The sequence below is a fragment of the Sturnus vulgaris genome, chromosome 11 (assembly GCF_052056855.1).
Source record: "Sturnus vulgaris isolate bStuVul1 chromosome 11, bStuVul1.hap1, whole genome shotgun sequence".
Classification (NCBI taxonomy): domain Eukaryota; kingdom Metazoa; phylum Chordata; class Aves; order Passeriformes; family Sturnidae; genus Sturnus; species Sturnus vulgaris.
The window spans coordinates 13,118,921-13,629,435 of NC_142253.1; the positions used below are offsets into that span (position 1 = coordinate 13,118,921).

General features: G+C 37.6%; 4 protein-coding genes across 8 annotated transcripts; 3 read left to right on the forward strand and 1 right to left on the reverse strand.

Annotated features, from left to right (window-relative positions):
- Positions 1-31,086: 31,086 nt before the first annotated feature.
- Positions 31,087-417,367, reverse strand: CACNA2D3 (calcium voltage-gated channel auxiliary subunit alpha2delta 3). 4 transcript variants are annotated; one of them, XM_088171532.1, is made up of 38 exons: positions 416,532-417,359; positions 415,854-415,935; positions 335,181-335,297; positions 297,798-297,857; positions 262,715-262,877; positions 246,136-246,267; positions 244,707-244,767; positions 244,470-244,620; positions 236,396-236,470; positions 225,646-225,735; positions 221,813-221,926; positions 172,172-172,250; positions 167,344-167,477; positions 145,004-145,021; positions 138,164-138,235; positions 137,311-137,391; positions 133,225-133,299; positions 122,732-122,815; positions 117,606-117,677; positions 117,312-117,373; positions 115,414-115,481; positions 113,712-113,757; positions 113,462-113,559; positions 112,507-112,600; positions 111,294-111,389; positions 110,044-110,165; positions 109,403-109,483; positions 72,625-72,686; positions 71,679-71,723; positions 68,333-68,395; positions 65,735-65,805; positions 57,281-57,356; positions 53,817-53,869; positions 52,213-52,268; positions 48,750-48,861; positions 33,136-33,251; positions 32,389-32,468; positions 31,087-31,581 (listed from the first exon to the last, which is right to left on the reverse strand). In XM_088171532.1, exons 1-38 carry the CDS (start codon positions 416,648-416,650, stop codon positions 31,489-31,491), a joined length of 3,273 nt encoding a protein of 1,090 aa, XP_088027658.1. In that variant the 5' UTR covers positions 416,651-417,359; the 3' UTR covers positions 31,087-31,488. The 4 variants fall into 4 exon arrangements, 2 of the variants coding, with proteins under 2 accessions (XP_088027658.1, XP_088027659.1); XM_088171533.1 differs by lacking the exon at positions 145,004-145,021 and having other exon boundaries at positions 416,532-417,367; XR_015806075.1 differs by lacking the exons at positions 31,087-31,581; positions 32,389-32,468 and adding an exon at positions 58,835-58,880 and having other exon boundaries at positions 33,139-33,251.
- LRTM1 (leucine rich repeat transmembrane protein 1) lies at positions 94,192-98,915 on the forward strand. The gene is made up of 3 exons (XM_088171201.1): positions 94,192-94,312; positions 95,735-96,331; positions 98,458-98,915. The coding sequence occupies exons 1-3, from the start codon at positions 94,306-94,308 to the stop codon at positions 98,913-98,915; spliced, it is 1,062 nt and encodes a 353-aa protein (XP_088027327.1). The 5' UTR covers positions 94,192-94,305.
- Positions 417,368-494,480: 77,113 nt separating the features above from the next.
- SELENOK (selenoprotein K) lies at positions 494,481-498,180 on the forward strand. 2 transcript variants are annotated; one of them, XM_014869593.2, is made up of 5 exons: positions 494,485-494,630; positions 495,190-495,280; positions 496,006-496,086; positions 496,688-496,780; positions 497,901-498,180. In XM_014869593.2, exons 1-5 carry the CDS (start codon positions 494,558-494,560, stop codon positions 497,902-497,904), a joined length of 342 nt encoding a protein of 113 aa, XP_014725079.2. In that variant the 5' UTR covers positions 494,485-494,557; the 3' UTR covers positions 497,905-498,180. The 2 variants fall into 2 exon arrangements, with proteins under 2 accessions (XP_014725080.2, XP_014725079.2); XM_014869594.2 differs by lacking the exon at positions 497,901-498,180 and having other exon boundaries at positions 494,481-494,630; positions 496,688-496,784.
- A 1,478-nt stretch (positions 498,181-499,658) lies between these two features.
- Positions 499,659-508,248, forward strand: ACTR8 (actin related protein 8). The gene is made up of 13 exons (XM_014869591.2): positions 499,659-499,970; positions 500,144-500,314; positions 501,124-501,234; positions 501,483-501,587; positions 502,238-502,411; positions 502,939-503,032; positions 503,835-503,967; positions 504,249-504,402; positions 504,940-505,035; positions 505,618-505,758; positions 506,180-506,444; positions 506,721-506,884; positions 507,547-508,248. The coding sequence occupies exons 1-13, from the start codon at positions 499,848-499,850 to the stop codon at positions 507,688-507,690; spliced, it is 1,875 nt and encodes a 624-aa protein (XP_014725077.1). The 5' UTR covers positions 499,659-499,847; the 3' UTR covers positions 507,691-508,248.
- Positions 508,249-510,515: the final 2,267 nt, after the last annotated feature.

The following is a 510,515-nucleotide window of genomic DNA, read 5'->3' on the forward strand; positions in this document are numbered from 1 at the left end:
CCTTCCAGATACTCATTCCAGAGCACCTGGGCAATGCCCTTGCCAGTCTCCCCTCCCCAGTGTGCCCACTGGGACATCCCAGCTCCCAGCCACTGCTGGGAGAAGAGGGGGCACTCTGAAATTAATGGATTTGACTTGCAATACTTTTCCTTTCTGTGATGGGTGGTCCCTTAGGGGCATATTTTGATCACACTTGCATTAGGGGGACATGAGAATGTAGTGCAGAAAAAGAAGAAAAGTACAGAGGATGGGACGTTGTTGGCTCTTTCTGGCTCCATTCCCTCAACAAGGTCCCTGCAGAAGAGCCTTGGTACTGACTGTGCTCTCTGGGGGTAGAGCTTTTTAAAGCAAGATTCGGGTATTTACCATGTCCCAATATTGAGGTCATTGCACAAATCCATGTGTCAGAAATAAAAAGAAGAAAATAAGAAAAAAGACCAAACCTTTTGTTTCAGAGCTTCACAGGCTCCCCAAGGCTCCATGTTTAACTTGCAGGATTCTAAATGTTCACTTTTTAATAGATCTTTAATAAAAGTGCAAACTACCCCTGGAAGTGGCAGATACTTCAGTGCTCAGAATGGTATCTCCAGCCAGGGCCATTCTGCCTGGGAGGAGGGAGGAACCTGGACAAACATTGCAGTGGCACAAAATGAGGAAGAAGGACAAGGAAAGAGAGTGCATAAATATATCAATTTTAATATTCTGGGGTTGCTATAAGAAATCTCATATAAAAAATATAGAAAACATTATGCTGTTATTCAATTGTTTTTTTTATATATAGATATACACACACAATATTACTAAATTTTTACATTAAATTATTCTGGATTAGGTATTTATGTACTTCACTTGTTACTGTCCAGTTGAAATGAGATGAAAATGAATCCTGCAGAATTACCATGGAAAATAAAATGTTATGGCTTCACTTGTATTAATGTTACTCCAGAAACTAACCAAAGCCAAAAGCTCCTGACACAACACTCATGTAACTGCTACAAGAGTGGAAAAGAAATGTCATCCTAGAATGCTGTTATTTGCCTTGCCAGCTTTAAGCCTTGAATTTTGTGGGCTGGTAATATTCAAATGTGTTATTTCTCTTTAATTATCATGCCAAGAATAATGTTTTTTCCCTGATAGAACATACTCCTGCCCAGGGAAGGAAGAACTCTTTGTTACATGTATATTTACTTTCTCACACACAGTGAAGACATTTAAACTCAGCAAAATTCCTAGGAAAGTGCTTCAGAGGACATGCATTTAGAAATCCAGTTTGCTTTGTGGTTTTTACTGTGGAGGGACACACATCAGTGCAAGAATAAAGCATATTATAAAGGTACTACCTGAAAAATACAAATAGATGGTTCAAAACACAGCTCCATCCCAGAGTATTCATAAAAATAAGCAGGAACTAGGTTTTGAAATTCTTTAAAGATTTAAATTCTTTAAAATTCTTTTCATAAACTTATACATTTCAGCAGTGATCCAAAGAACTAGAAAATACAAGTGGCAATATAATACTACAATGTAATATGAAAACATAGATTAATAGGAGGAAACAATGGGCTGTTCCATCTGAGATTGCATGGGGAAGTCTTTGGAACTATTTTAAGTGACTCCAGCTTTTTTATTTATGGGAAGTACTTGAATGTTGACATTGAAAGCAAGTTTTGCAAATTCTCAAATACAGAATCTACAAGAACTGTAAATAAAGAATAATGTTGTGAGATTAGAATCAACAACAAATCCCCCAAACTTTTGATCTTCAACATAAAATGACTAATGGATGAGAAAGTGAATTTCAGTTTAGATAACAAGAGCCAGCTCTTTGGATCAAATAAATGCACCAAAGAAAAACCAGAGCTCTGTTTCTAGCCTGTGAGAAACAACAGTAAAACTCTACTGACTGCAAAGGGGAAGAAATGAACCCCTTGAAGTAGATAGCTGCAGAAAAGCAAAAACCCTTCCAACAATGAAAAAAAAAATCCATAATTTGACTCATTGCTGTCAAAATGCAGAGAATTGAGAGAAATGGGAACTGACAATATTGCCTGCAGAAAAATCCCAAGTGTTCTAATGGGGCTTAAGTAGCAAGAGCAGAGTCACTTCCTAAACTGCCAAAAAGATATTCAATATAAATAGTTCAATCACTCACTCAAAAATTCAGTCAATCCATGCTGCAATTTAAACACTTAACAGTGAATTAAAAGGCTGGAGCACTGTTTATGTTAATCACATGGGTAGTTATTTGCACCTTCCTTAGGTCTGCTTTATTCAAAGCAATATTTTTTTCCCAATAAGATAATCTTTAATTACATTCTGCCTTTGTTCGTGGTATCTCTGTAACCAAAACCAGCTCAGACTTATGGATTTTTAAAGCCAGAAAGAGCCATTACAACACCGTATTTTTCCTACAGTGGTTCAGTCCTCTGGAGCCACATTTTGCAGGTTCAACCTAAACTTGTCTTTTAGAAAGTTATCCAGATTTGAACTCACAGTGGTAGAAAACTTACCACATCCTTTGGCAGTCTGTTTCAAATGCCAATTGCTACAATTCCATGCTCGCAATACCCATATTTGAGAAAAATATTTCTAAATAATAAAAAAACCCCCTGGTTTTATACTCTTGGATCTAAGACAGAGTTTATTGGCAGCAAGAGCACCTCTTCCTATTAGCGTGCTAAACATGAGGTTACAGGTCTGAGAAACTTCTTCACAGAGATAAATGAACACCTGAGAAAACACAGGCTTGTTAAAAAATGAAGGTGCATGGCTCTACTATGTGGCCCTGTGCCAACAGTATGGAAAAGCAATTCCCAGCACCTGCACGTGCATGTACAGGTTTTGATTTGAGCAGATAAGTGAGGGTGCATGCCACCTATTAAAGTGCTGGAGAAAAGCTTTGATCCCATTGACGTCTTCTAGATGTGTGTGCTTGTGTGTATAGCTGTACCTATTATATATATTGAAAGGTATTTTAATTATTCATGCAGGAGCCTTTTTTTAGATGCCATTTTGTTTCCTCCAGGTTTTTGTGTTTATCACTCAGTGATACCTGGGATGACTGAGAAGTTGAGCAAGAGGGAAGGCCCATGTTTTGTAATTTTATATGCTTTATTGAGCAAAGCACCTGGAATGAAATACTGCCTCTGTCAAAACCAGTGCCAAAATTTCCACCCATTTCAGCGAGGCCAGAATTTCAGGCCCAAGTCAAAAGGTCGTCTCAGGTGCTGAAAGGTAAACATCTGCTTAAGCAGGAAAGAAAGTTCCCTCATTGTTGGCTCTGATGCACAGACAAGACAAGGCAAGACACAGCAGAGGAGGCTAAAAGCAGGGTGAAGGTTTACTTGTCACTCCTCAAAATATGACTGTCATCAGCAATGTCCAGGGCCTGAATATGTGGTTATATCAGAATCCCTGGAAATCTGTTTTTGAAATATGGAGATTTATGTTAATGGACCTGGAGCTCCCCACTGCCTCCAGCAGACCTTTGACCTGCCCAGGTCCTGACCAGCTGCAGCCTGGCCCTTGGCTGTCACAGCCCTGTGCTGGACCTGTCCAGAGGCTCTCAGGGACTGATTCCTCTTGCACTGTGCTGTATTCTGCAGACACTTTTCCTATTTTACCTTCCCTTCTATGCTGAGAAGATTGAGGGCAGGGAGAAGGTTCAATTTCTGCCAGCCTTTTCTGGCTCAAAGCTTGGTTGCACCATTTGGTGGTAGGAATGCTGGTAGCCCAGGGACCAGCTGAGCTCGTTCCTTCCACTTGTGCCCTCTAAGACCTTTCCTTGCCTCCTCTTCCTGCCAGTTCCTGCCTGCCTGGAGCCTGCTTAGAATCAGGAACAGAGTCACTTACCTGGGAAGAGCTCAGCCAAACACCCAAGCCAGCAGCAAGGCATGGCAAAACTGAAACTTAAAGATTCTCTTAGACAATCTGCTGTATTTCTCTGTTAATTAGACATCAGTCTACTACACTAAATTTCTAAAAGCTTCAGTCATTTAATTTTTAAATGTCTCAAGCAGGAAGCATTCCACAATTCTTTTTCACACTCTCAGCTCTTACTCCTTGTTCCAGAAGTGCTAATGCAGTTGCTCAGTGTCAAACACTCTGTCAGAAAAGCAGAAAAAACAGAATCCCTTGCCAGGGAAGCCTTAACACAGAGTAAGAAGGAGAAATATTTTCTTCTTAGGGGTGTGATCTTTTTTTAATTTCCTGTAGTTAATTGCAAGTGTTAACACACTGTACCCACAAGAAGATACAGAGAAGGCAAGAAATAGTCAGCTTTTACTGCATACCCTACTGCTTCAGGTACCGAGGCTCTGATTCAGTCAGTGAACAAGGATGCATCTCTTTGTAAATTTTCTCCTCCGTGTCTGATAAACTCCCAACTGTTAGAGTGGAAAGAGCCCTGGTGAGGAAACCCCTTTGGCTGGTCTCTAATGTACTCCCTTTGATGTGAGCAGGCAGCAGGGATGCTCTCTCACCTCATTGTCACCCTCTGAGACCTGTTTTGCACACAGGTACTTCGGGAGAGGGGACACGGCAATTTTGCTGTCTGGGTTTCCCCATCCTGGGCTTTCCCTGCCCAATGGGTGCCTGGTGATGCTGCTCCTAAAGAAAAACTCTCCAGTTCTCCTTTCCAGGGACATGGGGCACTGGAGAGAAGTCAGGATAACCAACTTCAAATAGCAGTACAAGGGCTCAACTCAGCAACAGAAAACAGATACACATTTTATCCTTAAAGATTCTTGACTCTTTTCAAAAAAGTTCTTCTTTAAGTTAGAATTTTCCTCCCTTTCCCTTGCTGCACAGTGCTCTCTCACCAGGCAACTCCAGCAAAATTTCATTTCTAAGCAGAGTATAATTTCATGGATGCATATAAATTCCTTGTGATACTGAAGCAATGCTGCTAAGGAGAAGGACACAATTAAAGCACACTTATCAGCCTTTATTTCAGAAAGACTTGGTGCAATATTTTGTCAGGGAATAGAAGACAAACTGCTAAATTATGCTATTCACTCTGCACAATTCTCCTAATTTAATTTACATGTTAGCAGTGGTTATAATATGTATCTTTAAAGCTGGAAGAAAGATTCATGGCCATAAAAAACCATTTAAATAAAATGAAGTTCATTTTGACCTAATTAAAATTCAGTCAAGATATCCAGATTACATTCAATAGATTCCAACCTGATTAAAAAGTGGAATTGAGGAACTAGGAACTAGTAGGAATTTAATTTCTAGGGTCACACTTTCACCACCTTTAAATAGTCTCTGTACCTCTGTAGTTCTGAGTTTCAAGAAAGACTCTTATCTGAAATTGGTTAGAGCTCCTGTCCTGTTCCAGTCGAAGGCTGACTTTCCCTACACACAGGGACCACATAGGTCCCATTCAAGACCTATTGAATGTATTTTTGTATAATTGGAGCAAAATGGTGCATTTCAGAGTTGGGATGTTAGACTTGAAATATCTCAGTGCATAATTTCCTGCTTTTGTTGTTCTGAACCAGTATCTTTTTTAAAACTAGAAATCCAGGGTATGTGGAAACCAAAGGAACAAACTCTTTTGCCTCTTTCTCCATTTAAAGATTCTCCAATGTTCTTCAATAATTTCTTTCAACAATTTATTTAATTATCACTTAAAATAATTGTTTTTGCCACTCTTAAAGGATATTTCTTATAATCCATTCAGTATGTTTATTTCCCTTTGGATGAAATACAGTAGTTTCCTGCTAGGTTTCCTCTCCTTATTTCCTAGGATGTGCATTATGTCATCTTGGTTTTGTGATTTTGACAGTGGGAAAATTGTGTCTAGGTCAATTTTATCAGCCCTCTGCATGAGGAAAAGCATTAATTAGATAACCAAAATGTCTCCTTCCCCTAGTGAGAACAACCTTATTTTCCTCAGCCACTGCTAATTACATAAATCTTTCTGTTTTGCAAGTGCCAAGGGTTTTAACATTTGATACAGAGATTTAGATCTCACAAAGCCATGTGGAAAAACTGAGTTTGTAGATAGCAGCAAGAACATCAAAACTCAATTAAGCAGCACACAATTCTTTGGCAACAACCAATAACTTGTGCTCCTAAACCAGAATTATTAACTTTCACTGTCTTGAATTTCACAGAAATATCACAAAGAGATTCTTGAGGTAAACCAAATTAAGCTATGACTGTATTGTAGTTTGAAAAGTAACTAATTAATTGGCAACAGGGGTTACCATGTTTATTGCCTCTCTGTAGCTTCCAGATTAAATTCATGCAGTCAATGAGATTTACAGCAAGCTTCTGAAGTTTGCTGAAGTTTTTCTCTGTGAATTTAAGGCTCTAGGTTTAATACAGTTCTTGTCATTACCAATAGATATAAATAAATCTAAGAAAAATTAACAAATGTGCCAAAGGAAAAAGGACAGTTCCATGATCCATATTTGCAGGAAGCAAAGCACAATTCAGCATCACTTTGAGAAAGACAAATCTGGAATCTGGAGAAAGAGAGCTTGAAGAATTGAAAAGAGAAATGCAGGATGAATTTTTTTACTCTGAAAATATTTTTTCTCTTTCCCTGGCCAACTGAAAAGAGAATCTAGATGATATGTTTGGCAACTTGTATCACCAGCAATTATGATGTTTGTCCCAATGTCCTGGCAATGTTTAAGTACATCTTGCATGGAGGGATGCATTCTCCTCCACTCCTTTCAAAGCTCATAGGATATGAGCTGGTACAAAGGCTGTGTAGCTGCATTAACCTGGCACTGATCCCAGGCTCATCAACCCTGCTGTTTGCACTTCCCAAGTGGGTTGAATTTATACTAATATGCTGCAGAAAGACACTGCTAGCAGAAGTATTTGCTGAGGCAGCTCCAGAAATGACCACTGGCCATTGAAGATTAACGATGTACTCACAACTATTTCCAACAGCACTTGCAGAGGAAATACCACGCTCATGCACCCCTCCAAAAAGGATGGACTGTGTAACCTCTATGTCATGGATTGTGCAATTTTAACTATGACCAAACTGAGAATTTATGTGCATATTTATTCTAAATATATTTTATCAAATCAGCTGTCCAGGAAGTTAATGACACAGCATTGTTTCTGATGTAACTTCATCCACTCTGTCTGGGACAATGGCAACACCAAGAGTTAGGAGACAGGAGGATGTCAGAACCATGAACATGTCCTTGTTCACTGACTCTCCAAAACTGTTCTGTTCCTGGATTCATTCTGTGTCTAGCCTGGAGCTGAATTCTTTCTGGAGATCACTAGTATGCAATCATCACTTTCTGATGTGGGATTCACTCACTATTCACATATTCCTTTGTCTTTGAGAGGTGCACATGTATTACCATGTATATTTTAGCTACCATGGGTATTGGTTTCATCTACCAAGGTACCACCCACAGGCTAAAGTCAGCTGATTTATTGTCTCTGTTCTAACTTGCTTTTAATATGGTTAAAGGATTTTCACTTGTCCGAATATTTCCTTGCTTTTCCAAGGCTCCCCATTATATTTGTGAAATATTTGCAATGTCCACGTGCTCTCAGATGGGCTTTAAAGCAGAATAGACACAACCCCGTTGCAGGCTGCATGTATTTTCCCCAGATTAAGCAACAGTGAGTGTAGAATTACAATTCTTTTAAAGCTTTTGTAGTGTACAAATAGTGCACTGGGGGAACACAAAGCTCCCCATTCACATTTATTACTGTCTCTGTGTCATTTCTCGCTTACCAGGGCACTTATTGGTACATTTTGACAAGTTCTGTGGATTTAAGCATTCTTAAAAATTCATTCATCTGCAAAGCAGCAGTTTATCTCTTATTTTCATTCTCTCAATTTGAATTTTCATTAATCTCTCTCATTTTTCTAGGTTAATGCTTATATTCAGAGGCACAAATACCAGGGTTTGTTTGATGAGTTAAATAGTCTCACTGCATGACAGATTTGTTTGATGAAAGTCACCTTCCTTCCTGTCCATGCAATGCTCTTCCATATTCAGGAAGCATTTTTAAGAGGAGACAGCATTGAGGTAATTCTGCCCCTGCTTAAATCCCGTGACACCCATATCCGAAACTTAATACATGTAGGGCTGAAAATAAGAGCTCTTTAAAAGCCTTGGAGTTAGGAATTACACACAGGCAGCATTTAGCTTTTTTCTTGACATTTTGTCTTCCTAGCAGATGCAGCAAACAATTCTCTTTAAGCAATGAAGTGAATGATACAGCACAGGAAGTATGTCACACTTTTTCATCCTTTTTTTAAAATTTGGTGAGAAAAGAGACACTAACTCTGACATATATGAATAGAAAGCTTTAATTTTGACCTGTACAGACAATAGTCTGCCAAATAGTTGGGATACAAATATCAAGGAAGGATGAAAAAAGACAGATACACACGAAATCCTGGCTCCTTCAATTCCCATTGAAGCCAATGGGAATTTTGCCATTGATTTGAATGGAGCCAGGATTTCATTGCAAAAGCATTGTTCAGCTGTAAAAGTTGTCACTGTTAGGTCTGTACACCCTCATGCATTCAGTCCCAAATTCCTGATGAAAAGATTTGTAATTTTTCATATTGCCCAAATATTTTTTTTAACAGCTGACCCTTTCTCTAAAACACAACCTTTTCCTCCAAGACAAGTATTGAATGCTTTGGTTGATTTTAATATGACTTTTAGCAACTTTCCCACATTCCACAAAAACCTACTTGAGCTATTTGCTTCCACTAAATTCCTCTCCTTGCTCTTCACATTTTTTGTTAAAAATTGCTGTGAACATAGCTGAGGCCGACTCAAAGTAATACAGAACCTTGCTGAACTGTGGCACTTTCTGGATTCTTGATAGCAGCCATATTTTATCATCCTCTTTTGTTCTTGGCAATATATGTAGATAAACTACTTATCTACTACTGTTATCTTTATTATGCCAAACACTCTAGTTACAAACATGAAGGTAGATGCTAGGGGAACTTTTATGTGGCTGTTTCATTGAGGAATCTTCTTGCTTACTATCTATATGGTCAGTGCATCTGCCTGCCCTCATGCCTGATTTTTGGAGAGGTAACGATGTGATTCAAAGAGGAAAAAGAAAAGAAAGTAGAGGGCAAATTATGCTTATTATTAAATATTCAATGATGAAACTAATAATGTAGCATCATGTGACTGACACAAACCATTATAAGAGTTCACAGAAGAAAATGCTGTTATGTTGTTTAGGACTGTTTAGGACTGATAGAAAATAAATATATCACCCAAACCAAGCAAAAATAACTTTATACAAAATAGTAGACATACATTCAGAATATTGACAGAGTGGCAGTGAAGAGAGCTTGGTAGAAGTTGCAGGTGAGAGTGCCCTCACCTTGGACAGCCACTGCTCTCCCTGCAGGATGGGGGACTTTGGAAGGCTTCCCTTTAGAGGAAAATTCTCCTTCACAACAAGATTTATACAAGAATGCTACTGATTTGGCCCGCTCTGTACTGAGCCAGACATAGCAGCAAAGTGGCAAGGTGAAATGAGCAAGAAAAGAAATGTCTTTGGTACCTGTTCCCTGAAGGCAGGATGGCCATGGTGGCTTTTATAGCTGCAGCAACCAGCACTGAGGCAACAGCCAGGCTCTGTCTGATGCACCAAAGGGAGATTTGTGGGTGCTCCACCCCAGCACCTTCAACCAAACCCAACAGCAGCACTCAGCCTTTGGCCCCAGCTGCATTTCCAGGATCTGTGCTGTGCTTTGCTGTACCCTGATGCCAGGGCAGTGGTTCAGCCATGCAGAGACCTGCAGGGCCCCAGCTCCTGCAGAAGATGAGGAGCAGCTCTTTACAGAGGTCAGACAGCTGCAGGTCCCATTTACTGCAGTGGGTGAGGAGGAAGAATCAGGGGCTCCTCCTCCCACTGCTCTGGCACCTGCAGGGATGCAGAGACTGCTCAGCCTGATGCTCTGGTTGGAAATTGACGGTGGTTTTGCCAGTGAGACAACCAAAGGGAAACCTTTGGCAATATGCCTCTGAGCTATTTCTAAGGGAAACCTATCCTGAGAACAAGTCACATGAGTTTAATAAACACATCTTTAAATATAGTTAACAATTTCACTGAAAATCTTCCAGTGACCCTGTCCCTGATGGGAGTCGCATTGCAGGCACACCTACAGCTGTCAGATTTGACACATGAAATCAAATTAACTTGCTTCAAATTTAATTTGAGGAGGAAGAGCATAAAAATTAAACACAATTGGTTTAGAATAAAATGGCTACTTTGTAGTTCTTGACCCTTTTATTTATAGTAAATATTTGTCTTGCCTTGGAGTAATTTCTATTTGGAATGTCTGTAATTAATGACATGGTTCATTAGTTGCAGGGAAGCTAATTCAGCTCTGCTATACAGTAGTTCACATAATTGTGGGAGGTAACCCATTCCACATGCTTTCAAACTGTAATTTCAAAATATTTTCCTAATAGTTCTCAAATAGAAATATTACTAAGTGTAAATTGAAATTTGCCTATATCCAAGGAACATTAACAGAACACAGTTTAAGCATAACATGCCAAAAAGTATTATTTTTGGCTGTAGCACAATTGGTATCACATGCTGTTGCTGTTTTTCGTATTTTATTCCTTTTTGCCTTAACTTCTATTATTTTATATGTGCACAGGTATTACCTGAAGATGACTTTGCATAACAAGACATAGGTGCATACTAGGTATTGGAGCTTTAGTTTTCTTATTTCAAGCTGAAACAAATAAACGAAGCAGTTAAATAAACTAATTTAATCCCCTTACACTTAGCAGAAATATTTTAACATGGCATTTAAAAAATCAATTTACATAGGAAAATAAAGCACAAGATCTAGAATAAGGCTGAATCTGGAAAAAATTACCACAGCAAATACTCATATAAACTTCACTTTTATGTAAAGATTTGACCTTATTTCAGCACTTTTGCCCCCTTACCTCTAAGATCTTCAGAAGGTTGTTAACTTGGGATTTGTATTCCCATGGCTCTATGGGTCTTTACACAGTTTTTGGATAAATAAGTTAAGCATTTTTCACCATATAAAACTCTTTGTAGGTATGCCCACTTAAGAGTTATTCTTCCCAGCCAATGGAAGATCAGAAGATTATTCCTGTTCTGTCCTGCAGCTATTTAATGGGGTACCTGAGGGAGAGTAGAGATGTCAAAGTTTAGAATGTGTATTATTTACATATATTTAGTCTCAATAACATTATATTTAATGACATTGATATGCTGATAGTGGTTACCACTGGGTTCACAAGTACAAGAGGGACTTGATTTGTCTTTAAAGAAAGGACTTTAACAGGCTTTCAGAATATACTTCTAAGTACTAAAAGTATTTTTAGCAACTGAGTCTCCTCTCCAAAAGGTCTTTTATCAATATTAGAGGTGTGATAAGAGTTACTGCTATTATAATTTCTTTAATCATGCATTTCTGTTAAACAAAGAAATCAAAAGGCAGTCCTGAGATTAAAGATTGCCTGGTACTGTGATGAACCAGAGAAGTTTTTTAAGGGAATGAATACTCTGAATACTCAAAGCTGTACTGGGATTTGCCATTGCCATTTGTGCCAAAAAGGAGGGTGTTAATTGCATTTACTGGGTAACACTCTCACATGTTACCCCTGCATTAGCCAAGCCACGAAAAGATAATTCACATGACATATTCAGGTGGATCTAAAAAGTCACTTTGGCCACTTGTAAAATTTCAAAATTCCCAGAATAACATCCAAAATCAATATCATCTGAAAAATCCAGCTTGAAGTGCAGTTATGTCGTAGTTCTTGTCAGTATAAGTAAATCAGGTGGGTTTGAAGCAAAACAATTCTGATTGCATCATTTGAAACAATCCTATATATTGGTTATGAAATTCTGTGTATAAAATTTAAGGGCTTCCACGTTGACTTAGTATGGACCTCCTACAGAGCTTGTAAACCACAGCCTTTTCTCCTTTTCCACATAGTTTCAGTGCAATCCATCAATCTCCTCTATTATGTTATAGCAATTTGTAATTCAAACAGAGGAAGTGCAGTTTATTCATGAGGAACTCTGGCAAGTAACACCCACAGATATATTTTACACTAGAGTTTTTTCTTCAGAAACTATTTTAGTGCAACAGCAGCACTGACAGCAGAGAGAGCAGTTTTGTGTGCCCTCACCCTGGCACTTGCTGAGGATCAAATCTGCATCTGTAGATGTGACCCCCAATTGCTTGGCCAGGCTCCACCTGAGGCTGTGGAGCCCCTGCTCTGTGTGATCCTCTAAGGGATCAGGGGATTGGGGAGCCCAGCAAAGCCCTGGAGCTGCTGGTGGGTCACCTTTGGGCTGTGAGGAGCTCTGCAGGCACAGACTTTGTCCTGCTGAGCAAGTGGCTCCCTAATGTAGATGCAGTGTATGCTTTCCAAGCATAAATGATGAAGTTTTACTAATTACCAGTGGTCTGTTTCCAGAAAATTACACATTTTGTCTTCTACGATGTTTGGTAGATGGAGTGCTGGGTTCAGTAGGAGACTCCTTTTATTGCCATTACAATGGAATTTATTTACCAGGAAACACTTCTAGAAATTCTAAACACCACTATTTATCAAAAATAATACTACTAATAAAAGATATTCCACCCTCCAGTGGAGATGGAAAGACAAGATCTACAATGAAAGACAGAGAAGCACAGCTGGATTATACCTAATTCACCATGATTTGCAGTTGCAACAAAACCACTTTTGATATCAGAAATACAAGTTGTTCTACTTATGTCAGTTTTGTTTAGACTGAGACTTTTATTCCTTAGAAGAGGAGTGCTAAATTAAGGTGTTTCCTAACTTGTTTGTATCAAAGGGTTTCCACTACTTCTCAAGTTTGATTCGGCAGTGCTCAAGTTAATGAAATTTTGTCATTGGCTGCCATATAAGCAGATTCAATGGTTACCACTAAAACTATCACTATAAATCCACAGATACTTCATTAGTAGTGACAGGGAGTTCTAGCTTAAAGTCATGTATAAAATAATAGCTGAAGTTCAGTGAGAGCATTGGTAAACTGGTGGGAAAAGAGAGAGGTATTTTTATTTTTCTAATGGAAGTCACTCTGCAGAACATCCAAAAAGTTGTCTTCTTCTTATCCATATTTATGAAGGAAATTCTGTATTTTAAACTTCCTGGTAGAATCCAACCATTTGAGTTAATTTCAATTTCAAAATGGATTAGGCCTGAAAACTCAGCTGGCTACACCAAGAGAAGAGACTTCCTTGTATTTCCTCCACGCCCCCACAGTTTTGGACATATTGAACATAAAGCAAGGCAGGCAGACAGTCATATTTACTTCTAGCAGAGACATTGCCAAGTTTGTAGAACAACCTTTATCAAAAGTTTTTTTGTCCGTTATATTTCTCTTCCAGATATATTTTGAATTTTCATTTCTTTTCATATTCCCTTAGATACTCTGTTGATTTTTCTGTTTTGGCAACATAGTCTATCATTATATCTTGCTTTAAAATGTGTTGAGTGATTAGAGAGGAGTCAGGGCAAAAATAGCAACAGCTGTGACTGCCTGTGCCTGACTGAAAATACCCAACCATGCACGTCTCCAGGCACATCCAGCCTGTGTTCCTCTGGACTTAGACTCACCAAAATGCTGTACAACAATGAAAATGGAGCATTAGAAAATTAGGTCTTCCATCTCTCCTTATTAATTTCTCTTGGGACAAAAAAACCCGTTTGTTTGCTTACCCTGGGTAAAATGCAGGTTGTAAGTTCAGGTCTTTCTCCTCTCTCTTCCTCTAAGCCTCTACGGTCAATTAAAAAATACAATAAAATTAAATGCTCTTTTAACTAACTTTGTCTGTATCTTATGTACTTCCTTGTAGCTTATGTATCTGCCACCCTTCTTCTGGTCTTGTTTTTCTCTTTAAGAGCAGAAAGGAGTCATTTTAGATTTTTGGCATAATGACCCATCATCTAGAGACTTCCTCTCACTCTTACACCCTCATCACAATAGTTAATAAATTAATAAACAGCAACAGTCTGCACTCCAGTGATTGGTTGAAGGTCTAGTCACTAAATAAAAACAACAAAAAAACAAAAATAAAGCCAAAAAAATAATTTAAAACCCCAAAATTAATAGAGCTTTACTATGAGGTATAGGGGACATTTACTTCACACGTGCCTTACTTATCAGTCATAACTTCATTCCCACCCTCACACTCCAAATCTATTAGCTGTTCTCTTTTTAAACACATTTTTTGATTAAGTTTGTTTTATTCATCATTTGTGTCCCTTTCTCATAATGGAATTCCTGTCATGGTCTGTCTACAGATTTTCAGGATAAAAGCAAACCAACTACCATATTTTCTTGTGGACGGAGCTTTGTGTCTTGGCCAAAAGCCTTTATAGAAGGAATACATCAGTTGGAGGCCTTCCTCTCCAGTCTAAATGAGAAATTGCTCCTCATGTTGTCTTTCATCTTTTAAATATGTTCTGATCTGATCTGAGCAGCTGTCTATGTGAGATTTATTCCTCTGCTTGTTCACTGACGTTCTTGTCTATGCTAATCAGTCTTCCTTTGTATGTCTTGAGCATTATATTCTTAATCAAGTTTATTTTCAGGTCCCATTTCTTGGCTTTCATGGTCCAGTTCCTCAATTAATTCTTGTGATGAAGCTTTTAGACCAGAATGGTATCTGAAAATTTGATTGACCTAATTTTTTTACCTTTGGGTGTTCTTTTCTTTCATTCTAGACATTAGTTTGACAAAAATGCTATAGAATATCTGCAAACAGTTTTAAAACAGTAGAATCACATAGTTCTACTTCTCTCTCCCTGTAAATACACACACATGCACATGCATAAATAAGCCTACACACTTTAAACATGTGATGGATGTTTCACTTTACTGTGCTTCCTGGGGACACCAAAGAGTGTAACATTTTTATGTGCTGTAGCTTTCCAAAGCTCTGACTTTTGAGTTTTTCTCCAGCCAAAGAGCCATGTTCATGCAGTTCATGAATGCCATGCAGAATAATAGTTAAGTCTTTACTGGTGCTCCAGTAACTCATTAATCATTTGTGTATTATCTGTTACAAAGCACCCACAACAAAAGCCCGTCTGTTTTCATTGTTTAACCAAGTCACCACAGTGTGGCAATTCCTGCAGGAACTATCTTTTCACATTTCATTTCTGAAAGGACCCAACCCTACCAAGATTAACAGTTTCTTGTCCAAGGCACCACTGAAACCATTTGGAGTTCACCACAACTTCCAGCATTAGGGTTCCTTCCTGCCTGACTGATGGTCCTGCTACATCTTTGGAATTACAGAAAATGTCTATGATCACACAGGGAAAGTCACCAAGGGACTCCCCAGAGCAAAAGGCAATGACTTCACTCAGCTGCAGGGCTCAGGGTGGCTAAAGAACCATTCCTCCCTGTGGCCAATGCAAAGCTGAAAGGACTTCAAAGAATCAAGACATTGCCTTGTTTCAGTACACTTCCAGTGCAATTTTTCCCAGTAAAAACACTTCTTGTCTTCTTCTTGTCTACCTCCTCTCACCCAGGCAAAACTCATGTGGGATTTTAGGCAGGGGAGAGGATGGGGAAAGTTGCAGAGCAGCTAAGCCAGCCCACCCTGTGCCTCAGCTCCACACAGAGGAGATCTCTTGCAATGTGATCAAGGATTTTCCTACCAAAGGGATGCAGGCTGCAGCATGGTAAGCTTACACCTTCTACCTACAGTGCTGAACCCTTGTTGCCAAAATTTCCAATTTCAGAGAACAGGTATTCCCTGCTGAGCACGTCTCTCTGACATACAGGCTCACTGAGCAGCTTCCCTCAGGCCAGCATTTACTGCTTTTTCCATAATTCTGTCTTCATTCAGGCACTCGGCCTCTTTTCACAGATGCTTTCATTCAATGGAAATTGGGAGGGAAATTTGTCTCCACACCCAGGATCCACCAATATCCCTCAAACCATTGCAATTTTATTACCTAATCCTGATTATTGAGTGTTTTGACACTTACCAATGGTAAGTGGTTTGGCAGGATTTGGTCCAACCACAAGGCCCAAATAATGCACCTTGGAATGGAAATGAGCTTCTCCCTTTCTTGACTGAAAGTCCTGGCTACTGCCACAAATGCTTGTCACTGCCCTGACATAAATGTGCACGTCACCAAAAATTCTCAGCTTCCAGCAAAACGCATGCAAGTTGCTGTTTTATAAGAGTTCAGAACTACATGTTGCTATAACAGAGACCTCCTAAGTATCTTTAAAAAAAAGTGAACAGGCTCTTTAAAAGTCAAGTGGCAGCTACAAGCCAAACACAGTGGGTGGCTTTCACCTATCCTGCTCTAATACCACAGCAGGATTTATGGCAGATTCCCTTTACAGCTGCAGCTCAAGGTGCTGTTCTTCACTTCCACAGTCTGGGAGCTGTGTGCTTTGACATTACCAGCCTGCCTTTCCCTTTGATCTGCGATTCTGCATCAGGCAGGGCACACAAATCACAGGGGTGTCTGTCTGAGCAGATTAGCTGAAAGCACACCCTGCACCAGGACTCTGTACCTCACTTGAACCAAGAGCTCGATGGCCAAAGCCTGGCCCACACCCTTCCCTTAGGAGGAAAGCAGAGTGTAAGAGACAGTGGTGGAAAAGGGGATTTTGTTTGCCTCCACTGAACAGCACAGGGCAGACAGATGTTAATGCTGACATCCCACTGTATTTTATTGTGGGCTTGCTTTGATAGTGTTCAATTACACATATGTGAAAAATAAATAAAACCACATAAGCACATGACTTTTACAGCTCCAGTCACTGTGTGTCAGCTCCCTTGTTTATTTTTTTTTAGTGGAAGATGCTTAGGCATTTAATAGTTTGAAACAGAAAGAGGTTCCTCTGTTGGCTTGTGTTCAGGCTCATTTGTATTCAAATCCACATTTTGGAACAAAGAACCCAAAACGAGCCCATATTGAAGTCAAAGGATACTTGAGTGGCTGAGTGTGGCTCTGGAACACATTGTGCAAAGAGCCTCAGAGCTGGGCTTGTGCAGCTCTGCCCTGCCAGGGGGTAAAGCCCCTTGCTAAGCTCGGCTCTGCTCCAGGAGACATTCATGCATGTGCTTAATTTTTAGCAAAAAAGCTCCTCTACCAAAGCTGATGGAGCTGTGTAAGAATCTGGGCAAACCTAGTTTAGTGCCTGTTGGATCAGGGCCACTGACTGCTGCACTGCAATATGAAGGGGAAAGCTTATTGAACAGAGACAGCTTTTTCTCTCAGGAAAATGCCTCATTCCTCATCTGCTTTTCTCAATGTTAACAATCAGGCAGATCTGAATTATATTTCCCTATTGAAACATGATGCTATTTATATACATTTGAAACTTTATGTAGCTTTGCAGTTCTCAAGTAAGAAAAAATAAAAGAACAGGTAGTCAACAAAAATATAACATTTTCCATTCTAATATAAATTTTTTTCATTAAATTCAGAACTACGCATTTTAAGTGGAACAGAAACTGCTTGTTTCTTTCTTAATGTTAGTTCAAAGCAAACATGTTTGGATTTTAATTTTTTTTTTAGAAAAAGATGTTGGTTTAGTCCCCTGAAGGAAAAAAATATTTTCCATGGAAGGCAAAAGGTTACAATAAAACCATACTAAAATTTTTGTCCAAAAATGTTAACCACATCTTAATACAATTTAACAGCTACCCATATTGTTGCACAACTGCCATCACATCTTTCTATGGCATGAAGTCTTTCCTCAAAATCTATTGTGTCTTTCATCTGTAATGTGCATAAATTATTTTTTAAGCAGTAATGCATTGTGGCAATTGCTAAAACACAAGCATGTTTAATATGCCATGACATTTCAAAAGACTACAATTGCTTCTTAGAGAGGTACTGTAATTGTTTTTTTCAGAACTAAACAGGAAATAAAAAGCCAAAGTGTACAGTGTATTATACATAATTGGCCAATCATCAAAATGACCAAGTAAGTTCAGGACTCAGCCCATGTTTTACACTCAGCAAAGGAAGTGGCATACATTAACTGAGCTTCTGTATTTTATTTTCATTTCAAACCATATTACCAGAGCTGTAAGGGCTTGGGGAAAAAAACAGCCTGGCAGTGCACACTTCTCTAAGAAGCTCTTCAAGCTGTTGAGCCTCGGGAGAACTTCATTAAAGCCCCTTGCTTTTGCTTTTACACAGGTCTTCAACTCGGGTTCAACAAGTCCTGCCTCCCTGTGCCAAACACTTAAACAGGCATTTTTAAATTAACAGTTTAAAACATAATAATTGAAAGTTATATAGCACATCTCATCCCAAGGGATCCTGAAGCACTTTAAAAAGCCATCAGACTAACTCTATACCATCTCACAGCAGCCAAATTCCTCCTGCTTTCAGCTTTCCTTCCCTTTGCAGAGGCAGTGGGATGGGCCCTGTTTAATGGGGGAAGATGAGAAGGGAGCAGAGCTGGTGGCAGGAGAATGAACCAGAGCATCCCTGCAGAGCTCACAGGGTGTGCACAGCACCCCAGATCCTCCCTGCAGGAATGCCCAGGGCAGGCACTGCTCCCTGCAGGGCTGAGGCTGCAAGGGACGGCTCAGACAAAGCTTCTGCATCAATCCCAGGGCTCATCAAGGGCACACTTCTCCCTGCATCAGCACAACGTGTGCCTGGGTCTGTCCCCAGCTCCAGATTTATCTACCAGCATTGCTACAGTTTCTATCTGATTTCCTCAACCCAGTACTCGCTGTCTGCAGCCCTAGCTGAAATGTGACTCAAAGTCCTTCTCTTCTGAATATGTTCAGTAATTTAGAAGATTTATTCACTTTTTTTGGTCTCTCTATAGAGAGAAAAGCTCTATGCATATTTTACACTACTTTCAGTGGCCAAAATCTAGTGTTAGAAAATCAGGATTAGTTCCAAAAATATCCAAGCCCTCTAGCAATTTTTCCTTGCTTAGTACAATGTTTGTTCCTGAATAGAGATTGATTTGTTACTATGAAAAAAATCAAAGTGTGTTTCCCATAACAGCTAGCTCTCTAAGTGTATATAATTTATATATACAGTTTATTAAACTATTCTATGTACAATTAAAATATAAACAATTCTGAGGGCAAAGGTTATCAGTGTATCTGACAGTATGTGTTTAAATATTTATAGAAATTGTCACAAAGAATGAGAACTTACCCAGAATCTTTCTGTACCTTCTAAACTACCCAGACAAGATTTAAATATTCACATCCTTCCTTAACAACCAGGGATTAGGCCTGTGGTAAACTCCCCCACCTTCCAACCATCACAGAGCTCCAATTACCATCATAACACATAACCTTTAAAATTAATAGAAAAGGATGTATTTTGCAAAATGCCCTGAAGATCAGTCAGCACCCCGAGGCTTTCCTAGGAAGGGATGACACTACGAAAGGGTTTGTAGACACCTGTCTCCTCTCTTTAGACTGAAAGGGGATGCTTTTGCTCATTTTACTGCAAAAATATGACCCTGGAAAGTCATTCTAGCATACAGGATAGTCCAAAGCTGTTTGGATCTTTCTAAATCAAACCTAGAGCCCTTTTAAATTCACTCTGGAGTTAACAGCTGTAGATTACAAAGCAGAAGGGCCCTGTGCTATTGCACCAGCATCTATTAACCAGGAGACATCCTTCTTTATCAGTCTGTTCTGCTGGAGCTCTGGCCTAATCAAAGCTGCACTGCAGCCACCTTATCTGGAAGAGGCAAAGGCTCCTGGTCCACATCAGAAACAATCAAACTCTTTGCTGGGCACAAATCTGACAAAAAAAAAAATAAAAATGACTGAGCCTTTTTTAAAAAGGTGGAGAAACACCAGGTTGGCAATATCATCTCTTTCCCCTCCAAACCTCCACTTCCCCCCCCTTCAATCCACAGCAATATTTTAATTTAGATTAGGAAAACACCACAGCCTGTAAAGGTCCCCCTCTGACCCCAGATTTACCCCACACTGAACCAGGCACAGCCTGCTGCTGGCTGAGCTGGACTTGGTGTTTCAGGGCTGGATGGCACCAGCCAGCTGCAAACCTTTCAGGCTCTACTTCCTAATTCAGGGCTTCACCACACTGGGAAATCTACCAGCATAGCTATAGTGGCTTAATTGTAACTGTTATAATTGGGATATAAATACAACTCTATTTCTACATTCATATAAGGACTATGAGTGCTTATCTCTGGTTTAGTTTATGTCACTATGAAAGTTGTGTGAGGAGAAAAAGGTATCTTTACCTTATACTAAATATATCTAAAAGGGGAGTTATGCTGGCCAGGCTGGTGTAATCACAACTGAAATAATTATTCCAGTACAGCCAAGGCAAGGAGTGTTCTAGCCCTTCCCAGCAGGCCCAGGTACAGGTGAACAGGGTAAGAAAACAGAAGGAAGCTCCTGGAGTCCCACCTGGCTGTCAGCTTGGTGAGGAAATGCCCTTCAGACTTACTGAGATGATGACTGAGAATGGAGATGACGTTTAAAATTACAATGGGTGATACAGCTAGCACCAGCTACAAATATTTTGACCTGCCAAAATGATACTTGTGCAAAGTGCCAGCTTGCAATCAGAATTGCCCAAGGGCTCTGCTCAGTCCTCAGTGGAACAGCAGCACTTGTAAGAGCTGCCCAGCACAGGCTCAGGGCAGGGAAACGTGCCAGCTGCCCAGTGCTCCTTGGGGACACTCATGTAAAAATAGGAGCTTATAGGGCTTACTTAGGAAGCAGCTCTAATATTTGACTTCCTCAAATTAGGAAGCATCTGCAGTGTGAACCTGGCCTCTCTAATATTTGTTTCTTTCACTAATAATTTCCTGATGTTTCAGATCTTTATGTCCTGACAGGACCCTGCAGGTGCAATTAGTGTCGCTTTCATTTCAGCAGAGGTGAACAGAAACTGGAGTATTTTTGAATTCATTGAATACTGAAAAACTTATGAGACTACTCATTATATTTTTTAAAGAAACATATGTAAGCTAGCCTTTCACTGGGTAGTATCTATTATTTTTCTCAACAGAAAAATAATGAGAAATAATTGCTATATTTTAAAGAGAATTTTGAAGAATGTACATTTCTCTTTATAACAAAATGATAAAACAAGCAAAATGCAATACCTTAGAAGCCTTTCACAATAAAGGAAAAAAAAAATATGATTTGCTGTCCAATAATTAGCCTAAAGTCTGGAGATTTCACTGTATTCCACTGGATCAAATAGATCTCACCTGATAGAGAACTGCTTTCTACAGACAGAAAATTAGCCAGACTATGTTTTCTCAGCAGTGAATTTTCTGAATCACTTTAAAAGTTGTGTTCAAAAGCCACTTTTTTATATTTGCATGATCTCAGGTCCTCTTGATTGCTAAAATTTAAGAACTCCAACTTAAAGCAAATTAATTTCAACCAGACAGAAACCAATTCCACCTGGAACAGGGATACAGGGCCCATGGCATGGGTGAAGATAGAATGACATACTGTTAACTTTGGAAATCCAGGAAATAATCTCCTGAAAACTCAGGAAGATTTACGCCTTTCTAATCCAATCATAATTCACTTCTACAAAACATGGAATGAAATCCACAGAGAATCATCCAAGGAAATTCTTTGAGCAGACATATGGGGAAATTCCTCAGTAAAGGTAAAAGGTCATTTATTAACCTGAGACAACTGAATAAAAAAAAAAAAAAAAAAAAAGAATAATGATGTTCTCCAATCCTTTTAAGAACTGTCAGTTTCTGAGAGCAGTATGGGTGAAAGAGGGTGAAACCACGGCAGCAGCCCAGATACACACAGCATTTCTTCTTGCCATTGTGTGAACCAAGAGGTTAAATTCACTGCAGATGAAGAAGCTAGCACAGGCCTGCAGATCTTAAGAACAGCCAAGAGGGTAACACATGATTTAAAGCCCTGCTAAAAACCCCCAAACTCTAAGTTGCAGAAGCCCAGAAACGATGAGATTCCAGTCACCAGTGGCCACTTCACACACACAATGCTTGCAGTGGATCACAGAATCAGACCCATATGTACTTTTATTTCCTGCTCAGATTGCTCTAAGTAGGTGTCATTGGTCCTTTCCAATCCAGTTTCCAGCAAACTCCAGAGAAACAGAAGGAAAAATAGCATTTTGTTAAAGTCAAGCCTCAAGATAAAACCTATGTTTTTTCACTCCCTGAAACTAAAGGAAAGATGACTTGACAGATAAAGTACCATACTCTATATTGTATTCAAGAAGACAAATTAAAAGTGCACCATGGAACTCAATTACTTTTAATTAGTCCTGCCAAGACACTTCAAGTAGGGCACAAGTGCTAAACAACACATTACGTAATGCATAAACAGGAACTGAAGATAATTCTCCCCAACAAATCCTTGAAAAACACCAAGTAAAAGCAAAAAGAACTGAAAACAAATGCTGTCATTTGAGGCTTCTCAATAGATTTCCTTTTCTAATTCCACCCCCCAGCCCATACATGAGACACTTTGGAGGCAGTAGGGAGCATCGATGGAAGGAAGAGCAGGGAGCAAAGCATGGACAGAAGGAATGCTGTCACACTCTTCAAATTCATCAGGAGACAGGATTTACATTCTCTGTTGAAGACTGAACCAGGAGATTCAAAAGAGTTATGCTGTCACTTGAGAAGCCAGCTTGAAATATACGTGGCCCATAATATTCCATGAATTATGGCACTCCAGTGCATAGATACAGGCTGGGTTAAGAGGGTGTAATCAGAACCAGAAAGTAAGGATGTGCTTGGATGACATGTTGCTTATCAATACCTGCATGAGGAAAATAATACTCTTTACAGCATAACTATTTCCCAGAACTATAACATCTACAAACACATATATACACACACCCCTAGTGCAGTGCTAAACTGATCTTTCTGCTTCTAATGGCAGCAGACTATATGAAAACTCCAAAAAGATTCCTTGAGCACTCTTTCTTCTTCTGTATGATAGTAGGGTTTGGTGGTTTGTTGGGTGTTTTAGGACTGTTTTTTACAAAACTCATGGAAAAAAGTGAGTAGGAATAGAAACACAAAATTGAAGGATTTAAAAGGACCTAGAGCCCTATAAGCAGAAAAGATCCATCATGATAAAACTATGGAGAAGAAACAGATGTGGAGTCCAGTAGTCTCTAAAGACTGAAACAAAGAATGATAGATCAATTTTATATCCATTTGCTTTCTCTTTCTTTCTTCATGAATACTGTGATTGTGCTTCTTCAGTGATTACTCAGCCATTAAAAAAATCCAAAACCTGATCTACTGATATGTTAAAACATTGTCTGTTTGATAAGCGTCTGTTTTTTCACTTATATGAGTTGCAAATGTCTTCCAGAAGACAGTGCTGGTAATAGAAATTTATGTTTCTAGAAGTTCAGTAACAAATGGGCCAAGAGGCTTTTTGGGAGTATTTTGCAATGTTTCACAGTTACTTACTTATGTTAAGGCTTTAAGATTAGTTTAATACTCTCTTCTTCCAGAAAGTAGACTTTTTAAGATATTACACTTTGGGCTTACAGGCACCATTCAAGAATTCTCTGTTTGAGGGAAAATGTGACTTCTGATAAGATGATAAATGTACATACTTTAAGAGCTATTTTTCAAATCAGCTTCTTTACTTATAGCACTGACTTTAAAACAACAGATGAAGGACTTTGTATAGTCCAGCTAAAATTTGCCAAAGATATGGAAAAGATACCTGCACTTATTATGCTGTTATTCCATCAAAAAATGGATAAGACTCTACCAGCAATTGTGAGATAAGGTGATTTTACACTTGATTTCTTATTCTGTATTGATTTAGATGATCTCTCAGGACACTGCTGTTAAATAGGCTGAACGTGCAGCTGATAGGTGAAATTCTTTGGAGCCATATCTTCACATTGTTTGCACACAGCTGACTGAAACCTGAGCTCCTCAGTTTTATTTCCTGATTTGATCAATGTAGCAGTTCTGGGGCAAAGTATTTACAGCCCAGTCAGGTCAAGCACCAGACTACTCTTGCTTCCTGATTGAAACACAAATGCAGAATCTCAAAGGATTCACCTCTTGAGCTCTCTGCGTTTTCATCTCCCAAATTAAAAAGAGGACAATGCAGTAGAAGAATTCCAGAGGAAAACTCTGTTGAATCAAGACCAAACCAAGCTCCGTGGGTAGCTTGTCTTTTTGTTTTCCCATTTTGCAGAATGTATTTAGAATCAACTTCCTTCCCTGTTCCCTTGTCTTCAGGTGCTTCAGCTTTCAGTCTGTGCTGCCCTTGCTTGTGCTCACTCTCCAGCAGCAAACGTGGCTTCTGGTCAGCTGCCTTGTCACAAACACAAGTATGCACCAAGCTGCCTTCTCTGCAAGTCAGTTCTAAGGCACTGCCTGCAATAATACATGTTGTATCTTTTTTTTTTTTTTTTTCATAAAAACTGCTGTATGCTGAAGCCACAAAAATGTCCAAAAAAAATCCATTTCACTCTCTAAAACATAAAAAAGCTGAATCTTGTATGCCCTCCCTGCTCATAGCCAGCTTTACCAGTAGGACTACATGAAAGGAAGAATATTTCCAAGAATGTGGCATGAATATTTCTATTGATAGCTACAACAGAATGGAGGGAAAAATGTGTCAGTCTTCCCTTTCAAGAGACCATAATCTTTCCTCTATGCCAGCCACTCTACAAGGAATTTTTCTTCTTGTGTAAGACTGAGGCAAAAGCTCAGGGAAAGGCAGGGAAAGCAGTACAAAACATAGAGGGGGGCGGTTCCTGTTTATTTTACTCAGAGTATTTCATTTTTTTGAATTAGGGTATCCTCTTCTAATCTTAGATCTGTCAGATGCTAATGAAGATAGGGTTGCTGTATTTGGAAAGGAATGGGCAGGACAAATTTCCAGGTTTTCTGCCATGAATATCAGAACGATAAAGCCTTCTTCTCTCAAGTGAAACAGTTAAGAAATTCATGGCTTATCCTAATCTGAAACAGCATTGCCTAGAGGTCCCAAATGCAGGCCTGAAAATATGCAACAATCTTGGTGTATTAGAAGTTGTAGATCATTTACATGCTTGGCAAGGCAGTTTAAGATCATTGTTTACTGTTAAGAAGTTCTCAAGTGTTTATTGAAAAATTTGTTAAATGTGAAACTTTTAAGTATCTCCTATTAGAAAAAATCCTCCAAGATAGACAGATGCAAATACATAACGACTGCCATATGTCAAAAGGATTTCATGGTTAAAAACCGGACTTAAACAATGCCCCTCTGAGTTCTCATAAACCCAAGTTTTTAAAGCTATTTTCTTTTAAATAAAATCTGGAGGTTTTCTGCCAAGAAAACTTTTATCAGTGGAAAATAAAAATTCTCGACCTTTCTGTATCTTGCAAAATATTTATCTTCCTACAGAGATCTCTGTTTATATCATTACTAGTGGACCTAAAGGATATTAACTAGATATCCCTTATTGAGCCCATACTTGTATGAATTCAAGTCTATCACATTAACTCCAGGTTTTAAGCGGAATTCAAAATACTCTTTGTTTACTGTTTCTCCAGAGGACAGATTTCCTGGGAGTTCTTAAAATTCTCTGGGTTTAGACTTTGAAACACTGAAGAAGAAAGAGCAGTCTCCATTAGAATCTTTATGACCAGGTTTAATGTCCTGCTTTTTAAAGTCTGTTAGAGATAATGGAATTACAAATTAATTGTTGCTCTGGTTTGTTTTTGATGCTTAGAAACTAGCAATGTAATAGATTACTTTTTTCCCTAATTATTTCACTCACATCTGTCGACATTAAACAGATGTACCTAAACAGCTTCATTAACTATTAACAGATAAAAAAATATTGTCAGAAACTTGGGATACTCTCTTAGCTATTGCACATATTACAGTAATGTCTCAGAGGAAGCATTAGAAGATCCAGGAATGTAGCTGATTGCTTCTAAATTAATTCTCCCCCTACATACACCCCCCCCAAACAACATGGGCAAATGAAAAATAATACTTCATTTTTCCAGTTAAATCCAACTGACCAATGCCAAACGAATAACAAAGAAAAAAATTCAAAACGATTCTGTGTCTCCTCTTTCAGGATTCATCTGCACATTTGCATGTGTGCCCCGAGCATTCTCAGTTAGTTCAGCTATCCCAGCTCGTCCCGACTAGCTTCCTCTATTAAACATTTAGCACTCTGCCTAAGACATTTAAATAGCTGATTCAAAACACTTCTCACCATGAACTGAAATCCGATCTTCCCTTTCTCCTGGAAGTGAAATACCCAGCATGTTAAAGCTGCAAACTAAATCCTAACATAGTCAAACAAACCCAGCATTAACCACTTGAACTTCTGGTGTTAAGGTTCAAATCTGACTCAGAATTGTCAAGTGTAACCTTTTCTTACCAGGCTGCTTTAAACACATGTAAGTGCAGTTCAAGACCACATCTGGAATGAAAAAAACAGCTTTCCAGCTTGATCCTACAGAGGCCCTACTAGCTGTCAACTCCTTATAATCTCTTGATAAAAGAATTCAAGTAGAAGATAACCAAATTCTGCATTACTTGAATGAACTGGAGCTCAACTCTTCAAAAGCATCTTGGATTTCACAGCACTGTGACATGACAGACTGGAAATTTAGCCTTAATTCCATTTAATCAAAACAAAAGACTTGCAATTAATGAGGAAAATATCACAGGGAACACAGTTGCTTTCATGCCACTTTCGTGATATTGCATTGATTTTTTTTCCCCATACTATTCCACAATATTTTGTCAATTTTACCTGAAAATTTCTACGTCGTCAACACAACCCATTTGCTGCCAGAAAGTGTTAGCAGCAGAGCAGAGAACAAATGTGAGCTTTTGACACCTGGTGAGGTGTCAGAGGGTAATGTGACACAAACACAATTACCTGGTTATTCCTAACACAGTGATGAGCAATCAAATCTGCTAAAACTGTTGAAAAGGAAATTGTCTTAAGGTTTTAGCCTCTCATCACTTGGATGGCTGGATCAATCCACAAGCCAGTTTGACTGGCTACTCTTAATTAAGACACCATGATACTTAGGAGAAAATAATCAAGAATGTCTAATGCCAGAACAATCAATGAGTCCTTCCGAGAATAACACTGTGCTTTGAAATTCTTCAAAGCATCTGCTAGGCAGAACTGTGGACTTCAAAAATAATTTGTACTGAAGTACAAACAATAATGCAACATTTGCTGAGCTACCCACGGTTACCTTGGGAAGAAGGGAAAGAAGTCTGGAAGAGTTGGAGACACATCCTTCCACTCAGAGCATCACAGGAATAGACTCTGAGTTGGTACATCCAAGTTATAACATCCAGTTCCAAAAACTGTTCTTGGGAAGAAACACAGGACTGAATCTTGAAGAGGACATAAATCCTCCCAGGAACTACAGCAAGAATATTATTATATTGGAAGAAATATGATCTGAGCTTAAGGGTTAGAGGCTAAAGACAAGAGAGAAGAAAATTGTCCTGTGATTGGATCGTGATAAACTCCAGTGAGACCTTCTGGACTCTGTACATGGGAACTATTTCTCTCAGGAGATACATGGGAGCTGGGCCTGTCACAGGGAATATGTGGTTATACACCAGATAAATAACAAGGCAGCTAAATACATGGGGAAGGATTTGAACAAGCAGAAAAAAAAAGCTGCATATTATTGGGAGTATCTGGGGCAGTTCAGGGAAAAAGAATAATCAAATAGGAAAATCAAATATAAATATTTTCCACGGGTGAAAGGTTTTGATGCACTCTTCTGCAGAAAACTTTCCAATTGTGAGTGCCTATTTACATTAAATCTGTATGAGCTGGAATTTCTGAGGCCCTGAAAGTCCCAAGATATAAAAGTCCTCGGAGGCTATAAAGGGCTCAGGAAACACATGGAAATAACTGGAGGCTTCCAGCCACAAACCTTCCGAGCCAAACTTCTATTTTGCCTCGTGAACTCCAAGGGCTAAACAGGCCAGTGCCTTGTTCTGGGGCTGCTGCTATCAGAAGAAAACTGAAACACTCTCTTGAAGCCATTTAGGCAATGAAACAATTACTGCTGCTTTTAATATCTTCTTGCCCTGGGCAACCACCTGTGTCACCGAACACACATATTGCAGAGTTGGCCCTGGCAGCAAAACACAGTGGGTCAGGCAGTCTCAGTGTCACAAAAACAATGAGAGGAGATAGCACAGCTGTGGAAACCTGCCTGAGGCTCTCTGGCTTGCATGATTTTAAAGGCGTGTTTGCAGCACTGACAGTTATGGACAGTTTTCCCACACAAAACCATTAGAAAATGGTGTGTCCATGGCCAGCCCCGAGCCCCCAGACAGCTTTTACTTTATCAAGATTAAAGGAAGAGGAGGCAGCTGGGGCTAATAAGTTGCAAATCAATGCCATTAGCAAAGAGAGTAAAGAAGAAAATAGATCCAAGCCCTGCAAAAGCTAAAGCTTTTAGCTCTGCCTCTTGCTGTGCAGAAAATGACTGTACAGTTGTCCCAGTTCTCCTTGGATTTGTCTCCAGATTCAGGGAGATAAAAGATACAGAAAATGTCTGACTTTCCCGTGTATTAAAAATATATTTAGCACACACATATGCAGCTGTATGTGCACACATGCACACGTATTTGTTTTGCTATTTAGTGCAATGGACTTTGCATCAGACCTTGCATAATAATTTTAGTATTTAAGAGGAATAGCATCTCAGATTAGTGAGGTAATGAAATCAAATTCCATGACCTTCTATGACCAATTCCATAACCTTCTATGCCACAGGCTACTGAATGGCAGCATGGACCCACTTCATGGCATGGTATCTTCACACCTTCAGAGCTAATGACACAGAGACCAGCAAATGCTAAGGCATTAGCACAAGATCAGCTTTTCTGGAAATCTGTTTCAACCAGCCTCTGTCAGAGAACTCTGTCCCATGGAACTCAAAACCACCATTTCTGTGTTCAGCCCAGGCTGTTCCTGCTGCAGCCATTCCCTGTGGAGAAGGGACTGGCTGGAGCACACACACCCCCCCGGAGTCCCTTGGGCTTGTGTCCCTCTTTCCTGACTGGGCTTTTACCAACCTGGATTCACACTGCAGCTGAAACTTCCAAGGAACAGATACAAAATAAAAAAGTTAGCTTCAATAAGAGAAACGGCAACTTATAAAAATGTTCTTATACTTACCAATTGAGTTAGATTACTCTGTTTCACACAGTGACTTGTTTGGGTACATCCGTGCATTCTGCCTTCATAACTTTGCCTTACTGTGTGAAAATGAACTGCCACATTTCTGTGAACAATATTCATTTACATACTCATATTTTAATCTCTTTCTCTATATTAATTTAGACTGTCATACATTAATCTCTCTTGTCACTCCCTGCTCCTTTGCAATTAAAAAACCACCCACCTCTTTCCAAAATGAATGATGAATTACTATTATGGATTTTCACCTAGCTGCTGTAGAAATAAACTTTCTCCATTAATTTATTTCCTTTCTTTGTAAGCAATGATGATTAACACATCAGACAGTTGTATGCAGAGATTTTCAATAGCTCTAATGAGAAAGATGCTTTTCCCCACTTTCTACTAACAAGGAAAATCACCTGTATTGTATTGGCTATAGCTATTAAGTATCATTAAAGAAGAATGTAATCAGATACAAGAAAGTGTTATGAGGCTGCAGTGTTGTGAATTCTGGAAGCCTAGAAGGAGAATCAGAAACTAAAATACTTTGTAAATAAAGTACTGACATTAATTTTTTGTGACAATGATGGACGGTAAGGGGGAATGGGGCTCAGAGAAAAAGCAAGCAAAGAACAGCAGGATATCCATGTCAGCCCAAGTGGAGAAAATGCCTTGAGTTCCCAATTTGCTTAGCAAGCAGAGCATGTCACTAGGACAACAGTTTGACTGAACATCAGCTGGAAAATTATTCCATAGTGAGAGATTTTGAGACCAATAAGCAAGGACAGAGAAGTCTTTAGGAAAACACTCCAAAAAAATAGAAGACATGAGGAAAAGAGATTTATGAGTATAAAGACCTGTATGGTTTCAGAACCAGAGGGAGTACCAGTGCATTTGAACCCATTAAAGCATTGGAGTGGAAATTTTGTTTTACTAGTTCTTCCCCTTACAAGCTGGGTAGTATCCTTTAAAACAAAGCCCCTCTCAGTGGCCCAGCTCCCTGCTCCCAACCAAGATACACAGCAAATCTGCTTAGCATTTATCCAAGGCTGAAAGCAAACTTACACCTAGCCAGGAAACTGCAGTCTCCAAGCACCAGATTTAGAACAGTGGCATTTTATTTTGCATTTAATGTATTATATTGTTAGGAGGGCAGGTTATCCTTTGATAGCATTCTGCTAGGAGTAGCATTATATTTGGAGTTTGGAATTTGATAGCATTATACTTGGAGTATAAAAAACTCCAAAGACAAACTGAGACTACTGATACCTTGATAAAGTTAGTTCAAAGATCAAAATCTTCAGCAAATATATCCACAGCAGGGACTTTGCTGCCAATTGCAAAAGGAATATGCTTACCTTCATTACCTCATTTCCCTTACAAAGAATGGAAGGCCTGGAATAAAAACAAACTGGTCTAGATCTCTGCCTACCAACAGGGACACTCCATGAAAAGCAATAATGGGTTCTGCTGACACAGATGTGTTGCAAGTGAGACTTTCTCTGCTTATCACTTTCCTTATCACGAGCTTCTCCTGCCTGAGATCTAGCGGGCAGGACAGCAGCAGAACAGTGTCACCCTTTGATGTGGGCTACTCTACACATCTTCCTACTCCTTCAGATAAAAAGTATTTGATTTTTGCCATCTGCAGCCAAATCAACCAATTGGATCCAAAGCTTGCCTAAGTTAGAACCAAGGCTTTAATAAGGCTTTGATTCACTTTCTAATGCAGATATTTTATAGCTATTTCCAGAAACTTTCTTTATAATTCAGCACCATGTATTACCTGCTCAGCTTCATACACACATAGGTGTTTCTTTAACTTGTTAATAAAAACTATTCTGCATTATTGTAAAGCCAAGACCCCATTTCTTCTCTGAATTTTTTCAGAAAGAGGCTAAAAACATAATAAAATATCATCCATTTATTTTATTTTCTTCCCATCATTCATTATTTGAACAAATATATTAGCATACTTAAAATACACTCTGAAACTGTGATTTTAATATACTTTATTGAAAAAAGTACACAGTTTAAGTTGTTTTCAATGGGACAAAGCAATGGTCACCTCTATCTACCAAGTCCTTTTTTGATGAATCATGACTGCCATATGCCAAATTCACATCTGCATGACTTGCAAAGTAAAAAGATAAATCTTTTTTCAACATATCTTTAAGAATTTATATCACCAACAGTTTAAAATCATGAAATGCTGATGCTCTGACTATATTTCATGTCCTCTATGTTGCATCATTTCCCAGTTCACAGTTTATCCATGATTTAGCATGCCAGTTGAACACATCAGTCAATGTCACCTGGAGAAAATCGTCAATAGCAGAAGAAGAAGAACAAGAGAAGGTTTAGCACTAAGGCCTGAGACACCACCACATTCTCTTGCATTTTCCTAAAGAAAATAAAACAACAAAGGAAAATAAATACAAGCCTCTACAGTCAATTATGAGACATGATTTTTTAGCAAACACAGGCATAAGAGCAGTGGTGCAAACAACAAAGCCCATAAATTAAATATAAGTACATGTTTTGAGTTGAACAAGTTTAGGTTGTAGACTGAAACAAGCACTACACCATCCCCTCCACTTTATACTTCAGGTCTTGTTCTACACTGCATTACACCATCAGAAGCAGAAATTAAAGTAACTCCACAGTGAAAAAGATGTCTATGAACCTATGCTGGACAAGCCACTGTAATCACATCCTGCTCCCTATCAGCTCTCCTTGGCACTGTGTGAGTATTCTGCAGAACACAGAGCAGTAAATGTATGTACTAGAGGGGTCACTGTCCTTCCCGAGCAACATTATGTGTGAGCATAATGACTATAGCATGACACGTGTGACACTGAAGCTAATTACTGAAGCGAACATTAACAGCACAAAGTTCCCAGCCATCTCTAACAAGGAATCCTGTGCTCACTGCTTGAGCCAGAGTAAGTTCTCAGATATGCCTGGCTGCCAGGGCTCACATCCTACCACGTTCTCTGACATTATACAAACCAGTCTGAAAAAGCAGACACTCAAGACATTGTCTACACGAGTACAAAAAGACTTGTAACACTTAAAATATCCCTCACTTCCCATCTTCCGAATATTTCCCAACATTTCATTTTGGAAGATAGTTTTCCTATTAATTATTTTTAAACAACTAAAAAATTTACCAGGGTCCAAAAGAAAGGAAAAGTAGACAGAAACTTACTTCAGGGTGAAATCCATGACAAGACTCTGGACGTCTTCTTATCTTCTGAGATTTTAACCGTTCACATTTGAGGGATTCATTATGTACAAGGCAGTTAAGGAGAGATGCTCTGAGCACTGAATTCTCATGGGAGTGTTTTGAAATGAATACACTGAAAATCTTTCAGCTCCTTTTTTCCTCTCCATTAAAACCCCACGGTGATATGTGTGGTCCCCACAAGAAAAATAAAATTATTCTAGTGCTTTCCTCTCTGTGATCTGTGTTTTCAACAGCACCTGTGCACTTACATTGCTGACCTGTCTTCCCATAAGTCTGCAATAAAAACACACTGCAGGCTGCTTTTGACAAATTCCAACTTAGGGGAAAAAACTAATCCTGAACTACCTGAACTACAGAACAGCAAAAATAAGAAGTGGGGCAACCAAAAAATAAAGTGATATATTTACTTTGCTAAATTTTTGTAGTTTTGGAAAGCAGGATTCTGAAACATTTTCAATGCTCCATTCAAACCTTAAATAGATATCTATATTAGAAGGATTATATAAGTTCCAATATAATGAGGTCCATTCTTATAATAAAATTACTTGCTTAGTGCCTAATTTGAAGATGTTCAGCTGTCTGAAGATAACCATGACCTTATGCTACATAGGATCCAAGTGATGTCATGCAATGCAAGTTTTACATGATAAGAATTTTTTCAATATTTGCATCTTGAATCTCTTTCTGACCAGTTTGTAAGTAAAAGGATATATCTTATTTCTATAGGTGCCATGGTGATTGGTGGGATAGAATCACAGAAGCATTCATTATCTACCACCACCATGAAGAGGTTGCTACTTGGGATCTGCTGGATAACAAAAGACCTGAAAATTAAAAACAAAACAAATAATAAACAAATAATGGTGACATTATCAGCATTTCTGAGCCACTGGTTCTTGTTAGGAGTTTATCAGACCTTTATGTATTTACAGTCTGCAATGGGACAGATCCACAACACTAATGAAGGTTCCTTCCTCTGCAGCCACACACTGATAGCTCACAGTCCCAAACTCGAGTCTCTACAGTTGTATTTAGGGCATTGTGCACTCTGGGTCTTGCTTGAAGCAACTCCTGATCTCAGCTTTCATCTGTCCTCTTGAGAGGCATTTTATTACTGAGCCAACAAAACAGAGATTAAGCCTCCAAATCTTCCAAAGCTATTTATTTTAGAATAATGAATATCTGGTACAAATATAATGATAATTCAGCACCACATTCAAATGAAGACAAAGTAGGCAACTCCTAGGGAGAGCAAAAATATAAAGACTTTTTTGTAAGAAGGAAAGCACCCAGGGCAGATCTGAGAAGGATCCTGTGGGCGCCAGTCAATGATGCTCAGAGTTTCAGTGAGCTGAACCCCTAAGCACACACCAAAGAGAAAAGGAGCAAAAGGCAGAGTCAAACGGACACTATTTAGCCTTTCCTTTGAAACTCAGGACACAATACAAAGAATGTCTTTAAGGCTCAGACCCAATTCTTCATGAAATTTTAAAAGAATCTGTTAGAATTTATACGTCCTATCAGCAGCATATTGGCCATATTGAGTATCACTGAAATCTGGAAATTCCAAGAATTAGGTGTTTTGCAGCGTGGTTTGCTGGTAAATGTACAGAATGCTAAGTGAGGGTTTGAGTACCAAGAAGATGTGGAGAGAAACATATTTTTCCTCAGACATCTTTCTTTAAAATACATATTGTCTTACTATAATAACTCCCTGCTTTTTCCAAAGATCACAGAAGATGAAATAGCAGAGAGGGCAGGGAATATTTAAACCTAGCCTAAGAAAAAAGATTTGGAAAACTTACTATAAAAATGTTGCCAACGGAAAGATTAAATGCTTTTCAGTATTTTTTAAACTTACTGAACCTCCATTAAAATTACACTTAGAGTGATCTGCAATATGTTAACTTTATGTTTATACATGAAATATACATTTATGGCATAATGTAAAAGGCTGAACTTTATAAATGTACCTACCAAACAGCTGGAGCATGTAGCAAGACTGACATCATTGTAATGGAGCATCTGTGGCTTTGTGGATTTGTGTGTGGGAGAAATGGGGCCAATAAAAGGAAAGGAGGGAAAATCTTTAGCAGGCAATAGCACCAAAATTGTACTGCATGAATTTCTCAAAACAGCTAGAAATAAATCAAACAGTAAAGGATAGAAAAACATTACTTTTATTGCCAGAAACTGGCACAATTTGCATTTTGTGCAGTCTGAAACATATTCATTGTATCTTTAAAACTAGCTCAGAAAAGAACCTAATGGACATAAAGTACTTTAACAATTAATTTGATGCTAAATGATTAATTTCTTTTCGCTGAGAAGGGAGTAATTACTCTTTTGTTTTACCTGTGGTGTGCCCAAATTCAAGCCCTTTTGTGATACTCCTTTTTGTAACCCCAGGTGAACACTGAAGCTGTGGAAAGCTTGTACCCCACAGCCAGCTTTAAAGGTGCCAGTTCAGGAAAACTGGGCAATTTCCCACTCCATTTCTTCTCTCACCCACTTTGAGGTACCATAAGGGCTATGCAGTATAAGGCTATTCCTTCCTCAAACTAGAGAGGGGAAGAAAAATTCTTGTCACTTCACCTAGATGGGATGAAAGCACTTAATCCAGAACAATGTTTCAACTACAGAACTGTGATGCTGAATAAATTACTACACAGCTAAACTACAAAGCCTAGCAACATTTCCTGTATTGCTTTATTACTGCAAGCCTTCATAATTTTTGACTTCATCAGTTTGAGGGATGCAGTACCTGCATTGATGGATGGAAATTATGAATTAAAGGCAGTTCAAAAAGCAATATATTAGTTAAGTAAAAAACTTTCTTTGCTACCTTAGGAATTATATTGTGGGTATAAACTAATGACACTGACTCTGTTTAGTGAGTATTCTTACAGACCTACAGTCTGTTTAACTAGTACAGAGGTTTGTGATGCATCTAAGCTTATGGTGGCTGCCACAAAGCATGGGACTACTATAAAGAACCATAAAACAGTGAAACTTTTGGCTCAGTGCAGCATTTTTTTCCTTAGTACACAATAACAACTTAACTAATATCTTGAAAAGTGAAACAACTGGCTTCTCATCCTACAACCAAAAGTAATTTTAAAAGGAAATGTTTTCTTCCATCAAGCAGTATATAGATGTTTCCCCTTACACAATTCTCAAACATAATGTAGAAATGAAGTTGTAAAGCCAACATGCCAACAAGTGAAAACAGAGGATTCAAGACCGAGATTGAGCCGAGCAAATAAATAAGGGCAAAAAATATTCATTTTAGCTTTCTATTCTATTAATAGTTTGCACAAACAAAATACACTTCTTTCAGCCACTGTAATTTAAGATCATTTCACAGTCATGAGATATTCTTACCCTCACCAGATCAGTGGCAAAGGAATTTGTGCCAGTTGTAACCACCACAGTTGCTGTGTGGCTATTCAGATAATTCACATGGCACTGCTTCCATGCCCAAAGTGGATAAAGCACACAATCCTCCCAGCAGCAGCTCTGCTGCTTGAGATCAGCCTTCAGTTCCCATGGTGACATGCATATGCATCTTTGAAATTCATTTTGAACATTCATGCTGGTAAGTCTGGGGAACCAAATATTCAGAGAAAACAAAAGGTGCATGAACACAGTCAGACCAAAGCCTTTCAGAGACTCAGACATTCCACCAAAATACTCCAGTGTGTACGCCAAGGTTCTGTTGCAAGGGAGAAAAACCTCCAGCAAACAGCTTCCATGGCTGCAGTGGGAAATAAAGTTGCTGACAAAGTAGGGAGAATGGTATTATCTTTTTGTGAGATCCACTGTGAGTCTCTAAAGTTCCTCTTACAATAACCAGTCCTGAACACCTGCTGGCTTAAGCTGGCATTTGTGTCCTGGTAATATGGAAACCAACTCTCCAGGACCGAGTAAGGGATTTGGCTGAACTCATTGCTGCTTTAACAATCAAAAGAAAGCCTACATTTAAGTGCCTTATTATTATGGAGAATGTTTCATATTTAAAGGATAAAGCTCTTTTTGTTTTAAGCAGTGTAAAACTTTTGATTTGAATCCTTTTACTTTACTGCAGTATCATCACCATCATTGGATAGGGGCAGCACAGGAATAGGCTTGCATGTATCTCCAAATATAAAACAGAATAAACTGTTGGGGTTCCTGTTGAAGCTACACTGAGTCAATAAGAAGCTTATTAATAATTTCTCCTCCATCTTTCATCCACTGAGGAACTAGCTTGGTTTATTTGATGTGCAGGTTCAGAGGCTTGAAACAGACCTGAAAACAAACTGTTTCTTGACTTTGTGGGGAAGGTGAGGAAGGAAGAAATCTAATACTTGAAAGGGGTAGACAGAGAAGGAGGAAGAAAATCTAGTTATGCCAAACTGAAGAAAAAATAACAACAGAGAGTAAGTCTGCAAGGAACTCTCTATTTTGAGTCAGTGTTATATCACAATTTTGTCATGTTGCACACACAGTATTGATTTCTTTTTAACCTCTTTTGGGTTTGGTCCATATAAAAACGTGTGCAAATAAAATGCAAATTGATTTGGAAAAAAAAAGTTTCATGTTTTAATTGGAAGTGAAAATTATTTGCTAAAAAAGCAATACTTATTAATCTGCTCCTTGAAAATGAATTTTTCATTGTGCAATTAAAAAGAGACTTGGACTTCAAGTACTGCTGTGTTCATAATTATATTTGGTAGTCATGCTTCTGAAGGCATGATAAAAAAGCACACTTTTAATGTGTGTCTGGTGGCTAAATGACTCTTCCTAAAAAAAAAATCAGTTCTTTCTAATTCCTTTAGACAGCCTCTAACTTGGAAAGCATCACACCAGCACTGTAATGCAATCACACCTGCTGCCTTTAAGCACAATAACTCAGGGTCCTGCATCAGAAGGAACCTCCAACTCTGGACATGCAGAGACACAGACTGCAGGGATAATCTGGGGCAGGAGCTTGGCTTTGGGGTCTCAGTCATCATCTGCAGGAGGGTCCTTCTCTCTAAGGGATGGAGAGTGATCCTGCAGAGAAATGCAACAGGGTGAAACATGATACCCAAAGCTAAGTGTGGGCTACAACACCTATCCTTAGAGAGCCACTGCATTCAAAACTGTTTTGCTGGTGTTTTTTTGGTTTAAAGTTAAATTGGAATCTCTCTCTTTTATTTGCATATGTAAAAGTCTTTAAAGAGATACAATATATATTCTATTCTTATAAAATTTCTTCCCCAGACTACGTTTAAGAAAAACCTCAAATAAATCAAAGCCCCCAACCTAACTCCCAAAATGTCACTTCTTTTTCATATTATAAGGACCGCTTTCTTCTGTAAGGAGAAATAATTAGAATTAAGCAGTACAGAAGCAGGGACTGAACTGACACTACCCTTGCAGCACTGCCTTCTCTCCACATTGTCCTTCTTTCTGTTCCTTCCATCTTTCTGTCTCTGAACCTCTGGGGTGGTAAAGTGTTAGTGAGGGAACTGAGAGCAGGACAAACCTCTCTGGAAGAGGAGGATGTTCCAAGATGGAGCAAAGGACAGGGATGACAGGACAAGCAGTGCCCTGGGGGAAAGGATATAGGGAAGCAGGTTGTCCTCTGCTGCAGGAGGTGGCTTTGCCATGAGGCCTCTGCAGTCTGTCTCCTTTGAGATTTTGGAGCATTTCCCAAGTCGCTGGAAACAGGCATAGCAGGACCAAGGCAGAGCTGTGCCCTTTTTTCTTCCTAGCTGCTCTGTTTCCTGACAGACTAAGTCCAGCTCATGGCCAGCTTGAAGATCACACATTTCTGTAAGTCACTGATTTCCCTTCTTAATGCAGGTCATTGCTTCACTACAAATACCTCAATCACATGGTGCAAAATCTGTATGTGGTAGGCTTAACATCTTGTCTCTGAAATACTTTTGGCTTCACCTTTCCTTTCCTAGCATAGCTGGATCAATAACAGGCAAAGCTAAGGTAATTCTATTTCAGACATGCCAGAAATGTGTCTCATCCAGCTAAGCAAACCTAACCTTTAAGTTGTTTACTCTCCACTATTTGACTACAGCATCTGCTGTTAATGGAAATCAATACTACAGCTGAGCAGTTTATTTCTGTATTTCCATGCAGGAGAGGTCATCAATTTCCTTGTCCATTGGTGTTAAATTTTGGACAGGATATAAACTGAACACAGATGTGAGGCTTCCCTACTAATAAGCAGCCACTTCCACAGCCCCAGTGAATCTGGTTCAACACAGAATATTTTGTCTGGGCCTGAGGGTGGGCCAGGCTGCTCTAAGAGAGGGCACAGTGATAATGGGTAGTTCAGACTCACGATTCCCAAACACCACCAGTGCTTGGTTGTTCACACTGAACTATTTTCCTTTTCCTAGCCCACAGCCCTGCTGCCATTAGCTGGTGGCTACTGACACTGCTACAAGACTTGTTTCAGCAACAAAGAATGGCAGGAAAACCTCCTGAGAGCATTCAGAAATCTCTGATTTTCAGATCCAGGGCTCCCTATTTTCTTCAAACAGCTGCAAAAGCTGTAAAGTGTTAGAGAGAACAGAATTAATGTCAAGCAGCATGGAACTCAGAAGACAGGATAAAACTATGCTCGTAGGACCAGAACATTTAGAGAGAATATCTTCCCATTATACTGAAGAGTGGAAGATATTTCCTTGTAATTTGGAGAGGATTTGAACAAAGCAACAACACTAAAAGCAATTATACTTGTTCAACAACAATGCTGTGTGTTTCCTGTTAAAAATGAATTCATTTTTTCTCACAGAAATACTTCATTATTGCACTTTGCTTTAAAAAACTTCGTTCATAAGTAATAATTGCAGATCTATATGCAGAATTTTATAATCAGTATTGTCTCTTAATTTTACAAAAATACCCTGCTGTTATATCTGTGCTTATAACAAGAGACACTCTACAGTAGAATATGTGGTCACGACAAACACATGGCTCAGGCAGGATTTTAGTCATAAAAATACTTAATTCACTGTTCAGATTCACTTTTAATTCCATGCTCAGGAGGTTTAGCAGCCTGATTTAAGGGCAAAAAAAATCCGTGTATGTATTTTCCATTTGTTTCCTTAATGACCATTGGAGCACTATTACTATCTTTTAATGTCACAGTGATGACTGCGGGACTTAAAATCAAATTATGAATAGGATGTCAGAGTATTGTGTTGGCAAATGTCACTCCTGCACATACATAATCATATCAATCATTTTTATGTGACAATAGAAAAGATCCTTTAAATACCACTTGTTTTGCTCAGGCAGACAAATCCCACAAAGCATGGAAGAATTTCACTGTGAGTGGTTTGAACTGAAATAAGCATAGGGCAATATTTTCAAATTGGCAACCTAAAAAACGCACAAATGTGAGGAAGTGTCTAAATTTCCATGGACCTCAGCTTAGATAGCCCTCAGTGGCCACTCTGGCTATGGAGCATCACTGTAAATTCAGCCTTTTCCCTCTGGGCATTTCAGTGTATTTTTTGCCTACAAACCTCCATTAATGAACTTGGAGTATTTTGGATTAAGATGAGTTGTAACTTTGGGATTACATTTCACATCTGTCAAATGTGATCTTTCCCCTTTTTTAGAGAAAGAAAAAAAACCAGTATGAGGGCAGAGTAAATGGAAAATATTGTGCACACTGCACTCAAATATGTGTTACTCACGTAACTGTTGGTTGCAAACCTTCAACCCTAATGGTCTGGAACAAACTTTAAGCATTCAACTGAAGTGCAGATAGCCACTTTGCTGTTTCCCAACTCCTATCATGTGTTTTCCAGGCTGCTAGCCACATTTCCAACTCACCTCTCTCTTGCTTATCACATTTTTGCAATGAATGAATGAAATGTTTATATCACAATCAAGTTGAGCTACTTGTTTTTTGGGGGTTTTTTGTGGTTTTTTTTTCCAAATAAATGATGATAGAGAATGAAATATCTAATGCAATTTGTAAAAATAACATATATGCCAATAACAACATTTCTGAGAGTTGGAGCAGTATATAAATGGCTGTCTCACAGCTAATGGTTCTCTCACATGAAAAGAGGCAGATAAACTCCCAGCCTCGGGCTTGTAATTGGATCCTGACCTCATGCCAGCAGAATATTGACACCACATACAGCCTGACTGACTGCAGCACAGTTTGGGATCAGTGCAAGCACAGAGCAAAGTCCAGCACTGAGGACTGAGGGGAGCAGTGCCATCCTCACCGTTCTGTGCCTGTTGAATGCTCAGAGCCCCACAGAGCTGTGCCATGGCTGGAAACCCCTCTGCTTCAGACAGGATCCCCCCCGAAATGCCCATCCTCACTCACTCCCCACCAGGAGGGGATTCTTTCTCAAACAACTGATGCTCAGACAAGAGTGCTTGACCAGCTGCATGCCAGGAATTCTGCAAACATCCAAAAACTTAGTGTAGAGCCATTAGGATGACAGAAGATCCTTAGTACAATTGCACTGTTTGTAACCTTTCTAGTGCAGCCACCCTTCCATATGAGGTGTAGGACAATGGAGAGTCTCCGACCTCCAGGTTTAAAATGGACTGGATTTTTTTTTTTTTTTCAAAGAAATCAAGACCGGAAATCCCACAAACTTTAAATATTTGCCAGCATTCATACCCCTGAACAAACCCAAGCTGAGTGTGACATACGTGGGTCTCCACGAGCAGGGTGGGTACCTGGTTCTGTGCTCACAGTGACCAGCAGAGGAGACACAGCAACCAGCATGAAGCCAATCATATCCGAGATCTCCTAAAGACTTTTCCTTTGACACCAGGTTGACAAGACCACAACACAGAGGTCAGAAAAGATATCCAGGCTGAAAAATGCAGTTCCACTACAGCATGTTAGCAAGTATGTGTTTATAGCAGAGTTCTTTAGCTCTACACAAGTAGTTGTGGTTTGTATTGAGAGACATCTCAGATTGTGTTTTTTAAAATGCTATATGATTTCTAAGCTAGGTTCTAAATATAACTTTAAGATTAAAAAGCAAGTTGATAAATTCTGGTTTAGGAAGGCTCACAGATATCATATGACATTGTAAAAGTAACTTTTGAACTGCAAGAATTGGTAAGTACTCTTTTCCACAACTTTAGGTCAAATCTCATCTACAATATAACTCTAGCAAGGAGCTGCACAACAGAAACTGAAGTATGAAAAGCAGAAAGGATCAGGAGATTCACATTAAAAGACTAATAAATCCTGGAGCTAAACTGCTCAGTGGATGTGTCCACAGTGTGTTTAGCAAGGATGTTAATTTATTTCTGTTAACATAAACTTTAGCAATGATTGAGAAGGCCACATCTGAAAGACTTTAGCACACTATGGGCCATCCTTTCCATAGCCAGCTAAACCTCTATTTTCCACAATAAACAAATGTTCTTGGCATGGCCCTCAAATCTTAAGATTCACGTTGTTTCTCTATGTTAAAGACTTTAAAATTTAAAATCCATTCAGTTATCCCAAAGCCTTTAGAAAGGAAAGTGTTCCATGTCTGAGCCACGTGTGCATTGGTTTTCATCTACCTATAATATTACAAAATAAAATAAATGCTCTAGTATTAGCAATTCTTCACAAGTGTGCTCAGCTTTAAAAATTCATTGCAACGTTTCTCAATTTCAATCATTTTTTCCTAACCCAAGCCATTGTTAATAAAATAATATATATTACTAGTCAGCTCTATATATTATGGCATACATACAACTTTTTAAATCCCTTGTCATCACAAAGAATCCTTTCATTGCATCAGCTACTATCTATCATTTCATTAACATTTATTAATGCTTGTTCAAAATGTAAAATTAAGCTAACTTTTAAGTGGATTGTGATTTATATTTTAATGGAATACTGATTTTAACTATGAAAAGTGAATGGGTGCAGATCATCACTTTCTCCTGCAGAGGCTTTATTGGAAGTGGGGAGTCAAGAGAAAGTGCACATCTCGTCCTGTTGGTGAGAAAAAAACTATGGCTAAACTTCATTTTTGCTAAAATTCCAAGATTTTATGGTGCTTACAGAGGGTACTTACAACTAAAATGCTCCAGAATTCAACAAGCATACTAAAAAAAGGTCTGAAACAAAAAAAGAAAAAACCCAAAATCCCCAAGCAAACAGAAATTCTCCAGCCTTGAACACTGCCCAAGGGATTGTTAAACTGATGAGTGGCAGGCACAGACCTGCCTGGTAACTTAGATATGTCTTGCCCTATTATTTTATATACCTTTTTTCTTAAATGAAAATAGTAATTTACAGTGTTTCCTGAACTGGACATTCAAAATATACATTATCAAAGGGTAGAGTTAAATTGCCCATACAGTGACTTTAAATTACACCTGCATGTCAAACATTATAATCACTGGTGCCTTTGAAGTGAAGAGAAAGTTACTCAGCCTGCAAGTGGAGAAGTGTGGGTAACACACAATATAACATTTTAAGCTAAGTATAAAGACCTTTAATAAACAATTCTAGCAGTTTAAATTGCATAATTTGATACTTTTTACTAGGAAAGAACAAGGAAAAAATATTTTTGGATCTTCTAGTTTTGGGGTTTTGGCTAAAATAAGTTTCTAGAAATGCTGTTGTTGCCTCAAATTCAAAGACTTTTTAACAGCCATGAGTATTCTGCAGGTCTGGAAGATCTGCTTTTCAAAAGAGAGGCACAAGATAATTCCATGCTTAGATTGTGATCCTTGAGACTTCAACAATGAACCACGAGCCATGCAAAATAAAGTTTCCCATGAAGATATTCCTTTAGCTCCATGCACACCTAAGCAAGCTCTCAGAAACCAAGGTCTGTTCAGCATTGTAAAACCAGTCCTTTGCAGCCTGCAGCACACCTGTGACCCAACAAGGGCACAAAACCCACGGTTTTGTCAAACCCATTCACGTGCACATCATCCTGTGGGTACCGGGCACGGCTGCTGGAAAAGCAACAGAGCAAACACAAACAGGCTGAGCAAAGGGTGGGAAATAGAGACAGCGTTTCCCTCAGGATCATAGGAGGTCGATACAGTAAAAAAGAGTGCAATCCAAAATGTCTTTTAGAAGACTTATTATAATTTACTGCCCTAACAGCTCCAGGACAGACACAGGGACATTTTGACACACATCCATAAAGCTCCGAAAGAGAAGAAATTGGCCCTTGATGCTTTGGTTGGTTTATGTGGCAAGCTGGTTTGTTTAGAAGTAAACTAACTACATCTGAAAAGGAAAATTATTATTTATTTCATGGGAAATTGAACTGTGTATTTATTTTCACATTTTAAACATGATCAAGTGCAGCAGTTTGGCAAGCTTCTACTGAGGAAGAAATGCGGAAATATTTTAGCAAATGGTGGTATGTCTCGAGATTAAGTGGGTTTTAAAAACGATTACCATTTTAATGTCTGCAGATTGCACTACTCCTGACACTAATATACTCATGCCCTGAGCGGTCTGCATCTAATTTGTGTTGTTATTTATCTGTTACTGCCAAATCTGTGCATTTAGTGGACGAGACTGAAATCTGCCATTATAAATCCACATGAAGGGTTCAGTGTCACCCTGAACTACACTTCCATTGCCATTTACCTCTTTTATTGACAATAATCAGCATTCAGTGCCCATTCTATGAGAAAGCAAGAGAAGCAATTTGGTTTATTGATGATTTTCCTTGTTAACTAAATGTCTGCTTACTAACACTCTATTGGGACAAATAGATGACACATGGGACAGTGTTTATTCAAATAAGTAGTTCCTATACATTTTAACAAGCAATTTACATGTGATGCCCAACAAGGTAAACACATTCATCTTTCATATCTGGCATAATTAAAACATACACAAATCTTTCCCAGGGTTAGGATGATTGTACCTAAATACTTCCTTGCTTCCCTAGTGACAATATGGCTTTCTTATATTTACTTTCCTCTTCGTGTCTTAAGATTGTGAACAAAGGATCAACTGGAAACAAAACAGTTTCTTTGGGGTTTTGGTATTGACCTTGTAGACCCATGAGTGCTGCAATTAAAAGAGAAGGGGGATTTTTTTGGAACTAGGGCCAGATTTTTGATCTTCATCCAAGTCCAATATGTCATCACACATGAACAGGAGAGGTTAAAAGGGCAAATTTTTAAGCATTTGACTGTGCAACTGCTCCCTAGTCTGTATGCCCACAGTTTTCAGAGTGAACACACAAATTTGGCAACTATGCACTCAACTGGCTCCTTACAACTTTGAAATTTTAACATATATGCTTAAAGTATAAATAGTCAAATGACTAAATTTCTATACTCACCTTCATAGCAGTTTTAGCTGAAATTAATGGTATTTTCCTAAAGGAAGCTTAACAAAAACATTTGAATTTTCATGCATAAATGAGATTTGCAATTAGACAGAAACATTTTTTCTACAAAGAGATGGGAAGATATACTAAAAAGACTAGCAAACATTTTATGATCAAATATCTCAACTGCCGTCATCCTTTCTAATTTATAACAACTTTGACATTCTAAGGATGCTTTTCTTAGACACTTTTAGTGCAACTAAAATTTGTTATGATGAGATCCCCAGAAGGCAAAAACTGGTGAGGTACCCAGTGAGCACTGCTGAAGAACACTGGTTAACACATATTTAAAATTGGAAAAAATATTGGGGCAACACTTCATAAAACTACAAGCAGCACTGAGACATTTATATAGTCTAAAACTTCAAGCTTGATGTCTAACCAGAAACTCATCTCTGAGCAGCACAACACATTTAAAGCCCATACCAAGTACATGTGTCATTAGTGCAGTTCTGACTCCACAGAAAGAGTGCCAGTTGACACTGATAAAGAGAAAATATTTCTCTTTGCAATTAATTGCTTTCAACGTTGAGGCTGTCACAGAACAGTCTATGATATAAGCTTTCTGAAGTAATGGGGTTTGGATTTTTTAGGTTTTTTTCTGTAAAAAGGAATAGCTTACTGGAAAATATGAAACCATTTCAGATTTTTCAAAAAAATCCCAGTTTTTCTCTCTTGTTGACAGTGCATAGAAAATGTGGGTTGACTTGTTTTTGATTGCTATTTAAATAACAGATTAATTTAATAATCATTGGGATATTGAATAACAACAAATTATGGGGTGGGACAGCCAAATCCTGACCCTAATGACATTCTTATGTTAATTCTTATTTTCTTTTAGGCTCCTGCTTTCTTAATAAAACCTGTATTTTTGAAAATTGTTTTTAAACGTTGCAATTTATCCCAAAGTAGTTTGCTTGTAAGAGATAAGTTTACATATAGGGAGTGCATTTTATATGTCTGTATATATTTAGTGCCTGACTCAAAGCCTGCTTAAGTGCATAGGTGTCCTTCCACTGAATGAGCTCCCAGAGATGGCTGAAAACACGAGCCAGCTATTAAAAAAGCAGGTAGTCCTTTCTACTGTGTGATTTATTTTAGGATACTTCAATTTAAATCCAAGTACCCATGATTAAATTTATTATTGGAAAGGTTTATGAATTTTTGTTACTATAGCTGGTAACTGCCCCTCTTTGCATGGACAGTATTTCTGCAAGATCAATAACAGCACACCCAGGACAGAATAAAACTGAGCCTCTGCCCCTCACCCTGTGACCTTGCTGGCTATGACTGTGACTTTGTTAGCAAAACCACAGTATTTGTGCCCCAAAATGTCCTATCTAAGTAACATTATATGGTTTCAATTAACATCAGTCATCATTTTTACTTCTACTGAGAGACTGTTTTTAGTCTCCTTTTCAGACAAGGGCTCTATAGTAGTGCCTGACACTGCAGGAACAAAAGCCAGGGACTGGGGTATCTTTTGACACAAACTTGCTTAAAGCAGAGTATTTGCACAATTTTGTTTGCAAACCTGTTCACAAAATACTGACTTTTCTAGTGTCTTTCAAGTAGTTTTTCAGTATTCCACGGGATGCATAATCAGGTAAATATTTACAATTATCTTCTTCTATTTGCAATAAATATTTGCAATTATATATCACAGATTGACCTATAACATGATCCAAGGAGGACACAGAAAATAATCTCACTGGTTCAGAGTGATGTTGCACAGGTTAAGCACCAGACACAATGTCAGCTCCAGGCTTACTGTATAAAAGGTTGAATCTAAATTCTGACTGGTTGAACCCATCATTCTTAAATTACAAATATTAAGCAATACACTTGCTTGTAAAAATATTTATTGGTACTGAGGCTATGAAACAGAAAACTGGGTCAGAAGATGTAGGTCTACAAAGGACTTTGGGTCAAATTCCTTAGCTGTTCTGCGGGAAAGTGTCCTGGGTTATAACAAAAATATTTGGAATCCAATGCAGTCTGCAATCTTAGATGCAATTTGTAGATTGTTAATGACAGTGGGTAAACGATATAACGAACAACTTTCCCATGAGAATCTAATAGTTCTTCTGGATTATTTCTTTAGGTTTTGCCGTTGCTTGTGGAGAAAAATAATGGGTGCCTTGAGATCAGTTTGCAACTTACAGGGTTTTCTTTTATTTTTTTTTCCACTGTGGAACACAAAATGTTTTTCTATGAAAAAGATCTTAGTGCATTATTTTTGAAATACTATAATTTTCACTAAACTCAGTTTCCAACTTGGTGCTTTCCAAGTATTGCAGAATTGTATTATTTTTGAAACTTATTTCCTTTGACCTGAAGTTACCTAGGAACACAGACTAAAATCTCTATTCCTCTGAGAAAACCTAGTCCTGCTAAATTAATCTTCTTTGCTTGGAATCATGTCTGCTTGCAATATTTAAACGGAATCTTACAATGGTTAGGGTTTGAAGGGACCTTGAAGACCATCTGGTTCCAGCCCCCCTGCCATGGCAGGAACACCTTCCACTAGACCAGGGTGCTGAAAACCCCATCCAACCTGGCAGGGAACACCTCCAGGATTGCATGGTAATTTGTTGCAGAACTTCCCAATAACCTCCTGTTAAATTATCACAAAATAAGGCTGCTTAAATTCTACAATGCTGGCACAAAGCACTCACAGCAGTGTAACCTTCATTGTATTTGATATGTCAAGTGGAAAAATCACGGCTTGATTTTGTTGAGTTTGTACTTTTCAGGCAGGGGGACCTTTTGTTGCACTTAAAGGGTTCCAGAGCATCAATTTACAAAGCACTCTCATACTTCTATTCCACAAAGCCATACAAAACCAATTATTCATACTAGACATTAACAATTTCCTTCTACTTAAAAGTTGGTCAGTGCTAAAAGAAAAGTGAATATTAGCACTTAAAATTTATCTCCAGTGTACTTACTCCTATTTCCTGTTTTAAAGTAATGAAAATATCAAGAAAATTTAGGAGCAAGTCCAGAAGCACACCTATTGACTTCAAAGCGAAGTTTTCACCTTTATTTGCTAATTGCATATTGATTTAGGCTGGAAAGGAAGAGCTGTAACAATTTTTGTTTAACTTATAAATTCTTCCTGACATTTATATTGATGGACAAATTATTGCTGTAAATACTAATCTCCCTGGTGATGACAACCTCTCAGCATAAAGGAAATCCAATTAACAGACTTATCAAAGTACAGAAATTTGCATAAGCAATATCTATGCAATACTACATGTAAAATGTACCAGAACTACAGTCAAACTGTCACAGTACATGGACACCAAATGCAGAGAAAATACATTTTCAGTGTGAAAGAGGAAAGCTAGACTGAAGTCTTCCTCCTCTTTTAGCTCGATAAGGGACAAGTTTACAGCAGCACTGGTAGAAACGACATTACAGCACTGTCATTTGAGATTTGTTATTATTAACTCAGCTTCCCAGCACTGAAAGTTTGGAGAATAGATTTAATCGTCTCCCACTCTTTCAGACTAACAGTTCCAAGAAGGAAACTCTGGCATTCTAGTAAAACAACCAGATCTCACTGTATCACAAGGGAATTCCTAACCTATCCAGCAGGGTTTCACTCCTGGACAGGAGAATGAAGAGCACTTACCTTTTGAATCTAAATCTTACAGCCTTAGAATGCTGCCTTTTTTTAGGAAAAGTATCAAAACATTCACAATTTGAAATTAACATAAGCCTCTACTGCTTTTACTTTTTTTTTTTTTTTTTTTTTTTTTTGGTAGAAAATAATAGGCACGGCTTTAATTTAAGAGCATCAAACTTTTAAGTGACCCCTGTAACAGGAGAAGTGACTCCTTGACAGAGGTCAGCACATAGGATAAAACACAACAGACTTGTACGCTCTTCAACACAGCCTTGAATAATTCAGTTTTATTGCTTTGTCACAAACAGTTGTATAAAAAAAATATTGAAAGGGCTTACTTGAAACAGTCATCGCAAGCAATATTCCCCGTGGTCTCCTTTATAGTGCGCTCGGAAACAAAGGCTGGATATTCAGTATCACAGGGCTCTAGGGTTTGTTTCAACCTCTGCGCTATAGGCACAGGAAAAAACATCTTGATGTGAACATGAGAGGAACAGCACACAAAATTGTGAACAACATGAGATGCTGCACTACAGAGCTCGCAGAGAACGGAAATGTTACTCAGCTTCTGCCACCCTGTGAGATTTCCTAGGCAGTGCATAACACTATTTTTTCAATTAAATAAAAAAAAAAAAAATTATTCGTGGAATGTAATTTTGCAAGACATCACTGTTTAAGTAGTTATTAATGGTTTAGCCATTGCCAATCTACTTTACATTTATGCATGAGTTTTTATTCTTTCTGTGTAGATCCAAGATGGATTTACTGTCATTTTTATCTCAGTGGTGCTGTGCATCACTAACCTTTATTCATGGGAGTTTACATTTATTTGATATGTAAATTGTGGCATATTTTACTGAAGCCAAAACATCTATTTTATATTAGAGCTTGGGAATCTTTGGAGGGTTTTATCAGTTAAAATAACTCTGTGGGTGGGAGAGGCAGAAGAGTTACTTTACCCAACAGCAATGCTTGTTATCTGCTTCCCAAAATAGTAATAATTAAGACTCCATAGTACCTTTAATCTGAAGTCCTTGCAATGCAAGGAAAAAGCGTCACTATTTCCATCTTAAAGACTGGGAAACCGAATTACCAGGAAGCAGTGGGGCTGGTTCAAGGTCAGACTACAGGACAGCAGCTCTTCTGACTCTCACACTCCAGTATCTGTCACACACTGTTTCTCCCTCATTCCCTTTCTTTTTCCTCCCCACCCCTTCATTGTTCCTTAACACAGAGATACACTTTGCACATCAGCACGAATGTTAACCCTATCTTAAACTAATTACTGAGTGAGAAAACAAGATGAGATATGACAAAAATAGGTTACACTGAACAGGCTCTGGGGCTGGACAGACCTTCCCCTGGAGATGATCTATTTCAGAGTGAGTGGTGCATCCACTGAGCAGTGCCAGGGGAGCCACCACATCTGCACTTCCAATCACACCAGGGCATGCATTTCTGAACTGTTCACAGTTCTTGTATGTAATAAAAAAAAAAAAAATTACTCCACCAAATGCACATATCTCATAAAAGTGATCAGAAAATTTTTGTTATTTCTGATGTTTTCACTATGGTTGTGACATATATAATAGTTCAGTATTTTTTAGAAAATTCTCTTACTAGCTCTACTGCATCTCTTCCCTTTCTCTTCTCCTTATCTGTTGTCAAGAATGACTGGAGTTTATCACCTGTGTTTTGATTCTACCCTCACCTGTATCAACATGCAGCTTGTGTAACAAAGAGGCTGACAAAGATTCATTGGTCTCAGTTTTCCTGCACCTCACTAGAGTCCAGATGGTGATGGGGTTGTCCAAGATTTAGGGTTTCTTCTCTCTCATTTACAAATGTGATTGCAATTACAAGATCTTGTGCAGACGTATTTTCCATAGTAGGGTTTGGCAAATGGGCAAGTGTGTGTGGACCCTCCAGTATCTTCATAGTATATCATATTCTATTAATGTCACAATTTGAGTGGGAACCAATTTCTCCACTTGAGGAACTGATATATTTTTTTCCTGAGCTTTGTTAAGCATTGTTAAGCAAAAAAATAAATGTGCAAGTTTATTAATTTTAATTTTATGAAGTGCAGTCATAAATATTACAACTCTTAGTGGTAACACAGTATTTGCAGTGGAACATACCTAAGCACGTGCTATTCTCTCCTGCTATCTTCTGAAATATTTCAGCTTTTTCTTCCTAAAATATGCTGCTTCCAAACAACCATCCCTTGCTATCTAACCAGATATGAGCTGGGCAGGCACTTACCCTAAAAGTATTGACATTCCAATGAGCATGATGAGGGGGGATTTCCAATACTCCTAACTCATCAAAGAAATGGAACAAGTGACTTGTGAAATTAAAACGTCTCTGTCAACCAAAACATGAATGGAAATTTCTCAATAATACTGGTCCATCAAAGTGCTGCACTGATAGTTTTGTTTTAAATAAAAGGGAGTCTGCAAGCTAAGATTGTCTCTTCTGTAATGAGTGCACTCTCAAAACACAAATCAGACATTGATTTTCATGAGATGAAGAAGGATGTTGTGTTTGAAAGATATTTTCTCTAGCATACAATACAAGTGCCACTGGATGTTTCATGTCAGGATATATTAAGGCATATTTGTACAGCACATTTGAAAAAAAATAATTTCTTTCCTACACTGTCTGCTTTGGCTGCTCTGCAAACACCAAGGACTAGGACAGGCACAGCTGCCAGTCCTCAAGGAAAAGTTTTGCATTTTCTGGGTCTAGCACAGCAAACCTGACTTTCCTTCACAGCCTCAGTATTAGGGATGGGTCTCTTCATGCTCAGGGAAATCACTGAACAGTTGGTCTTAGTTTTTAGGGGCCTGACTGATATTTTAGCTTCAGAAAGGATATTATTTTGGCATTTAGACAGCCTAGTATCCAGGCAATGCAAATATTAAATGAAGCCTAAAGCAGCAATTTTATCCCCTGCTTGCTAAGAAATATGCAAATATGAAGCTGAAGAATTCAGTTTAAATCCTTACACCAGTCAATGACACACAGCACAATTTGCCTATTAAGTTGTCACTTGAAGAGCACTGCTCTTGTAAAGTGGCCCTTTACTTTCGAGTAACACTTCTGAAAATGCCATAAAAAGTCTGTTAAAATATAAAAAGACAGCTTACACTGAAAACCTCCCATTCTTAGTGGAACTATTAAAAATTCCCATTATTTCAAATGAAGGTTCTGCATTAAAAAAAAATATTTTGAGTAAATTGAATTTTAATACAGTTAAATGTCTATTTTTAATGGAATGATAAAAAATCCAGATCAGCCATTTTTAGCATAAAATATACTATCTTAAGCTTTAAAAAATATTTTTTTATGTAATAATATAGATAGTCGTATTTCTGTACACTTTTTGAAATGGCATTGATCAGCACAATAACTCTACTACATTTTATGGCATCACTAGAAAAAAAAAGTTGTATAACTAAAAAAGGTCAGTGTAATTTCTTTATTCACAAAGATTGTTTTGGAATGAAGAGAAATGTTTTTTAAAAACATATTTAATCATTATCTACTATTTTAACTTTTCTGTTATAATAATGTACTGTGTTCCTAGAGAGCACACAAGCACTTGGTTATTCATAGAAGATCTTAATTCTGTTGTGTTTAGGAAACATTAACAAAGAAGAGGATGCTGGAATAGGAGGAAAACTATTATCAGATGTTTATTATTTAATCTAAAACAGTGTACACACATCTGAATTTCAAAAGTCCAATTTACTCTAGGCATTTCTGCTATTATGCCAGGAAAAAAATCACACTTACCTTTAGCTGTTAGATCAGAGTGCCACCAACTGCATAGATTAAATTCCACCAGGAACCTGAAGAAATTATTAAAGTTTTCACGTTACCCCACAGAATGTTTTCAAAATACTAAACTGGCAGTAGCTTGATGATACTAATCCTATTTTAAATAAAAACTAACACAGAACTGAAATTCAAGTTACTGGCATAACTCTGGGATTAGCAACTACTGCTATTCTTATTTTTACTGCTTTTTTGTTTGTTTGTTTGTTTTACTTCTGAAAACTTATTCTGAAATTAACCCCATCAATAAATCATAAATTTACCCATTTTTAATTTAAAATCTTGATTATATTTGAAGTACCGATTAAGATTCTCAAAGCATGGCAGCACACACTATTTTTGCTGTTGAACATTATTTCTTCATCATGTGTGTATTCTGACTCTAGTAAACTGCCATGGGATTATAACTATCCTGGCTACCATACACGAATACACATAAAATAGTTTCTTTTATAAATTCTCAAACTGAAATAATAAATCCGTTTTATTTCTAAGAGCAGAAAAGATTATGCACTGTCTAATCAACTCCAACTAAATTGTAAAGAACACTAAAATAGACCATGATTTATTTGGAAGAATGGACTGAAAAAAATCAGTCGACAAGTTGTTTTAAGAATAAAGAATGTGAAACCAACATCCAGTTCATCATATGCCCATGAATCTACAATATTTATAAACATAGAAGGTTTCTTAACATTTTCAAAGCTGTGATATGTAGCATCAGTCTCATTTTAACACAATTTCTTTCCCTTATATTCACTTAGAAAGCTGCATTTCAGATCAATCTCTGCCCTCTGGCAGCAGCCAGTCAGTTAGTTCTCCTTAACTCTTATTCTGAACTTTGAAAAAGCTCATGCAATTTACAATTAAACAAAATGACTACAAGAAAAATATCAGTTCTATGTCAGTAAAGATAAAATTCACTCATATCTGCAGCACTTCTTTCAGATTAGAAGAAGAATAAATCATATAGCTTAATAACACAATACATTTTAAGGCTTCCTCTTCTCTATATGATATTCCTATTTCTTAGGCACCTTCTCTTAAAGATAATGATCATTATGAATTAACTGAGAATTTTAGAAGAATTAATGGAGATAGAAAATTCAGCAACATCCAAGTACACCTTATCTGGCACTGTAATGGGTCCATCTTACAGAATTTTATGGAGTGACAAACAATACAGTGAGTCAGGGTAACAAGTTTCTCTTCTGACAGCAGCCCACCCAAGCAGCATCACAAACAGCCAGCCATGTATCTAAAATTTAACAGGAACCACAGAAAGAAATTTGGGTTGTGTATTGTGATCTGCTAAACAGAGACACGCAGATATAAGTGAATGCAATAAAAGTGAAACTGCCGTTATACAGCCAAAATTTTATCTGATTTTAAAAATGCAGAATTGGAAAAAAAAGTTGACAAATATTACTGTATTTAAAATAATGTGAGAAAAGCAGCACAATGCATGTAAAATGCAAAAGGTAGAAATACTAATATTAAAAAATACAAGTATTTAATAATTCATAGAACTATTCATTACATTCTTGATGAAATCTACTTACAAGACAAGTTCAGTCATAATCCACTTTACTGCAGCAAAGAAGGCATTATAAGGCTGAAGAGAAGCAACTCATTTAATAAAAAGGCAAAACATGCAGCATTTATGTCTTAACTGATTTATTCATGTAAAAACAATGCTTTGGATATTCAAATGCATGTGGAGCATAAACCCCCCCCTTTTTCAATGATCATGAAATATTTTTACACTGATTATTAAAATGTATAGTAATGAAATTTCCTTTTTATCAAGCTTGGTCATATCGACAGATTATCACTGGGAAAAGGAAAGTTTTTACAAATGATTCTTAAATCTTTAACCTCTAGGGGTTCCTATTTCCCAGGCTATTGCTGGAGGAACAGCTCGGCTGGGTAATATGAGCTTTTCCTGGGCTGTAATTCACAAGCTTGCATCTCTATAATGCAAATCTCCATTCATCACCTCAGCCTCATTAGGCTCAGAAAAGCTTCTGAAGCCTGAATTTACCTCAACATTTATCTCTGTCATTTGACAGTCCAGTTGTAAGCACTTTAAGAAGCTTTTTCCCTCCTCCCTCTCTTTTTCTGCATCATAACAAAACACAGAAAATCCTTTGAAAATCTTCTGTTTACAGTATTTCTAATACATTCTGAATATTTCATTTTTGAAAATACTATTAATAGTATTAATCTCTCATGAAAGAAAGTCAGGCAGAAAAGTCAGCTTTCAGAAATTTGGAATTTCTTCTTGTCTCCCTCACCTTTGTTAGGATGTCCTAGTTGCATAAAATGCTGCAGTCTCTTTTAGATATAAACAGAGCATTTTATCAAATGGAAATCATAAAGACAGAACTCCTCAGATATCTAAAATCAGGATTAACCACCCCAAATCAGCACTCACTGAAGCAGTATTGTTTGGCAGAGCAGTAACAGGACATCTGAAATTCTCAAGTGCCACAGAAAAAGTTTCTGTGCAGGGCTGAGGACGCACAGACCCAAAGAACTCAGAGATCACAACCCAGCAGAAAGCACAATGTCTGAGACAGGAAAGATTTTCACCTGTGAAACCCTGTCTTACAGGAAAAGATAAAGAACTACAAGACTTTCCTGGAGATGAAAGAAAACGTCAGCCCTGTGTGACATCTTCTTTATTTTCATTCCAAATCAGAAAACCCGAAATTTCATGCCCAAGTAATTAAATTTGCTGTATAATTTTGTTTTCATAATGCCAAATTTAGTGTAAAACAATGTATTCATTGTTACTTATGAAGAATACTTATTTAGTGTAAAATATACAATGTGTTTTAGTAACTATTTTAATATTGGAAATTAATCAAAATTTAAAGCCCCAATGCATCTGAAAAAAATCATTTATGTCTACAGAAAACGAAAAAATATTTTGTTTTTAAATTCCAGCGGAAAAAACATGTCATTACATTGATATAAATGCATTCTCATGAAATGGGATTTTACTCGGGAGCCTTTTCCACTCACGGATACTTCTTCCAAAAACTGCAGCAAAAACTGTGGGAGTTTTATTCTCTCTACATATTTAAACCACCACTGAGAGCCAAAATAATTTCGTTCTGTGGCTCCATGGCACTGCTACATTTGCAACAAAGTCGTTCTATGGAGAATCATGTAGGTCTTGGACCAATCCAAACAAAAGAAATGCTGAATAACAAAGTATCTGGATCGCTGTTAAGCAGCGAGACTATTCTGATAAAGAAATGGACCAGGAGATCTTGAAGTCTTGTCCATCCCTGATTCATCATCTCACTCCCACAGTCTAAAAGGCTGGGACAGAGACTCTGATTCCTCTTCTCCATGTCTATGCTGTTTAGAATAGGAACTTTTTAGGGAGTTGCCATCTCCTGTCCCTGTCTCTATTCCTGTGTTTATAAAACCATAATTCTCAAGAGGAAGGATAAACATTTGTGAACAAACTTATTGCTTAAGCAGAAATTATACTGGATACTGCCTAATAACCTGATATGTAAAAAACTGGGCACAAACCCAAGAAAAATGAGGAATAAGCCCTACCTGTCTTTAATGCAAGTTCTTTTTATACTTTCTCAATAGTCATGGTTGATAGAAGTGACTGAATCAACAGGAAAATAAAAACCTAAAACTCTGTTCGTCTTTCTTACTGAGGATCACCAAAACTCACTTGAGATTTAAAGAGCTTGGCTATCTTTAAATAAAAAAAAATCCTTGACATGTCTCAGTGTATCCCATAACAGATGCAGGGATTTCTCCCTGGATATCCTGGACAAAATTTGGAATAATAAAAAAATATCTTTTGGATTAGAGCCCACTCTTTAAGGGATGTAACTTCAGCTCTACATGCTGAGTGCTTAGGCAAACTGAACTGAAGCGCCAAGTCTTTAAATAGAGGATTTTTGTTAGGAGTTGTAATATATTTTAGGATATTTCATGCAAATGCCTTTCACAGCATCCTGTTCTATTTCTAGTTTAGGTCTCATTGCAGTCTAGTATTTATGATGTGAAGATGGTCTTTCTTCGGGTTCAGACTTTAGTAGATAACAAACTGATAAATGCTGTAACTCCAGGCATAGGAAAAACAGAGTCATGTAAATATGCAAATGAAAACATCCCCAAAAGTACAAAATTATGAAAGGGTTATTTTTTTATTCCTAGTTAGATCTATATTTTTCTAGTTAGATGTGAGTTTAAAAATACTATCAGGTAACTTTTCCAGACTGGAAGAACTGCCAGTTTTTTGCTGCTGTTCTCTTTATGTAAGATTTTTCCATGCTATTACTGCCATCTATTTGTGAAAACAGTTCCTTTTTAATATTGAAAACCTCTATCTAACACCTGATCACTTCTGATAGATTATTATAGCGCTCAGTAAAAGAGATGCATGGTTACAAAGCATCCTTAGGGTTATTACCCTGATACAGGATTTAGCAATAATGAAGTGTTGCCTTGGCAAGATTGTCTTGTCCCAGATTGTCTCTAATCAAGACTAGCAGAAGGACAGGGTTTGTACTAAAATTGCAACACAAGGGTTTAAACACATCGAAATTCTACTTTGAAAGACATGTTTAAATACTAAGAAAACGAAATTGTTAAAATCATTGACTTGCATGCCTTGTCAATGAACCATTCCTTTCATATAAAATAAAACAATCTTAATTTTTAATTTGAATTACATGTTTACATACAGGAAAGGCATATGTGATTCCAATCCCCCAAACAAAACACAATCTATTGCCAAATTTCCAAATTCCTAAGAAGGCAGATTCATACAGTGCAAAGAATATTCTGACAGAACCAGTGGCCCAGCATGAACTCCAAAAATCTGAACACTTTGTAAAGAACCACCCTTTGTATTCTCTGGGATAAACACGAGAGCTGTAAGCATTCCAAATCAAAATAACAATCTAAAAATGGCCATGAGATATTTTCAACAGTTTTTTTGATGATTGCATGGAAAGATGCTCACAAGATGTGCTGTACTTACGTCCAGTAAGCTATGGGCACTGTCGCTACTCTCTTTGTTTGTCCTACACATGGCCTGGTAGTCATAAAGTGTAATTCTACAGGGAAGAACAGAAAACTGCTTGACTAAAAGAAGAAAACCCAGTGGAATAAAAATGTTGATATGGAACATTCTGCTCACAAAGTGGACAGGAAAATAAAAATTGTAACAGCGCGGGGGTGGGAGGGGAGAGGGAATGGGATCCTTAAAATACAGGTTACATGAAAGAGCAAAAGAAATGCTGTGAAAACTTTGTAAGGATTTTAGCAGATTACAGAACAAAGCAAAAGCATAACTGGGAGGAACCAGGGAAAATATGCAGAGAGTGTAACACATAATGGCATGAACAATGTGGGGAGGAGGAGAATTTACATCCAACACAATGCTTAAATAATTGTTCTGGACTAGGATCAGCACATTTAGCCCCAGAAAGTGAAAGAGCCTATGCATTTGAGAGGCTTCTCACAACAGACCACTCGAATTCCAGTAAAAGCAGAAATGCTCTTCTACAGTCCCAGCATCTCAGTTACTGCTTTGTAACATGGCATTGCTTCTGAAGGAGACAGAGGTGTAATTTCAGTGCATTGACAGTACAGATATTTGAAGCAGGATGGGTTTACCTTTACTTCTTTTCATGAAGGCAAAATATTCCAGGTACCTGCTATAATCAACTTATGCTAGAAGCCTCCTCAGATGCATAGCAAACAGGGAAATTTACTTATGTTTGCAATTTTACTCATCATTGAAACACTTCAGAGATCTAAATGTAAAATCCAGAACTCAAAGATAGTACATAGAATTATTGTGATTATTTCTCTAAATCTGTCTGTCCATAGAACAATCAATTAACTTTATCCATCCACATAAACAAAACATTTAAAATCTGTAGCAGATGTAAAGAAACTTTAGCCGATAATTTGCAACAAGTGTAAATATATAGAACTCACTGTTGTTATTTAAACATTTCCATTTGACTTTTGCATCATCAGAGGGACAAGGGAACACAACTGGACAGAGATGGTTAATAAAGGTATGAGATGGGGCTTCAGTGTTTTGCAACGTGTGCCTTGCTTCTAAGTGAAGAGGAAAGAAGAGCACACAAATTCAGCTACAGAGAGGATGTCCCAGAAGCTGCCAAAAGCAGGTCATGAAATGCATTCAGCATCACCATGAGGCATCCTGCACTGCATGCCATGAAACCTTGCAACCTGTACCAATAAAATGTATTCCATTGTGGTAGAGAGTATACTTTTTTTTTTTTTTCTGATCTAATTTTGTGACAGCAATCATCACTAAAAGCTTCTTTATTACGTCTATATTTTCCTTCTGGCTTGCAGACAAAATCTTTAATACATTGGATGTCTCAGCTTCAACTAAACATTTAGCATGTGGTCATACTGCTTACATGATTGCTTTTCTCTTATGTTGAGAATAGAAATGCCTAGGAAACCATTGTTTTGTGGACTGGCAGAGAGAGGCACATGGGAGACAAACGCATAACTAGAGACCTAAACAAGGTGTGAGTCTCACACTGACCATCCTTGGCAGAGTCCCGCCCACAGCCAGATCCGCGCACCCAGATCTGCCAAGACAAACAGAGCAGTACACCGTGTGAGCTGTGCTGCCTCTGTGGCATGCACAAATACACCACCTCCCCTAGCTTCTCCCTTCCTTCTTTTGCACCCTTTAACCATGGTCGGGATCCAGCCCCTAGAAAGGAATTTCTAGAGCTCAGTCTTTCCAGCCTTGCTTGGCTCAACTATTTTATTCCTCTGGATCCAAGCACAGTGTTGTTGTGTGTGCATTTGGACCACCCAGTGATGGAGGCAAGAGATAAATGCATAGGAACAGGCAGTTTAGAGGTGTAAATGTGCTCTCTGCAGAGTACCAAGAAATTCTATATGGATGAAAGAGTCCCATCCTTCTTAATTTAATATCTAGCCTTAGAAGCAGAATAAATTATTTTGTCTGTATTCACTGCAAATGCTTTTTCAATATATTTTTAAAGTTTGGTGACTGTTCCATGTCTGAAAGTGTAATCAATGTCTCAGCTTTCAGTTTCACACAGCAGAACTTCATGGTCAACCAGTGGCTTTCATTATTCTGCTAAGCAGTGTTAATCAAATAGTACAATAATACTATTATATATATATTAGTACATATATATGCACTATTTTACTATTCTATACTATAGAAAGAATAGCTATACTATTATAATGTCATGTGAAAGATCTATTATAATTTGAACTTAATTTGTGATATTGATTAAAGGCTTTCCCCCCTCAGTATTTGAACACGTATTATATCTCTTATGTAATTATTGCATTCTAATAGAGTCAATAGTTTCTATTAATGCTCAAAGATAAAAATGTATTAAAGACTGAAATATGTACTCCTACAAATAACCAGAAATATAATTAACACTGCACCTCAACATGCTAGGTTATATTTGTTGTAGATTGTTTTATTTTATTGGAGGGAGTATTCAGCAATTTAAGATTGCACTACTATTAAGAGTAAGAAAACTAATAAATAAATGTAGGTACAAGATTCTTCATTTAAAAGGGGGAAAAAAATTAGAGTGATGGCAGAAGGGAAAGTTTTAATAAGCAACCTCAAAATCATGTAGAACTCTACAGAAGTTGGAAAGGCTTGATATCATCTGTGGATGATATTGGTTTTAGTTAGATGAGTTTAGTTTGAGTAACCGTATTTGAGGAAACATATTTGAATCTTCCAGTGTGAAGGTTCTGGCTCAGGAAAAAATGAGAAATCAGCTAATGTATCCAGGTTTACAAAAAAAAAAAAAAAATGAAAAAGAAAAAAAGGAGCAAATGCTTAGAAAGGTACATAGTTTACTGAACAAAAGTCTGGAATGAGTTTTGGGTTTAAAACAATGCATTGCTATCTCAGTAACTTTCAAAGTGGGCTGTTCAACACCTAGCTCAAAGTTTCTAAACATGACTCAATTATAGCACAGGATGTGCAAAATCTATCAGTGAAAGCATTACTGCAAAACGTTCTTAAAAGACCTGGAAACAAGAATTTTGTAAACACTTCAAAGATCAGTGGATGAAGCTGATAACCACGTTGAAATCTGAACACTGCAACATATTGAACCAGTTCTTCATTCTATGTCACTATGAATGGTATTATATAGGTTCCAAGGTATTCACAATTTCAAATTCAGTTGTTTTGGTTTTATTCTTATAAATGTAATAGGAAAGCAAAAGCCAGCCCTATTCCTTATCAAAGGTACTAGAGCATTTGTAGTCAAAGCAGTTGTTTAGGACACGGGAGTGTTTCTGTGCTCAGGTATTATTTCCAGGATGTAGTTTTACTGCTAAAGTCTTCTGAGATTTTAGAAAATAGACTTCCTTCTCACTCAGAAAGGCTTAACCAGTGTTGCAGAAGAAAGGCTTCCAGATCACCCTTTCTGAAGTGATTGCATTTCAGCTTTAACTGTTTGCAGCTGACCTTATTGTGCCCAACTGATCACAGTCAGGGAACACAAATGCCTGAGCCCAGCTCTGTGCCCAAATCCATGCTCTGTACCCCAGCACCTCCCAGGGGAGCTCTGCTCTTGCTACAGAGGACATTCCTGAGACTTTCTGACACCACCACACTGTCAACTTCCACGCATGAAGTCCACAGAGCAATTGTGTTCAGCATCAGTTATTTAGCACAACCAAAAAGTGCATTGTCAGTTTATGTAACTTCAGGGGCCAAACACATCTTAGTGGAAACCCTTTTATTGTCAATTTCCTGATACAGTAAATTCCACTCTCCTACTTTGCAATGTACTTACAATTGAGTAAGAATCTGGTTCAAGAAAATTAAAATTCCAAGACCTACCAGCAGCACAGGATATATTGGCAGATGTACTCTCTATTTTCAGCCAGGTTTTCATCACACCCATGGATTTCTACTTGGTAGTATAAAATACCACCCCTGAAAATTGTAGCAACTGAAAGGTCTTCAGTGCATAAAATTTCAAACGTTTTGTCAGCAGTTCAAGATTTGGTGGGTTTCAAATAATGTGTATGAATAATAAGCTTTTTACCATAGAAGTAAACGTCAGGTTTATAGGAAAACAACAACAACAAAAAAACGCTCTGAAGAGTGGAACAAAGGAAGCCAATAATACAGAAGCCCTAATTATTGACACTTTGCTTTATCCAGTAGTCTGTGCAAAAATTAGTGGTGACTACAGCTCGCTTGTGGAGGAAAGATGTTCATAACTCAGACATAAGCTGTGCAGCCTGTCTTGCATTCTCACAAGGAGAGGAAAGAGGGACAGTATTGAATGGTGGAAGGAGCAAACCAGTTTCTAAGTCTTGTGGGGAGATAGCAGGACACTGTAGGAAACCCCAGACTGCTGCTCTGGCTCTCACAGCTGCACTGACAGATTATTAGTGTCCTGAAGCTGCCAGCATAACACCTTTCACCAAAATCAATGAAAAAAATAAAACTAAATTACAGCATTTTGATAAAACAAACTTGTCATCACAAATCTTTGCTTTTATTGCTCAGTTATTCCCAATTGGCAAGAATCTCGAGGATAAACATGTATAAAAGCTACAACTCAACCTGTATTTACAGATTATGGAATGAGAACTCATTTATGTAACACGTCTGTGTTTCTCCTTAAGTGTATAAACTAATCCTGTATATGAACACACTGCATTAAAGGTAATATTTACAGAGACATAAAGTTGAACAATGCCTAAAACTCAGATTAAAGACATTAATTTTAGATATCACATGGAAAAAACATGAGCAGAAAACATACCCCACAGCAATGTGGGAGTTTCAGTGTGCAGGTACCAGATGCACATTTAGTAAATGCCAAAATAAAAAGTAAGCCTTGTAGGTAATGACAATTTGTCCAATGCCAAGTCCAACAACTGCAATTTGGAATGTTCCTTCAGTTTACCTCTGATCTTCTCCAAAGTATACATGTACAATTTGCCCAATTAATAGGCAGATAAATCCATGACTGTAAAAATCCACATGAAAATAAACACAAATTTTAAATATAAGTGTCAATTTAGCACAAAAAAATGTTGAGAATATATTAATAAAATGCTTAAATACGAAATACTGGCCAAAATAGAAAAATATCCTTCATTTGGAGGCTGTGCTGCCTCAGTGAAAACTCTATTCTGTTGTTAAGCAACTAGTTACTGTTCTCATCATTTGGCTTTAAGAATTTACTAAACTACTTTCTAGGAGAAGAACAAAGTTCTGAATTTCTTTTATACTCATAACCGGGGGGCAAAACACTTGCAAGGTTTTACTTATAAAGCAAATCAAGACAGATAGATGAAAGTCTGCCTCTGTGCATATGGAGAACTCAGGGGAAGGATCTGCACTACAAGAAAAATTGAGAAACAAGAGAAGATCTTGGAGCAACAAGAACTTGACAGAGCGAGCCTTGGCTCCAGGGAAAGCTGCATTTCAGGGCTGTGCCACTTCAGTCACACATCCTGACAACCTGATCAAATACCAATATTTCCAAATACCAAAATTACAAAATTACTAAATACCAAATACCAATGCATAGACTCTTCTATGTAAGAGGATGCCTGGTGGAAAGAGAACTGTAAGAGGAAATGATGCTGCTTCCATATTTGTCAAATAGAATTGCTTAGTTTTCCTGCCACTGGAAAGGGTGAAAGTGTTTTGAAGTCAAGAGATGTTATATTTTCTCTTACACATTTATTATGTTTATTTCTTTAGGGATCTTATTGCTTTGATAGCCCTTAATTTTCCTGATGTTAGTGTTGGTTTTTTAGATTTTCATGGTTTGAGCTGTTGAATTTTTTTTCACTGTTTTTATATAAACAAAGTGCTGAGAAAACCATAAAGAAACTTTTCTAAGTTATGTGAAGCAGATACTTTTCCATAAGCACATCCTAATCTATTTAATAATACATTTAAATCATATTTAAATTATTTAACTGTGTGCAATACTTAAGGTATAAGATAAACACAATTTTGCTAAATGAAATCATAGAGCATGTCACGTTGCTGTGCAGGCACTGATATAATTTTTCTCCCTAATTATAAACTCCATAAACTAAGAAAATATACATACATACATATGCACACATTATTCAAAAGAAGCACTGAGTTTAAAGAAATTGAGGAGGGAAGGAGGTATTTAAGTTCACTTTAAAAAATAAACAGCGAACATAAAAATTGAATTTCATCCTGCTGCAGGTTGAAAAGAAATATAGTCAGCAGCAAACAACCCCCTTTTGTTTAGCACTTCCATCCCAACCCTACAAAGCACTTCTATATCACTCCAAATTTGCAGCAGTTGGGAGAACAGACAAAGAGTTATTTCATTCCTTTTGTGGATGCAGAGCCTGGAAGCTGGCAGGAATCAGGAGGTGGGAGCACACACTGGCACTGGCACTGAGGGCACACGGCTGCTGCAGGGGAGATCAGGCTCCAGAGAACCTCCTAAACTCCCCAAAAAGGGGGCACGACCAGCTCAAACAGGGCAGAGTTATCAAATTCACCTGCTGGACTGTACATCCACGCAAGAAGCAAACTGCAGGGAAGGATGGCTCTGGGTACTGTCAGGATGAAATGCAAAGGACAGAGCTCGCTCCCTGCTTTGCCTGCACGCTCACAGCAGCAATGACAATGTAATGTGTGCAGTGCCCACACTGTGCTCACAGGGAAATGGTACTGCTCACAGATCTTGCCACTGCACCAAGTACTCTTTTCTTATTTCATATAAATACATTTTAGAAAAGTAAAACACAGTCCCCACCCAGACAAATTAATAATCTTAAAAATATTGCAAATGCATCTGACTATTTTACATGAGAACCAGTGAAGATTTCTTCTTCATATTGTTGGAATAATTTATTTAAAGGCCTCATCTAACACAGCCCAAAGAGAGTTTGAGAGTTTGCTGCTATCTACTGTATGGGAAGTTGCTCATTTGCAGTTATTCCACTTTGATTCTGTCCTGTCTTTAACTGATTTGCAATGGTCAGTTTATCATGGTTGAATAATCGGCTCATTGTGTTTACATTTTCCTTAGTATGCTGCTCAGTTGCATTGACATTATGGCTTCATTATGTCTATTGAAGTCCAAGACCAGCAAAATCCTAATAGTTCATTCCAGAGATCCACCCACTGCATTTTAGATGGAACTCTCAAGCAATGCCTGTTTTCTCAATGGTGGTACCCACCATTGTCAATCACTCAATAGATGCTCCATTTGAAATGCTCTGTTGGGCAAGACAAAACAAAATGGGACAAGTTGAAGAATTACCCCTTAGTTTTGACTGTATTTGTCCTTGGCACTAAATAAAATGCTTCATCTCTTGTACAAACAAATCCTTTCATTGCCAAATCCAGTCTATAAACAGGTATTACTTCACTTCCTTCTACAGCATATGTTAAACATGCAGTGCTAAATGCAAAAAAGTTGCCACCTGCAGAAAACTAGGATTGGGGATGATTCCATGAGTGCTAGATCCTCACATTTCAGGTCAGTGATTTACTGGCAGTGGTACTCAGCTGCCATGCACAGAGACAGCACAGAAAGCTTCTGCCTTTAGGGGAGCTGATTTCCCAAGCAAGCCCACAAACCACCTGCCCAGAGAGCCTCTGCACACCCCCTCACAGGTGCTGTCACTAAACTCAGTGATGGATGGCATCAGTCTTTTTATTCATACTACAAATGCACAGGAAAAGAAAAAGGAAAAGTATAAAAGTAGTTTCCTTGTGCTGTAAGAGGACAAAGGGATACAGAACCGTTCTTAGACCATGTGAACTGTTTTTAGACCATGTGAAAGCCATGAAAACTCCAGTGGTGAGTTACAGGTTAAAGACAAATTTTATTCTTAATTCCTCAGAGTGCATAATTAATTTCAAAGGACAACACATAAAATACTGTTAGTTTTTAATGTTATCATGATGATGAGACCAGGTCAATAGTCACAACCACATTCAAAGGTAAGTTAGTGAATGGAGATGGATTACTGGGGCAGTGTACTTTCCCTTCAACAGCAGGGCATTTTTCACTGTCTAGCTTGAGCAATCTCCAACTTTTTACGGGTCAAAATGATAACGTGGTGTAAATGTTTCACTTAGAGCAGTTTAAAACTGCTCAGTAAGTGGATATGGCCCAATAATTTTTCCACCTGAGCCCAGTGGGAAGAGGAAAGGGACACAGTTTTAGCATTGTAGCCAAATAAACCAATTCTTTTAATAAGAAACTCACTGTAGGCTGATTCCAATACTCTCAATATTTGATGTGTATGGAATCAAATTACACTCAGGTTGTATAGAAAAGAGGTTTAGATGAGAATCCATCCACACCGCCAGTCTTGGCTTTCTTTTACATGACTTTGATTTTTTTTTTCTTTTGTTAAAACATTTTTAAAGAGATAAAATGTTAATTCTTACCTCTTAAAAGAGCCCATTGTTAGTAACTTGTTCATCACAGCCCCTTCAACCTCCCCAAAAAAGTAACCAGTCTGTGTGGGGAAAAGGCAAGGAATTACCAAAAGGATAGATAAACGCAAAACAACACTGGAATGAATTTAAACTGGCATATTCTAATACCTGAACAGGAGTGGCTTTGAGTTACACAGACAGGTTTTCAGGACTGCTGCTGCATAAAACCTGAAGAGGACTTCCAAGTCAGGGCAAGTTGTTGGGATTATATTATGAACCCTGAGCAGATGTGAGAGCTTAAACAATATATTGAGGTACATTATATAACATCTAATATCAAAAATAAAAGCCTTCCAAACCTAAAGCTTGTAAAGAAAACACAGTAATCTGATCACAAACTCTTGTGATTAAAATGTTACTCAAAAAAGATATAAACAGGTTGTGAGAGGATTTCATAAACAGTCATTAAAAAACATTGTTTATAATTCCTGTATGACCTGTTTAAGGAGCTGGAACAGTACATTTCATCAATCCTATAAATTTTAACTCCATTCAGAGTCATTTCATACTTAAAACCACTCAGCTTGATGAATTACTCATTTTGTCCCTATTCAGTACTTGTGGACTAATAAAAATAAATCTCTGTTGAGAAAACAAACATTGCTGTTATGAATTTGGTCCATAGGATGGAAGTGACTCCGTCATTTGCAGCCATTCATGTGACACTGGAAAATCTTGCAAGTACAGCACTTTTCTACCTTGGGAAGACTTGTTTTATTTTAGAGCCTCAGCTCCCAGGAGGATTGGATATTTCTCTTCATTGTTTAAAGGGAGAAATCCCACAATTTATGAGGGGGAAAGGGCACTACACTCTCAAATTGCATGGATTCCATAGGTTTTGTATCAACTAAACCCCAATTCCATTACAAGGAACTTAACTGACCTCAAGTATGCACCTGGGAGTTTGCAGGCAGAAAAGTTACAGCCCTAGCTAAAAAAAGGCATTCCTCCACCTAAAAGGCAAGTATTGCCTTTTTTATTTTTTTTCTTTCCTCAGGGGAATCTTGGAACATTTTCCAAAACATATGGGTATGTAAAGTCTCCTAGAAACACAAGGAACATGACTAAAAATACCAGCTTCAATAGCCCTGGCTGACTGATGAAGAAAGATTACCCTAACGATTGGAGAGGCAGGCAATGTCAAGAAACTCCAAACCATAAATGCCTCATATAACCTTAGACAGTAATAAACCTGATTTTTCAAGTTGTGCACCAGTCTTATGAAGACATTTCAGTGACAGTTCTCTCCACAAAAGCTCCCTTTGTAAATGCCAGTTCTCCTCCAAAGCAGTCACATCCAGGCCATCATTATTTTTTTTAATACCAGGATTTAGTTGTAATTCAGAAGAATTACTCTGCCCCAAAAACCTAATTCTTGGAGCAGTTCAGGTCGTGTTTGGAAAGCTGATAGAAAAACAGTGCTGAAGCAACCCCAAATAGGTCAGGAATTGATAAGGCATCATCCCTCTTTACCCCTTCTCTATCCAAAGCAGCCCGTATACACATTATACATATAAAACACATACACTAATGTCATCTTATCATAAATTTACATAAACATAGAGACTTCTCTGCTGTCCATCTCAGACTTGGATTCTTTTAACCAATAAAACAGCTCAGAACACATATCCAGTCTACTTCTGGTGCAACAGCCATCCAAACGATTCACTTTTATCAGGTGACTACCAAAAGAAACATCTCTTCCTAATAATTACTGGCCACAGCCAGCTATGAGCTGGCAAATCACTGACACAAGTCCCAGCTGTGCACCTGTAAATAGTGACAACAACAAAAGGACAAACATATTTCAAGTGTATCAAGACCATTCCATAATGAGTGTATTTCTTAGGTCATGCTCATCATAACAAATTTAATTCAGCTGAGGGCTAAGTAGGTGTGTGGCTATTCCTATTCACAATCCCAACACATTAAAACAATTCAACTTCAGACAATTCTGGCATGACTGGGGCACCATCCCAGCAGTTTTCAGACAAAAGTTAATGAGAATGGTGATGGTTCCTTCATAAGGTTTGCAGGGTTGAGCAAAACATTCTATGATTCTCTGATAATCATATTTCTTGTCCTCTCCATTGTGATGCTGAGTGCTTAGTTTTAATCCTTCGATGACTGTAATCCCCTTCAGAAAACAAACTCCTCAGCCAACAGCTCTGTAAAATCTCATTATCTTAAGTTTGAATGCAAAAGCTCTGTGTCCTTCCCCCCTCCCTTCCCAATCTTTCCATGGGACAAAAATGGCACGGGGATTTTTTTTTTTTTTGGAGTAAAAGCCTCTTACAGAAGACAGACACTTCTGCAGCAAGAAAGGTCTTTAAAGAGAACATTTATGAGTTTAAGAACAGACCCTGCTCCAATGGGAGACAGAAACTGAGCTCCTGTGAGAAAAAAGCTGACATGTTTGTAGAAAGAATTTTTTTTTTAATTGATGCTACTAATTCCCTACCATTTTCAGATGGTGGCCTATTTTATAAAAAGTGATTTTAGATTAATATGTCACATGAGAAGACTCAAGAAAAATCTTACACTTACCTGTTGATAGTCTTCAGACACTAAAATAAATCCATTGTTATCTATTAGGTAACAGTTGATTGTCTGAAAAATAATAAAATACTATTTTAGTTTTTATTTTAGGATACAGCAATAAACTAATTGTATACTTCTAAGTCGGTTCTAAATGGGTAAAACCTTCAGGTTGGTATAAGGTTTTACATAAATTCAAAATGAGTGCAGTCCTGGTTATGGGATATTACCCAATCTAATTTTTATGCTATGTTTCACATAAAACAAAAAAAAGACGTGTACAGAATGGGAGGATATAAGGTAATTACAAACAAACATTAAAACCAAAATTTTGTGTTTTTATAATCCCTTCTTAAAAGTTTTCCTTACAGCAAAGTTTGCAAAGGTAGAGAACTTTGGTGTTCCTGATGGCTTTTCCTGTATTTGGAGAAAAACATCAGCCCAATGTCATTACCCTAACGATGTATTAATGAAAACACAGTGTCAGCCTGCAGAACCAACAGGGGACCAGGTAATATTTTTTAATTTGTTCATTGGGGGATGGGACTAAAAACTTCTGTAAAAGAGGCCCCACAGGTCTCCTAAAGCTTTTCAAATTGTATTTTTAATTGGGAACTGGATTTAGAGGCAGGACTGTTAGCTTTTCGTAGGTCAGACGTCTGAACTGTATAAAATAAGGTAAAGGCAATTCAGTGCTTCCCTCCACACACACATGCACCATTTTAACCTCATAGAACTACTTGCTACAGCCAAAGTTTTAATTACTGCACTTCAGAATTTAAACATAAGGTTCAACTCAAACCCTGAAGCCTTGATATAACTCAGTTTCTCCTCAGTATTGCCACATACCTATCTCAATGTTAAATCTTTATTGTATTTCTATTGTTGGTCTAAATCAGCAACATTTTTATCCTTGCTTATTTAATTTTCTATGACATTTGTATAAAAGGAAAAAATAAGCAGAATGGCTTTCAATACAGGAATCCTCTTGGCTTTCCTTTTAATTCAAAACTTTTCCTGCTGCAAATGGGCTGTACAGAAATATGACAAAATATGCTTTCTGCTACACTGTGCACATCCTGCAAGATCTCTGTGCTGTTTTAGGGGGGAAAGCAGCCCCATGCAGTAGTAGCTCTGTAAGATGTGAAAATGCAGTCTGATATTTCCAGAGATGCTTAGATGTGCCTGATTCTCATTCTGGCCACATATTAGTACTGTTCTGTGGGGCCAAAGAGGAAAAATTTTCAGAAATGCTAGCTTGGAGGGTTTTTTTTTAAAAAAACAAAACAGCTGAAACCAGGCAAAAGTTCAGAATGAGCATCATTCCCTAATGCAAATGCAGGATATTCATTCTAATAGGAGAACCCAAGCTACAGGCACCCCCAGTGACAGAAAACCTGTCAGAAAGGAAGTTGAAACAACTCATTTTCAACCTTTGATCTGCTAGAAAGCCCAAAGTTGGCAAAAGCAATGTGAAAAGCTGATGATGCTGGCAAAGAACTGAGCAGAGCTGGTGCACTCAGAAGAGGCAGCTCCCTAACCTCAGCGGTGTGTGAAGGATGGAATTTCAGAATTTCAGGCTCTAACAGCACAACACTGCCCTCCCCAAAGCCAAGCAGAAACCTCCCACCGACTGCAGCAGGAGAGGAGCTCAGTCAACACTGAGACCTTCTGAGGATACACATTTGCAGTCCTCATGCATGGAAGATTAATCTAAAGATACTGCTTTAGAAACAGTATTTCTCCATAGTATAGAAAATAAATAAAAGAAGTCATGCTGGATTAGAAAAGTGTAGGCTTAATTTCATAGTTTATAGCTTATGTGCTGTTGGGAAAAGACTGGCTCGATTCAAGAATTAGTGGCCATGTCTCAAATCTCTCAGATTTAGTTATTCTCTAGCACAGTTCAGAACTTTAAAAGATACTAATTTTTGCACTGTTATTGGAAACAGACATAATGCAATAAATGGAATCTATATTTTTTTTGTGGAATGTGAAAATAAGAGAGTTTCTATTTTAATCCATTTTAGAAATATTAACTAGGAAAAAAAATATTCATTCAGGATTGTTCATTCACCACTTGCCAGCAAGATAAATAACTTTCAATATTATTAATGTGTTAAAGAAACAGCTTCTAATTTAACTTTAGCATGGACAAAGGGCAGAAGAATGCATTTACTGATTACTAGCAAACCTCAAGCAGATTTCTGATATAAGATTTATGCATGGGATAATAGCATTTGCATGGAGTACAGCTGTATGAAAGAGGTTTAATTCACAATGTTTCACAGGTATTGGAAGAGAACTATGCTCAGGTTTGCCCAAAGGTTCAAGTTCAGTGAATTTCAGATTTCAAGGGGAACGTTTCCATAGGTGGAGAGTCCCTGAGCTTGTAAAGCTGCAGGCATGAAGTCCAGAATAAACACAGCAAGAATGTTAACTGAGGTCTGAGAACACATCTGAACTACAGTAACTTTGATCCAGTCCAAGTCCTCTATGTATTTTTCACAGCTCCAGTAGACAATAACAGTAAATGAATGTAACATGAGTTAAGAAACCAAAAATGAAAAAGAAAGAACATAGAACATTAAAATAAAACGTGAGGCATCAGGAAAACAAGAATAAATGAGCAAATTCAAAGCTCTCAAGAAAAAAAAAAAATTAATGAATGGGTTGTCTCTATTTCAGGATCAAATGTATCACAAACTCATAAATTGATTCCTTTTATTTTTAATTACACTTACAATTAAAATGCCATTACTAATAGTCATTAATATTTGTTGACTATTGTGTCATTCAATTTGCATTCAAGTCTTCATATTTACTTTTAAATCCTTTAATTTATACTGTAAATGTTCAGCAGATATTCTCTTTCCATTGAGAGAGGCTGTGAAAGTCAGTAGACTCACCAGAGGAGCTGTGATATTTGTTTGAATCAACACTGTGTTTTGTCATTAAGAAAAAGTCTGGAATGTCTAAATGCTCACACTATTACTAAATTTCTATATATGTTGTATGGTTCCTGCTGGTGTCCAGCTGAAGACTTTAAACTGCTAGTGGTTTCTTTTTTATTAACAATAAAGTAATAAACAAATGCCTTAGCACTGCTTCAAATAATTTCCCAAACTGGATTCACAAAGCAGAAATTATTGCAAAACTTTGAGGTACTGCAGTCAAATTTGTAATTCAGTGGGTACCTGTAACAAGCATAACAGAAGTCTCACTGTCTAAATCGTGTAATATTTACAAGGTGATAAAGACCATAATGTACAATGAGATGCTCAAGTTAAATTCATCAACTGTATCTTGTACAGCAGTAGAGGCACACATGGAAAAGAATCAGTTAAATACTTACTTCATCATCACAACTTATAGCACATCTGCCATCGAGAGATGCACACTAAAGATGGTATAAAAAAAGCAATAAAATATTTTCAATTCTCATTTGAAGTTTACAAAATAAAACATTTTATAAATTCATATGAGCAATATTTTAAAAGAGTTGATATTGATTACATCTTTATCTAAATTAATTCTAAAAATGATGCATAAACTTTTGAATTGTTCACCAAATGTGTTCTGTTCCACCCTGCAGAGAAAGGGTTCATTCACACTGTAACAATTTCAGCTGCTTTAAACACCACAGTCTCCTCCATACTCGAAATCTTTGAGACCATTCAGAGATGAGAGAAGATTTTCCAGTAGGGGTGGAATCAGGGTTATTTTCTGTAACAACACAGTTCCAATCTATTCTCAAACCAGGGATGGCATCTCCTAATCTTTAGAAAGCACCTGATTATTCTCTTCAATGAGTACAAATTATTCTTTTCAGTGAGAACAAATTCTACCCCTGAATGGTTTAGGTAAAGTTTATTGAACACTATGAGTGCCAACCATGATTCAGAAATGTAGTTTTATTAATTAATCTATGTGATCCTAGAGTTACTTAGTGTTAAAGAGAAAACCTAAGTGAAAAGTCATGATTCTGCCATCACTGGAAACAAATACCACACTTCTGTTTACTGTATACACTTTTTCTAAGGGAGAAAAACCACGTGCCAACAAAGTAACTCCTTATGTATTGGGACCTAAAATTAATAAACTTTCTACTTGCTTCCAAAAAATCAAGCAACTGTTCTTCATCACTGAATTCTCCTTTTCTGTATCCAAATGTAAAACCAGAACAAGTGTTCAAGTACATTGTTTCTTTACAATCGTTTGCTTGTGACAAGATCATCATTTCCACAGTTAAAAACCTGTTGTGGATTCAATGACAACGATGACTTCAATTTAAAATATACCTGTCTGCTTGCAGTCCAAAATTTACGCTGGAAAAATTCAAGTTTCATCTGGATACCTACAGCTGGAAAAGACAAAAAGAAATAAACCCAGCATGCTTAATTTCTTCAAAATGATTCCTTAAAATTAGTCAGGAAGAAAAGGTTTCATAATGAAAAGAGAAAGTTAAGCCCTAAAATTAAAAAACCCACAACTAATTAAATTGAGGAGACCACACAGTCATATTTTAAACCATTTAAACAGAAAGATACTGCTTGTATAATGTGAAGAATACACATAGCAAAAAAAAAAACCCCAAAAAACATTCAAAATGCATGTCCCCATAATTAACATCAAAGAACCACAAGCTGAACATATTTATGTCCACACCAATCTCATTTATATTTTACTGGTACCAATGTAACAGCTATAGAGAACCCACACAAGATGTTTTATACTGAAAACCATGAAGATTTGCTGAAACAATATGAAAATGCTGGTTAACACTTCAAGTAATGATTTGTTTTGAGATCATTTAATTCATAAATTATCAGCAGAACACAAGAAGCATTAAAAATGTTTTTGAAAAAATGGAAGTAAAGAGTATTACATGTAATTCTGTTAAAGGGAAGTATCTGACAAATATTACTGGGTATCAAATTTTTTTAAAATATATATTAATGCTAATGGATTGCATTTTTAAAAAATCATTACAAAATCATTATCTAAGATACTACTGGTTTAAGTTATAAGTTCCTCATAATTTCAGGTGGGATTACGTTTTGCCAAATATCAGTGAACCTTTCTGCCAGCTTGGTCTGATGCTCCTATCACTGTTTCTATTGAAGAGTAATATAAAACACTGAGGTTTGCAGAAGCTCCAAAAGCAGTTCATTCTTCTGGTTTCAGTTGCCTAAACTGAGAGAATTCAAAAAAGCTAAAAAAGCTTTAAAAGTCTGAAGATCTAACTCCTAGAAAATTCATGTTTAAAAAAAAAAAAAAAAAAAAACAAAGCCTAAAAAAAAGGTTGTTTTGGAAAACTGAATGAAATTTCATTTATTCATTCCTCCTCTAGGGCCTACAGCAGGAATTGATTAAAAACATATTTACATTTAGATTATTGGTACTTGCTTTTGCAAATGCACACACACTGATGTATGCACACATTTGATTTTCTGTTAGCAGGTAGGAAAAAGTATGTGAAATGAAATCTGTAATGGACTGATACAATGGGATATGAAATTACACAAAGAATTTTCTTATTAGAGAAGGCTATAAATATTTTTCTGCTATCTGTAACTCATGGATGATTTTGCTTCTGAGAGTAAGTAGAGAAATCCAGTTCTCCTTTTGAATAAACACCAGAGGAGATTCTCCAGCTCCATTTTATTATCTAGGAATTAATGTCATGGTCCATGAGAAGATGCTCTCTGACAGCCAAGCAGCATTTGCACCATCTATAGCTTGCCTTTGGGTCCATTTCTAGCACATCCTACCTGCTTTTTCTGAAAAAAAAACCTCTCACACACACACACTTTCAGGAACTTTCCACCAGGAAATCATATCACTTCTGGACGCTGTGTCAGCATGGGAAGAATCAATCTGGTGTGCTTGTAACAGGCAGGGATGTGTGGACTGTACTTAAGGTCCTGATAAACTCAGTCCTATGGATTTCACACTATTAGAGATACCATCACCCAGAAAACTGCTCTTCTTGAAAAGTGTTAATGAAAAGTGTTAACAAAAGTATAATAAAAAGTAATTGAAGAGTTAAAACTCTTGTTCTTCCCTAATGAAATTATGTGTATATACAAATTTGAGCAGGATTTTGGACTAGGTGAGCTCAGGAGCTCCTTCCCACTCTAAATTATCTTATGATTCTGATTTAAGTGTAAATCTTTTGTAGAAAAGTGGTAACTTTACAGCTCAGAACCTTCCTTACAAAGAGAGTCAATATGCATGGAAAGTTTTCCGTGCCCTGTAAAAAACCCACCACACAACAGAATCTGAAACAGTAACAATATAATTACAGCAAAGCTCATCTGTAAAAGATTCCATGTGCATGTTTCACAATGGAATGCTGCAGCATAACAACAATTGAACTGCTGGGATTAATTTCTGTGAAATGCAGAGCATCCCTCTCTCTCTGTGAGGATGAGAAGGGGCAGCTGCAGGTTTGGTTTCATAGTAGCAACTCGAAGATTTTGATGGTTTCTTGGACAGACTGTCAGGGAAAATAAAAGACACTGGAGGAATACTGGAGGTGCTCCTACTTGAGCAGATTCCACATTTCCAGCAGTAGGGTAATTTGTGCAGAAACTGAAGGTACAAGCATTATCCATTTAGCTACTGCCTGCTTAAACAAAGAAATCGGTTTATTTCTCTACCTAACTCTGAAACGAGTTGTATCACTAATCTCTGAGGTACAATGTCATTAAAGAGGGCAAAACAGAAACCATCCACTCTGGTGAAGGTAATACAACACTACAACAGCAACACTTTAACATATTCCTGTTGTGAAGTAATCTCTCAATTAGGTTTAAAATCCTATGGCTTGGTATTAAATAATGAACTATTACATACATGATGTCAACTACATGATGGCTGGACTTGATTTACAGTTGGGCTTGGTGATCTAAAGGATCTTTTCCCACTTAAATGATTCTATGATCTCTACCTGTGCTTGCAGGGTAAAAGGAGAGAACACATCTCCCAAACGTGGCACAGTGAAAGCAGCATTAGGCAGGTTTTTTGAGAGGTCTATCTTAATATAGGGTTTTAATCTCACAGTTTTGTCTTATTTGCACATTGTTCCCTGCACCATTCCACACAGGAACCTCCCTGTCACAGAACAAGTAGCTTCTAAATATTCTATATCCTACATAATATGAAATAAATTAAAATTACTAATACTTCCAAAAATTCAGCTGAAAATTATTTGAATGCCTCCAGATTTTAAAGAATTAACAGTGTTAAGGAATAGGAAAATTATTTTCTTTTCAACCCCTCATGTGATACTAAAGCACTTTTGCAGGATTTTCCCTCCTGAGCTTTTCAAGAACTTTGTTTAGAAGATGACATTTTTTTGGTCTGGTCATTTAATGTCATAAGAGCTATTCAAATATCCTTCAAAAGGTTTTTGAGCCAATATATTCTCCTGAGCAATCCCTAATCCTTCAGCACTTCAGAACTTCAAAATAAAACATCTGTGCTCCAAGCCACCCAATATTTAAATCTGCGTTTAAAAACTGGCTATATGAGGGAGGAAAAGGAAACAGGAAAACTTCAAAATTATATCTCCCATGTCACTAATTCTTAGTTTAGCGTTCTGGGTACAAGAGCAACCACAGAGATGTTGATTAAACAGCTGGAATTTCACTGAAATTTTTCTAAATATTGTTCGGGAAGGTACCCAGATAATTTCCATAAATAACAAAAACTCTACCTGACCTTTGTGTGGAACATACACTTCAAAAGTATAAAGTATTCTTCCACATTTACAGGCTTGGTTCAACCAAAACGGCCAAAGGATAAAAACTGTTCAGGCAGGGAAAATGAGTTTTGCATTCACTGCATCCTTTTCTGCAATGTCACAGAGGAGAGAGGGCTGGAGCTGAGGGCAGGCAGGAGAACAATTGATGAGAGCTGATAGAGGAATATTTTCTGTTATGTAACACAAAATGCATCATTTCAAATCAATACTGTAAATCCAATTTTTTGTTTTAATCACATTAGCAAATTTGTTTAGGTGATACAAATAAAAACCCTTAATTCTGCCTATGGAAAACAGTTATTAACTCCCTGAGATTTTTTCTCTCTGTTTAATAAAGTGGCTGCTATTTTTGTAGTGCAGAGCCTATGAAATAACAGATGGTTGAGAACGACAAAGTGAAATTCTTGGCTCAGTGATAATTATTGTTAAATAAGTAATTTCCTTGTGCATCGATTCCATGGCTGAAGGTAATATTTTACTCTCTCAGTGGGTTGCTTTCAGGATGGAAGTACTGGGAAGTGCTCAAATGCTACATGGCTCAGGGCTGCTTAGTATCAAGGCAAACATGAAGGAAAACAAATAACTACTCAGAATAGATCAGGATTGCTTGTGTTCATTTCAATCTCCATGGTTAAGCAAATAGACAAGAAGATAAGGAAATCCTTCCTCGACAAATTACTTCTGTGCAAAGAATTAGAATCCTTCTTAGGTTGTAAGTAAAAAGAATAATTTCCTACTTAAAATAAGAGAGGAAAATAGATTAGACTGATTTATTTCAGGCAAGAGAGGAGCTGAGTCTCCCTACAAACCTGACAAATGGATTCCACATACACGATTATAGGAAAAAGTAGCAAAATCTAAAGGGATTTCCATTCTCTGAAATACCTATATGCTATAGCACTGTATATAAGCACTAGATCAGCAAATGTTATAAAAATATCTTAAGGTCTCCATTCCTTTTCCCATAGAATACAGTAGAGATTAAGACTCCCTCATACATAAAAGATGCCTAAAATCTTAAGGATGTTTTGGCCTCCTATTTCCGATGGAATTATCTTAAATGAGGTTTAACTTGGCTTCAAAATAAGAAATGTTGGACACAGACGTGTAGCAGGATTATTTTTCAATCTGTATCACCTTTGTGAATTGAGCTTAGACTCTTTAAGATGCTCTTCTTTCTCTCTACTAGTATTAACTCTGATTATCATCTTTTAAAGTATCTAATAACTACATGTGAAATATTCCAGAACACACTTAAATACTTTTTAAAAAGTTGGTTTCACTTCCATTTATACTCTAAGTCTGTTAAATCTGTTTCAGTTCAAAATCTGTTTTCAGAGTTTAGCTCAGGCAAAGAAGACACTGACTCTACACCCCAGTGCACAATCCTGAGAAATAAACACCATAACTGCCAAGAACAGCCAATACAGATTAATAGAAGACTCCCACCAATAAAGATGATAAAAAAACCTTTTAAGACATAGTTGTACTCTCTGGGACAGTCATTCCTAAATCATATGCAGGAAATATAAAAATGTGAACAAGCTCTTGTGAATTGGCCACTTCCCAGACTGCTTCTGATCCCAGGTTCAGTTTACTTGCACAATAAAATGCAGTCTCACCTTTCCAAACTTCACACTTCATTCAGTTTCCTTCTCAGTGATCTTTCCCCTTTTATCTATACCTTCCTCTTGTCTTCATTGCTTTCAGTTCCCCTCTTCAAAGAGAAGATCTTCACAGTTATATTATAACATGAAAAAGTTATTGGTTTTATTACCTAGAATGACTGGCTCTGATGCAAACACCTGAAAAACAAAAATCAGCCTAACAGTTTAAATCTGACTAATTTTTAATATACTGAAAATACAAGCTTATTGTTGAAAGCATCAGGCAGTGTCAATGCTGGGTGGTGACACCAGCCATCCTCATAGTGAACTGCTATGGGCAGCCTGTGATAAAAGAGCAAAATTGACAAAAAATAGGCCAAAATATTGAGCAGTTATTCACTTTCTTCTGTTTTTCTTATGATAAAGTATGGTTCCTACTTCAGCAAGAGTAAGGTATCTGTATGCATTTGGCTAAGATGTTATTACTTTTCAGAAACTGTCCTTTGTAATGTGTTGTTTTGTTGCATTATTACTTTCTTATTGTTTATTATTTAACTCAGGGACAGTTTCTAATGTTTTTACAATTTCTTTGTTGTTTCTCAACATGGAACCTTCTTTACTCCACAATATGTCAATTGTAACCTAAAATTATTTTAAAAATTTACAAATATTTTATTAAATCCTTTAAAATTCATGCAAATGTGCACCTAGCTTTTCCATCTCAGTTTGAGCTACAGAGCCAGATACAGTGTCAAATACAAAATATCTCGAAGTGCAAACTATCACCTAGTTTTGGATTCTAAACCACAAGCTGGAAAAAATCTTGGATTATTTATGGTATCTTACCTTTATCTTTTTTTCATCAAGGATGTGGAATGACTGCACATACAGAGCCATTTTTAAGTCCTATTTAATTATTGGGTTTTTATGTGAGACAGTTTGAACACGATTAAGCAACACAGACTGCTTTCTTCATCAGAGCTATTGAGATGCAGAATGTAAATGGGTGAATTCTCCTGAAATGGGCAGTGGAAAGCTGAAGTTCTGCCTCTTTACTCATGAACCTCAAGCCTCCTGATTTCTTCCAGGAGTTTTTTAGAATTAGTGGTGGAAGATGTTGTGTGCATGGAGACTACCAAGACAGAGGGAAGGCAAATGGTGTTTCCTGGAGGCCAAGCTCAAGCAGAAAGGGAGGAGAAGCTGGGAAGCTGATGTGAGCCAAGCTGAAAGGGGAGCAGGATGATGATTGCTGGGAGGCCAAAGTTCATCCAAACTCAAACCACCAGGGAAAGCTAAAGGGCTTGGTTTGCAGCCAAGCCCTGACAAACTGAACTGTGGAGGGCAGTCTGTGAACATCATCATAAACCAGACTCCCTCTGACTCCCTGACACACATCTTCCTTCTGGAGGACTAATGAAGTAGCAGCAGGAGCAGGAGGAAAAGCAGAAAGGATATAAATTGAGTGTAAACATAAAAAAATACAGACACTGGTGACTGGAAGTCCATTGTCTTTTCAGGAATCTTCAGAGGGGATCTTGGAAGGAAACAGGTTATCTATAAATTATCACTGAGATGATCATCCTGTATGCCAAACTTTACAGGATAGCAGCTGGCAGTGCTGCCAACACTGTGACAAAGGCTCCCACAGAAATCTGCTTACTTACCCCACCATAAACTTTGTGTAGCAGGAGCAAAGCTCGAGGGAGGTGCTTGGGAATCCATCTGTAACTTTAAAAAAAACCCCAAAGAACCCTAAAACAAATCTCTCATAAGCCTGGAGAAAGGTAACCCCTGGACATGCAAATTCACACTTTGCTGGAAAGGCAGGTGCCTTGTTCATGAGGAATACAACGAGTACAGGAGCAGCAAAAAGGAGTGGCTTGGGTGGCCCAGTTTGAAAAGGGTGAGGCAGGGCACAGCTCAGCCCTGTCTGGGGTCTGGAGGATGCTTCCTGTGACTTGTAGAAAATACCTGATACCTTCTGACACCTGGCCCATTCCATTATCAAAAAAAAAAAAAAAAAAGAAAGGAAGAAAAAAAAAAAAAGAAAGCTGAGTAGCATTACTTTTAGCCTCAGGAAGTTTCAGCAGCCTGCAGAAACAAGGCAAGAATCATCACAGAGGAAACTGTGCTGGTGGCAGAGCTTTTATGAATTCCTATGAGCCTTCAACTTTCTTCCAGCATCTCCTAGCACAGCCACTGCTCTGACAAATAATTCTGAATTCCAACGGTATAGGAAGCATGTGAAGATTGAAATCTGACCACAGTAATGCTAAAATAATGAAGCAGTGAGAGTATTTTTATAACTCCCTAACCATTTTTTAGTTTTATAGGGTTTTCTTGCTATTTGAGTACAACCCATGACTGAAACGAAAAATAGGAACAGTATGTATTTGTAAGCACTTTTATAAATCTTAAGGGAAGATCCAGGACTTGTCAAGTTCTCAGAAAAAGCTTTACTTCTCACAGCTGAGGTCCTAGTTTAGAGCAGCATAGCCAGACTACCTTTCCATCTCAGCCAAAATGCTGTGGTTTCAAGCTGGCAATTAAGGAACCCTAAGAGGCTCAAAGTCCAGACAAAAAGCCAGAAATTAGGATATTTATCTGAATATCCTGTGACCGGATTCTCTTAGGACATATAAGACTTTCTGCTTCTACTTGTGACTAAAACACAACATATTCAAGCCTTGATCATATTTTATTTGCAGACTTGATTCTGGCTATTACCTAAGCAGGTTAAGAAAAAAAAAAATCTCTTTTTGCATTTCTCAGCATTGAGGGAAGGCTGATCTCAGACATGGGCAAAGCTTCTATCGTAATTTCCAAACCAAACTGAAATCCTGTCATAGCAGAATGGGTGCAAGTTGTCCCACTGCCAGACACAGAATACTTTGGACGGGACACTGAAGATAAATACTGTGGAATCCACTGCAAAGGGAACTCATGAGTTCTCTGTCCAGTTTGTCTCCTGGCAGTTCAACACCCCCCACCACAGGCCTGGGGCCCCAGACATGTAGGTTGTGCTGGTACCAATCCTTGCAGGGGGAGGATGTGACCAAATCCAACATTTCCTGCCTACAGAACACCCTGAGCACCAGCCACTCCCTCCCTGCTGCTGTCAAGGGGGGATTTGTGTCCCTACAAGGAGTCTGAGCATATGAAATCTCATTAGTCAAACCAGGACTGGACACTGAACGAGCAAACACTGACATTTTATCTGACATCATTTGGAAATAAATCTTGGATCTCATATTTACTGAGTTATAATAACAATAATAGTGATAATCTCTATAAACTGTTTGTGCTATACTGTGATTAGCAAATTACTTTGAATTACTGAAAATATGAGTCATGTTACTTGAAGTCAAATAATACATCAGAAGGACCTCATAATGAATAAAAATCTCCAGCCTTTCAACACCATATCTACTGGATGATTCATACATCAAATGTTTACTGTGATGTTCCAGAATAGTTCTCATGTTTTTATTTTTCTAAGATCACAACTTTAACCATGTTTTTGCGGTGGTAATAATCGATAGTTTTAGAAAATGAGAAAAAAATGACAAAAGACTCAGTGCACATATTTTTATGTGTTTGAAATTGAGTAGTACCACAGTATTCTGCAGTTGCAAGTAAACAGAAAATAACACTGGTGGATTTGCAACCTGATTCATGTTTGTGTCTTTTACTGAACAATTTTAAAAAACAGTAACAGCAAAAGATATAGATGTTAAACTTTTCCATGAAGAGTATTATCTACAAAAGCAGATTTGTTTGCTTGCTTTTTTCATTTTTGGATCAAAAATGTATTTTTATTAAATATCTATGTAGAAAAGAACACAGTTGCATCTTAGTTCAGAAAAATAGGAATTAGCATTTGATCTATAAACTAGCATTCTTGAAACATCCTTAACTGGAAGTTTAAACCATGTCAGGAATAGGAAGCTATCTTAGACTAATAACACTGAGATTTTCCAGTATACTGAAGTATAAATTTTCTTCTCTTTCATATTCTCCTACCTTTTATGTCTTAAAAAGAAACAACGTCTTTCAAGATGTGTTCAGTATATTATAAATGCCTCACTTGAAAGTTAGTTTCTAAAAGTACGGATTAACACTGGCTGTAATCTGAACATTTTCACATTTACTTAAATTTATTTCATAAGAACATTTTACTGCCACAATTTTGAAACGTGGCCAAGAAATGTTAACTATACCTCTCAGCACTGACCTGTATTGAGGAAATAAATTTCCCCCTGTGTTGGGGTTAAGAATTTATCTTTTGCTTTATTTAATGTGTAGAAGTTCATGCCCATGAACTGGAAAACAGCTAAATGTCATCCCTGAGGCCAAGCAATCAGGAGAAGAATGACAGCTTTCTATTTACTTGTCTTACCAGATTTCAGGGAAAAATAAGAAATCTACATCTTCAGAATTGCTGCATAAGCCTGCATAGGTTCCAGCAGAAATGGTTGTTTATGGCTGATCTGGTGACTATTTATGTACTGAGGTGTTTTCATATTGCTGAAAATTAACCATCAGCTTATTTTCTTCATTAGAAAAAGATAAAATCACCTCTTTAAAGTGACAAAATACAAAGAACGATATATTAAGCAACTTATAACCAAATACAATATTAACAAATGTTTTAAATTGATACTTCAAGAAAAAAAGAACCCAAAGAAAACGCTTTTAAAAAATGCTGAGACTGATAAAACTAAAAGGCACTGACACTTTTAAAGTTTACATTGCCCAAAGATCTGTGTGCCAAGTTATGACCACTGGGTGACTTACTAACTTCTGGAAATAGTGTAAGTGCTGACATGACTTTCACAACAAAAGTACAAATGGACCATTACTTAGTTCACATAAACTGCTATCCAGAAGCTTCAACAACTAGTCTATTATAATTTATATGCTAATGATTACTAGGATTTAGCTGTCAATACAGTCTTAAGGCATATTTTAGAAGTATAAATTGGTAAGTTTTGAGAGAAATCAATATAATGGGCACCAAATGTAATCCTCTTTAATGTAATAGCTTTGAAATAAATCAGGAAGGTTTCTGAAAGGGAGCTGTCTGATTATACATTAAACTAAGGATTTATCATACAAAATAGCTTCTCTTTCTCATAAGTTGCCTGATAGTGCAAATTCAGCTGGGGCTTTTGCCTGGAAGGTGTTGAGCACTGCTAAGTGTCACTGGAGTCTCTGACTTAAGGGATGCCCAGCACAGGATAAGAACCTTCCAGAATGGAGCTCTGGAGAACACAAAACCCCTCCAAACTCCCCTCAAAGAAAGGACTCTTGGCAGGACTTGCCAGAGATTGTGCTGTTGTAGAGGCAAACCTATTACTGACTCACAAGGAAAGTGAACCTTGCAAATGCCAGGTTTTAGAGCTCTTGAGGCACACACCAAAGGCAGGCCAGTCCTGATGGGCTTTCCAGGAGCACTTATTTCACACTGCAATCAGTAAATGCTGGGCTGGGCTGTAATTCTGAAGTCTCCATCATATTTCTAGGCATCAAAATGACTTTGAAATACCACTTTCCAAAATTTCCAAAATTTATAAATGACAAAGGTTCTCCTGGAAGTTCTGCTATAACACATTTATAACATATATTTAATTTTCTAATGAAGGCCAATTCAATAAATTCTTTATTTTTCTTCTGTTTTATAAAAAAAGAATGCTGGAATATAATTTCCATAATTAATAAATCTTCTCAGCACATCTATAATGGAAGCAAACATTATCTTCTCCATTCTTTCATAGTACAGGGCTGATATATCCTACACTAAGGGAAAAGCTCTCCTTACTTTTATTTGAAATAAAAGGAAATCAAAACCACACATTAGAAATGCAGTAAATCATACCAAACTCCAATAAAGTATATTTAAACAGATTTAGTTTATATTCTTATATTGACTTTTGTCTTAAAATGACACAAATGGCCACAGAAGGCAAAAAGAGAAGGGCCTCACACAAGTTTCCCTGCTTCACTCTGTTTTAAAGTGCAGATAGAAAACATCTACAGGGATGGAAGGCTCTGACTCTTGCATGTGTGCAGATACTTTTTACTGGGTTGACTTCACAACTAAGACTCATTTAATTCAATGAGTTTAGATTGTAGTGCTGATTATGCTCATATTCACAAATCAGAATTTTAACTGAGTTTCCATGGAAACACTATATGTCCCTGTTTTCCTTTAAGACAAGGCTATGCCTGTTTAACGAGTTTGCTGAGGACAACATGTTTTATTTAAGTTACATTAACTGGAGCCAATACTTCCTAATTACATTACCAGAAGAAACATTTACAGCAAAGCTTCTACCATGGGAAACCCTCCATTTTTCAGCCCATCTCTGAAAAACAGGCAATATCAGCATTGCCATTGCTTAAAATGCCATTGCTTAACTGGTTTTCTATGTAAAAAAATAATCTCTTGTATAAAATCACATCGTTGCTCATGTTTTATAATATTTATATATAAGGAAATTATTGCATGGAATCTGGGCTTCTGTGACACTTCCATCAGAGAACATCTGCCCATGAAGACAGATAGGTCCAGGGTCTGAAGCACTGAAGGCTTAGGGCTGTTCCTGATCTAAAGATACCCTCCAAATAGGAATAAAAATCAAACACATAACTCTTCTTTAGCACGATTTTTCCCCCATAATTTAGCCTAACAAGGACTCTAGAAACCCAAGTCTGACAGGTGCCATCATCTGTCCAAAAAGGTGTAAAACATTTTGAATCTTTGAGTGGTGTATTTTGTTCACCATTTCATAATATTCTTACAAAGAACATCAGAAAAGATGTGCTGTCTTCACACTTGCAATTCAAATCCTGTGTTGATGGAAAGGTGATACATTTCCCTAATACTTTAGGAAAAGAACCAGGTCAAAAGTCCTAATTAGGAATATTTAAAGAGATGACTTAGCAAGAGTGCCATGACAGTACAATGAAGAGGACTGTAAGTAAAGAGGGCTTTTTACTCTTTTAGTTTAAATCTGCACTATGATGCAACTGAAACGTTCTACATGATTAATTTCACCCAAGTTCCATTTAGACAAAGTATTACAGAAAATCAAGCATTAGGTAACTCCCACTTCTTTCTTAAAACTTTTTTACGTTTTCTCTGCAGAAGTTCTAAAACAGGTATTCCTTTATTCCAAAGCTAAGAAGGAAGCAATATGTAAAAATATGACCAGCTGATGGCATATAGAAAAGTAGAGTGTTTGGTTTCCAAGGAAAGGCCTGTACTACAACTGCTTGAAATACAAAAGTTCACTTAAGTGCCTTGTTTGAACACATCTCCAAATCACCACAAACTGCAAATTACAGAGTGCTCTGCTCTTTCTTCTTTCTAACAGGTTTATAGAAAAGAAGCTTGTAGAAGTAACGAATGAAAACCATTTAACATCTTAATGACAGCAAAAAAACTCAAGGTATGGAAATTATTATTTCACTAAAGTAGGCACATGATGCATAACTTTACTTTCTAAAAGCAGTTAGCCCACTTCTCCCAGAGAGCACTTTGAGAAGGGAGAAGTCAGTAGTGCTGTTCTTTGAACCCATCTATTCTAACTCTGCTGAAACACAGAGATGGAGAGGAAATGGACACTGTCATTTGAAAAAAGAAAAGGGATAAAAAGTCTCAGCCAAAATATGAGTAACCAAGCTCAGCCCTGCCATTATATTCCACAATAACAGACTGCAGAAGGAAATAAAAGCAAATAAAGATGAAAACACACCCTTTTTGCTTAAGGCAGCTATAGCTCTATGGGCAGAGAAAGCTCAGCTAGGTTGGGTACTTTTGAGATCCCACAATAAATTAAAGAATAGTAAAATAGAAATGCTTTTGGATTAAAAGGCATTGGATAAAATGATAATATGTATTATCTCTATACTTCAACATGACCCAGTGTTGACACAGAAGTCAGATATAAACATGGAAGACAAAAAGGTGAGAGCAACTTTTAAATGTTGCCCGAATTTTAGGGCTAATAATCTACTTTTATGCTGTACTTTTAAAAAATTTATTTTCTCACAGGGATTCCAGCTGTTGTCTTAAATTTGTTATCCTCTCCACTAATGCATGGGCTTGAGAGAAAGTTCATCCTTCAGCACCTTAGGGGACAGTGAAACAGAAGCCACGGATAAAAGCTTAACAATAACTTTAGGTAGCACAAACAAAAACGAGGCATAGCTCAGTGTTACCACTGTCAGGACTTCATAATTCATACCAATCCTAAAACATTTTCCTCCCTACTTAGCAGACAGCCTGTTAGTCATTTGGTATGATCCTTCTCAAAGATGTGTTAAAACTTTGTAAAAAATTTTCTTTTCACCAAATCAAGAAAAGAAAATTATACACTGGACATACTTTATAAATTGTAATCAATATTGAAAAAAAATATTGTACTAATGAGAAGAGAAATCGTAGAATGAGGATCTTTGGGGACTCTCAGCATGAAAACAGGAAACCAAAACAGACATACAGAAGAACATATAGCCAAAACAGACATGAAAATACAGAACAGGTAAAAAAAAATGTAAGAATAGTGAAAACATGACGTTCCTTAATTATTTTAACCTTTAATATCCCTTACTTAACACTTGGTTATCCCAGTCATGCTGCCTCAATACTGTTCATGCAAGCTGCACATCTACATAAACAGGGTTTTATTAAAGCTTCTTTTTATATTTCATAACTACACTTTTGGAGATTTTTTTTTAAATTTTATTTTAATTTTTCTCTTGAATGCCTCTTGTTTAACTCCTGAATACATTTCCTCCCAGGGTATCTGAAATCTATAATTATCGTCCCAGTGTTTCTCTCCCACATTACACTTTTAGAATCAAGTTCCATGACTTTTAAGAGTTATGTTTACGTCAGAGGGATCAAGAGGTTTAAATTTCAGTACCTATTAAATGAATTTAATTATCCAACCAGTTCCATTTAGATACACTGTTACTGTTCTTCACTAAGCTATAACAGATTTTCCAGTATTGTAATTCTCATTAATAAAATGCCCTCTGAAAGAGTATTTTCTTTTTCTTTTTTAAACAAAAGTCCTCTCAGTGGCTTATTTTAAAAATTCTAAACAGATGCATCATTATCCTGTATACTAGCTAAGTTTCCCAGAGATTTATCCTGTCTGAAAACAGCAGAACTAACTAAACTTGAGGCTTGAGAAGCTCATCCATATACCTGACTTACCCTGTTATTTCATTTAAAATATTCTGTGGAGAAAAAAGATATTTTAAAAACATCCTTGGTGTTTAAAACCTGCTGACAGATTAAAAAGTAGAGAGTGAGAAAAGAGTAACAGCAGGCTATGGGATCTCTAGGATGTTGTCAGAGCACTGCTGGTGCCTGCAGCTGCAGCAGTTCAAGCAGTAGGGATGACAGAAATCCAGAGGGAACAAAGGAACTGGAAAAGCAGCAAACTATGCACTGCATTGTAAACTTATCTGCTATTGAAATGAATAACAGTGGCAGCAGGTAAAGCTGTCTGGCTCATTCTTGTTCGCTGGAGCCATATGGGAAAATGTACAACATCCCTCCTCTGCTTGGGAGATGGTCCCATAAGCAACAAACAGGGACATTCTGGGTCCTGCTCATCCACCCAGAGCTCTGCTGGTTACAGCTGCCACACAGCAGCATTGCAGAGGGCACAGACTGGAACAGGGACATTTTACAGGAGCTGGTCCTTCACACTTCACCTGCTGCAAGACATCTGAGATCCTTTCAGGAGTTACAGTTACCTTCTCCCTTGTAGCAAAACATCTTCCAATGGAAATGTTCCATCCCACCTTGAATCCAAAGCCACTGAACATGTCAGTCCTGATCCAATGGAATACTTACATTTCTACTGATGATTAAATCCACCAAAATTATGCATTTAACGTTTATCAGCTGCATCATTTTAATGTCAGGTTATTTAGTACCTTGCTAAATTAATGAAAAAAAAAAAAAAAGCCATAAAAGCCTCCCGTGGATATTTCCAAAGTGTTGCAAGAATTACAGAGGTTTAACTATTTGGCTTTTTACTGCAGCAAATGTCATCCCTGCTTCTGCAAGTTTCTGTGTTCAAGTGACTACGAGGTCAAAGAGAAAGAGTCCTTTTGAGCCCATAAACACAGGAGTTCCCAGCATTTAACAGTGAGTTTTACTGAGCTACTACAATTTGCCTTAAAAGCACAAAAGGAATCAATGAAGTATGAGTTCCACTTTGTAGCACAATTGGTGACAGCAGTATAAGAAGCATTTACTGCACTTTAAAATATTTCTTCATACACTGTGAACATTTCAAAACCCTTTTACAGATGTTGTTCAAAAAAATCCTTCCAATTCTTACAAGAGCTGCCCTAGTAAATCAACCACTCAGAATGCACAGGAGATTTATATCCTGGTCTTAAGTTTGAGTCTAGGGTGGAGCTGTGACCACAAACAGAAATTCTCATTAAATATAAAAAGGAAACAAAATCACTAAGTAAAAGCTTAGAAAAAACTTTGACGAAGAATAAGCTATCTAGAAAAATAGCAAGTGATCTCAGTTCTAACATGTTTAAGAGAAGACAAAAAGCATATAAAATGCCAAGATGAAAAAAAATGTACACCTGTACTTATTTTTGCATGTGATTTTTTTCTGACCAGTTTTATTTCTTTCATTTCTCTTAGCTTGATGTCAAGCAACATTTTTTTCTCTTTGCAATAATGGCACAGTGAGTTCATTAATTTACTCTTACTGGAGATACATTCTATCTATGGATGCTCAGCATGTATAACAGGTGGTTGACATTAGTCAGGAAATGATTGAAAATTGAATCTGCACCCCCTGCTGCTATTTGTGATGGAACAAATACTCTGCTGACACTTAATCTGCCCCTTGCTGCAACTTCATCTAACTTGCAATTAAGGTAAAGAGGCCCAGCATCTTTATTCCCTGTGCTTCTCTTTCTGTAGTCCTTGCATCCATCCTGGTAATTTTTCTACTGACCAAAGCACACTGTAAGGCTGGTGTTTCAGAATTTTCCAGCTAAGCTCTTCTCACCTTCATATATTTAGTTATGGGAGAAGAGTACGAGCCACAGTAACTTCTAAGAGCATTATATTAGATTTATAATACTGCAAGAAATTGCTGAGGAAAGGAAAGGAAAGGAAAGGAAAGGAAAGGAAAGGAAAGGAAAGGAAAGGAAAGGAAAGGAAAGGAAAGGAAAGGAAAGGAAAGGAAAGGAAAGGAAAGGAAAGGAAAGGAAAGGAAAGGAAAGGAAAGGAAAGGAAAGGAAAGGAAAGGAAAGGAAAGGAAAGGAAAGGAAAGGAAAGGAAAGGAAAGGAAAGGAAAGGAAAGGAAAGGAAAGGAAAGGAAAGGAAAGGAAAGGAAAGGAAAAAGGGGAAAGGAAAAAGGGGAAAGGAAAAAGGGGAAAGGAAAAAGGGGAAAGGAAAAAGGGGAAAGGAAAAAGGGGAAAGGAAAAAGGGGAAAGGAAAAAGGGGAAAGGAAAAAGGGGAAAGGAAAAAGGGGAAAGGAAAAAGGGGAAAGGAAAAAGGGGAAAGGAAAAAGGGGAAAGGAAAAAGGGGAAAGGAAAAAGGGGAAAGGAAAAAGGGGAAAGGAAAAAGGGGAAAGGAAAAAGGGGAAAGGAAAAAGGGGAAAGGAAAAAGGGGAAAGGAAAAAGGGGAAAGGAAAAAGGGGAAAGGAAAAAGGGGAAAGGAAAAAGGGGAAAGGAAAAAGGGGAAAGGAAAAAGGGGAAAGGAAAAAGGGGAAAGGAAAAAGGGGAAAGGAAAAAGGGGAAAGGAAAAAGGGGAAAGGAAAAAGGGGAAAGGAAAAAGGGGAAAGGAAAAAGGGGAAAGGAAAAAGGGGAAAGGAAAAAGGGGAAAGGAAAAAGGGGAAAGGAAAAAGGGGAAAGGAAAAGGACTGCAGACAAAAGACCCAAACAGTTGTTCATAGACCTGGCGACAAAGACCTGGGTATGAATAGTGAAAGAATTTTGCAGTCCAGGTCAGAACAGCAACGTGGGGAAAAACAGAGTTGTGGCCTAGACAGAGAAGGTGCTGAGCCAGGCTATGCCATGGTGCCCAGGACACAGCAGCTCACACCTCCCCATCCAGCAGCTCCCTGCCACTGCCAGCCCGCCCAGCCATCCCTGTCCCCACTGCAAATCTCCACCTGGAACACAGCATGTTCCAGTTCATCTCGTCCTCTATTACATCTCATACTCTGGCCTCTCCTAGAGGTGTCAGAGGAAGGTGTAAAAATTCCCATAAATAATAATTATGGAAAAAACCTGCCCACAGGGAAAGGTCTTTCTCCATAAGTTGTGCCATTAGTGGTTGATTAAAGCCCTTAAAAGTAAAAGTTTATATCCCTTCTAATTTTTTTTTTTTTTTTTTTTTTGCCCCATGAGGTAACTATGGCTCCAGATTATATATGGATCCTACTAATCTTCTGGCCCAAGGATAACTTCCAACAATGCATTTCATAGATTAATTACCTACTGTATAAACAAGTACCAGATGTATCTAAGTAAAGCAAAACAAGCCACTGGAAAGGAAAATCTGGGCTCTTCCCCTGTACAAAATCACAACTCCCTGCCTGGTTTCTTGTTTCTAGAGCTGCACAACATTACTTCCCACCTGAAAGGGACCCCGTCAACACATAACAGCTCAGAGACAAAGAAATCATGGTGTCTCTTTATGCTGTGTCATAACCAGCATTTGATACTAAATTCTAGATGATATTCCTCCCCTCTAACCCTGTCTAAGCAAAAGATGGCTGAAAAAATCCATAAGCCCACCTCTCTGGAAAATATGACCAGACTTTTAAGGTATAAATCTTCCTCAAGCCAAATTTAGTTTGATCCATTGGCTTATACTTCTGTTGTGAAAAGCAAGCAGAAATAGGATCCAGGGCCTCCCTCTAAGTTTTGTCAACTTTTGAAAACCTAGTACCCTGCCAGGAAAAATCTGAGAGTCCTGAGCTCTCAGAGTGCCAGGAATGCCCTTGAGAAAGAAAAGCATGAGGGACTGCCAGGTCTCTTTTGCCTCGTCACCTTTGCACAGTCAGTTCTGCCTCATGGGAAAGGCACCACCTTTCTCCATCATGCACTACTGTATTTTTTAAAGTGCCAGTTAAGGGGAAGAATTTTAACAATAAAGGTATGGGCTGTTTCACCAACAATACAATTTTTTTCTTTTTCCTGAACCAAAATGAAGAGGGGTTTGCATTTACCCGAAGTTTCGTTTAGGGTCTTGAGCAAGAGCTTATCTGTTTTACCAGTCAGGAGACACACATTAGTAAAGAGAAAGCAAATGACATTTCCCTGAAAATATCTCAGTTTTAATTCCTTCCCACTCAAAAGCATAAGGAAAATAAATCTAATAAAGAGTATGTACAGGAATTGTCTGCTGTGGTCTTGGGAACATTTTTTAATATAATCATGTCTGCCTGGACTCAGTATACAACGATGTGGAATCCAAATCCTGTAGCTTTTAAATATTTGAAATATTTAAATTGTTTCCTTTCTGCTTGAGTTTAATTAACATAATGTTATTCGGTAAAATGATGATTCTTACACATAGAACTCCTTTAAAGCAGATGGCAGTAATTGCTGCAACAAAGAGTTTGCTGGCAAAGCAAAGGCAGAACTGCCCCCTCAGCCAAGAGGGATCAGATATTAGTTCATGGGGCTTTCTTGCTATTTGCAATGGGAAACATACCTTGCTACAACAAGGCACGGGCTAATTTAAGAGGCTGCAATAACAGTTGCTGCACCACATCAGACAACTGAAAAGAATCCTGCTGGTGGTTCAAAAAGCCAGAAGTAGAGTAGGTTTCATGGTTATCCTGTTTCTGGCAAATCTCTACCTGTGACACAACTATAATTTTCACCACATCAGACTTCTCTGTCACAACCAAAGTATTATTCCTAATAAATGGGAATAGGAGATGGATTATAGGTTGGGGAAACTTCTGTTTACAAAACATGTTCATTCAGAGTTCTCAATATAAGGAAAAATAGCCACATCTACATGAAAAGCAAATCGACAGATTTAATCATATGTTTCCAAATCTGAACTCAGCATGACGATTTTTTAAGAAGTAATAACTTCTTATACCATAATTCTGAGTAAATAAAACAACCTCTGCATTATTGCTGGAACTGAACCTCCCACAGTGCTTAACTTTCTGTGACCTTGTCCTGTGAACATCTCTGTAATATGGGGCAGACTAAAAATAATACAATTACAGATGCAAAGACTTACCTAAAATCGGAAAGGCAGTTAGAAACATTCTTTAAGCCCACTGTTACATGAAATGAACTGCAGTGAGAGCTTGTATACCCATCTGGTCACCAAATATTAGTTAAGATGGGAAAATAACTTAAAAAAGAAACCCTTTGAATTCATAAGCCAAATAAAATTAGAGATACCAAAGAAAATTTAAAAGCATCTTATCACACAAAAACCCAATAATATAATAGGTATTGCCTCCTGCAACATAATCAAAAGTCATTAAAAGAGCTGCCACTGATACAAGGGATGAGTTAATGAAAAGAAAGCGGGATGCCATCTCAAGAAAAAAGTACCTGACCTAACTTTAATCTTTGTAAGAGTATCCATAGCTAACACGGCCACAACTTCTAAGGAAGATGCTATTTTAGAAGAGATATTTTTACATTTGATTGTATCTTCACTAAAATGATTCACAGGTATTTTTTAAGATGGGTCATAGAAATAGCAAATAAATGTATCATGCTACAAAAGTTTAAAAATATTTTTGACATTAAGCTGACATTAATCTAAAGTACAGCACAGTTGATCTCTATGCTTCTCTCCCCTTTTTTTTGTAAAGCTGGGGTTAACCATGATAACTGTGGTACCAGGTTATCTATATTTGTAGTGTTCCTCCACTCTAATTCCCAGGCTTCACCGATTATCAGGACAATGTCATCCATCAAAAATGTCAAGGATAGTAAGGTCTGCCATTCACAGCAGTAACCCTGGGATCCTCAAGATGAACAAATGTCATGTTCACTTTACAGAATGACAATTTTCCTACGTTCTCCTTCACTGTTCCCATGTATCCACTGTTCCTTTGGGTATCTTGGCTGGTGTCAGAACCAATGGAGCAAAGCACACGATACTGACAGGCACAGCTCTGCCCTGTGAGCCAGGGGGACAGAGAGCTCAGCACAGACTTTTGGAAACCAAAAGGAACCTATGGAAAAGGTGGAGTTACTCCTCACAAGGATTCATAGGGACAGGACAAGCTGCTCCGAGGAAAACTCTAACTGGATGCAAGAAAATATTATTGATTCTGAGGACAGTAACACATTGGAGAAAGTTGCCCAGAAAAGTGATAGAATCTGTTGCTGTAAATATCAAAGTCTCAACTTGACAGGACCTTGGTAACTTCTAGCAAAGACCCTGTTTCCAACAGCAGTTTGGACCTTACAATCTGATTTTTCCAGTACTCCTTGTAGAACATTGCCTACATCACATCAATTTTGACCTGGAAAGTGAGCTTTGTGTGATCTTTTCAAAGGACCTAAAAGCAGAATTTGTACCCAAGAAAGCTGTATTATAGGTCTGAAATGTTTTGATTGCACAGCTTCACTCTCCATAGGACAGCTCATAGATGGAGTGATCATATGGCCTGTAAAGACTCAATTATATATCAGATCTCTCATTCCTTTCAACATCTCTGAGCTCCTTCACCAGTCACAAGTCATTAATCTTTTTATTGGTGTAGATGGCACAGTATGAGGTCTACTGAAGAAATAACAAAGAAACAAGTCAAGGACTCACACATTAAGTACAATTTTAGTATCATCTGCTACGTCTTTCCAATATCTTTGAAAATAAATTAATTTGTTCAATAATCCCGGGGACTATACCAGGATGTGTATGTGTGCCATTTTTATGGAAGGAGCCACTGTTCCTGTATTCCCAAGCTGTAAAATCCTGTCAGCACAACTAATGGATGTCAGATGAATAAGCTTAAAAGAGCAAACAAGGGCAGTGTCAAAACCATGTCATCAACCCACAGGACTATTTGTAGTGATATTATACACTCCACTGCCTCCAGTCACAGCCCAGGATAATCAAAACCCACGTTCAGATCTTGCAAAAATTGACACAGCCTGGCTAATAATCCACAAGAATTCAGAAAATCATACTGGATATAAAAAAAGGCAGCTTTATTTTTTGTGCTTTGCTTTTGGTGGAGATTAAACAAATTGAAGAGGCGAGGTAATCAGGTCATTATTTGTACATTACATCTGTCCAGTCAGAGTTGGACAGACACTGCATGGCTTATTGTCTGATTAAGAGGCAGAATAATTCTTTGAGAGTCATAAAGGACGGAGAAGGAAGAAGATTGTGATTAAGAAAAAAACCAAAGGCTGATAGAGTAACTGAGTAGAAATCGTTGCCCTTCTACACAAGTCACAGATACCACCTAAAAAAACCCCAAGTAAGGAAACTGGATGAGCACGTTACAGACTTGAAGTGGGAATCAGAACAGTGTCTCTCACTGTTCTACATCAGAAATCTGGACTGAATCTTCCGCCAGGGGAAGAACCAGCAGAGCAGAATGAAAGGTGAGATACTGAAGCATTTAGATTAATAATGTAATTTTTCTGTTTGCAAAGCATTTCCTTGCCAAGCAAGAGTTTATTTTAGCTCTACATCGGAAGCTGTGTTTCTGAAGCCAACTGTTGCAGAACAGTGTAATGAACTGAAAGTATTGCTTACCTTGCATGCAGGAATGCTGGATTCTTTCAAGTGAATTTTATGATACAGAATTCGGTGTTGCAGAAGATTATGTATAATTTTAATATAAATATTTCATTTTGGAGTGAAAATTAATGAGTAATTTGTGCCTTAAACTGTAGTCTCAAAATACAAGTTTCATTTATATATTTATCGTATTTCTTACTATAATTATACATTATTCCATCAAACATGGTATTCCCTGTAAGTATTTCACATTTCATCTCTGTAAGTCAATAAACAGCAATTACTTTATTTTCAAAAGGTTTCAAGTAGCAACTAAATAAAATGTTTTGCATTTCGAAACAGTAAACAGTAAAAATTATTTGAAGAATCTCTAAAGCAATGTAAGAAAAGGATTCATCATTCTGGCTTCCTTTAGTCAAAGATCTAACTATTCAATACTGAGTTTTTTAATGTTTCATTCTATGCATACAAGCATAGCTTTAAGTACCTTGTTTTCAAATTAAAGATCATGAGCAAGACATAAAAGTTAAAAACTCTTTTTTTTTCAGTTAAAACTACCCGAACATCAGGGAGCAGCAGATAACTATAAATACTAAACATTCCTAAGTATTCCTGTCAACTAATTTATATTTTAGAAGCTTATTGACAAATGTCTGGTGACTGTGTAGAAACCTGTATCTATGGGAAGTATAGATGATATTCAGAAAAAGAAATTAAAGCAACAAGAATATACAGATATTTTAAATGAGAAACTTACAGAATCTGGATTGCTGAAAAAGTACTGCTAGTAGTTTTTATAGCTATGTCTTTGAAGCTTTTAATTCTTTTAATGGTACATTGACTCAATTCTTCCAGGCAGTAATATGAGTACAAAAATGAAAAATAAAATTTCTGCTTGTAATTCTCCTGACAGAAGATGTCTTAAAGTTGTTACTACCACAGAAAGAGAGACATTTCAATTTAATAATTTTAGAAAATGTCAAATTCCCTTCAAACATCACTGCTCTGCTGATGGAAAATCTCCTGGAAAACTATTTGTACCTAAGAAAAAAACATAGGAAGTACTTCACTTTAAGATCATGGTAGCATTATCTTCATTCTGCCTTACAGAAGTACTTCAACATTATCTGTAATTTATTTATGTTATAAAAGAAATGCACTCTGTGGCATCTACATTATTATTTACTGTGGAATTGTATACCTTCTGGCTGTGTTTATGGCCTGTATTGCCCAAAGACCAACATTTTAAACTGATTTTAAATCTTCTTTCACTTGTGATACAGGTAACCGGCTTTTGGTTTGGAGTTTCATCTTGTTGGCACACCCAGTGCATGGCTGCCCTGACAAATGCCTCTGCTACACAGCCTCCAAGACTGCAGACTGCAAGAACAGAGGATTTACTGAAATTCCTGCCCGTTTACCTCCTGAAATTCAGATACTACAGTTGCAGAACAACCGTATCTGGAGAATCAACCAAAATGCATTCACTGCAACACCGTTACTCAAAATCTTAGACTTGTCTAATAATTCTCTCTCAAGTGTGGCACCTGGTGCTTTCCAAAAACTAAGGTATCTACAAGTTTTAAACCTAACCAGAAATATGATTCATTATATAGAAAACAAGACTTTCAGTTTCCTCCCACACCTAAAAGAGCTGGACTTGTCGTCCAACAGCATTATTCGATTGCCTGAGACGTTTGGAAACAGCACAGGGAATATAACATTGCTCTCTGTGAAGCATAACAAACTTCAGAAAATGGAAAGAATTCTGCTGGAGTCACTTCCAAACCTGAAAGTGGTTCTCTTCAAAGATAATCCCTGGCAATGCAATTGTAATATCTTTGGCTTGAAACTGTGGCTGGAGAGTTTTCTATACAGAGGTAAGGAATTTTTCTCATTACATACAGTGTACATGAGAACATTTAATCAGTATCTAAGTGATCTTCACTTCTGTGGCTTAAAAATTTACCCTGCACGGTAGGTCACTTCCTCAAATAAACACACTAAACTACATTCTTATGGATAGGTCAGAATGTAAGTGCTTTTATAAACACAGGTGGCAAACTAGAATCAGAGAGGGACTTTATACTAGTGCCCAGAGAAAGAGCAAGGATGCATACAGAGCGATATAGCAGGTACAGGTGTGTTCTGTAGTATGTGAATTCAGATATAGACATTTCTAAATATAAAACAAGTATACTTGTGCACATGCTTGTTTTAATTCTACCAATATATTTTTGCTGGAAACCAACCTACTGTTTTGAAGATTTTCACCTGTTGCATGATGGCAAACATCAAGACAGGTATCAGTACTGAGCAAACTTTAGAGCACCCAGGATTCTAGTTTTTCTATCAATTATGACTTAGCAGTTCTTTAATATTTTACGAATACCTAGTATCACTTCCTAATTTGTTGTCAACCAGAAGAGGAACTCAATTCACTGTCATTTTCCTGACAGAAATGCGTCATGGCATCACACAGGGAAAAATTAAGTATATAAATAGTAGTGTCGGTATTTTGGTCATATCTGCTTTTAAATATATTCATGAGTTATGCTGTGAAAAAGATAACATGATTTAATTCTGAAGGAATTACATATAAAAAGAAATCAATTAATTTCTCCCAGGAGGTATGCTCAGACTGAGAATTTGGAACAGCAGGGCAATTTTCTTTTTTCTAAATCAGACTTTGAGGCTTGCATGTGACCAAACTACTGATTACCTGTCTCTGTACCAAAGTGGAGTGGAGCCTGTTGCAGCACAGGAGATGGCCCATGTGGCCTGAGACTGATGGACTGCCTTTGCAGGGATCAGAAGTCTGCAGGCCAGCTGGAAAACCACACTGGCCATGCAGGGACACAATTACTACTGGAGTGGTCTTTGGGTGAGGTAAATTCACTGCTATGAGCCACCTTTAGAAAAGACAAAAGGCTAAACTCCTTTTAGCAATAAAATATTAATACCTTGAATAGGCAAAATACTACTTTATCACAGGGCTTTAGTCTATTATGCTGGAAATTCAGCAGGTTTTGAGTTCTCTGTGCAGAAGAATGAAATGGAAGAGGGAAGGGGAGGGGAGGGGAGGGGAGGGGAGGGGAGGGGAGGGGAGAAGAGAAGAGAAGAGAAGAGAAGAGAAGAGAAGAGAAGAGAAGAGAAGAGAAGAGAAGAGAAGAGAAGAGAAGAGAAGAGAATTCAGTAGATTTGATTAGTTATTTTTGAAAAATATGTCAACATTGATTTTGGCCTTGTGGACTCCTTGATGCATCACAGCCCTAAAGCCCTGTGCTTTACCCGAGGGCTACTTTGGCTTATTTTACACACTGAGGAACAACCATGTGATTTACCTGGACTGTGGATTCCTACTTCTCTCCCCAGTGTACTGAAAACCTCCTTTGGGAAGCTGGCTCTAAGCAAACATGAAATTTAGCATCTGAGAAGGGTAATAGATTGATTAAAATCAACTCCTTTATACCTGTGTATATCTTCTTATTACAAGCCTTGCTTCAAAAAATCATTCACGAGCACATACAACTTACTGAACTTTCTCTTTATCCTGTTGCAGTTAACATACAATGTCAGGACAATGACGATTTCATGGGATATTTCAATCAAGTGGGAAGAAATATTTTCTGAATTAATTGTTTCCATTTCTTGCCATAAAAATTAGCAGTGGTCAGAAGTTGAACAAACTGAATTTGCAGTTAAACATACCTTTTTGTTTATCTATGGCAGTTCTTATTTTTCTACCATCATAAGTGTTTTTACACTTACATCCTTAAAACCTAATTCCTGATGAATTGCTTCTGGAAAATGGTCTGATATGTGAGTTTTGAAGTGTAATAATCTCACCCCTGCTATAACTGAACAAAAGCCTTTATAACATATTATGAATCTTTAAAAGTATGAAGTTGAAACAGATGATAAATTCACTTCAGGCTTATGTTAATTTTACATTAAGGTGATTCAGAAACTGTCAGCTACCGAGACCACCGTTTTGTTTTCCCAGGAGGAATAAGCGACGGCATCATCTGCTCGGCGCCAGGGATTCGGAAGGGGAAGGATCTCCTCAAGGTTCCCTACGAGCTCTTTGGGGCCTGCTCCCTCAGGACAGCTCAGGTGCACCTGGCCAGCAGCCACCACCACCACCATCACCACCACCACCAGCAGCAGCAGCACGGCCACGAGCCCCGTGGCTCGCCCAAGCACGGCCCCCACGGCGAGCTGGCGGCCGGCGGCTGCGAGCCCAAGGCCAGGGCCAGGCCGGCCAGCCTGCGCCACGCCATCGCCACCGTGGTGATCACGGGCGTGGTGTGCGGCGTGGTGTGCCTGATGATGCTGGCAGCCGCCATCTACGGCTGTGCCCACGCTGCCCTCACGGCCAAGGCCCACAGGGAACACCCGGCCCCAGGCCCGCTGCACGGCGCGGCCCAGGAGCAGCCGCCCTTGGACGGCTCCTTGCCTTGAGCTGCTCCGGCCTGGGCCTCCTGAAAATAAAGGCCCCGCTGCAGCTGGAATGCCTGGATCTCAACAGCGTTAATAGAAATTACCGCGGTTATTTTCTGTCTTTTTTTTTTTTTTTCATACTTTTTAAAAATGTAAGTGTATATATTGTTTGCAATATCCACTAAGACTTCGTATAGAGCAACAAAAATTTATTTATTTTGCGTATGTATATTCCAAAGCCACTATTTACGGCTGAGTGAGATCACAAAATCTTGATACGGTGAGTTTAAAGTATTTCACCATCCTGTACTAACTCTTGAAGCAGTATTAGACCAAGACCTATGGTGCACCTACAGTCAGTGGCTGACAGCAGTGATGCTCTTCAAAGAAAAACATAAAAAAGCCATCCAACCAACTTTGTTTCATTAGTTAAATTTGTATTATCTTAGAGACTGCAAATTACTATTTGATTCAAGACGTACACAATTCACAAGCAGTTTTCAAACCAGCTGCACTATGCACTGCCACTGATAACATAAATATGTTAAAAGCATTTCCAAAAATGTGTTTTTTGCTTTCCAGTCTGCCCCACGAAGCAGCAATTAAACACTACATCCATTTCCAAACTTAAAAAATAGGAAGCAACTTGTTAATTATTGCGTATATTTTTAAAATTACTCAGTAGGGAAGAAAGAAGAGAGCTGAGAAAATGCTGAAGGAAAAAAATGCTACAGTGCTTTGAATACCAGCCCCAAAAGGAGTACACAGAGCATATCTGAAGACACTGCCTGACACCCTGCTGGCTTGCAGGCTTGCTACAGACTTTTCTGAAGCCACTTATTCCTGAATCCTCACACAAGTGCTCCATTTTGCAAATGCTGCAGATGCAGCTCCCATCACAGTGCTGCCCTTCAGCAGCAGGATAATGTCGTTGCATGTTTACACGTCCTTCCTCTGAGAGGGAACATTCAGTTCACTCAAGGGTCCATCCTTACTCTCTGCAGAGCTGTTTCACCATCAAAGGAAATCAGAGCCAAAACCATTTGAATATCATAAGTTTAGAATTCCAAGAATATTTTGAGTGTGCAGAGGTAGTTATTATAATGGTTCTTTGAAAATATTTTAAGGCAACCAACAGAGATCAGGAACTCCATTCATCTTTTCCAAGACCAGATAAAATACATTTTAGGCTATTTGTGACAGACATCTCATGCATTCCCTAACTGTCCCCAGTGACAGGGATAAAAACCTGTCCAGGTAGCCAATGCAGAAATCAGCAATGTTTGTGTATTGAGGAAAAAGGCCTTGGAACAATCTGCAATGAGGGCAAGGGGAAGCTGTGTCGGGGCATTTGGAGATCTGCACTCTCCTTCCCACCCAGGGATTCTGAGATCAAGCTCTGGAGCTGCTCAGTAACAGCCTCGACTGAGTAATGGGCTCTGTGGCAGGAGTCACGTAACCCTTGCTCTTATCTACTTTGTAATAATTGCAACCTAAATATTAAAGCTCATTCCTGCACCTGCAGTTACTTTCATGTCCAGAGAAAATTAAGCATCTCAGTCTTAATCTAAATCTAGCAGATATTGAAAACAATCAATTACTGTCTTTTCTTTTTTTCTTTTTTTTTTTAACTGCTAAGTACTTCACATCATTATTAGGCTCCATTCATTCTTCTCTGTCCTGAACTAAATAAATTAAGCTGTTCCAAATTTTTCCTGCAAGACCACATTCTCCAATTTTTTTTCCTCCCACATTCCCTGGAGCCTTTTCAGTTCTTTTACATTTTGTTTAAAATGTGGTACCCTAGACTGGGAACATTGCTTCAGCTGAGGCATCAGCAGTGCAATATTTTTAGAATATTTCTCTTTTCTACAATATCCTAATATGTAGAATATTTGTATTCAGGTTCTTTAATCTGATCTTTTGATGTTTACTTCTTTTTCTTGTAAATATTTGGTAAAGCTTAACAAATAATCTAATCTACTTTCAGAACTAAGTCATTTAAATAAGTAAATCTACATTTTTTTACTCTTTTATCCAATTACTGCCATAACATTTTGCAGAGAAAAACACAATTTTTCAGATGAAGAAGATGGAAATAAGACATGATTGGATCTTATTGCCCATTGGCCCAAAAATGGGTTTGGGGCCATGCCAAAACACTGTTTTTCCACAGCAACAACCTAAAATGAGCTCAGTTGTACTCAAAGTGCAGATCCTGAGATGAAAGCTAATAAACTTCCGACCTCCAGAGAGATTTCACCCTCAACATTTCTAACAGGCTCAGACTCGGCAGCCCAGCTTCCATCAGAAATCACTTCACACTTCTGATATTTTCAAGCAAACGAAAAACATGAATTGACTTGATATTTCCTAGTCAGGAATAACCCAGAACATCTCCCTAAATCCTTAAAAAAACTGTCCTAGCACCAAAAGCCTTTTTTCAGGTTTTCCTCACTGTATCATCATTCATATATAAAAAAAAAAAATAAAAAAGAAGAAGGGAAAAAGGAAAAGGTGAGGAAGTCAATGAAGGGCACAATAACATTTGAAGTCACACTGAAGATGCTTTGGGGATTTTCATGCAAACACACAAGGCTGTAAATTGATATGGAGTTCTGCCAAAAAGCAAAGTATTAAATATTTCCATTAGTTCTCTGTGCTCTGGGAACAGAGCGAGCCAATCCATGCAAAATCTGATTCTGTACTTTCTAACATGCTGTTTGCCAAAGGGAAAAAAAAACAAAAAAAACCAACAAAACTAAACCAAAAGAAACAAAAAGAAAAAACGAAAAAAACAACCAAAAATCACAGGGAAACTTTGCATTTAACGTTTATAAGTCTGTGTATCATGGTTACCATGGCAAAAGTGTTTGCAATTAACAAATTGAGTCCTTTTAATGGTAAGGTAAGGGCAGAAAATGAACAGAAAAAACTATTGAGTCAATTATTTAATAAAGGTAAAATCTTTCTTTTTGAGTTGAGGAAGCTTTCAGGAAAATTCAGGAGAATTTTCAACTACTGATAAAAAGCCACAATTTGTTCTCTATAAAAATTATTGACTACAATGACTGGAATATAGGGAATCCCCACAGAACTGCCCTTAATTTACAAAGCTTAGCAATGGACATCTGCCACTGAAATTATTTCTCTGCACAGATTTATTTTTCAGATAAGGGATCCTGAGCAAGCTTTGTTGTCCTTCCAGCAATCCCATGAGAATATTATAGTAAGCAGAGTATTTTTTTCTAATCTCTATGAAAAACACTCTTCCCCCTCAAAGTCAACAAAATATCAGCACATGTTACTCTGCAAGGCATTTACAAAGACAGCGAAAACACACATATTGTTGCAGTCCTGTCTTTCATATAAAGGCTTACTATATCACTTTGTTTACAGAAAAACCTTCTAAAATTTCATTTTAAACAAAAATTGAAGACTATAAATACATTCATGTTCTTTACAGGAAATTACCAATAGCATCTATATTGAAAGACACAAAGTTTAAACTGACACATAATTGCTTGCCATATCTGTCTTTCCATTGAGAGCTTGCAAAAAGGCAAAATTCAGCTTCATTATTCTCTAGTAACACAATGTCCAAGCAAAATCTGGATCCCTCTTCTTGAATATTGAAGTAGCACATTTAGTGACACTACATAGCTACTACACAGCTTATCTCTCATTAATAATTAACAGGGAAATAACAACCATTATAACAACCTACCTTTGCTGCCCAGGAGACAAGGACAGACAGGTTTTAGTCAAGCATCCAAAAAGGATGACTAGTTTTACTACTTGGATCTTTTAATTTGGCCAAAAGTTTTGGCTAAAAATGGCATAGTAACCACAATCTTCAGAGTATTGGTATATCCTCAGTTTGTATTACCTGAAATGTGGCTGCATGTTCTCCAGAACAGGGGAGAAATGGGCAGCAGCACCAGCCACAGCAAACCACAACAGAGAAGAAGGTGTAGGAATGAGAAGCCTAATAAACAAACCAACAAACACAGACTTGACACCTCTCTGCAGTGGAAGCTGTGGCTGTGATTGCAGAGGGATCCCTCCACGTTTTCAGGCTACGTACACTACATGCTCAACTTTTTGCCAAGGCTGTCATCCTCATTTCCAGATAAAAAACATGAGAAAACACTCTAATGTTTGGAAATATAGTTGACTGAAGGGAAAATAAATGTATCAGTCCTCAGTACTTAAAATGATATCAATGTATTCATATTTATGATTGCAGCTTCAACCTTGCACGGCATTATTTGATGTTATCCAAAGGACCTGACAGCTTGTCTGCTGCCTTGTTCTGCTTGATCTGCAGCCAGGGATTTATTCTGCTGGCAGCAGAGTTCTTTAGCAAAATACCCCTAGAATCTGATTGCAATTAGATCACAAGGATCTTCCTCCTCCACAAATTATGTAGAGCTAAAACCCAACCGACCAACCAACAAACCCCAAAAGCAAAGCAGAAGTGCAGAAGCAAGGAGCAGATGCTCTATGCCATTTACTACACATATTAATACTAAACATGTTGGGATACATCTGTCAAAGCCCTGGATTCTCTAAGAGCAAGTGGTGAGGAAAGCCCAAGAATTAGATCGAAGTTAAATTCTCAACACCAGCAGAGAACTACTTCAAAAAAGCAAAAAGGCTGTTAAACTATTCCACACATTGATTCTGTGTGGTGAAATGAACTGAGAACAAATGCAAATGAATGTAAATTGTGAATGTGTCACTAACTTCAGTTTCCCTGTTCAGCCAATGGACAGGAACAGACTTCACCACGTGCTCCAAGGCATCCAGGGCAGGAGTTCACCTCTCTCCACACTTCTCCAAACCATCCTTCCCAAGCAATGGCTTCCAACATATGAGCTGCTTAATGTTAGGCTGTACAAATACACATCTCAGTTTTCCTAAAGCTGGAAATATTAGTCTGTACACCAATATTAGATTTATGAATACAAAAACAATATTAAAAATGAACAAGAAACTCTGGAAAAACATGAAGTCGTGGTTTTCTACCAAAGCATGAAAAACATTTTGAGGGATTTGCTAAATGCTACTGCTGAATATAATATTCTGTGGCTTATATTGGGAGTAAGGATTAGGTAAATCACTCTCTTGCCTGACAAGGAAAACATCTATTTTAGAATGCCTCAAAAATTTGGTTGGTGTGTCATTATGATGACATATTCATTTTCCCCCAGGCCTTCGTATTAAAATGCAATTTTATAGATGGCATCATAAATTTTAAGGGCTGTATATGGCATTGACATTTGCCTGAATGTTCTTAATAATATGGAAGCAATACATGTGAGAAAAACTAGGAAAAAAAAGTCCAAGAAGAACAGAGCAGATGTATTTGCTCTATGTACTAATGTAATGATTGCATAATGAGTATTTTTGGTAGGAACATTTAAAATCCCACTGTCAGTGAACAGAGGAGGACTGCCTTTGCATCAGTTTCTGTAACCTTCTGTACCTGATACGAGGATTTCTTCTTATATATTACATATAATTTAGTTCATAGTTAAATGTATATATATATATATATATATATTTATCTGTGTATATGTATAAATTAGTCCTATTTCTCTTTTAATGCAGGTTCATAAAGGGTAGAGTCAGAGCTATGGCAACACTTAAATGCACATCCCAGGCAATCACCTTTCCTTGATAGAAAATGACTCTCAACAACTCTCAACATGTCTTCATCCTCCCAGAACTGGAATAATTTCATTTTTCAGTAATTTAGCTACAGTGAGCTTCTCTTACTATAGTATTTTAGTTAAGCTGACATAAAGCATTGAGAACTTGCTCACTTTCAGAAACTACAGGTCTGACCTACTGGTAAAGCTTTTTATCTTTTTAAAACAAACAAATTCAGCTACTACTTGATTTGAATTGACAGGCCACAAAAGGGCATGTGCAAGGAAGGCTCATTTAGTATTTTCTCTTTTCCAATTTCAACTTTGATAAATAGGAAGTCCAATACAAAACCGGTCATACAAAAAAAAAAAATGGCAGAAAATATTTCTTTAGATATTCCTTCCTTGTACTTAGGTACCATAGAAACAAAACTTTTCTGCAATTCTACATTTTCAACAGTTGGTGGCAATAGCAGTAAAACTCCACCTGTTTTCTATCTATTTACATTAATATAACACACCCAGAGAGGGCATGGCCTCTCCACTTGGGAAAATTTAAGATCTGACTGGACACAGTTGTGGATTATCAGCTCTAGCTCAGATTCTCCCAAGATCTATTTCACTAGGATTGGACCAGATGATCTTAAGAGATCAATTCCAGCCCCTGCAATTCATGTATTTTATTGGTCCACACAAAAATAGGCAAAAAAAGATTAAAAAAAAGTTTGTGATTTCAGCTTTTCTAAGCAGCCTTTTATTAAACAAAAAATGAACGATCTCTCCTCATCTCCTTCAAATTCTAAATTTTCAGTGACTCTGAGACTAATGACTTTGTGTATGATTTAATCCTTCATTCTTCTGACTCAGTGTCCAGAGCATTTTACTAAGCCTGCTATGGACTTTTCCAATGAGGCCTGAAATCCAGGTTTTGCTTGTTCAATGAAGAAAATTGAAGAGGACTTGACAATTTTCATCAGACATTTTCTTCAGCATTCTTTAATATTTCTCTTTTCCCTAAGAAGATTATGTCAATTCTGTTGCCTTTAATTAAACACACCAAGGGGCTAATTTTCATGTTTTCTGTGGACAGGGATGGCCTCTTTCAACAAGAGGGGGCTTTTAAGATCCTGAATTGGACTGCAGCTTTTGAACTAAAATGCCTCTAAAGGAAAGTGCATTTTTAAGGGTTCACATATTTTGTCAACACTCTCAAAATCTCAAGACAGAGCAATTTTTCAGTTTTTAGACCCTGCTTTGCTCCATGATGACTCTTGTTTGTTTGCTTCCATCCCATACCTTGTTCAGAACTTTCTAGGTAAGCAGTACCTTTAATTTTTTTTTAACAAAATCATAATGATAAAACCATAATCTCTTGCCAAAACATGGAAAGAAACACATACATAGCACATATAAATCCTGTGCTGCACTTATCCAGATGCCCATATGTTTGCTACTTGAAATTCAATATTCAACTCATCACACAGTCTCAAAGAACACAAGACTGGAATGCTGAATTCTACCAACATTTAGCAGAAATGTACTGCCCTTCACATAAGCACCATAAAACACAGTTCCATCTTAACTTGCCTCAATTTTAATAGCTAAATCACTATCTAAATTCAGATATTCTATGTTAACTTCATTTTTGTCACCCAGAGGATGATAATATTCCAGGAATCTCACTAAATTTCAAGACTGGAGTCTGGGGTCATTCCCCTATTTTTAGCTCTTGTTAAGAAGAAAAAAAAAATTCCACCATCTTTTACTCTTCTATGTTGATACAGAATACATGATCACAGAAAACACTCAGATAAAGTAATTTTGAACATAAATGTGTTCAAATCTAAAGAAAGCCCTGCCTGCAGTACTACTGTCACTTCCCTCCTGCAACTAAACTGAACTCTGTATACACAGCAATAAATATGATGCTACTACACTTACATTAAAGATTTATCTACCCACCTTCTGTAGAAATTTGCATTCATTTAAGTAAAAAAAAAACAAACCAAAAAACAAAATAAAATAATCACAGACTCAATGTGAAGAAGCAGGAGAGGTTTTAGAAAAAAATTACATGGGCTTTTTGCCAAGAAGCAAAAACATTCTGACAGGGAACTGGTATTAGTAGGTACAGATGGTGAAACAGCAGCAACACTCAATTTCTCTGTAGTAACAGTCTGCAGACTCACTGATTTCAGGATTTTATTGCCTGTTTTATACAGCTGAATTTTCACTATTTGCAATAAGCCTTAGACTTTTCTGTGAAATCTGTTATAAGTGAAGGGTTTCTAAACAAAAAGCACAAAGCCCCAACAAACAAACAAACAAACAAACAAACAAACAAACAAAACCACTACAAATGAACAACAACAACAAAAGAAACCAATCCCAAAATAAACCAAAAAACCCCAAGACCAGTCTATGGATTTTGCAGTGAAAGTTAGTTTTGTTCCTTTCCCCCCCTCTCAATGGCAGCAATAACTCAGGTTTCCATTTTATAACAATGTTCTCGTTTCTTTCTGCCAGATTTAAACTCTTGTAGTGATCTGTAATAAACAACATTCTGGCACAGCTTAATTTTCAGTCAAATCCCTCTGGGGAGTAGAGTGATTTAACATGAAATGTGTATCCCGTCCTGCTGCTTACTGTAATCTACTCAGACCAAATGGGGATAAGGAATACTTACTTCACACAAATTAAAATGAGATGTTTTGGCCAAATTTGAACTCCAATGGAGGTATTTGAAAACATTACCCATAATCTTACTTTAGTCTCCCAAGCCTGGCTAATTAAAACTTCAAACTTCTCCCATTTATCACTGCTCCAGTTTCTGCCTCCAAATCCATTTTGCTTAGCACAGAATATTGTCAGCCTTATAATAAAACCGAAAAATCGAACTAGATGCTGGGTCTTCTTGAAAGTTTTCTGAGGGAAAGTAGGACTGACAAGTCACATTCATGATCCTAAGGAGAACAAGAATAGTGCATATACTTATTTGTCTCTGAGAGGCTGTAGCTGGCTGAGTGATACTTTCATAGAAAAACTTTGTACAGACCCAAAGTGGCTTCCCCCCAAAAAGAAAATCACCTGAAAGCATGCAACCATACAAGAGGGGAAGGAAAAATTATTTAAAGCAAACTCTTAAAAATGCTTCATGTTGTAAACAAAATATCTAGCACACAGTTTTTAAAGTTTTCAGAACTAGAAATAAAAAGCCACTGATGTGTCTCGGAGTGTCGGTACCCTGCTCTTATCTTTCATGGCTTTTACAGATACCATGGAAACCTTCTACATGCTTTGGCATTAAAAAGCTTTCAACACCCTATGGTTATTTTAGATAGAAAGTATGGGACCCAAGCAAGTTTAAATGTTCAACAATAACCAGAATTGTTGGGAGAATGGAAGCAACACCTGATTTTCTCTTTTACAATTACTAAAAAACAAACAACCTCAAAGCTTGTTGACGGTGTATTAGAAGCAATTATGTTTAATACCTTCTCAAAGTCAATACCAAATTGCAAATACTCATGAGAAAAAAATAACCATCAGGATGTCTATTAACCCTCCACATTTTAGAGATGATGGAACACTTTATGATGAAACTTTTGCTAACTCCAAACAACAGAGCATTCTAGAAATAACATGTCAACCTTCCTCCTTGTACAGTGAAAACTCTCAATTACATCTTCAGCACTTTACAGGTATCTGCATCACATTAGTTTGTAAATGCTGTTTTATGCTTTAACAGCAGTATGAAGTCAAAACTAATATTTCATGAAATGTAATAGAAGAGTTCAATAATTTCTGAAGAATCTATTTTATGGATTGGAGTCAGAAAGCTGCTTTCCTACTGACCTTCTAAAATCTTTTCTTATCAGTGAAAATATTCTGTGTTTGAGGAAACATATTTGAAATCTCCCACTTTTCTAGCACATCCTTGTTCTTTCAGTATTGCATTCACTACATTTTTAATAGCATTTTATATATAAGAAAAAATAAGGTGGTTCTTGCTTCCTGTGGTAAGTATCTAATTTTTCCTGAGATAAGAGTGCTTGGTTTCTGACAAAATAAATCATAAGATTTATCAAACTTCTTTCCTTCTTCAAACTCAGTAACCATTAGGAACTAGAGAAAAACTGCTCAGATAAGAATCTGAACTTAAGTGAGGAACATCCAACAATTTCAAAATTACTCTTATTTTTAAATCAGTATGTTTTATCTCTATTCTGTAGTTGTTACAATTCACCTTTTAGTCTCAAGGTACTGATATACTCTTGCCTGACAAACAGTAGAGCTTTGTTATTCAATTCCTATGCTCTGAACAAATCACATCTCTGATAATCTAGACAAAATCACCACACTGTATCCTGTTATAGAGCAATCCTGTTATAGCACAGAATTTTCAAACTTGAAGACTGCGTGGAACACTTACACATCAGATAGTCCTTACTTATATTTCTTTTTCCTTATCTTAATATAATCTGATTTATGATGATATTGAATTGTACATAGATATAGATGTTATAGTGTATATAGTTGATATAGTGTATATAGATGTATACTTATAGTATATAGATATATATTTTACAATAATAGTTATTTCCATAAAGTCAAACTCAACAGCTCATAGGGAGCTTTGAGAGTCAATTAATAAAGGATCAAGTTCTTGGGGAGAGGAAGCATTAAATGCTCTCCACACTTAGTCATCCAATTATATTTTACAGGTGCAACTGCATCCTTCTCTCTCTTCTTAAAAGATTGGATATCTATACTTGCCAACTCAAAAGAGAAAGTGAGGAACTCATAAACTGATTTTTAAGAATTAACAAAACGAATTAACTACAATTGTACCTGCAACCACTGGAGATTTCCTGTCATCCAGAAGCTGAATAGCAGTACTGGCTGTCACCACGTTGCTCTTGTTGGCAGTTTCTGCATGGTGTATTAAAGGGGGAAAAAATTAGAAACAATCTATTGCAATATGAGGAAATTTAACTTTTTTTCCCCCCTGGTTTTAGATAAGAGTCTATGTGGATACAGTGTTCAGAAAATAAAACAGGGAACATCACATATGCACAGAACATACTGGCACTGCCATTTGAAATTCCCCAGCATGCCAAAAACAATCTTAAACACTGAAATTAAACATCAGGTTTTGCCTCCCCTGCTAAAGGGGCAGTGCAGGTGACAGCTGGCAGGGCTTCTCAATAATGTGAAAATTCACTCTGTTGGACTAGCCCTGGTTAAAATACTTTTTAAAACGTAGTTCTGCCTGTGCAAATATGAAATGAGAAGTGTCACACCACATCTTGCTTGGGGTTTTGCTTGCAGCCCCATGAGAGACAAAGGACCAGGGAAGTAGCTGCAAATTTCAATGCCTATTTCAGATCAATACTTGATATTTGCTACAAAGCCCACTCTGTACTGACACACTTGGGATCCTTTCAGCATCACACATGATTCAGAATTTAGGGAATGACAAAGTTACAGACCTGTGCTGAATGGGATTGAGTAGACAAAGCTCCCAGGTATTTGTTCAGCAGCTCTTCTGTACCAGAGTGGAAAATGGTCAGCGTTAAAAATGTTCTCCTTATCTTCAGCTGTCAGGAAGTCTCTTGAGAAAAAAGAGAGAAAGAAAACAAATGTTTGTTTGATGGCACACAATAATGTCAAGCTTTGAGAGACAAAAATAAATGCAATCTTTTACCAAAAAACGGTTTGGGACAATTTTTTCTAATAACACTTGTTCAACAAAAGATTTAAATTTAGTTACTGATAATTATTTGTGACACACAGTAACTTTTGTTGTGAAAGACATTAAAAGCACTAAAAAATAGTACCTCTAAGGACCACTAAAACAATTTTTACTAATTTGTACAAATAAAAATGCTTAGTCTAAAAAGCCTTTTTCTTTCAGCACAATATAAGAATTGTGAACTGCCCAAGGTGGAAAAGGCACTGGAGATTTGGTAGTCTGTTGCCACTGGCATTCACTCTTACGTACTGAAAAAAAGGTAATTTTACAGCCTGTGTTCAAAATACTATGTAGGGGCTGTTATTGGACAACTAAATACTTCATTCCTCAATAATTTCAGGGAATGTTGACAGAAGAAAATTTATGCCAAGAACAAGTATAATGTGCACTCCATTGTTCTGGTTTTCTGTCTGACAGTAACAAATTGTAGTGCTGTTGATGTCACCTACTTGTACAACAATATTTGTCCTCAGATAAGCCCACAAAACTTCATATCCAATCAAGTTAGTTTATCATAAATATCAAACACAGATTTTCCTTTATATGCATAATACCTCCACTAGATTACATGTTCTCCAAGGAAAATGGCAAACTTTTGTATGCTGAGGTCTCCTGACTGCTCTTTCACCCAGTCCAATTCTGTTACTTGGCTTTATTTCAATTTCCAAAAATATTTCCCACAACAATGATGCAAAATCACTGAAAAAGCTTACAGGTATTTGTTTGCAGGTGGTGTAGTTAGAGGTGTAGCATGTTCACAATTGTGCTCTGAAGAGGGATGGGAGTGTGTGTGCAGGGAAAGCAAATTTATAGGCTACAGGTGTAAAACAGTTCATTGTTCCAAATGTTCCAGTGAAATAAATAATTTAAGGGATCCTAGGATATCTTTCTAATTTGTTCTGTGTGAAGAAACAGTAGATGGGCTTCATCAAAATAAACTATTTTTCTTCCCTCTTCTGTGGCTGCCAGGCAGAGTTTGTGACTTACTGGTTGGTGAGCTGTTCTGGGCCCACGAACAGGTTGATACGAGAGAGTCCAGTCCTTGTGCCAAGGAAAGCAACTTCCACTCCCTTGTCAGAGTTCCTGAAACAGTGCAGAACACAAGCTAAGACAGCAAACAGACAAAGCTGCCCCACTGCCACAGAAAGCACAAGTGCACACGTTTTTGAGAGATTATTGTAAGCAGAGTTCCCTTATTTATTGATTTACTTTTAAATGCTGTTTTTTACATTATAGTCATCTGGGTTTTGAATAGTATGCAATGTAGAAATGCTATTTAGACCAAGAATCCACAAAAAGCCAAACACAATAAACTTTTTAGGATTTGTAGGAATAGAATAATAGAACAAAAAGGTGTGGCACAGCTATATACAAACTATTTAATAACATTTCTGGGCTATATTTATGCTGAAGTCATAGGTGTGACTATTGCTCAGGTAAGCAAAAAGATTTAAAACAGGTAGCTGAGAGTCAAACTTAGCTGCCATCAGGACAGGCTTTAGCTTTAGAACTTGGGAAAAAAGGCTCAGACTGAACTCTTCTGCTGCACTATTATCAGTAGCAAGCTATTTTAAAACTAATTCTTGTATGGCTGCAAGAACTTCAGCCCCATTACCAGGATAATCCCCAGAATTGCCTTTCAACCACTCTACTTCATGCAAACTGCTAAGCTTAACACTTGTTTACTCTAGTGGATAAAAACTTGTTATTTAACTCCTTAGTACATCATAGCATAAATGAATGAACTAGAAGATATAAACTCTGAAAAGGACTGGCTAATCTCCTGGCTCTCCCTAACAGGAACCTGAATCCCAAGTAGTTCTGGAAAACAAACAAATCAAGGATCAAAGAAATTATTTGCCGGTGCAAGTTTTTCTATATATAATTTATTCTGAGACAAAGTACCCTCAATAATTTTGGTAAATTTTGCATTAAATTTCTCAAGTACCCTTTGTTAAAAATGCACAGAACTATAAGCTGCAATTAAGGTAAAATTTCATCAGTTTTATTGTGGAAATTGGGTAACATTTCAGGTAATCATCACGACATACTCTGCAAGATAAACACTTCAGATTGAACTCAAACTTGGTAGTATTTAGGATCATATCAGGATTTGTTAGATATCCCACCATTTCATTAACATAACTAATAAAAATACAGCCATGACTGATGAATAATGATGGATACAAAGATAACTTACTCTGATTTATTCAATGCTAGACTGGTCCAATAAGCTTCTATTGGTGCACTCACAACTGCATCAAACAAAACTTCCTGGATCAATTCTTTATCACCTACCATAGTACAATAAAATCAGTAAATGTATGTGCATATAAAGAATTTTTTAGATCACAAAACAATAGTGTTATCTTATATTTTACTTCATTTTATCTGTGATATGCTTTCAAACTTTTTGTACTACAAAGCATTTACTACACAATATTACACTGTATTTTACCACAATACAGTTTTTCATGTATAATTTCATTGCAATTTTAGGTCAAAACCCAATGATACTCCACTTTATGTAACTCATTCATGTATATATTATCTAGTGCTCATGTCTGCATGTGCCATAAGGTTACAACAAGTAGGTCTAGTAGCAGTCACAAAACTCTGCATTTCTGCAAACATACAGAATATGCACAGATCTGCATTTTTAATTCTGCTTTGCAGTTCAGAAATGCCAATTACATATGTATCTTCCCTAAAATACTCATGAAATATCTGGTATATCCTTTAGAGGTGCCATCCAAGGATTGATTCCCATCAGCCCTGTTTAATTTATAAAACCAAATAATTTTGCATAGTACAGCTACACGAGCTGAATAGAAACGTGAATGTTTGGTACAGGAAAATAGTTTACTGTAAAAGTTGAAAAATTATATTATAATTAATACTACTACTAATAATACATAAAAATTAATTCTAATAAATAATTATATCTTTATTGATACCTCGGGAGAACCTCAAAACCATAGGAAATTGCAGAGGAGCATCAGCTAAACAATCCTATCTCAAATCATCACCGGGTGAACTATTCTATGAGTTTATTTTTTTTTAATTTATATTTTTGAAGCATTTTGTAGAAGGTTAAGAATGACAGCTTTTAGCTGGAATAAAGGCTGCAAATCCATGTTTCACCAAGTACTTGCATTGGAGCAGGGGCTCTTTTCCTGTGAGGTAGCGTTTAATTGCTTCTAGCTGAGTCATCTGCCGGTGCTCAGGGTGTAAGTCAGTGTTGCAGTAGGACCTGTGAACACGTTGTCAAAACAGTAAAAAGTTATATGTACAAGCACAATCTTTCTTTGTCTTTGAACATAAAGAACTGGGCTCTGCAAGCACAAACAATATGAAACCAAGGAGGGTAACAGACACTAATTTCATGCTTTATTTAAGGCTTACCACTCGTCTGCTAAAGATACATCAGGGTGTTCTAAATCATGCAAACCTGTAACAGGAATAATAATGGGTTATTTAGGGAGAAGTCTGGGTAACAGATGGTTATTTGCATACACTCCATAATATAAACTCTTCTTGGAAAGTGCATTATTACCATAATGAAATAAATCACAGTAAACTATGTTCAAATACACTTTAGGGTCTAACAAACTGGCAAAACTAGTTAAATCATATCTAAAACTGAAAAGGTAAGAAACAAATTTTATGCTGATATGTTTAACTTATATGAGTTACTCACATAATATATTTAAAGTTTAGAAGACAATCTGAGCAAAGACAAATGCAAAATGGTAACAGACTCCTGCTCATACTCCCTCATACTCTTTGGCCAGTAAAGTTCTTTATGCTAAAATACACACTTCTCATTTCATGCGAGTTGTTCTCCTCTCTTATAAAGAAAAAAAAATTGAGAACAATTCCCTCAAAACCTAAGCACACAGCCCATGAACACAAACAGCAATTTATGGGATTGTTCAGAAAAGATTTTTTGTACTAATAGGTCACACAAATGCTTGTAAATAAGAACTATATCATTAGTTATACAGCACAATAAAAATGTACTTTGGCAATTTTAAAAACTCTTAAAACACTTGTCAATAGCAAACAGGGTCCAGAAGGCAGCATCTGGGTTTAACCCCCCCAGAGTACCTAATGAACCAGGACTAAGGAGGGCAGGGAAGCCAAAACTGGAACTAAAACTGTGGTCCCTGGGGAGGACAGTGAGGTGAAGGTAGGAGTGGGAAATGTTAGTTATGGTTCTGTTAACACTTCTGGGGGTGCATCTGGGGCTCAGAGTGACAGAGATGTGTGGGTGGATTAAGGAACATCGGTGAGAGGGATGCTGGGAGCAGTCTGGGCAGTGAGTAGCTCCAAGTCCCCTGATGTGCCTTCTTTGTAGCTGCTGTGCAGGTACTCAAGGCACTTCTTTTTGTATCTCTCCTGAGTACAAGAATATATTCATGTCCCAAAATACATCGGAAGAACAAAGATCTGAAGAAATTAGCTGTCTTGTTTAACATCACTGACAAAACAAGTAGAGGAATCAGAAATAGAGACCAGCATAAATTCAGAAAGCATTCCTCTATTGAAACACTTCTTGCTGAGCAGCTTCTAAAATTTTCAACCTTCCCTTCAACCTTCTAAAATGCTCCACTCTTCCTTCATCTTCAGAAACCTTCTTGCCAAACACCTTTATCACCACACACAGTTGACTCCTCCACTCGTTTAGTTAAGGACTTATCAAAAAGCCAAATCAAAGAACAATTCTTTCCCTGGGTACCTCTACTACTGTTATAAACATGTAAATCCTTGTAGGTAAATGCACAAACCAGTTATAGCTCTGAAAGACTTCACAATGTATAGTCTGTGAACAAAACCTATAGCCATTACAGTACTCTTAGTGGTTACTTCATTCAGAAAACACCAGAAATAATTAACATTGGGCTATGAGCTGCTCTCTGGGACACTGAGAGAGGAGGATGGAAGAAGCTCCCATCTAAAGAAGATTCACAAACAGTCTGACTATGCTCTGTGAAATAACAGATCTTTAAACAAAAAAGTCTAATTCCCGTATGGAGTCTGCAGACAAGGACCAACCGAATTATCAATAAAACTATTGTGCAAACCACGTGAGAAGATACCTTACCTTCTTCTACAGTTACATTCCCTCTGAAGAAGTATTTTCCATGTCCTCTAGAGAGAGCCACACCTAAACTGTGCAGAGAAATAAAGCAGACCTTGAAATCTGTGAGACAAACAATAGCACACATTCAGAGCTATTTTCATCTTAATGTTTCCAGCTCATGTACTATGATTAACTTAAAACTGTTTGTTTCCAAACCCTCACCAATTATATTTATTGTTCAATTAGTTGCTTCAATGATGTCTCAGTTCTGATGTGCCTGCCACAGTTGGCTGTATTTATGTGTGCTTAGAGGTGCAGTAAACCATTATTCCCTGGCAAACTAATAAATGAGCCCCTCAAAGCTCACTGCTGTTCACCCAGCATGAGATTTCTTCGGCTGAGCCTTGAACATGACCATGGCCTTACAATGAAGGAGACAATTTTTTGTAATTCAGACTAAGCTGTTGAGAAACTACAGAAGTGTGGGAATTGATGGAGGTACTGAGAGAAAAAGAATTTCAAATGTGACAACAGCATCATGACTCCTCCTGGACTAATTTTTCTGTGTTTCATATTTTTAGCTAGTATAGCTCTTTTATATTGACTTCAGCTTCATAAATTCTCAACAGTTATACACTGTGTTTTGGTCTGGTTTTCAGTCTACCATTTAGAACATCCAAGTGGCTGGGGGATCCCATGCCTCTTGCTATTGAACACAAACACAGAATACCTTCTGGCATTCAATCATTCATTGAAGGGGATTATCTTGAGCTAGGAATCTGCAGTCATCAGCAAGACTGCAAATGCACGGGCTAGTACTTGAAGTACATGGGGAGGCACCAAATCCAAGAGCACACAAGCTGCAATCAACAGCTCAGTCTGGGAAAGGGCTGAACACCAAACATCTTTGACACTACAATGTGCAGTTGTCCCAAATCTACACAATAACCCAAAACTAGATACATACCACGTTGAAAAAGGACAGTTTTCCTAACCATATTTCTGTCCTTATCACCGTTAACTCACACTGCATGCATGTATGTAGCCCCATTTCTGTTTACCTAACACGGCAAGAGTGCCAATGCCAAAGAAAAACAAACAAATAAACAAAAGAAAAACTTACATCAACCAGAAAAAACCTCCACGAAATAGAGACAAAACAAGAAACCCACCCATGAGTGAATTTTAACATGCATTAGAGGTCAGAGAAATGTGTCTGTCGTTTCTCTGTGTGGTAAGGTATCTTGAGTTATACGAAACTCTTCCATTGAAGAAAATTTCAGTTGAGTATCACAACTGCCAAACTCCTGCCTTAAGTGCAAAGTACAGGTAGGACTCTTTTGTTAGCTGATTATTTCTAGTTCAAATATCAGCATTTTTAAAGTGACTATCTGTTTTTCTTTTCCTTTTTCCTTTTTCTCCCAAAATATATGCCAATATTACCAGCTTACTTGGTTTTAGTTACAGAAACACACTGAAGGTAGTTCAGAGAATGAAAACATCCAAACCTCAAATTGGAAGTGAAATACTATCTCATTTTACATTACATTCTTGTTGTGGAAAAAAAGAATAAAATGGGGCTCAAGATGTAGTTACTTAAATGGATTATAGTATTTATAGCTCTCCGAGTACTTGCGAAAGCCTTTCGTTCAATGGAAACCTCAACTGAATATTTTTTCAATGAAATGTAAGCCATGACAAACACTGTGAGTTTGCCTGTGTGAGCTTGCACAAACTTTCCATCCCTGGAAAAGCTGAAAGGAATGCTGGTAGGCTCCTTTTCCTTGCTATTTTCAGCATTGTCCAGGGATATTTCATTGTCAGCCTTTGCTGATGAGCTTTTAATGAGTTCACAAGCTCTGTATAAGCAGAAATCCAATGAGTTGGATGAAACGTCCATTTATTATGGCCAGCTCTACCTGAATGGAGTACCCTTGATGTCTGTATAATAGTAGTCATTTGTCATCACCAGGACCCGCTTCTAGATTCAGAACAAGAAAGTCAGAAGGGGAGAGGGGAAGAAGTTAGTTTGTTATAAGAAATGTATAAAAGATCAAGTGGTTAGTCACTGACATAATTAGAAGCAAAGTTTACATTCAGTGAGTGAAAAAAAAAGATACTGCAGGGAACCATATTTAAAGCAGCCTTAAAAATAATTTTAAAATTATCTGCTTGCTTTATATTTCATTGGAACAGTATTTTAGACATTGTACCCCTTTGTCCACTGTCTTCTTCACTTCCATGGAGAATTTTCCTGTTTTCCGGTTCACCATTGCATTTCGAAGCTGAAATGAAGGAAATGTGTGTCAATTCCTTTATTTGCTTTTTCTGTAATCCTTTTAACTCTGAGCTCTCCAATACACTCATCTGGCCTAAGTAGCACTAAATTTTCTTCATTTCTTCATTTCCAGTAATTCTACCACACACTGGAGAAGCCATTTACAGATTTTATTAGTTACTGTATAAGCCATGTAATTTCAAGATAAGGTACATAAGATAGCATCCTTCAGAGTAAAACACCTTTTTGTGTAGTAATCTGGATTTTATTTGGTATGAACAGTATAATGGATTATTATTCTACATTTACTGCATGGCAAGGCAAGGACTAGATTCCTGGCTGGATTTAGCTGGTTAGACTAGAGCCCAGAGTTTAAACACATCAACAATGACACAGATAACAAGAAAACAAAAAAAAAAGAGAAAACCCCACTTATCTTACACTATTTACTCTGCCTAAGAATCTAGATCGGGCTACATCCTTAACAAGCACCAGAAACTTCATCCTAACTGCATCAAAAATTAACATTAGCCCATGAAAACCAGCATGACAGCCCATTTGATCAGCAACATGATCCAGTGGGAACACACAGCTACAGTGCTCTGCAGTTGCCTCTGGTTGTCCATTGGTGTCCAGGCACCCCTTTGCAAGGTATTAAATTTTGGGTCTGTAGTGGAAGCCCTAGGTCAGTCACAGCTTGAACAATTGGCCTGGACGTCTCCAAGTCTTCCAAAAGACATTTTAAATCCCCTTCAAAAATGTATTTCATTGCTTTATAGGCCAAAAATTCAGAGAAGCTAGGGAAAACAGAAAACAAATGGAAAAGGGTTTACACACAATGATTTAGCTGCTGCTCTGCAAGTTAAATCTGTTACTTTTTAGATCACCACTACAAACACAAACTCTTCTCCTGTAACTATTTTTTTTTTTTCCTACATGAGCTACAGGCTCCCAAACCTGGGGGCTGCAAAGTCCCTGGCCCATCATCCCTAAAACCTCTGCCCTTAGCACACCTTGGTGCTCCCTGCCTTCCTCCCAAAGGACACACAACCTCTCTCATAGGTGAATGTGTCATGATGGGGAAAAGAAGAGGAAACAACCCAGCAACCATCCCCCAGGCCTGTAAGCCAAAATGAGCATCAATGTCCCCAGGGATGAGGACAGGCCACCCCAGCACAGCTGGTCTGAGGACAGGGTCTCTGGGTTAAACAGGAAAGACAAGACAGGTTTTCTGAGAAATCCTCAGCCTTCAGGTTTTGAATTTGCCTATTTATCAGCTCACTTTAGGGAAGAAATAAAAAAGTTGCTGTTTAACAACTACACCATCCATAAATGGAAATATTTAATTTCAACACTCTTAGATTTACTAATGGAAGACATGAGTTATTTTGCTTTTTGTGGGAAAAAGCACCTATAGATCTTTTGCAGCTGTAATTTTCATTACAATTTGAAAATTCCACTATTAAAAATCAATTCAACATTTGAAATGGAGGAAAATATTGACACAATGAGCATTTTTATGTCTCTTCTATTGCATATCTATCTAAACACAATTTTAGACATCATGTTCCTGCTGAATAAATACCTCCTGTTCTACAGTACCTCCTGCCAGATCGAGCAATTCAGCTGAGTTTTAATGAGAAATTGTGACGACAGACATATCAACGTGCTCTGCAGGCTGAGTTAGTATGGAGGCCACAGAGAATCACCAAACTTGCCAGTGAAATATCGAGTTTTATTCTCACAAACAAGTTGAGCATGGCTAACCTATCAAAAACTGCAAACTTTGCAGCTCCTTCAATTTAATTCTAGGGCATCTAGATTTCAATTAACAGTCTTACTCCTCTGTCAGTGAGTGTAAAAGAATAATTTTTAGCTGGAGGCATATATAAAATAAAGCATATATTTTACTGTAGTGTTTTTTTTTTTTTTTAACAATACATAATAGGCAATTCTGGAAATAGTTTCCTATTTTAAGTTTTGTGGTTTTGGACTTGGAGAGCTGGTCTTAATTAACCATCTACTTTCTAACATTTACAGAACAGTTCCATTTATCTTTAACATGGTTTTCATTTTTCTCCTATTGGTGCCTGCAGTTGTCTAAGACCCATTCCTCCCACAAGCCTCAGGCAAGTCATAGATTTACTAAAAGGATCTCCAAACTCTCAGTAGTGTTTAAGATCAAGTCTGCATGTGGGATTTAGAGTTTTACTCTTTTTTTTTTTTTTTCCCCCTGCTTGCTGTGATTGCATTTCTTGGCTTTGTAATCCAGTTTCTCAGCTCTTCTGCAGTTTCATCTCCCTCCTCAAATGCATAAAATAAGCACTGCCTCAGCTGGCCTCAAGCCCCAAAAAATTCATTCATGGACTTTTTTTTTTTAATTTGGAAAAAAAATATTTCATTCAGCTAGAAATTATAACAGAAGAATTTTAAGTGAGTTAACGAGAAAAAGGTTTCTATCCAAGTTGAAACTTCTCCTCTTTGGTACTGTGTATTTGCAAACCTTGCTGGAAGACACTGTTAACAAGCTCATGCTAAAATTTCTGTTTCTAATAAAATGCCTTAACAGCAAGATAGAAAGTATTGTAAACCTGGAAAATGAGCTGATATATTTATGACAACAATATTTCACGGTGAAAAAAATTCTAACTTTAGTTTGGCCACCTTTTCCTCATTGGATCACTGGAGAAAACCCATGTCTTCACCTTTCAGAGTAATAAGCATTATTGCTCCTTCAACAAAATATCTTTCAATCAATTCCTAACAACTCAGTTTCACTGCTGCAGGATGAGATCATTCCATATTCTTGGAAAACTATGTGACCATGAAATTAATGTGGCAAAAAGTAAGAAAATGTCTTAATCAGCTTCTCTGTAAGTGTTTCATAGGAGAAAACTATACCAGTAGTAGTCTATGTTATTAAAAGCAGCTATATGAATACATTAATTCTTTCCCTCTGCAGTTGAATAAACAATGCTTTACTACCCAAGCATAGAAAAAAATCAAGAACATCAAATCCAAGGCCCTGGGTGATGCAGAGCCACATGTAGCTTGCTTTTGTGTTACAATTAAAAAGCATATTTACGACTAAGAAGCATATTTTATAGGGGAAAGAAAGATTCAGATGAAAGGTATGTAAATACTTTTCATCAAAACGTGAAATAAAATTTTTGTAGCCTTCAGATAAGACAATATTTTTTGTAAGAATTTCTCAGAAAAAGTGATGGACCTTAGGGGTCTCAATCAAAGGCAATACTTAGAGAAAGCTGAATCTAGACTTTCATGTGTACTCAGAGAGAATCTCAATTATAAATAAAACTTGATTTTCAATGTCAAAAAAAAATAGCTCAATGTTCCATTATCGGAACCACTGAACTTCCACTAAGAAATGATTTTTAAAAAGGGATTAAAAATATGAAAATTAAGCAGAGGAAGTAATGGAATAAATATAAAGAAAAAATGAAAACAAACCAAGGAGAAATAATAAGAAAAATCATGAAGGTTTAAAGAAAAAAATCATGAAGTTTTAAAATCTGTGTGTAACTACAGCAATCACATGTGAAAGGACAGAGGAAATTTTAAAAGGTTATCATCAGAGAAACTGATTGAGTAATATGCGATCAAAGTTAAGAGAAAAAGCAGGGTATAAAACATGAGACCAGTGCGATTGCCAAGATTGCAGAAGGCTGCTACAATATATGAAAATCTTACGAGGAAACCTTAAATAGTGTGTGCATAGAAAATGACACAAAGCTATAAAAACGTTGAAAAAGTTTGTGTGTGCACTCCAACACAAAACTTCAACTTAGGAAGTGAAATGGCCTCTGAGGAGAGGCTGAGGACCATCCATCACCTGGTGAAACAGACCTTGCTCAAAACATAGATGAACTGTCTCACTATCCACCCAGGGGTGGAGAGAGACAGGAATGCAAGATATATATTTTGTAAGGGAGAAAGAAAATACAGACTTATGTCAGAACAGAGATCAAGAAATTAGGACATCTGAAGACTGACAAGACTCCAGGGGCTGCTGTACGTGATCCACCCCAGATTTTGGAAGGACATGACACAGTAAATATGGGAACCTTCAGTGCATGTATTCAAACCTCTCTGCAAAAGCAGAGGTCCGAGCGACCTGGGAGAAGCTGACACAGGGCTGATATTTGAGAAGGGATCGAGGAGACATCTATGAAAAATACAGACATGCAGTCGTGACTTTGGCAGGAGGGACCTTACGGGAAAAACTAAATTACGGGACAGAAAGGTGAACACCTGGAAAGTTACGATTTAATTAGGGACAGTCAGCACAGATTCACACAAAACAAATCATGCCTAACAAATCAGATTTATTGAGGAAGTGACAGAAAGAACAGGCAAAGGTTAAGCCATGGACATAAGGAAAGCTTTTGATACAGTACTGCAGAAAAGGCTAAGCCTGAAAGGTAAGAAAGAATAAGATAAAGAGCGAACTACAGAGTAGGTGGAGCACTGAAAAATGAGGTTAATGGAAAGCATTGTGTGATAGACACAGAACTCATGCTTCTGCAGCTACCCATGTGTCTGAAGTTAGAGTTTGGAGTGAAACTCTGCTCTGCACGTAGGTCAAAGAATCCAATTTTGTTTATTCATCTGATGTTTTTTCACTTTGTACGTTAAGTAAAAGCCTCCAATTACTTCCATTAAGGAAAGAAGGACCTTTCATGGAAAGAAGTTCAACTCATTTCTGAGTTTCATCAGTTGTCTGGGCCAGTACTGATGAGACATTCTATTCCTGTTTCTAGTGCTATATTTGCTACCCAGCACAAATACACAATGGGATGCATGGAGACTGCAAGGGTGATGAGCTTTACCAAAAATACAAAGAGTCTGTGTTTGTGCTGCATGCATATGTAAGGAAGAAGCAATGCAAAACAGCTATAAAATTCAGAATTAAAGGGTCTGTTGTTCTTCCCTTCCTGAGAGCAGTCAGGTGGTCTCTCTAATGACCACTTAAACAGTTTCCAGGTACAGTAGTAGGATGCAGCAACGTCTTCTGACAGGGTTTTAAACCACGTCACTTACCACATCATCTCTGTCTTCCCACTCCACCTCAGAGAGATCCACACTACTGTAGTTGGGCTTCCTTCGCTTCTTCCCCTCTTCATACTGGTATAAGAAAAGGGGAATAGTTAGCACATCCTGTTTTATTTGCATGATTTTTCCATCAGAAGATCCTAAAAAGCTCTAAATGCATGCTGATGGTCTGGAATACAATTAGCAGTATGTAGTTTAATTCACACAGCTGAATAAATGCTCCCTGTGAACTACAAACCTAAAACCCTGATAATTTGCATGATCTCTTGCCATGATGCAGAGCTTTACTTGATGGACACACAGGGAGGTCAAACTCAGCACGTTCTACTCCCCATATGGAAAATACATGAGACCTTGGATCTTGAAGTTTATGTTAAATATCTCCAACTGGCTCTTTCAGCTGTACAGGAAGTTATATTTACTATAATCTTATCAACAAAATGTTTACCCACTCCACTTCAAACAAGATAAGATGCAAGTCTTTGGGAAGTAGGGTGCTAACATTTGCTGATACTTCATTTTATCTACAACTTCATGGGGAAAAGTAACAGTAATAATGATAATGTAGGGGGTTTTATCACTACTCACTGTTACACTGTAAATTGCACATTTAAAATAAACATTCTCATGACAAATTAATTTGACACTGAGGTGTTTATAACGTGGGAAATTCTGCCCTCTGCTGAACATTCAAAATCAGCCTATTAGTGCAACCACACAAACCTGGCTGAGTGGAAGAAAGAAGTGCTTTGGAAGGCCTGTGAATAAAGACTCTGACTGGTTAAGTAAAATTAGGAAACTACATTTGAAAAAACAGTAAATTTGGGAGAGGACTGGCATAATGTGAAATCCAGTCTTTTATTAAAAAAAAACCACAAGTCTTTTTATGAGGTATGGCAGGAGACATTGTGATGCTGTGAAATGTCCCCGAATTGCTTTTGTGACTCCTCAGCAGCACCACAGAAGGGCAGAAGCTGTACCTGTAAGGCAATATATATGGCTGATTCTCCTCCCTCAGGCCAGCAGCAGCTACACCATAAACCAAACCTGTCAGTGCTGGAGACGAGCAATTCATCACCACAGCCAGCAGTGCAGGCACTTCCAATCACGTTCTGCAGATTACACAAAGACCAAGGGAAAGCCTTGCTCTCTGAGCACTAAGAAGGTTATTTCCATCCTGACTTTTTTTCTCTTTGAATTAAAAATTCTCATATCGATCCCACAGTTGCTTTTGTAGACCATAATACTTAAAAAATAGGTACAACAAAAATCTGCCTGGACGGAAAACTTTTAAAAATTGAGTACAGCATTATAAACACAAAGATTTTGAGATGTAACACTGCAAATTTTCTCCCAGCACGGGCTTCACTGAGCTTGCTTAATTTTTGCTCATAAAAAATTTGGATACTCCGATTTTTCTTATAGACAGTTCTTCTAGGAAATTCTGTGGAATAAAATCCCAAGTCAATTCTCATTCTTTTGCATTAAAAAAACCCCAGTACCTCTGTTGGTGTAAGTTCTGAAAAGTGATGCAGACACAATTGAAAAGTATTTTCATGTGCTTTTCTTGCCCTTTGCTAAAACCCACTATTCTTGTAACAAGGCTGTCTACTTCTTGTCTACCACCACTCAACAGATGGGTAGAGAGATGTAAAGAACTTCTTCCTTCAGCACGTGCTCATAGTCCAGACTTTGAATTCAGGCAGCACAGTTCTACAATTAATTCCTGCTCTGTGACAGCCCAGATAGCCAGAGAAATAACTATACCCAAATATTGAAGTACAAAATTTGCAGCCAATATAATTAAATCTCACAAGAATAACACAGGAGAGGATAACATCCCATTCATTACTAAGGCTTGATTTCTGTAGCTGTGTTTTGCAAGCCTTTCATTATGGCTGCAGCTATATCAATATTATCTTTAATCTTTACATGGAGTAACTACATTTATTCTCTGTGGCTGCACCAATTAACCAAATCAATCTTTGATCTGACTTAGTCATTCTAGTATAGCAATGGTTACAGTCAAGCTCTGAAATACTGAGAGCTGAACAGTGTTACAAAGACATTAGCTGGGATCATTTGAGTAGAGCAAACAGCTCCTGTACTGACTCCAATGTTTAATTACATCCTCCCTCACAGATGTTGAAGAGCTCCTGGGCTATACTGCATTCTCAGACACGTGCAGAGCCTTGCTAAGGCCAAGAAAAGTTGATCTTGTGTGTCTGACATCAGAAGTAGGCTTCAAACACAAGGCAAACCATTAGCATCATACTGATTATGGGGCTTGTACTTATCTTAATCATATAGATTCCACACCTTGCACTCAGAGAGCAAAAACCAAAAACCAAAAGCAAACAAATGATTTGGATAAAACATCCAAAGTTCTGCAGAAAAGAATCAGAAGCACTCATGTCTTAAAAATTCATAAAAGATGACACAAAGCCAAAATCCCAATGGTCAAGCAAGAGTTAGGCTCTATAAGCATTCAAAGGAATTGCAAGTGTACTTAAATGCATTTAGGACAGGAACTAATAAGGTATTGAGATGTCCATCCCCTTATTCAGCAATCACACTTTAGGGGCTACTCTTTAATTGCCTACACAGGAATTCAATAAGTAAAGAATAGATTTATGTTATAGTTCAGAAAAGGACAGCAGAGAAGACAAGACCAACTAGCAGGAAGGATGGGATATAAAAATTATTTGTACATAATCTTCATGAAAAAAGCACCTTATTCCCATCAGTACATTTTTATTATGCTTATGTAAACAGGGCATCAAACACCAATGAAAGCAGATCAGATATAAAATACTTCATAAAAGTAATGTTGAAATGTCCATTCTTTTCTAGCTTCTTTCTGGTTTTATTGCTTAACTTATTTCTTAGTAAAAGTAATTCATGGACACTGAAGCAATTCTCCAGGATTTAAAAATAGCATTCATCTATATCTTCTTCTCTGGTAGCAAACTTAATCTAACCTTTTATCTCTGAGGCTCTTGGGTAAAGTATAAAATGCTGATTGAAGCCTGAAACCAAACCCATCTGCAAGATTACTATAAAGCATTGAATAAAATCATTAAGAGACCCATTGGGAATGAGAGAAACTAGGAATTCTACCAAATTACTCTGATTTAATACAGGAGAAAAAGAGCTAGATTTAAAATGCATGCTGCTAATCTTTGGCTAGTATAAAATATGAGGTGGTATTATATAGCAGTTAACCCCAGGAGGGAAAAAAAGATACTGAAAAGTGTTAAATAGCTGGACTGCAAAAGAAGAAACTTTTGGTCCGCTCAAAACTACAGGATGGTTCTAACTTATTGTTTGTGAGAAAAACACAGGATTTGGTTTTTCCATTAGAATGAGCTTTATCTTACTCAGTATCTTTCGTTTGAGACTGGGCCAGACTCTTACAGCATTGCATGATTCAAACAATGTGTGACGTGTGCTGCTTAAAGACTGAACCACATTTTTTCAGCACCCTGTACACAGCCATTTACATGTGCCATTATTAAACTCTTTGCTTTGATTTTCTTTTTTTTTTTTTTTTTTTAACACAAGCAGTCTCAAGCCATCTGTATTGAATATGACCAGCCACGTGTTTATGGAGTCAGAGTGTAGCAATCTGATCAAGGACAGAGCAAGCTACGTCTTAACAGCTGCAATCCTGGGTTTAAGGTGATTGGAATTTCTCAGACGTGCTCCATCTGGATAATGGGGAGGTAGGAGAGAGGAAGTGGCTGTGATAGCAGCCTTGGAAGCATCATCAGATTTTAATGAACTTTCTAAGCCACAAGGTGGAATCATCTGTGAGAAAATACTTCAGTAAGAAAGCACTTACTAAAAACCAACTAAAACCTAGAGAGGTAAAATAATTTCAAGGAATAGCTCTCCATTGCCAACCTACTAATGTGTACGAAAGTAAGGAATTAGGTACTGAAAAAACTCCTCAAATTTTAAGACATAGCATCATTGACTTAAGTTTTCATCTTTTTGAATTAGCACTTCAAAATTTGGACAATGTATTAATTTCATCAGGTGAAATAATCTCATCAGTCCTTGAGAATGACCCCTTTTTCTATTGTTTAGAGGAGACAAGGGAAAATATGCAAATATATTTTGCTGAGCTTGAATCCTACGGAATAAAATTCTGAACAACATAATAGTTTCTATAACTGTAATTTGCACTAAACCATCCTGAAAGGTATTCTTATCTACAAAGTCCGATAGGAAATCTTGAATGAACAAATATGAGAGGAAAAGGACAATTAACTAAAATGACACACTTTTCCATGCAGTTTTAAATAAGCAGGCAGAGGCTGTAAGCACCGTGTTATTTGCTATACCCTGGTCTGGGCAGTGATTCAGCTCCCTCCCTCCCTCCTCTCACACTCTGCTCACTAAAGCTGCCACTTTTTTATTGCCTGGGGTACCTTCGACTGTCATGCAAAGCCTGGGGTGGGAACGACATCAGATCTGACTTCCCATGGTCAATGCACCATCCAAGCCCTGGAGCAGCCCTCCCAGCACAGGCTGCTGCTCTGTCCCACTGCTCCCACTGCAGGGACTGTGCAAGGCGAAAGTGTGATTTTAAAACAAACAAATTAATAAACCAACAAAAGCCCAAACAAACAAACCAAAAATAGTAGCAAAAAATCCCCTTCCCTGCTTCACCTGCTTATAACCTGGTAACACAGAATCACCCCCAGTGACTGAGCTTTCATTCTCCGTGTGCTGCTCAGCTCCAAAACATTCTGCCTGGGGATACATGTGAAGCAGCATCTTAATTTAAATCACTGCTGCTTGGCCTTTAAGCTCTTTATTTCGTTTGGAATACGTTTTTCCCTGCTCACATGATCCTGTTTTGTCATTTGTGATACTTTAATTTCACGGTTTCCATCCAGTCTGCAATCTCAAATGATTTCTTATTGATCTGCACTTAGCCTTGAATCTGTAGAACACTAATAGGTGTTCTGTCAAAAACCAAAGTTTGTTTCTATACAAACCTCTGTAGTTTAATATTGAAAAAGGCAGCACCTTAATTCTCTTAGGAAAATAGGAAAATCAACTTCCCTGTCCAACGACAAATTTTCATGACCAGCCTACAATTTAAGATGTTAATCCAGAAGTTTCTAGGTTACGGTTGGTAGTAAAAACCAGTTATTTTTGGACTGATTCTCCATGCCAGATGGCAGTGAAAAACTGCTGCACTAAAAAAATATTTGCAGAAATACTGCAAAGAAAAGCTGAAAACGGGATCTATGTCATTTTCTAGGGAAAAGAGAATAATTTAATTCTAAGTTTCCAGACAGAGAAGTAGGATCTATTAGATGTGCCATATACACAGGAGAACCCTCTAGCAAAACAAGAGAAGAAAAGTTCTTATACCACATGTTAATACATGTCTAACTTTGTCTACTCACTCTCCTAACATGTGTGTTTGCTTTTCAAACAGTGCAATAATGTTTAAAATGATAAAGCAATATGGAAATATACAGAGTGAAGTAAAATAAAAGTCAATACAAAATACCAGCTTTAAGTCCCACACCTTGAGCCTGGCCAAGGAGTTCATCAGCTGAGCTCAGGCTCTCAGGTGGATTGCAGTCACTTATCACAGAAACATGGATGTGATTTACTCCACCGAAGAAAACAACCCCTCTATTTGGGATTTTATTTGCATTCTCGGGATTTATCATTTGGGATTATGTAAAACTGGCAGCTGCTTATAATTATTTGGGGTTCGAGTAGAAATAATTAAAAACATCTGCCTTTATCTTAATACTACCAGACTTAAACCCATGAGCTCAGTTATACCTAACTTCAAAGCTGAAAGCAAAGAATAAAAGAAAGCTTCGCATATTGCTAACAAATTTTCAGTGATTCATTTATATGTACAACCAGTTATTCAACAGCCTTCAAACCTTTAATTATCTTTTAAATATATGTAATTTTGCACTTCTAATTAGATAGCAATTTAATGCTCTCACAGGGTTTCAGATGGGCTGTCTTTTTTGAAATGTAAACTCCAGTAGGAATAATCATTGGCATTCAAGTGATAGAATTCTTCAGTTATTTAAATGAACGTGAGGCATTTACACTGCTCAAATCATTTAAATATTCTGCTGTCAGCTACAGCTGTAGAGTTTTATGGAGTCAATGAATAAAGCAAGGGTAAGTGTAGGTTATCTTACGTTCCAGGCAGGACTCCCCAGAGAGAAATGAGATTTGCTGCTTCTGAAAGGCTAACACGGCTTAAGTGGGGCATTAATGTTTCCCCTGACACTTGGATTTCTCTGTTTTTCTGTATTAGGAGAAACAAATTTTCTCAAAATTTACAGCTACAAAAGATTTAATACTGATCTAGAATCTTCAAACACTCCAGGTCCTTTAGCTTAATGCAACACATGGTGACAGTCCACATTCTAAGGATGAAATGGGAACTTACTCAGACACCTGAACATTAATATATTTTGGCGAGGGCATTGCAATATTGTCCAAAGGCTTTGATTTCTAGGTATAACTTTCCCAACCAAGACTGATCAAGTTAAAGACGTGCATCCTTGTATAGAAAGTATCAATTGAATTCATTTACAGTGGTAAGGGCATTCACAAACCCCATTACAAACCTTCTAGAGCTTATTTTGAGAGTTTTGAGATTTGTCTCAATCTTCTCAGAGATAGAGGATTTTGATTTAGACCCAGAAATATTACAAAATCTTTATTAATCAAGGATGTTATTAGATGAATCAGAACATAAATTTTTCATTTTTCATAAATCAGAACAAATTTTTATTTTTTTAAAATGGTAGAATATAAATAAAAGATGCAATTTTATTCAAGACCATATGATTTGTCTTTAAATGCATATTTTATTTAGTTAAGAAACTCAGGCTCCTTGTTCAGAAACTCTGAGTATTCTACCCTAGTAATTACTGAAAAAAAAACCGAACCCTGTTCCACTCCCTGAACAAAAATACAAATCCCATTGCAAACTATGAATCAAAAAAAGCCACAGAGTTCATAAAAACTGGTAACAACCTTGCTATTATTTATTGAAAACCACACAAATATTAGGGCTGAGAGGCAACAGCACGAAGCCCTGACACCAGATAGGTTCACTATGGTGGTGATCTGTGACTGTGGCTGACACTCATCTCCTTAACTTCTCTGCAATCCCACTACACTGCCCTAAAAATGCAGTTTTCCTCTGGCACCAACCTTTAACAGAATGCAGAATGACAGAGACAGTAATGAGCAATCAGCCACAATTAATGTAGTGGTTGTTTTTAAGAATATTGAAAAAGTATTTATTCCTTGTTTCTCGTTCTTTGGCAAACTGTAACATCATCAACATGATGTATTTTCATTTAAAATCACACACCCCAAGTGTTAAGAGGCTCCCGAAAAGCAGATTAAATCTGCCATGATCACAAATGAGAAAGACTGTGTGCTCACGTGCACATCTCAATACAGGTAAGGAACCTCAGGCAGCAAGTTAAGAAAAATCTGAAAATCCACTTTTGAACTCCCAGACAATTTAATACTATTTTTTACTAGCAGTAGGTTGTGGTTTTCAACAGAATATAAAATTCCAAATTACATCACACAACTGAAAATATTCTCTCATGGAAAATAAAATACCACTCCGTAAAAATACAGACTTTTAGTCAAACTCAGCATATATATAGGAGCATTCTGATGTATTAAAGCAGTATTTAAAAAACCGGTTTTTTTTCCCATCAGCTGTACTCTGTGGAGTTCCCACTGGGGTACTCTTGGTAGGAAAGGAGATTTTAAAAGGGTGTAATATAGGAAAATGTGCAATGGGTGCTTTTCAGATATGCGACTAAAATGTTTTAAAAAATTAAAAAATTTTAAAAAAATAAAAATAATTATAATAATAAATTAAAAAAAAAATAGAGGGAAAAAAAAAAAAGGAAAAAATAGCGGAAAAGAGGGTCCATTCGAGCGGCAGCATTAGTCTCTGCAGCCCGGCAGGCGATCCCAGAACATTCCCGGGGTTCCCGCCGGGATCGGCCCCGGTCCCGGGCGGGGCTGCGGCGCCACCTGCCGGCCATGGCCCGGAACTGCAGCCCCGGACACACACGGGCACACACGGGCCCGGGGGCGAGTGGGCACACACGGGCACACACGGGCACACACGGGCACACACGGGAGCGGGCACACACGGGCACACACGGGCACACACGGGCACACACGGGCCCGGGGCGAGCGGGCACACACGGGCACACACGGACACACACGGGCACACACGGGCACACACGGGCCCGGGCACACACGGGCCCGGGGGCGAGTGGGCACACACGGGCACACACGGGCACACACGGGCCCGGGCACACACGGGCACACACGGGCACACACGGGCACACACGGGCCCGGGGCGAGCGGCCCCGCAGGGTTCTTCCTTCCCCGGGCAGCGCCGGGGTCGCGGGATGCTCCGGGGTCCAGGGATCCTTTCTCTCCCCTCCCTGCCAGCCCCACCGAAAACCAAGATTGTTCAAAAAAACAAGCAGAAGAACAAGGAGAATCGCCCAAAAAGCATTTTTCACTATAAACCCAACAGAATAATCAGCACAGAAACGCATCCAGCTCAGTGATTACACACGCTGCTCAGTGTTAGATACAAATCTGGTGCAACAGGAAGCATTCTGTGCTGTTTGCTATCCTGCCTCTCCGCTCTGCTCTGTCTGAAGACAGTTCCTTAAAAAGCGGCACATCAGCTCCAGAACTAATAGATGTAGGGTTAGAAACTCGGGAATTCAGTAATATTCTAGTTCTACATCACTGCCAGAAAATATAATAACAGCATAAACCAGAGTGGATCAATGAGATTTCAACGTAAATCTAAGACAGAAATCATTTTAGAGAGTATCTTTAGTGAATTATCTAATTGCAGATCTACAGGCCTATTTTCACATAGTTATTGTCACAAATTTCACAGAACCTTACAATGGTATCAGGACTTGGCCTGCAATATTAAACCAAGGGCCCAGGCCAGCAATCACTTCACTCTCAAAAACTCCACTGAAGTCAACAAGAGACTCTCATTACCCAGCACTGACAGAACCCAGAGGTAAAAATGACTCTTCCAAAAACCTGCAATGCACAGACCATGAATATATCACCATGAATTCCCCTGGCTGACAGCTTATGGGCTACTGACCAACATTTTGATTTTAAAAAAAGATTCCATTGTACAAGGCAATGAAGTAAGTGCCTTCAAGATGTACATTTGGTGAGGGATAGTAACAGCAAACCACCTTTTGCCTCACTAAAGCAAAACATCAGAAATTAGGAAGAGGGTAAGACACTCTGTCAGCCTTAGAGCTATCCACAGTTCCTGGACCTCACTACCTTTTGTTTTATAAAATATCTATTATCTAGTGAATAAATACTAATCATTTTGAAATAAGTAATTTGCCCGAAGAGAAAGGGACACTACAGCAAAGACAAGTTAACAAACTTGTGATGTAGAGAGAGAACTTTCAAATACATTCCCGTGGCTTGCAAACCTGGGATGTCAGATTTATCCATTGAAGCCTCCTTGTTACACTTTTCATAAGCTCTACTCCAATTAAAGACCAAATATAAATGTTAATTTAGTGTGTAATTCCTAGCCCAAATATTAGAAAGACAAATCCTTTTGCTTGGTGAAGACTTCAGATATGCTAACGACTTAATAAATCATGCTTGTCAATAATTTTATTTTCAAATTAAATTATTCACCCAGGTAGTATTTCTGTTTTCTACCGAAATATTGTTGAAATTGGACGTTGCTTGGAGTTCCTGCTTGAGAAACACATGTGGCAACCATGTGGACACAGCAGTGGAACCTGTGCTTTTTAATGCCAGTGCTTTGCTAGGAGCCAGTGGTGATGAAACACTTGGCAGTGCTGTTCCTAAACAATTATGCAACCAGGAATGTACCAACCCTCTGGGGTGTTAACTTGATAAACATTTGCAAAACAGTAACTTTATTTTTCTTGCTGTGATTAGTGCAAACAAGATGATAAAGGAAACTAAAGGTAAAATTTGCTGCCATTTCTCTTTTAGTACAGAAAATCCCTAGTGCTCCTATTTTGCTTAAAAATATGCTTTACTGAAATTTCTGCACATATATTAAATTAACTTTAACACTTTAGCATGACAAATAGGGGTTATTACACAGCACTAGAGCATTCCAACATTCCATTTCAATGTAAAATGAACATAATTACAGCAATTTTTGGCTTTGCTATTTTGCAGTAATGGAGGTCTGCATCTTTTGCAGAAGCAACTCGTATATTTATTTTCCTAGGGCTTTTTTCATGCTAAGTGTTGTTTCCAGAGGTAAATTTACCAATATAAAGTATTGTATTTAATTTTTAATGAAGGCTATTCACGCTAAAGAAAAAAAAACAAAAAACAAATGCAACACACACAGCTAAATAAAACAGATCAATAAATAGCATTCTTACCAAAGGCCTAAGTTCTGGGTGAGTCAAAATATATCCATTGTTTGTAATTGCAAAAGCATATCCATGAATACCTAACTGTAAAAGTAAATGAGAAAGAAATACTGATTAGCATGGTCTCCAGTAAAGACTTAAACAAAAAAATCAGGCAATAATTTGGCTATCCAGGGCACCAGGCATTCACAGCCCTTATCCACACAGTGTTTTGCTATAACACAGGCAAAGATCCTTGACATTTTGTGCAAATGAGAAGCTGTCATTGTGATTAATTCAGCACAGAGCACGACTTTACACTGTCCCACAACTCTGCTAGCCAGGACACTTGTTCCTATGTGTGATTGAGTCAATTATTATATATACACATATATAATATAGCTATGTATGAGATGCTATAGCACGTGGCATACAGAACATGGGCCAGGGCAAAGAGATACTGGAATGTCATAAATTCCCCTATTCCCAGGAGTGCACAGCTTTCTTCACTTGTTAAAGAACCACTTAAGGAAAGTGCAGCTACAGTGAACAGTGACCTGTCTTATGTGATACTTACATCTTCCCATCTTAAAGGCTCTCTGTTAATTCCAGTTCAGCTGGAGCTGCACTGGAATTCAGCTGGAGCTGCAGAAGGCAGCTATTTCTGCTAAAGAATTTCCTCTAGGTTTATATCTTTGTACCAAGTGGAACTGGGAGAGATTCTCTGAGAGCAATGAGACACTTGGTGAGGCCTAACAGTCCCCAAATTTAGCATTGTACTTATTTAAATAAAAATACTGGTCTGTTTAACAATATGCTTATTACACAGCTGGTTGCATCCACCGAATGCAATAAATGTACCTTTAATTCTTTCATATGGTCATTCAAACATCCCTACTTAGCATAAACCTGCTGCTAATGTAGACTTTTTCTACAGGTTCACTATGCATCTTTTGCCACACAGAGAGCATCTTCCTATCCTTCTTTACCAATTTCTTTTTCAATTCTTCAGACAATATAATATTCTGTGTATTTTTAAGTATCTCAATACAGTGAGGTACTAAATACCAAACAAAAGAAGAAAAAGGATCTTGAAAATCCAGCACTATCTTGCTTTGATATTTGCTTTGCAGTTCTCACTACTAAATGTTATTTTATTTGAGTGCATTCTTAAATGCTTTGCTGAAGTGGGTCTTAAGGAATTTGTCTGACACAAAGCAACTTGAGCAAGGCTGAAAAGTCAGAATCCTTTCTAAGAGGCAAATCGGATTCTGTGATTTTCTAGAAATATAAACCAGAGTATGATATTATGGCAAGGTCACAGGTAGAACATTCCAGGTTAATTTATAGTGTCTCTGTTGTGTGAATGGTTGTATATGGTCAACTGTATCTGCCACACAGAAGATTGTTTCATAAATTAGTGGTTTTCCTACAGCAATAAACTTCAGTGAGAGCAATAGAAGGTGATACGTTCTTGGCATCTCTTCATAAAGGAGGGATAACGAAAATAATAACAGTGGACATATTTTAACTATTATAGTGTGACAAGGGAATGAGCTGTTGGCTAAATATCAGATCTCAAGTGTAACTGTCTGTGTTGATAACTGCAGAATGACATCCAGGCCATGGAAGCCAGGTAAGGAAACCAATGTGGGTGGTATATTTCACAGGAAAAAAGCATTTGCCCGTTTGAGGCTTACACAGGATCCGAGGGTAGCATTTTATCATGTTCTGTGCACTGTGTGAAATGCAGTCTCTGCAGTATCTGAGAGATGCTACCACTTACAGCAGCACTGCCATTTTAAACCTTGAATTCTGTCTCCAAATCACAGATTCTGAAACAAAAACCCCTTTTCCTAACTGTTGTAAAACGTCACATGGAAGTCAAGCATTACCAAATCCAACCCCACCTTATTCAGGAGAAACTGCCACTGACATCTGGGGATGTTTAGTCAAGGTAACAACAGCTAAAAACATCTTATTGCTATTATTCATCTTCCTCAGCATAAAATCCACCTCATCCAAGCTGAGAGAATTCCAGGCCAGCAGATTTCTATTTTCAACCATCATTTTATATCCCTGTGTGAATTTTTTGTCACGTGTTGCTTCTGCAGGAATGGGTCCCAGGGGTGATTATGCTCTTGCAATTGCAGAGTCTTTGTTTAGGGCATGTGGGACTGGAAGTTATAACTCAAGTGATCTCACTAACCCAACTGCATTGCATGAGATTGGTGCCTCCTGTAATAATCCTCTCTTGCAGTACATCCTGCAATATAAAACATACCTTCAAATAAAAATCTAATATTCAGCAAGAGGATCATATATTACTTCCATAGAAAACTAATTCTTAAAAAAGTTCTTTTCTGAGTCAGTCTCACTCTGTTCCAATACCCATTATTTGGGCCTCCCACTCTTCTTAGATTCTCATATTCAGACTGTGTCCAAATCTTACAGATTATTTAGGAGTAACATCACTGTTACTTGGCTTTTCCTATCCAGCCATTTAGCCAAGCTTTTATTTCTGCAGGTACCTCAATATTGTTCTTCCTCTCACTACAAATGAAACTTGCTCTCCTCACAGCTCCTTACAGGCAGCTCCAAAGATTGTGTCCATTGCTCCAAATTTAGCAAAGGAGCAAATTTTACTCCTTACTCCTCAGCCTTCTACTGATTCAGCATTTCTGCATGCACAGAAGTAGAGCATAAGCTGCTGTTAGCAAACTTTGGTGGTCTGTGCACTGAGAGAGTTCCCTGCTATTTATTCTGAGCAGCAATGTCTCTGTCACTGTGTTCTGAGATCAGTGTGGAGTCACCTGCTGCCTCTTCCACAGCCTGCAAATTTTTCCACCTGGGACAGCCTTTCTGTGCTGGGCTGCACAGCCCCTGTCCTAGTGGGATCCAGGCCACAGGAGTTTACTCCAATTCACCTTATCAATATCACTGCCACTCTTTTTAATGCACCACTTTTATCAAATTCTTGTTAAATTTAAACTTTCAAGTTACCGTATATTGATCCAGAAAATAATTTGGTAAATCCTAATGTATTCAAATTAGAATTAGAAGTGATAGGAGGAATTTTTATGTTAGAAGATTGGAAGGCACTCACAAGTTAGTTTCTTCTTCCACCCTCATAGAAATCACTAAATGAGAACATGGCAGACAATTAAGAGACAATTTGTATGATGTACAAATTTCTGCTCAGTACAGGTGCTGTAAAAATGCAGCTATTCCAGTGGCTGGCCTCTTTAGCAAAGGCTGTCTACAATATAGTGTTACATGCTTGTTAGTCATGCAAAAAAAAAAAAAATAAAAATAAACTAGGAATTAACTAGAAAATATAAATTTAATTTTTATTTGGGAATAGAAGAGTACTATAATAAAACATTTCAGACATGGAGTAGTGAAATACTAATGTACTGCATCAAATTTAAATGAAAAGTAATTACATTTTGCGTTTGCCTGAAGTCTACTTTTACTGAATGAAACACATTTCACAAGAGATATAGTGGTTCATATTTTGAAAATGTTTATGATAATTAATGTAAAATAATTTTATTGTAGAGTTGTCACTGACTTGGGAGAACTAAGTGGAGGAAAATATCCAGCAAATACTGGGTAGGAGAGAAGGAGGCACTAGTCTGGTTAAACAGGACCTTGTTGAAGTTGCTGGAATGTGCCACTTTCTTTAATTCCAGGAGACACAGAATTGGGACAGGAAGAATTACACACAGACAGAAACCTAAAGCCATGTTAAGGATAGGTTTTCATTAAAAGTTAAGCAATTTTTCAACATGAATTTTTTGGTTACTTTGACTCATATTACGGCTATATTTCATAGTTTCATAACTTCATTGATTTTATAATTAAATTGGTTTTAATATGGACAGTATTTAATATTACCCTCTAGATCATGCTGATCCACAAAACTGTGAAGATCAGGCCATATTTTAACTTAGGTTTAAAAAATAGCACTTGATCTCAGACACTACAGAGGTAAAATTCCTGAGGAAAACGGGTGAAAAATGGAGCTATGTAAGTATAAACAATTAAATTAATTATGTTATATTTTAGGTATTCCACTGTATATAAATTATATATACACCATTTGTGTATTACCTTGTATTTTGGAATAGTTTTTAAAAGCTCTTTAACTGGAACATCTGTGCCAACTACTCCCAGGAGAATCCCTTTAGACCTCTGAAAAGAAGAATAAAAGATGCACTCAGAACCACAATAAAAGTAAACATTCTCACCACATATTTCACCTGGTAGTTGCACTGCAGAATTGAATAGATAACTGACAAACTATTTCAAAGTGGGAAGGCAGACACTAGTACAACTTTGCTGATCAAGCAGTAATTAAATCAATGATATTGCTCCTTTCTGCTTTATTTACAATTTACATAGAAAAGGCATGCAAGGTTTTGTTATCTGTTGAGTCCCTCTACTGAAATCTTTCACATGCAAATAGATTTTAAATTAAAAACTACTGTTAAAAATATATTACTCCTGTCTTTCCCAATTTCTCCTGCCATTTGATAAACAAAAGAGAAAGACAAAGCATTAAGGGGAAAGTACACTTGAGTTTCTTTAATAATCTGTTGAATTACTAAAGATAAATAGATATATATAAAAAATTTAAATTCTGAGTTATATCGAGCAAAGAGAAAAATTACGTAGAATATTTGCTACAAAAAAGTTATGCAGAAGTAAGAAAGCTGTAAAGCCTAGTGTCGTCTGAGATTTTCTCTTAGACATAGGGCTTCGTTATTTTACCATGGTTCCTGGAGTATAAGTATTTGGGATTATTTTTCCACATTTTTATGTTAATAAAGGGACACTAACTGCAGACAAAATAATAATAAGAAAATAAAAAAAATAGAGTTGGCTAAAATCTTATTAGATCTCTGAAAGCAACTTCACATCAGTCACAGCATTATCACATGACAGAAATAATCTGAGTACTTACAGTCTCATTTTGCTTACTAAATACTGGCATGGCAACAGTTGTCATCAACACCAACCCCTGATCATCAGCAAGCTATATTCAAAAAAGAAATACTATCTCTGAGAACTAAGGGACAATTACAAGCATGTGATTGCAGTTTTCAATTAAATTATTTCCATTTTAAAGGCGATAAGGCAGTTTACCCAAATGACACCGATGTTTTGGACCTGCAGACCAGCCCAGCCCAGCCCAGCCCAGCCCAGCCTGTCCCTGTCTGAACCAGCCCAGCCCTGCCCATGCCAGCCCCTCCCGGGCAGGAAAGATGCCCCATCCTGTCTCCTCCTGCAGCCTGGAGAGGGGAGAGCAGGGGCTGACACGGTTGTGGAAGCAGCAAGAGCAGCAGCAAAGAGCCCTGCTCCACATCCCTCCCACTGCCAGCTCTGCCAAAGCTGCCTCGGGCTGCGTTCCCCCAGCAAAGAGCAAGAGGCCATGAGCTGCATGTGTTTTCTTCTGGTCCAGACCCCGAGCTCGCAGGATGACAGCCAGCAAGGATCCCAGGAGCACCTTTGCTCCAGCTGCTTTCAGTTTGCTGGACAAAGAGGTGCCATGAAGCTTTAGTTGATTCTGCACATCAGGTTTCAACGCATTTTTTAAGTTTAGGGAGGAAACAGATCTCCTGACCTTGGTCCCATTGAAGAGAAGCATGCAGGATGTTTATCACTGGCCACAGGACAGTGAGAGTGCTCAGACTGTCTGCTCCCTGTTCAGCCTGAACCTCTGCCCTGAGACTGACTGGGGTGCTCCAGACCAGCACTGCTCTGTGCCTGTCCATCTTCACCAGCAGCGTGTGAAAGACAACTCAAGCAGCAGGTGGAGAGTTACTGCTCAACCCTTTCTGTCCCCAGGGACAGATATTAAAGCTGAAGGGGTTTATCCAGCATTTGAAAGTGTGACACAGACAGATATGATCTCAAGTGGAGATGCTGTAGAACACAAATTCTGCTGTACCTGTGCTCAGCCAGGTGGATGCAGCAATAGGGATGATCTTGCTGAGCAGTCATGGCCAATTGCAACTGTGACATTCTCCTACCACTCTTACATCTCTATCTTGTTTTCTGCAACCAGGTAGAATTTCTAGTCCTTTTTTGTTTTCTTTAGAACTTTCACAATTTTTCTTTTCTTTGTTTGTGTTTACAAAGGTTTTTTTATAATGAAGCAATAGCAATTGGCTCCCCACATTCTCAGAAAACAATTCCTACGTTATAATAAAGACACCTCATGAAGCATATTCCACTTTCACAAATCAGACAAACATAATCTAGAAAAGTACGTGTCCTGTATCTCCCAGTCTTCTTCAGGAGGATTTTAAGTTTCTTAAACAAGCATATTTCCTGAGGCATGGCACTGTCTCTTGGTGAGAAGGAATGTTTGCAGACATCAGACAAGAACACAAATGGGGTTTAGAGTCAAGAAGGTTTATGTCTGATAAGGAATCACTAGGGATGTGAGGTGGAATGAACTTATGATCATAGTTCCTTTTGTTTTGTTTTCCTTGTTAGCAAGAAGAGATAATTCTAATATAATCCTTCATCTATCAAGGAATAGTAAGTTATTAAACAAACAAGAAAAAAATCCCAAAAACTTGGCAAAACATAGTGGGTTCAAAGGTTGCACTTGAAACTCAAATGCAGCCAAACCAATGTAGGAATTTCCGCTCCTTGGCCAGAGCAGTAGAGTCAAGCACTGACATGATTTGTGTGGAGAGGAGCCCAGGAAGTGGAAAAGCATTCTGCTGATTACAAGGTGACAATTTGGAGCACTTAGAGATTCTATATGATTGCCCTGGGTAGTTTTCTCTGACATCGTGTTTTTGTCAAGTATCAGGGCAGTATTAATTTACGAGTCTGCTCATTCTCAAGATACTACTAAAAACAATTCAATGGATAGGATAAAGCCAAGGGACTGTCAGTAGAGTTTTAGGGTGTTTGAAATTCTTTACATGGAGAAAAAAAACCCCCACAGTCTGAAGCTCCTGGGAATTTATGAAAGAACTGCTCATTAACTCTCAAAACTATGGAAGCAGCCAAGAGTGATTGCCTTGTAATTTTGTTATCTACAAGTACCAACTAGAGTTGGCTGCTGGGATCATTTCTATAGAATTGCAACTGTTAATCCAGCCTTTTTGATTTTTTTATTTGGCAGATGAACAGGTTGTTGACTACTTCCATAAGTGGAGTCAGTAAATAACTGCATGAGCAGGGACTGGTATTTACGTTTTTTACTGAGTCATTGCTCATCACAATGTAGTTACTATCTAGTCTAAAATGATGAATGTAGGAGACAGCATTAGTGATTTGACCCAGAACGTTCTCCTATTGGAAATACATGGTGGTAACAGTTTTAGGTGGGCAACTGCCCAAGGGCTATGGACACTGAATTTGAAAAAATGCTTAGCAAAAAATAACAAACCTTTGAAAGAAAATAAATCTCAAGACTGAGGAGAAATGCATTCCCAGGCTAAATATCTCTTGCCTGTTTAGAATAAAGAAACAGAACTTGCTCTCTGAAAAAGGTACAGATCTCAAATGCCTAGTGACAATAGTTTTATAACTGGAGGAAAAATTCCCTTTAGAAATACATTAAACTACAACAGTTTTCCCTTTAATTCCTCACTGTACACAGTTATCCCCCTCAAAACAACCCCAAGCAGATCTTCCCAAAAAACAAATAAAAATCATCCTCTTAGAGTTAAGCCACTTAGAGTTTAGCCTCACACCCAGCACTAGCATCAACTTCTCGGGGCAAAGAGTTAGGCAGGCTCCAGAATTCAACCTGACACACATATACAGGAAAGAATAGAAACATTTTCTGGGGTGTTCCCATTACAGAAAGAGGAATTTGAGAAACATCTCTGAAATATCTTCCTTGGGAGTGTATAGCCAAAAAGAGTTATAGTGGGTTGTCCAGAATTTCTGACACACCTGCCCAACCCAACTCCTCTTCATCCTTTGCCCACTCTGTACAGATTTGCTCCACAATGTGTTGCCTTCTGTGCCTTTATGTGCTGCTGATCAGAGTCCTGAGGCAGGCTGGAAGCCTCAGAGAATTGGAATTTGTGTTTTATATGGACTAAAAGAAGAAGGAATAGCTATTATTTTGGCATAGATTCAAGTTATGGTCTGGGACAATATAGGAACCTGTGTGAGTGTCTTACATTAAAGAAATATTACTGTGTTGGACACAGAGTAAATAAAAAAAAATCCCTTATATTGTAAAATAGTTACTTGGAGTTTATAAATTGCTGATTCAAAAATGTTACTAAAAATCCTTTTGCTTGTTGAGGAATGTGAGAAATTTGGGAAAAAAAAGATTGCAATTAATATGCAAGTGAAAATTTAAGTGGTTTTCTGAATAGAAACCAAATATAAATTACAAAACGAAGACAATAGCATCCCACGAGGAGGAAACAGATCCAAAGGAATGCTAAACCAAATTGCTTATTGCTTACTTTATGATTATTTTATACTCCATTAGATTCCACTTAAATGTTCTAATTTTACAAAAGTGCTAAAATCACTAGTCATGCACTTCAATGAAACCACAGCTTTCCAAATTTTCTATTTTCTATTCCCAGTGACGTTAATTCAGCTCTTCAAAGTATAAGGTAAACGATGCAGGGACTGATAAATGATCCTCCCAAAAGGCTGAAAGATGATAGCATCAAGATATGAGGAGGGCAGAGCACTACTTATAGAAGTTAAGGATAACACAGAAAGAGAGAAGAAAGTTGTCAGGAACTTTTAGGCAATAAATATCATTAAAACGCTTCTATATGGAGAAAATACGGTTCCATTCATAAGAGAATCACTAAAAAAAAATTCTTAAATGTTCCTAAACACAACTCTCTGCTTCTGATTTGTGTGCCTAATTTATTCACTTCTACCTTTTCACTCAAGCTAAGTAGAACAAAACATCACAGCAGGAGTAGGGCAAAAGCTTTTGAATCCTGCTGTGTTTGCTCAAGAAAGCAAGCAAAGCTTTCCTACTAGGAAACAAAACACCTTTTTGAACTATTAAGGAAAATTGGCTTTTGCTCTTCAGTGCATACAAAAAGCTGTTTAACATAACTGTTTCAAAGATAAAGGTCACTTTGGAAATCAAAATGAAAAAATTTGAAAAGTGGTAAATTCGAGTTATTATTTTAACTTACTGCTATTTTCACAGCCCTGCGGGATAGCTACCTAAAAACATGCATTAAAGAAACATAGAGGACAAGTAAAATACATACAAATTTGTTTCATTTGTCGGGTAGCAGTTCTTCCTTTTAGATACATTAACTCTTCCTATACATATTTTGTTCTGAAAGTAACATAACCATACTAAATCAAGGTCTCTGTTGCCTGAAACTCTGGTGAGTTTTTAGTAGGCGATTTTTTGGCTGGTTGGGTGGGTGGTTGGTTTGATTTGTTTTTGTGGCATTTCTATTTTATGTATAGGATATATCACAAAGATCTTTTCAAGACGAATATGGTGCAACAGACATATCCACCTTAAAATCATCATTATTCCTTTCACCTGCTCTCCAATTCTGAGTTTGCACCAGTTTGGCTAAGAGCAGATAGCATAAGAGTAGCAGGTTTAATTGTAATTTAACTGCTGTAGACAGTTGAAAAGCTACAAGTCTTCAAAATCAATAGCTAATCACCATAGAACACTGACTAAACACTGAAAATTCTGAAGCCAAAGTGTCCCACATATAAGAGAAAACACATTTCATCAAGATGGTGAACTATTTATAATAGATCTGAAATAGTAAAGGTAAACTTGAAATGCCACATTTTTCTTTCAGATCACTCAAAGATTAAAGTGAACATGTTTAGAGCGACATGACTGTTTGAAATGTTTATAGAGAAAACATTTGCAAGATGATACACAGATTCCAACAAAAATACAGTACAAGTTCAGACACCATATGGCCAAACAGTGACTAAGTTATTCATAAAGGCATGCACCAGCCCTGTGCTGCTTCCCTTCACCTTGCAGAGAGCAAGAGAGATTTTCTTGGTTTGTTGATAAGCTGCCAGGCCACGCTTATTAAAAGGCATATCTCTTGCCTGAAGTTATCAAAAGCTCTGGAGGATTACTTGTACCTGTCCCCCCCTCCCCATCCTATTCCTTCCTTCCCACCCCTCTCCTCTCTCTCTGCACAAAAGTAACACACAGTCAACTAGACTGTAGTCAGCCATGAGTGCATACAAAAATATGTGGCTTTAGTTCTACATTTGTTTGATCTAGAGGTAAAAGCACTGAGAATTGGTAATTTTGACCATTTATGAAAATTGTGTTCACTAACCACAAACTTGAGTAATTTGTACCAGAATATTATTTAATAGCTCAGAATTGTGGCCATCAGAACAGGTGATGCAGCATCACATGGCACAAGCTGACAAACAGCCTGGCTGTACCTTCTGCACCACCATATCACAGTCTGACTCTCTCTTCTTTCTGCAAACTGTTAAGAGAAGCATTTGGTGCAAACATTTAGACAAGCAGGTGAAAATGAAAAAGCCAAAGTTAGCTAGTCTAGCCACTCTTTTGGTCCTACTTTTCCAGAAAGCTGTACACAAAATATTTCTTGAAAACTTCTATTTCAAGAAAACAAACAAACAAACAACAACAACAACAAAAAACCAAACAAAAAACAAAAACACAAAACCAACATCTTTTGTTACCATGTTCTGCAACTATCAAAGCATGAACAAACTATGGACATAGCCCAGTGTCATAAAATAGCTTATTTACCTGCAAGTTTGAAATAGAATTTTCTGAGCTCTCTGAGCAAGGAAATTTCAAATACATGTAGTAAAATAAAAGTAAAGCCTCCCATCCTCTTATTTCTTGCTTTTTAAACAAGGGGCTGAGATACATTAGGAAAGTTCTAAGTTCTGTGGATGCCCTCACCATTCTTCAAAAGCTATAAAGTGAAAGATCACTTTACTTATAGCTTTCATTAAAAACTGAACTTTTATCATCATCCATGACTGTTAATAGCAGAGATGTCAAACTGACTAATTGCTGCGCCATTTCTTATTGAAGGTGCTTTACCCAGAACAGTAAGAATGACTTGGACAAGTGAGTGTTGCAATTGCTCAGCATATTGTATTCCTTTTTATCGTTTTAATACTTTTTTACCAAAAGCTAGATTTTCTAGCAAGAAAAAACACCAGCTAGATTTTCTAGTTTCTGGAAGCCTTGATTATATTTGTGAAATACATCAGGACAATGCAACAGGCATCAAGCAATTCTTAACTTTGCCACACTGACTGTGCTGTCCCGAGTGGTGCTGGCTCTGGTAACACCCTATTGATGCAGAAGTGGTTTAAAGGCAAGAGCACACTGTATGAAAAGTATGCAACCTGTTAGAGAAGTCAAATGCTGGATGTGTTCAGGGGTGTGTTGGTAGATACAGTGGGGAGCAGTGAAAGGGTACCAGCTATGCCATGGGTCCTGCAGTCTCTACAACAAATCCAGAAATGTTTCACGTGGAGTAATAGAGTGGGCTGTTTGGTTTTTTTTAATCCCTACTATTGTTTCAAATTGTTGATAAAAAGCCTCCCTGTTGTTTCCAAGTTGTAGGCTACTGGATGGCTGGCATGTTAAAATAGCTGACGTGTTTGAAGAGCTGCTCTCAGCAGGTTCCTCAGCTGGGCTCAAAGCCAGGCACCTTCCTGGGGCCCAGCTCAGAGCCCCATGACAGCCAATGTTTCACTGATCACCACCTGTACCACACTCACACCACCATGGAAACATGAAGCACTGGTGACTACTTGGAATGACTAGGATTTGATTAAAATATTTTACCTTTTGTGCCTGAGGGAGCTGGAAAACAACAAAACAGAACAAGCAATTATACATTAAATTAATTCGAACAGCTACTTTAGCTGCTGTATTAATAAAAGCATAACCATAATATAAAGCAAAGTGTAAAAAAGAGAAACTAGAGGAACTAGATTTACATTGCCAATTGTTTCCATTTATTGAGGGCTTATTAACTGACTTCATGATTTGACAGCTTCTCTACAAGGTATCACAAAAGCACCATGAAATTTATTAAATACTACCACAACAAGAAAGGGATTGTTTTCTCATCATATATGGTATCACACCTGAACTGTGAAGTAGTTCCATCTTCCTGTACACAAATACAATTCAACATAAAGACAGTTTTAGTTTTAAATGAAACTGACATTAAGAGGAGATTATCATATTAAAGTAGAAGGTTGTATCCTCCATGACAGAGGAAAGAAAAACAAAATGGGAATAGAAAGTTAGCAAACAGATTACAATACATGCATAATATACAATAATATATGCATAGAACAATACATTTCTGTGCTGTAAACACAAGTATGATTATATGTGCATATATGCAAACCAAATGCACGTGTTTATGCATATATGCATATTTGTACCACACAGATGTTTTTGGACAAGAGTGGCCATACCTGGTTGTGTGCACAGTATTTACTGTAAGCAACAACTCATGTATAAAGGCATTGGGAGCAGGCAGCAGACTCCATCACGTATAAAAGACCTTATTGATCAAGAGTTGAAAGATGGGTTCTGTTTTCACTTCAGAAAAAAGAAAACCCATTGTAGTGGAGGAAGTCAGAAAACCAAATTGTTACAGGCACAACACAGTTTTCCCTTTTTCTGAATTCTTCTCCTCTTACTCCATACTTGTGAAGAAATTCACTCACACAACACTTTAGCCTTTGGTTAAGTCCACCTCCTCAGAAAATTCTGTCCAACTCAATTTTTTTCTTTAAAGGCATCACATGAACACAGAAACAGGCAGGTGAATCGATGCCAATGCAAAAAGACCTTCAAGATCTTTACTGAGCTCCTGACTGACCTTTTTCCCTTCCTCTGAATGAAAACAAATAGAGAAAAAAAACCACCAAATTTGAACACAATCCTCTGTTAAAAGCTAATATCCACCTGGTATATGTCATGAAAGAGAACTGTCACATGATCTCTAATTCACAAATACTGGGAGCAAGCACCCACAATTTCTCTGTTTTCACAATATAAAATGTAACAAAACTCATGGCAGAAAGAATTACTGAAAATAAAATTCTTTCATCCTAAAACTGCAATGATCCAATATTGAAAACCATGATCACATTAAAGTATGATCTATACGTCTTTAAAAAAATTCTTTTTTAAAATACAAATTACTATATTGAACACTATAAAAGGGTTGCTGCATAAATAGCAGATTATCTGTGAATTGTAAATACATGACATAAATCCTGTATAACAGGTTAGAGAAGTTTAAAGCCTTTCTGAAAGTTTAACTACTTATTAGTCTTTGACTTGGTTAATTACTTTGACTTTGAGAAGTAGAAACTTTTTCTCTTTTACATTTAAACAAGAGGTTGCAATATGATTTTTATTTTTTTTTTTAATTTGCCAAATACAGACAGGTACATGTAGTTTGGTCAAGTTTTGCCAAGTGAGGGAGTTACAGTCAGATGGACTGAAATGAAAATTTCCTATTAATAACTATCACACAAACTAGATGCTTCACACTTTTGAATACAAAGTGACCCCTATTGCTTTTACTCAGACTATTTTCATGAACACATTAATAAGCATTTACAAACTGAAGTTCTTTATTATCTGTTGCTGAATTCAGTTAGTCAATCTAATTTATAACCTTTTATAAAATCAATAGTATTTCCATTCTCTGAAATATTAGTGATCACAACCCTGATTAAGAGCAATAAAGTGAGCAGACGAGAGCATCATGCTTTATCTGGGGCTGGAATTCTCTACATATTTCACCTAAACTTAAAAATCCAGGTTCAAAGTCTTTCATCAATAAAAAAACAAACAACAACAACAAAACATCTTTGCTCCTACCAGATAAATTTTCCTCCTATTGCTGATTTGAGACTTGGCTGCTACAAGTTCCTATATGTCAGCAATTCAGTTTAATATTTGCTACAAATTCCTTTGAAATAATCTGTGGAGTTTTGTCTGACATTACCCCTTCTGGGAGGCCATAGGAAACAAATAATTTTCCTGGCAATAACAGTAATAGTCCCCTGGTCTGACCCTTTATTGAGCAGTGTGGGAGCTGTGTGTCTGTGTGTGAAAGCCAGAGGTGCCTCTGATTGCTGTGCTTTGCTTCCTGCCCTGCCAAGAGGCAGCTTTGCAGCAAACTCTGTGATTTTCCCTGGCCCTCCAGCACTGCAGGTATTTCTATTCCACCTGCAGCCCTGTGAACTGTGCCCTTTTGGTGCTTTTATTCAGCTCCAGCCACACACTCCTGTTCCTATTTATTTTGCATTAGTGTCTCTTCCTCCCTCAGGTGCTTGTCCATACACGGCACAGATCTGTTTTACTTGCTCCTAGTTTGCCATCTGGGTAAAGCAGGTTTTGTTAAAATTCCTGTGGCTGCAGTGCAGGGAGGACACCTGGCCATTTGCTGGCTCCTGGTTCATCCAGCTGTGGGTCAGGAGGAGCTGTCTGAATTAAATTGGACCTTGCTCCACAAAGATGCTCAGGAAGAGACTTTTGCTCTACTGCCAGCTACAGCAGGGACAGGAGCCTGCAAACCTGTAAGCACCAGGGGGAACCTAAGAGAATTTTCTAATTTTCTGATTTTAAAAAGCATGCTAAGGATCATGATGGAACTATGCAGATTTTGCTGCAACCTAAAAAAATTTCTTCGATTAATGAGAAAGACTAAACCATCGAGCATTGCAAGAACACAGAAGAGTAATGGGTTTTGTTTCCAAACTCATTTTAACCAGAGGAAAAAAACTCTTTACTAAATATATTTTCTTATTCTATTTTGTATTGCAAAAAAAAATATTCTCAGAAACTGGAGGCCCCCTGAGGTTCACAATATGTTTAATGCCAGTATGACACGTTGAGAATTCCATGTCTAAATTCAGGTCAACTTGGGGTCCCGTCACACAATTTAACACAGAATAAATAACTGCAGGGGGTTTTTCAATACTGGTGTTGCACACACGGTCATGCTTTTCACATTTGCAAATAATCCAGTATTGTTTTGAGCCCTTCATGGAAATGTGTTTGGTATTACCAGAAAGAGAAAAATTAGACACTACTAACATGGTAAAAAAAAAACAACAGGCAAAGGGATCCACCATCGAGGACTTTGCACTTTTTTTTGGATCAGATACCTGTGAGACCAATATGATTGAACCAAACAAAACCCCAGAGATCTGAAGCACTGTCTTTAGAGCAGGAGGAGTAGTTCTGATAAGTACTTCATAAAAGTGTATGTCCTTTCACCCTTATCAAAACAAGTTAGCAAAGACTGATTTTGTAAATTATTTCATTATCATTGAGAAGAAAAACATGAATATATATTAGAGTTATTTTAACAATTTATTCAAAACATTATGTAGCTGCATGTCCTTGATTTCCAAGAAACCAAATCTAGAAGTTTTAAAAGAAAACACGGTAGAATTATAGACTTATTGTTCTGTTGGATCAGAATTCAACCTTATGTTTGTTTGAAGAATAGCAAAAAAATCTGCAAGAGTAAATTATACTCAGTAGTTTCTTACTATATGGAAACCCACGACTTCTATTACTAATGAAACAAAAATAACTTATATCATTATGATACTAACTTTCTATTTCTATTTTCCTAATGATTTCATGGAATTATTGTTACAAAAAAGTATATTGCAAAAAGTATATTGCAATTCACTTATGTTAAAATTTTGAAAAATAAAGAAAAACTTTTATTTTACATTCACTGACCTCATTTCCACAGTCTTCTTCTCCTGCCAAGCTTTTAAAAGTCACCAGTGACAGAAAAACAGCCCCACTGACTTGATTGTTCCAAAATCAGATACAATACAAATCAATAGAGAGTAACTGCAAACATGTCAGTAAATAATCAGCAAGTCTGGATATGGTTTTGATAATACAGACATTTCTATAAATACTTTCTGAGCTGCACTAAATTTAACCTTAATGCATTGCTAAATTTATGGTGTTTTTAATGTTCATGTTCATCCCATCCGTGTCACATACTGACTCCTTATGTGAAATGGGATTTATGGCTTAGAACTTTTACTTTTCAAAAATAGATTTTCAGGAAAGATATGAAGTGCTGTGGCAAACATGGAGAAAATGCAAAGCATTTCATTCATTGCTAGCAGATTTCTTTCAGCTTTTCCCATAAATAGCAAAAACTTGAGAAAGAATAGAAAGAATATTCCAATTCTTAGTTTTGAGCAGAAAATGTAAACTTACTGCTTTAAGATCTACTTACTCAGTTGCTGTAAGATACAGCATTTAAATATTATGATTTTGATAATTTTTCTGTTGCAATCTATGCACTTATTCCCCCCATCTAAGTACTGCAGGCATCATAGAAGATTATATGCACACATGGAGGAAGAAATAAAATTCAGCCTCCTACTGGGATCTCCTGACATTAAGATTTCACTATAAATATTAAAAGAGTGGCATTAACCTGCAGCTTACCAGGCCAACATCTCTAAGGAAATGCACTTGATTTTTCAAGGGATTTAACACCAAATCCTTCATTGTTCACACAATTGTTTTACTGTGCTACCATATATTTTTTCAGTAACTACAGCGTTTTAGTCAAGGAGAGATTGTGCTCTGCATGCAAAGTACACCCATCAGAGGAAATTTAAATGTTGCTATGGAGAAGAGAGTCATAAAACATATATGAAACCTACAATTCTAGTTCTCTCTTTAAAAAGAATTCCTATAGATGACAGAAAGGAAAGAATTTAGCTCCTGTGAAATATGAAAAAGAGAACACACAGGAGCTGTAAAGGCATTGGATTAGAATTAAGAAATAGCAAAATAAAAAACTACATGCACTTAAGAACTTTGTAATAACATGGCTTCACTCTTTGAAGATTTGATACCTTTTCTAAAATACATTAACTGCTTATTAATGCAAATGACTGAAGAATTCCTCAAGCAGTCTAGTAATCTTGTTTTTAAAATGAGAATCAGCACAAAAAAGGATCTAAATGTTCTCAACTTTTAAAGCAGTTATTAAAGTCATATCTGTCTGCATCTGCTCTCTGAACTTCATGTGGAAGTTAACAGAAAGGAAATCCATACTCACATATTCTGAGTCTGCACCTGTGATTATTTTATTTGTATAAACTAATTGTTCTCTTTTAATGAATGCAAAATATTTACAGGAAAAATTATACTTCAGCTAACCCAACTCATTACTTTAAATGCTAAGTTTGGTTAAAAATTTATTGATAAATGTCTTTTAAAGAATTATGTTAATTGTACAGATAAGCCACATGACTACAAATCAAAGCAGCAGAAACAATTTATGAATCAGACACTTCACAAGCATTCCACACACCATGATCAAAATTTTGGCCTCATGCTTGTATGTAAAGGGAGTGAGTCCTATTTTCATTATTACACCAATAACTAAATACTCCTAAGCATGAAATATTTGCCCATAGTTAATTCTGCTTATATGTGCAAACGCATATTTTGTAGAAACATTATATTAGATTTATATTTCCCTACAGAAATTACTGATACAACTACTCTCTTATCTGCTATGTAGTAGATATAACCTTCTTGATTTAAAACTGGACAAACATTAATGCATGGAATTGGAATAATTTTCTAAATACAGACAACTCCAAACAAAACTAGTGCCTGTAAGATACACAGCACTGATGCTAAGTAATATAATTTACATCAAAATTTGTATATCTATTTTACAGTCTTTTTATCTATTATAAAAAAGGAAAGGTAGGAAGAGGAGGAAGGAAAAAGAACCAGCCTCAGAAGATAGGTGCATATCCACACACTCATTCATTTGTTCATCTCACATAAAGGCCCTTCCACATTTGGAAAAAGGGCAGGTTCTTTGACAGTCCTCCTAGAAACAAAAAAACAATTCTTGATCATAAATCCTCTTAGGAGCCAGTCCCACATCCTCTTTCTCTCACAGCAAAATCCACACTGGCCTCAAAGCAAGAGCAAGAGCCTCACACAGTAACTATCAGAGTCACTGAGGATAAGTTCAGTGGCGTTTTGATCTTGCACTGTATTAAATTTTACTTGCTCTACATATCAATGAAAGACCAACATCTAAAGACAACTCCTTTCTGAAGATAGATGAAAGTGTGTTTCATCTAATGAACATGTAAAGCAAGCCAGAATGTCTTCTAAAGAATCAGATTTCCTAATTGTGTTTGTGATTTTAGCATGTTACTCTGATTGTATTAAATGGGATTGTACTTTTAGAAGAGACGTGTTGCTCTGTAGCCTGTTCTACAACCATCCAACACAGCCTAGGAAGGGAATGGCTATAAGAACATGTATAGCTGAATTATCCCAAACCATTGTTTTTCCTCCATCTTTTCTTCACAAAATAATGCCATTCCCTGTGTGTGCCTAGAGCCCTGCTCAGCCAGAAGCAGGGGAAGGTGCACCCAGGCTCATTTTCCTTTCATTGCTCCCTGTCTCTCTCCCCTACTGCCACAAACAATCTGTGCCTTTTTGGGCTCTTAGAACCCTGAGATAATTTCTCCTTTGCTGTAGTGGAGTTCACAACCTCACAGGAGTGAAGGTTTTTACCATGACAACAGGTTTTTATAACTTAGATTTGGCAGTTGGAATTAAGCACAATTCATACCAGACAGTTTTACCTCGTGGATCTTGCATTTAACAAAGAAGACTCTTTTGCTGACATTTACATGCAAATAGCATCATTTCAATTTCCTAAAATTTTGGACTATGATCACAAAACGTGCCATGAAGAAACAGTTACTTATGTGTGTTGGTTTAGGGTAAAATTTGGGAGGAAATTTCTGAATGGGTTTTTTTTAGAAAATACATTTAAGTGGCTTTTTCTCTAATTGGTTCGAGAAAATATTTTTTTGCAGAAAAGTGGAAAAAATTGTTTATTTAATAGGCAAAGCACTTATAAGCACAAAAAAAAAGAATAATATTAAACAATAAAACTGTTGTTCTGAAGAGATGGCAAATTTATAAAGTTTTTGTTGTGGGGTGTAAGTCAGTTTTTTATTAGTCCTTCTTGTGCTGGAAATTGCTGCATTTTGGGCCTGGTGGGCTATGGGGTGAGCTTTTGGTGGTTTTGGGGGTTTTGGGAGGTTTTTTGGGGTTTTTAGTCTAGAATAGGTTTGAACAATTTAAGAAAAAACACAGTCTAGAGAATTTTGCTGCCCCAGCTAGCTAAAAAAACTAACTAGAAGTAAAGGAGAGCTCCCTTGCTGTTCGTTTGTGCTGCAGACAACACAGTCTAGGAGCAGGAATGTGGAGGAGTGAGTGAAGGTTTTGAAAATAAATTGCCCTCTTCTCTTCCTTCCCCTTTGCTTTTGGAATTAGTCTTAAAGGTGTATAACTTAATATTTAGCATACACAGAATAGAAGATTGGGGGTATAAGTATCATAAATGAAGAAACAGACAAGAAGTTACTTATGTCAAGCAGTTTCCTGTAGAAACAGAAACATTTTCTTAATTGCAGGGGACACTATTTACAGGTATGAGGACAAAACTGACCCGTTATTAAGTTCTTACATAATTTTGTGTCAAGGATTTGGGGTTAAGAATAAAAATATTTGTATTCTCTAAAAAAACTACCCTGACATCAGAGGGCTGACAGGACTTATTTACAATATTTAATTCAAGATGATTTTGCTTTCCATTATCTTCATTTAAGTTTCTTATTGTGGCAGTTGTTGATTTTCTTTTTAACTTTATGATGAAATCAATAAATTTGTAATTGATAAAACAAGCTTTAGCTAATATCAGGGCAAAACAAGGCACCTGCAAAACTACTGTGAAATGTTTAGCACGTAACACATGGGGGAAAATAGAAAAATAGCTGATTGATTTCAAATGTCTGAAATTCAGCATACAAGAACATGACCAGACAAATCAGGAAAAGAAATCATCACTGAGAATCTTATCAATAAGACTGTGTATACATTTAAAGAAATCTATCTGCTTTCCCTAACTAGAGGACTAAACTGATCTTTTAAGAAATCAATCTGTGCTGCAAGAGACTCTAGGAATATCAAAGCAAAGGGAAATGGAGTTGGGTTTGGAGGGGGGAGGTTGTAATTAATGGAACTTTTTCTCTTATTTGACTCAAGACAAGTCCTTCCAGAAATATTTTGAAATTAACTTCTTGATTCTAGAAGTTTGATGCAAAGACTGGAACCAGTACAAGTCTCTAAGTGCTGGAACCAATTATCTTTTAGAATTAAAATATTGGACATTTTTAGAGGAAACAATCTGCTTAGCTGCCTAACAAATACATTCAGAATAATTATCGTGTTTTACTGGTTATTTTTTCTCCCCCATTAATTGCTTCTGAACGAGCAGAAATCATGTACAGATTTTGTATTTAGCTGGCACAAAACACCTTGAAGGCAGTGTCAGTGAGCAATGGCCCAGAACTGCTCTGTGTGGAGCAGGAGCTGGAGGGCAGAGCAGGAGAGACACCATACGCTCCTAAGATCATTCGAGCTGATGAACAACAGGAGATGATTTCAAAGGAAGAAAAGCTGCACGAAAATATTAGGATCATTTCATTTGCTGGGAAGAAGAAATCCACAGATATGATAATAGATCAAGGGCACCAGAAACCAGCAGGAAAGGCAGCTTATGCACAACAATTAAATGAGAAGCTTCAAACCTTTCAAAAAGCTTAATTCCCTTTCAAAGACAATAATCTTTCCTCTCGTTTATCAATTTGCCTCTGAAAGGGCAAAACACTGATGAGTCCATCTCAAGATGTATCTGAAAAAGTTCAGATGAACATAAAGATAAATGAGGAACAAATAAGGTGAAAAACCAGTGCATAAAAATAGTACATGAAGCCCAGGCACTGAGCTCTGGTGGATGTTGAAAAGTGCTGCTCTACTTTGTCAGGGAAAAGGGATACTCCCTGAAACCAGGAACAAATATCCATAAAAATTTTGTCTAGGTTTTGTATAAAAATTTGTGAATCAAATGCCCAGTGTGTGTTTTGGAAATAAATTAACATTATGCTAAAATATTATGCTCTAATAGCAAGGTGACCAGCATGTGGCTCCCAAATTAGGAACACGTGGTTTCAGGTTCACATGCCTAAGCAAAGCAACTGCTTTTATTAGCTAACAGAGATGTACAAAATCAGAAGGCAGGTTTAAGTCTCTAACTGTTGAAAGCATTATTTTTAAACTATACGATAAAAAAAAAGAATTAAAAAAATAATCTTAGAAAACACTCTATTGTTTAATGTTGTGAAATCTCTTGCTTGGATAAGCTCCTAATCTAAAAATAGATTATTTTTTCTATGAAATTTTTCTATCATCTTGTGGGGAGGTTGGGATTACAGACATGGTTAGTGCTCCATCATAAATGCCAAAATGGCATCATCAGTGTTGCATCCTGTTCAGCAGCTCTGCTTTGAGGACCAGATTCTGCCTTCATACCTTTCTATATATGTGCTAATACACAGCTGATGCAGCTCACTACTCTAGCTTCACATTGAGATTTTATAGCTACACTTTATTGAAACAGCCATGGAACATTTTATGGACTCTTCATACTGCAGGATTAATTCATCATGTTCTATAAAGATTCACTCACTCTTTAGAAAGAGCTACAATTCTCTTGCTGTTTTATTTTGCAAGAAGCTTTTTGTTGTTACTCTGCACATCTTGAAAGTTCGAAGCTTCCCCAAGGCCAATAATTAAGGGTGTGATTTGTTGGAAGATCACAAATCTGAGAGCATTTCTAGATGATCTAAGTTACACTCAAATATGCAGTTTTTCATTTTTTAATGCACTGCATGTGAAATTTAGACCAAGGAAACCTTTTAGCCTAAGGCAAAATTATACCTCACCTCCTCCTCTCTTTCCCCTTAATGCATTAGCCAGCAGGTCAAGAAAACCTTATCCCTCCTTCACTGCAAGAACTCACAAGAAAAGATTTCAAACTTCTTTCACTGTCTCAGAGCTGGAGCTGTTTGCAGACACTAAGGTAGGTTTTAGACGTACCAGAACCTAAAATGGGATAAATACCATCATCTTGTAGTACATGGCAAAAATTTCTTTAACGTTAACCCCGTGATTATTGCAAAATCAGATTTCACTATCTCCATTTTCTTAAACTAAATTATAACATGAAAAGTACAATGTGAAAGAGTCAAGGAAGGTTAAACTTATTTTTCCCACAAAGACAATTTGTTGTTCACTGTAACTCAATTTTCTGAGGGTTTTAAGGCTTTAATACAAAATGTTAGAATGTTCCCTCAGTCAACAGAAGCATAACCCAAGCATCTTAAACTAAGATTTTCTTTTTCTTTTTTTAAACTGACACAATGAATATGTGTTCTGGTTTATATCAGTGTAACTCCAGGTACATAGAGAGTAAAAGAAGGAAAAATAATAATCAGTAAACGTAACCCATATGGAATAGAAGCATATAGCTGACTTAGATAGTTTTACTTTTACTTTTTTGGACAGTTTTATGGAATAAACCTGTCAACATAGAAATTTGAGGCCTTTATCATTACTCAGAGTTCATTGGCTGCAACAGAACAAAAAGACATGAGAAAGCTCTGTAATTTGTGCTAGTTTTGTGCATTAGTATGCTAATGTGTATGCTGTTGTAGTATTTAGGCTCCACTAAATAAAAAGTAATGTAAAAAAAAAAAGAAAAATCCTATTCTGTAAAAGAAGTGCTTAAATGCCATGGCCCTGTAGAGTCCCCATGGCAACTCTTACTAGAGAGCCCTTGCACATTTTAATGATTTTCATGGAAGTAGCAAATGTAAACTAATATTTAGGGGGAATACATTTTAGTACCCCCAAAACTGACATCAGGGCAGGTAAAAGGGCTATTAGGAATTCCAGAGAAAATACTTAGGAGTTCTAAACTTTCTCCTGATGGCACTGATGGTGCTGAAGATCATTTACCGACTGGATAGATCATCTTTAAACTAATCTTTCATGGAAATGCCTGCTTGGAAAGATCTGATCTGACAAAATACAAAATATCTGATAAATGTGCACCAAGACCAAACACCTTGGTGTCAAGCAACAAGAACATCAGTAAGAAACATCCTCTTATTCCTTGTAGAATAGGGTATATTTCTGAATAATTTCTCTGCAAATTACTAACTTCAAAGAAAATACTAGGCATAATGACTGTGATAAACATGAACTTCAACGTTTATGCTTATTGTGCATATGACTGAGCTGTAAGTTAAAACTCATGATTATACAAAGAGAAGAGCTATAAATAACGAAAGACTTCCATATCTGCAGAACAATAGACAAAAGAGAAGATTATTTCCCTTTATTCTCTGTTCTTCTTCTCCTTTTTTGCACTGAATTCTGCCACTGCAGCAAAGCACAAATAGTAGCAATAATTTAATAAGCCTTTGCTATTATTGCAGGTTTTTACTCCAGCAGTGCAGATAAATTACATTTCATCTTCACTGCCCTCTTCCTTCCAGAAAGTCAAGAAATAATAAATACAAGATCAAAGGATGGGATTAGTACATTATACTAAATTCATTGCTTTCCTACATTATCATTTACCCCAAAAAATCCGTTATGTGAAAACTAAAGACAAAAACATGCTGGAACAAGGTAATAAATCTGACAAAATACCTACAATTTCCTAATAATTAACTCAATTTCACTCACAGTAGAGGCAGTAAAATAAAAGATGGACAGTTATAAGTTGTTAAAGTCTTTAAGTAATTTCAGGACAGACCTGTCCTCCTAAATGATGGATTCACCATAGCACCTAGGGATGTAGAAACAAATTATTTCTCTAGTTAGTGACTTGTCACCTTTTGATCTTATTTCTGTCACAGCAAAACCAGAAAGTTCCCCGTGAAACAAGGTGGGAATGCAAAGCATTTTCTGTCCTCTTAGTCAAAGGCACTGTAAGTCACTGGCACATCCCAGCTGGAAATGTCCCAAGCTGCTCTATCTCTAGTGTGCAGGTGTCTGCAAATGGGACCAATACCCTTTTGGTATGAATATGCCTGTTAATCAAATTCAACAGCAGAGCAGTTCTTTGGAATTTGTACATAGTTAGTGGTGGGAGAACATCCAGCAGGTGAAACCTACTAACATTTGTTATTCTATGGATTCTTAGTCAAATACCTCTCATCAGGTTTCATCTCAGAAGGCAGTTTCAATTATTTATCAATTATTCAATTTCAATTATTTATTAGCAGTCCTGGCTAACCAGGGAGGACCCAGCTGACTGCAAGTTACAAAACATGACACCTCTCTAGAACAAGGGTCAAGGAGGGAAAGCCTTTGACACTGTTTCCTACAGCATTCTCCTGGAGAAGCAGGCTGCTCATGGCTTGGACAAGTGCACTGTTTGCTGGGTAAAAACTGGCTAGATGGCTGGGCCCAGAGAGTGGTGGGGAGTGGAGTTACACCCATCTGGCAGCTCTTCCCCTGGGATCAGTACTAGGGCCTGTCCTGTTTAATGTCTTTATCAATGCTCTGGGTGAGGGGATCGAGGGCACCCTCAGTAAATCTGCAGATGACTCCAAGTCAGGTGGGAGTGTTGATCTGCTGGAGGGCAGGAGGGCTCTGCAGAGGGATCTGGACAGGCTGGATCAGTGAGCCAAGCCCAGTGGTGTGAGGTTCCACAAGGTAAAGGTGGATCCTGCCTTTGGGTCACAACCCCCTGCATCTCCAGGCTGGGGACAGGCTGGAAAGCTGCTCAGTGGAAAAGGATCTGGGGGTGTTGGTTACAGCAGCTGAACACGAGCCAGCGTGTGCCCAGGTGGCCAAGAAGGCCAGTGGCATGCTGGCTGTATCAGCAATAGTGTGGCCAGCAGGACCAGGGCAGGGATTGTCCCCCTGTACTGGGCACTGTTGAGGCCACAGCTCCAATCCTGGGCTCAGTTTTGGGCCCCTCACTACACAAAAGACATTGAGGGGCTGCAGGGTGTCCAGAGAAGGGAAACAGAGCTGGGGAAGGGGCTGGAGCACAAGGCTCCTTGGGAGTGGCTGGGGGTGTTTAGGCTGGAGAAAAGGAGGCTCAGGGGGGACCTTATGGCTCTACAACACCTGAAAGGAGATTGTAGCCAGGTGAGGGTTGGGTTCTTCTCCCAGGTGTAACAAGTGACAGGACAAGAGGAAGCAGCCTCAAGTTGCACCAGGGGAGGTTTAGATTGGATATTAGGAAAAATTTCTTCCTAACAGAATTCCATGAAATCAAGTTTAACCAAACACAAACAAGACCTCCACGATTCTTGAGACCCAGACACTTGTGTGGGAAATCTGTACCTGTGGACACTACTGTTTGAAATTACTGCATTGACCTACCCTGCTGTACTATGTCCTTTCATTCCCTTTTTAAGCAACTGGTGATTCTTACCTATTACTTTAAATGTAAATTATACGAGGAAGGAATCATTAATTAATCCTGTAATCATCCCTCATTTACTGCAGTAGGACTCTGGTGATTTATTAAAATTGGCAGGTCATGATAATAATATCAGCAGCGGTCAGTGGCAAAATTGGAGTTGAGGTCAGTGATATGAAGAAGGAGAAAATGCCCATTAAAATGACCAGTACAACCCAAAACCAAGTGACCTTAGAGAAACAGTAAAAGACAGTGTGGATAGTCACAGCATTTTGCAGGAAAGAAAGTGGAAAGAGGAGATTGTACAAGAACACACTGATATGGTTATTGGGAAACAGTTATTTTTTGAAAAAAATTGTGATCAAGGATGACAATTTCTTCAACCATAATTTAGTTTAAAGATGAGAGCATGTAGTAAATGAAGACGTGGAGGAAGGTTAGACAGGGTCAAAGTACTTAAACATGGCAAAACTTACTTGTTCTCATTGGAAATATTATTTAAATAAAAAAGTAAATAATAAAATAATCCTTTATCTATCAAATAGTGAGAATATTTCAAAAAGAGATGAGACTTTACTTCATTTAAAGCAGTATTTCTGTAGGAACTAATCTGATTCAAAATGAGAAATTTAATCTCTCTTTCATCCAGTGATAAAAGATGAACAGAGACCAAGGTCAAACTGAAGTTGTCCCATCATATAAAATAATAAAATACTAGAAAAGAGAATCTTTTGGCAATATATAGCTAAAAGCCAAGATGTAACACTCCTGTGATTTCCCTTCAATGGTTTAACCTAATGCTTGTCTTATTTGCACCACACTGGGAGCAGAGCTGCTTAAGACCCAGCTTTGCTGTGGCATTACAGCTGCTTGCTGATGTCGCAGGAAGATAAAAATAAGTTCTGTAAAAAAGTCTCCAAGTACAAAGATCTGTAAAATGCATTTAAAGACATCAACTGCATATCTAAAAGTTTGAAGAAGAACAATTTGCATTCTGCATTTCTCATGTAAATGTACCCTATGAAAAAAATAATTATAATAGTAATCCAATTCAATGGAAATAAAGTAGTAATATTTATAGTCTGTGCCAGAGTTATAATGACTGTGGGGCGAGAAGTGAAGTGTCTCAGCATGTTCCACATGTTTTTAACACTGTTTCTAAAGGCTCTGGAGGCTATTAAATTTAATGAACCCATCTGCTATGAAATAGAGGTCCAAACATAATCAGTTTTCTCAGTGCCATGTAATACAGATGGCATTCCATGTTCCACATCCCCAGCAGGAAATTTTATGTTCCTCTTTAAGTGCAGGACTTTTGGTTTTGGTTTTGATGTTTTAAAACATCTTTTTGATATATCACTTATAGCATTTTACAGTGTAAATACCATGTAGAGCAATACACATGAAAAGTGTTAATTCATTAAACTAAGTATTGCTATTTCCTTACACCAGTTTTTCTGTGACTTTGACAACTAGCAATTAGCTCTCTGTAGTAATATTCTTTGCTTAATGCAATCATTGGAAATTGCCCTAATACTGTAAGTTCCAGCATTAGCAGTGGAGGAAAACAAACATGTAATTTATCAAAAGAAGAAGTTTCCTTCAAAAACATACATTCTTGTACACTATGTACACTCTTGTGTACATAATGTGTGCACAGGTGCTCCCTGTGATGAAGCCTTATTTGCATATACTCTGTTTCCATGGAATAATCATTCTTATTTTAAGTGTCCATACCCCCACTAGGTCATTATGGGCTTTATTTTCCTGTGCATGCCCCAGTTTTGATTTCAGGGGTCTCAATTTGTGTGTTTTGTTGGGACACACTACACCCAGACTCTTGTCTGGGTGTGTGAATGTGGGATCCAAGCACAAATATAAATGGCACAAATATAAATGGCACAAATATGAATGGCACAAATATAAATGGCACAAATATAAACGGCACAGCATTGCCTACACTGATGGGCACTCTGCTGCGGAGCAGGAGAAAATCAGATGTTCATTTTCTAACATAAAAGAACAACATCCATTGTTGTTTTGAGCTGCATCTGAAAGACAACTGGAGTGCATGAATTCTGTTCAGTTTAGAGGTTAATTCATTGACTATCTCCAGAACTCATTATGTTTTGACAGTTGACACAGATCATACTGAATTTGAAACAGTTCATGTGTTTCATGATAATTCATGCATTCTAGATTCAGCAGTAAAATAAACAGATTAGAACTGTTTCAGAGAAAATGAGAGTACTTAATTACAGCAACTGAAAATTTTGGGCCATGGAACTCATAAAAGCCTTGGCTCAAATGCTTTCTTTTTTATGAGACTGTCAATGAAGATTTCATAGACATTGCACTAATTATCAGCATAAAGGGATATAGCACCTCCCTATAAATGTGAGCATAAGCTGTTTTTACAGGTTTTTAAATGTGTGCACAAGTGGCTGCATTGATCAGCACTGCCCATGGCTCAAGCACTGCCCAGACCCACGAGGTCCCAGTGCAGACACATCTGACTGTCACTGCTGCAGCTCTGAACTGCTTCCCATGGAACCTTCAAGGTGAAATGGTCACAACTGCTGCACTTTTCCAGGAAGGTTAATCCAAACGGCAGTGCTGATACAAAGGCATTTCCTGTGCTGATTTCTACTTTTCTCCCATATCAGAACCTTCAAAAGGCCACTGAGATCTGCAGGAGACAAAGCAGAGCTTGAAGAACCTTATTTTATGAACAAGCCTACCTGATGGAAGGCCTGATATCCATGCATGGGATTTTTCTTCCCTAACCCAATTCACTCAAATGTCAAAGCAAGAAAAGGAAATCCCCATGGGAACCTCAGAAGCACTTGGAGGTGATGACAATCTCTGATAAATTCTTAAAAGATTAAGAGATGCTGGCCACAAAGGGAAGGTTAAAGCATGTAACCAAACCCAAAGTGGGATTGGAAAAAAGGCAACACAGATTTCAAGTTCTTAGTGCATCAAAAAAAAAAAATACTGTGTGTAAATTTTCTTATCTTGGCTGCTGATTAATGACACTCGCTGACATTCAGTTCTGCAGTGATTACCAATATTTACTTACCTTAGATGTATGTGAACATTCTGAACACACTGATGCATTTTAATATGTACCAGTACTGCAATCTAGAACTTACTTTTTTGAAATAGAGGCCCAGGGAACCCTTACTGTTATAGAAATGCTAAATATACCCACTTATTATAATAGCACAATTAACTTGTGCCACCAAAAGCATTTGAAGATGTCTGTGGGAATAGAAGCTAGTGGAAATGGTGAATTATTATATTTTTGTCACCTCATAAAAGCTCTTCTGTGCATTGAACACAAAGAAAACTGTGTGAATGGAAGAAGCACTAAACAGCATTTTAATACCTCATCAGAAAGTCCTGGATAGAAATATATGCCTAGGTAACAGCTTTCAGTCTGGAGAATCATCTCTTATAACTCTGTCCATATATATATATATATATATATATATATATATATATATATATATATACATATATGTATATATCTAGCCTCTCTGGAACTGGTTCGTAATTCTCCTGTCAGATGAACTGTATCCCAGAATTTAAATTTTCATACACAAAACATTTGGATTCTGATGTGACAGTTGAGAGGCATGAGCTTCCTACTTCGAAACTATCCTTACTTGGATCAGAGTAAAAAGTATGCCTACATAGTACTTGATTTTTTTAGGGATGAAGATAAATAAATTGATTTTTTTTTCACCACATACGTAACATATACAATGTAATTGTAACACCCATCACAAGCATTTTAGAAATAGTTATTAAAAGCTTTACTTCAGTGGAGCTATCTCAATTTACTGCCCATAAGGAGAAATAAGGTTCTTGGTTGCCTTCCTAGGATAGCATCAGCCTCTTGATGAGGAAATACTTTCAAATATTACCTCCTTCGAGAAAAAAAAAAAAAAGAAATGAGAAAAATATATTTATATTTAAAAATACACAGATATAGAACAGCAGCTGTAGAATTGAACTAGAATTGAACTAAAAGCCATAATGGAATGCATGTCTGTGATAATGTGGAGATAATGCAAATGAAGAATCAACACATATTCTAACACAGAAGGAAATTACCAAGAGCAAAAGCACTCACCATTCATATTATTACAAACCATGACCTGTAATGACTCAGAACACTGCTGTTTTAACTGAACTCTTAAATTCTGGAGCATCAGACAGTTGTGTCAAAATATTCAGTGAAACAATAATTTGCTCTTTTTAAGCAAAGAACTCCTCTGATTGGAAACTGAACAGAGACAAGGTGGTGATGTTTGACTGAATCTGCTCACAGCTGGAGACCAACAGCATGGAGATGAACTCAAGGGTACATTAGATCCAGAGAATATATTCAGGTACACTTATGAAGAACAAATTCCACCAGGAATAGTTAACAAAGGTCCAAGCAGGTCAAATTGGACACCCCAGTAAATAAATTCTCAATCACAAGCTTTTAAACAATGGGTTCTCAGGGGCCAGACCCTTTTTTTATTTCCTGCAGGAAAAAAAGAGAGTATTGTTTCATCACATTCCAAATGTGACCATAAGAATGAGTTAGAGGCTTCTGTGGTCTACAGATGATTATCCACAATACCAAGAGATGACCTCCATGTATTGCTGCACTTGAATATTCTGATGCCCAGCACATATTCCTTTTCCTTCCAAAATACTCACTTGTATTGATCGGCTATAGATGCATGCTTCAAAGTCGTTGACTACTTTAAAGCTGCTGCCTCCCTGAAATACCATGGTAGTTTTAGAATTCTTTTCTGCTTACATTTGAAAGCTATCACTTAGAAATCCTTTTTTTTTTAAGCATTCATTAGGTTATACTGTTCTGTAGGAGTGATGTCCACACCTCCATGTCTACATGGGGCCAATGTACCCCATCTGCAACCTTTGGAGCTATTTCCTACAGCATCTCTGGGCTGTACAGCTGAACAGGAACAGGCAGCAAGACAATTTCTTCTCCTCTTAAACTCCACAATTAAGAATCTTCCACCTGACCCCCCACTTTTGACAGCCCAAACACCCTTTCTCACAGAATTCCATAGGTCCAACAAAGCTCACCCACTTGTGCTGTGTATCAAACTGCTGAGGAGTAAAAATGGAAAAGAGAACAAGTCTAAGGAAAGGTTTGGAATTCAGAATCAGAGGACTCTGACTCAGAAGACAGGAGGCTGGTTGGGACATATCACACGTTTCAATTCCAACATTTTAGCCTGAAGGTATTGGCAGCACTTAAGCTACTGGCCCTTAGTGGACCAAGCATTCCCAATTATGCTGCAGCTGCCTTTAGAATTAGCCCAAGTTAATCCTCTAAAGACTGTTTCCCAAGTGAGTACCAAAACCAAGTACAATCAGTTCAGTTCCTCACAGACCTAAATTCAATTTTTTTCAGAAATCTGTTGTTTCTCCAAGAGGCAGTAACACTTCTTAAAACTGTACCACTCCTATGTCAAAAGTCCTGGTTTTGAAAGAAATGAGGCTTTACACCGTGATAATCAACTTTCCAACATGAAATCTTGAGTTTAAAGGAAATAAGCACAAATAATTTTCTGATGAAGAGTAACTAAAAATGACTGTAGAAGCTGAGTGGTTACCTCTTCAGAAAGACAGGAAACACTGGGGAGAGAAAAAAGTCTGGGGACAGGACAAAGGGAAGCAAGGGGTCAGCAGAGAGGCCTTGTCTCAGTTGCTTCACATCAATTATCAATCCTGACAGTGCCAAAGGACACAGCCCTGACACACATAAAGGTTGTTCCATGTCATGTTTTCTACATATGACATCTTGCCAGAGATTTCCACCTCTATAAAAGTCATATTTTTGTCTAATAGTATGCGAAGCTCCTCAAGAGTGCCAAAGTCATGTTGAAGAGGCAGCTGGATGAACATTTTGCAGACATCCTCTTACAGGAAAGGTGAACAGACACAGGAATTAGCTGCTTTGCTTTAGTAGCAAAATTCCTCTGGGAATATTCCTAAATGGTATTAAACATTTAAATGAACTAACTTCTGGCTTTCACAGATGACTTTGTCCTGCACAAATACTGGATGAGAACACTCAGGGGTGACAGGGGAAGTATTTTGTATCCTAAGAGTATTACTGTCCAGCTTCTTTCTGTCTGGATCCTAGAATGTTCCAGCCTAATGTTGCTTGCTCAGAAGCAGCACAGCTGGCCAATTATCTCTGCAGTTTGCTGAGAAGGGAACAGGGAAGTATATTCCATGCTGTTAGGGCACAGAGACACCGAGTGCAACCATGTAAATGCAGCCCTGGGAATCTAAGCCTGGCTGTTCAGACACTGCTGGGTGATAAGAACATTTAAGCTCTCTGGAAATGCGCTAATATTTTTAACTGGGAAAGGTCCAAGCAGCAGCCACACAAAATCAACAAGTTATGGGATGGAGAGATTATTTTAACAGCACTTCCAGTGCTGAAGGACTAGAGATGGCCATGGAATCTGTCTCTGAAAATAGCATTCAGGCAGCTTTAGCTGAGGCACAAGCAAACCAAGTTTGGTAAAAGGTTCCTTTCATTCCTATTTTCAGGTTTTGTATATTACTCCCCTAATTTATCCTATTCCTTTGCCTGTTTTTTGTTGGTTTTTTGCTGGTTTTTTTTCCTGATGGAATGATGGAGGAGGGAGGGAAAAGGTAGGTTGCAAGTAAGCAGATCATGGTATTTTATTTTTCTATATTTTCTTATAGAATCCAACCCATTATGGTCCTGAATGGAGCTTTCATACAATTAAAATGTGTGCATGTATGTACATGAGTGCATGTGTATATGTGTGTGTGTGTGTCTGTGTTCACAGTGACATTGATGCCTTTAGTGAAGAGAGTAGGAAAACAAGAGAAGATAAAGAGAAGAACCTGGAAGTGTTTTGACTGCATCAAAAGATCTTTTCTTTGGATTTAAGCAGTTCTATTTTTCAAGAATGTAACAGCTCCATTGTCTTTGATTTTCTGGTTTTCTCAAGATTCTCTCTCTACACTCCCTCTAGTGTTCCTTAAATTCACTTGCATTTACTCATCCCTGCTGTATTCACTTAGTATTTCACACAACATTTAGTTGTTCATTTCCCTTAGCTTTTCCATAACCTACAGGAGAATCACTGGAAGTTAGACTAATTTTTATGAGTACTTTTCTCCCTGCAAAGATTGAGGAAATAGAGATTAACAGGCAAAAGCAAGAGTAAAGTGTCAGATTAATTCTGAGACAATTTGTACTGTGTTTGTAGGTAGAGGGGATGACTTGGTATTGAGAAAGGAGGAAGATTTTGTTTGCAATACTTTTAATGAATGATTCGTAGGCAAAGGAAGAGAGTTGAAGCAGGGCACCACTTACCTGAGTGTCTTCCTGCTACTCTAGCAAATACAAAAAACTCCCTTCAACATTCACACACTGGTTACTTCAAGAGTTTAAAAAAAAGGGAACGAGAACAAGATTCTCCTGGTCATCTCCCCATTTCGTGGGATGCCCTGAAGGCACACTAATTGCATATTTTCTGTTACTCTCATCTTATGGTTCAATAAAAGAAAGAGAACAAAGGGGAGACTGGATTAATACATTATTTTTAAAAAAGGAACAGAGGTAAATTAACTCCCTCTAAAGCAATTAACTTTTTTGTTTCTCCTTTATAACACAGTTTTAGTATTTATTTTACATTACCCATGGCCACAAATGAAAACTAGAAAAGGGCTAAACAATTGTGAAAATGAAATAAAAGCTCTATTCCTAGGGTGGTTTTGTAGAGATTTAAGACTGAATCATCTAGAAGCAACACAGACTCAAAACAAACAAATCCCACCAAATATCAGAGTGAAGCTGCTGAGATTCTCCCACCTTATCCACCAAGTAAAAATTTAAAACAGAAAGAGAAAAAAACATCTGTGTCATGAGTAATTTGTGATCTTCTACCCATTATACTGAATACTTGGCATCTCCTGTACTAAATGGCAGACATTCGTACAAACTATTGTTCTGTGGATAATATACTAACCAAAATATTTTAATTGGAACAAGGGAAATATAATAAAAGAAAATAGATAAAACTCTGTTTCAGACTAATCCATGAAAATTAACAACCTTTACCTGCAAATCTGATTATTTACCACACATCCTACAGAAGTACCACAAGAGCTTAGTCACTACATAATAGAAAGTTGTGCTTTAACTCTAATATTTCATAGGGATGTCAAGTTAAAATTGGATATTTATGACAATTATTTTAACATATCACCCACTCAATACACTTTAAAAGGCAAAATCTTCTCAATATTTTTCCCCAAGATATCACAGCTGACCCCTGGATGCTGACTAGCATTTCTACATTAGAAATACTGATTCCTGTCAGTCTGTTTATATCCACATATTCATTGGCATGTTTTAAAACATACAGAAAAAATGTTTACTGAATATAATCAATATCTGTTCCATTCCCATTTTTGATTAATAAAAGAAATGTAGGCTTGAATGTCATAAACTTCAAAATTATTCTGTAACCTAATCTCAAACTTCTGCTTAGTTTCACTCTTTTCTATGTAATTACAATATATAAATCTCTGCTAGAGTTCAGTAATATTGAATTATTTGCTTGCAGCACATAGATATCAAGTCCCAATTCTTGCACTGAGTTAGCACACTCCAGCAACAGAAAGCAGATTCATAATGAGTATTTCTACCACAGTATTTTGCTTTATCATGCAGACTTACAGTGCTGTCAATATATGCTTCAGTCCACACCACATCATGCTCCTGGTCAATAACCTTTGGGCGGCTGAGGACATGGAGATATTCCATAACATTCTCTTGCACATCAGCCAAGGTAGAGATCTGAGTAAAAAACCCTGTGAAAACACAATTCCCTATAAACCAGAGAGAACAAAGAAAGGAAGTTTTCAAGAAGTATGACATGGTTTAAAAATGACTAACCTAAGTTTAATTAGGAAACCTGTACTTGAGAAGGCAGAATCCTTTGTTTATGGTTAAAAAAAATATCAAAATATAGTGTACTTTCTTAAATCAGTGGAAGAATCATGAGAAAAAGCAATGTATATGTTACGCTTTCTGAAATGTTGCCTGCTCCAATTTTAGGACCTCAAAGAATGGGTTTCTCTGTCACGTGAGTAATGTGCAACACTTTAGTATTTGGTCCTTTTAATTTGGTGAAAATGTCAATACATAGTCAAAATATGTTTATTGGCCAACTATTCACATAGAGAACCTCCTCATAAATTGTACATAAACACAGGTACGTGTACACTCTGTGGTTTATAAGTCTAATCAGGGATCCAAAATACTTCACAACTGTGTGGATCACTCATTTTACATTGGGACCTACATTTTCCCAAAGCAGTTCAGAGTGACTGAATTTTAATATGGCTTTTTTTCAGAATTACATTTGAAGCAGAGATCTGTTGGCACCGAGTAGTATCCACTAAACTATATGATCTCACCTGCACTCAGATATTTAATATACTTGAGCACATTGTGTGATATATATTTTATACATATATATAAAAAGTGGTATTATAATGTCTGAAAAGTCAGAGGAGATTAAGTACTTGAAAAAGTTTGTATTGTGTCTAAGTTGATAGAAAAGACGTTTTTAATCAAGTAGTAGTTTGCTACCCATACACTTTAGAATCACAATCAATTAACTCTTTTCATTATCATACTTCACTAAAATCAAAACCTTAAAGAGTCATTTAAGAAGCTCCTGGATGCTTATGCCTGGAAAATTCTTTAATTACAGCCTATAAATTACCTGTGAGATAAAGAATGCATTGCTGTAAAATTAGCATCCTTTTGGATTGTCTCCTGAAGTGTTTTTATGTCACAATTTCAAGCAAAAAAAATTAGCTAGATAACTCAAACAAAAAGAAAAAAAATAAACAGAAAACAGAACCCAATCTGAAGCACTTGAGCATTGTGCCATACAGGTTTATACATGTTACAAGACGCTGGTACTGCTGCATTTTCTTCTTTTAGAAGAGACCCCTGTGGACCAGGTGCAGCCAATGTGAGCAGAAACACCTACTCGAGCACTTGTTTGTGAGTATTCTTTGTAGGGATGTGCATTGCTTTTGGTATTTCTCTTTGCAGCATTTCTGAGAATGTTGCCATATCACAACTTAAAAAGAAATCTCCGGGCAGCATGTTACAGACAAAGGATTCATTCCTCGTTGTAGTATTGCAAATCATATGTCTAAAGCATACAATAAACAGGTTTTAGCCTAATTTCCTAAGACTAAAAGAGACAGTAAGTCTGAATTAATTTCGTATAAACTTAGTAAAGAAATAAAGGTTTCCAAGATAAGTGTCAATCTTCACCTAATGGAAAAACTCTACCAAAAGTTACTACATTACAGCTAGGAACAACATTAGGTAACATGCTTTCAGTTATTTTTTTAATTTAAATTCAGTTTTTTTGACAATTCACGTGTTTCTAGCTATATGTAACTCACAATTACCCTCCTACACTGCTAAGTTTCCATGTCTTATCTACAGATCAGAGCTCTCCCACGGAACGAAACCCCTGACTGTTCCTAGAGCCAGGTTTAATCAGCAGATAAAGATGCTCTGAGCTCCTTGGGCGCAGCTGCCGAGGCCATGTCAGCAATAGCAGCAAACCCAAGCTCCAGCTTTTGCATTCCAACACCTGCTGCTCAGCTCCCTGGTGTGTGAATTATGCCACCTCAGAGCCCTCTCACAGTCAGCACCAGCTCTTTTTTCCTCCCCAGCAGGAAAAAACTCGTGAAGGAAATGGGTAAGATTTGGTAATGACAAGCATGAGAGATGTATAATAATGTGGTAAAAGACAGACACTTATGCTCTCTCTGCATGTGGGCTGCTTTCCCCATTACACAGTCCCTGCATGTTTAGCTTGTTTTTCTCTAAAATGTCCACCATTAGACTGATAACTTTTCAAAATGCCTCCACCTGATTTTTACACGGAGTGCAGTACTTTTCGTTTCCTGGGCACCGTGCAGAAGAGATGCAATACTCTTGCAACTAATAAAAGAGCAGAATTAAAAAAAATCCTCTGGGCAAGGATGAAGCAGTGAATCCATTGTTTCAGCGCAGCTGTAAAAGCCCCGTGGAGGTTCCCCTTTCCCACAGCAGGCCCCTGGAGCAGGTGACCAGGCTCAGGAACTGGCTGGCTGCCACCCCAGAGCCCCCAGTGCAGGAGGGGCTGGGGTCATGCTCATAATGGCCATGGATGTGATGGGGCTCCCTGCACAGAGCTCTGCTCTGCTGATACAACACTCTATAAACTGCTCCAGCTGGGGCACAACCTGCCTCGGGGCTCATCTCTGCTCTGCTGGGCTGCAGCCACTATCAGCTCTCTGATTCTCAAAGCAGTTTTCTCTGCCTCGCTTTCTCAGCCTCTGCTCCTTTGCACTGATGAAACCAATCCTTTGTCCATTTTAAAACGTGCCAACAGCAGCGATGACCTGGGACAAAATGTTTAAAAAGCCAAATAAATAAAACAGAAGCTGTAAAATTGCTACTGCAATAGTGAATTTTACTTAAAAAAAAAAAAAAAAAGAGGAAAAGAAAAAGAAAAAACAAAGAGTTCCAGCTCTCTTATTAGCAAGTAATGCATCAAATCCCAGCTTTATCTCTACAGCTTTCTGCTGGAAGTGATGCTGAAGGAAAGGCAGTGCCTATCATTCCTGAATTCTAGATGTTACAGCTAACATCTGCACATGCACACTAAGCACTAGGAAATTTTCACCTTTGCTCACTTCAGAATCTTAGTAAATCTTGTTTTCCTTAATAAGCACTTGCTCATGATACAGAAGAGTAAATCACTGCAAATTTCACAAACAGCTCTAGAGGGGTTTTGGGGATCTTGAATGTTTTAATGTATTTAAAATGGTTTGGTGTTCTGCTTCATTAAGCGAGCTCCCTCTAGATATGCCCTACTTATACAGAAAAATGTAACAGAAAAACAGGCTTGGGGTTTTTCAAGGTTTCACAATCAGAACTTCGAAGCTAAAGAAGTTTTGCAAGGTGGTGTGAATTTCCCCTGTGACCCGTTCTGAAGGAAAGGGCTGCTGTCCACAGTCCAGTCAGCTGGAAACCCTGCAAACAGCCTTCATCTATGCTGTGCTTCCAAGGGGAAAATCACTGCAAGGAAAATTGATTTTAGGGTCATTCACCCTCAGTGACAACAACATATTTTGGCCCACCCACACAAGGAGTAAACTGCAGTCCTGCTATTGAGCCAGTTTCAGACCAGTTTTACCACACTCCTCATCTGTTGTGCTGTAATCCCTCATTTCACTGGAACAAAACGGACAAGGTGTAAGTGAAAACTGCAAGGAAAAGTCTAAATCTGAACTGTCTGATCATGACATGCTGTTTCCAATTGTGATTTTCAAAGCTGAAAAAAAAATTATTTAATTAATGATTAGAGGTAGAAGATTTTTACATTATAAGCTATCAGAGAGCAGGTATTGTAACTATTAAACTGAGAGGGAAATAAATTTCTAGAAGTAACAGTCATTAAGCTGTTTAGTTGATTCATATGAGTAAGATTCTGACTCAAAGCAACATGGCTCTGAAAAGAACAAAGTAGTCCTGAAGAATGACAAAGGTGACCACTTTTCCCCTCTGGGAATAAGGAGGACGTGGACCAGATGATCTGCTAAGGCAGCCTCCATTGCCTGGTCCTAATTTCTGAGTTGCTGTACTTAGATCTTTATGAATTTGTGGAGCTGGGCTAAAAAGTTAAAAGATTTTGTTGATTAAATTGTCTTCAAAAAAGATGCTTCAAAGGATTCTTATACTATTATTTAAACTAAATTATGGTGTAATATTAGCTGATTAAGACAAGACTTCAAACTGAGTAATTTCCATCAGCTGGACATAACAGTAGTTAAAGAAATAATGACTAAATGGATAGCACCTGATGCAATTCATCATAATGTAATGTGGCACAATGGAAAAAAAGAACTTTTTTTTCCAAGAGGAAAGAAAAAGGAAAACCTGAAGATTAATTGGAGTCTGGGGCTGGTTTTTTCCTGAATCATTCCTACTTATACTAGTCAATCCTTTTACTGCAGCATCTCAGCATCTTAAATGTTTTAATGCTCTTTTCCTTAAAGGATATAAACCAGTTTTTTTCAATTACACTGTCAGTTCCTCAAGGGACAGGATGTCTGGTGTTTTACATACCATGCCTAACTCAACAGGACTTGTACCTAATGTTCTTAGAAACCAAACTCTGAGTAACAACAGATAGAAGAGAACAAATGCTTTGAAATGAGTTTGTTCTCTGAACAAAAATTTAAGACCACATAGTTTAAAAGCTTCATACATATTTTAAGCAAGAAAATTTCAAATTGCAGTTTTTTCTCTTTAAATTGGATGTTAAAAGATAATTAAGTATTTTCATTTTCTGGGAAAAATAAAACAACCCATCCTCTGTGATTAGTTGCCAGTGGCACCATATCTGTAGAAGGGTCACTTGTGCAGGAAGGCTCAGCTCAGGGGTTTTGAAAATAGATTTCACAAAAGGAGCTTAATCAACCTTTGTTAGCACAGGCCATCCACTTCAGGTTATCAGCAAATGCAGCTTCTCTTCCAATCAGATAGGTAAAAATACGGACCTGAAAGTAAAATGAAAAGATAAATCAATTAATACTGCATTTAGAATATATCCAGTGGAACTTCAGATACAGATTTGTAATTCACAGGACAAACCTTTCCTAAGAATTTATTACTGGTTAAGCAGTACAGTAGGTTAAAAAAAATAAATTCTGCCACTAATGTCTTCCTGACAAAATGTGGGTTTAGCTCTGTGTAACAGAATGGCTGATCTTTTTCAATGTGTTTAATATCTGACCTTTAACTACAGTTATGCTTAATGTGCAATTAATAATAAACTAAAACCATTGGAGTACAAAATTACATGTTTCAGACAAATCTGTTCTGCACTTATGAATTCAGAAAATTGTTGTCATATAGGGGAAGAGGCACTTAACTAGCAAATACTTCTGTAGATAAAGAATCTGCAAGACCAGGCAAGCAAATTCCCCTCAGTTTTCAAGCTTCATATGACACAATATCATTGTCAACACAAAGACAGGTACTCAGAGGTAGCACTTTAATACAATTTAATTCATTTTCAAATTTAAAAACGCCACAAATTTATGTTTTTCCATTAGCATTTTTCGTCATTCATAACTGATATTTGTAAAATAAACCAACTTTATACTACGTTCCCTTAGGTTTTATTTTTTCCCACAGAAGTAGTTTTAAAATACTCTGAAAGTCTCCCTCTTTACTGTCAGTTGTAACACCCTATTATCTCACTGCCCTTTTATCCATTTTCTTAATGGCCACATCCTGTTTCCAGGCATACACAGTGCTCTGTGTTATCATCATGCCTAGAGACCAGATTCCAATCACAAAACTTTTCCCAGTCTCTCAAACATAAAATATGCACACAACTGAATTGTGATTTATATGGTATAAAAAGTCTACACACTGATGGTGTAGTGTTGCAAGTTTGAGTCCAACAGTCTGCATAATCTAATTCTAAGACTCTAAAGAACACAACATTAAACAAAAGAATGGTGCTTTTATACTTTGTTGATTACTATGAAAGCATTAATAAAGAAATTCTTTGTTCTGCAAAGACACATGAAAGTGCAGTGAGATTTATGCTCTCAAAATACAGCATAAATCACTGTCACGTTTTATCTTCCTGCAAATGATGCTTGAAAATAGCCTGTGATGAGACTGAATACTCTGAGAGATTTATATTTAATGATCTGCTTTAATCTATAAAGAATCAAACTAGACTGTGTTCCTAATAAAAGGAGACCAGCCTTATCTGAACAGATGAGCAGTAAGCATGATAACAGGCACAGGCAGCAAAATAACCTACAAAAAATAAAATTTCAACAAACTGGGAACATGGATCATCATGAGGAATGGGCTGTCTCTGGCATACTGTTGCAAGGATTTTTATGACTTTTAGATGAGTATATTTTCTATATCTAGTTTATTTACTATCTAGTACTTTTGCTAGAAAATATTTTAAGCATGATAAAAATACTGCTAATTGTAATTACTTGAAAATATAAAGGAATCTATAAAAGAGAGCTAGAAGGGAGTGATCCAAATTTATGAAGTGCTGTTTCCTTCCCTGTTTTAAGGTATTGTGACTTTTCTCTACACACTTACCATGGTACATGTTAAACAAGTGATGTTTACCATGGTCAGCATGAAGTAAAAAGTCTTTTATACAGTGAAATACAAGTTACACTATAATTTTAAAAAATCCTTTCTATATTGCTTGGGAATGAATAGAACTACTATTATTCATGGTAGTATTGTAAGAAAATAGCTATGGCAGGATCACAGGAAGGTATTTTAGTTAAAGCCACTGATAAATTTTTCCTTCTACATTGACCTTAAAGACACATTAATAAGTATTACAAATATTGTTTTCATTCAGAATAGTGAGAAAAATGCTCAAGATCAGTTCTGATGGAAAACAATTCTGATTATTTCTCTACTTCTAATAGTTTCATTTGATCAGGTCATTGAACCCATCAGCATAAACTTAATTACTGTGAGCTGGCAGTGAAAAAGGAGTAACCACACTCTGCAGAAGTATCACAGAATTAACTAAGTTGGAAAAGACCTTTGAGATCATTGAGTCCAGCCTATGGGCCAACACCACCTTGTGCATCAGACATTGCACTGAGTGCCACATCCAGGCTTTGCTCAAACACCTCCCAGGATGGAGACTCCACCACCTCCCTGGGCAGCCCATTACAAAAAAAAAAAAGATTTGGCATATTATTTTCTGCTTTCAGAGACCACAGCAGTGGCTTAGGTAATAAATTATTAGAACTGAAACTTGCATGTATAATTCTACATTGTAAACCCCATTTTTCAAAACAAGCTTGGTTCCACACACCTTTTACACTAGTTTTACTCTTCTAGATAGGTATTCTATGTGATACTTCTGGATGTATAATACCAATAAACAGGAAAAAAGTTACTGGGGCCACAGATTTGTTTACTACAGATGCATAAAAATATAACTCAGTACTACAGAAATACTACATGAATTTGGTAAGATAAGTTCAAATTACTTCAACTGCTCTCCATGGATGAAACCTGTGCAGTGATGGGCTATGTATGGTGCAAAACAGGACACACAGCATTGTAATAACCACTGAAATTGTCATTGTACATTGATTAGACACGAGGGACCAGATTTAATATCCATCCATATTCTCAGATCCCAGGCAAGATGCACTTTGGTAGGTAAAGCTGTTAACAGTGGCCACCAAATTTTCTTTTTGTATATTTGAGGTAACTGAATGCAAAGTGTGTCAAATCAGTCCTGCTCTGCAAAAAGATTACCTAAAATGTTTATTTTGTTCAAACAACCCACATATAGCATTAATATTGTGTAGTCTGCTGATAAGTATGCATAGTACTGAGGCATATGATTGAAATCTCTGTAATTAATAATACATGAGGAAGGCATGTCTGTTTCATTCTGTTGTTTGTATAGGACCTTGAAGAAAATAACAAAACAGAAACTATTAGCTTTAATAGGTATGTGCACTATGCAGACACACACTGATGCACCTGTGTTGGTATCTTATGGTACAGCATAATGCTAGGACACTAAAAATTCCTTTTAATCCACATGGAGAGAATGTTTCAGACAAAGGAGACTGAATAAATTCAAAGCTGTTATGGGCACATCCCAGAAGATCCAGTAACAACATTTACATAGTCTACATCTGCTCTGGCTAACTGAGTACAAGCCAAGTGAGTAAAACACCTCTGAATATCCAAGTGCTGTGTCTGAATCAAGAGACCACTTCCATCAGAGAAGGAATCAGCCTCAGAGGGTGTAAGTACCTTTCTGGCAAAAAAACGTCATAGAGAGCCCTTCAGTTCTGGATAATTTTGAAAGCATACAAGATACTTGAAAGAGACACCTGAATCAAAATATTTTCTGTGTCTGACCAGAAAATTATTGTATCAACTATATTAAGGCTTATCATGAACTATTATGTTTAGAGAAAGAACATATTCTCAGGCAAATGCAGCCTTGAATTTCTATATCCTACCTACAAAACTGAAAATTGTGGATGTCAGATTTACTGAACACAAAGCAAAGCTTACCACAAGAGCAAAAACTTTAACCTTTAACCAGTTATACTTGCTGTTTCTGCACAGAGGTGCCATAGACTGCTATTTTTAAACCAATGTTCACAGAATATGGAGTGAGAGCTGAAAGAAACTGAAAGGACAAAGGAACTGGAAACTTTAACAGAGCTTGTGACTTTCTCACTTCATATTTTTCTGAAGCAAGCACTGAATGGCAAAGAATATAATTTGAGATTGATGTATTTTAATTATATTTAAAACAGCAGCTGTGGAAACCTCCCATATGTTACCTTCTTATTATGTCTCATTCCTGACCTGGAAGGGTCACTTCCTGGAAAGAGACTCCATTCAGTCCCTCTTCTCACTAAAAGATTGCTGCAGAAGCTCTAATGGTTCCAAAATGTGGACTCAAATGCATATTATGCAACCAACGAATTTACACAGTGCATTTCATGATGGTTAGCTTCTGTGTGCAACACTGGTCAAAACTAGTGAGAAGCACAACACATCAGCTGCTGTCACAAGCTGTGTTGGCAGCTACTCCCACCTACTCAGCAGAATTAACCAATATTAAGGCATCAAACCTCCAAGTTCAGTAGTTCAGACAAAACTGAACACAAATCTTACACTGAGTAAAACACTTAAAAGCAGATATATAAACTGGATATATTATTGGCATTTTTATCTTGCTTTCTCCCTGGTTTTCCAGTCTCTGGTTTTTCATTCTTGTTGCCTTACCCAGGCACAGATCATGGTTTGGACTACATAAGGGGTTGCTCTCTACTCTTTGTTGCAGCCCCTCAAATTTTGAAGAATAAGAGAGTATTGTTAAGTTTCTTCCTTCTTCTTCCTTTTCCAGCCAGGGGATATTCTGAAGTTTGAACCTTTAAACTCTGGACAAAAGGTTTATATAAGAGCTCAGAGATGCATATACCCAACCATTAGTGAGGAAAGCTAAGAATGATGGCTTAAATGACAGCTATTTCAGTGCTAACCACTTCATCTAAAATACCCACTTAAGGGTTTCATCCATTATGTGTGGGCTAATCTGCACTCCCTGGACTGTCCTCACCTCCGAAACTTCATTAAATTGGCAGTGTAAGGAAGAGAATAGGGACCTTCTCCCATCTCTGTTTAAGCAAGACAAGTCAATCTGCAAGATTCTACACAATGAAACTGTGAATTCATATATTCCTGCCAAACAGCTGGTAAAACAGTATTTCCAGAAACTTAAAACACCGTGTGGAAGGGGAAATGGGACTTCTGCTTGAAGCTGACAGTGCAGACCTCTGTTAGCAGCTGCAAACTATTTCATGGACACCTTCAGCAAAATAGTCTTTCCTTTGTGGCTCAGCAAGAAATAAAAATAATCCTGTAGCAAGAGCTATGGAATTTAAGTGGGATATAGGGACAAAATTCAAGTTCCCATAGTTATAATCTATGGTGGTCCAGGAACACCTCAGCTATTCTCTGCATAGAGGAGCAAATGGACTGACTGGGAACAATGGATCAATGTGAGACCAAGTGATTGTCTGAACTCCTAAGCAGCCTCACAAAAAATAATTGATTTAACTGTTACAAGGGCTCTCAAGGTGAGAGCTCTCAAGACAACTTTCATAGGCACCTCATGCTTCCCACCCAGCATTACACTGTGCTTGTCACCACTTCCAGATTAGTCTTCAATATCACTCTTCTTCACATAATCTCATCCTCCTAGTCCCCTCTCTCCAGAATCCTTTTGTACACCTCACCCCAGATGACACCAATGGGAAAAGGGGAAATTGATGTTTCTGTTGGTCCCTGGGTTAAGCAAATGGCACAACCCCACATTTTCCTGTGAGGAACAGGAAAATGGATGCAGCCATAAACGATTTGGAGAGTCATACTGGATTCATTCATCATAACCAGCAAGATCCACAACCAAAAAAATCTAAACAGGCTCCAGGTGTTTGCCCAAGAAACCTTTCCAAATCTGATAAGGGAAAAATGTTAAACTTGTAAAATGTGCCAATGTGAGGTGTATTATAGGTACTAACTTTAACTGATACACAAATCAATCAAAAAATAAACACTAATTCCAAGAGTAATCAGTGCATCTTGTAGTTGCAAAGGGCATAACATTGTTCACAGGGCAGTGAACAGGGATGGGAAAAGAGAAATAGAAATATAAGGTCACTCTTGAATCTTCAATTTACCTCTAAATGTTTTCATAGCTTTTTTTTTAAACTTCAGTTCATTTTTTTATTACGAAGTAATTAAAAAAAAACCCAAAACAAACAACTTGAGGATCTATTTGCATTGATAAATTAACAGGAAATTCCATGAAGACAATGATCCAAATGAGCACACAAAATTCTGTTGAGGAGGGGTGTGAAGCCCTGCTTTGCAATGTAAGACAGCACTACCTCAATATCTTCTGTCCTATTAAAGACCCTTGCCCTGTGAGGTGCTGAAAGCCTCAACTTACAGTGCACTCAGAGCAAGGAAGCCATGAAATTGAAGACATTACCTCATGAAATTGAATCCTGAAATGTTAAGTCACTCAGTAAAAGGTTCTTCTTTGTTAATTTTCCTCCTGTATTATTCAAAATACTTCTTTTGGGAACATTTACATTGGTATATTTCCTCATGTTTTTTCCTTCTTGCAATTGCACACTGTACCCAGACAATTTTATAATGTTTTGTATTATAGTGATATTGGAACTCCATGTATTGTACCCTAAAAACTGATGGGACAGTGAGCAAGAACAAACCCCAAATAATTGAAATGTCTACAAAACAAGCTGTTTTAAGCAAAGACTGCAAGAAAAACGCTCATCAAGAAGCTGAGCCCTGCTTCCCCAAACATCCACATCCCCAACAGCTCTTAGCATAGACCTACCTCACAAAATTTGTGCAGGAGAAAAGGAAATGAGTGTGCAGTCAATCCCTTGGGTCAGGGGACAGCAGCAGCGTGTCACACTCACCCGTGGGGAGCATTTCTGCATCTGCTCTCTAGGTCTAGTTACTTTGGGAAAACTCAAACAAGCCACATGTTTTACATGAGACATCAAGCGAGGATATTTCTTCTAGCCCTGAAAATGTGCTGACATACTTTGCTGATTTACAGAAAATTAAAATGCAACTGAGGATTTACAAAGAATAATTTCCCACTGTGAAAATTCCCCCAACACATAAGAAATACTGTTAGCAGGGAGAAATGGGATTATGCTGCTTTACACTGTGCAAGGACAGAAGAGGTGATGAGAAAGTGTCCAGCTCAAGGCTTATTAGCACAGAGCTTAATTTTTCCCTAAAAGAGTTTGATGATTGACGTAGCTGTGAAAAATAAACAAGAAGGGAATTTTTACATGAGACACAAGTTTTAACCATTTTACACAACCTCAATTATTGGTCACACAGCACTGAATAACATCAGTTCCTTCACAGGTGGCACAAACAGCACAGCTTAACATACATAATATCTAAAGAGGTGGCAGAGTAAATAGGTTAAATGGTATTAAATAACTATTTAAGAGATAGTATTTAAAAGCAAAACAAAAAAACTTCCACAAAACAGGTCTAATAAGCCTCCAGTCCTTTCTAGCTCTCTTTCCCACTTAGTGTGCAGCACATATTAATGATGTCAAATAGGCAACCAATAATGTACTAAATGTGGTACAACAGTGTGTAATTGAATGTATTAAATTCCTCTTAGCAATTTAACAAGTCAATTCAGCAAACACAATTTTTACAGATTTTGAGAATATTAAACTTTTTTGCTAAGACCATGTCTAGGAAATGACATCCCAAAGACTATCCTCAAAAAACCCAAAAATCTGAGATTACCCCAAACCAACCTGTTGCCTTCAATGTAAATTCCATTTTCAGCATGAGCCATAACTGCAGCAAATTACTTTGAGCCCAATGGATTGTGTTATAAATATTTTGGATATATAGAGAGTGTGAACGCCTTCAAATATTGTGTAAGTACTACAAATTATTACTGAAGAAGTATTTCAGAAATATTTTCCTGAGGGGTTGTTTGTTTGTTTTTTTTTAATTATTTATTCTGCTTTTTTTATCATTCAACTGGTATATCCAACCATGGTACAATGTCTTCAATTTCACGGGGTACAGGAGGGAGAGGAAAATTTTAACTCGCTTTTCAAACTTTCAAATGTTACCTGACATCAGTTTTCTATCATAACAATGTTACTATTTCAAAGTAAAATGAAATAGATTTATTTGAGCTAGGAACAAACTCTATGCTATCATCTGAAAAGCAAAGGAAATTTTTGATTCCATTCTTGATTTGCAGGATTCCAGGTCAGTTATTACAAACGATTAACAAGTCAAGTCTAAATGAACCACTCAACATATGAGCATAACTCAACTGTACCTAATATTGACATTCCTCAAAATCCTGCAGGACTTGCTGAAATGTAGAACATATATTTTCTTCCTTAAACGCAAAATAGCAGCCTAAACAAATTAATTTGTCTGAATGGAGAGAAGGGGAAGGGATTAGAGCAGAAGCCGTGACACAACCAACTTTCCTGGAGCTAACTGAAGCTCCTGTGGAAAAAGCAGGCTCATACAATTTCTGCTACTACTCTTCTCAACTTCCTTGGATATCAACTAATTTTTTTTGCAAGAATCCATGAGAAAAGATCAAAATCAGAATAAATTCTAAGTAACTAAACACTGCCAACGTCTCCACTAACTATGACACAGTTCCAGGATGTAACACAGAACAATGGTAACTCATTTACAGTGCACTTCCCTGTGCATGGTGCAGACACAGATTAGAGGATGACATAATGGATAAAGCACTGGCCTTTCACCCTTGGGACTTTGTCCAGCCTGCAGTCCTATCAGATAATGGGTTTGGCAATCTCCACTAGTCTCTTTTGGACACTAATCCCCACTACAGAGTCTCTATAATTCATCATATAATTTAATACACCTGGCAACTTTACCACCAGTTCATTCTTTTGTTACATAATGGCCCAAAGTGAAGTCAAGGGTGGTTAATGCTCTGACAACCAGCTATTATCTCCCATAACAGCTGATTCTGAGGGGATTATTGCAGTCATAAACCATTTTATAAAAACTGGCAACTGGGAAAGCAGTGTAAGAAAATAAGGTGATATTTAGAAGTTTTATCACTGATTTTCTACCAATCTGTAATGGAGTTTCTAGCATCCAAAAAATGCTGGAGAGGAAACTAAAGATTAAAGCTAAAGATCGTGAGCCAAGAATCTGAGGCCTGAACAAGCTGACAGTCAGAAAGATTTCACTATTTTGAGGTTACAGACACCTTTTGTCTTTTTTTTTTCTCTCTGTCAAATATACTGTATATTTCTTTTTTATTTTGTCTCAATTATTTTTTCACCTCTTCACTTGATCATGATTTTTCCCTTTTCAATTTGAAGTACTTCACCACTTTTGGTACTCCAGTTTTAGACCCACAGCTTTGTTCACAAATGAACATGGGATTTCAGTGCTATCCAGAGCAGACACTGAGGATATAAGTGACCCATGAGACAAGAAAAAGGAGAGCTGCACTCACAGTTTATGGGACAAAAAAATCAGCTCACTGAAACTGTGGGAAAGCTTGGGAAGATGAGCAGCTGAGGATCCAGTCTAAACTAAAATGGCATTAACATGCAAGCAAACAGGCAATAGTACCAAGGTACTCATAGTCAAGGGAATTAGCACACACAAATCCCACTGGAAATACGTATGGGTCCTGCAGAGGGATAAAAAGACGTCAAAAATGTCACTGGATAAAAGTTAACAGAATGTAATTTTTGTTTGCTACACATCAGACTGTAAAAGGATAATTATAAAAGGTGTAAGCTGCTTCTGGGCTCTCTGGTACATCACAGCTACACCTGTGCAATGTCATTTTGTATCATGCAGATGTGTAGAAATAGTTGGATGTTCTATATTTAATAAACAAAATTGCTTTGTAGAATAAATTTAACAGCAAAAAATCATTAAAATAAAGCCAGAGAAATTCAATCCATAGCCACTCCTGCTCTGACCAAGAGGCATTACTAAAACGTCCAGTTTAATAAAATATGATCCATTTGCAGAAGCTTTACAGAATTGTTTTGAAGTGAGATTCTGTATTTTATAGCTCAGGATATCTGTCTTTTTTCATGCAGGCTTGAACTGAGCAAGCTTTCCTTCAGTACAAGGAGCTGTAAATTCCCCTGGCCCGTGCTTTGAACCAACCATTTTAGGTGAAAGTCAACGTGGTGCTGATCTCCACTTTGTAAGCCTATGTTTGGTTCTGTACAGCTGAATTTGATGATGGGTTTTATACTGAGTTCAGCAGCAAAAGGTTCAGGTTCTAAGAATCCACCTTGCAACAGGAAGATTTTCATAATGCAGCACAGAAAGCTGTATGAGGTCTACTCAGAGAATGCAAAGAATTTTGTGAATTGTAGATGTAACAGAATCACAGAATGTGAGTTGGAAGGGATCCACAAGGATTACCAGAGTCCAAGTCCTGGGCCTGCACAGGACAGCCCCAGGAATCACACCATGGCCCTGAGAATAAAACTGAAGACTTACAAGAACAAGAAAAATTTTGTGCATAGAATTTTAGGATTACTTGCTCACTGAAATATAAAATCAGCCAAAGCAGAAGAAGCTGTAAATGCAGATGCTGCTCTGATGGAACAGCAGACCCACTGTTTGGCAGCTCTGGTAGGAATGTGTGTTTATTGTTGGACTTCCTGTGAGTAGAAACACTACAACTTCTTTAAGAAAATCTTTCTGAAAATGCTGAATTGGTGGATAGAAAAACGAATGAGATTTTACACAAAAACTGTCTGCTATGCCGAAAACTATTGAATCCTTCAGACACTATGTATATACACCCATGCATTGTTTGAACCTTCAAAGTGCTACAGCAAGAACATAAAATAGACATGAAATTCCTTTGTCTTGACATTTTAACCAACTGAAGGCAATTGCTGTTCAGACTGTCACAGTATACCAGTCTGTATTAAAATTGCTATGCCTTTAAGTTTATCTTTGATTAAAAATTAAATGTACTTCTTTATAATTTTTGTAGCCCTACAGCATCCATGTGTTCTCACAATTAAGTGAAGTCAAACTAAATATTTAATATACCATTCTAATTAGCTACAAACTATTACCTGATTTAAGTCTGTAAATGAATGTGAAAAGACTCTGGAGGCTTAATGTTAACCTTCATCCACTCCAGTTATATGAGAGAAATTACAGGCTCTAATTAGACTCTTTAAACTGCAAAGAAATAGAATTTTCATAACCAGCTTATTAAAAAACGAAGACCCCCTTGGGACAGGGCAAATTGCTTTTACCCTGATCCTCTTATCCTTGTACAACACCATACAGAAGACTCACGTTGTCTGACTTGCAGCTCATATTTCTCCTAAATTAATGAGCACTCAAATTATTCCAGCTGCCCCCTTGGCACAGGGAAAAACTGAAAATCCATGGCTACCAAGTGACGTGTACAACCCAGCTGCTAAATAAAATGTGCTTAAGGGGACACAGCTGTCGAGGTGACTATTTACATTAAAATAAGTCCATGGATACAGAACAAATGTCTAAAGACAGAAACAGTGTACAGCACTTGGTTTAACCCTTGAATTTAACCAGGTCACCAAAATTTGCAGCACCATTTACAAGCTCAAGGTAAGTACATGGTCTTTTGACCTTATGATTTATTTCTTCCAATTTGTCTAATCTTGAAAAAATTCTGATTTTCTTCTGCAAAACAGGTAAATTCAGAGAAATCACATTTAAGAGTATAATTCACATGACAGAAAGGACAGCTGATTTTTCAAAACAACCCTACCCCAGAAAAATACAGGAAGTTTAACTCCATCTCCTGCTCTCCAAACATATGCAGTGTGACAATAAGCATGATCTTTGAGGCAGCAGAATTGAAAATGATACTTGCAGAGAATTCACAGAGACTTGTGGAATCAAAAAGAGACTATTACATTTTTTTTGCCTTTACTTACACAGGCTGCCAACTCACTTCCACATGAAACTGAGGATATCAGGTATCATCTTTAAAACACTGAATAGTGTAAGAACTCTGCTCTGTAAGAGTTAACTGTACTCTAAAATACTCTAGCATGCTGTGATTCATAGGCCACATTTTTAAATGTTCTATAAACCATGACTGTAACCCACCTGACCTGAACAGCACCGTGCCAGTTGAATATATACCTTGGAATAATAGAAGCCAATGCAGTTTCCCTTTACTAATCAGGAATACTTGGCCAGAGGACACCTTGGATCTAGGACCATAATCCAAATTCAAATTTTTACAGTCAAAAACATTTGCTTTGTTCAGCAAGTACATGTGAGGCCCAAGCTGTAACAAAATGTGTGTGTAAGTAAATCCTAACAAGAATTGTACAGAACCCAACTGCAGAGAAAGTTCAATTAGTCAAAGGTTTATTTATTTCACCCTTCACCAGGCAGTTTAATCTGAGTAGTTACTATGACACGAGCATTTTTAACAATGGGATTAGGAGCTGAGGTCATATTTGGAAAAAATGGTAGATAAGAAATATGTGTTTCAATCAATGAGGCCTGAAAAAATTTCCCATGTTTTGTTGGAGAAACTAATCAAATAATCATTAAAATATTAGTGAATATTTTTAAGATCTGTGGGTAGCAAAATTAAATGTCAAGGACAAGAAAAGGGAAACTTATTTTTAAATATTTTCAAAGCCAAGGAAAAAAAATTGTAGCATCACTTCCTAAATTTTACAATCCAAAAAGCAAAAGTGATTAAACAATTAATTCACAACCATATACAACACAATAATATGGAAAGAAACAGCCAACAACAATCTAAGAGTGATTCTGTTTAACCAATCTTATTTCCTTTCATATCAAGTGTCTTTTGTACTACACAGGTGAAAAGAGGAGGAGAAAGATACCCTGATTAAATTCTCTAAGTATTTTTAGAAGTATGGCCATCCTCACCAATTCTGGACTCATGGACAGCTTATCATCCATGAGAGCTTCCAACTGGGCCTGACAAAAGTAAGACAAAGCATATTGTGTGCTCAGTGATGCTGTTCCCCTCTAAGGACTCCAAGCCTAATGAAATGAACATAAGGTGAATGCACTTCTGACAGATGTGCTCTCAAAGTGGATTTATTATTGTTATGTTTGGAAGAGAATTGGGAAGATCGGGGAAAGATCTGGCCAGTACCAAGTGCAATTTAATAGTTTGATTGAGAAGTTAGATGAAGAGAACCCTTAAAATTTGTCAAATGAGATGAAGCTGGAAGTCACTCTATGCCCTTTGGAATAGAGAAGGCCAGTGGCCCCTGGCCTGTGTAAGGAATAGTGTGGCCAGCAGGAGCAGGGAGGTCATTCTTCCCCTGTGCTCAGCACTGGTGAGGCCACACCTCAAGTGCTGTGTCCAATTCTGTCCCCTCAGTTTAGGAAAGACCTTGAGATGCTTGAGCACATCCAGAGGAGGCAACAAGGCTGGTGAGGGGCTGAGGGAGCTGGGCTTGTTTATCCTGGAGAAAAAGTGACTCAGAGGTGACCTTATCACTCTCTACAACTTCCTGAAAGGTGGTTGTGGTCAGCTGGGGTTGGTCTCTTTCTCCAGGAAGCACTGAGAGAACCAGAGGTCACAGTCTTAAGCTGCGCCAAGGGAAATACAGGTTGGATATTAGGAAAAAGTTTTCTATGGAAAGAATGATGAAATACTGGAATGATCTGCCTGGGGAAGCAGTGGAGTCACCATCCCTGGATGTGTTCAAAAAAGATTGGATGTGGCACTCAGTGCCATGGTTTAGTTGAGGTGTTAGGGCATGGATTGGACTCAATGATCTTGGAGGTGTCTTCCAAGCCACTGATTCTGTGAGAATTCAAAATAGTATTTGGGAGCAACAGAAAAAGTCTGAAATTAACAGGATAAATTTGTGTCAAATAAGTATATCATTAGGAGGGAAAGTTCTAATTCATGGATGAAAGATGAGGAAGAATTTAGTGGAGCACCAGAAATAGATCTAGATTTCTGAAAGAAATTCATTGTGGGTCAAAAACGGCAAACTACTGCAATAAAAGCAAATATCAGACACTTGCTGGATGTAGCTAAAAGAAATGGCAAAACATACTTAACACGAATGCAAGATAAAGGAAGTGGTTATTCAGCTCTACCTGTGTAAAGGAGAAATGGCAAAAGCTTCAGCTGGACTTGGTGTGTACTGCAGGGCCTGAGACAGAAAGGTCTGTGATAAAGGAGGAAACCTGCATGTACACAAGAACTGGGGGCTTTTTACTTATCATTTAGGGATTTTACCTGTGGGTGACTCCAGGTGCTGTGGTTAACCCTTCTAGAATGTTAACAAAACACTGAGGGGTTTCACCCATCAGTTTGAATGTTCTGATCTTTGCTCGCTAAACATCAACAACAGCAGTTGAGATGTTTGTAAAGAAATACTTTGGCCTTTAAATCTGATATTAGAGAGAACAAAGAATGAAGATCTGAACTACTGTGGGCAATAAATATGAAAGACAACCTAGAGAGCTCCATCCTCTGAGCTCAGAACTAAGTAAGCTTTAACGTAACTCACGAGCTATGCTCTAAGTCCTGTAGTTAATTATAAAAACATGCTCTGTTTGCTCTCTCCATTTTCACTGCTGGTTTTGCATTGTCCAAACCATCTAAAAGTATGCAGTGATGTCACCATATGTATCATGGAGGAGAAAAAAACAGATGAATACTCTATAAACACTCTTCGTTCTTAAAACATGTAGCCTAAACAAAGGGCTTCCTCCTCCTTCTCTTAGAGGAACATGGAGAGGAGAACTGAGAACCAAAGAGGATATTGAGCACCAGCACACTTACACTGAACTTGCATGACATTAGGAAATACAGGAAAGTTAAGTTAGGGGTGAAAAATGGGGAACTCCAAATTTAAAAGATAAAAATAATTCATTTTGCAGGAAGATTTTTAACACTGAGCAACTGATTTCTTAAGAATCTTCCTGCTACATCATTGTATTTATTTTTCCTTTGAGAAATCTTTTCTGGAAAGTAAAACTGAATCTATTCAAAAAGCCCCCTTTTCTGACATTTTACTGCCTCCATCACAATGCCCATTACAAGATCTAAAATCAAATCAGCAGTTCCAAACGCTAGAACATTTGTAACACCTGAAGTCATTTTAAATATCTAAAATCCCTCTAATCATTCTGTAACTTTTTAATGCAATTGCTTAATGCTGCAGAAAAAGTAAGAGACTCTTGGAGTAGGGATGTAAAGACAACAGAGTAATGCCCTCAGTGCCAAGAAGACAAGAGAAAAAATGAAAGTTGGAAAACAAGACAAAGACAGGATTAAAGAGTAAAGTAGCTTACTGCAGAAGGAAGACAGTACTTCTGAGAACTGTAAAGGGCACAGTTATAAAAACTGCAAACTGCACTGAAAAGGAGACATTGAGAGCTCTTAGTGTGATGAAAAGAATAAACATCGTTAATGCAATGTCAGGCAACACAGGGACACAGTGCCCAACTGAGACACAAACAAAATGCAAATTATTGCATTAAAAAAGAAAATATTAGGAAGTCAAGACACGAGCCTACAATTATATCTTATTCTCTATGTTATATATATATATGACATCATATATATATCTAAAACACATGAGTTCATATAAAATGAGAGCAACAAACAAATACAAAAACACAGAAGAGAGAACAGTACATGTGGGCATGCAAGCATTCTCTAAAAAGTGTGCCTGGGGAAAGGGAAAACTAGTGAGCAACAAATTAAGACAGAGATTTTATTCAACCTTTTAATGAGACAGTCAAAAGAGAGAAAAGGGTTATTCAATCAAAGGTAGAATTAGGTTAATTAAGCCAGACAACACCGAACACATGGAATTAAATCTCTGCCCAGCTGAATCCAAGGGTCCAGCAGTGCCAGGGGCCCTGCAGCAGGGACAGCTGGCACAGAGGGAGGATGGATCCCCCAGGGTGGATCCTTCACCCTGGCCTGGAGAGACGAGAAATGCAGGTGGGTACCAGAGGAAAAGGAATGGCCAGCTGGGGGCAATGAAACTCCAGGAACCCCGGCTGATGCCAGAACAAGAAAACAAATGTAGCTGCACTAAAATTGCTTGCCAATCTGTCCATCATCCTCTTCCTGCTCTTGTGTTCAACTCCACAATTCCTTTGGGTTGGCCACTGCCTTTCCCTCCACAGGAAAAACATTTGGTGTCTGTACTGTTCCCTGTCACCATCACGCACAGCATTTAAGGACTGCTATATTTAAACACTGATCTGAAACAAAGATAACTGATAAATCCATACATGGAAACTTAATTCAGAGTACAAATTCTGATCTTATCAGTTTAATCTCCTTGGAAGGTATGAGGGTAAGGATACCTGCACGTGAAATTCCAAAAAAACTCATTCAAATTCTTATTAATAGACACTTCTCAATATTGCCACACTTAGGCTGTGGCTCTCTGTGTGCTACAAATATACAACATATACTTGTAAATCCCCCAAATGTTCCCTGGAAGAAGGAGGAATGAAGAGGAGGCTGCAGACAGAGAATCACCTTTATTATTTAGTTCTTGTAACCTTTACTCTGATGTCAGCCATACTGTTGAAGTGAAGCACACAATTATGTTACCATTACACTCACTGAAATCAGAATTTGTTTTCTCAGATTTTTCTGGACAACTAATTTTTATTTATTTATTCAAAGGGAAAAAAAATAAAAAAATAAAACAACGAAAAAAAAACTTACTTGAAGACTACCCACTTTAATAAAACTTTGTGTATTTTTGAAGCTCCACCATGCCGAAATTCAATAAATGAGATAGAGGCCCAGTGTTTTACTGAACCAGAACATGTATAAAACTCACTCAAGTACAAGAATCTCACAGAAGAATAAATACAACTTTCAAATAACAGAGCATTCATTTGAGACAGCACACAGACACTGTCATCCCTCAGTTTACAGCTGCCAACTTTGACACTTCAGATTTCATTTTCAGACCAACCCAGTGGCACTAATGATGCAGTTTAGAGTGGATATGAAGCACCCACCATATTCAGCTAACACTTACTGCAAATGCAAGCCACACACCAATCTGCATGCCCTATCCAAAACGTTTTTTTTTTTCCTGGAAAGCTATTGAAGAGCTTTTATGGTCAAGTGCCTTTTCCGGCAGTGTTCCTGTTCCTAACTCTTAACATCATCTTTCAGTGTAGTTGTTCACTGTCAGACATTTTCTAAGATGAGGTATGTTCCTAGAATTCTGTAATTTCCCATAACAGCAAATTTCCTCAAGTAACATTTTTTCTGAAAGCATCACTAGAAACAAATTAGGTAAAGCATAAAAGGTAATAGATCAGGCAAGCATAAAACAAAATTCAATGCATTCCTTAGACAAGAGATGCACAAGAGGTCTCTAAACATCCCAAAAATGTTAGTACTGCAGGGGAGCTGCACGTGGACTACGAAAGCACTTTCCTTTATTTGTTGTGATTGTGCATATGGAGCCATTAGTCTCAGTCAGTCGTCTCAGCTCCCCCCAGCCAGGCAGTGCTATTGATTATCTGGGCCATGTCAGAGGGAGATCAGGACAAGGCTGACAGTTTGCTGGCTGATGTTGAATCAGGGGAAAACTCACATGATGCCAGTGCACTTGGAGGAAGAAGTCAGCCCATGTACTGAAAAGGATCTCCTGCCTTTCCCAGCAGCCTGTATCCCTGCATTTGTCAGAGCCATCACTGACACTGGAACCAGCAGCTGAGCGAGGCAAAGAAAGCTTTCTGCATGGGCAGCTCGCCAGGGAATTGCAACCATTTGTTTCAGATGTTACCCTTTCTACCAACACTCATTTTCTCAAAATCAGGTTGTGGCAACATATTCCACACAGCAAAGTATCTTGACTCAGTTCAACAAGGACAATACAGAATATAATTTCTACAATAAAATCAAAATGAAGGTTTAATCTTTCAATCCCAATAATTTGAACAATGTCTATTTGAGAGTCTCTTTAGGATTACTCCACTTGTGAAAGTGTTGAAGCTGCCTGACCTCAATTCAAAAGAGGTTTGCAATGGAGCATTTTACATTAGAAACTCTCCTACCACCATCTGCCTGAAATTGTCCAGAACCAATGACCTTCATAAAAACATCATAGAAGAGCTATCTTATTATGGAGACTCTGAGCAAAGAGTCCCTCAAACACACACAGGCAGGAAGAGTTTGCTGTTCTGCTGGCAACTTCATATTAGTTTAGCTATTTTATGCAAGGATGCCCAAGGCATTTTACTATTACCTGTATAATAAAAATGTAATAACAAATTTATAGAAGGCTCAATAATTGGACAGGTGAATTCACTGACATTTTGCCTCAGGAGATACTGGTTGAATTTTCCACAACTCAGAAAGCTGACACCCAGACAATAAAGAATAATGCAAGGATCTGGATTCAAAGGCCTAAAATCTGTTCTTTTTCCTGCTAGCAATGTACAGAAAGTGTCTGCATAGGTCTGTCTAACATCCTATTCACAGCGACTCAGTAAATGAAGAGAAAATTTTACCATTTGGGGCCGTATTTTTATATGAATACACAATATTACTAAACATCACAGAAACAAAAAATGGCATGAAAAAACGGAATTTATGTCTACCAAGAACATTTGTGACTATCAGAGCAGCATGTGGGTATGATCATTAAGCAGTGTGACACTACAAGAGAGAGATATATTTTAAGTAGTTGGTGCTATTTCTGGCATACATCACGCTAACATTGATCTGCTTCCATGAATGCTAAATAAAACCAAAATAATAACTAATGGGTTTTTAAAATAATCATTATTTTTAAATTAAGATGCCAACATTCTTCAGAGAATAATTTAAAAATACAGTTCCACTTGAAAGGACTTAGGCAAAGGAAAACAGCAAAAGAGAAAAGTACTTCAGTGTTTGAATTTTAGTCTGACCTATGCCTAGGTACTGGTACTCAGTACTGACCAGTGAACCTATATGTGAATTTGCTATAAAAAATTAAATTCTTGTGTGTTCTATTGTTTTGACAGCTATTTGAAGCAAGCAGTCATGGATTCATGTTACTTTCTTACTGAAATTTGTTTTCAGCAATAATAATTGATCTGGTAAATTTTATTTCCATTGAATTTCATAGGGTTACTTTAAGTTGTCTAATAAAGCAGAACTGAGCTCTACCATCTGATTGTATGAATATGCAGCATATTCTTCCAAACTCTTAAGAAGAAATCCTTAATTCAATTGACTTTTCACCACTCCTTGGTCTTATGTTTATTTCCAGGATCTCAAAGCAGACTCTTCAACCTTATCCTGCTCATTGCTTTAAAACTTTGTTTCTGTCCAGTCCATTCTACTAAAATTATTAGCTCTGATTTTACCAACAAAAAATTGCAGTTGCTGTACTTGGATTTACTTCTATCAGGACAGAGATTTTTTCATCTGTTTTTGCACGAGCTCTATTGTCTCACCTTGCTAAAGCCCTTTTTTCCCACTGAGGCAACTCCCTGTTACTCATGATATTTCTGCCCTTGACTACTCAGTAGAATTATTTATCTTGCTGTGCTGACCTGGATGGCACAACACAAAACTTCACAAAAAAACAAACCTCTAAACAGGAAAATCACCACAGAACACTATGTTCTCACATTAGAAAAGTACACAAATAACCTAAGGTCTTTTAGGAATAAAGTTCAGTCAAAATTACATTTCTAGAAAAGAAATTTAGTTTCCAAAAGATAACTCAAAGCCAGATAATCTGGATTTAAACTATGCTGATTATATAAAGCAAAGCAAGAAATTTTTCACATGAACATTTCATGTCCAATATTTCATGTCAAATTTTACTTTATTACTTCAGGGTTAACATCACCACTGCTATTTCCCACCATTTCTACCTCTAGCAAACCAAAGATTATTTCCATATAAAAATAGCCGTTGATCAAAACTTTAATTTACCAATGTGCTTTAATTTACTAACTCCAGAGCCACTTTACAAACAAAATGGGTAACAGCTGATTTTTAGTCCAGGTTTCATTGTTTGATAGAACTACTGAAACAGGTGAATTGTTTATCTCTAAGGGCTAGAGGAAATAATGTATCTACTCTTGGTTTTTCCTTTGCCAATGTCTATCTCTTTCTTTAAATAGTAAGGCCTTTTTAACTTTTGATTTTGCTTAGGAGTTTGAGAATCAGTATGTTAAAACTGTATTTCTAGTTAAGATTACAATTCAGCCATGACATTTTATCAGGATTTATTTCTTTAAAAGGATTCAAAATGTGTTTAAATAAATCAAAGTTGAACTGTGTCTGATCTGAAACTGAAAGAAAAGCTGCATCACCACATCTCCTTACAGTCTCTAATTAGCAGGGGTGAAAGAATTTTAAATCCTCAACCTAAACCTAAACCAAAAGCTACAAGATTGAAAATAAATGAATTGCTGAAGACCTGGGAGAGTCTGTTTCAATGTTGATTCCCCACCAAGAACTCACCATCTGGTTAAAACTTCAGAATCTCCTGTGAATAAAATGTTTAGGTTATGTCTTAACTTACAAACATGCATTTTAAAGCATCCTGTCCTAAAAGATTTAATTGATCTGTCCCTTGTCCAAACAGCAGTCCCCACCTTCTTGCATACTTTGGCATAGGCTGGGGGTGCTAAACTGCACCTTTCATGCTCCTCTCCTCAATCAACACATAACCCATTATAAACATCTCAAAGTCCAGCCTGGCAGCTATCCCAAATGCTCCAATCAAAGACATTTTGTTCAGGTTTATCCATTAAGTGTCAGGTTTATTTTTGTTATTTTTTATGGTGATTTTTGTCTCTGGTAGCTGTAGAGAACTCAGAATCAAATGGGCCACTAATCTAAACTCCACAGCCAACTATTTATGCATTTCCATAGTATAATAAAACTCATATGCAAAGCTTTGGCTCCACGGACACAGCCTTGTAGCATTTCATTTGCAACAGGTCAGACACCCCAGATGTTGCCCATTCAACTGGGGTACCAAGAAGTTAAATAAAATTAACTTATACAGACAGAACTGCAAAAAATGTGAAAATTTGGTGGGTTTATTCATCCCTTCATTTAAAAGAAAGCCAAGATATGCAAAAGCTCAAAGGCTCTAAGCAGCATGTTGCCCTGAAAAGAAGGCAGGAATAGAATTCAGATCTCATTTCTAAGCCAGGATCTTCAACGCCCTTTATTTGTTCAAATACTCTGTGTTTTAAGCATGAAGCAGATTTCATATATGGAGTGTTTGCAATCCACAAAATTCACAAAACACAGCATTTGGGTGAAGCCAATGAGCAGAACACAAAAAGGGAATGGTGTGAAGTTTTTCATGAACAGAGTTCCTCACCACAAACTCTCCTGACAAATTTCTATTCGACTTGACAAGGTAGATTACAGTCACAATGTATCATAGGGCAACTTGAATGAGAAATTCCTCTAAAAAGCTATAGGTGGTGGTATCAGGCTCCCAAATAAACTTAGGTAAAAATATAGACAGATATCCACAGATTTTTTTGCGGGAAACAGATCATTAAAATAGAAAGCTTGGAACCTTTCTGCAAAGTAGAAACTTCTTTTCTAGTTGGCAACTATTTGCATTGTATCAAATTATTCCAAATATTGACCAACAGCGCTGCTTGCTTCGGAGACAGTGGGACAAGGTCTTTATACTAGAATTCACAAACCTGAGTCCTGAGATTTTCACAGATATAGACAAATATTCCATTTAATCTCTGGAATTCTTTTCACAAATACACTGTGCAAACCCAAATTCTCCACCCAGTCCTTCCCTGTCTGTTCATCCAGGAATTTTTTCAGGCACATTTTATGGTCACTGAGCTACATATCCCTGCTATGTACCTGCTTTTTCACCCTCTCTCAAAAAGTTAGACAGAAATGTCACATGTTCTTCCTGATTTTATTTTTCCCTGCAAAGAACAAGCAGAGCAAGGCCTTAAGCTGGCCTCAGATACTCCATATGCTGGGCAGCTGGTGAAGCAGAAAAATATCCCAGATCCTGCATCACTTTCTGATGCAATCTCTGCATCCTGAGGGGATACATCCCATCATGAGCTCAAACTGCTCGTGATATATGAGCTAATGAGAAATTCAGAGTCTCCTGACACACAATTTTGTCCTAAAGGTTTGCTAATGCCACAATACTATTGCTAAAAATTATGTAATGTGGAAGATTCAAATGGTTTCCCCTATCACTATCCTTCCATCATGAGTATGTGGTGCCAGATTTGATTTCTAGGCACCCTGAGTTCAAATAAAATTTAGGCAGTTCATAAGGACAATAAGGCTAAAAGGAGTCAGGACTTAGTGAAATTAGTTCTGGAAGCAGCAAACTCAAACACAAGTAAACAGACAAGGTCACAAATTAAAATGCTTTTCACAGAAGACTCTCAGAATATTCCCCATGCACAAAGCTAAGCACATCCTTAAGCCTTTTCAGGATCACAGCTGCATCCTGACATAAAACAGAAACAGTGTCAAAAGATAAATAAAAAGAAAGTTAAAACTGAATCAATTGCACTTGATTTTGTATTTAATGTATGCTTCATAATCATGAGTAATTAATGAACAGTAATTGCATTTCTCTCCAAATTACTTGCTAATTAATTGAATTTACAGTGGACATTAATATGTGAACATTGGGTAATCTTCCATTGACTGCAGCAATGCAGCAGTATCTTTTAAGATTTATCTTCACCTCATTTTGGATTAGTGAGCCACAATTTTTTAATGACATCTACTATAAAGGGCTCTTAATTTTTGAATAATGCCTTTTAAGCAAAAAAAAATTTAATTATTTAATAACTATTTAATTAAAACCTGTAAATATGAAAAAGAAATTTTAAGAAATGTAAAAGTCACATGAAATATAAAGAGGCACTTAAAAAAAAAAACCACATAATTTGAAGGCTGAAAAAAGGCTGAGTACATAACTGAATGAATCAAACCCACAAATGTTGAAAATTACCTGCCTTTACAGCCTACAACTTCCTACTACTCTGCAAACTCCCTTCACTTCATCCTACCTTCCCAATGACCAAAACACAAATTGTTTCAGTGACAAGTATTTACCTGGTGACCAATTTATAGCTTAAAAAAATAGCCAAAACTACTTTGCATCCAATCACAAGAACACTGGGTTTGAAAAATCTCTTATTTTATTATTATCACATATTTTATTTTATTATTATCACATAAAACTTTTAAACAGGCTCCTGTCCATGTATTTCAGGGAACCACTAGAAAAACAAAGTTCTTCCTCTACCCTTTATGAGCCAAGTTCCTGCAGGATGAGGCTCCCTATCAACAACTGATAAATTCTAACTCGGGCACTCCCTTCTGCCCTCTCACTCCTTCCAAGTGTCAAGCATGCAATGTAAAACTTGAGCTCTACATTAACATATCAGTGAAAACTTCTGCTCTGTTACATGCATTTGGGATATTTGCTTTTCGTCTGCCCTGTGCAAGTTTGCATTCTTTTCATCCATTATCAAGGGAGCAATGACCCTTATCAATTTTTCACTTACTGTGATAGCATCATTGCCATGCACCAACTATATATTTTCTAGATTACAGGCATTTTCAAAGGTTTTCTTCATCAAAACAGAAAAAAACTGTCCAAGGGGGCAGCAGACCATAAAATCCCAATCTGGACTGTGCACAGTTTTCTAAATGACAGCAGAAAAACAGAAGCTGGAAATTACAGTATCACAGCACTTGCAGCAGCCAGTGGAAACTACCCAATCAATATCGTGGCAGCTGAACAAGCTCAAGGCTGCTGAGGGAACACAAGGTGCTGAACAGAGCATTGCAAGGTGCTCTGAGCTGAGCATCAAATGCCTGACAGTCTCCTCACAAGCCTGGCTGCTCGAGTTCACTCTGTAAACAGACACGGGCTCAGACTGGGCTGAGACAATGCAGAGGAAGGGGCAATAAATCAGCTGGAGAGAGCAGCAGCATGTGGCTGGGGCAGGGAAAACCCCAGTGCCACACTCCATGCCAAAGGAGTGAGACGTGTGTCTGCTCTGGGCTCCCCCATTACTGCTATAAATTAATAAAATACAGAAACCCTCGAAATCTAAACAACTGAATAAAAATAAATCAAGCTTCGCAGAAAATGCAAAATGCTGAAAACAAACAAGAATACCCTCTTGGAGTCTTTGGGCTCAGTCAGAACCTATTGCTGGGTTTTGAGAAGCCAACAGAAAGGCACCTCTCCCCCCATCATCCACCCACTGGAGCTGCCTTCTTCCCCAGTCAAAAGCCAATCTAGCAGTCAAAAAAGGGCTGGAGCAGATTTATGCTTCAGGCAGAGTAGAAGGAGCTGCGTGTAAACAGAAATACTCCAGTATTTTTTAATCTAGCAAGGTGAGAGCACAGCAGTAGCAGAGATGCTGCAGGAACAGCAAAGCAGAGCAGCCGAGCCCTGGCTCCTGGGCACCTTGCAGCCTGCCCTGCACTGCTGCCATCGCTGGTACCCTCGGAAAGCGCCCCAAGCCCTCTCCTAACCCGCAAAGATGTCACGGCATGCCGCAGGGAAGCGGCAGGTGAAGTCAAAGGTGTGAGCTGTGGGACCACCTCTCCCAGGGTCACAGGAGCCCCTGCTGGCTCAGGGGGGACAGCAGCGCTCCTGCACAGCTGGCCCAAGGGAATGCTGTCCCTCCTGAGCATTCTCTCTGCTGTGGCCACCTGAGAATCACCGCTGGCACTGCCTGATCCCTTGGGACGGGAGGGACATTGCCCGTGTTAAAGGGATCCATCAGGCTGCAGCAAACTTTAAGATCAAAACCACCTATAAGTGCAAGGGGTTCCAAGAAGGACATGCGAGCAATGCACTTAAACAGCCACGCTGCCCCCTGCACAGGGCTCCCAGCTCTCTAATCAAAGCTGCACTTTGTTCCACCTCCACCTCTATTATTATTGTGTACTCATATAGAATATGATCCTGGCACTATTGCCACTTCATGAATTTTAAGCATTATGAATTTCTAACTCTCTGCAAGGCATTTCCTCTAGCCGAAAGCCAGAAACTCTTTTAAAAAGTATTTTGAGGACTTCAGATACAAACATTGCATAAAACTGAACAGTCATTCATTACTGTCACTATGATCTGGTCAACTGTGAAAATTTCAACAGTGATCAAAACACTTAGAAGACATTTTAGAACATTTAGAAGATGTAATTTATTAAGTTTATCATAAAAGCCTCTAGAGAAAAATGCTTCTAATAAAAATTTATATCGTGCACAAAACTTAAGTTGTAGAGAGAAATATAATTTTTAATTGATGAATTCCAGTGCTCTTTTAAAGAAGATTTTCTGTGTGACATTCAGAACCAGAGCATTTCATTCTAGTTTTAATTTTGACATCCCTATTAAAATTTGAAGCATTTGATTTTTATCATCAGTATAAATATGTTTCTCTTTTTAAGACTGCATATATATCAAACAGACAAAATCAGAAACATGAGAAAGAATGATGGTAAGCCAAATAAAACATGTGTTTGTCCTGAATATAATTGTAACATTATAAACTAGTGAAGAACAAATACAAATTGAAAAATTCTTTGACAGTGAGCAGTGCTCCAAGTGGAATTTTGCATCCACAGGCAATGAGCAGCCTGTCCTTTCAGCTCTGAGCACCTCACTCAGGAAACTAAGTAAATTTAGGCTAATGCAGGAACAGCTCCATTGTCACACTTCAAATCAGGCAACTGACAAGGAAATGCTGCTTTTGGATGGTTGTAAACCTTGTATCCCTTTGCTGCATGTGAAACTTAGACAAAATCTACCACAACAACTAGAAGCATTATTTTAATTTAGGAAAAACACAAAAGTATTGGAGAAACAAGTCAATGATTTTGCCCACAGTGGAGAACTAGAAAAGGTTTGTGTTTCCTAAATATTTTTTTAATATTGATATATTTGAATATTATATATATATATTCAATTTTTTATGTGTATTAAAAATTACAAGTAGAATCCCAAAAAATTACTAGAAAGACTGGGGATTCTTAGCAAATTTTTTTACCAGAAAATATAGGAACAAAGTGAGTAGAAAGATTATGAAAACAGAAATACTGCTACATTCTATTCTTTTAAAATATGATAGCTATTCCCTTCAATGTCCCCAAAGGCAAGATGAGTTCTGGCTCATCTTTAAGCCCATCCCAAGTCCTCAGAACCTGCGTGTGTCAAAATTTAACTTCTCCTTTCTTGAATTGGTAATATAAGAAACCATTGAAAATAATTTATATATTCCTCTGGTGCTCCATTTATTGAATTCCTGATACCTTATTTTTTTATTTTGCTTATACCCACCCCAGGCTCCAGCAAGACTAGAATGAACAGAGTAATAAATTCTCATTTTCAGTTGATGGCAAAGTTAGAATTAATACATTATGGATGTAACAGTCTCTATGGAAATTACTCAATGAAACATGACAATGTCAAAGAAAACTAAATACAATAAGTTACCAAATTCTGTTTCTTTACCACAGTACAGCATCACATGGAAAATTAAGCTATTAAATCTATAGCATTACATAAATATTTTCTTACTTTATAAATGAAGAAATATTGTTTGCTAACACAGGAAAACATTTTTCCCCTATTCACTTAAGCTCAATTTTGTTCCTACTAAGAAAAATTGCAGTTGAGAATGTGAAAATATGTGAATCTACAAATACAAAATACATGAATCTAACCTCCTCTATTGCCAAAGGGAGGAACTGAGCTGTAAAAAAAAAATCTCTTTCCTTTCTGTGCCACACAGTCCAGCTACCTGTGAGACAAAGGTAAATATTCAAGTGGGTTTTCCTTGAAGAACTACCAATTTGTGCTGCCCCACAGAATAAATCCTTCACATGTTATCAATCCTTTCACTGCTCAAATTTCTTTAAAAATATCACCTAATTATTAACAATACAATTACTAACTAGCAATTTCTAATAAATGCCAAATAGTAGCTTGGTAATGGCCAGCTAGTGCTATTTTCTTTAAATAATTCCCTAGTTTATCGATTAAAAAATAGACAATGTTGGCTTGCTCCCCATCAGGACGAAATGAAGTCTGGCCAGAGTAAAATGGAGAACAGACAGAAGGGAGCTCTTTGAAGCAGTTGGCATTGATAATATTACTCTTGCAAACCTCATGCTTATTAGGAAACATGAAAAGGAGCTGTATCCTATCAATCCCTCTCACCAAATTATCAGAACTTTATGGTATCACTCATTTCTTTTTGCTCATACTTTGTTTCACACGGAAAGTGACAAAAAAAGGTCATTTTTAAGCACCACTTTTGCCCTCTGGACTCAGTGCAGTGGCAGTACACAGAGGGAATGTAGAGCACTGATTTTCCAAGAAACACACACATCTAAGTAAAAATAAATGTCCCTTTAAAAAATGTATTTTCCTTTATTTTTCTTGCCTTTTCTCTTGCTAATGCTGCACAGATGGGACAGCTTGTTTAGAATTCCTTCCTGGATCTCTCATTGTCAACAAAGCGATGACTGAATGTTCAATCCTATCCTAATAGTCATGATGACTTTCTTATTCTCTTTTTTGGATTATTCTCTTTCTCTTTCCACATTTCAACACTTCCCTTTCAACTTTTCTACAGCCACACTGCCGTCAATTTCTAGCACATCTAGTGGCACGCATATATTTACTATTATCTTTTATATATAGCTTCCTACACAGTAGCTGGAGATAAACATCAAACCAGACCATAAGACAAAGAAACTGGGAATATTCAAATACATGTATATTATTAAAACAGCATCTGATAAGGTGAAGGATTTTTCTCTATAGTTTGATGCTTTTGCAAAAAGAATAAAAAATAAACCACTGTCAATTAATACATTATGTTCTAAAAAGTTCTAAAGTACAGAGAAATTGTGAAGCTGCAGACACTCAAAACATGCAGTTAAAAATGCATCAGTATCATAGTTATATGTTATGAAAAGAGAGGCTTTTCTTCTCATTTGACTAACAAGAAAAAGATAGAAGAGTAAGATTTCCCACTCTGAATTAAGAACTGCTTTTCAAAGGTACCTGAAGATACACATAAATGACATTGTGACCCTCGAAAACAGCATCGACTGTGTAGAATTTCTGAGAGCTTTTAGAAATGCCACTAAACGCACATAAAAGGACTAATTAGCCACTGTGCAGAACTGTGAACATATTAAGCATTTGTAATTCCTAACCACCATCATAACTGTTCCCCACAGGACAGCTGGAATGGCTGATGGTAGCCCAGGGCTCCAGCAGGTCAGTGAGGGACACTCCTGTCACTCCTCCCTGATGCAGCAGAGGGAATTGGGTTTTCCAGGAAAAAGGAGTAGGGGTAAGTCAGCGGAGTGGCACAGCACTAACTGGTGTTCTTTTGGCTTTTGATTCCTAAACAGATACAGGGATACCTAAACCATGTTAAAAAGCTGAGCAAACCTTCAAGCACTAAGGTGCAGCTGCTGTTGTGTCACACTGCAGTGACAGCACACAGCGTGGAGTGGAGCTTTGCATACTCCACAATTCCTCACTTCCTTCCAAGACCTTCCTTGCACATTGGGAACACAGTGCATGGTTCATTCTGTGCTCTCTATTCCAAAGCCAGCCAAGCAAGGTAGAAATCAGTTCAAAACCTAAGACTGCACACAAAGAGCCAGCAGCCTGTCATCTCATCTCCAGGCTCGACTTGTACTGCAAAGCAGTGCTCAGAGCCATGCTGACATCCATCAGTGTTACTACTTCTGTATGCACCCTTGGGTCCAAAACCTGAGGAAAATGGAAAGGGTTTGAGGACTTCCCTGTTTAGGCATTTCTTCATAAGCTTTACAGATGAAAGATAAAAGATAATGCTCTTATGTGACAAGATCTAATATAAGAAGGATTCATGTGTTATTTCATAGCTGGCACTGGTTCCTTCTTTATTTTGTTTTATGACTGCAGATAGTTCCAGTGTTAAAAGTCTGTCTCCTGAAAAGGATGTAATCCAAAAAAAATTGGAGCCACATCAATTTATAACAAAAGCAGACTAAGGTGAAAAAATTTTTGTGAATGAAACTTTCTCTAAACTTGTGTAAGCTGAGAAGATAGCACTTAAAAAGAGAAGTATCAACAGAATGCCTTTGGAGCCTTGCTCCCTACAAAGTGCAGTGAATTCACAAGTGCTCACATGAGCTAACAGGTAAAGGGAGGGTAAGTCTCCACCTTCAGTTAATATGATAATCCAATCATGTTTCATCAAGTAATCCAATCATGTTTCCAGTTTATTCTGCTGTGGGAGGATAAATGGCAGGACTTGCACATCTGTTCTTGCAGATTCTCTCACATTCCTGAGAGGACCTGCCTGGGCTGCATCCCTGAGAGTTTTCACTTGGGTGCCAAGGGAAGCATTACCCATTTCCAGGTCACATAAAAGAAAGACTAACGAAGTTTATACACTAACGTGATCCTCTAATGTACACACTGCCTTATTTATTGCTCAGTTTAATTTTTCCCTTTAGCATGCATCCCTCTTGATGATCATGTAGGTGTATAAACGAAAAGCAAACAAAATTCATCTGAAAGAAAACAGTCTGGAACGAAAGTGTTGGGTCTGAAAAAACATGCAAGGAAAGAGTGCAAAAAAACCCAGTGAAAGTATTCGTGTATAGGTAACAAGCAATTTTACCTATATTAATTAAATCAATGCTTTAATTAAATAATGGTGAGATGCAGACAGTCATCTCCTTCAATCAATTTAAAAAAAGCTTTATGAGTGTTAACAACAGAAAATCAAATCAAATATGAATATTAACATCTTAATATGCATGCAAAGTAATTTATTAATAGATTAACATTTTTAAAAGCTGTTCTAATTACATGTAGCAGCAAGCCCTCTGATATGCAAGCAGTGCATTTGCCTTAGTGTATTAACTTCTATTAATGTTATTTTAATACATGCTTTGAACCAGAGATTATGAGCATCAGTTCTGCAGGAAGTTTGCTTTCAGGAATATGCTATGGAAATCACCAAGGAAGCTTTTCCAGCTGAAGATCACAGTACAAGACACGCACCATTTTTATTCCAGGCATTTGTAGAATTGTTCTATTGATCAGGCAATTTATCCAAAAACCCTTCACCTCTCTGAGGCCATATTCCAGTGACAGCTCAGAGAATACAGGGCCAGTCAGAAATGGGAAATAAAGAATTTGGACACTTTCAGAAACTTGCTGAAGCAGGGTGGTAGGATGAAAAACTTAACCAGCAGAGTACCCCATGTGCTCCAGCTAGCAAGCAGAACACTTTAAACACCCACAGATAGATGGGATACAGCATAAATCAGCAAAAGCCTCCACCTGTAACATCTTACTCAATTGTTGATAACTTCTAATACTAAGGGATTTATTTCATATTCTGTGAATTTGGAGAGGTTTTCAGCATTTTTCAAAAACTTCTTTGGGGATAAAAGGATTCTTAAAAGTCAGAAGGCATCTGTTTGACTTGACAAAAACATATAAAAGAATTAAAAAAAAAAAAAAAAAAAAAAAGAAGTAAAAAGAGAAAAAAAATCCCAAATAATATATATCCTACTTCAGAGAAATTACAATAGAAGCATTATTATACTAATACATGATTATTTAGAAGTATTTCATAGCCCAAACTCAATTTATAAATTAAATGGAACATTGCTGCATTTCAAGGCTGCCAAATCAATGATTCTGTATATTTTTATCAGGGATCATGTATTAGGGAGATAGTGAGGAAACATCATAGTTTCTCTATCCTAGAAGAAGTAGAATCAATCAAATTTAGCTTTTTTGCAAGCAAATACAAATTATTGAACTGTAGTCAGAGAAAACAATTTAGTTATCATGAGATTTAAGCAGGGAAAGGGAGAAATATTTTTAGGTTGCCAATATTTCAAATTAGTCATAATTTGATCTTAGCTTAATTGCAATTACTGCTTTTTCTAATACTAATTTTCCTGCCAGCTGGAAAGTAAAATTGATTGAAGCTACTGTGGTTTTTTTAGATGTCTTAAGTACACCATAACATAAAGAACATCACAAATATTTATTTAAAAGAACTCTGAACACAGAAATTTCTCTAAGATCCAGTGTGATTAACCGAATACCCCCAACCCATGTTCAGAACGTGTGTTACAAGGGAAGGGACACTGACCTACTGATCTCCTGAAGATGAGTGCAGTGGTTTTCCTGCCAGCAGGCACTTTAAATAGGATATACAAAACCACAGTGCTGTTGTGAAAACCTTTGCATGCACTTCCAAACATTCTTACAGTGAGAGTTTTGTTAGACATCCACTTTCTAACTTGGAATAAATACTGCTAATAAAAACCCACTTAAACCAATGCATATTGAAAACAACTAAAATATTAAGACTAACATTTCATAACAGGGATTAGTATGATATAAACCTCTTTCCAAAGGTCACACTGTACAAATCCTACTAATTTAAATGGAAATATTACCTTTGAACTGAAAAACAATTTGGCTTGTACAACCAGCATGCACTCCAGTTAGCATGTAAATTTAGTGCAGCATTTACCACTAATGTTCAGCATGGTTTGAGGCATGGTATCCAACAGACACAGCCCAGAAAATTCAGGTTTGAGTGGCTCATTAGCCCAACGCCTGAGAGCACTACACTTGCACACTCACAGTTGTTCTGGAATGCACCCGGGTGTTTCTAGGGATATACCTCCTGTATCTCTTGTAAGGAATAAAGGTGACTATACCTGATCCACATTATACCTGGTTTAGAATCAGAGACTTTCAACTGAAAATGACAGAAACTGGTCACAACAGCAAATAATCTAAATTCAGTGAGTCTCTCTCACACCATCACTTTTCATTGCAAACACTTGCAGCTTTGGATAATTTTACTCTACCATTTCTTAGTTACTTCACTAGGCAATTCCCAAACAGTCCTTTTAATATAGCTGAAAATATATCTCCTGATAACAAAAAAATTAAGCATTCTATTTTTACTTTCAAGTTTTACAGTATAAACCATCTTAATATAACAACCATATGTAACATTTTCTTAAGTCAAATATGAACATTATTAACTTTACCAGTTTTTCTTTTCAAAACCATAGACTGCCATGAGTAACAACATACTATAGAAAAGGGGCACCCATTATACCTTAGACTTACGAAGTATTCTGCATTATTTGTACATTTTTGCCTGGTATCACATATGATAATGGTACCATAGTCTTAGATTGGTTTAAGCTGCTAATGGAATAAAGAGATCTTTATTATATCTGAGAGCATGTGGCAAAACCCTCTAACATAAAAAGTGTAGAGTTTAAACTGTAAAATCTCCAGAGGTCAAATTTATTCTTGCTACTTCACACCTGAGAAAGCAGAATATGTTCACCTCTGATGCAAGACCAGTGATTCTAGGAGACAGATCAGCTGAGCCAGACCTATGCTAACTATAAGATACAATATGTGATGAAGAAAAGGATAAAAAGAAGTGCTTTGATTTGAAATACTTTTTGGGACAGTAAAATTTAAAAGCTGTATTTTAAAATATGGTCTTTCTCTAAGGCACCAGACCATCATTTTTTAAAAGAAATGCATTTCTCATTCAGAATTGGAGTCAACAAATGGCAATAAATTGGTGAAAGCCAGAAAACAAAAACCAAAGGAACTGACACAACATTGATTTTATGAACTTTCTTTGAACCTTCTTTTCAACTTTGAAATTGAAGAAACTAAAAAGGAGAATAACTGAATTTACATAGAAACTTCATAACCAGCACAGCTGATGAAATCAGCAGCACCAACTCCAAGCATTTCCCACAGGCCACCACATTAGCACTCACTGGATAAAAACTCCTGAATGTAATAAAAAGCAGACTGAAGTGATGCTGTACTACAAAAGGTAGCTTGGATATCAGCAATCAAAACTGTTGTTATGGCACAAAAACTGCAGCAATATTTTTCCTTCCCCCCATTTCACAGATGCTGGCAAGGTATTGAAATGTTGTAGTGAGTCCCATCACAAGACAGACAAAATAAAAGCCACAGATAAATATCTGTCAAGACTGCAGCTGAAAGGTATAATCTTTTAACTTGTCAGTCTTCATGTATGAAAAGGAAAAACAGAAAGGCTAGAACAGGGAAAGCATACGAATAGCCTAGGATCTATACATTTGATTCTTGTTTTTAAAGGGCAAGAAAGTTGCCTGCAGCTTTTCAATGCCTGTATCAATTGGGAAAATTTGTATGGTGCTACTAAAAAGGAACTTCAGCACTTAATCTTCCTCTGTCCTGCAAAAAAAAAAAAAAAAACAAAAAAAAACCCAAAAAAAAAAAAAAAAAAAAAAAAAAAAAAAAAAAAAACCCAAGCAAAACTTTGCTTTGGAATAAATTTGTATAAATCTGAATACAGATATGATTGTTGGAGGTCTTTGGGAAAAAGAAAAACAAATAACAGACAAACAGATTTTTAGTAAAAAAAAAAAAAATTAAAAAAAATGGCTTGAATCAGAAAAGACTTCCCAGTATGAGGAGAGACAGGGAGAAATATCAATTGCAATTGGGCCAGGTAAAAACAAGATTCCAACAGGAAGCAGCAGGAAGAGAAGTATCCCAGGCATTGGGGAGTTCAGGGGTAGAACAGGATGAAAGGGCAATCACTGAGCTCAGGACAGAGGTGAAGAAGACAAAGCAAAGTTTGCAAAATTTGGAAAGGATCAAGATCTCCAACATTAATACTGGTTCAGCACCTTACTCAGTCTGTCACACCAAGTGTGCCACCTCCAGAATATTTTTGGAACACCAGCTCCTCTTTTACAGAAGAGATTACTGATTTCACCATCTGCATCAGGAGTCTTACCACATGTAAAAGGAGTATTACATTCACATCGACATTTACTCTCAACTGAAAAAAAAATTGTTTTACATTTTTGGTTTCTTCTGTACAGGAACTTGGCATTTCCTGTCTGTACTATAGATATAAACCTAATCTCCTCATGCTTAGACTTTATTGTTGAGAGATGTAATCTACCTGAAATATATTTCTTCCTTCAACTTAATTATTAATATTCTTTAAAATAGAAGTGAGTCCCTACTGAACCTGTACTCATTAAAAACTTGGTACTTTCCACAAGCCTGTGACTGTGTCTGTATTCTCGACAGGTCTGTACTCAGGCAATTGCATTGTCACAGTACAACATAACCCTTGTAAAATATCAACTGGAGAAAATAACTTTTAGACTTGCCAAATAAAAAATCCTTGTTGTGTCATGCTGCTAATACAGAATGGATACCTGCATTGCTGAGAAGGATGAGACATCCCTAAATATGCAGCCTGTAGGTACACCTGTACTTTACAGCACAAATGTGTACTGTAAGAGAAGGGAGAATTGCCACATGTAAATTGAAAATCAGATTATTTGCTGACTTATGCCTACAGAAACAGCAGCATTTCAGAACTCAGAAAAATTCAAGGCAGAACAGTGACTGTATGCAGACACTTGACACTACAGACACTTGAATTATTCTGTGTGCAAAGCCAAAGCATGAGGAGCACGGAGCCCTGCAGAGGGCTGGGTGACATCTCCTAAGTGGTGGCTCTGTTTGCAGTGCCAGCAAGCCAAGCCACACACACGAGTGCAGGGCTAACACACTGCTGAAAAGGAAGGAAGAGGACATGAAATAGAAGGGGGGAAAATGAGAAGAGAAAGTTAACAAATTAAAGCAGCCCCAAACTGCCATCTGACAGAAGACTCTATTTTAAATTCTGTTGTTTGATGCCGTGTAAAACCACAAACTAAGCCAGGAGAAAGTACTTTATCTTGCCAAAGGAAGAAATCAAACCCAACCATATTATCAAGCAGGAAAAGATCAAAATCAGAAAAATATGCGTTAAAATAGAGATGCTGGGGGATACTGTTTAATGTTGAGGTGTGGAAAACCGAAATGGGAAAGATGCTCTGTGAAGGGCCCTGGAAAAAAACTTCAAGGATTCTTGGTGCATATCCAAGTTCTGTACTGCAAGAACTTCATTAACAAATGAACAGTATAACAATAATGTCAGACCCAAGAACAGGATTTTAGGACAGGTGGAAAGATCACCTGCTCACATTGTGCCAAAGGCTACACGGGAGGCTCAGTGGACCCAGGAGCCAACCTGAGATGACACAGCCTGCATTCCTTCCATATGTTCCTAAAACAGAGAGATCCTGCCCTACCTGTTCATTTACAGCTAGCATACAGAGAATTTTGCCAGCTTTTGCTCTTCCAAGGCAGTACATGTTCAGAAATTGTTAAAACAATATTACAGTGATGGACTTTAATAACAGCACTCCAGCGGCTGATGGAGCTGATGAAATCAATTCCTGTGCAATAACCAACCCACTGCTCTCCAAAGAAGCTGCAGGAACCAGTCAAGGCAGCTTTTGATGCAAGAGCACACAGCCTTGGTAGAAGGGCGGGTTGAGTCTTGGCAGCACGGCTAATAAATGTAATTATAATGATAAAAGCTCACAAATGGCTTCATTCTACACTGTCACTCACAGCACAACCTGCTATCGCTCACTCCTGCTGCACACAATGACCTTTGTCATGCTTGAGAAAACAGCTTCCCGCTGTGATTTGACTCTTACTGAGTGGCCAGATGGGGCAGTTTTGCTTCATTATTTGTGCCTGTGAAGTGGAAATGCCAACAGAAAGATTCATTACTGTCAAGATCATCTCTGCAAAGCTCCCTTGATTTATTAGGGCATAAACTGCTGTACCGGCTGTAATGAGACATAAATGTTCTGTAAAGCCTATGAACTCAAGAAGGAAATACACTGCCATCAAGAGGCTTGGGGTCTAATTTATTAACAGCTTCTGTCATACAAGCAGCACTGACTGTGGCAGTTATAGGAAAAAAAAATATAAGAGATTTGCCAATGACATGTTTACATAAAAGAATCTCTTCTATTTTTTCCTGAAATTTGTTCAGTGCTGACAGGTGAAATGCAGTGGAATTGATAAATATGATAAAATATTAGCATCTCTCAGATTCTATTTAACGTTGAGATTATGATCCAGACTTATAAATCATAGGAAAAGGAAGCTTAAGACTCAAGTTATCTTGAAGGGAGACAATTCTCTGTCCAACTTCAGAGTGTTCTAGATTTTTTTTTAAGCCCTACAGTTTGTGAGGCAGTCCACATTCTCTTACATTCTTATTTGTATCATAGGATCTTGCCTACTTTGGTAATTAGCACAGTACAACACTCCCAAAATATTACAACTGTTTATGACAACAAACAAGTGTCAAAGAAACACCAGAACTGCTTGTTTGTGTGTGCCATGAAGTACAGGCATTATTTGAACAGAATACATCAGCTACTTCATCCATACTGAGAGCATGTAAAGAGCACTTCAACCACGCAGGAATAATTTAATATTCCACTGAAAAAGGGTTTCTAACATGGGCATGAGGAGTTGGAGAGGCTTTCACAGTCTCCAGCCCTTAGGATTCTGTGTTTCCATCAGTAACAGATTCATCAGATACTTACACTGATGAAGCAAACAACAACCAAAACACAAAACACGTAACAACAATAACAAAAGCCAAAATAACAGAAACCAAAATAGCAAAAACACAGCACAACTTAAAACTGGGTCCAAATCTGCATCCATGGTAAAAACTCTTCTGCACGTTCAGGAAGAATGTAAAGCGTTATGTTTACATTCAGTCAACACATTAGAGAATAAATAAAATTACACGGTTGTACAAAAGTTCCTTCTAAAACATTATTAATTTTTCATGCACCTCTTCTGAAACTTAGAGATGTACATGCACAGTGTAGACTGATTTTCAGAATGTTATTTCACAAAAGTTTTTGCAAGAAGCTATGCCACAAAAGAGACTTCTCTAGTGGGAAATATATCACAATCTGAGCAATCCTACACAGACAATTTAACCCACATAGAACTTTTTACTAATAAATATTCAAAATTAATGGAGAAAAATAGCAGTACAAAGATATCTGCTTATGATGGCATGATAATCTTGCCCATGCTTCTAATTTCATAGTCCAGCCTCACTCAGAGGGCAATTACACTTTGTACTGGCACAGCTCCTGTGAGCAGCTCTGGATCATGTAGTTACTGTAGTGCTGTTAACACCTGATTAAATATTAATGTGGGAGTGAACACCAGGCTCTTTTTCCACTCAACAACCCATTAATAAGTCACTTTGGAGAAAGGAGGAAAATATAACTCTTTAGTTGAGCCACTATCTTTTGGAAAGGCTAGATCTGTACATCAGTAGAAGAAATCAAGTTTATTAGTATTTCTATGCATATAAATGAACATAAAGTTCATTACAGGTATTCATAACCTACCTGAGTAGCTTCCCTTACATTAATATTCCCTTATGGCTATTAAATGTTCCAACATTTAAAAAACAGCACGCTAAACCATAACCAAACCAGGTGTTTACTCATTTATTTCTCACTCAATGAGTGACAGTTTTCTAATGAATTATGATGTTTTGAAAATGGGTGAAATATGGCAACATTACAACCCTTAGAGCTAATCTCAAGTTCAACTATCTTCCCCCTCCTCAACAAAAACAGCTGTGGTTATTTACACATCATGACCATTTTTGTGCTGAATTCCTCTCCTTTTCCTGAGAGTCCCTGTGGTTTAGATTGTGCACAGCCCCTGTCCATCCCCACTAACCAGTTATCCTTTAAGATAATTCTTAGTAGTTATGTGAGTGAGCCTCTGGAAGAGCATGTCTGAAAGCTGCTCTGGTGCAGAGTGGCACAATTCTCACCAGAGTACCCTCCATGGATTCAGGAGCTGGATGGAGGGATTCAGGAAAGGAATTTGCTAATGCCCTTAAAGGTTGAGTATTTGTCAGCTGAGAAGTATGTTCTGACTGGTTGCCAATGATTAATGGCTGTCATCTGCTTGCCTGGGACAAGAGAGCATTTTGAGCTACTTTTGTGAAGGCTGTGAAGGGGCAGGGGGACGAAAAGACATTCCATCCATCCTTGCTGCTCTGTGACCAAAAATGGCCTGACCTCAGTCTAGCCGTGTCTACTAACTTGGGCAAGGTATGTGAGGATTTTATCATGAACCAAATTATTATTTTGAAAATTTTATTTATTATTTCCTATTGCTAATGCAAGCAGAGTACTGTCAAAGACTTCACTTTGATATTCACCTTTGCATACAACTGATTATTGCACATAATATTGTTAAAACCATAGGGAAGCATTCATCAATTATATTGATGGTTCAATGGCTTATTAATTATTGCTTGCTGCACACAAATTCAGAGCCAAGTGCATTTTTCTGTCTGAAATGGCACAAACATGATGTACCACAAAGGCATCCTCAGATGTCTGGCTCATCTCTAGTTTCCATACATGGCCTTTTAAGGAGAATTTAGGTCAGCCAAAATAAAACAGTTTGTTTCAAAATGCAGTGCCATATGTCAAAATGTACTCAGTCAGCCAGCAAAATTTTTAGCCAAAAATTCGGTATTATCAGATATGATACTAAAATGTCTGTACTCAGTTTTCTCATGTTGCTTGCATACACATTTGAATATTTTCTAAAAATTTGGGTTTGGTTGCTAAAATGTATCAAAATATTTTTTTAAAAATTACTGTCATAGTTATTAGAATTATGCTGATATACATTTTTTGTTAATACATTTGTAAGCTAAGTTTCTATTATGGGCTGAGTTCTGTCACCCTTTTCAAAAAAATTCTAAACAGTTCCATTGGCTATATAAATACTGTGGGTACTACTCATCATGGAATCAGTGGTAAGTCAGGGACATAGCCCCAGAATTGAACATAACTCCCGTTTTGACAGGATTATACTGAATAACACACAAGACGCTGCTAGAAACTACCTCCAGCAAAGAAAAGGAAAACTTATTTCACAAGGCAGCTAACAGGACCTTTTGTCTTGGCAAATATTGCCCCTGTGTGAGAGACAAAGAGAAAAGAAAACTGCTATTGATCTCTACCTAAAGCTATTTTCTACAGACATTCTTCCAGGAGAGCTGAGCACACAGTGCTGATGTATTGATCCAACCTCAGCAGCGTGTGCTGCCCAAGTGCCACTTCCCAGGACAGCAGAGCCCAGAGCACAGATGAGCTGGTAAAAATCAGACACAGGCTGTCCCAAAATGGACCCAGCAGAAACAAACACCGCATTTACAGCACTCTGATGAGCAGAGCCCAAAGCCTGAGGAGACACTTTGATACCCTGGCGATTCCCTGCCTGAACTGGAGATGTGACCCTGCTGCTGTTCCCAGCACCACACAACACCTGCAGGCACTGCTGACCCCGCAGCACAGCAACAGAGGCTGGGGGACAGTGAGGAGAAAAGAACTTGGTCTCACTAAAAGTCCAGAATAATTTCTGAAAGGTGGTGCTTATTTCCAGCACAACACAAACCATAAGATCAGTACTCAAATTCTACACCAGGAAACAATGGGGATCTCAGACTCACTGCATTCCCTAGACAAATTCTTGGTTCCCACTTTAAATTGCCAACAGTACGACTGCAAAAAGGTGGTGTTCCCACAGACTGGGGACTGATGAAGGACTGCTTTTCAATTACAAGTGACAAGAAATGGATGGACAGAAAGAGTCTAACCAGAGTCACTTTTTCACACAGGATGAAATTCATCTTCCATGATTTTTTTGTGCCTATAAAACTTGGTAGCATGAATATTTTATGAAAACTCACCCCTAACGTGATGCAAACCTAGCCAAAGCAAATGTTTACAGTTTTCACCCATCCCTACCACAGATGTTTCAGTATTTGGACAAAACTCTAATTTTATGAAAATTCAGCCATTTCTTTTTCGCAAGATGAGCAAACTCAATAAATGTTTACTCAGTTAATTTCACTCTTGCAGAATAAGTGAATAGAATAGACAAAATGCCTAGGATTCTTTTTTTTTTTTTTAGCAATAGTTAAAGATTTAGACTGAAATATGATTCACTGAAAGGCCAGTATTATTCTATCTTTTGCTGTTTATTCTTAGGAAACCTTCGTGGTTGTACTACTATCTTGTATTATTAAATTAGCTAAAAAGCACAGAAACAGAAAATATCCAATACATCATAGACATTATTAAAACCCCAAAGAATTCTCCTTCATCAGAGGCTGAAATACTGAACCATTTGATTAACTCTTAGAAAAATTACTTTATTTTACAACACCATCTATTTTATTCTTGCCAAGAGGATTGTCCAGCTTGCCTAGAAGATTTGTCTGTTCTCTCCATTCATGCAAACTTCCAAATTTTCCTTTAGGCATCATGACAACAGAGAACAGTCATCTTTCTAAGGGTGTTTGTGGCACTTTTTCTCACACAGGGATAACTTGTTCCTACTTATTTTTAAAATAGGTGATGTGAACATAAAAATATTACCAGAAGTTGCTGACTATTTCCAGACCCTATTGAAGCATGAGAGCTAAGGAACTTGACCACAGTTTCAGAAAGAAACAATTTTCCAGGAAAACAAACCCTTAAGTGGCTTCTGTCCTGAATTGTCCGGGCTCTGTAGGTGTTCTATTTTATGAACCTCCATATAACATATTTCAAAATGCTTTATAAATATTTATAACTGTTCCTATTTTCATAATAACATGCCAAACAGCAGTCATTGGCATATACACTTTACTACTACAATAGATTTTAAAGCCTTCACCAATAGCAACCTGTGGATGAATCAAAATCCTTCATGATTTTCAAGATATGTCTAATGACTAAGATGGCAGAATAAAGACTTCTGTCTTCTAACAATGCACTAAACTCAGCTTCAATGTTAAGATCCAGCAAAAAGCTTCCAAGAACTTGTAAGGGGGAACCTCTCTGACTGAACTGAAATCTTAACAGAACTCAGTGCACAAATGATATCCCACAGAAGAACATATTTATTCAGATGTGCAAATCCCATTCTGTCAGCTCTGCACAGAGGCAATTATGGCAAGGGTAGTAGAGAGGATTATGGGATGATGGAATTTAGAACCTCATAGAAAAGAGTAGGTTTTTATCAGTTTTGCAGCAGATGTCTGTACGTGGGAACAGAACATAAAAGTTAAGTCTACAGAGGCTGCCATGTTCTACAAAGTGTCACAATGCAGTTAATACTGTTATGCCAGTTTAGAAAAAGTAGGTATAAATACAGTGAGATAAACAAACAGTGCTCTTTAAATGGGTATTCTATAAAATGCATAACCACTAACAAAGTTAAAGATTCAACCACTCAGAAAGAATCAGCAGACCCACAACAGAGTTCTAAAGATGGGATTGTTTGGATAACTTGTTTAGTTCCTAATTCAGTAAAGCGCTTTAATGTATGCCTGAATCCGTTGCTTTGGTTAGCAGGGATGTAATAACTCACATATGTAAGCATTTCACTGAAATGAATCCTAAACTAGACATATATGAGCCCCTGCATGGAATGAATCTTTCGTACTGCCTTGATATATGTGCATGCATTGAGGGATTGTTCCACAGCCAGACACCACGAAGGATAACAGAGGTACTCTGGGAAAATGGTATATATGAATAATAATTTCATATAAACAACGTCTGTTGTACTTCCAAACCAGCAGAATTTGGCCTCTCAGAGTAAAATGAGCAAGAAATACCATTTGCTGTATGTAATGGGATGCCAACAGGAGAATACTATACCAAACATTTAACTTCCTCTCTTTGTAACATTCCCTTTCCAAACATCTCCTGAGATTTGATATTTAAACATGCAATTTACCAACCTTCTCAACTTAATGCAAACATCCAACAGAAGTTAAAGTTTCCCTGCGTAATGAAACAACACACTATGGCTTTTTTTCATACAGTGAGAGTTACAGAAAATAGGAGTGTATGAAGATTTCATTAAGGGAAAAATGATACAGGAATGAACTAAGAATGGATCATACAAACAAGGTAGAAATATAGTTCAGAATTCAGATGAAAATGTCTGAAAACAGCTATTTTTTTTTTTGTGGTCCAGTTTTCCAGGGTACTTGCCAAGTGCTTACAGGCTGTTGGAATTGCCATACCTCACCAGAACTAGCAAGGAATCTGACCTATAGATTAGGAAAAGATGCAATAACCCATTTTCCTGTTTAATCCTCACAATTGCAGTCTTCTCTACTCGTACTCCTGCATCAAACTGAGGCCATTCCTCTCAGTCACAAAAAAATCTTTAATCCTATTAAAGTGCTTGTCCACTCCACAGTGCTGGTTTTGATTCAAGCTTAATCTTACATTTAAAAAAGCAAAACTTATAGCAGGACATCATAAGTACACTTTTCTAAAACTTACTCCAAAATACATGTGAATTTTTCACTCTTCCCTGTTTGTCAAGTCAGTGAAAATTCTTCATTTGGTAACTTGTGCTTCTACAGATCAGAAAATACTTATTAACCCAGTCTGCAGATCTATTATATCCTAACTTCAGGCTACTGGTGGAGGACCCAGAGATAAGTGAACATAATCCTAATTTTATCTCTTGCACCAACTTAGTTTTCACCATGACTCTTGGCTGTAATGTAACATACAATATAAAATAACATTATTTCAATTCTTTCTAAAAGGCAAAGTTTAAACAGGAAATTCAACAAGACATTCAATCCAACATAACCTTAACTCTTTTTTACTATCTATACTTACTTTTTTAAATTATAGTAATCCAAAATAATTGTTTGGAGTACTATATTATCCTTTTATTGTCCAATGCAACCAAATAGGTTTTATATATGCAGCTATGGTCACCTTTTTGGTGGTGGGTCACTCACAATTAACAATATACATTCTTGACATTTTACAGAGACTGTTGATGCTCCTCTAAAATAGAACAGCTCTGACAAACTTCAACATCTCTTTTCTGTCTGTAATGTTTAAGAAGATGCATTCGTTATAAAGAGAATTAAAACCAGTCTATAAACTGAATCCTGGCTTTTAGGATAACTGCAGCATTTCACAGTTTAAACCACAGAAACTAAAATACAGTTTTTATTATGCTATTAAAGAACTTCAAGGAATAAATGATCTCACCATTTCCTTAAGCACATGACACAATTCTTCACAAAAAAACATTACCTCAAGAATAGACATAGTCCACAGAATAGAATTGGAATATTTGTGCAATTACCATGCCCACTTTAACTGTCTTGCTCCTGGCATGATAACTTCATCTTTAAAAACTAAGACCTTACAGCACATAAAATATCAGGATAAGGTTTGGTTGTTTGGGTTTTTTTAGTAATCAGAATCCATAATATATCAGCTTCTTATTATGATATTTGCTTATTATGTTTTACTCTCTCGTTAATAATGGCCATCAGCCAAACATTTCAGCAACGAGGAGTTTTATGCCAGAGGCAAATGATGATTAGTTGTAGTCATCTAGGCACCTTTTATGGACACCTATTTTATCTCAAATTTTTGATCTCTCTATGTCTACATAATACATAAAAGTTAACTTCTTTTTTTACAAGGAAAAAGAATGATTTTTTTGCTACTGATAATCATGAGTTCCCAAAGAGTACTTTGGATAATCTATTTTAAATTGTGGATTATTCTCCATTTAGATCGTCCCTTACTTTTAAGGTGTTCTGTATGACTAATGGCTGATTCACTTTTGTATCTATTTCTGATTATAGCATAAATATTAGCATGGTAAGGGCACTTCTGATATGCATTTTCAATGGATATAAATTATCATTCCATCTAAAATTCTTCAAACATTCAGACAGCATTAGTCCCTCTATGATTCTAGCCAACAAGTGACTGTTTACAACAAGCAGTAATCCTTCCTCTGGCAGTCTATATATATCCTGAGGATAATATTTAATTACCATTATCTTCACAAAAAACATCTCTCCATTTTTTCAATTTAAACACTGCAGGATAATTTTCTTCCTGGCAAATTAAATTGATAGGTGACTGAAAAAGATGTCTTAACTTCTCTGAGTGTCATATAAAAGAATTCAAGTACAAATACTAGTGACAAATTTGTAGAAATCTTTACGGTCATTTTGACCAAAAAAATGTATTTACCGAAACAGGACCAACCAGCCTATATTTCTCTCTAAGAGGAGAAGTAATAAGGCAAAATAAAATCTTTTTTCAACTTTTTATTTTTCAAAATGAAATCACACTTGAAGCAGGAATCTAGCTGTGAGGAGTTGTTTCTCTTTATCCTGAAATAAAAAACTTCTGTTTGATCTCATACCCCATCTTTCATCACACTAAAGGAGTGCCTAAAAAGATAAGTAATTAATGTAAGTTACATCATAGCTTGAAAGGCCTACGAAGTGTCTGGACCTTCTTTTGTTCTTGAGATAAGCAGCAATAAAGCACCAGGTTTGTGTAGCAGTAATGGCATCCCCCTCCAAAGTACGTCAGACCCCTCAGAAAAAAATCAGTTTAATAACATCCAGACAGGAGTGCACACGAGACACTCAGTTCGCTGTACGAGTGCTCCGTGCTGCCAGCACTGCCTCGTTCCTAAGCTGCAGGCTTGGGTAAAGATCTGCAGAAAGGTTTCTAAGCCTGTGCACGGCACAGGAACAGAAAGGGGATTTGTCACCACTGCAGTGCCACCATGCAGCCACCCCATTCCCTTGTAGTCTGTTTGCCCATCACTCTTTAATTTCTTGGGGATCATTTTCATGCCATGTTTTCATCTTCCTCTGCTAAAGGAGGGTAAGGAAAGCCTTCTTTCCTGTCAGAATCTAAATGTTTGGGGGATTTTACATATACCCAAAGCTCAGACATTTATTTCATATATACAGCAGTTGAAGCCAAGAGACTGTGGATCACTAAATAAACTCACTAAATAAGTTTAAAAAAAATCATTAAAAAGCAAAACAGTTAAATGTAAATATTTATTTCATAGATATCTAATATAAATGAACGGATTGGAATTAAGAGCTTTAGTGACCAAGTGACCAGTTCTCACCAGGAATGACCAAATATTTAAGAAAGCCATATATTATTAAATGTACTATAAATACTGATCCTGTAAAAGTATGCACGAAAGTCCCACATAATTAAGGAGCTATTATATATTAACTGATTATTATTGCCTGCAAATTTAGTATTCTATTATGAAATCAAACCTAAATCCAGCAAATTTTAAGGTGTTGCTCTCTGGATTCAATTATAATTTTAAGTACTCTATATAGATCCAGAGACCTGCCAGACTGTGAAATTTTTCCTATAAAGCAGATGTAAGAGTAGGTATAAACACTTAAAAGTCATGGAACTATTTATATTTTAATTTCAACAGCTCCATTCAGACACAGGCAGCATTGGCTGTTAGGTCTTTCTGCACCATAATCATTTAGCAGTTGGAATAAAGATGTGATTGAAGTTATGCTTTATATTCACCCTACTTGAAGTCTCAGCAATGATAGAAACCATCTTAAATCTCTGCCTTGTTGTAATGGTTCATAAGCATAAAGAAAATATTTCTGTGCCATACAAAATTAATTCTACCCAGAGCCCTCAGAATAATAGGAGACAGACAGATGAAGTTCTATTCCCTGTTACTTGCCCAGAAAAAGAAAGGCTGCAGAATAACGAACAAGGTAACTGGATACAGAGGTATTTTTATCCCAGATTCTCTTGCTGGATTTGATTCTAGAAAATGAGGAAACTTTAGGCGGGATTTTGGTTTCCATTTGACTTGACTTAGGGAGGAATTAGTGCTTCTGGTTTTGCATGTATCTACCCTAGCACAGAGCTATTTCACATAATTATGAAAGCAAATGCTTTTCAGACTCGGGCACACCCAAAGGGGAGGATAGAGTTCAAATTATTCTCTTGCTTTCCTCCCCAAATTTTACAGATGGTACAGCATTGTCAAGCAAAGACCTCTCAGGCCAAGGGAGCAGAACATCTCTCTCCAGGTGTCATTAGAGGTGACAAAGTTGACATCTTCCTTGAGCACCTGAGTGCTGCATTGACCAGCACGAGAAAAGAATACTGAAAGTCTGTACCCAAACTGAAATACTGATTTCCCCTTGATCTCAATGGGATTTTAGACTCTGCTCTCAATCATAGTTATGGAAGAAATGCTTTTGGGCTTCTCCAGAACAAAGAATAGATGGGTTTTGTAGAAGTACAGAACTTGACAGCCATGTAAAAACAATGGGGAAATGGAGGAGAGGGGAAGTCCTCAATTATGCAAGCACTGGGTCATTTTAGCCAGTGGAGAAAAAGCATCATGAGACTTCATGGAGTTGACAGTGAGTTAATAGGGTTTTAAATTGTTCCTTCACACATTCATGCAAGAGAATTTACTGCATTATTTTCCTTTGCAATATCACAACATTCAGAGAAGAGTCCTGCTATATTTAAAATGACAAAATATGTTAAATTATATTTAAGTAGATACTTTCTGTTCCAAGTTTACTAATTTTCAATTAGTGATTAAAATGGCTTTCAGCTGAGAACCCGAGAAAGCTTGAAGCTCTGTTAATATCTCTAATCTCATCATAATTTCATTTTTTGATGTGCTAAGGCATTTCAGCAACATTTACCAGAGTAATTTTCATGGAATTTTCTGTTAGTTACTGTTGGAATTTTCCATTAGAAAGGAAGTAGGACAGTTTCATTTAAGAGAAGATCATTACTGGTACTATCTTCTGGGAGCAGAGCTGAAGCATTATCTTTCCATCTATCTGTCTGCCTGCCTCCCCTCCCTACCCATGGCCTTTCAACCTTTTTAATTAGAATAAGAGACCTAGAGAAATACCTAAGTGCAGTATTTTGCTTGGTTTCTGATAATACATTTGTATCTCATATTAGGAGTAATAACATCGAATAAAAGCATGATTCTGGTACAACTGACATCAAAAAGATATTCTGAGACTTAATAGGACATCTTAAAAAATAAAATTAATGCAACTATATTATAGCTCTCGTAAACAAACACTTTCTTGGCACTATTCCTTTTAAATACTTATTTCTGCTACATGATGAAAAGCTGGGCTTTTATATGAGATGTGTAGATCTATTAACTCTTGTGGATTAATTATTCCCTTTTTGGTACTTCACGTGGCAGGGTTGGCTTGAATGAATCACAGAAATTTGAAAGTACTGAATGTAAGTTTCATGAATGAGAAAAATGATGTATATAGCACAAACTCATTTCTAATGCGTGAGAATCAGCTCCTTAAGATTGCACGTATGGCCTCATAAAAAAAAGGAAATAGACGTTAACAACTACTCATATAAATAAAATATAGTGTTTTATAAAAATAGCATCTACTAGGTTTACATTTAAAGTAGCAGAAGATACTAAGTAAACATGGGGAAATATTTTCAGGTTTTTTTCTTTTGCTGAAGGAGACAGAGACTCATAAAAAACCCAATAAAACAAAAGCATTCCTTCTTTCAAGGAAACAGTCCAGAAGATAATTTTTAATAGTCTTTTGATGGTCATAATTTCCTAGTTCATACAAAATATCAGGCTGATTTCCTTCAAAAACCTCAATTGCCTAATTTAAGCTACTTTGGGGATTTAACTGAAGCCATTTTATTCCCTTTCTTAATCATTGCAACACAATTTTATTTTAATGTGTTATCAGAAGGAAAATGATTTTCAATCAGTTGTTAGGCAGAATATATCTCCAATAATATGTAATAAAGTTCTCTTTTCCCTGTTTACATGGTAGATATATTTTTTTTATAACTATATTTTGCAAAGATATAAATGGTTTGGAAAAAGGAAGAAAATATGAATTGTTGTTTATATCCTGGAAGTTTGTATTCACTCTCCATCTTTAGAGATTCTCACTGACAAATTTTTAGTCCTCACAGTTGTATAAAGATTTTTTTTTCCTATGAGAGAACAAGATGATTATGTTGCAACGAATTTACCCATTTAACCATTTACTATTATCTAACATTAGATCAACTATAACTGAAATTGATACTTTGCTGACCAGGTAACTGAGGTAAACAGAAACTTCAGAATTTACTTCAGTTAGAGTTACTGCCTTTTCCTGTCCACCCCAGTATCAAAATGCAGGAAAAACATAAATTATAAGAAAGATGGCAGGCTGATACATAGATAATAGGGGAAAAATGTACATGAAAAAAAGCTATCAAGCAGTTCAAAGGTGTGATTTATAAATATAAAAACCAGCTTTAGAGACAATAAAGAGGGTGTAATGCAAAGGCAATAAATTTCAAGTGCATGGCATGCATAATTTCTAGGCACACTGACACTGCAAATATGTAGGATATTGCATTTTCAATAAGCCTTCCTTTCGAGATTAACAAATCCAACAAAGACATTCAAAGCTCTAATGCATTAAAGTGTACATATGGAAATCTTTTACATTTTTCATACTGAAACATTTCAGGCTGAAAAGAGGAAAAACCGATTTTTTTTTTTTCCCCCTACATGTTTCTTAAAATACAATTTTCAAGGCTGTATTAATACATTAAATATTTTTAGAAGAGTTGAGGGGAATATTGCATATTAACTAAAAGCTGCTCCCCAGACACCACGTCCTTGCTAAACAAGGCAGGGCTCTCCATGTTAGGCTTTTGCAGAAGAATTCCCAATGGAAACCTCTCCTGCTGCTCTTTGCAGCAGCTGTGCTGAGCGTTGTTATCTCAGATAGAGCTGTGGATTAGCACATGAAAGATGTACAACACATGTTTTCCTGAAAATACTGAGCTGACTCTTTCAGAGAATTCTTTGCCTTGCTGATTTCTTATGATAAGAGTTTGCCCCCAGTCTCTTCTTCTTAAGAGAGGAACCAACTCCAAAGAAAAAGAAAATAGAGGGCATCAGAGGCACATCCTTCTGAGAGATTCTGTGAATCTCCTTCAACACCCCTTTCTGCTAGGTAAAGTAAAACGTTCTCATGGAATATTTAAGGACTTAACTTAGGTGGAATCCCACTGAGTAAGAGAGGAAGGATTGCCACAAAACTTTTAGCTTTTACACCTTCTTTCCAGTGGAACGATATGTTTGCATAAAACAGAGCTAGAGAAGTCACTCAGAAAATAAACAGAATTCTGTAAAAGAGAAACATGACTAAAAGCTGAAAATTAAAACAAGTATTTTTTTTCCCCACAGACTACAGAACCCCATGCAGCACAGTTGTATTAATTAATTACTTGCTCAAACTGCACTCCAAAATGTGTGGTTGTTGCTTCCACAGACATATAACATGGCAAAGAATTACAAAAACTACCTAAAATAGTCCCAAAACTTACTTTAGCAGAGATAAAATGTAGAATAAAACTATTTCACATAGAGACACTAGGGACACAAGGCCCACTAGAGCTTCCTCATGAGGTAAATTCAAGGCATTTCTGCCCTACTGTGAAATTTCCAAGTTATATAACAAGGTAATTTCACTCTGGGCAAATTTCTTTATACAGATCAATAGAGCCAAACTCATTTTTAAATAAAATCTTACCAACTGTCATCTCTATCCCTCACTGCCAAATGGAGAAATTATAAATACTGAGTACTACATCTGCTCTTTCTTGTGTCATAGTAAGCCACTCACTGTCCACAGTACATAGCCATCTTTAGCTTGAAAAAGCATCGATTAATGTGCATTTTGGGAGAAATAAGAAAATCTTTTTCATGCTTAATGATGTGTCTCAGGGGAAGGATTATATAATGCTCAAAAATGTAACCTGGAGGGAAATAGTGCTTTTATATCTTATTAACCTAAGTTCATTACCACGGTAAAAAGCCCTCTCTATCCTCAGGCAACACAATATATGTATCTTTTTTTTTTTTTTTTTTCTTATTAGTGATCCAAAATCATTTATAGATCATTAGAAAGATTCTTACTGACTTTTCAATAGACATACCCTTTAGATTAGATATGAAGCTTTGGGTTTTCCATTCAGCAGAGGTGATAACATACTTACTTTTCTGTCTGGCCAATTGTATTTTGCAAATATTGTATCATATGTGTCCACAGCTCCATCAGTGATCAACATTATGGCTTGGCTGCAAATGCTTCCTTGTCCTGTGTGATTGAACTGCAAAAGGACACAAAAAAGACACATTTATATATGTCCTGTTGTATGAGGGTAGATAGGATCACACTGGATAAACATGGGTTTTGTCAAATCTCTGGTATCCTTAGAAGAAGTCGAAAATATTCAGGCTGAAAACATTTTATCATAGATTTCATATTCTTGGTGAATTGAAAAATAAGAAACATACATAAATATAGCACTACTCAAAATTGAAATGGTATTCTCCTGGTTTTGATAGATGATAAGTATTGATGCATCTAGAGGGTTTGCTTTGATTTAAATATAATTTTAAAAGAACACGTTACACAAAAAGAAGTAATGAATGATGACTTTTCTGTGAAGTACAGGAGGTACAAAACTCATAGAGAGACATATGACTATTCATATGGCATTCATTCATATTCACTCAGGATTGCATTCCATATGTTATTTTCCTTAAAATATTTATCTGGGAGAACCCAGTTCATATTTATATATTCTGAGATTCTCCTATTACCCAAGATGAATACATGTAAATAATTCAGGCTGCTGAAGTGCAGTACTTGAGCACAGGTACTCAGACAGCAATCAGCAATCCTCTGGCATATGCAAAGGAAGCTTCATCATTATACAAATGGGATTTTCTCCTGTCAAAGAGCAAATACATTGGACTGAGTCATAATATGAGCTTTGATCTCTTCATTCTGGAGTTGGTGCTCTGACTTTGAATCCATGTGTCTCCATTAGCTTTGGTTGCAGTGGTTGCAGAATAGGTTATTTGTATTACCTCTATTCTCTGTGTATTATCTTATGTATTCAAGGAACTTTGGGGAAACATCATCTTTTAGCAAAAAAAAAAAAAAGCCAAGTTGTAAAATTATTTTTATTATTATTTTTTATTATTTTTATTATTTTTAATTGCTCTGTATAAACACTTCAAAAAAAAGCTATGAAAATGTCAATAAATGGGATATTACAATTACTTGTGGTTTCCATGTACATTATCACATTTGAGGCAAGGCCTCATCCTATCACCTCACCCCTCTCTTGATGCTGAGAAATCCAAGCAAGAATTACTTTGTCCCACCTCACCAGCCTTGCTGTGATCCAGAATAGGGTAGTCCCATTTAAAAAGCAGTACCTATGTTCAGAGGTGAATTGCCTTTCAGACTGCTCCTGGAGTCATGAAAACTTATTCAGTGTGTTCTGGTTAGATTTGCACTACCAACAGCTCTGTCTTTTAAGCTTTCCACAGTCTACTCGCCCTTACATATTCACTGTTTTTCCAAACTCTTAAAACCCACTTTTCCTTAAAAAGTTCTCCTAAAAATTTCATCTTTGTAGAAATGCTTGCAGTAGAAAAGGGTGGGTGGTGGGTTCCACAAGTCCTCTGTGTTTTCTGCCTTTACATTTTTGTATCTGAATAACCACACCCACATTCAGCAACCATTTCCATCCCCTGCATCTCTCCTCAAGATCAGCTGCTTTTTATCAAAGAGAAACACTCTGCCTTAAAGGGCAGCTAATGGGGATTGACACAGTTAACTGTGCTGTGATCACTGCCTGGGTGAAAACTCCTCTCTCTGTAATTTGCAAGGCAGTCACTCCTTAAAATTCTCTCATCATGGTGGGTTTCCCAGTCTTAACCAGAACCAGAATTATTAAAGTGGGATTTTTTCATGATCTTACAGCCATTATTTTGTCATAAAGGTGAAGTTACTTTGTCTAGAGATATCTTCCTCACATGGACAATATATTTTAAAAGGGGCAAGGTATCTTAAAAGAGAAATTAATGAAGGGGAAATGCCTTTGTACATTTATTTTGAAACACCACTCTGTATGCATCTGCATTATTCTACACAGTTATCTGAATATTTTGAAGAATGAGATTAAATTCAAATACTTTGATGAGTAATATCTTCTCATATTTGTCTAAAACTTTTAATTTTATTGAATAGCAAGAGTGATGAAAGTGTTTTCCATAATAATAACAATGACAAGGGGCTTATGATGAACTACAATTAACTCAGTGATTCATCAGTTAGCAGCAAAAATTTCAATGCATCCTGACATTTACAGCATTTGGTTGTGATTAACAGTCTTTGAAATGTCACAGAATTTTATTTAATTGGCTATGATTTTTTTTAAAGGTAATCACTGCAAAGAGCACATTTGTCACCAAAAGAGATAATTGCAGTTGTCACATGACATAGTAGGTGTCTAACTACTGTACCAAGCACTTCTGTATTCCTACCCTGTATAATGTACACTGCATAAATTGACAATTGGGAAGAATTTGGAAGTGGATTTTTAAACATGCTTTTCAAAGATATCAGTAGCAAACATCTTCAAGTCTTGACAACCATAGCAAATACTGAAAGGTAATTGCAAGGCAAAATTGACTGAGTTTAATTAGTGTAACCCCTGAACCATTTTAAAATCCAACCAGATCTTTATTTGTGAAACACAAAGCTTTCTCTATTTTTTTTTTCTTTCCTACACAAAAACCGACTCCTTCCCCCTCCTCATTCACCCACTTTTTTTTTTTTTTTTTTTTTTTTTTAATGAAGAAAAGACATCCTTAGTTAACCTATAATTCAAAGAATAGGCTTCTGGCACATAAAGGTCACATCCTGTAGACAAAGTGGAAAATGGTTTGCTGTGCTCTGCTAAGGGGAGATTTGGTAGTTTTTCCTCTGGCCTAGACTGCTTAATTGAATCTCCCAGAGACTTTGCAGATATGCCTGTATAAAATGGAAGAGATTTTTATGCTGGCATTTCTGGAAGTTTACACACAGTAAGGATTGAACCTATTATACTTCCTTTTAAAGTATAAATAGAAGCAATCAATACAGCCCCTTGAAGAGAGCTGAACATAAATGTAGCACAGTCCATCATGATCTTACAGATCTCTCATCATGGGTACAATTCAGCACATGGGATTTCAGATCCCTTTATTCTCAGAACTATCAGATTATCTAATGAGATTTTTATACCATATCCATCATTATAACTCCAGTTACCTCACAGATTTTAAACCAAAGCAAACCAGATCTTGTTTCAGGTCTTCTCCTTCACTCCCTGCAATGTGATTTTTTTTTTTCAGTTTACACAGATTTGGAGGACTAGCACAGAACATCTCTTGCACTGAGGAACTCATAATGTTTTTCAGGTTCCCAAGACTCTATTTGGTGTCCACAACTCTCAATAAAACCTATAAAAACAGACTACAGTGTCCTTTACTTCATGCACATTTTTCCCATTGTCATTTTTGGCATGCACCACATGAAGGCATTAGTTCCACACTGTCTAACTGAACACATGAGCAGTGGGTGGAAGAAGATACTCCTTTTTTCATTTTAGGATTTTATGCCTGGAAAAGAATCAATCAATATTGCCCTTCAAGATGAATACACAGGAATTAGAACCATTAATTAATCTAGGATCACACAGCATAAAGGCAGGCACACTTGTCAAGTCAAACTTTTTTTGAGAATATTTGGGTTTGAGCTCTTATTTCCAAGGCACATCCTTCAATCAAAAGACACTTTGCTACTTAGTTTAGAAGAGTTTTTTTCATGTTCCAGCAGACTAACACACTTTAGTATTTTTTTCCACAAAATACAAGATTATACTTCAGGAAACATTTTAAAACATTTTCACAAATATAAACTCAGTTGAAAAAAGGGAAAACAAGAAGGAGGTGAAAAAGAAAAAGGTTCTAAAAAGTATGAACTTACTTCATTGAGCATATTGAAAGCTTCATTTAAAGCAATGTCCAGCATTCCAATTCCCTTTGCAAAAAGTTTGTCAAGGTGTTCCCTGAAATGCTGAAATATGAACAAGAAGATTTCAAATGTCAGAATGTTGTTACAACAGACTTGTAGATGATTAAGGATTTCTGAATACTTTAGATTGACTTCCCAGGTTTAAATGAGAACATACACTCATTAAAAAAATAATTCCCAGTTAATCCTTTTTGACTTTTTAAGTAACATTAAACTAAGGATGTGCTACTACAATAATAAAGCAAAGGTATCACATTTTTGGCTACTTATTCAATCAAATAATTTTGTTTTGATTTTTTGTGTTTCTATTTAGAGATCTTCATATTTTCTTTTCACTTTGTATAATAATTTTGTATAATTTCTAACTGTTTTCCCTCTGGGATTTTGGAATCTGATACTTAATAAAAATACTTCTTTCTTTAATTTAGCTTAGAGTACTCAGCTCTAAAAGATGGTAGATTCTAATCATTAGATCATTGAAGTATAAATGCAGTTTATCAGTGTCAATATTAAACTTATTAAAAACTGTTCTACACAAGAAGAAAAGGTTATAAATTTGTAAGAAGAAATTGAAGATCTATGTAGTGGGAAATAGCCGGGGAGGCAATGCTTTTGTGAAGTGCTATTTCAGACTTCACAACTGGCTAAAAAGTACAAAACAACTGCAAAACAGAAAAGGGAATTTCAACCCAACTAGGGGAGAAAAAATGACAGGGCAAGACATATACCACAGAAATATCAGTTTAAAGAAAAAGAATATGTGATTTCAGAATGAGATAAAAACCACCTTAACTCCACTTTCAGAAATCCAACAGATCTCAAAAAGCTGGAATCCCCAGCTCTTAATTAGACAAAAAGTATACTTCTACTCTACAACTTAAAGAACTCTTTTCAATAATAAACTGGTTTATCTCAGTCTCTTTTTGCTGTAATTTTGGAGCCCTTGTTTGATTGGGGTGTCTGTCCAACTGTGTGCACACACATTCCCAGGCAACTGTATGCTTAATTTCCATGTGCAAATACCAGAATGTGCAATATCTAATTGTAGACTCATATACCTAATTGACATGCATAATCTTGGTAATTCTGAATGCAAATTAGGCAGACAATTATGACAATCAGACATTGATGTCTGATTACAAAATTACAGGGTCAGAGCTCCACAGAAGTTGTGTGAGGAAGCACAGAAGTGTTCAGCTGGGGAGGTGCCTGTGATCATCCAGAAGTGTCTGAAAGACATGAGCTGAGGAGAATGAGGATATAAATCCACATGTGCAGGTAAATCAGGATAGATTTAGAATATAAATGAGAAGAAACCCAGGGTGGTTTTAATGTCCTTCATATTCTATGTGTCATGGGACAGTTACACAGAACATTAAAATCACACAACTGTTGTATATGGCTTTGGCATAACTGAAAAAGAGGACAAATTCATAACCAATTACTATGATTGAACTTGGAATTTCTCTTACAATGAGGCTGTTGAAAGCATTTTTGGTACACCCTGGTGTATTCCCCTTTTTAAGCCTCACAGTTAAATGAACAACTGTAGGGATTTGGGATCATATTTGGTCAGATGATTACATTAAGTTTTCATTCTTTGGGGATTAGGTATAATTTTCTGTCAGAATATGATAGCAACTTGCATTTTTGTTACTTCTTTCCTTAGTCTCCTACTTTTGATTTACTAGGATTTAAGAGTTAATGAATTCAAATAATTCAAGTTAAGCAATATATTTCAGCAAATCTTTGCTTGGGAGCTGACACACATTCAGAGCACTTTTCATGATTCAGAACACAGGCAAAGTTAGGGAGGTGGAGGGGACAATCTGAATACAGGCAAGAATTTGATTTTCCTTTCCCAATTCCAGATCATTCAGGCAATTTAGAAACTCTTCTGGGATGAATGCCAGAAACTGAAATTTTCCTTCATGGCAGAAGCTGTCAAACTTGTAGCCAAAATGAGACATTGATTTATCTAGCCCATACAAAACCTGAAGAATAATTTGTTAATTTGGTGGCAATTCTCAGGAAACGCCAAGGCAACTAAATCCTTGTACTTGTCTCTTATCTTACAGGCTGTTCTAATGGCCTCACAATGTTCAGTGAGATGAGGCAAGCTGACTGGTATCTGTGATCACATGAAGAGGACAAAGTTTTATATTCTGGAAGCAAATTGAAAGTGGTCACCCTCCAAGCAAACAACAGAGTCCAGTGTCTGCACAACCATCGGGAAAATTCTTTGGCCTCCATCAAAATAATGTAAGAATACTCCATGATCTTCAATATTTTGTCCTTTCCAAAAAAGAACAAAAGGAAAAGAACAAACTACAGCCATCTTCATTTGACATCTGAGGAAACAAACACATCTGAAAGCAGGTAATGACACATGATCACAGAGAACCACGCTCCAATTCTCCAATTCCAGGTAAGAGCTGTGACAACCAGCCCATTTCAGACAAGACAGAAGATGCCAGCTGAGGCAATCCCAAATGCCCAGCACTCATGCTCACTGTAGCAAACATTGGCAGAATTATACCAACTTTTTTTTTTCCCCAGCATCATGACAAAGCTTGTCCCAACAGTGAGCCTGGCCCAGCTTTTAAGTGGCACACAGATTACAAAACCTCACAGGTCGCTTTAATGCACTTTAACATGAGAACACTGCCTAAAGCATCACACACAGAGATACGTCACTCACTAAGTTGTGCTGGCTATGGTTTACAGCAGTCCTGGAAACCTGTTTCCCTTTATATTATCTCTCTCTGGCACTGACAAAATGGAAGGAAACCAATAGCAAGTTTACTCTCACAAACTGACCAAATCAAGTCCCCATCTCTATTCTTCCCTCTTATCTAGGAAAAAAAAAAAGCGTTCTTAAAATTATTTTTATTTACTTTAGGGCTTCAGAATTAATTAATTGAGTTTAATTTTTACTACAACCACAAAGTTTTGATTTCTTTATTGCTAAGCCAATAAGCTGCACAGGAATTCCAGTACCTTGCACAAATTTTTATCAGAGCCTACTTATGCTTACCAAAATTAGGTACCACTAATGATGAGTAGGAAAACCCAAATTAGATTGGATTCAAGCCAATGAATAAAGCATTTTTCACTGATTCCAAAAAGGAACAGTTCACAACTAATACATGCACAGAGGTCATACAGTTACACTGGAAAAGTGTGATATTTGCTATTAGCTGTCTGACAAGGTTGAGCTTCCTACAGAAAAGCATCATTAATGGATTCAGCATTCCTCCAGGTTTCCTTGTCAGCTTTACTGCAAGTCTTTGCTACTTCTAGAATTGCTTCCCATGCCTATCCACACATGCTGTAACTCCAAATGGTCCTGGGACATACTTGGCAAAGATTTATCAGATTTGTGATGATAGACTACATCAGCACATAAACAAGAAAGAAAAAAAAACAACAATCAGAAGGCCTGTGTGAGGTGGGAGAATGATGTTCACTGGTGTGTCACAGGGAGGTTCACCCACATGTACTGACAGATAAATGTGCATCACATGTGTAAAATGCATTTAGGCGTCCCCCCATTCCAAATCCTTTGTCAGGGCAATTACAGGTTACCTTACTGTAATGGTTACCCAACCCCTTCTGTTTCCTAACATACTGTGTTGGAAAATAAGAGGGTTTTTTTGCATAAAATAATCATAAAAACAATGCTGAACAAAGAGCTCAAGATTCAATATACTTGGATTAAAACTAAATTCTTCTTAAGTAAATTAGTCACTGCAATAGAAAACATCAGACCAAATTTCAGTGGTCAGGGGGGTCCTGAAAGTTTTGAGGGTCTGTAAAAGCTTGACAGTTTTAAAATAAGAGTAGAATTCAGTGAGACTTTGCTATTTGGGGGTTTTTAACAGCTAAGCAATGCATTTGATCTTTTTTTTTTTGAGATCTGACAGATATGGATAGATAAATATGCAAAATTAATTTGCTTAAATAAAATTCAATATGCAAAATTTGTATTTACCAACCTCTTATTGGCAATTTCACTCAGCTTCTTTGCTGAATCAGTCTTCTGGTTATTTAATTTCTGGTAATTGCATAGAAAAATAGCTTTTTGGAAGTTACACATTACATCTGTCTATTTCTGTCATTCGAATTTACACTGGGGTAAGTTCTTGATTTAGTTTGGAGTTACTGTGCCTATCTGTGCATCTAGAAGATGATATATTTCATCTGGAAACATTTACGGAGAAATGTCCTCAACCCACATATAGTACATTAAAAAAACATATAAAAGAGGAATGTATATTGTAATATTGTTACTTCAAATCTGAAGTTACATTAAATCAGATTGTCATCCGATTCCTTTGGGGTAGGTAAATTGTAACATGGAGTTTCTCAAAGATGAAAACCTCTTGGCCCAAGAAAACTAGTATTAAAATAGGCAGTTCCACATGTTTGTAATTTGTGGAGAAAGTGCAGACGGTGACAGAATAGTGTCTGAACTATTTCCCACTCTTTTTTAAATTTGTGTATAGCAAATTGATACACTTCAAGGTAGCAGCTGTTTAACACTAATGCCAAATTATAAAATAGTCTGGTAAAATTCAAATATACCTTGCGTATTTTATATTACTAAACCATATTTAGGATCACAGATTAATTTCAACCTCAGTTATGCCACCCAATGTAATTACAGATTCAATTTTTGTGATAAACTAAACTTACAGCAAGTTTTGCAAATTAGGGATAGCTTACAATATCCACATATCTAAACTGAACTTCACTGTAGGTATGTGCCAACACAAAAATTTACAATAATTGCTAGGCTGTGAAAACTTTTAGAAGTAAGTGGAAACACAGTGACACCTGCCATACCACCTGACATTATAATTATTCCAAAAACAAATTCCTACACTCTCCTATTGTAAAATGAAAGTTGAACACTCTGTCTTGTAAGAATTCTAGTTCTGGGATAGCTACATGTATCTTAGGAAAACTGATGGTACACATATTAACACCACTCACATCGCTGTCATATTTGAAGTTGTTACTTTGTCTTTTCCAAATACATCAAGCAAACTCCATTCAACAAGGTTTCTGAAAAGAAGAATGCTTACTGAAGTGTACCTGACAGAAATTCAAGGTTTCATTAGATCCTCATTGCTCTGAAAACTACACACAACAAGCACTTACAGAACCAGCAGTTTTGCATGAAAGTAATAGAATAACTTGCTCAAAACCTGGGGAAGTTTCTAAACAGATTATACAAATTATACTAGCATCTCCTCCTTGTAGGTTGTTGCTAGCAGTAAAAAAAACAAACCTAAAGTTAAATGAAGATTTACAACTCAAGTCTGCATTACTTGGCTGTTCTTTAAGCTGGGAGGGAAGAGGTCTAGATGCTTAGAACCATTACTTCTTTCAAAGTATCTTCACACTTTCTCATAGGAAAAACAAGTTACATGCTGGAGATTCAGGGCTGAAAACATGTTTTCTCCAACCTTTGTTCCTTTCTCATCAAAAAAATGCATGGATGTGTCAAACGTTAAAATGCTGAATGATACTAAATGTCTTTGATGTTCCTCAAAAATCTACTGCAATGCACCAGCCATTTATTAATGCTGTAACAAAGGAGTGGTCTTGATCAAGTAACCCCTAACTCGTTAGTGGTTTGGCTTAATCAAAAAATATTCACGTTTTTCACTACACCAATCACTATGAAATCTGTAGCAGTCTTCAAAACATTCATTGAGCAGGGCTGAACATTGCAAAGGTAAGAGCACTCATGCTGGATTTTATTTTCTGTGTGACTGCTCTCTTTACTTAACAAAACAATGCATGATCAAGGATCTTTGGCTAACTTGAGCTCCATCATCATATAAATTAAGAAGTCTAACTTTTCACCCCTCACTAATATAGCTGTGGGAAGAGAGTTCAGTTCAGATATTCCAGTTGAATCTTAACTCTTAATTTAAGTAAAGATGCAAATGCAATAAAGATTGCATATTCTAGAGAAAAAGAATGCTTCATCAATAATAGCTGGGATATTTTTTAAAGAGAAATGCAGCTTCCTTCCTCTGTGTGCACTTTGTACAGATTTACTCTAATGTCAGCTCTATGTTCTTACCTGAAAGACAGAAAAATGAAAGGAGGGGGATGGAACTGAAGTTGGCTTTGTATTATCTTTCCTGGTGCTTGCAACAGGAAACTAAAATACATTACTGAAGGGAGAGTGTCACCACAGAGTGGATACAAGAGAGCTACAATGCTTTAAATGCTTTTTCATACTTTAATGAGAATGGATTTTCTTCTTTTAGGTAAGTAGTTCCCTTACTACTGTGATCCAGAAAATAATCCTAAGTGTTCTAGAACCAATGTGTGGAATTAACACTGTGTTTACAATACTGTTTCTGTCCTAAAAAGAGAAGAGCTGGGGAGGGGTTAGAGACTGGCAGTGTTTCAATGAGAAAATGTATAAACCAGACAGCTTTTTTTTTTTCTTTTTCTTTTCTAAGACGAATTGAATTTTCTGAAAGTCTGACTCTGTGGAAGCCTGTTACATTCCCTGAACATTGTGGATAAGAGTTCTTGCAACCCATCCCTGAATGGGAAAGAGCATGTTATTTACTACCCGGAATCCCACTGAATATTCAGCACCAACACCCCTAAGAAGCACTCATTTCCCAGGCTGCTGTAAGCCCTGAGGCTGAAGCTGTTTCCTGTAGCCTACAAAAAAAAAATCCTCCCATTCCCTGAAGATGCTCCCAGGTCTCGTTTTACCCAGGCTGTGCCTGGGAACAGGAGAGGCTCTGGCTGTAGCCCAGCTGCCTACAGGAGGATGCTGCAGGTGGCAAATTCAGGATCCACTGATGCCTGAACCTTGCAGAGCCAAGGCTGGGGAAGGGCTTGGCATGGGCAGGGCTGAGTGTGATGGCACAGAGCCCTCCCAGCAGAGAAAACATCACCCTGGACTCTCCCAGAAAGGAGATTTGGTCTCTGGCCCGGCTGCCCCAAGTCAGTATAATTTAATCCTATTTATTCTGCTGAGAAGCCTGATTTGCCCTTTAGCTCTCTACAAATGAAGTGCAATTGATAAGGACAGCTATTCTTCTAGATTGTTTCTTTGTTTTGTTAAAGTTGAGAGATCAAATGCGATTCAAAGAATGCCATTCAACATGTTTAAGGGATGTCTTCAGAGTGGAAAGATTCCATTTGAAAACATCTGAGCCTTGCAGACAGCAAAGTAGCTCTTCAATAAAAAATTTCAAGACAAATATAGACTGGGGTACTAATCCTGTGAGTGCAATTTTTATTTGTCGCTATTGAGACAGCTGCTTTCCTTGTGAGATTAAAAGCCCCAAACATCTCAGAGTAATTTCTTATCTCTGATTCTAAGAACTGTCTGCATTTGGTGCAAGTGATGTCAGATGAACCCAGCAAGATGCAGTTAGCAAGAACTGGGGTGTGCATCCGTGTATGTCACAGGGGGACTTTTTTCCTTAAGGGTCACTTAATGGGAATTTCTTACATTGAAACTTATGTATTAGAGGAAGGGAGGAAAAAAAAAAAAAAAGAGAGAGAGAGAGAAATACACTGCCAAAATGGTAGAAATTCGAGTTTATTTAGCATAGGAAACTAGTTTGCTAAAACTATTTGGTTCCATGCATGTTTCCAGCCACAGTGCTGCTTTAAGTGATACGTGTCTTAAGAAAGATATCAGGACTGAATAGCAGCATAAGAGAGTGACAGAGTGACCTAGATCTCCTCTTTCCACATAAAAGAAAACTATAGCAATATGAAATACCATTACAGCAAATCTTAATTGTTTCTATTTAAAGTTATCATTTGAGAATAGATATTTGCCAGCTAAAGAAAAATTATAAATACTTGTATTTCTTTTGATACTAGTAAAGCTTATATTGTTAGTAAACAGGTGTGACCATCCTTGTACCCATTCAATTGAGGAGAATATTTGACACAAAAATGAAGGCTAGAAAGTTGAGAGCCAAATACACAGCTACATTTTCAGACCTAGGTTTGAATTCAAAAAGATCAGGCACATGTAGACATATGTAAAGTGAAACAATAGATTGTATCAAAACACTGCCTGTCAATCTCCTGGTCTGCTTTGCCAGTACAGAAACACGGTCACATGCTGATAATGACTGCTTGGAAAAGCCACAAAACACAGCACTTGTCTTGGTATTTTTCTTGGGTTTTTTCTCATTTCATAAACAAAGGAAAAGAAAGAGTTGTTATTATTACCAGCGAACTTGCAAAGGAGTATTTATCTTGTAAGTCTGGTTGAGAAAGTGTAATTTTATCTACTTCTTTCCTGATATTACAATTGACCAATGGCAATTACACAAGCACACAAAAAAAAACCCTACAGGAGTAGCTTGGTGTATCTGATACTCACAGAAATAAAATGCTACAAACCAAACAGTTGAATACTTTTGATGGCTTCCAAAACACAGCTAAATACTCTGATAGCTCTAGACCAATTTTGGAATGTGCACATGAACAGCATTTTAGGACATCTTTTTTCAATGGGCCTGACCACACAGCTATGAATTGAAGAGAAACTTTCCCAGTTAGTTCAGTGAGTTTTTGATGAGGCCCCAGGTAAATTTGCTGTGTCAGTACAGTCAAGTCATACAGTATCACATCTTACAACAGTACCAGCTATTTCAGAAAGTTGTTTTTAGCTGGGTTCAGGAGCATGATAACTGAATTACTCCTGTAGGATCAAGTGGCTTCTGCCTCCTTGGATAATCTTTACTTTGTGCTCTGAGCCATAGTGGGGACAGTGGAACTTTTGTGCCTTCTAGTGTTTAGGAAAATAAAATTTTAACTTCATTACTTTGTCTAGAAAAATGATATAAGAACATATAAGCTCACATATAAGAACGAAATGAAGATTGGCAAAGTCATGGTATATACAAATGCACCCAACTATTACATGTTACCTATCTCAGGCTTTTGCTCCAGTTCTGGCCTTTCAAGGACATAACATGAACTACCTCACTAATATAAACAACTAGAAAAAAGGTCATATTTAATTATTTATATGTATTATTTGTATCTATTATTCAGTTTATAGACAAAGGACAAAGTTATTCAGTAAATAAATAAATAATTTTGCTAACCAGACATTATATCAACGTTTATTCTGAAAAACAAAATATCAACTTTTACTCAGTTATTTTGAAAAATTGAGCTCTGTTCATAAAATCTGAGCATCATCTGGGAGCATAAAAACTTTTTGATCAATTAAAATAAATATGACATTAAGTAACATATGGGTGTGGAGTAATCTGCATTTTGATCAGTTGCAGAATGATGGAAAGGTTAAATCTAGGAATAATTCCAGACAGGACATCTGGGCAATACATTTGAATCTTTAGGTCTGCATCTAGAACTTGCACAGATTTCATGTGGCTCATCTCATGCACCCACAATAAAGTGCTCGTTTTGAAAGCTGCATCACAACTCACAAATAAGGGACTTCAACATTAAATTATTAGAAACAATTCATGCCCACATAGCAACCAAATATTATTTACATACCTACAGTGGTAAATATCAAATATATAAAAGAAGCCCATGAAGAATAATTTCTGTAGGACACAGATAAAATGCAAAGAACTCTTGGGAGTAATGCAATGGAGTAAAGATCAGAACAACAATATCAAAGCTCTTTTTGTCTTGGCAAACATAGAGACCCAGCACTGACCCAGTTGAAAGGATGTGCTCAGAGCTGTGCTCTCTATTCCTCTAACAGATCAATGACAGCGTGAGCACAAAGGAACTGCCACACTGGGTGTTGAGCAGAATTCAGTGTTGAGCTGAAACTTTACTTTCTTTTAGTGAAAATAGAAACGAGTTAAAGACTTATGACTGCTGCCCTCTGCAGCCATTGGCAAGACTCAGATGGACAAACCACCTGAAGAAGAGAGGAAGCCTTAGAAGGAAGAATCTCTATAATAACAGACATGGCTCATTTTAGCAGTCCTTTCCCTCTATAAGAATCACAGGGCTTTTCAACCATCTTATTCCATAATTTCACATGGCATAAACAATCTTACCTCAGCTCCTAAAGTGTGCCTGCACAGAACCACTGCAGAAAACTATCAGGTAATAAAATGAACTTCAAGCTACAGATTCATACTGCAATCTCTCTTCAAATAAAATTTGCACTGTATCCACCATAATGTTTTTTTTTTTCTCAAAAAGCATTCTAGCAGGATATAATTAATCTGAACATTTTCACAGAATATTCCTGAATGAGTACATCATTATATTGATAGACCTGTTCGGAATGGTAAATTCTTTTACTCTTATAGTATTACATTTGTTTGGAGATTTTGATTCAACTTTAGTGTTACTTTGAGTTAAGGATGCAATCTCTTCCTCAGTAATTTTTGTTAACAGAATGATAGTTCACTTTAAAGTGGTTGAAATATTTTACTTAAAATAATTACCAAACTTTATTAACAATATATTTTCAATGACGCCTGCAATTTTCCATTAAGTTTATTCAACCAAATTGACTAGGAGATTATTTCTTTCTTTCTACTGAGTCACATAAAACTCCTTTAAAATGGCACGAGTAGAATAATTAATAAATTTTAATAATGGAATGCATTGTACTAGGAAAAGATCATTATAGCACATTGTTACCCACTGCATCCCAGCTCTCCATTGTTTTGTTACTTTCATTCCTTACCTCTTTGTTGGCTCTGTCTGCTTGAACTAATGTTCCATTCAGACACGGCTCTACATAGTGGAGCTCTTCATTATACTACAGAGGGAAATACAAAGTATGATGAAAAATTTAATTAAAAGCTTGGAAGATACAAGTCAATTTAATGACTTAGAACTACAGTGAATGAAATAGGCACAGAAAGCAAGAACAAAAGGATTTTGTTCATTTTTAAAAGCCAGCTGTGGTATTTCTTTTCCTTTTACATGATTCTTAATTTTTCAGAGGTTTATACTTCTAAAGGAAGATTGAATGGATGCTAAAACTCAGGTAGACTTAAGGGTACTACATACCACTAGCTGGGAAAAATATCCCTCAAATGGAAATCTGGATAATATTAAGAGATCATCCTTGATACCTCAAATTGAACTCACAATTCTTTTCTACGTATAAGAAAAGTCCTGAAAAATATCTGTGGCACTGTCTAACATTTTCAAAGGTTAATACTGTAACAACTACACCAAAAAAATCTGTAAATTGAATCAATTCTATAAATGACTGACAATTTTCAAAATTTCAGTCAAGCAGAGTGGCTTACTATACACAAAGTAATGAATGTGACAGATCTTGAAGGAATTATCTGTTTTTTCTCACAAGGTGTAGGTTAGATAGCCTAGTCCTACATTCAGAAGCATCCTAAGCATTAAAAAATGCAATCTCATCTGCAGTCAGTAGAACTTGAAATGGATGATTGATTAAAATTTGAAATTTGGATTTGTTTCAAACATTTAAACCTTTCAACACAGGTCAGATTAATAAAGCAGTACCTTCAACAAATATTTTTCTAGATAGAGCCTTAAGTGAACTCCTTCTCCTGTTAATTCACTCTCCTTTTGAAGTAGGTAACTTTATAAATTATTACAAATCAAACTGTAAGGACATTGCATCTAGGCTTTAGGTGGTTTCATGCCTTCATAAAGGATTAAGTGAATCAGAACATCCACAGTAAACACACAAAAACAATCAGGGAACACATTTCACTAGATTAATGTAAGCATTTACTCCCTTCTTCCTCCACCTCAGTGGGGATAAAGAAAGCCCTCCCTGAATGACTTGTAACAAAAAGCTGTGTCGGGGTCTCTGTCACTGTGAATTCTCACTGCCTCCCTCTGCCTGTGGCTCCAAATTTGCTGTAGTCCCTTCAATTCAGCACCACTCCTGTCTCTACAGCACAGACCCTGCAACCTGATCCACTCTGGCCACCTGTCGTCACCATTCATTCCAGCAGTGCACTACTCACCACATTCATCAGCACATAATTACTCTTGCATAGGGAAGAGTATTTAATTTGAACTGCATGAAGGCACCGTGCCAGACTCAGTCCTCAGCTAAAAGGGAATATAAACCCAGAGTAACTTGCTGTTGCTGGATATTCAGATGATTTATATTAGCATTAGCATAGGAACTGGCTATACAGGAACAAGCAAAAAAAATACTTGAAGGGTGTATAAACATTTCTGCAGCAGATTTGTATGTTTCCCTAATTGTTTGATTGCCATCAATGTTATTTCAATGTGTGAGACTGTATGGACTTTTCTATTGTTCCACAGGTAATACAAAGTACAAGGCAAAGGTCTCCAGGACAGTTTGGAGTCACTGAGAGTGTCCCGTGTGCATCTCAGCCTCATAACAGTTTATTGACCTGATAAATTATGTACTTTCCCCTGTAGTTTCTCTCTTCAGACTGCTTTCCAATCTATCTCCTGACAGTCACTGCAAAATAACAATGCCAAATCTACACACCATCTCTTATAGTCCAAAGACCATACTCCAATCTATTTTAAAAAATAAAATACTGAAAATCTGTGATAGATGCTGGTACACCAGCCCCTACTCCCAAGCTTTTTTATGGTCATATACAGGTTTTTATCAATATGTTCTTTAATCAAGATACTTTCCAGTTAAGCCTGTTCTTAGTTTTATCTCTGTCATTAGAAACTACAAGAGCATACATTTATATCTTACCAGGCATAGTGTCTGCAACTGGCCAACATGCAATAAAATGCTAAAGGTTCAAACACCTGCATGTCAGTAAACTCAAGGTTTGCTAATGTTGCCGTAACAACCCTTTTTTTTTCTTTTAGGATCTATAACCACCAGCAAATAAATGAAACAACTTCCTACTCTATCAGGCCTTCAGGCATCTAAATAGTTTTAATTTCTGTCCACTAGATTTCTATTAGATTTAGCTACTATTTTGGGTAACTCATCAGGCTATGCACAGAGACTGTAGCTGCCCCACAACCCAGAGAGATTCTCAGCAGTTTCCCACTAAGCCTTCATGTTCCTCAGTTGTTCAGGATAAAGGATGTTCATGTCTTCACAGAGGATGTTCTTCAAGTCCCTTCACAGCCCCCTTTCATAGAAGCAACCTGCTTCAGAAATGGGTAATTAAAATTTTTCATTCTCACACACAGAACACAATTGGATAGAAAATGTAGATACTGATCCTTCTGAAACCCAGGAAAATTCTATCACTATTTCCAGCTGTGGCATCTAATTCACTTTGAGATTATTCCTACCAGAAATATATTAAGCAATGTAGTATTCATGGCAGAAGTAGCTGAATGGTGCCAACATGTGAAAAAGAAAACACAAAACTGGGATTCTGATGTAACATGTGAAAGCATTCAAGCAGTGTTTGCTGTTGAAACTTACATACCCACTTGATAAGATCCTTAATACAACTGTAACTTTCTGGTAAAATACCTAACTTATTCTTCATAGCATGTATTTGATTTCTTTGCCCTTGACACAGGGTGTCTCACAGTGATATGGGTGATGGTTTCTTTTAACTCTGCCAAATCTTTAAAGTGCAAAAAGTGGAGAAATTCTCCCTTCCTCCACCTCCCCACTACCTCATCAGTAACTTAGACTTAGTCCTACATTTCTTCTGACATTTAAAATTTTGTATTTAGTGAAATAACTTCCTGATCTGATTAACAACTGCTTCACCAATTAACTTGGCCAGCAATGCCCAGTATAGATGTCTTGTTAATTTACCTCAGTGAAAGCCTGCATTTAGCTTTTCAAGAGTTCTTGCATTATGCTATTTTCTCGCATTTCCTAGTGTTACATATCCCATTCCTCCATATCCTAGCATGTGATGTGACATCCTTGCACGTGACAGCAGCAGCTGGGAGTGCTGATACCTGCACAATTGCTGGCAATAGCCTCAGTTTTGCTGAGGGGAAGGAGGTAAAAATTAATTACCTTCCTTTCTGAGTTCTTCTTTGAAAACCCCAGTTTACTCTTGTAATTTAAACATGTAATTACACTGATATTTATTATTTTATTTACATAGTTATGGTTATCTGTCTTATTAATTCACATTATTTTCTCCCTCTTTTTATTTCTTTGCACAACAGACATAAAAATGTAAGTGGGCTAAAATGTGAACTAAGAGAAACCATACAGTTATTTAGAGAGCTGCTGGCCTATATTCTATAATAAGATACTATTCATATTCTGAAAATGAGATATATATGGTTTTAGCACACCTACACAAGTAGAATACATTTTCCTTAGCATTTTCCATATTTCTTCTTTGTCACATTTAAGCTCCCTGGCACAAGGTGCACAGAAATAAATTAAATTCCCATTTTGTTGTGCAACAATACACAGATAAAAGATTACACATTATATTAAAGCATATTCAGATATCAATTCATCCCAGCCTAGGAATCCAATCCAGAAAAGGAACCAAAGGAATTGTGTTTCCATAGTTTACTGTGCCAAACAAGTGGCACACAAGCACAGCCCACTGCTTGGAGACTTCATATGGAGGTTCATTTCGGCTGCCTCTCTTTGTCAGCCTGCTCACACATCAGCTCTACAGAATTTAATTATTCAGGCAAGCTGAAAAGTAAATTTAACCATGGTCTATTCTGGAGGAATTAAAAAAAAAAAAAGGAGACTATTTATACTGGAAAATTCTACATATTAATAGTGGGAGCTATACTACTGTGCTTTGAATTAAAAAATACTTTTATTCTAATCAATCTTGCTAAAAGGGTGTGTCTAAAGCAGTAAAACTAATTTAACATTCTTGGCTCGGTCAATATTTTGCTAAATCAATATAGAGTTTGTATAAAAGCATTTTAAAAATTTCAGCATTTGACAAAATTAGTACTCATTTTATGATAATATTGTTAATTTAATGCTTGACTTGGAATTATACTTCAAAGTGAATTGGAAAAATACTCCTTTTCTCTTGTTGCTGCAGATATTTTAGTTCATGCACCAGTGAACTGACCTTAAATTTTAACATTGGCAGCACAGAATCGCTCTTGTATTTCAATAATTTTTTTTGCAATTCAATCATCTAGTCCATCAATTTCAGATGGATATTGCAACAACCTACCCATGAAAGCTAAAATGATCTTTAACATTATCCTTTTATGTTTATTCTCTGGAAAGGTCTGCAGTGAATTCTGCTTTCTGATATATATACATTTCTATCTATATATATGGATAGATATGCAGAAGGACATACAAGTATTCATTCTGTTAATCACATGGCATAATAAAGCCATCCTGACACTCACAGTCACTCAAGTTCAAAATTTTGCTTCGTCTAGTAAGTACACATTGTTGCTCCAGATTTCCCACATTAATAAAGCTCTTATTCCACCTCAGAGTTTGGTGTGGGGAGAGAGGGAGGTACTTGGCCATTTGTTTGAGACTTGCAGATGCCCAGGAGCCCTCACAGAGCAGCCAGTCCGAGCAAGGACCAGCCGTGTGCTGTGTGGAGCTTCAGTCTCCACACATCTGGGCACATCTGGGCACACCCTGCACAGCTGGACAGCTCTGGAGGCAGAGGCGATCTGCTCCTACAGAGGGGATTTCTGGGACTGACATATGTGTATCCTTCCTATGAAAATCTGTCACATCAGCAGGCTGTGCCTGAATTACAAAGAGTGAGATATAATCTCACTCAAACAATTGTCTATAGATAAAAGCTGTATGGGATTTTCAGTGCTTTCACACCAGCAGCCTCTTGTGTGGGCCTTGTTGTGTCCTGTTTTGATCACTGAAACATCTCCGTTCTTGACAAATTTCATTTGCCCTGCTGGCACTTGGTCAAAGCAATGCTTTGGAAGCAATTTCTGCAGAAAACATAAATCACAGTGACTGGCTTTACTGTGTCCCCTCACTGTCTCTCACCCACCAAATTCTGAGAGCAGCTCATGGCTCAGCCCCAGCCTGCTTGTGCCATTCCTCATTCAGAAACCCACTCCCTTCTCCACAGCACAGGTCTCCCTTGCTAGTTTGCTCCATTTTCATGCAAACAATTTTTTTTTGTTTGTTCACACTGTTATTTTTTTTTTTGCTTGTGAGACAGCAAGAGGAAGCTGAGTCAGGGGAGGTTTAGGTTATATACCAGGAAAAGGATTTTAACCCAGAGGGTGGTTGAAGAGTGGAACAGGCTCCCCAGGGCAGTGGTCACAGCACCAAACCTGTCAGAGTTCAAGGAGTGTTTGAACAATGTTCTCAGGCACATGGTGGGATTCCTGGGGTGTTCTGTGCAGGGCCAGGAGTTGGGCTTGATGATGCTGATGGATCCCTTCTAACTCAGCATAGTCCATGTTCCATGACTTAGTACAGAACAACTCCCTACAAACTCTTGCTGCAGAACCCCAAGGCAACAGGAGAGTGCTTCACCCCCTTGCTGCCATTCCTGCCATGCTCCCCTTGTTCCCAATACATTTCTGTGGTGCCTCAATGAAAACCTTCAGGTTCAAATTTGCACATCAACGTCCTAATGAAATTAAACAGCTGAGCTGGTAAGCATAAAAACACATTCTCCTTTGCTTTTTCTACTTATTTAAACAAACACACACACTTCCATCCTAGAAGAGGTTCTACAGAGGAGAGAACCTACAGAGAAAAAAAAATTACCTCAGACAAATGCTGTAATTAGCACAGTAATTAGGTTTCTTTCTAAAAATCCAGAACTTCTGATAGTAGCCAAGCACTGCAGGAGGGAGAGGGCCACAAAGGGCCCTCTTAGCCAGCTCCACCAGCACCAGCTGTGGCTGCAGACACTGCAAGGTGCCCAAAAGGAGGCACAGCAGGCTGGGGGCTGTAGTGCCTGGAAAGGGCCATCAGCAGCTGGAAACATCTGGAAACACAGCTGGGAGACTGCCATGGTGAAAGGGGTGTGCTGCTGGACACGGGGGCCGTGGGTGACCCCAGCCAGGGTGAGGTGGGGACACCCAGAGGGACGGTGGCCATGGGTGACCCAGCTGAAGGGGACAACAACGAGCAGGGAGGGCACAGCCAGGAGGGACAGGGAGAAGCTGCAGTGACAGATCAGCTGCTGGAAACCAAGCCCTGGCCCAGCTGCCTCGGGTGCTCCTCACCCTGGCAGGGGACACTGGAAGGGCAGCAATGGCACTGGGCACAATTTCAGCCCGGGCAACTGGGAGGAAAGGCTCAGGCGGGTGATTCTTCCCTTTCCTCAATGCAAATTCAGTGAACAGAAGCTTGTGGTAATTTGTCAGTAATTTATAAAAAAATTCCGTGACACCATGGTGTTTGACACACAGCTCAGTTCATTTTCAAATAAGCTTTAAACTGGAAAAAGTAATGACTAGTTTTTCATACTTTTTAAAACGGTATTTGCACAGTATTTCCACTGTACTGCTTGGGCAAAATCATTAGTTTGGATTCAAGCTATGCATGTTTTTACTCTTTTTTTTTTTTTTTTTTATAGATGAGCCTTTTGATTTTCTAAAGTAAAATTTTCACTTAAAAAACAAACTTTTCTTTTTTCTTCCTAGATAATTCCCAGTAACTGTTACAACTACTGATAAACAGAGATTATGCACCAAAAAATGACTGGTCAGGCATCTTAGTAATTACTTTAGTTGAAACATTCTTTCAACTTACAGAAGTTATTTAGATTACAGTTAATGACATTTTTTTAAGGACAGTAAATATTTTTTTGGTAAAGTATGTAATTATATTTTTATACAACATGAGTTTCTGCTAATTATGCAATTAGCATGCAAATAGATTAATATGAAAAGAGCCTGAACTGTTTGCTATACATTAAAAATACAGTATATGTATATATACTTCACACACATATACTTTTCTATACAACCTCAATGATTTACACTTGTGTCTCTGGGGTCATTTAATTTAGTACACAAAGAACATTTGTCCCTTGTAGCAAAAAAGACCAAAATCTTCCTTATATTCAAGAAGCTGAAGACGTTTACGCATTGGAGAAAAACCATTTATTTATAAAGTATTAGCAAGAGAATATCAGCAAAAGAAAATTTATTTAACAACCAATTCCTCCTCCCTTCCCTCTCCTGCAAATCATAGTTCTGATGTCAGTTTTGGATTTGTTGAAGTCATCCTAACCCACAAGTTTAATCCCATTACTCTTAAGTACAGTAAAAGCAGCCTCTTGTCATAGCTTTAAAACTTGTACCTGTGCCATGGAAAACTCACTGCCACACACCAGAGGAGCTTCTGAGGATCTGATTTCTCCCTGTTAGTAAACACCAGCAGCCCCTCTACACAACCTGCACATACATACATTCCAGACCAGAACATGAACATTGAGGAGTTATGTTGGCATTTCATCATGCCATGCAAGCCTTAGAAAAAGCTAAAATCTGAATCTGTTAATTCTTACATTTTACAATTCTTTACATTTTGCAATTTGCACAGTATTGCAGGTGCCAAGGGGGAACAGCAGGGGGAAAGGAAGACACACTACAAAGTTAAGATAATACACAAAGTTCAAGCAAACTTAAAAAAAAAAATTACTACTCTTTTCAAACCCAGACTGAAGACCACTTCTTGAAAGTAAGTCATAGACAAGCAGTCTGACATCTCTGACACTTGAAGAATCTCACAGTGAAAAAACAGTGTCTGTCCAGTGGGCTCAGATGTCACCTTATCCATCACCTGTCTACCACATTTTTCAAGTGGCTTGAGTGAAGTAAAACATGACAGATAGCAAGAAATGATGGAAGAAAAACAGTAAAAAAAAAACAAAAAAACCTGAGACACTCACAGCAATTATATTGAAGAAGTCATCATCTCCAAGGGTATCCAAAATAGATGAAACTGTCTGTTTTGCAATAGTCAAGCGAAGCCCTTTCATACTGCCACTGACATCCACTAAAATTACCACATCTTTTGGAGAAGTTGCTGCCTGGATGTACCTGAGATGAAAGACAAAATTTTTTTAAAATACTTTCTTTTTCATCATTTTAAATTTCTTAAATACTGCCAGTCATCAATTGCCTACCACTTTCTGTTTCTGCAGTCAAATGCAATGACTCCATTCTCATCGGGTTCCCATTTAATTCCTGTTTAAAAAAAAATAGAGAATAAAATATGAAATTAAATTTTCACAGTACCTGTTCAAAATGTATTTGTGGTATTGTGGCTACGTAGCAGTTAATTGAGTTTCCTATTTTAATCTAACAGGCACTGCCATCATAACATAGGAAATACTGAGGAGAAGAAAAGCTCCTAAAATAGGGCAACTAGAAATATTTTTTCCTTACTCCTTTTTAGTCAACTGTAAGGTGAAACCTCTTCAAGTCTACTATGTTCATTGCATTATTTTCACAAAATTCTTGCCATTCTTGGATGTTGGTAGTGGAAAGCTTTATCACATCTTGCCAAATCCTTTGCAGACCTTGAGCTCTTCCTACCCATGGCTGACTCCAGCAGCTCCCATTACACTTCCTGCTCCACTCACAGGTCATACTCTGAATTTGCACTCACATCACTATGAGCAGGTAATATCTCCTGGTTACCAGAAGATATATGATAAAAATAACTCCAAAGAAAAAAAAAAAATGACAGGAGAATTCTTCCTGCTTTTTGCACTCATTTTCTAGCACAAAACAAGAAAGAGCATTGAAAATAAGGACTGATATTTGAAATATCATGGAGCTTGGGAACTGAAATATAATCTAAAATTAACACAGATGTAGTAGCCATTAGTCTCAGCTACTTTCAGACATACAGGTTTATAGTGAACTTGCTTAAACTCAAGACTTAGAGAAACATGGGTCACCAAACCATCTCAGCCAAAGGAACAGCACCCACGATGAGCTTGTTTCAAAGCTAGAGAAGCTGAAAATCTGCTTAGCTTCAGTTTATTATAATGTGGTAAATTTTGCATAGGAATAAACATAAAACTTAATAGGCAACAATATATATTTTAACCTATTTTTATAGAAATAATACAAGTGATGTGATTGCATTTTATTACAACTGATGTGAAAATACACTTTCAACAAGTTTTTTAAATCTTTAAATGTAAATCTGTCAGGTTAAATGGAAATTGAAAAATAGAACAACAAATAATGATGAAGTCATACTTTGTGCATTGATGGAGCACATAATTTAAGCTTAGTATCATATGAAGGCTCTAATCCTTTTGCTCTCCTTCTTCACAGCCTGTTTAGAGGTTATTTTTCACACGTGTATATGTTTGTCTGAAGAGCATTTTTTTATGAGTACATGAGTTATCATGAGAGTTTCACCTCGAAATAGAAATTGTTAGAAAAACCTCTAAATTTTCAAAAAGTTGATTAGAAATCTCTCTGAGAAGTAGATGAAGTAAAATCAAACCTTCAAGTATCTGTGGCAGTAAGGATTTGTGACAATACTCAATGCAGCCACAGCATTCTTTATTGTATTTTAAGAACTCTTCTTCCTACCTGGATATTGTCTGAAAAATCCTTTTGCACTTCCAAAGTACTGCCAGATGAGAGAAGGGTCACGATCAAAGTTATCAACAAACACCTTATTTAAAGATTCTGACCAATAAACTCCATTTACAATGGCTGGATCTGGAAAAAAAAATAAATAACACATACAAACAACGAAAAGTGATTTTATCTAAGTAGAATCCCATGAGCTCTACCATCTTCAGCTTATTCAACACCCAAAAATCTATTGACTGAAAACTGTTGCAAAATGGTTTTAGTTTTCTTTGTCAATTGAGTGATCCAAAATAAATAATTCACTTAAAGAATAGAAGCATGGCTCAAGACGAGCAGACAAACCTGGTACTACTCTTTAGATAAGTTAAAATTGCTCTTTAGAGCATCTGTGTTGAACCACCACTTTGCTTGTTTTGGAGAACACAAATAAGTCAACCTAATTTAGATTATTTACTCAATGTACCTTCCCTAAATGCATGGAATGTCTCATGGCAGCACTTTATTTTTTTAAACATTAAATTTGGTAATGGTTGAAAGTTGTTCATATTGGAACAGAAAGTAAAATAGCTTTTATTTCACACTTGAATTATGATATGCATAAAAACACAACATCTTATGACAAATACCACTAGTTATTATTTGGAAAACATTGAACCCACATTCCTCAACAATTACCCAATTAGTTTTTATTTCCATAGAAAGAGAACTACAAAGCTAACCCTTGATGCTGAAACTGTTCTGTGTAAGACATCCCCATCTATCAATCCCTAATGCTGCCCAAGTATGTTCTTAAGCTGCAGATTTGGTTCAATAGTGGGAAATGAGAAATCAATGAACATGTCTTAGAAAGTTACTGGATTTTAAACCGTGAATTTTGAAAGGTAAGAAACAATTAACATACAGGATATTCCCAATTCAATCTTATGTGAAGTCAGAATAGAAAGGAAAAAGCAGAACTGAAATCACAGATGTATTATTTAATTTGAAGAAGTGTGCATACATGAATACACAGTAACATTTGCTCAAGCATTTGAAATAAAGCAGCCATTAGCTTGCAAAATAATGTCGCTGTACTGATTTCAGAAGACTGCTTCAAATGTGATTTTAATGGAGTGGAAAAAAGGCAAATTGTTATCTTCCCCTGCATTCATCAAGACAAACAGCAGAAAAATGGAAATATATCAGCTACACAACTTTGCATGTTGCTTTCACCTAAATATTTAGGCTAATATAGATGAAATGCTGAAAAAGCAAGGTCAACAAAATAGACGTTGTTTTTAAAAACACTTGGAGTGTAGTTACTTGTTTCTCTAGAGGATGAAATACACACTCAAAACCTGCCACACCAGACACATATCACACATCAAATTGATGCCACTGGTCCAAGGGCACTGCTTCAGTCCTGCCTAGCTGGCAAAACCCATTGTGCAGCTGTTTCCCAATCTGTAGTTACCCCTATAATGACCTGTGACCAAAACATCATAAATCAGCTCTCAAGACTGAGATCTATAATTGGTTTGTAGAAATATGCTCCTATGTCAGCATTCTAAAGTATCAGCCCATTGTTCAGCACTTAGACATTACCTGAGATGTGAAGCTCTAAAATGAGAATTCTATTCCTCAGCCCACAGGAACTTCACAGTGCCAGTTCAAACACTGATATCCTGATTCTGCTCTGATGCTTCATTTCTAATGGAGTATCCAAATCACTAAAAATTGCAGCGGCATTGTTGATTCAGCATCACAATCCAGAGATAAGGCAATAAGTTTAATTCATCTTTGAAAAGAGCCACCAAGTTCAGAGGGTTGGGTTTGGGTTTTGTTCTTTTACTTTTTCTGGTGTTGCTAGAAAAGTCTGTTTAGAGGAAAAGGCATAATTTCTCAAGGCTCTAGAGAGCTATGGGCTCTTTATATGTCCTTCAGTCATCAGGATTAGTGAGAAGCCAAACAAATCAAATAGAATAATTCTGTATTAATTTATATTTAAAATAACCTGCAGTGCTTCTTAGCAACTTATGTTTGGATGTCATTCCAAGACTGCCTATTGTACCTTAGTATTTTACAGTTTTATCAATTGATTGGATGTCTCCGATCCTGGATTCCTCAGGGCCTAATTTTTAATGTCATTTCCTAATGAATCTGAGCTCTAATGCCACTCGTGAGCAGAACCCTCTGCCTCCCAAGCCAATGACAATTTTATTTTAATTCTATATGCATTACAGCTCCATAAGGTCATGGCACAACTTTAGTCATTCAGCCCTTAAGTTCTGAATTGAAGTCCTTCCAGTAGCATATAAAAATATTTTTGTATATAAAAAATATAAGCATAAATTACTTTTTTTAATCATATTGAAATAGCCATGGATATTTTGGATTACTTTTTTTTAGATCATCTGTGAAGAGCTACTTAACATGTTTATATATCCATATTACAGATTAGAGAACTCTATGGAAAAAAAAAAAAAATCAGGAAATTTTCCCTGAATGAGACTGCTGGAGTCTATATTCTGCATTAGGCTGACAACACTAATCATCCAACTGCAGATCACTCTAAACATTAATCCAGTGACTCTGAAACAAATAGATTATTTTTTTAGCTGGAAGGAGCATAAAGCAGGCATTTTAAATAAGAAGGCACAATTAAAACGTGACCTATGCTCAGTGTGCTCCTTAAAATCGAAAGCTGGTGACCATTCCCCGCCTTCCCACACCCTGCATGTCTGTTATGCTGGCTGCTCTTTTTACAATATATCAAGTTACGTTTCAGGCATCAATCCCTTAAATAAAAGAAGCCAATAGGGCTACAGTCAGTTTGATCCTTGTAATACAAGGAAAAGTGGTGTAGGGACAAATGCAGCACAGCACAAAACAGCAAACCTGGAAATCCTGAGCCTGTGCTGGCTGCTGCACCTTCAGGCAGAAGGATTTCACACTGGAGCCCTTTGTTCTGAACTTTCTAACGCTGCTCTGTGGGTGCACCTCTGTCCACATGCACCATCCCAAACACAACTGCATTTCTGACCATATGTTCTCATTAAAATTTTACACTCTCATCATCTAATAACCTGTAGGTTAAACTTGTTCTGGGCAATTTCCAATTTTAGTAATTACACTAAACTGTTTAAATTCCCTCAGTACTTCATTTAGAAACAGTATTCTTAAGTTTTTCAATTACTGGTGAACATCATCTGCATCCCCCAGATAGTTAAATGTCAATAGTGATAAATTAATCTGTGTGAATATTCAGAAATTTGGTGAGGGAGAAAAAAAAAAAAGTAAAGCTTAATATAAATGCAAAATCATTTATGTGATGTTATGGGGCTCAGAGATAATAAATGTAAATAGCTTTCACCACAGTTCTTGAAATAGAATTTCTGCTTTTGCTTCCTGGCAGATAAAATGTAATTAAAATATTCCCTTTCCCTTGTCTTTTAGATGAGCTGGTTTGCAATTATATGGGATTTTGCTCCACCATTGTTTGTGTAGCTGTTACCTGTTTTTACTGACATTTATCATAAAACCAACCTCCAGGAAAATAGGCACAGTGACACGAAACTGAAATGAGATTGCCAAGGAACAGTACAAATGCATGTAGCAATTAAGTGGCTGTCACAGATCCTGCTGGCCTGAAAAGGACTGAAGTCTCAACGAAGGCAAGGAAGGTGCACAGACTAAAAGATGTGCAACAGCCAAAGGTAATGACTTTTTTTTATGTTCATAGAATCCATAAAAGTATCTAGAGTATGCTAAGTCTACAGAACAAAACTAATACCTACACAACCCATTTTGGATTTCAATTATTGCAGCACATTTTACAGAAAATAAGGGAAACCACTGAGGAACACAGTAACTATGAAGGAATTGTGGAATATGTCTCATTCTTGCCATATTCTGTTTTATTATCAAGGAAAAAAAAGTTACAGAAGAGCCTTAGTCTTTTCCCCCTATTCTATTCTTTTTGTGATATAATCATTGCCTTCTCCTGGAAAGCTGTCAAAGATGCTGGCATTGAAAATGATCTTCCCTCCTGTAATATCTGACAGCCTCGAGGGCAGCCCCAAACTGCTCTGCAGTTCTGTCATACCACAGAGCAATGCAAGCACAGCCCACGGGCCCAAGCCCTGGAAAAGGAATGCAAAATGCAGCACTCTTTCTGGCTCAGAGATAGCAACAATATTAGCTTAGTTTTCATGACACTGACAACATATTTAGTCTGGTCATATTTTAAAGAATAACAAAATCACATACTTTGCTGGGACATATACCAACAATCTAATAATTACACCACTCAACACTAATAAGAATGCTTTTCAGGGTGGTCCAGCATATTCAAGAGCTGGGGCTGGATGCCAGTTTTGGCAACTGCCTTCACTTTTTTCTCTCTCTTCCCCTCTCTCTGACTCCAGGGTAATGTGGATGCATCAGCTCACAGATGAAAGCATCTGGCCATCTGCAGACATAAAAGAAGGTGTTTGTCCATTTTGCTTCATGTGCTGGGAGCTGTTCACCAATGTCAGAAATCACATTCCCTCCTTGCAAGAATATGGGATGGTAAAGGCTTGAAGTACGTGACTGTATAAAGGCAGAGCAGTAGGCATTTAGTGCCTTCATCTTCCAACATTTCCCTAATAACTTTACCCTTCTCCTTTGAAGTGGCAGCAGAAGAACTGGAGTATGGCCAGATGTGTTTATTTTTATGCTGAGTTTCATGAGTGCATTTGGGTGATGTTTTGTATTGGTTTATGGTGTGGGGGGACATAGTGATCTCTTTTTGTTTGGGGGGGAGGGGGTATGCAATTTTTTTTCAAACTAATGAGATGGACTGAAATTCAACTTTAGTTCATTTGAAAGCCAGAATTATATCTGCAAACTCCTCACTGACAGCATTCTGAGACAGAGAATAATTGCTGTCTCCTAAGGGCTTGCCTTCTCATGAGTTACAGAAAATGTCCTGCAGCAAATCAGTGGAGATTTGAGCCCATGTCACCCATTTGGTGTTGGCCTGGCTGGACTTGGCTTAACTTCTTAAATGTAAGAGCTAAGAGCAGTCAGTGTGGGGGCTGAGCAGTGGGCTGGTTAGAGTAAAGCTCTGGTAACAGCACATAGGCAGCATCTATGAAAACAGAATATTATTATCTTCTGTTTTAAATTAAAGGAGAAACTCAGAGTAGAAGCCAGGGGCATCCCAGGATGAAGTAGAAAGATGCTGCTTTGTTAGAGCTGCTGTCCCAGGAGCCAGTGGGACAGTTAGACCTGTCTCTAACATGCTCCTAATAGATGGGATTGCCCACCCAGCAATTGCTTTCAGCTGAGAGCTAAAGTCAAAACCCAGTAATCCTGACAGAGAAATTAATTCATGTTACTGAAGATAGGCTATTTCTGTATTTTCGGTGAAACATCCTCATTTCCATTCTTCTGCATGATACAAACTGAGGACTGTGAAAAATGAAAGGATAGTAATAAAATACCACACCACAGAACTCTAAGATGCCATAAAGAGATGTAAACTCTAAGATGTAAAGAGAAAGGGTGAACATGGAAAACCACTGATAGAAATGATTTTCCAAGTGGAAAAGAGAAAACAAATTCTGAGAACGCAGGAATTAAGTCAACTGAACAGAGGCCTTATATGCATTGCATTCTCATCACAGAAGCAAAATTAGTCATGAATACTGCAAAAAAACGGATCCAGGTCTAACACACGGCAAGGAGAAACTTCTGCACAGTCTGATGGAAGAGTGACTATCAGCAACCAAGAAATTCAAACCTCTGGCAAGTGGCAGATCAGGAAAACTGTCACATCAAGCAACAGAGGAAGCCAGTGGAACACACTGCAAATCAGGGGAAAAGAAAGCAAGTGTGACTGCTGCTAAATCCAGCCAACTGTGCTGTACAATATTTAATGCACAACATACCAAAAGGGACAATTTTATCAGAGCTATTGTCAAAGTGATGTATGACAAAGGCAAGGCACAGCCTTGGAAATAAAAGTCATCCTTACAGAAATTTCTCAGGGACAGATCCATTCACCAGCCAAAAGCCATTTGAAACACAAAACTATGCAAACCTCTTAACTAGCACTTTTCAAAAAATGTCCCAACCCTATTGCACAGATATTCAGAGACATGGAGTTACAGAAGCAGGCTGACTTAACAGCACAGCACAGTGCAGCTGAGAGCAACAAATAATGCTTTGAAGGAGGTTCCAAAGTCATCCTGTGTTTATCAACACATCATGCTTCTTGCATACTGCAAATGGAGGTATGAAAACCTTCAGGGAGAAATGTTTTAGCAGGTAAAATGCATCACAGTTGTACTGGGCTATAATAAATTAAACCTCTACTGCTCTGTTCCTGGGAGCATCACCAGAGCATGAATGTGCAAGTATTGGACATAACGGCACACTTATCTAGACCATGGCAAGTCACCATCTCTCAAATCTGCAGGCCCTTACTTCTCTTGTGCTTTTATAATCCTTGTGTGGCACCTCCTTGCACAAAAGACTGCTTGCACAATTTGAGTAAAATGGAAGTTTTACTCATACAAGACATGAAAATGTTCAGCTGGTTCAAAAGCCTCTGAAGATAGTATTAAAAACACTGAGCAGATGTACAAATGTATCCTGGGATGAGTACATTACAAAATCTGTTATGTATTCTTAAACACTATTTACTTCTTCAGGAATGTGCCAAATAAAAGCTGCGAGACACCTAAATAAACAAAGTATAGTTTAAAAATGTCTTTGTACACTTTTGGCCAAACAATATTTTGAAACAGTTTATATTCTAGCCAAGCATACCAATGCTCAACCAGAAGAGCAAGCCGCCTTCCTCTTCACACAACACATACCCCAGAAAAATCAAAGGGTCTGTGTAATGTAGCAGCATGGAGAAACAAAGTATTACAGTATTCTAAAACAGTAGACAAAATGAATATGTATACTTAGATAAACTATTATTATTCTTTGTCAAATGTCAATCATCTTGTTCACTACATAGTGAAGTTACAGTTTCTCCTTCACCAGACAACCATTTGATGAATGCATATTCACTCCTGAAGGATTTCAGAAACCCAGGATTATTGTCACTTTCTTGTCCTTAAAAGCAACAAGGAAGCAGGGGCGGCATCGCGACTGACAGAGGTGCGTCAGGTCAAAAAGCCTCTTAATATTGTAGCTGAGCTGGCGTTCAGTAACAAACATCCACTGGCTCACATTTGCCAAAAGGCAAAGCCCAGCTCTGAGTAACTAAGCAACAGCTGCTGGATCAGGAGTGGGGGAGAGCAGGGCTTTCTAGAGGAAATACTTCACGTTTCCATGCAGCCTGGATCTGACATCTAGTTGCCATGGTGATGAGGATGTACCAGAAACACTCAGATTAGAGCCACAGCCAGAGACAGACTAGAACACAGCAGAGATAAAGCATAGTACACATCTTGCAAGGCCATGCCAACATTTCCAAAAGGCTTGCTTTTAAAGACAGAGGCTTGAGAGGAAAAAGAAAAAATCTGTGAAGTTAAAAGGCCTTTTCAGGAACAAAGCAGCAGCCTGAATAAATTCTGGGAATAATATTTGAGGCAAAATTTAAGCAAAACCAGATGGAAGAAGCAGAGAAGTCTGTGCATCTCTGTCCAACAGGCAACAAGAGTAAAAACAAAGAAGTATGGGAAGATAAGACATTCTCTGCAACCTTGATTAAATCTGTTGGACTAAGAAAGCTCCTTCTAAATTAAACAATGTACACTGTTAGGAAGACAGAGCAAACACTGTCTTAGAGAACTTAAAATGTGAAGACAAACAATCCAAGGGAAGGATTTCAAAATATAAATATAGTGGTCCAGGACAGGATGTGACCATCAGCATTTAAATAACTCCAGGATGTTGAATGTTCAGAAGCAAACTCCATAAAATCATATACGACAGTGACAGACAAGATTTTATTTCTTAATTTCACACCTTACAGGAAAACGGTTTTGCATAAGTGCTAGCTGAAGATTATAATCTTTCTGCATCACTTGAGAAATGATTTTTTTCTTTTGGTTCTAATATTCTAGAAAATAGGTAATCTCAATTTTGGCAGCCAGTTGGAAGGCATTGATAGGAAAGTATGACCGAATTATATTCATAGCTCTTTTTAAGTATCAAATTGAAAAAACCTCACTTAATCAAAAAATGGTTGTGGTTCATCACATTTCAATATCTTTTAGAGAAGGTTCTATTACATGCAGCAGAATTTCTTTTTCCTATGCAAGCAAAACTTTTGATTAGAGTCTGCATTTATTGACTTGTAGTGCATAAACTCATCTTTTAACATGCAGTGAGCATCATGGAATGGAAATGCCATTTGATACAGGAAATATTCTTTAGCAGTCTCTAAACTGGCCAAGCAAAACTTAAAGAATATTTGTGAAGTCTAAGTCCAAGATCTCCTTTTGCAATGTTTTCAGCATTCAAGAAGTAAATATGGTAAGCAGAAAAACAAAGGCTACACCTGATGTCTTTTGTAGTAAAGACACTGAGGTCAGAATTATTCCCATCTGTATTCTAGGCACAGTGTTTGTAAATAATTTGTAAAGTATTGGTGATTATAAAGGTAGAAAGAGGCGAAGGATGGAAACAATTGGAGGAAAATATCTTGCAATAGAATAAGAGATAAAGGTTTCAAATTAAAAGATGGTAAGTTCAGACTAGACATAAAGGAAGAAATTTTTTGCACTGAAGTTGGCGAGGCACTGGAACAGGTTCAGGCTGATGTCCCCCCCACCAGCAACACTCCAGGTCAGGCTCTGAGCACCACCATGGAGGTGAAGAAGTCCCTGCTCTTTGCACAGGAATTAGAGTGGATGACCTTTAAAGATCTCTTCCAATCCAAACTACTCCACAATCTACAATCCAGGAAACAATAAAAGAGCACACAAATAATTGATTGCCAACTTTCCACGGCACTAATAACAATAATCCTAACAGAAAGCTTTTAAACAAAGGTTTAAGTCACATGATAAAATCTAGACTTTCAACAGCCAGTGAAATGACAAAGGGAGGCATAAAGGACAGTGCACATGTGCTGCAAAGAATCATGTCATGAGCAAAGCTGTAAGACAAAGAGATAAAGCCTCTTTCTGCAAAACAGTATTGCAACCTTCTTTAAAAAAAATGGAAAGGAACTGAATTGTGAAAATGTGAGCAATGATAAGAATTGAATTTAAATCCATAGGAAAATATTTATAGTCATCTTGTCTTCAAAATAAGTGAAGTTCAAATATACCTTAAGAGCTGTAAGATACTTATTAATAATTTTTTAAAAGAAATCTGTATTTATGCAGAATTATCAGTTACAGAGTTAAAATGGGTTTTTTTAATATTTGAATGTATTCCAAACCCATTGATATGGAATTAGTATTAGTGTGTTATTAATTTAAGGAAAAATGAATTTAGACTACTATTAATGAAGACTTATCTTTTTACTTATTATTGAACCTCAAAGTGTATTTTACAGTCATGAAGCAGTTTTAAAAAACATGGATTTTACAGCTTGATTTACACGGTTTGAGACTCTCAGCAACATATTGTGTGCCTTATGTTTGTTAGTTGAGTTGACATAAACCATATCTGCTGTTGACAGAAACGCTTGAAAATATTCATGGGCTTCAGCATCCATCAACAAAAAACTCTGCAGTTATGGAAAGCACTGATAAAATTGCTTCCTGTACTTCAAAATCTCCAGAACAGCAGCTCTATCACAGTATCAGGATGAGAGGAACAGATGCAAGACAGTTCAGACAGACTTCTCTAAGTTAAAATTTATATTATTGCTTTTAGTTTTCAAAGCAGCAGATCAACTTCAGACTGTATAATTGATCATCAAATTTCATTTTCTGTCTTGATTCTGTCTACTCTGTCACTAAAGACAAAGCAGTATCTTGCATTAAGGCTTCTACTTCATTACCTAAATGAATCTGGATAGATACATGACAATCTGTACTCCAGTGGAATATTCTTCTTTTGGGCTTTGTTTTGCTGGGTTTTTTCTTCTTTTAATCTCAATCGAGAAAAGGATTTGGAGAAAATAATTTTTCACCTGACCATGCACAAACTGTTCCCTAGCTGCCCAAAAAAAAGATCTTTCCTGTAACATACATGTATTTCCTAATTTAACAAAGAACCAGGCCCAATGTAAAAATGCAGAAGTAATCTACTGAGGCACCTGGCAGTTTATGATAGCAGAGATTTTATAAACTAACCAACCACTGGGCTGCTGAAAGGTATTTGCCAAAGACAGCCAATCTGATAAGAAAAATCCTCCCTAGTGCCCAAACTGCAACTAGCAGAATGCACAGATCACAGTCTAATATCAGGGGTAGGAAAGAGGGACCTCTTATGAAGGAGAGGTTTTTGAACACCAATTACAAGCCATATTATTCAGTTGCTGCCCTCTCAAATACATTATAGTAGGGAATAAAGATTTAATTACAAAATTCACAAAAATATGACTGTGAACTCAGAATATAATCTTGAATCACATGGAAGTACTATGAAATATAACTTGTTAGATGCAAGAAAGATGTGAAAATTCACTCTTTTATAGTGGTAGACATGGTGAAATGTCAGAAATAGTTGTAGGTAAATGCTGAGAAATGTATTCAGTATAAATCGTGTCAACATTAAAAAGAAATCATTGTAAGCACTGGGCTAAAAGTTCACCTAACTTCCTGAGTTTGAAATGCATTCATATAAGGAAAAAAACTGAAGCATTGTTCACTGGTATAAGCCCTATTCTCCAGTATAATGAAAGCCTGAGAGTAAATTTCTAGACTCAACACTTTCAGGGAAATTTTATGCTTTATTTTGACATATCATTATTAGATTCACTAATTGATTCTAACATATTTTCTTCTCCCTGCAGAGAGCACACATCCTCCCTGAAGCAGAGCCTAATGCCTTTTAGGTGAGGCAGTTAGTGATATCAGGTTTCTAAAGAGAGAAAATGCCCATGAATAGCCCTGTGCACATGCCAGACACTGGTATTGCAATTCAGCTGGAGCAAGGAGGGAAAGCAGGAAGGTACCAAGAAAGCCGTGGATGAAAGACAGTTACTATTGCAGACTTCACAAGTTAATATTATACAGGGGGTTTTTTTTGTGCACTGCCCACTACATCTCACTTTTCCACACTCCAATCGACATTTCACCTTGGGCACTTCAAAGACAGTAATCAATTCTTTTCACAAAGTTCCACGGCAGGAGTGGATGTTTCTGTGTTCAAATTAATTTGAACAGACATCACTGTAAATCAACCTGGGAAGAAAAATTTCCAAAACTGAGTCTGTTCAGAAAAAGTCTATTCATTTCTACCAGCATGGTGCTGCTGTACCTTGGAATGGCTTTTAAGAGTTTATGTGATATTCACCCCAGGGCTTTACCAGAAATAAAGGGCAAAAGGCCCAAGCTAAAAGATAAAGTTCCACAGAATTCTGAAGCACAGGCTTCAATCTCCCCACGTGTTGAATTGAAAATGTAACTCTGTGTGTGAAGGTGGCACTTGGGCTGTGCTGAAGAGACCAGACTGCTGAGCCAGCTCTGAAATGCTCCAATAGTCACAGAGATTAAAGTGAGGAGCTGTGCCTCGGGCTCTGCAATGGAATCTCTCTGGAAACAAACTCTGGGAGAACAGGCAAGCACTAAAATACAGATTACAACATCATCCTGGCTCTCAGGAGTCATCTGTGTGCTGTACAAACAGAAGGCAGTGCAGAGCTGTGACCTACCTCTGCATGGGCAGGAAAATAGAGACATTAACCTTGGACTACAGTTAAATTAAAATTCTTCTGATGCAGGACTTGACAACTTAGTTGCAGAACCGTGGTCACAAAACTATCTTGTGTCCATAATATTTCCTGCAATATTTCAGTGAATCACACATATATGTCAACATCCTTTGATGTGAGAACAGACTGCACCACTCTTCACCACATAAGAGATAAATATATACACATATATAAATATGTATATACACAGATATAAATATATAGACATTCATATATGTTGTTTCCTCAGAAATTCACTAGTGATGAAAACAAAAATACACTTAAGATAATGAAGAGTATTTAAAAATGAAAAATCTGATGTTTTTATCCAGTAGTTAAGTTTGGACTCTTTGCTCAGTAACTTTTAGTAAATACTAAAAATTCAGTGGATAACTAAGTCTTCAAAGCTGTAGAATGCACTTAATTGCTTTGTCAGCTGTGTTAATGGGATGAAGGTTTATCCTCCAGGAAGTGTTTCTCCATTATAAAACTGAGCAAGTAAAGTAAGATTATATATTCAGTAAACTAAAAATAGCAACAAAGGAAAAACCTCCCATTACTTTAAATCAACTTATATATGCCTACTTCCCTTCTATTGTCAAGATAAATTGTTTTACATTGTTTTGGGTTTTTTTCAGACAAAAATCAAACATATTTCTCAAGATGCATCTGATCTGATCCAAACAAAGGAATTATCCTTTCTCCAATCTACCTCTATTGATACATGTCTGCCTCCTCACCACATCTCAGATATCCTGTCTAGGGCTTCTAGACAGATTCACACATGGTCACCCTTACCCCACTTCTGTCAAAATACCCAAAGAGGAAAGCCAAACGTGGCTCATTCTACAAGGCATTTTTATTTTTAAAAACATTTAGAGAGGTTGTCTTTAGGTGTGTAATATTTTAGTCCAAACTCCCAATCTTAGACCAAATATGGAGGCAGAGATATTTTAAGATTTTATGAAATATGAGGGGGGTTAGAAAAAAATAAAAATTTTATACATGAAAAAGCTCTTAGGCACAGAAGTCCCTAGTTCTAAATTTCTTCCTATGAAGAAACTGCTACAGCGAGAAATAGAGTTTAAAAGGCAAAGAGAAGTGCTTGCATCCTGATGTTTTTGAATCATGGAAAGGAAGAGAACCTGGGCTCTTCCCCTTCCCAGAATGTAAAGCCTACCTTGTCATATCAACAAAGACCAACTGCAAATTCTGAAACCTGGGAGTTTTTTCAGTTAATATTGAGACAATAGATTTCCCCATGGGTTTCCTAGATTTTATGCAAAGCTACTATAAGTGGACGAGATCCTGCTGTGTGTCACCTCTGGTTCTGTACTTTGCTAGGCTTTGCTTTTCATCAGGTGCCATGACTTAGAACTGCCTGAGCATGTGTCACCAAGACACAGACCCTCACCTTGGCTTTGGTTTTCATCTACATTCCTCTGAAAACCACATTTATCCAAGTATTCATAAGCCTCTTCCATGGAAAAACTGCTGAGTGAAAACTCAATAGCAGAAAATATGTCATTGCTGTCCACAAGTAGGGGTAAATATGAGGTGACAGATTTAGGAAAAAAACTCAAACACTGGAGTAGGTTCTTCACCCCAGATACAGCACATACTTTGGACAAAGAATGTGGGATCTTGGCTACCTACATTCTCATACTAACAAAAGGTAAAATGCTACTCTATTTTTCTTCTATACACTGTCAACATCTGCAAGATCAGTTTTGAGTCTTCTTTTATAATTTCCTTGTGTTCATAAATCCATTCTAGAACCTTACTCTCCCCAGTGGCAATCTCACTGCCATGCTCCCCACGGATAGTTGCCAGAAAGCCTAGCCCACATTCCAAGTGCTACTTTTTAATTACATGTCATGTTCCTAGATTCTTCTAAATATACTACTGTCATCTCAGAAAGTAATAAATCAAATGCTGAAACCATACAAACTTTAAATTATTAATAATTTTCTCATTATTACTAATGTCTTCTACAATAACTGTTTAAAATATGCTGATTGATATGTGGAAGGTTGTACCTGAGTATCTCAGGAATGTGTAGCTGTGGAAGTGTACATGTCCAAGGCAGCAGCATGTCCCAAATCATTTACATTCTAAATTAACAGGAACACATAAAAAATAAGACCTATGAGAACTCATTTTGTGCCTCTATGTAACCTGTGTAAGTTTTTTTAATAATAGAGCCCAGCAGCTGAATGAGACAGTGCCTTGTATACAACTGGACTCTGCCTTTGCATTGCCCAAAATGGATTCAGATTGATTTTGTACTTCCAAAAATTAAACTTTCTTTCTAACATGAAAAACATACCTTCATTCTTCCCTTCTTTTTCCTCTATGAATATTTTTATATGACTAATTCAATAAGAATTTCCCCTGCTTTCCGATGTCAGCCCAGGCCAAACCTTTTCCCAAAGCTTAACTGAGCCCACAGTTGTTCAATTTGCAAAATAATGGAACCCGATTTCAGCCACGGGATTTTTACAATCTTTGGCAACCAGATTATAGAGCCTGGTATTAGTAATTAACTACAGAACAACTAATTAAGCCTTTAATCACCTCTTGAATAAGCTAGATGAACTGAGCCCCTGTGGTCTCAGTCCACAGCACATCTGTCAATTCTCTGATGAGTCCTGGGACTCTGCTCCGAACCCACTCAAATTATCAATATCTGTACAACCAAAAGAACCAAAAAAAAGGAGAAAGTGAAGAATTAGCTTACAAACAGTGGGGTTTTTTCCTACATTGACTCAAGAGCCCTGTGTTTAAATATTCAGTGATCACACTTGTCTGTTTTCAACTGTGAGTTCTGGCTGTGGTTCTCCCTAGTAATTCAATAAAATAAAACATAACCTGGAAATGAGCAACAGGCCCCTTATAGAGAAATGGTATTCTGCAGACATTTGGTTGTAAACCTATCAATATCTACTGCTTGTACCCTCAGGTTAGGATTAAATGAACTTGTTATCACCCCTCTGCACTACAGAACTGGGCAACAAAAACTTTCAGTATATAGTTCTCTTCTTAGTAAGAGGACCATTTCCAGACATTGCCAGGCTCCAAACAAGATTATTGTGTCCATGTGCAAGGAAAATGTCAGTAACAAACCAGATTTCTGAAGTTGGAATACATTTAAATGATTAAAAAAATGCTTTTTCTGCAGCTGCATAAAGTGACAATTCTGGATGGTTTGAATTACACAAAGTAGAAGAAAGAGTTCTGTCGTGATTCTATCTTCCCCATCTCCATAGAAAATCCCTGTATGAGAGGCCAAACCAAGATGCAGCAAGCCCTTTGACTTTGGCCTTCAGCTATGAGTAATCAGCATATAAAATGCATTCAACACATAGCATGAGCACATATCACAGACCTGAAGGTTCTTTAGTTCTACTGTTCTCACTAACTACTCAGGAAAACTTCCTTCTCCAGAAAAGCACAGTTGCCTGACCTCTATATTCCTTCCTTTTCTTTTTCCTCCTTAGCACTTCTGGAATGAATTAATTTATAGACAAGCTTGATTAAATAAATATTAGCACTTGCACAAAGAAAGCAATTTGGTATCTTTAGAAGCTTTAAGCATTTTCCAAGCCTTTTCAAAATATCCTGCATTAATCATTTCACAACCTTTCAAATACTCTCTAGGAAGATTTATTTTTTATCCCTAGTTTAAGACTTTATTTGCAGGAGTTTTGGCTTCTCAGAATTCTCAGCTCAGAATCCTAACTTTGAAAAGAAGCTGCCATATCCACTGCTTCTCTTACCAGACCAACTTATCTGAATTAATTTGCCTTATTACACAATATCCTTGCATGAATTACCACAATTGCTACACTGGAACGTATTAAGAGGAAAGCATTTAATGTCCTTTTAGAGGTCTTTTAGTAGAGTTAAAACACAGAGGAACCACATAATGAAATTAAGCAGCTTTCTACAAACCAATGACAAACATACTGTAGATATTGCTAGGAAACTTTGGCGCTTTCCTTCTTAATTTTTCTTTTATTACTGGCTTGAGAAAAATAAATAGGTGCTGCATAAGCACTGCAAAAATACAAATTCCCGCTGTCTGATTAAAGTGAAGTGGCAAAAGGAAAATGAGTAAACGTGTATCTGAGTTAATTTTACATTCCAAATTTTTAGACTTAAGTCCATCACTTCCAATATTGCTGTTTGCTAGTACAATGTGCTATCCAGCACCCATGTCAAATAGGGGAGTACAAATTATTCCTTCTAAATATTAACTACAAACTCACAGCAGAGTTTGTGTATAGAACTAGAATAGCACATATTCTAGAAATATTCTCAGAAGTTTGAAAGCATAAATCTAATAAAGTATTCCCCTCCACCTATCCTGTAACTTTCAAAGACAATTCTAGATCTCAGCAAAGAAAGAATAAAACTGGTGACAAAGTACTGGTGACAAAACCAGTACAATAAAATTGGTGAGCTCTGTTCAAATGACTTGAAGATTTTGGTAAATAATTCACTAGAATAAACATATTCTGCCATACTCTATGGCAAAACTCATGCAAGCCTCATATGCAAACCATTAACCTCATGAAACTGCTAAATTGCCACAAAACAAAACATATTAAAGAACGGTTATACTTAAAACATTCTCCCATAGAAAATTTCAGTATTGCTGCCAACTGGAAAACACAGATAATACACAGTTAATCAACAGCTTCATTTTTAAGCAAGGGTGTGCTTTTGTTTAGCCAGTGGAATGATGGAATAAAGCAGCTCTTTTCTTACCCTTATTGTACATATTGGTGGGTACTTGGACATCACTCAGACTGATGTTCACAGGTAAGTTGTTGAAGTGGTCGTTTGGCACCAGAATGAATTCCTTCCCCAGCTCCAGGTAATTTCCTTCTTCATCTCGTTCATTGATGAGCACAGCATTGAAGTATTCATACTGCAACAGAAACCCACATTCTCTACTCAGAATGCACGTTCAGCATAAAAATGAGGTTTGAATGGGTTACTACATCTATCAATCCACCGATTAACATCTCCAGCTAGAAGAGCAGAAGTTTTTTATCCTCTCTCAGATTTCCTCTATCCTTTTTCTACAGGTACAGTTATGAAAAGAGATTTATCAATACATTTCAAGAAAACCCCATATTGTTTCAGTTCTATGGCTGCCCTGAAAATATGAAGGGCAGTCCAAGAAAAGCTCTAATCATAAACAATATATGTACTATTTTTAATACAAAGCTTTCTAAATTTAAATATTTTTCTGGGTTATTACTTAATTATAATCTCTGTTTAGCTTATTTCCAGCAGATCAAGAACTGCTGTCAGTGCTGAACTCAGTCCCTGACAAACTAAAAGTGTTTTTACTTCACAGGAGTATTAACTACAGCTGTAGATGTGTACTCAATGTGTACCAACATTTCCTAAAATTATTTGCTTTATACTGAATTTTAGAAATGCACATCATAGCTGGCCTTGTAAATTATGCATACTTGAATATAGACATATAAACTGTGTAGTGACTTATTTTAAACAAGAAATTATTGTCTGCCTGTTAAAGATTCCTGAAGACTATTTGGCCTATTTTGCACAGAGCTATAACCAGATAAGCAAAAGCAATTTAGATAAAATTATTGATATCTTTATGACCTAGTTTAATCAGAAATTTTACTAAGCCTTGAAAGCAACAAACAGTACAGACTACTTTTTAACCTCCTAAATACATTAACCCTTGGCAACAATTTGTGATGTGCTTCCTAACTGGAGGAGGCCAAGGTTTAATGTCTTTGAAGAATCACATTAATTTAAATACGAGTCCCTGTCCTAATATCCATTTGAGAGTAAATGCATATAACATTTAAATATTAATCTATGTTTATTTGAGGATAAAGTATTCTGTACTAGAATATGCAGAAAGATACTGTTCTTCTTGAACTGAACTTCTGGAATGTATCATGCAATAATTTCTACAGAAATTCACATACTGCCTTAGCAATTTCAAGGATGCAAATTTTATTTGTCCATGGCTTTTATAATACTCTGTAAATAGATGGAAAAATTTTAAATAAGGATGTCAGAATACACTTGAAATCAACTCTAAAAAAAGCATTATTTCATTATTTCATTCAGTGGATTATTTCCTTTTCCAAATAAGTTAACTACTAGGCAACCTCTTGCATCAAGTTCTGTAACTGGCAAGGCTAGCCAACTAATAAAATTTGCTATTATTTAAAAAAAAAAAAAAAAAGGATATTTAGGACTGATTGTTTCTTCAGTTGATTTAGTATTCATTGATTTATTAGTCTGAGTCTGCATTTTCTCATCTCAAGTCTACCAGTGTATACACAATAATATGATTTGTGTTTCAGGTTTTTTTAAAAGTAAATTGCAGCATAAAGTAGTCCTTATGAGATTATTAATATTTTCCTGTTTAGTTTTGGGGGTTTTTCTGTTTGATCAGGGTGGGGGTTGGCTTTGGCTTGTTGAGGGGTTTTTTGCAAGTGAGAAGCCTACAAAAATAGCATATTTTAACACAGTCCTGCAAGTTCTAAGGATTAAACATCAGGTAATGTAGCAGCTCAAAAATACTTCTGAAAACGACGAGCATTTAAGCAGAGCTGTTATATAATGGCTTCTTTTGGGCTCTTCCTTTCCAAGGAAATTATTAAGTGTGACAGCTGAAAGGTAATAGAAAGAATATTAAAATTTGAAGAAAAAATATTAAAGTGAATCCATCTGGCATTCTAACACTACATTTGAGATAAAGCCTAAGGGAAAGAGGATAAAGTCTTGTTTGCTGACAACATAAATACTCTACCTAAGCTCTTAGAGAAAATGACTTCAATTTAATGTTGTGAATGGAGGTCAGTCTTTGATACAACCTTAACTAGGTGAGTTCTGAGTGCTCACAATATAACACACCAGAAACTTATTAGTCTAGTAAAGATAATTATCCAGGTTAGGAGCAGATTCAGCTCTACTGTGACTTGTCCAACAGATGAGTTTACTCCAGCCTTACCTAGAGACCTGCAGGTGAGTGAGGAAATCTCCTTCTTGTCAGCTGTTATATGACTCATTAGAACTAAAAATCAACTTATAGACTTTTGTGCATTTAGATTTGCTCAAGTAACTACATTGGGGTTTTTTGCTTGTACATTCCTTTGCAGTATTTGCATCATTCTGCATGTTAGATCTACGTTTTGAAAGCCCACACTGTACCGTGATAATAAGACAAGGCAAACAGGAATCTCAGTTTCAGTTTTATCCCTGTGAAGTTTTCCTAGTGAAAGCCAAGATAAAGGGATCAGTGCCCAGCAGAACAAGCACTGGACCATTCTGCCCCAGCAGGGAGCTGACCATATTTGAGACACCCCAAATAATCCTATTGCTGACAGTCTGCAGAACCCTGGGCTGCTCTGCCATACCCTGTAATCACAGGAGACAGAGACTTATGGGGCTGTTACACAACTATCACAAAACTGCTTTACAGCATCATTCATGTTGACAGCAAAAGCAAGTTTGCTTTAAAACAAAAGAAACCTTCAGCCACAATAAAAACCATGTGCTGTGTGATCCCTTTGGATGGCTGCCAAAGATGTATGTTAATTATGACAAAAATTAATTTGTTCAAAATATATATAATAGAAAAACCAGGGAAGTGCAAAGTTTGTGGCCTGCAAGGAGTTCTCATTGAACTGATCTGCAAGGTAAGAAGGAAACTTCTTCAAAGTTCCCTGTTCCAGCTTAGCCACTTACTTTGGCATAATGTCTCAGCTGAAGAAGCATCTTGATAACAATGGATACTTGTCTGCAACAAAACTCCAGTAATTCAGATGGAGTATTGAAAAGCATTGCACACATCTCACATAACTGCAGCACTGTACAGTGTGGTACAAGACTGATGTTCTATATTGCCTTTTACATTTACCATTCTGTCAATAGATATCCAGTGATGCCTAAATATTTTATCCAGTATTTGCTAACACTGTAAACAGCATATTTATTTAAACATAAATGTTTGCTATTCAACTTAAAAGATACATTATAATCCAAACTGCTTTTGCAACTTAGAGAGTATTTGGCACATAAGAGCAAACAAGTATCAGTTTTTATCATTGCATTTTAAAATTAAGTCTTTTGGTTTTTAACAGCATGAAAGAATGCAAGCCACAATTCTAGTTCGTTCTATTTTTTCCTAAACTACAGAAATTGTTTTTACCAAGACAGCAAAAAAAGTCTCATTCATAGAGCAGTGAGGACCAAAAAGGTGTAAATGGGAATGATTTGCACTAATAAGCCAGCATTAGAGCAATATTTGGATTACACTGATAATTCTTAACTACTCAAGAACCATTTTCACAGTGTTTCTGTAACTCTGTAGCTCATTAAATGTATCTGAAAGATATTAAATTAAGGAGAGTTTATGGCATTTGCATTGAGCCTCAAAACGCTAGAGCATCAGAGAAAATGAAGTAGCAGCAAATAACATGGGAAATTAAGGGGAAAGCAAAACCTACCATGAAATAGCACATATAGCTAGAAATGTTCAATATTTGAAACATCTACAAGACTTGCAGCAAAACAGCTATTATCATCAGAGTTTAAACAAAAAAGAGAAAAATGTTATTTCTCAAGACTGACAAATAAGAGACATCTCTAAGGAGAACAGAAAGGTTCATGCTATGTGAAAAGCAAAATGAGGAAAGTTACCCACCCTGAGAGGCTGCCCTACAGAACACACTGGAGACAGTGGTACCCATTCTGGTACTGGAGTTAAAGATGAGGCAAACATCTGAATGCATATCTGTTTCTAAATCTCAAAAAAATCTCTTCTGGCAGTTGTCCAGTAAGGAGAATCTATGTTTTCAAGCATATGATAAAAGCTCTTGTATTCAATAACTTGGTCTGTTTAGCAAGTAATTATAAAAGGTCATAAAAGCAAAGTGCCTCATTCAATTAAACTTCTGAATTTTAAAAAGCTTTTATGTTTGAGAAAACAGCATCTCTTGTTGTAAGAGACATCTTTATAATTTCCAATTATTATCTGAAGGTTCCTCCTTGCTTCTCTGTAGGAACATCCAGCACTTTTTTCCCTATTTTTATGTCTTTATTCAGCAGCAAGGTTCAAAAAACACCTAGGATTTGAAAAGTTGTCATCAGTCCTGCTTTAATTACAGAAGTAGCAAAGAAACATTGCTTGCATCCTTGAAAAAACAACTGATCTGTTTTCTACACAATCAAATTAAGATGACCTTCCCCTAGGCTATACATTCTTTCCCAATATGATTACCCTATTAAAATTGCCATAAAAGAGGATAAATAAATAATACTTCATTATTCTATAAAAACTATTATAGCAGTAAATTGGTAAGACCTCAAGGTCTCAGACTTGTAAGGATTAACTGATTCACTGAATGTAGAAAGTCATTATGATGGCTATTTTAAATATATCACTTTAGGTTACAAGTTTCAGATGACTCTTTTCCTTTACAGATAAATAACTTCAGAAATATTAACTTTTACATGCAAAAGCTCTCAAGAGTCTCTTCTTTGTCACAAGACTGAACAAAAACTCTTTGGTCACTAAAATTTAGTAAATATAACAAGGAAGGAGAAAACACTTAAGTAACAGGCTTTTAGTTTAATATTTTGGACACATTGACAAGCCTTACTGGATATCTATTATTTTTGTTGGGTCTAGAAGAGCAAATATTCAGTGTGTTCATTCTCATACACCTAAGAAACCTTCAAGGAACACTTTCTGCTAAAGACCAAAACAAATCCCTACTCTGGTGACATTATAATTTTTCCCTTCTCCCAGTGTGTTTAGGTTAAAAAGATTTCAGTTGCATGGATGAGTGAGTTCAGAGCCGGGGATCATGATCCTAGAGATGCACAAACCATTCAATAAATTTAATTAAAATTTCTAGAGCAGAGTTGAAGAAGACTTTCATGACTGAAGTGAATCATCTTGCAACCAGAACACAGTAATTGTGGAGGTGGAGCATTTCAAACACACAAAATTACCCCCAGAGATGCCAGAGAGCCTGCAGCCCAGCCAGTGAACAGGCAAAGCCTGCAGCCCACTTCCTGCTGAGCCCTGGCAAAGGGTGAAAAGGCAACAAACCCACGGCAGTGTGGCCCTTGGAAAGGCTTGTCCTGCCTTGCAGCCCCTTCTCAGCTCCCTCCTGCTCCTCCACTGGGCCCCAGCACAGGCTGAGCTCCCTGGGCTCTGCAGCTCGGCTGAGGATGCTCCTTCCCACTCCTGAGGGACACGGACAAGGGCTCTGCACTCACTGCTTCCAATGCAGAAATAGACCATTAGAAGTGGCTCGATTTTCTTACTAATAAGCATGAGAGGTTTGTTGGGCTTTATTTAAACAATACTTTGGAAACAGCAGCAATTAGCCTAAAACTTGTCGTTCCAAAAAGAACAAACTGTGCAAGATCAAAGAAAACAAGGGGAGACTAATAGGCACTTCTGAAGGCTTGAGGATGTTAAAACATTTTTGAATGTACTTGTATCAAGTTTGCAATTACTTCCATCCTGCAGCAGGGTTAATCCTCCCTTTTCAAACTAGGAAAACCAAGACAAAACATTACACAGCAAGCCATTATTAGATTCAGAATATTTTCAGAGCATTAAAAACCTTCGCTATGCCTCATTTTATTTTTAGGTTAGAACTAGTATCCCACTGATATAGGTGTGGCCAAATCAGAGATGCAGAATACTTAGAGCAAAACACATGCCAACAGGTTGTCAGGATGTCTTCTTCTAAATTCCACTAACTCAAATACTCCTCAAACCAGTTTTATAGGGCTGACCTTTTTTAAACAAATTATACCATATGTGTATCGTCACAGATGCAAAAAAACGGCAAGATTTTAATTCATTTTAATAGCCTTTTTATTACTAGCTAGAACCACAGGATTTCTTCATTTCTCCCGAAAGCCCTACGGCTAATACCAAGCTAATGAACAAGCAGGATCAACAATTTCTGCAAAATAATTCTGTAAAACAGCAGAGCAAAATGTCAGACTTGCTTCAAAATCAGTGCACTAATATATTCTGGTGTTTTTCATTTTACCACGAGGTTACCAGTGAACGGTGTTCAACACATAGCATTAAAAAAATACCATCCATATAGTTTAAAACGTGCTATAGAGATAGAGAAGCAAAGTATTTCACAAGCAGATAAGATGAAAACTTTTAAAGTGAAATCAGTGTCATTCTGTGCATATTCAGCTCATCTGACACATTCAGGTTGATGACAACCTCAAGGCTGCTTTTAATTATCAGTGGAGATATTATGTGACTTCTCTGTGCCTTTCTACAGTCGTATGCCCTAAGTGCCTCATCTTCCTAGCAGGACCTAAAAACTATTTCTCGAGCTCTGCATCTTCTCTATCTCCCATGAGAAGCAACTTTAACCCAGGCTCTCCAGCCTAAAGCACACATACATTGCTGCTCTGTGCTCAGCAAGGGCTGCAGAGCCTCCCCAGCACAACATTCTCAGGGACAGGACAGCCTAAATATAACCCTGTGCTGGGCTGGGGGTTAACAACTCTTCCCAAAAATACAGAAAGTAGCAAGCAGTTTGTATCCAGCAGTTAACATCTGAACACTAACCGTGGCCCTGAATGATGAATTAAACATGTACTTGACCAGATTTATTTTTTTCAGACCAACAGGGGATAATCAAAATAATTAAATAGTGAAGAACTAGAACAGAACAGAATTTCATGGTGCTCACTACAATCCCATCTTTGTTTTGTTACTTCCAACCACCCACCAACACACAGGAGGTTAAATTAATATTATTGACTACAAAAAGGAAAGCAAAAGAACACGTGCAACATTATTGAATTTATTTGGGGGTAAAGTGAGAGATGAGATGTTGAGCAACTGAACATATACAAATCCTCTTCAAATGATTAATGACTCTCTCAAGTAATATAGAAATTTGGTCAGCTAAGCCCACAGTTGAAATAACAAAACCATGATGATGAGTTAATTTAATAAAAGAAACACATGTCTCTAGAGTAAAGGGGGAAGGACAATGGCATCTATTTTATCCATAAAATAAGTTTGAAGTGATTAAAAACATCTCACAGAGTATCAGAGAATATGCACATACATTTCTCTTATTCTTTACAATTTTGTTTTGTACTGACTGTATGAATAAAGTTTAAAAAAAACACAAAGAAAATACCTTTTCATATCAAACACTAAGTTTTCTTGACTCCATTCAGCAAGCCTGAGTCCTAGATACAGAAATTCAGAATCCACATAAACCAGCTGAGGCAAGTTTATATCAAATACAAATTTTTATTTGCCCTAGGAGAGAGCTCAGAGACAAAGGAGGTTGGAAAGAGGGGCAAGTTAAGAACCTGGATATTGAAAAATATCTGCATGGGTAAAATGAACATCTGCACACTATTCTCATCCTGAACCTGTGCAAATAAGGGAGTGGTAGAGCCCAAGAGTTAAGTTTATGAAATATAAAAACAGTCTCTTTTATGTTTTCAACTTCTAACCATTTTTCACATCAAGCAAAGACAGGCCAACAATGATAAATATAAAAGCAGCAATAGAAGAACTCACTACATGAACTGAATTTGTCCGAGCAACATCATGAAACTATCTGGAGTCTGGACAACTATTTCTTCACTATATTAAATTCTCAGATACTCACAGAACAATTTACTGGGACACTCACTGAGCTGTGGACTGTGTTGCTATTGGAATCCTACACACAACTTCAGACTTATGGTCAAATCAGAGCACAGGGGGGACTGTGAACACAACCGAAGAAATGACTGAGATTTTCAGAAACAGTACCACCATTTCCACGTTCCAGATCTAGATTGTGTGGCAATTTTATCTATTCTAAATTAAAACACTTTTCTAAAAGCTGATCAGGCAAATTAAGTCAACCAGAGGCAAATTTGTACTTTGAAATCCATCTGGGGGATGGGGTAACTGGTAGTTTTACAAATCAGCTACCCCATAATCCAGCTCGCTGCTCTGTCTTGTTTACAATCATTAGAAGTTTAGGTTCTTGCTAAGAAGCAAGAGAGATAACATCTCCCAAAGACTCTGAAGAATCCAAAAAACATTCCTAGGATGGACTTTGCATGAAACAACTGCTGAGAGCTAAGGAAGTCCCCAGCAGACAGTGGCAGCCCCGACTGGGTACATCTTGTATTTGTGCCTTTCCCTCAGCTCAGCTGGAAAGATCACACACACAGGGGCCTCTCAGCCATCTAAACAGTTTAAAAACATTTTTTAGCCCTCTCTAATTACTCCCTCTAAACATCCTAATTTCCTATTTCACTGCTCCTTCCTGTCTCTGGTAAAGGATAAATTGAAAATAAGAAGAGAAAATACAGTATCATTCAGTCACAAATGAATCTGAAATGCTGATCTAACAAAAAAAAACATGAAGAAGCCATCATTCCTACCAGATGTTTATCTGAGATCCTGCATCTTTTGTTACCCAGGACATCATCTCAACAACGACATTTTTAAGAACAATTAGCCTTTTTTCTTAATTGTTACTATCTTCTTAATGGAAAAAATGATATACAGATGTATACATTCCACTGTACTTGTCTGCACTGAGGGAGAAGAGCTGAACATAAAAATATAACATAAATTTGTTAATTATGATTGGCAGGAAAATCCTCCATTGCCGTTAAATATTTATTATAGAACTAAAGATTAGTACTAATATAATATGCTCCCTTATAAAAAAAGATTTATCAGTTTTGAATATGTTGGCTCTGAGCTCTCTGCCACAGCTAAAACAATATTCATAAAAATATAAACATATTTACAGTTTGTAATCGTTATTTTCATGGATAATTACTACATTTAATGTCTTTTACTTCCATGCTTGCTTCATTTTAAGTCTGTGACAAAATGTGCTTGTATTGCCAATAGCCTTTTCCAGGTCATAAGCCATCTCCAACCACTGCAATTCAGTGTCATCTTGAACAAAAGGCTTAGCCAACAGGAAAAGGTATTTGGAATAATGAGAAATTTGTGAAGCTGACCCAGAGGTTATTAATTCAGCCTTCCTGGACATAAGTTTACTGCACAGATGACTTACTCTGTGTAGATTCCAAGGGAGAAATTACAGTAGATATTGTTACAAAAGCCTCCAACTGTCAGAAAAAAGATCCTCCCTCCTAAGTAAGGTGCCATGAAAACACTTCATTACGCAATAGCTTGTCATTAGCTATTTTGTTGAAATAATAAATGGCATGACTGGACCACACAGGGATCTGAATAACAACACATACAACGTATCATGGAGAAATCCTGAAATGTAACACACATCTCAGCCATTTATTGATCTGTAGTTTACGCAAACAAAGACCTAAAACAGACTTAAAAACTTTAGTGACAAAAACATTTTCAAAGACTGAAGGGCTTATGCTAATGGATAATATTCTAAATGCCTAATGTAACACATATCATCCTGAAACAGAAATAAGCCATGAATAAATCCTCAGCAAACATTCAGGTACTTGGAGCAAAAATATGAGCCTAGTTTTACCTGAGCTATATGCTGACACTGAAAATTTGCAGGGTTTGTTTATAGTAAAGCTGATTGGAAAAAATGAAATGTCATCCCTGAAATATCTCTAATTCCCATTCCGAATATTACTGTATTTAGAAAGAATTTTACAACAGGAAGACTTATTATTAATACAAGATTATTTTCTAATCAGAAGAATGTCTCTACTTATATATATCCTGTACTTTAACTGCTTTACAAATGACTTGCATATTTGTCAGCATCTTGGGTTCAGTTAGACAGTGACAAGCCATAAATACTTGAAGGAAATGAGACACATTCGATTAAAAAAAGCTTCTCATCTCTGTTACAGCTATGCAGAGACTTTGATGTGAATGGTGGGTGCTGCAGCTGAAAACAATAGCTGTCCATTTATCTTGGAGCATATACATGACTAAGAAGTTAATCTGATACAATACCACTTTTATGTACAGAAGAATTAGGAGGGTTTGCATCTGCACATTTTAATTCCCACTCCCCAAATCCTGCGTATGACTGTGCCAGAGAAGGTGAAACAAGTCTGGTTTTTAGTGCTTCTCTGCAGCATTGTTCTGGCAGAGTTCAGCTCCCAGGCACTCCTGTGAGCAGTGGCCAAGGAGCAAATCACCTGCCTGGTCTGCACTGAGGACACTCAGATCAGAGTGCTGAGAGTTCATGACCCACAAATCCAATGCATTTCCTTGTGCTCCCAGCTCAAAGTATCAATGCACAACATTGGCATCATCCAAACAAAGTTCAAATGTTAAGTTGTGGTTTCTCCTACCTGAACCTCACAATAATTACTCAAAGTCAGGACTCAGTCAGGTCAATACTAACAAATAGCAAAAGAGCAAACAGCCCTGATGATACAGCCAGTTTTACAGTTCTCCATGGAAAGCAGCAAGATTAGCTCACCCATGTTTTTCCCAATTAGCTCTGATATTCTGATTTCTCAGACCTTTAGAGTATTTCCACACACACCTCATCACACTGGGCAGATCTACTTGAAGATGACAGGTGAGGAGCTTCACTCTTCATATTTTCTTATTATATTCTTTGCTTCTTTCTACTTTTCTTAAATCTAGTTTATAAGAAATGCAGAGGAAACTGAAGCAGTAAATGTATCTTATCACCAGGCTGTTAGAAGTAAAAAAATGGGCAAGTCGGATAAAAATGAGAAACTTCTTACTTTACACGAGCCTCATTGGAGTTGAGGCCTCTTACTAATTGTGTCTCTGCTATTAACTGCAATTTAGAAGGTTAATGGAGTTGGGAAATTTTAATCTTGTTTCTGAAACTCAAAATGTTTCCCCCCCAAAAGCAAATTCTTTTACTTCAAATCAGAAAATCAAGTTGATCTACATATTTCTAAAACAAGACCTTGCTGAAACGTATTCAATTTTTCATTACTTTGTTAAAAGTGTAGGGAAAAAAAAAAAAAACAGCATTATGTATATCTCATGAAAAAGATCACTCTTGATTCCTGAGCTGCAAGATGGGAATTAGCACACTTGTCACACCTGCAGAACTGAAACTGCCTAATGAAAAGTCCCCACAGCTTTAGCTGCCCCTCAGAGCATCACTGGTGCTCCTGTGGCCTCAGATGCTCAGTCTGATGAATCCCACCTGAACAATGCAGAGCAGCACTCAGAGCCCCTGCCCGAGCTCTCTGACACAGAGCAGCCCAAACTGCCACAGCTGAGTGCAGCACCTGCCCCTCCTGAGCACACCCAGCTCCTCACGGGCTCCCTCTGCATGAAACCTCCCACAGCAGCTTGCATAACACTGCATAATTCCAGGCAAGAGCAACCCCAGCAACATGAACAATTACTTCCTGAAATAATTTCACCTCTGTGGTCAGGCTGTGCTTCTATTTTCAAGAGCAACAAAATAAGTACACCTGCCTTTATGCCAAAGCCTGGAGAAACTCTTCATTTGACCTAATGGTTACAGGCAAGATAATCAAGGCATCATTAATTCAGAATGATTAGACAGTTTCCTAACACACTGTTAGTATTTATCCCACTTGTGTGGATCCAGATCTTTTAGCATCCTAGAATAGCTAAAAACCCCCAACCTTACGTTTTACATTTTCTATCAAGCCAATAGCTGAAGCATCACCATGAATCACAGAGCTGGAGTAGCTGGGGACAGTCATGTGTTGAAATTATAAACGTCAAAAGGCTGTGATTCACTGAAATCAAGCGCCTGTGTTTAATTTATTTATATTAAGCTTCCACATTTCTGAGACATGGTTTCACCCAACTGCTTCCCTAGGAGTGTAAATCACCATCAAAGTACAGAAGAGTAAATGTGCAGAACATAACTGGGTTTGAAGATGACGCACAGCAAACAGTTGCAGAAGCACATATAGGGATTCATTGTTAGAGCTGCTCCAGTCTTGGAAACATCTCCACATTTTTCCACAGTTTATGCAGGAATTCAGAGTGTTGCAAGTATATAATTAGTATTAGATGTGATTAATTCATAGTGTGGGAAAATACACAGAGCTCTGTGAATCTCCTTTCTCTCCACCCAAACTGCAATCAAGCACATGCCTATTCGACTCTCTGAACATACTGCCAGGACCCAATTTTGGGAGCTGGCATTTTTCTCCTCTGGCTGTGATATTGAATGTTTCATTTTTCAATGTCACACTATTTACCATGCACATATTTTATTCATATCGTTTCACAGTATGGTTCTGGGGCTGGTTGGCTCACAGCTTCTTCGTACCTATTTTCCTTCATTCTCTTTTCTTTCTCACAAGAGTGTTTGCCAACTCTTATCTGTCTGTATTTGTAAAATAAGAACAAGCTATTATCAGTCTTTTGAAAGGCACATAATACAGACTTCTAGGAAAAAAATGTGCAGGTTTCATCTGCATGCTTTGAGAAGAATCAATTTTGATTTCTACTCTGGCTCACTCTGGATTTTGCACTCAGCTATGCGTCAGGATCAGAGCTTCCAAGTTTACTTGTAATGCTGAAAACATGAAACCCAAACCATTTTAGAGTTTGATAGACAATAATAAATCAATCCTTAGACTACTGCCATGAGGCTCAAATTTGCTTGAGGAGTTCTGTGAACCTTAGCAAAAATCTCACAGAAATTTAGCTTTTAATGGTAGCTGAAGTCCATCAGTGTTTGGCATGGTTCCACAAGTTCTACCATAAGGTTTGAAAAGCCTGGCAAGCACAGTTCCTTCACTGGTGTTTATTTACCTGCAATCAGCAAGAATAATACATTCCTAATGTATGCTCAGTTTCTGAATTTGGTGTGTATTTCACCATGCTAAAATTAAATTTAAGGGAAAGCAAGATGACAGAGGAAAAAAGTGATATAGGGAATAAAGCATGGGAAAAGGAATTATTACTTCAGTTCTTCTCTGCCCAAAATTCCACATGACTCCTGAAAAGATAAGTGAAATGGAAAAAATAAATGCCTGGATGTCTTAAATATTTAATACTCATTCTCAAACTTTACATTTGATTTTAAATTTGGTGTGACCTCTGCTGTGATTAAGTACAACTATGCTGTACAGTACAACCCAGGGCAGGCAATTCTCTTAATACAGAGACTGAAAAAAGTGAGCTGGAAACTGCATTGCCTTACCTACACAGCACTGTGCCCGAGTTAATCAGAATTATTATGAGGTGAGCCTATGACCTCGCAGGCAGCCTTACCCTACACATTGAGCTACCCTTCTCTTACTGTGATTTTCTAAAAAAGAAGCATTCCATACACTGAAAACATAAAAAACCATAAACAAATTATATTATAAATGACATATCATAACACTAGAAGTTCTCATAACATATTCCTCATTCTAATCATAACTTTCTACTCTGATAATAACTATCATTTTGTTGATTTTAATATAAATTCTCCCTAATCCCTTCCTATCAAGAGTATTATTTTTGTCAGCTAAAAAACATATAGATCATTGATTATATCCATACGCTCAGCCATTGTTATATTGTTATCATTCTGTAGTAACTATTTTTTAATGAGGTTCAACATACGAAAATAAAATCTCTCTCTTAAGCACACTTTATATTTTTAGTCCATATTTACCTGGCACTTATTGGCTTCCAAGTTAAATACTTACACTAACGGGGAAAAAAAGCCCTTGTCCCAGTATTTACTCAGAAAAAAAAAAGTCATGTTTTCTTCTCTTAAGTTCAGTGTCTTTTTACTTTTCTAGCTTTATTTATAAAAGGTTATGGTTACTGCAAATTCTGTCCTGGAACAGACTTTATTAGATTAAAACTAATTTCCTTCAAAATGTCTGCCCTTCTACATCTGAGGAAAGCATCCTGACTTAATATTGGAAGAGAGGAAAAAATCCCTAGTTAATTACGGGGAAAATTATGCACAGAATCCCCACCATGACAACAGACATCCCTTCATCCCTGACTGGCACAGTGTTCTCCCCCTCTGGGGCTCCCTACAAGCCGTGCCCAAGGTTTCCCGTGAGGAACACCCCAGTGCTGACCTGGCCCAGGGAGCCAGCCCTGCCCTGCAGGCAGCTCACCCTGCTTCCACACCCAGCCTGTGCCTGCACTTCTGCAGGCTGCCAGAAACCCTGCAGGACTGGAATCCCTGTGCCAGAGTGCCCCCTCTCCTTTGTCGTTACCCCAAAAGTGGAACAAGGTCACTTTTTGCCGGACGAGGCATTTCCTGACGCTGGCAACTTGCCCACATCAGAGTAAGGAGACAGCACCTGAAGATCACGACAGGGAGGAAAACTGTTCTGGATACTCACACCTCTTCACCTGAGTGATGGCAGCAGACTAAGGGGTGTGCTGTCCTTGTGCTCCGGGGACAGGTGAGCATGGACACAGCGGGGAGCAGGCTCCCGTGGGAGAGGGACACTTCTTGGGAAGCACAGGGGGTGGGATGGAGCTGCTGTGGGGTCAGGGGGTGTGTGCCCGTCCCAGGAGATCCTGCAGATGGTGGCTCTTGAGCAAAACTGGCATCTGCAAACGCTTGACATGGAGCTCTCCAAACAAGAGCATGGAATTACTCTTGACAAAGGGAACTGCCAGCCATTGTCCCTTGGGGAGAAGGAAACTCAACACTTCCATTTCTGCGAGCCAGTAGAGCTCTGGGAGGGGTTTATATTCTCCAGATACACCACATGAGGACGTGCTTCAGAAAAGCTGATACAGACTCTCTTTTCACCACCACCACCACTTAAATATTCATAGGAAAGGGAAGTAATGGGGAGCTGACTGGGAAGAGACTACAAAGGAAAGATCTGATAGTAGAGGAGAACGGAACTACAGAGTGACCTTTAATAAATAACTGCTATGGTCCCAAGAGAGTTAATAAAATTACAGACTAATTTAACCACATCCCTAAACTTGCCCTTCAACAATTGCATGGTCAAGACATTGTATACAAACAGAGAGGTCAGCCTTTGCTAATGGCCACAAAAAAGCTTCCTCAGTGCAGCAGAGCAGACAGGCTGCAGTTACAGACTCAGGCGCTGAGTCACGGACTGTACCCTTCCCTACATGTGTAAGGCATTAAGTGTTCATCACAGAAACTTAAATAAATTAAATCATTCCATTGCAAATGACAAAAAGGGAACTTTCAAGTTGCACAGTTATTATTCAGAGATATGGAAGTAATAAAGTTAAAGTTCCACAGGCAACCTCAGTTCTGGACTTTGGTCTGCATGTAGTGTGGTTGTTAATTCCACAAATCACTAATAGTTTTGGGCTTTTTCTTAAAAAGAACAGAATAATAGTTTTTATTGGCAAACAGTCTATAAACTCTCAATAAAGGTAGCTCTACTGTATTTAAATAATCCAGTCTTTTTTTTTACTGACATATTTTTATGCACTAACATATTTTCCCTCTTTTCACACATTTTGATGTTCCAAAAATCACATTTCTCTCCACAGAACTCCACCAACAACCCTTACCTCTAAGAAACTAAGCAGCTTGAAACTAAGTTTCTTAGTTGAAACTAAGTTGAAACTTAGTTCAAACTTAGGTGAAACTAAGAGGTACAAAATGTTTTCTCCATGGATATATCCCTCTGCATTTTTGTATCTATTCACCGCATTCCACATGTGCAAGAAAATACTCAGAAAAATCTAAATCTAACTGAATTGAATGAGCAGGAGGTCTTTATACCCCTATAATCTTCCCCTGTTATTCAGCCATGTTACTCACAAGCTTTTCCATGTTACCTTCAAAATACATACTGTCTGTCAAGCAAGTGACTTCATTAGCTCTGGCTGCCATACAGGTAGCTTAAGTACATAGAAGTCATTTTACATGTACATTAAAAGCTGAAAAAGAACATTTGATTCTATGTGGAAAACAGTATTGAAATCACAAGGTCTATATCAAATTCACACAAACAAGAGAACATTCTCAGTCTTGCCAACAAAAGAAATTTAGGTTTGCTATTGTGCAGACATAGAACACCAAAATATTTTTATGTTGAAGGTTGTAGGGATTACTTTATTTTTTAATTTTTTTCCTCTATAGTCTTCAAGAACCGGAACATTTTTAAACTTATTCTTCCTCAACTACCTGGCTAAGAATAACCTGAAAATTGGGCAATCTACAGTCAGGAAACTCGCTTGGAAATGCCATGACAAATGTAAGAAAAAGGTCATCAATGACAAAATCTGAATATATAAGTTCACGAGCTTCCTACTGTATTGGTATAGAACAAAAATACAAAGGTGAAGTTCTTGGAGAATTTTTTAAGAAATTTAGAGGTTCTTACACCATATGTGGCTGTGAAATCAATCAAACATAGACGAACACTTATGTCAGAGTTCTGTGAATCCCACCCAAAGAGAAAAATGAGATGGAGCACAACATAGCCGTGCAAGAGTCCAGCAACAAAAATATTGTCTAGGGATAGCTTTGAAATATTTATAAACAAGTGTAGTGTTACAGCAGAGGGAAGGAAAACTATAAACAATAGGGTCATATTGTAAGTTTAATTAAGAGAAAAATAAAAGGCAAAATATCTGAAATACCAGAGGAACATCTTTAAAGGGACTTTGGGGGTGGGAGGGCACAGTTTGGTTTTTTAAACAACCATAAATACTCTCAGACTTGTACTGGGATGAGACAAGAGTGGCATCTAGTGGCTCCCAGCATTACGGAGCCTCTTCCCATAGAGCAGCTGGGATATGGCCCAGACCCAGAACAGCTTTTCTGTGCTGTTCAATCTAAACCTCTGGGCTCTAACTGAGTATCTGGTGAGTCCTTGATAGCAAAATTGGGGAACGGGAGCATGGCGAGGTCAACAAGTAAAGAAGTAAAGATATTTTATTCTTGGTTTATCAGTGCTTTGTTAGGAATTTTGCTTCGAAGCAAGTAGGTGAGGTTTTTGTTTTAATCTGACAGGGATAAATTGTGCACTCTTTAAGAAAAATGTTCAGTAAAGCTGTAGGACTAATACTGGTTTGTTCTTCATGTGTGCTTGTTTATTTACACCTGCCTTCCAACTATAAAGTATATTAATAGAGCATGTTCATACCTTGTTTGTGTGTTTGGCCATATTTTCCAAACTTTGCTTAATAGTCTCATGAGTTACACATTTTTAACATGAAAATACATGGAAAAAAGTTCTCCAACTAAAAATTTTGGAAGTTCCTTATGAGAGCAGACAGTGCATTTGCAGAAACGTATTTCCAGAGAATCATTCAGATCCCCTGGGGAGGATCACTTGCCTAGGAAAAGGGTACAGTATTATGGCATTAGGGAGACTTGATGAGTTTTTGATCCAGGTTCCATTTTAATTACGTATTATTAATCATTTTGCAGTTGGAAAAATCCACCATTGTCTATGCATAACTAATTAGGAACTCATGTTTCTTAAATTAAAGAAATGTGTAGAGGTTTCTTTTGCAATGTGGGGTTGAGTTGAGAATACATTGCACTAGAGCATAAATTTTCCTTCACAGTCCAGAAACTGTTCCTCTACAACACAAATATACAGGAAATTAAATTGTGTATTATATTCCAAAACTGCTGCGAGACACTACAAACATTCAAATATCACCACTGAAAAGGCCGTTTAAATAACTTCATCTGCTTTGCATTTGCCATTCTTATCTCTTTGAAATAATTTCTCTATTAATCCCTGCACAGAGTAACCACACAAGCATAAGTATATATTAATTGATATTACTGTTTATGACTTGGATGGCAATGACTGAACATTACAAATGCTGCTATTACTATCAGCAGAACAGCATGCAAGGAGGATTTGAATTGTAATCAGTGTCAGACACAAAGCCATTAAACTAATATTTAACCTATATTAAACAGAATCCAAGTGTTGAATGTTAATACATATATATACAGTGATGTAATTTAAAACATTGCAAAATGTATGTAGCAGAGAATAAACCAAAAAATCTGTGTGTGGTGGCAAATGATTGCATTTGAGCTCAACTTACCAAAGTGTCTATTTACTTCAGAAGTGACTTTCTTTTTTTAGTTTTCAGAATTTAAAGTGAAACTTAAAGCTAAAATTTCATTTTTAAAACTGAACTAGAAAATTATTTCAGATTTTCATGAAGTACTTTGATTCTGCCAAACACTGACATTCTCCAAGTACAGACAGCAGGGGTTTTTTAGCTTTTTTTCCCCTGAATTTTGGTTAAGAACCATCACTTGCTTAATATGGTGAATGCTATGAGAAAGCTTAGATGTAAATTCCTGGAAAATAAAGGATTTTGATAATATAGCTGCTGACTTGCGATATAATAAATGAGATTTGTTGGCACAACTTGCCAGAATTGCAAGCTTTAAGTAGCATCTTCTCAGTAAAGAAAATTAAAAATCAAGGCAAAAGCAAAGCCTGAGTCAGCACCTTATCTGATACACTGTGCCATTCTATCCAGGGTTTGAACACACATCACCCATTTTACATCATTATCATATTCTAGCTGTTAAGTTTCCATATTCTATGATCATTAGAAGACAACAGCTCTGTGGCTTTCTGCAGCACCCGGAAAACTCAACATTTAAATCAGCTTTTTGAAATTTGTTTTTCCAACGTATGCCAGCCCCGAGTGCTGGGTCACTCACCAGAAGTTCCCTGTGACCTCAGTGTTAGGACAGGCTGAAAGCGCAGGGCTTAGAGCCCAGCCTAGGGGAACAGCACTGCTGCACTGGTTTGTGTGAGCAGAGAGAGCCACGGGCCAGGGCTCTGCTCGCTGCCCTTGCACAGCACACACCAGCACAGGCAAAGCAATCCCTGCTCCCGGGCTTCCCACCCAAACACAAGGGACGAGATTTATCCCGCCAGGGGACATCCGTAAATAATGAGGTCATTCCAATCAGGAAGGTAAGAACACCTTCAGATCATCAACCACCGCGGGGTGGGACCGGGAGGGACAAGCGGTGATCGCTTGTTGAGAAAGGACCGTCAGAAAGGAAAGAATGCAATCAGCGAAACACCGCAGGTGTGAGAACAGCCAGATCCCGGCTGCAACGGGCCACGGAAGGCGGGGACAGCGACTGCAGCTCCCCGGCAGGGCTGGGCTGGGCCAGCAGCAAGGAGCTGCAATACCTGCAACACCTGCAACACCTGCAACACCTGCAATACCTGCAATACCTGCAACACCTGCAACACCTGCAATACCTGCCCAGGTGTGTGCGCGGCCGCTGCCCCCGAACGCTGCAGACACGGTGGTAGTTAATGCCGGGCATTTCAGCTGGTAAAATGTTACTAAATCAACTGTATATCAATATCCATTCTGCTGTCGCAGCAGTTACAGTTCAGCGTGTAGGGTAACAATAATGGAAAACAGAACTTGCCATTATGTATCATTAAAGTATAATCAATTACAGGAATCTGTTAGTGCTTTCCTTCAGAGACTCAATCACGAGGAAACACAATCTACTTAAATGTGCCGATAACAAACGGAAATGATTTTTAAAACAAGGTGACTGGGTTGAAAACATTTTTAAAGATAAACTTTAACAGATTTCCTGACCTCATTTTATTAATGCAAAAGTCAAAATAGACAAAAATGCTGGCTTTATATTCCAAGAATGGAATATGAAAGTTGCTATTAAATCTGGGCCTGGAGCATGTATTTTCCAGCCAACGTGCAAGATTGCATTTGCTGTATTCATCATTATATATTTGTGTGTATATACTATGATGTCACTATTTATGGCACTGTAAAGTCCAAATCAGAAAACACAGATTTTACACTGTCCTTCTGGAGTTCTGAAGGGACTGGTTGAAGGCAATGCTCCCCGAATTCCCTGTTAATGTCAGGGCTTATCTGGAGGCTGGAGCAGAGGTGCCTGCACACGGCTGAGCCAGGCAACCACGGCCAGAGCTGCTGAAGCCATCAGGCACATCCTGGGCTGTGAGGAGGATTTCTCTCTCCAGAAATGCTTTATCAGACAAAAGAAGAGCTGAGAGGCAGCTGAAGAGTAAGGGCAAGGCAGCAGATGAAGCAGCTCTGTATCCCCTTTTATACATTCTTTGTATCTCCTCCTGTCCCTGGATTTATCCTGGCACACCAGGGGCTCTCCTGGTTTACACAAGAGACACAGGTGAGTCACCCAGCTAAAATAAAACTGCATCCACCCAAATTGGCCTTGACAACAATCCCACCTCTCAGTTTTGTCTTCTCACACACAGAGGGAAAACAGGAAGATGAGGTGAAATCTGTGTTGTTCTATTTCCACACAAGCCCAGCTACCCCTCCTCAAGAGGAACTCTGGTGCTTCCTGAATGTAGAAAGGTCAAGGAATTATTTGAAGGAAATACACAGCAAGGTACTTACCAAGGAATTAAATTTTAAAAAAAGGAATTTCATTTATCTATGGGGTTAATTGTGGATACTCTTAGGCCTGCTCTTTTAAGGAGTTCAGTGCAGAACTTAGATCAAAAATAAAAAATATTTTGGGATTCAAGTGGGTTTATAGTACACGGTACACATTCTCATTCTCTGAATTTCAATTAATCTTTAATAGATTTCTCATTCTATAACCTGTAATAGATCCCAATGAATGTCCCATAAAATCTGCAGAAAATTGCAATTCTAAGAGATTAAACACAGTAGGGACGAGGAGAGGATATAGAAATGGAATAATTTCCCCTAACAATACCATCTTGTATTTCACCTCCTTTTTATGACATTTCACATGTAGTTAAAGCCTGGAAATTTCGGTCTTCCTAGGGAAAAAAAATCATTTGAGTTTTAGAGCACTACCTGAATAGATATTTACTTGTATGGGAATTTCAGTGAAAATTAGGGAAATTTTAGGATCTGCCCCTTTAAGGAGAGGTTTGCACTTAACTTTGAACATCTCTACCCTGTCATTAACCTGTGGCACCAACACCCTTATACTTAGTGGGACTGTTAATTTCCCAATTTTTTGCAGGAAACAGCTGTTCCCCCAGCCACTGAAAGAATGCATTAGAAGATGTGCCACTTGTGAAGGGAAGGCCACAGGGCTCTGAAGTGCTGCTGGTGACAAGGTGCTGTGTCACACAGGGTCACCCAGCAGCCAGGGCTGTGGGGAGCAGAGGTGACACAGCCCAGGGCAGCAGGCTGTGCTGCAGGGACAGGGCAGTGACCGTGACTTAGGGCAGCTCTTTTCCACAGCAGGTCCCCAGCCTGTGTCCCCCCTTGTGCTGCTGCCATGGGGCACAATTTGAAGCAGGTGAGTGGGGAATTGGGTCAGGCCCCCAGTGAGGAGGGGAGTGGTGACTGAAAGGAGACAAGACCATGGAGAGCAGTTCAGAGCTGCTTGCTGAAGGGCAGCAAGGTCACTGGGCTGGGAAGAAAGGCTTGGAAAGACCTCACAGCCTCCAGAACCTCCCACAGCTTTTCATAACCTCAAATGGCTCTGTCCAGACCAATTTACCTCATCACAATTCCATACACCCTGTCAAAAAAAGGAAAATAATCACAAATCCAACAGAAGCTACCACAAGCCATAAAAACTGTATCAAATCTCCTCACCTTGCTGTCACCCAGCTGAGCCTTTGCCATTCCTATACCCAAAACCTCCATGGTCCATTCCAACAAAGCACATCCCCCTCCACTCATCTCCTCTTTGCTGCAAAATTCTGGTTTGCCTATGATGCTGAAAGGTCTGGAGCTGACTTTGTCAGCAGGAGCTTCACACAGCACAGAATATCCATTAAACCTTTCACTAATATCTCTGACTGGCACCTTTTGGATGCACAGCAATATTTCTCTGAACACATGCCCCTCATTTCAAAAAGCTAACTGGACACAGAATAAGATTTTAAATCATTATTTCTTTTACATCTCAATTGAATAGTCCAAAAGCTTTAGCTAAACAGCTGATGGTTTAAATCTGAAATCTAAAATGCATGAAAAGTAATATTAAATAAAATTACTGCTATTTAAATGTTGTTCTTTTTCCTTTGTAATGAATCACAAACAAAATACTTACTTAAACTTGGCCTGCATAATTTTTCAAGGAAGAGACCATTGATTTTGTCCTTTCTCCCATAGGCAAGTACATCTTCTAAACTTTTATTTCATGCACTTAAATCATTGGGCTTTGTTAAGCAAAACCCATGGCCTGATCTTAGACATGGTCTTTCACTAGGAGGTTTTGTGTGGTATTTTTTAAGGAGGACATCTCCCACAGCATAACCCACAACACTAGTGATAAAGATGTGCACATCATCCATTAATCCTTAAGGCTGAATTGCAGAACTTTGAACAAAATGATTAAAGCATAAATACTAAACTATACATGCATTTAAATGTGCAAATTTAATTTGTCCTCTCAGTCATGGCCACAAGTCTATGTGGAGTACAGCTCAGAAGGCTGTATTTCTAAGGCTGAAGGTTTTACACGTCATAGATTTGTCAAATTTTAAAATCTTCAATTTTTATATTAAAAACTGAACATAGATCTACTGTGTGCTGTGTTGTCACCTATTATTCATGGAAAAATAATTGTTTTTGTTTTTCCAAATATTTTTTTTAATTTGAGTTTAAAAGTCACCAGTGATTATTTCACAAGGAGAAGCTTCCAACTATGCATTAATTAAACACACAAGTGTATTTTTATGATTAAAAAACCCCATAGTTCACTGAGTCCAGGCAAATCCTGTATATTACTAATTGACAAACCACAACTGATGAAATGATGCATGAAAATAGAGACAGAAACAAAATAACCTACTTGAACCCAGAAAATTTTCAGACAATAACCATTACCAGGTTTAATTAACTTTAACACAAAAGTGGGGGCTCCTTCTGTTTCGAGTTAATGAAGCTCAACACATGGACACTACAATTAGACACAAAAGCATAAGTCTAAAGCAAGTTATATTTCAAGATTGAAATAATGAGCTTGGTATTTTAATTTCACAGTCAGCAATTACGTGAGATCCAGAAACAAAGACACAATATATGCAATGGAAACGTTAAGGTACAAATGCAGCTGGTTTTCACTCAATAGCTTTCTTATAAGCCAGAGGCAAGAAAATAATTTTTTTCCTACAATAAGCAGTATGTACGATACCCTGGAAATATTTCGACTATGATCATCTAAGATTTACTCATTTTCATACTACACAAGTCAGAAACGTGACCTCATCTAAAGCCCTGAACTGCTTAGTGACTCCTATCGTGCTTTTCTCATATATATTCATTAAATCTCTATCTATAATACTGTTATTTCCATTTAAAATGATTGTTGTGTAGCAAAAAAAAAGCTGCTCTCCCACAAAAATGAATAAGCCTAGATCACTTCCACCCTTTTCAATAATTTGCCTATTCCTAAATACTAGGCTGGAAGAATATATGACCCTTAACTTAATCTCATCACCAAGCACCTCCAAAGAAAAAAAAAAGGCACAAAAAGAGAAAAGATGGTCTGCCATTTATGTCTCCCATTTATAGTTTATTAAACCTAGAGATAATAGGAAAAAGGTGGAAAAAAGCAGAGAATGTCTGGGCTGTAGTATCAGATATCACTGCTTATTACTGGCTATCTGCCTAGTAATCATAAATCCATTGGGTAATATTCTCAAATCTTTTGCTTTTCAGGTAGGTGTGAGCCAAAAAGAAAAAAAGTTTAATTTTCTATGAAGAGCAGAAAACAGCAAGCACAGCACAACTGGGTACCAGGATGCATAAATATTCCTGATTACGGAGCCTTGCACATAAAGCAAACAGGAAGAGTTTGAAGTTAACAGTGTGTACATCATGCAAAAGGTATCTCTGTCCCAAAAGATAGATATCACATAGACTATGAATGAACTGCTCCAATAAATTATATTATTCCTCAGAGGGAAGAGGAGAGCAATGTTATAAACAGTGACTTCAGAAAAGTGAGAACAATAGGGCATTGAATTTTGTAAGAGTGAATTAAGGATCTTTTTTTTCCTGGAGGAGAGTTCAGTATCATTGACCAATGAGCCTTATAAATAAAAGCATTAACTCCAGCATTGCCTGCTCCCCTAAGCACTTCAGCATCTTTCACTTTCAACATTCTGTACCTGCATTTAGTTTCTGATATAAGTACAAGTATATACAGAATTAAATAGAGGTTTCAAATAGATTTTTTTTCTAAATATACTTTCCAGAGAACTCAGAAAACACATGATCCTGGCAGAACACACATCTCAGACACACAGCTTTGATGAGAGACTGAGGGTGCCTTTGTAGAAGACTTAACAAATAGAAAACAACAATCCCTGTACATCACCTCCTGCTTGTGCTGTCAGAGACGTACTGAATACCCAAGGATAAACCCAGAGCAGCATTTTTGAGATGAATCTTGATAGGATCAAACTCCTCAGATCTGTCACTTGCCTTTGGCAATCACTTAAACCAAGGAGAGCCATTTTCTTCCAGCATTCTCCGAGAACTTGACAGGAGTGGGAATGTCAGAGTGACTCCCAGTGTGAACCCTGCTCAGGGCTGAGGGCAGGGCAAAGGCACAGGGCTCAGAGTTCTGCTCACCTTGTCTGCAGCACAAAGCTAAAAGCTAATTTAAAACCACTTTCAGAAGATGGCAAGCTTTTTATTTTTTCTTTTTTTTTCCTGTGAGAGAGGGATGTCCAGTACTTTCAAGGCCACAAACCTGAACAGAAGAAGTCAAAAAACTGCCTACCATGAAGTGAATTTCAATGTCCAATTCCTGTTTGCTATCACCAATATGCCAAAGATTAAGCACTGGCAACTCGAACTTCACCTTGTATGTCATTTCTCTGGCTCTTTAGCTGCTTTCTTGGTTAGTTAGAATTGGAAATTGATAGGCCCATAAACATCTATGAGAGACACATTATTAAACACATCATCTCTGTCTGCTCTGACAACGATAAGCCAAGTTTTCTAAGGTTTACAGCAATCTCAAGGAGCGCATGTTTTTCAATAACATTGTGAACTTTTTTCCTCATCTATCTAGTACTAGAGTTTCTCCCTCACTCCCAGTGCATACTTGTTTTGCCTGACTTCTCTGAAACCTGTTTTAAAATTTTATTTCAATGTTACCTACTCTTCTGCTCTATCCAAAGGGTTTTTTTTTTTTTTTTAGTTGAAAATGGTTTCTCCATTTTAGCCTCACTTTAAGCCAAGGTAATGGCTCTTAGAGAGACTTGCAAAAAGATTACTGTCAGTACTCTTGAAACACTAAGATATTAACACTTAACAGCTTTGCCTTTACACATTATTTAGGTATTTCTCTTTCTCCTGCCTTCTTCCCTGCACTTTACAGTCTTCTGACACCTAACCTGTAGGAAATACTGCGTGGGGACAGTCGGGACAAACTCAGGCGCTCTCTGTATTCTGGTCTTGAAGTTTGCAGTTTATTTCGTAGGGCGTGGGTTTATATGAAGCCTTGCTGGGAACTGCAGCCACAGCTCAGAGCAGGACAGAGAGAGAGGGATAGAGCAAGAGTAAGAGAAGAGAGTAAGAAAGCAAGAGTGAAGAGAGAGTAAGAGAGCCTAAGAAAGTAATAGAGCAAGAGAGAGATTTTCCTGTTTACAATACAATAAATCTCCTATGTTAAATATTCTAATTTCCACTAACCAACCTAATACAAGATACAAATTCTCTAACCTTTGCATGCAACCTATAGGAATCACTATATTACCATGTTTTACTGCTTTTCTTATCTCTAAATTTTATCTGGGACCCTTCCTGCCATGCCTAGGGAGGATGTCTGTTTGCTTTTTGGTATTGGCAGCATCTAACATTATGTAAACAAAGAGGCCTTCAGGCATTCAGTTGCTTTCAGCCCCACAGTCAAAAATTGCTGTCATTTCTATTTCACTTATATTTTCCATATTCTCAAAGTCTTTTGCTAGGCACTCGTATTCATAAGGTTTCCCTAATTCATCCTTCCCAACACTAACCTTCTTCTGCACTGTTTCTGCTTTCTTCTGCATCCTTAAATCCCTTCACAAAACGAAGTTTGCTCCATTTAACCTGTTCTGCCTCCTGGCACACCCCTGCCCAGGGCAGGGTCTGGGGGTGGGATCCCCTCTTCCCAAAGGACAGTCTGCTTGGAAATGCAGGGAAGCCTCCCACTGCTCAATTTAAACTGTGGCACACATGGTACCCACGCTGTTCTGACTGGGTGGAGAGGCACAAACATTGGCTGAATCTATTCTGGTTTGGGCAATCTTGGAAGGAATGCTGGGCATTTTGAGTGTACATTATTCGGGAGTCTCAGGTAAAGTTCTTGCAAGTTACCCACACTCCCAGTTTGATATGACAAATTTCACTCTAAATTTAAGGATTAAGTACTGTTATTAATTTTCTGCTAAATGTTCATTTCATACTGTTTCTCTCCTTTTACTTTTTCTCCCAATTACCTGCTTGAAAATGAACGTATCTGTATTCATGTGACTGGTTTCTTCTGGTGTATCATTATCCCCTTATCTCAACAATATTTGTTTATTCCTCTGTTTGCTCTATCAGAACAAGCTAAAGAATTGCCTGGCAAAAACAATAAATGACAGAATTCCGTGTTGCAAACAACAAATTGTTTTATCACTATTCTAAACAGAATTTCAGTTTTATTTCTAAAACCCATGAGTTTGCACGAATATGCAAGAATCTAAGCTTTTAGTTCTTTTAAACATGTCTCTAATGCTTACAAGCTGCATACAAAGAGCATTAAAAACACAACCTGGAGATATTTAATGACTAGAGAATGGAAAATGAAAAGCTGTATAGGTAGCATCTGTATGTAAATACTTTCTGTTCCATCTTGTTGGTGCTGTTAGATGTGACCTGTTAATCTTCTTAGTTTTGGAAAACACATTTCTTTTTTGCAGAATTGTGCCAGAGAGGAATAGATTTATGCTGCTGTTCAAAGCTATCCTCTGAATCAAGTAGGAGAGACACTCAGATTAGAGCCTCTGAGATCCAAAACGACTGCCCCATCCATCAGGCTATTCTGAGCTGAGTGTCTCACTAACTCTTCTGCAGAATTGTTTCACATAATACAAATAATTTAATATTCACTAGAGAAGCAACTTGAACAGGTTGCTCATATCCTGAGAGCCCCACCTATGTGATTATGAGTTGCTGTGGAGCAGAAGTTTGCCTTGCTCAGGAAAACCTTTGGGATGTCTCAATGTTTAATCAGAAAAACTTGAAATTTTGAAAACGCTCATGGGATGATAAAGCTATTTCCTTCTCATTGCTGGTAGCAAGCAAACATAATAAAGGACCAAATAAATATAAAAGGTAAAATCTTAGGAAAACAGCATTATCAGCCCAGTCATACAGTTCTTTGACCACTCCAGGTATCAGATTTCAGTAATTATTTACAGCATGTATCACACGGCAAAAGCACTGTGCCCATATTTGATGGGTAGAAGTGAATTTATAGAGTGTTCTTCAGCACACACCTCACACACTTCAGATAGAGACTGCTGCTCCAGGAGGGGCTGGCAGGAATAAATCCAGAAATGTCTGGAAACTACTTCTGGCTTAAGGGTACCAGGAGGACAAGTCCTGTAGCTCATGTGAGAAGAACCAGCCTTCAGAAATCTGTGCCAAACTTCCTCAGAAGCAGAGAAAATTATTTGCAGTGACAAATTCAGAGCAGAGCAGCCAGTTCCTCTGCTGTCAAGCCCTGTGTAGACAGGACAGCTACTGAACCAGGCAGGCAGAGAATTGCTGCTCCTCTTGGATGGGTCCCTTGTATAAGGCAGAACCACACCAAAATTACAAAATTGCTGAAAAATCATCTCTTCTGCATCTCTGCTTCTGAGACAGCGAGTTAAACTCTGCTCTTCTGTGCTCAAAGTCACTCCTCGTCAACAGAAGTTAAGAGCAAACAAAAATATATAAAATCACTCTAGGTGCTTACATTTGATTCGACTGTAGTAAGAGAACATAGTTTTTAGCAAGATAAATGTCTGGAAGGAGGAAAGGTAATAGAAATTATCCATTGATCATAATTGTCTTAAAACCTCAAAAATATTCTCTCAGTGCTCAAAAATCCCCAAACTACAAAACTCCAAAGTGCAAAAAAATAACCAATTTATTTATATTCATTTATCATTAGAAGACGAGCTAAAATATTGCTAGCCTGGCTTTATGGAACCTTGTTTCTCTTCACTTGCCACAGAGTCAGAAAATATAAAAGCTTTGAAATAAAAATAACCACAAGGGTGCATGGCCTCTCTTTCTCTGTACTTTCTTTCTGATACTTAATCCCTGCCATGCATGCAGAGTGAAGCCCAAGTGGAAATCTTCCTCTGAAGATTACTTTGTGCCTGAATTCTGTTGCATTTTTTAAGCAGTTATATCTGAATTCACTGATGTCTCTATAGTTTCACAGCCATTTCAGTTTTCCTCCTGCCAACCTCAGCAAATAAATAGGAAAGAGTAGAAAAGCTAAAATGCTCTCCAATGAAAGGGCTGAAACTGTGAAAATCAATTTGTTGCAATATTAGAGCAGTTGGGAACTCCTTAATTTAGGCTCATAGAAATCATAAGAATAATACAAAACTAAGAACTGCAAAGAGGAACCTTTTATCTCTTTCAGGAAAAAAAAAAAATGGAAGCATTTTATGAAAGAAAAAATTACCAAAGGAAAAACTAACACCAAATAAAAACTTTACCAGATGTTTTTATTATTTAAATGTAGCCTGCTGGGCCTTGTAGTTCATTAGCTCACTAGACACTCACATTTCTGGGCACTTTTTCCTTCCTTTTAGTTTTTTAACTGCACTGTAATTCTTAAGAGTTTGTGCCTTTGGTGATGCAGTCAGTTTTTCAGGACATTCTGAATCCTATGCTTACTGTCTTCCCTTGACCTCCCTTATCTTTTGACCAGTATGGAAAAATTCAAACTCTTCATATTAAGAGCCACACCTCTGCAGGTCCTGGCAGCATTTTACACCCTAGCTGTGTCCAAACTGTGCCTCCAGCTGGATGAACAAAGCCACAGAGACCCCGAGTGCCAGACAGAGGTGGAAATAATCCCCTGAGAGCAGATCCTGGGTGAGGCACCTCGGGAAAGAGCTCCAGAGGCAGATTTTACAGATGGATAAACTCTAGTGCTAAGGCAACTGCTTCTGCAGGGGGAGTGCAGAAGTTGGCAGCTCAGATTTGTGTGACCTAGGGATCTCTTCCTCCCCTTGCCCTATTGGAAACCTGAGCTGCAGTGTCCACATCCCACCCAAACGGAGCTGAGGGCACTTGGACCTGCAAAATGTTTCAAAGAAAGTCTAAAAAGGAGTTTAGGCTGTTTCCACTGGAAGGCTTGGAGTTTAGACAGGCTGAATTCCAATTTAGAAAATAAGCAGCTTGGATAAATAATTCATCCAGTACATCAAACTTCAGATGGTGCACTGCTATTTTACAGGCACTTTCCAAAAAAAAAGTCATTTCAGTCACTGGTTACAAGTGCTTGAAGTCTAACAGGCTTTCCTTTCCCATTGTGGATGTTCAGGACCCTTCAAGAGCTGACTTCAGACTAGTGGACATCATTCTAACAGCTAGAAAAATCTTAAGAGACTGTAAATCAAGTTATCATGTGCCTTATGCAATATTAGTGAGATAGTAAATACACAAAAAGACTTGTCTGAAATACTAACATAAAAGTAATGCATGTGTTATAATAGGAGATTCATTAGCTTGTGTGGAATGGCTGTTCTCAATTATGTTTTGTCCTTGTATTTTTCGGTACCTGATGTCAAAGTAATTTTTATCTATTTGTTTAAATTTTTATTAAATCCCTAAGCATGTAGTAATCCATCTTTATAAACTTCTGCTTGGTATCATTATACTAAATAAACATTTAAGTCAGATTTTTTTTAAAGTAGCATCAATTTATGTTATGATTTTATATCTATATTTAAGCTCCATATCTAACAGCTAAATTGCAAAACTAGAAGAAGTCAGGCAGCTCTCCTTAAACAATAAACTATTGAGTCATATTAACAGTTGGAGGATTAGGCCCAGAAGCTGTAAACCACACGAACGGGACTAATTTTGTTCCTCAGCCCTCTTTTACTATTTGTGCTTTCTCCTAAACATCTGAAGTCTTACTTTTTGCAGATTTTCAAAATATGAATAAAAAAGTGCATTGCTCACATGTGTAAACCACTGGAAATCCCTTAACTCTCCATCTGCTGATTTCACAAGACTTTTTTTGTAGCCAACACACATAGTCTGAGAGTAAGGATGTGATTTTTCAAGGACACAAAATACAATTTGGAGTTAACAGACAGCAAAATCTGGCAGACAGGTACCTAACTCTGGTATAGTTTTGTAAACCTTTTCCTTAAGGCTCAGCCATATGTTACAGATCTTAGAAAAATGAATAATGAAAAACAGCCTTACACCAATATTCCTTTTTTATCCCACTAAATTAACTTTAAGAGTATTCTTAAAAGAAACTAATCTTTTCCTAAAAACTCTTTGATTAATCCTCTTCTAGTCTTTGGGCATAAAACTGAAATAAGGTCAATGATCTTACATTGGCACTTGAATCTCTCCTATCTTATCCAGGAAGTAAAACTGCAACAATCAGAAAAATAAAATCTGGTAATTCTGGTGCATCAACTGTGCACCAGCTTTGATTCTAGCAGAAAGAAATAACCTTGCTTTTTTATCATCACATCACATCACATCCATGCAGAGAAAACTCAGCAGGAATGTAAAGCAAATGAACTAATGAACTTAATTAACACACAGAAAATAAAAGAACTACCCTGCAGATGTGTATTTGTAGTGAAATCAGTCAGCAAATGAACAGTAGTCATGACAAAATTTCATATTACTTCCTCCTGTCACTGGGGTCAGAAGTACAAAAACTGGATAGGAACTAAGTTATTATAAATCTCTCTTCTAAAACTAATGGGTTTTTTGTTTGTTTGTAAGAAACAAAGCACAGGTTATTTAGAACTCCAGCACCAGCCCCACCAGTGAGCATCCACATCCTGAGATTGGGAACTCAGAAAGAGTCCAAACCTGCCAGAGGGATCCTGCCCTGCCTCTGTCCAGGTGACAGCACAGGTGAGTGTGCACAGAGCTCAGTGACACACGTGAGTGTGCACAGAGCTCAGTCACAGTGACACAGGTGAGTGTGCACAGAACTCAGTGACACAGGTGAGTGTGCACAGAGCTCACAGTGACACAGGTGAGTGTGCACAGAGCTCAGTCACAGTGACACAGGTGAGTGTGCACAGAGCTCAGTGACACACGTGAGTGTGCACAGAGCTCACAGTGACACAGGTGAGTGTGCACAGAGCTCAGTCACAGTGACACAGGTGTGTGTGCGCAGAGCTCAGTGACACACGTGAGTGTGCACAGAGCTCACAGTGACACAGGTGAGTGTGCACAGAGCTCAGTCACAGTGACACAGGTGGCACAGTGAGCCCAGGGCTCAGGAGCCACCCCAGCCCCGGGCTGCAGGCTGAGGGTGCTTCAATTTGGTGCATTTTGACCCTTCAAAATTGCAGTTTCCAATGGTTTGATGAAGTGTGGTGGGAGGAGAGAGCCTCTAAATCTGTGTGTTTGTATCAACTGCACATGCAATGAATTCTTAGGAATGTGGCAACTGCAGGGAAGAGTTTTCCACTCAGAGCCCCTTCCGGGGGTCAGAGCAGCAAACCCACCAGTGTTTCTGTGAACCACAACAAGGCAGTTCACACCTTAGGAAACACACCCGAAACATAGAGGTAGTAAAAGATCAGGAGGCCAAATTTCTGTTAACAGTAATTATAAATGATTTGAATTTTTTTGTAATAGATCATCTCCTAGCAGAAGTGTTACCCTCTTTATTACCTTTCTCCAGCTTTTTCTCTGGCAAATGGCTAAGCCAAGAAAACGAAATGATGATCATAGAATCACTTCAAAACATGCAGCAGTTAGTACTCTTGTACTCCTGCTGGGTACACGAGAATGACAATTGAAGCTGACCTCTATGCTGGGGGATTTTCCATTTCTTTAAGGTCACAAAATCAGGGAAATGGCTTCATTTTAAACAAGGGTGAGCACAGAGACGTTCCCATATAAAGGAAGGGAAGCAATTCTTTACACCTATGAATATATGAATATATTGTGACAGGGAAACTTGCTGTACTAACACAAATGGTAACTTATTTTACATCCCCAAACACATTAGGCATGACTAAAGAAATTCCACTTATAAACTTAAAAATAATATTTAATAACACAGAACCACGTGCATCCATACCCACGAGGTAAGAAAACCCTGGACTGAGACTCAGATATAAGTAGCATTTAGATGGCTATGTCCTTACAGCCTCACATCCCTAATAGAAAAAAAAAATAAAAATCTCCCAAAACCCCAAATATTGCAAGGTAAATCTTTCAAGTCTGCTTTCCCTGATTCATAGTTTGGCCATTACTCAAACATGCAATGTATAATGCTGATGAGTTAAACATCACATCGCCCATTTTGATTTATTCCTTTCAATTCCCTGGGAATTTTATTTATGTTTATAACCACAAGGTTGGTGGTGCCAATAGAGTCAATCCAGGGATAGATAGTTGAGTGCTTAGACCATTACAGAGAATTACAGTTTATTGATTAGAATACCTATGGAATAACTTAGGTCAAAACTAAAAATGTTACTAAGAAAAATGCCCAGAAGGGATGAAGTTTAGTCTAACCATGTAATCCAGTTTCAGAATTGCTGAAGAGAATACCAGCAGTCGAAAAGGTGAACTCCTACAGTTACTATTTTATTTTAGTGCTTTTCTACAGTCAATAAAAATATTAATATTATTTTATTTCTGCCTTTTATCATTTTTATGTACTGAAATAATATTATCTATGCTGTCCTCAAGACACAGAAGACCAAATCCACCACAGTGTTTCTGTGAACCATAACAAGGCAGTTCACATCTTAGGAAACACACACAGCACAGAGGAAGTAAAAGATCAGGAGGCCAAATTTCAGTTAACAATAATTATAATTTTTTTTTTAATAGAACATCTCCTAGCAGAAGATGTTACCCTCTTTATTATCTTTCACCAAAGCAAAAAAAACCCCACTTTATGTGCTCTCTGAATTTCCAGAATATCTGAGCACAAAGAGCACAGACTGGTGCTGTATCACATATCGCTAATTCAAAGCATTTAATCCTGTCTTCCACAAGTCGGCCAAAGCAATACAAATGCCAAAAAATTCCTCTTTGATAGCAGAATTGTATACACTGCACATTATATAAGCCTTCTGTCCCCTTCCACTCGAATGTACACGATCAAATCATCCTGGCCATTACTTTCTATTGAGCAGATGGTATTATGAGATTTTTGATAAAGAACAACAATCACCCAGCAAGGGTTGCAAAGGGGTCGCTGAAACCAAGATTAACAATTGATTAGCTTTAATGGACCGTGACAGTAATAAACAAGAGAGCTCCACACAAAGATTTGATTGTCCTGTTAATGCTGCTGACACAAATGGCCTTTAACTGGCTTCCTCAAAGTGTTAATGTCGCCACAACCTCGGCAAATGAAGGACTTTGTCAAAGTGAGAACTGTCCTGCAGTGAAGAAGCATTTACTGCAGTCCTCTAAAACATCTTCTATAAAGTGTGTTTCTGATTTATTCAGATAATGGTTCCTATTTCTCCAAGGCTTAAAGTTCAACAAAATGAAACGCAGACACCCCTGCAAGGCTGGTGTATAACAGAACTCTAAAGCATTTGAATACAGAACCCAGCACTCCTCGAATATGCAACAATAACGTGAATTATCATTTTCACTGGGCTTGTTTTACCCTTACTCCAACCTGGGCTGACAGATCTCAGTACCACAGCCTTCTAAACGCAATTTTTTTATGCTTGGTTCTGATAAGTTGACTATTTTTTCTCCCCTTCTGCACAGAAATCAGTAATTTGCATCATATTTTCATTAAAATAAAGTGGTTTATGATTACTGGAAGTAACCATGGTAAAATCTGAAAACAGAACTTAACTGATATGTTTATTTCTTAGATATACATATGGGAAAATGTCTACGGAAAAAGTCTCTGTTTCCTTTAATTCTTTAAGCCCAAAATTTAAATAGACTTATGGCAAATATTCACAGAAGGTTTTAAAATTAAAACTAGGTAGAGGGAAAGTAGACAAAACTGCCCCTAACATGACATTGAAGAAACCACGGATATAGGAATTCAATTAAAGGTAAGGAGGTATTTACTCATCTAAGCATTAAGACTTTCTGTTAAACTTCCAAGGTCAGGTTAAATTACTTGGTTTCTAAAATCAACTTTTTTTTTTTTTTTTTTTTTTTTTTAATTATGTGTCTCATTTAAGCAAAGGCTTTTGTTTCAAACATTTTTAGCTGCTCCCTCCCGTGCTATGCCTAAAGGCAACACACGACAGTGGGGCAGCTCTAAGGGCTCCTAGCAAAGAGAAAAGCCAGCGCCTGCTCCAGATACAGATCCAAACACGAACCACTGGCACAAATCAAGGTCATGCTAATCCCATCCCTGTGGGTCCCACCCCATCTGCAAATTGGACTCTGCAGAGCAGCTCCTCACCAGCGGCACAGCACGAGGCTAATTGCTGTGCTTAAAACCCTGACCTACACGGATATGCGAGGGAATTTAAATGAAATCTCTGAAAGACTAAAAGCCACCTGCTTGGTGTCCCAACACAAGCACTAAGTACATAACGTGTCAAAATACTGAGCCGGCCCTCATTGATTCCATTTCCTGCAATCTGCATCCTTCTATTACTCACAGGCTTGGCTTCCTACAGCAGCTCCTCAAGCAAGCTATTGTATAAACCATTACATATTCTCTGATGATAAACATTTAAGAAAGTAATTATTTACTACCTGTAAGTCAGCATCAAATTCATGTTTCAGGTAAGCATCTTCTGCAGCTTCAACAAGACGCTGAAAAAACAAAAAAAAAGGTGGTTTTGAAATAATGGATAACAACTTTATAGCCTAGTATAAAACAGATTGTTTGAGCATTGTGCAATTTATCTGCTCTCATACTTCATTGAATAGAAATACATGATCCAGATTTTAAAAAGGAAATAACAGACCAAGTTTTTAACCCCCCAGTACCCACTGTTGGTAGTACAAAACTCTAAAAATAGCTCACCAATTAATAAATAAAGAAATTTAAAAGTCCCTTTCTTCACCAGTGCTCAGCTTCCCGTGGCTCCCATTCTGAAATTATTTTTTGAGAACAAAAATAAAGTTGATTTTACATGTACTTTATTTTGCACATAGGAACCCTTTTCAAAACTTCCTTAACATTAAAATAGGAGGTTTTCCCTAATAATGCACTTGATTTCAAGAAACTGACATAAAAATTAATTTCTAAATTACACATCAACTATAAATTATAAGAAAAATAGAGACTAGCTTTGTTTACCAAGCAGACTGAAATACTATTTTAACATGGTACATCATCACAAGATTGTTCTGCAATTACAGAAGTAACATTTACTGAATGGCAGCAATTCTGTAGTATTTTTGCCCTCTTAACAATATCCATAACTCCCTGTAGTAGTTCTTGTTCTTCACCATTATCATCTGACAGGAAAAAAACACCAAAACGCAGCCACCTGAACCATTTAATTCATAGAGGGGTTTGCTGCAAATATCCTATTGGTAAATGACATTATACCCTCTCTAAGGTTTTACTCGGGATTCTTTATACTTCAGAGTATTCTAACCATGGAAGAGACTCCTTCCAGTTTTCATTTAATCTACCTGAACATTCATATAAGTACAAGCCAAAATCAAACAAAGAATACTCTGAGTCTCTTACTTTCTTTGCTCTATCAGACACTGGTACACATCGTGATATTTTCACATCACAAAGCGAGGTCCAGACTCTCATTAACAATACGCAGAGTGGGCAGCCGTGCACACATTTTTTTTTTTTCTCCCTTTTCATAACAGTTTGCACATTTATCAAGTCTTTGGATATAAATCAAAATGAAATCAGAATTCATATTGATTGCTATACAGTTTGAGCTCTAATGGAAACTCAACCAAGAAAAATATTTCTGGTTGCCAGCGCAGAACAAATGTCTGAGCCGAGCGGCGGTGGCTGCAGGGAGGGTTTGTGCTCGCTGGGTCTGCAGAGCAGCAGCGAGCCCCAGCCTTGCCTGCCTGCCCCATCCCATCTCCCTCACCCACAGCCAGCCCCAGTCCCAAAAACCCGGGGCAACTCTGCTGGCTTCTGCCCTCCCTGCACGCCCCGTGGGGAGGCTCTCCAGGCTTTGCTTTGGTGCAGAATTACAACCTCAAGCATACAACCAAAAACTGGAAATACTCCTGAGAGCTCGGCTGATGCAGAGAAGCAGAAGGGCACCTTCCCACAGCCCTGTGCTGGGAGAACCTCCCTGACATCTGACTGGTGCCAGCTCTAAACATCTTGTCCCACGAAAACCCAGCCTGTCACAGCAAACCCATTTCATCCAAACTGGAACTGAACTGGTTCCAGCACTGGGCAAATCAAACCAGAACCGAACTGGCAAAATGTCTGAGCTCACCTTCCTACATAAAAAAACTCAAAAATAACAACACATCGCAACCTGCTGTAAGAGGGAGATCCATGGAAAAACATTTGAAATGAAACTGAATTTCTGTGTCGTTGGTCCCACTATTCCTGTACTATTTGAATGTACCAAAACCAGACCTTATAATGTGAAACATTAATGAACGTTCAGTTGAACCACAAATTTTTGTCTTTAGAATCTAAAAAGGGAAGTAACACAAATTTTCTCCTCTGAGGGTAAGCTTTATAGCAACTGAAACAAATCCATACACATTTGAACATTCTCAGAAGCCCATCTTTATTCAGCATGCTATAAGGATTTTACAAATATAGCCTCCATTTTTCAAGCATGAAAAGGCCTTTTATGTAAAATAACTACTCTAATTCAATGCATTACTGCAGATGTGTTTTCCTTTATTATAAAGCCATAGGTGCATTACTACTCTGTGCTCACCTGATACAAAAATTCATGACTGATGAGCTTGAGAGTAAAAAAGTGAAAGGATCAAAAAACTTCTTCATACAGAAAAAAATACAAGGAAAAGAAAACCATGTTTTTCTTTCAGTGCTGAAATACTTACTTAATCATCAAAAGAAAAATTATTATAGTATTTCATAAGATACCAGTGATATTAGATATCAGTACCTAGCAGGCTAGAAAAATAATTCATGGCTTCTTATATAGTTTGTATTGATCCCAATGTGTTTCAATTACATTTTTGCCTCAGTGAAATAAATTTAAACTAAGATTTATCCCACTTGTAAGAAATAACTAGAGAAGCATAAGATTGGCAATAGTAGAAACATCTGGTAACAAGGGCAGCTCAGAAATGAAAAGTACTGCTTGTTATTTTATTGAATTATTCATTAAAATTTCAGTTGTTACTTTTATTTTTGTAATGTACATTTCAGCAACATTCTGTACAAGGAACTCAATGACAAAGAAGTGAAGTGTCTACTGACAGGAATTTTTCCTTGAAGCCATAGAAGCAAATATGTGCTTTGCCCTCACAAAACTAAAAAAAAAAAGTTAAACTTTTGGTACATTAAATGAAAAAATACAAGGATATGCTGCATTTTCTATGTATCAGTCCTTAACCACAGTTTGTTTTAAGTATCTCAACACCATTATGAAGGAAACCATGGGAAATCTGGGAGAGCTACAGAAAAGGAAAGCCAGTAATAAGCCCAACTCCACAAACTGATATATTAGTGGATATCCACAAATTATATTGGAATGAAGAAATTGAATGCAAATGTTTCATGGGGTTTTGTTGTGTTTGGGGTGGGGGTGGGGAGGTTGGTTGGATTTTTTTTTTTTTAAAAGAGGTCCCCAAAGGGATGAAGCATGATGGAAGAAATTCCTTAACACTCTGCAGGCAAAAACATAAAAACCAAATGTAATACTCCAACTTCTTTATATGGAGGCAAAAAATCCCTTTTAAAATATTTTAATGACTGAGCAGTTATCTAACAATGAGTCTCAACATTAGCATGATTAGCAATTTTAGCTTAATAGTTTATAATGACACTCTTAATAGAAATGCCAATATATTTTCATTTGAGTAACCATACTCTCAAATCCTTGCTGTAGCAAGTAAATGCTTCCCAAGCTGTGGTTATCCTGAAGGGAATTGTGAGTTATCTGCATGCACTTACATGGAATGAATTATGAACACAGAGTGAGAATTGGTACACTCACACCATTCAAGGGTGGTTTTAAGAAAAATTTAGCCCTAAATGTGGAACAGTGTCTGTGTGCTCATGGACAGGCAGGTCAAGGGCAGCACACAATCTTTAGATAAAACAATTATAATGTTCTAAGGCACTGCCCAGTTGAGTTCCCCCAGTTCAGGAACTAATTCTTAGAACTTTCCCAATACACATGAACATGAGAAAGATCAACTGCCTGACCCAGAATATCACAATGCAACATGGATAAAAACAGGGCATGAAGCTGGAGATGAACAAATAACAATCACAAAAAAACTCACGATGGTCACCAAAACGTAAGGTCAATGTTCTGTGTATTCAGTGGTATTGACATCACAAATAGCATAGAAAAAGTTGAGAGATGAAAAATAAATCTTTGTTACCTCACAGTATTGTTTTTAATAAATCACTGAGCTGTCTCTCAAATTACCCAAAAAGGTAATTTTCTTGACAAATGGTATTATAATTTCAGCGAACTGATATTCCCAGATAAATTCTCTTTCAAGTAAGGTTTTTATAGATAGAGCAAAGGAAAGGTGAAACAGAATGGATGGAGCACAAGAAGAATCCAACAAAAAGTAAGGGGGAAAAGGAACAGAAATAGAGAGGGAACTTGAAAATAAAAGTTGCAAATAACAATTTCAAGAAAAAAACAACACACAAACATCCAGAGGGTAGAGTAGTTGTTTTAGCTTCTGAGATAGTTTCTCTTTTCATGTACTTTATAAGGGTTTCAGATTACTTCTCAATTATTTTCCTTCATTAGAATCCTATTTTGACATAAGACTAGATAAATTCATAAGCATAACCAAATTCGAAACAGTTTCTGGACTCCTGAACTGTGGAAGGTTACTAATCTTTATCCATAAATGCTGACTGGAGTTATGCCCCTCTCTCTTTTCAGCTATGAAATCTTAAAATAAAATTAGATTTCATTGTTTCCTTTTGATTTTTCTAACATGAACCAACTGCAACATATAAAACCAGAAATGGCTCTCAATATTGCTCTTTTCAAAACCAAACTGTCACAAATCACAAAAAAGGACAGAACACGTCTCCAATTTAATTATAACTAATATCAGCTGGGTAATAGTATCATCTCAGTCCATAACATAAATAGTTTATATTCCATAATATCAATTTAGTTACACTTCATTCAAAAAATGCGCTGGCATATCACAGTCATTAAAGAAGTGTAGACAAACCTGTTGCCTCTTCTTATATTCCAGCATCAAATGCCTTGAACCAACAGCAAAAAACAGCCCTGAACCCTAAGAAACTTTCTCATTATTTCCCATGGCATCAGATCTGCTTGAGGTTCCTAAAAAACTTGAATTTAACTTCAAGATTGATTTGAGATATGTTTTAGAAGAAAAAATAATAATAAACATTTGTGTCACTTTAACAGGCCTGTCTCTCTGACTCCTTTTTATGGAATTGTAACCAAGATTTCTATCTTAATCAAATATAATGAACTTTGTTAAGAAAAACGGCAGATAACAAGAAAGGAAAACCTATGCCTCTTTTTAAAACCGTATTTCTTCCATATCTTGTATCAAGGTTTCTGGTACATTACCAACCAAAAACCAGCAGCATTCTGTATGCAGAAACATCAGTTTTATGTGTGCAGAAAATACTTACAACTATCAATAGTTACCCTTCTTCAGGTGAAATATTCAGTGCAATTTTAATAACCTTACTATCCATTTGCATGTTTAATTCCCAATCAAAATTTACAGTAATTGAGCTGTGAATATGCCAAAAAATATTTCCTAAAGTGCTGCCAGATAACTATTTAAACATAGTTCAGCAGTTGAAAGTATTCCTGGGAGAGAAACAAGATTGTGTTTCCATCATCAGAGCAATTTTCTTCGCTGGCTTCTCCGTGAGAAGCCTACGCCGTGCATGTGGGAGCACTCAGCAACAGATCACTAAACTTTAAAAACATTACCCAGGTACCTTCCTGTGACTGCCCCGTTTTGGGGTTCATTTCAGATGTGAAAAAGGGGTTTTCCTCTCCAGGAAATCTGTATGGCTGCAGGTGCTTTGAAAACTTCTGAAAAGGCCGGGCAGTTTTGAGAGAGAACAAGATTTATTAGCATTAAGTGAGCTTAGGTAATATTCTGGCATGGTGCTAATTCTGCTGCAGGTCCTCCTTACTTCCCTCAGAGTTCTGGGGTTTTCTCCTTTCACAGCTCATTTAGCAGACAAGGTAAAGAAGCCAAGAGAGATTTTGATGTTGTTCCTCAGTCTCACTTTTATTTCCCATGCCCAAACCCAGTATCATATCAGACAGCAATGAATGCCCCAAAGGCAAACAAGCTTCCCAATCTCGATGTTTTACCACAAAAAGCTTGGCACGTGTTTGCCATAACCCATGGAGAAGCAGCAGACCCTGATGCTGACCTTGGAGGAATATTTGCTTCTCTCAGAACACTCGAGGCTTCTGACAGGGCAGTGACAGCAGGCTGGCACTTTGGCTGGTTCAGTCCTTGAGGATGGGGACACACAAACACACACAGGTTTCCTCTTTTCAGAAAGCCTGGCAGTGTACTTTATACCCCAGATTGTTCTCCTCAGTTTTGTGGTATATTCTAGGAAATTTTAGCACTAAAATTGCTGTTGCTGTAACTAAGATGCACCAAAAATTATTTAGTGCCTGCCACCTTGCTATTCAAATTCCTAGTGCTTGTGGCCTGAGCTAGGTATGAATCTTGCAACTAATGCCACACAAAAACTCGCTGCTCTGTGACTACTATCAAATTCCACTGCAACCCAGCCAGACAATGCTCAGCCACACTAAGTGCAGCAAAGCACAATCAAAGCAGAAATTATAAATAAAGGATAAAAATAAATTAAAAGCTTAGCATATGCAATTATCGCAAATAACTTCAATTATCCACTTATATTCATTCAAAACTGGCAGATATTCAGGTTGATTGTTGTTAGAGTGCTAGCTGGTTTTTTGAAGCAACAAGAGTTCAGCTTGGCACGGTGCTGGACAAAACAGAAATGAAACTGTAAGTGGATTAAAGTACGTGAAATTCACACATTGCATAACAGTGGCTAAGGCAAGCCTGGAGTAATTAGATGCATTTCTACTTAACTAGGCCAACACTATATTTAATTATGGCATCTGGAGATTGCCAGGGCATTGAAGGAAGACTCCATATGAAGAAGATAACACATTTGTCTTGTACCAAGCTCTTCAGTGCTCAAAGGCTGCACAAAGCCAATATATCAGATATAAAATATGCAAATTATCAAATCTGCTCCTACCATGTTATTATGTCTAGCACAGAGCGGAATGAGGTGCTAAATAGGGTTTTATTCCATACTTTTAATTCCGTATGTCCCAGACATCAAGGAATCGGTTCAGCTGCAGACACAACTTAGAGCTGTTCCAGGGATATTTAAAAAGTGATTTGCCTGGCTGGGGTACAGCAACAGCCATCTCCTTCAGCCACCTCTCCTGCCTCAGGGCCAAGAGGAAGATTCTCCAGCATTTTGCACCAACCACACATCCACCCAAGACTGTGTGACTCTCTGGCAATACCTTTATACATCCTTTTAATTTCATTTGCAACATGGCAATACAATTTGTCAAGTTTCATTTTCAATGAATAATTCACAATCACTGCATCTTTCTCTCCCACGTAAATTTAAAAATTTAATCAAAATGTTACTTTGTAAAATACCTTCTAAATGCAAGTGAAGCAGGTGTGAGTACATAGACTCACCTGTTTACACACACACCTTTAAATATCTTGTCAACACCAACCTCTAAGTGTCATTGTGATCTTTCTACCCCTCTCCTATTTTGAAACCACTAGATGAAAACATCTGATTTATTAATCTTTTTCACACATTTAGGTTGCTACAGGTCAAGTTCTTTACCTGACTGTCACAATTGCTCTCCTGCTTGGATAATGCCAGACTGTCTTTTCTGCATTTGAGACAGTGAAGATTTACATGGCTGAGCAAAAATAGCTCTTCCTCAGCTCTGACAGCTCTCAGCACCACTGCTGGATGCTTGGCAGGTCTTGCTTGAGAAAGATTTGGGATAACTGTTTTCACGCTAATTCATTTAATGTAAAATTCTTCTTTGGTAGGATTTATCTCACCTAACCTCATCTATTTCAAAGTTAATCATCTCTCCACTGAAGTTTCCTAAACATCCTTCATATGCAGAGACAGAAAACTCCAAAGGTGCTGCCTGTTCCATTCTAAAATAGCTCATAAGATATAGAGAGACCTTTGGAACTTTTCCTTCACTAGATGTTTGACTTTATATGATTGAAACTAAGGGAGATGAATCTCACACCATATGTGCAACACAAATGAGCTAAAGAGAAATGGAAATATTCCCGTGTTCACTCAATAGGGAAAAGGACACTTGAAGCAGCACTTTGTCCCGACAGCAGTCCTTGGACAAGTCAAGCTGCTTCTGTTCTGTTTACACTTAGAAGCACCAAGTGAAATCAATCGGTTTTGCTTTGTTCCTTCACTCAGCTTTTTCCTCACCTCTTCACTAAGGCTCAGTCCCCCAAGTTAATTCAAATTCAACTTGCAATTTGTGGTACACTTCAATCAAAACAGTCACGATATACTGTTCTCCTTCCAGATTTCCAACCAGATTATGTTGTCACACAACAGCAGAAAAAACCCCTCAAGATTTATTACTCAAAACAAAGGTCAGTTCCAGAGTTTGCAGGGACTTAACTTCCATTGTCTAGCCCAGCACTCCATCACAAGGCACAGAGCCTTGTCTTCACTTTCAAACCAAGCAATGCAATGTCCACTGGACTGGTTTTTAATTCTCACAGGGTCAGGATGTCAGTTGCCAATAGATTAACTGAAAAGGAAAACTTTAAGAAACTGAAAGGAAGATCAAACACCAGGTTTTCAACTAGAAACTTCCCAGCTTCCTCTTGCAAGTAGAATTCTCTAACATAGATACTGAGGCAAATAGAACATTATTGTGAAGATGTGAAGAAGGCAGTTGGAATCCATTTCTGAAAGCATCAGTAGTGGATTTTGCAAGCATTCACCAAAGATGTAGAAACCCAGTGTTACATCTCAGGTTAAACAGGCCTGGATTCAGTACTAGAATACACAAAATTCTGCCTTCAAACACAGCCATGGCTTAGTCCTGTTCCTTTCCTTACTGAGCACAGCCCTAGACCTACTCCTATTTCTTTCCTACTCTCTCTCTGTATCCTGAGCTCATTAATAACACATTAGGTGTCCTAAACTCCACTGGTAAAAGCTTTTCATACAACTTTCCATTATTTCTTCTGTAGCACCTACCAATTATTCTTTCTTCTGCTTCATAACAGCTTTGGTGTTCTCACTGTCAAGCATGTTCATGACCAGTCTTTTCTAGGTCCCTACCAATTCCTCAGTCTGTCGACTTCCATTTCCAATTTTCCCTATTCCCTTTGCACTCTCATTAAGCACATCTTGAATACTCTGAACTAGCACAGTCTAATTCTGTTACCTTTGTCTCTTAGACCATCTCATTATTTTCCAGTCTCTGCTGTCCTTGTGGCAGTACCTTCCTCAGCCTCTCCTAAACACATCTACAGACCCCCTTGGCTGCTGACCCTCCCATTTTCCAGTGCCCCAGAGTGAGCACAGAGAGATGAGAATTCTCTGCTGGGTCCAGAAGGCACATGGGCACACTGACAGTGCCTCAGGAGAGAAAGGCACTGCTTCCCCTGCCTGCTGCTGCCTCAAGCAGCAAGAAAGCAAAGATCCAGCTGGGGGAAAGTCTTGTTCAACCCTGTACAGAAAATTCACAGTGCAAAGAACTTTCAAAGATCTCACTTGCAGACAGTCTTGCTGTGAAACATTTCTAATGGCCATATGCCTCCATGTGCACAGTTTCCAAATGCTGAAAACTTGATCCAGCTGGAACAGAATTTCAAAGAAAACCTTGTGTCAAGGCCCCAGCCCTGCCAATTTCAAGAGCTGGTTCCCAAGCACAGAAGTGCTACAGAGTCTTAATGAAAAGAACATCAGTACTATGCTTAAATGAGTAAACCAATGCATTTCCCCCACTTTCTCTCTTGTAAAAAGATGAAGTTCAAAGATAAAATGCCAAGCTTCTTTGGTCTCCTGAACCATACTTTATAGTTCTGGAGGCTCGGTTGCTGAGAATGCTGGAAATAATTACAAAAATCAACTTTTAAGTGATAATTTAATCTTTTCATAGTTTAGTATATTCTGGCTGGATTGGTACAGAAAAGGAAAAAGTCTATGTTTAAACTCTCTGGTTTTGGGCATTTTGGAAGAAATCTCCAGTGTGGACATTTGTCCAGACTTAGTAACCAGACATCACTTCCATGCACCTGAAAGGTTTTGCTGGTACCCTATGGATTAATGCTGAAGTCACAGAGAGTATAGGGGTATCACTTGGCCAAAGTCATGATTAAATACAGACTGGCAAGACTGAATGCAGGTACAAACTCCATCCCATCTATACATTTACTTATTTTTTTAAATAAATATTTTTTATAGAAATAGTATTTTTATTGTATCTTGAGAACAATATTAAACTGTCCTTGTAATTAATGGAAAATTGCAAATTCCCAAACCCGAAAGAAAGGCTGCATTGTGTAGTCAAAATAAACCTTATCTGCTTTGCTTTGTAAAGGTAATGAGTTCAAATCCAGTGGGTGTTTTGTTCCTTATTAAGAAGAGTCTTGTAACTTGTATTCTCCTAGTGACCAAAAGATTGCTATACTTTCACCTCTTAATTAGTTTTTATCAACTGAAACATTCACCATTTAATTATCATATGCAGATTTATTTGGAAAATTAAGTAAAATATGCAACACAGCACATAATTTCCATTAAGTTTGACACACCTTTAGATTTTGGTATAACCTAGGGAACTCATTTCATAGAATACTCCCATTTTTCTTACTAAATTTTTTCTCTTGATGCTCAAAGTGCTTCTAAAATGCACCTGGGGAACAATAAGAGTCTTCACAGAGCTAACCAACACCTGCAGGTTCAAAAAGTAACAACCAAGACTACAACCAAGCCAACAAAAACTATTAAGTTAAGTTTGCAGAGGCAGTGAGTAAATTATAACAATAGTTCTCCATTTATATTGGATTATAGGAGAACTGTGAACCACTCCACACTGCTGGCTTCCTCTACTGGCTGAAATCCCTCACCCACCACCACTGGTTCTCCCACCATGCATTTATCTACAACCAGAAAATGTGCTCCTCTCTGCAAAGTCCTAACAAGGAAAAAAAAAACCCACTGAGGTCACTACTGTTGCTGCAGACAGTTTTAAGTGCTGGTCAACTCTGATCCTGAGAAACGTTTGTGCAAAACACATCAAACAAACCAGGAGGTCACAAAAATCTGTAGCTGCTCCTTGCCTTGTGTGGCTGTTGAATCTAAAACACACACACTGATGGAGAATCACAGACACAGTATGACAATGGGAAGATCTAAGTTAACTCTGTGGTTCCATACAGATGTAGGCTCCCCTTTTATTAAATCCCTATTCCATGGAACTGCATACACTCTGCAGCCTCTGTGAACACCTTGCCTTTGTACACTCCAGTGAATCTGTCCTTGGCATGGCAGCAGCACAGCCAAAGGCAGGGATGAGGACAGGTGGTTGTTCCTCCAGCCCAGGGTTTGTGGGGTGATACCAAGGACACACCTTGAGCAAACACTCAGGGCCAGCCTTGTTCCACACCTTCATGAAACCCCACTGGTACCACGGAAAGGGGCTCACGACAGACCTGGTGTGTTAGATTGTAGAATTTGTCATCTATTGGTTAATAAACCTGTTGGGCAACCTCTCAAAGACTTACATCTTAGATTTATCCTTCAAAAAATGTCTTTCATGCCCTTTCAACAGTTACAACTCATTCCAAAGTAATAAACTGAATAAAGTGATCTGAAATATCTGTCATGAAAAACATGTAAAGCTAAAATACCTCCAGGGACCACAGGAGAGCTGGAGAAGGATTTTGTGCAAGGGCGTGTAGCGATGGACAAGGGGCAATGGCCTTAAACTGAAAGGCAGCAAGTTTAGATTAGATATCAAGAAGAAATATTTCTCTGTGAGGGTAGAGAGGCCCTGGCACAGGTAGCTCAGAAAAATTGGGGCTGTTTCGTCCCTGAAAGTGTCCAAGGCCAGGTTGGACAGGGATAGTGGAAGGACTCAGGCAGGAATCCCTGTCCGTGATGTTGTAGAACAAGATGATCTTCTAACCCAAACCATTCTATGTTTCTACTGAAAAGAAGATGAAATTAAATGTATTTTCTATGACCAAACTTCTATAATTAATGTTTTCACCACACCAAGATGCAAAGATGAGTCAAACGTGCTCAGTAATTAGGTCTTCATCACAGGCCCTTGAAGAAATAAAGAGCAAATTGAAATGGAGAACATTTCTGTGTAACTCTTAAATGGTTTAGAATGAATTCTCACCAACTGGATTTTTTCTATTTCTGGTATTCACACATTCCATATAAATTATGTAAGACCTTATTAATGTAAGTACCAATAAATAGACATAAAATTTTTTAAAAGACAGAGCAATGATTTCTTTCATCTGAAAACATCTCAGTGGTCTGCTGTAAGTATTGGCAGAAGATCTGAGATAATCATTGACTGAAAAACCTTGGGAGAAGGATTCAGAAAATTAGACAGAATATACAGAGATACTGCATATATAAAAAACACAAGGTGCAGCTCAGTTTACACTCCTTCCATGCTCTTCAATTGGTGACAAGAAATTTGCCTGCCACACTTTTGAATTCAGAGTATAACACTGGTAAGTCCTGAAATGCCTTAATTTTCTCACTTTTAACTCAGCAATATACTAGATGTTGAAATGTTACTAATACTTGTAAGCTTCTTGGACTACTCGGGTATTTCCTCCGCTAAGTAGAGGAAGCTCTTGCTTTACTACAGGTCTGACAGAGCCCTACCAAAAAGCCCATCTTCCCCCCACAGCCTGAGCAGCTCTCACTACTAAAAAAAACCAAAACAACAACAACAAAAGCAAAGGAAATACGATTTAAAACACAAAATATGTAGCCAAACTTTTGCACATATTTAGCAAGGCTATCATTTATCATCAGTTGCCTTTTTCAGGCTATTTTGTAAGAAACCAATCAGTGCTTTGCTCGGATCTAACTGAATCACTTGTAAAGAAAAACCAACAACTTGAACATGAATTTTAATGGAAGTGGATTGTTTCTATTAATTTCATTGGGTTGATTGATGAGCACAGCAACCTACTGATCAAAAGCATCAGATCCTAACAGCATCTCCAAAAGCTGAAGCACTGCAGGCACTAACCAAATCTGAGACCTAAGTAGTTCTTGCTCATTAGCAGTCTACTTGAGAAATGCTCTTTCCCCATCACTGCTCCCTTCCAAGCTTTGTTATTTAACACTCCACTGTCAAAATAAAATATAGCTATAGCTATGTCACCCTTAAACTTTCAAATATAGGAAGTTTTACCCTCTACGTCTGTTTAAAAAGTAATTTTTATTATCTGGTGTAGCTAGGAATAAATTATGTTTGCCATACATAATAACATTTCCTAGAGAGCACAGGATTTTGGGGACAAAGACTGCCACCTTTTGGCAATAGTCTGTAACAAAGAAAACCCCAGTTTTCTTATGTAAATTATCCTATTCTAGTGAACATCTTTATTACATTATTTTAGCATCTTATATCCAGGAAAGTGAAGAACAAAAAATTGGGTTTAACTGAAGCCAACTTGAAAGAATTCCAACTTTTAGGACTGTTGCATAGCAACATAGGGTTTTTAGCATGGGATCAGAGAAATCAGACCTAGGGGGGTTTTTTCTGGAGGACAGCTCTGGCACACAAAGTTGAAATTACATAGGAAAAATCATTTTTTAAAAATAAAAATATGGGGGGTTTATGCACAATTTTTTTCCCCATGAAGTACTAATCTAACCTCTGAGTAAGTCTGCTCTATTCATTAGGTCAGAAGGCCTAAAGAAAAACTATTAAATAATTAGAATGCATAATACAAATAATCTACCGCCAACCTTAGATGGTATTTTCTACTTTTTCAATGCTTGACCTTGGGAACAAGGATTTTGCATGATGTCCCAAGTGCTGGGGCTTTTTTAGTAGTTGAACTAAAAAGGGGTAAAGCCAGATTCCATCATACAGCACAAGGGGTATCCTCTCAGGGATTCAACAGAAAAACTTTCATATCAGGCAATGGACCTGATGCAAAAACCCATCAGGGATGCAGCAATGTGTCACAACCAGCATCTTGACACAGCAAGGCTAAAGAATTCCTGAAATAAATAAATTAACAGAATGTATTAAATGTTCAGATACCATTTGAGAAATGCACACGTGTGCAGGTAGAATTCTTCTAAAACGTAGACAGAAACTCTTGAGGCTTTGGAACAGTCCTTAGAGGTTCCAGAAAATACTTACAGCAATATGCTGAGAGATCCAAAAGCAATCAGTTATAAAGTGGACAAAGGAAGGGCCAAAATAGGACAACAGAGGGTCTGAGAAAAGCTTATAAATCAGCAGCATGGGGAAAAAAATCATCCAAGTTTTCATTTTCACCAGAAAATGTGAAAGCCAGAACTCACACAGAACAGCTGAGAAGATGAACGAAGATAGATAGAGCCAGATTAATTTGCAACTTCAATACGTGAAGAAATCAAAGTTGAAGAATGAACACAGAAATGAAGATATATTTTTGTTAAAACAATTATAGGAAGATCAAAAGAGTGTTTTACTGAGCTTCTCAATGCTGAAATTCACAAAAGCAATCGGCCTTTTTCCAGACAGCTGAGCCATTTGTAGAAGAATAAAATTGTGAAGAGCTTCAAGAGGCAATCAGAATACTGAGGAGAAACAAAAGCACCAGGTGTGAGTAATCTTGGCACTGAATTATCAAGAACAAGAGGGGGAAAGGAAGTGAAACATTTGATAGGGGCATTTGGTTGGTTTGAGTTTGGGGAAAATTGAAAACATTCAGAAAGATACATATGCTGTATTAAGAAATTAACAAAAATAATCTCATTTCACACAAAAATTAGTCTTACATTGGAGAACAGAATTTTGAAACTTTAGCTGTTTTCAAAATCAGTTACATTTACAGCATGTTAAAACCATTTATTTCTTCTATAAATGTCGGAGGGGTCTTTTTTGTCGGTGGTTTGTTTTTGTTTTGGGGTTTTTTTTCTGTTTTGTTTTGGGGTTTTTTGGTTTTGTTTTTTGGTTGCTGGTAGCTTTTTAATTGTATTAAACACACATAATCTATTAAAATCAGGAACTTGAACAGCACTCTACTCCTGATTTTAAGAACCTAAATATCATCAAAATTAAAAGCTCACCCCCTTTAAAGACTGTATTGAAAACAAGTGACTAACCCCTTGCCATATGGAATTTCTTTGATTTAACTGAATTTCAGCAGTATAACTCTGCTTTTACTAGTGGGAGCCATGAAAGCAGACGAAGGGTAGCAGAGCACAGCCGAGTGTACTACCTGTCTGGCACCACAGCCATCCTGCACAGATGGGACAGGGATATGGCACACACTTCCAGGCTTCCACATCACACAGTTCACAGCTCTCTGGAGCAGGCTAACAGTACATGCTGCTTAAAAACTATTTTGCTGCTGTCAGCAGGACTTCCATATGGGGACTGCCATGTTCCCAGTGCACACATTACACGGCTTGCTGCAGAATGTGCCATTTCCAGTCGCTGCAAAATCATGTCCTGGTGGTCAGGCCTAATGTCTGCAATACCCTGGGCCTTGATGGTTTTCAACTGACTGAGAAAGTAAAGAAAAACATTTTTTTTTTTTAGAACTCTTAGGCATAAAGGCTGGGCTTAGGGTTGCAAAACCGTATCATCTTGGCAGCCTCGACTCTGAATTCCTTTGGTGTTGAATTTTCAGAGACATTTTCTTGGGGTGGAGGGAGGGGGAGATTATTGTTGTTTGGGGATTTTGAGGAGTTGTTTTGCATGTGCTGCTTACTCTGCTCAAGTTAAGTCTTTTTCTTATAGGTGTTTGAACTGGTTGCCAAACGATATTCAAATAAAAATGTGTAAGATGTTTCCCATGAATCTTTAAGAAGTATGAATGATGGCTAAGTCATACACTAATAAAACTTGCAAGGTCAACTTTATTACACAAATGTGTAACAGACCGTGCAAATGGCAATTAAATCCTCTATTTTCGAAAGTTGGGATATTGCTTTCTTCTTCAGACATTCAGCAGGGATTTCCAAAAGCAGGCATTGAACCCCAGGGATCTCCACTGGTACATCTAGGAAAATATTACAGTTCCTCATTAAGAGAAACAGCAAAAAACCAAAGAATAAGCCCTTTTAGAGCAGCAAAACAGAACAGTAGCTGTACGTACCCCAATGGAACACTCCCATGCATAAATACGGGTATTGATTAATTCAAATCCCATTTTGGTACAAAAGTTGCACTGACCACCATCACTCTCAACTGTCTGCTGAGGCAAGGTAAGTGGAAGAGTAACACAATGTCATAATTCTACTTTTTTATAATTGAGTTGTATATATTAACTTTTAACATCTGCAAAGAAACAGGGAAATCTGCAACTCCAGCCCTACCCTGTTCACTCCATACACAGAGGGTCACCTCGGAAGGAAGAAAGTTATTGTCCCACAGTATTGCACCAGGCAGCCACTTTGTCTTCAAATCTACTTCTGAATCAAAGGAAAAATCCATCCTAAATAAAGGTTGTGAAGAAGATAGTTAGGTTAGAAGCTAATAGAAAGTCCCAATATTAATATCTGCGACCATTTTCTGTCCCACCCTTTTAAGCAGTTTCACAGATAACAAACACTTTCATTTATGCAGACTACACTGGCTTGGGCTCGTTTCCCAAATCATTTACATTGTGATACAAGTTTGCACTGTTCTAAAAACAATTTTGTCTTCACTTTAAAAGACTGCAGAAAAGATAAAGAAAAATTTACCACTCTGAGTGAGCCAAGACAGTAACAATATTGTTTTGTTTATGAGTCCCTTCTCTATTTTGGTTTATGTTTATTTCTTTCCTGATGCCATGGAAGTATCAAAGGATATGCTAATGATAAGCCATAGTGGCAGTGCCAGATAACACTTAAAAGGTGAAATGCATAATTCTCTAACAACCTTGGTAGGACAGCCATCTACCCTGAAACACAGTGCAAAGCCACTCTTTTTGCATCACATTACTCAGCCTCAGAAATTAAGAAATAAACTTCAGATTTGGGTGGGGTTTTTTTATCTTTTGGGTTGAATATCACTAGAGCTAAATTTTATTTGAAAGTATCACTTCTTTGAAATGGATAGTGTTTTGTTTAGGTTCAAGAGTCAAAAGGATAAAAAAGGAGATCTTAGCACTGTAAGATAGCTGATGGTTTGCTGCAGGTATTCTGGTAATACTGCAAAAAAATAGCTGTTCAGCCACCCCACATTACAGTACTAAATTCTTGAGTTCTGTGAGGCAACTTCTATATTCAAATACTGTTTACATATAAAGATCAAACCTTGAAAAATGATTTGGTTTGCTCTGCTGAGATGTCTAACTATTGACGTCCCCAAAGTAACTTGGAGTCATTTAGTTCTCAGCTCATTTAACAGATTTTACACTGATTTCTTCCACATCAATTACTATTGTCTAAAACATTATATATTATGAAATTTTTTCATGCTAAAGACAAATCAAATATTAGAAACATTTCCTACTAACCTGCAGCTAACAATTATCACATTTACATTATGAAACACCACAGACTCTGCACATCACTTCCATTTTTGCAATCAGAAATCCTACTTTATTCACCCTATTTCATCTTTGTACATGCTTGTAAGGCAACTGTTTCAAAAAGCTTTGTTCTAAAAATTCAAATGCAGAGGAACCTTGCATTTTCAAGCCATATATTAAATTATTACAGCACAGATTTTTGAACAACTATAAGAATGAGAATTTTACATCTACTGATTAATTTGTCTTTAAACGAACCAAAACTACAAGAGATGTTAATTAGTAGTAAGCTTGCTTGCCTTACAGTATGGATAGGCTTGAATTGAACGCCTCAAACCTGACTCAGGATATTTTACCAGCCCTGACACCATAGAGGAGTGTCAGCAGTGCACCAATTTCCAACTTGTTCACAAATAAAACCTTTACTTTGTCCCAAAATATAAATTGGTACTGTTTATTTTTAATTTTAGTAATGTTACCTGAGAAGGTGTTGATTTTTAACTGTTTCTCTTCAATCATTCATATGCTTTTTTATCTTATATATTAGGATTGCATACCATGGGGACAGCAAGAAAGAAGGAATGTGCTTCATATTTGGAGAGGCCAAAAGGAAAATGCGAGGTTATTTGCTGTGCACTCCTTTTAGAATTCATTCCACTGCTGTGAAAGGTAAACCTACCTCCCATGGGTTTTTACTGGGGCATGTTCCACTGCACCACAGAAATGAAGCCATTAATGAAGCTCTTCCCAATGGAATCACATATTCACTCACAACTATTTGCAGGTCTTCAACACCTATTTGAAAGCTATTTTTGATGGGGTCTCCAAGTATGGAATCCAGTCAGGGATCTCAGGAATGGTATCCAACAGAACCTGTATTTTGCCATTCCAACAGTTTAGAGGGCAAGCAGAAAGTGGTCAGGATCACCTACAACACACGTTCACTCAGGAAGTTCAAATTCATCCTTTGGCAAATCAGGATTTAGGGATTTGGGACCACCAGGCAAAACACCACCAAGAACCCTCTTCAAGAGAATCAAGAGAATGAGTCCCTTCCCATTATCCACATTATCTACTGATAAAAATTCACTCAAGAAAGCCAAACTTAATACCACTTTCCCAAAAATTATCACAAATCTTTGTTTTTCACAAGTTTCCAACTTATGCAGGGTGACAGGGAAGGCATTTGCCTGATTTGTAGCAGAGAGTTCTGTATCAGCTGGGCTGGGCAGCTCCTGGCACCAGGGGATCAGCACATGCTCTCTGAGCACAGACACTGCTGATAAGCCTTTTTGGAGGATTCAGGGCTGCTTGGGTTGCTTTGTTCCTTTTGGTTCCCTAAGAAGGCAATAAGCAAATAAACACTCAGATTTCAGAGTACTTTCTAAGAGATATCAGGACAAAATCATCACCTGCACAGATTCTTGAACAACAGTGAGAGAAGCCAGCTACATCAGAGGGATGGAAATCATTCCAATTTCAATTTCACGTCAAGTGCTAACAGAGGATTTTAGAGCAGGTGTCTGACCCAGTCAGCACTGTTCTGGGTCCAGAGTGATTTGGCTTCCACAGAGGCTCCTTTTCACAGCTACTCATTGCAAATCTCTTCTTCAGAACAAAGATGTGGAAATTTCAATTAATTCTGTCCTTCAGTCCGAGAGGAAAACCACAAAGCTTACTGTGTCTACTGCCTGACCACAGAGAGAGGAAAACAAAATCAAACAAGCTGCTCCTTCAGGTGGCAAAAAAAGTGCACTGGGGAGGAGGGAGGTTCAGGAATACTATGCCTTGCTTATTAACATGCAGGAAGATTATTTTCCCAGGTACATCTCTGTATTTGCACTCCTGGAATTATCAGGGACCAGGTAGAGAGCGAGTGCAAGGATCTGTAGATCCTTCCTGGGCATCAGAGGGCTAAACCAGCCAGAGAGTTTCAGAAATGGGAGAGATCTCTGCTCACAAGCCTCCCTCCACAGAAGGCTAAGGAGAAAGGGGCAGGCTGTGGGGGGAATGCTAATTCTGGGCTGGTTTATTGTCTGCTGGAAGTAATGAAATGAGCCATAGTGGCATTTCATCCTTGAGGTTTAAGGTTTATTTTCAAATCCAAAGAAAATGAATCTCAGGGATATGGTGAACTCAGATTGACAGATTTCATACAGCTTACCCCAAAATTAATAAAGGCCTAGGTGGTGTTCCTTTCCTTCTTTTTTAATTAAGTGACATCCAGATAGAGTAGATAGAAGTATTAAAATTAAAGGATACACCAAATCTTATTACTAGTTTTGCTGTTCCACAATTCCAGTGAGAATTTTACCATTTCCAGAAGCTCTCTATATGTCTGACTAGTTTTTGTCTTGTTCTGAGGCAAATTTGATGCCAATGCCAGAAGATGGGGAAAGTGCCATACAGAATTAATTTCAGCTGCAATTCCTATTTCAAAGTCTCTCTTTGAAGGTAGCACATGAGCAGATTTGATATTCTCAGAACATATGTATTCACTGCATATCTACTTTGCCTGACAGTTTAAGTGAGACATTTAAATATTCTCTCTCCATTGCAGTGTTTCACATTTCACCTACATCCCACAAAATCCGTTGCTCTCAACCTTTCCCTTTTATATCACACAGCACCTATCACGACATATTCTGAATTGTGAGGAACATCCACACAGCACAAACACCAGGTATTCCCTATGGCAAAATTCAGATTAACTGCTAAAATGAGAAAGATATAAAAAACACTGCTTGGGGACCACTTTGCAGCAGTGTCTCTTGCCAAAGGCAAGTTTCTGAGGAAGAAAAAATGGTCCTTTATGAACCCTCAAAACTGTCAGTACAAGAGCTACACATACATCAAAACTAAAGAAAACTAAATGGCCCTCAGGTTTAGAAATAGAGCTTGATTTCAAATAGAAACAAAAAGCACAAAGCTGTTTTTCAAAAATTAGTTAGATTAAAAACTTGTCAGGCTTTTGTGTGTGTGTGTGAAAGGACAGAAAGTCAACTCTGGTCTAGTAAGAAGGACCTCTGAATATAGGACATCTGGCTAACTGCATTCCTAAACTCTTGTTTGGATAGATGGACTCTAGATTTGAACTGACCTTAAAAACACCCTTCCTGCAACAGAAGTTGTTGAGCACTGAAATTTTCTTAATTCAGTTTAGTTTAAGTAGCTTTCCCTCTCCTTGCTAGGAAGCTGCTGTGTGTGTCCTTTCCAGGCTCCAAGCACTCCAGGGCTAGACTGCAATTCCCTTCCCACACCTGAGCAGGTGTGTGCATTCAGCCCACAGAGCCCCTCTAGACTAGAATTGTCTCACAAGCCGCCAAAAGAAGAAATCCAAGGAAGTGAAGTACAAAGTGACAATCCAGTCTATATGATAACATTCCAGGGGTACCCTGCCAAGCTTCCAGCCTGCAGCTCTGGGACTCCACAAGAGCTGAGCAGCCTCCCTCAGGCAGTGCCATGGCAAACAGAGAGCTGCCTGCTCTCCGATCCTCCCCGCCGTGGGTGATGCTGCTCACTCCCACCCTCAGCTCTTTTTGTCAAGAATGAGGAATTCACATGCATGGAATCCTCTTGCAACAAAGACATTCCAACCTGCAATCGCCTTTGCTTCTCTTCTCTGAGCTTTGTAAGTCCATTACTGCTTTCCTAAGACCTGAACCCTGCACTGCTGAAGTTGTAGCTGTGCTGTAAATTATGATTTTAGCAAATAGCTGACACAGAAATAAGGTTCTCAGGGGTCTTTATTACACCCAAAAGCACAAGGTGAAAATCCTCAGCATAAACCTGAACACAGCGACCAAGGCATGAGAGAGGCTTTGAGGTCTCAAATGGGATGTGAAGAAGCCTGAAGGGTGAACACCTGAGCCAGGTGGCTGCTCCTGCTGCACCACTCACCTGGACCACGAGACCTTGGTCACCACCAGGTGAAAGCTTATGGTATTTCCTGGTGCCCCTCACTACACATCACAGTATCATTGGCACTCACCTACCAGAAATGTACATGTTTTTTGATAAAAAATATTAATCTGTATTCAACGACTGCAAATGTCTTCTCTGAATTTGTACTTAGATAAAAATCGGATTTTTCTCAGTGTTTTTTACCTTTTAAAAACATATGTAACTCTATTTTCCATTAATTCAGAATCCCAGCATTTTTCAAATTTTTCTTATTCCTTTTCTGTACTACTTATTTTGAGATGAAAAGGAATTAGAACAGAAATACTGGAAGTGCCATGTAGCATTACCTGGAAAGGAGGAGAAGCAGCTACAGGAGAGAGCACTGGTTAAGACACCTGAAACACAGAAAGGGCTTCCCACACCCCATAAAGGGCATGGGGAGCTCTCCAGATCTGCATTAAGATACTAAAAATGGAAATAAGCTCCTTCTCAGCTGTTGCACATAGAGGACATTTGAATCTCTCGATTCTCTTCTGCTAAAAAATAATTGTATGTATTGGAAACTCTGAAGTTCATACCAAGCCTTGAGATCTTTAGGGGCGATGAGATGCAGAAGCTTGGTTTTAGCAGAACATTACAAAAGATGAGAACATCACCTTTACTAACAAGATGATCATAGAAAGTTTACAAAGTTTAAATCTAATACAGTTTTTATTTTGAACTTTTATTTTGCATTTATTATTATTTTTATTATTTTTTAAAAAAAATCACAATGCTGTATGTAATAAATCACTGGGAAAGACCAAATTATCTCTGTTGGAATTTGATAGGACAGTGGAGCATCTACTCAGAGACTGCCAAGTTATGATTCACTAAGCAGAGTCAAGGTTAGACCCAGATGCCAATAAAGATTCATTAAGTATGAAATACAATATCAGCAGTGTCTTTGTAATGACCTGAACGCTAATTTTGGCTCAGAGTACTCAAATTCCCCAATGAGAGAAAAGGAAAGGGGGACAATTTCACAGCTTTTAACCATAAATGTGATAATATGTAAAACATTTGAAAATATATTGGGAGCTATGTAAAAGTCAGAGTAGGCAAGTAAAGTATAACACTGCAAATTCAAAGTGTTTAGTTACATATTTTCTATTTTATTCTAAATCAAATGATTATTCATTTTCCTAGTTATTTTAATTTTATTATGATTACTGCACAAAAAAGTTAAAATTATTCTCATCATCTAATTCATGTACCAGCAGACTAAACTAGCTTACTAACACTACAGCACTTAGAGAAAGGAATAAAACTTATGTTTAATTTGTCTATTCTCAACTTTTCATAAATAAACAGCATAAGAAATGGAAGGCTGTATTTCCAAAAGAAGCAGAATTGCACAGGAGGAAATACTGAGTTTAAAATACCCTTTTTGAAGGAAGATTGGAAATAAAATAAATACAAAAACAAAATGAAATCTTACCCCAATAAAAAAGTATATTAACCACTTTATGTTTTTATTAAATTTTATAGGCTGTTTCCATGGCAGTAGGTAATACTTGTTTGTCTCCCAAAAAGCATTATAAAAAACTAATACTGAAATCAGACTGAATAAAATTTCATCCAGGATTTAATTTTATGTTCTTTTACTTTGGTCTGAAATTAAATGTTCAGCCACTGAGGATTGCAGTGCAATTAATTTCTGGAGTAAAAATCACCATAGCACTTTCTCATTTCATTTCTTAAAGCATTAGTGCTTTGTAACACAAATAAGGGGAAACGAATAACAGACATTTATAACAGATAATGGAGACTTTTGTCCTGCAAAATACTTTCTTAAATTCAGTCCCCATTAGCAGTAATTCAAATGTACCATTGCAGGCTGGTCCAAGCCCTCTGTGAAATCAGTTGCTGATAATTTCTGTCTGGACAAAGGTCCATCCTGCAGTCGGGATGGCTCAGTCAATATGTTAACTGTGACAGACTCAATGCAGGGGATTAAGCAGGTTTTGAAACTAAATTGTTTTTGTCACCATACACATAGATTGAAAGAAAAAGCAGCCAAATTTACTGTCCAAGATGTTTTCCTTTATACCAGCAGCAATGATAACCAAAAAAAAGCATTTTATGTGATATAAAGGAAAAAAACCCAAACAATTAATTGCTTTTTTTTTTTTTTTTTTTTTAGTCTGAATATATTTTATATATGGTATCCCAGGTTTTTCTACATCTGAGCTTTAAACTTTTACAGGGTTGCAATGAGTGAATGTCTGTGAGTTTATCCTGCCTTGGAAGTGCCCTGGAAGACTTTTACTTTAACAAATTAAAATTAACCAGAAATCAAGTATACCATCCACATCAGCACCCACAGGGCCCTGCCTTATAAGATTTGCATGAACAGTGTGGATTTATCTTGTATGGGAGCACAGGAAGTGCAGGGCTACACGGATGGAGCATCTGCCACAGAACCAGCACTATTATAAATGCCAAGGCTGAACTCCAGAACAGCATTACACTTACACCTGAAATGCTGAGCATCCTCCTGAGTCCTGCTTACAGCATAACCAGAATAATGCCAGATCAATTTGTGTCTATGGCAGGAAGCACCACAATTCTCATCTGCTCTGCTGCAGAACGAAGTTATTTAAGACTTCATTCACTCAAGCATAATATATGAAAGGCTTCCACATTTGTCTTAGCTCTGCCATTTTAGATGAAATATTTTAGTCATGTCATTTAGAAAACCTAGAGTTTGTGCTGACTACATTCTATGTCCCTTCAACCAGGGGAATCCTCAGCAGGGGCAGCTGGACTTTTACAGTTTTGCAATTACAGAAGATAATGTTTCTCCTTTACCTGCCACATTCTAATGAGCTACCAGCAGTAAAAACACACAGGACTACAGATTGCCACACTAATACGTGCCATAAAAATGTTTTGAGAACACATAATATAAAAGTCATTCTTTTGTAGTTTACTTTTTAATCATTTTTAAAGTATGCTCTATTTGTCTGCTGGCACTTTAATAAAACCACATCCTTTTCTGTGCCATCACTATATTATCAGAGATTATGATGACACAACTACATACTCACACCTGTTCCACTCGTATTCCACATATATAGAGAAAGAAGTCTTGCAAAACTCAACTGGATTATACCTGCATGACAAAAACCGATTTCAAATCCAGTCATTAGCAAATTAATCTTTTAAGATATTCTAGTAAACTGCTCTATTCTTCTTTCCTTTATTGCAACACAGTAATTCTTCATATTTTTTCATAATAAGTGACTTGTTGCACCAAAGCTTTTCCAATGTGGTAGCACAACTCTTCAGTAATTAAAGCTTGAAATGTGTATTGATAAACTCGGAGTACAAAAAGAAATTAAAGCAACCTGGTTCTAGACATGGGGGGGGGGGGCTGGAATCATTGCAAATTTCTTGGCTCTCTTAGGGGATAGATAAAATATAAAAGCTAGTACTACCAGACTAAACCAAACTACTAAGCCTTTGTCTTGAGTATTTTAGTAGAAGTATGAAGAGGAGTATGTAGAAGAAAATCCAAGTAGCTTTAGCTACAAGCAATTAATTTAACTGGTTTCATTTCAATCATCACTTCGAGCATTCTGAAAGAGTAGAAGCTTTGTTTTCAAACCCTTACCTTCAAAATAAATACCTCATTTATACCCACAAGGTATCTTGTGACCTTTTATCTCTTTCATTGTTATTGACAGCTGTAAAGTTCCCCTTGTCTTTGTTTCTTCCAAGGAAAGGTACCACACTGAAAGCAGAGATCACCATAAGGGCTTTCAGCCATTGGCTCTTTAGCAAACTGCACACTCAGACAGGAGAAATGAAAAAGTTTTCTGGAATTTCACCTCAGGTCAATCACAAAACAACTCCTTTGTGTTTTCCTTACACGCTCACAATGAACAAGTCTACCATGATATGTTACATTAATAAATGTACAGTTGAAAGGTGAAATCAGGTCAATGCTGATTTCAACAGGTTTCCAAGAGAAATAATTTGTTTAATTATGGGTGAAAGTGAAAAAACCACCATCATAGTTTAAAAATATCTCAGGGGCAAGGCAGTGGGTAAGCAGAGCAGAATGCAAGATGAAGCACCATAAGATGAGTAACCCAGCAGTGCAAAGTAGACTTAACCATGATTAAAAAAACATAATTTACAAAGGATTGAATATAAAGAGGGAAGAAAATCAAGAAGTAAATTAAAACGTCCAATAAAATATTAGAAAAGCAGGAGAAATTCTTTTTAAAGTAGCAAATGTTGGCAAAGATACAGCCAGACCACACAGGATATGAGAAGAAAGTGTCTGACAGTATTGATACAGCATGGAACAAGCAAATTAATTGCCTCAGAGTTCAGAACTAAAGATACAAAACAGTGATCAGGAATTTTATAGTACTTTTTAAATGAGAACATATGCTTAGAAAAAGAGAAAAAAAACCAAAAAAACAAGGTAATTAAATAATTTCAATGAAACTCCAAAAGCAAGAGTTACAATAGCTTCTGGCTTCAAAAAGTCAATCAAGGCACTGATAATCCCTTTGGTGCACACTGTCACCAGGAATTGCCTAAAACAAATAACTAATCTGCATTGCTGCAGCTTCCCAGCCACACAGGCCTCCTCCTCAGCCATGAAAAACCACAAGCCATTTGTTGGAGTGTTTATTTGATATATTGCATTACAGTCATTGGGAGAGAAATGAAGCAATAAAATGTATTTCTCTCAATTAGTTGTGTCCTCCAATGGTGGAGGAGATAATGGGGAAAAGTTCAAAACTGCCACTGCAGCCAGGAACAGAAAGCAGGATACTGCCTGTGTCCTACAGAGATGCAGATCTGGCTAGAAGAGGTGAACAATATTTGATTGTTACTAGAGTCAAATTCACCTCTTTTCTTTCTGCTCACATCCACCAACATTCATGTCTAACAAAGCTGTTTCAACATGCAAAGAGAAAAGAGAAAAAAATCCACTGAAGACCCCAGACTATTTTAAAGGCAAGGCATCTCTCTGGGGGTTTGTTAATTGTATTTATATTTTGGGGTTGTGTTGACTTAGTTCTGAGGGATTTTTGTTTCACGTTTATCACACAAAGGTCTGAGTTTCTCCTGAACATTGCTTCGGGTTTGCACAAGGCAGCCTGGCCAGTGCTTCCTGCATGGGCCACTCTTTGAGCTCAGAAAACAATGAAACAGATGAGGAGAAAAAGCCATAAGCATGCAGCATTTTTTCAAATAAAATATAATTTTAAAAATAAGACTATAGCAACATCCAAAAAAAACCGTGTCATAAGCACAAACTACCTGATCTTTCAAAAAACACGGCATTCATCTAATAACTTTTGAAGTTCAACTTTTCGAGTCATTAACAGAATCTCAGCAATGAGTGCCAGCACAGAGAGACACAAGAGAGCTCCCAAACTCCCCCCAGCAGTGATTGCTGCAGTGAAGAACTTGAGAAATAGCACAAAAGCTTTGTCTGTTTTCTCAATGAATGATTTCAGCTTAGGGCAATCAGTGTTTTATGGGCTTCCTGATTTAAAGGTTGTCCATTACTATATTAATTAGCCACCTATGGACTCATCTTTTATGAATTTATCCAATTCCTTATTGAACTTCAGTCAAAAATAAAGATCAAGAGGTTAGGTATTTAATTACTAGATCATGAGCATGGAGTTATCTAAAAGCAAAAGGAAAATAGCTATTCCCATTTCTATAATGATTCCTAGTGACATTTAAATGAAAATCGCTTGACTCTCAAATCAAGGCAAAATTTTCATTTTTATATGTCAAAATATTTCCATTAAGATAATTTCATTTTCTTAAACTCATCTCAAATATAACATTGTACTAATATTTTTCAAGTGTAAAAATGTGAAACTCCATAAATATCCATAGATGTAACACTATTAAGATAAATGCAAAATTAATGACTCAAGAATTATTAATTTACTGGCACATTTACAAAGTGCTAAATTATCATTTCACTACAAGTTATGGGAAATGAGCGATAAAAGTAGGATTTTACTGACAAAACCCAGATTTTCAATATAATGCAAAATTATAATATAAGCCAATATTTTTTAATAATAGATGTTATTCTAGCCTGCTCAGTGTGTTAAAAAAGGAGAAAATCCCCACGCTTTTCTAGCCCCAAGGGGTATCAAAATCAGAAACTCCACTGATTAAAAAAAAGCAAGGTATAAACTAGCAAATAAAGATGTTTACCAGGGTTCTCCCTTAACCTGTGCCAAAGGTTTACCAGTCACAGTGGTTTTAAACAATCTCTTATCCTCACACTTAAGAATTCAAAAATTAACCTGAAATGTCCCTGATTTTTTTTCTGATGTATAGAAAGTTGCCTGTAATCCTTTTGGGGGGGCTGTAGTGTGTAGTCCATGTTATGAACACCTGGTAAGGGTGATGTGAAGTTACATGAAATCTCCAAATGCTCCTTATTTCTGCACACAGATTTTGCTGTGCCTCTTGCTGCAGCACACCTTCCCTCTGTAGTTCCAGCTTTTCTAAAACAAAGACTCACAGGTACTGAGCAGGTTTTTTTGCTTGCATATACTATTGCTCTGAAATGACCCATTGAAAATACAGGGCACAAGATTTTTCTATTATGTAGCATTTCTGTAGTGCTTTGTGCCACAATGATTGCTGTAATTTAAACTTTATATTAAAAAAAAAAACCAGACTAATCAATAAAAACTCAATTTATAGTATTAGTTTGGAACTGTTTATTTCTTACATGAAACAGCTTTTTTTGTTATGATTTACTCAAACAATTTGTCCTCCTGGAGTAGTTGCACAGCACCAGAAGCAATCATCCAAGATATGCTGTGCTAGCTTAAATGACAGAGAAATGCATTAGGGCCAAGAATACATGGCTGTGTATCTATTTATATGAAGGTAAAAGAAATTAAAAAGCGATCTCTATAATTTATTGGTTGTTCCCTTCGCTGCAAATAATTTTAAAACATATACCAAAGGTAATGTGGCATAATTACATGGCATTGAAATCAAGATGCTCCTGAAATAAATGACTGCACTAGTTCTTACCATGGCCCCAGAACAGAATGACACAGTGATTAGGATAAAGTTAGATACATAATATTCTTCCTTCCAAACACAAAATACCACAAAATCAAAGTTCACACTTTTTCTCCCCCCACCCAGCATTTAACTTCGTGTCTCCTCAAAAGCAAACTCCAGGCTCTGCACCTGCTCTCACCCAAGTGTGCAGCAGTTCTTGCCAGAGCTGGGGGCCTCAGCTGTTCCTGCCACAAATCCCAAATCTACAACAGAAATGTATCGGGATGCTTTTGGCTCTGTACATGGAAAGCTTTGCCTAGACATATTCATGAAACCTCACATTCAGAGCCCATCTTTGGAAGTAATTTGAAATCCATTAACATTTTAATTTTAAGCATAATTTGATCAATTAGTTAAATTGATCAACAGCAAGACTATTATTTCAGTAAGGTTCTTTCCACCCCTCCTATCAGCCCTAAAGCTGGTTAGTCTCCAGTGTCACAGACTGAAGCACCACAGAATTTGTGCACTATGGCACTCAGGGTGAGTCCTCCTGTCCAGCAAAATCTCCACTCTATCAGTATGTGCCACGCGTGAGCTACCTTGCCTTATTTGCTAGGAAAATGGAATTTTAAGTCTTGTTTATATTTTACTGAAGCTCTAGAGACTCAGGTTACTGATTTGAAACATTTTTGCTCAGACACCCATGGTCTGAGCTAAGAGCTCAGCTTTCTGCAGCTACCATAGATAAGGAACTGATCACCTACAGACATGGGAGGAGATTCTCACCCTCTAGCATGCAATAGCAAAGCACTTTTAGCCCAGCAACACACGAAATACCAGACCTGAAGTGACCTATAAGTAATTAAACCATTTCCCTAAACAGCTGCAGTCATCAGAGCTCTTAAAAAAATCATTCAGATGGAGAGATAGTTCAATATAGCTGTAAGTCATCACTCCCATGAGAAAATAAAAAAAGTAGTGCCCATCATATGATCCAACTAATTTCTGTCTCCCATCTCTTTCCTGAGCCTTACTCTTAACAAGTATTTTTCACGTCATGCAATGAACAAGATCCTAATTAATCTAAGGGAAAGAAAGCCTCTCTTAGATTTTTGTTTTGGGTTTCTGCACTGGATAATTCTTTGGTCTTAAAATTCTCAGTCTATTCTGCACAGCTTTACCACAGCTCAGTAGAGCAAAAGTAAAGGAGAGAGCCCAGGAGCTTAAAAAGCAGACTGTGAGAGTCCATGCAGCTCTCCAGTCTTAAAGAAACTGTTCAGCTGGGAGAAGGAGCATGGTGGGTTCATTGTATAAACCTAAAATACTATAAAGTATAATACTATATATTTACTATATTTATAATACTATAAAGTATAATTCTATTCAAATTAGAAGAGAAAAGAAACTGTAGTGACAGAGAAAATAAGATGAGGCAGAATAACAGTTGAAGCAGTAGATGTTAAAAATCCAAAAGATGAGAGAGCAAGGAAACACACTGACCACTGCTGGGCATGTTTGGAATAAATAATCAGCTGTTACAGACATAAAAAAATCAACCAAACTGGAAATATTTTCGATTAAGCAGGCCTCTTCCTACCTAATTACAGTAGAGTCCAACTCAAGAAAGGTGGGAGTGAAGAGGACAAGTGGGATGTTTGCCCTCAGTTGGTGCAGGAGGCTCTTCCCGTGCAATGTGCTCCAGGGGCAGGCCAGGCTGAGCCAACACTGCTGAGCCAGCACAATCCCTGCTGGCAGCTCCAGCACAGAGCACAGGCAAGAGTTAATGCTCCTAAAAAACACACATGAATTCTCTTCACACCTCTTTTCATTGAAATGCTTCTGAGCACTCCAAGATGAAGAATCACACAGAGATGATAGTCTCTCTCCTCCTCAAAATATTGATAAATGACCATTCATTAAATCTCTCCAAGAATGCTATTAACAGGCTCCTCCTCACCACTGCTCCTGGTGCTCCCTCATGCTCCACAGACAGAGCAGAGGAGTTGGCATCATTCATGGAATGAAAAAAGGAGGCAGCAGCTTGGAAACCTGCCCTGCATGGATGCAGGCAGAGCAATCTCCAAAGGAAGAGATCTTTTTATTACCTAAGCATTAAAGCCAATGAACACAAGACTTCAGAAAACACACTAATATTCTCTCCAGAGAATATTTATAATCAATTAAAAATAGGTATCAATAAACGCTTTAAATTGTTATGACACTGAACATCTATAATTTCCTTGACATAAAAGTACCAGTATTCGTTTCTATAATTCCAACAAATAGATTCAGTGATACGTATTTACAATCACAATCCTAATTGAAAATTGAGATGACAGTGTGCAAGTGAAATCAAGTTTTAATTAAAACATTACTATTTGAAGTGACTAGTTTAAATCCCACACTGAACAGAAAGTTGGACAATATGACTAATTTTGTTAAAATAATTAATGTTAATGTAAAGCACTAAAATATGCTAATACTCAGTGTTTTAACACTGATAAGAAAGAAGGATAAGTGAGACTAATTTATCCTACTTCATTCTTCCAAAACGACTTTACTGTTTTTTCCTGCTGTCTGAAGAACTATTTTATGTTGATTGCAAAGACTGAATGTTTTACACTGTTGCAGTGAAGTCTAATACAGGAACTAATCTGTGAAGTGGCTGGATTTCCTTGCTGCATTTTCACATAAATGCTACATAGTTGAATGCACTATGGAGGTGAGACCATCATAATTGTCTCCAGCAGCAAATGCTTTGAAGTTTTCTTTACAAGTCTTAATTTCCCTCCTTTTCATCCTATGAGTACTTTTTTCTAAATTTGAACTGAAGAAATTCACTAAATTTCCTAAGACTGACTAGACCATGGACACTGTTTTCTTTTAGCATACAAACATGCCAGACAAAATCCAAAGGTGGATCCAGTTGCTTTACCTTTTTTGTTGATATTTATTTCAAACTGTACCCAGACAATGAAAGCTGCACATTTGCAGAGCTGTAGCTCCAGCAGTGATGAGCTGGGAGCAGGAATTCCTGAATACTGAACATCCTGTACATGACTCCCTGGAAATCCTGGCAAACACACACTCCCTGAAACATCTCCCTGAAGTTTTCACTGGTTTTCTTTTCATCCTCTCCCACTGAGTTCTTCCATGTTCCACCTCTTCCCCTCTACCCGCTCTGACAGCTAACCTGGGTGTTAGGACATATGAGAGTTAAATATTTAATCAATGCACTTGGACTCCCTGCTATGATTCAGAAAGGTCTACAGACAGAAAAACTAACTTCCATTAAAGCTGTCTATTCCATATTTATTCCATTACACACACAGGACAGGTATGAGCTAAACTGATTGTACCTATCTCATTCAACCCTCCAGTTTATCAGCAAATGCACCTGAGGACAGGCTGAGCACTCACACCACAGCCATGGGATGGGAATGAAGGTTAAGGAGAAAAGAAGCCAAACCACACTCCAATAAAAACAGACTTTTCCCTCCCCTTTCAGAACTCATAGCAGTATCTGTTTATAAATACATAAATTTCTTGGGAAACTCTAAGAACTAAAAAGCGAAGTAGTAACGTGGGATTTAGTTGATCTGCACTAGAATAGGTTTGCCAATCCCTCATTTGTTGAATATCCTAAATTCTACACATTTACCAAAAGCAATCTTCAAGCCCAACAGCAATAAAGAAGAAAAATATTTACTGTGCGTTTAAATATTCTCCAAATTACGACTATCAAGGTTATGTATTATGCTATTGAATACTCTGCTGTCAGTGGATTGCTATCCATCTTTTCATTTTCCAATGTATTCTAATTTTCAAAAAAGTAAAAATAAAGCTCTTCACGCTTTCAAGAACACAAATTTATTACTGACACATGAAGGAAATGAGAAAAACTACAAGCAAGTTTAAATGACACCAAAATTAAATAGCAACAATTATAGTTAAAATACTAAATGTGAATACAAAAATATTGCTGAAAACCTTTAATTTGTTAGCAGTAATTAACACAACTGTAGCCATCTCTCCTTTATTCATTATGTCTTTATTCTGTCAGTTAAAACTATTTATAGCAATACTGGGTTGATTCACCGTAATTTCCTTCCACCCACAACCATCTATAATTTTTTTCCCTCAGTAATTTTATAAACTTAATGTTGAGGTTCTTTATTTTGAATTTCCATCTGCAGATTAAAATAAAATCTTTTCTTACTATATTTATAAAAAAAAAAATCAGGGGTCAATACAGCCCCCATTGAGCTGCAGCTGTAAGGAATGCACATTGATATCCATTTTCCTTCTAATTCTACAGATGCAAATTAGCTCAATGAAGGAACTTAGTTTATTCTATCTTTCAAATAGTGAGCCTAGAAAAGTAATATGTTTTGACATTAAAGATCTCTTTATATTATATGAATATAAAATATGAATGATTGTTTGCTTCTCAAGAATGCCATTCCCGATCTAGTGTTGATCAGTGATAGAAAATCAGAATGAAAATACAGTGCAATAAAATATACAGTGGGTATTCAAGCCAGTGCACATTTAAAAGTCTCAAAAAAAAAATAAAATCAGTTCAAAATTCACCTGGAATATTCCTCACTGTTGCCTTGAATAGGAATGAAGTCATCACTAAGTTGCACACTAAAAATAAGTTAAATTCCAAGTACACTCAAGGAAAGATTAAAGTACTTAGAGGCGGTTTGTAAATAAAAGCTACAATTATTGACTACTGTATTCAGTATGAATTTTTTACTGGGCTTTCATATACTGTATGGAAATATTTTGTGGTTCTTTGAATAAAGAAGTACACTTTAATAACTTTCACTCTCAACTTTTAATTACTTACTGTGACCTTTGTGCTCATCAAATCAAGTTAATTTTGCACTCATTAACACATCACTTTAAATAAAAATTAATTTATTGACCAGGACACCAATTCACCAGAATTTGCTTGGAAATATCTGAATGCAGTACATGTTCCTTAATACTTCGTATGTATGTACATATATGTGCAGAAAAACAACAGTAAATTTAATCTGTTGATGCTGCACATATAAACCTCAAAATGCACACCTAAAGATCTATACCCACACAAATATGCACGTGCACACTAAAATGTGCACACCACATATGTACATGACTAAGCACAAACATCACTTTAACTGTGCATAAACAGTATCAGCATAATAGTATCCTAAAAAAGCTTAAAGACTGGTGTAAAAATCATCAGTGGAAAAAAATCCATTTCTCTTCACTGCAAATGTTTGTTAAATGTAAATGCTGATATTCTACTCCTTGGAAGAACATTTGTCTGCATGTGGAATTTCATGATAAAAAGCTTTAGAGTCCCAGGTTTCTCCAGATAAACCCCGCTGGTTTACTGATGCATGAATGCACTGAAATTGAATTACTGTACAACAGCAATTACTTTTCACAGTACAGTTATAATGAGAATCAGCTTCACAATGAACACCAGGTAACTATAGTAGGAAAAGTTAATAAAAAGAAGCCTCTTATTTGCATTTTCCACTGCAGCAAGTGTAGTTGCCTTAAAGAAAGACCATCCTTAACACTTGATTTGCCACCTTAGCAGTGAATCAACAATCATTTTTATAGCACCTCTTTATTTGCACGGAAATATTAATGAAAATAAAAATTTAAGTATAAAGCTAAAGTTATAATGATAGCTTTTCAAATATTCCCTAATAACTTGGTTATCTTTCATTTTGCCATCTTTTTCTCTTCCCTCTAGCCTTCAATTTTTTCCCAATATGCCAATAGCTAGGAAAAGTAAGAGCACCAAATGAACAATTTTGACTCCACCACTTTTTCACTATCAAGTTTGTTGCCATGGTCATTTGTTACTGAGCATTATGTCACAGTGCTTCATTCCTGATTACTTTCAAATTAGTAAAGTCACTAAAGTGTCATAAAACCTTCTAAAAATTAAATTTCTTTTTAAAAATCACAGGTAACTTTAATACTGATCAACAAACTTCCTGTGAGTGAAATAACTAGAAGTTCAGGAAAAGCAGCAATACCTCAAGTGGCAGCAGACCACACAAGGGTCTCAAGGGGATTATTTGTGTTTGGCTGTAAAATTAAAACAACCACTGAACACTGCAGGAAACATTTCTGTGTCTGTCACCTTATGGGCAGTAAGATTTTTCCTATCTTAAGCATCATAATATTAAAAGTAAATGGATACATTTACCTTTGTCACAGATAGAAACAAAAACCAACAAAATTTGATAGAATCAAAACCACAGCTCATGGATTTTAAACTAATTCATGTCACAAATACTCCAAAATAAAATACAAAGTTGCCTGTCTGAAATTCAATCAGGTGGGCAGCATTAGGAAGGAAATGGTTAACAGGAATATCCTGAAGTGATATAAACCCAAGGTAAATAGTGAACACTGCAGAGAAGTGGGGGGGGAAATGCTGCTTACAAGGTTTTCCATCAGTAAGTAGATGACAAAAGGTTATATAATTGGTTTGGTACTTTCAGTTTTCCATTTATCTTATGTATCTGACAGAACAAAAATAGGACAATCTATGATAGGATAATTGCATACTGAAGGGTAATTCAAACAGGGAATGAATATGATAAAAATCACAGTGAACCAACTAATCACTATGAAAAGCAATGAGACAGAAAGATAAAAATTCATCCAGAATATGAAGGGGGAGGAGGGAAAAGAATGAAAAGAATCATATGTGATTAGCAGCTTCAAATAAGTTCATATGTTTGAAAGCATCAAGCAGAACCACAAAAAATAAAACAAAACCCCAAAGCCCTGAGGCCTATCCAAGCCATCCTGCTTTTATATATCCAGGTCATTCTTCTTGGCCTTTTCTACAAATCAAACACTTCATGTACTATGAATTTTTGAACATTTTGCACAGTGCTATATCTACTGGAACCTGAAGACGTATATTTAACCCAAAATATTTTTGGATAAAACATTTTAATCAACTATAGATTGATATCTACTTGAAGCTAATTCACTCAGTGGTGTAGGGTAACAATTTGGGCTCATATTGGAAGACATTTTCTGAGTCCTTGGATTTGCAGCCTCATGATCATGTCCCAGTTACTCCCAAGGCTAAGGGATATTTTGTAGGGTATTCCTCATTTACTACTTCCTCCAACATCACCATATTACTGACATATTACTCTGCACTCTACATTTCAGTGCTCTTGCACAAGTTTCCATCAAGAGCTTATGTCAAAATTCAAGTATTTTAGAGACAAGATGATCCAGTATCAGGATGGAACAGAGCTCTTAAGTATGCAGGAGTTTTCTAATTCCCATCTCACCTCTCCAGGTATGGCAGGAAAATTAGTTGTGATGAACCAAGGATGAATCTTATGCCAAACCTGCATTGTACCAAAGAACTTTTGTGCTGCTCAAGATGCAAATTACTAAGCACTACTTACTACCAAAACAGAACAGGTCACTCATTACATCTCTAGCATCAAGAAGGACCAATTTATATAATTATGAAAAAATTAATAACTTAATTGGAAAGTACACTAAACAGATCATTTCTTAAAAGAAGTGACCCTGTCCAAACCACGCTTTCAGCTTCCTTTCCAAAGATGGAAACCTTCCAAAGAAGGCTCTGGATTTCAGTCACTTTTTCCGGCACTAAAATCCATTCACTCGAGATTACACGCATGGTTTAACTTCACTGAATTTGGGCTTGTTTTTACTCAGAGCATGGTGGTCTATATTGATCCTGTATTTTTTTTCCTCCTTAGATAAAAACACCATCTGTATGAAGAGACCAAACCTGTTCTAAACATTTGTTATGAAGCTCTAATTGAGACACAAACTGCTCTTCCCCACCAGACTCCCCACCGATGGAATTCTATTCCCTCACCAGCCAAGTGTGCAGCTCGCTGGTCACTCCTCGCTCTCAACAAGTGCTGCTCCAAGAATGCTTTGTTCACATTATGATCTCAGGGGAGCCGTTTTTTCTGCTAAGAAACAAGGAAAAGAGTCCTCCCCCTTCCCCAAGTCAATATTCTTCAGGCTTCTGGACGCTGTTGCACACATATTAAAGTGTAGTTTTTCCTCTGAAAAACACACTGTAAAAATAGCATTGCGGGGTTCCATGTTTATTGTCTTTCTCTGCTTCCCTGCCAAGTGTGCTCAGTTTTACAAGCTGAAATATGTTTTACTTCACTGCCAGTCCTGAAAATTCAACCTCTTAAACGTAGCCAAATTCTTTCCTCTCTTTTGCACCATAACAAATAATACAAGGCTGAAGGTGGAATTGTATCCTCAGTCACACAAAAGGAATCCCTGTCCTCGGGTGGTACCTCCAGCTCTACAGAGCAGACATGAGAATCTTCAGCTCAACTGAGCAGCTAAGCCTGGCTGAAATAGAGCAGCTGATGGTAAACAGCATCACCTTAACAATGTCCTGTGAGTTTGCTGACAGGGGGGATGCCACAGGAGCTATCACTCCAGGCAGTCACCTCAATTTCTAGCAAAGAATAATGCAAAGGGAAAACTACCACAGCAAGATTTGTTACTCTCTAGAATACACGTGCTACAACAAACTCCTCTTTGATATAATAAAACATAAAATTCTGAACCTTTTCTTGGTTTTCTAGTAAGTCTAGTAGACTCCAAAGCTATTACAAAAGGAAGATCGGAATGGAGATAGAAAAAACAGCAAAAAAAAAAAGAAAAAAGCACAAAAACTTACAGACTTACAGAGAGCTCTCTAGTTATTCAATGATCATTAATAAGCTGCCCGAAGAGTGATTTAGTACTTACCACAATTAAAGTGTTTACCATTTGAAGTGTTTGCACCTTTTTCTGAACTAAAGGACAGTTATTGAACTCAGACATTTCCCTGGAACACTATTTTTATAATAGTGAGCACTGAAATTAAGTTTGCTTGGTTGGATATTTTAAAATCTATCATTTTAACCGCATGCACTCGGGTTTTACTGCACACAAGTGATATGTTACAAACTCATCTTGGAAATTCGTAGTCCCAATCTCGTTGCACACTCTTACATTTATCTATTCATGGTATAAATAATTTAAATCTATTTTCTTGAACAATGATTCTAAAATACTTCTGAATGCTTTAGCATTTCCACTTCAGCCCTTTAATTGCTAGTACAGCCTTCAGAGCAGAGCCTAAACTACATATTTAGTTTTACATCATAGAAGGAAGTAGCAGATTGATCTGCTGCTTACCCGTACAGCTTCAGACTTCTTATGAAACATTTCTTCCATATTCTTTGCTAACTTTTTCACAAGCTGAAGGCCATCAATTTCTTCTATTGCAACATCCTTCTCATATTCTTTGTATTTCTGGAAGAAGAAAAGAAAAACAGGGAAAAGTTACTGCCAGGGAACTAGCTGAAATTTTGACAACTAATTATTCGTTTTATATTACACTTTTGCTGACATTCTTCATTTATTTGATGTTTATTTGCGTGACAGCAGGCTGCTTTGTGCCAAGATGCTGTCATGGGGAGAGAACAACTGGATTAGAACCAGAAGTCCGTTTAAAAAAATAATAGAAATATTTATCTCATGCACTGTAGGAAAACCATAACTCCCCTTCACAATGTTTAAATTACTCTTCCCCACAACTAAACAAGAGCCAAAAAAAGGAAGAAAAGAATCCTTGTATCTCCTCCAAAAATCATGTAAAAACAGTGATACGATTGGCAATCCCTGCCTTAGCACCTTGAATCCTCCTCCTCCTCCTCAGCTGAACCTCCTGTAGATGCCTATTTCACAAGCTTTTTACAATGCTTACATTAGGAGTACTTACACTACAGGCTTATCTAGACATGCTTAACCTTTCATGCAAAGAAAAGCCTAAACAAAGCACATGAACACGAGCCTTCATCCAAACACAAGCATCAAAGCATCCTTTATCCAATATGATGAGCATTACCTCATTTCACAATGTAACTCTCAGAATGCCTAAGCACTAAAAATATATTCAAAACAATTTTTATCCTCTGTTTTATGCATATCAATACTTCTTTTCCTCATCAGTATTTATAAGGAAGCTTTGTAAAAATTAATTTTTAAAAATAATTTAATGCTGAGGACATTCTTCTTCCCCATGTTATTCCACTGCAGCCTGTACTCTAAGAATTGTTGGCTTCCACTCTTGCTATGGTTTGCTTCTCTCTCTCTAAAACATGCACAGTTGTGTCGAACTAATCACTGCCCATCACCAAACCCTTCACCTGACCACAAACCTGCACCTGCATGGCACAGTGAGGGAGAAGGAAGGCACACCTGCCTCCTGCCAATGAGCCCTGTCTGTTAAAATATCTCCCAAACCTCTACAGCAGACTCTTGGGACAACCGACAGTATTTAAGTGAATAAAATTAAATGGTATAATTAAAAAAGATTATCATTAAAATTTGCCTGCAGATTGATGATTCTTATAGAACTCCAGAGAGACAATGGAGACTAAGGTGACCAAAAACAGTGGTTCAAAGCACCTGGATGAATATTAAAACGTTCAAACTAGTGAATAAGTCAGGACCAGTTATGTCCTGGCTGGTGATGCAAGAAAGGACTCTGCTGGTAAGAGAATATCTGCACATGTTGTACCCATTTCCCCCAACAAAACTAATTTTCAAGGTAGACTGACACTTTGTACTTCCTTTAAGCTTTACACTTCTCTGTAAAAACTTGTGAGAATGTTTTGATAATGACATAATATTTAACAAAACATAATTTGCAGACAATTTCAGAACAAAGTTAAAAATACAAAGTTGTCAGTAAATATTTAGGACAATTTTTTTTATATATGTAATTTCAGCAATAATTTCACTTTTCCACATTATTACCTGTCATCAATCTCTAGTCTGAGACCTTAATATCAATATAGCAACCTAAGAAACCTCAAACAAACCCCTTCCATTTTGCTCCCTCAAGGCAAGCAGGGAGATTCGGGTTTTTTCCCTTTGATCTGCACTTAGATACCATCATCAGAGTTCTGATTTAAATCCTTGAAATCCATTTATGTCATTACTAGAGATAAAACTGATTTTTTTTAAATAGAAAAATATATTTTTTATTCACTGGAGAAAATATAAGAACAGAGTAGACAAGAGAGGTAAATGCTATTGTAACAAATACCATGCTAAAATGCAATAAATGAACAGTAAACACTGATCATTTGAAAACACTGCCAGTTAATTAATGATGTCAATGTCTGTCCACATCCCACAGGATTAGAAGCTTTGGAGAATTTAAAACCAATCAAGTACAAATTTGAATCACATATTTCCAGCTGCACAGATGATGTTCAACACATCACCTCCTGATAAAAATGTTTCCTTTAGACTTGACCTTTGAGTTTTTAGAATGTATTCTAAAATGCATCACTTGAAGAGACAGCTTTCAGGCCATCAGATTTATTGATTTAAGCTTTGCCATCGAGTGAAGAAAGCCAGACAATTATTTACTGCAGTTGCCTGAAAACTGAATGGTCCTGCTGAAATCCACAACGTTTTCTAGGCACACGGAATCTCACCACATGGTCTGTCAGGCTCTTGTGAAAGCACATTAAAAAGCCACACTTCTCAGTGTTGAGTAACTGGTGCTTTTGAAAACTAAAAATATCTTGCACTCATAATAGACGTGAATGATTTCTTAACTGATAATTTATGATCTTATAATTATGGCAGTTCATAGTAAATAAACGCATTTTTTCATAATTCAAATGCCAAAGTTCCAACACAAAAGAATAAACTGGAAGAAACAGAAGATATTATTTCAGATCTATTTGAAAAGACCCCACATTTTGCATGGTGCAAGTCTACTCAGTTGCTGGAAACCTTCAACACCATTTGCAACAAAACCAGGAGAGCTGACTTGGTCTGCAAGACTCTGGAAACCAAGAGGTTCATGTAATATGTGTTTCATATTCCGAATACCATTGCCATGAAAAAGCACTTCTAGCATTTTTTCAGCCATCATTGGAAGGTTCCAAAACAGGAAAATTATGTGGTTTGAAAAACTTTCCAGCTGTTTTTGCTCCCTGGTGCCTGGAGGGGAGAGGTGCCAGCCTGACCTGAGTGTCTGTGTCCCTGCTCCCAGTGCTCACTGCAGGATGCTGAGGATTTAGATTCCATCCATAAAGAACCTGATTTTATAACAACTATCAATGCAAGAAACCTGAATCACTCAGGATAGTGAAAAAACACCAAACCACAATAAAAACACAACAAAGGCCATCATTAACACTGCATTCTCTTCCCTTCCCTGCAGAGGCTGTGTGACCTCCAGGCCCTCATCCTTTCCCCACCACTAAATTTTTACATATTAAATTTGGGTTTAGTTTCAAGAAATTAAAACAGCAAAGACGCGGTTCCCTTTGAAATAAATTTGAATTTGTTTTTAAATGAAATTATTTTGTTTTTACGTCATAATGAGAAAGCAGCATGGCACTATTGTTCCAGTAAAGGAAAATGAGTGGTGAAAACAATCAAGCTTTTGGGCCAGGCTCGCTTTTAAAGTCCAGATTTGCAAAGTACCTTGTTGTACTGCTAGTATGAAGCAGTGCATACAATCATACAAGCAATGCTTTAATTTGCCATTTCCCTCTCTGTAAAAATAATGAAGCTGATGATAAAGTTGTTGTTTCATTAAAAAAAAAAATTCAGCCCTTAGGTTTTTTCAATATTCCCTAATTTTACTTCATTAAGAGATACTGATTATTCTCATCATTTGCAGCATAGGCAGTAATACATGTGTACTGTTATTAAAAGGCGAGAAAATAGCTCCAACTTTGCTATAAACAATTGACTTGCTTAAAAAAGTGTATGAAATATTAGAGTCATAGTTGGAAATTTCTTCTGATAATTGAATTTCCAATTTTCTAGAAGATGAAGCAGATACAAGTTCTGATTTGCTGCATTATTAAAAAAAATACTTGAAACACTGATTTTGTCTGCTTGCAAAAATCAGCATTTGGTAAGAAATTCTCTAAAGAGACAAGAACATTTATCATTTGAGAAAGCCCACAAAAAATACATTATTTCTTCAGTATCTGTTTTGCCAGATCATTTCACATAAGCACCGGGGAAAGACAGACAGTATTTCACTGTCAGAACCCTTAATGCTTTTTATGTTTTTCACTGGTTTAGGTGTGGGGGTTTTTTCTTCATAAATGATCATCTAGAAATAACAAAGCAAAAAGTAATCTGTACAAAACTCAGATCAGACATATTTAACGCAATCTAAATATTTGGTACTGAAAGAACAACACAAACACACACAAACCAAAAAGTGCAAGCAAAAAACTACCAAAGAAACCCTCAACCAATACCTAAACAAAGCCAAACCACACCAAAACCCACAGAGTTTGAATGACCAAGGCAGGAAAAGAAGTCCACTCTTGAAGCAAGGCTGTTGGCTACAGCTCAATTTTTTTTCTCCTTGTTTTTATTCTAAAGAGAAACATTGTGTTCCTATTTACATCTACTTCTATCAAGTCTTATCAAAATCAAGATATTCACCTTTCTTCTGTATACAGAAATATTTTAAGTTACTTACACGTGTGCACACCGTCCTTAGTCTCGGTCTTTCAAAAGGGCTCTGGTTGCTTTGTACATCTGCAGAACACTACACCCATTTATGATGAAAATTCTTCCCACTCCCTGGGAATTTCAGAGCCAGTAAATACCACTACCATCCTGATTAAAGAAAGGAATTCAACAGGAATCTTGTAATAATACTTTAAAAGTCATCTCTCTGTGTTGCATATTTGCAATTGTTATTTGCCTCTGAGGTGCATTCGTAGCTCTATTGCACACACATCACAAATGTTGCTGGATGAGAGATTTTGTCACAGGCATGTTAAAACTATATGTGCATATATACATTTTATGTTTTATAATGAAAAACCAGAACCAGCATGCAAATGGCAGATCAAATATCCAATCTATCCACTGTTTCCATGAAAAAATTAAAAGTGTGTTTACTTCATGCCATTTTCATAAAACCACTTTCAGATGTTCAAGCCTCAACGTTGCAAATGTAAAGGGAGATTGAAGAAACATACACTTTTGATTAAATCACCAACTTTTGATTTCAATTAATATCTCTTGCCCAGCAGAAAGGCTGTGCTGTACATTGGTTGAACTGTTTAGATTTGCTTCACTCCCTCTGCCATGCAAGTCCTAACAGTGACTCCCTTCAGAGAGGCAGTGCTGGACTGAAGGGCCACAGGAGTTAGGAAACTTATTAGAATTATTTTGATTCTGTATTTGAGATGTCCCAACAATCAGATGTAATTAATGAGGCTGAAAGGCTGCAAACTCATAGCTGATACCATCTGCAGCTCTTAAAGCAGTTTCTTTAGTTACAGAGTCAAAAGTTATGCCACAGTTCTGACTGTATTCTTTACCCCTAAATGGATTTATCACTCAAGTTGACTTTCCTAACTGAAGTAGTCTTGAATTTTTATATCAAGTTCTTTTAAATTGTAGGGATCAGAAGGCTATAATAAACGACTTTTCTATGCATAAGGAAATTATTTTTTCTTTTAATAATCTATCTTCATTGCAATCTAACATTAAGCACCTTCATTTTTATTCTTTCCTCTTAATGTGTAACGATTTTAAACACAACTGCAAAAAAATTTTTTTAAATGTCATTTGTTCAGGGTGTTTTAAAAACATTTCTTCCTCTTTGCACTTTATATAGGTTTTTGTCTGGTGGGCTTTTTAAATTACAGAACCCAAAACCTGCCATATACATGGAGCAAACTCCAAATGTCTCATCAGCTGCTGCCTTACCCCATTAACAGTTCTGTTGAAATTTAAAAAGCTATGCACAGAGCAGGGACTACAGCAAAACATGGCTTTGTATCAAAACAAATATAAATTACTCTTCATCTGGAAAGTCTATCACAGCATTTTATAAGACAATATCCATGTTCAAATTTATGGGCCAAACCAGTGACAGTTCAAACCTTATGTGGCACGAGCTCGTGCAGTGCTCTACCATACAGCACACATCCCTTCTGCATGTGGGACATGGTAGAGCAACTCCCAGTAGAAGATTTAAAATTATCCAGCACAGCCTCAGAATACCTCATTAGAGCTGAGGGGTCACTAACCATGTATGCACTGCTGGAACAAACCTGACTGGAAGCCAAACAAAAAGCCTTCTCCAGCATCACATGTGCATGTGAGTGGGAGTCAGCTTTTCCACTGAGCAGAAGGGTACTCAGATGGCACAGGCACAGCAGAGATATCAAATACAGATGGTGCACTCCTCTGACAGACTCATCTGTGAATCTCTTACTCGCACAAGATTTTGTATTTCCCCTTATCACACTGACCCCATGGTGGGGTGGTTTTGTTAGAGTGCCAGTGTTACACTGCTGTCTGGTCCTCCTGATCTAAAATGCATTCATTCAGTGGAGCAACTTTAACAAAATAAACAACTATGGTATTTTTATTTTGTTGTTGAACAAAATTATTTTAGTTCGGAGTTGGTATAAAGTTTTTCATCCACAGAGTTTCAAAGAGTTTATAAAGCATGTATCTATCAAAATCTCCATGCAGAAGAGAGTATTGGGCTATCCTTAAATTCAGTGATGTGCCCAATGTCACAGTTCAGCACTACAAACTGAACAAGCTCTCCTGGTTATTCTTCCAATGCCCTACTCAATAAACCACAGTCAACTTTGTTAACTTTCTCTTGATCTGCATGGCAAGATGAGTCACAACAGCACACTTCTCCTCACCTTGACATTAGAGAACTCTTTAGTAATTGAGAGTTTGTGTTACACCACATTACACACTCCCATTAACCTTTCCTGAACCTCTTTGTGTTGATGAAATCCATCAGCAATGCCCAGTGTGATGGCACATTCATTTTCTGCAGAGAAATTCTCACTCACTTCATCAAACAACTCCTAGGAGCTCTGGATTAGCCTGTCACATTTGACTCCTGCACACACAGTCTGAGGAACTCCTGTTACCTCAAAGTCCAGTCTGGTTACTTCAAAAAATACACTTTAAAAACAAAATATTAAATTTTTTTTGCATACTACTTGGCAGTGATTAGCTACTCAATTCTGTATCTGGCATATTATAGCCAAAGATCAGTTACCCTGGGAAATTTGTTATCATCAGCAGAATTGACGAGGATAGTTACTGCTTTCCTTGCAAAATAATTTGCACATTGAAATCACTGCAAGGGCACTATACCCCCAGCATATTTAATCTTTACAAAGATATTTACTTCTGACCTATTTTTACCTCATGACTATATATGTAAATGCTACAAAACCAAATCCATTAAAGCATTAAGCTGAATGATCATCAAAACCAAACAACCCAACTCCTGATTCAGCAACATTCCTCTGCCCCATCTGTGAAATGCTACACAAGCTGTGCCTCCTTGGACCTTTCACAACTAGGTATGTTTGTATCTATCTATATATAGACATACATAGCATCTATATAACCAAGAATACCAGATAAACAGCATTAACTGGAAGAGTCTTCAATACAAGTATGGTTAAATCGGCTGAGCTAGTGGGGGAAGATAAAAGCTACTCTACCACAGAGTACTTCTCATCACAAATACAATTTTAGAAAAGCAGTCTCACTGGTGATGCATAAATTATAACATCTAATAAATAAAAAGATAAGGAAACACACTCCAGGAGGTTCAAATGCTTGCTCTCTGAGATTAATTCAGTATTTTAATTTTTATTCGAAACAGCTAATGAAAAAACTATCCCCACAAATGGGTGATCCAAATAACTAGCTAGGCAATCTAATTGCAAGCAAACAGAAACAGGAAATGCATTCCCATCTTTCCCTTGAACAAAGTAGCTTTGGTCAGTGCTAACCAGAGTAACAAATGTTTGGGGGTTTTTCCTGGCTGCAGCCTCCAGAGCCCCGTGGCAGAGGCTGAGGGCACTTGGGAACTGCTTTTACAGCAGGGTCACCTCACCAGCTTTCCTGAATATGAATTTAATCATAACTGAAAATAGCTGAAAAAGCAAACCATTGTCTTGCAAATTCTTTCAGACATCTGAAACATCTGCACAGGCCAGCAAGGATCTTTCAAGAGCCAGTTAACAAAGGCTATTAAAAGCTGCTTTGGAAATGTATTTCAAAGAAGCTGTCTACACAATTACCCACACCTTTGCTTCTATTTTAGAAAAGAACAAAGCCCTCATCTAAACTGAAAAAGAACATTCTGGAACGGCCCTGGAGACTCCTTTTTCCATAAGGCAGTTCTCAAAACTCTTGAAAACCACTACAGTATTTCACATGAACTGCTTTACATGAGGAACAAAACACCCATCAGTAGAAATCTGCACAACTAAACCTGATCCAGAGGACATGCTCATCCAAGGGAAAGCCTTCCCTACTTCAGGTGACAGTAAGTGCATTAAAACCATGTACAACCGATCTGTTCCTCACAAAACACTGAAGCAATCTGAGAATGCAATCCTTTTGCCCTGGACATTTACTCGAGGCCACTGAAGATTCAGAAGAAGGGAACCTGACAACTCACTACCATCACCAATTCTCAGCAGAGAACAGAAACTACATTTTCTTTTGTACACCAAGCTGCATCAGTCTTCTCAAAAGCTCCCATGGTTGCTGGAAACAAGAACAGCCAAAAGAGACAGCTTTGTGCTGTAAGGTCACAGGATACAACCACAAACTAATTTTTTCAATCAGACATTCTGGGAATAGTTTTTTTCCTCTTTTCACTCCTCTTATTACTGAATGTCTCTTTCTCTCCTTATTGTTCCCCCCTCAATCTATGCCTGCCTTACACCCAGCTCTTGTACAAGGTTTTGCTCTTTCTATTGACTTTTATTAGACAACACTGATTTTCCACCTAAGAAAAATTCCACAATTGTCTTCCCACCCTTCATGGCTGCCCCTAAATGAGCAATAAAACAAAATGAGCAGCCAAGAAAATTTGAAATAAAGTGGAATGTATGCAGAAAATAAATAAATAAATGTATTCCAAGACAAACCTTTGCTTAGCAATATCCATGCCTTGTGAAAAGGTCCAAAAGCTTTTAAGAATTGCTAATGGGTTTTGGTCCTCAGAAAAAAGAAACACAATCTCCTCAGAACACAAATTATGTTTTGCAATGTTCTCCATCATGAATATTAGTCTGCTTGGGTACTCCTAAAACATTGTGTGGTACCTGCAACATTAATTCTTAAACGAGCTTTATATTTGATTGTTTGTCACTCTGAAGGACATGGCATTGATCTCTGCTGCTCTAGCTCATCATTGCACTTTTCTGTACGCACTTGATAAAAGTATTTCTATTGATTTAGGGTTTCAGACAGGTGTCAGAACACTACAGATCAAAGGGGACTTGTAATAACAAGAAAAAGCATAACATCTGAATACCTGAATTTGGGCACCTAAAGTTAGGCTCCCAATTCATCTCACCACTAAACATTAAAAATTATTATGTTTTCAAAAATCTGAACTCCCCTCAGTCATATCAAAGCCAGCAACATCAGTCTATCCTCAGCATCTCTGAAAATCAGACCACCTGCATGTGGTCTGGGTGCAGATGCCTTGAGAAGAATTCAGCAACTTACCCATTTAAAAAAATATAATTGGAAACCTAACTATAGCATTTGGCATTCCTTGGAAGTGTGAAAACATTTGTGGTTTTGCCACACAAGCTAATGCTTTTTCACTTCCTTATGTGATTCCCAGTCACTTATAAAACTTCCCAAGAAGGAGTACAGGATGGCCAGCCTTTCTGTATCCTTATGGAGAGCAGGAAACCCATCGTGATTTTCTTCAAAGCTTCACAAAACTGGTGAACAGACAAGGACAAACAAAGGGTTAAAGTTCAACTGCCAAACCGCCCTTAATCCAATATTTAATAACTGCCTGTGAAAGGCTGTAATATGATATCAACTAATGCCCTGTACAGCAGAACTCGTGCAGATTCTTTTCTCTTTGGACCATTTAGCTGTGAGAGTCTTGGACTGGCATCTGGCATGCTGGCTCTCAAGATGTTTTTCCCCCAACAGAGTTTTTTCTCTCTCACATTTTAAAAAATGACACTTGAAACCTCTTTAAGGAAAAGTCCTGCACTATCAAAATCCCAGCCAGAGTTCTGTTTGTGGCTCTTTCATTGGTTTTTGGTTTTGTTTATTTTTTGTTTTGGTTGGTTGCTTTGGGATTTTAATGAAAAGTGGATGAATAATCTAGACAATAGTAACTTTTGTACCATATTGTACCTACCTGTAGGTATTCCCAAACATCACTGCGAAGAATAAATAAACCCTGAGAAATTTCAAATGTTGCAGAGAGGACTGAAGTACAGCAGCCCCAATCTCTGCCCTTATTTCCTCCAAAATTGAAAACTCAACACATTTTTATCAAGTGTACATAGCTGCCTAATGATATCACCTTCATCAAAACCTATCATCAAAAATGAGCCAGATTCAGACCCTCTACTCAAAATTTTGTGTAGTCTCACGCCTGTATTACAAACCTGTCTTTTCTTCTCTCTCAAAAACCGCACAGAACTAAACAACAAAATAAATTGGCTACCAAGCTAAAGTAGATTTATTTTTGTGTACCTACATGTCAGTATCTGATTAGATTGGAAGTATTTCATTAAACTATCAGTTTAATTCTGGTTTTGAAAATTTTAAAGAAATTTGCTCAAATTAAATCTGAACCAAACATATTTCAAGTTAAAATGCAGGGCACATTCTTTTTTCTAATACTTAGAGAGTTTTCTATGTTCAGTTAGCTGTAAAATGCATACACAAACACGGAGATGCTTATTCAGCTTTTTTTTCATTCTCAAAAGGAGCAGAAAGGGGTTTTTGTAATTTAGGAATTCATAACATTACCAGAATTCATCTCACAAAAAAAGGCATATCACCTTCAGCACCACCACAGGTCATCACCCTAGTGTATGGAAATAAACCATCTAACTCCAGAGTCTGCAAGAGACTGAACAAACTAATAAGTTTATCAGAAAAAGTCCAGAGCTTTGGCACTAGAAAGAACCCAACAACAGCTTTGTTTTGCTTGGTCAATAAACCACTATTAATGATAATGTATCTATGAATTAAAGATGCATCAATCTGCATAGCAGAGAATAGAAGCCATGAATAACAGCCAATCAATACTATGAAGTTGTAAAGAATACACTGTGCTCTCCTTCAGGCTAATGGTAATTAATTTACTTTCACTCCCTCCACACATGAGAAGAAGCAAGTAGAACATGGTAATCACATAAAAATTTTTAATTATAAAATGAACACCTATTATTATCTCCTTACTATATCTTTTCTGTTCATATATTTAGAGCACTTAATTTATTTGCACACAGAGAAAGCAGCTTGTATTTTTGGGAACATATGCACATACCGGCTGGTATTTTCAAGTATTGCAAATTAGAAGTTGGTTTCTTAAATAAATATCTTGCTCTGGTTGGGTTTTTCGTTAGTAAAAAATTACATTTCTTCAGCACAAATACTCTCCTAATGAATGTACCTGCAGAAATGTTCTAAGCCTTGTGTGGTTCAATATCCCATAATAGAAAGTCTTATCACTGTCAACTACATTTGCTTATGTTGCAGCTTAGTTTTTTTGATTCAACTCCACTGTTAATTAAATACTGCCCTTTCTTTGCAATTGACAAAAAAAAAAAAGAAGATTTAAGTGATCACACCTAATAGAGACAACCCCTTCTTACGAAAAAAATATTTGGAGGTCCTGTTAATCCTACAGACTGTCTCTGGACCAGAAAGCTTCTAGGAGAGGAAACAAGATAAAGCTACTGGTTCTCTGGTTTTAAAGAGAGTGCTTTTGCTTTCTAAAGAACATAATTTTAATATTCATTGTGTTAAAGTTCTTCTCAGTACTATTTTTGTATAAAGTAGACCTTAGGCTGCTATAATTAACAGTGCATTTTCACAGACATGGAAATTAAAGCTTCCATTTTTAAAATATACTCTTCATGACAATGTTCAGAAAACCGCTATCAGCAGATTGCTACTACTTCATTGCTTAATAAAAACACACAATTTCTCTAAAGCTCAGCTCATCAGACAAAGGCACCACAATCACAGGTCAGTGCGAGGAAACCGACTGATAAATTCCTCAGTGAGAACCACAAAGCAATGACCTTGGTGAACTGCATTCAGGCCTCTAGCAGCACGGTAATTAACACACGCTGAAGTTAAAATCACAAGTGGTGCTATTAAAGCAGGCAGAACAGTCAGCACATAAAGATAACTCTGTGTGAATTCGGTCTCAGTGGTCATTCCACATCCTTCCGAGGCTCTGCCAAACTGCTGCCCCCAAACACAGCAAAGGTGAGCTCTGAGGCTGAGCTGACCTTGGGCTTTTCACTGGGTAAAACACTCCAAGTGGGGCCACGTCTCCATCCTGTGAGCTTTCTGAAAGTTTGGCTGTGAAACAACACAATGCAAATAACCAAGGGAAAGGTGCTCTCAATTCCCAACACCAGATTTTGTAATGTTAACCTACTGAAAATTACAATAATTATTAGATCCTCTTCAGACTCTACCCTGCATTATAAGCACCCTTATATTTACTTTCCCTTTTTCACAACAGCATAATTTGTCCTTTATTATTACAAACATACAAAGGAGAGTGTACACCAATAAAACAGAAGTGTGGCGAGTGGCCATGGTGTTTGCGTTTGGAGGCACGGCAGAGCCTGTGCTGCCTGCACAGCACTGCCAGAGGCACACATCTGCTTGTGCAGTTCTAGTTCAGTAGTTTAAGGAATGAAGTATCACCTCATTACAGAACTGCCATGTATGAGTGAATTTGTGGAGCTTGCCCTCCTCACAGTCAGACAGTTCTAATCTCCTTGCAAACCTCAGTGGCAGCACAGAGATGGAGTGTTAAGCTTATCAGGCCTCATCTGTACCATCACCTACTTAGTTAAACCCAGGTCATCCATTTCTCTGTCATTTCTTTGTTCCTGAGGTGCCCGAATGCATAATAGCCACTGGCAAAAGATGCAAGATATCTTTAAAGACTTCAATAGAACACCACCTACAGGTTTTTTTTTTAAACACAGACTGAAGACAATTCCCAAGGACCATTTTAATCATTGGAGGCACTGCATGCTTTTCTTCTTGCTCTAGAATTCTAACTTGTACTATCATCACATAAACTGTTATTAATTTACTTTATATTTACTTTCAATACTTGTATAGAAATTCCTGACTCTGAAAAAACTTGTATTCCTATCACAGTATCACAGCTGGGAAGGGTTCTGATAACTGAAAATCCTACAGCATAATAAAACCAATTTTATGTTCAACCACTCTTTTTGGGTATCATCAAGCAAATCAACAGTTCTGTTTCAGTGTCAAAATAAGAATTATTCTTCAGTGCCTTTAAAGAATTAATTAAAAAATGTTGCCTTTAATTCATTCAAAATAAAGTTCCCTTTTAACCATCTCTTTTAGTAACACTACCCTGCTTTCAAAACCATGATACCTTATGAATTTTTATTTCAGGAATAAGGGGCAAAACTTTACAGATGAGCAACTGCACCCACAGGATATCTAAACCTCTGAGGTGGTTCGAATACCCTCAGACCCAAGTCATGCTGCTGATTCAGGAGGTTCCTAATCCCCAGCTGAAAGAGATCCCTGCTGTCACCCCCAGCTGTGGTGGGAGGACAGGTGAATCAGTTCGTTTAGGCTGTGAGCAGGGCAGCCACCCCAGCTGCTCCTGGTTTAACACATCCCCAGTGACTGTTCAGGTGTGCAGGCACCTCAGAGGTGCACCAGGAGACACAGACAGCACTGCAGAGCCATGGCCACAGCCAGCTGTGAGCCACAAGCAGGGAACAGAGCCATTCCAGCTGTGCTGTCTCTGGATGCTGGGAATGCACAGAACTTACCACAAACAGAGCAGCACCACTGACACCTACCCCAAACTAAGCCTGATACTGGGAGGAGCCCATTTATTTGTCTCAAGCCTGGTTGTCTGAGGCATGTGGGGAGGGGCAGGATAAGGCACAGGAAGGCCTTGTGTCCCAGGTGACTTTGCCTGGCAGCCCTTTCATGTCTCACATGAGACACCGAAGCCACTGTACCCCAGAGACTTTCAACAAATAAAAAATCATATGAACACACTTGCTTAACTATCTAAAAATCAGGGTTTAGGGGTCTCAAGGTGTGACATAGGATAAATTTTTAGAAAGAGCTACTAGAAGCCCTGACAAGACAATATTTCTAAATAAACAGTGGAGTAGAAATTGAAGACTATGTAGAATATGTAGAGAATATGCTAGGAATATCTGATATCTGGTACACAGTACTAGAAATGAAAACATTCTTCAGCAAACTAACCTTTTATCATACTACCCTGCTTTCCAGTAAAAACTTAACTATCAGTTACCAGATTTAGAACCCTTTGATGACCCTGATATCTGAGGAGATCTCTCTATACATTAGGATCTCATGCCAGAACAGACTGAGGATACTCAGATTGCCACCACGTACTTTTGAAGAGTGAATCACTTTACCCTAAACAGTTTCTCTCACAATTAGTGGTTACAGAAATCACCCATCCTCTGTCCCTTCTGGTGAACCATTGACATCTCACTCAGAACACCAGCATTAGATTATTTTCTTCTCCCCATCTGGTTCTGCTGCGGGTAGGATTTCTTCTGGAAAAGAAAAGCCACATGGGCAGAAGAGGCCCTGGTAGAAGTCTCTGGTTACTGTGGGATGACAAGAGGAGATGTGCCAAAGCACACAACAGCACAGCTGACAGCAAGATAATGTCCCAGTGCAACTGCTCTGGATATTTTACTGTTATTGCTTCTGTAATCCTCATCCCTTTGTTCCATTAATTAGCATGCAGTGGCTATAATCCTGCCCAGAAAAGGTCTTTGTTCCTAGATAATAATTGCACTAACAAGCAGAAACATTTCACAAATTTTATAACAACAAATGAGTAAAGGTGATGATCAGCTGGCCATCTCTGGCTTTTCTTGGAATTCTTCCTTAATCCAAATTCTATATAATATCAGTTAACAGCATATGAAAGGATCAATAAGTTCAGAAAAGATATGCAATCCCACCACTATTAGAGCATAACTTTGGCATATTTTCCATAAAAATGTAACTGTTCCCTTCTGGTATAAGAAGGTAGAGGTGGATTTAAAGGTTATAAATCTGGACCAGGAGAAAGGATAAAAAAGTCCTGTTTTGCACAGTACACTGAGTCAGAACAAAGCACTTGCTAAATGACAATTGGGAAGACAACACAAATCTCCTGAGCACTGCAGCTGTCTTCCCTGCACTGCAGCAGCCTTCTGATGGAATTATTTTAACTTTTCTGTCTCCATTTCTTCATTCACAAAACAAAATGAATTTGTGTTTCAAGAATAGTTTGGTGCTGAAATTGTTATCATTCTTCAATATCCTTGTAGAGATAAGATGCAAAAACATTCAAAATATTTTAGAAACTATTGGTTCATTCAATACAATATTTACAAGATCTTCAAGAGGACCAGGTATTAGCATGCAGCACAGAGCAGACTGAATAAGAATGAATAATATCCAAAAGTACTGTTATATTTATTTTTACCCCAGGTGGCATCTCAACAAACCAGATCATTGAAGCTGCATCTGAAAATTGAGTTCTCCTAAAAATATTTTGGCAAATAAAAGGCTTACTTGTTTCCTAAAGCAGCACATCTTAGATATACAATACTTCAGAATTTATAGCATTCATGATTACACTCCTAATTATTTGCTGTTCTTCCAGTTACTGGTCCTGGCTTGTCACCCTTTTTCAGAGCTGAACTGGAAAACAATTCCCATATTATTCCAGACGGACTTTCACAAATTGCATTAGAGGAAATCATTTTGCTTTATGATAAAACATCTTCTAGACAGGAAGCAGGTACTCGTACTTCATTTTTTTGTCTTGAATACTATACTTTTAATTCTTTAAAGTAAGAGCTACAATATAAATCAAGCCTGATGTCAACTGCCCCTCTACAGTGGCTTTAAATTTTAGAACATTGAACTGTCACTTTATTAATAATTCCTTCAGAATTCAGCTTCCATTTTACAAACATATATTGAGAGAGAGAAGAAATAGAACTACTATACTTTGTAGTTCAAATATTGCTGAGATTTTTGAAATAATCTGTCTAGTTTCCAGGAACAGTTACAGTAAATAATAAAATTATCCATAGTATTAGATGGCAGAGGAAAGAAAAACTCAAAAAAAGCATAAGAAGTCTTACTATTTAAGCATAAACATGTTTTCAAATATCAGTTATTTTACCAACAAATACACCTTAATAATAGTCAGACTTAGCAGAAGCAGTTTAAGTCCCTTGTTACTTGAGAGTAACTATGGAAAATTTAAGTCGAAGGGATTTTGGTATTGCAGTAAAATTAGCATAAGTGAAATTTTGGGTTAAAATGAAAGCTACATGCTTAGAGGAAGAAGATAGAGGTTGAGATATTAACCTTGGACTTGAAAGAACTGGGCTCAAGTCCCAGCTTTGCCACAGACTTTTGCATAACCTTGAATTAGTCACTTAATTACTTGGTTCTTCTCAAGGTACAAACATTTTATGTATAAATCTCCTATTTTTATTTTTCCCAAAGAACTCTTAAGAGATGAACTGCATTAAAAATATTTTCCAACCATTTATTTAAAAGCTGCACAACTCCACAAGAAATTAACTGCAGTTAACCACAACACCCTTATTTTCTCTTTAAATTCCATAAAAGCATACACCTATCAAAGACAAGGTCATCTATTTTTAAGCCTGACTGATGACATTTAAACAAGACAACAACAAAACCATCCCAAGTACAGCTGAGATGCCAGTTTGCAGTGGTTTGAAAATGAAAGGTATTTCGCTCCTTTCCATAAGCTTGCAAGAAAGAGGGAACGTGCTGGGAGCATGAGAGGTGTCCTGATAGAAAGACTGGGGACACTGCTTAAAATGGTGAAGAAGGTGGGTGAGGCTCTCACGTTGAACAAGGAAAGAAAATCTCATGAATTTGGAATGAAGGGCCTTGAACAGGAATTAATTCTTCTTCTGATCTCCAGCGATGGAGCACCAGAAACCACCCAAGCTTCACATTTGAAGTTTATGTCATGCCCAGAACTCCTCAGTGGAATTATGGGTCTCTAATTCACAGTTGTCACTATTTATTCTATACATTATGGTTCCCTGAATTTCATTTTCACAAAGCATGTGGTGACACACTCATTATCCCTGGACCATTATGTACTGCATAATCATCATTTCTTTTGTTCTAAAGCTGAGTGTGTAATCCACCCCAATGGAGAAACAACAAAATCTAACTGCATAAGCAATTTTCTTGGATGTCAGGTTTCTCTAGTCCAAACATAACACAGAGAGCTCCACACAAACGATTTGCTTCTCCTTCAATTTCCCATTCAGAAATACAAAATGTCTATACTCAGTTTCTTGGAAGTTGTAATAAACAAACCAAAAGGGGACAAAATATTCACACTGTCTACCAAATCAAGCCACAATATTAACAGATTAACCACAGCAAAAAACTCTGTGAAAATGAGGTACCAAAGTTTAATGTTATTAAAATAATTCAAAAGAAACCGTGACTTTACTAACCTGTTTCATAATGCTAATGTGGGGGGAGATGGGAAGGGACCTGAAAAAAAAGGCATTTAATTTGCCAAAAAAAACCTTCAGGTAGGAGTGGATGAATCTTTTTTTAGGTTTTTTTTTTTCTCCCATAAATCTGAGGGGAATTGCTTAATGCATTGTATGCAAGTGTTCTAAATAATTTTAAATTGAAATAAATTTGCATAGAGTACATGATACATTCCTGCAAACCCTCCTTCACCTCCTTGATCAAACTGCCATCAGTACAGCTCCTACTTGTGCAAACAGTAATTACAGGAGGAGCAGTTGCCAGAAAAAGATTTTACACTTTAAAGCCTATGTAGATAGCATGAAATAAAAAGTCCACAACAGTTAAAGTAGTATGAAATATAATAATCTGTAATTCAAGCAGCAGCAAGGATCAGACTTTTATACAATCCAAATGCAATACAAAGAGCAGAATGCTACTGCAACCAAATAGAGGCTGTGAATGATCTACATAAAAGCACAAACCTGCAGAGGTACTGCAGCAAACACTATTTCATAGCACTTCACTGAGGGATAGCAAGAATGTTAATATTACTTCTATTTGCTGATCCTTTAAAATTTAATTGACCCCATCTGAAGTTTTTACTTACTGCGGTTTATGAAAAAGGTGAGAGGTTTCAAAATACAGTTTTCCTATAAAATCCTATAACAGAGGACAGTAATTTGACTTGATTGCTGTCATCAATTTCTATTAATCTAAAAAGATACTACTTTAAGAATCCTTCATTGAACTATATATTTCAAATTTGTGTTCTATTTAATCAAAACATAAAAATCAGTTTTATTACTATTTTAAGAATTCATCCAACAATTACAAATCCAGTGAAAATCCGGCTCTTTTTTAGGAGCTGATACTGTATTTCCAATTGCTATAGAGGCTTCAGTCCTCTCACTTGCAATTTTGTTTGAGAGCTACAAGTCTGAAAGCACACCAAACCCATCTTCTCCTTGAAAAAACCACTGAAAATACAGAATCTTTAAATTATAGCTTGAAATTTCAGTCATCTGTATACAGAAATTCATCTATATTTACTCTATGGAGTACTGATCCAGATCCAGTAACTATACTTTACCATGACAATTTGGTTACCTGCTCCATAAATCTGCCACCAAGACTTTCTTGGTGGAAACAAATTCACACACAGGCATGATGGCTGCTTTTCAAACCACAACAACCAGATTCATTTCCACATACAGTTTTTTATATATTTCCTCATCCTTCCAGTGTAAATTGTCCATTTTGTGCACTAAATCTTTATGCTCTCCCACAAAAAAAAAAGGAGAAATGGTGAAGTTTTGAACTGTATTTAGAACTACAGATGCATAATTCAGTATATAGAAACGTGTATATACACATAATGTATATATACATAATGCAGGATATATACATAATGCAGTGTGTGTATATATATATATATATATATGTGTGTGTGTATATATACAGACACCTGAACCTGTTTCACTATTATTTCACTATTATTTTCAGGTCTGACACTAAGTCCATTAGACAATTAAAGATGCTCAACTTAGAGCAGAACACTAGATTTTATGCATTAGTCCAGCTATCCACATATAAATCAATCAGATTCAGGAATGTTCAATGGTAAATGGAATCAGGAGGATAAAAACATAAAATCTCCATATGCTTCTGTGGCCCAGAGCATTGTCATTCCACCCAGGCTGTCCCAGCTGCTGACTGGGCTCCAGCTCACCTGTGGCTGCTCCACCTGCACGGGCTCATCCCACATCCACAGGAAGCCCTGACAGAACTCCAAGCTGGTTTGCTGGGGAGCTCTCGTGGTGGCAAGCCAGCTTTGTCAGCTTTGTCCCTGCTGTCTGGGCGGGTCAGAGCAGGGCAAGGAGCCCTCAGCCCTGGGCTAGTCTGTGAGCAGAGCTCAGCCTGGCTGGTCACAGCTGCCCATCCGCCCAGCAGCTCCACCTGCCCTCTGTGCCTTTGCTCCTGACAGGTTATACAATCCACGAGCTCTGACTCAGGAAACCCAAACAGGAATTTTGTCACGTAAGGCTGAGGGTGTGTCCCGAGAGTTTTGGTGATGCCTTTGAGGGCTCTGGGCTCAGCACTGTGCACAAAATAACACCCAGCACTCCCAGCTGGGAGCTGCAGCACACCAGTGCCACAATCCACCCCAGACAGAGCCCAGGGACAAACCAGGGAGGAAAACTAATTCCTGCTAGACAGACCAAATGCCAGCAGAACACTCCAGTGACCATTAGATGTTACAGTCCTAACATGCCCAATTGCTTTCAGCAAGCACTGCAGATTTTCAAAATTAAGTCATTCCAGCTTTAGTCCCCAAATACATGGAGAAAGGGGGGTGGGGGGAGAGGCAGTAATTCCTACTTATAGACCAAGCTTTAGGCAGACAATTGTCAGGGGGTATTTTGTGACCATGTCAGATGAATAACCAGTACCTGTGACAGACAGATTTAGGACTGTTGACTCAAGTGACTGAAAGCAGACTTTTTATCCATTTTTCTCACAAGTTTTAATAATATAATGCATTATATGTGCCTACATTTATATTATCCAGGATTAAAGTATAAATAAGAAAAGAAAGGAGAATTTCTGAAAACTAGCATATATATGCAGGCGTATGAGTTTTTTAGAAAAAGTGATTTCCATTTCTGAAACAGACAAACTTAATCCTCAAATCTGCTAATCCGATCAAAGCATTTATATACTGAGCACTTGCTACTTCAAATATGTCTGTTGGGAATGGAGACACATTTCTGGTTTTAAAGGCAGCATTTGGTTCCGTTTCAATAACACCCTCAGGTTCATAACTGTACCAGATCCAGGGTGTCAACAGCCACGACTTCCCTCTGTCCAAGTATTTCCCCTCCCAATTCAGCTGTTTTGCTTTATAGCTACTTCCTTCCTTTATTTTTTTAAAGCAACCTGCTCCAAGAAGGCAGTTTTTTATGCAAGAAGGGTGAATTTCCACTGTGCAACGAAGTGCAAAATAGACTTCAACTGTAATATAATTCTGCAAAGGGAAAAAAAAGCCAAGGTACACCTGGCAAAGCTCTTAGACACAGAATCTTTATTTATTTAAATTATCAATAAGATTTGGGCAGTATACAAATTAAAAAACCTCTCACAATTTCACATTCATGTAATATTTTCATTTTTATAATTTTAAGCAGATAAATATACAGCCTTCACTGCCTACGAACAGATACAAAAATGTAGCAAATAAAAAGAATCGATGACTAGTTAAGTCTGCAAAATGTTGGGTGATTTATCACATGAAAGTTTGCATAAGTATTTTCCTGACAGTAGTTACATTAACACTAGCTACAAATGATAACAGAATTTTTACATAGCAAACAGCATCAAATAAATTGAAGTTTTAATGCTTTAATACTTTTTAATACTCTTTTCCTTTAAAAATCAGCATGAAAATAAATACCTTTGCCTGCTAAGGCTCAGAAAATAGCAAGTTCTGGGGTTTTTTATCTACATTTGTTTTGATTTTAATTTTTGAAGAAGAAAACCAGTTTTTGCTAAAACTGTACATATCGATGTTTAAGCATAAACTAATACAATCTTTGTTTTTAAAAAATTACTGAAAAAAAGCCCTGGGCTCATCAACTGCTCCACACACACCCCAGCACAAAAACTCACACAAAGAGAAAACTGAGGTAACGAACTGGCTGTGAAACACTGTTCAAACACAAGAGCCACCAAACTGAGCATCTCAGAGAACTTCAAGAAGGAAATTAATTTCTGCCGTTCAGAAATGGAAAGCATTACTTGAAATTCAAGGAGGATTATGTTCTCTGCCCAGAAAATGTCTGGCTCAGGTGAAGCTGTCCAGACTGGAGATAAGCAGCTGTTTCCTACATCTGTGGGGCAGCAGCAGCACAGCTCAGGATGCCTGGTCCTACCTCTTCTATTCCCACTGTTCTGCCCTGCACTTCTCCCTCCTTTCACCTCTCAAAGCAAACCAAGCACTGATTGTCTTTTCCTTCTTCGTATCGCTGAGGTTTCTATCCTACAAGAAACTAAACTTGTAAGCATCTATCAAGCAAGCGAGCTTTTCAATTTCTTCTCCTTGCAATTTAATAAAACAAGCTGAAAAATCAATACATGCAGAAACAATCTCCAAAGGAGAAAGGACTGAGGGTGTATTATATTTGATACCCTACATAAAATAAAACTCGAGTGATCACAGATCACACACCATAATAGCAATAAAGCAGACAGGATTATGGTAATTAAGAAGGAGACAGATCAATAAAGTATCTGTTATATTTTGGAAAGTCAGCAAATAGCAGTTCTTTGAGTTTCTGACCTCGAGAACTGTCTGATACATTTCTGTTGTTCTGGCATGATCTATCTTCAGCAAAGAGCTTTGTTGTGTGTTTAGCCTAGGGATGAATTAAAGATAAATGCTAGATTTCAGTGAGTTCATTGCAAAAAACAATTTCAAAGAACAAGTCAAAACTCAAGAAAAAAATAATGAGCTTCAAAAAAAAAGAATGTTTGGTGTTTAGAGGGAAGGTGTCTTTTATTTTTTTCTTTTATTTTTCTTTTTACTTCATGGAAGAACCAACATAGTTTATTAATTTGTGTGCAAACTTCTGTGCCTTATTTTTGATAGATATATAAATGTGAAAAATATGACAAAATTTAAAAATCAACTGAAATTCATTAAGTCTTGTCTCAAGATATATTTGAAAGCTTAAGTTCCCTGCTGAATGTTGAAGCACAGATAAGTGAGAAAAAGAGAACACAAAGCTAAATTTCCCTGACAGTTTTTTTTGTATTTGCTGGGATTGAGCCACAAGTGGCCCTGGGCTTCTTTCACATTTGTGTTTGGTTCATGCCTGCATCTTGGAAATGCAATTTGAAATTCAGATGACAGCATAAACTTCAACTGGTTCAGGCAGAAAGAACCAAACATCCAAACAAGTTAAAAAAAAAAAAAAAAATTGAATTAGCACAGGTCAAATCTTGAGCCAAATGTTTCATTAAAAATTTTAATTTATTGACATTTCTTTCTGTTATTTTATACAACTCAAAATATTTCTTACTTTCCATATAGGAACGATTTAAACAAACCACTTCTTCCACTTCTAAATAATATTTGATTCTTTGGTCTTGCTGATACACACTACTAACACCTAAATGGTACAAGGTGAGGCCAGAGCAATTCAGGGAGACAAGATCTGTGATGTTTGTTGGCAGACAATACTGAGATTATCAGTGCCTAAGAATTTTGGCAGTCAGCACATTACACAAGTCCCTGTCCATGGCAATGGGGTTGGAACAGGATGGTCTTTAAGGTTCCTTCCTACCCAAACCATTCTGTGATTCTCTAAGACATGTCACAAATGTGACACACGTGCCATAGGGGAGAGATGGTATCAGTGTGATAAATGCTGTCACAGTACAATTCAAGCCCTTCAACAGATTTTTTTCAGGCAAGAAGCAAATGTTTGTCTGTTAAGTGGTGTTCTTGACTGATAAACCATCTGGGTATCTGCTTAGGGTACACTAAAATCTGTTGGTAGGGTTCCATCAGTGGAAAATTCCCTGGGAAGAGCATAAGAAAGCAGCAATAACACAAACAGAATGAACAAGTCCCTTCAGAAGTAAAACCCTCTCAGCACCATCACTTTACACAAGGTATCTCTAAAGCCCTGAAACTGCCATCACAAAAAACTCACCACAGTCAACTAGATAAGCAGTATTTAAACAGACTGGCAGTCTCCTGTGCTGATGAGAGAATAGCAGCTCTTGGACAGGACTCTTTTTCAGTAAATGACAGGAGCCTTTCTATTTCTGAAAATAAATCAGAGACTGTGTGCTGGGCTCTTCACTCCTGCAAGAAGGTTATTTTCAGCTGTTCACAACAGAATACTAGCATCATCCTCAAACATGGCACTATTAGACAGAATGGTAGATCGAGAAATGTCCATTGAGTTCCACAGCTATTTCAATATTTTCCATATTCAAGCCACTGTACTCATAGCCAGCTATGAATTTATTTTGTTAGAACTTACACAGATGCAGTAAAATTACACATGCATGGGTGCACACACACCATGGCAGTTGGCAATAAACCACTCTTGCCTTTCATTTGAGAGAGAAAAGCTTACACAAAAGACAAGAAAATGACAAAGCAGAATAGGATAAAGTTAAAAACCTTTCAGTTCAATTATTTTAATATGATGAATATTCTTTTAAGAAACCTAAAGCTGAAAGTTAACATCCTCAAAGTAGAAACACACAAGTGTAAGGGCAACAGAATTTTGGGAACTGTACTAATAACTTTCACTTCATTATCACCATAAATTAATTACTTACTTTCCATGTATTAATAAGCCATTTGTTGAGCCAACCATGAATAGATCATAGTGGCACAGTACATCTATATTTATGTTTCTAAATATTTTCTCTCCCTGAAAGTGGTCTCTTTTTCCACCAAGGCAATATGAAGATAACATTCTCAGTATAAATATTCATTAAAAAAAAAAATCTAATAATTATGTAACATTTCAGATTAAAAAGAAAAATCAACTATATTTTCCACTATATTTTCACATACAAGGATTTTGAATTTCCTTGCCTCAGTGATACTCCTGTATTTTAAAACCTTTCAATAGCTTTGGATGATACAGCCTTTTTTTCCTCTTACCAAGATATGCAGTTCCATTCACAAAAACTCGCCAGAATATGAACTTTGCCAGAGCCCTTGAGTCACAAATTCCTTTGATTTTGCTTAAAAAGGGTAAAAGAACTGATCTTGCAGGGAAAAGACAAAGACCAAGAAAGCCACACCTAACATGGCACCAAAGCTGTACCGTTCCCAGGCTACACACAGCAACAAATTACTCTCTCAAAAGAAGAATGCAGGTCTTACATGAAGTGGAACAATTAATTTCACGCTTGTCAGCCCAGCCTCAATAGTGTGTTGATTTGAATCCGATATTTGGGCGCATTACTGCGTGCAGCGGACAGTCCTGATGCCTCCCGAGCAGACACACTGCAATGATGACTATCATTGTAAAACAATCCATCAATAAGAGTAATTACAGTATTGATCAAAATGGCTCCTTGTTTCGTATCAGAATCAATTCTCAGGAGTTGCCAGAAACAGAAATATCTAATGGACTATTCCATCACTGCAGCAACTGAAACAGCTAATATTCTGGAAAGCTCTTAATAATTACTCATTGACTCTAAATTTCTGCTTCAGTGGTTAACTATAGCCTGCTTACTGTTGCTTGAAAGTCAGTCTTAGTGGCTGAAATAAGATTCCAATGCAAATTTATAAAGTGCTAACATCTGCAAAAAAATTCAAAACCACCTTATATAATTTCACTGTGTTCTGTTAATCACAGAATCTAATTATTTTTCTTATTACATTGTTTCTGGGTGAGAAACTGCATTCTGGATGCCGACAGCTTGTTTTACAGTGGCTGCTCTTACAGTACTCTACAACAGGCAGGGTGGAATTCATTATGGCTCAGGTTGTAAACAATAGAAGGCATAATACCATTAATGGCATATTTTTGTGTAAATGTCACTGAATTACAGATGATGTTTTGAGATAGCACCAGCTCTTAATGTTGCACTATAAACCCCAGAAGATAGAGAATCATAGAATAGTTTAGGCTGGAAAATACCTTTAATGTCATCAAGTCCAACCATTAACCCATGTCCAAGCCATCACTAACCCTCAATGTCACATCTACACATCTTTGAAATACCTCCAGGGATGGTGACTCCACCTTTTCCCTGGGCAGCCTGCTCCCAGGGAGCTTTGCAGCCCTTTAACTGAAGGAGTTTTTCCTGATATCCCATCTAAACCTCCCACACCACAACTTGAAGCCATTTCCTCTTATCCAATCTCTTGTTATGTGAGAGAAGATAAAATAACAACCCCTACCTGGCTAAACCCTCCTGTCAGGTATAGCTGTAGAGAGCCATAAGGTCTCCCCAAATTTCCTTTTCTTCAGGTTAAACATTCCCAGCTTCCCTACGAGATTTGTGCTCCACCCTTCACCAGACCCCTCTGCAGAGCCTTCCTGCCCTCCAGTAAATCCACATTCCCACCCACCCTGGAGCCATCTCAGCTGACTGAGGTACCCTCAACCCCCTCATTATCTCACTGATAAATGACTGGCCCCACTGCTGATCCCAGGGGAACACCACTGGTGACCAGTCCCAGCTGGAGGTTACTCCAGTTCCCACCATCCAGCCAGTTTTTCATTCAGGAAAGAGTACACCCACCCTAGCAAAGAGCAGCCAGTTTGTCCAGGAGAATTCTGCAGGAAATGGTGTCAAAAGCTGTCCTGAAGTTCAGAGAGACAACAACCACCACCTTTCCCTCATCCCTAAGGAGTCACTTTGTCACTCAAGGAGATGAGGTTGGTCAAGCAGGACCTGCCTTGTATAAGCTGGCCCGTGCTGACTGGGCCTGATCCCAGGTTCTCCTGTATGTGCCACATGAGGACACTGGAGATGATCTGCTACATGACCTTCCTCAGCTCCAAGGTCACACTGACAAGCCTGACCTTCCTGGGATCCTCATTCCTACCCATTTTGTAGATGGGCATCACTTTTGGCAGCTTGCAGACCTCTCCAGTTCCTGATAAACAATGGAAAGTGGCCCATGAGTGCCTCCAGCAGCTCCCTCCACACCCTTGGGTGGGTCCCACCTGGACCCATAGTCTGTGTGTTTCAGGGGTGTGGGAGGCTGCTGGTTGCTCACCATTTCCCCTTGGAATGTGGGGCTTCACTCTGTTCCCCAAGCCTCTATTCCAGCTCAGGGGCCTGGGTACCTGGAGAACAACTGGTCTTACTATTAAAGACAGGCAAAGAAGGCATTCAGAACTTCAGGCTTTTCCTCCCACTTCTTCACTACGTTTTCCCCAAGGCAAATAAAGGACAGAGATTGCCCTTAGGCCTCCTTTTTGTACTCAACATCCTTATAGAAACATTCTTTAATTATCTTGTAGGGCAGTAGCCAGAGTAGGATTTGACCCATCAATTTTCTCCCTGCATAACCTCATGACATCCTTGCATCCTCCTGAGTTCATTATCCCATTTTCCAAAGGTCATAAACCCTCTCTTTATCTTTTTTCCTGCATTCCAGCCAAAGCTCTCTGTTCAACCAGGACAGTCTTCCCCACTCACTCATCTCTTTAGGATTTCCTCCCTGAAGAATGTTCAGCCTTCCTGGACTTCCTTGCCCTTCAGGAATGCCTTCCAAGGGACTGCATCAGCCAGTCTCCTAAAGGGGCCAAAGTCTGCCCTCCACAAGCCTAAGGTAGCAGGTTTGCTGTCTTCCAATAGCTTCATACATGTTCCTATTTCATTTCAGATTTGTCTGTCCTCACACCTAAACTGTCCTGCAAGGGAATTGCATGTAATTAAGACTATATTAAAATACATTTGCATGCTGATATAATCTTAAATTGCCAATAAAAACATGTTTAAATTAATAAACTGGCACATTACACAGGCATTGCAAGAGACAGCATTATACCATTTCTAATAAAATACTTTTATGTAACACATTAGCATTATCATCAATTGGAAATCTCTAATATTTCCTCTGATGTTTGCTGAAGTAGCATTAATTACGCTCACTTTCTTTTGGTATTCATGTACCATCAATGTAATTAATTTGGAGTTTACTGAAGTGTGAAATGTTCTGCCTGATAATAGATTTCCCAGAATCTGATACAATGGTCGACCTTAAACATTCCACTTTTGCTCTGGCTAAACACAGAGGCTGAGTTCAGTACTACAGGATCCTCAGTGGCAAAGAGTCATCTGGAAGAAATTTTAAAAATTATTTTTCTGATAAGATTAGCACAAATATTTGGGTATCTCAGATGAAAAGGTAAGCTGAAACATGAAAACAGCGTGGTTGAATTCTGACTGCAAGGTGAAATTGCTTCAATTTCCTTTTAATTGCTAAGAGTATATTTTACAAAACCTTGAAGGTCGTAGAACCAGGCTTAATAATACAGAACATTTTGAAGCCAAGATGCTTAGGGCAAAAGAAATGAAATTTTTCAGAGTAAGAAAAACAAGGAACAATTATTATATTAAATAACAGTACATATTTAGCCTGTCATTGGTAGTAATGAGAAAACTCCAGAAGCTTATATACAACCTGTTTCACACCCCACTGAAGACAAGAAAAAATTTCTTTTTTATCCCCCTAAGTTTAGGATCAGGCCTCATAATCCAGAGTTCTCCATGAATACCAACAGAATGAGAACATCAAATATTTTAAGTCTTTAGATAGCAAAACATTTTTCTCTATATTGTCTATTTATACCCTCTAAGCTGTGCACTACATAATTCCATGTCACTAATGCTGCCATGGTTTTTTTTCCTCAAGGGGATTAAATTTCCACACTAATGATATCATCAGAAAGTTGATCTATGCACATCCAAAATGCTTTAATCATTTCCTGGATTAATAGCTGGCAACGTCTGTCAAATGCAGTATCTTAAAGCTCAAGAAATCTTCGTGCATGAGCCACCTGACACCACGATTGTCACAGTTTTGTAAAGTTTAATCACGAAGGAGCTACAACTGCCAGATATTACCAAACCACCTCTGATAAATAATCACTCCTTAATGTGCACCAACATATTTTAACCCTAACATCACAAGGATAGATGACCAGCAGCTTGGACCACTACTGCACATTTTTCTTCCTCCAAAAAAGGAAATCTTGGGAAAAGCTTCTCCATACAGTATGACTAAAATTTACAAAATCTAGATTAAAAACCACCCCCAGAAACCCAGAAAGCAAAACCAGACAAAGCAGATTGCACATCTTTAGTGAACATCTTTAGTTTCCTTCCATGCTCTCCACACAAACATATTTATCCTGTGCTAAGGGTGCAGAGTATAGCAGGACCAGCCACTAGAAGCCCAGAGTACAGATATAGGAATAAAAGCAGCCTAACCAGAACTGTGTATTCTGAAAATGCAAGTTAATTTTTATGACAATATGTTTTCAAGTTACTACAGTAATGAGATAACTATAAATAATAGGTCACTTAGAACCTGCAGGAAAACTCCCACAGAGGCAGATCTCTTCTAAAACAAATGCATATCCTGCACTCAGGGTATACATCTATATGTCTTCATAATTTATAATTTTAATTCATCATAATATTATCTGTTTCAGAAACCTTCCTTTAGCAAAAGCTATGCACAGCTGGTGAATGAAAAGTCATAAAACCCTTGCCCTCTGAAAATAGCTGACAGAGTGAAATAGCTAATGATGCCCAAGGTGCCTGTGTGCCACCATTAACACTGAGCTAGTTCATTCTATTTCAACAAATCATGCTTTCAAAAAAAGAATTTTAAAATGCCAGCGAGATAGTTGCTTGATAAACCGTAGGAAAAAAAAAAAGAAAGCACATCTCACTCCTCTGCATTGTTTATATCACTATCATTTAAAACTATGTATTAACCAACATCATTAAAATATCTTAACATTTTACTACAATCATCAGCCACCTTCACTGAACAGTGGCAAAGGAATTCAGTTTGTTTCTATAGATTCGAAGCAACTCTTTCTGCCATGATGTTTCCAGCCTGGGCTCCCTTCAAAGGGCCAGAAATCTTTGTATATAGTTAATGCTTAGAGACAATTTGGTGGTGTGAAAACTTCCTGCTGGACTGCAGTTCACCTTACACCAAGGCTTGTAAGCAGCTTACAAGCCTTCCTTACCTCATTTACCTCAACGTATTTACAATTTCCTACCTGAAGATTTTACCTACAGGGAGCAATCCAGCTGCTGAGCTCCCTCAAGTCTCCTGTAACACATCAAAGGATATGCTCTGAGAAAATCCCACCTATGGTCTGTGCACAGATATGCAGAATTTGTAACAAATTGGCAAGAAAATAATTAAGAATTCTTAGACATTTTGGACAGAATATTATTCCAATTGACTGTCTTGGTTTTATGGATTTCATGTTATAGATTCAGTTTCATATTATTGCTTTGGACAAAACAGAATATATTTAATAATTTCAATTTTCTCTTCCCACAACATTTTGTTGATTTAACTATTGTTTAATGACACATTTCCTGTGGAGGCTCTCACACTAACACTGACTGCTGATTTGGATTTCATGCTGACTAAACAGCAGCCTATTACATACACAAGAAAATCCACAACACTGCATGAATGGAGTTGGTAAAAACTGCTTCCTTGAGGCTTGAGATGCACAACACAACTCTGTGTTGTAATAAACACATCATGTTGTCACAGCAAGACAGGATGTGTGACACATCTCTGCTCAGCCATAGCATAAGCAACTTTCAAAACTGAGAAATTTGCTGTCACTATGACTGCAAGCACTGTGAGACCCAACAGTTCTCTGACAACAAGCAGAGTAAAATTAATCTCTTATAAAATGGGCATAAAACGCCCCTAAGTTGTGGTAAAAGATTAAACATGGCACATCAGCTGTGACACTGCTACATCAGAGTAAAAATCTCTTCCCTGGTCTTGTTTCATATGTCCAGGTATACCAGAAGGGGACAAAGAGGCAAAGGAGAGTTTAAATGAATGACCAGGTAAGATATAAGAATCCTGAATATTTAAAAACTAATTTGTTTTATAAACATACACAAATGCTAAAGTGCAGTGCCACCAGCATTTCAGACTAGAGTCACCATTAAAGTCAGCAAAATGCACTGTATTTAAACAAGTGGGTGCTTTTACATAAACATTTACCATTGCAAGCAGCTTCCCTCCATCACAAACATGGAGATCAAAGGCAGAGCAGCTACTCTGTGTGTGACACATAGCACAGGCACAGGAAGAAACCTACTTATAACTGCACCTGAAATACAAACCACTCTCTTAGCCATTTGCCAGAGCTGAGGCTGCACACCTGATGAGCCAAATATTGGAGCCAGCATTAGGTTCTGTAGCACCCAGGTTCCTGCCAGTCTCGTTAATGCACTTTTGGCAGACTTAACAGAGATTTTAATACACTTAAATATTCTTTTAAAGTATATTTATACTAAAAAGAGGGCAAAGAAAGTTATGGTTTTGTGTGTTTTTTAAGGATTCTTGCTTCATATGCATGGAGTAAGCCTTGTTGGAAAAACCTGATGAATAAAGGGGATATACAGATTTTATACCCTACCCATATGAAAATTAAGTAGAAGTGTGCACAGTAAATACAGCTGCCAGATATCGATCAGAGTTACAACAGACTGAAACCTATTAAAAGTTTTACAATATTTTATTCTGCCTTGAAATATGTTCAACACCATCTTCTCATTTCCTATTTCACTTGATCCTTGCAGAAACCTCCACCTTTTTAAGGACAGCACACTAAACTAGGGGGAAATACCTTTTTCCCAAACCAATAAAGAGAGGGAAAAATTACTTTTAGGTTTTTAATACAATAATTATCATTTTTCTCTTCTTAAACTGCCTGCTAGGATGATGTTTGTTTACTCAACAGTCAAGTATCTAATAAAGACAATAGCCTCAATTCATACAATTTCATTGGAATTACTGAAGTTTTGTATAAAGTTTGGGCAGATCTGGTCATTCTATTAATTACTCTTCGTTTATTAAAGCAGCTCCCGTTTATGAATAGGGGGTAATGAAATCCAATTTAAGCAGAAAGATTGCAAGAAATAACTTTAAAGTCTGCTTATATAAAAACAAATCACGATGCAAGCCCATTGTTCCATTTCTAATTGTCAATACAGTTTCAGTTTGGAAGCTTCACCTCTCCAGTTCACCTGCAATTTCAAAGCCATTTCTACTTTTTCTGTCTAAGTTATATAATCTTTCTCTCCTGCTTGCAGTGCATTTACAATTTCAGAATGGCCCAGCTTTCAATGCAAGCATTAACATTTCTTTTAATGCAAATACAAACATAAGCAAAAGTGCAGAATTACTGTTTGGAATAAAGGGCAACATATACTTTTTTTCCTCCAATTGTTCTCAAATGTCACAGCATTTTGAAATTCATTGAAAAATACAAAGTAGCAAACCAGTGAAATTGTAATTGAAAATGTGTGAAAGTTCACAGTAAAAGACTTACTTTATTAATTTTCTTACCACAATCAGTAAATTTGGGATAGCAATAGCATATACTCAATCAGTCATAGCCTGATATTCCATATTAACAATAATGGCTTTTTTATAAAACTTTTCAAAAGTATTTGGAATAAAACAGGTTACTCTCCAAACTCAGCCCCATCATAAGAAATCTCTGTCCATCCACCATGTTCCTGCTTTCCTCTTTTTGGTTAAAGGAGAGGTGCATTAGGAACCTGTAGGTCCCTGGAACTCAGATTCCACTGAATCTGCAATCCTGCTTGCTTTGACTTACAAGAGGAAAATAACAGTTTTCAGCAGAAATAGCTGTAGCAGTAAAGTGCTCTGCTTTTTATCCCTACAGGCACATGAAGTCTTTACAACTTTTAGTTTGAGGGAAGGAAACATTATAATTCAGGATGTATATTGAGAATACACACGTTAATGTCTTACATTTTCCCTGCATGATATTAGAATGAACAAATAATCTACTCAGATTTATAAGATAATGTCAATGGTCATTAAGGCATGAGACTTATCTGAAGAAATTCAAGGGATCTTGTATGTTGAAACAGAGTTATTTGACAGGAAATAAATTAATACTTCTGTAAGACTGTATATGCAAAGCTACTTGCAGACATGAGAGATGGAAGTATCTGTGGTTTCAGAAGACTGTAAGACTTCTTCCAAATGCCTCATACTATTTAAGGCTTTTTACTCATTAAAGTCATGAAACTATTAAACTAACAATAAATAAATAACATGCTTAAAGGTAAACCCTACCAAGAATAGCTAGCAAGTGTACCTGGTGCTATGATCTGGATGTACAAGTCTTATTCATCTGCTATACAAAAATTCCCTCAAAAATTGTGAAAGCAAAAAGAATAATTGCTCACCATGATACCAAAGACAGCTCTACAATGCATTAAACTCTGATTACATATGGGTGTTTGCAGACCAAACAGGGGAGAGAGAGAATTCGACTAAGTCAGTACTAAATTTAGCCTTCATCTGACATAGACAAATATACTTTATTCCAGCATTAATTGTATAGGACACTGCCAACCAAGGGGCCTGTAAGCACTGCACTGCAAACTGAACCCTGAATGGCAACAAAGCCTTGTCTGCAAAGTGTTTTTCAATCCTTCCATACCCAGAGCATTATGTTAAGCCATTCCCTTACTTTACTGTAAATCTCTCCAATTCCAGATTTTACCATGTTTGCTACTATGAAGCACACATAAATGCAGAGTAACTCAAGTAGTTCAAGGATCCTCACACTTCTAAAGACAAACACTTTTATTTGTTGTCTCCTCTTGTCTTCAGACTCTTCTCAACCACATTGCCAAGATACATTCTCTTGTTATTTCAGCCACTAATAATTTACCCCTCTGACAAGTAAGAAATTCATTTGCAAGCCTCAGGACAATAAACCAGAGAAGCTAAACTCATGAATACCTGATCCAGTTGAAACTTTGCTTCATGTTGGTGAGACAACAGGTGTGTGTGACCACCCCTTATAATAGCAATCACAATTATTTCACTCATTCCCAGAGCACCTGCACTGCTGCAGTGCCCAGCTGTTCTCTCTCATGCTGTATTTACACTACAGACTTCTGGGGCAATTGTCTTTTCATGGCCCATATGTAACTCCACACAATTGAACTCTGAGAAGTTCTAAAACAAAGAAGTAAAAATTACTCAATAAAACACATAGTGTGAAAAGTTGGATTTTCGTTCTCTCTCAGATTTGTTTCCAGTATTGCTATTTGTATGACAGAAATTATAAAAACACTGGACGTCTTAGCCCACTGGATAAATAAATTACTTTAGCTTGTTTCAAGAGGAGTTATGCCCTTCTTGTCCTTTCATTTTGAAAAGAAAAAACAGATGGCAATTGGGAAACACGAGTGCAGTCCAGAGACAGCTCAGAGTTTGAATTTTGATTTTTAAAAAAATCTGAAAATGCAAGAATTAATACTTTACATTTATAGGACACTATACTATTACTGAATTAATCATCTCCTGGGTACAAATAGGAGTCTGTGTGGGGAGAAAAGACAGCAACCCCTATGTTTAGCTTGATCTTTTCTGTTAGAGCTGCTTTTGTTTGCTGCCAAAGCTGTTGATATTCTCAAAGGATAAGAAAACACTCTATAGCGTTCTAGTTTCACTGAGATACTTCATGTTAGTAAAATGGGAAGAGGGTCTCCTTTCATTTTCTTGACTTATCAGAAGCGTTTTACTTTGTTACCTTACCAAAGCTGACACTGCAAGAATGAAAACTGCAGAGCTCTCAGGCAGTGCCCGAGTTCATCACCAAAGCATCAGCCCTGCCACACGGGGCTGGGAACATCTGGGGGGACCAGGCAGCTGCAGAAGGGCAGGCAGAGACCAGAGTCACCCGGCAGAAGCAGCACAGAAGTTTTAATGCCCAGATACCATCCCACACATCTGTTTTCTACGCTCATCACCCTCTCAAGCCACGGGCCACCACCGTCCAAAAATGAATTGCTCACAACCACAGCAGCCATCCAGATCCACCCATCCCCAGGGATGCTTGCAATTGGAAACACAAAACGCTCTTTGAGGCTTTGTCTTTTAAAACAAGCAAACAAAACCCCTCGGGGGAATAACAAATGAACAAGTTATGCTAAGGAAAACAATTTATCTGACAAACTCAAGCATTTGTAAACTAAAAGAAACTCGATTTAGAGTTTCAAAAGCAAAAGCATTTTAGCTTGCATGTACAAACACTTTATGATGTAAACTTAACTTTCTACATGACATCAGTGACTTCCAATGCACAGGATGGTCTATCAATCTCACAAATTAAGGTTTCAAATGTGCAATTTTGCAATTGTGATGATGCTTTTTATGCAAAATTATTATATTTAATTGCTATTTTATATCTATTCAGTTCTAATGTTTTCCATCAAGGAAACATTTCTATGGATGCAGCAACATTTTATAACTCCAGATGTAGATCTGAATCATTAGCTGAACCTCAGAACACCAGACACTAATTCCAACAGCTGAAACAGTATGAATAAAAGCAAAAGCTGCATCCTAGGCATTCCTATAAACCTCTTAAGAAAATACACCCCTAAAAAGACTTGCTTTGCATCTTTGGTTTGAAAAAGAAATGCTTAGTTTTTTGATTCTACTCACTGAGATCATCTCCCACAATCAATTGTGACTTTTACAAAAGAGAGCCTTCTACAACCTGTGTGAAGGTAAAGGGGTTCAAAAGACAACATGCACAACTAATCCAAGAATGTAGAAGTGGCCAAAAAATGTCTCTGTGCTCTTCTAATTCAATACTTAACATGCAACCTGACAGTGATTTGTTTTCTGGGTGCAGTCTCCCAGTGCTGTCAAATAGATTTGTGCTGACAGGACTGCAGAAAATGCTACTTGAAACTGTTAAACTAGCACAGTACCACAGGAAATGTCAATAAAGGTTCTCTGGCAAGTATTGGTGCTCTCGAGGTGCTTTTGTAGAAAGCAGAGTTTTAGAGATTTCCATCCCACTGACAAACTGACAGAGAAAATCAGCTACAGCGATTTTATTATCTAAACCAAAGCAGAATTCTCTGTGTTAATGAGATACATTTGGGAACTCAGGGTCAAACCCTATGATGGTTAACACAGTGAAAAGATATGAAACATCACAAAGCACTTGAGGGGAGTTCCTCACAACATTAATTTTTAGCCTGGCAGAATAATACTCATTATAAGATCCCACAGATGAAAACTAATGTACTGTGAATTTTATACCACTTCATTATAATTCAAATGACTTTTTCTTCCTTCTTACATTTTCATTGTTTAATAAACTAAAATACCTCTGCTCCTTTTATAAAACACAGGAATAGTGGCAAATGTTCATCAAATAGCATATCAAATAAGCAATATTCCTCAACTAGATAAGGATGAATATTATTGAACTATGTTCTGTCACAAAATTTGTCATTTCATATCAAAATATGACTTAAACAGCAAGGCAATGAAAAAAATCAAAAAGCAAGTGTTAAGGGGAAGCAAAATCAAATCTTTTGCATTAATCATACACCATTTTAAAAACCTTACAGTGGTTTGGCTTGGAAAGGACCTTTAGGATAATTTTGTTCCAACCCCCTGCCATGGTCAGGGACAGCTTCCACTGTCCCAGGTTGCTCAGAGCCCCATCCAACCTGGCCTGGAACACCTGCAGGGATGGGGCAGCCACAGCTTCTCTGGGTACCCTGTGCCAGGGCCTCCCCACCCTCACAGGGAACAATTTTCTCCCATTAAAAACTGATCTTTATGAAAATCTTTTCAAAGACACTCTCCCCAGCTTTTGAGGACTTGAAAATAAATGTTGTCTTACCCACAAAATAAGCACATTAAGTACTTTATGTCACACCCAAGATTTTTGTAATCCCCTAGTAAATAATTAGCCCAATTTACACAAATTTTTGCATTTTACACAAATTCACAGACTATTGTACTGGATCAAGCACTTTTGGATGCTTAACTCGGCACCTTCCTTATTTTCATGATAAAAAGTCAGTTTTGCTGCTGTTCACAAACTAAAGAGATGTTTGAGGTATTGGTGCCTTTTCTCTTGAGACTCTAGTCCCAATGCAGGCTGCACGCTATCACAAAAATATTTTTGCTATTCTATAATCATAAAATTTCGGTTGACAAACTACTTTCCAATGCTAATTTGCACCATCTCAACATTTTACTGTCTCATGACATTTTCTCTGAGGAATTTAAAATGTACTGAGTTTCTTGCAGTGCTACTGTAGCAAAAAGTGTTTTATTATGAGCATTGCTATTACTGTTTGTGTATCACAGCACAGAATGGCTATTTTCTTTAATCTCTCAACTTAAAATCCTTCATGTGCTATTACTTTCTGCTTTACCATGTTTACTGGAAGCTCTGGGATTTTCTGCACAAAAATAATGTCTCTCATACCTCTTCAGCTGCACACAGTAAGTTTTTCCCTTGCTTTTCAGAAAGTGGCTTGGAGCTATAAGTATAAAATAAATTTACAAATGAAACAAAATATAACATCCTACAACTATGTGTTAGTTTCCACAAAGATTTTAAGTAGGTCAAAGCCTTTTAAGACACCACTAGCAACTCAATTTTCTTCCAGCCTTAGAGTCTCTCTGAGTGCTTATCTACCAAAGGATCTGGCCTGGCTCCTGGTCTGCAGTACGAGATCCAGCATTTTAAAATAATTTCCAATGCTCCCTCAAAGATTAGCAGTTCAGCACTCCCGTGGCACGCTGTAAATTCCAGGTTCTCCGAGCAGACCAGCGCTCTCTCTCTCCCCAGCACTGCTCTCCAGCATCATCTCTGCTTCAAGGGCCAGGGGTCCCCACCAGCACAATTCCCTCCTAAGAGCTGGGAGGCAGATCCTGGACACAGGAGATGGATCCTTGTAGGAAAGCCAGGGGCTGGAAGCAGCTCTGCTGCCCTCACTGCAGAGGAGTTTGTGAGTGGAAGCACCAGATGGTTTCAGCAAAGAGCTGGTGGTCTCCAGCCGAGAGAGCACCTCCCTTTAGGGAAATTTATAAACAGAAGATTAAACTGTCAGAATACATCAGAGCCCCTTCATAACAATCTAGATAAAGAACATTTCCGTGATTTTTGGGAGACTGACTCAGTTACACTGGCATTCTGAGAGCTGGGCTCAAACACTCTTTAAAAGGCAGTTGATGCCCCTGCTCTGGCTCACGTATTTGGGGGAAGGAGAATGTTTGCCTCAAATTTCTGGATGAAAATAAGGGGTAGAACATGCAATACAGAAGAAAGGCACTCTGCAAAGATAGCAAAAGAGGGTCTGGGGCAGGAATTATCCAGGAGGAGAACTAATACCCAGAGCAGATGACAGCACAGAGGATGGAAGAGCAGAGCAATGAGGCAATGCCAATGGCAGCCAAAGCCCGGGCGGGTGCCTGCCCTGCAAACATCTCCATCACTGCCCCGATACATCCCTGGCTCCTCCTTCCCACAGCTGACAGAAATGGCCCTAGGAACAGCACGATCTGTGCCCTGCCTGGACAGAGTGAGTTTGTGGGGGACAAGGAAGCACTTGGAGAAAACATTCCACTCCAGGCTGCTGAAGTGTCAGTGGCTGCCAGCACTCCCTGCTTGGGTGCCTGCGCCGCTGCAGCAAAGGGGCACTTCTGAAAGTATCATCCTCTATCAACTCCTTTTTTCCTGCAAATTCTTGAAAAATGCTTTGTTTCAATGGAAAAGCCTGTCAGTGACACAAAACCCTTTAAAATATGCTGACCGTGTCGTGATCTTCATTTGCATATTAATAGATATCTCTCTCTCTCAAGGGATTAATTGCCTTCCCAATAGAATCCTGCAATCCCATTTATTCAGGTTTATTCTGGCTCTGGGATGGGGGTGGGGATGGACATTGCACTGTCTGCAATTTTACTATTTCAGAATTTGGAGTTTCTCAGCATTTACCTTTTCTAAAAAACTTTTCAGTAATCATGGGCACTATAAAATAGAGATAGACCTTTTAAACCAAGCTTATCCAATTCAACACTGGTTTATATTCTGCAATTATTCGATTTATGATTTTTAAACAGGATGGCAAATTAAAACATTTGACTATAGAAGGCTATAAAGTGGATAAATAGCACATTAAAAAGTAATTGATATACAATATTATAACTGTGAAACCAGAAACTTGAGTGCAGTGATAATCTAGAACTCCTTCCTTTGCAAAAGGGAATTCTATTGAGACAATACAAGGCCAGGTTATTCTTTCACACAGGCTATTCTCAACTAACACACATTTAATGAGGCCAAATGTCTGTTGTCTCTTCTACAGTCAGTACAAAAAATATTTTAAAGCACTCTGTCAACATACTGTGACTGGATTTACCTAAATATGCAATAAAATTCATTTGAATCAGATATCTGGCAATCATGGAACTTAAACATGGCTTCAACTAAAAAAAAATCTAGAATACCCATCATTCATGCGACTAGAGCTCAACAGGAAATATGACAAAGGGTACAGGGAATTTCTAATTTATTGCACTGATCTGCAATATAATAATGCACTTTACAGATCCCAATTCAAAAATCCTCTCCCAGTGATTACCTATTTAACTTTTCCCCTAAAATGGATAAATAAGTGAGGGGGGCAGAGTAAAGCCCTATTACAGAGTAGACACTAAAACATTTTCTATCTCTATTTACCTTGCAGATATTCCAAAATTATTTGGAAAATATGTATTCATTTCTGTTTACAATCTTTTTTTCCCCAAAGTGTTTTCCCCACTCAGTCTTCTGGTTCATCCTTTCTGTAAATAGATTTTATACAAGTTGAAACACTTTTCAAAAGGCACAGGAGGACTTTCTTAAATACTGTACTTGGCACAGCTGGGAATACGCTGTCTTTAATTGACATTCATCTCAGTGCTTTTTGAGCCCAAGGATGTACAGAAAATAACAGCAGAAAGTAGTTTCATAAAACATCACCACTGTAATTACCATATCTTTTTCTTGCACTACTGCTGTTCCAAAACCTCTGTCTCTGCTACTTAGTGCATTTCAGAGGAAGCAGATCGTTATAAAAAATTCTCTGCTTTTGCTGTTCTGATGTTATCAGTGATCAACCTTGACAGACATAATAACAGAAACCTTAGATTTTTAATCAGCTAATAAGGAAAGCGAAATTGTGATGCACTTTGTGTTTTTCTCAGATAGAACAGGGCAAAAATATTTAAGGAGTAAGGGAAATAAGTATACAAAGAGAATATTATTCAAGATTGTAAACATAATTCCAGCAGGCTCCATGGAAAGCTCTACAGGACTTAACCATTTACACCAAGGTTGTTTATAGGGGTGAAGGGCCAAAGACACCCCCACAGCCTTTCAGGAAAAGAAGGCTTGCTTCTCCCATGTGGGAAAATCAGGTCAAGTCAGATATCTTAAATATAATCCTCTTCGTAAGCAAAAGTGTGCAAAATGCTTTCTTTAAGCACTAGTACTAATCCTTGCTTTAAAAAAACCTGTTTTCTACACCAAGCAAACTGTGTAAAAAGGAATGTGTCGAGATCAAGTTATATAACCAGGTGGTTAGGTTAGTTTTACATGATATTGAGAGCATATTTGTGCTAATACATCTATATAACAATTGCAAGTTTATGTACTGTGCAAATCTGACCATCAGGACTATTGATTCTATGCCTTATTTCTAAATTGGTCCAATTGCCTCTGATTTCACTGATGGGAGGAGTCTGCATGTGGTCCAGTCACTGGGTTGAAAGGAAAGTGTGTGCTCACACCAGATTAAGCAGATTAAAAAGAAGGTAATGCTTAAAGAAAATATTTGGCTAACACTTCATTATGTGTGAATCAACAAAGTACTCTGAACAGGATCCAGTTTGGGTGTTAGCCCTGGAAATGAATTTTATACACTGATGAATATCAAAATGTTCTTAAATAAGCTCTCTAAGGAAACAAGACAGATATATAGAAAATATGTTAACTGTAAACCACTACAAAAGACCACTTATTTACAACAGGTGTGACTCAAAGTAAAAATATTGTGTTGGGCTATTTTCCTTGGTAGGAATGTATATAAATTGCATCAAGAGACTGCAAGCCAAATTCATACAACCCTTTTGGCTTTATCACAATTATTGCTTTAGTGAAGTTTCAGAAATGCTTGAAGCTTCTGATCAACAAAAGGACTGTAAATCCTATTAAAACGGATTAAGGAAAACACTGCACAGTGCTAAGAATATCAAGCACAATTTAAGATCTTCAAATGCTACCATTACATCACACTGATAATATTTTAGCAAAAATGTAAGTTAAAAAAAAAAAGGCAGCTGTGGTTCTATTAGAACACATTTTGCATGGACATCATAGTATTTTTTTATTCATCCTGTCCCTACAAACTTCCTTGCAGGTAGTCTTTTATCACCAGCAGGTTCTTTCTGCAGGTTTCAACCTGTTCCATAATAACACTTCAAAGAGATGTCTGATGTTAGAGGTCCAGCAGTGCCCACTGGCAGAGAGACCCATTTCTGTCTGGCATTGTGCTGGTACTGCAGGTACAGCCAATTTCACATGGGGGCCACTGAGCAGCTGGGAAAAGCTGAGCACACTGAGGAAAGCTGGGAAGCCTGAGATGAATCTTCTTAAAACATTGAGGGTTTATATTTTTTTTCTCTTGCATTTTTGCATTTACATAGAAATGAAAACATGCAATTAATAAACCCCAAAGGCAATGCTATAATAGGATCATTTTGTTGAAATCAATTCAAGACACAGTAGGAAAGGTCTTGGCTCTTCTCATGTCATGTTCCCGTTCTTCTTGATAGGCTGTGCATGTTTTCCACATATATTCTCATCTGTACTGAACTACAGGGCACTTGATGTGTCTTGCCAGAATGAGCCCTGTTTCTATAGTACAAATATTTTTTTCAGATATCTTCAATTTTTAGAGTTTTAGGTTGATCCACAACTTGTTTAATATTGCAATGGGCTCAGATTCCCAGAATGCAGATGCTCTTATAGAGCTGACAGTGCTTGCCAGTAGGTTTTTTGGGATCCAGCACAGACCTTTGTAGTGACTGAAGCCTTCCATTTACATTAGTCAGCTCCTAATTAGTCTAGTCACTTTAAACATTTCTTCTGAGGCCAATGAAACTGTTTATGTTCAGAAAATTGTGCATTTTCATGACTGCTTATGAAACAGAATTTAATACACAGTAGTCCAAATTTTCCTCTCACTGAAGAGAGGACGCATTCGAAATACATCTAGAGATTTGTTTATATTGGAATTTTGACATATTAAATTAAATTAATCAAGATCATAGAATATATGATACATGCAGTTATTTCATTGACATGCACTTTATACTTGGATATAGCCAAAACACAAATCAGCCCTTAAAAATAGCCAAAGGCAGGCTTTGCCACCCTACAAAAATACACTGGGAGCAGCTAAAAGATAAAATCATGAAACAGTGAGTTAGCAGAGTCACAGCCAGGCTCAGTTCTACTGCACTCTCAGGTTCTGCACAAGAACCACCCTTCTGATGCTGCTTCCAAACTTGTGCTTGAATAGCAGATAGGGAAAAACTCAGTGTTTGCCAGAGCTAAACATCTCCCATTATCCAGTAGCACTTGCTTAGAAATTTGAGGCATTAAGGAGTAATTAAAAAAAAATCCAGAACAATTTTTCCCCGCAACAGCCAGGAGAAGCCACTACTGAAGCAGAACGGTGTCTAACTCATCTCCTGCTTAAACTCCTTTTCTACCTAACAGAAGAGAGGCAGAAGCAGTCGTTTGTTTCCCAAGAAAGGGCCCCATATGACAAGGAAAAGGGTTTGCCACATGGACTCAAGGGATGTAGGAAGCTCATTCCTTTCTTAGGAAATGATAAATGGAGCACCAGGGAGACAAAGCTCCCAGCAGCCTTCATCATCCCCCTGCACAGCTGCCAGTGGGCACCACATCTGCAGGCAGCAAAGGGATGCTTGGGATTTTAGTGACTCTGTAAAGCTATTATCTGCCTGAGCCAGGCTCCTGTAAGCAGGAAGAAATCATCACATTAGGAAAAAAATTAAATATCTACCAAATAATTTGGCTTTCTCATAAAATTAGTTTTATGCTGCTCTATAGGTGAAATACCCCTGGAAAAGTGGTTTTTGTAAGTACCCAGCTCCATTCATCTCCAAATCATTTCTGTGCTAAGACTGTTACAACAGGATGCTTCTAAAGCCAATTTTTTTCCCCTAAGATTTGGGGAACACTGAGAACTAAATCCTAATTCCTGCAGTCAGCTTGTGGAATAACAGCTGGATTGGGGCCCTGGGTGAGAGCTGCTGCTCAGCTCCAGGAGCTCCTAAATGGGGCTGAGACTCCTGAGCTGGGGTAAACAAACACAGCCCTGATTACAGGCACGGGAAGGGAAAAGTCTGTTATCACCTGCAGACAGGCTCTTATCAACACTCCCATTAAAGCACAGTAAACGGCTACCAACGATAAAATTACCAGTAATGAATTTTAAATGCGTTATTGATGTACTCAGGGGATGCTGGGGGTGTAAAGATGTTAACCCTTTGGGGCAAGCAGGAGTGCCAATAAACAGTATTCCACCACATTATGACGATTTTTCCATTTAAAATACTTGTTATTTCATTGCTGGCCAGTAATACCTGTGTTCCCAAACACACACCGTGCTGGGTGCCTGCAACATCTTGTTAAATATAAAAAAGCTGAGAAAAATCAGTATCTCATCTGTCATCCTCAGTATCTCACTACACACAGCTCCTGGGTTTTGGTCTTTAGGGGTTGCTGATTGGTTAGCTCGACTTTGTTTTATTTTGGAGTTGTTTTTTAGCATGTGGTGGGTTTGTTTGGTTGGTTTTTTTCAAGCTAGAGACGAGCTACCCAACTTCTTGCAGACATTTCTGTTATTTTCAGCCACAGAAATTTCATTTGTCCTATTTCAAACAAATGGCACATGGAGCTACTTTTTGTCTTGCCAACTGGGCTTCTGCTATAGCACAAGCTATAATGTACAGTAATGTTAATAATGTTCAATAAATCACCATTTGTCTGAACCTGTAAATATTGATGGCTGTTTAGTTTACAAACCTCACTGTAAGTATTCCTTGGTGGTGTTTTGAATCATCATGCCCTCTGGGTCCATTGCTTCACCATTTAGTTTTAAAGTAATTTTCCAGATAATATAACTTTCAAACATTTGTGTTTTCCCTCTAGATAAATCATTACTCTAATTGTTTATCAGAAAATTGCAGGCTGCCAGTGGATTATGAGAAAACAAAGGGCAATATTTAATTCCAATTGACAGAACTCAAAGAGGAAAAAATTTTATGAAAAGTTACACTTAACTTTCCTTCACAAGATCAAAATTTAGACAGAAAAAATGGGAACATTTGCCAAACTAATTTTTATGACAAAATACAAATTCTAAGAAACAAATAGTGAGATGCAACTACTTCTCTTAAAATACAGTATAGATTCCAAACTGACTTATGCTCAAAATATTTATAACAGGATTTTATCAGCTATTTCCTACAGCTAACCGCAGAGTGAAAATCTAGAAATCATTTGAATCCAGTTTTTATGAAATTAATGAAATTATACCAATGAAATTATAAAGACAGTGGTTTTTACTATGTCAGGATGCACAAAACTGTTTGAGAAAGAAAGGCCACAAACCAAGGGAAGTATACAGCCCCAAACCCCTTTTTATTTTTTCCAGTAAATTAGGCAAATGTGGCATGAAATTTAGTGAAACTTGGGGCAATAGTACTCAACTGCGTTTTTTATACTGTGGCAACATTTTAATATGCTTCCTTCAAAGGTCGTAATCAGAAATTTTTAAGCTGACACCTCCTTCACTACTTGCACCCACACCAGTCCCACAATTATATCTACCTTGAAAATGGAAATTAAGAAACTGCATGTGAAAGCTGGCACAGCATCTTAGGCTTTGATACCCAAACAAGCAGTCAGAGATGATAAATAGGCCAGCACACCATTTGAAACTGAAATCTGCTGCTCTACCCATTACAGAGCTTTCAGATTCTTTACTAACACTAATTAATACCTCACTGACACCAACTTTTAACCCTGGCTGGCTGAATTTGCTTTTCAGGAGTGATATGAAATGTTTTCTATAGCCTTACAAGTATTTTGTTCTCTAGTGTATATTACTCAGGGTTTATAACTATTCTTTTTAATCATATCTGAAATTCAAATCCTTGCATTTATGAAAAGATCACAGGGAATGAAAAAACTTGAATAGGTCAAGTGATGTGAATGTGCATGGACAAATTGTTATCTGTTCTTCTCCTGTCCCTTTGGTAAATGGCTAGAGGAGAAACATAAATCATTGCTCAGCATCTTCTCAACCAGCTCATCTTGACTCACACATTGAACAGAACTCTGAAGAAATGTGCACACAGGATTAGGCCAAACCACACTGGAGCTGTTTCCTTTAACTCACCTGTTTATAGGGGGGAAAAACCAAACAGAATTTGGACCCATGTGGAAATTTATTTTAAAGTTGAATTAATTTAAATTAAAGCTGCTTTTTTTTCACTTTTCCTCACAGATTTAAGTGCTAAGCATTTAGCACTTTACCCTTTTAATGGAACAAAATGCATATATGGGCATTGTACAAAAGCTTTCCTGAAACAAATGTATAGCTTAGATTTGGGCCTGAATTGTCCATTCTCCTTTTACAGAAGGATAAGCTTTCCAGAAAAGAGTAACACAAAAACAAACCACAATTCTCATAATGATTTATAAATAGAGGAAATTGAAACCATTCAAAAACCACTTGTCAGTGAAAGGTAACACAAAATAGTATTTCACTTTTCTTGCTGAATCCAAGAGGAAGTGTGGGGGAGAGAAATTTAATCTGCTGCCAGAAAGAAGAAACAGTAACAGCTTTCCAAAATATCCCAGTTGATAAGAAAGTTGTCTGATTCTTAATTTGATAAGAAAGACTGATAAGAAATACATGATGGCAGGAGTGCATTATTCCTAAAATTTCCTAACAAAACTTTCTCCACCTTCCACCAGTTCACTGTTTTCTCTTCCAGACTCAGAAATATGCTGGGTGGGAACTGGGCACATATTACAGAACATTCTTGAATGTGTTTCCAGCATTTCTCCTTTCATATCTCTCAGTTCAACAAGGAATTTCACAAGGCACACACAAAGCATGGAGAAAATCTTCCTGGAATTAATTCTCCCAAAACCACAGGACATCTCTCCATCTGAGAACTGCTCTGTTTTTCAGCACATTCAAATGTGATGCCCAAACAGTTACAAACTAGCAAGCTTTGCTATCCCAACTGAGTGAAAAAATAACAGAGAAAATGTATCAAAATAAATATGAATTGTTCCAAAGGTGCTCCATTTGGAATAAATAAGTGGGCATTGTCTCTGTGAAAAATGCAGAATGAGACTTTAACACATAATTGCCAGCATAGCTTTCAAACTGGTGCAGAAGTACTCTCACAGCATGGGAAATATATTTTGCATGCTAAATAAAAACTGACAAAAGAGGTATATGCCCACATTGTCAGCATGCTCCTTGCTGCCAAGAGCCAGTCTGCTGTCAAATAGATTATGTTCACTTGGCCTTTGGGAATGGCGGCATCTTAGAATTTCAATTTCAAAATATAATTACAAAAAGAAAAAATAACTCCACAAACATTAAAATGGCTGGAGGAGGAATTCCTTGTATAGAATACTTAATTCAGGTTCAGATTTTTTTTATTTGGTGTTTTACTGGAAACCAATGAAGCAGTTAGAGATTGGAACATACAAAATATTATGTCAGTACTGTGCACAGACCTGCTTTGCTCAGAAACTCAAATATCTCAATAGAAAAGAGGGCAGTCATTGTGCAAGTCAGGGCACAAGCTAAAATACCCAACTTTAGCCACAAATCCACTCGATTGAGAATAGCCACATATCACAGAACATATCTCCACTCATGTAGTTGGGAAATACTAGAAAGTGTAGTGTGATGGTTAAAAAAAAAAATTCTGTAACAAAAAATGGTTTTCTATACATACTCTGTTTTTCAGTTTCACCATCTAGGTGACAACAGGACTACAAGGAATGTTACCTGATAATGCACTATTTTTTTACCTCAAAGCAGAGATAAATGTTGAAATACATTTGAAAAAAAAACAAAAAAAAAACCAGATGGCTTTAAGTGAATAACAGATTCACTTAACCAAACATTTTATTTCCTGTATCTTGAATAATTAACAAAAAAAGTGTTTACCAACAATTATATAACAGCTTTTATAGTAACACAAGGAGGAGAAAAACATTTAGCGCTGAGTCTCATAAATAATTCAAAAGGTCTAATTTACCATAATCATGTCTGGCATTTATCTTCAGTAAATAATGTATTAGGCATATACTGTGCACTCTTCCCTACAGTAGCTACTAGAGAGCATTAGGAACAAACCCATCTGTGTTTAGCATTCTGTAAATCAGGCCAGCTCTTGCATGCATAAAATGATTGCTGATGAAGCCGTTTACCTATGCAATGGATAGAAATGACATCTTTTAAAGTAAAATTAAATAAAAATTATAGAAACTGCACCACAGATGAGGGTTTTCTGTGTACCATAAATATTCATAAATATCTTCCCAACTGAAAAAGCTGTATACCTCCGAAACCATAGGAACCACTCTCAGAAAAGAAGTTGGGTCTTCCCCATTCCGTGTGCCATTGACAGGTTAATTTGCATAAGAGCAAATTAACATTTCAAAAGCCTTCTCTTTGCTAACATTTTCAAGAAATCACCCACCATTACACTGAAACCACTGCAGCTACCTTGGCAGACAGAAGTGTGAGCTCTGGTGCTGTCCAGGCTCAGGGTGCTTTTGTTTGCTGGTTTGCCTGCAGCACCACTGTCCCAGCTCCCAGTTCCCAATAAATGCCAGCATACACACAGCCATAGCCAGGTAACAGGTCTTCCTCTAAGCTTTCAATTATTTCCTCTTTTTGCCTCTTAAATCTGAAATGATTTAAATTCTTCTGAAACTTGCACATTTTCTAATAACAGAGAGTTTGGATTTGTCACAAATACATTTCCCCAGAATTAAGGAACACTCTACTGCAACTACACTCAAACTGATCAGCCACATCTGCACCTTACCTGTCACTAAGAATACAGTGTACAATATGTGCATAAAACAACGTTACTCTTTTTACAGCTATTTTAAAGCTCACTTCCCTGTTTGAGTGTTTCCTCAACTTTTTGCAATGTGTTTAACACATGATCAAAATAACATAAGCAGAATCCTTTGAAACACTGGGCACTTTACTTCTTCATATAGATTTTTAGTGTTGTACATACCCAGGGTTTAGTAACACAATTCTCACATTCTGAAATATATGTACTCAAATATAAAGTTTTATATTAATGATTTGAGTGAAATTAAGATCATATTTTCTCACAGAAATCCAGGACATTAGGCAGCTAAATTAAGTGATCTAATGTCACAGATCTTAACAAGTGCTATCTTTGAGATCTCCAAGAAGCTTACATTGAGCACACCATGGAGCACATTCAGTAGGATTTTCTGTCATTTTCAAGCACATTTATGTTAATTTGTTTAGACTATCTTTATTCTTTACGCAGGTGCAGGTATAACAAACACCAATACATGCCACAGCCACATATTTGTTCACTCATCTCCTAGTCTTATTTCACCATTTCAGCTTTCAAAAGAAAGGTTTTTAGCTGTAAAATAGCTGGAATGTTTCACTTTAATTACAGCTTATCTTCTTGTGTGATCCTTTTGTTAAGACATGTCCCAAATAGTAGCACTTTACATCTCTCCTGTGAAATGAACCAGCCTACAAAAGAACGATTTCAAGAACTGTTGCTTCTTTCATGTTACATCACTATACCAACCATCTAAATTAGCTTAAAAAAAAAAGCCAGTGCAAATTGTCAGAATAAATTTTTCTTTTCTCTTTACCTGTATGTTGAGAGACCATGAAAAAGAGAAATACCTGTGCTTTCCAAATGTTTCTTCAAAGCTTAGGTGCAGACATGACTCAGACTGCAAAGAACAGGGCACCAGAATGTTGCTGAGCAAACCCCCAGTGACACATCAGCAACTCAAGAGAAGGCAAAGCCTCAGTGGCAGCTCAGCAGGATGGAGAAGAGTCAGGAGGATGGAAAAGACCTTCCTTGCACAACCTGTTCTCGTTACAAAATGGGTGCATGAACAAAGATGGCCTGCTACTTATCCTGACATTCCTTATCCCTATTCTTCCTGCTGCTCAACACTGTAAACTTTCCTTCTGATGTCAGGGTAATAAAGTTTTGTAGGGCCAAAGCCAGAGTAACCAGTGGGTTAAGAGCCCAGGTCAAGGAGATCTGAATTCAACCTGGTTAAATATAAACACAGGAATGTTGGCATGTAATAACCACCAGACACATGTATTTAAAAAAACCTCCCACCAACAGGAAAAATCACTGTTTGAATTGGGAAGAAATTCTAATTATACTTGCTTGCTGAAACCTTTAAGTCTCCATAAACACACAACAGGAAGATATCTTTAAAATTGAAATATGTATCTTCAGCAGTAGAATAAACAAAGCAAATTTTATGAACCTTCTGTATCTTGTCTGCAACCATGCCTGTATCAAACACCACATGAGCTGCTCCCTCATTATGAAAGAAGGGCCCTCAAGAACAGACAGCAGCACATAAATGCAGGTGCTCCAAAGACTCTCAGTGCAAAGAGCATAAAGGTAATTTATAGGGGTACTGTAGAAGGCAATGCTGCTCGGCTGACACTGTGTAATTTAATAACATGTAATACCATAAGCAAGGTTTTCATTGAAATATCTTTCAGTCAGGAATCTCAACAGCACAAAAACCCCAGTTAGTTGTAAGCAGTTCCTTAAGGCTTCCTTATTTTATTTCCCTTTAATTATCAATGCCAATTAAGAAGCTGTATCTGAAGTTCAACTACTAGATATCCACAGTGCAGAAAAGACTTCCTGTAATGTATATATTTCACCTGAAGCTACTATTAGGAACCCAATAAAACTGCAAACACCTAAGTCAGTACATGTGAAACAATAAAAATTGCATTTTTCCATCATGGCATTTTATAAAGTCAAAGGCCCATATCCAGCTTCAGTCTCCTGACCAAGAAAGGAATCACCTTCCCAGTAAAAATGCCTACTGTGAATTTATCCAGTCCTCATAAAACCTAATTTCATGTGACTTTACCCCTTACATGGAAACCACATCCACATATCCAGGTACAGCAGCTAGAACTAGGAAGAAAATACATAGAAATATTATTACTGTGTTAAACCTATTGTTTACTCATCACCTTAACACTACTTTCTGACTTCAGTTTTATAGGGAATAAAACAGAAAAGTACGATGGAACTGATAAAGGAGCCTGATCAAGCAGAAACCATGGAGAGACAGATAAATGCTCCCTGGGCAAGAAGAGACCAAGAACCTTTGTGATAAGATAATGACACCAGGTGACATGGTGTCATGAGGAATGTGTAACCAATGGGAAATTGTTACCAAAGACAGAACCCTGTATAAGTGCCATACAAGTAAAACCCTATATAAACACCTTGAATACTCAATAAAATTGGCTTCTGATCCAAACTCAAGATGTCCTCGTCTCTCCATCACCAAGAAGTTTAAGTTGTGTTGTTGTACAACAGCTGGTCATAAATAAATGTGGTCTTAATCAGAGTGGAGAGAGAATTTAACACTTGAACATAAAAAGAGTTCTGATACAAGAAAATATGTTAAAAACTCATTTTAGCAATTATCACAATATGCTTCCATGCATCTGCAAAGGCTTCTGGAAATTAAGCACATTAACAATTCAGTCAGTAAAATATTTTGTTCATATAACCAGAACTCATCACCAAACAGCTCTGCAGACTGGCACTGCAAAAAAGACTATACATTCTAAATGAGATTGTTTGAGTGCTCCTTTTATCATGAAATCCAATTTTATCTCTGTCTCATTTAATAAAAAGTTTTTGACAAATATTGTCAACATTTATTATATGTGTGAAATATTTAAAAACCTAACCCTGCCTTCTTAGCAAAGACAGAGCAGTAAATGAACTTACAGGACTGATGTAGCAGGTTTTAGTTGATATTTTGTGTTAAATTACACCCTCAGACATGCTGCCTGGTAGTTTTAAGAAGGACATTTAAATCAGACTGTATTAACAAATCTAATGTGTGCAAAAAATATGCTCAAAACCACTGACTTCAACATAGAAAGGGGGATAACAAGAATTCAGTGACGTGCTACTAGATTTCTGAAAAGGGATGAGATACCAAGAAACACAATTTGTGAATTAAATGTTTGTAAGATACACACAGAGATACTTTTTTGTTTGGAATGTAACTCTTATTTTCTTTGTCAGTTTGATGTATCTAAGTTTTCTGAAATGTTTGACAATAAATTAGCTTTAAAAAATGCTCTGTTATAACCCTGAACTCCTAGAATTTCCATAGCAGAACAGTGTCTGCTAAATTTCCTTATTCATGATTGCAAATCTCAAGCTGTTTATGCCTTTTTAAAGGTTCATTTTCTGAGGGGAAAGTTATTACATATAAATTGAGTTCTGATGAAAATGTATCTATGCCAATTTCATGATTTTAGAGTAAATTCAGAAAGTTGGTCAACTTCAAGATTAAGAACTGGTGGAGCAAGCAGATGGAATGTACTGGCTATCTCTTGCTTTAAGGGGAATGTGTCAAAATTTCTGATGGCTTAGGACTGGCAAGAAGGAAATATTTCCTCACTGCTTAGTCAATAGCCTAGAAGTAAATGCAATGGACAGGACACCAAGATCAGATACATGAGCAAGGAACCCAAATGTGGCTTTTACCTTTCTCACTGTGCCTTCTGAAGCTTCAATTCCTCTTCCTGCTTTGTCAAAACCAGTGCACCTTTCCCTTCTAAAGATTGCTTGATATTTAGAGGTAAACTTACTGATTCTCATGCATCATTAACACAATATCAAGTTATTTGGACTCAATGTTAGAGAGCTTCCATTCAAATTACTGTTTTCTTTTATGACAATTCTTCAGATAGCTTACCATAAGATAAAAAAACCTAACCTAAAAGCCCTTCAGGATTTAATTAATAATTTAAGTCATAATTCTTCTCTTCCTATGGTAACATTATTACCATAACAGTGGTTTTAAAATATCTATTTCACTTCAAAGTCTCCCATTAAATAAACCACTATTTAATTTAGGTATTCATAAAATGGCACAGAAAAAGCAATATCCTAGTTTACACTTCTCCCCTAAAAGCCAGAGTAAATGCAATTTGGACTGGAACAGATGCTGTGGTCTAGTCTCATTCAGTGCAGCTGTAATTATATAATTTCAGCAATTAATTCTGATTGAATGTTCTGTGATGATTGTACAGAAAGTGGCCTCGTGCAATTCATTTCCTCTCTGCAGTGAAACATTGAGATGGCAACATTTGCTCTCAGTAGCCTGAAAAAAGGACAAGAAATCCTGAAGACTCTTTAGGATTCAAGTGATAATTTGAAAAGTCCAAGCAAAGCAGCAGGCAGAGTTCCCACTCAAATTCTGTTGATAAAGAAAGAATGGAAGAGCACAGTTCTCATGGATCAGGGCAAAAATGAACTTCAGATTTCTGCCACAGCTCAGAGCTAAATATGAAAATGCAAGGAAGGGTGAAGCAGATGAACTGAAGAGTTTGAATCTTACTATTTAGTTTAAGTCACTGATCATCCAAGTAAATATATCTACTTTGTGTTCAAAACATCTGAAATGAATGAGAATTATTCCAGAGACTGGAATTAACACAAAAGAATGGCTTTAAAAAGTTAATGTTGGAGACATAAGGATAAAAGAAATACTATTTTGGAGATTATTCAATAATTTCATTAAGAGCTTTCAAATACATATAGGATCAAATCCATTTTGCACAGTTTCTACTCCAGAGGGAAGTCTATTTAAAAAAAAAAAAAAAAATCAATGATTTCACAGCATTTTATGAAAAATCTTCAATTTGACTGTGAATTATTTTCTGCAGCCCCAAGTGGAGTGTACACTGTTCATGTTTTATATCATTTTAATGATAAATGCTGCTTTGCAGTGGTGCTACACAACAATAAACTACTTCGAGATCCACTGCCTCTACAGTTTTGGGGTTTGCTTACTTTCACTTGCATCAAATTCATTAAGCTTTGATTTCAGACTTTGATGTCAGACAAAGCTGCAGGAATTACAGGAAGTAGGAAAGATCCCCACAAAGTACCTGCCACAAAACTACTTACAAAAATGTATGTGAAAAACTGCAAATCGGGAAGGTATCTGTCATTCAAGGAAACAATTTTTCAGATACTTCAGTAATAGATATTGATTGCATAGATGTGCAAAGACTTTTACCAAATTCTTTAGATATTACACGCCACTCCTGTCATTTGCAAGTGTGTCCTTTTCATATTCTCATACAATGAGAAACTTTCCAGCCTCTGGAAACAAGACAATCACCTTCAGGTCAAATATGAGAAATCTCTCTGTGAAATACCATCCAGGCTCCCAAGGCAGAGTGTGAGGGGCAGTGACAGTCAGTGTGATTCCCGTGTTCCCAGGGCATGTGTGGCAACCATTCCTCATCTATCATCCTTGCCTTTGGAAGTGTTTCCCAGTTAGCTTGGCAACACTCACTTCTAGCTGTCATCTCATCAAGTGAATGTTTAAGATTATAAAGCTCACACAAAACCATTTATATGAACGTGAGCACACGTGCATTTCTTCCCCACAGTGGCTGAAGTTTGCAGTCCCCAGTCTGTGTTAGCTTTGGCTGTAATGATTAATAGCACCCCAATAATTGGTGTCCAGTGCCTATTCATCACAGGGGTTCCATTTCTTCGTGGAGTTCCTCTTTATGTAATGAATGTAGGACTTTCACATTGTACCTGACAGCTTGATTAATGATGCTACAGTTAGTTTCTCACACAATAAGCACAGCATAAAAATTGTAGGTGTCAGTTCGGCCCAATTTCAAGTCGATTTACTGCTCTTCACCATTAACAAAGGGAAAAAGAGGTGTATATATTGTAATGTGTTCTTTTAAAATTAATTTTAGCTGTGCCCATTTCTGCTATTTTAGCTGTAAAGACAAAACACAAGGAAGCTACTGATGCCCAATCAGTTGAACAGTTTATTTAGAGCAACCCACTACAAGCTATGCTGACTATGTAGCAAAGATTTACTATGGCAGGTTATGTTTCTGCTTTTCTTTTTAGCTGTTTTACAACAAAAAAAAATTAATTGAAAGCAATAAATAATAGGGAACTGAAGTGAAATGGCACAAGAGCAAACATTCAGCTATGGAACTGCTAACTCATGAAGCCTTTCATATGCTTTAGTATTCATAACTTAAAAGTGCAAGTTCATTGCAGATGGGAGGCCCCCACACCTGAGTCCAAACCTAACTGCATACCCAGTTTTGTCAGTGAATCAGGCACTTAATGGTGTCTTCAAATAGTTTTTCTGATGTAAATTGATTTCTCTGGGCTAAGTAATTTTAATTGACCTTTCTAAATAGTCACACTAACAAATTATTTTATCAAAGAATTTAGAAGTAATTGGACTAACAAACATAATCTACAATGACACAGCAAATTATGTGAGAAACCAGCAGGAGGAAACAGTTTGGTGTGGTTCATATTGCTGTCAACTACTTGTTTTATTGTCTTCCTTTTATGTGAATTGAAGATGCCACATCCAGTTCAAGAGACAAGCACTGTAAAAAAAAAATCATTCCTTTAGCATAGTGTGCAGAGATCAAAAATTACTTCTCCTAGAGTGACACCAAAACTCACAATACCAAGCTGAAGTCACACACTGTATTCAACAAGGAAATAACACACAAAACACACCCTATAATGCAAAGCAAGAGTGAGGTGATTTGTAAGAGCTCCAATAGCACATCTGAAATTGTTTTTGCTCAGCACAGGAAGTTATGCCTAAACTTCATTGCCCTGAAGCCACCACGATTTATGCTGTCACCTTTAATTACATAAATGAACAAGGTATGCTTTATGTAGCCTACAATAATCATTATGGACACAAGAACAGTCACATTGGATGAACACAACATTCACTGCTACAGTGTCCAGCAGCAGATGCTTCAATGCTATAAAGAGGGGAGATGTAGATGTTAATATGCTCCACATATATTCTCCCAGGCATTAAAAAACTGTGATGTAAGAACTTCAAGATAAAAGTAGCATCTGCATCCACTTAATTTTGAATGCTCTTTGGTAAACCTTTCCTCTGTGCACCTGCTTAACTGATTTTTGAACTTATTTATGCTTTGGCATTTATAATGTCCCACGACAATGAATTGCATAGCTTAATTATGTCTAATGAAAACAGAATCCCCTTTATATCAAAAGTTTTAAGTGAATTTCATATGATGCTTTTCAACTCCTTTGTTAAAAGAAACCTTGAATAATTTCTTGATCACTTCTTTCCTGTCATCAGTGATTTTACACAGCTTTCAAACTATCCTTTCTCTGCTTTTCATTTCCTTTGTATGCTGGTCTTAATTTCACCCTGCAAAGGTGTCTTGTACATTTCAGCATATTAAAGATTTGCCTCTACCTCTTCTCATCCTACTGCAACCTTTTTGGGATGGCAAATCAGCCCTGCATATTTTATTGAGTCCAACATGCATTAATAGCCTAGCATAATAATGGGTTTCATTCTGTTCCATTCCCAGCAATTCTTACTGTCCTCTTTTTCAATTTGGACTTCTACTGTGCACAAAGCATGATTCTACAGGACCCAGTTGCACCACCAGTCTCACTGTTTTGCTGTAAAACAGACTTTTATAAGAATGCAGAGATCAGGACTGACCATGGCATTGGTTGAACTGAGCAGCATAAAGCCTGCAAGATTCAACTCAGTGTTAGAAAGCTAAATCTCAACACTGAGATTTAGCCAAACACAACTGCAGTGTAGCACTCCACTACCCTGGATTTTCAGCAAATTCCTGGACTCTAAGAAACCGTAGTTATATGAATTAGGTCATACTGAATGTATTAGAATATATTGGTGGATTGCAACATTTCTGTATTATTCTCCTTTCCAATTGTAAGGCATATAACCAACTGCACATTTAAAATTGCTCCTGGTCACATGAATATTATCCATTTAACAGTATTTCTTGAAGGAGTTATTGCTTTCAAGAATAATCTTAAGCTCACAAAAGAAAACCATTTGCCTTTTAAAACTTTCAAATTTAAGAATCCACTAAAATATACCATCCTAAGGAAGAGTACTGTTTCAATTCAATTTTTAAATATAAAACATGACAGATTTCAAAAATTAGAAGGGACAAAGTAATAGGAAGAGATATTTTTAAGCTCATTTCGAATTCTTTCATCTTTTCATTCACTTACTCATGCAGCTGATGGAACTCACTCCACAATACCACTCAGTTGCTAGGCCTTATTTCCATTTCTATAGAGGCACATCTTGAATCCAGAAAAAATAGCAAAGGATTTAAAATATTACATAAAATAAGCCTGATTCTTTTCTGCACATGGTCAACATCTCAATGGATCTCACTTCTAGAGCAGACAAGAAAGAAATAAGAAGAACTGATAATACAAAGCTGGGACCAGAACAGGACAAAAGAACTGTGATTATGACTGAATACAGAATGTCTGATTTGTGCAAGCAGTGCTGTATTTCCACAGTACCACTGAAATTGAATGGGTGATACAGCTAAAGATGTAAGTCTGAAAACACGGGTAACTGCTGCTTTAAGCTGTACTGGTGTGCCAGTACCATGGACACTTCCCTGCTCTTTGCCAGAGATTACATATTAAAATTCAAGAAAAAAATGAAAACATTGCATCAAGTGACTAGGAAAAAGGAAAATCAACACATTTTCTTTTTTAAACAAAACCAGTTTGGTTAGGAAGGGCAAAAACAAAGTAACAAGTGATTATCCTCAGAATTATTTAAATTGTGCAGGGCTTCACAAAGTCTCAACCTGATGGCCTGGTATGAGTTCTCAGATGCTTCAGCTGCAACATTCTTTGCACACATACTGTTAAATGTTTAAATAGCTTTTGCCCTAGCAAAGATTTTCTCATTTTGATCAAACACTGCAAGTTTTATCAGTTTCTGATACACAAAGAACATAATAGGAGAAAGTAGTGTAACTACATTTTGGAGAAGAATAATACTTTGGGGCACGTTCCCAATTGATGCAAGAAAAGTTTTAGGAAGTCCTACTAAAGAAGTGCCTTCAAAGCTCTTACCATCTTGAAGAGAAACCACAGAAATAGCACTTTGTAAACTTATCCCTGGCTGACTTATCTGTACCATACAACAGGCTGCTTGCACTGAACTTTGCTCAACACTATCTGTAATTATTATATTTTCCTCAGATGTCCAAACTATTTAAATTGCTATAGCAACATAGCTCAACCACTGTGTCACATGCCTTTCTTAAAAATACATAAATATTATCATAGAGAATAGATTTTATTGGCAAGAACACCAACAAACAGGATAACCCAAATAAACAGTCTGCATTCTGCCCTGCAATTTCAAGCAACATTTCCTATATTCTGCAGCCATCCATCTTCAATACCAGCAGCACAGTCATGCTTATTTGGGTTCACTAGTAACTCTTAAGTGAAAACCTCTTTTCCTCCTGTAGTGCCTACCCTGGAAGGGCTCTGACTTCTTTTTAAGTAGGAATCCTGAAGGGGAAAGTTTTTCCAAGCAGTAGCAATTTCTTACAATAGAAGTCGCTTTATAGCAGGCCCATAACTCTCACCAGAATGGGGGAATTGGGAGTGATTTTTAGAAATCCCAACCCTGTGCTTCAAAATCAGTTTTCTTCCCATAATATTCTACATAAAATATTCTCTAAATTTAGTCCCACTGTTCCTTGAAAAATCTTAAACCACTAACTTGATCTACCATGTACACAATACCAGGCCTAGAGCACACCAAAAGCTTTTTTCCAAAGAAGGTAAAACAGGAACAACTCCCAAGTCATCCTGGGGGGCTTCTCAGCCCCTCACACCACCAGGCTATTCTGTGGGGATAGAATACATCCAGCAGCAGAAAAAAAATTGCTTTACAGAAATGGAATCGTGTCCATTAGAGACAACTTATCAAGAGAACGATATTTTGTGAAAAGCTGGAGTTTAGTTATTAGTGATAACAGATAACCCTTCTTATACTAAAGAAGGGTTTGTCAACTCTCCATAGCAGAAGAAAACTTCATGGCTCAATACAAAAGATAGCAAAAAAATATGGCTAAGCCTGGCTCTGCAAATCCAATTGATTTGAAAAGCCTCTACCCAATTCTGAGCCATGTGAAATGAGCTGAAACACCATGCTACTTTCCCAGAACTGGTCCTACCAGACTGCTTTTAAGTTTAATCCCTTTTGAAGACTATGGCAGAGAACAGGAGAAAGGCTCTGCTTTACGCTTTTCAAACACCTTCCCTCAATTTTCAGAAAGTAATTTATAAACATTAATGTGCCCATATCCACAAAACAGATAAGGAAAAAATTTAATAACTCTAAATAAATAACTTTTACAAAATCCTTCGAGCTGAAGCTGGTGTCCACTAACTTCAATCACTGCCATAATGCCAGCCAAGAGATTTTCTATTTTTCTGTCTCAAGGCAGAGTACATAATGACAAGAAGTAGCCAAGGAAGTGCATTCTCATGAGAGGAGAGAAATAATGGATGGGGGTGTGGGATGTAGCACCATACTTGAACCTGTTATATCACATTTCCTACTCCTTACAAATAGAGAAACAAAATAAAATCTCCCTGACTCTTCAATATTACTTTTTTCTCACATATTGAAAGACTGTAAGCTCAGAGTTCCCATTGCTTTTTGCAGTTATTCCAGTACAGTTACAGACCCTGTAACTGAAAGACACACGATCATGAGTTTCAGAACTCATGAATTTAAATTATGTGAAAGCCATTACACAGTTTGAGAGAAATTAAACTGCAAATAGAGAAAACACAAAACCTGTTAAATCCAACATTTTAATTTAAAACCAAATTAATCATAACTGCAAATTTAAAATTTCTTTTTAAAAAGCAACCTCTAGATTTAAATAAAAACCTCAGAAAAAGTTACTTTGAAAAGATGCAAGTGTAAAATAATTAAAATTATACACAATAAATCACTTCTTCTAATGCAAAGCCCATCTGCTTGAAGAGTTCGCCTTTTCAATTATCCGTCATATTAAGAAATCAATTATCTTATCAGAATTCCCCATCATGCTTTGAATCAATAGGCACATCAGGTGCACACAACCCTCATTCATTCTTTCCTAAGAAACTTCTGAAGGTTGATAATGACAATGCCACATTCTGCCTGTGCCCATAACTAAGCAACACACACGAGTCAATAATCCTTTTCCTAATAGCTTGATGGATTTAGTAAATATTTAATTTCCAGAACCCAAGCTACAATACTATGATAAACAAAGAGAATGGTGAGTGTGTTTGGGGAGGTCCACTTGCTAACTAAACCCCAAAGTACCTTGGGAGAAATAGTCCAAGCTCCCGAACTCTATGATATTACCATTTACTTTGGTTTTTTAGGTGATCTAAACTAATACTTGAGCTGGCACTGTCTCCTTTCTGTTATTAATGACAATTACTGAATCCAGACACCACATTTTCAAGAAATAATGCTTGGCATCAGGATATTTCTCATTTTTTATTCACTGGTTTTCAAGGTTAACAGCTAATAACCCAGAATAAGTTAAATAACACACTTTAGATTAATGGTATTGAGTGCAAAGTATAACAATTTAATGCTGCAATCCCTCATAGGATGTATGGGTGAACGAACACAATAAAAGAATCCTGCCAGTGGTCCTTGGGACACACAGACACACATGCCACCAAGTGACTTTTCCAACGCTGGGCTTGCCCTTTGCAATAAAAGATGGTCAGTACAGACTCCATTCATGCACAGAACTTGCATTCACCTCTACATTTCAGATCATTCATGCAGTAATTAACAGAGATGGCAATCCAGTACTACTACCCTCCACAGCACAGCAAGGACTTACTGCACCATTTTTTTTTTACTAGCTGAGCATGCTGTTTCAGTAATTCAAACCAAATAACATTCTGCTCAAACAAATTCTGAGTTTGACACAAAATTCAAAAGCCTGACACAAAGAAGTCACATGATCACTACTCACTTCTTGACGTCCATAAGTGCCTCAAAAATGCTGTCACACCAAAGCAGCCTAACAAAGTCCCATATTCAGCCACCCATGAGCTTCCCTTCTCTATTTAGTTCATCTTATCTATTGAATGCATTAAGCCAGAACCACGTCAAAGCAGACATTTCAAGAACTCTGCATCATGTTCTCTCTGAAGAGTGAGAAGCTACACAAGCCCAAAGAAGCTGCCCAATTAACATTCCACTTAGGATGATCTTGCTCCACTTTGCAACTGTGATGTATTTGAGCTATTTCTATCCAGCAGCTCATTCACTAGCATATACATTACTAGCAGACACTTGTTTTCCTTCTTGTTTCATTACTATTTTTTAGTGAGTTTGCTGGTAGCAGCACACTGTGATCCTGCTGAGAACACCCACATGCTCACTGCTCTATACAGTTACTTCTGTAAAACATGTAGACTTGCCTAAAATTCAGCTCAGGAAATAAATGTTAACAAGTTGTCATTCTTAATTCTTGCCTTCAAGGGGATCTTAGAACATGGACTTGACAGCTCTCTAGTAATACTGCACTGAGATCCCTTTATGTAATATCACTTATTACCATTAGAACCTTTAACCAAAAAGGACAAAATAAGCATAATTTCTCTTTCCTGGGATATTGAAAGCAAATCTCCTTATACTTCTTCCAAATATGCAGAAATAGCTCTGTAAAAAGAGGCCAATAAGAAGATTTGTGTATATATTTTTATCATTGCATAATAAGTATTACTCTACAGAGGCATTTTTAGTGAAGGAGCTGGTATAGAATAACTAGAGATTTTAAAACTCACTCTCTGTCTGATTCCACATGTCACTTGGAAATATCTGGAGAATAACCAAGAACTCTTCACTCTGTTTCTGCTCATGATGCCACCACGGGAACGGGATGAGCTCCCCAGCTGAGCCAGGTGAACTGCAACGCTGGGATTTGCTAATGGCTGCAATCTAAAGTAAAACTAATGAACATAATGAAACTACACATATTCCCTGCTATTCACTGCATAAGTAATGGAAGTAATTACTTTCAATTTCTGGTCACTGCTAGCACAACATACAGGTCCTTGAAGATTGCAGACTCATTCTCATGCTGCATCAGCCTCACAGAGGAACGTGGGCACATTATCATTTGAAGAGGCCTAACAATGGTCGGGGGATATATTCAACTGCTACTTGTATATCTAATAGGCACATTGTACAGCATCAATAGATGAAATTGTTCACATGCTTTTCTGTGAATACAAATATACTACTATCAAGAATGTCAAACAAATTAGAGCTGAAATAACACTCGATACACAGAAAAATGAATAGGAAGGACATGAACCACTCACAGAATAAAATGGACAAAGTAATAGAATTTGTAAATGTAAATCTGCATAGTGAGCATTATACTTAAAGCCTCTAAAATTACTGGCAGCTGGGAGCACTACAGCATAAGTTTGCTTAGCTCCCCAGCAGTAGCAGAAAAGCACTACACTGCTGTTCATGAACTCTGTAGACTCAGAACCAGCACCAATGGCATCTGCAGGGATAATGCAGAGCCCTCTTCAGCTGAAGGGTGTCTTGGTTTGATGCAGGATTGGAGTAGAATTCTTTGAAGCTTTCAAAAGGGTGCAGAAATTCCTGAAAGGAAAGTGACTAATAAACACCATAGAAGTGATCAAAGACATTGTTGGCTTTGTGGTTGACATAGCATTATGTGACAGCAGTGACAACTCTAAGTGGTTTATAGCAGAATTATCTGCAGTGGCAAATTAAGATCCAATATGAAAGAAGTCTGCAGGGGAAGAGAGATTACACAGTCAGAATCACACCAAGTGATACATTAGCACATGTGCCACCCAAACCTCATCCCCCCTCCTCTTGTATTCCCCTTTTCTACTGACAATGCCCTATAATAACAATTCTTGTTCCTACAGGAAAAATGGAGTAAGTAGGTCTCCGTCTATTGACTCTCACCATTCTGCATTTACTACTAATAGCTATAAGTCTTGCAAATACGATGGCTCATACTGGGTTTATTTCAGACTGAAATGTTTTGCTTTCTATCTGAACCCAAACTGCCCTCTGTACCCAAGCCATAAACTTCCAAAGCTTAGCACTTGGTCATGAAGATACATCTGAGGATCTTTCTATTGATTTAATCTATGGAAAGAGGGTAAAGAATTCAGTCTACCATGCAGAGAGTTCTTAGTAAGAAAGTATTTTTTTCATATATCTCAATGTTGGAGCAAGTATTGAAACTCAACTATAAAACTCCTAAATATAACAGTGGAGCAGGACACAAAATTATCAGAGAATATAATTCAGGGGAAACTAAGGCTGTAAAATTCAGAGAATTTAGATTTGAGTAACAGAAATAAAATGCAAAAGCATTAAGTCACAAATAGAAGTTGGGTTTCCTGTTTTTGTATTCTACCTTTTAAAGCAAATAGTTTTGAGGATAAAGGCAATGGATGGTGAGAAAAATCAGTCCATAATTTTGTACAAATCAGAACACATGTACATGTTCAAGAACAACTTAATCTGAAAAATAAGTGCTTTTCCAGATGAGACATTTGAGACAAAATCACTGCACTTGACAGGGGGATGTCTAGTAGTAGCAGCTGTCTTGCAAAACCAGTCCTTTTGTGACAGATCTTCCCCAGGACCTGGTTAAACCCATGATCAAATAATTCATTTTAGAAATGAGTTTGGCTTACAAAGTTCTAATAGCTAAAATGCATCAGGGTTTAGGCATTTGGTTCAGCCTCAAGTATATGTTTTGTGAAATACTCTGACAAGCCAAAAGTTGTTAGTCCAGTAACAAAAAGGAAAAAAATTACAAGTCATATGCAAACATGCTAAAAATGAACTATGGATTCTACTCTGGACAATAAGAGGCCAATGTTAAAAGTCAGTACTATCCAAAAGCCTGATCTGAATGGAAACTTTCACATGAGAAGCTTATCCATTTCACACCTTCGTAGTTTGCTCTCCAGATCATAAGATGATGCATTAGCATTGCAAACTTAGTTAATCAGTCTTTAGGATGCAAAATCATAGCTGATGTCTCCCTTTGAAGGACCAAAAATCTAACCCTATAGAAATCTTTAAAATACATCTAAAAGGATGTATTTTACCCTGCTATACCTTCTTAGGGTCTTACTCATGCTGCCATCCTGTGACAAAAAACAGTAAACGCAAGAAAAAAGTTTCACAGAAAAATCCCAGACCATTATCAAAACACTTCTGAAATTCCTTCCCATTTTTAAGCTTAGAAGAAAGTCTTGCATTAAACATAAAACTTCAAAATACAATGCCTTAAAGGTGTGTGTAATTGCTTTACCATTTTCATAGTGAAAAATTGACACTTCTCCTGATGTCTATTACAGAAATTGTCACAAAAAGGAAGAAAAACTACTAAATAGGTCAAGCTAATAAAATCTTATTATGGATCCTGTATGATTTTTTTTTGTCTGCTATAACAGTGTAACAGGTAACACTTCCTTGAAACACCTTGCCTTGTGGCAGAGTGTCAGAAGATTAAAATGCTTCTCCTGACTTGATGAAATAAAGTACCCATAACACATGAAATGAGATGGAACTCAAAAATCCCCATGTTAGGCTGAGCACTCCTGAGGACAGAAGCATACAAAGAGTCAACACTTAACTGAATATCCTCAAGGTGTTTTAATTATTCCTAGTTGGTTTTTTGTGTGTTGACCAAGTTCATTGTGTGAAACAGGACAATGAATTATTTTTAAGAGTGTATGTCATAGATACAAAATGTTTAGGCAACTGCAGGAATGCTGAAGGGTGTTTTTCTTTAAAGTTGAGATAGAACACCTAAAAATTCTTGCTTGCACATGGCACTGGTTAAAGAGAGCCTTCTGAAGGGTAGAATCATTTGCCTGAAAATTTGCACACTCTTAGTTGGAAGAGCAAGGCAAATTATCCTCAGCAACCCAAACAGCTTAATAAAATGGTATAGAATGAAATATTGATCAGTCTGTACCAAGTGATATTTTGCCTATTTTCAGTTGTTCTAATTTGCTTGTTAATAGCAAATTAAGCTACCTATTGCTTATTATTCCAATAATAAGCAGATGAGAAAGGCTCAGCAGAAAAACATGTAAGAGAGTGGAATTTGAATACAGGAACTTTTCAGGCAGCTCAGTCACGAAGAAGCAGGGCTGAAGTGGGTGGTGGGAGGGTTCTGTCATTCATTTGATTCCAGGTAGGAAGGGTTAAACTTAATGAAGTCCAGGTAAGGATCTGCTCACAAAGCATGGTCTGGACTGAGAGCTGTACCCCAAACATTCCTTGCTGGGACTATTAGCCAGTACAACTCAGATTCCCAGGGTGACTTAATACCCTCTGGCACTTCTGCAGTTTATCTTTTAGCATCAGCCAACTAACTAAAAGCCAATTGTTTACAAGAGGAATACAATTATCTTTGATGAGAGAAAAAAAAAGGCCTGAACTATGCCTAGACAAAGGGATAAACACTTACTGTTGTCTTACTGTGCTGCCATTCCCAGTTCCAGAACAGAAAAGCTCAGGAAATGAGGACCCAAGCAACACTGATCTCCAGAAACACATTTTTCTATGTGTCTGACACACAATAGGCAGTACACATTAAAAATATGGGATACGTCCCTAAAAAAAAAACCCCTTTATTAAAATTTTAATTTTAATAAAGTTTTAATCAAGAATTACTTCCCTTTGTGCAGTTGCTTTATATTCTGTTTCAAAAGCATTTGTGGCAAAGACTCCTCAGAAGGCAGCTCAGCAGATTTGGGGCAAGACACAGTCACCATGGCACACCTGGCTCCCAGGCCAACCTACAAACTCCCTCATTTCCAGCTCTCTTCTCTTCCACTATTTTCCCTCTGATGTCAACTACACACCCAACCTTAGTAATAAGATCATTCCACAAGTCAAGTTTCCTCAATGATTTTCCAGTTTACATTGAATTTGTTTAACTGCACCAAACAAAGTGAGAGCTTTTTATACCTACACCCCATCCTCCACCAAAATGTACTAGTGACTGTTTTTTAGGATTTTGATTTTTTTGGTGCTCTTTATTCCTGAACACCTGACATAGCAGCAGCTCTGGGCTATGCAGTTCCCTAGGGAGCAGCCAAGCACTTCTAAAACACCACTCCTACATGGGGCTGGATGTATGTGGTTTAGGTACCACATCATTGCTTTGTTCAACAGCTTAAAAAACTCTGGGTAAAAACAAAAATAAACCTCAAACAAAAGAAACACACACCAAAAATAAGTAGGTAAAGCTAAGATCTCATTCACAGCATGCTCTGGGAAAACCAGATGTCCTTGGGGGCGTTGCTTATTTTTTAACTCTCATTCTTTCTATTTTTTCATTTACAAGTACGAAAAACTTTATGGTAAGGAAGTTGCAAAGGGCACTTTTCTATGGAAAGGATTTGTTTCTTTGAAAGGTCAAGAATGAATCCAGATGGTATCTTACAAAAAAACACCAAAAAATCCCAAACAATTAAATCCTACTCTTAGAACATCAGACAAGAGACTTGGCTTATTTAGGACAATGGTATCCAACTTCACCTCTTATTTTCCTCCTTTACCTCTCTAACTCATAATAGACAACTGTTAATATTTATGTAGCACAACAAAGCAAATCTCTGTTCACAGTTTCTCCACATTTCAGAAAACCAGAGTAAGGAAGGTTTTTTTTTTTCATGCCTGGACAAACACCACCTGCAATACAACTTCTTGCTGCAGTGCTTGGGTATTTTTATCTCTGCACAGGTAGAGCAAGCCTTGAATGTATAATGAATACATGGCAGGGGGGGAATCTGTACAGGTGGGTTTTTTCTTATCAGCCCTTTTCTTGTTCTCCTCGATAACCATGTTATAAAAATAAAAATGTTTACCCTGTAATCCTTATCCAGACTTGGAATCATATCACAATTGTACTGTATGATTTTTAAGGACTATTTAGACAAAGTAAACAAAGAACAGACAACACAGTGTGTAATTCATTAGTGATAAATTTCACCATCTCACAAAATAAGGTGTATTCAAACAGCTTTATATCTTTTTTTACCAAATCTCATAATGCTTCATACATTTGACATAATACAGTCAAACGTAATACAGGGTTTTCCAAGATTTTGGGGAGTTTTGTTTTTTAAGGATGGCATATGGTTATGTACTTATATATATATATATATATATATACACATATCATGTAAAATCTATCAACAGCAATGAGAGAAAAGTTAAGATGGAACACGTAAATAGACCTCAAAATGGACTTTCAAACATGCAACCAAAAAAGAAGCATAAAACTACACAAATGCTATTGTTACCCCTTTCTAGCACACTATTTAGCCTGCAATTCTAAAATCCTATACAATGTCTCTCTAAATGAAGGTGGTTGCCATTAAAAAATAGCCAGCTAGATCAGTTTCCTTCTGCAACTATAGCAAATCATGACCTTGAGCTGTTTCATGCACAATGAACAAGCAGAGAATAATTTACACTTTCCAGACAAAATCACATTCCACAACCAAGAAGTTCTAGACTAAATGCAGTCAAAGCCAAGGGGCATTTAAGAGCCTGAATGACACTGGCAGAGACAGAGAGGTCCGTGTTAACAAGTGATAGGGCAAAAGGAAACAGCCTGCAGTTGCACCAGGGAGCTTTAGATCAGATATTAGGAAAAATTTCATCACTAAAAGGGTGGTCAAGCATTGGCACAGGCTGCCCAGGGAAGTGGGGGAGTCACCACCCCAACAGAGATTTTATGTACATCAAAGTTAGCTTTTATACTTCTCCAGAGATAGGTATTGGGTTATTTCCAAGAGCTAAGAAGGTACTAATAGCTTTACTATATGTATATTAAAAAAAAATCAAGTTAATACACAGGAGTAAATCTGAAAACAGGATTAAATAAACTGTGTTGTGAAACAAAAACAATTATCAAATAATATCAGAAGTCTGATGCAAGGACACAGGATTGTGGGGGGAAGGAAATTGAAAAGGAGAGTAGAAATAAAAGCTTAAAGCAAAAGATTTGTATATCAAGACACTCATTAAAAAGGGAAAACAACAATTCCTTATACATGACACAAGGACAGAGAAGAGCTGGTGTCACAGGAGGATTGCAGTTCCTGTGGGAGGCAATGAACAGAGGAATTAAGAAGTGCATATTTTGAAATTGGTAGGTGAGAGAATCTCATTTTATTGTTCCCCTACAAGAAATGAGATTCTATTCCAGTCACTTTTCCTTTTAGGCAATTAAACAAGGAAACAAAAGCCATCTTTCAGTTCTAACCTCCTACCCACCAAGGAGAAAAAGTAGAAATCAGCAAAGTACATTCGTTTTTGCAGTGAAATAAATTACAGCTCGACTTAATGTGAAGCCATCAAGAAGATTTATAATTACTCTTCATATTTAAACCATAACATTTTTCTAGTCTGAAGAATGTTGCCCCCTCAAACATTCTCCACCCCTTTTCCAAGAGAATACGGTTTCATTACAGATAACAGTCTCATTATTGTGTAGGACTATTGTGAACATAAAAGAAAACTACCAGACTGCAGATCCAATCCTTTTACAATTTATACAGAATTCAGCATTCCAAGAACTGGTTTAAAGGCTTGCAAGGCAGCATACAGTCACAGTAGTTGTAGATCTGCTTATATATCCTAGATATGTGTGGAAATTTTCTTCTGCCTTAACTACCTGCCAGTCAACAGCAATTCTTTTCTTCACTTTTCTTCTTTAAATCATTTCTCATCAGCAGTGATGATTTTAGCCTTAGACCCTCAACAGAGAATCTGCTATTCTTTGACAATAATTGAGGTACACAACACCTTAGGCAAGAACTTCTCATTAAAAGCTACCCAAAAACAACCTCACTCCAGGAACAAGACTGCTGCAGAATTGTCACCCACATCAACAATGAAGTGACTCCCATCTGCACTGGCCTCAATCAACCCTGAACTGGTGCATTCAAATGTTATGGTAATTACTTACTTCCAAATGAGACTGAAATAATAACATTAATCCTGCACTTACCTTGTTTTCATTCAAGCTCCAAAGCCTTTGGAAACAAATACTAGAAATGCCACATAGATGGTTGCTTTTTTTTTTTATAGCATTGCTATAGATGCAAAGTTACAGATAATTGACCTGTTCAGTCAACTAGATCGATCATTCATCCATACCTATTTGTGATATTTGACCCCATTTTATTAAAAAAAAAAAACTTACAAAACAATGAGTACCACACCTATTAAGACACACCCCATAGAAGCAAATTTTGCACAGAAGTTGACATCAAAAATTTTTACACTGCAGACAGAAAAAGCAGGACTTTCCACATCTTTATATACATGAAAGAAGACATTTCAGAACTGAATTGCATAAGGTTAATCACCAGGTCAGGGGTAAACTAGAACTGTAGGTTTTTTGAAGGCTTTGAAAGAAGGAGTATTATTTAATTCAGCCTAATGGCTGCACTAGACAATGAACATATCAGCATTTCAGCCAAGATGGGGAAGAATCATCTCTGCCAACCTACAGGTTAAATAATGTTGAAAAAATTGCTGTGAGTGAAGACAAGCAATGCAAGCAACAGTACAGCTTGCCTGGATTTCCTGTCCTTTCAGTCACATCAGAAAAACCCAGGCTTTTACTACACTCTGGAGAGGAAGGTACCCAACAAGCAGGGAGGATTTGTGTGAAGAATGGGAATTCTGTACTTTTCAAGACATTATTATTTAGGTTGTGCATTTTATTGAAGATTCTTGAGAAGAGCTGAGTTAGCAGCTGGTTTTGTCTGACAAATTATGTTCAGAGTAATTAGAGCTTTCAGTAATTCAACTCCTGTATATTTATAAACCAAGATAAATAAGCAGCATGCAATCAGATAAACATGGTCTATGAATAATACTATACACTAAAGTTTGAATTATTCTGACACATAAGTATAGGTCTCAATCCCTCATATAATGCTGTGTTCTGCCATCCTTTTTCAGATAAAATTCCCTAGACATCTTGCAATGCTAAGGAAGTTCTACTGAACAAATATATTTACATTAATAATGTGCTCAAGGGGAACTGGACAGGAGCAGTGCCAATTTATGAAGGTAGCTGAACTATATTCCTATTACACTGGGGTCGTACAGAATAAAGGACTTCAGCAAAGCAAACTACAAGTTTTTAAAAGTTTGTAACATTTCCAATTTCAAGCATCTGAGAGGCAAAATACAGAAGTCAGAATTACATCATTATTAAAACCAGTTTAATTTCAGATGCCTTTCCTGAATTGAAATTTACATTTCTTAGCATGTAATTTCTTCTTATTTTTACTTCTTGGTTGAAGTTTTAAATCATTTGGTACTCATGCATTCAAAAAAGTAAGCTTGACCTACTATGACTTATTTTTTTAATATGTTATTTATTTAATGGATTTGTCACAAATCATCACCAGAATACAGATTTTGCCTGCACTTCACACAAATGTATTTATTTTCCAACTGCCTTAAAATATAGAGAAAAAACCAGCATTCTTCAGTCATTCTTTGCTCCCAGTGTGTTCCATTCCTCTTTATTTTGCTACCTTTATGTGTCCCTGTTCTCACCTTTAGCTGGTTTTTGAGCCTGCAGTAATTTCCTGATGCTGACTCCTTTCTGCAAACCTTGCCTCCCCCTCCATGACAGAATTTCCCTCTGGTTTTGGAGGGAATTCTGTCCCTCACACCCCAGTTCCTGCACATGCCATCCAAGGCACAACAAATATATTGGCTGTTACTGGGGACAGAACCACCCTCTCTTTCCAATGACATTCACAACGTATAAAGTGCACCAATAGATCCCAAGCTATTTATTCTTCCTTTTAAGGGTTTACACATCATAATTAAATGAAAAGATTTTAAGAAAAACAGTTGCATTTGCAAAACCTTCCAACATTCTTAGGTACAAAAAGTATTAGTAAGCTATTGCTCATTTTATTTCTGCATCATTTTTTCAGGTGACCAGATCCTTATTGCAGTATTATAATTACAGCCACTAAAGGAACAGAAATATGACATTAATGGCAAAAATTTCCAAAGGAAAAAAGCAATGGCTATAAACAAGTGGGAGTAAAGAGAAGGACAGAGTGACAAAGAACACATGAAAATAAATTTCTATAATTTAAATGTAGACAGAAATAATCCAACACTCATAAAATTATAAATAAAATTGCTCGATTCCCAATTTAGCTGCATTTAACAACTGTGAATTTTACTCTAATGAGAGTCTTGTTGGTTGGATCTTACTTGGAAGAAAACCAGAATAGGTCAAAAAAGTCTGGAGGATCTACACAGGAAAAGGTAGTGCAAAACTGTAGTTATGTGGAAAATGGATAATAAGAAAGAAATACCAGCATGGGAAAAATTATAAGGGAAAGAAGAAAAGGTTTACAAATTTGCAAATTACTTTCTGATATCAGCAGAGCATATCACCTTGCATTCAAAGCACAGGAGGGATTCATCCTTTGACAAGAAAGGGTTCAATCTCACTTGCCAGTGCAATGCCATATGGAGATTTATTGCCAGCTACAGACACCAAATATCAACAACAGGAAGAAGTGACTTTTCATCAATTTTGTAGTTATTCAAGACTGCTACAGGAAACCATTTATTCTTTTCAGTAGTACAAGAAGTTATATTTAAATAGTGTGTTAAAATTAATGCCTTGTAGCTCTCAGAGCTGATCCATTCCACTTCCCACTGTTTCCATATCCATATGCTAAGGGTGTTCTTCACCAGCCAATTCTCTCTATATGCTAAACTCTCTACAGTGAAGCATTGCCCCTAATTCTATCCCCGAAGTTTTAAAATTTGAGGGAAAAGGAAGTATTACTAAGTCCATTTTACACAGAAAATTAGGAAAAGATGCCTCCAGTTGGGGAGATGCGGGATTTTAACTTGCAGTTTTAATTTTCAATTTAAGGTTTCTGGCACTCTCCATGGAATCCTACCATCACTGCATGCACCAGATTTGCCTGTGTGACATTACAGGTTAAATTAGCATTGTGCTTAAGGACTGCACCGAGTTTTGGCCACCAAGATTACAGGACTTAAGTAGACCATCAAGAAATGGTTATCATAGCCCCAGGCTAAAAGCCAGATATATCTATACATAGAAAATTAGAGTCGACCAACAGAAATTCTCCCGTTTCCTTTCATTCACACTCCTCTTCCTCACAAAGGTTTCATGGGGGATGTCAGAATCTATCCCTACTTTTACCATAAAACTGCATTGCAGTTTGTAATGTGAGTGCATGTCTGAAAGGTGAAGTGAGTTCCCAGATTTTTTTCTGTTTCATGCCATCTATAATATCCTTCTTGTTGTACTTTGATGAAGAAATAGCAGAAAACATAATAAAAGGCACAATGTGCACGGGGGGTAATAAATCTGCTGGATGCAGATAGTCAATGGCTGCAAGTCATAATCTAAAGCTTTGCTCTTAGCCTCCTACCAGTTTTCATTATCAGTGAAAATTGCTATTAATGTAATGCGATAGCATCGTGTCCAAACAGCTCGGCACTCACACATTTCATACAGCTGTCACAAGATGATAGACATTTAGCTTCAAGGTAAAGCCAAAGTTGGAATGTTCCTGCTTTTTATCTCTGAAGCTTTGTTACTTTAGAAGATAATTATCTAATTTTGTGACCAATGATGTGTTCCCAACACATCAAATTTTAATACCCGTAGTATGTAGATTTTTTTTGGTGTGTGTTTTGAAAGTTAGCAGTTTTAGATAGCTTGACACAAAATCTTCAAAGTACACTGAATAGCCAAGTATTAAAATGGGACCTGAGGAGCAATAGGAACACTTCATGCTGGCGCCCTGACCAGAGTTCTCACAATGCATTCCAAACAGCATTTTCACTGTGCTATTACTTAACAGGCTACAGGTATTATGACTGCATTTTGAATCCCACTTTTTAGGAAAGCAAGTAAAATCCTTGTTTGTGTATAAAAGCACAAAGAAATCCCTTGACAGCTACTGTAGAATAAAGTAAAAATAGACAATAAGACATAAAAGCTTCCACCACCTGACATACTCTCTGTACAACAGTAAATTCACTTAAGATAGTGGGGGAGATAAAGATAGTAAAATAAATGGCTAATAAAGCAACTGGGAGCTAAATGGCTTGTCTTAGCCATAGATTAGAAAATAAGTTCTTCTGTTACCACTACAAATTAAAAAGTCTTCTCCTATTCATGAAATCAGCTAAGTGGAAATTACTCTTGAGGCTTCATAATTATGAGAACAGTTACATATTCCTATTGTGAGTTGTAAAAAGCCCACCCGAATATCAAACAGCAGAGAGCTCAGTTTAAGTCTATAAAGCTACAGAGAACTATTTTAAAATAACAGGTCAGAAAAAGTGTCTGATGAAGCAACTAAAAAATTCCATAATGTTGACTGGGGCCTCAGGGATGCCTGTCATGACAAAGTGCTGTGCCTCTCTGCCTTCCAGGAGATCCAATGATGTTTAGGGAGGCAGAAGTGACACTCAGCAGACAAATTGAAATGGGAAATTCCAGCTGAAGGAACTTCTTGTCCAGACTAGAGACAAGCATTGGAACCAAAGAGGTTGTGGTACTGCTGTCCTTGTCTGTTCTGGAGATCAGACTCAAAGACCCAAGAAATCTGCACTGATTTCAGCTTTGAACTCACTTTGAACAGGAATCTGAGTTAGAAGATCTTCTAAATCCTGTGCCAGAATTAATTACTCCATGACTCCAGAAATAATGAAAAGCACAGTTCCACAGCAGAAGACAGGAAGACTTTCATAGAGGAGGTGAGTGCTGATTTTCCAGAACCAGTTTTGTGGAATCAATAGAGTCAAACACAAAAGTCTCAGTTCTTAGAGTATAATCAGAATTTCTTTATTCAGTATCACTGTATTCAGAACAACATTAAGCAAAAGAAATCTACTCAACTTGCACATTGTAGAGGAATGGCATCAATAAGATACATAATCCATCACCTGCACAAAATTCAGGGAAGCCTGTCAAATCCACAGTCTGAGAGCACCAAGGAAAATCATTTTATGAGACCATTAGAAGCTCTTCCACCCTTTCCTGAAAACTAAGAGGAATGTTTCAAGGAAATAGCTGTCAGTCATACATATGAGAAACTTTACTAATCAACAAGCCACAGCATCCACACATTAAGCCCTGATAATCTGAATGAATTACACACACTTCTCATTTTATATCCCCAATCTTATGATGTAGATTAGGCCACCTTATAGTTTGGTTTGTTAATGAACCTGAGAACAACTTTTTCCTTCATCTTTTACTTCCTTAACTTTGGTTAAGATCTCAATCTAGAAGGATAAATAGAAATAACTACGTGCCTCCTGCACTATAAAATTATTTATGCAAAACATTTGGCATCGAGCTCAGAAGAGACCATTTCTTTCTAGAAAATATGTCCAGAAATATTAAAATGAAAGATAAATAAGGTGGTTCAGAAAGAGAGGGAGAGAAACAAAGACAACAATAAAATGTGTCAAGTTAAGAAAAGTAAAAGCAAAACCCATGAGTAGGAGCAGGTACTTGGACAAAGAAAGCACCTTCTAAGATTTTATAATTTTTTTTTAATCACCTCAGTGAAATGCATTGGCTTGACTCTTTACAGTTCTTTCAGGAATCTTGACAGACAGAAAATATGCTTAGAAGAGAACACCTGTCAAACTCTTTTGATGAAGAATCACTATATATGCTTTGAAGACTGCATCCAACCAACCCGGCTCCACCTGAAGAAGTAAAACGTCAGTGCAAGTAATGCTTGAGGAGAATTCTTCTTAAGAATAACCAGAGTGAAGAACAAACTTTAACAAGTATCATTGTTGCTACCAAAGCACAGAACCTGTGGCAGGTACTATAAGGAATAAGGAATCAATCAGGAGTTTACATCTGATCACTTCCTTCTCACTGGGACATCCCAGGGTCTTACAAGTCCCTCTGAAGTTCCATTATGTACTTCATAGTGACATTTCACACAAGAACACATTGGAACACCTTGAAAAGTTTACCCTGCTAATATCTTATCACGTGGTTATCAACCTGAAGCCCAACAAGAGGTGATGTGAAAAGACTACATCTTTACCAACAAGTTTAGTCTATTATAGCTGACATATTTATTCCTCTATAGTAAAATGATATTTTAATAAGATCATTTGTTTGTGGGGTTAAAAGGGGAGGGGAAAACCAGCAAGTCTTCATCCAGCCTGGCTATGCTGTACAACTGTGTTTATAACCTGTTTCTGCTCTCAGAAGTGAAGGACACCCCAGCTATGCCTTAAGGAGATATAGACAAAAAGATTAATAGCTCATAGATCAAAGAAGAAATACAATTACTGTTATTGATGCTAGTCCAAAATAAAGGATGCAGCTCATCATCCTAACATAAGGCAGCTCAACAAAGTCTACATAATGGCACTGAACAGCCAATCTGCAAGAGTTACACACTACTCTAGGGTTTTTTCTCAGAAAAAAAAAAAAAAAAAAAAAAGCTACTAAATAAATAAATTGATAGTAGCAAAAAATTAATTCTTGTATTTAAGGACCAATTCTTGTACATCTACCATGGATATGGAGAACAAATTTACATTGTGCTGTTTTTGATACGCTGGATGCAGAACCTGTATTCTCCCATGTGAAGGGCATGAGCAATCACAAAACCCTCATGTCTTACATTGGTGTCTTTAAACCAGTGTACTGGTTATCATTTATTACATGGGTAACTTCACCTGGAAAGTCCTGGGAGACCTGAGGGCAGGATATTTTCAGTAATTATATGTGTCTGGAATTAATTACTTCTGGAAAGCCTACCAAGACCCTTATCAATTTCTTTCCAACTTTAGAAGCGTTTTTGCAAAGACTTCATTTTTAAACACAAATCTTGAATTATTTGATCACACACTCGAAGAAAGAATTTCAGCTTTACACAAGTTAACTTGGTGGACGCTAAACAGGATCATAAAAACATCCACGTAATTTTGCAAAAACATTATATGTAAAAAAAGCAAATTGGAACTTCACAAGGACTACATATTAATTATTGTATTTCATTAAAACCTGTCAGTGAAGCTTCTACAGAAACTAAAATACCATCTACCCTATCAATATATAATTAGTGTTGTAAAATGTGTTAGCACTTATTATCAGCAACAAAAAACTGTCCCTTACAGAACAGTAATGACATTTGAAAGTGTGGAGTATTGATTAGCACTTACTTAAGAGTGAATCACCACTACAATACAGCATCTACTCATGCTCTACATACCTTCACTGTCAAGATAATTTGCATGGAGAGCAGCTCCTCTAACCTTGAAACGTAAGCATTTTCCAATACAGGATGTGAAAACAAACTACCATAAATGCATTAAGGGAATTAGCATTCTCTTCCTTTCAAGGAAAAGGAAGCAGTCCCTTCCTTTCTCTTCCTTTTCCAGTTGGATTGTCTGCTCAGTAATTTCCATATTAAAAGACATTACTGAAAGTGTAATACATGTATCATGAATTTACTAAAGCCATCTCATATTCCTCTTACACACTAACAATAGACTTTTTTACATTCAATAATACAAATAAGAGGATCACACTCTGCTTGCAAAATCCAGAAAGACACAGAGTACACTGCAAAATAGAGAGTGCTGAAGGAAGCAAAACATGAATTCAGCACGGCTTTCCTCTTAGACCAAGTGAAATCTAAAACATGATGTTTGATATTCAAGCTGATTTCACTACATTTAAAAACCATTACCAACAACAAAAAACATCATTACTCCTGCCATAACATTCAAAGAGGAAAGTAGAAATCACAGATGATTCAAGGTGCAGATCTAACTTTACAGAAAAGAAATTTTCCAACACCGCCAGAAAAGGCAGAACTTACTACAAAAAAAAAGAAGGCCAAGTTTTTTTGTTATGGAGAAAGAGAGAAGAAAGTATTCAAGTTTGAAAAGATTAATCCTTTTCTCTATAGATCAACATACTCCCTGAAAATTAGCATGGAATCCACCAGGTTTTCCCACCAAATACATTAGTAGCATAACAATGTGTTTGGGTTTTTTTATTCTTAAAAAAATTAAAACATCTATCCAGAAGAATTTACATCTTTATGTCTGCAGATAACATTAAATACTTAAAGAACACTGAAATATTCTGTACCTAGTTTGGCATGGAGAATAATCTTGTCATTCATGTAGCCCAAAGATCTGTAGGAATTAAAAAGGGATGGAGATTCAAGCTCTGAAAGTTCCAAAACATCACTCACATTAATCATCAGAATTACACTGGTTTAAGATTCTCAGATGTATATTTCTTTTATTTTCTAGGGTTTGATTTCAAATCAGGGCTAGGAGACATTTTACATAAACCAGATTTCAAGAGTCTAAATTATAACGAATTAACTCAGTTCTTGGTAAACTCTACACCATTTACCAGGCTGGTGGGGTTTTGAATTTGGGCTTTGGGGTAGGTGTCAGGTTTGGTTGTTGGGGAGAACGGGCCTGTTGCTGTTGGTTTGGTTTTTTTGCAGGGGGTGGTGGTATTTCCTTTGATGAGGTTATTTGTATCTTTTGATTTGCAGCCGTATCTCTACAGATTTTATTGATAATTTTTCCCTATTTTTGATTTTTAAAAATACATTATTTTTATTGTTTTTGAATTGCTCAATTGGCAGAAGTTTAAGTTGACATATAAAATACAAAAAGTTGGTCCATGCCTATCCTTTAACCTGCATGTCTCAGTCCTACTTGACCCTTCCTCCAACGTAGCAGTTGCAGTGTCTTGAGCAAAGAAACAGCCTACAAAAACCAAAACCAACACAAGGCTGAATAAAAGAAAAGCAATTAATGTCAAGATGATTGCACTACATTTGCCTAAGAATTTAAGTCACTATTATACAATTTAAACTAAAGATAGATGTACTGTATGAATCAGTTCCACTGATTGAATGCTAATTGATCTAAATGCCCCCGTTTATTAATTTCCCACTGACATTTCCACAGCTGCAAGAAACTACCAAGATACAGCATCCCATCCTAGTCAGGGAGATAAAATGCAATCCTGCATCTTTAAAAACAGGAATGCTCTCCTGACTGAAAAACCTGCTCTGAGAAAACAAGGACTTGAGAACTCCCAACACGATGAAGGATTTGTTGAAAGGAGCAGGCAGATGCAGACTCCAGCCTGCTTCAGACCAAGGCAGGCAGTGCTTACATAACACTGAGGGCTCCAGCAGACAACTTACATAAGGAAAAATCTAAGGGAGCTTTAAACAAGCTTCTGGTCAGGAAAGAACTGTGGTGGAAGGACTAAGAAATTAAGGGTATTTTCAGCTGGAAACCATTCCTACGTTTGCAATAAATAATATTGAAGATTCAGGAGGAAATGAAGAATTATGAAAGCCCAGAATATCTTTTAAAAAAGAGTAGTCTCATCAAAAGGAACCTCAGAAAGCATAGACTACGCTGCACTTTCACACAATCAGATACTGCACTGATTTAAGAGCCTTACTGTATAACAACAGCATTCCCCAAAGCCTGTTTTCCAAAACTCTAATTGCAGCAGCTGAAGTGAGAGTATATTCCTGGCACCTAACCCTCGTTTTGCATCCCATATTTGAGGCCTGGCTTTGCCAGTGGACTACACTCTCAGTGTACAGGACCCACTAAGCACAGCGTTTACAAAAGAAAAAAAATCTAAAATGTCAGGATTCAAATAAGGCAGATGCCTTTTGACAGTCTAAGGAAAAAAAACAACACCTAAGAGAGAATTTAAATTAATTCTTAGGCCCCAGTAGTATCTGCTAAGTAGGTGAAGAGTATGAACATCTCTACAGCATCAAGGAGCCTTTCCAAATCTATATGACAACGGTAGAACCTCCAGAAAGCAGACAAATTAGGAACGATACAGTCCAATACAGTTTGCTTCTGGATGTTTTCTTGTACACTTAATGGTGTTCCATGTCTTTGAAAACAAGAAGTATAACATTTATTAAGTGCTAATTTCACCTCATCATAGTTTCTGAAATGACTTACTGAACTATTATTTTCCAAGCAATTTGAAGCATCTGTATTTCATCTAAAGTCAGTTTTGGGAAAATTCATATATCCTAGATACTTCTAGGAGGCATAACAAAATACTTGGATAAGATTATCATAATGACACAAAATAATGAAACGTTCAATTAAGATATGGGAAGCAGTGGATTTTTAAAAAATACTCTCAAAAAGCAACCAAAATATTCTTAACACATCTTTTAAAAGCTCAGGAGGACATCAGTGCTGGTCACCTATTTCATGTTCACAGTACAGCAAGACCTTAAGAACTGCAATAACTCCAACAATATTCACAACTGTAAACTGGCAAAAAAATTCTATAATGGGTACCTCACATGAATTAATTTGCTCAATGAAATTTTAGAGTGGGTGAAATGACTCAATGTACAAAACATTTGGGCAGTAGAGACTGTCAATCACGACTGTGAGCGCATCCCTTTGAAAGCAGCACTCAGTGTGTGTGCTGACAAAATGAATCAAGTAACCTTTACATTAATTTTTCATTTAGCAAGCCTGTATTAAGCTAAATGGCACTCCAAAGCAGTTGACAGTTGAGGAATCTATACTGTCCAGATCCATAATCATAAACACATTTTATATCTTCACTTGTTTAAGGATGCTTAATTCATAATCAGGAAATGTGGGCTCCTCTGGTAATATCAGAAGCCTCACTGCTTCTAAAAGGGGAATCTTGACTTTAAAATGACATGGATTCTGATCACCCAGAGCTCACAGTAAATACCAAATATATTCTTGATGCCTGGCTAGTGGGGAGGGAGGGGGTGGAAAAAAAAGGCATTTGTACTTAGAGCCCTCCTGTGCTATCACCTCCTTAACTGTTGTGACAACCTCTGTCACTGACTTTGCAGGTTGAAAATACTTGCAGACCTTGAAGTTTGGTATGTTTCTATTCACACATGCTTACAAAAGAAATGCATTTTATAACAATATAAAAAAGTACATGCTAAAGTCATCTGTCATCCAGGCTCATTTGCCACAACCAGCACCAGGATACAGCAAGCTTAAATGGACAGAGACATTTTGGACTTCTAAATAAAAGAAGAAGAAGCAGATATCTTATAAAAACTACTGTAACCAGAAGGAAAATAAAAATAACAAAACCAATAGAGCATGTGACAGAGGAATAAAAATGCTCTAAATACCTGTCAAACCTCCGTTTTGTCTTACCTCTCTCATTAAATAATGAAATATAAGAAAGAAAAACAAGATAGCTTGGAAAGAACATACACTGTCCACCTTCAAAACAGGAGCAGAGACTGGCTAGTGAAACAGAAAGGATGCTGATGGAAAGGTAAAATGAATAGCTTCCAATTACCTACAATTACAACAACCAATAGGAAGCAATCTTGCTACTTCAGAGGGAAAAAATACATTACAGAAGGGATGACAGCAGCATCTACTATGAGGAAAGGAAGGAGGATTAAGGATTCCATACTGATTCTTTGTGGATTTTAGCATGATTGCCACACACGGTACATTCCATGTTCTTCCAGCAAATGTTGGGCTCAGTACTGGGTAGGTTTCATTTCTAAAGCCATTTTTGCACAAAAATGGCTGCGCATGGAACAGCTCCAAAGTTAAATAAAGATACTTGTTTGTCATGGCCCAATTTAAAAAAAAAAATAAAGCTTTTTAATAAAACTTGATTAAAAACTAATCAAAACTGAAAGCTCCATCTGCTTTATGAATTTAAGGTGTTCATAAAAACATAGACAATGTAACACTACACAGACTTTAAAGAATGTGAGCTGAAAGTATAATAAATATTGAGTGTCTAGATTTTCATAATAAAATGAAAGTTTGCCCAACATACTGAAGTGAAGCCATTTAAAGGCCTTGAAAGGCAGTAAGAGACCGCAAATATTTTTGTTCTTAATAGCTCTGTATTTTCGCTTAGTGAAATTGATGTTTTACAGTCCTGGGTATACAAATCTGAAAAGGCAAGCTGCTAAAGAACTCATATGTCTTTAGTAATTACTAAAGCCAGTTGCTTTCATTTTAAAGGATAGCACAAGCTTTTTATTTCAGCTGCTACACGTACTGTTATATAATTTCACACATATATAAGCCTTTAGAAATAAATGCTACAAGCTCAAGGAATAATTTCCTTCACAATCAGACAAAAAATAAAATTAGTGTTACTCAGAACTAAAAATCATGTCTACAAGAAAAGAAAATCAGCAGAAATTTAATATATGGGTTGAATGACTGTTTTTGATCAGTGAATGTCTCAATGTTTTTCCATTTACATACTTCATTTTGAGAATCACATGTTAAATGCCCCAAAATAGCAGTCTCAATCTAACATATTCCTCTTAGTCTCTTTTTTTTTGCAACTGTTGTAAAAATAAACTGTCCACAACACCAAAGTTTCCTACAGATTGCATATTTAAATTATGACAGACTCTTTGATATATACCTAATACTCAAATCTGCTTTTTCATTATCCTCTGCCCCAATTATAGACTTGTACCAATTTCTCAAGTTTTTGCTATACTTCACTACCTTATTACCCAGCTGTGCAGCTGAGCAAGAAGATAACCACATTCATTCCTCTTATCTGTAATGATGTAATACATCTTAGCACTGGGTTGAGATGATTGGGGGAATAATGGGATTGTAAAAACTGCAGAGATGACAAACAACAGTGCAGCCGCCTTCTCCTGATACAGTGCATTGTGTACATACAGCCCAGGGTGAAAATAACACAATATGCACTAATTCTGCTCCTTGAATGAAGTTAACATTTTTCATAAGAAACAGCTGTTTCTGCACAGAAACATCCTCATCATCACAATGCAGCAACCAAACCAAACACCCGCAACCTGGGCTGAAGCCTAGCCTACAAGAAATAAGTGCTGGAGTTCACTTTCCAATGGAAAAAAAAAAAAAAAAAAGTCATCCAAACAGAAAAATATCAGGTTAAGCAAGGACTCTACAGACAGTGCAGTGCAATGCAAAGAGTCATCAGGGACTAGTATGCAATACAAAAATAGATCTTGGACAAAAGCACGTACTGCACTGCTTTCCTGTTCATTTAAAAAATTAAATCTGCCTCCATTTTCTCTCTTAAAACCTTCCTTATTACAACCAAAGAAATCCTTACCTTCTGGAGGAGCTGGGAACCTGAGTATTTGGCTGCAATAGATTTGATCTCTCCACCAAATGCTGAGGCCCAGAGCTTTACACTGTGAAGAAAAAAAGAGACAGGAAGAAATGTAATACACATGTCATAGCAAGCAACAGAGACTGTAACAGCTTCAGCTGCACTCGGAAGGATCTGAGCAATTTTGCATTAGAGAGCTCACTGAGGAACCTGAGCACAGCAAAAGATCAGTGAAGCTGTACAAGTATAAGCACAAACTAGACCCCGTGCTAAGGTAAGGCCTCTGGTATGAAACTACCAACCTGAACAACTAAAATTTAAGGAATTAACTTGTTCAGAAACATGCTTTGGCACAATATCCATCGAAAGGAAAACAGCAGATAAAATGGCAAAACAGTTCTGAATGATAAATTTTCACATGAGAGAGTTAACAGCATCAATTTCAGTAAATGCAAGCACTTAAAACTCAGTGGCCACATACTCCACTAACACATGCTCCTACAATAAAATCAAAGTAGTGCCAAGCGCCTTGGAGACAACCACTTTAAATACAGCTGACAGAGGAGCAAAGGTGCCCTGGAACAGTCAAATATCTGCAATACAAAAACAGGAGCACTTCAGCAGCCAAGTTCTCATCCTTGAACGTGGTCCTGAGAGGAAAAGCATGAAAGCACTTACACTGACAAGGGGATCTGCTGCTCCGATCCAACCACATCCACTAAGGCTGTGTTAAAAGCTGTCCAGAAGATAAAGCAAAAGCCCCCAAAAGCCCGAAGAAGATTCAGGTTCTCTGGCATTGTGCCTCTCTGTGCCTGGAAAGCTTTGGGGAAATTCAAGTGAAGCTGAGTTCAGCAGCAGTGGGGTTTTGCTTCTAAAAGCTTCTTTTCCCCCACTCTTACCCTCTTCCACTAGAAGGGGACACTGGAAAAGAAAAATTCACAGCTCCATCCTCATTCCTCCAAAGAATGACCCTCTCTGTGTAATGGAAGGAGCGGACCAGAAGCGAAGCTCTAATGACTTGAAAACTATTGTGTCCCTGGTAACAGCAAAGCGTTTTCCAGCACTACTGCAGCCACTTGCATGTAGTTCTTTACAACTCCGCAGTCAGCAGTGTGCTGAAGTTACTTCAGTGACCTACTGCTGCTCCAAAGTGCCCTTAGCAGCAAGAAAGCAGACTATTGATTCCAACTGGGGAGGCTGTCTTCTTGCAATTACTGCTCACTTTGCAAATGGAAAGCTGCCTAGAGTTCTCCTTTCCCTCGCCGATAACCTCCAGCCTTCATCCCGGATGAAGCCAGGCAGTGCACTGGTTCAGTGGAGCAGGAGCAGCAGCCTTTTAACGGGATAGCGCCGACACAGAGAGGCAGGCACAGGAGGAGCTGGACCAGAGGGAGGGCACGGCAAAAGCAGAGAAAGTCTGGAGCAGCTGAAAGTGCAATTGAGCCCTTCCAGGAAGGCGAGAAGAGAGCGCTGCACATTGCCGAGGGCTGAGCTTGGGAGGGCTCGGCAGGGCTGGCAGGGGCGGGGGCGTGGGGCCGTGCACACCCACCGGGGAGCGATTCGGGCAGGGCACGGCTGCGTGACAAGCACCTGTCTGTCACCCAGCCCGGAGAGGCGAGGCTGGCCGGAGCTGGGCGCCGGGCGGCGGGGACGGGAGCATCCCGGCGGGGATGGGAGCAGCCCGGCTCCGGGGATGGGAGCAGCCCGGCTCCGGGGATGGGAGCAGCCCGGCGGTGCCTGCCCGGGCAGCGGCGCCCGGAGCATCGCCCGGCAGCGGCGGCGGCTGCACGGAGCGAGCCCCGGCTCTCGGTCGGGCTCGCACATTTAATCGAGTCGCAGGGAGCGCGTCCTTGGGCATAAAGGCACGTTTGCTGCTTCCTCCCACGGCGGAGCACTGCAGCAAGTCACTCTCCGAGAGCTCGGGACCAGCAAAGGCTTATGAATGAAAAGAAATGCAGCATAAGTAAATCAATGCGGGCTGACTCCAGCCTATGAATAAATTATTAATTTGTGCTCATAGAAGAATCCTCTTGATACAGCAAATATAGGATTACAAGCTCCTCCACTGAGAGAGCAGCATACGGAGCAGGAGGGATTGGTCCAGGTATTTTTGTTGTTGTTGCATTTTAAAATCTACCCTCCCTCCTTTTGCTTTTATTCCTCTCCCTCTGCTTTTTTCTCACCTTCTTCTCCACTAAATGTGCAGACTTAAAATAGCAACTGAACTTTAACGTAAACAAGTATGGCAAGACCATGATCTGAGCATGGGCTGAGTCATCCTTGCATCCTACAATATAGCTCCAATGTCCGCTCCAGAATTCTAGTTTCTTCCCTCTGTAGTTAGAATTAACACAAAATATTCACTCTGCCTTTGTACACTGCTCTTATCTTAACATTTTCTGTCTTGAAGCTCGAGATGTAGTACCTGTATTTCTTTCCACATTAACATCTCTAAGAGCACTGAACGGTTTGCTTTAAATATCAAAACCTCTATTCAATACCTAGCTGACAAAAGCTTCCTGCTTTCTCAGAAGAAAGGAGAAGTTTAAAGATAGCAAGACTAACAGGGGAACTGTGCAGAACAGAGTAGCACAGCACCCTGCAACTTTCACCACCCACCAGCCTTCCCCACCAGGAATAGTAAATAGATCACATTTCTCTCTGTACTAGTACCTTCGTATGAAGGCACTAAAGAAAAAAAATTCTTAAAAGGAACACTTATTTTGTCTATTACTGAACCATTTTGGAAGTCCTGTTATCTGTGCTGCTACTGTGGGTTTCCTAAGCAGTGTTTTAAACATCCTGCCATCCTGTTTTAAGCATCCTGGTGCCATGTCACCAGGTGTTCAGCTTACCTACAGGCAGAAATGTAAAAATGCACATGGCTGACTAACAGTATATAATCAATTATGTGCTCCTTTGAACATATTACATAAACAACAGTATCTTTCCGAAGCCAGGAATGAAACAGACATGGTTGATTGACTCAATGCTTGTGCTGTTTACTTCTTTTTACGTGCTAAATACTGTCAGGCAGTAAATTCATAACCTCATTTTGTGAGATTCAAACAGTTCTTAATGTTAACAAAGATCCTTATCTGCTTTAAGCCAACACAGTGCCCTGATGACAAGTAATAGTTACTTTCATTTTTGAAAGCATTACTGGAAGCCCTAGAAACTTTTGGAAAGTACACAAAATGCCTTGGTTCAAGAGGCCAGCAAAATTTAACATAGATTTAACCCATTACTAATTATTGGGAAGAGAAGATGATAAAGTCATTAATCAAACCTTGACTTTACATTTACATACATTTATCATACATTCAATACTATATCAGACCTACAGTTTATGCATCTGGTGCGTGTAAAACTAGGCACTCACATTTGTTTTAATACAAAAATTTTATTTCTACTATTGCTACTCTAAGAAACTAAGTTCACTTGAAAAGAAATTTTTGCTTGAAAGAACAAGCTTCTTCTGTGTTAATAAACACTTGTGTACCACAGAGTGGTTTCAGCACCCTTCATTAATGTACACTGGGTATGTCCATGCAGGAAATCAGCTCCTCCCGACCATTCAGTGAATGGGAGCAAGGCTGAGCCATAACACTCACAGACCACTACAGGTGACAGCACAATCTGTCTGCAGCTGTGTCCTGGCCTGACCACTACTGACTATTCCTGCTATGCAGATCACTGCAGTCATCACACCACATTCAAAATTCGTGTTAGCATTTCCCCCATGTTGTTCCCATCAGGAAGCAGAAACTTTCCCTAAGCGAGTTTGCATAATGAAGGACCAAGGAAAACACAGGAAAAAGAAGTGGTAAGTTCTGCTGAAGAGTTTCAGTCCTTTTTACTGGGGATAGAGCAATGTGTTTCATTATTTGCTACAGCCTTGTGATGTCCTGGAGCAAAGGCAGAAGAAAGCCAAGTAATGAATTTATCTTTTAGAAGTAATGTGGCATTTCTGTCATGTCCTTATGCTGTTATAGACAACTGCTGAATCTGGAATAATTTCTGGTCCCACTAGGAAAGTGTATGCACAGATAACTGACCAGAAAAGGAAAGCATTTATGCCCATAGCAAATATATGCTCTGAAACCAAAGTGCATCTCAGCAGAAAGTGCAGGTAAGTTCCTTACATGCCACTGGTCTCTGAAGTAGAGATCCCCACACAAGTGTATTGAGTTGCATCTCCCTGCTCCTGGCCTCCCATTTTTAAGAGATTTAAAAAATGGCAACTAATTTTCTGCTGTGTCCTTGGTGATCAAGCACAATGGTGCATTTCAGTATCTCACAGAAAATGAAAGAAGCTGTTTTCCCCATGAAAGCAGAAATAAAACTTGGATATGTGACTCAAATGTTGTAACAGAAAGTCAGACAGGGGCAGAGAAACTTGATGAATCCCCAAAGGTTTTTCAGAGGAACCACATTCAAGAAAATAACCAAGGGACTGGAGGAAAAACAAAAAATAATCAAACCAACCCACAAATAAACAAACAAAAAAATCCAGGTTAAGGGGAATATGAGATATGGCACAAAGGCTGAAGCAGAGACTAAAGACTAAGGTAAAGCCCCATATATGAATACACATAAAAACTACTTGATGAATTAATCCCATTGCTCTTTTCTTCTACTTCCAGGTATATTTACACTTATGAAAGGGTGCTGAAACAGGGTCACAACTGCATCATCAGCACGTCCTTTGAGGTCTCTGATTAGACACGTATCAAACCCTAATAAAAGTCAATCGAGAGACATACAGAGAAGAGAACATATGGTGCAGGGGAGAAGGGTAGGAGGAAATTATATAATTAACACAAATGTTTATTGTATTTCTTTTTTCAGATGCTTATCTACAATGAGTTCTAAACAGAAGTGATAAATGCAAAAGGCTGAAATACTAAAAGGCTTGCTGAAGATGTAAGCCACCTCCACTGGAAATTAATATTTAAAAAAGAATACAAGAAAGGAAATACGTCAGTTTATCTATATTCCACATATATTAGAAGGTACAGATACTGCAAAAATGGAAAAGCTGTAACTACTCTGCGTGGTATGGTGTTAATACTTGCTTTGTGCTACATCCTTCTAAATACTAAGATTATAATCCCCAGATGTGTTCTCTACAGTGAATATTTTTTTTATTTAACTGACTAAATTGTCCATTCTCTCTCTTGTTTGAAATACTTCATTTTAAAAAAAATCTCCCTTAAGTAGAGGCAGTGGGAGACTAAAAAGGGAAAAAGAGAAAGGATATGAATTCACCTCATACAGTAAACAATTTAATATAATGTCCCATAGTGAAAAGTCTTCCAGCCTTTAGCAACTCTATGAAACTTCCCCTTCTATGCAAGCACAATGTTTCACATGCACTTACTCGTGGAAAATAGAAACAGCCTAAGTAGAGGGATAACAAAAGTTAACTCAGCTTGGCGGAGCTTGAGACTGTCAGATGAAAGGCAAAATCTGAAGGTTCTGAATTTATTATTTGGAAAGAGCCCAGTAGTGGAAGCACTCATCAAGTAGTGTTTGCCTGCTGTGAGAACACAGGCTCGCTTGTTTCAAGTGATCTGTACATCTGAGGAAGAGCAGGAGACTGCACATGAGGCCTATTCTGGAGAGGCTAAACATGTATTCCTAGAATTTTATGGAGGTCTCATGTGTATAAATCTGAGTGTTCCACTGTTGTGGGAATGCCACGTTATTGACTGATCCCAACCCACTTACAACAAAGATTGAGGTCAAGCAGCATTACTCACTGGTTTAAATGCACACAACTTCACAAAACGGGCATGAGCTAGTGTTTCAGAGAAATAAAATTCCTGCAGAAATTCTGAACCACATTAGTATTTTTTATTTGCGACTTTACACTATTATCCTCTTGTTTGTGTATATTGTTCAGGTCAAATCTAGCACTGGTATTTCATCCATGAGAGCATTAAGAGCATACAGAGCCAATGTTTACACATATCCTATCATTTACATGACTAGAAATACAAATCTCTAAAGATGTCTAAAAATACTAATATACAATCCTAATTAGTATGTTGGGAGTACAGCATTTCAGGTTACTGTCACGTTATCTTTAGCACACTTCAACACCCAATAAACCTCACAGTTTGCCATAAGCCCCCAAGGAATGTGTGGTTAATTTTGCTTCCACAAAGACTAAGATCAGCTGGCTTTTGAATCTCCACAAGGAGTTAAAATGCAAAAGAGCAAAGCATTATCACATCCCAGCCTATGAGAGCTCACACTGCATGGCAAGCTAGAATGCTTTAAGCTAATTATGTTTATAGCTACCCAAATCCAATTTCAGCAGTCCACTGTAGCTCTAGTCTGTTACTGCCATTTTACATAAGCTTCATTTATTTTGAATTTTCAACTATTAAGACAAAGTCTGCCTTTGGTTTCTTTCAAGTGTTTCACGCTGGGAAATGAACTCTTCTCTAAGCAAATAAACTATTTTTTAACTTCCAAAGCTGGTGCTAGGTTGTAAATGTTAATGCTTTCAATGAATTTGAAATACCTGCAAACTGAAGATAGGGCTTAAAAATGAGAAACTGTAATTAAGAGCTCTGATTTAATGGACAGAATGCTATGGAAACAAACCTATCTAGCATTCTTTCCCTGACAATAAAAAAAAGAAAAGACTAGAGGTCACAGCATATCTAAGTGTGAATCTATTACTGTCTCTACACTCTATAGACATGACCAGGGGTTCATTCTAAAGGCCTGTGAATGTTGCCCCCCACACCTTACAGATTCCTCAGAGCCACTGGAAGGGACCCTTGTTGCAGCTCTAAGTACAGACGTCAAGGGTTAGGAAATGCATTGCCTTTCCTTCAGACCTTGGCAGGGTTGGTGACACAAACACCGAGTGCCAAAAATGATGTATTCGAGGGCGGAGGGAGGAGCAACAGTCCTGAGCAGCCACTGTCACAGGGGCACCTTCTGCAGCAGGACATGAAGTGACATCTCTGGACCCACTGTCATCACGGAGGTCACAGTTCCAACCTCTCAGCTGAAAGCAACCTGCGAACTTCACACTGGCATGCAATTATTTTCAAAATAACATTCTTATTGCCAAGTGGAAAATATGACATGGCTTTTAATCCGAGAAACAGTGCCATGTCAAGTAATTGCACAGAGCCATAAGGTACTTCAGAGCCCATCATTCTGTCACTCTCCAATTCCTACATCACAAGTGTGAATTTTGTGGTGGGAATGTGACTTTTATGAAGTCTTGACTAAACTTCCAGTTTCTTGATCTGATATTCACCACATTTCTGCTTCTTGATGTAACAGAATATGAATTTTGTATAATTCCATGGCAGCAGTTGCTAACCTGTGATCTACTCCTGTTCTATCACTTCGTTGGGCCCTTTTCATTTATTGTGAACATTGACTGATCCTGAAAAATCAAAGGTATCTCAAAAGGAATGTTATCTCAAATTGGAAATAATATGTATTAAAAAGTAAGGCACGGTGGTAATGAATTCCATTAAATTGTTGCATAAGGAAAAATCGTACATATTAACAGAATAAAGTGTCCTGTGAAGTTATTAGACTTACATATCTGATCTCAATTGCAGAGAAAGGCCACCAGGAGCTATCAAAACACCAAGACAATAAGACAGTTTCTTATTCTGGGATTTCAAATTCTGGCTTGTGTATAATGCTCAAATTCTACTTCAGTAATATAATTTGACATTACATATCATGGAAAATTCACACCTGCAGAAGAATAGCAGATTTATAGATTTGTGGGTTTTTAAAATATATTAAGGCATGGTTATACTTAAAAGATGCAAAGTAAAAGCAAAATTGATACCCATAAATATACTAATAAGTGTTAGGTAAAATATTTGCCAGAGCATGCATTTCTATTTTACGGGCTGTTAATCCATCACAGTGTCACTAACACTGCAACAGACACACTCAGACTGCTGTGCTTATTACTTTTTAATGCATCACTCCATTTTAAACATTAATACTAACAAGTTCAGGCTATAATATAGTCATCCTTCCTATCCATAAAAACAAAAGGAAAAAATCACTGCCCAAATGCCAGTTTATACTAGAATTTTACTTATAAGCACGCAATACTAGATAGATTTTCGAAAAATACAGAAAAAAAAGAAGAAAAGTTCTGAGTCAAACTTATCACATTTTTCTCACCCCAATATGTTGTGGTTTTGAAGTGTGGGGTTTGGTGGGAGGTGGTTTGGTTCAGGGGTTTTTTATGCTGTGAAAACACTTTTGCTTAATCTTCAATTGGGACCGATAAAGCAGATTTAGATAATGGATTCAAATGCAGTGATTGAGCAAAGGCCAGTGACACCACCCCTTAATCCAAAGGGGATGTTTTCTTGTATGTGCCATTTATCAATGGCCTCAAAAATAAGAATAAAAAGCTTGTGTAGTTCTCAGCCTCCACATCTCAGCCATTACTAGAAATAACTGTCTCCATTTCAATGGTGGATGAACTTCTTAACTTTCCTTAAACTGGTAATTTTTTTTAATTAGCTGAGGGCTGCTGAGAAAAAAAGCAATAGGCTATCTTGTCAACACTCACAAAAAAGACAGACAAGAAGAACATAAGAAAGACATCAGACCCCAAGAGCTTCTCCTGAGCATTATACAACCTGATACATCATTTGGCACTTGTAAACTAAGGCTCCCTATTTTTCCTCCAATACATTTATTCCCCCACCATTCTGTTTTCCACTGCTGTGTGTTTCTATTTTCAGTTCTCCCCTTTATCTATTGCAAGTCCCACTTTTCCAAACCACAGAAAGGTACTGCCCATTTTCTCACAAAAAACACATCAAATTCTCTAAACAGTTTTCCAACTACTTGGATCCCCTTAAATTCCATGCTTCCATCCTCTATAAATCTAGTGAGGGCTATTTCATCCTAGATACCCTTCCAGTTCCTACAAGCTTCTCGAAAAGACACAGCCATCTAAATCACAGCCTGTGCCCAGTTCTCTCTCAAATTACCATCAACCTGAACTGCAAAAGCTGCTCAGTCTCCAGAACAGGAGGTGCCAGAACTCCATGAAAAGCCTTCTGAAGTGATGCCCTGTGCTCCTGTGACACCTGCCTCATAATCGGGGATACAGCCACAAGCCCCTGAAGGCACCACTGCCATCCATCACCCACGAGCCCTGAGCCACTCACCAGTGCCCTGCTGATTCCCTGGGCTGTTACTTCTCCCCAGGGAATCTCCAGCTGAGGTGTCATCTACTCACACTGCTTAAAATCCTCCTCCCAAGCAGCTGTTCCAGGAAGCTCCTTACCTTATTTCAAGCTTTAAAATCTAAAGTCAAACCTTTTTTCAGTTATGAAAAGAAAGCAATGCTATGATGTTTTTGTTACCAAGGAAAACTGCAACCATTCAATGGCACTTCTTTCTGACAGTTTTGTCCTGGTAGTCGGTAGTCTGGTAGGTTTGCTGAACCAAACTAATTACTCCCAGGCAAAGCAAGACAGTCATAACACACAGCTGAGAAACTGTGGAGCTCTGAAGAGATAAGCTCTCCCAAACTGAGTAAATAAAAAGCTTCAGTTTCCCCAGACAACATTTAGTTACTCTGGATACAATCAGTACATGCCCAGTCTTTAACCTTCAGGTGCAGAGAGTCAACTACATCCTTCAGCCAAGCTGAACTCCTTCCCAGCACCCTGGCTAACATCTGATCCCACAGCCTGCTGGCAGCGAGAGGCAGATCTCACTACAGCCAACACTTCAAGGAGCACTTTTTAGAGCAGCACGTACACATTTCTTGAAGCAGTAAGACCAGGAAACTGCAGTAGTTGAAGACAACACATGTCATCTTTCTGGGCATCTTGCCTTAGCTGAGAGAGCTAAGAGCACCCAGAGAGTCGGTGTTATGCATTTTGAAGATTGCACATGAAGTGACTAAAGGTTTACTTTAAAAAAATGGAGTGCCCCAATTGCCCTTTTTCACCACAACTGGCACACTCTGCACCCCCCAGCATCCTGCCACCCCCATCCTGAGACTGGAATATAGTAGAGCACAGGCTGTTCAAGCATACAAATTGCCAACGGGGAAAAGTAATAATCTCAAGGCTTGCATCATTTCACAGTCGAGTTGTTTGAAGACAGGCTAGCCATTACATAGAGCAGCTGTGTTATCTGGCTTTTCCTTTCATTCACTTATAGACTTGAGCTGCTTTTCTAAGTATGTTAAAACTATTTCCCTCATTAACAGTTTTTGTTCAGTATGCAGGGAATTCAGCTACAGCAGAGACACACAAAGGCTTCCGTTCTGTACACGTCGATATTTTAGGGACATTGTTAGATGGGAAGCCTGTCAGGGCCCTACAGTATCGGCTGGAACTCACTGGACACGACAGAAAGATCTGTCTTCTCAAACTGGGACAACCTTTTTGTCACTGAGCTGACCAACACGACTGCATCCTGGTGTTAGCAGTCAATGTAAGGATCAAAGACTCTCCCCTCTGTTTCCAAAACAGAATAACACAACAGAAATAAAATATAAGCTTTTCACACATTCAGGTATTTTTGCACAGAAACAAAGGGCATTCCACATTATTCCAAACAAAAAGATTCATAAAAAACCCGCTGCAATCTGAGGCGTAAGAGTTGCCAGCTCCTTTTTTCATTTGAATGGGTTTTTTCTACATGTCAGAATGCAAAACGTAGGCAGAAATCTGCAGTTAATATAAGATGGGATTTAAAGCCATATTTTCAGGAAAAAATAATATCAGGTTAACAGGGATATATATCTTTCAGTTCTTTAATATTTCATTTGTGATGATCCTTTACCAACAGAAGATCTGTTCCTGTTTTTCACACTAGAATGCTCTTCTACTATTGTATTCAAATAGTTGTTGTTATCTCTATACCACTACTAACAACACAAGTCCAGGGAGAGAAATATTTAAAATAAACCCAATAAATTTAGAATTTATGAAGAAGTTTCCTATGTTTTAGACATTTTCTCCAATACTACCACAAGCAATGGTGCCTCTAGACCTCAATTTCTCCTCTTCTCCATCACATCCTCTTAACCCTCCTATCTCTTTCCCTTTATTTAGGGGTCTATGTTTCTTTCCTTTTAAATTCCACCCTCGTTCCCCTCTATGACGTAGATGCTTAATAAATAATAACAATACAGTTAGCACACCAAACAGCCTTTCCCCTTTCAGTAGTAGGCAGCAAGATGTTTGTACAGTCAGGATTGTTCTCTCCAATTCAAGTTAGACTAAGTTATAACAAAATGTTCTAAATTGCAGGTTTAGAAGCCTCCTTCCTGATGGACATTGTTACATTGTTTTAAAAAACAGCATTCTATGTAGGAGAAAAATATTCTGCAAAATCCATTACTACCCCATAAAAGTCTCATACAGAGGTATTTACATAATGAACTGCAATTACTCACATTATATTTATCTAGTGAAGAATGAACCCATTGTGTGCAGTGGAACGTGTCTGTTCTGCACTAATGCCCGCACAGAGGAAGTTACCTGGTGAAATAACACATCAATCACGGGTTAACACCGAGCCTGCACCCGTGTAATGCCATTTCCAGTTCATTAAAGGAAACCAGCTGCAGGATCTGCCATTGTGCCAGGCTGTCAAGGCTCAGCAAGAGGTTAGGAGGAGATGTGCACTGAGCTTGAGAGTTGTTTGTTGTGGGCAGGGAAACCCTTTGTGTTGGGAGTGCTGTGACAATGATCATCACAATGTTTACAGCTCATGCACACACTAAAACTGCCTTCACTGGAGCAGAGCCCTCAGCTCCTGGCTAACAGGCATAATGGTATTATATATAATATTATATAAATAACACCACAGAGAGTTGCAATGTACCAACACAGGTATTGAAGTTCTGGAGTCACAGAGCAGGTCAGGCTAGAAGTGACCACAGTGGTTCAACCCCCCTGCTCAAGCAGGGTTATCCTAGAGCACAAAGTCCTCAAGCTGAATCCTGCCAGAAGAAATTCTTTTCTTTGCTGACACCACAAACCTGCATATGCATTTTAAACTTTAATGAAACTTTGACAGACAAAAAGTCTGCTGTACTTACTGAGTTCAGAGTTCACAGGCTAAGTAAGGCTGGCTGAGCCTTCTGTTGGTAAGCATGCAACATTCAAAAATGCCTACAAAAACAGCCAGCAAACTGGGGCTTGATTTCTGGATCAGGAGGAATTTGATCAATTTTTGCACATACCTGAGCATTGTCAGTTTCAGGTATGCACATTTTTACTACATCTTGGACTTCTAATAGTACATTCATACCTAAAATATCATGCACTGGGGAGTACTTGCAGATTAGATATCATTTACTCTGTACCACACTTTTAATCCTTTCTGCTCAAAATCAAATATTGGGAAACTATATAACCCCTACATTTGACTTGTCAGAATGGGACTGTTCTTAAGAGCTCCAGCACAACAGCAATCATCCCCTGCTAGACTGAAAAAAAAAAAAAAAACACAAACGCAGGTATGGTTAGACTTTTTGTAACATTTCTTAATTCTACTCCTCAATATTAGCAAAGTCCATCGTTTAGGACTATTTTCCTTTATGATGGTGTTTTAAAATGACATGATCTTTGCATGGTTGCTGTGTGAGTGCAGCAGGTCTCCACAACATATAAAGACTCCTGCTGTGCTAAAGCAAGAGTCTGTCTCCTTGCATTTCCTTTAACAGCTGTATTCAACTGCTGCTCCAGCATTTCACAGGCCACTTCAGAGGCATGTGGGGTGGAGGAGAGGATAAGAGGCAGAGAGACAAGTTAAACACCTGTTTTAGTCCAAAGAAAAGTGGAGTTCCTGCAGCTGCAGACAGGGAATTTTAAACTCAGAAACTTAGTCTGTTGGTTGTATGTACAAATGCATCACCCAAAATTAAAATAGAAAAGCATTACTGCAGCAACAATTTCAAAAAATTAAAATACATCAGAATCACATTCTCAAATCCCCTGCACACACAAGATAAACAGCTTCAACTCATCAGTCTTCTTTTCCCTTGCTGCCTCTTTTTCAGGGATTAAGAGTCAGCTTTAAAATTTAACTTACAGATAAGCACTTGTCTACCAAAATAAAAGTTCATTTTTGTTCTTAATACCTACAGTTGAAAAAAAAAATCCATTTTTCTCAAAAAACACCCAACAAAGTAAATCACAATTTTGCATGATAATAAGATGAGCAAATAGCTCAGCTCTTTTTTTTTCCCCTAAAGTGGCATTAGCTCTGTTTCAGAGTTCTGTTTCAGGAGTTTAAGCTCATGCCTGACACATTCTAGCCTATTGCAATGCTCCCTCCCCAACTCCTAAGCCATGGCCTTAGTGCAGAGTAATGTGAAAAGGGGATTTCAGTAACTTAAACTTTCAGTGTTCTGCATTTGCCCAGCCCCGTTCAAAATCACTCAGTTACTGTATATGTACAGGTTGACACAAAGTAATTCCAGCACTTGATTATTTCAGTTGTTTGCATCCCACTGAACATTGCAAGGAGGGAAAAGAAGACACGAGGCTAAAACCAAAAAGGATCCACTGCTAAACACATCCAAGAAGTGGGGAGTGAACGTGCATCCTGTCTCTCAGTGCTGTTGGCAGGCCTGCCATCAATCAGAAAATTGAAGATTACTTCCAGCAAAAGAGGATTTTTGTACCACCCCTTTGAGCCTCATCACCAGGGTCCCTTTGTACATGGATCCTCTCCAACAAAGACAGTAAGAAGCTGGGGCAGAAAAATGAAGTTCATCTGCACTGTGTCACACACAAGTGACACCCAAGAGTTTATACCTTCAGAGACACGTGAAATTTCTGAGACAGTAAGACACGTTTTATGAAAATGTAAAGAATGGGTTGGTTTAAGTCTGCAGTTTAACTATGCATGGAACTAGTACACAACAGTGAGAACAAGGACTAGGTGTTTGTTTTTAGCAAACAGAATTGCACTTTATGGTTTGGACTAGAGTTAAAGTGCAATTACTGCACACAGGAGTAAGAGCCAGAAGTAATTCATTATTATGGGTCTAAAATAACACTGACAAAGCATATAAGAAGTTTTTCATTGCATGTATACAGGATGGCACATAAAAACTTGACAAAAAACGGAACTGCAGGCAGATATGTACTCTCAGCATCAGCAGGTGGCATTAGCAGAGCATATTTTACATGTTTCTTTGCTGAAGCCTTAGGCTACTTTAAAAAAAAACTTGGCAACTATGAGTTAATTCAATTGTAAAGTGGCAAACAGTGGTACTAGTAAGAGTTACACACCCACAGGAGACAAATCAAATGTGTCAGTCTCTAAGGGAGCAGGCTGGTAAACCTTCAAATCAAGAAAATCCTATTACTTACAAGTCAGGAATATGCTGTGCTTTCCCGTTTCAACAGCTGAGTCCCTTCAGACTGGAATTATTCTAGAATGAGACTACAGAAGATATAGAATAACCTCTCAGTTCATGTTAAATATGTGAACCAGAAGTGCCAGATCAATACACAGCTACTTAGGGCAAACATATTATTGTGTGAGCAGGGGTTCACATATCAATAGAAAAGAAATATTATTTAAAACTTGTGAGGATTTGAAGCCACCAACTGGAAGGATCTTTTCTGCTGGAAAACTTGCCATTACAAAGTAAAAATCCAAGAAGAACAGCCAGCTAAGAAAAGTAATTTGATTATTTTTGACAGATTTCAGATTTTATTCTGTGCCCTGTCATTATACTTGCTCTGTAATTATTGAGATATTAGTACAGTCTCCCAGGACTTGCCTAGAAAGATTAGGTTATTCTTTCTTCAAACTACCTGTATTTCAAACTTTGGGACTGAAGACTCAGAAAGAGAATGCATGCTTTATAGATGTTTTCACGCCTATTCTGGGAGTGAATTAGAAAAAGAAAATGCTGTACAAAGTAGGAAAATCCTGTTAAACACAGGAACAGTGCAGTGCACACCCGTGTTCCAGCCAGCACCCATCCTACTGCACAGTACATCCACTAATGCATGGAGAGACCAGTAACTCACAGGATCTAGAGAGGCACCTCAGCCTGTTCCCTGACCATCCCCCCCTCCCAGCATGGAAAAAAAAAATTTTAAAAGGAAAAAAAATTATACCATATGAAGCTTTTGGGAAAGGGCATTCAAGTCTCCAGGATACGAATTCGCCCGTTAAACATCACTGCCTCCATGCCAAGTGCCCATCTGTGCTACAGGCTGGGTTGGAGAGCTGTGTCTGGCTTTTGTTTGTGAAAATCTCTTTCCTGATGGTGTATACTGGGCAGATTAAGAAATATTTACTAGGCTGGTTCCCCAACAAAATCCCCACCACTAGGCACTGAAGAGAAATAGAGTTCAACCCTTTACAGCAAATTCCTCATGCACAGAGAATCCAACCTGCCAGGACTGAGGAAAATTAACTGACACAGAGCAACAGCAGCTCTCAGGATCCAGCACCAGCTAAACTTCACTGAAAAGCTTTCTGCCAGGGTAAGTCCATATCATGACCTGGCTCAGCACACTGCACAAGACATGCTCAAAGTCTTGGTTTTGACTAAACCGACTACATAATTCCTACCAGATTTCCTACTTCTCAGAGCTCAGATTGTTTTATTAACCCCTGGATCCATCACTCATCTTTTGGTGCAAGATTCCTCTCTGTTTTTCCTATATGCTACCTAAGTTATCATGAAATAATTTGACTACACTTGATTACCTACCCTGTTGTTCATTTTTTCCTGCTGTACAATGTGGTTTTCCCTTTTCTGCTGAGATGATGTGTTCAGAGAATACATTTGGAAAATTAAGCAGTATTTTGAAAAAGCTTTGATCTATTATCATTTGCATGCTCCTCCCTATTTCAGTCTGGTTTAGATCTTCTCTGTTTACTACAGCTACAAAAAAACCCAGCCCGCAAACCTCCACCCAACACACACTGAGCTCCTTGCAGATTATTTAACTACCAAGCTGTTAGCTTCACATGCTATACTGGGAAAATTCCTTCTAAAACATAAAACACAAAATCCATTATATACTTCTAACAACCTGTAAAGATTCTCTCATTCACTGTAAGTCTTGCAAACAGTCACAAGCAAAAAATATTACACTGCAAGACCTTTAGAAATCTGCTGGTTATAAGCATAGCTTGTAAATCAGATTCTTCCTACAAAATGAGCAAGCCAAAGGGGGGAAGCACAGATTATTTGACACCAGCTTGTTGTGGTTTTAAGGGTATAGAGGTAGTTTGTGCTTTCCACATATAATGTTCATTCCAAAACTTGCCATTTTGTGGACTCTGGAAAACTTTATTAAAATATATAATGATAGAATTTTTATTAAAAAAACCCAAGCTAGAACTATAAACTGTATCTCCATGTTACTGGAAGCTGCTGAACAAAGATACTCAAAAGGACCTGCAGCTACTGTAACCATAATCCATTTCTATTTCTGGAGTCTGCCTCAACATTCCCCTTGCTTTATTAGAAGTAAAGGTAGAGAAAAGCCCTAGCCTCATACTAGATGAGGCCAGCTTTTGTACAAACAGTAAATATTTATCAAAAATACTTAACAGGACTAAGTGACTTCTTTTCCCAGACACATTTTCACAGGAACAAAGCACAATTCGATCATCAAACTGTCTCCAAGGTAAAGTACTCAAGCAACACTTCAAATACTACAGAGAAACCCAGAAGAAATTGAAAACAAAACACAAGAATCTCTGCTGCTTTTAATAAAGAATAATTTACCATTAAAAAGTCTTTCTAACAATGACTTCTAGAGTTGTTTAAACCTAGATACCACAAACCTGTGTTTAATAGTCATTAACTCTTCACTTCTGCTCAAGAACAACCTGCTTACATCTGCCAACACATCAGCCAGGCAATTTGCTCAGCTTTGTCCGTGCCTTTTCCACACCACACAGATAACTCTGCTCTTTTTGAGTAAGGCATCAAACTTCTGGCCATGCAACCGTGCCCCAGTTTTGCAGGAGACTGTGGGGAAATGCCAGCCAGGGTGCCCCAGGAGTGTGCTTTGATGGCAGCCTGGTAAGAGCAGCACAGCAGCAACCAGAACAGCTCAGGTCATTCCTGCATTCTCAAGACAATTTACACAAATTCAGTTTATTCCCCATGGGGACACCACTTATTCTAGTAAGAACAAGAAGTGCAGGTGACAACGCATCTGAATGGCCAACAGTAGTGGTGGGATAGAATTTAAACAAGTTAACAAGAGGATATGTAGGGCCAATAAGATGTTAAGAGATGCTGAACAGCAGCTCACTTGAAGGCGTCATCCCCTCCCACAGATGCTCAGTTGATCTTTCTGAATAAACAGATAATTATTTTGTTATTCTCTCAGCAAAAGAGCTTAAATAATTATTGTAGTAGAGACATCACTGAGAGCCCAAAGCTTTGAGCCCCAGCACAGAGGTGAGCAGCAGATTCAGGGCTTTCTCTTGGCTAATCAAAGTCACTGCTTCAACCCAACCCCCATGATTTCTTCTGGGGAACAATGGCCAAGGTTGCTTGGCAGAGTGTTCTGGAGAGTGTCATCCAGAACATCAATCAATGTCATCATAAAGGTCAGAGTCTCCACATGCCAAGGCCCAGAAATTTTCCATTTCACTGATAAGCCTTCTTTCATATCCCAAAAAGGAGTTTCAACTAAAGAAACAAAGAATTTATCTGCCAAAATACCTTCCCAAATTATGCTGTAAGTACTTCCTCAGTTATTCCTTTCCACTTTCTCTGTGAATTTAAGGAAGTATTTTAAAAAACCCTCCAAACAACAACAACAAAAGTCTCACAGCTGTCACCTGACCACTCTTAGTCCCCAAACATAACCAAGAGCATTTATGGGAAGTTCAAGTACAGAAATTATTTTGAGAAAGCCTCAATAGGAGAAGAGAAAATAGAGTTATTAAAAAGGCTTGGGAGCTACAATCACCATTTGAAATACTCATTACCTTACATTTACATTGTGTATGCTTGGCACTTCATTCCAGAATTTCTCTTCAAATCTCTGCTAACCAAAATACAGAAAGTGGACAGACCCACAGCTGTTTTCTAGTGGCAAGTGACAGGACCCAAGGGAATGGCCTGAAACTGTGTCAGGGGAGTTTAGGTTGGATATTGGAGAAAGTTTCTTAACCCAGAGGGTGGTTGGGCACTGGAACAGGCTCCCCAGGGCAGTGGTCACAGCACCAAGCCTGAAAAAGCTCAAGCAGCATTTGGGAAATACACTCAGGCACACGGTGTGACCCTTGGGGATGGTTCTGTGCAGGGCCAGGAGCTGGACACAAGGATCCTTGTGGGTCCCTTCCAACTCAGCATATTCTGTGATTCTAAAAGATTTTTCTGGTCCTGGACAAACCTCTTTGTAGATATTCTATCTGAAGTTTCCAGCATATAAAGAAAATCTAGATTGAAGTGAGTTTTGATTGGTTTTTTTTTTTAAGTTCAGATAAACATTTCTAAATATACCCTAATTATTTTTTCTTGTAGAAAAATGAATGCAAAAAGCCTCACAGGATGCTCATGGAAAGAGTTGACAAGGGAAGAAAAATGTCTGAGGCTTTAAGGTTCACACTTCCATCATGATGAAAACAAAGACCTACCTTTTACTCAAAGAAGGTTCACATAGCATAGACAGGTGACATGCAGGAGGAGCCAGAGCTGTGGAAGTGACACCAAAGGTAAAAATGAAAGTAAAATCAGAAATCACTTTTATGAGTGTTCATATCCATCAATGGCATGAAAAAGAACCTTTATTACTATTTCAGTGAACAGAAAATGTCTGGTGGTCTCACAAATAAAACATCCTGCAAGTCTTGGAAAGCATTCACAGAAAATATATTAATAAGACAGATAATCTATGTACCTGAATCCTGCCATGAAAATTCTAGTGCTATCTACAGGAGGTTTTTAGCTTCTTCAGACCAGATTCCAAAATGTTGTCCAAGCACCTAAAAATAGAGTTAGACATCTGCTAGAGTTTTCAAAAGCATCTAGCACTTCAGATGCCTGACTTGGTGAGAACTGGCTACAATTGCTTCCCACTCCAAACCAGCAGCCAGCATCCCCAACCCAACAGAGTAATAATTCCTATTCAATTCCTCTTAGGTGTTACATAAAAACAGTAACAGGCTCTAAATATCCATTCCCAAACAATACACTGGCATCAATGAAAGTGGTTTGTATTTTCAAAACACATGTGGACAGCCCCAGCCACAAACTGTAGCAGCCTGACAGGCCTGCATGTCCTGTACACCCTGTACCCACATAATGCAGAAAATACATTTATTCACTCTTATGTCTTAGACAAGTAGCTGAGTCAGCATGTGAGATGTTCCCAGAGCATGTAATGACAGAACTATTACCTTGCTACAGTGAGTCAGCTTTGTGTGTTACCAGGACCAGCCTCTGAAGGCTCTAAAGACTTGATTCTTGATCCTATACTCAAATTTTGATTGCAAGACGTACCAATAATGCATTAGTTTTAGCTAAATATTAACTGGAACATTAAAAAAAAAAGTTTACCACAACCCAAGAAACAGATCTTCCACAAATTTTATTATTTTATTTTTTTTAATCAATATTTTATTGTTTGGCAGGAGAACATATCTTTGCTACTTTGACCCCCTGGGGTCTTCTTTTGTTTCTTACCACACCATCATGTACAGAAATGTTCTCCAAATTCAAAAGCTATTCTACATATTCCCACTATAGACTTTTTTTACCCTACTTTTTTCCAAAAGAGCTGCCACTGATCACTATCAGATGTAGGTAGTGGAGCAGAAGCTGCACTGCTCCAGTCAGAGATGACAATTTCTAGGTCAGCATTTTCACTAAAGGGAGTAAGTAAAATGAGATTGAAATACCAGACAGCAGCTATTTATACTTTACACCAACCTGTACAGAAGTAGTGCATCTAACTTAATTATTTATTGCAGCCTTACAATAAAGATGAGGAGAAAGCAATTGTGCCTAGATTTGACTACATTCAGAATAATTTTGCATTGCTGCTTCTTTGACTCTTTAAAAGCATTTGCTACTAGTCTCCTCCCTCCCCCTTTTTCTATCATCTTTATGGAAGACTAAAAAGAAGGTTGGAAAAACAAAGTCTAAAAATAGAAAAAGCAGACCTTGAATGCTCTAGCATTACTTGGAAAATGGAGTGTTGTATTCTGCTACAGGAGATAGCACTTCAAATTTGAAAGGTCAGCTGCAAAGCTTGGCTTCAAAAGCAACTCACAATCACAACATCAGAGAGCAGGAATAACTATTCCTGGGCCAGAAATGAGCACAGAATCCTGGAGATGATTGTTTTCAGGTAAAACTGATGACAGAGCCAACTATCTCCTGATGCAGCCCTGCCCATGGTTAGTGGGACACTATAAAGTCCCATTTCTCTGAAGACAGGGAAATGCACGAAGGAGCAGGAGGCATTGTCACACCCTGTGCTGACACCTCTCCTGTGACAGCTGCCAGCTCCTGACACCACTCAGCACCCAGGGCTTCCTCTCCCAACCAATTCATGTTGTTATCCTTCCTACAACCCATTCCATCCTCAAAGTCCTCATTTGCTTCATGCATATCATAAATGGTAAATACAGGATCTAAAACATCGACCAGATGTTCAAGATTAATCCCTTTCCCCTCTGCAATTGTTCTCAGTAAGACTTAGCTCAAACTTAGTGGCAGATATGGAAATTGTATCATTTTTCTTCAATGAAACTCAGACTGTAGGTCTGATCGATTTTTTTCCTTCCCCAGTAGGAGTTAGACATAAAACATTCACAGCATATTTAGACAAATGTGTTCATATTTATCTAATACAATGTTTGTTTATATAGGAAGTAAGCCTAGCATAGTAGACAGCCCTTGTCCTTTGGAGAGGAATGGTGAATCTATCTCCACTCACCTAATGTTGGTTAGATAATCACTGTTGATTTATTAACATTCTGCCACTAAGTTTTAATGCGGAGGAAAACAGTAGCCCTACAGTGACTGAAAATTCTTTTCTATTATGATACAGTCTGCTGAAGCCAATAGGTATCTTTAGTGGTCTTACTGATAGCATGACATTACTCTGCAAAGCCACACATTTCCCTTCCCCCTCCTCTCTCATGTTGTTTCATTTGATGGAAGGATCAAAGCCATCAAGTCATTTTTTCACCCCAACTCAATCAGGCAAGTAGCTCTTTGAAGTGATATTTTTTCTTCCTTATTTTTCTTTTTTTTTATCTCTTCATTAGGAAGACTCTTTCCAAAAACAGTCTGACATTCTGAAGATTCAGAATGTTAATTCTACAACAGGTGTGACATGTCTCCAAAAGCAATGCTCTGATGGTTTATTTATGGGCTTTACTCTTTCTTTTCACTTAAGAAGAGACCTTGAATATGTTTTCATATGTCCAACATATATTTAGAAACTTTAAAGGCAGCACCCATTCATCAAAAACATGAAAACTAAAGACAAGAGTTCAAATAAATCTGAAAAGCCATTTGTGGCTGCAGCTTAAGGCTGTCATGGAAAGAAGTATATCAAAATATCTCCATTAATGATTGCCTTGCAAGTGCTGGGAAGTTGAAAGCCTGTTACTAACGTTCTTTTCTCTAATGGGAATTCGAACTACTGTGCAAAAGAAGGTGAATAAGAAGAGATGAAGGCAAAAAAAAAAAAAATTTAAAATGATTTAATTTCAGAAGTCAAGAAACATGGCACTTTGTTCAGCAACACAAAAGAAACACCACCATTTTCTCCTGACCCTTGATAACACAAAGCAGGAATCATCCAAAGCAGCAGGAGCCAGAAAATTCAGTAATCACTGACAATCTGTACCATTAGAAAAAGCTTAGTGATTCACTGTATTGTTAGTGTGTGCTTGCCACTGGAGTTTTTTTTAATATATTTCAGCACCTTTGTCACAAAGAGCATTAAGAGATATAAACAAAAATCAGCACTTTCCATGTGTAATCTCACCATATTTTGAAACCTTTTCCTCAATTTTAAATAGGGCTACTGAAACAAGAAGCTACTAGAGGTGACTGGACTGAAAACCAGTGTCTGCTGGCCAGGTGACACACCAGTAAAAGTCGAGGGCAAAATTTTAAAAGGGAGCAGGGAAAGGCAAAACACAGGCAGCACAAGTCACATCCCTTCACACCTCAATGTATCTGAAACAGCACAGGCTACTTGTTACACAGCAACTGCACACCAAAATATCCTTCATTTCTCCATCAAATGGTGGCTGAGGGTCCCCTTCTTGGACAAGGGTGGTGCTTGAGATTTCTCCTGAATTGTTCCCTACAGCTGATACCACTGAAAAGATATCAAACAAACAGCTTCTGTAATCATTCAAAAGGACATTGGAGCTATTGAGTATTAAAAACAGAAACTTTAATTGAAAATGCAATCTAATTTATTTTAATAGCCCTTATTACATTCCCATAACAGTCAGAGGGAGGAAAAATATCAGAGATATTTTAGTTAGACAAAAATTTTCATCACTGACTTAAAGGCTCCAGAACTGAGGTCTACAATTTGTGCAAAATGGGAAACAGGGTTTGTGAGCAAGGACCCAAAACCTGGGAGAAAGAAAACCAGTTAGTGCTGTTATCTCCAAACACAAACTCACACTTCATTTCCTGCCATTTTCACTTATTCATAGCTTCAAAAAACTCTTCAAGTTTGCAGTGGAATTACTAATTTAAGAGCGGTTAACTTTGAGTTCAAATTAAAGACAGCAGTGATAAAAATTACCAGGTGCATTCATTTTTGAACAGCAGTAGTCTCAGAAGCAAAAGCAAGCCCTATCGAAAAATCAGAACCATTTCATCTGGGAAGAATCTCTACAGAGTACAAAACAAAGGCAGGGATAAGAGAAACTCAAAACTGCTGCTGGAAGAAAAACGAGGTAAGCAACCAATTCCCTTGGCTTCATTTTCTGTGTAGGAAATGGACAAAACATGTCACTTTGGTAACCTTGGCCCCACAGTTCTTACACTGTGCTTCAGTGAGGTTTTGTTTTTTTTAGATTGCCACCATCCAAATGCAGGAATGTAAAAGCAGTTTTTCATTATCAATGTTTTTCCTGTCTCTTTCTGCAAGGCAGATTCAGTGTTGTGACCCATTGCCTCCAGCCCAAAGACTGACACTAATGGTAAATCTATTTCATTTAAACTGTTAATTCTGCTGCATAAGGGAGGTCAGAAGGTGCCAGTTCTTGTTTTAATATTGCCTTGCACATTTAACATAGAAATCAGTGATGGATTTCAGGATGACATTCAGCTTCCCTTAAAGTTTTACTCTAGACCTCAAATGAACTGGCAAAGTCTGGAACATAATTTATTCCAAAGAACAAATGGTTATTTATAGAACAAGTGTTCTATAAGCAACACAGTTGATATAGCATTTTTATATAGAATATAATAGCATATGCAAAACAGAAAATTAATAGACAACATTAGTTCTGTTGTTATTTTTGTGAGTTACAACAACAGAGGAATTTGAAAATATAGACAAGCTTCAAGTAGTCAGACATGAGCAAGTGATAGCTCCAGAAAATGTTGGTTTAGAAAAGGGTATCATATGAAAAAGTTAAACAAAAAAAGGCACCCAGCAGAGGATCTGCACGATGCCACTGAGTTATAACAAGTGAAAATACCTAATGTGGAGCAAGTACTTTTTTATCCTCGGGCCCTTAAATACAAGTTATACCTTTAATTGAACTCAAAATATATATATCTATATTTTAAAACATATGGTTGACTGAGTGGATGATTTGTCTTTGTGGATTTAAGAACCAAAATTTCAAGATACGAACAATGTGTTCAAGTAACACATTGAACCAAACAACAGAATTCATTCAAATTAGACTAATCTTTTAGAATGACAAGGGGCTTTGTGATCTGCTGTAAAATTTCAATCAGTATTAATACACTGACATCACTGGAACTAAAAATTTGTGGGTACTGCAGGAACATGAGGATTGTATATTGTAATAACTCACCATGATACAAATTATAATTATTAAAATGCAAGTGATTTGTACACACTAAGACTAAAAATATTGTTTCATTGTGATAATGCCATAATATAGAGACATTTTCAGCATCTGTTGTTGCATTTGTATCAAATGAACAGTCCACTTCACACATGGTGGTTATGAACAAAAACCATCTCATGTCTAGTTGCATTGCTCAGTATTTGTTCTTTCTATTTCAGTGCCATCTGCAAACTGTTTTCAATCAGTAGTTCCAAGGAGTTAGCATAAAATATTTCATGTTTGGGATTTCTTTTGTTTTACACTGGCCATTTATAGTTTAGATCTAACTATCTTTATTAATGACCAAGGGTCGTGCCTGATTCAACTTATTAGTATAAGTTCTTTGTATAAGGCCATATATTAACCAATTACATAAATTATGTGGAACTCCTCAAATAAAACCACCTCACAGTTTTTTTCTTCACAGTGTGAAGGGACACAGCCCTGTTATCACCTACCACACCAAACAGGATGCAGACTATAAATAGGAATATTGAGGAGGTGGTGTTAATAGCATAATGCTGTACACATAACAGAATTTGTGAGTTTATATCAATGACAGCAGCCATGGGACTTTTGAAATGATGTTATTGCAGTTATTGGCCATTGCTCTCCTCCCTGCATTAAGAGCAGTTTGAAGAATACATTGTTTAACTGAGTGGGAAGCACACCCTTGCTGATACTTGCAGGTCCAGGAGCACAGAGCTTTACAAAAGACACTGTTTATTATGAGGGACCTTCACATATTAGTCCTGAGAAATCCCCAAAGACATTTGAAGATATGCCCTAATTCTTTTTCCCAGCCTTCTTTGTTTTCATTCTCTTTATTTACAATTCCTTGTTAAGGAAGTCAACCCCAATTTTTATTCACAAAATCCTAACAAGTAGAAATTTGTTGTGAGTGCTGTAGAATAAAGATATTTACCCACCACCGAAGTGTGTGATGTTTCTGTGCATCTCCCAGGTCTGTATTAAAGCAAAGCAGGCAACCAACACTGCAGATGACACTTTTATTTTAAAAGTATGCACAAAAATAAAAATGAAGTTATATATGTGCAAGGTTGCCAAGATGTTAATTATGTCCCAGAAAAAAATCTACAAAGCCTCAACAAATTGATAATACTGTTTGCCAAACTAAAACATGGTTTTTCACATAACTCCCAGTAACAGTTTAGCTTTTATGAGTGGCAATAAAAGAGCATATTGTAACTTTTTTAACCTACTTGTTTTTCAAACAAAATTACAGCTCACAATATTTTTTCCCTCTTGTACTTAAAAAAAAAAAAAATCATTTTTCCAGCTCTGGTTAATGTTGGTCCATAGACCACCACTTATTAAAAAAAATTGAAGAGTATTTTCTAGGTAGCAAAAAATTTGAAGCACTGGAATAAAACTAGCTAGTAATTTCTGCACCTGGGAAAGTATTATCCTGCTCTACAAAGTATGATGGTTCATGAAAAGGCCAGCTAATAGTTCCACTACTACAGGGCTTGCTGCATTATTTTTAAATATAAAGGTTCAGTCTGCAAAGTTGCATTGCATTTATTAATATTTCTTGTTTTCTTTTCAAGCAATCCAAAGGTTTCTTCAGCACACACACAACTACTCAAGCCCTGAAGAAGAACAAAAGTATTTTACTACTTCGTAATTGAAAAGTCAGTAATGCCTGTGGTTTACACATTTCCAGGGCCACAAGCACTGAAGATCAACCTTATAAAAAGAGGACTTGATAAATTCTCCAATACAGTCATCAAAGAAAATCCATAGGTTTGAAGCATATTATTAAATCTAATTCTTGGAATTGCTGGTTGTGCTTTGAGTGGGCTTTTATGTACAATTTTAGACATGTGCAATGTCACCATTGATTTCTGAGTAGTGGAGGGTCAATAAAGAGAGGAGATAATATTACAAAAAAAGCATGAACAACCCTTGAAGCTGGTAAGTAATGCACATGCATCTGGTGCTCCTACAGATAAGCATCACCTCTGTGCTTTACTGATCACTGCCAGAGTGCTTTTCTTTTATTAAACTCCATTGTTTTAGGCTTTGTTCTTCTAGACTCAACTGAAACTGAGAATTCTAATATAATAGAAACAAATAAAAAAATTACTTGGAGGATCTCCAGGAAACCAAAACACAGGCAACAGAGAGGAATTACTTATTTTTAAATGAAGGCTGAAACCATTCATCAGTATAGATTGTCTAACCAACAGGGAGAAGTAAAAGCTCCAAGTAGGACAGGAGTCAGTGCACCAAAGAGTTGGTATCATTCAAATTGCATAGACCTTCCAGAGTTTTCCAACTAGACTCTAATTAAAGAGTCAAAAACAGGCTCTAGATTGAAATTAATAAATAGTCATTTTACTACCAGCTTTCCTAAAAAAAGAAATAACAGACTACTGAATCATTTAAAAAAACAACAAACAAAGCTTTGAGGAATGTACAACCAGATACACCAAAAATACAACTAAGTATTTGAACAGATATTCTTTTTATGCAATATGTACAAAGATATCAAACTGAAAAATTCCTCAATTTCTCATTTTAGGTGAAAATATTAGTGATGATGAAGGGTAGAAGTAAAGACTGAGAATAAACCTTGACTGTCAGTATCATCAATGCATATTTCTGCACCACCAAAAGGCTTCTTTAAACCAGCCTTTTCACAAAAAAAATTTCTTTCTAAAAAATTAAATTTAATCTGTACATATCTAACTACCTCCAAACATTTTTTTCTCTACAGTTTGCAGAGAAAGCAAAAATAATTAGAGTAAGTTAGAGAGGAAAATCAGCCTGGGAGCAGGAGGTGCCAGGCAGCAGAGCCCTGCAGAGAGGAGCCTGGGGAAGGTGACAGACACCTGAATACCCCAGGAAAGGACATTTAGAATGGGTGTTGCTGACATGGAACGTATGATAGGTGTGCAAAGAGTGACAGGTGGCTTAGGGAGAATTACCATGGAAGGAAATACTGTGTCTTGAATTAGTGTATAAACCCAGCTCATCTCTGTGAAGAAATAATTCAGATTCCCTGCCAGTCTGGGTGCCTCAGTCCTTACACTATTCTATGTCAAATACATACTAGAGTCCCACTGGTAGTTTCACCTCACCATACCCTTAAGCTTTTCTTCCCCCAAACTGCCAGTGATTTGAAATGATGAGATCTATGAAAAAAATGCAAGTTATATCAGGAAATCCTGTTTTCACTAGCACAGATGTGATAAGCACTTGTACATAGTAGACATGAACTTCATGTACTTCAGAGATCTTGAAAATTATTTTTCACCAGTAATTTCCTAGTTGCTGAACAGGACTGGAAAGTTTCACTAGCAAATTAAAAATATTCTTACTTTTATTTCTATCCTCAAAATTAAGCACATGGTACAGTCTTCTCCATGTTATACATTACAGTCCTGGCAGTACATGGCGTTTGCTTTGTTCCAGTTAAGACAGTGAAATACGTTAGCATGTACTCCTAAAGATATTTCCATAACTTAAAAAAAAAAAAAAGAACAAACATACTTTTCCTGTTTGTCTCCCTCGCCATCATCCCCCCAAGTCATTATTTCATATAACAGAAAAGAGATGACAATAAAAGGGCCAGGGAACATTTGAGAAAAATCAGCATCACTTTTCTTTCAATAGATTATTAAATCTGTATATAGATACATTTATCTGACATGCTAAAAGCAGGTATGTGTAAACTCGGTCATCACCAGTATCATCTGCCCACAGAATTTTATTTTAAGTTTGCAAAAGACAGGCAGAGCACAAGCACGTCTGCAAACTCACTGCTGTTGGCTCGCTGGCCAGTGCTGAGTTCTGCAGCTGTCAGCTGCAGCAATCTCACAGAGGCTGCAGCAAGCAGATTGTAATTTGGGCCCCAAGAGAACTGGGCAAGGGATGCCAAAGATAAGTCATATTTATCTAAGACTGGAGTGAAATGCCAGGCATAAACAAGGTATTATTAAACCTTCTTTGTTTTCAAATCTTTTTCTTTGTCCAGTCTGTATTGCTCAATGAGTCACAGCTTTACAGTTTTGTTCTGAAGAACCTTTAACATCTATTTAACATCATATTTCTTACAGCAACCCTAAGTAAATTCTTGTAGGTACCAAGGTCACTAAACCACCTGATCACAAGCAAAGGCACTCTGAGATAGGTGATTCAGCAGTACAACGAGGCAGAGGATAATAACTGAACATAACAATAATGCAGCAACCCAGGCTGAATTGCCACATCAGTAGGACCCAAAATGCAATAGATCTTTCCAGGGGGAGACATAATCAGCACGGGGATGAGGGAAGAAAACAGCTTCTGCCCCAACTACATTGGATGGCTTGTGATGAACTTGTTGTACCACTAATGTTTCCTAACACTTGGAATTCAGACATGTCCATGTCCAACTGCAGAATAACTAAACACCACAAAAAAGAGTGAAGGACACAAGAGAGACTGCTGTAAACAACCCAGGCTTAACTTCAGCTCTTAAACCTTTGAGTGATGTATTTCAGCAAGATACCACTGTGCAAAAGTCATTCCCACTAATTGCATGACAAGTTTCTCGTACTGGAACTCCAAGGGAGTAACCACATAACCACACAGATGGGCACTTGGACCTTGAGAGCAAAGCTGCCATACAAAAGCTTTGTAAAGGAGGAACAAAAAGGCCTCACAACTGGTTTTGGAGACCAGAAGGGCACTGAGTGCTAAATCAGAAAACAAGCACTTACATGATTCAGCAGGAATGTTACAGGCAGGAGAAGGAGGACAAGATCCCCTCAGGGATTCTGCTCCAAGCCAAGCAGCATACAAGGGGTTATGGAGAAGTTACAGAAGACGTTCACACAGGTGCATTATTGTTTAGATCAGTCATTTTCAGCTGTTTTCAACTAGAGCCTCCATTCGGCAAATACAAGTTTACTGACAGTAGCTACTTTTTACACCCTTTAAAAGTAGCCCACAGATTGTCAATATCACTGCTCTCTATGTAATTCTAGAGGAGGAACCTAGGGGATAACACCTGACTTGTGGCTAAAGTGAGAAGAGACCATTTCTAGGCACCTATGAAAACTCAGAATATCTTCCTATGCCTGGCCTTGTCCCTAGCTTACAGTTCTGTTCTGCAAAATTGTAAACTCTTTTCATTATATGAAGCAACAATGCATTACCAGAGATTTCTCACAGCACACAACATAGAGCCTATTGAATTTAAAGATTGTAAAAAACATAAGGGCACGTGTGAGAAAGACAAATAAGATTTAAGAAAAACTGTTTTTCCAGGAAAAAAAAAAAACCACACAAAACCAGGATGAACAGAAGTTAGGTAGACTGCAAACGAGGATAGGAACATCTATGTACCCAACATGCAAGCCCCACATCTGTCCTCTCACAAATCATAACAACATTTCTTAACTAAGAAAACTTAACAAAATGAATGCCAACAACTCCTTTGTACTGCACCTTACCTTTTCTCCTCTCCAGCTTTTTCTTCACCTCCACCTCTTCCTTCACAGCCAACCTCATCTCTTATAATCTGGCTTCTTGTTCCCAAAGCACTTGAATCTCATCTGCAGATTGGTCCCAACTGTGGACAATAATGATGAACTTAATGAGGACCAGGTATGTGTGGTGGTGTTTTTTAAACCACATAAAATCTGTTTAAAAATTTACCAGTTTGTACTTATCTAGTTATTTACTACAAATTTAATCTCTGCAACCTTTTCTCTAAAGTGAACTTGAACTTAATGCAAGTTTCTCCTTTATAAGTTGTTGTGGTTTGACACTGGCCCAATACCAGATCCCCCACGGATCCCACGGGCTGTGGGTGGATCTCTGCATCCCCCACGGATCCCACGGGCTGTGGGTGGATCTCTGCATCCCCATGGATCCCCATGGGCTGTGGGTGGATCTCTGCATCCCCGTGGATCCCATGGGCTGTGGGTGGATCTCTGCATCCCCGTGGATCCCATGGGCTGTGGGTGGATCTCTGCATCCCCGTGGATCCCCAGGGGCTGTGGGTGGATCTCTGCATCCCCATGGATCCCCATGGGCTGTGGGTGGATCTCTGCATCCCTGTGGATCCCCACGGGCTGTGGGTGGATCTCTGCATCCCCATGGATCCCCAGGGGCTGCAGGGCACAGCTGCCTCACCGTGGTCTCACCACAGCCTGCAGGGGAATCTCAGCTCTGGCCCCTGGAGCATCTCCTGCCCCTCCTTCGCTGGCCTTGGTGTCTCCATGCAGTTTCCCTTACGTGTTCTCACCTCCTCCTCTTCTCTGACTAAAAGCCCAAATCTGCATGATTTTGTTTTGATTTTCTTCTTAAATATGTCATCACAGAGGCATTTCCAACCTCTCTCACTGGCCCAGTTTTGGCCAGCAGCATGTCCAGCTTCAGAGCCATCAGGGGTTGGCTCTGCTGGACATGGTGGAAGCTTCTGGCAGCTTCCAGTGGCCCCCTCACTACTAAAAACCAGGCTTTGCAAAACCAATACATGCTACTGTAAGTGCTCAAGAAATAACCCATTAACCTTCAGGAATTACTGCATCCATGATCTACAGAAATGAAGAATTGCTATTGTTTAAAAAAAAATCTTTTTTATTGTTATTTTTAAGTGATGATTTTGTTTTTAATAGTACTTTATTTTATGACTAGAGAAGTGTAATTTGACTGCCCTGCAAAATTAGATCTCTCCTATTTCTTTACTAAAAATAATTATGTCTAACAGAAGAGACAGATGAGGTGCTTTGGGGGCAGAGACAGACAACTGTTATGTGTGATAAAATATCAAAACACATTATCTCTACCATTACCCCTGATCTGTGTTGTTCCCTAGGCACTACTGTCATGGACATGAGTAATCTGAGCTCAAGAATGTGGATTATCCCAGCACACGATGGTGATAATAGGAAGTGCTAAAAATGCATAATACATACAGATTGGGTCCAAATAAACTGAGTAAATTGTAAATATTTTTCAGATGCAGGTGTTCTGATTAAAATATCTGAAGCCATTATTGCTGTATGTCAGCACTCAACCCCATGTCTAAACACACAAAAACCACAGGTCCTGATATTTCAGCAGCGTTCAGGTCTTCTGGCTTGAATAAGAAGCCTTGCTGTGCAACACATGCATATAAAGAAACTTTACATGTTGCCTAAGCTCAAGTTTATGTGGGTGTCCTGCCCTAAACCTTGCACAATTCTCTCCCAAGTACTCTTGCATTAAAAGAAGCTTCTCTTACTGTGTTAGCAAATGCTGGTCACCTTACAGAATAAATGTTGTGTTTCTTTCTGAGGTTTGTTGTAAAGGAAATGCAGGAGTTAACTAGTTTATTTAGACCCAGAGAGATTCATGTCTCTGAGGAAAAGGTCAGAGAACAAGCACCTGCCCAAAGCCACTGCTCTGACCCAAACTAAAGCTCAGTCTTCCAAATGCAACTGCCAGAACCATTAAAGCAGGACCCTAAACATCACAAAGTATTTTTATCTATCAACCTACTCTACTGAAAGATGGCTTTGGACTGGATGATCTTTAAGGTCATTCCAATAGAAACTATTCTATGATTCTGTTAAATACTTGAATATTTCAGCTGCCAAGAGGCATTTGGAGCTATTCAGGCCTGCACCTCTTTATTTCTTCTTCTTTGTTCTTCTTTCATTCCTCAACCAACCAAAATAAAATTCAAAATTATGTCAACTTCCATAGCAGTAATGGCCATCTTAAAGTGAAGATACACGATTATTTACAGCTTAGTCCTTGGTAAAACCCAGAGGAAAACGAAGTATATTTAGTCAATACAATTCCTGAACAAAAAGCTATTTAGTCCATTTTTAATCCGCATCACTTAAAATACACCCAGAAAAATAATACCACAGAGAAAATTTAGCAGATAAGGTGGGTTAGTGAAATCACCTGGATCTGTAGCCTGAAATCTCATCCTTGAAATCTGCCCCACATGAGTAGCACAACTAAGAAATTAAATAATTCTGTGAACAAAAAAGGCTAGAGGAACTTTCATTAATGAAAAGTCAGTTAACCAGAAATGGAACATATCTCTCGATGTTTGGTTTTAGAACAAAATATATTTGCTCTAAAGATTCTTTGGTTTGTTGTTTTTTTTTTCAAAAAATTTACCATGGATTTTAGAAGAGACCTGCCTTGCACAGAAGGACTTCCAATGGCGTTTAAATATTAAAAATGACTGCAAAAATATTGTTTGTCTACTGAGCAGATCTACAGATGAGATGTTTTTGTAAGGTTCTGACTCCAAGAAAATAATATATTTTTGTTCATAAAATGCAGAGGTTCAATCCAGCCTTGATTTGCATTCAGGACTACTTGTTCTTGCAGCTGCCTTGCTGTCTGCCCTATGCTGCCTAGTCTTCTTCATATATTAACTTATATCTTTAATTTTTATTAAGCATTAAAATAATTACCATGTCAGGCACTAATAATTGCAACATATCCTGGAGGTAACAGATATTTTCCCACCTCTTTTTTAAAGTAAGAAGTTGATTTCTGAGAACCTAATGAGCAACTGAAAAACATTTCAGGGATTTTATACCCTTGCAAATTCCATGTGAATCAAGATATTGAGAGGAACGAGTGTAAAACAGTGCTCAGTGCAAGTGAGTAGACAGGAAACCACATTGTGCTGGTACCAAGTACATGGTGCTGGAAACAGGATTGAGTCTTCTATCCAGAGCAGGATGAGAAAGGAATGAATTTGAGGTTACAGTGGCTTTCATGTTCCTCTCAAGATAGTCAGGTACAGACATTTGAGCTGTTTATCTGGCTGGGCCCATGACAGCATAAGGAATCTTCATTTAACCACCTCTGACTTACTTTACTCTTTCCTCAACTAATACATTTGACATTTTTAAAAACGACCTGTAATTAAAGCAACTAAAAGCAAATTTTAACTTATTTGTTAAGAGCCCTGCTTTTCGAAAGTACTGAAACTTTCACTGCTCAGCTCTGGCTGTTGTTATGAACAAAGTATTTGTCTTTTCAGAATGTGTTCTGCTTTGCTGTTTCAGTTTATGGCTTCTGTGTCTGCTTGCAAGGCACAAAGATAAGAAATAAAATTAATTTACAATATCCAAAAACAGGATTGTCTATTCAAGGAAAAGAAATATTAGCGTTCACTATTATCTATCAGATAGTTTCAGAAATATCTCTCTCCCACATGTTTAAAATTTTAACAAGGAACTATAAACATGCTGGTTTAATACTACTTTAGTGATCCCAAATCAACTCCACTCAACACAGTAGTGTGTGTTTTTCCCAAATGTGTTTACTATATATTGGAACAAGCATTGGGAGGATTATTTATGATGTGACCAGAATACAAATCACTAAACTCTGCTGCACTATTTGAATGTGTACTCGGTTTCCTGCTAAATTCCCCAAGGCAAAAAGAAAAGATGCACAGATGGGAACTATCTCTGTGCAAACTGATGCATTAGGAAAGAAAGATCTGATTAAATCACAGTTAGTCTCACCCACTTCATGAAACACAAGAGACCTCTAGTATCAGTGGCCACCATTTTAACCCATCCCTGGAAAATATTTGTAAAAATATGATATTCGGGTATTTTGATATAAACACTGATAAAATATTTGACCAAAGGGATGAGAAAGGGATTGATCTGAGCCAGATGAAAAGGATGCACATGTTACACTCGTCCACTCTCAGTTCCTTACACAAGGCTGTGTAGCCTTTGGCTCCTCAGGAGATACTGCACACTGGAGTGTTAGAAGCCTACACCTACCATGTGGCATAGCAGAGAAGGCAGAAACAGAAGTTACTGAGGAATTAAATCTCCCACATTATTTCTCCTCTTTTTGTCCAGTAAATCCTTTGAGGGGGGAAGTTTTTGAAAATCCTTCATTCTTTTTAATGTGTTTTAATTTTAGTTTGTGTTCTGCATCTACTCAGGCATAGCAGCAAGGACATTTCCATTTGTATCCAAAATATAACTCCTTGAGGGATAAACTATAACATAAATTGGAATTAATTCAACCAGATCTTAAAAGTCATTTCAGTTTTTATTTCATAATTTCTACAAACTCTAGACTTGGAAGATATGCCCAAGGTGCTCCAGATGAGTGTCACAAATCAACAGGCACTGATTGCTAAATATACAGTAGAACTATATTTTATATAATTTCCCTTCTTTTTCACACTCATACCTGAACCCAAATGCACACTGGTATGTTTTACTACTCCTATCCCGTGCTGTTGAACCCAGTATTACATTGGCAAACTTACAGGGCATTGTCCTCACTGAAGTAATGATCTAAACCAAACTGCTTTGGTGGCCTGGACAGAGCTGAGGACTGGGCTGTGTTTAGCACAGATGAATTCAGCTGCTCTGCAAACACCACATTGGTAAGGGGGGCCAGCTTGGACAAAGAAGTTTTTGTGCTCTGAGAAAACTCAAATCTCTGAGCACGAGCAAGTGCCAGAGAGATTTCCCTGATGACCACAAGCACCACTCTTGTGAACCCACTAAACTAAAGAAATCTCTGTGAGGTTTATGCACTAAGGTGTCCAAAAACAAATACTTTTCTCTTTATACCAACAAAGTGTCTCTCTCATGGTTTAACTGTTTACCTCTGTTTGCAAGGAAATCCTGAAAGAAAACACAGATACTGCATTTCTCACTGACATTTCTCACTGTGGGGTCAATTTCTTGTCATCAAATTAAGCAAAACAGGGATTTGTGTCTGCTTACTCACATCAATATTGTGATTTAATCCTGGGACTGTCCAAGAGAAATCCACATATCCAAAGCATTCTGAGCACCAGGCAGGCAGAGAAACAACTCCCAGCCAAAAGTTCCACCTGAGATCTCTCCCAGGTCTCTCAGGCAGCTCTACTGACATCCTGCAAGGTGGTTGGTCTTGACAAGGAATCCACATTATTACTGGAAGCTAAAGCTGGGCTCTGTCCTGCTCTATGAAGATTATCAGCCTGGATGGCATTCACTGCATTATACTCTGCTGCTTAGGGTAGACATACATTTAACCTAATTTCAATATGTTGTTTTGAAGTTTCTTGGGAGCATGATCCTACGACAGTGCAAAATACTTACTTTATGTTTATATTATGCAGTAACAGCATCAAGTTTTTGTACAAGCTCAAAGAGAGAGAGTGACTGACCCAGGAGTGAGCACAGGTGGAAGCTGTTGAGTAAAGGTCTGCATTTAAATGCATGAACACCTGTGACAGAATTCAGTTTAGTGCTGCATCAGTGGACTTCAGGTTCAGCCTGGACACCTGGAAGTGTGTGAATGTAAGAGCCACTGGAGCCAGTCCTGCAAAAGCACCTCGGGAACTGAGAACATCTATTAAGAGGGTTCCTTTTTATCAACTACTCCTAGTACTTACTATGTGTTCCAGCCATAAAAATTCATAACTAAGTTCTCTACATTCTTCATGATGTGCTTTCTTCCACTGGCTGATCTTCTATTTCACTGTAAAACCTTCAGTATGGGACTGAAGTGGTTTCAGATTTGCATACCACTTCGCTTAAGTACTTTAGAGATATTTCAAGCAGCATTAAATTGAGATCTTTGACCTTGACAAATCATTTTATTATAGTTTCATTATATTGTCCACCTTTCTTACTGCTAATTTCTTAATGCAGCACACAATTCTAATTTTAGGCTTGCAGAGGTATTGGACTTCCCCTGAAAAAAGTGCAACTGAATTCCTTCCACCACTCGGTTTCTTTCCCCTTCTCCACTGTCCTTGAGCATTTTGACTAGCATAAGATATTCTTTATTCAAATTAACCTTGTTCTATTTTATTGAAAATAGCCAAGTTTTATCAGTGTCATTCATTGCTTAGCAGCAGACAAAAAGACTTACATCCCTCAAAAGAAAGAGGAGAAAAAGCAAGGAAAAGAACATGTAAAACAGCACCACTGTACTTTTAAGGTTTGAAGAAAATGGTATATTTGTTTCTAACCTGGGCAGAACTAAGCTGTTTGAACAGAATTAGAACAAAAATCTTTGGCAACTTAAAACAGAAGAAATCACATCAGCACGAGACAGCTTTCTAAATTTTTCACTAAAATAATTGCCTTTGTCTAGATCATAGAATCATATCTTACTTGAGTCTAAGTGCAACTAATATTGTATGTACACATGTATATAAATAGTTCTCATTTTACTCTTAAAAAGCTGAACTTGGGTCTACACCTCCAACTTGCAATATTAGTGCACGACAACCAAAGATAATGAGAGCAGAGTTACTCATATGTACTCTCAGTATGAAGTTTCATGATGGATATTTAGGGAATGGCCCTGCAAGAATATTTTTGTTATAGTCAAAAACAAAAACAAACAAAAAAAAAAAAAAAAAAAAAAAAACACACAAAAAAAGCAAATATTTATAAAATAATAAATATTACCTTCCTTAGCCTTGAGTTTTACTTCTATGGAGCTTTTTTTTGTGATGATCTCTCATAACATTTGACTTTTAAATAACTATGTCTATGTTTTTTAGGCTGAAGTTGCAAACATACCTGCTATAGAACTTCATACATCCAAATGTTACAAGTCTAATCTTTATATGGTTTGGGGAAACCAAATATGAAATGTGGAAAGTCCCATCATCTCTGTGGAATTAAGTATCAGGAAGATCTACTGCAGCAGTTGATCTTAGATTTATTGGTTGCAGCCTGTCCCTGAATTCACAACCACATTTGCATCACAGCTCCCAGCCAGAGAGAGTTGTGAGCCTGACTTACTGCTCCCATGGCAAGACACATTTCAGGTGCACAATTTCTGGCTTTGAGTCTTCACCACCCAGGCACCTTTAGTGTTTTCTTTACTTTTTCCCTGCAAGTGATAAAGGCTGCTGCACAGCCAAGTGGTTTCTGTGTGTGCACAAGCTTACAAAAGCAATCCCAAGGTCACTTCCAGTTACAGGCTTCCCTGGGATACTGGATGCCATTCATCCCAATTTTGTCAAAACTGCCCTAGACAAAAACCTTTTTACCCCACACAGAGACACATATCCATGAACTGGAGGTGTTTAATCAACCTAGGACTTCAAGAAAAGTCATGGTTACCCTGGCAACTCCATGTATTTGGATACAAGACACACACTTAAAAGGAAAATTACTATATCAATATTAAAAATTCATCAGTTCTTTCTAAATTAAACATTCAAGCTAATCAGAATACAGCATCTATACTGTTTGAAAGATCTAATCATTTAATCACATATTTCAGATGCTACCCTGGATGTCTCAGTGTGTGCAGGTGCAGAGGTGGACATGAACACATGCACACTTCTGTGTGCATCAACAACTGCATCCCCAGCAATGTGGAATTCCACATGAGTTATTGAAACAACACAGTCTTAGGGTAGCTGGGTAAATAACAGAATAGAGGCAACATAGGGATAGCAATTCACTTTGTGTTTGGAGTAACTGAGAAACACAAAGAGATAAATTAACACACACAGAAAAAAAGATGTGAATTGCTGTTACACTAGATTTACAATTAATTGCAGCTATCCAACAAAAACACATTTTCAAAGTATCTAAGTTTTAAGGTTTGCTTTAGCCATATATTTATTTCTGGTGTATTAAATAACCTTAAAATCAAAAATCCGCTGTTAAAGGGAATATAATCTAATCTCCATGACCAGAACATAAACGTATTCAGCAGAGCCTGCTTTCCTCCAGTAGACCATTCTGGTGTGTGATTTTGATTTCCATGCAGCCATTCTGCCATTCTTCCCTTGCAACTCCAGTTTCACAGAAGCAGGTGTAGCAAGACTTGGCCTGACCTGTTTGGAAGCCCAGGGGTGACCATAAACCCCAAGGAACTGAATGCAGGCCAAAATCCAGCCCACAGAACCACATGTTCCCATTCAATTCCCAATACCCTCAAGCTTTATGAGGCATTTTGGGGAATCAATAGCTACATTGTTTTCTTCTGTAAATTGTTTCCAATGTTTCTGACATATGAGCTATGCTTTTTTTTGCTTCTCCCAAACTTTTTAATGTTCTATGTAAATCCCAGTAGTACTTATATACCAATTGATGTCTTTTCCTACTGTCAATGACTGCATTTCAAACTTGTGTTTTGCTTCAATCTGCTATCCAGCACTTCCACTCTCAGTATTTATTCTTTGCTTTTTGAGTGTATTTCAAATTGTTTGTTTTGCAGACATATTACCTTCCAGAGTCAGAAAGTGCATTATCACTAATGTCAGCTCTCTTCTTAGTTTTCCAGAGTTATTATTCACCATAGCTGCTTCCTGTAATGCTCTTTCCTTAATGGACAAGGGAACAAGGGGCTGCAGTTCATTTAATTGTTCCAAACTTTCTCCTCATTACCTGCCTCTTCACTAGGAGCAGTAAAAGCAAGTGCATTTCATAGGAATAGGGCTCCGAGCACCTTTCACACACTGAAAATGGTGTTGTAGATGAGTCTGTGAACAGGTCAACATGAAATGCTTCATTTTCTTGAGACATGGAAAATGGTAACTTTTATTTCCTTACTTTTCTTTTTTGTCCATAAGCAAGGCAATAATACATCAATTCACCTATCAACTTCTATTCTTTCTCACCTTTTTATTTCATCTCTTAGGCTGAAAGTTGTGTCTGAATGAAAAGAAATTCAGTTTTGGAAATCTGCGTGATTTTAAAATAAGTCAAGACCTCCAGGGCCATATGCCTGAACTATACCACTCAAACATCCATTTGGAGCAAAACTAGTCCCAAGCAGCTACATTTCTGTTCTAGAAAAGAGAATATCCACAGATATTAACAAGAAATAACCAGCTTGGTCAAAATTAGCCCAATTGATTAGGTCAATAAGAAACATAAGACAGATTTTTTGATGATGGATTTGGATACAAACTACTGCCACAGAGACAAGAGACATGAGTGAAGATAGAGTTCTGTCATGATGATCTAAAGATGCAGTCAGATGATTTTGCAAAAGATTCCATGACTAAAACATTTACAGTTACAGAGGGACAGATGGTTTATTAACAGTGATTTGAATAACAATCTTTCATTGTATTAAGGCCAAAAAGTCATTTAATCCATGTTGTGGATAATCTACCCCTCTGGATTCCTGCTGAAACACGGGTAAGTGAAAGGCTTCATAAATTTACCTTGAGCTGTCTGATACCTCACCTCTTGCATTTTTTTCTACAGATTGACTTACTTATACCAAATATACCAAATACCTTCTCTAAGTTATTCCTAATGTTGAATATGCAAGATTTAGAAAGGCAAGTACTACTAAAACTACCAGGGAATTTAGAATTATTCTACCATTTTAGTCATCACACAGAGGAATTTTCAAAAGTCTGTCATTTTGCAATTTCCACTGAGGTGTTTGAACTTGGAATGATTGATATAAAGGCAAATCAGAGAGCCATTTTCACTGCTTGCACTAATTACCTACACTTTTATATAGAGTGTTTGTGTGTGCAGGCCAGCAGACTGGGAGCTACTGTGACAAGGACATTTGGGAAGTGTCCTGATCTGCTCTTATATATAAGACCAGATGAGCAGGAGCTGCAATTAGAACTTGTCTTCTGCTGATCTTTTCAAAGCAACTTGAAAAAGGACAAATGTCTTATTTCCTAGCTGGACATAAAATCTGGCACAGACATGATAAAAGTATGAATCAGAATTAGACAATTAGTTAGTTGATGGCACCTTTGATAAAAGAAAAGAGATTGGCCATGTTTATTCCTCCTTGGGGAAACTGTGACCTGTTGGATATGAGAGAGCTGTAAATGTGAAAGATCTTCCTCCCACAGGGAAAACAGCTGAAAATCTAATCTTAAATAATATTTCTGTGGACTGCACCTAATGCAAGTCCTGCCACAGTCTGAGGCTTCAGCAGAGGAAAAGAATTCCTGGCTGACAGCCCACTCACCAGGATTATCCATCATGCATAAAGATACCATGCTGTATGATCCAAAATAATTTCCTTACAATAGTTTTCCACGTCAACCATTTCTGTTGTCACAAGTACTCCAAGAGCAAGTGATGGTGGAAATATTGCAAGGCTGACCTCTCCAACTGGGAATGATTCACTCACCCACCTTCTGAAACCATTAACACAGGAGAAAATTACAGACAGTGCTCAGTCCCTTTTTACAAGTCGTGTTAATTTAGAGCTTTTACACCTCTAAATCCATTTTCAGATATCATAATTACTTCTTGAGAGCACAACATTATACCACTAAAAGAAAAAATGAGAAGGAAATGCAGACCATATTTTGCATCACTTAGGGTTTTTTTGAACATTTGGATACTATAGAAACTCTCACATCAAGGAACATCAGAAAACTTTTTGGCCAAAAACTGTCAAATGAATGACTGACACACCCTATGAGGAATTTTTATGACTTGTGAATATTATTTGTTGATAATGTGAATACAGTTAAAGATCTTACATCCCAATTATTTTTTTAAATGACATAATATTGTTGATTAACTTCAGAAAGCATTTATACATTATACTGAATTAATTAGCCTGGCATTTTTTCTGCTCTGAAAATGATGACTGTGTACCACACGTGCAAGATGAAGACAAAGAACAAAAAAGGAAAAGGTCACTCCTATCTCCCTCCTCTGACTCACCACTCCTTTTCTCATGCAGTCAGCCTGTTTTTCCCCAACGTATATAAAATGCCACATCTACAAATTTCCACCAAGGTGTATCAGGTTGCAGCACCACAAAAGAATTCATCCTAGATGATGTGAGTATTTTAGGTAACTGCATTATTTTTAGAGTGATTAATTCTAATCTAAAAAGCTTGCCACAAAAGATGAGTGATAATTACAGTAATAGGTTAACTAATGAAAAGACAAAGAAAAATTAATAATATATTGCAGATTCACAGAGGATGTAGCCTCTCATACACCCTTAATTAATTATATATTCATCTACATATGTTACTTATGTAAAGAACCTCCATTTTCTGACAACCTCCCTATGCTGTTTGGCAAGGTTTCATTACATGTGACTGTTTCACAACTGCAAGGAGAAAAATGCAGCCAAATACTGAATAGATAAATAATAATATATGCATTCAAGTATTTTAAAACTTGTGCAGGAAAACTTTGGGGATAGGGTGAAATCTCCTTGTGTTGTGCTCAAAATATTTTAAATCTCTTATTTTTTCAAAATTTCTATTTTTCCACAGCCTCCCAAACTTACACAGTTGCCTGCATATGCCCAAAAGATAAATCAAATTAGCATATCTCCAGCTTACATGAATTTCTGGAGAAGCAACTATTAAAGGATAAAACAATAATATCTTTTTCCATTGCTGTGCAGCTACTCATTGGAAAATGCAAGCATTGGTGACAATGCAACAGGAACAAGGCACTCACATGGGTCCTCAGCTTCTAAAACCTTCCTGAGCTGGGGTTCAGAAACTCACTATGAATTCTGTAATGATCAGATAAGCAGAGAGAATTTTCCATAAAAAGATATAATTACCACATCAGTTGTCATCTTTTTAATGGCTATCACTCTGTGAATACTCACAGAACCCTCATTAACCTCTCAAAGCTTGCTTTCAAGAGCTATCAAACTAAGTTAAAATTCAGAAAGGATTTTCTATGTATCTTTTCTTTTCTTTGCTCCCAAAACCTTGCTGAGAAAAAACCTAGAAAAGTCTAGATGCAAATAGATGGATACAAACTGGTGCAGCATTGCATGTTTTATGTTTTGTAATAAAACATGGAACCACAACAGTGACTAACATTTCAAGTGTTTGCACAGTAACAATAATATTAAATCACTAAATTATGGTGTGTCATTTCATACTAAGTGTTTTCCAACAGAACAGGGGTATATGAGACAGTTCCTGCCCAGGTTTACTTGTGTGCTAACCCAAACTGGTATTTATTCCAGTTAGCTCAGTTTACATCTTGAGAAGTTCATCAATATTCAGTAAAGAGCACCTGGATCTCAACACCTGGTCATCCCAGAGCAGGAATTTCAGTTACACAATTCAAAAGTGCATAAAGAGTTCATTAACAACTTCTTGTTCACAACATTCAACAACAAAAAAAAAAAAGGTAAAATTTAGATGTGACAGAAAAGAGTTATTGTATATGTTTGAGAATTTAAAGCCCAAAATCTGAGTTTTCCAAACTGACATCTAAAACCAGTCTCTGGTATCCACCCCTTGGGAATATTTCCCATTGCTTTGCTATGACTGACCTGATATTCAACCTTTTAAAAATCAGGCCAGTTATATTTAGGCACCAATCTATGGACTTGGAACCTGATTTCAGATCTCCAAATTTAAATTTACTTCAATATTTACAGAAGTCCACTCAATATCCTCGCCAACTAGTAAAATTACTAAAGAAATTCAAAAATTCAGTCATCATAGACTTTTAACATCCTGAAGACATAATTTCATAGATTTGTATTACAGCATCCTCTGCTTTCTGAGGCTCCTCTCTTCCTATGACAGAGCTCACCTACACCTCCAAAATTCCATGTGTGCTTTTATCCTTGTCACTAAATAAGTATTAGGTAACTAACCTAATACATTTCTCACAGCAGGAAGGACTTCTTGAAACGAGAGTTTAGGAAGGGGAGGTAATTTGCAGAGGGCAGCACAGAGGAAGGACTTGCCATGGATTTCAGAATGGGAAAAATCTACTTCACTGCCATCTGTGCCAATCATGCTGATATCTTCACTAAATACATTGTTTTTTCTGAGATAGACAAGTCAAGGTAAGAACTAAAACCCCTCCATGCTCTATAAATTCTAAAATATTTCAGGGAGAGTTTGTTTTATTTACATCCACACTACCAGCAACAAGTAATGCTACTTTTGTTCACTCTGAGTCTGGAGATAGGTGGGTTACAGCTCCTCTATAAATAAGAAAAGGACCTGAGAACATATTTGAACTGGAGGGCAGATGAATTTCCAAGAGAGTTCTTTTACAAAATAAACTCTTTTATACAAAATATTTTTAATATTACTAACAGAAGCATTTAAAGAAATTGTGACATCATCTCTGATGGCAAACCTGCTTCCCTTGTGAAGGATCATTCTCCATCTTTAATAGAAGAGTAGTGGAATCACAGACTACAGGAAGGAAAATAGCTTAAAAGCTGTAAAAGGAGCAAGAATAAAGAGAAAAATGCTGCACACTCATGTAGAGATATAAAGCTGCAGTAGAAACTGTCAATAACTTGAATGAAACAGAAAAACCCCTTTGTCATCAGTTCTTCATCTATATCATATTTGCTCTGTGTTTTTGATGTGGGAAAAGAAAAAAGCCTGTCTATGAAAAGTCTTAGCAGATTTTTTTGTATCACTGCAAATATCTCATATTTTCAAAACACTTCCATCCAGATAGTTTCATCGAAGACTAATGCATATTATATATGCTTACTCCTTTATGATTGATTTCTTTTGATTGCCAAATTTAAAAGTGATGCACAGCTTCTCATCCTACCATAAAATCCAGATATTTTCAATTCCATTAATTCTTGGAACTAATTGTAATTACTTGTAACTCATAACATTATATAATGCACATCCCCTTAGACATGTCCAGTACAAAGGGCACTAGGAAATACAGAGAACCTGCAATTGTTTGCTATTTTGCATGAGACAATCATCAACATTGGGGATCAGAACTTCACTGGTACTTTGTCTCTTTTTTTCAAATTCTAGACAGTACAAAAATAGCTGACAAACAGGAAAATGAATGCAAATGAAACTATATGGGGCAAATATCTTTTATAAAATAAAAAAGCTCAGTCACGAAGCTTTATAATAAAGCCTAGTGTACTATTCAGCACTGAAATTTCTAAAATTATGATGAGATGGTTCATGAACATTCTCATTATGTTAATCCTGATTCCTTCAGGAATATCCAAGATAAAAGCTGAATCTGACAGAAACCATTTGTGGCTAAGCAACAGTTTCTGCACTCACATATCTGAAATTTGTGTTAGTTCTACAAAAATGCTTTGTTCCTAATCTTCTGAGCTGCTCTTTATTAGGCATGCAAAACTCATTCTTGTGCAATTTGACTGAGTTAAAAAGGTAAAACAGAAAGTTTATATCCTATACAACCATAACAGGAAATACATACCTGAAATTTCATTCAGATGATCAAGCAAGTGGAGCCAATGTTGGGGGGTTTTTTTGCATAAATTCTGACATAGTTTTAAATTCACTGTGGTTAGCACAGGTATTTCTTAAACAAAGTCAACACATATATTTTGTGATGCAAAGAAATATGCTTTACTTCTGCAGGAATTCGAAGACATTTCTTACTGTGATTTTCAAAGGGGGAACACTGATATTAATTATTCAAATATTGAAGACTTTAAAGAATCATTCCAGCCTTTAAAAAATTTCCCTCTTATCAGAACCCTATGTTCCTTAGTAATATAGCATTTGCAAAATTTAATTAAAGTTGGCATTAAAAATGCCTCTAGTAAGCTGAAAGCAAAGTCTTTCTTCGTGCAGTTAGCAACATTTCAACTCACATATGTAAATATTTCTTAAAACTCTAGCCAACTTCTGTTTCCCAGCAGTAAACCCACAAAAAAAGCCATGAACATCTCAGGGAACAACACGTTTACATTTTTAATCTCCTGACTAGCAATATAGTATATTTGTGCTTAAGAAATAAAAAACACTCTTTCAAGGAGGGAAATAAAGCCCAGAAAGATTCCATAGGAAAATCTGAAAAATCAGGATCATTGATACATGAAAAACTTCCTGTCTTTAGGTGTGCCTGGTGTACCTTACTCAGAACTACTGCACATAAGGGATGGGCCACAACAATGACTGGAACTCTGAAATCCACAGGGAAATTCTCTCAGGCCACTGTTGCCTTATGACTTCAAGGAACTTCTGCAGCTTAGAGCTCCCTGACTATACAAATAGCACTAAAATTGAAGTAAATTTGTCTACCCACCATGATTATGATTTTTTGTCATACCCTAAAGTTGAAGCATTTCAAGGGTACTTATTATCAAATGGATCGTGTAGGACTTTAAAAATTCTCTATCTATGGCTATTCACTTTAGTGTGGGTTTGAAAGTAAGTGCTGTAGAAATTCCAGTGCAGACATAATACAGCAGGTAACAGCTTATCTTTATGTCAACACGAGACATAAATAATGCCTCATTTGGTCATTTGTTATGTCGTGTTAGCTGCTGATTTAATCTTCATGTCCTGTTCTCCAAAACAGCCAGAAACTCATAAACTCTATTTCAGAACCATTTGTTCTCATCAACAGCTTCTCAGAGATTATGAGGAGAAAAGAAAAAAAAAATAAAAGAGGAGAGCAGCAAAATTAATTGCAATTAATTTTGGAAGTTATTAGCAGTCACAAAGAAGAATGGTGACTAAGGATTTAAAGAATCATTTTAGAATTCTGGTAGGATTCAGGTTCAGTGACACTGAGACCTGATCAGTTACAGAGAAAAGCTTTGCTGGAAAGTAAGACATGACATTTCTTATCCTGTTCCACAAAAGAACATTCCTGGATCACGGTAGACATAAATCTGTATTACTCATGCTAATCCTTACACTTTTTGATGAGCTACCGGCAAGGGATCTAAAACTTAAATGTGGAAGTTATTATGGCACAAAGCACATGAACAGAGACATCACTTTGCACTGAATAGCTCAACATTTTCATTGTAAATAACTTTCTGTTTCTGGAATATATTTGAACCAATGAACAATAAATGAAATATAATAAATAATAAATAAACATTAAATAAAAGGTATTAATTCTTCTCCTTGGACCACTCCAACAGGTAGTTTTATTTATCTCATGTTTTTCAGTGATCACATCTTTTGGTGAACTTCCATTTTGTGTAAGCCTATTCTTTTACCCAAAACAGTTTAATGGAATCCAGTCAGTAAGCTCTTTAGTATGTAGCTGCATGCTTTAAAACCAACTCTTTGTTGTGGCATTAGCGATAGCCTGCAGTTATCAACAATTCACAGTTACAAGGACTGACAGTGCTATTAACTGCAATGCAACTTTTAGTGAAAAATTTCATTGGCCAGTTTATAAGATCAACTAATTGTTTTGAACAAGGAAAAGAAAATAAATTTTGTTATAAACGCGATTTCAAATAATAGGATGGATGAGTCCAAATAAAGAATAGTGAGTATATTTGAAACATGTATTAAAAAAACCGCATAGGTATGTCTGCAGCCATTGTGGTTATTTTTTAAACAAGTCTTAGAACCAAATTTAATATTAAATCCAGCTCATAGCTCTTAAGCATATGGAAGGTGAAGATTGTGAGAGCAGCTAGCAGCTCTTACTTTTAAATTACAATTACAATATATCGTGACATCTTTAAGAAAGTATGGTCTTCACATCATCCCTCTTTTAATATGTAGCTCTCAAAAGTGAATATGGTGGGACAGAAAGCTAATATTAACAAAATTCTTAGTCGTGTGCTTTGTCTGAAGGCAGGTGACATTTCTGATAGGATTTGGTGAGCATAAATTGAACTGACCTTGGAAGAAACCTTAATGTCCTCATGTGCATAAAGCAGTAGGAGCTATCTATATGCAGTTTCACACCTCATGAACTTTTACACATTATTCATCTAAATCAGAGATCCAGACACAAAATCTGGCACTTGGGAGTTTATGTGGATTTCTGATATTCCTTGGCAAGTGTGGAGCTCTGAAATAAAGGGCTATATTTAAATGATTTACAGATGTAGGGGCAGGATAGTGGGGAGAGGGTTCTTGGCATTATTCTATTCCAGATGCACACCTAAAGTGTAGATAATCATTGTTCTGCCTAAGTGCTGTTTCAAAATACCACACAGGAAAGAGCACAGTGGCTTGGAGACTGATTATACAGAGCATCAGTGGAGACTGCAGAATTTCCTGGCATCTGGCACACTCATTTAAATGAAGAGCTTGTCATATGCTGGCTTTTCAGCTGTGCCATGTCACCCCGAGTCTGCAGTGCTACGGCGTGGGTGAAATGACACAGCTGATGTGCCAGGATGTGACATACCTTTAATTCCACATGCCATGCATGGCTGCATCCCCCACTGGGAAATGTTGCAGGGGCATATTTTTCAGGTGATGTTACACTGTTCTGCTGGACTATTTGCTCCAGTTTGAAGTCCACCTAGCATTTGGGATGAGAGAAGAAATATTATCCAAGCTGTTCTAATGGAACGCTTGCACTGGAGACTGTTTTTAATCCTCTCATAATGCTAAGAACCATTGCTACCATAATTTATTTTATGTCCAGCAGATAAATATTTTTTTCTGAGTAGGACTATCAAGTAAGATGCATGGTAAATGCATGAGAGAAACCTCGACATAATTATTTCTGGCAGAAGTCAAAACTAGAACAAAATGGCAAAAAATACTATGTGTCCTTTATATAGAAATCCACAAAATATATGGTTTAACATATATATATGTCTATATATCTTAACATATTATCAAAACTTCCAGGAATACATTCGGTTTTCCTACAGAAATGACAAAACATCCAGAAGAAGACTGCTTAAGAGACCGATGACAATAGCAGAAATACCAAAGGGATACAGTGCCATGGCTGCAATCATAGAAATAATCTTTCATGCTGGGACATTCAAATTTAACAATTTCAAAATATAGTCACAAATATATAGTTGAAACAGAGTTCTGAAATAAAGATTTTGAAAAGACACTTCTTAAAAAGATAAAAAAGATCTATATCACTTGGCTTTGAAACTTTATGTACCATGGTGTGTAAATAATACAGGCTATTCTCAACCCTCTCTTTATGAATTTGTTTCTTTAAATATCACCTGCTCTGCACCTCATGTCTGCCTTTGTATCTCTTGCAGGAAGGATATTTCACATCTTTACTCAAGCAGGAATGTAACACACTGGCCATTTGATGATTAGCAAACATTCCAGCAAGGTTTGTAAATATACAATACCTAACAATTTTATTTCTCTCAGTGATAAGTAAGCTTTTTAAAAATGCAAACATAAATGCTACTAGAGATATTTTGAATAGTAGTAAAAAACTAAAGTGACATTTGAGTGGCTTTAACACTGACTGGCCAATAATCCTCAGTCATGGATGCACCTAACCAGGGTAACTCTGTCTCTGAGCCCATTTAATTCTTTACTCTTTCTGCTAAAATAAACATGTAATTTGCCTTTTCCAAAAAGGACTTGGTAATCCAAATTATTTTCTCTTTTAGCCACAATGTAGCAATTTGTGGGTATTTTTTGACACCCCAGTGAGCCAGTGCCCAACTCAGGCCAAAGTAAAAGCAGTTCATCCTATGACCATCCCAAAAATTCCATTGCTGCTATTTTGACTCAGTAGTGGGGAAGAGAGCAGTTCATTGAGTCTTGATACTTCATCTATTCAAATTCTGAGACACATAAAGGATGAACATAGCCTTTTACACATGTAATAGCCCTATTATTTTTGCTCATTTCTATTATAAAAAGTCACAAAGGGATTCTTAACTATAGCTCTCTTATGGTAATGAATATTTTTCAAAATTTAGTGGAGGAATGATGCAATTGCCAGGATTTAAATACTTTTTTTAGAAAAAGGCAAAAGACAGAAAGAAAAAAGCATGAAGAAAAATCATTACTACCTTCTCAGAGAAGGACAAGTGATATTGAATCATCAATAAATGCAGTGTGAACAGTCTGCCAAATTTACACCCAGAACTATCAGAGAAAATAATTTTGAAATATAAAAAGAGCTCTGAAAACTAGATACAAGAATGTAAACAAGAGCTATTCTTTTTATTCTGAATTACCCACCTGACTCAGTGCCATAATTTTCTAGGTAGGAGGATGAGAAAGAGAAAAGCTTAAATATCACTTCCCCTTACTCTCTAAGTGAAGAGATGGCTGAAGAAAACATGAAAATCTGAAAGGGTACATTTTCTCTTATGATTGCAAGAGTTGGGCTGTGTGGTAAAGCCTGGAGCATTTTAGCTATGTTCAAATTTGTGATGCTATTTTAAAAAATGAATAATTGGTGAAAAATTATAAGATTCGAATGTTTCCCACAACTCCCCTAACAATTTCATGCAAATATCTTAACTGCACAACCCTTGTTTTTTCATCTCCTGTTAACCCTTTCCAGTGGAACGAGGAGCTCTTTACACTGGGTGGTATATGAGCCTAGGGATGAAGTTAAATTCACAGACTGGGACATTTATATCATAAAGATAATTATGCAGAAAAAAACCCCAAAAAAAACAAAAAAAACCAAAACCCCAAAACAGAAGTATATTAATTAAATGATTTTAACTGAAACTATCATATCTTTAACATGGCATAGAGTGGAGAGACACAAAAACTGCAAACCAGTCTGTGAACACACGAGTTCACTGTGAACACTTCTGGCTGGCAAGTGGACTGGCTGCACATTTATTGGTGTAGTCCTTTCACATAAATCAAAGCTGTCCAAAGTCTAATCGGATTTTCTCTGGCTGCCAACGTTCCCAAAGGCTTCTGCACCATCAGCCTGGCAGCTCCCTGAGCACAGCCCAGCCAGGGTGGAACCTCCGGGGAGGCTCCTTCTGCTGTGCACATCCTCCATGGCCAATTAAACCAGCTCCAGAGTCACCTTGTGCTCGGCATGGTGCAAAGAGCCTGCAGTGCAGCCAGGACCAGGGCCAAGGTGGTGTCAGATCCCATCCTAAGCTTGGGGAACGCTCCCAGGGAGAAATTCCAGAGTTACTTTCACAGCTCATTGCGGAAGTACGGCACAAATAACCTTCTCCTGAAATAAAACATGATAAAAGGTGGAAATGGAAGCGTCCTCACCTCAACAGAGCAGCTTCATACCCAGCAAGGCAGACTGCAAAACACCTCTGTGGCTGTTGAGCACGGAAATTCCTAAAAGAAGCCCCAGAAATTATATTATGCGTTTTATTTTCTAGGTATAACAGGTAAAAAGACATTAAGAAAGATCCCTATTTTAGGAATCATTTTAAGGTTTATGTTGCTTGCAAAAATTGTAAGTTTATTAAATAAATAGCATTACTCAGTACAGCATTTTTACTGGTGTACTATACAATGACAATCAGCTATAAAATGCTGACTAACCAGCAGCAGCTGCTGAAGAACTTGCTGGAGTTGCAAACCAAACTTTCTCAGAAGTTTGAGCTACAAGCTGAGAAAGCTGAAATATTAAGGAAAAAATAAATTGAAATAATTAATAAAAACTGACAGCTGACTGTACAGTGCTTTCAGAAACTGAAGATTCAAGATCTAACATGACAGTTACCTGTAACCTCAAAACCTTTATAAGCACATCACAAAAATGTGGAGGTACACTAAATTGACTTGAGGAAGCAGCTGTTTAAACACAAGCATTTCACATTCATTAATAGTGAAATACAAACAAGAACTATTTAAGGAAGAATCCTTTTTTTATTAATATATACATATAGCCATGAGAGCATATGCAAATATATATATATATATACATTTGTACATAAATCTTTTTAGCAAGGTCCCTTTTTTAACTGAAGCAAAGCTATGTGCACCACAGAGCATAGATGGCTGTATTCCATATTTTTGTGCATAGATATGCCACAGCTGGCCTTGACTTTAGTAAGAATGTGCTCAGTGTTGATTAATCAGTTATAATCAGGAAGCTGTGTGAATGTCTATTATGAATATAATTAAATCAAATAGCAGCAATTATCTTTAAAGTACATTTTTAACACACGTTGCACAGCAATGTTTCGTGTTGTGCTACATTTCTTAACACTAACACATTCCTGTGGACCACTGGTTTTTTAAAATGTTAGAACTGTTCTTTATTCATTAATGTCAATTTCACAACTGAAGGACTTTTCCTTGCCTTTTACTTTATATATTTTTTTTTGTATCAAATCACTGCCTGGCTTATATTAAAAATTATTTGGTGTATTTATTGTCACTACAATTAATTTATTTAACACACTACATGTTGGTACCATTTTTTTGATTGCACATTCATATTTTGGCATGTACTTATTGAGGTAAATTACTTATTGAGGTAAATTCAAATGCAGAGAATATCAAAAGTGGAATAACCCAAGAAGCTTAATAGTATCAGGATGTGGAATTCAAACCCAGCTCGTCTATTTGCCTGGAGAAGAAAGCAAACACCAAAAGGAAGACAAGTCTTCCTGTGTCCATGTTTACTTTCAACGGTGTCCTTTCTTGGATGGCAATGGACAGTATTTCTTTATAAAAGTGGACTCCTAGGGATCAATGTCTCAAAGGTAAATACCCCAGGCAAGGGATCTATCGACAGGATGATTTATGATTGCCACGGTGCAGTCATAGAAATAAATGCTAATGATCCAAGATGTCCTGTAAAGCAGTGTGGATTCCTTCAAAAACATCGTGCTTCTATTGCAGATTGCAGCTCCCAAGAGGCTGCCTTCCAACACAAGCACCATGGATTCCTTCAGCACACTCATTTCATTCTTTTGAACATTTCCCAAAATATACCACTCCCACACAGACACACTAAAATTGCATTTTTCACCTTTTTTAATACTCTTAATAGTATGCAGAATAAAGTAATTGGGACATTAAAAAAAAAAAGAGAAAGAAAAAGAGCATTTCTTTGTCTAAATCCAGGAACTGTTTTCTGCAGCTGAATTAGTTTGGTTGATAGAGTTTCATTTGCTGAGTGCCAGGAAAATAATTCCATGCAATTTGAAATTATATTTGTATTTACTCTGTAATAATACTTGGGAAACACAAGAGAAAGACTTGTAGTCCTACTATGACGAACCACCAACTAATCAAAAATCTTCTTACTCACAGTGTCTCTCTCCTCTGTGCTCTAAGATGCTCTGCTCAGCAGAGGGAATGGGAATTTGAGATTTGCATGATGTCAAGATCAAAATCAGCACTGAGTAGAAATAACACATTTGTAACTTCATGGAACAAAAAAAAAAAATTTATTCCAAAAAAATTCATTCCAACCAAACAGTCATTGTGGACTCAGTAACTTACAATCATTTATATTTACCAAAGGGTCCTCTATTAGGAGAAATATTTTCTATTTAAAGTAACAGAAAATGAAATCCTGATTCACATATATTTCAAATAGGACATGATATGGATCAGTAATGAATAATAAAGTAGGATTCTAAGAGCCCAGACTTCAGGTTATTTCTAGCTTAACAGCAGCCTTTTTGTGGACCCTGAGTGAATCTTTCTGGTTTTATGCTTCAGCTTTCCTATCTGAAAAAGGGAAATTAAAAATTATTCTTCAGATGTATTTCCCCATTTGTAGAAAATACCAGGCATGTATAATGTCATGACATGTTCTTGTGAGATAACAAAATGATACAGTAATAAACAAAGCCCTATTGACACTCTTAAGTACAATTAATATAAGTTTTTGCATTTAAGATGCCTTGTGGGACTACGAACTGAATCTGGGCAGAAAAGTAACTGGAAAAAAAAAAATAAACCAAACCAACGACTTCAGATAATTCCAGTGTAGTCAAATAAGAGTCAGAAACAATAAGCAAATGATGGGACTAAGAGCAAGATTTTTTCCTTTTTCGGGAAAAAAAAATTCAGAGATTCATTCAGAGAGCAAGAATGAAGGCATCCATTATCTGTGAAAAGAAAGTTGGGAGCATGCAGCTGCAGAGCTGTGCAGAAGCAGGGATGGTGTGCCCAGTAAATGCTGTGCCCTGTAGACCACAACTCACTATAAATCCATCTATCCAGCAATTACCCACTGCAGCCTGAACCCTCTGCTCAAAAGGGCACTGGTACACATTGCACTGAAACCAATAATTATTCTCACCCACACCAATTCACAGCACAGAGAGGAAAGGAGGTCTCAGGAACCAATCATTAAGGGCTTCCCAATGGTACACAACACTACCACCAGTTGCTCTGAATATTCCTAATAAATGCGTTCCAAGCTTTCATGAGGAAAATTAATAACCATGCTTAGATGAAAATTGCTTTTTTCTTACAGGAGTATTCATGAAAAATAAGAGTAATTGTTCTGATATGAACATTGCTGAAACACGTGGAAAGATTTTGATATGAACAAGCATATTTTCTTCCACGTTCTCTCTCTCTCTCCTCATTGATTAAGTTCACCAAAGGAAACAAAACTGCTTGCTGGCCTGCATGGCAAAAGCAGCAAGAAGGTAACCAAATCAATAGGGAAGAGATTTTGTGCTGAGCAAGTAATTTTTAGGCTATATTTTACCATCCTTTCAAAAATATACAACGAAAAGCACATGATGTACACTTATAAGAGAGAGGATCAAACATTTCTTAACACCAAATCTGTTGCAACTTCAATTGGACTGCAGGAACACCTCTACACATTAGATTTGTACCTGTATTAGGGAGGGGAAAAGATGGCAAATCCCAAAGGGAAGTCAATACCCAGCAGATTGTCTTTCTATTAGGGAAAAGACTGATGAAAACTGGTCAACAAGGGATGAGGAAAACACATACATCAGAAATCTTGTGTTATTCTTATGAGGATTCATGTTAGAATTTAGAGATAACATTTTTCTTCTCGTAGATTTTTTTAAAACATGAAATTCCATGCAAAAGCCATGAATGAAGTCCTGCAGAACTGAAGGATTCCTTTGCCCAGTAATAGAAGTTCAGCTGTTCAATAGCCACTTCAGGGTTTACTGCTTTGCCAGCTCTAGAACAGACTTTCCTCAGAAGCAAAACCAAAAGTGCTGCCCAGCTGTGCCCCTACATCTGTGAGCTGCTTGGCAGGTAGGTAAACGTATAAAACAAAGTTGAAATAACCACTAAGGCAGTTCAAAAACCTTTCATCTCAAGAAATAAAACCCTAGTTTTAACACTTTTTAAAATCACAACGATTAAATGAGTTGTGGTTTTCTTTGCACTGCTCTCACTTGTTTGGATGTACAGTATCACTATTACAGCACTTTAGCATTACTACAAGGCAATAAGATTATGGAACAGCAGATCCCATTCTCCACTCTTACCTATGACCCACTTTGGCACATTCATTTCATTGCAGGAACAGCCTGGGAAACACTTTGAAATTTTTAACACTTAGATTTTCCATTGTACATTTACAGCAAGTGGGAGTGGAAGCACAAAAACTGTCAAGTCTGTGTTGTCAAGAACTGAATGTAGATCCTTACACTACCACACACAGTCTGTATCTGTATCATAGCCCATAGGTTTTGATCCACTTAGCTCTTTAATGACCTCTAATTATAGCTAAAAAATAAATAAATAAATCGGTTTTTTAAAGCATCCAGTACTCACATGAATACATTGAGACATGGAAAGATTTCCTTTCCTCAGAGGTGTTTTGAGTGGGCTCTTTTGCCCAGAAAGGTGCCCAAGGTGCACGGGGATTAACTCTGCCATAAGGCATTCCAGGACACAGCTGCCCCTTTCACCACAGGGCTGGAGGGACTCCCAGGTGCAAAGTGTTTCCCTGACTGTGAAATGCATTATATCAACAGGAACCCAGCTGATGCCAGGCTCAAATGCACCTGGAAGTCTGTAAAAATTCCACTGTGTTTGGCAACTCTGATGAAATTATACTCTTCTAGAATTATCAATTGCCCCAAAGAGAAACTGGATTACAACAGCATCCTGTTTACCACACCTGTGCACTTGGGTTTCACCACATCCTGAAGTGGCAATGCCAACTTCTTGTGATCCCAAGCAAAAAGCTGAAGTGGATGAATAACCTGGTGTGTGGTTGTGCACCTTCCGTAGCCAGCATAAGGATGCTGTGAGTCCTGATGGTGCTGATACTAAGAGAAAAAAAAAAAATAGCAGAGTCTCTCTCTGCCTCGGATCTCTAGAGAACATTAAGGAGCAATGCTGGCGTGGATATGAGGACCGCAGTTAAATGTGGTCAGCACCCACGCCCCGGACAAATGGGCTCCAGGTGGTCACTTCATCTCAAAGCTATCAGTCATCGTCATTACACCTGAAGTGGGAATGACTGGCTGTAGCCAAAGGTGAAACGAGTTCGGAAAGCACAAGCAAATTCAAAAGAAGGGTCTGGACCAGAATTCTGTAACTAATGTACAGAGGGATAAAATAAAATGAATAAATACAATAAAAATTTTAAAATTAAAAAAAAAAAAAAAAGCGGTGGGGGGCGGGAGCGGGAGAGACCAGGATTTGGGAATTTCTCTTTCCACCACCCCATATCCACACTGATACTCCAGTGAGAGAGGAAGTCCCCGGTGCTAGGTCAGCCCAGAAGGAACAATAAAGAGCAGCATGTGGAAGCTCTGGGGGTGTCGCAGGCAGGGCGCGATTCCCATTCCCCGCATTCCCGAGCCGCGCGCCGCTCCCGGCGCTTCCCGCGTACTGCGGCGCCCCCCGGTGGCGCGCAGGGCGCAGCGCAGGCGGGAGCTCCGGCCTCCCCTCCCGACCCAAAAAACGCATCTTTACACTCAAAACCCGCCCTAAACAACCCATTTAAATATTCCCCGTGGAGATTTCTTCCTTGAGACTTCTTCTTTTCTGTGACGGAATAGGAGATGATATATAACTATGGAAGAGTTAAAAGCCATAATTTTCTTTTCTAGCAATCATAACAAAATCTCCACCAAGGTTTTGGTATTATTCTTTGAATAAAGATTTTATTTTGCATTCTATTTCCTGGTACAAATTTATCTTCCTTTCCTTAAAATGTACGGTAAGTGCAGAAACAGGGGAAGCAGTTCAACAGAAAACATATGTGTGCTTCTTACTTGCATGACTCTGTGAGAAGGGCACCTTACTGTCTGCTGCTTGTCTAAATCCAAAACAATAAATTTCCTTTTCTAAAGAAACATTTTTCTTCCAGTGAGTACTCCTTTATTGTACTTCTTGTGACTAATGAGATCCTCACAAATCCTTGTCAATGTAGCAGGGGAAATAGTTTAAAGGACTTAGTTTCACATCATTCTAGTATTTCTCAGAATTATTTTTAAGATGATAATCATTACTCAAAAAACTGGTAGAGTCCAAATTCTTCTTTCATTATGCTATCTCCTGAAATTTTTCATCTGACTAGTGCAGCAGATGAAAAACAAGGAAGTAATTACAGCTCCACAATTTTGCGGGCAAGCCAACACCAACCTAATGTCCTAGGAACACATGTTCTTCATAAAACATTACATATCAGATGGATTAATGGATCAAAATGTTGTCCCTCTTCTGATGTCAGAGAGGCAGAAGTGTTGGGTGCAGAAGCCAGCTCTGTGTGCTTTATTCCAGCTGAGAGCTTTCCATCAACAGAACAATTCTCCACTGATTAATTACAGCCAGCATCTGGCTCCTTTATATCACCTGAACAACAAAAAATGTCAGATCAGTATGGAGATATCTGTTCTTTCATGTAGCAGTTAGTGAAACCCACACTACAGCATGTAGTAATTAATTATTACACACTATCTATGTAATTCTTGGAATAAATTAACGGTATGAATCACAGCATTAAGTGCCACTACAAATGATTGATGGAAAGGGATAGCAGATTGCTACAGAATAAAACAAACAAAAAAGGACAACAGAGCTTCTCCTTTTACTTAGTATTTTCTGTTAATTTTGGACCTTTAAGAATCTTAATTTCATCTGACCAATCTACTTTAAAGGAACAAGGTGGACACAAGAACATTTTTAATAAAGATATTTTTTTCAAAATGGATTTGCTAAAAGCAGCATAGAATTTTCAACAAATGAGCAATTTTAAGGCCACTTATAATAAGCCACTGTAAACATTCAGCTGACATTCTTAGAGAACCATCAAGTATATCTCCGAGGTTTTTTTCCTCTGTAGAATTATATTAGGACTTCCTTTGCTTACTACTTGGCATTTTTTTTTAAACTGTTACCATATTCCTGCATCATACGATTCCAAAAGATCATTCTCAAACTCTCTGCAGTCTAATTAAGTTTTCACTGTTTAAGATCATTGAGGAAACAAAATTTGTTGTTGATAGTACTATTTACCCTTTTTATTAATAATTTATGCATATATAGAATATGTAAACCAGCACAAGTACATAAACAGTTCCTTGAGGACCTTATGAGTAACTTCATCATGAACATGCATAATTTATTTCTCATCTCTCATTTAAAAATACTATTTCAAGTACTCTTCTAAACATTTCAGAACTGCAGCAATGATCCTTTTTCAATGATCTTTAAATGCATTTACTTTTGGATAAGCAGGCATAAAGCACATGCTTTGCTCTTTGACAACTTGATAGGGGAAGACATGAAGGTAACAGGAGAATTTAACTACAATTCCTTTAAATACAGGTCTTGTCTCTTCCAATAAGCACAAGTAATCACATATTCAGTAAATGTTTAAAATAGCCATTCACTATAAAATCATTTTAGGAGAGATATGCAAAATCTTACTCTATATGACTAAAATTCCACAGATTGCACTACGCTGCAGCTTTACAGCTGGATCTCTAGACACCCATTACATTTTGTGAGCTGTTTGTACTGTAGCTTTTGATATTCTTAAAGGATTGACGGCATCCATTTCCTTTCAAATAGGGTCGTTTTCAATTTACCAGCATTCAGCAACCTGCAAATCTGAGTCTGCAAGGCGCTCTTAAGAATATCACTTTCAGACGATGGATGTTTTCCAGGTGGTTTTGCACAGAACCATGAAATGCAGCTGCTACGAAACCTTTGATGAGACATAAGTAGAACAACATCAAAAGTGTGCTTCTTTTTGAGCAAATACATGAAAGCACAAAACTAGCTGACAGTATCACATCATGGAATTCATTTGAACTTGCAGACAGAAACCAAGAGAAAAGACAAATTCTGTGGCCTTTGCTTGGAACATGGCCAAAACTGGATGCAAACACAGAAGTGGATTTTTAACTCCATCATTATAGAATCAGACACAAAGCCGGAATTAAGCCTTGTGAGCAGAAATGGACACACACACACACGGGCACACATAAATATTTCACTCGTTATTTTACTGCTACAGCAAGGTGTGTGAGCCAAATTCCCAGCCTCACACGGCCTCTTCGAAGGTCCAGCAGCTGGTGAGGACAGCAGTGCCCAGGGCGAGCACAGCACACTCACCCCCACTTATCTCCTTTGGTAACAACAAGCCCAATCTAAAGCGTTTCATCAAATATTTATAAAACAGAAGCCTGGCTGCTGCAGAAAAGGTCATTTCTCTAGGCAGAAATCATTGATTGTGATGTTAGCATATGCTTAAGTTCCTTGTGCTTAAGGCATATATTTCTTTATATCGTTTATAATTTTGTGCAGAAGAGGAAAACTTCAGATGACAAAGCCACCTTTCTGATTTCCCTGGGCCTTAGGAAAGGGACTAACACCTCCTATCTACAGGGATTTTTCATTTGCTTGTTGTCCTGAAACAAATCTGATTCTGCAGCACAGAATAAAGATATCAACTTATTAACATAAATTATGATAAGGAAAAATACTTTTAAAAATTTTAATTGTGATTTAACTGTATATTTAGTATTTTTTGTATATGGTTATTATATTTATTTTCACTTTAATACATCTTTATTCATATTAGCTCCTTGGTATCACCATAGCTGAAAGTAGTTTTGTATTTCAGTACACTAAAGTCCCTCGATACTTGAAATAATTCCAGTAACTTTATTGGACTCAGAAAACAAAACAAAAGTTTGATTTCAGTGTCAGTCAGCCATAAGGATTGGTAAATATTGTTAAGTATAAGGAAATTTCAGACCTGTTAACTTGCAAGGATGTCTTCCAATAAAAGCAGAAACTGAACACTCAGTTCATGGAGTCACGAAGTCTTGGCAGAGTTCTGGTGGCTCTTTCCCTTTTATTGCCACTTTCCTTAGGTGCTGTTAGATTACCTGGGAACATCTTTCTAAACTATTTGGAGAGTTTGGGCTTTGTTTTTTTAATTTCGTCTTAATTTTTAAGAATCCCCATCATAGTGATACTTTAATGCACAAGACATGTAACTAGTTATTTAAATGGTTTAAACAGTCTTGCATCTGTGGCAAACTTTCCCCCTGAATAACTCTCCCAAGCTGGTCCTATTGACACACATATACAAGGAAATTGAGTTGACATGCTTGCATATCTGCTATTGTAACTGGCATTTACAAGGCACTGATGAATTTTTGTGCATTTTATGCAAACTTTTTTGCAAGCTGAAAAACAAGTGTTCTGTTTACAGCACTAAGAAATGACAAAAGACAGTGAAGAGGAAATCACCTTTACACAAAAGCTGGAAAGTAGCATGGGAGCACAGCCGTGTGTCCCAGAATGCTATCCTGAAGGATGACTTGAATATTGTTGTTCTATATCTCTCTATTGTCAGCATCATAAATGCTCAGCCTGGCTCCAGAAAACCATATACAAAGCACTTCCTGATGAGTACAGAAGGACTTTTTCCTTGTTGCTATAGAATATTTACACTTTCAGGAATACCTCAATTGGGAGCAGCACTTGAAATATATCAGCAATATTTCTTTGACATCTGTCACACACATTTCAGCACAGCTCTTTCCAACAACGTATTCTCATGAATCATCTTCTTAAAATCTACCTCATGTGCCAAAGCCATGGTGATAATGGAAACCTGACAGTTTTTTGGATTTGTTACTCTGATGAAACCAGGCAATGTGCTGAGACAAGTCCAAGCACCTATGGGGAAGGAGATGGAATGATACAGTTGAATTCCATCTGTGTTACAATTACTTTGTTTTTCTACATAATACAGTGAATTATCCACATTAGTTCCCATTCCACACCAGGGTAGTAACTCAGCCACCACTGACCACCTTAAAAACAGGGGAACATCAATTTTAATCAGGTAGCCTACGCTTACTGCTAGAACCCAAGAAGGCACAGCCATCAGGGAGACTGCAACAAAGAGATTTAAGTTCGAGAAGATACAAACATATTTAACCTCAGTTTGGAGGTTATCACCAACTCCCCCATCTGAGAAGAACTGATGCACCCTTAATACTTTTGAAAAAGACTTTGTTGCTAAATAATTTTGTCTAGTGAAAGAATCCTTAAAGATTTTAAGAACTTATAATAAGTATCTCTGCATTAAGCCAGCTAGCCAACTCAGTGCTCCAGCTCCAACAGATACCAAGACTGAATGTTAAGGAAAAAAGAAAAGCAAACCTTGGAATGATAACACTAAAGTATATTCTCACAACCTAAACCAGCTGGCAGCTCAGACTTCTTGACCCAGAGTTGATACATGTGTGCTTCCTCATCCTTCAATTTTACTTCCACAAATTTGCATAGCCACTTTTTGAATTTGCATAGAATCTACAACATGTTAGAGGAGTTCCACAGCCTAATTCCATGGTGAGAACCACATACAGCTTTGCAGCTCTTCTGTGCCAAAAACCTGAAACTGACTGGAGTTCCTTCTGTAGTACACGTTATAATGGAACTATTACAACATCTACCACATACAAATTTTCAATCAGTAATTTGGAGATGATCCTTGAAATGAAAACCTGTTGTACAGAATCTGCCAGGACTCAGTTGGGTAAGTGATGCCACAGCCTACCTGCATTAAGCACATAACTGGATCATTGTCCTTGAGATCAGGAACTGCATCTGCACCTGCCAAAGCAGGGAATGCATATGCATTACCCACAGAGATGTGCAAGCTGCAAAGCCTTCCAGCAAAAGATTGATGAGAGGATAGTGTGGAAAAGTCATTTCAGAGCAGATAAGAAAGAGGATATTCACATTTGTAATGTATATCCAACATCCACAAGTGCCTCACATTACATCTAAATGCTGCTATGAAAGAGCCTCATTCCAACAGGCCTGTTCAAATAACACCCAGGGCTGACAACTTTGCCTTAATGACCATTCTGCAATTCTCCTGTAACTGTTATTCTGCATTATAGCCCACAAGCTGCAGGATCTGAAGTTCAGTATCACTTACACAAAAACATACTTTGCCTTTTAACACTTGTGGGGTTTTTTTGCTTGGGTCTTCTGATAGTTTTGATATTGTTTCTATCATGAACTTTTCAAGAATATACTGAGAACACAGCAATCAAATTTGGAGCTCTGCAAAATTCTGGCATCGCAAGGAGGCAAACCAAAGTCCATTATCTGTAATGGCACCCTCTGGAAACACATGGTAGACAAGCCATGCTATGAGGGAATTTTCCATTACTGCATTAAAAAATCTATTTCTTCTTTGGAAAAGCAACAATCTATCACAAGGTGTACTTGGTTTGTTTCACGCTACCCCACTCTTGTTAATTTGCTGGAAATCTGTTGTAGATTCTGCACTGGCTTTATTGTGTTTTATGCCTAAAACTATCTGATCAATAATTAATTTACTTTGCAAAAGAGATTAACTTGCTGAAAAATGTCAAGTATGGATAGTCCACGAGGGCTATTGAAAAGCCTTAATTTTTCAGAATTCTTTTTCTCAAGATTTTCACAGAAAGGAACAGCACACACAAAAAAAACCTGAAAAAGAATTTGTGATTTTGACACGAGAGTATGTACTAGTATTAAAAAGAGAGGCAGAAAGGTAGTTCTCTTTTCTTCTCATAATCACCATAATTTTGTATTCATGATGACAGCTTACTGATAATTATGTGTTAGCTATCTATACATACACACTGATATTTATACTGTCCTTGCATGCCATTTACTGAATGTAGGTTATACATGACATGGTCACTAAGCTCCAAATATATTTTGTGCCAAACTCAAAATGCAGTTCAAAGTGCAATTGCTGTGAACTAAGCAAATCCCCTAAGGAGAGATGATCTTCCCAATGAAGGGCCAATGTACACAATTCAGACTTTATATCTCTTTCATCTCCTTTTGTGGCAGATATTTTATTTTACTTGCTGCTAATATGAAACACTGAGCATTTTATTCTGCTTATAAACTATTCCACCTTAATTTAAATACAGGAATCAGGCAGAATTCCTTAGATTCTCTATTACAAATGCTGAATGCAACACTAGTAAGAATAATAACTTAAAAGACTTCATCTAGTAGGCATAATTTATGCATGTTTTTGTATATTCATCTCATTGCAATAATCTCATAACCTTGAAATGCACTTTTCTGTTTTCAATTTTGTATGATTTTCATCTGAAAGGATTTGTCCTGGGAATTATTTTACACTAGTCTGGGACCTAACATTTCTTATCCTCAGATAGCTCTGTGTTCTCTGAGGAACTAATGAGCTCATCATATATGGAAAAAATACATACACAAAATTTGGAAATTTTTTTACATGAGCCTACATGAAATAACACCTGAGACTCTTGGGCTCCCTCTTACTTCCCTGAATTGATTTAATGTGCCACAAGTCCTTTGAAATCCAGTCAAAACAGGCTGCTAGCACTTTATCTTGGAGGGATACATGATGAAACTATTCCTCTCTTTTCATCCATAAACAAATCCCATCGTACCTTCACACAAGTCTGTCTTTCTTTTGTGTCAGGTGAGGATTGCACAGGTCCCTTATTTAGAGAAGTATCTTCTCACCTCCCACCTGCCCCCTAAGTTACTCCTGACAGGAACACTCCATAATAAGAGAGTTAGCAAATCCTCTGGGGAACTGGGCTGGAGCAATGCACACATAAAATGTCTCAGAAACAGCCACATATCTTCCCAAGTACCTGGAAAAGGGAATTTCCAAAGAACATTCGCTGGGTTTTATCATTTTAAAAGTAGAAAAAATAATCAGTGTTTGAGGAAGATGCAAAGGATGGCAGTACAGATATACCTACTCTGCCCAAAAATATATTTTGTGTAGGATTTTGCACAGAGGAGGTCCAATTTTCTCACAAGGAAGTGGACTAGGTCATTAAAAGGAAATTTACTTAAGCATTATACATTCTCAACCCCAATTTTTAAAAAAAGGTTGAAAATATCGAAGAAATAAGAAGTTGTTCTCCCAACCACCCTCCCTCTAAAAACACAAGAAGAATCTATTGGGAAGTAATTTCTAGAAGTACATAGCTATTGAATAAAAAAAAAAAAAGGTAGTGGATTATACACTTTAAAATCATTAACTAATGAACCGAAGGTCAGCACAAATTAAACAGTGAAGCTCAAATGTACATTGGAAACTAACTATTGCCAAGACTATGGACCCGACTGTGCAGTGTGGAATCTGTGGGATCCATCTGGCTGGTGCACAAGAAAAACTCCATCTTCCTTGGTACTTATCAAGTCAGATGATTCTACAGTGGTGTGAAAGTTCCCTCAGTTTATTTCAAGATACAAAGTGCTGCAGCCATATGCTTTCAAAGGCTGCCGACACAAAAAATTAACAATTTTGGAACAGAAGGGCTATTAGAGGTAATTCAGTTTATGGCATGTACCAGGGCTGAAAGTGAAGAAGTTAACTTCTATTCACAGCCATAAACAGTTCTCCAAATTTTTTTTTTTAGGAAATGATGCAGCTATGAAAAGAGTTAATTAACACAACACAGCTCCTGCTCTACATGAGGGAAATGGAATCCACTACATTCTTCATCAGCTCTATAGGAGCAGGTTCCTATACATTTAATTCTGACTTTTCAGGTTAAACTGCAAAGTATAGAGAGTTGTTTTGAAAAACTACAAGAACACAGAAGAAAAAAATAGTCAAGGAAGATGTTAAAAGCAAGCACAATTATGGACATGTAGCTGTTTATTTAGATTGGTTCATAAAAATACAGCATTGCCTGCTCCAGAAAGAGATCTCTGAGTGTTTTATGTACTTCAGAGAAGGTTACACATCTTTAAAAAGTAGTCACAAAAGTAAAAATAATTTTTTTCACATTTACACTTTGATGAGAGCCCCTCTTGTATTTAATGTAGCACAAATCTCACGGAGGTCTTAACTTTATTCAGTAAAATTACCTCAATTCAGTGATTGTCCCTATGTATACAAGCCCTTGGATAACTCCATGTTTTTCTGCACGTGGAACTGTGCACCCTAAATTGTGAATGTATTCTAATATTACTGTACTGAGTTCACAGATCAATTTCCACCCTAGCTCCTAACAGACTTTCACATATCACCTTCCCATGTTGGAGAACCCAACGTGTTTGCAATTTAGTATCTGACTACTTTTAAAACTCTCCCAAGTAAAGCAACATGAACATTTGAAGAGCCTGTCTGAAAATTACTAGCAGATACACGAGCTTATTCAATGATTCTCCAGGAATTTTTTCAGACATAAACCCACATCAGTGCATTTCCTCTTCATTTTAAGCTCAAGGCCAAGGACTCATTCTCCTAAAGTCAAATACTTGCAAATTATATAATAAGAATTTATTTTAGACATTTTTCTTACTGTTGCTCCCACATGTGAACAATGAAACCAGTGACAGACCGATACCTTTAATTTAAAAATCCATGCATACATTTTCTTCTTTTATTACATTAAGTTTCCAGCACAGAGATATACTGTTATATGTGATGTTAAATCACTCTATTGTTGCAACCGTATGAGGAATTTTGGACAAAGACTAGAAGCCACCTGCACCAGTTGGTGCCTGAATAAGTGTTTCTGTGAGTTCGTGGCTGTGTGACTGACACCAGAACCTTTTCTCAAGTTTCTGCAGTATGCAGTTCATTTCACTCTGATCACACATCAATTTTCTAAACACGACCAGTTGTATATGCAGTTTGTGCCTCTATTTAAGTTATTTCTAAAAGCCACTTCGCTGGTGTCTAGACCTGCTGCCCACATCCTCAGGCAGCTCTTGTAGCAGTGTCCAGCCAATCCCAATAGTGCTCCCTAGAAAATCCAGCATGGCTTAATAGATCTTTTGAATAAAAGGAACTGCTTGAGAATTACCTGGCAATTCTTCCTAACTACACTATATCACATCCTTTATAGGACCTATGAACAGCTCCAGCTTTCTTTTATTCTAGGCAGCCTTGAAGATTAAAGATAAAAAGATTTAAAAAACCCACATACAACTGGCTAAACACCAATAAGTTTGACAAGTATGGGCATAAAGACACTTGCTACTATGCCAGTGGGAATTTCAAGTGGCTAAAGGATATAAGGCTGAATTTTTTTCCCCTATTAGTCCAATGTAATTCCTAATACATGAACACTGAGTAACATCTTGAGAACTAGAGAAGCATTAATATATTCTTGATGCAAGCCAATGCTAAGCATTAGTACCTCCCTTAAATAAGGCAAATGCACTTGGGAGAACATGATGACAGTGTAAAAGTTAACGACCCAGTGCAATAGTATTTAAAACAGATTTGGCGCTAGCTTAATCACATTAATTGCCACACTGGACAAAGTGGAGAACAATGAACACATTGTCCTGAAAGACCTGAAGCAGCATCTTGTCCATTATGTTAAGGATGCAGTGACATTCATGATCTCCAGGTAACTGGAACTTGAGTGTACTTCGTTTGTCCTGCTACATCAGCTAACTATGAATTATTAATCTAAGCAGTCTTCAAAGTATTTTTTCCTACTCTGTGAAGTACCTACAACAAGGCAATCTGTCTCTTTACTTAATCAGAGCAACGCTTGTCAAAGACTATTACCGGTTTGAGGATAAAATGGTGAGGAGAGGAGAGAGAATGTCATCTGGTGCTACTGCCCTAAGATGATATGCACTCAGCTTTAAGTATGTGTACTCTTCCCTTTCCTAAAAAAATTCACCAGGAAGGAACAGGATTTGTCAGAAAGCACCAGCAGCCACTCCCCCAAAAGTAACCTCAGGTCTGCCATGGTCAGAAGTCTGGGAAGTTGACTGAGCCTTTTTTTATGTGAAGTTTCAGGGTGATGAAGAGCAGCTGCACTGTGCTCCTGGAGCAACCCAAGGGCCATTGCAGTCTCCTGCTGCCCACAGCCACCTGAACAGTCTGTGCTGGGCTGGGGGGGCTCTTTTTCATACAGTCTCAATCTAAGTACACCAATTAATTCATTGACACTCAGACATTCCTCCCTCACACCTGACTAGCAATGCATGAGAGTTCCCATCATTCCTCCAGAGGCCCAGAAACAAAGAATGAGTAGACTAAATAATAAATAAATAAATAAACAGCACTGTCACACTGTCTTCTTCACTTCTGTCCAATCAGTAGAGAAGACAAACATGGCAAGACAGACATGAAGTAAGTCAGGATGCCACAAAACACATCATCGGTCTGACTGGTTAATGATAATAAAGATATGTCAAACAGGATGTGTGTTATGAAATTCAGAATTTCCATAACTCAACTGCTATCACAGACATCAGATATTTAAAACAGGATCATCAACAAAAGAGAAAGAAATAACTGGAATAAATTTCCCATGATACAATTAATATAGTCAGATTAAAAAGTCCTACTTTCATTCAAAAATGTCTAAAGGCTATACTCACTAGTGAAATAGAGAATATAATTAATCAAATAACCTTTTAGAATAAAGGCAATACTCATACCTTTTTAATTAGATAAAGGTTTTCAGGGGAAAAAAAAAACAAAATAAAAAACCTGATATTCTTTTTTCCTTAGTAGCTGGAGCTAACATAAAAAATTAAGTCTATATTTGTTCAGATCTCAGAGAGGTCAATTTTTAACAAAAATGTCTTGGAAAAGAAAATCTATTTAATTACCTTTCATTTTAAGCTCCTAGATAATTTTTCCTTTTTCATAAAATAAGTCAGGTTTTTGTATAGGACTGTCTACACATTGCTTGAGCATCAAAGCTAAGAAGTCTTCTAATTACATCCAAGGTCATGGAACCAAAGTGGACAATGAGACTTCCAGATTTTTTTCTGCTTACACGATTTTTTTTTTTTTTTTGTAAGCATTATCTCTTAAGGGAAAGAATCTACTGTCAGCAACTGCAACATTTTCTGCTAAGTCATTCCACCACCTTGCAAAGACATCTGAAAAGATAAAAGTGATTTACAACAACATTTTACAACAAAATGCTGCACCAGTTATATGAGAGATGAGTACACTGTATCAATATGCAAAGAATAGAAAAGCTCCTGCAAAAAGAATTAGCTACAATCTGTAGGAATTTTGCAGAGTCACAGCAGGCCTAGGACCTTAAAGACCCTGATGATTTCAAATACATTAAATTCTGATAAAGGACTGACCAAGCCTTAAGAGGCTCTGTAATGACTATGCATGAAGATTTATGAATCAATAAAATTAAACTGGCTTCAGAATACAGTTGTGAAAACTCTTTGTATACAGCACATGCAGTAACCTCTTGAGCCTAAAGAGAGACACTTCCACCTTGTTCTAGCTGGTAGAAACCACAACACAATGTTACAGAAAGAGCTACAAAGACTTTTCTTTCCTAGGGAGGGTCTTCCCACCTCTGAAGATGACCTGAGTTTTCTCAGCAAGGAGACAAGTAGCTGCAGCTCATACATAAAACCCCACTTGCACAGAAAACACTTCTCTCCCTTGTTTCTATATTTAATTGCTTATTTATATACTTCCTCTAATTTCTGCTTATCCCAACTATTTTGAACTTACCAGTGGCTGTATAGAAGCCATAAATACTGAAGGAATTAATTGGTGAGATGAAGGTAAGTGCATAATTTCCACGCTTTTTTGTACTACAGATCATATATTGCAGAAAGGAGATCTACACTTCACAGCCAGGGGACGGCAGGTTCAGGGAGGGCAGCAAGACAGAGGGGAAAAACAACCACAAAATTTACAGAAAGACATAGGTGCATCTTACACTGATGTACTGAGGTGATTATGGATCACCACAATAACATTAATACTAATTCTCTAGGACAAAAATCACAATATAGAATTAAAGTTCTTTTGTTCTCACAGTTAAGAGCTGTTGAGTCTATTCTGAAGCAGTTTTGTTTTTGGTGCACCAGCTGCACAGAGGGAAACTTTATGTAATGACAAGGAGAGGACTGCAATCCCTGTTCTGTCCCTTTTAATTCTGGATTTTCAAATGACATGAGGAACCCAGGTGGAAAGAATCACTCTGCATGTCTGGCCATGTGGCAGAAAGGAAAATGTAATTGATTATTCTTATTAAGGGAACTGGTTTTGCCAGAAGTATCAAGTTTATTCAGTTTCATGCTTAAAATGAAATATTCTGTGTAGTTAAACATTCTGTCTTTATTTTATACATAGCTTGAGCTGACTATAGGTATTTCAATGATAGCAGTAATGAAAACTGTAATGTAAACCTCATCAGAAAGTTAATGGAAAGGAAGTGAAGAATGCTGTGATCAAAAACTCAGATCTTGAAATGCACTCACATCTTCAAGTCTGCACACTGTCCCTGCTTCTGTCTGTAAAAATGTTAAGTTGCCTCAAGTCCATCGAAAAGAGAATGACTAAAAGAAGACTGAGATATTAACATTAACAGATTCAAATAATGGCTTCAGAAACTAAAAGGAATAAGTTGTCTTCCGGGGGGGGGGGTTCTGTTTTGGTTTTTTTTTTTTATTTAAGTTTAATAATAAATTACTCCTTTGTGCTTAACCACTTTGCAGACACATGACTTTCTGGGTAGCCAAACACTGGATGTATTCACCCATTGGATATGTTAGCAGTGCAGCATTTGTAAATGGACCAGAAACTGCTGAAGCAAATGTCCAAGAAAGATACAGAATCATATAAGCAACTTACCTGTTGGGAGAGATCTCCACATTTTGTATTATTGCCCAGAAAACACTCAGAAGCAATCTCTACATTTGTGTTCCTAAAGGAAACATGCTTTCAGTAGTTCATCAAGAATCTGTGACTTCTATGCAAATTAGGTAACATACTGTCCAATTATGCCATTTCCATGCAAAAACATAGATTGCATAAGCGACTATTCAATTTTATTTTTTTTTAATTATTAGCGTAGTCAGGTGTCATCTGAAAAAGAGATTTAGAAAATAAGCCTTGAGAGGAAAAAAATAAATATTCGTAAAATCAACACATGATGCTATCAAGAAATGAAATACAGCTTTAATTTGAAGGCAACAGTGTCAGTTTTCCACGTGTGGAAAGCTATTAACCCAAAGTAACAGAAGGAACTTTAGGCTATTAGTGAAGTTTCTGCGTCTTCAAAACAGCTGTAATTGACAAAAGAAAGCAACGTGACAAAATACAGTTCATGGTTCCAGAACCTGCATTCTGCCTCTCAGCATTAAACAAGTGAACTCTGATGGGACCAGTCACATTGCAGCAGGAAGGCAAATGATAGCCAAAACTGCTCTCTATAGATTTTTTTTTTTTCAGTTTGCTCTCAGGAGTATGTTTTGAACAGCTTCAAGAGGGAAATCTGGAAACAAGCACTTTCTAAAGTCTATTAGCCTAATAAAGCATTGTAGTCGACCGTGAGTTCAATTTTTTGGAAGCTTCTCTCACACTATTTTAATTGTCATTTCTTTGATTAAGGCTACAATGATTCGTATGCCTGGCTAACAGCCTGGAAGAAAGCCTTGTAACATAAAGGATTATGTTACAGGGTGAAAGTATCAGCACAGAGAAACAATCTTTACCCTTTCTCTCTCTTTAATGACTCAAAATTATGAAAGGTTTAAAGGGTACACATTGGGTCTTGAAGAGAGGAAAATATCCAGTTAAACACAGAACTTCATCACCAACTGTCTCCTGCTTACCTTGCTGCCACACACCTGCAGATCTTCTGCACGACAAACAAAAGCAGTTGCCTCAAGCCTGGCACCCTTGTCCTTTCCCCTGGCAGCCACCTGAACACGGAGCCCCTCTCCCCTGCTCCCTGGCAGGAATGGATGGCCCACAGGGTCAGGTGGGAAATGCTCAGCAGCACCTTCTCCACGGGTCACACCCACCTAAAGCATTACACAAGTGACATCCAGCATCACTGAGAGCTTCAGGAGATAAATGCTGCCAAAGCAACCGGGCTGCAGAAAGTAGGATTGGGGTTTATCATTCATAAGGAAAGCAGCCATGAGACCTGCTTGTTAAAATCTTTGTGTTTTCATGTTGGTGCCTGACTTCATCCTCACAATGAACTGGTGCTCACTGGTTTTCCGCAAGACCAGGTCACACAGTGGGACAGTGCAGGACAGGGTTTTCTTCCCCTAGAAATGAGTTAGACAAACACTGCCGAGACAGACTGTGAAAATCTCTGTTAATGATGGGAGACATGAAGCTGGAACACAAACAGAGGGAGAGAAGCAAATCTAGAGCCCAATGACTGCTTCTAATATCCATAGAAAGGCTGCAGATCCACAGCAGGAGGGTAAGCAGGAGGCAGCAAGGGTGACTGGAAAGTCTCTGAAAGGAGTTCCAGGCATCAAATGCTTTGCTGCAGCTCTTTGAGTTACAGTACCTGCTGTCAAACACTTCAAAGAAAAGCTGAAGAGATACCAGCTGAGATAAATATGAAAATAAGCTACTTAGTCAAACATCTCAGCTTAATTCTTCCTGCTTGGAGACTCAGAAGTGATTGCTTATATCCCTGACTGGTTTTAAAGCAAAAATTTAAACACTATTCTTAGTCCAAAGTATCCAACTCCTTTTGATTCTCACAGATTTTTTTTTTGTCCAAGGGCAAGAAGACTGAAGGAATCCAATGCTTAAGGAAAAAATGCCTCTCCTTAAACTTACCTCTACTTCTTTCAAAAGGAAATTTAGTTTTGACAGCAGCCTAGAATGTGAAAGCATAAAATCTAAAATGCTTGATTCCAAAGACTTTTTCAAGAAAAACAGTCGGACTGTGCAGGTTTTGGTGGGAGGGTTTTGTGGGTTTCTGCATGGAAGTGCTTTTCTGTCAAGAGACCATAAAGATACCTTTTACCACCCAGTAATTTTCATTGTCATCAAATGTTTCTGTTACCAAAGAAAACAAAAAACTTTCTGCTGCTTAATCCATTTACATGTTTCTACATTTCAAATTATATTTCTCATTATTTATTTTTTCAGATACCACCTACTACTGCCTTTGCTTCCAAAATAAATCAACTTTTACAATCTTCTTCACTACTGCTACAATTTTTTTAATTACTTAGTCTGGCTTGCATTCTTTTATTCTAACACTGAAGCTCAGCTTTACGCTGACTGGATTGCTGGAGAACTTTAATTTTTCCCATAGTTATTGATGAATAAAATTAGCACTTCAGAATTCTTTATAAGTAGGCTTTTCTGCTTCCTTAAGCACAAAACACATGATAATTCAATTACAATTAATTTTCAACATAAAGAAGTTACTGGAAATTCTTCTGAACTTAAAACCCTTTAAGTCAGGCATAAAAGGAAGAATATTTAAAGTCATGACAATATGACTGCAAAGAACTAAACCATGGTTTTGTCATCCAGACTGATGAAAACAACTAAAATATTCAAGTTTATATTCAATTTCTTACTTGAGGCTAGTTCTGCCTCTGATAGCACAGAGCCCATGTAGATTATGTTCAGCCTTACGAGGTGTAATGCTGTGGATTGCATTAAATGAGAAAAAAAATGGAACATGCAGTAAATAGTAGTGTCATCTGTATTTTAAAATCAGAATCTTTAGGTTGCTCTATCACGTGATAATGGCAGATGTATATATGACTTTTGCATAAAAGCTAAACCTGGGAGGAGGTGAGTGTTCCACAACCAGATATTACATAACACTTCTCCAATTAATTCTGGGTTGGACACCAGGCACCAACCAAAGCCACTTTAGCACTCCCCTTCACAGCTGGACAGGGGAGAGAAAATACAATGAAAGGTTCATGGGTTAAGGTCCAGGAGAGACATTACTCACCAAATACCATCACAGGCAGAACAAACTCAAACTGGGGATATTAACTGAATTTATTACTTACAAAATCAGAGTAGGATAAGGAGAAGTAAAACAAAACTACCTTCCTCCTACTCCTGTCTCCTTCCCAAGCTGTGTCTCCTCTCCCCAGCAGCACAGGGAGACAGGGAATGGGGCTGATGGTTAGTCCATCACAGGCTGTTTCAGCTGCTGCTCTAAGAGTCTCCCCTCCTGCAGCCTGGGGTCCCTCACATGGGATATAGTCCTGCATTAACTTTTCCATTGTGAGTCCATCCCACCTTCAACAACCACATGCTTTTAAGATACTTACATGGTTTGCACCCATTCAAAGGTGTTTTGATTGCACAAACATATTCCATTAAAGTAATAAATTTTGGAAGACAAAAAATTGATATTAATACAACAACAGAACCATAAAAGCTCTTTAGAACACTGTTCCAGTTATCACATCAGCATTTTATTCACCAGATAGATTATGGAATTGGCTTCATCCACCTACTTCTGCTTAGGTGCTATTTTTACCTTGGCTGTTAAGTCTGAAGCAGTTGAAGAAAGCTAAAAGGGTATATCGAGTATCAGAGATGCCTCTAGCAACAGCTAGAGCCTTGTTCAACTTGTGACCTTATTTGCATCGCCCTTTCTAATGAATTTCACTAAGTGAAATTCTCAAAATTTATGTTAATCTTGTCACATACAGTTTTATACAGTTTCCACAGACAAGGAAATTGCCGGCCATTACTGCTGCACTGAGAGGAAAAAACAGGCCTTCAATTGCTGAAATCTGTTGATTCCAGACCTGCTTATCCACATGGCATCTTTGCCAGCTGCCAGTCCTCAGTGTGCAGAGCACATGAGCAGAGCTGATCACTCTGTGGCCTCGCTGCAGGAGAGCTCCAGCTGCTGTGCAATCTTAGCCCTGCCTCATCAGGGGGAATCCACTCCTGGCACAGCAATGGCACATTCAAGTGCCCATTAAAAGGCTCCAAATGCAGACACAAAGCTTCAAACACACAGCAAAGCAAATATGAATCAAGAAGAAACGCTTCTACTTGCTCAGTCATCAGGGTAACTGCAACCCATGCACGTGCAGCAGGAAAGAGCACTGGGATATCCCACTGCACGTATTTCCAGAGATATCACATCAGTGAGGCCAGAGGATTCCAGTATCTATTTCGTGTTGCAGTCACCTCAGACACAAAAATAAAGATAAATGTCAAACAGTAGCACCTTGTTGGAATGCAAGTCTTCCCAGCTTCTTTTCCCACTTTTCATGTAGGAGTTTCCTCAAACAGCCCATACCTCTCCCACCAGGTGACTGATAAGAATGTTCCAGCTATCTACAAGCAGCTCCACAGCATCAGTGAGCTAAAGCTTTTTTTCCCTCATTTGAGTGTATTCACAAGCAAGCTATCACCAAAAACAGACAGTCTAATGTATGCCAAACAATTAAGACAGCTTTTACAGATAACAGACACACGCTATATGCCCTAGTAGGCTCCAGAGAACACATTCAATGTAAAACCTTTTGAACGAGACCAGGTTTGCTTAGATATGATAATGTCTGGCATTTAAACCACTCTTCAGCATTCTGAGATGCCATTTTCCCCTTCAAATGTTGATCTTTTCCCAGTCTTTAGAGCATCTCTCCCTGATTTTCTAATACCACCGTGCTATACAGATCAGTACAAGCAAATTTTTGTGTGCAGATAAGACCAAAATCACAGTAGAAGACTGTGACATCAGCTGAACCACATGGTCACTGCAGCTGATGTACTGCCCTGGTCTGTGGGCTAAATAGCTTGGCAAAAAAAGGCAACATTCACATCTGTCTTAACAATTTCCCTGGTTAATTATTCCTTTTCATTTCTAAAGATACCACAACAGCATAATGACATCATTGCTGGTACCAAAGTAAAATCTAGGAGTTGGCAATAACTATATGAAATCTGTAGGTGTGCTTACAAGCTACCTTTACAAAGAGGATTTTAAAATCTAGGAACAGTAGCGAAAAAGGATAATCCATAATGTGAACAATTATTCTTCAAATTTCATTGTATTAAATTTAATTTTCCTTAAACAGAAAGCCAAATATTTTTAAGGAATTCAGGAAAAAACGAAGGAAAATATGCCCAAGTAGGCACTGTGTGTGTTCACAGTCACAATCCAGACTCATCAGGTACATGACAAATCAAATTCTCATGCATTAACAGAGAGCACAAAAAGGCAAAGGATACTTGCCTTAAACCAAAACACTGACAGAAGCTGAGACTGCTTTTGTTTCCTCTACCTGACAGATGCAAGTATATCCTCAAGAAATTACATAAGTAGGAGAGTAAGCAGGGCAGCTGTATTTCAGGCTTTGCCATTAACTTACCTCATAGCTTTGAGGACTTGATCTTTATTTTCAGTGGAGCCATGTCATTATCATTATTTTTCCTACCTGCTATATCTCAAAAGGTGGTTATTACATTCATTTATGTTCACTTTTTTTCATTTATACAAGAAAAAAAAAAGCCAATAGTTCTACTAACATAATAGTTCTGCTATTCCACTAACTGAGGGAAGTATGCAGGGATGAAGAAAAAAAGGAAGAAAAAAAAGCCAAGAAGCCTCAGTAACGAAACCCCCCAATCATTCCCATCAATAAAAAAAAATAATATGTAAAAATGCAAGTATTTCTCCCACTTTACCCAGAATTCTGCCTAGATGAAACTTCTAACAAATTCCTAAATCTGTGTAGCCGACACCAGCCCTCAGCCCGGGAAGAATTTGCCTTTTATGCATCACCAAGCGTCAAGTGGCAGTGGAGTAGGGGATTTTCTATAAAGCAGGATGCAGCGATGCCCTGCCGAAGGCACAGAACGCTTGCAGCGTGGTTATCAAGGCAGGGCGCTCTTCCACACACGCGCTGCCCCCCGATGGACATCGCAAGTATCCCCATTCCCAAAACCCGGCATTTCCTCACTCAGCTCAGATGCTTCCACCAGGCACTGAACCCGCTCTTTCCCTTCCGAACATTAAACGCAGCACTTCTCACCCTGCCTAGAGTGGGGAAGCTTCTTTCTAGATTCTCATACAACTTTAAATTGGAGACCACCAATTTCATTCCAGCCACCAATTGCATTCTAGTGAAAGGTAAAATCGTTGTTGTTAAGAATATGTAACACATACACACAGTGATGGCTTTCTGCATATAAAGATATGCTTTTATCTAAAGAAATATAAAAGCACAAGGCAGTCCTTTGGCATTCCTCCAGCATGTATGGAGTTTCAAACTCTTAACTGTAATAAGTTTGAACTAAAGCTTCTTCATGTTTATTATTCAGATCTCAAGAAATTGTATAAACAAACAATTTGCAGACAAATTCTGCTAGTAGAACATCTAGTCTCTGTCCTAGCCAAGGGAAAAAATAGTTCACAGCATTATGTGCTTATGCACTTGACCTGATTTTACACCAGGATCAGAGCTGCTGATTTTGCAAAATGTATCTTACAGTTGAAATCTGCACAAGATATATTCATGTATTGTGGGCTCTCAGTTAAAGATATCTCTATCTGGAGCACCAAAGAATAAAAAAATAAGTCTTCAATCAATTATTCAAAATCTGAAGCTACTTGAACAGGTAAATTCTATCTAAAATTCTGCCATGCAATCCACACAATTTAGTCCCAAGCAGTGAGTATCAGCTCTTCCACAAACAGCAAGTTATTTAATTTTTTCTTATAAAAGCAGATAAAAAATAGAATCCTGTGAAATATTTGCTGAGTGTTACATTTATGTTGCAATAAACATTCTACATTTGTAATGCGGAATTTAGAAGACCTTCTCATTCTAAGACAGACAGTATTAATTTTGTGGGCATAAAACAAACACCACATAAAAATCAGCTCTTTTAGGAATAATTCAAGACCAAATTAAGTTTTGAATGCTTCCGTTTTAATTGTGTGCTGGTGCAACCTGACAATCACTATGCAAAATAATTACAGCCCAGCAAGAAAAAAAAGTGCCTTTTCTAGTTCTATTATTAAAAGTGATCAGTATATTGCAAAACCTCTTCAGGCCAGGGCCAAGATTCCCTTGTTTAGCTTACAATTCAGAATTATTTTCTCTTAAAAAGTCTACAGTCACACATTGCATAAATTTTAGAGTACAAGTGTTGTTCATGCTGTGTCACCACTTCTCTATGCACACCACTTTCAGGTTCTCTTGCACCACAACTAAAAGGTCATCCCTCAGTATAGAAAACACTCTCACAATAGCTGACCCACGGTTTTGTTACTTTTCATTAAAAAACAGGAAACATTGCTAAAGCACAGTAATATGTTACTCAGACACAGGTATTTAGGTATTGGTAGGAAACAGTTCACAAGAAATCAAAATATACAAATCTAAACCCGGAACAGAGTGCAAAAAACCCTCAAACCATCTAAAAACGGAAGGTATCCCATGGAGAGTTCAGAAGGCATTAAAAAAAGTAAATGTAAAAACCATTTTTCAATTACTTATCCTAATGTATGGCCCACAGTACTCTTCGTGGCATTGCACAAATATTTCCTTGGCCCATAGTGAAATAATCACAGCTCCCCAGTTTCCCAAGAGCACTGTGGGTAACTCTCAGCTGTATCACACTTCTGCTCACAGCACCCACCTTCACAAAGGATACCCAGCTGGTTTGCATTTCTGCTGCTCTCACAATGCCTCTGCACTGTTCATTAAGCACAGGTGCACAGCCCCTTGCTCCTCTGACCTTGCCAGCCCCAAAGGTGGAAGCCAAGGTGGGAATGGGTGGGACACAGCATTCCCAGGAATGAGGCTCAGTTCCTGACCCCAGGACAGGCCAAGAGATAATCATCTTGATAATGCAATGCTACCGTTGATTTTTAACCCTATCTTATAAATGTCACATTTTCACATCTAAAAGTTAATTGTGGAAATAAATTAGTAAATAATGTATATGTTAGTGCTTTAGAAACAGTTATAAACACTTGTAAGAAAACAGCAAAGCCTGACACTGCAGAAAATTCTTGAGAAGTATGAAAGAACTTAGATTATACACTATCTAAGAACAGGAAAGGCATCCTGTTTCTTCAAAGCCTGCAAACCTTGAGAAAACGAACAAAATGTCAGGCTGATGGATTTATTAGAGGCCTGCAATCAGGTTGCATGTGAAGGACTGAACAAAGATTCCCACACTAAGTATGTAAGTACTGTCTTAACTCTGCAATAAACAGGTTTATTTTGTTCTCAGCTTGTGAGTCTTGTTTTCATATTCTACAAACACTGACATTTTCATGTATCATTTCATACCATGGTTGGTTATTTTGCCATTGTTAAGCACCTGGACATCCCTTCTTGGAAAAATAAAATGGTTAGGAATATACACACATACACCAGTACTCTCAACTGGAAAAGAATTTTTTTAAAGTTCTTTAGTTTCATTCACCAAAAGTACATTTCACAGAGAAAGTTTGCATTTTACTTATACAACATTAGGCTACTGAAACATTATTCATCAGTTATTAAAAAACAGTGTTATAAAAAGTAGCTTACATTTTGTTTTACTTTAAAAAGCCCCCCGCCAAAAAACCCAAACAAACAAAAACAAAACAAGAAAAAATAAATCACACACACAAAAACCTACAGCACATGAAGAACTCACTAACCATCTTTGCTGTTTGAGTTTAGGGATTTTTCTGTCATTTGAAAAGCCAAAATTACGTAGGTGGTGTCCCTGAATTATTTTAACATACTGGCTATGTTCATGCCCATTTTGCACTGTGCAGCACTATTTTCTAAATGCTTTTGTATTGCACCATTTATTGAGTTGCAGATTTTCCAGCTCTTACAATAATGATAAACCTTTTATTTTAGACATCTTGTTATAGATACTTTTCTTTCCCAATTGCCTTCAGTTGTTTGCAAGGGTTTATTTATAAACATTGAACACTTAAAAGCACCTGTAAGTTGCAATTTCTTTACCGGGGGACAGCTGCACTGTCAGACACTGTACCACGATTTCAGCTTCAGAAAACATTTCTGTTTTGTCCCTCTTAGCAAAGGACTTGACATCATCATCATTAGGAAAATACAGCTGTTGCAAAGGAAATGTTAAAGCGTTTCTGCATATTTTTTTTACCGCTGTTTTACATCAGAATTAAATATCCCTTCTCTATTAGTTTAACTAGAGAAGGTATTCTATTGAACTTGCTGTAAAGCTGTATAATTACCCCCAAGTTTACAAGCATGTATTCCCCTAGAAAAGGAATGCTAGCCACTACTTGCAGGGCAAGGTTTTTATAAAAATAAAATAAATTAAAACAAATGCCCAACTTAGGGTTGAACATTCCCACGAACATAATGTGGATATGCACAGCCACATACTTGTCATTAAATACGGGGGGAAAAACTTCCCTTTGGAGAGAAGTGTTAAATTATCTCTGCACTTGGTCATATTTCTGTCACTGCTGCAGAAGGCGACCAGGAACACTTGGCTTTTATGAAACCCTGTCAAACGATTCCAACTCCTGCGACTGTCGCTAAACGCGGCAGAGAAGCTCCGGCAGCACCGGAACCACCACATTAATTTCATTTTTCACCCAGGACCCGCCCGCTCGGAGGGAGGAGCCGTCCCGCTGAGCAGCGCCCGCCTCGGGCCGGCCCGGTACCGGGGCAGTGCGGGGATCGCTGGGGAACAGGGCACTGAGAGGAACCTCCTTAATAACAGCGGCTGCTCAGGGGACCCGCGCTGCCCCGGGTGCACAGCGGGATCCCCCGTTAGCCGAGGGTTACTCGTTATTAACAGGGACCCCCGGATAACAGGCGCTGCTGGCCAGTCCCTGCCGTGAGGGAAGGGGAGCCAAGCGCCGCCCCCTCCATCACCGCCCCGCTGCCCATGCGCGCGGCGGGCGCAGGCGCGGGGCCGGGCCGGGCCGGGCCGGCGGCAGCCATGGTGTACATCTCGAACGGTGAGGGGCCGGGGGGCCGCGGCAGCCGCGCTGTGTGTCTGCAATAGCGAGGGGCCGCACCGGGGGCTGGCACTGAGCGGGGGCTGGCACTGAGCGGGGGGCACCGGGCCCTCGCTGCGCAGAGCGCGGCCCCCAGCGCCGCCGCTGCCGGGACAGCCCGGCAGGGTCCGCCCGCTGCCGGTGTCGCGTCACCCCGCGCTGCCCTGCGGCCTGTCAGCGAGCCTTGTCTGCTTCTAAATCGGATTTAGGGACTTGGACTAGTCCGAGTGCGTGCTGCAGACACCGGGAGCGGCACAGGGCAGCACTTTAGCGCTTACGGGGAATCGGATTGTGCGTGTGTAGGTTTCCTGGACGTAGAGCCCCTGTGTGTGGCGGTGCTGACTCCCTTAGTTCAGTAGTTTGGGCAGTAACCTGCAGAAAATGAAACTCCCTGCCATGAAGTGCAGTTTCACCGTCCCAGCTGCAAACTCTGGACTTAGCAGATGTGGTTTTGTGTAATGTACTGTGCAGTGTCACACACGGAACGTCACTGGATATTTTGTGTCTGGCTATGTTACAGGACAAGTGTTGGATAACCAGAGTCGGGCTCCCTGGAGTTTGTCATCAATAACAGATTTCTTCTGGTCGATAGCAGATTTTGTGGTTCTGTTGTAAGTAGAAGTTAATTCTTTTGGTGAGCTTCATTTTAGATTTGACATAAGTGGAAGATACACAATGCTATCAGTAACACAACAATAAAAATGTTATATTTATTCTCTAGCATTCTGTATGTATAAATGCTTTACAGAAACTGTGTGGTTTTGTTTATTATTTTGTTTATTTTGCTAAGTATACTTAACAAAAAGTGCATGAAAAGTGATACTAACTTATTGGCAGTTCAAATGAATTTTCTTACATTTCATCTATTTTGATACTGGAAAAAGAAAATTTACACTTTTGTTAAAAAGCATCTACTTAATTAAGCTGTTTGGAGAATTTCTACTGATGACAATAGACTATGTAAAAGTAATCACACAGCAGTAAACACAAATCTGTGGCCCCAGATCAAGGCCAGTTAACAAACAGTTTATATAATGTATTCAAGAGTTCTTAGTTATTTCAGTTACAAGTTCATACTTTATGCATTTCTTGCATATTAACAAGAAAACTAGATTTTGTAGCTTAAGCTTCATTGTAACTTGGAATTATTTCACATTTTAGTTTTATACATAGGAGACAAATTTCCAAGATTTAAACAACAGTGATCATGAGATGATGTGCTGTTTATTCCTGAACACTACTTACTGTTTTTCAGGCTATTTCTTATTTTCTAATCAAAAAATGCAAAAACTATATCTAGCTATCAACTCACCTAACCCTTGTTTTAATTTTTCAGTTTCCAGAGCATTATTCAACCAGATTTGAGAAGAAGAGGCTACACATCTTCCTCCTATTCAGGATACCATGATGGAAGAGGGTATGTTTTTCATATTCACACCAGTTTTTCCCATCTTGGTGAAGTGACATGAATCTGAGTAGATTACAGTTGTGATTTGCATTGAATTGGGTTGTGCAAGAAGGCTAAAATGGTTGGTAATAAATAAATGTTGGTAATAAAGCACAGCTTTGGACAGCTGCAATAGCAGTACAAACTAACACACTCTGAAAATATTTTTGAAGCCTGCCTAGGAGACAAGATATATCTTCGTTAAAATTCTTCTTTTCTTAGACATGTTTATACTCAGCATTTGACTTTCATTGGTGCAATCATTTCTTGTGTTACATTACCTACAGATAAAGCAAAACACTGTTATAGGGGTATAATTTCTATGAACACTACAGCCTAAGTCTTTTGTAGGACTGTGTAAAAGCAGATCAGTGATCTGTAACCTTCTCACATCACACAGCACTAATGAAACAGAAGATTTTCATGGAAGTGGTTGGGGTTTTCTTACAGCTTTTCAGCTGAAACTCAACTTTTTCAGAAGTTCAGACTTTCTCACTATTGACATTTAGAGACAGTGTTACTGTATTTCTAGTTGAGAAGTTTAATGACAGTAGAATTCCTTGCTTTTCAGGCCTCCAGCACAGCCTCGCCGTAGGATGGGCCGAATAAATCACTGGGGTGGAGGCCCCAGTCCACCACCAATGGCTGGAGGTGGATGAGGAAGGTAATTCCAAATCTGCTGTATCCTGCTTTGAAGGGTTTGGGTTTTTTTTTTAATAGCAGTGTTAATTCAGGGTTAAGGTAGAATGGAGTGTTTTGTCCTCCTGCTGCAGAGGTCACAAAAACAGGAAAATAATCAAAATTTTTCAATAATCAAAGAATGAAAGATACTTCCAGTAAAGGGGAGAAAAAGTAGGGGGAAGGGATGTTAAAAAGGATTTTGGTTTAGGAATGGTGGGCTTTCACTTCTCATTGCACAGAAGTTCATAGACAAAGTGTGGCAAAGAGTTCTGAGCACAGCTGATAAGTTACCTATAGCTTCTCTTTTTTGGCTGCTAATTTAAAGATCAGATTGTTAGAAAGTGAAGCTTTGTTTGCATTTCTAATAGTTATATGACACGTGAGAGGTTTTGGTTAAAGTTGATATTCCTCAGCAGAAAAGAAAGAAAACAAAGTTACAAGACAGTAAAAATGGGGATTTTCCCCTTGTTGCAATGATAGAGCCATACCAATTTTGAATTACAGTAAAGTGTAAAAATTAGTATTGCTTAAAAATAGAGGTAAAAATAAAAGAGGTTTTAAATTTCTTACAGCTGCCTGATATTTAATTCTGTTTAATAATTAGTTTGGCTGCTGAGAGTTACAGCCGACACTAAGTGTATTTACGGTATGGTTTAATTTACTTTAAGACTTAAGTAAATAATCCTTGTTTTTCATCGGTCACTCCCATTGGTACTATAATAAAAGTTACAAGGAAAAAAGAATACCCATGCAGGGGGTTAATACCTGTAAACCTTGTAGGAAAAAGTTCATAAACCAGGAAACACATACTCCAGTATTTCAGTTCACTAGAACAAGGATAAGCTGCTTCCAAGTGGGAGAAAAACCCGGGGACGTTGTGGTGGTTTTTTCTTGTTGAATAGACACAAGGCCAGCAAAGACTGGAGATGGCTTTTGGGTAATCACAGCAATATGTAACCTCCTCAGAAATAAAGTTAGCAAGTCTTTAGCATGTCTCATTTAGCTAAAATGAATTTAAAGCTAAATTTAATGTTCTTTTACATTTTTTGCTTAATTTTAAAGAAGCAGCTCTTTAAATGTACTGTTATTATGTTATCTTTTAGGTAAACGCCTGCTGAAGAGCAGGCACAAGCATACACATCTGCCAGATGAAAAGAAGAGTTTAGTGGTGGACCAAATGGGGATGTGTATGCCTGACTGGAAACTGCTCTGTGACTGAAGCAGAGTAATGAAGTTGTACTGGGAACTCCTTCTTCAAGGATCCAGTGTAACTGAATCACAGTTTCATTAAATACATGTTTACTGTCTAAAGTCTTTGTATAGTTTCTGAACATTTTACTGTAGTTGCAAAGTAATAAGTAAATTATATTTGGCTTGTCACAAGGCTGATTTTCTCATCATTTTTAGACACTGAAAAATCTGAAGTACAAAAAACCTTCTGCTATTCAGATGAGAAAAAAACAGATATTTTTAGTTGCTACAAATGGTCCATCAAGAGTCAAAGCAGCACTTCCTAAGAAGTTTTGTATTCACTCTCTGAGGACAAACACTCCATACTTTGCTGTATTTTCATTGTACTAATGATACTCTAAAACAAAAATGCAGGTAACAAATTACTTTGTTTTACAACCCTTGCATTACTCTTGCCCATAATGTATTTTATAACAGAAACACCTCTTGAAACAGCTCCATTCTCCACTATAAACTTACTGAAATCTATGAACAAATTTACTGTACAAATTTTGGGGGTTTTTAAGAATAAAATTAGGTGATGTTTTTATTACACGAAGAAAAAAAGAGGTCAACTCAAATACTGACAGCTATCCCAGAATAGTTACTTTCTTTCAAATAGTAACTATATTTTGTCTAAGATACCCCGTTTTAGGATGGGAGTTTCTCACTTTTCTTGGAGTTCATTCGGGATTTGTGGGTTTTTTGCTTAAAGAGGGCTGCATCTATTTGGGAAAAAAATTAGCTGATAAGAATCCGGATTAAATTATTTTCCACGTAGTGCCAACAGCAAATTTTTTACTTAAACCTCTTTAATAATTTCTTGTTAAGGAAATGTTCTTGTCTGACCATCCAGGCACCACTCTGGCAGATACATCCACACCCCATAAGCTGAGATCAAAACTTGCCCTGCTTGATTCCCTACATACAACATACAGTCAGAGCAGGTTCCTTTACCAGGTCAACCCCAGGTTTCCCAAAGAAGAGTTTCAGTCGTCCAGATCCTTAAAATAATTTAATCTTGGTTCAATAAATAAAAACAACAGGTGCCTCCGAGGAGGGACCCCGAGCAAAGGAGCCCCTGGGCTTTTATACCCCCAGTGTAAGCATGGCAAAGGCTGGGGGGCACGGGCTGCTGCCGTGTCTGGGTTCCCTCCCCTGGCAGTGCCACAATTCCAGGGGCTCTGCTGTGCCAAGGGCTGGCAGCTCCGAGTGCAGCACCTGCACCTTAACACTCGTTAACCAGCAATTAATCAACAATGCCCCTCAATTAACAACCCACTCCAGCAGCTCCCACTCTACCACACTTACCTAACACAAAGCTCCCGTCTTTTAGACTTGCCTGTGTAACAGCGACTTTCAGCCTTTAAAAACCCCAGCTCCAGTCAAACATCCTACCTGCACAGTTTATAAAGGAGCTCGCTGCTCACCAACAGGGAGGCTGGTCATGGTTAGCCCTTCACAGCTGTACTACAGCCAGCCTTTGCGTAGAGCAGTATTTTAAGCTGTTGGAAGGCCCCTGCAGCCCCACCAGCAGTACCAGCCCAGCTGACAGCGTTTGGCTGGCGCTCCACCAGCCCCGCGGTACCGGCGGGGCTGCTCCCCAGGCTCCCGGCGCCGCTGCCGGGCTCCTCAGCGCCGGGGCAGAGGCCCCGCACTCCACTACAAGCGGGGCCGTTCCGGACAGCCCCGGGAGCCGCCGAGCGCCCCGCCGGTACCTGCTCGAGGGGCGGTGCCGGGCCAGGGCCCGCCCGCTTCCGCCCCGCGCCGGGCTCGGCGCCGCTCGGGCCCGGCAGACGCGGCTTCCGCCCGGCCGGAGCATGACCCAGGCGGAGAAAGGCGAGGCGGAGAACGGCAAGGACAAGGAGCGCGACCGGGAACGCGAGCAGCGCGGCGTGAAGCGGCCCATCGTCCCCGCCGCCGTGCCCGAGTCCCTGCAGGAGGTGAGGCCCGGAGCCCGACGGCGCCGCTCGGCCGCTGCTCCCTCCCCGCTGGGGCGGGCCCGGCCCGGGCTCGGCCTTTTAAAGGCCTGCGGAGGGGGGTGTGGAAGCGCCGGGAGGGCTCCGGGTGGTCCCGGGGGCTCGGTCTGACTCCGTGCGCCTTGCGCTGCTTTCAGCAAATACAGAGCAACTTCATCGTGGTGATCCACCCCGGCTCCACCACGCTGCGGCTCGGGCGGGCCACGGACACGCTGCCCGCGGGCATCCCGCACGTGATCGCGCGGCGGCACAAGCAGCAGGGCCAGGCGGCCTACAGGGACAGCTGGCTCCTCCGCGACGGCCTCAATGTAAGCTGTCCGTCGCCTCTTTGGTTTGCTGTGTCGTGCATGTGTGCCCGTCATCCTTCGTGGTTTTCCAGAGGAGAATACATCTCCGGTCAGACTTTTTTTTCACCCTTTTAAGGACTGTAGATGCCACCTGCTGAAGTCAGTAGGCTTGGACCAGTCTTTGTGGTTTGTTTGATTTGTTTGCAATGAACTCATCTAAAAAATTGATAAGTTGAGGGTTTGTACATCTTGATTTCCCTGTGCTATGGTCTGGTACCACACTCAGTATTTCTTCTGATGGAATACCAGCTGTAGGATTGGAATCAGACTTCTCCATGTGTGCACGTGTTGGTTACTAGGTTAGTTTGTGACTTAGGTAACACAGCAAGTCATTTTAGTCTGGTCAAAAATATATGTAATACTCTTACTTGTCATCTGAATCTGTAAAAATCAAACTAACCTCTCTGATATTAAACCTCATCCTTAAATAATTAAGCTCTATTTAAACATTTTTGCTCCTACTTCATATGTCCTGAGCATGTCAATAGAGATGAAGTCCAGCAGCCACCAAAAGCAGTTAAAAGAATCAACTTGACTAGAACAGATGTTCTATATATAAAATATATAGACTATATAGACTATATAAACTAATATAAAAGATAGTTTATTCAAAAGTAAGCATAAGTCTATCTTGTATTGTACAAGCATCTATCCTTTCTACAGTCTATCAACTACAGTAATGATTTAATTGTTTCATAATAGCTTCAGTATTACCAGTATACAGATGTGATTTGAAAGTATTTACATTGCATATTTGGGATTTTCCCTAGAAACCTGAAAGTACTGAGCAGAGACAAAATGGCCTTAAAATGGTGGACCAAGCAATATGGTCCAAAAAGATGTCAAATGGAGCAAGGCGCATACCAGTGTCACCTGATCAGGTAACTCATTCTTGTCTTATTAAATTGTTCATTCATACAGTCCTTGGGTGTGGACAAGAATAGATACCCTTTCTGGACCAAATATGGATGGTTCTCTTGTGTTAGGTAACTCTGAAAATGTGAGACAAACTAAGATTTAAAATATTTCCTCCAGGGCGGGGTTCAAAGGGGTGTTTTATTTTTCTTCCATGCATAAAAAGTGACCGGTGAAATATTTATCAACAGGATTTGGTTTGGTTACATTTCAGGCCAGGTCATACAACAGACAGATGAGGCCTGCCATTTTGGATCACAGCTCTGGGGCCAAGTGGACAAACACATCAAATCATCCTGAATTTTTGGTAGGAGAAGAGGTAAGATTGATTTTCCTGCTGAATGAGGCTTCACGTGTTTTAATGCAGCCATTGATCAGTTGCAGTCTGCTATAAGTTATGTACTGAAAGGTGTGTAAAACTAACCAAGCAAAACTGAGAAACTTGACTGTGGAGTAACTGAGTATTTGTTGTCATGCAGCAACACAAGAGGGTATCCCCCATTTGCTTAACAAGTATCTTGGATCCCTTGCTGCCATGAATCAGGGGTTTTGTAGGGAGTCAGTGAGAACTTTACCCATATGGCATAATTCAGAGAAAAGGCAACAAACTGATAAAAGTATCACTACATGGAATTGCTGCTGAGTTACTTGATATTTGTGGGCTTCAAAGTGTTTAAATTATTTTAGTTTCTAATATGAGGTCATGGAAAAATAGACCTTTATGTTCACTAAATGTCTGTGGGTAAGAATATTCAAACAATTTAAACTATGTATTTGCTGTCTTTTTATTTTAATGGTTTATAATCAAGCCCTGTTACAAAGAAATCCACTGTATTGCTGTTACATCACTCTGAGTTCTGCAGTGTCTCTTGTACCTACTTCTGCAATACTTTTCGTCCCAGCTGTTACTCATTTTGTTACTATTTTTTTGGGAAAAGCAATTCTCAGAATGTGCTCTTTTATTTTCAGGCACTGTATGTCAATCCATTAGATTCTTATAACATACACTGGCCCATTAGAAGAGGGCAGCTGAATCTCCACACAGGACCTGGTGGCTCCCTCACTGCAGTACTGGCAGACCTGGAAGTTATATGGTCACATGCAATACAAAAATACCTGGAAATACCACTGAAAGACCTGAAGGTGAGCTGTGAACAGCACATTTATGTGGTGTGGGCTGTGTCCACTCCTCTCAGTGTTATTGTAAAAGAAAAGCAACTTGCTGTTGTTGGTGGCCTCTTACTGGTGCATTTCTTCATAAATACCTTCTTTCTGCTGGTGAGCAGGGTTCCCAAGACTTCATTTGGAATTTTATACATATCTTTAAGACAAAAGCTTTTGATAGAACTTCTAACAAGGATGTTTAGAAATCCCATGATAGACATTTCACAGTCTTAGTCTTTGTTTGGGTTTTTTTTTGTTGACTGTAAAGGAGGCACCTGGTTGCCTAATACTTGTATAATTACTTATCCTTGCCAAGTAGGTGTTTGTCTCATGCCTGATGTGCTTTTAAACATTTTAATGTCTATAGACTCTTGGCACTTAGTTTGAACATTTTTTTTAAAGTATTAAAAACCTTCCTCTTTCCTAAAATATTGATTTTTTTTAAAATAAGTTTTATATCAAACTTTGTTTGAGAGCTGGCTTTAATTTACTCTTCTTGTCTTCAGTACTACAGATGCATTTTATTAATTCCAGACATCTATAATAAACAACACGTGAAAGAACTGGTAAATATGATCCTAATGAAGATGGGCTTCTCAGGTAAAAACCGTAATGAAGCAAGTACTTAATGATTAATTGCATAAAAATTTCTTTTTTTCTTCTTTTAAGGCACATTTTTGCCCATCAATCCTGGGTTATCTGGGAATAGCACCCTCATCTTTTGCCAATCATGTAACTGCCATATCTTTTAAAGGGGCAAAATGGTTGCCTAATATTGAAACAAGTTTTTTGGTTTGCTATTATGCATTCCAGCTGTGGACTTCTCATTCAGCTGAGGTTAAAGTAGCAAGAGTCTGATATCTTAAGTATTTCTAAAATGCATGGTTGTCTAGAAGTTCAGACTGGAATCTCTGGTACTTCCCAGGTTTAAGTATGGGTTTGTGAAACAAATGTACTCTGTAAAGGTGGATTGTAGGGAAAAGAGAGGGTCAAATTCAACCTTACTTCATAACTATTTAGAGACCATATCTGAAATGCTAATAATGATGCTATTTGATTACAACCAGAAAAAAATTAGGAAGACATTTCATGTGCATCTGGTAGCCAAGACCCTACACTACCAGATTAAAAAAATAATTAAAATTTGGAAACAATACCTTTAATCTTGTAGAAAAAGGATCATTTGACCCCGCTCTTAGCTTTTTCTCAGGACTTTTAAAGCCTTATCCAACAAAAAAATCTCAAAGTACTCCCCACCCCATCTTCACTACATATGCAGGCTTTCAGAGCAAAGTCAGACTATTTGTAGATCTTTAAAAGACATTAAAATGTCCTTTAAATATCAGCAACATGACTGTAAAGTTTGGCATGAATTTAATACAATTTTTTCTCATGTTGCTAGGAATTATTGTACACCAGGAGTCTGTCTGTGCTACCTTTGGAAGTGGTTTGAGCAGTGCATGTATTGTGGATGTGGGAGATCAGAAGACAAGTGTTTGCTGTGTAGAAGATGGTGTTTCCCATCGCAACACCAGGTACCTGAGAGTGCAGAATTATTCCAGTCATGGACTTATAGGGGTTTTCTTACTCTAAGGCATTTAATAGAGTCAGCTGTTCCAATATAAACCTTAAAGAATTATCTTTAAAAGAAGAAAACAGGCAGAACTGATCAGAACTGATACTGTATTCTGCAAACACTGGGGAAGTCACGATCCCAGCATGTCTAAAATCTTCCTAGCATTCCTCTCCCTATCACTGCAGTCAGCCAGTATTTCAGCAACTACACAAAAATACCTTTTTCTTCTCTGTGCTTTAGGTTGTGCCTTGCATATGGAGGATCTGATGTGTCAAGGTGTTTTTACTGGCTTATGCAACGAGCGGGATTCCCATACAGAGACTGCCAGTTAACTAATAAGTTGGACTGCCTGCTGCTTCAGCACCTAAAAGAGACATTTTGTCATCTAGATCAGGTGAGAAGGGACAAATCCAAGTGTTATCCAAGTAATTTTTTTTTTCACTTACAGAATGTTACTCTGGGAAGCCTTTGGGTGAGTCCAAGTTACTTGCAAATATTTTACTCAGGAGAATACTGGCAAAAGATGTATTTTCAGCAATGTTTGAAGTGTTTGTAACTTGGTTTATTTTTCCTCTAGCTGAAAGGAATCCCAACCCTTAGAAAGATAATTTCTTTGTTCTTACTGCTGAAAGAAGCTGATAATAATTGCATACTTGTTGATTTTCAACTTCAGTTCTGTAAGATCTGCCAGCAGGTCTCTTCTTCCTGCAAAACTCTCATTGTAGAGGCTTAGGCATGTAGAAAGCTGCCTGGCACATCATACCACATGGAAAACACTTTAAAAAAATCAAGAATAGGTAAATAGAATCCAAAGTGTTAGAAGGGAGGGTTTTTTTGTTACTTTTTGTTGTTTTCTGTAGTTAAATAGATTATGCAGCTTGATTAATATAAAAGATTTTTGTTTGTTTGTTTCCATTGTTTCTGACCTTAGGATATTTCTGGATTGCAAGATCACGAGTTCCAAATTCGGCATCCGGATTCTCCAGCTTTATTGTACCAGTTCCGATTAGGGGATGAAAAATTACAGGTGATTTTTAATTTAAATTACAAGTATACTGAGCATTCAGACTCAGAGCCTCAATTTGTATCAGTCCAGTGCTACTAAGCCCATGTGATTTATGGATTGTTCTTAAACTGTACTTGTAGATAAAGTTAATTGCTGTTTGGATGAGTGGGCCTAATGCAGCACTGGTGGATGCACAATACTTTCTAAACTTTAGCCACAATTGTTGTTGCTTCATCTAAATATGACCATTATCATATTTAGATAATTATTATAATTATTTTAATTAATGCTTTGCATTAATGTTAACTTTGCAAGTTTTTCAGCTCACCATTGAATTTTCTAATTTTGTAACAAACTGCATTTGAGTACTTATTTATCATACAATGCTAAATCTGTAAAGAAACTTGTGTATTTTATTTGTTGAGATTTTTTTTTAAATTATAGAAAACAGAAGACACTTCAGTATTTTGCAAACTACCTGGGGAAAAAAACCCTGTATTTAATTTTGAATTGTGAGAGAAATAGAACAAGACTTTTCTCTTACCTGTAATAAATGCCAAAAGAAGGAATACTGTAGTAAAACTATGGCAAATCTCTCTTCAGGCACCCATGGCTCTGTTTTACCCAGCAACTTTTGGAATTGTTGGACAAAAAATGACAATTTTGCAGCACAGGTCACAAGGTGACCCTGAGGATCCTCATGATGAACATTATCTGCTAGCCACACAAAGTAAGCAGGAGCAGGTGTGTGATTGCTGGTTTTATTTTTCATTAACTATCAGTTTAATTGGGGAATAAAATGAGGACTCATTAGCTCATCTCAGAAACCAGAGTTTGGTACCTCGGTCAGAGTATTAAAGAAAAAAATTGAAGTAAGTAGTTACAGATGCTTAAACAATTCTTTATTTAGACATCTGCATTTTTAAAGTCTAAGGAAGCTTCATATTATGGCATTAATCAATCTGTTGGAGTTCAAAATAAGCCCTTACTTAGAACATGAGGATTAAAATGAAAATTAGATGAGGTAATAATGCAGGGCTTAACCTTCCTGTGCAAAAAGGTGAAGGGAAGTACAATCGTGCTGAGTTAAGTATTTGCACTGTTCTGTAACCTGTTGTGACCTTTTTGCATTTTTCATATTTCAACTTGTTTTCTCATTTTGAAGTCTGCAAAAGCTACAGCTGACAGAAAGTCTATGTCAAAGCCTGGTGCATTTGAAGGAGAATTGAGAGGCCAATCCTCAGACATTTCAGAGAGGATCTACCCACAAGAAGTGGAACTGGGATCTTCCCAGGGTGACTGTATGATACCTGGCAATGATTCGGAGGAACCCCTAACTGCACACATGTCCAGGAAAACTGCTATTTCTCAGTTTGAAGGCAAAGCCTTGGGCCTGGACAAAGCCATCCTTCACAGTATCGACTGCTGTGGTAAGAATCACGTTTGTACAAGTCTGTAAAATAGACCTCAGGGTGGATTTATGTAACTCCTATGTCTCTAGGTTTTATCACCTGGAGGGTAGCTGCACTATTTCTTATGCTTGCATCTTTTTTGATGTTTCTCGAGCTACCTGTCCAAGGAATAGAAAAAGAATTTTAAAAGCAAACATCAGTTTCTATCTGGTTTGACTTGCACTAAATTAATTGTAATACAAGCCATATTAACTTTAAAAAACAGATATATTTCTATATATTCATTCATTCCAGCATCTGATGATACAAAAAAGAAGATGTACAGCTCCATCTTAGTAGTAGGAGGAGGCCTTATGTTTCATAAAGCTCAAGAGTTTCTTCAACACCGAATTCTCAACAAAATGCCACCTTCTTTCAGAAGAGTTGTTGAAAATGTTGAGGTCATCACGAGGCCTAAGGTAACTGTTAACTGATAGCTAAGTAGTTAGTAAACTATGGTTGAAATCTTAGAAAAAATTAAAAGAAAAAAATTCTTCCAAAATCCCAGAGTAGTTGAATATCTGAGATTTAAGGGAGCTTTCAGCCTATAACATAGCACTGGCTTTTTAGAGATGGAGTTAGAGGCATAGCAAGAGTATGACTGTGACTGTGTGACAGTGCAGAGCACTGAACTGTTTATTAGCTCAAGGCCCTGTTCATAAAGAAGCAGTTAATACTGGCCCATGAAGGTAACCTGTACCCCCAGCAAAAAAATTTTATTTTTTAGTATTATCAAGATAGTAGAAAAACAGGCATTGAGATTAATTTTCATTCGTCATTAATCAGGCAAAACTTGTAAATACGTTTCCATCTATTTCAGAATCTCCATTACTGAAGGCAAGATTTTCATGATGTGCCTAGAAAGCATCTTGAAACAAAAATGCTTTGACTTCTCAAAGCATCTTGAATATCAATTAAATGCTTTTTTCTATGTTTTTCTTGGATAATACTGAAAAACTTTTCTCCTCCCCTACCCCACCAGATTCTAACTGGTGAATACTGTTGGAAAAATAGGATACAACTTTGGAGAACTATGCAAAATGAGGCCAGTGATTATGTGCCATCCGTGTTTTGAATTTAGGATATGGACCCACGTTTAATTGCCTGGAAAGGAGGTGCAGTTCTGGCCTGTCTGGACACAACTCAGGAGCTGTGGATATACCAGAGGGAGTGGCAGCGTTTTGGTGTCAGGATGTTACGGGAGCGAGCTGCGTTTGTGTGGTGATGGAGGTGGTTACACAGGAACCTGTAGCAACTTCACTGAAGATTCCTTTCCCCAAATGCCCTTGTTTCCAGTGCACACGAATTGATCTTCTGCTGATACATATTTTTTGTATTTTATTAACTTCGACTGAGAATTTTTCTGGAAGTGTTGTAAAAGATCAAAGAACTTACTGAATTCACTTGATTTCAGCTACCCTTTGTCTTTTGAATTGTATGCATTGAATTCTGCATACAGAGTAGCACTGTCATCTCCAAAGTAACTGTATTTCTATTATACAGGTTATGTATATTAAAATTGCACAATGTAGGAACTTAAAGTATAAAACATTACGTGACCATTTTAAGCCAAGATTCATTCCAGAAATGTGCACACAGAAGCAACAGCTGAAGAGTGCAGCTGTGGGGTTTAATGTAATATTCTGATTACTACTCTAACGTTTGCAGGAGATGAAGTTGTTATATAAGTGATCATTAGGATAAAAGTGAAATGAACTAAAACTACAGTCACTGTTTATATTTTACTTATGTAATAAATTATTTTATTCAGTGGAAAGACAAAGAATGTGCAAGTGTGGTATTTTTTTCTTGTCCTGTACTTACCATCAATACCTCTTGTTAGCTTGTCATTATCCATTGTGGAGTCCACTTTTTTCCCTATTTTACAAAAATCACTATAATACACCTAAAAGACCTAGCTGCAATTTTATACAGCCAGCACATCTTCCAGTTTCATTCCACCTGAGGGCAGCGAGTCTGTGCTCCTCAACCACCCTGCAGCACAACACGCCTGGTTTGGTCAGGCAGCTGCCTTCAAAAGCACTGCACTGATTTAAACTGAAATACTGAAGCTGGAGCTTCCTGAACAAACTTGAGAGCATTCCTATTGCAATAATACTTAAAAGGCAGTCTCTTTCAGGTGACATTATCTAAAAGGATGCTTGCAGCAAAACTACAGAATACAAAAGCTCAAGGAGGTGAGAACTCTTACCTCAGTCTGAGATGGCACGAGCTGCCACAGCACTGAGACACAGTCACAAGTAGAGCAGCAAGAAGAAAACATCCTCCAACTGAGCTGATTGTGAGGAGCTCTAAAAGAGAAAAAAGTCACTTTGAAACAAGTCTCTAGAAGCTGTCATCAGTTATCATAATAATACTTAGCAAGATATGGTATGTATTGATTTATGTGTCTTTTAATAGAATTTAGAGAATATGCACACAGAATTACTGAAATTATTATATCCAATGTCCATACATAGAAAGTGTACTAAAAAGCAATGCAAAGTGATTAATCATCAATACTGGAGTTGTTGATTACTTAGTTTACTTAAATTTTCCATCCCTACTTTGAAAGAAACAAGCATGTCAGTCTGAATCTGCTGCCTGTCAATTCCTGCCACGTTACTGGAATGTACCTCCCCCTGCAACCTGATGTCTCATCAGTCATCATCTCATCTCCTCTTTTCCTTTTTGTTTAGTTTTACCCTGAGCAAGAGCTACAAAGTAACTAATTCCAGCACTGCAGCATTAGCATAATTAGCATAAAACTTAAGGGAGGTGAAAGGCAAAATTTGCCAAGGCAAATACATATAAAGTCACCTAAGACCAAAATCATCTGCATCTTAACAGGATTTTAACATTTGAACATCTGTACAACCAAAACATTTATTTTCCCAAGTTTTTGCAAACATCCAGGGGAAAATCTGCTGAATATACCTGATAAATATTGCAACAGGAAACAATGACTAGTTTCAGCTTAGTTTGCAGTGAATACTGACTTGAGAATGATAAATATTCAAGTATCCATGCATTAAAAAATAGCAAATTCACCAGTTTCTAGTCCTTAAACCCATTAAATACTGGACACCTGCAGGAGCCCTTACAATCAAGTGGAAATTCCTCTATTTTTCCAAACAATGAACACACTTAGAATTTTGTGCTCTGCATCTACCCCTACTTAACTGCTGAAATTACTCTCTTACTTCATGAAACTTCTATACTCTTATACACATTTAGTGCATACTTTCTATAGACTTTTTATTTGCTTACCAAATAACAGCTTTGAAAGTGTACAAAATTATTTCAATACTGCAAAAACACACATCCGTTTGGTTTCAAGCATTCTTAATCACTGCAAAGATTAAAGACCACTTGTATCAAGTAAACATTTACTCTTAGTTCCACGGGGAACAATTACTCTTTTCCATTAATGAACAATTATTGAGAAGTTTGGAGTGTGGTGCTTCTGTGTGAATAACCAACCCCTCAGAGACTGTCCATTATCTTCTATCTGATTAAGAACAAAAACATTAAGAAGTAATTAAGATAGAAAATTATTAATGGTTCAATACATTCTGAGAAGAGTGATAAGGAAGAACTTGGGGAAAAAAACAGCATTTACAAGCAACATCAGAGCTATTGCAGCAGAGACCATTGCCCTTAGATGATATCAGGAAAGAGTACAAGATGTCACAATAATCTTGATTTGTCTTCATTAAAGCAGCTTTGTTCTGCCATGAGCATTCTGAAAGGGTAAACAAGACTCCTGGGTTTACCCTCCAGGACTAGCACTGACTCTTCACACAATACCAATCCCTGGCCATTTGTCAGGGAATTTGAGGAGATGCTATCACCACCGGCATGTTTTAATGCAGTTAAACAACAAACGCGCTATATTAGCTTATACTGAAGATATTCAGAGGACAAAGTCAATAGAGAAGTAACCTCTCTAAGGTATATTGTGGAACTATTAGTTCTTCCGCCTACCCACTGGGAAACGGTTCAGAATTATGATTGAACACTCTTATCAGTGATACAACCAAACCTGAA

Excerpts from the sequence above, each read along its gene's own strand:
- LRTM1 (XM_088171201.1), top strand. Across the intron at positions 96,332-98,457 it reads GGAGAGTTTTCTATACAGAG|GAGGAATAAGCGACGGCATC; the intron begins GTAAGGAATTTT and ends TTGTTTTCCCAG.
- CACNA2D3 (XM_088171532.1), bottom strand. The coding sequence starts at position 416,650 with ATGCCAGAGAACCTGAATCTTCTTCGGGCTTTTGGGGGCTTTTGCTTT. Across the intron at positions 53,870-57,280 it reads GTGCCCATAGCTTACTGGAC|CCTTATAATGCCTTCTTTGC; the intron begins GTAAGTACAGCA and ends GCTTCTCTTCAG. Across the intron at positions 52,269-53,816 it reads ATTATGACTGAACTTGTCTT|GTTCCTGGTGGAATTTAATC; the intron begins GTAAGTAGATTT and ends TAATTTCTTCAG.
- ACTR8 (XM_014869591.2), top strand. The coding sequence starts at position 499,848 with ATGACCCAGGCGGAGAAAGGCGAGGCGGAGAACGGCAAGGACAAGGAG. Across the intron at positions 502,412-502,938 it reads TACCACTGAAAGACCTGAAG|TACTACAGATGCATTTTATT; the intron begins GTGAGCTGTGAA and ends TCTTGTCTTCAG. Across the intron at positions 503,033-503,834 it reads AATGAAGATGGGCTTCTCAG|GAATTATTGTACACCAGGAG; the intron begins GTAAAAACCGTA and ends TCATGTTGCTAG.